This window comes from Corvus moneduloides, chromosome Z, assembly GCF_009650955.1.
Source record: "Corvus moneduloides isolate bCorMon1 chromosome Z, bCorMon1.pri, whole genome shotgun sequence".
NCBI lineage: Eukaryota > Metazoa > Chordata > Aves > Passeriformes > Corvidae > Corvus > Corvus moneduloides.
In genome coordinates, this window is record NC_045511.1 from 45,594,989 (window position 1) to 46,153,103 (window position 558,115).

Genomic DNA, 558,115 nt, shown 5'->3' on the forward strand with positions numbered 1-558,115 from the left:
TCTGAAGGCTGCTGACAGTAGTGAGCAGGACTGATGGCTCATTGTACTGCGAAAGAAATGTAACCCTCATGTGCTCAAGGGCTCCGTTTAGATGTCTTCTCTTCCACCTGTTCAGCAGTTCTGGGTCCTCTGCCGGAGTTTGGAGCAGGCGGTGCCAGCAGAGGGAGCAGGCAGCACATCGGAGTGTGAGATAAACAGGTTTGCGGCAACTTAAAAATCTGTGTCTGTGCCTTGCGGCCTCTCACATCTCTTCCCTCGGTCCTGGTATAAAGACCCTGCTCCAGAACAGGAATGAGGGTGTGTACTTCTAGGTGATAGAGCACCAGGACCTATCATATTTATTTGGACCACTGAAATAATCAGAGGGCACGATGCTTTATTGTCAGGGAGAGACTTGGTTTGGAAGAAGGTTAGCCTGAACACTTAAAACTTTGACAAAAATCAAACCCAGTGAATCTTCATATAATCTCCATATAATGTCCATATAATCCATATAGTCCATATAGTCCATATACTGGAGTGTTGCTTAATCTTAGTTCAGTGCAGCATTCTGTCCTAGAATCAGATGGTGCTTTGAATAGCAAAGTTAAGCTCTAACTAACTAAATATAGCAAGCTCAAGCAATAATACATAGAGTCAGTGTCTTTTATGGGGGGGGGAGGGGAACTGTAGCTCTGCTTCCCACCATTTCTACCAGGGGCTGAGAATAAGACCTTGCCAACTGTTTGGGGACAGTATCATCACACCTCTTTGAGACACATTTACCTGCACAGAGTTTTTTCAGTGGGGTCCACACGTCAACTTCAAGTTACTGTAGGAAAAAAGAGAAAGAGAAGGAAGTGCCTGACAAGTGGCCAGCCAAGAAGTGAAGCAATGTGGCCCCCAGAAGAGTGTCCTTTCCAGAGTCAGCAAACAGTGAAGATGAGGAAAGTGACTATAATTATTCTTGTCAGTCTTTCTCCTCTGTGAACTCTGCCCTTGGTTTTAGGACCCAGCTAGGCTCTTGGTTGTTCCTGTATATGATGCTGTCAGTGTTGACAGTATCACATTTAAGCAGTCACAGGTGGTATGTGTCAGTCACTCCACTTCATGCATATTTATGGCTGGTAATGCTTACAAGTTATTTACATGATTATTATCTGCTTTTCTATTTGATAACTTTTGTTTTTATCCTTATACAAACTAAAGTTACCAAACAGATAGGAAACACAAGAGGAAGAAAGAGGAGATTCTCAGACTATGAGCAACTGCTTTCTATGAGAACCTACTGAAACTTGCCCAAGTGGAAGCCCAAGGCAACAGCATAGGAAGGAGAAGGGAGAAAGACTGACACAGCAGCTTGGGTGGAAGGCTGCAGGGCTGCAAGGATAGCTGAGCCCTGAAGGGTGCACAGAAGGCACTTGGCATTGCAAAGGTGAAGTCACTTGTGCATGTCTGTGTGCAGCAGTGGCATTTGCTACTCAGTGCTAAAAGAAGTATTATGCAATGAAATTGTGATAACAATTACACATTAGAACCTAACAACCAAGGAGGCAGAAAAGTGTGCACACTGTTTCGGCATGGCATGGTTGAGCTCAAGCTCTATGGTTAGCTCACTAGACAGTGAAACAAAGAAGAAAAAGTGGGTTCTATCAAATTTCTTACATGTGAACAGTAATTTTGAGCTTGTTTCCCTGTTCTCACTTTCTCTCACTGATAGGAGCCACATGGCATAAGAAACAAGTCTGAAAGCAGACCTTTTCATCAATGGTTAAATTTTTAGCTGGGTGGGGGATAAGTACAATATCATTAGCTTCAGTCATGTTCTTTGTCACAACTTGGATTGTGAGTATGTGTGAGATGTGGTATTGGGTGAATAAATAACACAAAATCAGTGTGCTGGGCGGTTTTTTACCAATAAACATAATTCATACTTTTCATATTATTCATATTCATATGTTGTCAGTTATTTCTTTATATATATAGCTTACTATTTCTACTAAACAAATTAACTTGACAAAGGGGAATTTTGAGAACCAGACTTTACTGTAAAAGCAGTGTCTAGATCACATCTATTCACTGAAATAGGTCTCTCAAACTTTGAAAATAACCAGGCCAAAAAGGGAGGGAAGAAAATAATACCATGGTTGCTTCAACCCAGGTTGGGAGGAAACACTGGCTCAGTTGGTTGTTTTCCAGAGGAATAAATGCTCCTGTGACAATGACAGTCAGATATATCTTAAGTAAGTAATTTCCCATCTTCATGTTTACAACCTTGTCTGCAGTTATTTTCTTCTCTTAGAAGAAAAAGAGATCCCCCCAAAGACACAACAAATGAGACTCTGCTACAGATAGGCAATTGCATGAGAGATTGGAAATAGCCCCAGGATTTCTGTGGCAGAGCAAAGACTCAGCTCCCGCATGACTCCAGTCCTGTCATTGCAAACATTTCCCCCACCCTCCATCTTTTTGTGTTTGCACTGTGAGCTCTGTAAGGCACCCTGTAAAACAGGAGTTCTGCCCTCACAACCCAGCATTAAGAGGGGAACAGAAATGGATGCACTGCGGGTCAGCTACAGCCTTCATATGTCATTTGCAGAGAGTCACCCACTTTTGTGAGCTCAGGAACTCATAGCTAGCAGTGTGAGTTGGGTGAAGAGCATGATCCAGTTATGTTTTAAAGCCCCTCTCTGTGTTCTAAAGGACATAAGGGAATAACTTGAGGCCACAGGCCAGAGACAAAAGCACCATGGTTTCTTAGACAGAAACGTCCCATTTTCCTTATCCTATGTAGAGAAATTACACACTGTACATTCAGACAAATCTCCCTCATATAATTAGCACATACTTGTAGTGCCAAGTCTCCTGCTTGCTTTCAAGTGGGCTTCTTGTTGAGCTGTTATTACACACTTTTACCATACTCACACTTCAGGCTTTTGTTTAAATTGCTCTTCTTTACCTGTATATTTCATGCAAGAGCTGACACGCACCTGCTGTTGCCACAGATATGTCCTGTTCCACCAAAACTCATAGGAATTTAATACAAAACAGAATTCTGTGGTGACAACTCTGAAAACACACAGACTGGATTCTCAAGGGTGTTTCAAACCTCTGGTGAAGCAGTATAGAATTTCCAAAGGCACCTTGGGACTGATCTTCATATACCTTTTTCTGTGTTAACACTAATTGTTAGTTGCAGCCTAGCAGCAAAACTAACAAAGGAAGGACCAGCAGTGAGTTAGTTCTGCTCTGATATGCTTGGTTGTAAATCACAAAGTATCCTTGTGATATCTGCACCGCATCCTTCAGCATCATGCACAGGTGAAGGAAAGGTGGCTGCTAAATGTGACTATCTGAGGTTCTCAGTGGAGAAAGCTAACAGGTAGTTCTGTCAGGTTGTTAGCTGCCCCAGACAGGGTATGAAAAATTTAGAAGTGACCCAAAGGCTGGGTATTTTTCCTGGGCATTACCATGTCTCTAAGATTTCATAAGCTGTTATCTGTTTTGCATTTAATCAATCACACTCTAAGTCGCTTTGATCCTAGCTCTGACCTGAAGTTAGGTATTATTTTGTACTGTTTGGGTTTTTTTTAAAGTTGATGAATAACTGCAGTCATAAAAAATCCAGGGACTGTGAGTTGAGTGGTCTTTAGTGCTGGTACTTACTCCCCCACGTTCCCTCAGGATATCCAAAGAAAAATGAGCATACCCTCATGTGTGCTATAGGTTGGGTGTTGAACCTTCAAAGGGAGTTTGAGAAGGGTAGGAGTTTTCTGGTAATCAGTGATTACTGGAAAAAGACAAAACCTTTCCAGTGCACTGTGATGCCTGAATCCCTGCTACTCAGGTTCTCCCACACAACCTTCTACTTCAGAAACAAGCTGGTCACCCCTTTTAATTCAGCCTGTTGTTTCCTACATGACCAGAAAAACGCCTGCTTGAGCACTTGTGTAAGTCTGCCCTACCCTGGTCAGGCAGAGAAGTATTTGCAACACCTACCCTAGCAATCCAGTAGAGGGATTGCCAGCAGTCCAGGCAGCTGGAGCAGAAGGCCACTCTCCTCAAGCTTTCCTGTTTGAATCAGGCTCCTTGTGGGCTTGTGTCCCATTAGTGTCCCAGAACAAACCATGCCTTCCTCTCTTGTGGATCCTTCTAGTGCCCTTGTTTCTGACCTATGGAGCAGGGATGTCGGATCAGTGTTAAAAGCAGGATTACAAATGCTGAAATACTGTTGAGCAGGATGCAACTAGATGCTGTGGTGAACGACTGACAGAAATGAAGGACCATGGTCTACTAAAAGTGAGTTTGTTCTGAAATCTTCTCCAAAAGTGACAAAATCTTATGGCATCATGCAGTGCCCCTCACAAGTAATTTTTGGACTGGCAGATAAGTGAAGGGCAAATTAACCAGCAGCGCTTTGCTTGGAAATATTTTGTGTATTTAATGACAGGTGTTCCAGGAATGCAGATATGATGCCTCACAGATTCTGCTTTTAAAACCTTTCCTTACATCAAAAGAAGTTGTCGAGTGTGAGGGAGAAGTTGCCTGCTTGGTCTTTCTCTTTAAGGACCACTGTTAAATAAATGCGTCATCAAATGGAGTGTGTTCTGATGCTGCTTTGCCATGCCTTAGTAAATGAATTTGCTTTTCAAACATTACAGTTCCAGTGTTTTGTACAGGAAACTTAAAAAAACCCCAAACTAACAGACAAGAAACTTATTCACTTCCATATTTATTTGCAATTTTCCAAGGAGCTTCCCAATAGCAGCATACCAGTATAGTGCCAGAAAGCTGGTGTCCACAGAGGTCCTTAATGGCTTTTACTCTGATCCTGCCTAGACCAATGCAGCTCTGCTGCACTGCTACTGAAAACACAGGGATACAAAGCCCTCTGCATGGTCATGAGAGAAGGACTCCTTATTTACTAACCACCAGCATCCTAGGAGTGTGTTGTAATACCCCAGCTCCACTTGTCACACCAGTTCTCTGCAAGTCAGACCACTTGTCTTCCTGCAGTTATGGAGGAAACTGCCACCCAGCCTGCTGTCCTTGACTTTGAGTCCTCATAGCTGGGTGTTTGTAAGTTGCACTGCCCCACAGACCCACCTGTTGCTCTGCCCTTCCAGAGCACTGATGTCCCACGAGGGGACCAGCCCATTAATACTGACTTGCATACACCTGTTTCTCATCAAGCACTTTCGCCCAGAGAAGTGTCAGCTAAGTGGGTCTAGCTCACGCTTAATTCCCTGAGAGGGGACCGCAGGAGTACACCAGACTGACACACAGGCTTTTGGGGTGGGAAGCTGGCTCCCCAGATTTTTTGTGCTCATTCCTTTGCAATAGATGTTGAGGTGGAGGAAGCCTCAGGGAAGAACCAGCTGTCTGCCTGCATGTTGGAAGGCTGCCTGAAACAGGCTTCCCTCACAGTGTTACAGAGGCAGTGTGGGACACCACAAGGTTTGGCCAGGCACTGAGCTTTTCTAGGAGTTTCTGGGATCTTCCAAATACTACTCTCTCCATGCTCCAGCTAATGATGGGATAAAGTGTTGCTTAGGTCACAACAAATGAAGTGTAAAAAGGAAGATGAATCTTTTAACTCATACTGCTTTTTCAAGGGGCTGCCTTTTTCAGGACGATATTGGTTGTGCCAGGAATTTTTCCTGACTCAAAAGTGGTTCCAGCTTAACTTTTTGCACTGCAGGTGATGCCTTTTCCTGGTCTTAAAATCAAGAGTCAAACACAGTTAGAAGGGAAAAAGGGGTTTTACCTCGGTATTTATTTTAAGGATCCTTAGGTGCACTACATCCAGGTCGAATGCACCTCAATGCACACCACAATGCACACCCCCACAAAAGATCAGGTATAACATTATAGGTCTTACTAATTAGCATATCTATCAAAGATTCCCCAGTGAGAAGCTCGAGTGAGCCCCCCTCCCCAAGGAACCTTCCCCTGGATGGTTCTATCTTAGCTTACAGGATGTGTTCTGGAGAGGACCTTCGGGTCTGGGGCACACTGATCCCTAACTATGAAGCTTCTAAAGTGTTTAGTCTCTCAGCTTGACAAACAAGTCCAAGAATATAGGCAAAAAGCACTAAGAATACAGAAGTTGTAAAAGGTATAAAAGGCAAAACAAAAGGCAAGAAAATCATCATGGCATCACAGGAGCTAGTTTGGTTGGGTATATGTTCCTCTGAGAAACAAACCTTTGAAAACTAGTTCATGATATGCATTTGGGTGGTTCCAGCCATGATGAGCAGCCCTTGGAGCAGACATGCTAATGGCAGTCTGTGAGGAACTGCTGCAAAAAAAACCCTGTTGTGGCAGTGGCCTGATCCTGCCCTTCTTCCTGTGACACAATCAGTTCTGATTTCAAACCTAAATAGTCAAACAGACCATTCTTGGCCTTTCTCATTTTTCTTTCTCATCCCAGCTGCTCTAGTGGTAGGTCCTTATTGTATGGCCAGCTTTCTGATAAAAATGTAAATATTTTCTGATAGTGCCTGTCTTCCTCCCAGCCTGTTCATCACCTCCCAGGGCAGGTTCCCTCCTGCTGTGAGGGCTGAGGGATTTCACTTAGGGGCTGTTTCACCTTTTGTGCTTCCGCTGGCAAAGCTTCTGGCAGGTCAGGCTCGTGACTGGTGGTGGGGGCTGATGGAGAGTCTGTGTGGGTGCTGGCATACCCTGCTCAGCTGGGCAGGAGAGAGCAAGCATGGCCAGGGCACAGACTGCAGGGGTGTGGCTCAGCTTCCCGGCTACTTGGGTCAAACGAAGGGCAGAGCTGGGCAGCAGAAACAAACCACTCAGCAGAATCCCAGATCACCTGTCAGTCCTGCACAAAAGGGGAACTGGCCCAATCCCAGTTGGTGTGTGTCTTATCTCATGGAGGACATCCCTGGGAAAACCCAAGCTTTGCTCTCTTCCTGTTTGACTGATTTGGTGCTGAAGGGATGCTGGGGAAGCTGAGCAGTTCAAAACAAAGCCATGTGGTCACTTGGTGTCTGCACATTTTCTGTGAGGTGGTAGAGGCCGTGCTCTGATGTTGCTTGCCAGGACCTTTGGGCCTCTCTTCAAGCAGACAGTCAGGTGTTCCCAAACAGGAGGACAGAGATTCCTTTTCCTTCTGTTTGGCAGCTTGTACACCCTATTTCACAGCCAGTGTTTCCCTGCAGAAGGCTCAGTTCTTGTGGGACCTGCGATGCTTTTGGTTTTGCCCGTTGTTTTTGGTCTGCTGGTGGCATGGGTGTTAATGAGATGGCAGGCTGCCCAGAAGTACTGGAGGGGAGAGCACAAGCTTCCACTGAGCACCATGAGCGCTAGCTTTCCTGGCACTGGCATGTGGAGTGAGAAATTCATCCTTGCCACACAGCCTGCTATGGCTGATAAAGGGTCATAGCACACAGGTTAGTGAGTTGCCAGAGGTCACAGAATAAAATCCATGCTAGTTCTGGGATGAGGTGATACACTTTCTTTCTCAGCCCACTGCATTAATGACAGGACCCTACTGCCTCACCCAGACATGTGGACCATCTATAGAGAGATGCTCAGCACCTCCAGAAGGTGTCCATACCAACCAAGTCAGACTTCTGCTTGGACGTGATTTATTCCAAGTGAGGAATAGGAGAAGAAATGACCATCAATGACCATCCTCAGCACAGCAGTTTCTCAGCTTTGCAGAGGCAGGACAGTCTGTCTGTCTGTCTACCCTGCAGCAGCCAGCACAGTCCTGTCAGGTCAATATCAGCAGCTTTCCTTCTTGGAGAAAACCTTGCTTTCTCACTTGGGAACATTGGTGCACACAATTGCTCCCCTCCCAACAGTTACTAACACAGGCAGTGAGGTTAAACAAGCTCATCCAGAACTTCAATTCTGCGTTGAAATGCTGGTGATGTTATACTAGGCATAGCATATGATATGAAACAGGAACCTCTGTGATGCAATTACAGCCCTGTGTAGCACCCTGTCATGATAAAAGGGCACAATAACCAAGCAATCATGTCAGAAGTTAGTGAAGTATTTTCAAACCCTCTTTTAAATTAATGAGTACAGATACTGCATTGACCTGTGGCTGCTCCTAAAAATGAAGAAGTGAAGAAGGAGTAGAAAGAGGTGGGAGGAGGGTAGGCTTGGAGGCTGCTTTGTCCTGTAGCCACTGAAGAGCATGAGAGAAGTAGGGAAGAGCAAAGAAAAAGAATGCAAAGAAGTGAACAAGACTGAAGACCAACCGTGAAGAGCAAGCCCCTTGTGTTGCCTGACTGCAGATGATATGCTTGATTGTAGGGCTTCCAGAGATGAAGAACGTTTGTTTGGAAGTCAGTCCTCCTCTTCGGGAATTCCTTATTGTCATTTGTGAAAGTGTAACTATTTGGTTGTGAAAAGACAGCTCAGCAGCCCCGTCTCGGAGGCAAACAGAGCACTGGTTTCAACCAATACAATCCATGCAGCCTCTGACCCAGGAGGTGTGTTTGATGGCCTGTGTGGTGCTGTGGGAGCATATTCTTGAAAATCAGCCCATTCCTGTCCCTGGAAGGATTTCGTGGGCACAGCAGAGTCCAGGGTGGTTGTGGTCTTTTTCTTAATGTTGCCAGTGCTTTGATTACAGGACCCTGCCTTAAAAGCAAGATGTGAAAGCAGGGTGTCATGTATTTGATCATGATGGAAGGAGACATACTCTTCCTTCACTCCCTGGAATAATTATTCCTTCTGTTCAGGGTTCTCCATCTTTAGGAGTCTACCCCTGAAACCTTGATTAATTAAGTATTACAGACCTCTGCTCAGTTGCAGCAACATGACCATGACACCTTACTGAAAATAACAATAGCAGAAGAGATGGCAATCTTCCCTAGGCGAGGCTAATGCTGCTACCAAATTCCCCTGTCACACCCCAGGCAAACCTGGAAAGAGCATTACTTTTGGCATGAATACACTTCCAGATTATACTCTATGTAAGCATTGTTGCCATCTTAGCTAGTAGCATGTGTTAGCCCATTCAAGTTTTGCAAATGTTGGTTGGCATAAGGAAGATGAGGAAAGGAAACCTCTGGGCCGTGAAGCAGCTGGCTTAGAAGGCTGATAGCCAGGCCTGTCTCCTTCTGGAGTGATGTAGGGTGGAAAAAGCACAACTGAGGAGATGAGCAGAGTTTGCTTTGGCATGTGCCTTGCTTACTGTAGGAGAACCAACACCCAGAGAAAATGCTGCAAGCACACAGTGAGCCCTCCTGTGATTATTTGCAAAAAAAAATCCCAATATGAGTAAGGTTGCTGACAGGGTCTCTAGTTGAAGCAAATCAAGAAAGTTGTTGTTTTCACAGCAGATAAATTGCAGGTTTTATTGTCTTATATGCAGGTGCAGTGTGTGTGTAGATACGTGCATGTGTATGTATATAGTCCACATAAAATTAACACATCGTGCCAGATACCTATTAAAAAAAAAACGTAACAGTAAATGGCATGCTTCTGTATCTGCACAAAACAACGGAGCAGCAGCTTGGAGTAGCTCAGCTGCAGCAAGTCAACAGACCCCCACCAGAATAATGAGAATTATATTATGTTAGCTGAGAACGTGTTCCTTAGCGCAACATCCCTATTTCACACGCACGCATTTCTCCTTGTTTTCCCTTCTGCCCACGGCAACGCAAGGAACGCAGCTCCCGTTGCCTGTTTCCCCGCAGAGGGGCACGGCGACCCCCCCCTCCTCTGCCCCACGGGAGTCTCTGCCGCCCTGTGCTGCTGGCGTGGGAGGAGCGGGTGTCCCTTGGGTGTCCCTCGGGTGTCCCTCAATGTCCTGTGCCTGGGGCTGTGCCGCTTCGCCCAGCGCGGTGCCTGTGCGGTGTCCTGTAGCACACTGCCTGCAGTGCTGTGCGGAGTGCGGAGTGCGGAGTGCCATGGCACACTGCCTGCGGTGCTGTGCGGAGTGCGGAGTGCCATGGCACACTGCCTGCGGTGCTGTGCGGAGTGCGGAGTGCCATGGCACACTGCCTGCGGTGCTGTGCGGAGTGCGGAGTGCGGAGTGCCATGGCACACTGCCTGCGGTGCTGTGCGGAGTGCGGAGTGCCATGGCACACTGCCTGCGGTGCTGTGCGGAGTGCGGAGTGCCATGGCACACTGCCTGCGGTGCTGTGCGGAGTGCGGAGTGCGGAGTGCCATGGCACACTGCCTGCGGTGCTGTGCGGAGTGCGGAGTGCGGAGTGCCATGGCACACTGCCTGCGGTGCTGTGCGGAGTGCGGAGTGCGGAGTGCCATGGCACACTGCCTGCGGTGCTGTGCGGAGTGCGGAGTGCGGAGTGCCATGGCACACTGCCTGCGGTGCTGTGCGGAGTGCGGAGTGCGGAGTGCGGAGTGCCATGGCACACTGCCTGCGGTGCTGTGCGGAGTGCGGAGTGCCATGGCACACTGCCTGCGGTGCTGTGCGGTGTGCGGTGTGCGGAGTGCCATGGCACACTGCCTGCGGTGCTGTGCGGAGTGCGGAGTGCGGAGTGCCATGGCACACTGCCTGCGGTGCTGTGCGGTGTGCGGAGTGCCATGGCACACTGCCTGCGGTGCTGTGCGGAGTGCGGTGTGCGGAGTGCCATGGCACACTGCCTGCGGTGCTGTGCGGAGTGCGGTGTGCGGTGTGCGGAGTGCCATGGCACACTGCCTGCGGTGCTGTGCGGAGTGCGGAGTGCCATGGCACACTGCCTGCGGTGCTGTGCGGTGTGCGGAGTGCGGTGTGCGGAGTGCCATGGCACACTGCCTGCGGCGCTGTGCGGTGTGCGGAGTGCCATGGCACACTGCCTGCGGCGCTGTGCGGAGTGCGGAGTGCCATGGCACACTGCCTGCGGTGCTGTGCGGAGTGCGGAGTGCGGAGTGCGGAGTGCCATGGCACACTGCCTGCGGTGCTGTGCGGAGTGCGGAGTGCGGAGTGCGGAGTGCCATGGCACACTGCCTGCGGTGCTGTGCGGAGTGCGGAGTGCCATGGCACACTGCCTGCGGTGCTGTGCGGAGTGCGGAGTGCGGAGTGCCATGGCACACTGCCTGCGGTGCTGTGCGGAGTGCGGTGTGCGGTGTGCGGAGTGCCATGGCACACTGCCTGCGGTGCTGTGCGGAGTGCGGAGTGCGGAGTGCCATGGCACACTGCCTGCAGTGCTGTGCGGAGTGCGGTGTGCGGAGTGCCATGGCACACTGCCTGCGGTGCTGTGCGGAGTGCGGAGTGCGGAGTGCCATGGCACACTGCCTGCGGTGCTGTGCGGAGTGCGGTGTGCGGAGTGCGGAGTGCCATGGCACACTGCCTGCGGTGCTGTGCGGTGTGCGGTGTGCGGAGTGCGGAGTGCCATGGCACACTGCCTGCGGTGCTGTGCGGAGTGCGGAGTGCGGAGTGCCATGGCACACTGCCTGCGGTGCTGTGCGGAGTGCGGTGTGCGGAGTGCCATGGCACACTGCCTGCGGTGCTGTGCGGAGTGCGGTGTGCGGTGTGCGGAGTGCCATGGCACACTGCCTGCGGTGCTGTGCGGAGTGCGGAGTGCGGAGTGCCATGGCACACTGCCTGCGGTGCTGTGCGGAGTGCGGTGTGCGGTGTGCGGAGTGCCATGGCACACTGCCTGCGGTGCTGTGCGGAGTGCGGAGTGCGGAGTGCGGAGTGCCATGGCACACTGCCTGCGGTGCTGTGCGGTGTGCGGTGTGCGGAGTGCCATGGCACACTGCCTGCGGTGCTGTGCGGAGTGCGGAGTGCGGAGTGCCATGGCACACTGCCTGCGGTGCTGTGCGGAGTGCGGAGTGCGGAGTGCCATGGCACACTGCCTGCGGTGCTGTGCGGTGTGCGGTGTGCGGAGTGCGGAGTGCCATGGCACACTGCCTGCGGTGCTGTGCGGAGTGCGGAGTGCGGAGTGCCATGGCACACTGCCTGCGGTGCTGTGCGGAGTGCGGAGTGCGGAGTGCCATGGCACACTGCCTGCGGTGCTGTGCGGAGTGCGGAGTGCGGAGTGCCATGGCACACTGCCTGCGGTGCTGTGCGGAGTGCGGAGTGCCATGGCACACTGCCTGCGGTGCGCTGCCAGTCCGGGCCGGTGTGCGGTGTGCCATTGCACACTTCCTGCGGTGCGGGGGACCGGGCGCTGGTTTCCGGTGGCTGACAGGAGCCGGAGCCCGCCGCTGCCTCCTCCGGCGCGGAGTACCACACACCCCCGCACACACCGCGGGGAGGAGGAGGAGGAGGAGGAGGAGGAGGAAGAGGGCGGAGGGAGCGGAGCAGCCCCCCCGCCCCAGCCCCGAGCGATATCGCCCTCATCCCCCCATGCAATACGGGCGATATAGCACAGCTCCCCGCCCCGCGCTCCCACGGACAGGCACCTGCAGGTACGTGACCCGCCCGGCCGCACCGTGTGTGTGGATGCGTGTGCGGGGGTTGCGTGTGTGTGCATCCAGCGCTGCCCGGCGCGGGGGCGGGCGATACTCCCGTGTCTGGCTCGCTCTCTTTGTGCGCGGCCAAGGGCTCTCTTGGAAGCTTCAGCGGGCACAGGCACGGGCCCCCCGGCCTTGTCGCGGAGCGCTGTGCAGTGGCAAGGCTCGGTGTGACCCCCCCCCGGGCTGCACGGGGCGTGCCGGTGAAGGACGGGGGGAGGCAGCGGTGCCTGAGGGGTCGTGGTTTGTCACAACATACGGAGTGGAGTGGAGCCCCTCGCCCCGCGTTGCACCCTCTTGCAAAAAGAAAAGCGACCCTTACAGCCCTCGCTCCCCTCCCAGCCCCAGCCCCCGGCTGAAATAGAGGTGGGCAGGCGCAGGGGGCTGTGGTTTGGGGCCCCACGGGTCTCCCGGTTGCACCGACAACGGGGCCGAGGGCCAGTGCCTGGCGGTGTGGTTTGGCCCCACGTGAGGTTCGGGCCCTCTGGCACCTCCCTCAGGGGAGCTCCGAGGGGTTCCTCTGGTCCCCAGCCCAAGCAGGCGGTGGGGTGAGCACTGGGAAAGGCAGCTCCTCACCAACTTGGCTTGCCACCGAGACGAGGCAGGAGCAATAAGGCAAGCCAGAAAACAGAAGCAAGCTTGGAAAGGATGGTTACATGCAAAGGAAAAGAGTGAAAACGTTGGAGAGATATATTGAGCCTTCTGCAATTAAATTCTAGCTGTCAGACAGAGAGCCACTCTCCAGCCAGAGGAATAACTATGACACATTAAAACTCACCCTCCATCTACAGTGTTAATGGTTATAAATATCTCCTGAACACAGCTGGCAGTTCAGTAGTACTAGATGTAGAGTACAGCTATTTCCATTCAAGTGAATGAAGATCTGTCATAGAAAAAACCTAAAACACTCAGTAAAAATGACATCCCTTTACGTGGCTGGCTTTCAACATTTGAATTGTTAATCCATGAAGTTTACTTTTGACTGTCTTCTTTGCCATTCCCCCACTATCGTTCTCAGAAATACAACTTCTGCCAGTGGTGTTGCAATGCTAAGACTGTGATAGATGCTGAAGCTTAGCTGTGAACTGGCACAAACTAATGTTTTTCATTTTTCTGTTGGTTTTAAGAGAAATGGGACTCAGCGCTTAGTGTGCTTGATAGCAGCAGTGAGAATTTGCATAAAACAAATAATGACATCCCTTTGCTGTGTTCTGGATGGCAACTTTTCAGGTCAGGAACTAAGGTTGTTTTTCTTAACTTTTTTGTTTCCTCAAACAGAGTAACCCCAAAAGGTCTTTTCAGGTCAGGAGTGACCAGTTCCTGTTTCCCTCATGGCTTCTTCAGTTCTCCTCCATATAATTCAGAGCTCAGACCAACAGGGCTGTACTCACGTGGTTGTGCAATTAACCTAATAACCAGCACCACGCCGGGGCTGCAGGCCTTCCCCACAGCATATGTGCATGGTTTCAGACCGTTTCTGACTGTCTGGCCTTACCAGAAGCCAGGAAAAATTGCCCTGGGGGTCAAATCTGCCAGTTGTCTCAGGCTGATTATTCAAGCATCACTTCAGGCTTGGCTAAACCTGGTTTTGCTCACTTCTAAAGCCACACAAAAGTTGGATTCACATGGTTCATTCACTCACCTACTGTCCTGTGCTGAGCCTGGTGCTCGACCTGGCTAAGTCATGCACAGAGCCCCTCTTCCCCTTTTGCCTGTGGCTTTCAGCAAAAAGCTATTTTTCAACCTTTTGCTCAAGTTTATCAGCTCTTTGAAATCCTTCATATGCAAGCTAACAAACAAACCTGATAGTTTAAGGACCTTGCACCTGAAGATGTGATAGATACAAGAATTGGCAAAAAGATACTGTGTGGTCTAAGTATTAACGGAAAGTGTTGAGTAGATGATAGGTGGTCTTACATGCAGTGTAAAACTTGTTGTGACAGAGGTACACCATGGAGTTACTATTTTTGCTGTTGCCTCTAACTCATCTCAAGAGTGTAGCAGAGGTTTTCTTTGTATTCCACTGAAATAGCTAGGTGTTCAGAAGGTAACTTAGAACTTGTGGAGAAACCATAACAGCTCGAGTGCTTCTCTAGCCGTTGTTAGCAAGCTGGGGTTTTTTTGTAAGAAAATATGTATTGATATTGCCCCTGTATTGATGCATCTATGCACTGGTAGTTGGTATTACACCAGGAAGTTTTCTATAGTTGTACGCTGAAAGTAGTTTTCTCAGTTATACACTGAAACTTACACTGAAAATTTCAAAAGCATGGTATAATTCTGTTTCATTCACGCAGTGATAATGGATTTATAGTCAAAAGTTCCTAAAGCAGCAGCAGTTTGCTGCCTTAGCTGTTCCCACCTGGCAGGCACCAGCTGCACCTGCCTTAAGAGGCCACTGAACCTCACCCTGGTGCCAGTTTGAGTGGGCTGCCATGTGTCCACCCACTGCAGATCCATGGAGACTTGGAGTTTCAGCAATGACATCCTTTGGTATTTTCAGTCTCCCAGCTTTATGCCTCTCTGCCTTCCTTCCCTGTTACTCATAAAAAGTAGACAGAAGAGGTCTGAAGGTCTTAAGTGTGATCCCAACCTTGGCACTCATTTCAACAGTGCCGCTGTTTTTCCACATCTGCGCTCTGGGAGCAATAACCCATCCATGCACAGCTCACAGAGGTGGTGTGAAAATTAACTGCTGTTTGTAAGGCGCTTTCACAGAAATGTGTGTGGCAGTTGCTCCTCTCGAGGATTGTTACACATCTGGTAATTCAAGTGTAGCTAGCTGAACATAATACTCTGCTTCCAAAGGTTATTGCTGCACACCTTTTTGCAGAGTAAAACAGGGTGAGATGAAGATTAGTGACTTAAAAGTACAGCAAATTTTTATTGGCTTTTTTAGTCCCTTTCTGTGAAAAATATTCAAAAAGGAGTCAAATGTTTCCATGATGGATTTGCATAAGTTAAAGGAGCTCAAAAGAATTACACCTTAGTACTATGAATAATGAAGAGGACCCATGGAGCCCAGCTGCTTCATCTTCAGTTACTTGACCTTGGTTCTGATTTGTTGATTTATGAACTTTATTTACTAGCCAGGTTGGTGAATTGTCTTGCAAGACAGAAATTACAGGGTGTCAGTCCTCTCTCGTTTCTTTGGTAACGAGTATACCTCACAGATTCCCTAATGACACCCCTGGCTGGCCACTGACCATCCATGTTTTTCCTGAAGTAAATAAAAGGTCTTGGTCATATGACTGTCTGACCTTAAGCATTCAAAATGGAAACAGAAATAAAATAATAGGTGCCTTCAGCATGGTGAGAATGTGTTGTATTTTGGCCTCAGTCATCCATGCACATTTGGGATGTAAGCAGATAACTTTCAGTATTGTATTTTTTGCTTAGAACAGTATGGTGAAAAGGACCTATCTCACATCCGGGGTTTAGTTTGATCTTAGTAGAACCTCTTTGCCTGGCTGTGTGCTAAGAAGTTATTCTGCATGATCTAGGGGCTATTCTCAATTACAGGTATTTTCCACATTTTCTGCACAGTAAGTTTTTATCGTCGTCCTTGTATTGCTTGAGAGTTCATTTGGGCTTCCATTCCCTTTTCTTATTTTTGTTTAGCAACAGGCAGGATCTGAAACTTTTGTTCACTTGACTGATATTAGCTCAGAGACATCACGTAAGTTCTGTTGGACCTGGCCATCTTAGGATTTTAGTCCTATGAAAAGTTACAGGAAGAAAAATTTTCCTCTAAGTGCAGAATCACAGGGTTAGATTAATGGTATTCACCGAGTGAGCACTGTGACCTTCTGCAAGCTTTTATTTCTATTGTTCATGGTAGTTATTTTCTAAAAGTGGTCATCATGCCTTAAATATTTTACATATGTGTTTTACAAATAGTACCCAAGATAACTGGAAGAGATAAGGGGAGGGAAGAGATTCCTGTCCCATTTTCTCTCCAGGTTTGTTTATTTCATCAATTTATTTCTTCCTTTTTTTTTTTTTTTTTTTGTGTGGTCTGCCCTGTTGTTTTCCTCTGTGGTCTTCAGTAAAGTGACTGTCTTTGATCAGTGTGGACAATCAGGCATAAAAAAATTAGCATTTTCTGAAAACAGGAACATAACCGTATAGCGGTGATCCAAATGTACCTGATACTTTACTTTTCATCTAGTCCAGTGGACTTTCTTGCATCACCAATGCTATAGTTTGAAAGCGTGATTGTCCAGTCCCTTCACCTAAGAACAGCTGCATCTTCACGAAAGAAATAGGCAAGAAAGGTGTCCATGATATAATGATCTTCTACAGCAGTTTTTTTCGAAATATGTTTAAAGCTGACAGCAACTGGTTTTTGTAATGTCAAATTTTACTATCTATCCTCATGGGGTTAAGGCTGGAGAAAAGAAAAACCGCTGCTGATCTAGTAGGCTGGAGAAATGTCTCAAATGAAATAAAGTGAAATTAAATTAAGCAACTGGAGCCACACCATGAGCCACACCATGAGATGTGTGGATGGGGTGCTGAGGGGTTGGAAGACCTATTGCTGGAATCAGCCGAGGTAAAGCTAAAGTGATGCTAAGGTGACTACGGTCCTGTTCCGCCCTTATGCAAAACCCACAGTCTTTGTACTCACTTTGTTATTCCCGATACTACTCATTTACATATAAATTGGCTGCCACTCCCCGCCCTGTTTAGGCATGGAGGGGGGGTCGCCTGAAGCAACCAACATAAAAAAGGACAGGGAGCTACGTTGTGTGGGACTTCAGGATATCAAAGAGCCCCGTTGGCTGGATTCAGGACCAGGGATCTCTCTCACTCTCTCTGTCTCTTTTCCCTTTCTTTCTCTTCCCCTCTCCCCGCTATCCTCTTCCTTCCTCTTTCTCATATTGCAAAGTTTATGAACACGGCCATTTGCTAACCATGTCCCTTCATGTGAGTAACTATTGTAAGTTGTCCTTCAAATAAAATTGTTACTTATTCAAGGACCACCAGTGTTTTTTTAGTGCATCTTGAGACAAATGTATTTTCGAATCTGAGTCACTTTCCTCCCCCTCTTGTGTTGAGAAGTCCTAAGGGACACCCATTAAGTGGGGAGGGAGAGCAGGGAAATAACCTCTTAGCTGTAAGCCAAGATAGGTTCGAGCAGTGCCAAGACGACAGCTGCCCGGGAAAGGCCAGAGCTTGACTGCTACCCTGTTTGAAGTTGTTATCTCCTCCTTCCCTGTCTCAAATTAAAAAACAGAGTTTCTAGTATGCCTCTGCTGAACCCAGACATTTATTTTGCGGGTGTGTATTTCCACGTGGTCAAGGACTATGGTTTACACGCTGTAAACTGCATTTAATAGGTTCTGCAGTAGTGACCCAAAATAACTGCTGTTGTATTTGATAAATATTAAAAGATGTGTCATATATAAATATTAATAATATATTTATTATTAAATAATAAATTATGCTTACTTATAAATACATATACATATAAGTAATATAATTTTATTTTGAAATTGTATTCTATATTCTGTATTACTAAATATAATATAGTCTATTAGCATGGTAGATGCTTTTTCTTTTTTTTTTTTTTTAAACTTGTTTTGTTCCATACTCAGATGAGAGAGAAAAGAGAGATCTTATGCAGAAGGTGTCTGACTTACAGGGTGAGGAAGCTGTGGTTCTGCTGGAATCTGTCCTATCCAGATGTTCCTGAATGATATAGGGTAAGAAATAACACACCTCTCTCTGTGTTGCAGTTGTGTAGAGCATGAGGCCAGAAGGAGACACAAAGATACGGGAGCACAGAATCAAATTTCAAAATCATCTCAACAGGTTGGAAACTTGGGCTGGAGATGGCAGGATGTGAGGTGTAAAATGTACGGTTGTGCTCTGTGGTAGGTGAGGAAAATGCTGATATTGCACGCTAGGTAGCCATTTTTTGCCTTTTTTTTTTTTTTTTAAGCAAAAAATTCTGTGCAATGGGAAGGGAGTAGCTTTGCTCTATGGCCAAGGTGGATGGGACAGGAAACCATTTTCAGTAGGAGGAAAGGTCAGGGCTAGGCATGAGAACATGCTCATTAGCCAGTGTGATATGGGAACGGGTGTGCAGAGGGATGTCAGTGGCATGAAGAGGAAAACACTGTGGTGAAATGAAAACGCTTCTCAATTGGCACATCTTCAGCTTTGTCCTTGTCACAGTGCTGATGTCTGCCCAGAAGTCATCCTGGTGCAGAAAAGCACTGGAAACCTCCTCCGTTTTGTTGAACAGCACACTGGTACGGTATTTACACCTTATCTCGGCTACAGCAGGTACTTCCATGCAGCAATGGAAGAGAGAATAGATTCCATTCTCTCTAGAATGAGAGCCGAAATTAGGGTAAGATTAGCTTTTGGTATGCACTTGGTGTTGCAGTGTAACTTTTCTGTTTGTCTTCTCTCCTTAAACCTGAAGCCACAGAGTGTAGTTTCTATACTTCTGGTATCTCTGCAGTCTAAGTACAGAGGGGAGAGGATGTATTTATGTTACAAGTGTTCTCCCAAAGCTGTAGAGAAAACCCTCATCACCCTGTGATAGTTTGCAAAATCTGCTGCAACACACCATAAGGAGCCAGCATATTTTAGCTGGTAACACTCCAAATGTCATAGCTTGGAATTTGCAAAATATTGCAGCATGGAAAAAAAATTAATGAACTATTCTCAAATGTAGAAGCTGGCACTTTTTTTTTTATCTGTGAGTTTTTGATCCTTGCTGTTGAGCCAGCTTTGCTCATGCCACAGAAGATGCCCAGCTACTCATGGAGTGGAATGTTTTCTGTTTTCCATCGTGTGGATTGTTCCCCTATGGCAGTCCATAGTCATACTGCATCATGCCACTCTACACTCTTAGGTTAAATATTTGCTCAGATTTTGTTGTAACTGAAAGAGTTTTATAGAGTCTTTTTTCATGTTTAATGAGGAAAGTGAGTACTTCCTGTTCAAAATTTAGATTTCATGCTGTCTTTTTTTAGCGCTGGTAGGGGGAAGAATAATGTCTGGTTTCTTTTTTTTAAACTTTCTTATCTGTAACTATAAAAACAAGGGTGTGCTTTTAAAAACCAAGCTCTTACAGTGCCAGTATTAATTTTTTTAAACCCAGGAGGCAAACATTTATTGTGTAACCAGTACATTAGAATTGAAACTGTTCTGTAAAGTGGTTGGCATAGTCTATGCCAGATATGTGTATCCTAGCAATTTTACCAGACTTGATGAGTGCTGATGACTTAATTTCAAACCACTCAAGTTTAACATTTCCATCTCTGATTTCCAGAAGTACTATTACTATAACTATTGTGGAAATAAGCAGGTTAAAAAGAAGCATTGTGTTTTGTGTTTATAATGATTTATTATTAACTATCCACTGTCAGGTGGGTATTTTCCAAATCTTCTAGATTTCAAGTCACAAGTCTCATGTAAAGAGAATGTAGATTCTCTTTACAAGTTTAAAACTTGTACCCCCAAGCCAACAAAAAAAAAAAACCTCATGCAAATAACTTGTGTCCAAGGCCTGTTTCAATTAAATCCTGTTTCCTGCACACAGCTTCACACACAGCTAAGAACCCCATAAATGACAAGTTTGGTCTGAACTGAATATTATGAATTAAACAAGCAATGTAGTATTCCACCCACTTTGTCTGACCTGCTGTTTGGCATCAGCCTAAAGATCAGGCACAGTGCCAAGTGTCTGCTGAACACGCAGTGTGATTTGATTGAAATACTGGTGACAATGATTTTTTGGCTGGGCAGAGCTGGGTCAGATATTCTGTTTTTACAAATTTGTCTTGGTTTGAGGAACAGAAGTTACTTATTGTGCGGGTGAGTGAAGAAAGTCATAAAATTATGTATACAATATGTATAAACACACAGAAAGTAGATTTTCTTTTCCGTTTGTCTCACCATAAACAGTCTAAGAGCTCATTCCTGTAAATATTAGACATTATGGTACTATACTGCAAAATACAGGTGAGTTAACCTCTTGGAAACAGAAACACTTGGAGACTCCTGTGAGGAGGAAGGAGCTTTTTGCCTAAATTAATTAATGCTTGCAAGTTTCACTAGATAATTAAGTTATAAGCATTTTTTTCCTGTTTTTTTCCCCCCCAAATAGCCTACCCTTTGGTTAGATTTTTTTTCTCTTGTTCAATAATCTGTTCTGAAATAATGAGACTGATTTCAATATAGCAGTGTACAGGAGCCTTTCTTAGCAATCCATTCACACGTACAGAGGAAAAGAGGCGGTCTGTCAGAGGAAAAAAAATGTGTAAATTTGGATTTACCATTTCTTTTTGACCACAAGAGAATACATTATACTGAGCATTGCAAGTAAGTTATGTCTTGGAACAGCTCCACAATATAGTGGAGCACTACTGAAATACAGCAGCAGGCAATTTATATGGAGGTTGGTTGTTCACCCAGCCCTTTATTTGCAAGTCACATTCCGCACTTAAATTCAGCTCTCTTCAATATGCTGCATCTGCTTTAACACGCTGTGTTTGCTGTATGCATTTGAACAGTCTCAAAGAGGGTCAAAATTTGTTTTGGTCTAGCCAGGAGTCAAAGAAAAATAGCAGCTCAGATCCATATATCAAAGATATGCACAATTAACCTTTGCATTTTATGTTTGTGTGTGTGTGTGTTAACATTCAGTGCTTTTCTGTTGGATAGTTAACTCTGTAAAGCTAAGTGACCTCTTTCCAGTCAGACATCTCTAAAAACTGTGTCACCTCTGCTGACCTCCTAGTCCTAGATACTGATTAAATAGTTTGGCTGTGTTTGATTAGCTTAGTTTACACGCCATTTAACTGGTACAGTATTTACTTGGGATAATACTGTGAAGATGGGGGAGGTAAAAACCTGGAATCACTTCAGCAGGCTCTATGAAACAAAGAGGTATGAATCCATCATGTATGCATGTATTTTAAAGTCTCAGTACTGGCCCTGTGGGGTCAATGATTTTTTTTTTTTCCTGTGGAGGAGATGTCACTCCTTCAGTGAAAGGCGTTGGTTTCCCATATTGCAGCAGTTCCCCTTGTAGCTCTGCTCTGATGTTGGTGCCCTGTCCACAGCTGTGAGATCCACGTGGGGCACGAGGAATATGCTTTTCAACAAAGTGAGAGCAAAGCAAATTGCTCCGTGTTTTACTTCATCACTGTTGATGCACTACCACTGTCCTAGTACAATGAAAAAGCAGAAAGTCTGAGTGAGCACATGTAGACATCAGCTGTTCAGTCTCTTTCCTTGTCTGCCTCCACCTGTGAATTTCTCTACTTGCCTACATTGTGCTATGTTGGAAGATAAGTTTTCTTGTTCCCTCTGGCATAGCTGGGGTAAATTTGTAATGTTAGGTTATGTCTCTTCATCAAATGGCCTTTATTCCACAACTAATGGCCACTGGGCAATGATTTTCATTAATGTGTTCCAAGGGGTTTCCAGTCCTTTTTTTTTTTCTCACTTGAGTTGGGGTTTCTTTGTGTGTTGTCTGGGTTTTTTTTTGTTTGTTTACTTTTTGGAGACTGTAGCTCTTCAGAAAAAAACAGGGTGACCAGTGTACCCATCCTTGTTCAGGAGGGACTTCTCAGTAAGATGGAGGAGCACCTGCATGTGGCTCTTGAGACTCCTGTGAGGAGGAAGGAGCTTTTTGCCGAAATGAAGCTCTGCCCTGGCCCCCACAGATGTCATTGTCAAGGTTTGGGGACTGGGTTGGCAAGTCAGTAGGAAGGCTTTCAGGACACACAGGGTTGCCTTGATGGTACCACACAAATCTTTCCATATAATTAAGGCAGGCTTTGGTAGCCTTAATAGAGGGTGGTGGGCAATAGGTGAGAACATCCTGGCTGTGCAGACGGACCAGGGCTTTTGTGTGGAGGAACCTTACGTTCCTCTGGGGTGTTTGTGGGTTCTCAGATTTATACACTGCAGTTTGTAGATGTAGTGAGTTTCCTGTGGTCTTGCACTTTCTGTCCAGGGCTGGTATCCCAGGAAAGGTGTTTCTGGTACTGTATTGAGCAGAGGTCTGCAGTGCTGGCTGGTATAAAAGCCTCCTCACAGCCAACCAGCAACTGGGAGAATTGGACCCAGGTCCTTGTCATGGTTTCACCCCAGCTAGCAGCCAACCCCCACACAGCCACTTGCTCACTCCCCCACCAGTGGGACTGGGGAGAGAATCGGAAGTATAGAAGCTGGAAAACTCATGGGTTGAGATAAAGGCAGTTTAATAGGGAAAAAATAGCCATGCACACAAGCAAAGAAAAACAAGGAATTATTTCATTGCTTCCCATGGCAGGCAGGTGTTCAGCCATCTCCAGGAGAGCAGGGCTCCATCACGTGTAACGCTTACTTGGATAGACAAATGCCATCACTCCAAATGCTCCCCCCTTCCTCTTTCTTCCCCACAGCTTTATGTAGTGAGCACGATGCCATATGGTCTGGATGGTCTGGAAATCCCTTTGGTCAGTTGGGGTCACCTGTCCCAGCTGTGTCTCCTCCCAGCCTCCCATGCAGCCCCAACTTCCTCACCAGTGTGGAAGTACAAACAGCAGAAAAGGCCTTGACTCTGTGTAAGCCCTGCTCAGCAAAACATTTTACCAGTGGGCAGGGTCAGCACAACAGACAAGCACACCAACTTCAAGGAAGAAGTGTAATTTACTATAGTTCAACACAGCAAAGAATTACAAAAGAATAAGCTAAGCAATGCACTCAGTCATTACTACAAAAGATTGCCTATAGTGATGAAGAAAGATACATCACTGGTTACCCTAGTACTTTACCAACATCCAGATCCACACATCAGCTGGGGAGCCCTGGTCACAGTGAAGGACTGGAGGGCCACTCCTGGTAACTGGGAGATCCTACACGGTGCGTCCACTCGTAAGCAAGGTCTCCATCTTTGCTGTAAGGAAGTCCGGCTTTTATATTGCGGAATAAACAAGCTTACATACCTTCTAGTGTGGAAACATCTGGTTTCATCCTCCTCTTGGGTTCTACCCAAAGCCTGGCCAGGGCTCAAGGAGGAACCAAGGGAATTGGCTTTGACCATATACCTCCAAACAAGGCCAGATGTCTGATTTCATGGCCTTGTCCAGCCTCTAAACACAGAAAGATAAATTGATTCTTATCACACTACATATTCCGCTAATGAGGGGATACAAATATCATAATGCTAATGATCATGCATATTTTACTAATGAGCAGATACAAGTATCATGTAACCTTTGGTTGGAAGGTTCATCTAGAGGTCAGCTTTGGCTTGGGGCCTGTTGTTCAGGCATCAGTACTTCACAATGACAAAACTATATATTATCAACCCTGTGTTCAGCACAGATCCAGAAGACAGCCCCTTACCAGCCACTGTGAAGAAAATTAACTCTACCTGGCCCAAAACCAGCGCAGCCCCCATGACTTATGCCAGAGCCCTCTGTCAGAAAGGTCCTGCTCTTGCATCAGGAAGGTCTGCTGTTCCCATTGCATAATGCTATTGCAAGAATTAATGCCTTCTTCCCAAGGCATGAGGTATATTGTTGAAGTTTTATTGAAAGTCAAGTAAATTAAGTTATATAGGTCATTTTCATCTGCTTGATTCACCTTTCCTCTCTACTTAATGATCACTTTGAAAGACTCTCACAGCCATCAGTGGTCTGGCAGTTTTCCCTCATGACTGTTGTTGAGTGTGATCCTTTCTGGTTCCATTTGTTTTAAATGCTGTACCACTTTTAATTATACTTTTCTTGTGCAAGATACTTCCTCAAAAATAATAGAAGTGGATCACTTTCGCTGAATGTATAATTATACTATAAGGAATTCAGAATTCAGGAGGATGTCAAAGTAAAATTTCTGCTAATGTGACACGCTATTTGAGAAACAATGCCTTGATTTTGTTGTGTGGGATGTATTTTTTTTCCTGGTTTCTGTCAGAGGACTGACAAAAGAAAGAGACATTACCATTTTTCACAGGGTTTGACCCATTAGATTGTTTGGTAGAAAGTATCTGAGTAGGCGACAAATTGAACTGCTTTTATGTTTCCAAGATGCTTAAGATAGAAAATAGAAAAGACAGGACCAGGTATACATGCTGCATATATAATAATATTACTGCCAAGGAAATTTAATTCAGTCTCCAGTGATGGGTTTGGGCAGATGTTTTGCATTCAGTTAGAGATAAGGTAATGCATGCAGTGCAGTCTCAAGTAAGTAGGAACAGAATGAAACTGATATTCTGTATTAGTGGTGTATTATTTATTGTATCTGATAGAAGTGTTGAGCAGACACCTGATACTCACACCATCTGCTTGGTATCAGGAGAGTATGGAAATGCTGCCTGGACTTTTCTTATAGGATTTGCCCAAGAAAAGCTTTTCTTTTGTAAACCACTCCTTTGCTCATGTTTTTCTGGATAATTTGCTTTCTCTGCTAAGGCTATAGTCCTGGCATTAAAAACCAAGGTTTGCATTTAGTAGTTGACTGCAGTGTGCCATCGTCCCTGTATTTTATATCAAGAGAGTCAAAAGCAGCAGTTACGATCAGCTCCTGTAAGAAACCAGTATTTCTGTGCTCTGAGGGCAGGAAACTGCAGGAAGACAGTTTTCATAGACTCATAGAATCATAGAATATGTAGGTTGGAAGGGATCCTCAAGGATAATTGAGTCCAACTCCTGGCCCTGTGCAAGACACCTCAAGAGTCGCACCTTGTGGCTGAGCATTGTCCAAACACTTCTTGAACTCTGTCAGGCTGGTGCTGTGACCACTTCCCTGGGGAGCCTGTCCCAGTGCCCAACCACCCTCTGGGTGAAGAACCATTTTTCTAATATCTAACCTAAACCTCCCCTGACTCAGCTTCATGTTTTTTATTCGAGTCCCGTCACTGGTAACCACAGAGAAAAAATCAGTACTTGCCCCTCTGCTTTCTCTGATGGGGAAGTTGTAACTGCAGTGAGGTCTCCCCTCAGTCTCCTCTTCTCCAGGCTGAACAGACCAAGTGACCTCAGCCATCCCTTATATGGCTTCTCCTCCAAACCCTTCACCATCCTTGTGGCCCTTTTTTGGATGCTCTATGTGTCTTTTCTGTGTTGTGGCACCCAGACCTGCCCCCAGCACTCGAGGTGAGGCCGCCCCAGTGCAGAGCAGAGCGGGACAATCCCCTCCCTTGCCCGGCTGGTGATGCTGTGCCTGATGCCCCCCAGGACACTGGTGGCCCTCCTGGCTGGCAGGGACACTGCTGACTCAAGTTTTGGGATAGTTCATTATAAGAATATACTGTGGAGGGGAAAAAACCTCAAGTTTTGAAAATCTGCTTTGCTCAAGAACTCTGAAGAGACAGGTGTGAGTAATATCCTCAGAAAAAGAATGAGAGAAGGATGAAAACAACTCAAAAAATACAAAGAAGTTTCCAGCCCTTCAGGTCAGAAGTAATCTGATGGAAGTGCACTGGATAATTGGGTGATCACATGCCACAGTAGGGTTTGGGTGGGAGGATGAGGTGGGACTTTAAAACTTGAGTTTTCCTCAAAACCCTTGTGGCTCAGGACTGGTGCTTACTGTATTTTGGTATAAATCTCTCAAGGGAAAACCAAATATTGAGTCAGATTCTCCAGACAGGAGACTACAGTTCACTCTGAAATGGTTCCTTTTGCAATAGTGTGCCTTGGTTTTGTTCACTCTCCGTCCACCTGCCCCTGTGGTGTTAAGTGAGACACAGAAAGCCGTTCCCCACAGACAGGGTTAAAGCAATAGTATTTTCCTAGTAAGAGGAGAGAACAATATCCAACAGTGTCTTTTTAGGGCTGGTGTCTCAGTCAGTGATACCTTGAGGAGAAAGGGACTACAGCTAAACAGCAAAAATTAAAAATGGGCAATGCGAGGGCTACCTGGTGCTGCCTGATGCTTGCTAGGAAATGCAGCTTGATGTGTGTAGTGCAAGGTACAAGGAAGATCAAGGGAGTGCCCTCACTCTGCATCACTCAGGATCTGGCATATGACTGTCAACTGGGAATGCCACTTGGCAGTGACATCCATGGCAACAGCATGTGCTGTGAAGATGCAGGGGCTGAAGAGAGCTGATGAAACTGAACCATGCTGGAAACCTTCGCATTACCTTCTACCAGTCCCTCTGGATGGACCTAGATGGCTCACATATTTCTGCATGCCTTTATGCCTAATGGTAAAACTACTAGAAATGTTGGGTCAGTCAGATGCTATGAGGAAGAATCAAGAAAATTACAGGCACATGTGAGCCTTGGTGAAACTGGCAGTGAGTATTTGGTTTAAACATCTGGGTTAAGAGTGTATTTCTTAATAGTAATTATTAAAGTCAGTCTTTAACTTTCTTTGGAAGCACTTGTTAAAAGCAGAGGCAGATGACAGTGCTGCTTTGTTTCACTGAGAAGCTAAGTGCAGTGGTAACATTCCCACTTGTCTTCTTTATGGACATTTGTTTAAAGATATACCTGTGATTTGGAGTTTTTGGTAGCCTTTTGCTGACATTCATTTCTTAAATCAGCCTTTTCCTAATGTTAAATGCTGGTGCCATAGACTTTGTACATTACTGGCTTCACAAATATTCCATAGGTAACAAAAGTGAACTGGTTGTTTGTAAAGCTTGAAGCTAATAAATACAGCCCCATCACTGGATGGTGCACAGTGATGGCTGTGGTTCAGATTTGCACCATGTTTGAGTGATAAGCATTTGCAGCCCACCCAGGTGAGCAGTCAGTCTCACCAAGCACCACCTGCCTAGTGGCAAGGTAGTTTCTTAGGCTCTCAACCTGTTGCCACTGGATTGACTGATCTCCATGCACTGGAGAGCAGTGCCACCATGGGTTTCTTCTGCATGTCTTGTATCTTCACATAGTTGACTCAAGTATCACTTCCAGTTACTGGCACAGAACCAATCCTGCCTGCCAAATGGTGTATTTGTCCCAGAGGCTGCTCTCCATCCCCTTGCCCTGCACTGTCCATCTTGCCTAGTCTGTAGGACTGGACTCTGGATGAGAACAACCAGAAGCTTTACATTAAAAAAAAAAAAAATTAATGGCTATTTACCAAATACAGTGCTCTTAGCTATGAAATGTTTAACTTGCACAGCTGTGCTGTAGAGAGAGAAATTTTTTGACTGCCCTTTCTCTATCTATCATCTTCCAAAAGTGTACAGCCAAGAGATTTTAATTTCTTCCCTTTTTGTCTTTGGCAGATTTGTCCTTGTATTGCACAGCTAGTCTAAACAGAGGCCTTTTAAAATGCTGTGAGAGGCTTTTTTTTTGTTTGCATCTCTTTTAGAGGTATTCCTAAGTCCATTTGTTCCAGTCTGGCAGACAGCAAGTAAGCTAAATTTCTCCTCATATCCCTGAGCATTTTGCTTGCTGTAGCAACCACAGGAATGGATTTCTCTGTAGTGTGCTGTGGTGCAGCTTGAAATGAAACCTGGTTTCAACAAAGACGGACACATCTCCATCTCTGAGGGCCAAACTGAAGGAGCTACTTTATGTTTTTAACTGGTCTAAGAGCAGTTTCACATTGAAAGGGGGAACAGAGCTGTTCAATTTTATCTCATGCTGCTGTTGGGCCTTATGAAACTGCGGAGCTTGCCCTCAGACAATGTAATTTGGGTTGCTCAGACTTCTCAGATGTTCTGTGTTTTGTAAAGCCTTTGAGTGCTTTGATTCAGTGCCATTTTTTCTGTGGACATGGGCAATTGTAATTTGGCTACAAAGAGGGAGAGTTACAAAAGTGCTAGCATTCGTGCCTCATCAGAAGCAACATTTCAGTACTTGCATTTCTGCTCTAGTGACATGGTTACATTTTAAAAGGCAGTTGCAGAAAGATCATCTTCTCCCTAGTATACATGACACAAGGAGCAACACTTGTGTCTGTCCTACAAGACTTAAGTGTGTTCACCTGCTGTGTTTGGCAGAATTTCTTTTTCTGTTCCTGCAGGAAAGCGTGGGTCAGAAATTGCTTCCAGCCTTCTGTCTAGCCAGGGCAGGGGCATATTGAGCCTTCCAGGACAGTAAGTGAAATGTGCCCTTCCATTTGGCACACCAGCAAAGTCCCCACATAGGGGGCTGCTTTGCTAAGGGTTGGTTCACAGCATTGTCTTTGGCTTTGTACATGTCATAGGACTGTGGCTGGAGATGCCATCTTGCTCTGACTCTTCAATGTAGTCTCATACAGATGCTATTGAAACCTTAGACTGAATGGACAGCATCAGAAGAGTTTGGAGGCTGAGCATAGCAGGGACTTTTTTCAGTGGTAATACTCAGTCAGCACTCCTGTCTTTCTCTTTGGTGCCAACGTGCACCTTTTACTTGCAATTGGGCAGGTGGAAGTGTGTGTGTGAACTTATGACAGGAACTCTTGTTCAGATCTGGAGGATTCTGTTTTCCCCTGCCTGTATGTAGCACAGTGCCTGCTGAGATGCCTGCAGGTAAAGGTGAAATGCTGTCAGTGCAAAACAAGGTGAAATTCAGCTCAAGGCTTAGATGTGGTGTAAGTCAAGGGGTAATTGTCTCTCTGGCTTCTTTCTGAGGTTGCTCCAGCATAGACAATTCGCAGCAGTATTAGAGGACGCCTTGCCTTGGCAAATCCAGAAGTGCTACTATCTACAGAGATATGACAACATCACTGCTAAGTTTGGTGGAAGTAATTTTCACTGCTGCCCCCCCAACTGTATCTCACTGGTAACACTTTGCAACTGGAAGGAACCAGCCTTGTTTTCAGACACCTCAAGAGTGGTGCAAAGCATCAACACAAGAATTCACAGTATAGATTTTTCTGTTTTGGACTCATACTAGTAAATAATCAGGAGCTTTGACTGAAGGAACTCTTTCTGAGAGGAGATGAAGCTGTCTAAGTGCATTGCCAGTGAAATCCGATTGGAAAAATGTCAGCAGTAATTAAAGAAAACTAGTCAGGGCAGTTCAATACACTTGCATCCTGTATAAATGTCAGCATGTTCTTTTTCACCCTTTCTCCTTTTTATTTTGGGTTCTAACTTCTAAATAAGACCCTGTGTCATTCCTCACTATAATTCCAAAATAGCTCTTCTAGGTTCTGTTTTACTTCTTCAAACAAGACATGTCCAGATGTCTGCTGTGTGTAAGAGATCTGACTGGCTTTAAATGCAAATATACTCCATGACACAGTCGAATGAATGGGTATCTAATCTGTGCATGTCCTTGCAGAAAACGTTGTCAAAGATTAGATTAATAATTAGTATGTTTGAAAGCGCTGTGTTACCCAGAGTGTGGTCCTCAGCTATTCTTGGCAGGTTTTTCAGTGTTTGTCTTTAATTACAGGTTATTCATATCTAGAAAGAGTTAGAAGTTAGATATTGATATCAACATCTCTGGCATGCCTATACGGTATGACAGTTCAGCTTGTATTTGTAGGATAAAGGTGTGTTGGGGTTTTTCCCTTTCTTTGAATGAGGAAAGCCTGTATGTTTTCTACTAACTCTAGTTAAAGGCTGGACTAAATGCAACCACAAGAAAGAATTAGTTGGAAACACTGTCAGGTTGATATAGTAAAACACCTGTTTTCTTTGAAACCTACTGTATTTTAAGAAATATTTTGGTTGATTGTCTGTTATTTAATTGGCATGGAGAGGAGAGAGGAGAGGAGAGAGGAGAGGAGAGAGGAGAGGAGAGGAGAGGAGAGGAGAGGAGAGGAGAGGAGAGGAGAGGAGAGGAGAGGAGAGGAGAGGAGAGGAGAGGAGAGGAGAGGAGAGGGGAGGGGAGGGGAGGGGAGGGGAGGAGAGGGGAGAGGGGAGAGGAGAGGAGAGGAGAGGTGAGGAGAGGAGAGGAGAGGAGAGGAGAGGAGAGGAGAGGAGAGGAGAGGAGAGGAGAGGAGAGGAGAGGAGAGGAGAGGAGAGGAGAGGAGAGGAGAGGAGAGGAGAGGAGAGGAGAGGAGAGGAGAGGAGAGGAGAGGAGAGGAGAGGAGAGGAGAGGAGAGGAGAGGAGAGGAGAGGAGAGGAGAGGAGAGGAGAGGAGAGGAGCATCACAGGTGGAAAAATTTGTTGTTTTTTTTTTTAAATTATCTTTCTAGAGACTAAGAATTTTGTCAGGATGCATTTCTTGAAAGTTAGTGGTTTGCTTTGGAGGTGTATACCTTAAAATAAATTCCTATCCTGCTTGTAATTACTTTTATTCAGCTATTTTTACTAGCAGCATTTTGTCTAGGGCCATTTCTCACTCTAATGAAATGAACCAATATGAACAGAAATGGGTAATTTTGCAAGGAATTTCCTCATCTATTTTTGTGCAATAAGTTCAGTACTAATAAAGCATAATAGGAACAGACTTTAATGAATCACAGAATCATAGAATGGTTTGGGTTGGAAGGGACTTAAAGATCTAGTTCCAACCCCTGCTGCCATGGACAGGGATGCCGTGCACTAGATCAGGTTCCTCAGAGCCCCATCCCACCTGACCGTGAACACTTCCAGGAATGGGGCATCCACAGGTTAATGAAGGCATGTGATGCAACAATGTAATAATACATGCAACAATATATTAATGTTTTTTCTTACACACCTGCTTCCACTTTACTGGTCCTGTGATTTATTCAGTCTTGTTTTCACTTGCATTGCCAAACATTCAGCAGTGCATGTAGCACTTTGTTTTGAACTTCAGTTATCCAAAGGCTACACTTTGGGTTTTAAATCTCTAAGAGGAAATAAGTGAGAGTTCGTAATATTTGAGGGTCCTCCATAATAGATAGAGCTCTTCCTCCAAAGTCTATTGCATGCCAGTTGAACATTCTGGAGTTTCTCTCTGTTTCTTAATCACGCACCTTCCCTAAATCTACATATTGTACATGCCAAATCCTGCACTGATGTTAAAAAGAGCTGCGCTTACTTGAGAACAGACATTTAGCTCTTTTGGCCAAAGTCCCAGTACTTGCCTAGTTAAAGCTTTGTCAGGTTTTCAGACCCTCAGGGTGAGATTTTATAGATGTTTAGTTTACATAGACCTCTGAAGATCCCATTCACTGCTTTTGATTACATAAATGCTTCTGAGAACTGGGGCCTGGGTTGACTAAGCCAGCTAGTGTCAAAGGGACCTTTTCCACGTACATTCAGCCCCACTGAACTCAGACCTGCAAGTTTTTGTGGTGGCATGCAGAGTGGCATGGGTGGGCTCGGTCCCTCAGGTCTCTGAATGTCCCATTCTCCACCTTCTCCATCAAGAGAACAGTAGGTCACGCTGCTTGTCCTGTGGGATTGCCACCAACCCCTCACCTGTATGTGGATAAGCATCATGAGGCATCGATCTCTGCATACTTTCAGGGAACTCATCTCGTTAACCTTGAAATGTAATCTGTTTTAAATCTCGGTTTAATTTTCATTTTAATCTCAATTGATCAATTATATCATGTTAGAGGCACACAGCTAGATATGTTTCTAGGGAGAAAAGGAAACTTGGCACATAGTTGAGTGAAGCATTTCTAATCTTTTTGTCCTCTGGCTGTCAGCTACAGGATGTAAGTGTATTTCTGACTGGTTTACATTTGAATGCAAATCTTTGCTAGCTCATTTCTAGGGCAGCATTTATATCACTGGTTTTTCTACATCATGTCAAAGTCAGTTCTAGGAACTTTTCTTAGGGACTCAGTTGCCTATGCTCTGTTGTGCACAGTTGGATACAAGCCTGTTCATGGAATAATCTGCTATCTTTAAGTTTCTTGTATTTTTTTCAAGTTTGTTTGCCAAGAATAACGTTTTTCTCTGAGACTGGAGGGATTTTTTTAAAGATTTTAAAAAGCAGCTGCAGGACAGAACCTCAGAGTAATGCCAATAGTTCAATGATAACAATAATTGTTGATACTTCAAAAAGCACACTGTAAAGACAGTTCAGGAAGTTTTTCTTGCTGAGAATTAAGTCCTTTGAGAATTGTTTAACATCCAAAACCATCTCTGTGTTAAAAAAAGGAAAAACCTAAACTGTTAAATTCTAGTAAATTTCATCGTTATACAGAAATGCTGAGTTTCTACAATTTTTCTAATTTCTGTAGGAAATAACCTCCATTTTTCATAAGAGGTTAATAGTGTTGTTTCACTGGCACTATTTAGGCAAGTAATGCATGTTTTCAATATTGCTATAGTAGCACTATTCCAATTTTCAATTGATTGAAATGAAAGAAATCCTAGAAATAAAAATAACAAATCAAATCTGGCACAGTAAATTCTTTCATCCACAGAAGCTGCTTGCATTTGCTTGTGAGGAATAGCATGGAATAGTTAAGTTGTTTGGGCTGGAAGTGAAGGAATTGGTTTCCCTCTAAGAAGATGGGAGAGTTTGGACTTCATAATTTTTGTGCAAGTCAGTGTTAATATTCCTATTTTCAGTAAATCATGTGCAGACTTTCTCTTAATATAATTTCTAGGAAAATGAAAAGCCAGGGAAAGCATCTTGCCTTCAGGCTGTGTGTGCTTGATTCTTCTCACTGTAATTCTAAAGTTAGAGAGGGTACACACACTTTGTTGTAAACTCAGGAAATTATGTATTTTAAACATTTTCCCAACACGGGGTGTGATCTCTCCATTAAAGAATGATTGTGAACTACAAGCTGAGACAAATCCTAGCATCTTTGATATAATGCAATTTTAGTCTCAGGTCATCATGAGAAATGGTGTGAAGGCAGATGCAATTTTGGAACAAATTTTAATAAACAACACAATATAACCAATCCATGATAGAAAAGCTCCCTGGTAACTTCAGTAAAATATAGACTGTTTTTTTCAAATGCTCAGGACCTTAAAATCTTATTGTTGATATACTTTTCAGAAATGCTTTCTCAGAAGATATGTTCTTTCTTTAAAAATATCTTTGCTGAATACGTAGATAATAAAACATGAGAGATGACCAAGATTGACTTGAGGCTACAGCAAAACTCCCTGTTATGTTTTACTAATCCTGATGCACAGGCATCTTTTCAAGTACTCCTCTGTGTTGTAGCACTGGTTGCATGGTATACCAATGTACATTGTTGTCCCCATCACATTTATGCAGATGTTGCCTTTGACACTCATATTGACAAAGTTTGTGGAGGCACTGTGAATCTCAGGTCTTCACCCTGGTACTGCTTCTGCAGAGCTGTTTAACTATTAAAAGTGTTGACTGGATGCAGAGTTCCCTGTCACTATCATTTTTGCCTCTTCCCAAAGCAGGTTTTAAACCAGAGGTTCTGCATCGAGTACTGGTGTACCTGAGAGCCCCTGCTTGGTTATTGCAAGACACATTTCTGGCAAAAGCAAAACCAGGGACATTTTTTTTTCTCTGGAAAGTCGTGTTGCTGTTGTCACCTCAGCCCCTTGCCCAGCTTGCTCTGAGTGATGATGGCAGCTCTGTATAAAACACAGGTTGGAGTCATTAAAAGTGGAGGCAGGAATTTCTAGCACTTACAAGAGATACTGGATTGAGAAAAATGGAGCAAGAGGTCTTATTCTTGGGTTTTTACGTTAGACAAAATGTGAACTCAAAGCAACAGAATCTGGATTACTAAAGGGATTGAAGTACTGGTGACTGAGCTAAAAAATGTTATCAAAACCAACGATAAAATAATTATGTGAGTGTAGAGGCATATTTGAAGCAGTTCAGGCTTTTCAAAAAACAGAAATCAAAACCACAGAATGACAGAATCAGTTAGTTTGAAAAAGACCTCTGATATCATCAAGTACAATCTTTGACTGAACACCACCCTGTCAAATAGAGCATGGCAGTAAGTGCCACATGCAATCTTTTCTTAAACACCTCCAGGGATGGTGACTCCATCAATTCCCTGGGCAGCCTATTCCAATGTTTAGTCCCCTTTCTGTGAACAAACTCTTAATGTCCAACCTGAACCCCTTGAGGCTATGTCCTCTTATTTTTTCACTATTTGTCTGGAAGAAGAGACCAAACCCACCTGGCTACACAAAGAGTTGTAGAGTTGTAGTGAAAAGGTCTCCCCTGAGCATCTTTTTCTCCAAGTTAAACAGCTCCAGCTCCCTCAGCCATTCTACATCAGACCTGTGCTCCAGACCCTTCCCCAGATCTCTTGCCCTTCTCTGGACACGCTCCAGCACCTCAGTGTCTTTCCTGCAGTGAGGGGCCCAAAGCTGAACACAGCACTCTAGGCACAGTCTCACCAGTGCCAAGTAAAGAGGGACAATCACTGCCCTGGTCCTGCTGGCCACACTATTGCTGATACAGTCCAGGATGCCATTGGCCTTCTTGGCCACCTGGGCACATGGCTGGCTGATGGTCAGCTACTGTCGACCAGCATCTTCAGATCCTTTTCCACTGGGCAACTTTCCAGCCACGCTGCCCTCAGCCTGTAGCACTATATGGGATTGTTGTGGCCAAAGTGCAGGACCCAGCACTTGGTCTAGCTGAACCTCATCCAATTGGCCATAGCCCATCTATCTAGCCTCTCCAAAATTCATCCATCCAGGGAAGTGGTTGCAGTGACATTATTCCTTGGGCAAGTTCAACATCACAGAAAAGACATTTTGGACCTTGTTCAATGGCCACTGCACTCAGTGGAGTCTTCTAAGCAAATTTGATGGTGAATAGCTTGGCTGCACCACAAGAACTGTTTCTTTCTGTGCAACAGTGGTCCTACCTCTGTTCAAGGAATGAGGAACAGTGCAACAGTAAAAATGTTAGAGGTGGAAACATTCATTTTGCCTTTGCTGTTGAAAGACACTTTATGAAAACGATGGGTTTTGTTTGAAGATGTGGAAAAGTTCTGTGTCAGACTCATTATAACCTCAGTGGAAGGTAGAGCCAAATTCATACAAATGGCAGTTATACGGTTTTCCAAGTGCTGGAAAGCCAGGACAGATTTTGCGCTGATCATCCTTGCTACATCACCTCCATTGCTGCTAGTAGACAAAGCCATGAGTACAACTGAAAATATTTGCTCCTGCCACACTTTTCTCTGCTCACTAACCTAGGGGCACATAATGGTTATTGGACAGTTCATCCAACAGTGTGTCGGTCCACAGAACTGCTAGTCCTAAAATTTGCTTTCATTTGTCAATCTGAAGGAACACAGTTTTTTTAAGCTAGGAAACAGAGTCCTTGTTGTCTCAGGTCTTTGTTGCAGATCTCACTTTGTGAGAAGTGTCTTTATTAAGAAAATGAGTTTCATTGAGGCTTTGAGAGAAAGTTTCAGGGCTGTGCTTGCTAAACACTGAAGTGAACAAGCAGGATTTCTCTGTCTTCCATGTTTAAACTATGTAAACACTATCACTATGTTTACTCTATTAGGTGCTTTCAAAATCCTAAAATCTTTTCTGCGTTCAGCTATTCACTGCTCAGTTGTAAGTAGTGTAGAGTGTTGATATTTTACAGGATTACATTAGTGCCACAGAGCTTCTGTGAAGAGCCTGGCAGAATATGTTCTTTATGGCATGCGTAAGGAAGACACAGGGTAAAAAAGATGAAGCATAGCACTGCCAAGTGCTTTGACTTCTCTGGAGCTGTAGGTACTCAGCAACTTTTCAGATACATTTGTGAACTAGAGAAAGCTATGTCTTAGGTTACAGTGTAAGATGTAACCAAGAGTATGTATTCTATCACCATCTGTTAAAACCAGGTGGGGCAGTGTTCTTTATCTCTTCCATGACACATCCCTGACAACTCTCTCTGGAGAGATTTTTTTTTTGTTGATGGGCTATCAAGCCTTACTGCACGACTCATAAATTACATCATCCCGTTGTGAGATGTTCCGCCCAGGGGGAGGAACCAAGCATTCCTACCTGGATATAATCTGAGATTCTGAACACCACAGTCAGCCTTACCTACTAGAGTCCCAGAGGACAGGAGCTACATAACCACCACTGGACCTTCTGAGGAAGACCAGACCCCTCTGCAGGATCACCGCTTCAACAGAACCACATCATCTCAAGAGGACTGCAGCCACCATTTAATTGGACTGCTACCACCACCCTGCCTTGGCAGGGTGCCAGGTCATATCCTGATTCTGTCAGTGTTTTTGTACTATTACATTTATTTTTAATTTTCCTATTAAATTGTAGTTCTGATTTCAAGTCTCTCACTGGTTTGCTTTCAAACTAGTACAGGTCACTTTCCTTTCTGACCTGTTCCTTGGAAGGAAGAACCTTCCAAGGAAGTCCTGTGCCTTTCTGTACCATTCTTCTGATGATCCTGCACCCTGCAAATGAGAACAACCAAATCAGGCTTATATTCCTGAGGACTGAAGCTCAGGACAGGGAAGCACCAGCATAAGGGCTGGCTTGGCTGGGGATTCATGATAAGGAATTAACATGTCTGAGGAATTACCAAAAGAATCACAATGAGCTGGGGAAAAAGGAGTGAGAAACACGTCAGTCTCAGGAAGCTTAACTGAGACTGGCATGTAGGTAATAAGAGAGGTTCTTACGTGACAAGATCTTGCTCAGATTGACCAGGTTTCCTGCACCATCTGTTCTGCTCCCTTTTCACCTGCTTCTCCTGGTGCTCTTTTGGTCTCTCTGTGACCCTTCAGACACACTGTGCAAGAGCAGGGCTCATGTAGCCCCTGTTTAGTAGGTGCTGGGGAAAAAGATTACAAAACCAGAAACAGTGATAGCATTACATTCAGATTAAGGATCGAGCCCCCAAACTGTTCCTTAGTCAATTCTGCTGTCAATGGGTGAATCATTTTACGTTGTGAATGAGGCAGGCCCTTGGGAGGCTCTTAATCCTGTGATAGTCTTCCACATGAAAGGGTGAGGAAACCCACAAATGCTGTCCCAGCCAGCTGAAGGAGTTTCAGCAGCAAACAGGTTTTGCCGCTTTGCTCTGGCTTGCCGTGATGACAGCAGCAGCTGAAGGTGTGCCACACTTGGCAAGGAAAGCATCCTGAAGACTAACCATCAACTTAGAAGGAACTGCAGCCTTGTGGAGCAAATGTGACAGACAACCATGACATTTTTTTGAATGAAGTACAGCATTACTTGCCCAGAAACAAATGCATTATTTTTCCTTCCTACTACCCTCTGAGCCCCTTTCTCAGGAAAGCATGGTGCTGCTTGTTACTGATAGGCATTGTAATTGTGGTTCATTGAGAGTAAAGCCTGCTTATTCAGCAGCACAGCTCCTGCTGACTTCAGAAAGCCCAAAATATAAGCACAAAATCTCTGAGACACACTAGAGGGAAGGCACTTGCTACACATAAATGACTGAATTTATGTAGAATTTGGGATCCTAGAATTGCAGAGGTGGCAAATTAGCATGAAGGTTTTGTTCTGTTTCTAATGTGTATCCCTATTTATTTCTAAATAATTTCTTACAGAGCTAAAACATGAACAAATAGCATAAGCTTACATAAGTTGGAGATGTGATTTTTTTGTGGTGAGAGGTTATTTTTCCCTTGAAGACACCATCCAGAGACTGTATGAAAGTGTTAAGGAACAGTCACATATGAGCATAACTGGAGGAATTACTCACTAGCTTAAGGATACATGACATAGCCAAACTACCTCACAGGCTTGCAAAACTTGCCAGGATTTGTGAGCCTTTCCTCTGTAATGTATACCCTTTTGTTTCCTGGAGAGACACTCAATTAAAAACAGGTCTTCCTAAGTAAAAGGAGCCATATACAGTTTGTATCAGAGGTAGAAGTCAACCCTTTCCCCCCATGGTGAACTGGTTAAACTAGTTGATTCATACTTTGTCTATAAGATGCCATTGTTTTCGACATGCTTGCTTTCTCTCTCTCTGCTTCTTCTTGCTTCATAGTCCTTATTTCAAGCAGAAAGTAAATTCAATAATATTTGAGTTGACATGGAAGTTTTGTACTCCAGATGTCAAAAATCAGGGAAAATGCACTAACCTATTCCCATTCCTTCCAGTTTGTTGGTCTGTTTTGGTTGTCCATCCTGGTCCTTTGTCATCTTGATGACCTCCTGAGCAATATTAGTGAAGAAATCAAAGCACTGGGGCAAAGAGGCTGAGTTTCAACTCTACTGTTAGCAGGGTCCCCTCAAAGGAGATAGCAGAGAAGGTGATTACCAGTGGTGTGATTTTGGATGCTCTGTTGCATGGCTGGGGCCCCCAGCATTTGGAGGTGCTATCTGGGCAAGACTGCAGCTCCTGCTGAGTTTACTTCAGCATCGTACTTTGTGAAAGAGCAATATGCAGGTGATCCTGGATTGATGGCTAGCAGGGCCTGTGGGACTGCAGGAGGACTTTGTGGGGACTTCAGTACTACTCTGCCTTTGTGGATGAATTTGGATTTCTGCTGTTATTGACCTCAGTCATTTATCAATTCAAAACCTTTGGCTTAAGAAATGCTAGTAATAAGAGAAGCCCTAGTATTGTCCATTAGCTAAAATCTTGAATGAGATTGACTGTGGTGGCCAAACCTTTAATACACAGTGCTTTTAAGTATGGAAAGATAGGTCTTTCAAAAAAATGAAGCAATGCTTCCCCTTCAGATGGTGATGGAGTAATAGCCTGATAAGTTTGGACAGGGTGGAGAGACTGAAAACAAAAAGGATTTAAAATATTCTGAGCTTCTTTTGTAAGTATGAGAAAGCAGAGCCCAACTGCTTTCAAAGTTTTTTTGAATGCAGAAGCTGATAAAACATTGCTTCTCCATAGAAACACTTAAAAGTCAGGTTTCAGCTGCTGTAAGATTGGTTTGACATCCATTCTATGTAAAATTAGTAAATGAAGGGCTTTTTACACCTGTCTTTTAATGTTTTAGTATTTGGGTTTTAGTTTTTATACAGCTGTCTGATTAGAACAATTATTTTTTGTTATAAACAGAAGTAAATTTTGCATTGTATTTTTACTTGAGAACCTTGAACTTTTAGAAAATTCTAAGTATCAGCCTTGGCATCATGTCCCAAGAGGACTGTTACTGTAGTCCTGGCTATATTGTTCCCTTGGAAAAGAATCAGCATGGAAGTACTAAAAATCAGTAATGTTAATAAAATTTCAAACATAGATCTGTGTGATGCAAGTTAGTCTGAATTGACTTATCTAACATTAGCCTGGGAAGGAAATCCATTGCTAACTACCTGGGGTTCTGTGAGAGTACAGAATCCCAACAAGATTTTTTTCCTTCTTTACAATAAAATATAACATCACCCTCCCTGAGCTGTAGGTCCATCAAATGCATGTTCCAGTGTACAGACACTGCTGGAGGACACCCACTTCCCACTCTAAACCTGTGCATCATCCCATTTTTTTTGCATTCAGCTCCTTCACTGCATCTTCACCTCTGCTGCCTCCTTTCTGAGGGAGCCATATCACAGAATTCCCTTTTAGTCCTGAGGAACCTTCCACAAGGTCCTAACCAAAACTCCACTCTATCACTTTCATGTGCAAGGAGCCAGAAGAGAAAATGTAGTTGAGGTAGCCAGATCTCTGCTCTGCAATGGTGTTTGTTCATTCTTTTCATGGGATAAAGGAAAGGGGTCATGCTGGACAGCTACCAACTGCTATTGCTCCTGGGACTTGCCTGGTGTCAGTGCATCTTCTCTGCATCATAACAAAGGGTCTCTTGCTATTGCTCTGTGCAAAACCAGGAAGAATTTTGTCTGCATTAATGTAGCTAAGACAAGTCCCATCCTAAAACATGGAAAAGGACTACTCTTTAAAGGTTGCTACTTTTCATTGCCCTTTGGTCATCAAATAGACCTACTATGGCAAAACTCTGGTTCTGGATACAGAAAATACTGCCTTTCCCAAATCAAATTATGTCCCCCTTAATGCACTAACAGATCTCAAGGCATGTTTTTGCAATAGTAGCACATTCTTGCACATCACACATTCTGTACGCATTAGTCATTATAGTGGTACATTATAAATGAGGTTGTAAAATCTAAAAAAGCCTTAAAATTTGACTCTGTCTTCTGGGTCCAGATAGCTGCAGTGAATTCAGCACCCAAATATGCTTCACTCTGAATTAGGTATCTGAACTGTAGGCTCTGAACTGCAGAAAAGTGCTGTGGAAGATTAAGGCTTCTGTAATGCAGTTAAAAGTGTAGATCACATTGAAGCTACAGCATGTTTTTGCTAGTTACTGTATGATTTCAGAGTTATCATGTTATCAGGTTATTAAGCATGAGTCATTTTATCAGATCTTGCCAGGCTGAATGAAGAACTTACATAATCTCTAAAATGTGATTTAGATAACAAGAGCAGACTGTCATCCAGGATCATGCTGTCTGACTGAGCAGACAAGGTCCTCTTCAGGAAACCAGGTACATAATGATGCATTTGCTGTGCTTTCTACAGCATGAGTCTCTCCCTGCCAAAGTGCCATTGGCAACTTCTCTTTGGTTGGCAAACTGAAGACACGGTGCTTCTGAGTAACTGCACAAACAATTTTGACCGTGGCAGTCAGACAGTGGCAGACCTTATCTCATTTCCCTAAGGGGAAAATGGTCCTTCAGCCAAACATGGCTTTCTGTCTTCCCAAGATACATTCCTGGTTGTGTGGCAACTGAGCAGCTCTATGATACCACACAGATTTACACTGATGCAGCTTCTGACTTTAGCTCTCCCTCCTTTCCCCTGTTCACTTTCCAGATTTCTTCTTTGCCTTGCTATAAGTATGGTGTTCCTCCTCCTGTCGTTTGGTGTTTCTTCTTGGCAGGATACATTGTAAGAACCTGTCTTTGAATATGTCTCTCAGAAGAAACATGGATGCCCCAGGTGTGTTGACCCCTGTTAAGAATGATGGTGAATCTTTAAAAGCTTTAAAACAAATAACAAAAGGTAACAAAATAGAAGTTTTAGATATTTAAAAGTTTAATGTTTGAAAAGGGAAGTCTTCTCCAGTGCCTAAAAGACTTGCAAATTGGGGACCTTCTGCATTTATTCACAGATGCTCTGGTCATGCAAGGAGCTTTGAATTGCAGCTGATGCTCTGAAGTCTCTGTTTGCATGTGGGCTAGAATTCAAGTTATTGTAGCAGTTGTTCTCTGTGCATGCACTCTGGCTTGAGCTACTGCAAAAACAAGCTTGAATTCTACACAATTTTATTTCCTAATGATGTGCTTCCTCCTGTTCATTCATTCCCTCCATGCTTAATTTCAAAGATGTTGAAAAAATGCCTAGAAATTTGCAAAGTTTCTAGAAATTCCCATGCTGGGTCCATTCTTGACCGCACCAAAGACTCACAGTGCGTGGGGTGAAAAGACCTGGGAGGAGCCTTGTGGGGCAGATCGTAGGCAGTACTTGTCTATTTTATTTCCAGTTTTGCAGTTTTGGTATCCACAGACCAACCCTTGCCTGGTGAACGGGAGTGGGCAGGGATGTGCAGGCTGCAAAATCATTGAAACACAGCCTCCTCACCTCCCTTGGCACAGAGCAAACAGAGATTATCTGCAGCTAACTGGTGACAGGTGACACTGAGGAGCAACTAGGTAGGCAGGTAGTAATTTGTGTTGATTGTGTTGTGGGGAAGGCATTCCCCAGGGGCAGTTAGGCACCGTGTGGCTGTCTTTTTAAGCCTTGACACAGTTAATTTTGCATCCAAAAGTGCTTGTATAGAAGAGGACAAGGAATAAAATGAGGTGTAACATTGCCATGAATGCTGCATTTCATCTGGGAAAAATGTAATGCGCTTTTTTGCCTATATGAAAACAAAAGTGAAATGAGAACAACAGGAACTCCAAGACTTGCAGGTCATGTTCACAAAGCACAGGGGAGAGAGGGTTAGGGAGAGCCTCCAAACAGACCTGCAGAAATGAGCAGAAGTTCACAGATACTTTAGCTGCCTGAGGTCACTGGAGATGACTTCTCTGTCATTAGGTATATACAAAGAGAGACACTCAGGTTTTGCTGTCATCTTGTACTGCAAATTTCTAAATAGTTTTGATGAAAATGGCAAAAGCTTTTCTTGAACTGAATAATTATTTAGATGTCAGAAAACAGACAATATGAAAAAAAGCAAAATGTTAAATCTCAAAGTTGAGGGAAGGTTGTGGCTTAAGTCTTGTAGGTCCTTTAAGAGTCTCTTAAGCCTTTGAGCAACTGATGACTATCAGTATACAACAGTGAAGGCTAAGCTTGTTTGCTTATTCATTGTATTTGAAACCTCAAGTTCCAAACCTTCCTTTTGATGTCTCTCAAATTCAGTTGAAAAGGAGGTATTTGATTCAATTGACAAACGTACATAAATTATGTAAAACTTTATCGTTTCTTCAGATTCAATGAAAGTTGGTGCTTGATTGCCACACTGGTGTTTAAAATTAATTGTATTTTTAATTTTAATTTCCTAGGTATCAACACACAATCACCATCTTTTGGACTGCTTTTATATTTTGTCAGAGGTTTAAGCTTCTAGTCATTTTGCCACTGATACTGAACTGGCTTGTTTGAAAATCAGTTTTCTCTTCAGTTGTATGTTGCAGGGATGTTCCTGAGAATGAGGAATGAGGCTGCTTATAACCAGGCATAGTTTTGAGACATGTTTTGAAGAGCATGAGATAAGAGTGAAATGGGTTTAGCTGAGCGTACAAATGTTTCATTTGCCCGTGCAAATGTGGTCATGCTTTGGGAGTGCTGAAGAGCAGGGTTTTGCTCTCTCTCTCTGCAGGTGAGCAGTAAATATGAGCTTGGCAACACACGACCACGAGTGCCAGGACCCTGTGATCTGAACCGTGTCTTCAGCTGACTTCCCAGTGGCAAGGCACTGTTGATCCTGTACCATGGAGGACTGCCTTCACACCTCCTCCGAAAATCTCTCCAAGCTGGTGAGCTGGGCCCACAGCCATGGGACCATCTGCAGCCTCATCCCCAACCTCAAGCACCTGCTTTCAGAGGGGGCCCACGGCAACCTGACAGCCATGTGGGGCTGTAGTGCTGGCCATGCCTACCACTGGCCCCTGGCCGCCACTTGCCGGGCTGGCTCCCAGGAGCGCGTCTGCTTCCAGGACAGCCGCAGCTTCAACTCGGACAGCCCCAGCATGTTGGGGGTGCCGTCAGAGGCACAGGCCAGCCCCCTGGAGCGCTACCCAGGCCGGACGGGGAAGGCCAAGCTGGATTGCACCCGTACTCGTGACTCCTGCGACTTCTCCTACTGCAGCGAACCGTCAGAGCTGGGCGAGCCTGTGGAGGAGTACGAGGATGAGGCCACCCTCTTCGACATGGTCTGTGAGTCCTCTGTCACCGACGAGGACAGTGACTTCGAGCCACACCCGCACCGTGCCCCCGCGGGCCCCCGCAAGCGGCCGGCAGCCGCTGCCCAGGCCCAGGCGCGGCCTGCCGACGAGGGCGGCGGCGACGTGCTCCTCAAGAAGATCAAGCAGGAGCTCCCCGAGGACTACTATATAGTGGCCAACGCCGAGCTGACGGCCGGCGCCGATGGGCCGGCCCTGGCCTTGACGCAGATGTCCAAGCCCAAGCCGCAGCCCCCGGCTGGGCCCTCCTGCCTGGGGCCCACCAGGACCGTGCCCCAGCCGGCCGCGGGCCCCGACCCCGACCCGCAGCGCCTCTGCGCCTCCCCGCCCGGCCCGCCCCGCATGGCCACGCAGCGGCCGCCCCGGGGACCCCTGGCCTCCCCGGCGCGGGGGGCAGGCGGTGGCCCCGTGGCCGCCCTGCAGGTGCCAGCCACCAGCTCCAATGCCATCACCACCGCTGGGAAACCCATCAGCATCCCCCTCTCAGCCCTGCAGCTGCCAGGTCAGGAGGAGCCACCGGCCGCTGAGGAGACCCTCCCGTCCGTCCCACAGCTGGCCCCGGGTGGCGAGGTGGCCGGCTCGCCCTCGGTGAGCGCTGACCCTGAGGTCAGCTCCAGCCAGCAGCAGCCCCACGCCGCGCCTACCACCACCCCCGAGGCAGCGGCGCAGCTGATGCCAGGTAGGGCGCTGGGCCGGAGTGGAGGGGCGGTGGCATTTTGGGGGTGGCCCCCAGGCCTGGCTCAGTGAGGTTGCAGCTGGGGCGGGTGTGGTGCGTTGCCTCGGGGTCCTGCTGGCACATAAGTCAGTAGGTAGAGAAGCGACATACAGCTGGGAGAGGATTCAGAAAAACCCAACTAAGCACCCTCACATGAGAAAGTGTACTGCAGCCATAGGCAAAATGCTTTTTCAGGTCCATTTTGGGTACAGTTGTGTCATGGGAGAGAGCGTGCAGCGACCTTGCTGTGTGCATGAGTCAGCAAGGACATGAACTGGGCCATGCACTCTCTTGATAAACCAGAAAGAAGTGGTCTCAGCCAGTGTAGTCTAGAATTGGGGAGTTGCGTGTTACTTTCACATTGTCAGATGAGTACTGTTGGACATGGAAAGGCAAAGGAGAGTACCAGGAGAGAGGTTTTCATTTCTATAAATCGTTACCTGTAAATCAGAGCAGTGAAGACAAGATGTGTAAGTACAGCCTTAACTATGAAATTGATTACACTTGAATCCATGATGAAATGATTTTTTTTCCATTTTCCCAGTGAATGCTGTCATGCTCTGTGTCCATAATTTTTCTCAACTCCTGCCAAAGCACATAGAATTGGCACAAACAGAACAACATTATTGCATAAAGAGCATGTTAAAACAGCTTTCTTCTGCTGAGTGATTATCCCATGTGCAGAATAACTGTTAGCCACAGGTCTTCAGAAGGAGGTGGAAATCTGTTTCTTGAGGGGACTTGTCAGCTCCCTCTGGACCTGAGCACGGACAGCTGGAAGAGTTCTCACTCTTCCAGCTTCTTCATCAGTGGTGCCATCCCAGGAGGAGATGAGGCAGGAGCAAGTTTACCATCTGCTCCCTTGCTGGTTCGGCCTTGAGCTGCCTAGTCCAACAGAGTACAGACAAACAGAGAAGGGGTTAAAAACTGCCTATATGCAGTCCTTGTAGCAGGTGCTGTAAGTGCTCAAAACAATGACTTTAACTTGAACATCCTGAAAAATGATTGAACGCTAGTAAATCTATCAACTGGCAAGAGACTGCAGATCTTCTTGCCAGGTGAAACAACAGACAAAGTCAAATACACGGTTTTACTAAGTAAAACCCTACTAAGCATTAGAAATCTGGAAGGATGATAATTGTCTTAGGGACAGCAAAGCAAATTCTTCTTTGGGACCCATTTCTTGCATGACTGCATCTCTGAGATGTTATTTTGCGGTAGTCCCTTGCAAAACTCCATCTGGTTTAGAACTGACTCTGCTCTGCTAAGTATGAGAAAGGCAGGATGCCAGATGCCACTCAACCCAAATTGTGTGCTAAATGTACTTTTTCCTGCCTTCCTCAGTTTATAGCCAATCACTGTAGACCTGTTTACTACCAACCTGCCCCTGCAACTTGTTCAGTCTCAAACTTGCAATTTGGGACAATAGAAGGCAAACCTGGGCAGAATTTTTCCATATTAGGTATGTGTTATCTGGGAGAGTGATTTACTGTCAACAGATCCATTAAAAAATCCAAGCTCCTTTAAACTGTTTTTTCCAGGTCCTCAGCAGCCAAACAAGGTCAGCAGTTGTTGCTGGTTAGGGTTAAACCTTACAGGAACGGATGCAGCACAACATTTTTGCATTTATATAGTTTCAAGAACGGGATTGGTCCATGTCTAGTGTCTCATTTTGAGGGCAAAGTGGGATTGCACCTGGATTACACCCACTGCATAAATCAACCCTGAAAACCTCCGAGTGCTTTTTGCATAGACAGTGATAGGGTTCTCAGAGTGCTGTCCAAATTCTAGTTTAATCAGTTATGTTCTCAGTGGTTAAATTTCTTGTGCTGTTCCAAAAAAGCATTACACAATTCCTCTCTTCAGACTGGTGCAGTGTTGTCACATGCTGTTATTTTATTTAGAGGTAGTGGTGTTTTTAACAAGGGTGCAATGACTGACATGTGACTAAAACTTGATACCTGAGTAAAGTCCCTCATTTCCATACAGCCTGCTCCTTTGGGAAAGAAGTGCTAGCATTATTAAATCTTCAAGTTGCAAAAAGGTGGGCAATGTTGGAAATTTAATTTATTATGGATGCACAGCAGATGCTTGCAGGTAAAATGTGGAGGTTTGATAAAGACTAGATTAGGGTGGTTGCTCATGTACAGTGATTTTGTTAGGTTGTCTCCTAACAAAGAGTGATATACTGAAAGTGGTGCATGATATATAAAATTTGAGCAATATTGAGCTACAAGAGGATGTTTATCTATCCTGTGTAAAAATCTTTTCTGTCCTAAACAGACAGATGTGAGTCTTTTACATTCCAATAATAAAAAAAGGCAAGAACTAATTATATCAAAAAACCTAGAGCTTTTATTAATTTATAGACTCAGTGCCTGCTTGACAAACAAAGGTTTAGTTGAAAGTGAGCAGGGGATTTAAATTCTGCCTTGTCCTCTCCAAGATGTGAAGCCTTGCTCCTGGCCCCATTAGAACTGCTAGTGTAAGGTTTAACAGGACTAAGGCTTTATTTAAGTTATGATTAAAGGCTGCAGTCCAGCCAGCAGGAAATACTACTTGAACCTTAGCTGAAGTGACATATCCTTGCATTTGTACCAGACACAGCTGGTAGTTTCCATGCGTGGTGATCTTGTAGATTGTGAAAGTTGAGGTGAGGTTATCCATGAAATCAAAAATGTTGATGTTATATGTTAACTTAGGCCAGTTTAAGCCACGTGATGCTTTTGGACTAGTCTCTCTTTCAAACATAGTTTTTTTTAACTCATTTACTCTATTAAGCTATGGCAACTGAATTTGTAAGCAGGGACCTTACAAAGATACTTTCATGTCTCAAAAGAGAAGTGGCATCCCAATGAAGATTCAGTTAGGTTAGACACAGATTTTTGTGTCTACGTGTCCATCTGAGCACTGTGGCATATACTGAATTATTCTTCGTTAAATTTCATCGCTAATAAGGGGACATTAATCTGAGAGTTTTCAGATATTTCTTTGCCATTTTATTAGCAAAGCCTTCAAGAATGTATGTAGGTATTATTTAGTCCTTTTTTAATTCTGGAAAATCTGAGAGGACCTGCATCTGTTAGGAGAGAAATTTTTGCAATGGTGGAGTGCAGGGAACTTCTGCAATTTCTACTTCTCAAACCACCTCTTCTGTACTTTGCTTTTGCTAATACTTCGGCTAGTTTTAATGTTCAAGAACCAGCAAGGGCAAGGTAGATGACATCAGTGGAGATGGAAGATGGGTAAGAAACATGATGCTTTGGGTTGTAGTACATGCAGCCTAGAGCAATTAGTGAGTGACGTTTGGATGTCTGAAACCAGGAATGGAAATGATTTGGTGTTATTGCAGAAGGCTATGGAGGGAGACTATGGCTCAGAGAAGAACAGAACTTATTTTGTACAAACACAAGTTTTGATTCTGAGAGACATAGGATTTACTTTGTAAACAGGTTTGCTGAAGAATTTATGAAGAATATTTATTTTCCACTTGAAGACTGAGGGTGGAGATGTGTTTTGTATTAACAAGACAGTGCAGCAAGACATTTCTGATTCAACACTAGTGCATCACTATGAATACAGGAACAAAGAGTTCAATGAAAAAAAGAAATCCAACCCCTATATATAAACTGTGCAGAATGCAGAGTAGTAAGTAGAGATGCAAAATAAAAAATCATCTAAATGTATTGACTGGGGTTGTTGCTTCTGTCAGAGATGTGGCAGGTTACATTCTATGTGTACCATCACAGTGCCTTCATGTATATCCATCGCTGAACTCGCCTGACTGCTTGTTTTACGTGTACAGGCATTTTCAGAGTTTGGAGGGGAAACAGTTTGTCTGTAAGCACCCGTGCTCTCGTAGTCAGAGTGCCACTCACTGTTCTGGCATTGTGGTTATCAAACAGTACCCATGTTTGAATGTGCGCTGTGATGGATGCTGGTCTGTGCTGAGGGCAGTGCTTAGCCTTGCTGGCTCTGATGTCCCTGCTCTGAGATCCTCTCCATTCTTTTATTTCTGCAGCAGGTATGTCAGGATTCCAGATCAGTGCCGGCTTAGTGTCAGCTTAGCCTGGTAACTTGGGCAAAGATCTAGTTCTCTTCCTGTGCTCTTGTCACAGGAATGCGTAAGCAAGATTGCAGCCTTTCGCGATTGTCACCTAATGTGTTGACTTTTGTTCTGCTCTTAGTGTGGACTTCCCTGTTGGTTACAGGTGTTTATATAAGGCTCTATCTGAGCATGACCATTATAAAATGGAGCTCAAATGGGGCTTGTTTGATACTGATGTAGAGCTCTTAGTGGAATATTTTAAGTACTTCTCTGCAATTAGAAGTAGTAGGACCTCTCCCTTTTCCTCCTTTTTTCTGTCTGCAATGGTGTAAATTTAAATTATGTGGTAGCCAAGATCCTCATATAAGATTTGTGGATTAGGAGCTGTTAGATGAGCATCAAAATGTTACAAAACTTTGAGCTGAAAGGAGTCTCTCACACCTCAGGAACTGACAGTTTTGACTAGATTTAGCTCTACCTTCTAAATCACTGTTTATATGTAAAAAAAAGTGTCAGCCTCGCACATTCCAAAGAACTGCAAACAAGAAAAAATAGTGCCATTTTTAGAGGTGTATATAAAGCATACAGAAAGGCAAAATTAATCCTTTTTGTAATTATTTCAAGCCCAGTGGAACCGTGCCAAGAATGAAAGTAGTGCAAGAAAAATAATCACATCAAAAGAAAGTTACAAAGCTCGTACGTAAACAGTTCTTCCAAGAACATCAAATAACTGCTAATCAGTCTCTGTATTTGTAGTTTACATGCGAAGATTGATGACTCTTGGCTAAAGTGACTGCTTGAAGCAGTCTCCATGGACATATGCTGCTGGACAAGTGATCAAGTGAACACTTAAATATGTGTAGGGGTGAGACAGTCTCTGCTCTTTGTGTTGTACTGAAGAGTTCAGAGTCCACTGATGACTCTTTAGGTCCCATAATTGATACCTATTCCTGCTCTAGTAGATGGACTAAAAATAATAATTGCTGAGATACATTATTACAAAAAATATAGCACTTTTTTTTAAAAAAAGTTGCTAGAGCCTAGCTTATTTAGAAGAATAAAATTAGATCGCTGTAGTTTTAAATATCAGAAAAAGGAAGCTACTGGCCTGATTAATCACCTGGTCTTGCAGCATGGATTTGCCAGCCCACTCCCACCTTCAAATATATTCATCCAAGTGCTGTTAAATTATAATATAATGTTTTGGGGGCTGTATTCTAGAAATCTAGCTAGACTTTTTTATTCTAGAAGTCAAGCTAATGATTAGTTATCTTTACAATATTGTAAGGGAGTTCTGTTTAAAAGCAGGACAGTAGCATAAAGAGGACAAGTTTAGCCTTGGCAGAGTAGTCATGTAATTGCTTTTATCATCTGGGTGCACAGCATGACAAACAAATTTTTAAAAAAGAAATGAATCTGTAGTACTAACAACTCTAACACAAGAGTTGTTTATGAAGCTGTTCCTACGAGAGGCATTTATCAAGGTAGTAATTTTTGCAGGAGAACACAGAAATGAAAATGCATCAATTACTACAATATCTTTAGCTTTTCACTGTGCTTAAGAAATGTACCTATTACCATTTCAGGACTTCACATGTATTTCATTTAGTGAAAATTCCTTTCAGACACAGAAAGCTCATGCCAGCCTTTTTGTATAACCAGCAATGGACTTGTCACATGCAGGTTGTCCTAAATATTAAGTGTTTATCAGAACAGCTATGCATGCAAAAGATTAGGCTGCTGCTTTCTTTGATGTCAGGGCTTATTTCCTCTTTTCAGCATGGAATTCCTCTGAGTGGGAAGTACGTGCAGCACAAAGAGACATCTCCTGGCAGCACTGTAACTGGAGATACATATATATATATATATACTTCTTGGAGCAGGCTATTCATGAGTATTCATACTGAAAGTAGGTTGGTGTGGGAGATGTTTGGGGATGGGCTTTCAGTGCATTCCTGCAATAAAAGCTGCATAGGCCTATTGATCCTCTGTAACAGAGGAAGGTGGAGGAATGATAGTTTCCATGCAATCTGTGAAGGTTATTTGCCTGTAGCTAGGAAGGAAAGAAAAGGACTATTGCAGCCAGGCCCCAGCAGTTTTTAAGGATTCATTTTGTAGAGCATGCCAAGTTCAGCTGACAAACAGTTGAGAATATTCACTGGGATTCTGAAGAGAGGAATTATTCTCTATATAAATATATATTTTTCATTCAAAGTACCATTGCACAAACAGTATTAAGGAAGACGGTGTGTTATACCAGAAGACAAACTGCCCGTTTCAATGAATGGTTGTGTTCTGGAGCATCACCATTCATTTCAGACCTAGAAATATACCCTGTCCACCATTACCCTAACATGAAAGGCTGAAAAGCAAAAAATAGGATGCGCAAGTGAAAAGTAGAAAACAATAATTTTTGCAAACCAACATGACCGAGATGCTATGTTCTCCCTTTCTCTAAAGGTGTCTTAAATAGACAACTGTTTTGTGCAAAGTGCTGTGTTTTATGATACTGGTGTATAAAAGAAGAAAATAAAGCCTCTGCTGGCTCCAGCTCTCCTGCAAACATATGGGAAAAAACAAACAAAATTGGACACATCTGTACTGAACATCACTTTAATTTTAGGAAATAGATTATTTAACACGGTGCTTTTAATCAGAGATCTGTTTCTCTGTGTGATCTTTGAAATTGTTTCATTTTGGAGCTATTTTCAGCTTATGATTTGTGAGTCTTTAAGAAAAGAGAAACAAGGCAGAGTCAGATTGGGATCTGCAGAGGAGATGCAGCACAGCAGCCAAGAGGGATGCTGACCCTGGAAAGGCTTCAGACACACACTTCCCTTTTGCACTTCAGATGGGATGCTGGGACAAAAAGGGCTTGATGGTTTAGATCAGGACACTATCTGAGAGTGATTTTCCACTTTGTGTGAGGCTGGTACTTCACTAAACAGGCCCAAGAAAGTGATCATTCCCCTGTTTTGGGCATTGGTGAGTTCTCACCTCAAATCCTGTGGTCAGTTTTGGGCTCCTCACTCCAAGAAAGACTGAGGTGCTGGAACATGTCCAGAGAAGGGCAACAAAGCTGGGAAAGGATCTGGAACCCAGACTGATGAGGAGCAGCTGAAGCAACTGGGGTTGTTCAGAAGCCTGGGCAGCCAGGTAGGTGTTGGTCTCTTCTCCCGGGCAAGTGCAGATGAGAGGAAATGGCCTTAAGCTGCACAAGGGGAGGTTAAGGTTAGGAAAAATTTCATCATCAAAAGGGTTGTAAAGCATTGGAACAGGCTGACCAGGGAAGTGGTAGAGTCATCATCCCTGTGAAACTGTTCAAAAAAATGTGTGGTTATGGTGCTTGAGGAGATGGTTTATTGGTGAACATGGTGATTGTAATAGGTAGATGGTTGGTCTTGATATCTTAAAGGTCTTTTCCAACCTTAACAATTCTATGATTCAATGATTCTATACCTACAGAAGGACTACTTCACACATGTTTTCAAGATCTAAGATTTTAGTAGCAGTAGTCCTTGGGAATAACTGTTTCACCTGTCTCAGTGATGGGAACATGGCATTTTTTGCATAAGCTGTTCTGTGAAGCCACTACTCGTTTCTCCGATTTTCTTCATACCTAAATTGTATCCCTCTTAGAGAGTCTTCTTCTGTCATGTCATCTTCTTTTTGTAGTTGCAGTGAACCTAAAATCTGCTTGAGCATGAAACAGACCAGTAAAAATATCTGAGTATATTTTCTATCTCTCCAAGCAAGACAGAAATTTGGAATACAGAAATTCTTGTTTGAATTTTTCCAGAAAAGAAAACACAGGCATGATGATATTTTAGATATTTTATCACAGCTGGCACAGCACTGACCAGTGCTTGCTAAAACATTCAGATCCTGGAAGCACTGAAACATAATGAAATCTATCTTTGTTTGATAAAGTATGCTTAAATGAAGCATATGCCCATTCCAGGAAGTGTTGAAACAGGCTATTAAATCAAAGCCTCAAGAGAGAGAAAATGGAATGCCTGCTTTCTGTGATGAATCTTTCTTGCTGGGGCGCTCCACAGGGTGGTCACAGAAGAGCTGCTTTCAGCACTGGGTGTTTTGAACAGCTTTAATGTGGCTGGTGGCCTCTGTGGAACGTTTGGGCAGGGCTGTGTTTTCATTTCCCAAATGAGTCTGCTTTTCTCTGGAGCCATGCCGTGCTGCCCTTTAAAAATAGAAGGATGCTGCAGATCACACAAATGTTGTGTTAGACACAGCAGTTCCCAGGTCATGGTTCCCACTGAATGCTGCCCCTGGCGGGAGCTGGGAGCAGGGCTTCCTGCAGGCACGTCTTATAAAAAGTGGTGCTGAGGACTTTGCTGAGTCTGATTAAAACTTCATGTTATTAAAGCTTTGCTTAATTATACATTGATCATTAAGTGCGTTGGCTGCGTCTTACTTCTGATATATACCTGTTAATCCCTTTAACTCTAATTGAACAGTAGATGCGCGTACGCGCACACAGAAATTCTGCATGTGTTCCTGTTGATGGAACTGAGGGTGACTATCACAGTGACACTGTGATCTGCTGTAGCTTTTCATTAACTAGGTCTTCATGATGAAAACATCACTTGAAACAACAGTGGATTAATAATGTTTAGTCAATTGCTTTCTGCTTTGTACTTGGAAAGGAAAAATTGAAAGAAAAAAGCTGGTCTTCTGTTTTGTTCAGAGAAGGAGAAAATGTATTCTGAGCTGTTCTACCCCAGGTCACATCACCCCAGTGCAACAGCTGAATGTGCTGTATTACTGTATTATTTCAACCAGGAAACCTGTACCCAAAGATTGAGCCTGTGAAAAAAACCCAATGTTCAGCTCTGACCGTTGAATAGCTTGTTTCGATTTTCTGTTTACACTCACTTCTGTTTTCACTGGGTGTATGCCTAATCTCTGCTTTCCTACAGTGACTGGTCAAAGATAGCAGTATGAATGCGCCAGAGAAGCACTGATGGTTTTTTATGGGAATAGTTCCATCCTGTGCACAACTTGGAGCACTATTCTGATTGTTATGGGCTCTGTCCTTCAATCATGTTGATGTGCCATCTTATGGAGATTTTTTCTGTCCTTTGCTCCTAGCAGATGGAGCATTGCCACTTGTTTGGGACTTCATTTCTTGCATGACTATAAAGCCAAGAAAACAAAATAACAGACAGGGGCAGTATTCTTAGCATTACAGAACAACATTCGTGCCTATATGCTGATAGACATTTTGGTTTTTTGCTCAAAAATTTACATTTTATTTTTCCTCTCTGTATAAAGAATTGGCTTTATGCCTCTGTTTTCCCTCCCCCATTTAAGATAGTCCTCAGAAAACTTACAGTTTGACAGTAACTTGTCCCATTTGCCATTCACTTACAGAATTGTTGAATACATCAGACTGTTTATTGTGCTAGTGCATATTAAAATAACCATGTATATGTATAACACATCCATAATTATATCCATTAAACTATAACCCATGTGACCTCTTAGATTAATTGGTTTGTGTCAGTTTTGGTATGAACTCATTCAGTAGCAGGGGAACTGATTGTTCATGTCCTATATAGAAGAACAAATTATTTCTATGGAAATAACAAAACATTCCTGACAGGAAAATTCTGGCAGTGTAAATACAGAAGAGCAATAATAACAGTATTCTGAGCAGCAGAGCAGGTAGGTAGTTTTTGTATGCTCTCCTGAGTGTGTACATAGCTAGAAAACATCTGAAACTCCTCATTTTATTTAAAGAGACTTTACTCAAGTAGAGCTGCAAAATGTGACTAAATATTTACTCAGTCAGACTGTGATAAATTAGGTTTAAACATGTATTCAAGGACAGAAAGAAATGAGTTGTGCTATGAACAGCGGTCCAGTTCTTGATGAATGTGCTTCTCTTGCAGGTTTGTCTCCTCACTGTGCAAAATTTCCAGCAGCTCCTGCACCTCTTGGGAGTCCTTGTCTTGGCAAATGCCTAGGTGTGCCATGTTTAGTCTAGAATAAAGTGGTCTTCCGTCAGCCAGGGTGTGTGAGCAGCTGCCTAGCAGAGCATCTAACGCTTGAGAGCTGTCCTCTTCCTGCAAGCTGGGATGTATTCATGTCACTGCCCTCTGCCCAGCTTTGAGTCTTCCCCAACCTTTACATTTTAAACTTCCGTCCCTGTAATGTGATGAAAGTTGTGTTTGTAAAATAAAGTTCATGGTTGTCATTTTTTTCTGGAGTGTGAGGAGGAGAGAAACAGAAAAGCAGGCTAAAAATCCACCTTAAAAGCTATTTCACTTGAAGTGTTAGACTTCATTCTCTCTGGAGAACTGTGTAAAGAGCTGCTCCTCAAATACTGCTTTCTGAGCCAGCAAAGAGAAAAGAAATATGTGTGTTAAAAGTGTACATGGAAATTCCTTGTGAGGTTGTAAATTGTGAGCTCTTCACAGAGTTTGTGGCCTTCATAGCTTGCTTCACTCCTACTGGACAATATACAGTGAAAGGAAAGGTAAAAACACATTGGTCTGGCTGGGCAAAATCACCAGCACAGAATTTCAGAAATGATACATCAAGGTCACTAACAAGGCAGTTGGAATACCTTGCTAAATTAAAGAAAAAATACTGAAATGCAGTTCTTTGGGGTGCATGTGCTGCAATCTGTATTACCAGAAGTAAATGGCACGAGCTGCCAACACATTTCCTCTTACATCTGCAGTAGATAGTTCAGCCAGAACAGAAAAGGGTTCTTTTTGATTCACTACCAATGGCACTTCAATAAAATAGAGGGAAAAATGTCTGCAGTCTTTAATAAGCAATATATCAACCAAGTGCTGTCAGCCTGTGTAGAGAGTTTCACAGTATGATTTATTATGTTAATTACAGTCATGTGAGCCTCATGCTCTTAAGTCTGAAACTGCTCACATTCTCAGCTTGATTTAAGAATATGCTTTGGCCAAGACTTAAAGTGCAGCTTATTATGATTAATGTAATAAAATATTTATTACATTCTCCTTTTCTTTGTTTCTCTGCTTGCTGCCCCAGTTAGACTGACTCATTTTGAAACACTGATATAAATTAGATTTCAGATGATGAGGACTCTCATCTGGTTTTAATCTCTCTTTGGTGTTGTTTTTTTCATATCCTTTGTTCTTATTCTCTCTTCTCTCCCCCTCATCTTTATTTCTCTCCCATATTTCCCGGTTCTGCTTCTCAGCTGCTGTCTAGAGTGAATCAAAAGCAGGCAAACTTCATAGCCCTGGCTCATCCCTTCCAGACCTCTTGCGCTGCTTTCTCAACTATGCTTATTAAAGGTTTTTCTTAAATGTGATTGCATTAAAACTGGTGGTACACTGTAGCTGAGAACATGCTAAACCTCTGGTGATGTGAAGTAGCACATTTTACATGTTTTACATTAAAATTCTTGTTAGAGAAGACTGAACTGTAAGGGGATACATGGGCCCCATTTCTCATTCTTCTTCCACAGGGCTTTCAATTGCAGAGGGGCACAAAATTCCACTGTGCCAAATATTCCAAAATTATATATAAATTTATACCTGTTATTTTGTGCAAACCAGCCCAGTAGTTAAATTTCTGGCTGAGCAATCACTGCTTCTGAGATCTGTTTACACATCTATAAATCTGATTTTCTCTGTAGGAACATGGAAAGGTGGAAACCTTTCCGGAAATGTAGATTCTTGGTTTTGTTATGTAAGAAATGGATTTTTGCCCTGAGAATTGTAGACTTAATTCAATAAAGGAGGTGTGTCTCAGATCTTTACAGTTTTTTTGCTCCACGTTTTTGATTTTTCTTCTTGTTTTCTTTCCTCTTATCAGCTTTTGAACCAAGTCACTGTATGCATATAAATTTTATTCAGTTCCACCTTCTATACATATAATGATTTAGACCAGTTAATTTTTACGTAAGCAGATACTTAAATACAGGGACACCAATCCATAACACACTTAAAATATGCTTTGTTGAATTGGAAACTTACTTGGGAGAAAAACTGATACTCTGCTGAGGATGTGTATGCAACACTTTCTGGACTGGTGCTGAGCCAGGTCCTCTTTGAAAACAAGTGCATCCCTTCTGCTGTGCATCAGCCAGGTTTCAGTACTCAGGCTAGTGTAGACCATTACAATCATTTCTTTAATTCTTTCTGCCACAAAGCATTAAATAACTAACCTACTTTGAAAAGGCAAAATTTCTTTATGTTGCTAAGGAGTCCTGGGTAAAAAAAAAAAGTGTTTTCCAGGGTTAAATATTTATTCAGAAGAAAATAATTGTCAGAAAGTGTCTCTTTTCTTTAGCTTTAAACTGAAACCAGTACCTGCAGTTTTCTAATGGTGTTAGCCATTAGTTGTTTGGAAATCATTAGAATATTATATGGCTGAATACAAATATGCATGCTCAATACACAGCTGAAATTAGCTTCACATTACAGGTAATGTTTTCCTACTTACCAACTCCAGCAGCACTCCCAGTTTCACCAAACTACCTGATTTGTTTAACCTGAGCTTTGAAAAAGTAGAAATTGTATCTTAGAAGTGAACATTGTTGAAGGAAGTTTAGTCAGTTACTTTGACGGGTGGAATGGGGTTTCACTTTATTTTTAAAGTTTTCTAATGGTTTTTTTTTTGTAGTGTATAGAACTCTAAGTGTGGCTTTTATATCCTCCACTTCTATGAAGAGTTGAGTCCCTGAATGTCAATTATATAAGGGTCCAAATAATTTGTTTTTATATACCTCCTGTAAAGATAATAGCTGTGGAAATAAAGAGTGGGATGAAGCATGGCAGGTAGACCTGGCGATGGTTGCAGGCTTGGTTACAATCCTGGTGACTGACTTGGAACAAGCCAGATTAAATAGCAGATTCCACTCCAGCTGCCAGCTGAGTATATATTGCCTGTACTATTGCTTTAGTACCAGATATATGGGTTTCTTAGAACTCCTGCAAAATATTTTCTGTTTCTGCTGTTCTCCATGCTGTGTCTGAGCTGTAGCATCCTGTTGTGCAGTGTTGCAGTGTTGGGTAAGCCTGGGAGAGCTGGAATTGGTGTATTTCTTCCTGTCAAATGGAGGTGGAATCTGGGTAAATATCCCACTGTGTGGTGGTACAGAGGAAATACATCCCATTTTGCATTGCAGCAGTTCGTGCCAGTGCATCTCAGAACAGCTTCAAAAGGAGGTAGGTAACTGTATGGCCTCATACCCCAGAAATGCCACTGTTAATTGTTCAGTGGAAGAAGGGAAATGGAAGTTAAAACTGGAATGCAGCACTTCTGTTTTGCACTACCATGACGAAAGCAAAACCAAACAACTAGATGAAGTGAGCCAATGGGAACATTTTTTGTTTAGAAAATGCATTTTTAGAACCTTTGTGCTGGAATGGCTCAGATGTCATGTACATCAGGTGGAGAAGGAAGATGGCTTTGTAAAAATTGGAGTTCCCGGGGTGCTACTGTTTTGCACTGTTCATTAGCAATCGCTAGTACCCTCTGCAAAAAGAGGGTGACCCAGTCAGTCATAGGAGAACGTAACTTCTTACTCACTTATCATGGCTACAGATTTTCTGACATCTGAGGACTGTGCAGAAGTCTCATTAACATCGATGTGTATTTTATTATTGGCTTTGCCAGCAGCCAAACTGCATCTCAAATCTGTTCAAGCTGTTGAGAGAAAGTAGTGAAAGAGAACACAAACTGGAAATAAGCACTAGTGTTTGAGTGAGCATTCATTATCAGACCATTCTATACCTTGCAAAAATTGTTCAGGTGACTAAAGTTTATTTTAGTGACTTTACTTAATGGAGATACCATTGAATAAATATTCCCATACTCATTTGTCCTATGTCCTTTTTTCTTTGTCATAATCTAAAGCTTTTTAGTTTTAGAATTGTAAAACATTTTGCTGATAATTTCATTGGACGAGGTTAACTGAATAGAAGTATAATTTTTTTTGCCAAAAACATAGTGTCATTCATAAGGGGATATTAATTAATTAATTTCTTTCATACTACAGATTTTACATGCTAATGAAAGCCTTTTCTGAGAATGTTAAACTGGAGTTTAACATATTAGATGGTAAAATAGAGTTTAACTTAATGTAGTGGGAACAGGGAACTTTAACTGTTAAACAGAATTTAGTAACAACATCAGAGGGGTAGGGCAGAAATTCAAGAAAAATTACAGATGCACTTTCGTCTACTTATTCTCAGGATGTTTCTGCAAATGTTTAGAGGCACTTCTGCTGTGGACACCTTCTGCGCTTACCCTCACCCTCATTTTTGGCAGCAAGACATGAGAATGCTGGGTTATTCTTGTGATATGGTGAAAATCGGCTTTCTAAGATTTGCATGCAGCAATATTCCGGGATGCTGTGGTATGACAGTGGTATTCAGCTGGTTCTGACAGGGAAGCAGTAGCACGGCTTCCAGGAGGGCACATTTGTCAGAGGCACATGCGGCTGTTCCCCATTGTGACTTGACCATAACTCCTTTGAACAACAGAATGACCTCTGCTCACTGAGACTGTAGATTTGAGGGTGTTGTTTGCATATAGATACCTTCTTGAAACAATAGAGGACAGGAGAAAAAGGTAGGAGCAGGCTGTGGTTTACTTGAACTGTTTTAGTGGGCTGCATATTGCCACAGCCTGAAGGTTGGATATCGCTGCTTTTCAGGGATTGCAAAACAGGGGCAACAGCCAACCTGCAAGGTGCTGGGGAGTGGAGAGAGGGCACTTAGCTCCAGCATAGAGATACGTGGTGCTTCGTGTGTGGTTAACTAGGCTTTTTCTCTTGAATGAAAGCGTATCAGTGGAAGCAGGCCTGCTGCAGAGGCATTTTCCTAGTCAGGACACAAATTTGGCAGAGAAGACTTTGGCTGGTGATGTGATTACCACCAAGAAAACCCACCTTACATTTAATGTGCGTCTGTGATATCTCACTGCTTACCATATGCAGAGTTTAAGACTGTTTGCAATAATAACTTAGGTTTGTGACTCCCACTGATGTCACAAATGCTCTCTGAACATTAACAATCTGTATCTGTCTATCATGAAAGCAAGTGCCTTTTCCCCCTGCCATATGTAATTACAGAGGTTATGTCCTTTTCAGGGAGTCCAAGTGTGTGTATGTGTGTGAGCTGATATTAAAACAAGCCTGAGTTTGATAACTGTGCTGATAATATTAAGTCTTGGCTGCGTTAAGATCAGATTATGAAAAGATCAGAAAACAGCTGTTGCTCTGTGGGAGAGATCATCTGATGGTCATGGGCTAGCCTGGGACATCCCGCTCCCACTAGGTTGTCTGTTTAATCTCTCCCTGGTCACTTTATCTCTTTCTCTACATTTGAACTAGAACATCTTAAGTACTCATCACTTTTTCAAACTCATGGTTGGGAGTTTACCCTGGACCCCCCAGTAAGGTGGGTTTTACTGTCTTTTTCTGCCACACTCTGGTTTTCTTGGAAATGAAAGATGTGGGATATGATAAGAAACTCAAGAGGTATAACCAGGTCCTTTGTGCACTGATGCAGCTCAGGGGACAGGACCTCAGGAAATGCATCCCCAAATCAATTCATTTTTTCATGCTTCTGGTTGTAGTCTGTAAAACAGGGGTAACAGCACTACTAGTTCCAAAGACTGCATTATGACAAGGAACAGACACTAAGGAGAGCTTGGCGTCATAGATCAATGATGACAATAATTTCTGGTTGATTGGTTCTGACCAACCAGCTGAGAGAAATTAGATCATAAAACAAGAGTATTTGTATTCCTAAAGCCTAACAACAGAGACATACAGAAGACTATAAGAAAGGTGAAAACATATATAACACTTCTCCATTCTTTATCACCATCAATTTGCAGCTTGGGGACGTTCTGATACAGAGGTGTTCTCTTGTATTGAGAAGCGCTTTGTGGCTTTTTTTTCTGTGCTTTTACCCAGTTTTGGAACCCATGCACACTGAAGAGTTGATGATGCTATTAGCAGTGGAGGTCCAAGAGCAAACAGGTTTATGTTTGCAGTAGTCAAGGAACTAATGTAGATCCCCACCAGTGTTTCCAGTAGTTTCCACCAGCTCCACAGAACAATCAAAAGAGCTTTGGTCTCTATTCAGCAAGGTGCAGCAAAGTGAGACAAAACAAACATCTGGGAACTGTTACATGGGAAACACCCCACATTTGTACCATGGTGCATAATACATTGCCAATATCTGAGCGGTCTCTTAGGAAGAGGATAATCCACTTTTGCTACTTCAGCCTGGATTCACAGCCAAAGTGAATGTAGCTCTCCTGATGTGGCTGCATGAAAACCTGACCCATTATTTTTTAACATTTCCCACCTGCCTTGTGAAGTAACACACAACACACCGCTGCAGGAATGCAGTGTTTCTGGGGTACTATTTTGCTCATGAATGTTGGGAGGATCTTTAATTCAGCATGGGTTTTATAATTGTTAGCTGCAGATAGGGCAATTTCCTTTGCAGATTAAGGAAAGATGCTGTAATGTAAATGACTGACTGGGTGTCACTGCTGTGTTGTGACAGGCTACTCTCTAATAAGAAGTGATTGATGACATTTATAAAACTGAGCCATTATATGTGCTGTTTGTATTGAAATGGAACTTAGGATGTGGGCTGTCAGTCAAAGCACTGATTACTTACACAGTTCTATAATAAGTGGTGGTGGGTGCAGTGAACAAAACACCAGAGTAAATGTTTGTTTTGGAGCTTTAAATAGGCCTGTCTCTTTGTTTCCAGCCTGCATCTAGCCATACTAAAAGGATCTATTATGTACATTGCCTGAAGCGTGAGGCTTCACTGCAGGCTGCTAGGAGTGCTTTGATACTGACATCAGTATTAAAGTGAGTTTCTGAATCAGGAAGGTGACCTTTCTTTTTCCCCTGGAGCACGGTTCAAGCACCTCAGTGCTTTGTGGCACCATTTTTTTCCTGCCTACAGAAGCCCCCAAAGACCTCAGTTGCAGATGGCCACTTCTCTGTGCTTTGCAGAGGATTTAAGAAATCCCTCTAAACAGGTGAGTGCTGTGGATGCAGGAGGCCTCACTCTGAAGACACAGGAACTGGTCCTGAGGGTTATAAACTCAGTCCTGTTTCTATCCTGCTGGGACGTGCTGGGGCAAGTCACTCCCCATGCCTCCGCCTGCAGGTGTGGTATGGAAGTGATGGGATGAACTTCCTTAAGAGTCACCCTGTAGATTGGTGGAAGGAGAATCTGCCCAGCTCTGCCCCAGTGTTTCTGCACCACATGGAAAACTTCAGGTGAGGTAGGGAAGGAGAGGCTACCTCCCTTTCCCTGCTGCCTTCTCCCCTGCTAATAGGCTTGCAGGGAAGAGAGGAACAAGTGTCTGAACACTGGTGCAAAGCCAAGGCTCTGCTACTCAGCCTGACATAAGCTTGGCCTGAATGGCAGAGAGGCAATGGGAGCTTCACCTGGTCTCATACCACTTTGTGTGTGTATGTCGGGTGGGAAACACCTGGTGAGTGTTGCTATGGCACTGCTAAAAGGATGCCAAAATGTAAGAGTTTTGCTATGAGACCAAATAAAAAAGAACTTTGCGTTTTTTTCTCCCTCTTCTGCTTATTAAGTGAAAGAGAGACAAAAAGTGCTCCACGTGCGGTTCCAGAAAACAGTGAAATAATTGAATTTTCCTTCTTTGCATTTGCTGTTAATTTTCTAAAACCATTAAGATTTTTCACATTCAGAATGACAGTTCCATGTATATGCTTTAAGCTGCGTTCTTGTGCAAACAAATAGTTTGCATATGCCAAGAAAACAGTCATTAAAAACACACATCACTTACAAGGCTTTTCCTTTTTATGCTTCTCTTATGATCAACCAGAAAATCAGCTGTCAGTAACAGATATCATAGTGGTGGCACCTGAATATTGTGTTTTGATGTGTCATTGATTGTAAGGAAATCAGGAAAGCCTTTAAAGCAACATGAAGTTGTTTCCAGAATTTGATTTTTCTGCAGAATGAAAAGACATGGTCATAATTGTACTGTCAAGGTACAGTTTGATGACATAGAGAGATTATACAATCATGCTTTTTTACATGTTTTCTGATATGAACGTATTAAATATATTTTCTTTATTCTTGTACATTTGTAAATTGCACTTTGCTCTGCAGTAACTCCTTAGGGTGTGCTGCCTTATTTTGTACTGTACATTCTGACTATATTTATTTTGCTCTTTAAAAATGTGCCTGATTAAAGATAAATATTACTGTCCTAAATATGATGCTTTAGCTTTTTTTTTGTAGGAAAAAAATGTAACCAGTACAAGCTGTGGTTTCATAAGTGAAATAATTCTGAGTGAGCTTATTCCTGTGTCTGGGCCCTGCACACAGCATTGTGATCCACAGAAAATCCTTCACCTTGCCTTTATTGCAAAAAGCAGATTGCCTCTTAATCTCAATGATTTTCACAAATCTCCATGCACAAAACTGTGCCTCGGTGTCATGAGGAGCTCACTTTTTGTGTCATATAGTGTATCATTTGTGAAATTGAAGTTGGCTTTTCAGTCATGTCAGAGGTATCTAAAGATGTTTCCCAGAGCCCTTTGTGAAATTAAGTTCTTTCCTTTTTGACGAAATTCAGTTTAGGAAAAGCATCACATAAACTCACTGCTTCTGCTTTTTTTCTGTCCCATTCTTCCTCTTCCAGACCAGGATGAGAGAGCAGCAGAGCTCAGCAGGGAGCAGAATGAGAAGACCATTCGGAGCACGCAGACGGCTCTCCGCAATTTCCGAGAATTCCTCATTTCCAAGTACCCCTCTGAGACTCGTGAGATCTATGTCATCCCCTGCAAAGAGCTTGATGCCTATCTTGCGTCCTTCTTTGTGGATGCCAGACAAAAAGATGGGTCTGAATATGAGCCAAACAGTCTGGCCAACTATCAGTGTGGACTGGAGAGGTATCTCAAAGAGCACAGGTATGGGTACAGTATTACGAGGGATAAGGAGTTCAAGAGGTCCCAGGAAGCTCTAAAGCAAAAGCAGATAGAGCTGAGATGTAAAGGGAAAGGAAACAAGCCACACAAATCCATGAAGCTCACCTTTGCTGACGAGCTTATCCTGCGCAAAAGAGGCTTACTGAGCCGGTACAATCCTGAAGGGCTGCTGAACCTTGTGTGGCTGAACAACACTAAGGCGTTTGGACACTGCACAGGTTTCCATGGGTCCACCCTCAAGTGGGGCGATATCCGGCTGCGGGTGACAGAGACTGGGTTGGAGTACCTGGAGTGGATGGGGCCAGACAATGGGGACGTGAGTACCAAGAGCAAGAGAGGCGGGACGGACTCGCGGGTGTATGCCACCCAGCACTCCCCACAGACCTGCCCTGTGCAGGACTACAAGGAGTATGCCCAGCGGCGCCCTCCGGCCATGCGCTACGAGGATGCGCCTTTCTACCTGTCCATCAAACCCGTTGTCAACTTGGCTGCACTTCACTGGTACAATTGCCAAGCCCTGGGGAAAAACAAGCTTGCCAAGATGGTAAAGACGATGTGTGAGAAAGGCAACATCCCTGGCCGCAAGACCAACTTCAGTGTCTACCAGAGCTGCAGCACCCTCTCAGAAGCGCAGAGCAACCAGCTGGTGCTGATCTGCAATAACTTGAGCCAGCAGGCTGCCCAGTCCATGGCAAGCCACTCCAATACCAGCAACTTCATAGTGTCAGCATCCTATGACTCTTCGTCTGACACGGCTTGAGAGAACACCAAACACTTTTTTCTTTTCCTTTTTGTTTCAGGCATTGAATTTGTGCTCAATAATACACATCAACTGTGATTGTACACTATTCCCCCTCATATCCCTCTCTCCAGTGTTAATTCACTTTATAAGAATATATAAACATATAATATATTTTTCTTTTTACAAATAAGTCAACAGAAATAGTTTAGTATTACTAACAGTATTTATAGTGTTAATGCAAAAATGAAAGGTACTTATGGATTATAATATGAATGCAGATTTTAAAAGGATAAAAATGGTTCTCAGGCAACACAGGATAGAGTGAAAATACCATTTTAAACATGCATACATTAATGAGTGTAAATCCCCAGGGAGGTTTACATAGGAATTCTGTTCTAAAGCATTTTTTCAACTTAGTGTTTTAACATGACCTCCCACAGTGGAGGAGACAAACTTAACATTGGCTGCTGCTTCTTACCTGCTAGCTTATTCTTGATCAGCAAGACCAAGAAATAAGAAATACGTCAATGTAAGTTCACAAAACTGTTTACAGCATTTTTAATCTGTTTTTATTATGTTTCCTGAGGCTCATTTATGCTACAAAAATCCAGAGGTCAGCTAAACATTATTTTTAACTTTTGGGTTTGTTGATTTTCTGGGATCAAAATGTTGCTGGTGTTTAGGCTAAAAAGTATTGTTCTCAACAATATGCAAAAGTATAATGGCAAAACCATTGTCACACACATAATTTTACCTCTTTAAGCATAGGTTGTTAGTATTTTGTCACTCTGTGTATGTAGTGTAAAATCTACTGACATAGAGCACTCTTTCAGTATTCTGGGAAAACCAAGAGGGCAGAAAAATCTGCAGTCTTATCCCAAGCTGTACAGAAAAATTGCATCAGCTATGTCTTAAGCCATCATTTGAAATCCACAAAACAATAGAGAGTGTAACAATATTTCTACAGAAATTTTAGAAGAATTTCTACAGAAAGTTAAAAACCTGGATAGTTTGAAGTGCTGGAATACAAATTTAACTTAGCTACACATCATCTGTTTCCATTGCAGACAATGGAAAATGTGAATGTGAATCTGAAGGCAGAATTTTGACCTTAAAGCCTTGAAATAACGAGTTCTGCTGTTCTACTTTGCCATGTAATTGTTCTACTACAGGTATGGGAAAACCACTAACAAATTCACTATTTCAGTAATCAATTACAATTCTTGACCCTTAAAATTAGGAACAGTACTTTTCAAGTTAAGTTCCACAAGGATGTGCTAGGGCTGTGGTGAGGCTTTAGACAAGTCTGCTGGGGTAATTGAGTGCCTGATGAAGTCAATGAAAGAGACAACCTTGGCTGACTTCCCCTGGGTATTGGATCAAACTGTTACTGAGAGGCTTTCTTATTTTGCAGTTTTTAATTGTTGTGTTTCCTTATGCTTGTTTGTCTGTATTTCTTCACATTCCTGCATATCCTTCACATTCTTTAGATCTGCAACTGTGCAATGACTTTAATCATCACTTATTCCAAAGAAGTAATGAAAGAAAGGTAGCAAATAGAAGTAAGCCACCTGGCACCTATAACCTTTTTTTCTGTGTTTCTAGGATGAAATGTTTCTGTGTGTGAGGGAGCTGGCAGAGTGTCTGCACCTCACTTAAGCCTTACCGAAGGTCTGTTTTGGGGATGAAATAGGTAGCAGATGTGCCACTGAAAAGTCTAAGGGCAGAGATTTCCCCTATAATAAATATCTGTCCTCCCAGGAAGCTTCATGAAGGTGACACAACCTGGCTCTGATCTCTTTTTTTTCCACATGTAGCAAGGCTGATACCAAGTTTGTGTTTCCTGTGTCTGACACGCCATGGTAATGTAACCACCAGTTCTACAGTCTTCCATTTACCATCCACTGTCTCTCAGGGTAGGCAGTGGGTTGGTGGGCACAAGCAGTTGTTCATATTGCAGAGCCCTCCTTTTGTAGCTTGGTTTTGGGGCTTGAGGCCAAATTATGATTCTACTGAAGTGACTGCAAGCTGTGTCCATGACTTTCAGTGCCATGGCATATCTGTCTTGTAGGTGAAAGAGACAGAAGCACAGAGAGATTTTAGGTGAAGCCAGAAAAACAGCTGCCCGGTTTCCAGATGAGGCCAGACATCTGTTTGCTGTTTGCACTGCCTTGCCTTTTCACAGCAGTGCTTTTAATGTGATACAGTTAAAAATAGTTTTGCAAGGTCAGTGCTGCTGTGGGATTTCTTTGCTGTTTTCCACTGAAGACTCATGCAGTGGTTCTTAATATGTGCTGGAGTGCGAGCATTCCATGCCAAGGACCTCTCTCAAGGTGCCAGGTGAGAGCTCAACCATGGAGCCAACCTCTAGGGGAGTCTGGTTTCTCTTTCTCCCCCACTGGCACTCATCTCAACACTTCCCGGTGACAGCTATTGCTATATCTGACATACTTCCCTGCATTTCCTTTCCTGTTCTACAGTATGGGGATGGGTATCAGCTGGCCTCTGTGGGGCAGCAGATCTCTGTTTCCCACCTCTCCTCCCCTGCTCAGCCCACCCCTTTGCTCTGAGGAGGCCAGTCACTGGCTGTGCACCAGCTTGCTGCAAGCAGCTCTTTGAAGTGTTGCTTTGCGTCAGTGCTGTAATTCAGCCCCAATAGAGACCTCAGAAGAAAGAAGACTGGCACTCTTGGGTTTTGAACTGGGAGGTCAAAAAAAGCATTTCCCATGACTTTTTGACCCTACGTGCTGCCTAAGTTGTTGATTACCACAGTATTAGGATGGTTTGTGCTGATGTCCAGCAGCAGTGAGGCAACATCTCTGATACCCTTGACTTAGCAGGGTGCGTCAGCAACTTTTGCTTGTCTGGTTAGGGAATAAGCAGTGGAGTATGTGTGCTTATTGTGATAGCACGATATTATCACAACGAAGGCCAGGGCCCAACTGGAATTAAATGTGGCCAAGGATGTCAAGGACAACAAGAAAGGTATCTGCAAATACATCAATAACAGAAGGAAAAGGAAGGATAATATGGGCCTGTTACTAAATGAAGGGAGGACCCTGGTAACAAAGGACGTAGAGAAGGCAGAGTTACTGAATGCCATCTTTGCGATGGTCTTCACTGGCAAGACCAGCCCTCAGGGAGCTCTGACCCAGGAGACCAGGGTAAAGGAGTGTTGGAAGGGAGACTTTCCCTTGGTCAAGGAGGGTTGAGTTGGAGAAACACCTAGACATCCACAAGTCCATGGACCCTGACGGGATGCATCCACAAGTGCTAAGAGACTTTTTGGACACTATACCTGAGGCTGCTCACGATCACCTTTGAAAGGTCACAGAGAGGTGCCTGAGGACTGAAGAAAGCAAATGTCGCCCCAGTGTTCAAAAGGAAGGAAGGAGAGCCCAGGGAATTACTGGCCAGTTAGCCACACCCCAATCCCTGGAAAGGTGAGGGACTGCCTCATTCTGGATGCCATCTCTGTCCACAGAAGAAGGTGATCAGGATAGTCAGCATGGATTCACTAAAGGTAAATCATTCTTGACCAACCTGATTCGCCTTTTACAATCAAACAACTACGTCGATGGATGAGGGGAGAGCAGAGGATCTTGTCTACCTCAACTTCAATGAGGCTTTCAACACTGTCTTTCATAGGCAAACTCAGGAAGAGTGGAGTGGATGAGTGGACAGGGAAGTGGATTGAGAACTGGCTGAACATAATCTGAGGTCATAATCAGGCGCACAGGGTCCAGTTGGAGGCCTGATCCTAGTGGTGTCTCCCAAGGTTCAGTACTGGGCCCAGTCTTGTTTAAGTTATCCATCAGTGACTTGGATGAAGGGGCAGAGGCCTCCTCAGCAGTGTCACTGACAACACAAAGCTGGGAGGAGTGGCCGATGCCCCAGAGGGCTGTGCAGCCCTTCAGAAGGACCTTGACAGGCTGGAGAGATGGGAGGGGAGGAACCTTCTGAAATTCAGCAAAGGCAAATGCAGGGTCCTGCACCTGGGGAGGAGCAAGCCCAGGCACCAGCACAGGCTGGGAATGACCTGCTGGAAAGCAGCTCAGTGGAGGAGCTGGGGGTGCTGGTGGACAACAAGCTCTCCATGAGCCAGCAGTGTGCCCTGGTGGCCAAGAAGGCCAGTGACATCCTGGGCTGCGTTAAGAGGAGCATTCCCAGCAGGTCCAGGGAGGTGATCCTGCCCCTCTACTCAGCCCTGGTGAGGCCGCATCTTGAATGCTGTGTCCGGTTCTGGGCTCCTTGGTATAAAAGAGACATGGAACTCTGGTGCAGGTCCAGCAGAAGGCAGCAAAGAGGATTAAGGGACTGGGGCATCTCTCTGACCACACACAGGAACAGGTTGCCCAAAGAGGTTGTGGACTCAACCCTCGCTGGAGATACTCAAGAACCATCTGGACACAGTCCTGTGCCCTGTGCTTTAGGATGACCCTGCTTGAGACAGAGGACACACTGTGGTCCCTTCCAACCTTACCCATACTCTCATTCTGTGATTATAGAAATAGTTCTGTTCTGCTTTGTGATATCTGTAGTAACTCCAGCAGTGCTGATGGCAGATTGCCTGGCAAGTTCTGGTGGGGCAGCCCCACAAAGACTACTTGTTGAAGAAGTTAAACACATATGGACAGAATATGACACCCAAGTAGTATCATAGTACAAAAAAAATCTTACTAGTTTTGGAGGACATTTAATACAACCCATTGTTCAGTCATTATTTGTGGACAGTTAAAGGAATTGAGTGACCGGAGTTTATCTAACTACCATTTGTATTAAGGCTGTGAAAGGTTGTTAACTCTCTGGGAGGGAGACTTCAGATTTAAACCACTTTCATGGTTTTGCCTCATACTGGTAGGAGAGTAGGTGTCCTAATCTCTGTATCTTAGCCAAGAGAGGACAACTCAGTTACTTGCAATTCCGACTGAAGGTATCGCACCTGCTTTGGCAGCAAGTTGCAAGCTCACAAGTGATGGTGTGCAGCTTCCCTGGTGCTAAGACACAGCAGTGTGGCCAGGGGCTAGTGCTGCCAAGTCTTACCAGCCTGTCCCTCTGCCTAAACGAAGAACTGTGGTCTCCAACCTTGGCTCTTGATACTGTGCACCACTTACCATGAAATCAAGGGCAGCGGGCAAAACACTGTCCTGCTCCTGTCCAGCACAGGCTGTGTGATGGTGATTCAGGGCAGTGGCTACAGTGAGGGGCTGCAGGTGGGTGGCTGCACTCCTGGCTACATTGTACTCCGATGTAAAAGCTGAGCTTTTGCCCCATAGTGAGGCTGCAATTTCCTTAAGATGGGGATAGTTGGCTCCAAAATGGGGCTTGCTTTTTTCCTTTCTTTTTCCTTCCTTTCTTTCCTGCCACTCACCTTTCTTTGATTTGATGTTAGAGCTTGTCAGTGAGTGATTTCAACTCAGTGTCCCAGAAAAAAACACAGTGAAAAAAAGGGGGAAGTCAGATAATTTTCTGACAACATACTGAGTTGAATCTGCTAAAAAATTGAGATGCAGACCCAGCTGGGGAGACAGAGGATGGTGTTTGCCTACCAGCATCATTAGGCTGGCTCAACTACTGCATCCCATTGGAAACCCATGAAAAGGATAATACAAATTGAGACCCTTATGGGTCATTTGCAGATGTATTGGATGCCTTCAGAATTATCTACTGGCTTTAGGGATATTTGCTCAGTGCTACCAAGAGCAAAATTTGGCCTTGAACTTAAGATGAGAGGCCAAGTGCCAAAGCACAGGCTTGCACAGTGCAAAGGAGTCTGCACCAATGTTAGTGCTGACTTTCCCATGTGGCCTTCTCAGGACACCACAATAAGAGTCAGACATGGGGATTATACATGGATGTCACTGGACTGATCTGGATGCAGCTGTGCAGAATACATGCATTTGGATCTGTTCTTGTGATTGCACATGTAGATGGGCAGAGCTGTGGACACTTTGGATGGTGTAAGCTCTGTTGTATTAGTCATCCATGCATGTATTTATGATATTGTGGTTTTGCACAATGTTACATGTGTCATGCAGTTAGTTGGAACTCAAGTCTGTGATATCTGGGTGTCGCAAACATTTTATTTTCAAAAATGTATTTATGCAACAAAATGTATTTTTAAGTGCAGGAGAATGAAATACTGTCATGAACTACACTGTAAACTAAATTCCAAGGGATATCTAAAATAACAGCACATACCTTGTTCAGTTGCATAGTGCAATAATTCTATGATAGCAGCATCAGGGCTGCTGACATAGAGGATAATCTAACAATGGAATCTGTGTCCCTGTTGCACATTCTCCTTCATGAAGAGTATCAACACTTTCAGGCTGCTTTTAGAAGCTGCTGTGTGCTGGTATTCAGTCTCTACAGCATTGTTGCCCTCTTAGAAAGCTGTGTAGAGAATGACATGCAAGCAATGTTGTACTGTTGTGTGTTTGTGTCTTAGGTGTTTGTGACCAAATGTTGTTCTGCTGTTTGCGCAAGCGATGTGGGGTGGTAAGATGGGGATCAGAAAGAGCAGGTGCTGTGTCACTCTGGAGCCCAGGCTGCCCTAAGGACTGAGACAGCCTTAAAGGAAACAGATTCCTGTTGCACTAGGTTTCCTCCTGTTCAGCTCATATTTTACTCTTTCTTGTCATGTCTGTGTACATCCCATAAGTGCATTGACTGACCCGACTAGCACATGTGGTGCATGGGCTGATCATTCCGTCTGACAATTAGCTGCAAATGACTGTGATTGACTCACTGGTCTTCCCCAACCCCAACAGCCCCTCTCCTCTCAACATTCCTGATCCTCAAATATTCCTCTTTCCTGGTGTCTGCACCATGGGGACTGCTTTGTGCAGGGCTGCTCTTGGCTGGGAGCCCTGCCCATCAAGTGACCTTGTGCTTTGGGGATAACATGCTCAGGGCGGACCACCTCGCATGTGATATGTGGGGTTGTGGGATACTGCGTGCAAGCACGCTGGAGGCTCGCATCTCTCATGCTGGAAGTGCTCTCCTTCCCTCTTCTGCTTTTTGTGAGAGGCTTCCAAGTCATGAAATGAGATTAAATTTACTCCTGTGCAGAGGACCAGGCCAACATCTGTGTGCTGTTTGGCCCTCCACTGACACAATGGACTGGCAATAGGGCTGAGATGACTGGTCCTCAACAGTATGCAACTTTTGGGCTCCCTCTGTCATGGAGAGGAGTTCATCTCATGGTGCGGACAACAGGGCTTTGGGATCCATCCAGCTCCCTGAACTTCCAGAGGCAATGTGAATGTGTGTTAAAAAAGAGAACCTACAGGATGCAGAATTGTCATTTTATTTGCCTGAAATGAGCTGGTTCATCCCTCTCGGTTAGGGTAGAGAAGGACTTCTCACTATGAAACATGGCAGGAAATGGGTCTGCTCTTCTTAATGAGGGTTCTTTGCTAGATGTCACCATGAAGAGATGGCTTTTTCGCTGTCCTTGTTCTTAAGGGGCGGGATGTATTTCCTCTTATTTCTCTGCTTTCCTGTGTGTGCTGAATCTGCCCTCAATGCTGAGGAACAATGGAGAGACAAGACCATCCATCATAAAGTATGGCTATATTCCCAGCCAAAAACTTGGAACTATGCTTTCTGGTGATGATCCTCATATGCTGAGCCATGCCTTGGTGGCTGGGGACACCATAATAGCTGGTGTCTCCCAGCACATCTCTTTGCTTTGTGCAGAGCCAGCATGAAAGTTGCTGCACTATTCTCCAAAAACAGAGAGCCCAAAGGCTGTTTTTCAAGGACATGCCTATCAGCTGGGCATCTGCAAGCCAAGGGGGAAGGCCCTAAGCTCAACTAAATGATGATACTTTCTAAAGGATAGCATATGACAAACACATGAGGCTGTGCTTTATCTCTTCAAGGGTTTTGGAAAGCTAAGGGTCCCCAGGGACATCAGTGCTCCACCTCTTTCACAGGGGCATAACTACAGCCGGTGAGGGAGTGGCCCTTCTGAGGACAAGCTGGGCTTCTCTGAGCCCCCAGTGAGGTGCACGGTTGCACTGCCTCCAGCTTGACTCCTGCAAACCAGGTTCCAGCCTGTTCGTCCCCACTGCACTCTGGCTGACGCCCTGCAAAGCCCTGTTGCCGTTGTTCTCCAGCACCTTGACTCTGCCTGGAAGCAGCAGAGAGACATTTACAGTGGCAAAATCCTGCAAAGCCATGAAGCCCCACAGCCCAGAGACACCTGTGAGCTTGTTGAAAAGTTTGACACTATCCTGTCAGTGGAACGTATTTGAAGCAGTGGTGATGTCTAAAGCTTTAATTCCTAATCTGATGTGGGAAAAGATATTTGCCACAAAATTTTCATATTACAGGAACTGATGGGTCTCTGTTTCAAGCAATTAATTTATTTTGTCTGTTTTCTCACTGAATTGGTTAATGGTAGTTGGTAATGCATACAAAATTGCATTTATTTTATTATACAAATGCCACTAAATGAGTTGTCTGTGCATTAAAAAATGGACTTGCTGTTTCAAAGGGATTAGGATGCTTTTGGCTAATCTTTTGTTCTTGTGCTCAGCGTTCATTAGACTGCATTTATCACTGTCTTAAAGAAACAGTACCATTTCAGATTTCAGTCTGATCTTTTGTAGTTAAAAGAGGTTTCTTTCACAGCATTTAAGGTGCTGGTGAGGTAGGTGCTATCTTTGAAATTCAGTGGGATAGTTTCAGTTGGAATGAGAAGAGGTGTTTAGCTCTTTTAAACAAAGCTTTAGGAATCCATCAATGAGTACTCTTTGGTTACTACTGTTTGATACAGTCTGTAGGTGTCAAGAAAATAACCAAACAGTCAAGTGAAAGGAAACACATCAAGAAAATGCAAAATGTTTAGGACAAAAATTGAAAACTAAATGGTTAAAATTAATTTAACAGATACTATCTTTGCCACTTTGTCACTTCTTTTTGTGAACAAGTACAACTCTGACATTGCTCATGCCTAGAATTTGATCTGCTTTCTGAAGGTTGTAATCTTGCTGAGACTGCCCTTGTTACCATTATAGCATGTTCTCAGCTGGCCTACATCATGTGGAGCTTTATGTAGTCCTTGGTCTGTTCCACATTGCTCCTGGTGGGATTCCTCTTTCTCTTCTACAATCACACATTTAATTCACATATTATATGTAAATTTCCAGCCTGAAAACAAACCAGTGCAGGAGACACTGCCTTACTGTCTTCAATGGTGGATATAGAAGGCAAGGCAATACTAAATGGCTTCAAATTGATTTTGATAACTTTTGTGTATGGAGAAAAATATCCTAGTGTCTCTGAGGCTAATGGTGCTCTGAACAATGACTGCAGTGTCAGTTGCATTGTGGAGACCTTTGTTTTCTGCCTGGTGCTTATGATTCAGGTCTTGGAAGCTTTGCCTTCCTCAGGAGCTTTTTCTCTGGGCAGCTTGAAAGACTGGGTTTCTCTGCACAAGGGTGGGTGCATGGATGTGAAATACAGGTACAGAAGTATCCAAGGCATTCAGGGATGTGCAGGGAAAATGTGAAACGAACTGTCTTAATGAAGTCTGAAAGCTGTCAGGAGGAAATGGTGAGAACCTGATTCTGCACCTATTTATGGCAGTACCTGCAAGCTGGGTGGTGCTGCTGCCAGAGAGATTTTGTTGCCACTTTTGCAGAGCACTGTGAAAAGTGCATTCCTGTGCCACTGCTTCCACCCAGCTCATGCTGCTCCTGCACTTCCCCCCAAGCACATGACTAGCCCCACTGGAAATGAGTCTGAGGTGTGCAGGAAAGGACATCACTTGGCCATAGATGTGTTGTCAGTGCTTGTTTTTATCCTTGTGGTCCATCCATATCAGGGTTCACCTCGATACCTGTCCAGGCAGACCAGATATTCAATACTGGAAGAAAAAGAAGTGGCAGAACATCCAAGTGCAATGAAAGGCAGTGGAAAAGCCTGGCAAACACAATGGAAGTTTTTGTCTTTTTTTCTAAAGAAGGCAAGCGTAATCCTTATCCTTTAATGTCCTACTTTGTTTTACAGTGGAATTAGAAAACGTTTTCCATTTGTTTTAATTATCTGCAGGCTTTAACTCTGCCTTTGAAAAGCATTTTTGCTATGACAACCTTTGGTCTCATGGTGAGCAGTGCTAGGAGAAACAGCTAACTCAAGGATTTTCTTTCCCTGCATGCAATGTTTAATCTCTCTAATCTTTTAATGTGAATGTATTTTTTGCCTTTTGTAAATTGACGAGATTAGCACAGTTTCTTCCAAAACAGCAGTTGACAAATATATTTTGCTTAAGTATATCTGAATTTCCACCTAACTGTGAATTCTCCATAGTGACCAATTCATTCTTAGAGTTAAACCTCTAAAAGGCTAACACTCACTCACTGACTTTAACAACTTTTTTTTTTAAGGAACAGTTTGTAGAAAACTAGGGGTTTTTGTTAAATATTTTGTTTATTAAAAAGATTACACTGTCTTGCATAATAATAGTAATAGTAATATTAATAATTCTATGCATTGTGTGATTCAGTGATGTTGCTCTTGGAATTCTGCATGTTTTCTAGATGTTCTGACATTTGTATGTTTATGTGGTACTTGTAAAAATCCTAACCATTGCTGCTATAGTTACCACCATCTTAGGTAAGTGAAAACTGTACTATGAACCTGTGCCAGTTAGCAGGATTTTGTGTGTCATGCTAAAACTGCATTCTGCTGATCATTTCTTGGTTTACGCCAGTATTTAGTGCCTTCTGTAGAAGGAATCAATATGTTGTGGTAGATGGGATGTGCCAAATTTCTAGTATCTTGTCTGCACAGATGATCACTTACCAGCTTGAAGCTTAACAAAAAAGGAAAAAATAATATTTAACTCTCCATCTTTCTTTAAAGTGTCTTCTCATTGATTTTTATTTGGAAAACCTTTAATAGAGCTGAAAAGAAGCCATCTTCTCCTGCCACACCTCCTGCAGCAGTAGTCTGACAACTGTGAGGGGTATGAAGGAATGTGTAGCACCCAAATGTTCCTGTTGGTAACAGATCTAGTGAATAGCTGGGTCTGCTCAAGTCATTTTGGAGCATGCTAAAATGCTATTTAATTAAAGCAGTCCTCTGATTACCATAAGAAACTGTAAGCTCTCAGCAGTTGTGAGCTGGCTCTTGTAAACAAGTGTCAGCCTGGTCAAGTGGTGGATTCCGGTCTCTGCTCTGCCTCTACTGAAGTGACACATTGCTGCCAAATGAGACTTGGATGAAATTCAAGCCCAAGACTTTTGGTCTTGTTCTTTCCAACTGCTCCCATGGCAGACAAGCCCTGTTTATCAAAATTCTGACATTGTGTTTTCAGTTCCTCTCCTACCCTCTGCCTAAAATCTAGCAGTATTGCAAATACACACAAGCGTATGCGTTTGTTTAGATCTTTGTAAGATTTTGACAGGCTGAAATTGTTTCATACTGTACTCATACAACAGAAACAGGCAAGTGGGAAATGTGAGATACTCACCTCTTTGGTGCATTTCCCAGCCACCAGGCATGGTTAACGGTACCTAGGCTGGTCTTTAAGATAGGATTTTGTATGGAAAAAAGAAGAGACTGGCCATCAGTTTTCCATCTCTATTGAGACATGAAAGCCTGTTACATATCTTGAAAAGGCTTTTCAAATCAAAAGTTACCAGAAAAACTGTGTGATTGGGGAAAATTAGAGTACATTGAATTCTTCCTTAGAAGTATTGGTCTGAAGATCTCTGTCTCCAAGCAGAAAAATTTACAGCCCTTGTGATGTAAAACACTTCCAAAAGATAAAGAAGTTTATGCCAAAATTTTCCATGTAGTTGTTCCTTTTAGTGATATCCAGGACATTTACAAAAAGCAATATAAAGGAAGCATACAGAATACACTGAAAATCATCCTGTGTAATAGGTTGCAAGCCAGTCCCCCACAACCTGATGAATTTAGAAACCCCAGCTGAAGATTAAAACCTTCCACAAGTGATAGAAGAGAAGCCTTTTGCAGCACCTCAGTTTCCATCAGCTGGAGGGAACAGGGCTCTCTTCAGAAATGTTAGGTCCTTTTATTGTCCTTTAAAAACTGGAAGCTTTTTCAGACTCATCTTACCAGATGAGGAGCCAGCTGGGACCAGTTACAGAGTGGTTCTCCACTGTTTTAGTTGTCTAGTAGCCATTTACATATGAACATGTGCTTCCATTAGTATCAGTGAAGGGCTTTCTCGCCACAGAACTCCTGCCTATGTGGCCCTAATTTTAAATATTCAAGGCATGGTCTTATATCCTGCATTTCTTCTATTTACAGGTAGATCAGATTCTCAGTGGTCCCACCATTGCACTAATTGTCTTACCAATTGGTCTTTCTAACTTCTTCTGTGTGTTGGCCTAACTTGCCAAAAAAACAGAGTCAGATTCCTGCAACACAGCAGCAGGTTTTCCCCAACTTCTTCTTTTTTATTGTGAAGCTAGGTATATCTGCATTATCTCCAGCTTAGATTCGAGTCAGAAAAGCCATCAACATCCTTTATTCCCACTTTGCATGCTGGAAATGCAGTTAGGGTTCTATAGGTGCAGACGTGATCTAGCCTGCTGCCCATGGCATGTCAGTCTCCAGATGCATTTGTTTGCTTTTCACCACAATTGATCAGTTTCAAGATGCAAACTAGTTGTTATTTATGGTGTGCAGGTTTACATACCACCTTCCAATCACAGTGATTCCTTCAGTGTACATATTGTCAGTCCTGTAATTGCATTTTGTCTGATGTACATGATATTGAAGGATCAGCTTTCCTTTTAAATATAGTTTAGCCTGTGCTGCTGAAAGGATCCAGGAGAGAATTATCCATCCAAACCCCAGTGGAATTTGGGACTTAGCTTTTTTTAGACCTCCTTGCAAGCCCCAGCTGTAATCAGCTATTTAAGGCAGAGATTTTAGTGTGAGGAGTGTTGCATATCTTCCACTCCAAATGCAGTTGCCTGTACACAGGGCACCGTCTTACACAGATCTCTTGCTTCTGCATTTGGGAGATTATATAAACAGCAGTTTATTAGGGAGACATAATATTTTGATGCATTTTAATGCATTAAGCTCTGCAAATCTAGGAATTTGGGGGGAAGGGGGAGATTACTGGATCCTTTCCTGAAAATGTGAGCAATATTGCCAACTATTCCATTTTCAGTTACCTGTTTGACCCCATTGTCCTGAAATTACCTTATTTCTGTATTTGCACAGCAACATGAGAAAAACAAGCAAAAAGGCTTCGTGGCTGTAAATGAAGAAGGATTTCATAACCTACTTTGAGCATCAGATCCCCAATGGGGTCTCCAGGGCTTTTTTTTACTCATCAGTTGGATAAGTTTTGACCCATGTGAATGTCACATTGCCACACCTGCAGCATATTTTTAGGACACAAACTTCATACAGGGTAAAGTCCTTCACAGGTGAAGATCGATATGGTCAACAAAGTTGTCTGTCACTTGTGTCAGTTGAGAACTGCTTTTTTTGGTTGTGATGTATTTTTCTTCTTCAGGACATTCCACTATTTAATGGGGATAGAGTAAACAAATGTGTGTTGTACTGTTGTCTGCGACAATGTCTCCTTGCAAACTGTTCTTTAAGTATTTGAGTACAGAAGTGCCCTCAATAAGAAGAAAGTAAAGAGACCAAGAGGGTTTTTTTTTTAAGTGTTTATGAGTTTGCTCTCTTGCTTAGCTGTCAAATAATTAGGCTTTTGAAAAGAATAGATTCAATTAGTGCTAATTGGAGTATGACATTCACTGTCACTGGTCTGTAAATTCCAGAGATAGTCTGATCTTTATTGCACTTCACCTCCATTTTTGTTCTCTTACAATAATCTTTTAAGAAGTCTGGTTCTGCTGCATTAGAGATTGGTTTCAGTGTCTGTACAATGTTTGCTACTATTGTAGTGTGACTTCTTATTTTTGATTTTTAAAATTTATATTGGTACAGCCTTAACTTACAGAAATAAAGACCATTTAAAATAAATCAAAATAGTCATTGATGTCTATGATAAGTGCATGCTTTATTCACAGTATTTTGTCTGTAATTAGGTGTAGCAACCAATTCTCATGTATTTAATAAACTGTTTTCTGCAAAGTTGACTCTTTTCTTTAATCGAGTGAAAACAATTTACATGGGCATTTCGAAGCATGTTGTATAAAAAAAGCACAAGCTGTGTCTCATGCTTTTCAAGCATGAGTATCTACATATCTGGGGAGTTGCCATGCACCTGTGGTGCATTTTGATCAGCAGAGTGCAAATAGGCTCACCAAGAAATAGTTGCTGTCATACCCTCCTAACTTCTGGGGTTGTGTTCTAGGAAAACATTTAAACAATTGCTTAAGTAAGTCCTTCCCTGCTCAGGAATGTACTTAAAAGCAAGCTTGACTTGAACCATGTGCTCATTTAATCTCAGTATACTAGGTCTGAAAGCCTACATCCTGAGAGCCATTTTGGAGAGCCTTTTGCAAGTCATTTTCCTGAACCTCAATTCCAAGGCACAATTCGGTCTGAAATGATTTATTTTGCACTCAAACTTTCAGCAATAAGATCTGCTCTCCATGATATTTTGTTTTAAAGTTCATCTAGAATAAAGTATGAATCCATGAATATGTATTTTTTAAGACAGTTGCTTGTCAGGTATGAAGTTTTTCTGTTCAAGAGGTTTTAAAATGAAAGGACCAGAGAACTAAAGCTAATAAAGCCCCTATATTGTGAAACGTCCCAGATGAAAAATCCCTTAAGAAATTCCACAGAGCTAGTGTTCATAGGATGATAACTGTGTTGGAGAAGGTCAGAGGGTCTTGAGTTCTGCCAAAGGAACATGAGAAAAAGGGAAAAGCCAAATTCCCCTTGAAACTGCCACCTGGAGAACTGCAATGTGTGTTGTTTTTAGGACATCAATGCAAGATAGTGCAGGATAATAAGAGACAAGTGACACCATGGGTAAGGTATAGAGGAACATGATTTTCACCAGATATTCTGGGACTGCATTGCTATCACCTGGCAAATTCTGATAAAAAAAATCCCTTCTTGATGCTTGGTGCTAGCAGCTGGACTCTGCTTAGCACAGCATGTAAAAAGTATCCTATCAAAGATCCTGCTGTTGTCCCAGTGACAAGTGGAAGGAAGAAAGAAAGGCCTTTGGATGAAGAGACAGAAAAGTGAGGTATGGACAGGTGATGGCCAGGGGCTACCAGGTGCTTTCATTGTCTGTTACACATGCACAGTAAACCTGTTGGATCAAGCTTTATAGCTGGGATTAAGCTGTCTTCACAGAGGTTGAAGTTAATGAGTTTATGCTTGGTCTAAAAGTGAGTAGGCAGTGGGTGGTTAATGGTTAATGTGTTTAATGCAGATTCAGCTAAGCATATTGGCAAATTTCTGGTAACTCAGCTGCTTTCACTTTTCCCTTTGTACACGGATTAACTCAGATTGCCGCTTTGAGAACTGCCATGCTCCCACAGCCAGTGGAATGGCTGGATAACCAGCAGCAGTGTCCACATGCTGGGTGCAGTGTTGCACTGTCCAGGCCCTCGGTGTAGCAGGGCAAGCAGCACTGAGGAATTTGGCTTGGGCAATCTGGAGTGCCTCTCCAGGGTGGTCTCACAAGAGTGATAGAACCTCCTGAGCTCAGTTGTGGCCGAATATATCTGAATGTTGTGTTCACGACATTCCTGAAGGGTACCATGACTGCAACCGATGCAGAAGTTGCTTAGGGACACTATGGCATGTTGCCTCTTCAGATAAGCTTTGAAGGTGGCAAACTGGATATGTAATTCGCTGGTGGCTTGCTCTGCAGTATACACCAAAGAGAAATGGAAAAAGGCAGCTATTCCTCAAAGGATCCACAACATTTCTTTGTGGTGTAGCCTGGTGGCTTACTATGTTACAACCTTCACCACTGATAGAAGACTAATTAGAAAGAACCAAAAAAAACCCCAGATGGCTAGGTAAGATATCTATGAATAAGAAGATGTGGCTATTTGTGTATGGACACTTTGTTCCAAGGTCTAAATTCCTACAGGGAGAGAATGCACGTGGAAGACTGGCAGCATATGAGATGCTTATTGCTACTTCTCTAAAAAACTGTAAGAAAATGACACCTGGAGAAGCTTTAAGACAAAATCCTGCATCTAGCATGATATGAGTGGAGTTCCTCAGGGACAGGTATTTCGACCAATGCAGTTTAATATTTTTGTCAGTGACATGTACAGTCGGATTGAGAGTACCCTCAGCAGGTTTGCTGACAACACTGAGCTGTGTGGTGCAGTTGACACACTGGGGAGAAGGGATACCTGAGAGGCGGGCTGATGCATGAAATTAAACAAGGCCAAGTGCAAGGTGCTGCACCTGGGCCGGGGCAATCCCAAGGACAAACACAGGGTGGGCAGAGAATAGATCAAGAGCAGCCCTGTGAGAAGGCCTTGGGGGTGCTGGTGGATGAGAGGCTGGACATGACCCAGCCATGAGCACCCACAGCCCAGAAAGCCAAACGTGTCCTGGGCTCCATCCAAAGCAGCGTGGGCAGCAGGGGAGGGAGGGGATTCTGCCCCTCTGCTCTGGTGACACCCCACCTGGAACACTGCATCCAGCTCTGGGGTCCCCAACATAGGAAAGATGTGGACCTGCTGGAGCAAGTCCAGAGGAGAGCCATGACAATGATCAGGGGGCTGGAGCACCTCTCTACAAGGACAGGCTGAGATGGTTGGGGCTTCTCAGCCTGGGGAGGAGAAGGCTCTGGGAAGACTTTATAGGTATCTTCCAGTACCTAAAGGGGTTTTTATAGAGAGCTGGAGAGGAACATTTTACAAGGGCATAGGGTGATAGGATTTTGCCTTTAAGCCAAAACAGTGTGGGTTTAGTTTAGATATTAGGAAGACATCCTTTACTGTGAGGGTGGTGAGACACTGGCACAGGTTGCACATAGAAGTTGTGGATGCCCCAACTGTGGAAGTGTCCAAGGCCAGGCTGGATGGGGCTTTGAATAACCTGGTCCAGTGGAATGTGCCCCTCTCCACAGCAGAGTTGGAACTCGATGATCTCTAAGGTCCTTTCCAACCCAAACATTTCTATGACTATGATTACTCACCTCAAAACTCTCAGTGTACTACAATAACCTTTAGTTACTCTTGTGCCGATGTCTCCGAGTTTTGCTTGCAGGGGCTGACAAGGGGTGGAGCCTGTGGCCGTGTGGGCACAGCTGGGCTGCTATTCTATACCACCCACATCATCACTGGGCCGTGGCTTCAGCAGGAGAAAAAGTGAACACGCCACAGAAGCAGCAGTGGCTTGTTCTGTTTCTTCCTCAGGGAAGTTTCTGGGACCAGCACTGCAGACTTTGTCCCTCTCCTGCCACTGTCAGTCCCTTCCTGTCCCTCAGGAAGAATGCAACCCCAAGTGGCAAGCAGAGCTGAGCCCAGCAGAGCACCATGGCAATGGTGTGGGAAGAGCCATGGGGAACCGAGGCGAGCCTGAGCCTGAGCCCAGCTGAGCCAAGCCCAGCAGAGAGGGCCTGAGCCTGAGCACAGCTGAGCACAGCCGAGCCCAGCGGTCGAAAGCAGGTGACACAACACAGACTATTCTGGCTTTTGGGGGGGTTGTCCATCATTGTTTTTCACTGTCTTGTGTGCGGGGACAGAGAACGCCATCTGGGGAGAGCATCTGCCGTGTTGACTTTGTCTCAGCAGTCACACAGACTGAGTCGAGGTGGGGAACCCCTTTTGTGTGTAAAGCACCTTCTTTTTGGCATACTTTTGTTATTAGTATTGTGCTGTTATTGTCTGTTTCTTATTCCATTGCTGTTTACTTTCAGTAAATTGTTCTGTCTACCCATATCTGCCTTTGTCCCTCTCACTGGAAGAATAGTGGTGGGAACTGGAACAGCTTATTTGGAGTTCAATTCCCAGCTATTTTTAAACCACCACACCACACAAAATAGTAAATGAAACAGGACTGGAAAAACATGCTTCAAATATGTACCTAGGGAAAGGCAAGCAGAGGCATTGAGTGCTGAGGAGATAGCATGCTGCTAGCCGTGGAACCAATAACTCTGTCATACAAGATGATGCCATTTATCTGCAGTGGAAAGGAGATTTCTGTGTGTCTGGACCTTGGTGAGGGACACTCAGAAATGTCCCTGGAGGCTCAGGGTGGCCAGAAGTTCTCGTGTGCAAAGGGTTGCATGAGAAAATGATTGAGCAGACAAACATTGCCCATCCTACAAAAACAGAGAGCTAAGCTGTATCCTCCTCTGCAATGCCATCTGCTGTGGGGGTCACCTCTCCACAACATCTGTGTTCTTCAGTCTCATGGGTCTGGAGCCCCTCCTGGAGACAGGTCTGTTTACACTGTTGTAAAAAGTGGTTATGAAACTATTCAGCAGACCACTAATTGGTCAGGCCACACTGGTGCTGCATCAGGCCCCTGGTGCTTGCAAGCCAGCAGGAAGTGTGTACTGGCTCACCCAATGAGAGCTGGGTGGCCTCTGAACAGGATCTAAAGTCCTTTCTGGACAACAGTGGGATCTGATAGGAGCCTGTGGTGTGTGTCAGTGTCTTTGCTGCACGTGCTACCACAAAAACAAGTAAAAGACGGTTAAATATGAGTAGAATCTAGGGATTTTAGGAACTTCCAGATACTGCAGATATCTTTATCCTCTTTATTTAGAGTGGTTGTGGGGAGAGGTTAGTATGTTTGCCTCCACAGAGGGAGAATGAATACAGATGCTGGCTTTTCTGATGTAGTGCCACTGAGAAAGTGAGTACTAATTTGCCTTATGAGCAGCAACAGGCTCTTCGTGAGGAACTGCCTTTGCTCTAAGGGGACCATGCAGAGATGGAAAGAGACATCAGAGCTGAGACCTAACCAGTTTTGATGGCACCTTATTAGCTCATCTGGCACCTTATTAGGTCCTCTACTTCCCTCACCAAACACATGCACAGTGCAACTCCCAGCATCAGCATGGAGCAGAGCATTAGGTGTCCAGACATTTACCATGTGGATTTCAACTTAAATGGTCTGGCATGGAGCACCCACAAACCATCAGATAATAACACAGTTGTCTGCATAGATGTAGGGTGTGTGCATGTTTCGGCACTGTTTTCTATCCTGTATCACTGTTTTCTTTCCTGTATCAGTGACAGAAGTTTGGCAAGAGGGCTTGTGCCTGCACAGATGGCAGTGTTGTGTTGATTTTGCAGGGCTTCTGCCATGAGTATGGCATCAGCTGAACCAAAACCACAGATAACTTTCCCAAAGGAACCTTCCTTACTGAAGGTAATGAAGCTCAGGTGCTGTGTGTTCACATGGCTAGCCCACAACCCCCAAGTGTGGTTAGAAAGTAAACCTTCCAGGAAGATCCAGGAAGAGGGAGCCAAAAGGCATTTTAGGGCTGAGGGAGCAGGACTCTGATTTAGGTGCAAGATCTCCTCCTTTATCAGTTACTCATGCACCTAGAGTGGCACTGAGTTTGCACAGGCAGACTGTGAGTTACACACATAAAAATTCAGTCTTGTGGCACTTGATCTGGAACCATCTAGTGCTGATGTGATTGTAACACAGAGCAACAGTGATTGCATGGCTCTTCTGGATATAGGACATATGTTCCTGGCTGCTTAATGCTTTTCCAAATTCCATCTGACAGGTCCCAGTGAGAATTCCTGTGTACACTCGGTAAGGATGTAGTTTTGTTAGTATGTCCTGGTGATGCTCCAACAGTTTGTTTTAAAATTTAGAAAAAGTTTATTAAATACATGAGGATTTATTTTAAATGGTCTTTATTTCTGTAAGTTAAGGCTGTACCAATATAAATTTTAAAAATCAAAAATAAGAAGTCACACTACAATAGTAGCAAACATTGTACAGACACTGAAACCAATCTCTAATGCAGCAGAACCAGACTTCCCAAACGATTATTGTAAGAGAATAAAAATGGAGGTGAAGTGCAATAAAGATCAGACTATCTCTGGAATTTACAGACCAGTGACAGTGAATGTCATACTCCAATTAGCACTAATTGAATCTATTCTTTTCAAAAGCCTAATTATTTGACAGCTAAGCAAGAGAGCAACAGTACTCCAAGAACTCCACGACGAGTTCAGACATAATTTCAAATGCTTGGAGCATCATCTGGCTGCTGACAGGCAATGCTGGGCAAAGAGCTTTGTGATTTGGTATGCAGCCACTGAAGTCAGGAACGAAGGCTTATCTTTAAACAGAGCCCATGAACTGGTGTGATATTGAACCAAGATCCCAGTCTTTCCAGGAATCTTCCACACTGTTTGGAATGAAAAGGATAAACCATTTTCTTCTGGGCCAGAAAAAAACAATTTATGCCAATTAAAAAAACCCAACCAAACAAAAAACCCCCACAACCCCAGAAGCAAGGATGCTATATTTCCTGGAGGAGTTGAAAGCTGGATAATTCTTATTCGAGCCTTCTGATGATACAACACCCTTACAGATGGTAGCTGATACATGCTTGCCATTACAAAACCCTAACTTTATTTCAGTTTTATTTTGTTATGCTAAGACTCCTTTTCTGCAAGCATTAGAGCTGCATGCTGCTCACAGCAGCCATTGCTTTCTGATCTCACTACACACCGAAGCCCTAGAGCAATTCATGCTGCTTTTTGTTGTTTATGAGGACAAGGTGAGAAGGAAAGGAAAAACTGATAATGTCACTGTGCATGTGCTATGAAGCATTCCTGAATGGCCACCTGTGTACCCTGATCTGTTGAAGCACTTGGCTCACTGTTCCTGTTCAGGACTGAATAGAACTAATAAGCTGCTAGTGTGGGCACTATCAAGTATCAGAGCTCAGCTCAAACCAGACACACCAATTTTGAAAATCTGGAATATGGAGAAAGTGGGAACTAGGACTTAATTTCCTAGCACCTGATAAATCCTGCCTTGGGAAGCCAGAAGCAATCTAAGTCTCTGTCTCCTTTTGCAGTTCAATAAATTGCCTGAGTGATACTGTGATTCAAGAAACAACCACCATAATTTTCACACCAAGGCCTGTCAGAAGTTAATTAAGTGGGATTAATTGCAGTGTGAGAATGTCAGTGAGGCTGGAGCTGTTATATCTTTCAGGACAATTGGGGTTGTATGATTAGGATCTTGATTTTATCAGGCTGTTTCCCAAACTGCTCTGGGTGTCTCAGAAGTAGTCCTTGTATGAGCTACTGTGAGCCAGTCACAGCTCATGAGATGGCAAGGAGCTTGTGAGGAAATGTGGGGCTGAATGTTACTGATCCATGGACTGGGCAGAGAAACATCCTCAGAGTTACAAAGCTCTATGGAGAACATGTAGGGCGAAAGCAGTGCCTGAACAGTCACTGCAAGAGGGTTGTAGCAAGACCCAGGGGCACAAGAGGGCAAAGCTTTGTCAAGGAGACTGCTGGTGAGAGACCAGCTCATCATTTCTGTGAGCATTCTGGCCTTTCTTAGCAGAGCTGTCCATCTAATAACTCACCACACATAGCTCATCAAGTAGCTGCCAGGCTGCACACAGACAGAGGAGGAACATTTGCCATGAGCAAAGGTTTTAAACACAGCTTAGTTTAGAAATATACTTGCAGCCTACCTTTCAGGTGGAAGGAAGTCCTGTTTTTGTTCACTGACTAGTGTGCAGAAGAAGAGGGGGGTCCCTTCAGTTCATGAGACTTCTGCCCCTCGACAGGCTTGCACAGCAATGTGCATTTATTGCATGTGCCCTATGTGTAGCTTTTTTCCAGCAATCTTTCTTGGAGTCTTTAGTAGGAGACCCTCGGCTGTCAGGAATATGCATGCCACAGACTGAGGACTCCTGTTACAGGAGAGTCCAGAGCTCAGAGGATTAGACAATGTGCTTGCATTGTTAGCCTGCACGGGGCTCATCTGTTCAGCTTTCCAGCTTGATTTTCTTGCAGTGGGTCCTTCAGCTGGGTTTATGCAGTTCCTTTACCTTTTATATACTATATTAACAGCAAAATCTGCAACAGTACGAACTTCTTTTGAAAATCGCGTCTTCCCAGTGTGCAGCATTACACCTCTGGGGCTACAGCAACAGTCAGCAGTGGCCAAAAATTCAAAGGTTAGAAGGAGAAATCCAGCATCTCCTCCTGTTGACCTTGAGTGTACCACCTCTTCCCTCTTCCTGCCACACTGAGATAGTCACTGTGGGGATCGCAGTGCATGAATGTTCAGAGCAACATCTCACTGCTAAATTCATTGGGCTGCAAAATCCCATTAGATTCAGCTCTATAAAAAGTAGACCAAGTATAGTAGATACAATAAAATTATAGTGGTATTGTAAAAATGCATTACTCTTTCATACAGGATATTAAGTGTCTGAACATCTATAAAAAAGTTCTCCATCAATCCCCTGCTTTTTGTTCCTGCCTGTAGGGCTGAAGCTCTCCATTTATGAAATGCACACTGTCTGTCTTCATTTAACTCATGGTATTCATCATGATGTGATGCACCTGCCTTTGGTCCACTCAAGCAACAGGGTCTTGTTTTGTTGTGTCTAATAGGGAGAAGAAAGTGTATATGAGTGGAAAATCCTACTTGACTAGCATTGCCTGTCCAGCTTGAATAGACACTCGTGGTGGAGAGATGCACTGGCAGCAGTGTTAGCCGGTATAAGAATTGAGAGAGTTTCTCCCCGGTGCCAGGGTCAATTAAAAAAGGAAAAACATTTGCCTTTGCCATCCTTCCATGGTTTCTACAGCAAGGCAAAAGTCACTGTGTTATTTCCTCTCTATTACTGGCTCTGTGTGACAGTACATTTTTAGCCTTGCAGCAACACTAGGATGACTTCATGTTGGTGCCTCTGAGTTTTCAGCACATAAACTCCTAAAAAATCATCAGGGAAGATCATCTTTCTTAAATCCTGCACATTTTGTGAAAAACACTAAGTTGCTACTAGTCAGCAATGGTGGCAGCATGTCACTAGGACAAGCTATTTTTATGCCCTTTCTTTATTTGTTTTCTAGCATATTAAAATAAGCACAACAATTTAATTTTGATGAAGATTTCAAGTACTTGTGTACCAATGCTGTGAGCCCCAACACCACCAAGGCTACCCCTGTGCTCTCAGTGTGTGGAGATACTGGTGCACGACCAAAGGACTCAGAGATTACATGGACATCATTAAGGTCAGGAAACTTAGAAAAATACTGTTTTCTCAGTGCTGGGAGCCAGCCCCTCTGGTGAAATGAAGTTATCATAAAATTTAAAAGAGATGCATTTTCAGCCATCTTTATGTCCTTGTGGTCTTGGGGATTTTCCAAGTTTCTCTCAATAAAACTGTAACCTCTTCTAATTCACACCCTGTTTCCTTCGTGGTTGAGCCAGTAGCTTTGAAACCCAGGGTGATGCTAAAGATTTCTTTGTACATAACGCTTGTGCACAACCTTAGTCTCATGCTCTACATGACAAAATTTCCTGCTGTTACCCTAAGGTATGGCTTCTGCTTCTAGAGATAGCCAGTGTAATCTCGAGCATTTTAGAACTTGTCTCCAAAAATGAACTCCCAGAAACATCAGTGTTCACCTCACCCCAAAAATAAGGACTTTGTCTAAGGTCCAAGGTATAAAAACCTTGCTCGCATTTTTGTAACTAAATTTCTCTGTTAGGTTGATCTAAGACATTGACAGGCAAAAGCAGCCAGACTGGCAGTCTGATTGCAATACTGACATCTCATGGCGAAAAGAGTAAGTTGCTACTGCTTCTTCTTTTTCTCTTCTTATTCCTCCATCTACTTTTCCTCCTTCTTTACCTGAAAAGTATCGATTTCCATATGTACCATGGTGCTGTGAAAGTACAGAGTATTACACCCAAGTGGTAGGTCACGCACATTTCCACACAGTCACACTTCAGTGCGACTGGAACCTTCATTCGCTTCAAAAAAAGCCAGGAATTTGGCTCCTTTCTTCTGAATCTGGACTTCTACAGCTGGTGGGAAAGTGGCACCCAGCAAGTGAAATGCATCTGATTTGTTTGAACACCCTTTACACCACAGCGTTTCATTGCAGCCTCTTCCCAAAACTCCAAGGGTGCCAAGAAATAAATTTCTGGGGAAGCATGGATGCTGTTGCAGGGTTCTTCAGAGAGCACAGAGAAGCCCTAAATGTGTTGTCCCACATGTGATGCATTTCCTTTCTGAAAATACCTTGACACATCTTTCTCTTTCCTCTTGTTCCAGATCCCAGCAGTGAAGCTGAGTGAACACCTGGAGGACTTCTACATCACCATGAAGAAAACAGATGGGTCTGAGTTTGTAGCCACATCCTTCTGCACTATCCAACAAGGCTTGGACCAGATCCAGAATGCTGGTGGCTGCTATCTCCACTATCAGCAGCACCTTCATCTCTTCCACCAGGAAGCTGAAGGATAAGCCTAAGGTCTTGAGCAAGGCTGGCATATCTGGTGACTGCTTGCACAACAATGTCTACTTTTTCCTTGTTGACAAGGAAGAGGTGTGGAGGACAGGATGCCTGAGGTGACAGCCCCATAGCCCTGCTCTCCACAGAGGTGAAATACAGCAGCCAGTACCTGAACATAAAAACCTTGCAGGAGCAGGCAGGCATAGCATTTGATGACATTGAATTGCTCAGAGACTCCCAGAACAGGTCATTTTTTGCCAGAATGGGTAGCAGGAAGCAAGAAAATGGCCAGAACACAAACTGTGTTATGGCCAGGTCTCCCATGAGCACAAGCTCTGCCTGTAGTGCCTTCTCTAAAAGTACCTGTGTATACTGGGGCCCCTGACACAAAGGGAGGCCAAGTCACCCCTCTACCTGGTGGCTTGGGAGCAGGTCAGTTGCAGGGGGAATGTCTGCTATGAGGAGCCAAGGGTGGGGATCTGCTCCCTCAGAGCTGTCATCCCCAAGCTGGTGAAGAAAGCTGGAGCATCGTGAAAATTTTACTTTTGTCTCCTTCACTAAGGCTTCCAGGAAGTTTTTCTGTCTTAGCATCTAAGACAGAGCAACTCTGCCCTCTGCCTGCTCTCAGCATCCAGCATCCCAAGGAGTTGCTTTATGATGCTGTGAACAAGTTGAGCTGCTTTCAAACAAGAGAGAAAAGTGGAATGACAGGACAGGGCAGAGGAAGGTGGAACATGGTGTGGTCTCATTTTGGAGATGAACACTGCTTTCTTCTGAAGAGCTGGGGAGCAGTGGTCTTCTTCATCACTAACAGGTCTTCCAAGGAAAGAGCTGGTGGAGAGCTTTTTCCTCATTGGAGGCAGTAAGATGTATATGATGGATTTTCCTCCCTAGTAAGAATAGCTAGGAGAAAGGAAACTTGAGTTTTGGCAGCCAGGAGCTCCTGAAGCTTAAGTGCCTATGCTTTCAGAGCCACCGTACAAAAATTACTTTCTTGTGAATCATATTTTTTAATGGTTCACAGCTGTGTACACTTGTTCAGTGTATTGTAAATACAGTTTTCACTACTTGATTATTTACACTAGATCTGTAGGCACTGCTATAAACTCCTATTGGCTATACCAAGTAATAAACAAAGAGATGAAATTAATTAACAAATTAATATCAGACAAAAAATAGCATCCACAAAGGACAGCATTTTCAGTCAGTCACGTATAAATGTTGAGCACCTAAATCAAAAACCAGCAGTTTGGGGCTGACCAGGTTTTGAGACATAGTAAAAGGGGCTTATATTAGGAGTCAAATGCTCAGTCTGGCATCCAAATGATGCAATTTTCAAAAATTGGTGATCAGGTATAAAAATAATTGCCCTCAACTCCTACAGCTATGGCTTGGTCCACTTTCTATTGAGAGGAAAAGTTCATTTCAGCTGGAGCTGTGATGAGCCTTTAAGTCACAAACAAAGACAACCTGGAAGACTTAACACAGCGCTGGGGAGCAATATTTGATGATGTACAATCAGCTTCTATTCTAATGGAAGGATATGGCTGGTTTTTTACTTACCATGTAAGTCTTGCAGCACTGTGAGAGAATTGGTGAGGTTTACCATGCCCACTATACAGACACTGATTTTTCTAGCTCTCTATAACACCTCTCCCCTGCCATGTCAGAATAAAGCAAAACACTATGGCATAATTGTTGATCATCATCTGACTACTAATGAGATGAAAATATTTCAACAGTTATACTTGCAACTGAAATCTGTAAGTCACCAAAAGATCATTACTCCTTCACCTGAGTTCTGAATTCTTTTCAATTCTAAATCCAGTCCGTAAATGCAAAAGAATTAAAAACACAATTCCCACCCATTATGTGAATTATCAACATTATGAGATGCAGGAAAGCTAACACTGGCTGGTAAATAATGCATTATATATCAGACCAGTAAGAACCCTCGCTGTGATTCAGTATTTTGCTTTGTTCTTCATGAAAATGGTCTTGGTTTTGAAAAGCTGTCATATTTATAGAGGACTGCAAGGTGTATTTTGTTACTCACTGTAAATATTACTTATGGGGATATTTCTGAAATCAGTTTGACTGTCAGATAGAAGCCTATAATTTTCACTATAGTGTATGCATTAGGAAATCCCACCGATAGATCTCCTGCCACTTGAAACCAATATCGTAGGAAATAGCTGACAGAAAAGAAAAGCATAGATAGAGTCAGGGAGGGGGAAGGAGACTCAGCATTGGCTTTCATTGCTGTATCAAAAGCAAGCAAGAAATTGACAGTGACATAGCTACATGAATCTATAATGACATGTTTATGGGGAATGCACAATGCATACTGAACACACATTGCAGAACTAGGAGGCAGTGAATTGCTGTCTGATGGAGATTTATGTCCTCTGAGTGAGGGAAAATTCCTGTACTAATTCTGTTTGGATGTGAACTACTGAGAGGAGATGAAGCCTACTCCAGTTTGGCATTATGCTTGTTCTGACCTTGCATACAAATACTCATTAGCACAGAATAGGCATTTTCCTGAGACAGCTATCTCAACCTCCCTCTTTGGAACTGATCCTCTTTAGATAGACACTGAATTCACTGCCTTGGACAAAACCAGCCTTATTACCTTCAGGGTCAGGCTCTCATCTGGCCTGTGTGAAACCGTGGGTCAGCTTGGGTTCCAATTATTTTTCCACCATTTATCCCAAGGGAAGGAGCTCCAGTTGGATTGAGAGTACTGCCTTTGCAAGCATGAATCCAGGCACTTTCCTGTGCTATGGAGGTCAGGTTCACATTCCACACCTGGACAGAGCAGCACACAGACTGTGCCTGTGTGGTAAACTCTTACCTCTGGGGTTTTTGGTTGCCTTCTCAGATGGTCTGAGAAGCACTAGCACAGAGTAAGATTATTCTGAAGTCCCAAGATCTCCCTTGCACAGTGAGAACTAGAGCCTCACCCGGCTCTAATTATCATTTTGTATTTAAGGTGACATTTGCACTTCCCAGCATAGAGCTGGAGAGCGAGACTGTCTTAGAGGAGCAGAGACTAAGATCTCTCCAGAGCTAAAAGGATGGAGGTGCTCCCACAAGCACAGACAAACCTGTGTTTCAAGACAGCACTGGCATCGCATCTTGCAGCCCCATGGGCCACAAAACAAACCTTCATCCAGTCACCACTCACCTGTTTTACCCTCTTTTTCTGACCCTTACAATCCAGTGGCAAAAATAAGTTTCTGGGAGGACTGTGCCAGTTGCCTTCCACAGGGTCAGAGCCTGAGGGTGTGGCAAAGTGACCAGATGCGGGGTGCATGTGGTCTCTGTGGGTTAGAGCAGGGGAGCCTTACACCCCCTAGCCTCAACCTGTCCCCTTAGAGAGCTCTGGGCTGAGATGGCTTGATATGTGCTTTATCAGGTGCTGTTGTGACTCTTCACCAAAGTCAGGTAGCATCCCTCACTCATGTCATCAGGCTTGTGCTCAAGCTGGAATCAGCCATCATTTGACTCAGCTTGCTAAACTCTTCACAATCTACATCACTCTTCATTAATAATAGAACTGTTTAAGTGCTGCAAAAAACCCCCCAACTTTCTCATCGATGAATCTGAGTACTTTGGGGTGATGCTGAGCTATCCAATAGAGTCATGGCCTTTCTCAGCTGAACACACTCTGAAGGTTCCCAAAAGTAACGTTCTGATCCTAGTCTTGCTTGCACATGTCAGAAAACATAATTGCATCTTGTTTAGTACTGAAATAGAGCTTCATTAAAGCATGTTTGCTGTGGCATAACCAAGTAGCTACGGTAAGGGACACTGCAAGGAAGGAACGCTGATGGGGGGGAAGGAAGAAGTGGAGCTGGAGAAGCAACAGTGTAGCTGTGAGAGATGAATGTGTCTAGCAGAGGAAAAAATGGCAACTCTGACAGGTTGACCCTAGAAAGTCTTAAGAAAATTCTGACAAGACTTAGAGAGGACCAAAAGGGTGTAATGAACAGGCCAGCTAGAATCACAGACCACATTAGTGTGGAAAGACTAAAAAGTAATAATCACAGAAACAAGAATCACCATGTTTCCTGCTTCAGAGCTCTGCTGCTGTACTGTCTTCAGCCATGCTGGGGGGAAGCAATTTGCTGACTTAAGACATGGAGGATATCACTAAGGTGGGGTTTTGGATAAGCAATAATTTATTAGTCTTGAGACTATCCACTCTTGGTTGACTATCAACAGCTATCCTTAACATATGTCTGCATCACCAGAAAGCTGTGCTGAGTGCTGCTGTCCTTATGCTTTCTTCTTACATACTGCAGGGATCAGGATGTCATGCTGACATCTCTGAAACCCTGCCTCTGAGTCTATCACTGGAATAAGGTACAAAGTAGCACAGAGGATATTACTATAAATGGGAATAATTTTTTTGTGATTGCTCTGGTAATGCTAGCTGAAAGGAAGATCAGTAACAGAGGCTGGACCAGCAGTAATTTGTGCCTATTAATGGCATCCTGTGCTTAGGAACCTGTCTTATGTCGGGATGCTGCTGTGCCAGGTGATGACCAAACCTATCAACAAAAGATGGTTTATCCCAACCAACAGATAAGCAGGCTTGTTTGCTGACTGAGCAAACTGACCAGTTCAAGGTATTGAATTGAAAGAGATTAGGCCTGAATCTGACAAAACCAATCTGTGTGTGAATAAGAGACTGGGACATATACCCAGGTCCAGCTCAGAGGGAAAAGTTTGCAAACCTCAAAGTCCAGGGAAGCAGGCTATGCTTAGAATGAAGTAGCTTCAAACCAACCCTTCATTTGGATGGGACATAAACCACCTGGTCCTTACAGGTGCTACCAGGGGTGCTGGCACTGCAGCCAGTTCTACACAGGCCAACACACAGCATTTTGCTTTCTCTGGACAGGCAAGCCCTCTGCTGGGCAGAGTTTGAGAACATACAACTCTTGGTGTGTCTCTTCTGACAGGCTGTAAACACTCAGTCCTTCTGACTCATCCCAGTTGTCAGCCAGCTGTGCACAGCTCTTGCTGGCAGAGAAATATAGAGAGAGTGGTTTGGGCCCATATCTGGCCATTCCCACTTGCACAAGTGGCCACTGACTGCCACGTGAAGAAGGTCTAGAGTTATCCAGGCAGACAGGTGCTCTAAAGTACCTCTACTTAGGGCATGCAGTGATGGCTAAACCCCAGCATAATGGGCAACTTTATCTGGTCACTGTTGCAAAGAACAAAGCACAAAAAAAAAAAAAAGAAAGCTCTTTCAAAAAACCAAGTATAATGTTGCTCTCTTTTGGTTTCCATCTCTCCTACCCAAAATTTTAAACATAAAAGGCCCAAACTCTGACTTTGTTGTCTTCACCATCTGAAAAAATACCCAAACTAAATCTAAATCACTAGCTCTCAATGAAAGCAAAGACAAACCAGAAACCAAAGAGCTCTGCATCTTCTTGTAGGGGGTGATGAGCCAGCTGCTGGTGTGGGATGCAGAGCAATAGTCTCCAAATGATGCCTCACACCAGCTGACTAACCAGCAGCTAGTCCTGACAATTCCACTGGCTTTCTGTGTACCTGCAGGCATTGGAATCCCTTGGCATTTTTCTCCATCTGCAAAAATGAAGGTAACAGTAACTTAGTTTATGTCATGTGAGGACTGAAGTAACACACTGAAAAAGCCTGTGAAGATGTAAAGATGTCTGTAAATCTACATATATCTTTTATGACGAGACACTTTCCCCTACTGAAATTTATGCACTACCAACCAGTCATATACATATGCTAATGTACAATGCAATTTATGTGCCTAGTGAAGATGGCATGTAAGCTTGTGATTTGCATGTTCCAGGTAGATTTTGAACTTTCAGACCCTAATTACAAAATCTTCATGCAAAAAGAAGCAACACTGACACCAAAGTATCCCGATTAGAGGCCTGAATGAGAACAGATTGAGAACTATGTCACCACCTTTCATAATTCAATGCCAGAATGAACCTGGCAGAGTGGAATAGCTGAGGAAAGTAATTTCCTCGCCAGTAGTTTAATGTAATTTTTCATAATGTCTCACTGAAGTAATCAAGCTTTCTCTATTTAGTACATTTAACTTCCTCTCTAAAAAAACTGTATTCAAGTAAGGATCATTTCCCCAGAAACGTATATCATTTGGTTCCTTCTATGAAGAGCAAGAGCTAGGAAACAGGATGGTGGTGTCCTTGCTGTAAAATGCCTGAGGCAAGCTCTGTGCCTCCAACTAATGCAGAAACTCACTGAGCAAGCTATTAACCTAACAGCATATGAAAACTACTTCACTGACTAGTCATCGAAGTTACCATTCACTCCAGAGAGCTCTGTATTTTAGCCCAAGAATTCCCTATGGCCTCCACAAGTGTTTCAGAACACACTGATTACCAGGCTTTCCAGACACAAGGGTGTTACTAGCAGGTGCTATAGAATTTTCCCTGTGTGTTAGTAAAACATAAATCAGGCACACAGAGCATGGGTAGATTTTTCCAGCTGGGTGTCAGACAATCCTTCCCTCTTTCTCCACGCCCTCCTTCAGAGGTGTCTGTGAACACAGACCACCCGGCAGACCAGCTGACTTTTAATAAATTTTTCCCTTAGGATTCATGTGTCTTTTTGGGAATCAGCTTCAGTTTCAGCAGAAGGACTGACTGACCTTCAAGAAGACTTGCTATTTGAGCTGATTTGTCAGGAGGAATCGCCACAGCTATAAATTTAACCAACAGGAGTCATCCCATTGCTTTCTCAGCCATTCTCCTGATTTTGAATGGATTAGATACCATAATGTGTAAGAGGATGCGCCGAGATAGTCACTGCCTCCTCATGTCTGTGACTGCACACCATACAGTTTTAGGCTCATTTCCTCCTGCAGCCCTTGTGCTCTACCGCTGCAACACTGCAGATTCTGTAAGAGAAGCCATAAAAAGCTGTACACTCTTAAGATGTCATTGTCTGCATTTCCTTCCATCAGTTCAAGCTCGTGTTCCCTGTAAACTGGTTGATAATTGATACTTTCCTCTTCTCAAAAGAGGTTGGGAAAAGCCTGGCCTCCTCACATATTTCTACAAGGCTTGGGTTGGAGCACTAACTTCTCTGCTATGCAGCAAGATGGTATGTGACCTCTAGCCTTTAAGTTACAAAGATGATTTAGTAAAAGACCAGAGCCATCCAAAGTGTGTACCTCAGACTAGACTTCTCGTCATGAACAGTGCTACCCAGCTGTGTCCCCAGTACTAGAAAATTACAGCTGCCTTGTCCAGTGCTGAAAGCATGTGAAGGCAAAAGCAGCATTTATCAATTTTAACTGATTGAGCACATCAAAACAATTAGTAAGATCTAGGCAAGGAACATTAGGGGGTGTAATTTCTTTCCAATACTGAGTTTCATGGAGTATTTTGTGTTCTGATATAAAGTCCAATACAACATCAGGTACTACTGATCAGTTTAATACCAGTGCTTCTAGCAGATCAGCAGAATGAAAATGCTAAGGAAAAATGGAGACTAAAAGCACGTATGGTAGGAAACCACACATGGTTTTACAGGCCAAGTTTCTTGGGTTAACCAGAGCATTTTCCAGAGCCTATGGTGGTGGGGAAATGGTGGGTGACTTTGGAAAACAAAGATATGAAGAGAAAACTTGTCTAGTGGAAGAAAAAGAAGACAGAGCTAAGAAAGGAGCTGTGGTTCAGTTCTTTTAGCGCTTCAGTACATCTTTGACCCCTTTACCTCATCTGTTCTTGAGAGATTACAACTCTGCTGTCACTTAGAATATCTGACCTCACTGTATATTAGCCCAGTCTGTGAGCTGCCTTCACCACACCATTCAGCTCTGACACAGACTCTACACCAGCCTGTGGTGAGTGGGAAGGCTAATTACTACTGTGGCAAATGAAGTAAAATGACCTGAGCCATGTGTGTTGAGGTACACAGGTCAGCACTATATTACAGGCCTTCGGTTTTCATGTGATCAACTTAGTGGTTACTGCCAGAAGCAAGACATTCCAGACACCTCCTGGTTCACATGTATTCTGACTAGTAATGATTTGAATTTGAACATGTGATTCCAAGTGGAGAAAGGGTTTTGCTGAAATTACTCTATAGGGCTAGAGTACTGTGTTCAATACTGATTAATAGTAGGAAAGAAAGAGTGGCAGGACAAACTGATGCATCTGACAGTAATTGCTCGAGGCTGTAATTTCCAAGATAGCTGCTTCCATATATGGAATTTGTGTATTTGACAGTTAATCCTATCTACATATATCACCAAGACCCCCACAATTGCAAGGAATAATTTGAGACACTATAACTTAAAAATACCACAACAACTGTGTTCATTTCCACCCCCCTCTTTCGAATTCTTGAGCCCAGGCCCTGAATTTTCAAAAGCAGATCTTTCAACACCCAAGGTGAAAACAACATAGCCAACAAGTTAACTCCTTCAGTGGAGTGACAGTAACTTTCCAAGGGGGAACGATGATTACTGTTTCATTGCCTGGATCGTTTGCAGTCCATACAGCAACACTTGACAGATTCTATAGTTCAGATTTTTAGCACAGAGCTCTTTTAATGTTAAATTCAACTCAAACATAAAATCCACACTTTCTGCTGCATCTGCTTTAACTTCTTTGCCTGTGTATGTTTCCAGGTTGGACAGATTCATAGCTGCCTCTTCTACAGAGAGATTTGCAGATCTTTTTCTTCAAAGCATCTAAGATACGCAGCTCACACTGCAGAATAATGATCAGGACAATTTCATATAGTAATTTCATATTCACTCTTGGTAATTAAAAAGAAAAAGCTACACAGAGCCAACCACTGAAAACAGAAGTGACTTCTTTCTCCACTGCCCACAAAAATCATCATCACTCCTGTGATTCATCACATCAGAACGCAAAAAAAAAGCAAATGGTAAATAGTTCTTGTTAAAATTGCACATCTTTAAGCTCTATCAGGCTGGCTCCAGAAGATTCTCCTTCCTGAAAATGTTTCAGTATGCTCCAGTTTCTGCAAAGGCCTATAGTCAGCTGAGGTATATGAAAGCAGTGGCATTTTCCTTATACCTGCATCCATCTCTTGGTACTTGTTCTGTATTCATGATTAATGCAAACATTAACAGTGAAATATGAACAGATAGCTCAGTAGTGCTTACTGGGTTCACGTGATCTGCAAATGGGAACAGGATACCCTAGATGTCCCTAAGGAAATGCCAACTACAACCCTGGAAACTTCATGGGACAGCTAAATTTCTGCAAAGGACAGAGCTGCTTCAAATGGGCACCAGTTTAACAGATGCTTTCTGATTTATGGTTATCACATAAGTTTTCCTGTTCTTTTCCGTTTTCTAGAACTTGCTTCCATAGGCAAAGCAATCAATGCAGTAGCATAATTGTATAAGTAATTGTATAAGCAAAGCTGTGGAGATGTAAGAAAGTCTGTGTAAGGACTATTTTTCACTCTAAGTTACTCTATCCTGGTAGCACAACCACAGTTCCAAAATCATTTACCTTAAGATCAACAGATTTTCTTTCAGCAGGAAGCTGGAATTGTTTACTACAGATAAAAACACTACGGAAAAAAGTGAACAAAAATAAAACCCACTGAGTCTTGAAAAAGGCATGACTAGAAAAATTTGACCTTTTAAATGGAATTGTTTTTGCAGACAACACTTTCCACCTGAAATGTCCAGAGAACTTATGACCTTTTATTTTGTCTGTAAAAAGACTGTTTGAAACGTTTGCTTTTTTCCCCACTTTAATTCATTTTCATATTTCACAAAACAAGGTAAGAGGCAGGCACACTATAACCAAGGACTTGAGACCAGATGATGCTACAATGGCAAACAGTACACTAGAAATGTTCCTGCATAGGAGGGGGTGGGGGAGGAAGACTGGCTGATGCATTTGATAAATTCGTGTCTGTTTTGATGGACAGAAGTAATTTTTGTTATTCATTACAAAAATCATACCTGTACATAATAAAAAAACCCACAAATACTGACAGTTTGTGCATCTCTTGGTGACTCTGGTTTGGACATTTATTTAAAGGAAGCACTGAAACAGGGAAGAGAATACCCTGTGCACTTCAAACCCCAAGAAAAGTCTTGCATTTGACTTCGACCTGACAGAGGAACAGAAATACAGGATAAAAATTTTTCAACAACACTACTTCCCCATAACTAGAGTTCACACTCCTGAATGGCATTTGCAAAAACCCAGAAAAAAGTAGGTTTTAAGATACATAAAGAAATTAAAAGGTCAGACAGCTCCTGCTATGGACAAAGATCACGTCTTGAAGTTCTGAGACAAACAACACTCCTCATTCTGCCTCAAGTCGAGGTAAGACAGGAAGAATAAGATTTCCAAATGCAGAGTCTTGAGTTATGAAGTATCCTGAGGAATGTGCATGTGCGTGCTGGAAAGAGAAAAGCATTTGTTAAAGCATAATTCCCTTCAGCACTGACATGATTTAAGACTTCATGGCTTCTGCAGCATTAATTATTTATTTCTTCCAGTCTGCTCCTTAATTCTGATAGTCAAATTCAAACCCAGCATTTTAGATCAGCCACATCAGAATAGGGCCCATCAACACAATTAACTTGGACATTTTCTCTGCTGATCTTTTCAGCCAACCCCATGGAGGTGGGGCAAATCAACTCCTGATTGCTCCTCTTTGCCTAAACCCCATGTTTCCACTCCCTTCCACAACCAGCTTGCAAGTCTTGGTTTATGACAGCTGCCACATGGAGTGCTACCAGACATACTCCTGAACATGGGACACCAGGATTCTGTTCAAGTGGTGTAGATATGCTTGTTCACCTGAGGGAGGCAGCTGCTATATGGTTCTGGAACACCTTTGTGAAATCCTACATACCCTTTCCCAGTCCAAAGGCTGGACTTCAGCAAGTTAGATGTTCTGCACATTCTCTCCCTCCACCACTGGGGAAAAGCCCTGCTGGATCTCAAATTTAGCCTGAGCCTGCAGTGTGCCCTTGGAGTGATCAAGGCTAACTGGCACCGTGGGCTGCACCAGCAACAGCGTGGCCAGCAGGCCAAGGGGAGCTATCTGAGTTTAGTTTGAGGTACAAACTGGAAGGTGTTCAACAGAAACACAAAGAGAGGGCTGTGAGGCTGGGTGAAGCTCTCCACACCCAAGGACATGTTTCGCCATAATGAATGAGACTCCACTTATGACAAATACAGACATGTGAGACACCTAATCTCTAAAAGGGGCTTTTCAATATCTCTAGGAGCAGGGCTGCTCTCTGAAGGGATTCGCATCTGAAACAGAGCCAAGCTAAACTCTGACTGTATCAGCTCACCTGCAGTGCAGCCTTCTGCTGTGCTGCAATGTGCTGTTGCTCAGCATGATCACGAAAATCCTTATTCAGAGGTGATCTTGCAAGCGCAATGCTGAAAGAAAGAGTAAGATGGTATGACACAGACTACAGACAAAACACGTGTCCTTGCAATTCTAGCCATGGATACTATGACTTCCTCAGCTCTCCATTTATTTCACTCATGGCTTGACAATTGTCAGTTACTGTTTGGAATTACTATTTGTTAATATAAGAGAAAAAAGGCTAGATAGAATGACCACAGCTGTACCATTTGAGCCATCATAAACAACTCCCGCCAAACTAAAGCTGAAGCCCATTGTGAATTTTGCTCACGGGTTGAGTCCCACTGAAGTCAGTGAAACCACTGGGGTGCAGTGTTACACAATACAAGGAATTTCTAAAGCAGCTTTGTGCTTTCACCACTGCTCAGTCACCGAGTGACTGTTCTAAACAACTTTGGTAAATGGAAGCACTAACAAGAGCTCTGCAGACTTCAGTACAAGAATAGCTCTTTGGTGGGAGGACAGCAGTTCATTACCTATGCTAAAGGAGCTTCCTATTGAAGTTAACTGAAATAATGATCTCTTGATAAGAGCTTGGAGTACCTAAACTGATTTAGCTTATCTATTTCAGGGCAGCATAAGGTTTCAAATTAAAATTTATTACTGTTTTTTCTTGTCTTTCATATCTTAAGACTTGCCTGCCTTCTTAACCCAAAAACAAGACATAAAAAGCATCCCCAACTCTATATAAGTATATATATACACCCAACTACATAAGTAACATGGAAATCAGGTGAGGGTTGCCATCAGAATTGTGTTGCAAGACAGTTCACAGCTACCTCTGAAATTGTCACTGGAGACTGCTCTTACCAATCACAGAGACAAAAGTACAAATGATGAGGATTCCAAGCAAACTCATCAACTGAATTTTACCAACAGCTTCAATGTCAACAGCTGATTTAGTAAATTCGTTTTTGAGAAGCAGCCATGCTCCTGAAAAGATCTTCAGCCAAATATATGCCTAAATGCATAACAAAACCAAAATGATTCAGAAAAATTTTTGCTTATGGCAACTATTAAGATAAGCTTCACTGCTGGAGAAGAGTACTACTCAGTTTATTTAAAACACAATATTTTCGGTTATTTTGAAGGTATTTGATTTTCATTTAATCTGTACCCCCTACCTTTTCAATATGATTTCTGTAGATAAGCTTAAGGCTTCACCATAAGCTGACATTTTTCAAAAGAGGTCTTCTGTTCTTGGATGCAGGATTTTCACATGCCAAGGCCAGAAATCAATTAATCAAATCATTCACTCTTACACTGTCCATACCACTGTTGTGCTTCAGGTGCATCAAGCTCTTTTGGTCAAGTTTGCACAATTTTTATTGTCTCAATTCTGACAACTCTGTGGTCCAAGGCACAACATGAAAAAACCGTAAGCTGCTCAAAAATCACACATCAGCCCACCATGCCAAAGCACAGAGTTTGACTGCTGCTTTGTAGGTTCCACCCATGCCCACCTTCAAAATTAGTAAATTCAAATTCTGCTCACTATAATATACTGTTGTATTTCCTTAAAGAAAAAAGAGAGTAAACAAGCACACCCTGAAACTCTGTCAGACTTCTAATGAAGTATGGAAACACTGTTGCCAGGAGTTGTACATAACAGCATGATAGTCTAATTTTTCTTTCCAACAATTTTGCTCAAATAATAACCACATACAGTTATTACTAATAACTTCTTATCTCAGAGGTCAACATCAGGAAATTTCAAGTATTCTGCATGTTTTTTCACATTAGGACGGAATTAAAAGTGCTGCGGAGTCTCTGAAAAAAAGACATGGGCAGCCCTCAGACTGCAGGCAGAGTATTTGACTCTGGTACAGCTGTTGCGGGGTACACTGTGTCTAGAATATGGCACTGCATTCACTTCATGCTAACCACAAGTTTAAGGATCTCAATTTCTCCACATAAATTATTGTATGATTTTCTAGTTACTGATTTATGACAAAAATCTGATCTTTTTGTCTTGTATGGGAGAAATGCAAGTAACAGCCCTTCCACTCAGATCAGATTATTACACCTTATGGTGTGGAATCATCCTTACAACACATAATCTTTTGCAGGATTATCTGCTGTAACATAAACTGGCTTCGTCTTGCACATAGGGAGTTTCAAGAAAAACTCACTCCTGCTGTAATTGTTCTTCTCTAAGCACACAGAATCCTGAACCTAATGGTCTGCTACTTCCATTCCCCAGTGTGTTTCAGCTTAATAGTTAAATGTTTTCCCAGTGTCTGCTTCCTGATTTTTCTTCATGGTAGACTTCAACACACTTGAGTAAGCAGATCTGCTTATCTCACTCTCAAATGGAAATTATGTAAGCCAAAATTCATGCTATGTAAACAAATTTAAATACTAATATGTTCCTAAAGAGCAATGTCCCTCTGCCTTGTTATTAAGGATGGTCAGAAAACACTTCTGTTAAATATTTATATAAGTTTACAGCTCGCTAGCTGTTTGCTTTCTTCCCTTGATGTAATCAGTGATGTCCAAACAGGTCTAAGAACATGAAATACCTGGCTCCAGGGTGATTTGTGGAAGACTGGTTTTGCATAAGTAACTTTCTCTTCTCCTTGTCTAGTTCTGCCAGGATTGCAACCCTATTTTTATTCTGGAAACCTGGTGAGAATGACAGAAAAATATTAGAGATATTTACTTGACTTCTGTGTCCCAATTCTAACCCTGTGGAATTAGAAGTCCCTGTACAAAATTACTCTAAGATGAATACACTAATCTTCAAAGCTTTGTACTCATTTGAAAAGGCTATTAATAAATAGGCTTAATTTTTCCTTTTCTTATTTTACAGCATGCAATAGCTTCCATAAGCTATCATGCATATTAACACATTTTAAAATAGAGGCTTTTAACTCAAGTTAGATCCTATCCCTTCCCAAGCTGGCTCTGGAGCTACAATCAAGGTACACTATCAAGTAACTGCCTTCCAAAACAAAAAGTCAACTTACCAGGTTCTAGATTTAAAATGTAGTCATTGAATGTTCAACTCAACAATAACAATGGAGTAATACACTCATGGGGCCTAACTTCTCATGTCAGTGATCTCAAACTATAACACAAGCATTATATATGTAACAGGTAAGAATGAGCTAATCACAAAGCTTGCACATGTGCTTATACAAACATCTTTCATTCAATCGGTGCAGAAAAGTTTAAATATACTGATGTCCTTACCTATACACACTACCCTTACTCTAAGTATGATCAAATGCTGGAATAGAGAAGCAAAATTAAACTATTAAGCTGTCTGTACACAATTTAAGACTGTGGCCTCCATTTGCTTTCATCATTCTCCCAAAGAGACCTTGGATACTAGGGAAGGGGTCAGGAAGTAGGGTGACTTGAAAGAATTTTAAAAATGCCTAAAATAGCTGCAACCTATGTATTTTTCAAAGTTGCCTTCTAAATGCAAACATGCCAAAACTGCTGTACCTACACCAGACTCATATAATAAAGGATCTCCCTGCAGCCCTCAAACAAACCAGATGCACAAGTCCCTGGTGTTGCCAAGTATGTGCTAACAGCACAGCTGATGACAACAGCTCCAGGCCTGACTCTTACACACCTCTGTGCCACCAAGGACACTCCTCATGTCAGAAATCACACTTTTTGAATCTCTGATTTGCTGCTGTTCTATAAATAACAAACTATGACACCACCATAAAAAACAAGACATGTAAAAGTCAAGTTCTTTATTTTCTCCATACAAAAAGTCAAAGATTCCCACTGGAAATTGCTGCATGATGTGCCCTTGCCCTGAGAACTGTATCAGTGACAGCACTAAAATATGGTAGCACACAAGCTGTTAGGAAGGCCAGAAACAGTAACTCTTAAGGAGAGTATTATCATGTCAAGGTAAAATGATTTATTTTCAGTAGCTGCACTTAAAGGTCATCCTCTTTGACAGACCTTGTGTTGATGCTCAGTTACATAATCCAGAATTCCTGTCATCTGCATGGCTCAATGAAGGAAACAATTACCAGGGAGAAACATTCAATTCTAAATAACAATTTGTATCTATATTGCCTTGCTATCAAACCCTTACCTTTTCCTTCTACCATGCCTAACATACACACCCCATTATCCTCAGTGTCTCAAGAGTTCTTGAAAGGAGCACAGTCTTTTGATTATACTGTGCTGTGGTTTTATGTAAGATCACCCACAATAATTTTGACGTTTGTTAGTAAGATTTTCAATTACATTTAATTAACTGGTATTTTTTGGTCCACTAATCTCTCCTTCCCATGTGGCATTAGCTCCACTTAAATTCTATTTTGTAAGAGTATTGATTCAGGTCTTTTATGTTTCTCTGCTCTTCGGGCACTGTACACTATCTCTTTTTTTGAACACCTTACACATGCAATGAATCTGAAACATTAAAACACAGATGACATACAAAGGCTGACAAATCTTGCCAACAAGCTAGGATTTAATATTTCTGAGCTGCAACTAGCCCATACTTTACACTCTTGTAAATTCTAGAAGCAATGTGGGAATAGGATGACAGAAGCACCTCTAAGAAGGTCTGACCTAAAACAACCATGTCTGTATGCTCATTCTACACAATTTTAATCCAAAAAATCTTTATACTTGACATATTACTCAGCACCCTTCTGCTACTGCTTGCTTATCCTGAACTGCATAAATCTAAATGCATGTTTGGAATTCAGAAGATATGATGATTAAGGAAAGAAAAAGGAGACCACTTTTTAATATAAGTTGTTGTGACCTAAAAAAAATAAAGATTAAATATGCTTAAATTTATCATGAAGCAGATGGTATGATTCAGAAAAGCCTGCAACATTTAAAATGCTGTTTTTAAACTGTGATGAGAACCTGTAGAAGATTCTATTTTGAGTCCTGTTACAGTATCTTTCGGCAGAAACTCTAGAGGTATTCAGAAGAAACCCAAGTCTTTTTTCTTTTCTTATACCTCTACTAAGAGCTTTGTGGTGTGTTTTTTGTTTGATTGTCAGTTGTTTCCTAAAGTAGTACTTTGCATTAGAGTTCAGACAGTGATCATCAGCAACCTGCTGTGCTGAAAAAGACACTTGTTTAAGAAAATTTGTTACTGGTAAGGAGAAAAAAGCCTATTTAAGAAAGTGGACGAGCACATTCAACATGTACATGTTAGTACTCCTCAGCTGAGCAACGTAAAGTTCCTGCAGGTAAACTTCTTCAACATGGAAAGCAAAGCCTGTTAATTTAAAGGTTAACAAATGGAGGGGGTAGAACATGAGAAATCCATTTTACAGAGAAATTCTGGCATCCTGAGAAAGTAATTAGCCATATTTGGCAATATATAAGCAAGACTTCCATTTAGATTCTTCCCTGTCCAGGAACCCAAAGCGCTTTCATAAAGACCAGCTTGAAACTCCTTGTGTTGGGTTGACCCTGAGTTGATGGACAGTCTTTAAGACCAATTACGCTTCTCACAATTTACATATTTAAACCACACAGAAAGGCGGGACTTCCCCTTTTGGTCGGAGCTCGCCTGCTGGAAGGTGGGGGGGCTCCGAGCCTCCCGGCCCCGCTGGGCCGGGCCGGGGCCACTGCCCCTTTCCCCCTTTCTCAGCACCACGGCACGGACCCTGGGTCGCTGGGGGGAACTGTCCCAGAGCCGCAGGCAGCTAAAACCAGCCATGGACTGCCACAGCTAAACCCATCCAGCGCAGCTTCTGGGGACAGGCGGGTCCCTCTCCTCTCCATGCGGAGCCGGCGGAGCCAGCGGGAGCCGGCAGAGCCTCCTGTCTGCAGCCAGCACACTTCGTGCTGAACTGAAGAGGACACCGTGCAGCCAGCAGCACAAAGGGAGCGAGGCTTTCCCCACCGTCAAGCCCGAACAAGAACACCCTTCAACATGGCGGTTTCAGAGTCAGAGAAAGAGAAGTGAGTCACGTGGGACGGAGCTGGAAATGGCGACGGGAGAGAAGAGGGCGGTGCCGCGATTCTGGCGCGCAGCTTAAAAGAAACCTTCTTGTATGCCGTGGTAAGAAACCGTAATACCACAAACTGTTTGTCTCTTTAATCCATTTGAAGAACATGGGGGGATGGAGTATCCTCGTGTGCCTATGAAGTTTGTGAAGAGTGCCTATGCCAGGCTATATAGAAGTAGTGAGAGGCTGTTAGAGACTTGTGGCGAAGAAAAGCCTCTGTGTGCAGGCCAAAATAACTTATCCTTAAAAAGATGAATAACCCCATGTGATGGCCCATGTTTTGTAGTATGAAAGAACTGTGAAATTCTTCATGAGAGAGATGTTCTACACACAGCAGACTGTTTGTTTCCGGGCGGGTGTGCTGTTAGTGGCAGTTTGGGAACCACGTGCAACTGAAGGAAAACCTTTTCTTCCTTAAGCATAAGAGAAAGACTTTTCAAGAACTGCAACACTGACTAACATCCCATGTTCTGTTATCCCTTGTGTGAGCTGGATAAAAAGAGAGAAGTGCTGGAAAAGGGGGGGGGGGGGAATTTACTTTAATTTTGTTTCGTTGTTTTCTCTTTACTTTTAATTCTGTTAGTAATAAAGCTCTTTCATTGTACTGCAACTGTTTAAGGTTTGTGCCTGCTTCGCTTTTCTCCTAATTCTTATCTCACAGAAGGAAAATAAGTAAATAATGGATATTTTGAATCAAAACCACTACATTTAATTGGTGTTTCTGCCTGGTTTCGAACTCAACCCGCTACATCAATGGTGGAGAATGCGGGCAATTAATGAGCGCTGTGAGATGAAGATTAATTAGGAGAAAATAATAAGCAGAGCAAGTAGAAAGTTATAACATTAAGTAGAATAATAGAAGAAATTTGCTTTGTAGTAGTGGTAAAAATTCTAGGGGTGGAGGTTTATGTAATTTGTTTTCTTTTAGCTCTGGTTTTGCTATTTTAAGTAACTTTTGGATATGTAAATTTTAAGAAGCGAGGGGTGGAATGTGTTGGGTTGACCCTGAGTTGATGGACAGTCTTTAAGACCAATTACGCTTCTCACAATTTACATATTTAAACCACACAGAAAGGCGGGACTGCCCCTTTTGGTCGGAGCTCGCCTGCTGGAAGGTGGGGGGGCTCCGAGCCTCCCGGCCCCGCTGGGCCGGGCCGGGGCCACTGCCCCTTTCCCCCTTTCTCAGCACCACGGCACGGACCCTGGGTCGCTGGGGGGGGACTGTCCCAGAGCCGCAGGCAGCTAAAACCAGCCATGGACTGCCACAGCTAAACCCATCCAGCGCAGCTTCTGGGGACAGGCGGGTCCCTCTCCTCTCCATGCGGAGCCGGCGGAGCCAGCGGGAGCCGGCAGAGCCTCCTGTCTGCAGCCAGCACACTTCGTGCTGAACTGAAGAGGACACCGTGCAGCCAGCAGCACAGAGGGAGCGAGGCTTTCCCCACCGTCAAGCCCGAACAAGAACACCCTTCAACATGGCGGTTTCAGAGTCAGAGAGAAAGAGAAGTGAGTCACGTGGGACGGAGCTGGAAATGGCGACGGGAGAGAAGAGGGCGGTGCCACGATTCTGGCGCGCAGCTTAAAAGAAACCTTCTTGTATGCCGTGGTAAGAAACCGTAATACCACAAACTGTTTGTCTCTTTAATCCATTTGAAGAACATGGGGGGATGGAGTATCCTCGTGTGCCTATGAAGTTTGTGAAGAGTGCCTATGCCAGGCTATATAGAAGTAGTGAGAGGCTGTTAAGAGACTTGTGGCGAAGAAAAGCCTCTGTGTGCAGGCCAAAATAACTTATCCTTAAAAAGATGAATAACCCCATGTGATGGCCCATGTTTTGTAGTATGAAAGAACTGTGAAATTCTTCATGAGAGAGATGTTCTACACACAGCAGACTGTTTGTTTCCGGGCGGGTGTGCTGTTAGTGGCAGTTTGGGAACCACGTGCAACTGAAGGAAAACCTTTTCTTCCTTAAGCATAAGAGAAAGACTTTTCAAGAACTGCAACACTGACTAACATCCCATGTTCTGTTATCCCTTGTGTGAGCTGGATAAAAAGAGAGAAGTGCTGGAAAGGGGGGGGGGAATTTACTTTAATTTTGTTTCGTTGTTTTCTCTTTACTTTTAATTCTGTTAGTAATAAAGCTCTTTCATTGTACTGCAACTGTTTAAGGTTTGTGCCTGCTTCGCTTTTCTCCTAATTCTTATCTCACAGAAGGAAAATAAGTAAATAATGGATATTTTGAATCAAAACCACTACATTTAATTGGTGTTTCTGCCTGGTTTCGAACTCAACCCGCTACACTCCTACAGAAGTTTCTCACTTCAATTATAAATAAGAGTAATTTTTCATCTGTAGATCTGTCTGTTCTGCTTTCTAGTACTAAAAATGTGGACATGCAAAAATCAAAAGCCATCCTTAGTACAGACCAGATTCTCATCTGTGAAAGCAAGTGCAGATTTTAAAACATGGGAACTTCCCAATAAAGTTTTAAATTTAGACTTCCCTTGACTGGGCTGAGTTGCATTAATATTTTGAGTTCCAACTGTTTGAATATTGCAGTTTATTAATATTCTCTGCTTTGCTGACATGAGTCCTGACACAAAATTACCTGTTCCAGGCAGCTAAATAGATTAATGGCATGTCAGACATCAAACTAGATCCTCAGATTACTCTCTAATGCAGCAGATTCAGGACATTTAAAATTTAAACCTTTCTGACACCTCAATTTCTGGTATCAAGCATTGTATCTGTGCAGGACTGGAAAGACTACTTGCACCTATTTTCTGCACATGAAAGGCAGAAAGCCAGAGAAAGCTGAAGGCTTGCTGAAGGATACTGGCAGCTTTCAGAGCTCACAGCAAGCTTCTTTCTTTAACCTAACCTTAACACCTTATCTACCACCCCATCTCACCATTATCTATGTCAGTTAGTTCTTCTAACTAACTCCGCATGGCAAGAAACAGCATTACCTTTATCTTCTTTTAAGTTTTTGCTTTTCATTATCTTCTCCTTGATCTGCTGGTTGCTTCAAATTCACAGCACATTTAAGTTTTTTCTAAGATGCACTATTTATCATTTGTCCATAGATGTGTAACAGCACAAAAGAGCCCTCCACTACTCTGTGTTCAAGATACACATTTACTTGGAAAATGCTTTCAAAGCTGTATGTCAGCTCCAAGCTCTGAACATTGAAAGGCACTGCATATTGTCCTGCCTGCTCAATTCAGAAAGATTTAAAGCAATTTCTTTACTGAAGTGTATGTTGCTATAAATGGCAGCATTCATGAAGTGAGGCAGCACCCTCTTAAAAAGCAGAATCTAAAGACTTTATTAAACATGCACCACTTGTGAAAAAAATGGAGTAATTCTATTCTCATGTGCTCTTCTGCTTATGATGACTGGCATCTCAAAACATCATCTAATAGTCTGCTGCACGCCAATACTCTCAGTAACAATTTACATCTGGATAGGCTCGCATATACTTTGCGTGACAATGAAACAAAAGGCAAACTGGTTAAGTAAATTAAGTTGAATTACTTAAAAATACGTGAGTATTTTGTCTGTGCCTCCAGAAAACAACTACATATGCATAGCTGAATGTAAGTAATTGACAGCTTTATGGCTGCAAATTTCTCAAGTACTATGTTTACACACAGATCAGACACAGATGGGGAAGAGCAAAGTGTGTACATGATGATAAAATTCAGTGCAGAGCAGCACCATCTTTCTTTTCAGACTCAGTGAACAGAGTGCCAAATCTAGCTGCTTAGACTGGTTCTATGTGAATGCACTCACATACCTTTAGTCCAAAAGCATAAACAACTGCCAGGATATAAATAGACTCTTTAGAATTGCTACAGCCTGAAACTTGGAATTCTGTTCGTATTTCAAGAGCTTGTTCTTCCAACATACCAGAACTCTTCTTTTCTGAAATGTTCAGCCCTGTCTGAAGCAGGATCTGTATTTTTTCCACCTTTGGGGACCTAAAGGAAAATTCTGTCCTGAGCAGTTACATTTCTCTCATCTCAGAGGGCTTCCTCTAGGACTCACACACAGCATGGTAATTCAGTTACACACAAGGTACACTTAGGCCTTGCAAAGGCATTACCCAAGAGAGCAGCCTGATGAATGCATGCTGCCCAAGTACTGTGAAGTGTTGCAGTAGAAACAGTGTATTTCTGAGCACCTGGAAGTATTTGCTGTAATTCAGAAGCTGATTTCCACCCCTCAAAGTGTACCACTCTGGTCTATGAGCTCATCTGGTGGACAATGCACAGCATGCTAGAAGATTTTCCACTGCTTTTAAATGCCACAGTCAGTGTCATGCAATCACTACTGTGTGGTACTAACAAACTGAAATAAGGATTTTCATTCAATTCTGCTAGGTTTTTCTGCACTCATATGCAGCTCACCACCAAGAGTGCTTTTCTAAGAGGCCTGTGAATAAAAGTTTGGTCCACAAAATCTTAACTGTTATATCAACGGAAAACTCAAATTAACTCCTAAGAAATACCTGGTACCAATCAAAGGAAAAGGAGTAATTTGGTACAAAAAAATCCCATTACTATCTACTGGTGTAGAAGGCTAATGTTTAATTCATCCTTACAGCTCTGCCTGACTAAGTGCTACCATTCAGAACCATTCTGGTATGCATTTCAGTAAACTTCTATTCCTTGGATTGCTTGAACAGTACTAATACATATGCCATGAGGCAAGCTAAAAATGCAGGGTTTTTCTCAATCATTTTCACTACTAGACTGCATCTAGCCAAGATAGAAGCCCTGAACTGTTGTTTGTATTTACCTGTTCCTTTCTAATTTTCCTAGTGGTTCTGTTTATAGGCTTATTTGGTAATTAAACTTCATAGTGTTTCTTGTCTGCTTAATGCAAACAATTTTCATATGATAATTACACAGTTCCTTTAGTGAGTCTGTAAGGGATATCTCAAATATAAAAGATTTGAAGTCTCTATTAAATTATAAGGCCTGGAATTGGGAGGAAAGCAAAGGTATTCTGCCACTAAAAACCAACATGACAACATTCTATTCCTTGCAATGATGCTGATTTGGTATTCACAGAATAAAGCAAGATCTATGTACCAAATACTTTCTCAGAGTTAAAATTTGCAAACAGACAGCTCTGCAATCTGCAGTACTCCTCTCTCAACACCTCGCAAAATCTCATTCTAGAAACTACTTCCTTTTCATCAAGTAGCAAGTCAAATCTGTGTTTTGGACCCACACGAGTCATATAATATCCCCTGAAGTATCATCCAGCAACACCCAGCTTTGCAGGTCTTGAGGTAAGGACACAAACACAAACATAGATCTGCAAAAAGTCTCCAACTGCTGGGAAACTGAACCCAGAATTCATTTCTCATAACCAAGTAAGGGAAGAGCCGTACCAGAGAAGCTTTTTCCTTAGCTCATTGACAAAAGAAAAGCCTCAGAGATTCCCTACGGTTTCCAGAAAACACCTCTAGAGGGCGATTTAAGACCTTCCTTCAAATTTACCGGGTGACACTCCCAGACCCTCAGCCCCCTCTAAAGCACCTGCATTGCCTGGACAGATGGACCATTACTAAGACTTTTATTATTTTAAGGATGCAACTGAGATGCATCTTGGTACAATGGAACATTTCATCGCAGTTAGCATTATGGCTTTAATTGGCTTTCCCTCCTAGGCCTGGCCACTTGCTGCCTGTGACAGATATTACTGCCTGGGTCTTGCTGTTCCTATCACAACATGGAATGTATTTGACTTCTGGCTGTTCTCTCTGATGTTGAGTGCAAGAGCTGCAAGTCATGTTCAGTGCCAAGTGTTGTAAGTGTCTGAAATAAGCTTCAGGAAACTATCACTGTACCACATGCATGGTAGGTACTTCCTAACCCTGAGCATGACATTATGCTCAGTCATTCAGAGCTCCCCAGCCATCAGTGGTCTTCTTCGGCCATTAAAAGTGTGTACCTTGTCCCAGAAGAATTGCTGTCATTCTGCTGCTTTCAGTCCCACCTCTCTTCCCTTTCTTCATCTTTCCATAAAAATAAACTTACAGTTATTGGTGAGTTCACTGACATTTTGCAGTCTTTTCCCTTGAATACACAGAACAAAACCTACCTTGTCCTGAAGGATTTGCTGCCATCCTTCAATTTTCAGCCCTTGTTTTATTCAGCTGGAGTTCAAGCCTTTCAACCCCCACAAATATCTGCAAAACAGGCACAATACAAGATAAACATACTCCTTTAAAAGAAGAGTTTGGATTTCAATGTTAGAGACTTCATAAATACGGCAAATGTTAGAAAGCACAAGATGAACACAGCATGTGTGTTGCTTAAAATGTCTTATACAGTTTATATTGTTCTGACTGAAACTTTTGGCTTGAAATATCAAGGGTTGTGATCAATCCTTGTTTTCAGATTCTAATGATTTCTAGTAGTAGTAGTAGTAGTAGTGGTAATAATTTCTTGTAATTTCTATTCTAGTAAAAATAACTTTATAGAGTCATACATTCATTTTCCCCCCTGAACTTCTTCCTGACAAGGTATGTCAGACTACACTTAAGAATAACATCAAACCTTTGTAGTCCTTAAAAGCTGAAGCCTTGGAACACCTCAGTTTAGGCTCTAACTCAAGAAAAACTCATTGTGTGAGGAGAGGCAATTTAAATCCCACATACAAGGCCAGCCAAAGTTGGCTGCAGCTGTGGCAAAACAAAAAAGGAGGCCTGCTCCTCGGCCATACGTCACCTCGGGCCACCATCAACTTCTGTTTCCATCAAGGTGCCAGGCTGTAAAGTGCAGTGGCGAAGAGCTCTGGCTCAGCCAGGCGGAGCCGAGGGACGGGAACGCTGAATCCTGCAGGAAACGTGAATCAGAAGTCACAGTCAGACTTCCACAGGAGACCGAGCCACTGTTACGCCCTGGACTTGTGGGTCCCTGAGCAGCAGCGCTGCAATGAATGAATAACTCAATGGCAGTATTAATTAAACACAGTGACAGCGGTCGCCACGGGTTTCTCCAAGAGCCATGGATGGCGTGACCCACTCCCGCCGCTGCCCGCCTCCCCCCACACGGCTCGGGAATGGGCTCTCCCGCTCGCCTTTTCCCTCCCGCCCACAATGGATGGATGGACTCCCCGGCTCTCCCCGGCCTGGCGGCAGCGCTCCGCCCCGGCCCGGGTCCCTGCAGTCCCGCCCGCCACCCACCTGCCCGAGGGCTGGGGGCTCCAGCTCCTTCTGCCCCGCTCGCCCTTCCCGCAGCGCCACCGCGCTGCCTCCACCTCCTGCTCGTGACGCGCGCACAGTGCGACAGCGCCCGCACCTCCCCTCGCTCTGCCCGCGCCCTTCCTTCCCTCTTCCCGTGCCCTCCCCTCGCACTTCCCGTGCCCTCCCTTCCTACTTCCCGCGGCCCTGTCGCCCTGCCCGCGCCCGGAAGGGTCGGGCTTGTGCGTGTGGAGGCGCAGGCAGGCCGTGCGGGGTGTTGCGTTCAGCGGTAAGGCTGTGTCTGCCTGTGTTTGCTCCTGCCGTGGGCATCCACCCGGGCGCGGGAGGAAGCGCGAGGGTTTCACGCTGAGGCCACACTGTGGGGACTCCAGGCAGCACCGCGGTTAAATAGTAAAAAAACTCACAAGTGGAAGGGACGGGGTCACAGCATCAGGTTGGAAAAGACCTCCGAGGTCATCGAGTGCAACCTGTGACCCAACACCACCCTCTCAACCATACCATAGCACTGAGTGCCACATCCAGTCGTTGCTTAACACATCCAGGGACGGTGACTCCACCACCTCCCTGGGCAGCCCATTCCAACTTCTAATTGCTCTTTCAGGGAAGAACGTCTCCTGGAGCAGCTCGAGGTTGTGTCCTCGTGGCCTGTCCCTTTTTTTTCTTTCTTTTTTTTTTTTTTCTTTAAATCACTGCCATGCAGACTGTGTTTGAACACAGCAGCAATATTTGGCATGAATTCCAGAAAGGTTTGTTCATGGAACCAGTGCATGGTTTGCTTTTGGAATGTCAAGTAACAACTATATAGATTAGGGTATCTGATTAAGTGATCCGGTCTGACCTGGAGAATAAATCTTAGTCTTAAAGCAGCAATTTGAGACTTTTTGGTTTATGTCCTTGTGGTTAAAATACTTCAGTTTGCATCAAACTGAACTGAGTAGTGATTGAAACTGTGGCTCATAGCAGCTGTAGCTTTGATTGTACATAAATCAATTATTAAGGACTGCTATAAATAAATAAATATTTAAAAGACTGCATACAGATAGGCCAATACTGACCTCTCTGTAGCCAAAAATCAATCACATTTTCTACTTCAGTTTTATATGCAGGGTTTTTTTAAGGCACTAAACAATTTTCATGAAATAAAGGGCCTTTTTCTTCTTTACCCGAATTTAAGGATAAATACAGGAAATCACTTACTTTTTTTTATGACTTAGTTCAAGGTGTCTAGACATGCTTTTACTGCAGGATATTAAATTTTTTAATATTAAGGTTTTGATGATGTATGTAACAGGCACTTCTGAGCAAATGACACTTCCTTACAGCAAGGATGTTACTGGATCTTGTAGTCAAACCTTCAGTATACTGCAGGGCATTTAATTTCATCTGCTTTCTCTTTCATCAAATCCTAAAAGTCCATAACCTCCTCACTCTTCAGGCCTAAAGTGGAAAAAGGGCTTATTAAAAACTGTTGGTTTAGTTACAATGGAATTATTTATCTTGGTAAGAACACACGTAGGGTATACATGGTACTAAATGTCACACTAATCCATTAGTTTGGACAACCAAATATATACAGAGATATTGAAGGCGATTAACAATTTCTTAAGATCTGCTGTAGCCAGCTTTACTAGATCATGAAAAAATCACATTTTTGAGAGTGTACAGTATACATAAAAATACTGTCAGTAGCTATAATAATGGATTAATTGTTCTTAAAATAGTGTGCCTTAGTATTATATACATAGATTCTGTGAGATAGGCAATATTCTGCTAAAGAAGTATGCTGTCTCTTCTTGCATTTATACTTTTCAAGGACTCACTAAGTGTTTGACATTTGTAAAACTGAACAAATTTGTGTCTGGAAACTTGAAATGGCCAGATGTAGAATTTAGTTCCCTGGATTGTTTGCCTGGTAAAAGCAGTGTGTGTGTGTGTGTATGTGTGTTTTTGTAAGGGGGTGTGTGTGTGCCTGTACCCAAACCAGCAGACAATCTCAGGGAGTTTTCTGTTTGCTTTAAGGCCTTGTTGATTAATATTGTGGGAAGCAAACGTTGCTGCCATTCCCACTCCTATTATTGTCAACTGTTCTCTTTGCATGAACAGCTGACTGAGCACCTGCCCTCCTGATTCTGTTTTGGTATTGGTTTTTGTTTTGTTTCATTTTGTAATTTCTCATTTTGCCTTTAGAAGTGTCATATGTGCTAGTTTTTTTCCCTTTTAAATTATTCTCCCTTGGATGATCTGCAGACCATTTTATCTAGACACCTCGCTTCCAATCCTTAACTGCTGAGAAGCAGGGTGAGTGAAGAGCAGCACAGCACCCAAGCTAATAATTCTACCTGGTGCAATTCTCTGTGTTGTAATGCCAGGACTGAGGATGTATGTGATTCCAAAAACCTGTAGTTTGAGGCAGATGGGCCTAGCTGCTGCTCTCCTCTTTATGCAGATAACACTGGTAAGAAGAATTAATTAGTGGACAGTGGTTCTTCGTTGGGGGTCAAGAAAGGAAGATAGAGAAACAAGAAGCAGCAGGGCAAGGAGGAAGAGTCATGACCAAGGAAACTCAGCTGAAAAAAAGCTGGGACTCATTAATTCTTCATTTCTGTACAAGTGTGGTGCATATGGATCATAGTAGTAACTTCAAGCATCTCTACAAAAACGTGGTCATGCCTCAAGTCAAATGATCCCTTGGCTTTGGGAGGAGTTTCATATCAATATAAATTAATTTCCTCCTTGGGTTGTAGAAACAGGAAGAAGTGTAAGCCTTTAAAGAATTGTGTCTAATCTCTGATGTGTCAGAATACTTTTGCCTGAAATTCCTCCTTTGTGTTCAGCATAAGCAAATTAAAAATATATATAATAAAGCATTTATAGTGTGTCTTTCGGAAAGCCATTACAAAATCTTCAGTTTAAAAAGAGGTTGTTCTTGAACACTGCCTCACAAATCTTGCCATGCTGTCCCTTGAGGTAATAAAATGCTTTTCAGGCGAGCTGTTCTCATCATCTTGGAGTAGAGGGAGCTGTGTATCCCATTATATAAATGAAAGATGTATTAAACTCACTGTAATTGTGAATGAATATAAACTGCAGTATTTCAGAATGACAATAGGCAGTTCTATTCACTATAGGCTGAGGTAGAATAGCTGGAATAACATGTTGGGTTTTTTCCCCCTGTAAGTGAAAATAGTATGTGCATGATGTTTCCTTGGGTTGAACCAAGATCTTACAGAATGTTGTTTTTATTTCCATATGGCAGTGCTACTCATACATATCCATCCTAAACACTCCCTTTCTCTATTTATTGTGTGTGTCACAAAGAAACCCCTTCAGACAAATAAAACACATTTTAAAGAGTCTTTAAACATTTTAGACTGATTGGGGTTTCTATATCCAATTGTGTAAGATACTATATCCATAGTTATAGTCTTTCTCCTTAATTGGGTTTTTGATTTTTCATTTTATAGGCATTTAGCACAGACTTCCACTTTGTATCACAAGTGTCCTTTGTTCCCACAATCCTGTTTATGGCAGCCCCATAAAACCTGACAGCTTTGAAGGCTTTTGATGCAGCAAAAGCTCATGCATTATCTAATATGTGTGCATGAATGTGCAGGTGTTGTGTGCTCATGACTTGAAACTGATTCTATCTCTGTAGAGACTAATTGAGCATGTGCATAAGATTTTATATGATCGAGTCAAAAGCCTGCCCTCTCCAATCTCTGCAGTACAAGACATGAGGTCTAGTAGCTTATGGAAGGCAGGACCTTTTTTAAAAGACAATTGGATTTTTGGGGGGTTTTTTTGCATCTTCTAGAGTGGTCTTGTTCCATAGTAGTTTCATGTGTGCCTATGTGCAAGCAGACACAAATGTTATCCTTGCCAGGGTAGACCACAGTAGGGAAAAGATAAAGCAGTTGAGAAGAGGCTGTTTGACAGCAGGGAAGAAAACTTCTACTGCCCTTGACCTGTCAAACCAGCCAAGCCTGCCAGTGTCTCTGTGGCCTCAAGCCTACCTTATTGTTTGTACTGTCTGGAGTGTGCTATTGAGAATCTTAGAATTTAGTCTTTAAATAGACTACTTGATGAAAAGCAGGTGGGTTTTACATGTACATTAATAGAATGTGAACCTAGTCTGCTGATACTAACTGGAAACCCTGTTGCCATTTTATGTCTCATTATCTGGACAAGAAAATGAAGATGCATTATGAAAAGAGTGTTAAGAAACAACTGAGAGTCCTTCTCAGGCTCACACTGAGCACTTACAAAGCCATCTGCCATTATAAAAACATCCTGGGTGGTATTACTGGAGTAACTGTAGCACTCCAGAACAGCAGTGCAAGATAGGCGTTATCTTTACATTTTAAAGTAGGTTTTCCTACGCATCATTCGTGGATCCTTCTTCTCCCTGTTTATCCTAGTAAACAGTCCTAAGAGGTAGCCTGCAGGACTTTGATTTCAGTGATACAGAGACAGAACTATTTTTTTCAGGAAAAAAACATGTGAAACCGGTGACATTTGTCTTAATTGGTGAGACTCTTGAACCCCAACCTGACCATTTGTCTTCTTGCCCAGTTAGTATTACACACATACCTCTCTGTTTCGTCCTGCTTCTGAGCTGAGATGATGTAAACATAATAAATAGTTACGACTTTGCTAGGAGAGCATGCCAGTTCTTTCAAGTTAACTTGGGTTAAGATGTGGGCAATGAATAGCAATCTCTTTTCAGCCTGCCACTGATTTTGGTTTCCACTGTGTATTTTATTCTGGTTGCATGTTTCATGTACTGAATGGTTTTAGCTTGGTTGATGTTTAACAAAAAGAAAACTATCAATATATACATCAAGCAAAATATTACGGTTGTAAAATTACACCACCGTGGATACATAACCATGTTTTTAATCACTCATAATTTCCTAGCAGAATTAAGACATTTATTTATTTCACTGCTGGTATTAGAAAAAATAGACACTTTCCTTCCTCCGTTTTTCGCAGTACCTCTTGTGCCTGCTGTTGGAGCCAGATGACCACATGCTGACACATTTAGAGGTTCCTATTTGTGTGTAGAAAACAATTCGTACAAGAAGTCAGCTGCATGGCATACCTTTTTTTTCCTGTTTCATTTCATGCACAATAGATTTGGAGTTCTTTATGACTGCTGTTCATATTGTGTGACTAGTTCTAGTCAAGGTACAGGAATTTGCTCCTAAGTCTAATTTCAAATTCTATGTTCTATCATCTTTTTGAAGTTCCAGTTCTTGAAATCAACTACATAACATGGTCATCTTCCATGTTAAAAAAAATAGAAATGGGTTTGTCTCATAGCTGAAGAAGAAGCTAAAAGCTCACCCTAGTCTGTGATATGAACTCACAGAGAATACAGCAAAGGCCAGACAGTTGTACAGATTTTTAAGATTACACATTTAAAGTAAGTTTACTCTATTTTCAGATATGATTTATGATTTTTGAACCCTTCTCATAGAATATAGAACGGTTTGGGTTGGAAGGGACCTTAAAAATCATCCAGTTCCAACCCCCGTGTCATAGGCAGGGAACCTTTCACTAGATCAGATCACTCAGAGCTCCATCCAACCTGGTCTTCTTCTCATTTCTCAGTATCATAGTTTGCATCTGCTACCTAAGATATGTATCACTGTTAAACCTAGATTGCTGTCTGTACAAATCTTTGCAGATTTGGTACTCACTGAAATCAGAGGAAGAGAGACATCTGTCATTAGTCATCAAGACGGTTAGGGTTAGATCGCTTACCCTGTCTGTTTTTGGGGTTTTTTAAGCATGTTATTATCATAAATTACATTGAAGTGATCTAGTGTCAAGAGTTAGCCAGCTTGACTTTACAGTATGCTATGGTGTTGGAATTCTGAAATTCAACATGACTTTCATAGCCAGAATTTAGGAATATCACCATAATAATCAGCAAGTTTGTAATTTTCCTTTCATGTAACAGCTCTTCCACTAATGTCTTCTGAAGTTTTTCTAAACAGATTTCAGCTTACTTGTATTCACAGGTGCACAAATATTCCTGCATTTTGTATTTACTGATCCAGTTAGTTATTTGAAAATGTTTCTAAGTATTCTATGTCAGATGAAATGAGTAAGGATGACATAGCAGAAACAGGTAACACAGATAAATGTAATTAATAAACAAAGAGGCATATATTGCCCTATCACAGGAAACTAGGCCAGTAAGTGAATCTCTGCAGCTTGGAAGTTCATTCTTATATACAGATCAATTGAGAGGTCAACTTACATAATCTCAAAACCAGACATCATGACTTCTATAGCAGCACTGAATCATTCAGGCTGGAAGGGATGTAGGGAGATCTCTGGTCCAATCTCTTGCTTAAAGGAGGGTCAGATGTGAGATTGTGCCAGATAGTCTTGACAATCTTCAGGGGTGAAGATGACACAACTTCTCTCTGCAATCTGTTCTGCCTCTTGACTATCTTCTGGGGGAGGAAAGTTGTTCCTAACATCCATTAGGAATTTCCTGTTTCAGTTGATGTCCTTTGTCTCTTGTCCTCCTGCTATGGTCTGCTGTGGTAAGCCCACTTCCGTCTTTTCCACCCCCTCCCTATGGGATACTGGACGATGCAATTAACTGCCCTTGAAGCTATCTGCTCCAGGTTCAAAAACCCTCAGCCATGCAGCTGCTGCTGCAGATGGTCACCAACCATCTCAGTGCCCCCCTCTGAACTTTGTCCAGTTTGTCAGCATCAGTATAAACGTCCCACAATCGAACACAGGATTTCTGATAAGGTTTAATGAATGCCAAGCAGGGACTGATAAACCCTGCCCTCAATCTGTTGCCTGTGCTGCCTGCTGTTTAGGCAGCCTGGACACCACCAGTCTTCCTTGCTGCAAGGATGCAGCAGCCTTATGCTCGGCTCACTGCCCACTAAGCCAACTTTTAATGAGTAGAAGGTCATCTGTACTTGCACAGAACTAAGATGGCCCCAGGTTTCCAAATATTACGTGTTGGTGTCCCTGACAGGCTTCCTTTGGAAAAGAGTTGAGTTGGAAACACAGGATGCTTAAGGGAAAAGAGAGGAAGAGCTCTTGGTAGGTGTAAATCTTTGAGATACAGACTGTTTCAAAACTGAAGGGAACCAATTCCTGAGCTGTGTGGCAGATACGCGAACCTGCCTGCTGCTTTATCACAATAGTTTCCACTTTAGATTTGGATAGTCTAAAAGAAAGTTGGGATGCATGTATTTAAGCTGGCTAATTTGTATTGATTCCTTTTCCTGATAGATAAATAGGTTGTTGTTTCTGAAGTGTAATGAACGAGGAGCATTTCACAGGTGCTTTCTCACTTTGGGACCGGCCCTTGGCTTGGACTTTTGATCTTTGCTGGGGTTCAAACATTATGCAATAAATAGTTATTCATAGTAAGGATTGGTATTTTTTTTCTGTATTTTTTTCCCCATGAGAAACAGCATTTCTTTTTGTAATGATAGTCCACAGTGTTGTGCTCTCATGCTTGTCCAGCTGTGTGGCACCTGGCAGTGACACCTGTAAAACTTGCTAGCTTAGCTTTAGGTATTGGTGCTGCCCTTTTGATTTCAATGGTCAGGAAAAGTTAAACACAAGTGAAATGTTTACAGCATCCAAGTCTTATCTGGCCACATACCTGCATGTTTATCTTCATATATCTATCTGTAGCTTGAAGGGATTGTGACATTCTCACAGTGATACATCACTTTCCCCAGTAGCATGTTACTCTATCACGTCTAATTAGTGCTGCAGCCAATTTTTTGGAAAAAAAAATTATCAGCCAAATTTTGCTGCTTTATCTGCTCAGGGAACATCTTAGACCAGACTATGATTTTTCTCCTATTTATTAATTATTCTGCAGTCATGAACACTTCTTCCACACTGTTAAATGTGGATAGATCACTGAATTTTTGTAATGGATACATGCTATTAGACAGATTGGCATGGATCGCTTCTACAGGTCTTGGTGTATCTTTCAGCTCCTTTCAGCACGATGAAACATCCTACACTTCGAGATCTCTCAACGTGAGATCTCTGTGCCAAACGTAAACACATGGCATCAGTGAAAGCAGGTTTCTGTGCAGGCCTTGCGTGCAAGACATCTCCCAGTGTATCTGCCTGCGGTGCATTCCCACCGTGAGGGAGTCCCGGAGGCCGGGCCTTGTCCCCTCCTGTGCCCGGCTGGGGTCGGTCCTGCACCGCAACCCGCCAGTTTACAAATTTCCCTTCAAACATGAGCGTAGTTTGAGGTCGGCGAACTGAGCCTGGAAAAGCCGAGGAGCTGCATTACTTTTCTGGCACTTAACCCGCCGTTCGACAGCGTGCAGCGACACCGCCGCACTCCGGGGTTACCCGCGGGGCTGCTCGGTGGCGCGGGTGCCTCCCCCGGCTCGGCTCGGCCCGGCCCGCCTGGGGCTCCACCAGACCCGATGCCTTCCCCCGGCCCGCCCGGGGCTCCACCAGACCCGGTGCCTTCCCACGGCCGCCCCGTTCCGTTCCGTTCCGTTCCGCCGGGTGGCTGCCGAGGGCGGTGCCTCTGTCCGCGCCGCCGGGCAGGGCGGCCCGCGCCTTCCGCCGGCGGTCCGGGCCGGCCCGGGCGGAGCGGGGCGGCAGGTGGCGCGGACGGCGCTTTGGAAAGGGGCGGGCGGTGGCGCAGGCGGATGCTGCGCTCGCTCCTCCTCCTCCGCTGTCGCCGCCGCAGCCGCCGCCTCCTGCGCCTCCTCGTATCGCGGCGGTGGCGGGCAGGCTCCGGCCGCGGCCCCGCAGCTTCTCGCCGAGGCGGCGCGGCCTCCGCTCCCTCCCTCCTTGCCTCGGTCGCTGCCCGGCCCCGGCGCGATGTCGGGCGGTGCGGCGAGCGCCCCTAAGCCCCTCCCGTCCTCCGGGCCCAAGTCGCTGCGGGAGATGCCGCATCCCCTGGCCACGTCCAGCAGCGAGGAGATGGGGCCGGCGCTCACCCCCAGCCCCGACCTGCTCTTGCCCCGCAGCATCGCCGACAAGGTACGGCCCGGGGGAAGGGGGCACGGCATTTGAGGGGGGCGTCTGGTGTTGAAGGGGTCTCTGCATTGAAGGAGAGCAGGGAGAAGGGCTGTGTGTGTGTTTTCTTGACACATCCCTTTTCCCGGCTTCGTCTCCGCGCGGGGAGATGAAGCCCTGGGCGCTGCTGACATCCATTGCAAGAGCCCAGAGCGGCTCCGGGGGAAAAAGGCATCGTGTCCCTTGCTGCGAGGGACCGGCTGGGACACTGGTGGTCGCGCTGTCACCGGAGGGTTGCGAGAGGCAATATTTTACTTACTGTATCTGCCTGTGGCTCATACCGTCCACAGATAGATGTAAATTTTTCAGGAATTGCTGCAGCTCCTTTCCTGTCTCCTTCCTCTAAGCCCTCACGGGAAGGCTTGGAGCTGGCATTGTTTCCTTATCATCAAGTTGTCTGTGATTGTCCTTTCCAGGCTGAACTCCTGCTCACTTCTTCCCAGCACTAATGCAAACGGTGCTCTGCAGGAGTATCTGTGTCTGTTCTCCATTTCCTAGCTCTGGCATGTGTTCACAGGACGCTAGTGAACTCTGTGAAGTGCCTTCCCCGTGGTGATAATTCGGTAGTGGCAGTACAACACTGCTGATACATTAGCTACACTTGCAAGGACTTGGTATCTCTGTAGATAAGACTTCCTGAAATTTTTAAGGTAGGATTTCCTGGGAGCAAAAACTGCAAGAGGTGATACGGGCTCGAAAGCAGTTCTGGCACAGCGGGTTTGTGCATGCAAGATGTTACTGAGTTGCTGGTGGCAAGAAGTGCTTCTTCTATGGCTATTGTCCTGGGAAGTATGGAGCTGCTTCTGGGAGAACGGATCCCCTAGGCTCCAAAAGCCTTGAGGCCGTCAGCAGTATCTGGCCGGATACACTCCCATGCTACAGGAGAGTGAGTCAAGGTAGCCTGGCCTCTTCCATATTTCACCATCTGCTGTGTGCAGCTGTGATGTAGGGATTCAGCACTTCTTCCTGCCCATGTAAGGAGTCCTTTCCATGAACATTTGCCCACTGTTGCTCTAGTGAGAAGCAAGGCTTACCTTCTCTTCAGGAACTTATGCCTTCATCTAAAGAATTAGTCAGAGTTGGTGACCTGCTGAGAAAAGGGTATGTGACTAAGGCAGGGGTAGAAATTGTGGAGGTTTTTGTCTGTGATAGATTGGTTTAATTATGTAACTAGGTTGTTGTGTGGCAAGCGTGTAGCAGTAGAAATTGGCAGCTGCCTTCACAAATCTTGCAGCTGAGGAGCTGCATCTCTTAGCACAGTCCATCCACACTGCTAGACAGCTGGTGAGAAGCAGTGTTCTGAGGAGTTGCTCACACCCTATAACGTCATTCCTCAGTTGTCTTGAAGAGCTTCTTTGCTTTTGGAGTGCAAGCAAGCTTCTCTCTACTGCTTTGAGGTTTTGAGAAGTGTATCAGTATTCCTGACAACCTGGGAGCAGAAATAACTCCCTAGCCTCGGGCTATGGTCAGCTAACATCTGATAAGTAGGAAAGTTCTTGCCCAGTTTTTCCGTCAGCAATAGAAATGAAATCCACCTTCCCGTACCCTGTATGTAGTGCCATCCTGTTCTAGGCACTTGGCAAAGGAAAAGTGGCTGTGGTAAGTGATGTTTAGACTTGAGAGCAGTTCTGTGCTTGACCTGGAAATGGCACTAGGCTATGATCCTTGCAGAATAAAAGGATATCCAGTAGGAAGAGAATATAATTTTTTTTTCCTTCTAGCTGAATTAGCAGAAAAAGCCAAGTGTCTTATCCTCTTGATGGAAGGAGATCAACAGCTCTGCTGTATATGGGATGTCCCTTCTTCAGCTTAATACTTCACACACTGGCAAGAAAAAAAAGCGTTAACTTCTTTCCCACCTTAGAAGAAAAATTCAGTAGACAGGTGTTCCTAGCTTTAAGGCAATGCTTGCAGTGTGTATTGTGTAGTCTAACAGAGGAAGTATGGTAAGAGGAGATAAACTGGTAAAACCACTTTTTGGGTGGTTTGTATGTCTCAGTCTCAGAATCATGGAATGGTTTGGGTTGGAAGGGAGCTCAAAGATGATCTAGTCCAACCCCCATGCTGTAGACAGGGACACCTCTCACTAGGCCAGGTTGCTCAGAGCTCCATCCAGCCTGGCCTTCACACTTCCAGTGTTGATTTTAAAAATCTTAGTGTCTGATGGTGGATTATTGATCTTTTGAGAGACTGGCTCACTAATCAGATAACAGTGCTGAGTAACTTCAATAACTGAGTAACAAAGGGAGGTCAGCATTCAAGTCTGATTTAGGCTTAAAGCTCTGCAGTTGTTATTTATTGATTCTTGAGTAGGAGCTGTTGTAATCTTCTCTCTGGCCTTTTGGGACAGTCTGGTGGAGACTGGTACTGCACAAGTTTTGGTCGAAGTCTCCTGCTTCAAAGTGTCTTTGAGTCAGATTCTTTAAGGACAATTCTCCATATCCAGACCTGTACTAGGATATCCCTTTGGGAAGAGGGCTAGTGACGATAGCTGGCCCATCACCACGAAGTGGATAATTTGCTTTTTCTGAGTTCCTCATATTTTCTCTGAGCAAATACTTCCTAAAGTCTGCTGCAAGCTACACCTAAGTGTGAAATCCTCTGAGTGGAGAAAGTTCAGAAGTAAAGGGAGGTTTTCTGTCCATAAGGTGCTTCAATTTTCACTGCCACAGATGCGTAGCTTAAAGTGGCTGAACCTCTGCTGTGCTTTGTATTCTTTAAAGCATGCTTTTCTTACTTTTTTTGATCCATTGAGTAAGAACACCACTTCAGAGTCAGGGAAACCTGGGGGACAGAAGCACCTGCCTGTGTGTCTCCTTTTGGATTTTGATTCAAATATGGGAATAATGTAGTAGTTCAGAGCCTGTGTAACTTTAAAGTCTCATAAACCTTAGGTTGCTGTTCAAGAACAGTGGCTAATGCTACTAGAGCAGAAGGTCATGGGAAAGGGAAGGCAAATCTTTTGTGCTGTTTACTGAGGCCATCTAAGTAGACTAGTCTCAAGTTTTCCAAATCGTAAGAAGAGGGCTGCAGAGCTTTTGTTGTCTTCATCCTGACTTGTAGTGGGTGATAGTTTTAGGACCAGGACGCCTTGACTTTTGATAGCATCTTACCTTTTAAATGAAAGGACATTTTAGCTAAGTACTTGACTTTCACAGTGATGCTGCAGGAAACATGAAACACTTGAGTTGTAGATTCTTGTTTCTAAAGCATTTATATATGTGTTTCTACAAAGATCTTTCTGTTCCCCTAACATCTAATTTCATAAAACATTGTCTTGACATGTGACCACCGTGTCTTTGAGTTTATTCTCCCTTCATCCTTGCTAGCTTTCAGATAAGGAGACAGTTAAAGCTGAACCTGAGTGCTGCCATGTTTGTTGTGTTTTGGGTTTTTTTTCCTTTTATTTGGTTGGGTTTTTTTAACATCAGGTGAGAGGAGAAACATGCAGCACAAAAAAAAATCCTCAAGTTGCATGGCAGGGTTAGTCATAGAGTTAGTTGTAAAACTGAGGTCTTTCTGGTTTAGATTTTGGAACACATGCAAGCTAATTGAGATCTGGTTTTCAGGGCAGATCCTCTGCTGAGGAGGGCAAGAAAAATGGGGAAGTGTCTGTGGCCTTCTCTCTGCCTTTTCATTTTTAAAAAAGACGGAAGTTCTGCTTGCACATGACTGCTTGACTCCAGTGCACAAGTTTGTCAGGTTTGTTAGCAAATCTGCTCTGTGCGCTAGGACAAACACTTCAACAGTGAGGAGACAGGCAGTATTAATAGGTTACTGAGTTCAGAGCAGAGGTGAGAAGTAGATGGTATTTTGCTGTGTGAAGAATCAGATTCAGCCCTCCTGAGGCTGTGCAGATTTAATAGGCTGCTGCCAAGAGTTGGAAGTGCTAGACTGTGCGGAGTTAGAAAGCAAGTGTTCTGTATGGCGTAGTTCCGCTGTCGTCTAGCTGTGGTCTCTGTAGACTTGTATCATCTAATAAGAGTATCTTCCTAACTAAGTAGTATTGGCTGTTCTTGCTACAGGCTGCCTTGAGACTGGCAGCTATCTGACAAGAGTCCTGATTCATACCACTGATTCACTGATTTCTTGCCAAGGGCTCCAAAAGCTTTCATATCCCACCTGTCCTAGGACTCAGACTGTGTTGTCCTTTTTCAGACATCTCTGACTACTTGTACTGGCCATCTTGTACTACATCTCTGACCACTGTATTTGTGGCCAGCTACCTGTAACTTTCTCAGCTTTTTTTCTTGGAAAGTCTGCATACCTTGCATTTACCTCTGTTAACTCTATACAGCTGATGGGAGCTTCAAGGCTGTTTTTCATGTAGTATATCAAGCAGATCGCAGAGCTGATGTGGAATACCAGGCTTGCAGTGAATGCATAGCTTGAATTTGCTAGTTCATGGAGATGGACTTTAAAACTCCTAGTGCAAACTTCTGGTTACTAACTGAAAACTATTGTTTGCATGCTCCTCTGCTTCCAAGTTACCACCCTGGTGAATTCCTAGAGTTCTTATTAGCACCTGATCAAATAGAAATACTTGGCATTTGCTGGAGTGCTGTTACATAGTACTTGTTCTGAAAGCCTGGCATCTCTCCAACTCAAAAAATGTACTGGGAGTCTGAAGCTCTACTTCAGCCTCCTTGGTTGCTATTTTATAATTATTGCTCTTAACTTTATCCACCCACAGATGAAACCAGTTTGCAGTATAATCTGAAAACTTAAAATAGATCTGCCTGAGCTTATACAAACTTCTTCCTTCTCTGACTAGATGGGCATCTCTGACTAGATGAGAACTTCTCTGACTAGATGGGCACCATGTATTGTTTTTTAAAGGAAGCTGGAGGTGAATTCTCAGTTGTGGGAAAGACCGAAGACTGCAGAAAGTCAAACTGAAGTTGGTGAACTTGGGAAACAATGCCAATATGGATGGATTGATCTCTGTTCCTATCTACAGGGATGCAAAAATAACAGTCACAGTGAAGTTGAGGCTGGAAGGCAGTTCTTCATATTGTCTAGTCCAACCTCTTGGCTCAGATAGAGCAGGCTGCCCAGGATGTTGTGAAGTTGTTTTTTTGAACAGCTCTTTGGGCATCCTGTTCCTTCATCCAGTCACCCACAAAGTAAAATATCTTTGTCATGTTTAAGTGAAACTTACAGTATTTTAATTTTCACTAAAAAGAGTCTATCACTTCCTTCTGTACACCCTTCCATCAAATATTTATCCTTATTGATAAGATTCCCGAGCATTATTATCTCCAGGCTGTTTGCCATCTTTGAGGCATGTTGTTGGCTCTTGGTCAACTTTTTCATCAGTGTCTGTGAAGGTTTTTTTCATTCCCTATGCCAAACTGCATTTCAGTCAATCAGCCTCCAGCATACACTGCTGGATGGGGTTGCTCCTGGCAGGTGCAGGACTTCGCATTTCCTCATGTTGAATTTTTTGAGGTATCCCACAGCCCATTTCCCCAGCCTGCTGAAGTCTTCCTGAATGACAGCACAAGCATCTGATGTATCAAGCCCTCTGTACAGTTGTATACTCTCAGTACGCTTGCTGAGGATGTACCCTGTTCCATCATTAGGTCATTAATGAAGGTATTAAGACAGTAGTGGCCCTAGTTCTCTCTGATGATGTACACCATTTGGAATTTGTGGGATCACAATGCTTTGAGCTCAGCGGTTCAGCCAGTTTTCAGTTCACTTTGCTGTACATCTGTCTGCCTTGTGCCTCATCAGATTGTCTAGGATTGTGTTATAAGAGATTTTGTTGAAAGCCCTCTTAAAGTTGAACTGTTTTAAGCTCTCCTCTTGCATGCCAGCCCAGTGATATCTTCATCGCAGGTAGGCATTGAGTTGGTTCAGCATGACTTCCCTTAAGTCCTTGCTGGCTTCTCATCACCATGTGCTTTGTGTGTTTGGAAGTGGTTTCTAATATTTGTTTGACCATTTTCCAGGGATTGAGGTGAAGTTGCCTGTCCTGTAGTTCCCTGTATCCTTTTTGAAGACAGGAGTGAGCTGTGTTTCCTAGGCCAGAAAGCTTCTAGGTACAGGCAGTTGTCTGCCACATGCTTCCTAAGTAGGCCATCAGCTCTCAAAGGCTGAGCTTGGTTGTCATCTTGTTCAAAGGAACTGCTGTCTCTTGTCCTGTTGCACAGTGTGTGTGCATGCTCTTTTCTATTCTGATTAAAAGATCTTACTTAAACCTAGCATGGCTTTCAGCATGTCATCAGTGCTCTATCCACAGTCAAGCTGCTGGCTGAAGCCAGTTTCCTGTCTTTCATTATAGTGGTGACTAGAGCTGCTTTCTGTAGCTATTCATCTCTCAGACTTGTAATACCACTTGGATAGGTTAATACCACAGTATCCTACTGAAAAAATAATGTTTGTCTTTTTTTTCCTTGTAGCCACTCTGAGGTTTGATGGTGTAGAAGCAAACTATAACACACAAGAGGACATTGGTGCTCTTACTTACAGTTGCCTTCACTTGTAGAAATGGGGAAGGGTGCTTTCATGGTATCTTGCACCATAGATGCTCTAGTACTGTTGTAAAACTCAGTGGTCTCTTTATGAAACATAACTACAGCGAGTTTCTTGAATTGGCAATTCACCTCTCTTCTGAACAAGATGAAGGCTAGCTAGCAAGTTGGAACAAACACTTGCATAAGCATAACTATCTTAGTGCCATTACATTTTCAATCTCTCCCGATAAAGCTAAACATAGCTTCTACTGTATAATAGTATTATTACTTTGTGGTTCTTACTTCAGCTTAATGGAGCGAGGGGTGTATACTTTGAGGTTGAATTCAGTGTTGCACATCTTTAATAATCTTTTCAACAGGATTTCTTCATACATAACGAGACAGAGTATGGAAAACATATTCAGAGCATATGTAGAGGAACTTGGTTCTTCAGATGGATTTCAGAAGGATGAGGCTTGGCAATAACTTGTCAGCCGTGGTGGAAAAAGTTATGCTTGGTGGTCAGAAGGAATCCTCAGGGCTGCCTGTGCTGGAGCGCCTTAAACTTACCCAAGTAGCTGAATGCTTTCTGAGCTCATTCATGGATGGAATGGGATAACTACTTGATAAGTTCTGTTATCACAGTTGTGTGGGTGCCTCCTCCTACTATCAGTGCCTCAGGCAGCATGTCCCTGTAATTGAAGGTGGGAAGGGCAGAGAATAGAAGAATGAAGGTTTGCTATTGACACACTCATCTGGGAGACCTTGGTTCCTAGATTAATGTGCAAACTGTTGTGCTGGTGTCTTCTAGCATTGTGGTGTATTCTTGTGGTATCTTAAACAGATGGTCTGGCAGTCACATGAGCCAGTCTGCTCCTGCTCTGAGTTGAGAGACTGGTTTCTGTAAAGGAGGTCAGGAGACAAGGCAGGGAGCTCTTTTGGTGTGGTGGGACTTAGTGCTGCTACAAGAAAATCTACTTGCCACAACTGAAGTGCATCTTTGAGATTGTAACTTGTATGTGCTTTAAGTCTGCAGAAGACTTTTAATAAGTCTATTAAAAATGGCATTTTATCTTGTGTATTTCTCAGAAATAACTTTACTGAGACTTGTTCTCTGCTGACCTTGAGCAAGATCTTAAATGCTGAGCTGTACTGACTCCTTAAGCTGTGACTGAGTTGACTGCCTGAGCCTGGGTGCCAGCGCAGCTGAGATATCCAAGTTCTTGTGGCTGGGGAAAACTGCTCCCATCACTAGGATGTAATGGGGAAGAAAGGTCTGAACTCCATGGCATCTAAAACTATAAAGTAAAATCTGTGTAAAGTTACTCTTAGCGAATTATTGAAAAACAAAGGGGAACAGTTTCTTTCCAGTTACTAAAGGCAGTAACTGACAGCAAGGTAGCTACTAGCAATACTGCAATTACCAACTGAAGATGGAAAAAAATTAGTAAGCTGTAATTATTTTAATGAGTTAGCATTTTCCAGAGCCAGTCCAGCCTAAATGGCCTTCAAAAAGGGTGAGAAGGGAGACCTAGAGGGAACTACCAACTACTCAGTTTCACCTCAATCCCTAAGAAGGGTGATGGAACAACTAATTCTGATAGTCGTCTTTATCCACAGGGAGGACAAGAAGGTGATTAGGAGTAGTCAACATGGATTCACTAAAGGTAAATCATTCTTGACCAACCTGATTTGCCTGCTGTGAAGAAACAGCTACCTGGATAGATGAGTGGAGGGATGTTGTCTTCAGCAAGGCTTCCATCTCTGTCTCTTACGACATCCTCATAGGCAAACTCAGGAAGAGTGAACTGGATGAGTGGACAGGGAGGTGGATTGAGAACTGGCTGAACAGCGGATCCCAGAGGTCATAATCAGGGTCCAGTTGGAAGCCTGTTCCTAGTGGTGTCTCCCAAGGTTCAGTACTGGGCCCAGTCTTGTTTAACTTATCCATCAATGACTTGGATGAAGGGGCAGAGGCCTCCTCAGCAGTGTCACTGACAACACAAAGCTGGGAGGAGTGGCCGATGCCCCAGGGTACTGTGCAGCCCTTCAGAAGGACCTTGACAGGCTGGAGAGATAGGCAGGGAGGAACCTTCTGAAATTCAGCAAAGGCAAATGCAGGGTCCTGCACCTGGGGAGGAGCAAGCCCAGGCACCAGCACAGGCTGGGGGTGACCTGCTGGAAAGCAGCTCAGTGGAGGAGCTGCGGGTGCTGGTGGACAACAAGCTCTCCATGAGCCAGCAGTGCCTTGGTGGCCTTGCAGGCCCGTGGTACCCTGGGCTCCGTTCAGAAGAGCATTGCCAGCAGGTCGAGGGAGGTGGTCCTGCCCCTCTACTCAGCCCTGGTGAGGCCTCACCTGGAAATGCTGTGTCCAGTTCTGGGCTCCTCAGTACAAGAAGGACATGGAGCTCCTGGTGCAGGTCCAGCAGAAGGCAGCAAAGAGGATTAAGGGACTGGGGCATCTTTCTTATGAGGAAAGGCTGAAGGAGCTGGGGCTTTTCAGCCTTGACAAGAGATGACCAAGAGGGGACCCCATCAGTGTCTATGAGTATCTGAAGGCAGGGTGTCAAGAGGATGGACCAGGCTCCTCCCAGTGGTGCCAAGCAATAGGGCAAAGACCAGTGGGCAGGCAGATGCACAAGAGGTTCTTCTGAGGAAGAACTTTACTGTGCGATAGATGGAGCATTGGACAAGTTGCTCAGAGAGGTTGTGGAGTCCCCCTCATTAGAGGTATAAAAACTGTCTGGATGCAATCCTGTGCAACATGCTCTAGGTTAACCCTGCTTGAGCAGGGAGATGGGGCCAGATGACCCAATGTGATCCCTTCCAACCTTGCCCATTCTGTGATTCTGTTTTTTGACAGATGAATTTATGGGAAAAATTCTCCTTTCTGAATTGGGTGGGTCAAAGGGTCGAAAGAGATGTCGCCTTCAGCTGTAAGTGATGTTACAATACCAAAACTGTTTATTCTTCACCAGATATTTCACTGAAATCAAGAGGTATCTATCAGGGTAAGCACCTAGGGAATATGGTTAGTGGAACTAGCTGAAATGGTTCTGAAAATAAAAACAATAATCTGAAGTTTATACAACAGTCAAGGAAAGAGTTTAGCCATGAGCTGTGGTCAGAGTGGTCCTCAAAGCATAAATCCTCTTAGAGAGCATTACTGTCAGCCACATTTGGAGCTTCTACACTGATGCTTCTAGGAAGCTATAAGCAGTAGGTAAGATGCGACTGTGGAAGTGAAAGTGGTGGTGTCTATAACCCTTAAAGGCGGGTTTCTGCTTTGTCGTTTTAGGTATCTTGGTTGAAGACTACTACTCAAGTGTGTGGGAGCAAAGACATGGCAAAAATATGTAGTACTCTGGTTTGCAGGACGATGTGGAGAATGTAAAATGTAAACTTGCTTCTAGTTTATGCCTCAAATTACAGAGAGCAGACCCTACTGTGAGAGTGACAACCTCTTCCTGTCTTGGAGTGATCAATAGTATTACTGATGTAGTGGTCTATAGTGTTATTAGTGATGGAAGGCTTACAGCAATGAAGGGCATGCTTTCGTCATGATTATCAATCTGTCCTCTGATCTCATGCTGAATTTAAGTGATAAAACTCCCCTGCCATTAAGTTTTCCTGTATAGTTTGCCTCACTTTTCCAGTCAGCTTGAATGATGCTGTGTATTCCTTGAAAAGGAATGCATTGCAGATGGTGTTGCTCAGGGGCAGGGAAGCCTCCTCCCCATCACCGGTGCAGATGGGATTAGCAGCAGGCACTTTTCAGCTAACTCTGTGGCGAAAGCACTGGCATCTGGGAATGTCAAGTGATAGACTACCCTGACAGTACTCAAACCCATGATTTTCTGTGTGGAACTGTTGCCTTTGCTGTAGCTTTTTAGATGCTAGTATAAGGCAAATTGAGTGAAAATCTTCAGTATTGACGAGATGAAGTTGTGGGTTTTGGATTGTTGCCCAGAAAATCTATGGAAATTTTTAATCTATGTCATTTATTGCCAGTGATCATCTTGACCTCTTCACAATTTGTATGCTGACTTCCAGTGTGCTGACTAGCCTGCTCCTGGATCAGTATGCTTCACTTAAAGCCATGTGTGCTAAATAACTTTTGTATACCTTTGTGGCTGTGGCAAGCCTAGACCATCAACTAAAAGGTGTTCCTCTAGATAGATTAGTCTGTAGGTCTCAAGTCCATCAGTCTCTATAGATAGTTTTCTTACTGAGGAAATACTGTGTGACTGCTTTTCCTCAGTTTTTCTCCTCGAAGCAGGGACTGAAGCAGTCATACTGTGTGGGTTTTGGTTTAGGGTTGGGTTTTTTTTCTTCCAACAGGTGAGCACTTCATTTATTTTGTACCTTTGAGAGCAAATGGATTTCTACTGGAAAATGTCTTGTGTATCAGTGAATGTAATAGAGGGATATCACTTTAATTGCACCTGCATAAACTAACTCTGAGAGCTTCTCCAAGAATCCACTCCTCCAACTCTTCCAGGGCTTGAGATGTAAACATGAATACTCCCCTCTTATGTATCTTTGCCTCCGTTACTTGCACAGTGATACCTTGTCAGTCTGACTTGCTCTCACGAAGTCTTCACTGGTCTGCATCAGGAAAGCTAATGCAACTCATCTGAAACAGAGAGCATGAGGGAACTCACATCATAGTGTATGCATATTCTGTCTTTTTTAAATGAAATATTCACCAGGATACTACAGTGCTTTCCAGCCCTCTTACGTCTTTCCCTCCTATTTCTTCTGTGTTTCTCCCCAGTCCTTTGCATCTGTCCACATTAAAAAAACTGAGCGTATTACTGTTTGCTCTCAAAGGCCAAATTAACAGTTTGGTGACACTGGGTACCTAGATAACAGATGCAACTAAACCTACTTCTAGAGAGTGAACAGAAAAAAACAGACTTCTGCATGGTGTGTCTGCAGAGCTTTAACACAGAACTGTATGTCTCTAGGAGAAGGCAGTTTAGTTTGGACAAGCTTAATAAGCTGTTTCATCTGTAATCAAATATAAATCTGGTTTCTTGGATTGGAAGTGATTTAGTCATATGCAGGACTCAAATTTTCCTGCTCATGGTCTGAAATCCTGGCTGCTACTTTGCTATTTAAAGTCAGAGCTCAGCTTCTGAAAATGAAGCTTTAAACAAAACACTGGGTGTGTTAGGCTTGTTCGTTAACAAGGTGCTCTTTAACATGTTAGAATGGTTTTTGGTGTTTCTGTGCACACAACTGCAGAATCCATATAACAAACAATACTACTGAAACAAAATCCTTGCATACAGACGTGGAACTTAACAGAGCTAGAGGAGATTCATAAATTCCATTATTTTCTAAATGTTTCTAAGGACATGTAGCTTCTGCTGTTTGTGGAGGCCTTTGAGCTCTGAAGAAAGACTAGAATTGGTGCCTTCTACTGAGAACTGTAGAAAGAATCTATGGCTCTTCTAATGGAGCATCCAAGTCTGCTGAAATCTTAAACTCTCTTGCTTTCCATCAGGTCATAAGTACTACTTTGTGTAGCTTAAACTTAACTGAACTAATTGTGCTGGACAGTTGCCAGCCTGGCATCTTCCTTAGGAAGATAGATGTAGCTTTCTGCAAGGATTCAAGTGCTCTGAAAACAGATGTGAGAGCTAACCTTTTATCTGGAACATCTTATGTCAAGAGAACAGCTCATCTTGTGGATGTGTTAAAATACCTCTTGACGTTTACCACATTAAGGAAGCTATGGCAATCCTGCAGTTACTCCTTGTGCTTTCTTTCCTGTTCAAAGGATATGGGGGTGTACATGTCAGCTTCGTGGCAGTTAATAAGTCAAAAGCATGTCGTATACCTTTACATTTTGCCTAATTAATGCCTGCTGCAAATAATAGCCCATATCATCTTCCAGATGCCTGGCCTTCGAAGGCATTTGGCCTTTCATGGACAGAGCAGCACAGTAACATGGCTTATTACTAGTATTGAAAGTCTTGTCTTAATTGTCATAAAACATCTATGAGATGCCACTCACATTCATCATTTTCAGAGTCTAACCTGAACCACATTTAGGTTTAGAGTGGTGTTGCACAGTTCCTGTTCCAGACTAGGGAAAGAGGCCAGCCTGTTATGGACTGTGAGAAGACAGACTTACAGCCAGACTATATGAACAGATAGGTACTTCACACCTTCTTGTGACACTTGCCTTTGTCGTGGTGCACAGGAATGCTGAAGCTAAGCCATATTGTAGCTGAGTCCCTAAAGATTTTAGCAGCAGAGGTAGGAGATAGCTTATAGCTCTTTCTGAAAATGGTGTTTTTCCAGAATATTTCTGTGCCCACATTCTTGTTCTGTTTAGCTTAACTGTGATGACTTACGGGAAAACAAACCACAAAGTAAAATAATCCGTCCTATGCAATTTGGCTGTTAATCTCAGAAATGAGGTGAGAATCCCGTGACCTACATGAGAAGGCTTGGAAAATGCTTGTGTCAACCATGTGGTGCCTCTATGAAGCTTGTTTCAGTGTTTCTCTGTCCAGCTGAAATGCAAAGAAGCACTGTTCCAAGTATGATACCTGTATATGCAAGAATGCTCCCAGGCGTGAGTGGTACCAGGCTGCAGGCCATCGTGATTAGCTGTTGCATCTTAAATTCTTATTTTTTTAAGGGATGCTGAGGAGCATGTTTCTAGGCAACTCTGACCAACAGAGCAGAAATATTAGTTCAAATGAACACCAGAGCAAAGTTACCAGACTCATGGCTTGGCAGCATGTTGTACTTGGACGCCTATTTAAAATATTCTGAGAGCAAATTGATCTAGTCTTATCTAGTGGATTTTTGGTTAGATGGGCAAAATACCAGTTGTACTGCTGAAACTTTAGAGATGAGGCATGGCCCTGTTAGACTGGGGGTTTTCTGCCCATCCCTGCAGAGTCCACAGATACGGTTCATAATACCCCATGGCTAAGAAGTGAAAATTTGGGCTTGTGTCCTCAGAAACTCAGCGTTGTTCCTTGTCTACTGACACATTTTAAGGTAAGAGCAAGAGGAATTCCTTATGATTTGTACTTATTCTGTATTGCTCTTAAAATGTCCTCTTACAGTCTGATTTTAGATTATTATTATAATGGAAACCGCTGACCTCTTTGGAAAGTATCATCTTGTTCCTTTTAAGTACATCCACATAAATTATACCATCCTTCCCATTACTGGAGAAGGATGTCAGGAGCTGGCACATAGAACCACTTACCCTTTCCCAGGAGGGTAGGTCTAGCCTAGGAGTTGATTATCACAATTCTTCAGTTCTTGTCAAACAACAACTTAGCACTGTCTTATTTGTGCATCAGTGTAAGAACATGGTTATTCTTCCTGGAAATGAATAGGGTTTTTGGCATTTAACTATGGGGATTTATTTTTTTTTAACACAGTTGAGCATGACTGCCTTGTTCTTTCCATCCCTTCTGTGTCCACAGCATTCTCCCTTCTCTGCACTCTGTCTCCCCATATTGGTGCCTTAAATTAACTGCTCAAAAGCAAATGCAAGGTACTGTCAAGTACCTCAGACTTGTCAAGAAACAGAAGTGACTTCTAATAAACAAAGTCTGATGCTACTGCCTGATAGAGAATGAAACCGACCATACATAAAGGGAAAGTAAATACATTTTCTTCCCTTGTTCTCTATCTAGCTGGTATTGGATAATAGTCTTAGGTAGACTGAAATTTCACTGAACAGATGCTTAGTGGGGTCTTCTAATAGAATGCTGTGCACAGATGAGCTAATCTAGGTGTACTGGAGGATGCAGAAGTGCTTTTTCTTCCTACATGGAGCTGACCTGTCCAAAAAATACCTGCGTTCAAAACTTGCTGGGATGGGACCTGGAGTGCTGTGAACAGATTTGTGAAAGCCAAGTTCATGTAAGCTTTTATAGTGCCTTCAGGAATGTTCACGTCTAAACCACGTCAGTCTTCCAGTCACTGGCTGCCATTCTTCTCTGACTTACTGTCATATACTGAAGGTATGGAGATTAGAGTGTTCCAAAAACCAGCTGCAATTGTTGAGTGGAATTGTTGTCCGCTTAACACAACTCTGGCTGTCATTGTGTCTCTGGGAAATGAATGGCAAAAAGCAATGGAACACCTTTTAGAAGGAGGAAATATACAGCACTCTGAATTTCGGAAATGAAGCAATGAGGTTTTAGGAGCAGTACAGGCCTGGCTTTATGGTCCCTAAGTTAGGCAGGGCTATTTAGGGTTAAGTGCACCTCTTGCCTATAAACACCAACATTTCTAAATGTCTCTTACTGTCACACAATACTTGTTGAATGGGAGCAATGGGCACAGAACATCACATGGGTTCAGGCTAACCCTTTCCAGAGGTGAGTTCATGTGTGCTTGGAAGACCTGGCTGAACCACGCCTTCTGCTTCCTTGTAGACTGCTGCTTAGAGAGCAAAGCCATCTGGTTAAGGTGTACACTTGCTCAGGCAGGATAGGTGAAAACTAGGACTTAGTTTGTGGAAACTGTAATATTGACTAGCTGCCTGTACCTCAGCAGAAGACTCCATGGTCCTCACTTCACAATAAAGCAATACCTACAGAATTTTAGACCCTTTTTTAGTATTCAAGGGTTGAGTCCTGGATGCTTTCTCTGGCATACTACTCCGTGGGAGGAGGCTGCCATCCAGAAGACTGAATACCAAGCTCCTGAAGTTTTTACTTTATGTGGATCCAAACTGCTCTGTAAATGGAGTCGTGGAAAATCTCCTGGGAGAAGATGACAACAGCTGGAAACTTCCCAACTCATTTTGGATTTCACATGCAGACTTCTAGTCTAAAAAATTCAGTTGAATTTTATATTTGGATGGAGTGAACTTCTTGATAGATTTAAGATCTGTTTCTGGGCAGGCTGGCCGGTCAAGGTGTTTGGACAGCGTGAGACAACAAACTAATGTGAAGCAGTCTTACTAGATAGCAGCCTGCATAGTTGGCAGGGTGCATTTCCAACACAGGCAGTTAGTTCCTACTTGCCTGGCACTGTAGGATACCAAACATGTGCTGCTAAAATCGTCTGACTTATGTATCCATAAATTCCATTGTCTTGGGGAATTCTAGAAAATTCGTAGGAATGCATGAAGGGCCTGCCTTTGTGTGGTTTTACAACTGTACTCAAGAGCCTAGTATGTAGCTCATGAACATGAAAGTCTGAATGTCACACTGTATCTACTTCAGGTTGTGATCCAGGCCTTGCTACACCTTCACCTGACCTACTTCAACAGTTAGCAAAACTATGGCAGTGAGGGACAGAGACTAAGGATCTTTGCTTTTTACTTTAGAAAAAGCTTCAAAAGTTGGGAAAATCTTTATGGATGCTCTCTAAGAAGTGAAGAATGTCTTGACAAAACATGTCCTCCATGCCACCTTGCCCAAAGCCAGAAGCAGCCTCCCGTCCTCTCAGCTGTGGGACTGCTCAGCTCTATCGCAGACTGACCACTGTGAGTAGCAGGTACTGTGACAAAACCTGCTGTGACTTGGACTGTGCTGGTCTCTAATAATGCAGAGAGGTACTTAAAACATGGATGGGCAGCTACTTGGTGCACTAAAGGTGAAGCTGATGCGTGAGCCACTGGCACTGAAGTCAGACACAGCTTGCCAGCTTGTTTATATAAAACAGATAATACTGGCCAGTATTTCAGATGCTTGTGGGTATGATAGTTAGAAAAAGGTGGAAGGTAGAAACACAGGTGGCTGCCCATCTCCTTTCCCAATAGACTCTGCAGAACATACTCTGCTCTCTGTGGTAAAAACAGACCTACACAAATGATTCAGTCTCATTTCCACAACAGCAAAAAAAAAAATTTCTTCAGGTCCCATGGAAGAAAGGTGGGGCAATTAACATGACAGGCAGGCACTCTGCTGGTAGGATTACAACCTGAAATATCTTGCTGGGAATTCTGTCATACTTCAAAGCCTGCCTCTTTCTAGCAATAGTGTAAGACTTCAGCAAAACTGATCCTGTGTACTGTTAAATGAGGGTTCAGCAGCCATAAGCATAGTTTCTAGTTTACTTAGCTAGGAGGTTCCACCCGTTCAAGAGGAGAAATAGTTAGCTTCTAACTTGGCTTTCATCTACTGAAAACTAGCCAAGTAGCAGGATATGATGCCAGCTGTGGCTGCCAGGGGAGGGAGGATCCTGCAGATGAGGCAGTATAGCGCAGTAACACATCATCTGTCCTTTCCCCACCACTGCAGCTAGCTGCTCTCCTGGTCTGAGCCACTGCTGGTACAGAAACTTTATTTGAGACACTTGAGTCTGGAGTGTTTCATCCAAGATAGAACTATCACAGCCTTTAACACCCAAGACATTCCACGGGACCCATGACTAAAAGAACACATTCAAGTCCAATGAAGTGGATTCAAGCCTTCACAGACTTCTGCCCTGCTTAAAATGTGCAAAGCATACTCATATGATATTGTTACCTCCCAGCAGAACTGGTGAGGAAAGTGCTAACTTCATGCAGCTGGCTGCAAGCTCCATCTTTGGTTCTTTCTCTAGATTCTCATATTTTAAGCAGATTCCATCATATTCTTTAAGCTGTCTTTTGGAAGAGTTTTCTTACAAGCTTTTGAGATCTCCTGTGGAACCAAGCTTAAGCTGTTTCTGCAAGTTAATTGTCATACTGGAAGCTTAGAATTTGACTGGCTGCAGTTCTGGCACAACTTGTACATTAATGCTTATTGCACATGGGCAATGATGAGCTGTCTTTTCCTTTTGGAAACAGAAACAGATTTGTCTCCAGCTACTGTGGTATCCCAAGGTTTGCTTTGCTTTTTACTCTGTTCAGCCAAATTCTCTTGTCTAGCTGAACCACAGATTTTCTGAAGCCATCTCCTGTTGTTAACCATATCCTGTCTACTGCTTATTCTGTTTGTGTAATTTCAACAGAACTTGTTGTCTACTCAGCTATTGTGACATTGCTTCCTCCTGTTACACATGTTCCTCCTATGCTGAGTCCAAGCCAGATGCTTGTGTAGTTTCAGGTGTCTACCTCATGTCTGAGCTGGCAAGCTATGTCATGCTCATCCTGCTCTTTTGCCCTCTTGGGAGTGTTTGGGTGCCTGCCTTCTGGTCTTGCTCATGTGCCAGTCAAATCTGAAACCTTTCATCTGTTTGTTGGCAGGCTCTTCTGTACATTAGCTGAGAGAATGTATCTAACCTGTCTATTAATAAAGAATAGTTCAGATCCCCCCTTTCCGAAAATGTCTAGGCTAAACAATTATTTTCTCTACTTCATAAGGCAGCCCTCTAGGCAAAGAGCAATGCTGCTACGGTTCTGCAGTACTGCAACAGACAGATGGCTCTCTATGAAATCCCAATACTGTCATGATGGGTTTGTGACAACGACTGGTAGGAATTTAGCTGTCTTTTTAGCCATTATCAAAGGCAGACCTTTGTAAATAACTTTACCTCAAAGCTCTTGCCTGTGATTCTGAACCTTTGGCTAAAGGAGCACTGTTGAACAGAGACAGTCTCACCCATACATGATTGCTTTACTAAGATGATATATTTTGTCCAGCCACTTACAGATTGTTTGAAATTTGGTCTAAGAAGTAACTGTATAAGTAAAACACTTTCAATTAATGTGGTGTTTAGCTGTAGTGATGTTTCTCTGCTTAGCAACAAGGGAAATCACTCTGTAGATAAATCTATCCCTTTACTACTATTAAAAAGGTGAAAACAAAAAAAACTCCTCACTTCTCTAAAAAAAGAGCCATGGATCCTTAGGACTTTCTAACACTGTTGTTGATGTTCCTATGTATTGTAGAACTTGTCACACACTGTGAGCTCCCTTTGCTACAAAACCAGAGCAAAGAACATGTTAAGTTGCTGTGATATTTATGTAAGTGCAATAACCACTGTTACAGAGTAGTTGGTTTGTACTCAAGTGTGAGATTTGAAGGTGTGTGGATGTACCAAGTTAGCTATAAAGTTGTTTTGTGGGTTTTTTTTCCCGTGCTGCCAGATCAGTTTCAAGGAATTGCAGACTTCCTAAACATTTGTGGTTTTCTTCCTAAAATAGCCACTTGCTGGATCTTTTAGCCTCTGTCTTCTCTAGGCACTGGATGATACTCTTAGACTTGGGAGAATGGGAATGAGGACCTCTCCAAGGAAAAAGCAGTGTTTTCCTTTGCTTTAGAACCCCCAACAGGGAGGTGTGCCTGGACATGGTGTGGGAGAGTATGATCCGTGACTGTTCTGTAGTGCAGTGAGGACAATTCAGGCTCTGACTGCTGTCAGCATGTGTGGAAGTTAACAGACTGGATGGGAGGCCTCTGAGGAGGTGCTCCTTCATCCACCATAGGAGTCTCCAGAGGTGAAAGCTGACTGCATTCCAGGCAACTGAACTGTTGCCACTTTGCCTGAAACCTGTCTTATAAGTAGGTCTCTTGATTTACCTACCTATTTTGTTTTCAGTCTAGGCTGGCTCAGTCTCACCAGGAACTGTGGGTTTAGCAGTGCTCTACTTCCTTATGAATAGAAAGCAGGTTGTGCTGGACTTAGGGGTGGTATAGTGGTGATGTGCTTTCTCCTCAGCTTAATGCTTGAAGACTTCAGGGTGTTGCCGAGGTGTCCTGGAAGAGGGCGATCCACGGAGCTGCTGAAACAAACAACCCTTGTAATATATCAGAGAAGTTTGTCCATGGTATCTTTGAAAATACTGTGCTTTACCTTATTTTTTTTTTCCCCTCTCCAATACAGGATCTCAGTCTGCCCAATGGCACACCCGTGGACACTTCTAGCCCAGCCTCCTCCTCATCTCTCCTCAACAGACTGCAGCTGGATGATGACTTGGATGTGGAAACTAGAGACCTCTTTGTTACTGTTGATGATCCCAAAAAACATGTGTGCACAATGGAGACATATATCACATACAGGGTTACAACAAAGGTACAAAGCAATATTCTCTTTCCTAGTACTTCCTTCTTTGTGGAATAACTTCAGGGCATGTTCTGGATATTCACATCTTGCACTGTGTTTTCCTATCTTAAGGACAAGAACTTAGTATCTTTTGGTACCTTGTGAATGTGTTGAAGATGAGACTTCTCTTAGCAGAACTGTTACTTCAGTGTCTGAAATTGTGGAAAAAGCTTTTAACGTGTCAGCTTAGATTTTTTTTTTTTTTTGTCTCTGATTCCTAAATAAAACTGTCTGTAAACTTGTAAGGCCAGTTTCATGAACTTCAAAATTTTTTTGTTTAAGTAATCTGACACTCATTTGGTTTGAGTTCCCTTGAGGGGAATGTGCCTTGATGCTGGTTCACCATTAATCATCTCATTTTTTGTGTCTATCCTTTCCTGAAATGCTTTAAGCTTGTTGCTGGAATTGTTTACTACATTTCCTCTGTTATTCACTTCAGTAAAAGTCCTGATCCTCAGCTGTAAACCAGCTTTCATGCAGTTGCTGGTTCATGTAGCTGTGCAGCTGATAATAAAATGAAGTAGCCTAAGAATGCTACTCCCTATCAAAAGAGGCTGGAGATTTTTTCAGCACCTGTTGTAGTTCAATCATGAGTGTAATCTACTTATATTAATATGAAAAGTGATCTGAAAAGTCCACAACATTCACAACTGAAATGTTGATTTCTCTTAACTGAATCATTCTCATGATAATGAGCTCCTAGGTGATGTTGACATCTGCTTTGGGCACTTGTAGTTACCTAAGGCAAAAAGTGTTCACTAACTTTACTAGTAACATACTTGATACACTTGTCCAGAAAGATTAACATTCCTCTGGCCCACTTAGAAGGCAGTATGTACTGGAGCGAATATTTTTGTTGGAGATAAGGAACCTTTACAGGCCACAGATAATTTTTTTCCAAATGTCCACTTCAAAATTTCACTTTCAGACTGCACAGGAGAAAATGGGGTTTCTCTGAAATAGTAGCTATCTATTGCTACACTTTTAACACAGTTCTGTCATTTATTTTTACTCTAAGAGTCTTAATCTTGCAGGAAATACTGTATCTTGACTACTAAATATACTAAGAGGTATTGCAGGAAAGTTTTTTTACTTGGAGGAGCTTAGCCTTCAGCTGTTACTTGACCGGAAGGAATAGGAACCACAAAATGAGATGCAGCTTTCCACAGGCAAATGCTCAAAATTGGCTAACATTGTTTCTCTCTTAAATTAAGACTCAATTATTTTGTCAATATAAAATCTCTCTATGCAGTGGCACTCTAATAATGTTCTTGTGCTTAGAAATCCTTATTTCAAGGGTTCCTTTCATTTTTAAAGCAGAACTCTGAAACATGGCCAAGGTATTTACCATATTTAGATCAGGTGTATTACCCAACAGTGTCTCTTTTTTAATTAAAAAAAATAATTATATACTTCTGATTTGGATGTCTACCTACCTTATTACCTGTCTATTAATACTTGTTTTGTTTTGCATCTCATTGTAGCACATAAATCTGCTATATCATACCATTGCAATGCTATTATGAAACTGTGTAAGTTATTCTTCTGAATCGCCATGAAGTCCTCATCTCTCTGGTTTTATTATTCTTAGAAACTTTTGGTTAATCTCTAGGGTCAGAACCTCTAGCACTATCTACCATTTTTTAAGACTAACAGTGTTAACGGTCTAACTCATTCTTGCCCTACAAACAAGACCTCTTCAATGCCAGGCTAATTGCCAATTAGCCATTGTAGCTGAAAGCGGTAATTAAACATGGCAGAAAAGCTGCACAGGAATAATCCTTAGAGTGAGATGAGGAGCCTTCTCAAAACCTCCCTTGCAGCCTTGCAGGAAAGAAGTCTGAGACCTCTACAGGGTCTCTCTAGTGCCTCTGAATGAGGAGGCAGGGATCGCTGGGGTTTTTTTCTTCTCTACTGGAGAATGCTTCTGGAACCTCAAAGGTTTGGATAAACATAGGTCATAGAATGAGTTATTCTGAAGACAAAAGCAGCATTACTAGGTGCAAGAGGGGAGTTGCTAATGCTGTAATGTGTGGTTGTGGCTGTGGCAGAATGCCGTTGTAGGGAAGAGCGTACACCAACAGTCACAAACAGTCTTGTTTGTGTTGTGTGGGGTTTTTTTCTTTTTTCTTTATACAGGTCTTTCATTGTAACAGCAAACGAAATAAGAGAAGTCTTGCAGTATGCCCCAGGCTTTTCATCTTCTTACACCTTGTCAGCAGGTGGTGGTGACTGAGGAAGGGTCAAAACAGTGGCTTGCAAAGGAAAACTTAGGAGTTTACTTGATCCTGCTTGTGTACCTGTTTTCACGGCTTCCTAGTAAGAGCCAGGTAGCATTCCCTAGCCTGTTTTTTGGATGAACACATTTAAAGAATGTAGTGGTAATCCTCCAGCTAACAAGACAGTGATTCAGGACTGACTCTCTTGATTCTTTCATATCCTGTTTTCATCTTGCTATTGCAGTTACTAATGCAAGATAGTAAGAAGTTTCCTTACACAGGGAGACTAGTGAAACCGTAAAGGTGGGTGAAACTTGTGCTGGAACTTAATTAGTCTTGACTGTGATGAAGTGTCTTTGTGTTCTTCACATAGACAGGTATGTGTCCTAGGGGGATTTTACCAGCACATCTTTTGTAGGAAGGGGGAAGTAAAGCTTGGCCTTGTGTTGTGTAGTCATCTCTCCTGAGTGAAACATAATTAAGTGTGCTTCTAACTTCAGTTTCATTGTACTTTCTAGGATAGCAAGGCCTTTTTCTGTGCCTTTTCCCATGGAGGTCTGAACAGCTGAGTGCCATTCTTCAGAGTAATGCAGTTGCTCTGCAGGCTTGAAGGGAGAGTCTTTCAAACCAGTCAGTACTGAAGTGGAGGTCTTGTTTTCACTTCCTGTCCTCCTCATGCTTCCAGTCCATGCATTGGGTAGATTACTCAAACACATGAAACAGCTTGATTCCCTAGAGAGGAGCAGGTGAAAGTGATATGAAGTCTTTTTCAAACAGCCTGAACTATTTGAGGCAAAGGAAATGCTGGAGTGCTGAAAACACCAGCCTTTTTCTCTTCCCCCTCCCCTCTCTTTTCCTAGTTGAAGATTTTGCCTCAAACTTAAATAGTAACATGGAGGGGAATCTGCAACCAAGTCTAGTGACTTAGAGAGTAGAACTAGGGTTCAAAAATACTTTCCTATAGTCATCACAGGCTAGCTTTAGGTTTGGCTGCTAACTCTTTCCAAGAAAGACAATAATTTTACACGAGACCAAGACTTGGTGATTGCCTTAATACTGCCTCTAGTCAAAACCATTTCATCAACTGAGGTAGAAGTGTCGGTAACTCTGCCTGATTTCCAGCAAGTAAAACTGAGCCCAGAGTGCTGCAGTGCTGACTTAGTGGAACTGTGCTGGAATCTTCAATAAGTTCCTAGAAACATCTTGCCCATTATTTTTTGGGAGCTTGAGATTGGCCATGTAGGTTTCTCAGCTTCCTTTGGAAGAGACATGTCCTTGCAAGATGAGATTTATGAATCTTACTGAGAAAGCAGGAGGAATTTAACTGTGTCAAAAACATAGATGCTTCACTTGTTGTCCACTTGTTATGGAAATTTCCCTGCCCAACCATCCAGGAGCCACTCTGGCAGTCACTCTTGCACCATCTGAGCTGGGACTGAGGCCCCTAGCTACTCACACAGTCACACCAGGTTTTCTTACTGGATTGACCACAGGTTTCCCATAGCAGACTCTCAGCCGTCTCAACCCTTAAATTAATTTAAGCATAGTGCAATAACAAACAAGCAGCTTGAGCTGGTGCCTCTGAGGAGGGACCCAGAACAAAGGAACTCCTACGCTTTTATCCCCTCACCAGTCTGAGTGTGGGAAGGTCTGGGATCATCAGCTCCTGCCGTGTCTCAGTGTCCGGTCCCCTGGCTGGGCCACAGGTCCTTGGGCCCTTGTTGTGCCGAGAGTCAGCTCTTCACGGCCTCTTTGCCAGAGCTCAACCTGCAGCTCCCACTGCAGCTGCACCACAAGCTACCTCAGTGAACGTGTTCCTCAATACTGTGCTTGGACAGTGGCAAGATCGTCCTTCCTCTTATGTGCAGTTTGGAAAAAATAACTTGTGCTAAACTAATGAACAGTTTGATCTGAGATCCAAATTCTTTCAGCATTAGTGAGGTTCCACTAAAACCTTGAAGGGCCTTTATGTTCTGCCCAAATAGTCTTTGAAAAGCTTATTTGCTGTCTAGATTTGATAGCCTGTACAGTAAACACTGAAATGTTGCTGCTGTATTTTCATCTCAGAGGAAAAAAATGTGATAGATGGTAAACTTTGCAATTCTGCTTGCAAAGGAAAGGCAACAGGAGCAGTTTGCTAGAGGTGAACGATAGCTCTTGTATCGTTTCTATACTGGGACTTAACCCTGCTTTCCTACTCTTAGACAGTCCTATACAGTTTTCCTTAACTGTTAGCAGAATAGTGGTTAATAAGCTTCTCAGTGCTAACAGATGGGAAAATTTACCTTCATCCTCATGGTACAGGATAAGACACTGTAGTGTGTAGCCATTCTGATTACTCTCATTCACTCACTGTCTGATCTCTTAAGATGCCTTTGGGCAGTGACAGTTCACAAAAGCTCTGCTTTCTCCTAAGTAATTACTACCTCCCCCCCTTCCCCTCTTTTTGTTTTTAAATTTCTAGAATAATGGAATTCAGTCTGTTACTCGAAACAAGTGAAAATGATTCAAATGAAGTCTCAGAAGTCACATTTATAATGTGGTACTCTTACATGTTAAATAAGCTGGTGTTACTCTGAGGTGTGTGTAGCTGAGTAAAGCACAGATCTGCAGTGGGTATCTAGGTCTTGGTAATCCCTCATCTGTAAACATGACTGCTCCAGTTCATGAGGATTCGTTATGTTAGTCCATGGCTATATTGCTTACCATGGCTAGCACGTCAAAGGAGGGAGGAGCTGATCGCACCTTCTTCTTTTCTGTCTGTCTATGCCTTCCTTTACTAGAAGCCAAGCCATTTCTTAGGTAACAGCACATCAGCTTGCTGCTTGTAGTACCCTAGACCTACTGTGCTGTTGATACTGTCTTAAGGCTCCTGACTTCACCCTAGAAAAAGATTTCAGATGTAGAACTTGTACAGAACCCCCAGCGATGACTGATGGGAGTAAAATGCAGCAACTGAAGAGTTAGAGTCATCCAGAGAGCCAGTGAAGAGGTGGAATGCATTTAAAGGCTGCTGCTGGCTGGAAGTAGCAAAGCAACCAGGTGCTGGACTCGATGCCAGTTCAAAGCTGGGATTGCTGGTATATTCCCCAGAATGGGCTGGGTTTGGTGCCTGGCTGCAGACATGTAGTGTCCTGGCACTGCAAGCCATTCGTTGCAAGATGGCTGCAAGTAACTTAATTATAGCTCCCTGTGCTTCTCAGTGGGACGTAAGTACAAGGGCCGTCTACCTTCTAATCAGGGCTAATGCCAGGCTCTTCAGCAGACACTCCTAGTTGGTACACAGTTTCACAAATACTTGCAGGCAGTTGCACTATGTGCTCTGCAAACAGCCCCATACAGTCTGCCTTCCAGGCTATGGACTGTTCAAGGAGTGGATAAAACACTTGCCAGCAGTTTCTCTGCATACTTACTTTTTTTCCTCTCAAACTTGTAGCGACTTTGCCCTAAAGAAGGAAAATTTAAAAGATTTCATTTAATGCACTAATATATCTAATCAGGCATACACATAAACAGACTTGTTTCTTTGTCTTGAAAATCAACAAAAACAGTCCATCAAACCTCACATTGGCCTACATTCTAATCTTTTAATCTTAGAGTGTGAAAAGCCCATCAGTTGCAGAATACAGGGACAGCAGTGAAACACTTTTTCACTCATGGATGATCCGTGCCATAGAATAAGTCAGTAAATACCTTTACTTTTAATTCTTGATGGGTAAAATACACATGTCCTCAGAATGAGTATCTCATGCAGTCTTTGTAATCTTGTAACTGCCAAGAGAGTAATGTAGTACACAGTGCTTCTGCTCTACACACTTCTCCTGTAATGAGAACAGAACATGTAATGGACTACAAATAGATCTTAACACATCAGCTCCAAGCAATCACCTTTCATATTGCTTGCTTTTCCACCGCTTGAAAAGCCAGAGGATCTTTCTCTCATGCTGGCTGCACAATTTTGGGGATTAAGACTCCCTGCAAGGCTTGTTCTGCCTCACCCTTGGAGGGATGGCTGTACTGCATTTTCTGCTGAGCTCTGAAGTGAGAGGCTTTGGTGCAAACTAAATATATCCTGTTCTTTTCCAGACCACACGAGCAGAGTTTGATTTGCCAGAGTATTCTGTCCGTCGGCGGTACCAGGACTTCGACTGGTTGAGAAACAAGCTGGAAGAGTCTCAGCCAACGCATCTTATTCCCGTAGGTAGTAAGCAAGAATCTGCTGTTAAAGACAGTTGTGCATCTGTCTTCCAAGGGTAATACTTGGATGATATGTGTCTGGATTTTAAAAACAGTACTTCATTCTCTTTGAGTATTTAGAGTTAAATATGGTACTTATAAATTGTCTTATAGTGGAGTGGAAAGAACTTCCCATTCCATACTGGTTAGGAAGCGTAGACTTTCCTTGAGTGGCACACCTGAGAGGTGAGCTTTGTCAGCCTCCTGCATGGCAATACATGTGCTGACTTCAGTAGTTGTGACATAATACATTTAATCTGTTTGCTCAATTATTACATCTGTATTTCAGAGCATCTGGGGTTATGAAAAGCCACACGTACTTCAGGTTCTAGTCTCGGTTTTCAAGATGACCTTTTGAGCTGGTTTTACAGGGTAATTTAAAACTATTTGTGCTAACACTTAATAGCCATGACATTTAATAGCACAGACTTGGAAGTCTCAGCCTCTGGCTTGGTAGCTATTGCATGCCTTCAGTAGGTAGAAGTTTACCTAATAACATTAGCTAAACTACTGCACCCCTTGTTGCTGAAACTGGTGATTTGACCACGTTATTTGATGTGAGGAGGTTAGTACTACCTTATAGGTTTGTTGTGTGCATAGGTAGGAAACCTGTGCGATCACCACCTTCAGCCCTTTTGAACAAAGAAATTTAAAAAGTCCTGTAGGAATTGAATTGTCAGGAAATAACAACACTACTACCATACTTTAGCTTGCCTGTCTGGGGTGGGTGATGTGATGGAAGTTCCTCTGCCCTCCCTCCCTCCCTCAGCAAGGAGTAGGCTGTGAGAGAAGTATTGTTAGGTTGCTCTATGGTCGAGCGCTGTTTTAAGTCCTTTGTTACGCTGGGACTTGCCTCAAGTGGAATAATAACTGAGTCTCCCAGAGATAAGAAGTACTTCACAAAACCATGTGACACCACTAACTGGCAGCAAATATGTTTAGTGAACAGTAGGGAAAAGAAAGACAGTGAGCATAAGGTGGAGGCATGTGTAATGTGTTAAGTGCCCATACTCTTTTCTTACTCCCCATTCTATGAACAGCTGGAACAATTGCAGTTAAGTTTCTGCAGATTCTTGGGTTTACTAACAGTCAACCAGTTCTGCCTGAAGCCTGGAAGGCAGTAAATAATAGTAGAGTAACAGGAGGTGAGTCATAGGCAGGGAATCAAGCTGCTTTGCTGTGACCAGGAATTTGTTGCACACAGAGCAGCAAACTTGGCATGAGTAGCTCCTGTACACGGAACCGGCTGCAGAACAAGCCAACATCTTAGGTGCCTTTCTTCTAGAAAATCTGGAGATATAAGGATGTGCTGCCCTGTTTTATCTGTTTATGCACAAGTTAGCAGTTATGGAATCTCCTATTAATCTCCTCCATGCAGGTTATGGTGGGGAGACTGCTAAATGCTTTATGTATTTATCATCTAGAAATAGATGGAGTGTAGAAGCTAAAGGCAGTTCGCTCAAGTGCACTCTGAGAAGATGTTTCAAGACAATCTAAGACTATATGTATTTGTAATTATGGATACTGCAATCCTTGAAAGCCTTTTGTTTTAACAAATTATCAGAAGGGAGTTGTTTTCCTAATCTATGTAGTAGTGATTCTGCCTAAAATTTTCCTGTAGCAAATGATGTGTCTTCTCAGTGAAGTGCATCATGATAGCCTACACTTAGGAGCCAAAACTAAGCTCAATATGGGTTCCTTTTCATCTCCTCAGCTACTGATAGTTACATTTTCTTTAAAAGATCTGAGACGTTCTAATCTTTTCTTTCAAAAAACAGTAAAACTGATGTCAGATCTGTCTCTAGACTAGAAAGGTAAACCTAACGCAGCCAAGGTCCTTGTCCTTGGATGGTCATGTTTGGGTACTTGAAGCTATTTCTGATTGCTCTGTGTATTGATTACTTGAGATGGACCTCCAAAGGCCTATAATGGAAAGGAATGTACCTACTGCTGTAGTTGAAAGCAGGTTAAACAGCAGAAGTCTTTGTAATAGAGATGCACTCTTCTGTGGCTCTCAAATGCTCAAACTTCAGTGATTATTCAGTGCCAGTTTGCATGCGTTTGGTTGAATTAGTGTTCTTTAAACTCGTCTTCCTTTCCCTCTTTTTTCTTTTCTTTAAACATTTTTCTTTTCCTCCTGCTGAGGTATGATGCTGAGGTAGTGACTTCCTAGAGTCCCAGCTAAAGTTTACAAAGCAAAGGAAGAGAGTTTCTTTCTCTCTGAAGACTAATGCACAAGGCATTATACTTTTGAAGAAGTCTAATGATAGTGTACCTTACACTGGTTTAACTAGAATGACTGACTGATTTGAATGCTAAGCATAACAAGGTAGGTCTTAAATTGTAAGAACCAAATACAGTGGTCAAAATGTAGCTGTATTGCAGCTAAGTCATGCTGGCTGTGCTTACGTAGGAGATAGTGTCTTCATGTACAAGCCACATCAGCTTGGGTATAGTGGGAAAGCAATATGTATAGACTTCTTTTTCTTTAATTATTTTTGACAGATTTTAGATGACAAAGACTCTTTCCAGAGGTGAATCCTGATTCCTGAGCTGGGTGAAAATGGCTGTCATTGCTAGCCTTACTGTAAGCAGATTGTCTGGATGGACTGGTTCACAAGAATGAAATGTGAAGCACAGTTTTAAAACTGATGTTAATCTTGAAGTCTGTGCTGTCTGTACAGAAAAAAAGCAGATCTAGTTGTAGAGCTGAAACTAACCATGCTTCAGCTTAAAAAGTTGTCTTCCATCCAAAGTGGTAGTTCAGAGTGTGTAATCTAAGTGTAACAGGGGGGACTATAGCAAGTCTGGAGACAGTCTGGGCTTACATGCCAAGCTGGACTGCGGAGATGAACTGATGGACTCAAGGCAGTAAGATGTAAGAGTGGATGTACTGTCAGACCTTCATCACTTACAGAAGCATACTGAGGAAAGTCAGCCATGATAGATGACTGGGTGTGCTCGTACTTCAGAAAAGATCCAGCCATTTGCTGTGTCAAGCTGCTGGTTTGTTTTTGCTCAGTGTTCTCAGTAAGGCTATCAGCCTTTTACAGGAGGACCATGTTCAAAACCTCTAAATTGGTCAGAGAGGAGTGTGTGGAGTAAGTAGAATAGTCAAATTTTCTGAGTTTCCCTAGACTGGGCAGCCTTGCTTCAACACTGGGTGGTGGGGGGGTGTGTACACTTCTGTTGCAAATAGCATGCAGCTCTTCTGGCATCTCTTTAGAGCTGGATCGTGAACGTGGATAGCAGTAGAGAGAACAATCTAAGCTATGTTAAAAGTACTTAGTGTGAGTACTGTCTGACTTCCCTGGTGTGGCTCTCAGCTGAAGCCACTCAGTAGAATGGCTAGCTTTAAGCCAGACCAGCTAAAGGGTAATTCTGATCACAGCTTGAATCCCATCTGATGCATGGTTCATGTTAGCAAACACAACGTTTCAGTTCCTGTTAAGACTGGAATTTGACTGCTTTGTTTGCTTCCAAATAACAAAAGCAAGTTTTTGGTCTTTTCAATCTTGTGCTGTTTGCTTATCTCTGACAGCCTCTGCCTGAAAAATTTGTGGTGAAGGGTGTTGTTGATCGCTTTTCGGAAGAGTTTGTGGAGACAAGGAGGAAAGCATTAGACAAGTTCTTGAAGAGAATAACTGATCACCCAGTGCTGTCTTTTAATGAGCACTTCAACGTCTTTCTCACAGCTAAGGTAAGCCAGTAACTTTCAAATGCAGTTGTTGACAGGAACAAAAGAACAGAAACCTTTGCAATCCCTTCAAAAATTAAGGTGAAAAGGCATTAACAAAACTACATGTGGAGATTAGAGCTTCCTCTGAAATACCAGAGGGTTGCTGGGGACCCTGGCTATTGTGTGTGATGGACCCTTATGAGTGACAACAGTATAGGTTCCCTGTGCTTGAAGGGAAGAGGAATCCTCTTGGCAGATTGATAAATTGAATTCTTGTTTTGGAGCCTAGAACATACTCCTGTTACGCAAGAGAGATTAAAAATTCAGAAAGCGGTAGACTTTAAAATCTGGTTTTGGGGAGGAGGGAAGGGGTAGAAGAAGAGAAGTCTCCCTTGCACGAAAGCTTGCAAATTTCTTGACTTTTTATCTTGACTGTGCTTTTTATACTGCTTGCACTTGATGCCCTCAAAACTAAGCATGGAAGCCTCATTCTCATTTGTTCTCAGCCAGCAGTTACATGCTCATCTTCTGCATGACTCATGCAGGAATGGTGCAATTTTCTTTGGCTTTCTTTAGAACTGCATTTTAAATCAGACTAAGAGGACCTGCAGCTATGCTTGGGTTTTACCAGATAGGTGAGAAGAGCTATAAAAGCACGCCTTTCCAAAGTCACATTACTCTGGCTCACTTAAATGCGATGTTTGAGCTCACTTCAGGTTCATGCTCTGCTTGCTGTTAGGAATCAATCTCCAGTGTTCTTTTATTTCCCCTCCATGGTGAAATTAACCAGTGACACAAGCCAGTAACAGAATTTGTTTAGCACCTTAAATGTCAGATAGCTCTGTTCCTCTTTTCAGCTGTCCAAGCATGATGCAGCGTTCTTAGCTGCTTTTTTCTCTTCTTCCTCCCCTGTAAAATGAATGTCAAGGGCTTCATCCTATGCTTTTGGCAGAGTTTGCCTTGAGGTTACAGAGCATCCTGGGAGGAAGGGGGAAAGGACAGCTGTTCTGCTGACTGTCTCTAGTGTTTGAACTTGGTCCAGTGGAGCAGTGAGTGTCAGTTCAGTGTGCTAGGACTTCAGAATTTAGTTACTACAGGAAGTCATAAGATCACCTTCTGGTTGAAAAGGAGAAACCAGCATTTCTTCAGGGTCCCTGTTTCGACCTGTAACATACTAGAATGCTTGAGAGAGTGAGTGAATAATTTTGAGTTCAAGGATCTTTTCTGATGCCTGTTTGCAGCTAGAGCTTAGGACGGAAAGTAAAAGTCAAGGAACCACTGCATTTAAATGCAAACATAATAGAAAATTATAATAGCTGCTAAGATGTCAGGTTTTTGTAATCAGACTTACATTTGACTTACGTTAAGTACTTGGAAGGAATACCATAGTGCATGTTTTGAAGATGGCTGCTGGTTTTTTGTGTTTTTTTTTTTTTAAGAACACTTAAGATTTTAGTGTAGTCGGTAATATGTCTGAATGCTTGATCTCTACAGGCCTACTTCGTTTGAACACATCTCTTCCTCAGGCTGTATAGGATAACCTAGTTATAGCTCCTGGCCCTGTCCTGTTTTGAGATGTTGAATACTGACCTCTGCTGGAAAGAGTAAAATGCAAAATTCAAAATGCTTTTTGGCTAACTAAAACAATTTTTTTCTGGTGTACTGTTAAGATGAAATCCCTTGAAGATTGTAGGCAGTCAGTCTTGTTAGCACAGGTTTTCAGAAAGTTGGTTTATGCAAATGTGTAAAGGAATGTCAAGGAAGTTTATACTTTCTGTGGAGGCAACATGGATGCATCTGACCCAGCCTGAGCTACAATGCCTCTTGCAGAGAAGCTTTGCTGGTCTCCCCATGCTGCACTTTTTCTGCGTGCAGTCTTCACCTTCCTCCTGTGTGACCACGATCTGGAGTGAGGAGGCTGCTTACCAAATAAGTGTGCAATGTGTAGCTCTCTACTAGGTCATGAGAGCCAGCTGGTACATCTGGTTAATACTGGCATTGTGGCTGTGACTTAGATGTATGTGTAGATGAATGATGTGAACTGTTTTGGTGGAACCAGAGCTGTTAATATGGCTGCTTCTCTGGTGAGAGTACAGGAACATGGGACAGTATGGCCACATGCAAAGTCAGGCTACTTAGTTATTTCTAATGTACTTCATGCTATTCTTCTGGATAATATACCTCCATCTAGGGGTAGACTTGAAGCTGTGCTCAGCTATACAGCTCGTAGAAAGCCTTTGTCCAAGGCTGCATGTCACGTGTAATCTCTTGCCTTCACAAGATTTGATCTTGACTGGAAAGTATCCTTCATTGTATTAATATTTGAACATGTAAGTGAGTATTCCTAAACATATTTCTTCGTGTGTGTGCTTTTGGGTTTTTTTGTGTTTTTGTTTTGTTTTGGATTTTGTTGTTGTTTTTTGTGGTTTGCTTTGTTTGTTTTGTGGTTTTTGTTGTTGTTTTGGTTTTTGGTTTTTTTTTGGTTGTTGTTTTGGTTTCTTTTTTTAATTTGTTTTGGTTTTTGTTTGGTTTGGTTTGAGGTTTTTTGGTTTCGTTATTTTTGTTTGTTTTAATTCCTAGGATCTTAATGCCTACAAAAAGCAAGGAATGGCTTTGCTATCAAAGATGGGGGAATCTGTCAAATACGTTACGGGAGGCTACAAATTAAGAAGTCGGCCACTGGAGTTTGCAGCCATTGGGGATTATCTGGACACATTCTCTCTAAAGCTTGGTACCATTGACAGAATAGCACAACGGATCATCAAGGAGCAGTTGGGTAAGGACACAAGGTGTTCCATCATAATACTTCAATCTGAATGCTCTGTGTCTTACTCTGGTTGATAGCATGATCAAGGTAATTTGTGTTGATGATTCTGGCCTGTAATAAGTCACACGCAGGGCAAAATCTAATGCCTGTTCCAGATTTTAAAAAGGCCCAAAACCTAACACGGTATCTGATATTAGCACAACTCTCCAAATATTTTTTTAAAGTTGAACTTTTTATATCAACCTACTATCTTACTAGAGTAATTTTTTCAAAGAATTTTTAGAAGGTGGAAGAACCTGTAGATTCTATGGGAGCCCAAAATGCAGAGAACATTTCTCTGCCTGTTTGGAAGGGTCCTACCCCCCTGGACAACACTGTTTTTGACCTTCATCCATGAAGAAAATTGCCTACCCTCTGGGAAGAATTACAATCTACACTGGTGTGAGCTAGGTGATAGAATATTATGTAAAATTATCACAGGGTGAAAAATTTAGAGGTTTTGGGTTTATTAATGCAGTAAGTAGATAAAAGCAAAAAACATCAAAATGGAGGATTGTTGTTGTTCTCCAGACCTTCTTCTTCTTCTACTACTCCATGTTCTGCAGTAGAAGTAGTTTGGAATGATTGGATAAAGAATTCCGCAGTTCCTGTCTGCGTGACAAGAAAATTTACTAGACATTGGTAGAAAAGTGAAAATATCTTTCATTTTAAGTTTTTATTGGTTAATTTACCTTTAAAAAGGCTGTGCTATCTTGATAATTTGGCTTTTCTTGCATTCTCTACTTCACGCTATGTCTGGGTCACGATAGTGGCTTGTATTTTGCTGATAAGACTTAATAAACGACAGAAGAAAGAGAAGGCTAAAAGTCCCATTCGTCTCTGACTCCTGGCAAAGACTCTAAAAAGCATTCTCCATCAGGGGAGACACAATTAAGGCACTGGACTGCGTCAGATTCCACCTGGAGGAGTAAAAATGGAATTCCTAGATGAAGACAAGCTTTACAGGCCTGTCTTAGTAGAGTTAAGTCTTACGTATGTTTAAAAAACTAACTGGCTACTGCAAAGGTGCAAGAGTCTTTGTATTGGAAGTCTGTAGGAATGGTAAGTTAAGAAATAGGCAACTTGAACCTGTCACCTCTGCAGCCGTAGAGCTCCGTCTCTTTAAAAATGCTAACACAACACAAATCTTGGCTCCCTGTGGGGATTAATGTTACTCAGACTTGGTGCATAATTTCTCCTGTTTTGTGTTTGCACATCTTTGTGTCTTGCTCTTACTCTGTTAATCTAATTTTCCATCTGCCTCTTGCAGAATACTTGGTGGAACTACGAGAATATGGGCCTGTTTATTCAACCTGGGGAGGGCTGGAGGTTGAGCTGTCAGAGCCACTGGAAGGAGTGTCTGCCTGTATTGGGAATTGCTGCACAGCTCTTGAAGAACTCAGTGAGGACATGACAGAAGACTTCCTGCCTGTGCTTAGGGAATACATATTGTATGCTGAGTCAATGAAGGTAAAGAGAGCCCTGTGGCAGAAAGTGCTGTCATTGTGTTTGCCTGGAATTAGCGAGTTTGTTCTTTTTAACAGTGAGAAATGCTGGTAGTGGGAAAAGTGGGGAAGTAAATAATATATTAAGTAGGAGGATATTTTCACAGTCAAAACAAAACTAGGTATGTTTAATAGCTGGGTACTGCATGGGTAGCAGTATCTGTCTGGTCTGCTCTTCAGTCAAGCTAGGGTTAGTGTTGTAGGGTGTACACAACGTGTTGCGGAGTTGCCCCTTCATTGGTGTGGCAGGTGGTACTCTATTGGAGACATCTTGTGGCTGCCTAGAATCTTTCTTTGAGATTTGAAACCAGTTGTGCTTCAGCTCTTCATGACAGGGTCAGTGCCTGGTCCTACAGGAATAATAGCACAGTAATTTCTGTCACTTGTATGTAGCAGAGTTGGGTGCCTTGTTTTAGAACCATGTGTCCAAATGACAGGCACGGCTTCCTCTGTCATCCCCATACCCTAGGCATGATGTGTCTGTTGTTAAGTTCTGCATACCAAGTAACTGCGTAAAGATGGTATTCTGTGACTCTTAATCTCTCTAAGAACCTGGTGTTTTACTGTTTACGCAGATGTTATAAAAGCTACTTTAATGTGGGTTTTATTCTCTTGAAGTTAAGGAGTATTGGTAATCAATCACATCTAATGGGGAGAAGAACTACTGAGTAAACTTCACTAAAATATTATATCAAGGACTTTGGTTCATCCATCGGAGCTTTTCACTACACGCCTACGGCACAGTACGTATTAGCAGTCCCTCTATAAGGGACTTACAGACAAGTTCCTTCTGAAGACTTTCCACTTGGAGCAACTGCTACAAGGCTATGATACACACTCCTTTACAGATCTAACAGCCCATTATAAACTTACAGTCTGAACATGGTAGTCATTCTTAATCTCATCCTATGCTTCTCAAACTGAGAATTGAAACACTTACTTGTAGATGTCTTTTCCCAACTTCAGGAGTTGTGCATCTCCTGTGTGGCTAAAGTATTCTTGCAGGTGACTTTACACTAATTCCCTGAGTATATTCTTTGCTTTTGTCACCATGGATTTGACCCCAGCATGAATGAAGTGTGTTTTCTTTACGGAAGTTTATTAATAGTAAAGTATTACTTGAACACAGTGAGCTGTAGGAGGCCTTGTCTCAGGATGTTTGGACTGTAGGAAGTGGAGGTAGATGGAGTGTGCTTACAAATAAACATGAGGCTAGTGATTAAATACTTTAACTCAGAATGTCTGGCTTTTGATGCTAAAAATGCCTACCAAAGATGGCATCTGAAGAGGCAAACCGAGTTGTGAGAGGTGCTCTTCACAAATATAGCAGGGGAAATTTTTTTTGAGCTAAAAAGCAAGGGTTTCTTTAGCTGAAGAGTTACTCTAGGCAGATAATCACCACTTACCACAGGCAGAGCGGCATTACAGACTTGCACCTAAGCTTCCTTCTGGCCTTTTAGAACCCTTTTATAATGGCACTGTCTCAAGCCAACAGTTACTTAACTGTCTAACGCACTTCTTCAGAAAGAGAAAGAAACCCTTGCTTTTTAGCTTGAGCTTTTTAAACTGTGGACTTGACTTTCTAGTGTTCTAAAGGATTATGCTGTTCAGTGTCTGGCTTGGGCATCTTACTGAGATGCTTTACTCAGTCTAAAATTTGAAAATTAAAAACAAAAACTACTGTTAGCCAAGACTGTTCATATTTTCCTTACCTCTCAAATAGCAAAACTGAACTCTCAGGTTCTACAAAGTGCAGTTTTCTTCTGCTAGGAAACATCAGCCTATTGCTGTTTCTGAACTGGCTACTGAACTGTTTTTGCAGAATCCATAACACCAAGGAAGTAACCAAGGTTAGTAAGGAGGTTACACTTGGAGTGCAGGAGGCTTTCTGTTGAAAGGGGCATCCTCTTTCCTTGCAGTGCATTCCTCTTCATCAGCTGCTGTGAGGACTGCCTGTGAGATGAAAGTCTGTTTGGGTCTTTTAGAGCACATCTTTTGCACAGGGTGCTTGATGGACGGTAAGTCTTCAGGTACTAGGAGTTCAGTGCAACCTCGATTAGCTTCTTTGCTGCACACTGTACTGCTGGTGTAGGTATGGGAACATGATCAATAGAGCAGTCTGTAGCTGGCTGAATGGCCCTCAGGTAAGAACTGCCAGATTATCGTCACTGTTCCGAGATGAAGAGGCCTTGATGTCTTCAGGAGCATGGTTGTAGCTGAGGGCAAGAGCCGAACTGCATGTATGGAGGCAAAGCCCAATAGTTCTGGTTGAACAGAATATTAGCTGGTTTGAGGGAAGCCTAGTCTCTGGGTTTGTTTGAAAGATTTGCAGAACGGGGCAGAAGCTGGTGTTGTGGCCTTGAGTTAAAACATGTGCTTGAAGCATCCAGGAGAGACCTTTTCCAAATTACTCACTCTGCTCAGCACTTGTTAGGCCACAAATGTGTTCAGTTTTTATCCCTGCTGCACAAAAAAATATGTGGACATGTGGAAAAGCTGAATAGAGTCCGGAAAAGAACCACAAAGACGGTCAAGGGACTGAGAAGCCTGCTGTGTGAGGAAAGGCTGGGAGAGCTGGGTGTGTTCAACCTTGAGGGAAGGCTTATCTTATCACCATGTACCAGTATTTAAGGATTGACTACAAATATCACGGAAGCTCCCTTTTCACAAGGAGACCCTTGGAAAAACAGGGATAATCAGTGCATATTATTCTTGGGGACATTTTTGTTGAACACGAGGAGAATTTTCACAAGAGAACAATCAACCTTTGGAATTATGTCCCCAGGGAAGTGGTAGATTCCCCAACACTGGACATATTTAAGATCCAGCTGGACAGGATCCATATTTTCTAGAGTGTGCTTTTGCCAAGAAAGGTTGGACGAGATAATCGTTGAGGTCTCTTCCATGGTTTCCATGACATGGCACGGTTATGTCTCCATTCCTGGTGCAGTAGGGCCCATGTCAGCAAACATGTGGTACCCCATTTGCTGATGTACACTGGCATTGCCCAGGTAGGCATGTGCAGAGGACAAACTCTCCTATACATTATTCAGTGCAGGTATTAGGATGTTATACGACTTCTGTATGCTTAACATTGCTGGAAAGGCTTATCAAATGATGTGATCCTCAGGGATGTCCTTGGACATTACTTTTAATGCATGTTCAAAGCAAGCACCACATTAATAGTTAACTGTGTCTTTAGGGGCATGAGTAACTAGAGATCCTTTTGTGACATTTAGTCACAGTAGGAAGCTGTGGTGTGCAAATAGGATCAAAATTGAAATTTGAGATAGGAGGCTGATAGCAAACTGAAGCTGTGTATAGGCCAAGGTAGAACCTTTCAACTAAATACAAAATGGAGAAGGAACTGTGTTGCTGAAACCAAGCTAAGTCTTCAGTGTTCAGACACCACTGGTTTAGTTCTGACCTGAAATAACTGAGGTGTGCTGGTTGAGTTTTTTCTGTTTGGTGTTTGTTTTCTTCCAACTTTCAAAAAGTTTTTTATCTCTCTAAGTGAGACCTTAACTAGTATTGCATGGTCTGTGGTAATTTTGAGGATATTTGATGCAGAGCTTTTCATAGTTGCTGCTAAAGCATCAAGGCATCGATCTGGAACTGAGAGGAGATTCCCTGGAGGTGCCAGAGGAAAATACAGGACAAGTGGAAGGGAGGGCAATATTCTTCCCATCACTTACAAGTCAGCCATTACTGGATACTTAAAACTGTATTCACAAGCTCATTGTTAATAGTCCACAGTAGGTGGACTTGAGCACTTCAGGGGAATTAAGACACCTGTTCTTTGAATCCAGTTTGCCAATAACTGTTAATCATTGGCTAGTTCTGGTATAGATTCAGCTTCCTGCCCTAACTCCAGGCTTCTAAAGGCAAAATGCAATTGCTGGAGACAGTTGTTTTTCACAGAAGAAATTTCAGTTGGCTGAGGTTCAAGAGGCAGTGCAAACTAGAAATACCTATTAAATCTCTCAGACTTTAGTTGCATTGGTAACCTCAATCACTTAAAGGCCATCCCACATAGTTGCATAGATTCCAAAAAGAACGGGGGGATGTTGTGTTTGTCAAGCAAACACAACCAATGGCATGCTTGCTTGTGGGACAAAAGAGAGAGTTAAGCTGTTGAAGGTGAACTTTTCAGGTTTGCCCTTTTTTATTGACTAATCTAATAGCAGCTTTGTGGATCAGGTGCCATTCCCATTTATCGTGGATTGAAGTTTATAAGTCTGTTGATGGCAACATCTCTAGTCTAGAGCAACTGAACTGTTGACCTTCTCTTGGCTTAAGAAGGAGGAGGGGAAACGATGATGATTAGTAGATATGGGACTTTTATGTCCTCAGTTAGATCTAGGCTGGACTGGCTGTTAGAGCTCTGAGGAGCTACTCTTTTAAAAATATAATTCTGTAGGCAGCAGTGCACATGACTAGTCCTGTGTTACTAGCCTTGTCTGGAACTGTTAAAATGACTAGTTATCACTTCATGTCCTAATGGGGCAATTCCTTCTAGGTGGCAGAAGGGAAGACTCAAAGCCAAGTTAGCTGCAAGAGAATTTCAGATTTACAGTGAGTGTTGGCTGACTTCCCTCTGGCATTTTTAATAATTACTTTGCATCAATTGAGTAATTAAAAAATACTAGTTGTTTCTTTGTGAAACCTGAACAGGTAAGTTTCCTGCTCTTACAGACACAAAACTGCTTATGTTTTAGTAAGACATTCTTATAAAGACTAATTCCTGTGATTGTTTTCAAATTGTAAGACTGTGGTATAACCTTAGTGAAGCTCTTTGTGGATGTAGTAGAAGCCAAGGGTAGCATCTTTGGCTGTCTGTTTTGTGAATACTCTGTCAAGAAAATGTTTACTGCTTGAGAAGCTCTCTCAGGCAGTCCAATGCTTTTCATGTAAATTGTGCTTTTCATAATTTTCTTTTTTTTTTTAATTAAACCAACAACCAAACCCTGCAAACTGATCTAAAATAAAGGCTTACTTTAACACCAGGATGTTACAGCTTGCTTTAAAGGATTCTGAAGAGTCTTTGCAAGTGAAAAGGGAGCTGTAATACCTTCTGTGGTGGTATTCCTGTTTCTTAGCCAATGCTTTTGTCTGTCTGCTGCTTGAGGATATCAGAAACTTTACATTAGTCCTTGTCAGCTTTGATGCTTTTGTTTATATCCTTTTCATGGCAATAATAGGTCAACTGATGAATTAAATTTACGTAGTCAGGGTTATATTAATGGTTTCATGACAGCGTCTATCTTGCATGCCTCCAGGTTGTCCAAATGTTGAATTTTATCTGACCCTGCCAGCTATTGGAGAGCAAGTGCTCTTTGTTATTAAAAGCTATTCCCTGAATGCTGTAAAATAGAACAAAGTAAATCTGAAAGTCTGACTTTGGGCTGAATTGGCACTGAAGATATGTCACTTTAGTGTTTCTTGCAGGCTGGGGGAAGGAACAAGAGGATCCCTTTCACAGCTGTCTTTTCTCTTGCCCATAGAATGTGTTGAAGAAGAGAGACCAAGTTCAAGCCGAGTATGAAGCAAAACTGGAAGCAATAGCCTTGAAAAGAGAAGATCGTCCAAAGGTTAGCACTTAAAATTGCTCTACAAAATTAGTTTGCACTTACACTACTTCCTGAGAAGAATGGGGAAGCAGAACTTGCTTTTTTCTGGGTCTTGTGTTTTCTTTGCAGTATAAGCAGTTTCGGGCAGAACAGAAATTTGTTGTTGGTAAGCTGGTGTGAAATAAAGACCCAAGTATGGGTATATGTAACTTGTCTAGCAACTTCTGTACTAGTGATCTTCCACAGTTCAGAGCAGGATGACTCTAACACTTCAAAAACAGCCAGCAGGCAGTTGGACTGTGCAGTGATAGGGACTGAAGCAGTGCTAGAACAGTCCCTGGTGACTCAGCAGGATGTCAGCTAGCTGAGTTAAGGTCCTATCCCTGGCACTGTGGAGCTGTATTGTGGCAGGACACCAGTTTTGGCTGTGGAATACTCCATATTTTGTCCTTTCTGCTAGGGAGGTCTACCTGTGTGATGCTGAACAGAGATGGCATGTGTCACTGGGTGACAGGTTTTGGCTGGGCTCCATGCAAAGGCAAAGCTGTGAACTGACATGCTGCCACCTGCTTCTGCATGAAACAGAGTGCAAGAGCCTTTTCTTAAATCACTGCACCTCTAATGATGATGGCAACAGGGTTTGTTCCCTTCCTCTTCTTGGAGGTTTTTGGTTCCCCTTTTATTTGTGTTAATAATTAATGGATGGCTTTCCAGTGTTATGGCTACTGTACAATAAGGTTCACTGTACAGGAGGTTCACATAATATTTTGAACCTGAGAAGCTGAAGAGAACAAGAGCATAGAAATGCAAAAGTGTTTTTCTGATATTTTGTGTATAATGAGCTACAAATAGTGGTGTACTAGGTATTTTGTGGTGCTCTTGTATTTGGGTCTACTGCCTGCCCCTCTGCTCTCTGGTGTGGTATGTACTCTAGTTCCTCAGTGTAGCTTTGAATAAACAGGTATTCTAACAGTTGTATCTGGGATGGACAGAACTAAATCTAGCACATCCAGCAAGCCAGTTGAGGTTTTTAGGCATTTGACTTTACCAAGATCTTGATGCAGTGAAACTGATGAATTTTGCTGATCTCTCACCTGTTAAAAGGCCTTTGGATCTCATATTTCAGTGGGATTATTGTGTAAAGTATAGCATTTAAATCTTGCAAATTTTTTGAATACTTACATCTCCTCGCCAGAGTATAAGCATATTTTTTGGTAACTCCTTGTACCTTTTTGTAGCAAAACTAGTTTGTGTCATTTACAAGATGAAGTTGAACAAACTGTATAGAACTCCTTGCATGTTCACAAAATACTATCTCTGGGGTTTTCAGAACCTTTCCAGCTGGAGCTGATACCTCAGAGCTGTGCCTAGCAGCATATCTTACATTCATTGAGGTCTCCCAACTATGACTTGCAGGAAGCTAAAAGCAGGCAGAGGGTCATGTGCTGCAGTTGTGGGATGGCATTTGTGTGCCTTGTGGCATATTTACTGATTTGGTAGAAATTATGTAAAAAGACCCCAAACAAAACCTTAAGAGAACAAAGGCCTATGTTTAGATCATGAAAGGAAGGCCTAGCACCACTTGATCTCTCATTGGAGGGCATTCTGGGCCTCCTGTGCACATACCCAGCCTGGGATCACAGAGCTCACCAGGCCATTAGATTGTTCTGGCAGTGAGATCATCTGCTTAGAGCTCAGGCCTATGAATGCAGAATGCTTGTAGGGCTACTGTGACTGTCTGTCAGCAGGTACTGCTCAGAGTGCTGAAGCTTACACAAAAGCAATGCGGGTGGTGTTTACCAATAGCAGCATGGTGTTCATGTGGAGTCTGCAGCCTTTCAGTTTCTAATGAGTGCAGTGGTGAAATGCCTCTCACTCATTTCTGACCCATGCTGGAGCTGATTTTGCAATAATCCAACCAGCACACTGAGGGTGTGGTTTCATTTTGGTGAGATGAAGTTGGCTTCTGATGACCTGTTTTATTCTCTCTTCCTCAAGGCTTTGAAGTGTGGTGATCTATGGGAACAGTAAACATGGCAGTGCAGAACTTGAAGTAGAAGGTGGCCATATATATTTACAGGGAAAAAAAAAAGCCTCGTAACAGATAACTGTTTCCCAAGAACTAGGAAGGTAGAAGTATCATATGCAAAGACTAGTTGTCTAATTAATGCTGGATTTTTTCTGCTTTGGGACCATTTATTACTTGGTAATGATGATATAGAGGAGTTTTAAAGTGGACACACCATCTGTAACTGACCACACTAAATTACAGATGTTAGGCAAGCTTCGCTTTTTAAGGGAACAGAATCAGCATGAAAAGGATTAAATGTACATGCAGAACTTCTTACCGTATATATACAATTTTATGCTCAGTTCTTGCTTGCATATACATCTCTTATCAGTTGAAAGTGACTCATTAAAATAGTCCTGGGCCGTTTAAGAGTGTGTTAGAGTTTGAACCAGTTGTCACTTTGGTTTTGTGGCTTGAGGGGCTTTAAGCTATAAGGTAGCTGAGAGCAGATACCAGTAAGGAAGTAGCAACTTCCCCCCAAATCCAATCTACTTTCTTCCTGGTTCTTAGTTGCTAGCTAATATTTAGCATCTCCACTTGTAAAAGCAGATAAAAGCATCAGCATAGATGTTTCAATTTAGGCCCAAATTTGATGATAAACATGTAATATCTCTGTGCATTGACTTTGCACTGATATAAAGTGCTTAAAAGCTCTTAATTAACTTAAAATTTTGTCTTAACTACTGAGTTGTAGTGGTTTGGCTCAAAATACTCATTACTGTTTATCTTCTGTGAGATAAGAATTAGGAGAAACGCAAAGCAGGCACCAAACTTGAAAGAATATAAAGAAATTTATTAACAGACCTAAAAGAAGGAAAAAAAGAATTATACCACCTTCAGAACTCTCCTCCTCCCCCCACCTTCCTCCCTTCTCCCACTGACAATGTGAAAAGACAACCCATAAGATGTTCAGTCTGTTTACCACTTCCATAATAACCTTGTTCAGTCCATTTAGAAAGAGAAGTCTCTTCTTGCTCATGCTATGAAAACATTATCACAATGAGACAGCCGCCCACTTCCAAATATTGTTCAGTCCATTTAGGAAGAGGAGTCTCTCTGCTCGCATGTGAGTCCCTTCCCCCAACTTGCAGCTTTTCCCGCAACTGCTTTCGAGGGTCCACTCTTGAAGTTTTTTGGGGTACAATTTTAAGGTTGAGCCGTTCAGAAACAAAAAACAGAGGCCCTTCTCCTTCCCTGGGGGCAAAGGGTCTTCTTCATCTTCATAGTTAGGACTATCTCTGGGAGCATCTCTAGGAACTGAGGTTTCTCCTTTCCCATTTGGAGCAAAAGTCCTCATCTGGTTCATCTCTCCCTGTCCAAACTTCTCATGAAATTACAGCTGCGTCAGCATCTGCCTATCTCAGTGCAGGTGCTTTTGCTTACGAGTTGAACACTCCACCCCCCATATCTTCATGGAATTACAACAGGATACTCTGATATATCATAGCTTCACAACAGAATTTCAGCTTTAAGCATCTCCTCTCTCTCTTCCCTCAGGTTTTCAGCTCTTCACAGCAATAAAAAGGGTTAATCTCACCTCGGCCTTGCAGCTTTGCAGCTGGAATGTTGAATTTTTCTCATCGCAGTGGAGAGGGGGGAGAGCCGAGCCGCTCTGGCTGCCCACGGCAAAGCAGTGGGGGGGGTTCCACGGCTGGAACAGGTCCATGGCTTCAGGATGGCCGTGGCCCGGCCCGGCCTGGCCCAAGCAGGGCCTGGCCGGGCCCGCTGGCCCCCACTCGGGGCCTGCAGCCACCTGTCCCAGCGCTGGAAATGAGAGAGAGCTTGGAGGGGGAGTTTGCCTATTCTTAAGTGTGGATCACAGAGGTGATCACAACTTTAAGTGGCTTAGAGAATTGTCCATATTCAAACTGGCCAGCTGATAGGTTCTATCAGGTCCCAGAGGAAACTGTAAGCACCCCTTAGCAAGGACATCCCTTCCGGGACTATGCCTGCTAGCCCATGACAGTTGTAAATTACGTTGTAGGAAGCTGCAGTTTTGTAAGGAAAGGCATTTGCACTTCTAAATAGTACTGCAGCATGTGCAGATACAGCTTTCATGATGCCTCTGGAGACGTAGTTGGAGTTAGTTGTTGTTGTTCCTTAATGAGAGCACATGTGATGCATCTGCTGATCACTGAGTTATCCCTGTAACTCTAAACTCATACCGCCCTCTCAGCCTGACCAGCCAGAGAACTTGCTGTGAGAAAGAACAGATTTTTGTATAGCTTCCTTGTGGTTTCAGATCCTGGCAGAAGAAGCAGGAAGCTGATGAGTGCGTAGAAGCTAAGTTAATTGGATTTGGAAATCTTACATGGTTTTGCTTCCAGACTTCATAAATATTTCTCTTGATAGCCTAGCCTTTCCCATTAAGGTAGCAGAGTACTTCTGATGCAAGGCATACATGCCTAGAGGGGAGCATCCCCTAAACCTTCCAGTCACTGTCTTGGTCGTTCTTGTCTGAAGCCTATGAGGGAACTTCATCTGGAGTTGTAGCAGAGTGAATTCTGTAGCCGTAAGTACAGTGCTCAGACATAGTAGGGGAAAAGAGTATCTACTGAACCTCCAAGCTGCCTGTAGTGTAAATTCAGTTGTGTGAATAAAGGGGAACTCAAAACCCATGAGTATGAAGAGCTCCTGCATCTAGAACAGGTTGGTATATTGGAGAACAGATGTAAGACCTTCTCTGAGTAATACTTCAGTGATCAGCCCTAATCCAGGTCCTGGACAAGAAACACAGTTGGTGTGTTTCTGCCTAAATTGAGTACCTTGCCGAACTGCAAGATAGGAGCACACATCTAACTTCCTGTAGCTGTCCGTGGAAAGCTTCTTATCTAGTCTGTTCATCCTCTTCCTTCTTTCATGCCCCTCAGAGAGAAATGGAATTCTTCGATACAGCTCACATGGGAACTGTTTGTGTCTTTAGGGCTACACATATTACCTTTTCATTTTTCAATGTATACCTGAAAAAGCCATGATGTTTTAACACCTATGTTTATTGCAAGATTTAGAACCTGGTAAAGGTATACAGGAACCTGTATAATGCATGGTCCATTACTGAGCATAGAAACAAGATCTCAGTGCTTCCTTTATTGTGCTGGTGCCACTTAAGAGAAGAAACAAACACCACAGAAACTATACAGAGGTAACTGGGCAGCAGTGAATTATGCATCCTCTGAGAGGGACTTTGCCCTGGCTATGGATTATGAGGAAAACTGGGCTGATTTAAGGACGGCTGTTGGTGCCACATGTTCAATTTACTGAAATCAAATACGAGGGGAGCCACCACAAAGTTCTTCAAATGTTCTTCATTCTGCATTTTGCCTTTGTGCAGGTCACAGCTTCCAGAGCAAAAGTTCACTTCTTGCTTTGGTACCGGGATTCAGGAGTTTCCTCTTCTGAGGTCGTGGGCTTAGTCTACGTGTCCTTACAGGATTCCTGTGTGTGGACCATGCAGCAATGAGAAGGGAGAGAAAGGAGTTTGGCTTTCCTGCTTGAGGAAACACTTGTAAATTATTCCTGTATCTGCTTGGTAGTATACATTATATTAGTTAAAACATAAACAAAGAACACCAACTTAGTTGGTCTAAAGTGTATGTACCTTGAGCCAGTGACTACTGTCAAAAATCCATTTAAATCTCTACCTCAGCTTGTTCAGTGGGCTGTCCTTCAAGATGTCATTCATCGCTTTTACATGGTAATGTGTCCAGTGTTGAGCCTAAAGGTTCATGAGCCCATCCCATAGTGATGATCACAAGTGCTCTGCAGTTAAATTTTGTTCAGGAGGCCTGTAAGGTTCAAAGTGGAAGCTGGAAACTGAGGATTTAGAAATTTTATTCTGCAGCTATCAATACTGAGATCTCTTATTCAGCTTTTTTGATAAACCTAAATGTTTGTTGTTATGTACATGCTGGTGTAAATCAGGAAATTCCTACTGCAGCTGTAAATGGGAAGGAGGAAAGTTTGCTGTGGAGCAAAGCTGCTCAGTTTGAGCACTAGGAACTGAGCCTCGGTACCAGCACTTACACCAAATGGTTTTCCTGTGCCTTTAGCAAATGCTTCCTCCATCTGCCTCTATATCAGGCATGGAGATGGACAAGCACAAGCATTCACCACCTCAAACAGCAAAGAGCAAATGAAGCAATCTCATATCCTCTCTAGTTCAGAACTGTGGCTTTTTCCCTGCAACCATAGGTGAGTTGATTCAGGATAACTGTTGGATTGTGAACTTAACCCTGTCTTCTGTAATTTTGCTCAGTAAGGTTTGAGCTAATTCAGCAATCTAGCACTCTTAGTGACAGTTTTAATCTTCATTTCTTTTGCTGCAGGTACCCACAGATGTTGAGAAATGTCAAGACCGAGTAGAATGTTTCAATGCTGACCTGAAAGCAGATATGGAGAGATGGCAGAACAACAAAAGACAAGACTTTAGGCAGCTACTCATGGGCATGGCAGATAAAAACATCCAGTACTACGAGAAGGTATGTGTCACCGTTGGAACACTGGTAGGAGTAAAGTAGTTTGTTTTCCTCTGAAGTGGTGATAATTCTTCAGGAAATCTTCACACTGTCTTGAAGACAAGAATATTAGACATCTAAAGCTGCTCTTTGTCAACAACTGATGAGTTGCAAGTCATGCTCAAGTGATCTCTGTGAGACTAGTGGACTTTTGCAAACACTCTAACAGCATTTTATCATGTATGCTTGTCTGTTTTGCACTCTTGAATTGAACAAATTACCGAGCAGCAGCAGTGGTGGTGAAAAAAACCCCAGAATTGCGTATTTTAGTAAACTTACCAGAGTAGAAAAATCTCTTGATTCTGCCTTTTCTGAATCAAACTATGTGAGTTAATGCGAGTCCACGGACTCATATATAGATTACACCTGTTACATATAAATTATTCTGATCTCTGTCCCTTTGTGCATAGTTCTGTCCCTTGTGTACTAGTCCTGAAAATACCTAGCCTCTGCCCTCTTTCAGTTGGTGCATGTGTACCTGAGGTTTGGTGTCAGATTTTTTTATTTTTAATTAAAAGGACCTTGACATTTAACTGCATATGCTTCAGTCTAGTTTTCCATCGTGCTAGAGAAGTGCAGCCCAATGAGGTGGTTGATACCATAGGATCACAGAATGGTTTGGAAGGGACCTTAGAAGTCATCTAAGTTTCAACCTCCTGCCAGAGGCAGGGATGCCTTTCACTAGAGTAGGTGGTTCAGAGCCCCATCCAGCATGAACCTAAAACACTTCCAGAGATGGAGCTTCCACAGCTTCTCTGGGCAAGCTATTCCAGTGTTTCCTCATCCTAATAGTAAAGAATTCCTTCCTAATTATCTAATCTAAACCTGCCCTCTTCCAGTTTAAAGCAATTGTCCCTTGTCTTATCACCACAAGCCCTTGTAAAAAGTCCTCCTTCAGCTGTCTCATAAGCCCCATTTAGGTATATTAAATATTAAACACTACTAGAACTACTATGCTTATGCACAGCCTAGTAAACATACTTCATCTTGTCTGTTCATTTTTCTACATCTACTTTATAAGCTGTTTCCTGTGCTAGGTTACCTCTCTGTGTAATATTAGTATGCAGTACCCTTTCCCCTTCCAATGTCTGTCTTGTTCATAACTACTCACACAGAACTTCCTTCATCCTGGTCTCTCTTCTAAGGCTGCTGTGGAGGGGGATGTTAGAGACTCCACTGAACATCCAGCAGTGCCTCTGCAATTGATAGTTAGATCTGTACACTGTACATTAGTTTTGCTTTTAGCAAGGAAGCTTTTTTGGTAAGAAAGTGTCCAGTCACTTCAGGGTACACACCTAGAAGTACTCTATTTATCTGCAGTACAGTCAGCAAAGTTAGAAGGAAGACGTCTGTCAACAGTGACTTGTTGATATAAGAGCTGCTGATGAGTTTGCCCATTTTCAGCATTTAATAATTTGGATTCTACAGTCTTTATTTGCCCAGTTTTTACTTCTGGGCTCTATGTGTTTGAAAGACACAGTACAAGTACTGTAGTAAGTGTATGTGTCCAGGAAAATGACTCCAAAGCCCAGGGTGGATTTCTAATAACCCAGAAGCTACACTCCACTTACAGTTTACTATATCAAGCACTACCAGTTTTTCTGGAGTCAAGTCCCAGAGTTGTACTGGAATACACTGTGTCTCAAAACTAACTTCCCTAAAGGCGTGTTTTCTCTCAAATACGTTTGCTGGAGATAGTCTGTAATAGCTGCCATTTTGTCCAAATCAGTGTTCACCCACAGTCACACCACAAAGATGTAAATTTCTACTCAAAACAGGTTGTCTGCCTAGCTGAAAGCTGTGGTATTCTTCAGTTTAGAAAAATCCAGGTTAGTATTCGGAAATCCTGGGTGTTCTGATGACTTTTAATGGCTTGGGCCAGCTGGTGACTTTGGAAAACTTGAATTTGTTGAATTTGTTTGGAAGGTGCAGCTATTCTAACACTTACTTGCTGTTTGAGATCCTGGGTTTTTTTCCCCCTTCTGTAATCATCTGTAAAGACCCACATAACTTTTCTTCTACTTGTATGCTATTGGTCTAGAAGGGTTGGTCAGAAGTTTCATGAACCGATATAAAATCAATTTTTTAAATCAATCTTTCTTTCTTTCTTCAGTGCCTTACAGCGTGGGAGTCAATTATACCACTACTGCAAGACAAGCCAGAGACCAAATAAGAAGTACCTTCATGGACAGTCTAGCACTTCTATGCTCAGTACCACTAGTCATACTGGAACTGTATGGAGAACTCTTTTTGTTAAGTTAACTGAAATGACAGCTGCACTTAGTTTTTCAGAGTATCTGTTCCAGCCTATTTGAATTTTTTTTCCTCAATTTTTGTGTTTAAACTGGGGTATGTTTCATCTTTTTGAGTTACCTTGAATGGTTCCTTCTTTATCCTGTGGAGTGATTGGGGTTCATAGTGAAAGTGCATGGGGATCTTGATAAAATTTACCTCTCTAGTCTGGAAGGAACTAATGAGTGGAACACTAAAAAGATGAAAATAAAACTCTACTGCAAGGTGCCAAATGACATCTTTATTACCATTCTGTTTTGTTGCTTAAAAATACCCCCCAATAATTATTTCTATGATACAGTACTCCCTAACCAATCCTTGTCCCTTTTTTTTTTTTTTTTGGAATGGACAGGAAAAGGCTGCAAAAGAATATTTTCTGTTTTGCTACTGCGCATGTGCTCCCTCTGGATGAAATGGTCTCTGGAGACTTTTCCATCTGGGAGTCGGGCTGGTTCTAGACAGACCATACCAACACCAGCCACAGATAGGCGGTGATGCAAGCATGAACTGTGGTTTTTGTGAGTGTGGCATGCTGTTGGTTCATACTGAGTATCTTTGTTTACCTTGGTGATTATGAAATAATGTCAGTTGACTGAAGTGTACTTGTGACTGACTTGGGGATCAAAACCAGCCTAGCTGTGGGAATGAGTTGGACAGCGGCCTTTCAAGGGTTGTGGGAATGGGGGAGGAAGTATGAGTCTTTAATTTTCCCAAAGCTAGCTCCGGAAGTTGCGTGGTGGAGGTCTCTTGCACCATGCTTTGAATATGGGTTTTACTAGAGCTACTTTAGGCTTGGTCACCTAAGATGTAAATGTAGTAAAAGTAGAACTCTGCTTTCTCTCCTCACGCTTTCTTTGCAGCAGCCAGAAGCCAAAAGGTGTAAATGCTTCCTTCCACCAAGCATCAGTGTGTGAAAGCTGCCTTAAATGGTTTGGTGGGGGATAGATGGGTACCCTATGAGGTACACAGAGTGTTCAAATCTGTCTCTGCTGAACCACACGGCAAATCTTTTAGGACTACTTTTGGTATAGATCTATTTTCTTAGTAGTTTCTGTTGGCCTTTAGAATTGTAGCTGCTTCTGCAAGTACTTTTTTGTCCTTTCTCTTGCAGTCCAACCCCAAGTAAATGCCTACTTGGTGTTAATGGCCTTAGGAATGCTGATGTGATTTAACCATCCTAAGTGAGGGGGGTCAGAGCTCATATGACTGTAATACTGGGATTTAGGGCAATAAATAACTGTGCTTACTGCTAAATTTGAGTGATTACTTGTTCTCTGGCAACATTCTTGCAAAGAATGTGAGCAGTGATTGACTTTGTGCAACTTCTCTGTTCTCCTGTGGCAACCTACCAGGTACTAGTCTGATTTGGAATTTATTCCTTCATAAACACCAACTGAACCTGCAGCCACCTTTCTCACCCTGGTGGCTTTATGGAACCCTCAAGATGAGTTATTGCAGCACTGTGGTAGCTGTCAGGCTAGTAAGATGGTGCTCTCTGCATGAAAAAGTAAAATATAAAACATTCTAAGAAGTTCTTCTTGACTCAGCCTTCACTGACAGCTCCATGGTACTAAACAAACTATGTTTCCTGTTTTAAGGTCAGTTTGTCAATATGCACTTTTTGGTGTAAATGAGAACTCTGGTTTAAGTTGCTGTTAGGTTCAGAATCACAGACTCCTCTTGTTCAGGGGAAGTACTTAAGAGGATAATCTTGAAGCAATCTAGAATAAGCACTTGTGTACTAGCTAACAGTCTGGCCTTCAGGGTTACAGTCTTCCCCGTTTTCTGCAAAGAAATATCAACGTGCTTTTTGAATTAGTTCATGTAGAGTAAATGGAATTTTGTAGTTGACTCTACAGCATCACTGGGACTCAAGCAAAATATAATTTGAACTAATATTTAGTCAGCCTTCCCACCATCTTATTAAAATAAATGGCAAAAGATGAGTAGGAAGGGTGGTGGTTTTTTCCTACAGATGATTTAATCTGATGCCTTACAGCACTAAGGTCCTCTTCCTGCTTTGCTTTATGTCAAACTGAAGTGGGTGTTGCTTCTGGAGAATTTAGCAATTAACATCACAGCTGTTCATGAGAAGCATAATGGACAGTGGAGAGTACCAAGTGAAGTTCAAATCAACATGTAACTGTTGAAATCAACATGGAGCTGTTGAAGATCGGGATTTCTTATGTGGTCTGGACCAAAACCTCTTAAACTCATACAAGGGAAGTAAAACTTGACATTCAAAAGAGAAGTCCTCTGCAAGAATTGCTGCAGTGTAATAAGGGTGTGCAATGGTGGGTCTGAGCTTCTATGGGCAGTGGAGTGGTCTTATGAAGAGGTGTTGTAAATCACTAGGTAACTGAAGGAGAAGCTGTGGGTGAGGTGTGGGGACATTTGGGGCAGCCATGCCAGTCAGGAGAACTACAAAAGTTGCAGGAAATTCCTGTAAGATGTGGAGAGTGACACTTGTATCATATACAACTGCTGTTAGCGGGAGGTGGAGTCCTGAACTGAGAGTGAAACTCTTAACATGTTATCCTGTAATCCTTACAGAATAAAAGTCTTTACTTTGGAGGGTCCAGACTTCCATGAGAGAAATAGAAGGTGTTGGTAAAGGGAAGTAGGAATAGTGCAGGAGCTTCATCTTTGAGTAACTTGTTAAGTGTTAAGTCACTTAAGATGACTCTCTGCACGTGCACCAAAATGACACCAAAAGTAGTTGGCACCCTTTCTATGAGTCTGTTTAACGTGTGCTTCCTTCAGCCGTCCTTAAATCAGCCCAGTTTTCCTCATAATCCATAGCCAGGGCAAAGTCCCTCTCAGAGGATGCATAATTCACTGCTGCCCAGTTACCTCTGTATAGTTTCTGTGGTGTTTGTTTCTTCTCTTAAGTGGCACCAGCACAATAAAGGAAGCACTGAGATCTTGTTTCTATGCTCAGTAATGGACCATGCATTATACAGGTTCCTGTATACCTTTACCAGGTTCTAAATCTTGCAATAAAACATCATGGCTTTTCAGGTATACATTGAAAAATGAAAAGGTAATATGTGTAACCCTAAAGACACAAACAGTTCCCATGTGAGTTGTATCAAAGAATAAAGTATGATTCTTCACTGAATTCTACTTGGATTTTTGTTGCACTAAAACATGCTAAAGATAAAGTAGTGGAATTAGTGATAGAAACAAAACATGAGTGGCAGAGACACAGTGTGGTGGTACTGTGCAGTAGCCTTGAAGCAGTGGCTGTGCTTAGCCTGTTCATATTGCCTCAGGTGTCAGTCCTGCAGATGCCAGGGTACAAAAGAATTCTCTCACAGATCAGCAGGGACTGTTCTGTATTTTAACAGGAGCCATACTTTTGTTAAAACTTGCACAATTTAACTGGATATAGTTATGATTATTGTTGCAGACTGTTGAAAATCCTTGTCCTGATAACCACTGAACAAAATTGTGTAGACTATACAAGCACATTAGATGAGATGTTCTGTCAAATTCTGGAGGTAGAACATTCTTTCCTTGGGTGCATTAACTTCTACTACAACAACTAATACATAGGGAAAATGAGGACTAATTTTTTTAAGATAGGCAAGTTGCAACTACTTGTTGGATTATTTTTTTTTTCCTCTTGTGAAGTAAAACTGGGGATCACAGGAATAAACTTGCCTTCAGGCAGACTGAATGTGGCATTTAAAACCTTTTGGGAGTGCTGTTGAACCAATTTACAAACTAAAATGGCAGTGCTTAATTCTGTGCTTAGCACTTGGAAGTCTTGCTGAAGTATCTGACTTGTACAAGTATGTAGTAATGAACTGGACAAGTTTTAAGGTTGCATGCCTAGAGCACAGTAAATGTGCAGAAAATAATGAACTTTCCAAAGAGGTGTAAGTAGATCACCCTTTTGTAAATGGCATGCTAAAACAATAACAGCTAGTCACTGTCCTAGACTACTTTGAAGGTCTTGGTGTTCTATGCTTTGGAGCTAAACCATTTCCTTAACCCTGCTGCTGGGATATGTATCCATACATTCAGATCAAGCTGCAGGGTTATGGCCAGTGCAACATTCCCACTGCACAAGGAGACAGATTGCTGAAGGCCAATCTTACAATAAGAGCCAAAGGGCTTTTGTCTATAGTACACAAAAATAAAGAAGCACAGTCCTTGTTCTCGCTTCTCTGTGCCTGCATCCCTCTGTCCCTCCCTAAGGTCTGGAGAGTTGGGCCATGCAGGTGAAGGCAAGCTGGCTGTGAGCCTCACACACTGTGGTGAAGGTATCGGTGATGGGGACCAAAATGGTGCTGGTTCCTTGTCCAGACTCCTCTGCTTTCACTCTATAAACCCACTCACCAGAACCAGAGTCACTGTTCATACCATTAAAATACAAAATGAAAGCTGTGAAAAGACTTATCTCTGTATGAATTAGCTAGTAAACTATGTAAAAATGGGAAGGAGGCTTTTGTTTCCTGTACTTGGCCAAATATGCTCTTGTTCAGACTCACAGGCTAGGAAATGCTGTCTTGCCTTCTGGTGCTGGCATGTTTCTATACCCTTTCATATATCCTTATAACTATACTTCGTGCATTGTTTACTATGGAACTAGTATTGATGGAGAAAAATACTTTGAGGTAAAACTGTTTGTAATTCTCTATTAGTGTGTACATTTTTAAAAAATGTGCCATTTGTTTACCTCAATTAATTTAATGGAATGGACCAATAAATGTATTTAAAGATGACTCCTTTACTTAGAATAAAGTTTCATTTTTTTGCAATCTTCACTGTTGAAATTACGTGTGCTTATTTTGCTGAGCAGCTCACTATCTTACTGCAGAAATACCCTTCCCCTGAAATCTCATTCCATGGTTGATGTAACTAGAAGTCATCTGACTTGTTGCTGCATTACTTCTGGTACTGAAAGTGATGGAGCTGAGGAAAGATTGTGTCTGTATGTGGGGGACAGGGTGGCAGCAACTTTCTCTGAGCAAGGCATTGTGTAGTGATGAACCAACTTCTGCTTGCTATACCCCTGGCTTGAACTGAAGCTGCCTGATTTACCTCCAGATTATTTCAGTTATTTAAGGGCTTTTAACTTCCCTTTACTTAGTCTAGGACCTTGGTAGCCTTAATCGTTCTTAGCTCAATTAGCATGTAAGAAGACACATCCTTGTGAGACATGCCAGACTTTTGATTCACGTTTGGATTTATGTGATACCATCTCATGCTAGTTGCTGTATTGTATGAGCTTCCTTTCCAACCCAGATTAAAGCTGAGGTAACATGGTGACTATTACATGGTATCAGTGTCCTTACACCTCCAAAAAGCCTGTAGGAACTGTGTGCTGCACTTACCTGTTCTTAACCTGTTACAAGAGCAGCACATCGTGGTGGTGTGAGCCGAAACACTAGCATTAGCTCTTGAGTCTTAGTCCTCACATGAGCTCTGTTGAAGCACTGTCCAGGGACAGTGGGGACAATTTCCCAAAAGTCAGGGTCATGAACATCTGTTCAGGGGTGTTTTATTGTAGGGATTACTAAAATTCTGTTAATCTTACATATTTTTACAGTGGTATTTTTCTGTTTTCTTTTACGTAACATTAATTGGCTGGGCTGATAACATCTTCTGTAGCAGGTGGCGAGCCAGTGTGTCCTGCTGATGGCCCTGTGCACATGGCATATGGCTTGCAGCCCCGTTTCATCAGCCAAAGTCACAGAACTGCCCTGAGATTTCTGAATGAACAGACAAGAAGGAACTAATGGAAAACCAATCCTCTGCTTTCCTCTTCCACTCTGAACGATGTGTCTAGAAATGCCGTTTTCATTTCTAGCCTGTATTCTTGTCCCTCTCTGGTATTACTAACCAGCCTAGCAAAAAGCAGAATGCTCTGAGGACTTCTGGTGTGCAGATACTCTGCAAGATGAGGTGCTGCAGAAATAACAAGGCAGACGTCTCTTCCTGGGTGAGCTGAGTGGCTGAGAGGTTGTGGCATGCTGTGAAGTGGAAATACAAATGCTATGCAGCCTGTAGTGTTGGTAACTACTGTAGGGACTAATGATCACCAAAAGATGCCTCTATTACTCAGTCAGAATCTCCAGGGACCCAGTGGTTGACCGTTGTTTGATGGCCACAAAGCTGTGAAGAACAATACAAATGCAGATAATAAGAGTTAGCAAACTACCTTCTCAAACTGCAGTCCACATCTGTATCTTAAACTTTGTCGGGGTGTCTGGAGCTGGCTGAGTGCTATTGGGATTCCTCTCAATGATCTGACAGCCTCTTTTGTGTACAAGCAATGACACTGGCACCATTTGTCATCCTTCAGACTTTAATAACATCTGTTTGTGCTGATAATGGTACTTCTATTTGGAGCCTGTATTAAAAAGCATTTGAATACCTAGCAGTGACCCCTGTTAAACAGAGGGTTGTGCATAAGAAACAAGTCTTTTGTGTCTGGAAGATTTGAGGCAGAAAGCACAGTCAGGAATGATGACTATGAAGCAGACTTCTAATGGACAAGGTGTAAAAGTAGACGGAGAGGTTGTTCCAGCTTTCTCTCTTCAGATTAAGCTGGTTTTGTGCTTAAAATTTGTTCTTGAAATTGTACCTCTCAGTCACTCTCAGTAGTAGTACTGTTGGGCAAATTCAGTGGACCGGAAAAAGTAACCATTTCCTTCACCGTGGTAATGGTTTCTCTTTGAAACATTTGAGAGAGACTCAGATTATTCTTTTCTGTCATAATGGGTAAGTAACACAATGGAATTTTTAAAAAACACTTTGTGTAGGGTTATTCCTTCATTCTACTTATTATTACTTTCACAGTATCAAACACTTGTATATGTGTGAATGCTTTGTCTCCTGGCATTATTAGCTGTTAAACTGCCAAATACTCTTCCTGCAGCAATTTGTGCTACATTAAACAAAAATAAGATTTAAAAACCCCACTTACTAGACATTGCAGTTTTCATTCTTTGAATCTCCTTGATATTTGTCAACTCATTTCTGCAAGTTTGTTTCTTCCTTTTTTTTTTTTAAATTCAGTTGCGGAGGGGTGTTGTTGTTTTCTTTTTAAATTTTTTTCCTATCTGTATTATATATTTTAGACCTGGAATTAGGAAGCATGGAGAAAATACATGTCCTTTTGAACAAAATCTTTCCTGTTTCTTACCTTAAAGGTAGGAAAGTCAGGCAGCCAACCAGGAAAGACAAAATGAAGCAGAAGCCGCTGTACCAGTCCAGTGTGTTTTGATAGATCTTGTTGTAGACTGTAGATGTCACTACTCCCGTGGTGACTAAAGACAGCTGCAGCAGGACAAACACCTTACCTGTAAGACAAGAACATAGTTTGTTACTCTGGGGATTAAAAAACCAGCTGTGGTATGTCCCTGACAAATCCAGGATCACACCTGTGTAGTCATTGCTTCACTGACACCAGATGGCGTGAGTTTGTAGACCACAATTAAATTATTTTTCCTTCTTTTAGACGTGGGACAAAAGATCCAACTGGAAAACTGTCTGCCTAAACAGTCTACATATACAGGTAGCTGCTTGGAAGAGCGGCAATAAACTGGTCAGTAAGTGTTCCTTCTCCTAGGAGGTAGAAGAGTAGTCTAGACTAACATCTTCAGGACAGGAGAAATTTTAGTCAGGGTCTGCTTCTGGCCTAGGCCAGAAAAGTGGTTCACAGGGTTAAAATTATAATAATGCCTGAAATAGGGATGTGTGTGTCATTTGTATGATGTTTCATGTGGAAGAATGGTAGAAACTGAATTCTAGTTGAAACCACTCTTTACTGGAGGGTTTCTGTCATGATATATGAGTGAAGGGGAAGTAACCCAGCCCTGCTGGGACATGCAGACAGGGGGCAAGGTCAGGGCTGTGTGCTGAGCCTGCTGCCCAGGCAGCCTTCTGCAGCCACTCAGCACCAGCAGCTACCAGCTAAGGAGATGAGACTGGCACCAGAAGGCAAGGGCTGCTCTGCTGCAGGGTCCTACTCGAGGTCTGGACTGATGCTGTTGTCACGTGCAGCCCGTATGGCTCAAGGGGGAGGTTAAAAATGTTTGATTTCTAGTGATTAATTTGGGTTGTGAGCTGTGCTGCTTGTGGCAGGTAGATGATTTTGCTGTGGTGGATGTTGACGGAGCACAAGAAATAGGAATTAACTGGTGACAGTGCAGTCTCATGTTCATATGGCAGAAAGGAGAAGGATGTGAAGGATGGCTGAGGGAACATGTCTGGAGGAGGTATGAGCAGTTGTGGGCCTGGAGTGCTGTTTGAATGAATGGCCAGTCCTGTCTCTTGTGTCTAAATCTAGCTCATTGGGGTAAAAATAGTAGGCTTCAATATGCTGTTGTAAAATACATTTTATTAATTTGTAATACATATATTAATGGAAAAGAATTCCTGCTGCTGTTCCAAGAAGGGTCAATTTTTATATAAAGGTTATTACTTGTAGTTAAATCAGGTCTGTCAGGAACAAACTGCCAAGAACTTGAAGAAATGTTTAGAGAGCATAACTGAAAAAAAGATGAAAAAATCCATCCTTCCCAAAACTGAAAGTAAAAGAAGCCAGATATAAAATGGTGTGTCCATCACACTGCTTCAACTCAATGTCCTGCTTTTCTTGGTTCTCCCTGCAGTACTGTGTTTTTAAGCAGCACCTCAGCTATTTTTCCTGCCTTTGAACTATGCACGGATTGTAATCTTTTGAAGTATGTGCTGAAAATTCTGTGGATAAATGATGATGCAACCAAGGACGAGAAGATTGGATGTGAGAATCTAGTCCAGCCAGTTTCTCTGCTTCTCCCTTCCTGTTTGTGGTATCATGTGTTCTGGTATTATTACACAAAGCACAGATTGCAGCAATAACTTACCCTTCTCTTTGTACTCTAAGCAGAATAAAGGGATTTCAGGGGGTTTTGATTGGTAAGGTAACCAAAATACTCACCATAGGATGATCCTTCAACATGCTTGGACAACATGGACCTGATGGTTGGTAAAGGGATGAGGGCAAAGAGCATCACTGCCCGTGCTGTAATGCAATGAATTTTGAGTTATCACCAGTACCTCTTTGTCACCCAACACAACCACTGCTTTTGGAGATTACATGCCTCTGGCTTGGGCAGGCACCTTGCTTCACCTCTTCTCATCCGCTGAGTGCTAAAAAGAGGTAGGTTTCACTTCATCCAAGGCAGATAAGCCACCTATTGCTCCCATTAGCAGAGATACTTTGCCCAAACTAGACATGGTCTCTTGTTCTCAGCCAGACATCCCAGCATAGATGGGTTCCTCACTCTCCTTTGAGGTAGTGAGGATGATGGTTTAAGTGGTAACATGCAGAGAAAGCCCCCTGTGCTACACAGTCTTGACAGGAACAGTACCTTTATAACGCTACATCTATCTTGTATCTTGGTGCTTCTGTCTTGCAGTATTCTAGCCTGTCTCTACTGTGAAAATTTATAGGGAGCTGGAATTACTTTCCTGTCAGCAGAACCAACCTCAGTGAAGACCTGGTCCATATCTGGTGTACCAATGTGCATCTGCAATTCAGGGAATAAGCATCCTACACACTGCATAGCAGCATGTCTTCATGTTCAAGATGAGCCTAATTAGTAAGCAACTTAATTTTTTTATCTTTTATTCCCCAGCTTGATTGCCTAAACAAACAAAATCTCTTAAAATTTTTACTCAGTGTTTGGCTTAGTACACAAATACAATATCCTATCATTTTTCCCTTTAGAACAAATTCATTTAATTTTCTATTTCCCATTCCCTGTAGGGACAGACAGAAGAATCACTTCAGGACATTTTTCTCCATTTATTTCTCACTTTCAGAAGCAAAACCTTAAAGCCATGCAATAGACAATACTCTGTGAGATAGCTCCGCCACAATGAATGCAGTTCCTGGGTTTTGTTTTCTGTGTTTTGTCATAGGGTAACTCTCAAAAATAAACTTGTCTTTCCTTTATCATGGGATGCTGCCCCATCTATTGTTACCTGTCCCTTAGTAATTTATGTACACTGTGGGATTTGTAAACTACATTATTGTGATAGTTTACACCTCCAGTGTTTCACTGAGTTTCCCAGCAGCCATAAGTGCCTTCATATGACAAAAATAAATCACATCTTAAAGTGTTCACTTAATAGGAAGCTGTTGCCATTTTGTTTCTGTTGTGGCCTGAAGCCTTACCTCAGAAGTGAAGGAAGTGCTTCCTACTGATGCAGTGATGTGGTCCTACCAGTACAGGGAGTCAGCAACAATTCCCAGTCCCCCTGAGTGTGAACATCTTTCTGCTCAGACCTGGTCTGTGACCAGCTGATGAATTACAAGTCAGTGGGCCTTAAACTAATCCTTGGCAGGAGTGTATGCCTCCTCAGAATATTGTAGAGTGCTGAGTCTTAAGAGTACAAAGGGAAATGTGGGGAAAGAGGAGTAATAAGAATGCTCTCCTGCAAATTGCCCATGTGATGGTCTGCCTAACTCCCTGCTTGCAAACTTGTCATGAAGCAAAGCAAAAAGCTCTTCCAGTGATGTTGAAACACCCCTGTCCCAGGGTGTATTTACTCATGTGAGTGGCTGTTCAACTCACCAATGTAGAACAGGAACGTCCACTGCACGAAGGCCATGATGAGGATGCCAGCACTGAACGATGCTACTCCAATCATGATCATCGTAATGTCCCTCAAGTATCTGGAGAACACGAGTACCCCTAGGAAACTGGTAATGAAGATCATGTACCCGGCAGCGTTGCCATGGCCAATCTCCACAGCATTCCAACTTAAAGGTTCCCTGAGCAAGAACAGTGGGAGCACGTTCATTGCACCAGCCACAGCAAGGTCATAGAGGATTGCTGCCACAATCAGCAGGATGATGATGAGTTTTGAGGGGGATACTGGAGTGGAGATGCTGCCCTCTGACGGTTGGGAACTCCCTGCTGCTGCTGCTTCAGGTAGCTGACCACCGACCTCCTCTGTGCTCTTGGCTTTGGCTGGGCAGGAAGCTGCTGGCTTGGGGACTGTGAGGACAAAAATGCTGTAGAGGAGACAGAAGGCATAGCAAGCAATGCTGCAGCACACCAGCACGGTGCCTTCTCGATAGCGGTCACTGAAGCCAACAAAGAGGTAGCCAGATGCCATGCTTCCCAGAAAGCCAGCGAGGCCGTACACCAGTTCAATAATGATGAGCCGCAGAGACCTCTTGCTCTCAGACGACCCCAGGGATCCCAGAGCCATGATGCCTGCCCAAAGTGTGGTGAAGCCTCCAGTCAGCCCATTGAAGGCAGCAGCCCCATACATCACCTCCACTGGCCAGTCCAGCAAGATCAGGAGCAACAGGAGAGTTTTGGAGCCCATATAACCAAGAAGAGGGAAGCAGATGGGGATCTTCCGATGTATCCTGTCCCCCAGCTTGGACAAGCCATAGGCTGACACCAGTGGGCTCAGGCCCAGAACTAGGTTGTAGATGATATAAAAATTAGATACAGCCTTCTGCTGAGCATCTTCCACGGCATGGGAGGGAGCAGTGCTGTTGGTCAGACTGTAGTAGTTCTTCACCACCAGCAGCAGTGCTGTGTCGTAGAAGGCACTGGCCACTTGGGAACCCGCGACCACTGGTTCAATCCACGTCCTCATTGCTGCTATCCCCACCATGCTGCTAGCCACCACGTCTTCTTGGAGAGAGCTGCTTTCACGGAGATGCACGTGAGGAAACAGCTCCTCAGAAGCTCTGCTCTGGAGGCATGTTTGGAAACAAGCAGCAAAAGGAAAAATAAAAGGTCTGCCAGGCTGCACAGGATCGGAGAATTGTGGAAGAGATGATCTGGCTGGGAGGATATTTGCACCTCGCCTTGCTATGTGTACACACACCTGCACATCCCTGTGCTGCTCTGAGCTCTGGCTCATACATGGGAGGCTTTTGTACAGCCAGAGAACGCCCTGCACTTGGTGACTGCTGCTGCTCCTCTTCCTGGTGTGGTTTCAACAGAGGTCAGATGACCTGGGGAATTTCTCTCTCACAGAGTAGGAAGTGAAAATGCCCAGTCAAGTAATTGCTGTAATGTGGGGTGGTGGTTTGTTTTTTGTTTGTTGACTTTTTGGGGTTTTTTTCTCCTTTTGGTATACTTAATGTATCACAGGCCTCTCAAGAGTGGTTGTGGGAGCAGGGGATGGCTATGTGCCTTTTTATCAGGTAATTTGTGAATTTCCCTTACTGCCACCTCATTTTTCTTTTGTGTACACAAATATGTCATTGACTCTTTCGCTTTTTCCTGCTCCTGTTTTCCCTGTTGCTGCATCATGCCCCTTATGTCATTGTTGTTTCAATAATGCAGTCCGGAAATTACACCAAAGAGAAATTAAAAGGGAAAAGTTCTATTTTTGGTAGCCTGTCTCCTATGGCTGCCACTCTGCTTGCTGCATCCCTTGGCTTTCCAGTGTGGGAATTTCCAAGCAGTTGAGAGAAGTCCCAGTTCATCCAAAGGCATCAGTGACTGCTGTGTCCCAGTAATCAGCCAGTTCAGCTGCAGGCAGAGGTGGGTGAGAGTCCGCCTCTGGAGAAGAGTTTTCCAGCCCTAGCTCCTGGGGGAGATGGCTGTGCATCTCTGCAGGTGCTTATTGCCACAGACTCTCAAGCTTTGTAGCTTGAAGTCAGCTTCCAATTTTGCTGCTGCCCAAGGGGCAGGTGAAACAACCCACTCAAGGAGGGCCCTGTGGGCACGGCAGTGCTGCTAGCCAGAGGCACAAGAAGCTCTTGGACCAGGACATGGTGGAAGCAGGCTGCCAGCTCCAAGGACAATGCTTGCAGTCCCAGCTGCAGGAAGTGCTTGGAGGATATTGGGCAGTCTCAAAAATGCTATCTTAAATGATCTCATTTTGTACTGGTTTAATGAATCATAACAGGCAGAATAACAATCTGTTCTAAGAAGATTTATGGTCATTACTTTAAAAAGTAAATTAATGATTAATTTGGAAAAGCAATGTTAAAACCTCCATCTGTTGGACTCTTCGTTGATTCAGGTGACATTTACTCAATGCCATGGCTCAAGAGTCTTTTTTTTCACTCTGTTTGGTTGTGCAATAATTTTTGGCTTGTATTTTGATTAAAGGAAGAAAGACCCAATATCTAACAGGGAAAGGAGTGGGGAATTGCCTGCTAGAATGATTTGCTCTAGAAAATTTCATTTTTATCAGAGAATTTTTTTTTTTGTTAGACCAAAGGACTCTTAGCCAGCTGTAAATTATGTGTGTTGTTCCAACAGTTGTCTTTTTTTCCTTTTCCCCAGATTAGCTGAAAAAGGTGTCTAGGTTCTTCAGGTTTTATGGACAACTGGGACAATTTTTTTTCAGCAAACCCTGAAATATTTTCAGAGGATGGAAATTCCAGACAGCCTTACTGAAAACCCCAAAGGATAAGCCTGTGACCAGTTTAAGCAACAAATGCAACCAAAGAAATGGCCACATTTTGCTTCACCCAGGAAGCCTTGTGTCTCCCACCAGAATTACAAGGAGAGATAAATTACTTGTTTCATTCAAGCTTCAGTGTGGGACGTGGGGTCTGGTGCAAAGGAATTAAATTGGAGTGCAGAGGTATGTTACAGTCAGTGTGCTCAAGACACTGCAGATATGCTCAACTCCTACTGGAAGCGTATTTTTGCTCTACACTTGATTGCATATACAGACTGATTGGCTTATTCAGCCAACACTGTTCAGGCCTAGACAGATAATGAACTGTGCTAAATGTTACTAGTGATCTCATGAATTACATCTATATTTCCAGGCTATTCTGTGTGGTCACTCACATTAAATCTACTTTTTAGAACTAGTTCAAGTGGAAGGATATTTTTCCATGTCAGTAATTGCAAAGCAGTAAGTGCTAAAGTAAGAGTTTAGCTCAGGCTCCAAAATATTTACCACTGAAAAGCAATTTTCACAAATCCCATATTCATTTGATGCCACAAAGTCTTCAAAATTCCTATTATCTAGTAATTTTTCAGAGGGCTCTATTCTTATATTACTGATATTTATAGGGACATTTGCATCTGTTTTAAAACACGTTAATGCAGCATAAATGTAATGGAGCCTTAAGAGAGTGGCCCTTGACATTTAAGAAAAATGTACCTACAGAATCAGAGACTATCTTAATAACAAAAATGCAATGGTGTAGCCTGCTGGAAAACGAACACACTGTTTCAGGGAATTTCCCTCCAGAGTGGTCTTATCTGGAGGCCCATAGAGGCAGGGTCAGAACAGGTTTTACCAACTCTCCAATGTTTTTCAGCCTGGCCAAACCAGAGGTGTTTGATGTTTCCCTGTGGTGATGTTTTGCCTTCATGTGCAGTACTGCTGTTTCTATTTATGTTTCTTTTCCATTTAGGACAGTTACATCCCTTTTTCTTTCTGAACAGAGTTGCTGTAGGGAATTCAGTATGCTGAGGGACCTGGGCTAGGCAAGTACCAGCATTCTGGAACTTTGTCTTCAGCATTCCTTGTCTGAAAAGGTCCTTTTGACATCCTGGACTGCAATCCAATGTGGGCAAGTAAGCCCCCTTCATCTTCCTCCTCTCTAAGCCTGCTAATGAGATCTGTGATTTACAATCCCCTTCTGGCAAGGCATTTCGCCTCCAAGGTGGTAAATTGGCTCTGTAACTCCTCCTCTGGATGGTTACTTGGTGTGTGCAGATCATCTTCTTGCACACTGTGGCTTTGTGGCAGTGGCAAAGTGAGGAAACATGACTAGGAACTGTAAAGTGCCTGGGTCTGAGCCTGGATGGAGCTGCAGCCCCATCACAGCCCCAGGGAGAGGGAGAGCTGATTGAAAACACTGGGGAGAAGCATCTGTCTTAGTGATGGCCGATTTTCCTTTGGAATTACTTCATCATAAGTGACCAAAGCATCGCCACAGGGATGTGGCATCCTAGTCAAGGGCAGTTGTCTTGGATCCAGAGCCACTGATGGTGGAAGCTAATGCCTGGACAATGTAAAAAGCCACTTAGCAGCCTTGTTTTGTGGCTCTGAGAAACAACATCAAGGTTGTTTGGGAACTCACAGGGCTGGTGCCAGTGTCTGTGGCACAACAGGTGGTAAGTGCACCATCACTGTAATAAAATACAGGCCCATGCCCTTATAGGTGCACCTGGAGGTGCCTCAGGCACCGAGACCTCTGGGCCAGCAGTCTGGCACTTGGGAGTTGCAGCACCATCAGACATGTTGGGATCATCTATGGAGACATCTGCTCTCCTCTGCTTCTCCTGGGAGGAAAAGGACGCACAGGCCACAGGCATTGGGAGCACATGGGTGCCTTTTCCCCCGTGCCTTGAGGCCTCACCTGCTGCTACTCATGAGCAAAGTCCAGGGTGGTGTGCAGGCCATGAAAACGCTGGAGAGGGGATTTGCTCTATGGAGAGACCTCATGGGGTCCACTGCCAGGAAGCATGGTGGGGAGGGGTGACCCCCCACAAGGGTAGGGAGACCTGCCAGCCCTCCTTTGGTAAAGGCTGGCACTCTCTGCCGCTTCACCACCACTTTGAGAACAACACAGGAGAGCAGCAAGGGGCTGGGAATGGCAGCACTGTCCAGTTGTCCTTCAGGACGGTCGCTGGCTGACCAAGCAGCACCAGACACCTACATATTTCCTTGCTTGTACTGCCAGTCATCATGGTTTTCTCTATTTTTCTCCATTCAGAATTTTCTGCTTACCTTGTTGGAGTCTCCTGTGGGCCTATTCCCTGCTGAAAACAAAAATACACCATCCTTTGACAGATGCTTTTTGCTGAGTTGACTTTTTTCCCTTCAGCTTGAGGAACTTGGGCAATTAATAGTTCTGACAGCTAACTGTATGCCTTAACATTAATCCTCTCCATGGAAGCAGGAAAAAAGGCTTCTTGCAGTACCTGATGTCTGCCTGATCCGCTGGACCACAGAACAAATCCTGCCGTTGCTCTTAGATAAGCCCCATATAATCCTTGCACTAAACAAAATTTTTAGTTTGTGTGCCCATCCTCCTTTTCATTTATATTCATGTCTTTTTAAAAATTGTTGCCAAGGTATATATGTGTTTGGAACAGAAGCACTGCAAAGTTTAAGAGTGTGCAGGCAGCAATGGCCTTGACAAATGGAATGAAATAAACTATCCTAGCACTACAGCTTAAGCAATCCTATGTTGTATAAAAGTGGATAGTCTGGAAAAATGAAACAGCTATAGCAAAAGCATGATTATTAAAAAATTTCGCTACTGAATGAACTACAAACATTAATATATAAAAACTTGATTCAAACCCAAAAACTGCTTTCCTCATCCTAAGTGCTCTCCAAAGCCATTTCGAAATAATTTTGCTGGTCTACTTTTTTTTTGTTTGGGTCTGGAAGACTTTTGGCAATGGTGAATTGGTACCAAAAAGCCTACAAAAACATTTAAATAACAATGTTTGCAAAAAACATTAAGGGTGAATAAAATCTCTGTAGAATTTGACTTGAGATTTATAAATTTGGAGAGGATCTGGGTGGTAAGTGTCAACATGAATTAGAGGAAGATAATAAACAGAGCATAATGTAAAGAATAATACGGCAGAATAAAGGAGGAGAAGGAAATAGTAAATCACCTATCCTTAGGAGTGAAGGGAGGAAAGAAGAGGGAAGGGAAGGGAAGGGAAGGGAAGGGAAGGGAAGGGAAGGGAAGGGAAGGGAAGGGAAGGGAAGGGAAGGGAAGGGAAGGGAAGGGAAGGGAAGGGAAGGGAAGGGAAGGGAAGGGAAGGGAAGGGAAGGGAAGGGAAGGGAAGGGAAGGGAAGGGAAGGGAAGGGAAGGGAAGGGAAGGGAAGGGAAGGGAAGGGAAGGGAAGGGAAGGGAAGGGAAGGGAAGGGAAGGGAAGGGAAGGGAAGGGAAGGGAAGGGAAGGGAAGGGAAGGGAAGGGAAGGGAAGGGAAGGGAAGGGAAGGGAAGGGAAGGGAAGGGAAGGGAAGGGAAGGGAAGGGAAGGGAAGGGAAGGGAAGGGAAGGGAAGGGAAGGGAAGGGAAGGGAAGGGAAGGGAAGGGAAGGGAAGGGAAGGGAAGGGAAGGGAAGGAAAGGAAAGGAAAGGAAAGGAAAGGAAAGGAAAGGAAAGGAAAGGAAAGGAAAGGAAAGGAAAGGAAAGGAAAGGAAAGGAAAGGAAAGGAAAGGAAAGGAAAGGAAAGGAAAGGAAAGGAAAGGAAAGGAAAGGAAAGGAAAGTGCTGATTTTTCTGGTCTGATTGGACCTTAGCTAAGTAACTCAGCCCTAGCCAGGTACAATTAGAAGAAATGTTTATCTCTCCATAACCTGAGACTCGGCAAGAAGCAAGAAGAGTAGCTGGCAGAGGACATCAGGACAGTGGAGACAAAAGGGAAGAATCCACCCCATTTTCCTGGCTGAGAGGTGGAAACCATCAAAAGCATCATAAATGCATAAAGATACAGGCTCTGCATTTATGCTTTCCGTAAGGCATAGTGCTTTTTCAGGAGAGGAGTAAAATATATTTCAGGGAAGGTAAAATATTTCTTTATATCTTCTGGAGACACCTTTGCCTGGTGTCACATGACAGATCTCAAGTTAGCTCTTTGCCTGGTTAAATTTCTGTTTTTCAGGCACATGAAGATAATGCTGAAGCCATCACCTGCAGTAAGCCCTCAGTGATATCCCAGATATTCAGAGATCCCAGAGCAAGCAGATGGTAACTCACTCCTCACAACCTCTGTCTGTTTACTCTCCTGGGCTGGGTCCTGGGCACAGAAATTGGCTATGGTTTTAGTCATTTTGAGGTTTAAATTTTCCATGCTATTTTATTCAGAACATCCTGTCATTTGTCACAGTCGTTCATCAAAAAGAAAAAGCAAAAACCAAAAAGTGGCATACACAACCCAAAAGCTGCAGGTACTGCCGCACACTCAGTGACATTTCTAAGCCTTACCACCCTTTTATCCATATGGGAGCTCTTCAAGTGGGGGGTGTTTACTCAGCCTCTGCAGCTCAGAAATTAAAACCACAGGAAACTCAATAACAAGCTCTCCTTGGTTACAGAGCACCATCTGATCCTCTGTGGGCCACTCGCAAGCCCCTCAGCACAGGTGGTGGTGGCTGCAGAGCCCACCCAGAGGTGGTTTTGGGCTACAAGGTTGCGGGGCAGTGCCTATCACTGTCTCACTGCAAACAGACTCCAATGCCAGATGAGGATTTCCAGACAACTTGTGCAACAAGGCACAGCAAATAATATGGATAACCCTGTTTATAACATGTGCTGCAGCCACACCTGGCTAATTATCCAGCTTGTTTTGAGCTGGCAGGGTGGAGAGGTCCCTGGGACAGAAGGGAAAGGCACCAGCATCCTCCGTGAGGGTGGCTGGGAGGCTGTGGGGGAGCATGTCCCTACCCATTTTGATTCAGGGCACCAGTGAAAAAATGGCATCAGTGGTGTAATCTTCAGACAAGAGAGCAGAATTGTGGCTGGGCGGCCAAGCTGCAGTCCTGGTGCTGGAGAAGCCTTACTCGGAAAGCAGCAAATGCTGCTGAGGCTCTGCTACCCATGCAGAGGTGTCACCTCCACTCAAAACACAGGGAAGATGTGTCTGGAGTTCCCCAGGCCCACAACTCTGCATCAAAGTGCTCCAGGAGAAAGCTCCAGGCTCTGGAGAAAGCTCATTTAGACGGTGCATACTACTTTGGAGAATGTTAACTAGCACCCTCCCAGGCAGCTAGTGAATGAACAGCCTTGGCAGATTCTCTGTGTTCTTAGGGCTCCAGTACATGTATAAAAAGACATTGAAAAAGACATTTAAGGGACTTAAATGCTGCATTTCTTCTCCTTTCTTTGAAGGATCCTGTTGCATCTGCAGGAAATTTTGGAGTTGAAGAGGGGCGTTGGGTAAAGGGCCCTAGGGAAGCAAGAAAGTCCAGGCAGCTTTCCAGCAATATTGCTGCTGCTAACTTTTTTACAGGCTGCATTTCTTCAGTGTCTAACAAGCACAGATAAATATAAATACACATACATGCACAAATGTAAATTTTAAACTGTGTGGCAAGACAGTGACTGTTACTAGTGTTTGCTATTTCCTTGCCGTTTCATTCCAGCATTCTGGAATATTCAAGGCTTTGCTGAACTAAAGCTTTGCTTTTACGCCCCATTGTGCTGAAGTGGTTGAGAGCAGCACTGCTTCTTCCCACTATCACCTCTGCTTTTCTGGGCAATGGTTTCAAAGCTCCTGCTTAAACAGAATGTGGGCAATCAGGAGACATCTCCCAGCCACTTTACCCATTTCAGCATGGCTTTGTACCTTGGTCAGCAGCCGAGAACCAGTGATGCTCTTGAAAGGAGGACTGCGAGCTACACTCACCTCCTGACAGACTGCTAACACGAGTCATTGCAGGACCTGAGACACTCTTGTTTGCTGAAGACCAACAGGACACAGTTGAGGGTCGTGTCAAGTGCACGCTCTTCCCTCCAGAGGACCGTGCTGTTCTTGCTCTGCTGCAGGTGAGGCTGCTTTCCTGCCACAGGGCCAGGGCCTTGTGTGGGTGATGTGGGATCACACCTCTGTCTTGGGGTGACTTTGTGATGTGTATCCCCTATCGCTGCCCCATGCCCAGAAATTCATTTTGTGCCTTCCTGTGCCTTTAAACTGAGCCTGAGAGGCGGGAGGAAAACCTGAGCAAAACTTCTTCAAAACAGTTTGCAGCTTGTTCAAGGTCACACCGAGACAGAGACTTTTTTTTCAGCTGTGGCAGGAGAGCGAGAGTGGGGAAGGCACCCGGCTTGCTTTTGGCCAGTTTTTCAGCTCCTTTCTCTTTCTCCAGAGAGAGAGAGAGAGTTGAACGTTTGTTTTTCCTGGGACTTTGGTTTTTCCTTTTTTCCTCTGCTGGACTGTTTCAACATCAGAATACATTGGGAGGAATTTCCACCGAGGCCTTGGCCCTAGAGGTGGGCCCACCACCCCGTCCCAGCTCCAAGGAGGGGGAGAGAGAGATCTACGGAAGGACTCTGAAATTTTCCCAGGTTTCTCTCAGCATAGCAAGAGGTTTTATTATTTAGCATCATTATCCTTTTCCTGTGTGTTTGTTAAATAAATAGTTTTTATCTCTTTTACTTTCCTTCGAGGAAAATTTATTTTTTCCCAAACCTCGTGGGGGTGGGAGGGTTGTAGCCTGCCTTCTATCAGAGGATGTATTTCTAAATTTGCCCAAACCGGAAGAGCCTCTCACTGCCATGTATGATGCACTTCCACACCCCCACTTTCCAAGGGTAAGTGGCTGTCACTTTCAGGGATTTTATGTTGGTGGTCACCTCCAAGATGCCAGTGGGAACTATTAGCAGCTAGCAAGTCATGCCTGGCCATGAGCTTTAAGGCACCCTCTGCAAGGACACATAACCAGGGCAGCCTCGGGCAAAGCAGGAAGATGCCTGGAGAACAAACTGAGCTCCTGACATTTTAAAATCACACTGATTTAATATTTCTATACAGGAAGGGAACAAGAGATTAAGCAAGATTTGAAAAACAAAGCCCGCTGGGGTACTAAAATGCTGTTTTGATCCTTTAGTGTTTGAGCATCTTGATAATAAATTCCTTGGAAACACTCTGCAAAGCTTAGACAGACTGTACTGACATACCTTTTAATTTATAAACTCAAAGAGTTCTCATGTCAATAAATTATGAGGTTCATGAACAATGATATCATTCAGCTATTTCCTAATTCCCTTCTGCTGAAGACTGACCCAGCAAACAGTGCCCAAGAAGGACAGCTGAGCTGAATCTTGTCCTGTACCACAGCAGTCCAGTCCTGGCAGCAGGTAAGACTCATGCTGTAACTGGAAGAGGTTTTTATGTGGTTTCCAGAGAGTTTAAGTAAATACGCTTTTTGCCATATACTTTCCACACCTGCTCAAACATTGCCTGATCATGCTTTCAGCTGGCTTCAGAAATGGCTCCCTCCATGAAAAATTCCCATCAGGAACATCTTCCCCTATTTATCTTTCTGTTTTCCATTGTTTATACCACTCTGTTCTGACCTGCCTAACTAATCCTCACTTTCTTTATACATCAAATCCCACAACTTGAAACTAACTTCTTCTTTGAAAACCACCCTCTGCACCACATGCAAGCTCTGTCTGCCTTCCGTTCAGCAATTGTATTCCTCAAACACAGCATTAAATAAAAGCTGAAATCATGCCCTTTCGGCATGAGTAATGCAACCCTGAGAGGTTTTTGTTTCACATGGCTCTCCCCTAACATTCTTTCAAGTCAGCCCCACTAACATATCCACATCCAATATAGTATATTGGCACAAGCTCAGTCCATGAGCTTCCAGCTGAGTTTAGTGCTGTGTAGCCCTCAAAGAGCAAGGTCCTTAGAGGTATATAGGTATCTAAGTGCTTTAGTACATTTGAATTTAGTCCATTTAAGGTTTATCTCATGGTTCTCAGTTTATCCATCTTCCATGGGATAGATAATGGGATGATTTGGCAAAGAAGTATAAATCCAGTGAAATACCTGGAGAGGAAATGGGCCTGGGAGGGAGTCTGTCTGGAAGCTGATGGGGCCTTGCAGTGGTGGTCAGTGAGGAGGCTCAGTGGAGGGAAGGTGAGACACATCTGTGCCCGTGGAAACCATCTAGTCTTGGTGCCCAAAACCAGCCATGTTTTGGGTGTCAGTACCATCATGTGGTAACCAGAAGGGAACAGCAGAAGGCAAGGAGAGGGTAGGGAACAGGAAAGAGTAATACTGTGAAACTCTGGGTCCACCTTGGGCTGGTGCTGTACCCCATGCTCCTAGAAGCAAACAAGCCTTCTCAGAGAGTGAGCAAGTGCCTTACTTTAGCATCTTCCTCCTTTCACTCCAATTAAATAGGGCTGAATACTTCCTGCCACCTCCACACACTGTGGGGGTTACAAAGCTGTCCAGCAAGTCATTTCTCTTTGTGTATCTGGAAACTCCACCTTTCTCCATGGAGATAACGCCTTGCAAAGACCTCTTTCCTCTTTTCTAATGATTGCAACACTTTTGAACAGTGCAACATTGTTGCCCGAAACACTTTGGAAGCCTGATGTGAGTCCTGGGGAGAGCTGTTTCACCAAGGTTATTTCAATATCCACGTGTTTTTGCTAACATTTTCCTGGTTTCTTACATTTCAGTTACAGCTTGAGGACTTGATGCTCATATTCATATGAGGCCGAGAGAGTTCAGGTTTCTCACGTACTACAAGAGGAAGAAGTACTTGTGGGGGTCATTGGTACATAAGCATCCTGGCTCACTCGGAGCCACAGCCTCTTGTTGTCAGTGACACCCCAGTGCAGATAGCATCGCCCTGGTCTGTCTGCTGCAGTATGAAATCCTCCCCATTTTGTGAAGCAGTTTCCAGCCTCCTGCTCCTGCCCCCTGCTCTCTGAATCCGCCTCAGCCAGCAACAGTCTCCACAGCAGGAGTTCAGTGCAGTAGGGCCCCCTGCCAAGTGTTCTGTGTGTCCAGCCACGCTCCTGCAACAAGCTGCCTGCCAAGGCAACACCGAGCCTGTGATTACTTCCAGGACCTCCTATAGGAAGGGGCATGACCAGGGCCCTGGGTATGCCTGCTGAGCACGTCAGCTTTTTCTGGGTCCCCATCCCAACTGTCTCCCCACGGGAAGCTTGTGAGATGTGGCAAGGCTCTCTCCCTGATCCTTCTCTGGCCGCAGGAGGGCTTCCTGTGAAAGGGGTGCTACCGCAGTGAGGCACCCATCACCATGTCCCTCCCACGTACTGGCTGCTCCCAGCATCTGGCTTCCAGGGGCCATCCTTGGACTTACCACGGTCAGTGCAATCCGCCCTGCAGATGTCACTGCTGCCACACAAATCCCCACCATGCCAAGCTCCCCATGCCGTCCGCAGCAACAGAGAATGCGACAAGGGAGCTTTGCACATTTTTCTTCCTTCATCGATTTTTCTTGCCACTGCTCCCACACTCTAGATTGGAACAAGGCCTGAATAATTTCCAGCTCCTGGTGGCACACCACCCTCAATTCACTGCAGGGCTGACACATGCCTGGAACGGAGCAGGAGCTCTCACACTGCTTGCCATGTTTTGTTTACTGCAAAAGCTCTCTTCCCGAAGACCCCATTGATAAAGTAGTGGGTTAAGATGCCAATTAGTCAGTGCTCAGCCAGAGCTAGCAGCAGACCATGAGGTTTGGATGGTATTCTGGTTATTTTTATGCTGCTGCTTAGGTTGTTTGTTGTCTAGTATTTTTGTTTTGCTTGTGTCCCCCCCCATGCTATTGCTTAAGTGACAGGATAGCCCTTGGCCCTCAGTCTTGAGTCATGTGAAAAACTGGGATGCTGGTCAGCCTTTGACCTGGGAAGGAGTGGAGGGCTGGACACACACACTGCTAATAGTTTCCGGCACTGCCCACCTCAGTCAGTTCAGCAACTAGAACATAACTGAAAGTCTTTAGTGCTTAAAGTTCATGCTTATATTTGTAGTTCTGGCCCAACCTAGCCCTGTCCCTCCAGCCTGCTACAGCTTGTGGTGCTCTGACTTCGTTTCCTTACACTATAGATTCCTGTTTGTAAGGTGTTCTAATCTCCTGTCCCCACTCTCAACTGGAAACACTGTATTGAATGCTCTCTCTCCTTTTAATGCGGTTTCATCAAACCTGTCTCTGCAGAGGAGATCCTTTGCCTCTCCATTTGCTTTCCCATTGTGCTGGGGCCTCTTAAAGCCACCTGAAACTAAATGAGGTACAGTATCTTCACCTATGGGGCTACAGCAGAAATTATTGATAAAATGCTATTTTATAGTACTCACCTACATGGTAAAAAACACTCTCAAGTTTGATACATGCCATTTCAACTATGCAGTGGGGTGACAGGGACTTTAAATGTCCTGAATGTGTTATGAAACAGGTAACAACAGCTGATAACAGCAGAACTGCAAAATTCCCGACCTGCTGCCACCCACTGGTGTAATTGAATTACTTTGCAATGTCTAAATGTTCCCTTGCAAGAGTCCAGTTTTCACTTTTAATTCACATAAAATCCAAAGATGATGCCTAGGAGTTCCTTTTCCCACTGTGTGCCACTAAGTCCAATATATCATCCTTCCTGGCACAGAGCAAGGCAAGGCAGAGGAAGACAGAAAGCCTCTCCTGTGTTGAGAAGACAGCAACACTTTTTTTTTTTTTGCAAAGACTGGAACTGATGGATAAATTTTCAAGCTTGTTCTCTAGCCCATTTCTTGACTTCCAGTAGTATTTCCTAACTGGAAAGTAAACCCACATCTCATTTTCTCCATAGGTAGTTCTTATACTATCTGCACAAGCAGAGGAGGGCTGGTGTTATGGAGAGCACTAAAGGCAGCACTTGTCCCTCACCAACTCCCACCAAAATCACCAGTGTCCTCTGCTGCTTCCCATGCGAGGGTTGCAATTAAATACCTGACTATTCCCAGCACAGAGAGGGGCAGAGGCTGGCATGAAGCTGGCTAGATCCCAACAAGTCCCTGTGGCCCTTCTGAGGTGCACCCAGCACTCCAGCACCTCCCAGCTCTCGCAGGGAAAAGTTGGCACCAGCTTCCTAACAGGGGTGAGGGATGGGATCTCCCCCAGTCCGGCTGTCCATGAAGGGGGAGTGAGGGGCAATGGGCAAGCAGCTGGTTGCTGCAGCCAGGTGTGTGATAAATGGACACATTTGAAAGGGTGTGCTCTGCCTGGCAGGACTGTGGGGTTCCTGAAGGTGTGGAGGAAGCAAGGAAAGAAAGGTCATGAGATTCATCATAAAGCAGATTTGGCCTCTGCCAACCTCCATAAGCATGATAATGGGAAAGAAATATGCAGGGATGCTCTTGTTCCCGCAACTGACACCACTGTGTGGAGAAAGACCTCTCCCATCTCTAGACAAACAGAGCGACACCGAGTGAAGAACCACGGGAAGAGACTGACTGACTGCCATGGGAGGTGGGACACAGGGCACCCTCTTCCAGCCACATGCAGCTTTCAGGGGCACACCTTCCTGCAATAACACAAAGAAAGAGGCAGATTTATAGAAACACAACACAGGTTTCTGTTTTAATGAGAAAATAATTATATACTTGCATTGTAGGCCTCACAGTCACTATAAAACAGAAGCAGGATAACATTTAAGTGGTTAACATACAGAAAGCCAGGTATTGTTGAAACTGGTTGATAAATCATGACAAAGATGCTGCCTTTTGGTTGCCAAACATGTCAATACTACTCTGTTTTCCCTCAGAAATGTCAGTACAGAGCAAGATGAAGTCCAAATTGGCAGCTTTAAAAATAAATTTTTCAGAAAACCTGCACTGTAACCCCAAACCAATTATAATCACAAATGCTAATGCTTAACTATTTCTCAATACACAGTTTCATTAAAACCAGTCTTTGCCACGGGAAAGGATCTGACCATTTCTTTTGTGGAGACAAAGTTAACTCTGCAATAGTGCTCTTTTGTTGCATTTGATATAGTCATATATAGATAGATATGTATTACTGGCATATACTTATAAACACCTAAGCTTGGTAGCATGCAAATGAAATAACAGAGGCAAGTAAACTGCATCTCACTCTTGTTACCACTGAATGTGCTGCTGACTATAAGTGTCCATAATTTCTGGAAGAGAAAAACTCTGCTGGGTGAAAAGTCTGTCTGTCCTGCACTGAAATACTTTTGTGGCAGGGGCTGAAAGCAAATGTTTCTATCACAGAGAACAAAGCATGAAAATGTGTTATGATGGGTCATTATTGTCACTGGCTTCCAGTGAGGAAGCTGGAGGGAAAAAAAGGCCTACAGGCTAAAGGAAATAAAGATGCAAGTTCCTGGGAAGGCAGTCCAGGGCCGACCCAGCTTTCAGGAGCAAATACTGGGGGGAACTCTGAAGAGTGCCATTTAATGCAAGAATACCACACCCCAAGTACAGAGGCCATCTCCTCTTCTCAGAAAACTTGTTTTTCCTAGTCTCTCTTAAGCTCCCCCCAAAGGCCAGGAATCTTCTTGACACAGATGCGTGGAGCTCACAGCTGCAGCTACATGACATATGGTCTCACTAGTGCTGCACTGGTGCTGGTGCTTTTCCCACAGTCGAACGGTAACAACCCCCCTAGAGACATGAATCACAGTTCACCTTGACTACCATGCCAGAAAAACAGGTCCACTTCATCAGATATGTAATTCCTTCACAGGCATGGAGCCTCCCCATGGTGCCTCCTTGAGATAAGCTCGCTGCCCTCATCACAGTGAGCTCTCGGTTCAGCAGGGTTTTCTCCAGTTCAATAGCACTTCTGGAGAAACTTGACAGAACTGAGTCAATGGGTATATATAAATGTATGTTTACAATTCCCTGAAAATAAGCCTCAAAACTGTAAGTATCCATGGACAGAAATCACATGCTGGAGGAACTGAAGGGTGGTGGTAGTGAGTAATTTGGTTGCAAGCTCTGTGTTTGTTTAAGAAAAGCACCAGAAGTATGTTCACAGTATCGGTACTCATTTTAAATGAGCTTACTGTTTCAGGATAAAACAGCACAGCAGGTCATGAAACCAAGGAAAGGCTTAGGGAGGACACAGTATCCTGGCTGATGATTTTTTTAAAAGATGTCAAAATAAAAATTGATTATAAAAAAGACGGAATATTTTTTATAGAAAAAAGGCTTGGTGTCTTTTTTCCTGTCACCTCCCAAACTTGTTGGTTTCTAGTCCAGAAATTATGGTTCTCAGCTGTAAAATATTCCTACTGTATTGCTTGGTGATAAGAAAGAGTAAACCCGCAGCCTCTATACTACATACAAATACAAAGCACAAGAATAAATACCGCATTTCTTTTCCTAATCGTCAGCTTACAAAACTGGTCAATACTTTGCAATTGTGACTCATGCAAATACCATGTTGGGTCAAATTTTAATATCACAAATACTGCATTAACTCAGTGCCTTATTTTTATATCCCCTTTCGGAAAAAAAAAAAAAAATAGCACTCACCCCTATAGCTGGTAAACAGCTGTGGAGAAAATATTCAGTACACGCACTGCCATACACTTTCTGGTATGCCAGCCTCATGCACTCACCCTCACACACACACACACACGCACACACATCCACACTAATCCTTCACTGCTGATCCCAAGCCTAAGCAATAACTAAAGGCTCTATGGTTTGCTTGTAGCGCTGAAAACACTGGCTGAATGGCTAAAATAATATTTTCTTCCCTTGTCTGCTCTTCCTCGTTCATTCCTTCCAACTCATTATGCCCTTTAGCTTTTTTGTTGCCTGGAAACGTGAAGACTTCCACAAAGCACTCTACTTCAAAGCCTTTTTACACTGTATAAATATAGTTGAAGACATAACTATCTTTCTTCTTTATTTCATACCTCTTTCTAGGCCAGAGTCTGGCTTAGTTCATTTATTGCCTCATTTAAAAATTAAATGTCTTTTTTTTGTATCCCTTTCCCACTACCTTTCTACTTCAAATTATCCATCTTCAAAGATTTTACACATATGCCATTCTTTTCCCTCCCCACCATCAAAAAATAGTTGTCATCCGCTAAATACAGATTTTCTACTTAGAAACTTTGTTGCGTAAATATGCTCCGAGAACCTGGAGTTCAGGTGATATTGCAAGCATATAGGATCCTAAAGCTAAGGTAATCCATTTGGCTTAGCTCTCATCCCCATCTATTCCACTCCTAAATTGTGATGGCTTGTGTTTGCAACACAAGGACTGTTTGACTGAGTTTGCTGGATTGTACATTTGCAGTAACTGCCTCCCTGTTTGTTGGGTTTTTCTTGTTTTAAACAGGTAAATTACTAGGAAGGGGAGCAGAACCCACGCTCCCCTAACAACCAACCCAATCCCAAACCCAACCCTTCAGTCTCCTCAAAGAAATAGAACAGAGGGCAGTATCTTTGTGTTTCGTGGCTGGATAAGAGTACGCCGAATTAACGCCAACGGTCTTGGTGCAGCGGCTGTGGGACGCGAAGGAACTGCAGGAGGTTCTGACAGGAGCTGCTGGGGGACCGCGATCCCAGGGGCAAGGCAGGGCTGGCAATTCAGTCAGTGAGAAACACAAGTGTGAGCCCTGGCTGCAGACTCCTCCACGACTGACATCCTGCCACATGCCTGCAGCCTATCCGGTCCGTGAGCAAAACCACCCCCTTGTGCTCACCCCCAAGGGCTCCCACCCCCTGCACCCTCTCCGTTGCATTATTTCAGAGGGGAGATGGAGGGAAGAAGAAGGGGCTATTTTCTAGGTGTGTTTTCCTGTAGTTTTAGGATTGCCAGGAGCTGGATCATTTCTGTGTCTATGTGCATTGAGTTTGTTGTGTATTTAATAAATATTGGACTAAAATGCTGCTGCTTTCATGGTGGGTTTTTGTATTTGCTTTTTTTTTTTTCTTTCTTCCTTTCTCTTTTTTTTGGTTCTGGCATGCCTGATTGCTGTCTTCACACTGCAGTGTGGTTATTTGTCCTCCTCTCGGTTGGCATAAATGCCGGCTTCCCAGCGCAGTGCCAGAGCACTCTTCCTGCGGTTCACCCTGGTTGCCTCGAGGACCTGGTCAGGAGAGAAAAGGAAAGCACAGGATGTCACTCAGCTGATCCTGCCCTCGGGGTGTCTCGCACTGTGCACCCAGGCAGGCAGAGACCAGCCAGGTGGGGAGGGACCAGCCAGGCCAGCCCTCCCCATGGGGCTCCAGTGCCGCACCCTGTGCAGAACAAGAAGACTCATGCGATGAAGCACTCACTGATGTGAAAGTGGGGGGACGGCACACAGGAGCAAAGCCACACCACGGGAGGACAGAAGTGGTAGGAGCTGTCTGGCAGCATCCACCTCTCTCCAGGGGAGCCCCAGCTGACCTCTACCAGCCCAGCGGCAATTGCCCCATCCCAGGGTTTTGGCCCTCTCCGTAGGGGCAGCTGCATACCCTCAGTACCAGGAGCCAGCAGCCACCCTGCAGCTTTGTCCAGAGGCTGCTCTGGAGCTGTGCATGAAGCCCAGGAAGCAGAGAGCCACCTATTGCAGCACATCACCCTCTCAGGCAGGACGAGTCAGAGCCGTCCCCCAGCCCTGGCCCCTGCATCTTCTTGTGGTCTTTGGGTTGCAGCTACTGCACGCAGTTATCGAAGTGTTCCACTGCACGTATGTGTAGAGCGCAACCACTCTACACATACGGGAAACGAGACTTATACAAGGAAGGCCTGCAAAGCCTGGTTCAACATGGGCCCGACACATTTAAATGTATTTCATATACACATCATACACACAGCTATATGCACACACTGTGTATGTACTTGTACATATGTACATAAACAATTAACTAAAAATGTAGGAAACCATTTTAAGACCTGTTTTGAGAAAGTCAAAAAGAAAATGAGACAACACCAAAAGGCATTACTGTGACGTGTGTCTGAGGTACTCCTCAGCAAATAATGCATGGCTGTGGGTGTTTTCCACACAGCAGAGTGAGATATAAAGGGGTCTGGAGCCTTCTTACAGAAGCACATGACAATGTTATTTTCTGACCAACACTGAACAAACAGCTCCACAATGAAACTACAGAGTTGGCAATGTCAACTGCCATCAGTGTGTTTTAACCATCCCTCCCAGAGAAGCAAACTGAAAATTTTTATGTCAGTTAAAAAAAATCCTACAACAAATACATCACTCTTCACTGAAACAATGCTGGCCATCCCTGGTTCGTAATGCTTCCTGCAAGCCACTCTGCACACTCCCTAACTGCAGAAGAGTAGCTGACCTTTTGAGATAGGATGGTGCTATTTTACACTTCTGTGAAGAAAGTCAGATGCAGTGAGGACTTAAGCCTTGACTAGAATAAAAATAAATAATTTAAGACTAAAGAAATTCTTCTTTCAGCTTGTGACAAGCTGTGGTCGGAAGAGCACACAGTACAAGGCTCTTGTACAGGCAGTATCAGAAAATCAGCTCTCAGCTACCAGCTGAAATAACTTTGGCCACCATAACTTTGCTTATGGGAATGAGAATGCACTACTGCATTTATGCCAGTTGTAACCTCCAGACCTCCATTCAGGAGCTGAAGATAGGATGGAGTTTTGCCAGCATTAGTATTTCTTTGCCGTCCTAGTTTCTTTTGACTATGACTGTGAGCAAGCCAAAGAACTGAAGGCAAAATCTGGCCAACGGAGACAAATTTTAATGAAAGCTCCAGCTCCTTCTCAGCACTGACCATGGCTACAAAGTTAGTCCAGGTCCACTAGAGGGATTTTGTTCTGAAGTTTTGCCCAAAATCATGCCTCCTCTTTTTCCAGAACAACCACCAGAAGGAGGGACCAGGTCTGAGTGGTTTCCGTTTTTCCTAGTAGAGGGCAAATGTGCTCACAAACCTAACATTTTATTAAAACAAAAAAAACCCCAACAACAACAACAAAAATAAATAATAATAATAAAATATAAATAAAAATAAAAATCAGTAGGAAAAAGCTGGTCTGAGACATCAGCCTGTAAGCTGTGTACTGGAGTTACTCCCACTGCAGAATGCCTGAATCAAGAAAAGACACTCCAAACTGAACAATGGAGAAGCAAAACTGGGAGTGGGTATCAGTGCATCATTCATCATAAATTTCAAACTAAAACTGCCACTATGTTTTTAAATAAGGTCTGTGGAATTTGGCCTGCAAAAAAGTATGCTGGCTGAAAAGAAAATGGATTTTATGTAACTTAGAACAGTTTGAAGTCAGCAGCTTCTTTGCTGGAAATCACAGTGTTGTGAGGGTCTCTGGTGATGGCTTGCAAAATTCAGGACACTTAAACTTTGAAGATTCCTGCTTTGGATCAGTCAGCTTGTATTTGTCTTAAAAGATGGCAATAGGGTTTCTTCCATTTATCCCTGGTCTGCACACCTACCCCAAAGTTTGTCTACTTCTACAAATGCTGCTCGCTCTTCAAGCAAAACTGTATCCAGATTCATATCAGAGGTACGAGGGCATTGAATGTGGACGTGGATTTCGCAGGAAAGCAAGCAGTGATGTCTGGCTCAGTATTAAAACCAAATGGTACAGAATATAAACTAAAGATCCCTTTGAATAGTTATTCCAGAATTATTCTTCTAATCTACTGAAAAGAGTGTTTGACCTAAAACAATCCTTGTTTTTACAAGGCTGTGACCGTTTTAGACCCGCTAGAGGAAACAGTGGCATAATTATAGCACACAACTGGAATGACTGAGTGGGGAATTGGGACTCCTCAATGGAGCATTGAATTCATGACCCAGGAAGCTGCTTGACTAAAAATAGCCAACAATCTCCATTTTAAAATATATTTGGCTGGTATCAGGGCTGACTCTAGACCCAGAATGAGTCCAGTACCCCCAGGCTCTCCACAGCAGGTCAAAAATGCTATCTCAACGCTTCATAATGCCCTGCATCAGCTCAGTGGGTGCACACAGGGCCAGGCTTGGTGCTCAGGGTGTCCTAAGGCAGCCAGAGCTGTAACTGCAGATGGCAGGAAGATCATGGAGCAGATGCTTCACTTAAGCCTAGGCTTCTCCAGCTTGTGAACTATGTCCTAATGTAAGGCCACACCAGTGGAAAAAGCAGTGTTACATAAAATGTCTCATTGGGCAGAGGTGATTCAAATACCAGCTGTAGTAGAAGAGGAAGAACTTGGAGAGCAGAAGTAGGTGTGAGGGAAAGACAAAAGATATGTAGGGCTGTAAGAACTATTCCTCATCTTTCTGCAGAAAATTTCTTTCTGGATGGTGTGGTTGCAGCTCGAGGTCTCACTAAGAATTGCAGAGGATTCTTTCCTTGCAGATTTCATTTTCTTTTTGAGGATTTTGAAACAACAAATAAAAAAAAATTGAGAGAGCTGCCACTGTTAGGTGTAAGGATAATTTTTCTATCAATTCTAGAGATGGAGACTAACCTATCCTCAGTTTCCCTCCATCAGATTTAACAACTCCAGTACACAGCTAGCAGATTTAATAATTATCTCTTACTGATAACAATAAAAAGCAATATATATATATGCTTTAGCCCAAAACATATTTATCACAACCACTGAAGTAGTGGTGTTTTTTGAGCAGTCAGAAAGCTGACTACTATATAGTACAAGCTAATTTTTGTTGAACAGTAGTAGCAAAACTGATGTGGAAGCGAAACAATTTTTCTGAGGTTCAATGTTTTACTGATTCTTCCCATCTGAATCTGGAAGAACTAAAAGAAAAAAACAAAAGAGACAATGCAAAGGTCTGGGTGTCTAAAATCTGTGAGTACCATGTAGTAAAGTTGCTGCACGAAACACATTCATGGAGCCCAGTGTGCACAAAGAGATGGAAGCACAAATGCAGGGAACAGGCTGCCTGCTCCTGCAGATGTGAGTGTTCCTGCTCAGGAATGATAAACTAAATGCTTTAAATAAAACTGGAACTACCGAGAAAACATCTATTTCTCCAGCATGAAGGTACTTTCCTTACCGTACCTACTTAATGCTGTTTACTAAATACCCAGACTGCTAGTAAACACAGTAAGGAGCTGGGTATCTCAGATTAAAATGTGTTTACTTGAAACAAGACAGTGGCAGTATTAAATTGCTGCTTGTCAGTATTAAAACATAAACTATGTGCCCTATGCCATCAAATCTAGTGTGTTCCATCTTCTGTTTTGTAACACAAAATTTTTCAGCAGTAGCCTTTAATGTTGCATAAATGTCACCTTCGTGCAGTTATCTCCTACAGTATGATTGGTATTAAGGAAACTCAAGCTGATGTCCTGTACACTTGAATATATGTTTAGCTGTAAGGCCAAAAGCAGAAGACTTTGAGGATAAAAACATCCATATAGGGGCACACACACAGGTCTCTTTAAACAGCAGAGGGATGTACTTTTAGTACAGGCTGCAGGAATTTGGGAATGATGTCTGAGTGATGCAAGACATTACCCTAATGAAGCAGGATGCAGTTGCTGCAGTAGCTGAACGTCAGCAGTTACAGTGCCTTGCTGGGGGGCTGTTTGCTGGTTCCCAAGCCACTGCAAGCACAGCTGGGGCAGGTACAGCGCTGCCAACGATGATTAAAACTGAGCCACCTGCCTGCACCAGAGCGCATGCTGGAAGGCTCTGGTAATGAGGAGACATGGGTCAGCTGGGGGGTCAGTAGAGAGTAGGGGCATATCGTGCCTTGAGCCTTGCTGTTCCTTCTGAAACAACCTGCCTGGTTTCAGCTGAAGATTTCCAGTGAGAATCACATGGTTTCTTCAGTCTGAGGCTGGATACTGGGAAATAGCCAGAGGACATACTTTCACTTGCATAAGGAATTGCTGGGTCCTATAGACTTTTTTATTTCTAACCCCCTTCCAATTCACACATTCTTTTCCAGCTCCTTACTCTTTGTATCATTACCATTGCACAAGGTGGACACAAAACTCCTCCCAGCAGAAGACAATGGCCTGGCCATGTAAACATTGAACTGCCTCTCATGCAACATCAAACACTCTGATCTCTACTTGCTGTTCATAAATCTTGACTTAGATTATTGTGCTGATATTATGGAGGAGAAAAGGCACAACCTGTGTTTAAAACCAGGACTCTGAAAGCACACTGGTCTTATACTGATTTAACTATCTATAAATACACAAAGATCAATCACTGGCTTATATCAGTGCGATAAAACCCGCTCTAAATTATTTAATAAATAGGAAATGGCATAGACTTGACTTTGCTTTACTCTCCAGGTCAGAAAATATTCATGTACTTGTCTTGAGGTAGCTGATGCGGTCAAATATATTATGAAATAGGAAAAAAATTGAAGGTTCAGGTTTATAAAAAAGTGCTGATGTTGGACAAATGAATATCAGTCATTACCACAATCTGCAGAGGAAATTACAGGCATTCAAAATATACACATTACTGAGCACCTTGCTCTTAACAAACATTGCTAAACGACCTGCTCTTAAAATTACTGCCTTTGGCCAAGTCCAGCTTTGTGGGGATAAGGACCGTGCAAGTTACTACTCTGCTAAAATATCAAATGTTACTGTAAATACCCTTTATTTGGTAGATTTGGGTTTATTCTACTCTGAGACAAACACTGATGCTAAGTCATGGGACTGTGATCAGTCATCACATCACAACAGACAGGGACAAGGAAAGGTTCACAAAATGAAGGAGAGTGAGGCTGTGCACTTGGATCTGACTCTTTCACAGATGAAAGGCTGGTGTGCAGGTTTCTCTACAAAATACTAGAGATTTTGATAGTATTAAATACATTGTAATCAGAGACAAAGGAAAGCCACAGCAGTTTCACTCAGCATCTGAGGATGCTTGGATCCCAGGTTTAGCTTTGCCAGCTAAATGCCAAGAGGGATTAAGGAGAAGTTCTCATTTCTCACCTCAGGAATGCTCTAGTCCCGGGCAACAGCTCCCATCCCTTTAATTACAACCCCTCCCATGGCAGAAATTGTAACTAGAATCCAAGGGTTAGAAAAACAGCCACACAAGTATTTGTTTACGAGAGATATAAGGGAATATCACACACACACACATTTTTGATTTGAAATGGCACTGGCACACACTATGAAAATGCCAACTGCAGCAACATGCACTTGGAATGACCATGCAAGAGGAAGTAAAAATAAACAAGCACTTGAAAAGTACCTCAGAAATAACCTTGCTAGACAGTAATTTACAGGTGTACTGGTAGAAAGGGAAAAGACCAGCATTAGTACATTGAACAAGCATGTTATAACTAGGAAACAAGAACAAATTACAGAAATTCCAAGAACTGGCACATTCCAAAGTATAAGACTTCAAGCAACTCAGTGTCATATAAAAAAGAAAGGTAAGTCAATTTGGTGTTATTTTAATGACGTTGCTTGGCCAGTCTCAGTCTTGTTTACCATCAGTGCTTGACCCATTTCCTTGCTGCAGCTTTTTCTCTTTTACTCGTCTGCTGAAACCTGTACTGTAGCACATCCTCTGGAAGAAACTGCCCCCTTTCCTGAGCAGTGACGCTCTTCCAAGACGCACTTGATTTGCCCTCTCTTTCTGAAAGGCACAGCCCACAAGCCTTGAGCAGAGAGGCCACATTGTAGCCACTGAAGCCAGACACAAAACAGAAGGTGGTGATGCCTGAAGGAGAGACTACAGAGGGTAAATGTCCTACTGAAACCACCCTCCTGTCTTTTGTTGTGGCTTATGCAGGGAGAAAGTGGATCTTTATAGTTCAGTGCTGCTGGTGTCCTCAGCACAAGAGGGAGCTCCCATGGACACGAAACTTTTCCACAAATCTCTCCATTCAGGACACCAAGGCTGCTGTGCCAGGCACCCCGACTGCTCCCAGTACTTGAGGATGTCTCCGGTTCCCCTCACTCACAAAGAGCAATGCTGAGCCACTTTCAGCTCTCAGGATGTAATGCTCCAAGTAGCAGCTGCCTGTCTGATTGTCAGTTATGCTCCCTCTCCCACTGTATTTAATGTATTTTTTAAAATAGTGCAGCGATTTTCTCTTTTGTTTCTTTAGTTACAGAAATCCTTTTTCCTGAGAACACTGTTCAAATGCTCTCTGCTGAGAAATCAAAGCTATTTGTTTTTTAAATAATAATTGCTTAGCCTGGACTGCAAAATATTCACTCAAACTGACAGTGGTACAAGTGCAGCACTTCTTCGTAAATTATCTTTCCCTTGTCAATGGCAGGAGTTGTTTACCAAAGGAGAGCGGAAAAAGCCAGAGAAGAGAAACAAAACACTCCTGCTGATCTGAGGAAATTCTCCCTGGGCTCTGCAGGACACAGACCTCTAATAGGATTTTGGGTGGGCAGCAGCAAGAATGTAAATCTTGTTTGGTTTTATGCTTACAGAAGAGGAGAATGACAACAAACCTCAACACTGTGGGAGTTTGGTGTGCACTGGGACTTTGCAAATTCACTGAAGCCTTGAAAATTCATGCCAGAAGAGGATCTATCCAACAGGTTGTCTGAGTGCCACCAATGCTCTGGCAGTGCATCTTTGGGCAGACAGTGCCTGGGCAGCTTTAGCAGCAGCAGAGAGCTGATATAGCACCCAAAGCACACCTCCTTTGGTCAGACACTGCCCAGACCAGCACTCTGGTCAGGACATCAGGGCTCACTTCAAACTGTAGCAGAGACCAGGCAACTGTGGCCAGTCTGCTTTCTAGGGAGCACATGTGCAGCTCTGCAAGCACTTGAGGAACTGTGCTCAGGCGAATGAGCAGGATCTAAGATTTCAGCCACAAGCCACCACTTCACAGGCTGGGCAAGTCACATTCACTCATCACAGGGGTAGAGGAAGAGTGCAGAGTGAGAAAAAGCTGAGAGTCACCCCATTAGCAGAGCAACTTCTCTGAAGCTTCCGGCCAGCAGGCTGATGGCCTCAGTGTGGGACTCACGAGGACCAGTGCTGGTTTGCACAGTGGGAGTTTTATAACCGACTTTTTTGTGTTCCTCTCAGCTTCTGCAAAAATCATGAGAGTTGTGCTATGTGCGCTGCAAGCCTCTGAGCACTTCACGGAGAGATGCTCTGGGGAGATGCCAGGAAACAGCACTCACCAGAGCAGGTGGGGCACCCTGTTTCAGTAGGAGCTTTGGGGAGGGAGAGGAAACCAGACAGTAGCTCCTTCCTAAGATGTGGCCCCAAGAGGCCACTGCCAGAACAAGACATGCTCCTGTTCACAAGCTGGCTTCCTATGTGGCTGTAGGAGTGTGATGGACAATGGAACCTTGTTTATCAGTGGTCTCAGTAGAATAAGGGACCAGAAGGTTTCTGGTGTGCAGGAATCTATCTGCATTTTAGTTAGCCAACAAAAGTGCAACAGGACCCCTCCACAGTGCATTCCCTCTGATTTTAAGGATCTTTTGTTACTGTGCAGTATTCACAAGTAATGATTAAAAGATGCCAGATTAGTGCAGTATTCGTGTTACAAACCTTCACTTCTACACGCCTATTGAGAACATGCCTTTAATGAATGTTACTAGAAAGCAGTTTGTTGGAGAATCCTTGGCAATAGGGTCATTGTTCAGACATCTCTGGGAAGTGTCTAGAGGACTTTGGCTGCTTCAGCAAACACTGTGTCCACTTAAAGAGTTTGACATTGAACTTGTATCTTACTATCTTCTGCACTCATTGCACAGTAATAATGACTCTGAATAAGAAACAGCTCATGCTCTGTTAGGAAAAAGGGATTTTCCTGAATTTTGATTCCAGCTACAAAACTCATAGCTCTTCTTATTAGTGTCTTTAGTAAAGAACACCTTAATTCAATTAAACTCTACTACTGCTTGTGTGGAAGAACGACAACAAATCCAGCAGGACACAACAAGCTGGCTGTTGAAGGATCTAAGTTGACTTCTGAGACACTCCCAGCCCAGTTCCACAACGGGCGGTTTCTGGGGAAGTTATCAACTTACACTGAAGACTGAGCACACTTGGATGGGACTTTGGCAGGTCTAAAAACACAGGTGCAAATATATGCTTGATCCACAAATTTCAAAGCATCACTAAAATAACCCATTGGAGGGTCTTGGGTGATGTGTGAACTAACAGAATCTGCCAATTACAGGGCAGCTACCCACTGCTCTCATTATTAGTTAACATAATTAACTAAAATGAAATGTAATACGAGTTGCCTTTAATATTTGCAGTGACACATTCTTGCTCTTCACTGGCCCGCATCCTTCCATTTTGAACACCTGCCCTTTACAATGTGTTAAAATCCTTACACACTTGTAAGGTGATCTGAGCAGATTCCAGTAAAATAGTATTTCTCGTTGTCTGTTGGTTCTTGAGAGTTGTGGTCTCTACCACAGAGCAAAAAGGGAGAAGGAGAATTGCACTTACACTGCTGTCATCCATCCTTTCTCGTCTCTTGGTTTTGTGTGTTTCATAATCCTCCATGAGGGTCTGCATCAGGTTCTTGGGTCGCTGAGCTCCTGCAGACTCCTCAGATGGAGGGTCCGACTGTGAGGCAGGGCCTTCCGTGGTGGGGGATGGAGGAGGCTTGATCTTCTCTATCTTCCCTGCAATGACATGAAAAAGAATTACCCTTCCTTAGCTGAGGACTCACAAATTGTTTACCAAAGATGACAGCTGGAGAAGCATTTTCAACAGGTTTTGAAAGAAGAAACAGTTTGGAATGAAGTCCATGAAAGAATCTGGTAGATCAAGACGGTCATGGACTTTAAAAAAACCTCTCCCTCTACCTGTAACCCACTACACCAAAACACTACAAAATCTTTTTATAAAACCACCACTGTTTACAAAAGTACCTGCTTGAAATATCCGCGTTTCCTTCTACAGGATAGATTTCTGCGATTTGGAAATTTTTTTAAAATTCTGGAAAACTGCAACATGATATTTTTCTGGCTCAGCCAATACAACACACAGGGACCATGCAAGAAACATCCAAAGAAAGTGTCTTGTTAAACACAGCGACCTTCTCTTTTTCCAATGCTTTATATCTGCCTTGTAAGCAAGAAAGGCAGTGATCCCCAGTGCTGCTCTTCCCTGTGGCAGTTTCCTGCAGGTTGCACAGAGTGCTCCTGGAGGGAGACCTGTGGCAGAGAAGGATCTGTCCTATAAACTCTTGTTTCAGACAGGGCCCTTGAGTTTCCTCCTGGTTGAAGGAAAGCCAGAGGGAAGTAATTTTTCTCTCTGGCTGAGCCCATTGCACCCCATGGAAGGATACTATTTTGAGCACAGTGAACCCAAAGGTGGGTAAAAGGCACACCGGAACAAGAGACCACTGCTACGAGCTGCAGCAGAGCTCATGGGTGGACAACCCATGCTTCTTTGGGAAGGACAGCCTGCCTTTCTCATCACCAGGCACTGACCTGGGGTGAACCACCCACCTTGTCCTGGTGGGAAGAATGAGAACAACAGGGGCACTTTGTGGGAATGATCTGTGGGGGCTCTCAGCTGTGACAGGAGAAAGCAATGCCGAACCAAAACCAGATTTCCTTTTCCATGGGACCATCATCAACTCTTTGAAATAAGACACTTCAATGAATGTAAAAAAATACCATAAAAAGAGAAAAATAACCACTGCAAAGCCCTTAAAAATAAGTGAAATAATCAGAAGGATCATGCGGTTTTTCAGGAAACTTTTTTGAAACAAATTAAAACCCTAGCTGGTCCTTCAAAAAGCACCGTGACAGTTGCAGCCACTAGAGAGCAGCCTTGGAGTCCTGTAAGTATCAAAAGGATTTATTATTGAAGAAAGGAGTGAGCCAACACTGAGCCAATACTGCAGAAGTGTTTTTACAAGAAATCCCCTTGCTGGGCTTGTTTCATTTCTCATCAGTGTTGAAAAACCCAGCATGGTTAAGTTTCTCGTTACAGGCTTAATTTAAGCTGGGCAGTGCAGTGATGAGGCTGTGAATCCATCCTCTTTAAATCAACCCTACCAGAGACTGGAGGGGGGAGTTTCTATGGGCCCAGAGTTTTCTCTGGGTTGCATCAGGACTTGCTCTGCAGACAAACAGGAGTTATGCTGCCAAAGCAGAGGCCAACAGCAGGTCCTGAGCTGCCCAGCTGCACCCATGTGTGACACCTTAGACTGCTCAGCAGGAGAGACTTGAAACTACTGTCATTCTGCCAATTAGGCCCAGTGGGTAAAAAAGTGTGGTGAAAATGAAAGGCCTGACTAAGGGTCAGATATCTTGTTGTATTACTTCATTCTTACACTAGTAATTGCCTTGGATGGATGTAAGCAATGGAGGAGGAATGAGGCTTCTCAGATGTCTGCCCAACTTGTACCTCCTCCAGGGACACTGACACATCACAGGATGCTCAGACCTATGAACAAGCCTAATGGCTGAGAGATCCTTCCACTCCCCTTCCCCTAGAAAACAATGCAAATTGTAGGTTTTGGGGACTTCCATTTTAGGAAGGGGTATCTTCAAGCACCTCCATTTGTTCTTCAGGGAAGGCCCATCAATTTTCATATTCGCAGAACCAAAAAACCATTCATGCTGGGAAAGACCTTCAAAATAATTGACTGCAAGCTTTGTATTGCATGTATATACATATTTTATATGTATACAATATATATACACATATTATACATACGTGTATTTATATAAAGGCTATAGCATCCCAAATCTACATGTACACATCTACTTTTTACTTAGAGATGCTGCTGAAATTTTTTAAGGCACCTGCATAGCAGAGAAAACTTTTCAAAATATAATATTTCAGCAGGACAGATTGTTTTAGGAAACCAGTCTGTGCTGGAGTCAGGGATTGCTGAAGTACATAAAAAAAAAGTCCCCTCTAGTAATGGGGAGCCTCATTACCACACCAGGTGAAACGTGGGCTTCTTTGCTCTTCTTGAGCAGCAGGTGAGCAATGTGAATATGCCAAAATCACAAACAAGCAAACAGTAAATAAAGAACCTCTCAAAGAGTCTCTCACTTCATAGGCATCCTCCATTAGGGAGGGAGTAAGAAAGCAAAGGGCAAATGAGCTGGGTTAGTATACTGTTAAGGCACTTCTGGAAGTATTCTGGGGGTGACAGATGAGCACTCCAGAGGAATCCTTGGAGAAGATCATTAACTTTCTCTTCTTCATACCAGTGCCTATAAAGGGGTAAGGAAACAGCATCTTCCATAAACATTTCTGCTCTAGCCTTTCTCAAAATTCTGATTTTAAAAAGGAGTTCATGCATATGTATTACATCTGATCCTTATTCTGTGCACGCATATAAGGCATTAAAAATTTTGCAATGCCCACAAAATATCTTGCCCCCAAGTTTCTGCTTCTCTTCCCACCACACAAAAAGTATCGTCAGACTACGGCTGAACTTTCCTAAAGCCTCCTAAACATAGGTATTTGTTAGAGAAAATTTGAGGTGGAAAATGGTTTTCAGGCTGAAGTGGTTGCTCTGACAGAGGCTTAAGTTCCACAGCTGCCACTCAGGGTAAGAAAGTAGGGAGAAGAAAGAAAAGGGCAGCACACACATCCCTTGCAGTTACCTGCAGTTTAGAGGTATCTGACTGCTTGCATCTCTGAGCTGCAACTTCCCCACTGGGCTTAGGCCACCCACTGAAATTTTCTCAATTAGTTCATCAGCTCAGGGCAACAGAAGATGAGCATGGAGGGCACTTCTTCTTGATGACTGTGCAACTGGGTTTGAGTGCCTGCAGATAAGCACAATGTGCCTTCTGCCTCACCTGGCAATGCTTTAGTGGCAAGCACCAAAAAGGCAGATGTGGCAGCTTCCCAAAGTGTCTCCCAGGCATGGCCTCTTCTGCTAGGTACTCCCCATCCCTCATCATGAGACAGCAAATATTGACAAAGGGTTTGGCTCCAGATGAAAAGCCTTCACTGAACCAAGACCTCTCATGTAATGATTTTCGCACCTCTGTTGAGGAACAGGGTTACTCAGAGCCAGACACTATAGGAAGTTAGATACAAGTCCTTCATCGTCAAAGTTACTCCTAATAAAAGGAGTAACAGAAACCATGGGAATTACATCACCAACCTTACACTGGATCCTCTCACGTCACACTCTCATCATCCTGCTCCAAAATAAACTATCAGACAGCCCCAAGTTCTCTGCCCAGGAGAGATGCTGTACCACCTGCACATTGTTGGAGGAAACCACTGTCTTGCTGTGCAGCTGCTCACACCACGCCAAGTGCAGCAGGAGCTGCAGCAAAGCGACACAGGAAGCATTCAAATTTAAATAGGGCTCCACAAATATTTTGGGATCCATGGTGACTATCCATACAGCCATGCTCAGGCATTTTTTTGGTCTTTCTTGAGTTTCCTCATGCAGGAAACCAACTTGTTTTGGAAAAATTCACATAGGTTCTTCACCTTTCCAGGAGTACCCTAGAGAAGTTCTCCTGTGTACATATTCCACTGTGTCTCAATTCGGTGATCTGAGATGGGTTGAAAGGTTGCTTCAAAGCATCAAAACCAACTTCAAAGGATAATTGTTAGCAGTACAGAAGTTTATTACTAAGAGACCTTTTGGATTGTGGCATACAAATTGAGAGTTACCATCAGTTGTATGAAAGTTGCATGTCAGGGTGAGTAAAGCCAGCCTGTTTGCTATCCAAAGTAATTAGCAGTTACTTCACACATACACCTACATTAATTGTGTTAATCTACCATACTTCAGTTAAATCACAGTGCAGTTCACTGCAGTTCATTCCTTTTTTGTGGTTTTTCCTTCTGTTACCCACAAAAGTATTCACACAGTTCAAAGCAGTGAAGAGGGGCAGGAGTAATAAATAACCAGGGAACACCAGGAGTCCTAGTAAAGCTACTCTGCCCAAACCATCACCTAAAAACAGCCTGATTGTTAGGCCATTGCTAATTAAGTTAATTATGATGCCTTCTCAAAAGAGTGAGTTTGCACTTCCACACCTAAGGATTAAAACCAGATTTTTCAAATTTATATTTGACCCCTTTCTATATTTAATCCCTTTCTGCTGAGGTATCCTGATGCTAGTGCCAATTCTTTCTTTGGAAAAGGCAATTTGCTGACAAAAGTACCTCTGTTTCTTCTTTATTATTATTATTATCATCAGTAGTAGAATTACTACTATTTTTCTTTGTGAAACTAGATAAACGTATTACAGTACCAGACATTCTACAGCATACTCCTTACTGTGCCCACCAGAAGTAGGTTTTCTTTTCCTCTCCTCTGTACATCCTAACAACCAGATTTTTGTGGCTCTGCTGAATTACATTTTGCCTTTTTTTGCAAATATTGAAAAGATCCTGTAACTATTAAAAGGAAAGTTGCTGCAACCCTGCAAGGGATTACATGGTATTCCTCCACCCTATTTCTAAGGATGCCTGCAGGCTTTAACTGCAATACAGCTGGCTAAAGGGACAGCAAGGAAGAGATGAGCTGAGGTTTACACACCTTCCAATGCTAAGGGTGCTGAGCTGCCATCCTGCAGCTGAGAGCTATGCTGAGCACATCTGCTGTTCAGAAAGCACCAAAAGTAGAAGAACTAAGAATGACTTTGGCAAATGTTCTTTGTGGTTTTTTTGATCAATGACATTCTTAAACACTGCCACATATTCATCTTTTCCTAGAAATTATTTCTTTGCCTTGTCACCAGCTGTAAATTGCAGTAGCTTGAGTCATTGGCTAAGAGATCCCAATTTTCTTTCTTGAACATATGGCAGTTGGACATTTAAAGGAAACTGTCTGGAGTGATTCATTATAAACAGAAGTTTATAATTTTCTCTAGAATGTAATTTATGACAAACATTTTTACAGACACAAAGTAAATGCCTTGTTGTGTAGAGAAAGCAGAAGTACGCCGTTCTCCCAGAAGCTCTGTTAAAATAAGCATTAGTGTCAGCAGCCCATCCAACATCACTTCTGAGTAAAATACAATCATTATCTGCCCCATTTTGAGCACTTTCAGCTACACATGATGCTGTTTTTGAAAGCAGTCATGAGCACACCATTACGCAACAAGTCCTCCTAAATGACGTCTGTGGTGCCCTGTATCTCACATCTTGTCAGACATTTCTCAGAACACTTAAGATTAGAGGGGATCCTTATGAAAAATGCTGTACTAGAGAAGTTATAACAATAGCACTTCAAAGAAATGACTGATATTTGCTACATTTTTTCCAAAAAACATACGTTAAGATAATCCTCTTTGTAGAAGAAAACAAAACTAAGTATTCGCTATTTATGTGCTCCATAAAATTTCAAGTCCACAATCACACTGAGTAATGGGCTAAATCTAGATCTTATTCAAGCTTACCATGACTTTCAAAAGGAAATGACTACCACTGGCTCGTATTTACACCAGTGGGAATAAAGACAGCATTTAAGTACTCTTGGTAAAATGAATACTTTTTCACAATAACCATTGTTAATAAACTCTGTAAGTACTAGCAAAGCATATGTAGGTATATGCTCATAAAATCACTATACAGAAATAAGCCTAATATGTGTTTCTGGGGTTTTTTTAAAATGTATTTTTTCTGTATTATATTTAGAAGGCATCAGTGTTTGATACTCAATTTCTTGAGAGGAGGAAGAGGGAGAGAGATATGCTGCAACTGCTGTGAATGTCACTAAAAGAACCCAGAAACTGATCAGTCAAGAAGACTTCCACTGAATCTATTGAACATTTTGCTTGTGATGCCTGTTTAATTCAGTAGCAAATGACACCAGCTAAAATACATGGCAACTTACACCATTATCGTTTTACAAGACAAAGTTCATTAAGATCAAGACCTGAAAACAGAAAGCAAAGCACACAAAAAAAGAAATCAAAACTCCAAAATCTGCACTTCTCCACTACTTTTGCACTTCCCTAATGAGAAGAGAACAGGAAGCCTATTAAGAAATGCCTTGTATGTTTGTCTTTCGAATAGCCACACAGCTGTAAAAACTGCTGCTGTCCTTCCTTGAGATGATCCTAACTTTCAGTGGGTGGTCTGAGCAGCACTGAGGATGGACATGTCACGCTACAGTGTGGCAGTGTGTAAATACAGAACAGGGTTTAGTAAGGATGATCAGGATCTCTGCACTACATTTGTGAAAAACCAGAACCTTCCGCGAGTGTGCTCACAGACAAAAAGTTAAGCTGTCTTATGCAGTTTCCAGGCAGATGAACTCATCTGCCCTCCCACCCCCTGCAAAACAATGTTTTCATTTAAAAATGACATAAAACTAAACCATATGTGACTCTTCAGTCACATTTCACTTCCACTCTGACACTTGGGGCTCTTACCTGGTGCAGTTTTGTAAGACACAGTTCTGGTGGGCATGGGTGGTGCGCTCTTTGTAACAGGGCTTGGTGCCATTTGCAGACCCTGCCGCTGCCTCTTCAACTCCTCTTCTCGTTCCTGGGCAGCTCTGATCTCTTCTTCTATCATCGACAAAGTCCGCTGTTTCCTTGACCGTAACTTGAAAGGGCCCACGGTCACTTCAGGCTCCTGTGTGGCCAGGATGGAGGCGGTGCTCCTAAGCTCAGCTGCCTCTGAATACTTGCTGAAATAGCTGACTTCATGCCTGTTTTCCTCCACAAGGAATGGCTGGCTGGCTGAGTACATGGGTGACTGCTGCAAATTCTTCCCTTCCCTGAGTCCTGAGTCTTCCTCTTTTGAAGTCTTTGGTATGGTGTCCCTTTTTTCTTGAACTGGTGAAGACACCTGGGGTGGCTCAAACATTGGGTTCTGATGCTCCTTGGAGGCTGGAGCAGGCCCAGTGCCAGCTGGCTGCTCTTTGGCTGAGACCTCTTTCTCTTCTGGAATTTCTTCCTCCTTGCAGTTTCCTTTATCCACTTGCTCAGCTATGGCTTGTTGGATGGCGTTTTGAACCAGCAGGCCAGCGTGGTACTCCAGCTGGTCGTCCATCAGCATGGAGTCTGCCAAGGCAGAGGAGGGTGAATCACAGCCTGGGTCACTGAAAGACTTGGAGATGCCTTCAGCCCTGCATTCTGCTGGAGTGTCAGCCTGTGGGGTCTGTGGCAGGGAGAAATCCGCTAGAGAACTTTCCTGCAGGGCGCTCATGGTCTCATTGGAGGCACCACTGTCACTTATATTATCCATGCTGAAGTCATTGGAAAGGGTCTCCAAGACGGTGGTATCCTGAGACCTGACAGACAAATCATCCAAACCGGAGTCAAGCTCCTCTGGAGGGGAAGAGGCGCTGCCTGACTTTGGGAAGTGGTCTAGAATTCCCTGTCCATCATCCTTCACCATTGTGAAGACTGCCTTTGCACTCATGAATTCTCCATCCTCTGCCCACAGCTTTGAGGCTGGTCCAGCTCTGGGACTATCACTGCAAGGTAACTCTCTTGCCATGTCAGCCGTGACAGTCTGAGTGCTTTTGTCATCTTCTGAGCTACAGGAGACTTTCTGTGTTTTGACAACCATGACATCGTTACCCTCAAGCTGTCCAGTTTGCCCACACACTGAAACAGGTCTAGTCACAGAGGACATTGGCCTGTCCGCCTGTGGAGAATTGAGGCTTTTGTAGAAGGGTTTGATGGAGAACATTTTGGGTGTTCCTGATCGCCTTGGTGGGGCCTGACCCTGAGTTGGACCCGAATGCTCCATCAGCTGAAACTGCTTCCTGGCAGCCAGGAAGTCAATCTGCTCTGTGACAATATCTTCTTTCTTGATATTCACTGGCTCTGGGGGTACAAAGGAGCAGCTGACCTGTTTGGGGGATGTTGGTGTCGCGCCTTGCTGCTGCTGCTGCTGCCTCTCCTTGCGCTCCTTGTACTTCTTGTGAGACTCCAGATGCTCTTCATCCAGTTGATCCTCCAGGGGCTTCTCCTGAGGAGGGTTCCACCATTTGGCAGCAATGCTGGGGTTTTTCTTGACAGCCTGGCTTTTAATGAGTTCCCTTCTTTCCTTTTCAAGTTCCATCATTTCTTCCGATGGTCTCATTTTGCGGATTCTGTATTTTTCCTTCTCTTCCTCATCTTCAAAGAGCTTTGAGGGCTTTTTCTCTTCGTGAAAGGCTCGCAGTTCAAACTTTGCCTCTTTCTTAAGGGTTGTAAGAGTTGTTTCTCCATCCTTAGAGGATCTTCTAGAACTATTTGAAGAAGTGGGACTTCCTGGCACCTTCAGACTCTCCCGAATGTGTTCTTTCAGTCCACCCAAGGAATGGCCATTAGATTTCAGGTTCTCATCTGTTATACTAGCTTTGCATGGCTCAACTTCCAAGGATGGCTGCTTGTCTGCTACATTTTCTTCCCTTCCACTGGATACTGACTCTTTATTGACATTAGCAGATGCTCCTGAGCCATCCATAATGGAGACTGCACTTGGTTCAGGGGAGGATGTCCCATTAAATGTACTGTCTGCAGCAGAATCGCAGCAATTTGCCTCCAGCACTTCATCTAGGTATCTGATCTCTTTAGCAACTTCACTGTCCAGGGATTCATGCCTGTCCCTAAGTCCATTTCGGCTGGAAGCAGGGGAAAAGAAGTGGGTTGGATTGTCTATGGGATGTGGTGAAGCCACTGTGGTGATGCTTTTGTGTTCAGAAACTGGAACTTCAATTTCCATTTTCTCTTCCTTTGTAGCAAGCACAGTAGCTGGCTCCAAGAAATTGGCACAGTTTTGGTCTCTGTTTTTTCTTAACCTGATGTCATCCTCAGGGATTCTGGAAGATTTCTAAAATAAAAGAGCAAAATTATGATGAAGTCTTAAAAAAAGAACACCTAATTTTTTGCAGAGCAAGCACCATCTGGAAAACAAATCCTAGCGCTTCTTAAACTTGAGATTAAAGCATTCCCCCAGAGCATGGGAAAGCAAGGCAAGCCATTAACATAAAAAACAGGAAGTTACCTTACCATATGCTGGAAAAGGTACCAAAACAACAACAAACTTTCATTTAAGAATATCCCATTCACTTACCATCCTCACTTTGTCATCATTTCATGCATGTGTCTTGGTCTGTCACTAGGACTAAGATTTGAATTTCTAAGTTAACAGTAACTTGGCAGTTTAGATTCTTCAAAGATTTGCACATGCAGTATACAACAACTATCATCTTGGTTCTCTAAAAATGCTTTCCACACCTAAAGGAAATCTCATGATGCTTCTACAGATGAAAAGTATTACCGCCTGTGCTTTGCAGAAACAGATGCTAATGTGCAGAAAGAGTTGGTGATTCACACCAAGTTAGGAAAAAGGATGTGGCAACGGAAGGGAATGTTCAATTCTCAGTGGCTCAATCCTGGTCATCAAACACGGAGTAGAATTATATAGTGCTCTAAAGACAGGGGGTCTTTTTCCATCCCACATGGAAACCCACACACACCTGCACTTGGGATACACCTGCAACTCCCACAGCATGAAGAACAACACAAGGAGCATGACAGGGACCGCAGTCATGGTCTCCTCCCTTCCACTTCTTTGATCTGTAGTGCAGATGGACTGGATTCATGTTTCTCCCTGATGTGTTACCTCTGGTCACAAGGAGGTTACTGAAAGAAATACTATTTATGCTCATATACAGGCAGATTTTACTGGTGAAGCAGCCTAGTGAACTTCCTGTGAGTAAAGTCTGAAGGAACTTCTGATTAAGTTGGTAACACATCAATTACCTTCTCAGTAATTCTATACTGCTAAAAGGCAAAACCAATCCAAAACACCAAAAACAATGAGAACATTTTAAACATGGTTCTTCAAAAAGCACTGGCTAACTCTTGCTAACTTCCTAAATCATGAAAACCAAAAGTGGTACCTTATTCACTTTGACTTGCCTTTTAAAACAGAAAGGTGGTATCTGAAGTCTCTCTCTTGCTTTCCTTATGTGTTTCTATGAGGCATGGGGTTTGAAAGCAAATGGCAATGATCAGACCCCGTGAACTCAGTGGCTACCAACAACAGCACCATTGTCTGGTGGTCACCCCCGTCTGGCTGTCCCTTATCCAGCATGCTATTAATACACACTGCAGAAGAAGATGATCAACAAGGAGCACAATGGCACTTACTGGTGACCTGAACAATCACATTGCTGCTTGATTTACATAGGCAAATGCATTTGACACACCTTAAAAAATTACAGCCAGTCACCCAGAAGAGCTCTTTCTAAAAACACTCTGAAGAGCTTTTTGTCCAATTATGTAGTTGTACACAATTGAGGACAATGCTGGCTTCAGCCATTAGATATTTTGTTCTTAATTGTGCTCAAACATTGGAAAAAAATGTTTAAAAACAAACAACCTGCTTTTGTCTATATATTTTACTTGACAAACTTCACTGGTTTTACTCTCTTCATTTCTTCACTGTCTGCTGAACTAAGAAATACTCCAGCTGAAGTTTCTAGCAGTTCTTTTCTTAAAGCATATTGTATTTTTCATCATTTACATATCTAAATGTGGCCAGTTTCTTCTTTAGTACTGTTAATGATATATTCAAGAAGTCAGATGTTCTGCACACAGAGTGAGTATAAAAAGTGCTTACTTTTTCAAGTAGACACAGATGGAATTAAAGTATCATAGATAAAGGTTTCTTTTAACCTGAAAGGGCAAGAACTGCTCTTGATTTGCTGGCAGAGCTCCATGTACACAATAGGTACTCAGGTGACAGGATTTAAGACTGCAATACCTTTTTGATACTTGGGGTAACATCTTCTCTGCTTGACTTGCTGGTGCAAAAAGGGGTATGCAGGCACCTAGAGCAGTCTGTGCAAAGTGCAGGACTGATAGCTGTCCCCTTTAACACAAACCATGGGTATGCAATTATGCTCCTGCTAATATTTGCTTCTAATCAGACAGATCAAAGCCACCAGTGACATTGGTAGCTAACCACGTGTCCTCCGTAACCATAAGAGCGTATCTTGAACGGACACAGAAAATCAGTTAATGAAGACGTGTTCTCCTGCCACTGAAACACATCTCCCTGCAGAGCCAAACCAGAGCTGAAGGGCCCCCTGTTCCTGTACTTCTCGTACCTGCACACCATGGAGCTGGGAATACACCTGATTGTCCCAGAGACCGCAGTCACTAAAGCATGTCTATTTCCACCACTTCTCTAATGTGTGAACCACTCCAGTTCACACTGTATTTGGATATTCAAGTTCAGTAACAGAACCACAGGTGCAGTGTTTTGCCTAAATCTTAGCAAGTAAGAGCCCATCCTCTCACCATAGCTGCAACCCACAGCTCACAATTAAGGCACATGCACTTAACAGTCTAATCAGGGCATGCATTTGTTACAGCATGTAATTCTGGAAGTGCATGTGTCTATGCAATTAGTGTGGCACATGTAATTATGTAGCAAAACAGACAATTAAGTAGTAAAACCTATGAGGAAACATTGCCTCTTGTTGGAGGAGACTTTCTGTGCTAGGGAGTAGTAATTGAACATGAAGAAGGACTCCCAGCATGGCAGAGAAGCCAGTGAGGCTTGCTAGCAGAGGAAAAAAAAAATGTTTTAAAAGAACCACCCCTTTCTTTCCTCAAAACATTCTGTGAGAATCTGGGGACAACTTTGTGAGGTCATGGCAACAAAGAATATGTTCCAGACACTACTGTGAGGAGCAGAAATCAATCTACTGATGAATTACTTGAAGAAGAGAACTGAGATAACTAAGGACAGAAGTAGATGACAAAACAAAGCTTTCTGAGACAATCCAGGCCACAGCACCTGCCCAGGATAACTGACTGGGTGTGGGAAAATGGCACACGTTGGGATGAGCCACCACGGGTGGGAGGCAGTTTGGAGGGGGGCAGTGGGATGCACACAGACCCCCTGCTCAGCTGTTTGGCAGAAGGAGGCGAGCTTTCCAGGGGGCTGCTTTTGCTCTTCGGTGATAAGTCTGTACCAGCAGCTTTGTATTTGCTGCCTACAGGGAGGTGGCTTTTCAAAGCCTGCACCATTACAAAGACCTGTGAATGGCAAAAGGGCTGCATTCAAACCTAATTGTAGTCAGCAATACGGCATTCACAGTGATGCTCTTAAACTGCTCATCTAGACACAGATTTTCCAGAAGTTGCTGTTACATTTACACAATCTCTGAATGTGCATTCATTTCTGTCTAAGTCAAGATGCAACAGGGCAATCAGTGTCACTTCTACAATGCTGCTGCACTTTAGTAAACTACAGTTATTAGCAGCTTAGAAAATTATTAGCATATTTTCTCTTTGGCTGAATTGTTCATCTACAAAAGTGTAAGTGTTTGGGCAATCAGCTCTTTCAGAAGGAAAAAAATTGTGGGTGTGCTACTAGTAAGACCCAGCAAACGTGCTGCCAGTGCCCTCCTTTGTTTGATGCAGCACAAAATGCCTACGGAAACAAGTGGGAGGCAATCCTTCTGAGCTAGATCAACATTCTTCTGAAGCATCAGTGGCAGTGGTGGGAAGGGAAAGTACTGAACTACTAAGAAGTTTCATGGTTTAAGAAAACCCAAAAGTTTTCTCATTGTGGGCCTCTACAACAACTCCAGCCACGTTTCAATACAGCTTCTGATGCTGTTGGTCTCCTGGCCTCGGTAGCATTGTCAACCTTCCATTTCTTTGGCTTTCATATTCTTTTGGAGATGTCCTGTACTTTAATTGCTTCTCCTCCCACTGAACCAGCGTTTTGTTCAACCCTTTCCACTCTTCTCTTGGATCTGACTATTGGGCCCTCCATACATCAAGAAGTTTTAGTAGTAAAACCTCATTTACAGATGGTTGAGTGGCTAATCCATACCTCCTTGCTGATGTCAGTCATCCTCTCCCTCTTCTCCTACTGTCTTGGCCTGCCTCTCTGATGTCTTATTTCCAAATAAGCAGGAAGCAAATGATGGATTTGTTAGGAGGTTGATCCTGGCAAACCTTCAAGAGGGCAGCTGCTTTCATTCACCTCACCCTTTTGAAGAACACAGCCGCCACCTTTGTAACAGACTGAGCCAATCCCAAACACCACAAAGACGCAAAAGTCAGCTGAACCTCTGTGCTTCCAGACACCTACCCTGTCCAGAGACAAAACTCCTAGCCAGCACAGGTATTGCTCCAGGCTTGCTAGTGACAGTAAGCCTTTGCAGAACTCATTTTCTTTAAAAGGATAGTAGGGATATGAAGTGTTGCAGTTCTTAATGAACCAGAAAAGCTACAGTTGTAAATGGTGATAGCACTCATCCCTCACAGCTCATGTTCCCTACCACACAACAGGTGCTGAGACAGGTGCCATCATCCCACCCCATGCCAGGCGGGAATGACAGCCCAAACCACTGCAGCAGCTCCTGTCTCACAACAGCTCCTGCATTCCCTCCCTCCCTTAGCAGGGCCTCATGGGGTGGCTGCCACCCCATACACCTCCAAAAATGTGATTGTCCCTGGTTGACACTGGAGGGACAAGAATGTGCCAGTGAGAGCCTTTGCACAAAGCAGTCTGAAGAAATGGGCCAAACATTTGTGTTATGGAAACTTCCTATTTGGGTGAGCTAAGAGAAAGCAGTAGCTGGGAAAAAAAAGTTCAGAAACATCCTAGAAATGGGATGGGGGAAGAGGGGTGAAGACGATGACATGGAACTCAAGGAAAGAAAGGGTTTCTACCCACATCACCTACAGAAACCATACATTTTCATTAAAAAACCCAAACCAAAACACAAAACCCCCCAAAATCCAAACCCAAATTATTGTCTTCTTGCTCCTGTGTGAAAGGGCCTCCCCTTTTCATAAAGTATTTTATACCGATATCTAAAAGTTTTTAAACTGCTAAGGGAAGTGTTGTCCAAAAAATTTACAACTTTCCACTTAAAGAAATAAAATTCAAGTTTCAGAAAAAAAAAAATCCTCAAATTCTGTTGCCAAATTTTGAATTTTAGACATGTCAGGCACATGCTGACACTACCTTGAGTAATTCCGTTCACAATGCTACTTGCACACAAAAAGCAAAACCTGGCCTGTTCCTCCCGCAGTACATTATACAGTGTCTTCAACACAAAGACTGAAAAAACATCTGGTTACTAAAATGTGTTAGTGCTAAATGTCATGATGACATTCTCCTCAAGCAGCTCTCTACGCTCCTCTGTGACTTTTCTGAGGGAGCCAGACAGTACAATATTTTCTTTATGAAATGCTGGTTTGTCTCCTAAACACTTCAGAAATCACAAGAGTGGTTCTAAAAAAAAAAAATTGCAACTTCATACTACCTCCCCTAAGAAGCAGTGATGGGCTCTTTTGGAATACAGACAGTAATAAGAGATGTGGGGATACAGTGCCAAAAAAAGTGCTTACTTGGAGAGCTTGCTGTGTAACACTTTTTATGTGGTTTTCCTATTTCCTTTTTTCATCTGTTTTAGCAAAGAAGTTGTGATTGCATTCTTTCAGAAAACACGTGAAAGGCTTTTCAATATTTTTTTCATTCCATCTGAGCCACAGGCTTCAGCTTCCCCCTGTGATACACTAGAAAGCTCTTTTATCAAATCAAACTCCAATCTTCTTTTGCTGCTGTAAAAAATTAAAGAGGGATACAAATGGCCCAAGAACTATGAATACTTTAATGATAAACATACACTGTCTGACAGGATATTTTAATGATGAAGACATAATCAATTGACACTGTATTTTTCCGTATGTGCCTCTGTAGCTCCAGCATTTTTTGCGCCCTCAATAACAAATAGGTGAAGTTTTTCCTGGGTAAGTCATGATCCAAAGTTGTAATAAACCTTACTATTTCCTACTAATTCCAGGATACATAAATCGAAGAGGTTTTCTACAGGTAGGAAATCACCTGTTCTTGTACGCCAGTTATTTTCTCTTGCTTTCTAAAAACACAGATCTGGTCCCTCCATGAAGAATTTGCAACCCTAATAACCAGATTTCAACTACTGCTACAGCAGCAAGAAAATAAATCTTCCTTCTTTAATGCCAGTGCAGCTGTTGTAAAAAAGCAATAATAAAACACTAACTTTTTACAAAACATTTTAATTCCTGCAAAGAACTGTAACTGCACAAAGCACCTGTATGGAAAAAGGGATATATACAAAAATTAATATTTAGGGACAAAAACACTGCTAACTGCTGAGTGAAAAGAAATACCACCTCTGATAAAGAAGAAACAATGCAGAGTTTATTAGAGTGTGATGGTTACACAGCTGGTAGTAGGGAAAGCAACATACAAGTGGTGTAGACAGATACTACTCTGTGTGGGGCTGTTTAGCTTTGCTATGAAACCTCTGTTCAGTTTTACATAATCAAGATGCAAATCTGAAATTACAGGAAGCTGTGATTAAACTCTCATTCAGAAAGTGCAGCACTGTTTGGTGCTGCCACACTCCACACTCACACCCCGTTTTCTATCAGTTGCACATAAGAAGAACCAGGAGCTTGAAGAACCCAAGAGATCAGTAAACTGGTGATGATTTGAGGTACCAGAATCTGAATTCAAAAGGCCATTCTCCTGTTCTCTGCACTGTTAGCTTCTTGTAATGTAGTTCAGCCTGAAAGTGCAACTGAATTAGAGCAGTAAATGCGTGCATAAGAACGCATTTCATCCAGAAAAATGTGTTTTTATCATCACTCTCATCAGTTCAAATCCCACTTCTGATGCTCCTTTCACTTGCAAAATTATTTCTACCTCAAATTAAAATGCACCACTAAGTATTATTATTTCTCATGTTGCTTCACTCAGTTCCCTAGGACAGAAAGAACAGTACATCCCATGTGCAGGCATGGGAAACAAACCAGTGCTGCTGAGGGACAGCACTGGACTCAAGGTCAATAAAAACCATGTTAGAGTGTTAATCAAGCTCACCACCACAGATGGTTAGTACTTTTTAACTTTGTTACAGATTTTTTGTAAGGCTTATTTTTCCATGGCTTGTCTCTGAAATCTCCTTTTGCTGAAACAAGATTGAATTCCAACTGCTGGGATACTTGATTTAAAGAGGCTGTGGTGCTAAGTCACTTAAAATGGTAAATTTGATCTCATGAAGCAGCCTCCAATGCTGCCTAAGGAAGTGCAAGGGCTTGGGGGAGAAATAGAGAGCATCCCATCCAACTAACACATAAGGAACAGTACACAATTAGAAAACTGTCCACTACCTGGCAGGGAATTCAATGCATGATACAGTCCTTAAGGAACAGAAGGAGAATTTCTTCTTCACAACTGAAGGTTACAAATGAGGTCCTGTACTATTGCATTTACAGAGTCCACTTGGGTAGGCTCCCCCTCAGCTGGTGCTGGTGGAGCTGAGCGAATGGCTCTGCTGTTAGTAGCACTCTCTCACACTCAGCCCCTGGTTTGATGTTAAATGAAAGAGGAGAAGTCCCAGCTGAATAAGGACAGAAAAATGTTCAGCTTAACAGAGTGCCTAATACAGACACTGAGTTGAGCAGAACATGACTTCTGAATGTACGCATGAAAAATCAGTTTCACAAAATGCTGCAGTCGAAATCTGCCCTGCACATGTCGAGGATGGAACAATTGCTCTGATAAAGCATGATCTAATCCCAGTGGGGAGGGGAAAGGACGCTAAACTAAGCCTTGCTCTTAATACTCTCTAACCCATCTAGATAATGTCAGCACAAGGAAAGAGTGACCTTTACGGTCGCTTGCACGAAAAAGAATACAGACAAGGGGAAAATTCCTTAGTCTTTTCATTGGGGGTACACAGTTCCTGTTCTGTCTAAAGAATAGATCTATAACTCTCCTATGTAAATGAGCGATCTCCAGAAAAATACTGGCATGTTAATCATTTTGGTGCATGAGAAAGGGACCTCCTGAGGAAGGAATCTGGGTTAGGCAGGGGCAGGAGGAAGGCAGTAAATGAAGACAAAAGGCTATGCAGTTCACTTGCTCTCTGAGCAGATCTTATGGTTGCTAGGAAAACCTGCTTTAATAAATGTGAGGAACAGAGATAAACCTGCCTTAAACAAATAGGCTTTCTGAGATGTATTAGTATTAAAGTCTTCTGAGGATACACAGTCTTTCAGCAGCTGGTACAATTCGATAAATCTTTCATAAATGGCAGCCTAAACTGCATTTTCTGAGAAAAGATACACGATCTCTGTGCTGGAGTTCTTTCACCACTTAGTTTCAAGGGCAATAGAGTAGGAATTGAATGCTTCAGCTGAAGCAACCACCTACAAACCTTTGCGAATGAAGACTAAGATTTTTCACTTTCAATTCTCTGTTTCACAAATGTTAACTGTTGGAGATCATGCTGCTTTTAACGATTTTCTAAAGCCTAATTAATACTTGCTGCACTTCTGAAAGGCATGGCTGTTCAATACCTATTGGAGTTTGACAGGAGTACTGCCAGAGAGGCTTTATTGGGCTAAAGGAACAAATTATGCTCAGAAATGTAAGGCCAAACATCTGTTTCTTTGACAGCTGAAGAAGGTTAAGAATTATTGTTGATGTTTTGTCTTTATCAGTAAGACTTGTTACAGCTGCTCTCATCCATTAGATTAAGACCCATCACAACAAAATCTCCTTAAATGAAGGTATACCTACGTAACCGTGCACAGTGCAGTGTGTCTCGCCCAGAGGTAGCCTGCTCTGCCAGGAGCACTAAGAACAGGACGATGTTTATTCACTGCAAGCAGTGAGCCTTGGGAAGGTTACAGTCCGAGGGCTCAACCAGACAGCTCTACAAATTGCTGTTTTCCCAGTTTTTCAAGGAAATGGAGTTATTTGAAAGCTAGAGACCTCTAAAACTCTATTAAGAGAGAGCATGTAGTGGCTTAAAAAGGCCCCTATTTAGAATCAGCTCTACCCAAAATGTATTTTAGGCTGCTACCTCCAGACTCAGGCAAAAGCTCATGACTGGAACATTATAAAAAGAAAACTGAAAGTACTTGAGAATACCTAGCCTAGTGCTAGCTCAAAAATCACTTTATGTAAGTGAAGAGGGGGGAAATATGATGGTGGTCCAAGCATATAACTGAACTCTGTGCCATTAGCTGTGTTACGCACCCACGTGGGAAGAGAAGCCACTTCCAACAAGAGCCTGGCACATCACCTCTCCTGCCTGAGTCATGCAAAATGGTTTCACTCCCAGTCCCTTTTTCCAGAAACATACCATGGAGACAACAGTATTTGGAGATTTTAGCTGAAGAGCCAAAACCTTGTAACTCTAGTGGGAGTGAATTCACAGGGTTCTTCCTGTAAGGGCATGCACGTAATTTAATTTTCTGGACTGTCTACGTAGAAATATCCCCCTTCAAAGACATATACCCACAAAATGAAACTTGCTATCATTGAATGATGAATCCAATGTAGACAGGATGTTGGACTTTGACGCACCATTTCAGTGGACTTTTGACATACCATTTCAAGAAATATCCAGCAAATAAGTAATATTTAACAGAAGGTCAGACTACAAAGTCTACAAAATAGTTTTGCTAGTGAGAGGCCAAATGTGTACAGTCTGCAAGAAGGAGGATGTTGCTAAATTCTCCACATGCCATTGCTGTTCCTAGGCTATAAATATGACGTACCATGTGAGTTTGGGGTTGTGAACAGTTAGCAACTTCATCTATGCTTTGCTCATAACAAAAACTATGCATTTCAGTCATCTCACTATCTCCTGCAGGAGAATATTTCATTAAAAGTGAGACTTGCTTAGGATTTTATTGAAAATTCCTTATTTGGGAAAAAGGTAGTTGAGAAATCCCTGGGACATCTCCTTTCAGCAACTACCACTTCCTGTCCCTCTGCCCCTGCTCCCCTCCCCTCTTCCAGGCAAAAACTCATTATTCCTTCTCTTCCTGCTGAAAAGGCACTGATTAAAATGACCTACAGCACATCTGGACTACATTAGGATATGATTTGATTAAGGCATTCATCACTTGCTCTTTTGGCACGTGGAGAATTAAGATAATGGTGGAGGAAAATGGTATTAACTAAACTGGCTATTCCAGCTCATAGACTCCTCTTCTTTAAAACTCCTTCAGATTGCCCAGTTCCTCAGTTGTGAGTTCTTTTTTACCTAATTACAGAAAATGGAAATAAACAGTGGTTAATTCATTTATTGTTGGCAAGATCACTAAAGCCCACTAAGCTGTAATATTAAGAGTTGCTGTATTTCTCAGACAATTTGCTATTTGATAGGAAATGCTTGCTTGGAGCTATTTTAAACAGTCATAAAAAGGCTCAGCATTTAACGGCAAGCAGCACCTCGCATTTCTGTAGAAAGAGAAGTTTGACACATTCCAGATCAAATTGCTTTAGAGAGGGGGAAAGACCAGGCCTTCTCAAGAGAGTATTGTTTACTAGCACATCACACAAGCAATAGCTTGGTTTTCAGTATTTGATCTGACTGTATGAGACTTCAGCTATGGAGTCTGTGTACATAAAAGCCAAAGCACAGGCTAGAAGGAAAGAGCAAGTCACCTTGGCTTCCAGATACTTTCCCCTAAAATACCCTTCCCCATTTCTCAGGAGTTAAAGAATGTGCTATCCTGGTGCATGCACAGAGGTATCAACTAAGTGTCACAGCGTGTGTCAAATGCCATAAAACGCAGGAATGCTGTTGCTGCTAAATGTGACTGCTCACAGTACTATGCCTAATTTCCTTCAGTGTTAAACAACTAAAAGATGACGCTGAACAGACACCTTGAAAGCCTCTCTATGAACTGAAATTTGCTTTACAGTGTCAAGAAGGATAACACACAAGAAGGATAACTAGTGGGAAACATACCCCGTCAGAGCAACTAAAAACTCAGCCAGAAGACTTTGCAAGTGCTGTCTGAAGAATATAGACACTGAATGTGCTGGGCGCTTCTCCTAGTTAATATGTGCACAGGATATAAAAAATTATCTTTTCTCCTTAGGATCAATATCCTCCTGTATTACACCCAGTAGAAAGCTGTAAATTTCACTACTGCTTACAATGAACAAACCAGCTACAGAGCAAAGAATTCCACAAATATCATCTGGAAAAATGGTGTTTTAAATACTCCTCCCAATACAGAATGATAAAGACTAAATGTGATAGATAACATGCGTCAGGTCAGAAATCTTAGCTTTCTCTCCATTTCTGTAAACTCTGAAGCAAACCCTGAAAATGCTGTTTTCCAAAAAGGCCTTCGCTTTTTTTGGCTTGTTAAGTCAAATTCCTTCCTCAGCTCCTTACAGTACTGTGATGTCACAGGCTAAGGGAGAGCTGTTAAAAAAAAAAAGAAGCCCATACCCTCAGTCCATTCACACAAAGAGTCTCTTTTACAAGGAAAATGCCAGTTCACACCACTTAGAAAGAGCACGGCTTCACTTAACCTGTAAGGGAGCCACCTCCTTAGAGACACTTTCAAAAACACTGTGTTGGCAACAGACCTAAAGCTCTGTTTTCAGCTAGCATAAGCAGGAGTTTACTGTTGTAGGTTTTTTGTGGCTAGATGTGTTTGGGTTTTTTGGTTGGTTGGTTGGTTTTTAAATTTTTTTGTTGCTTTTGTTGTTGTTTTTGTTGGGGTTTTTTTCTGTTTGTTTTGTTTTGTTGGAGCTTTTAATTGGGTTCTGTTTGGATTGTTTGGCTATGTTTTTTTTGAGGGGAGAGGGTGGAAAGGGGCTGGTGGGGAGAGCCACAACCTAACAACACAGCATGTGGCTGGCTTAGTACTAAGAATCAGCAATTACATGAAGGGCTGCTGTGAAAGACACAAGCTCCAAGCTGTAATTAGCAGTAATTTTTACCTATCAGGAAACAAAAAAAGACTTGACTACATTCTTTCCACAGGAGAGGCTGAAATGTTACCTGAAGTGCCTAGGCCGCCTTTGGTAAGCTGTTTCAGAAGACTCAGGTCAGGGTAGGGGTGCACAGCTTATATGGAAAGTATCAGTCAGAAGGAAAACAACTGGACACAAGGAGTGCAAAAACAACCCAACAACAATCCACCCATGAAAACAAACAAACAAAAAACCCCCACCCAAATTTAGTAGGGTGATGGAGAAAAAAAGCGGCACATTTTCTACGGCACAGTACCTGTTCATTACTGCTGCCTGTGGGCTAGTGACATTTGAGTACCCCTGGATTAAGTTTCCTGGAGGCTTCATAGTTTAAGCTAAAAACATGAGCTATGCTGACCAGACATTCCCTGCAAAGGGCCTCTGGACTTTGGGTTAAAATGGCTTGAATTTAATGTCAGACGTGATGCCACAGATGACACAGCTCAAACAAATTTATTCACCTGAGGAATTACATAAGATATTGACTTGTTTTCTTACTACTGCTAGGCTGCTAGGGCATCAGCCATTCTTTACCAGCAACGATGAAAATGAAGGTGACATTTTTGACAGGAGAACCTTTGAAGGCAGTGGTAGTTCACTTCACCAGACACTCCACAACCTGCCTGAGCCACATTAAATGAGGCAAGTCAAGCCTCTACATTTTTAAAATGGGTAGGTAAGAAACTCTTTGTCACGTGTTGAATGAATCTGTGAAAAGAGAATGTAAATAGGGTTCTCACCAGAAGAAAAAAAGGCACTCAACATCCCTGTCCTAAGCTAAGAGTGACTTTGGTGAGCCTAAAGTGACAGGAAATACTGTGTGCCTTCACATAACACTTCCCATAATGTCTGCACAGTAGAGGGGTAGATATTTTAATAAGCAGTTACAGATTTTACAGTATTAGCTATTTTGGATCATCCCAGAATTTTACACTATGAAGAGGGAAGTGTCCCACGGAGAAATAAAATACCCTATTTAAAATGCAAACAGATTTAAAATGCAATTTCTATAGCTGATTATTGATTCAATATGAAGTTTAGGTAACCTTGCCTCACCTGTGGTCACAGGATATTTATCTTTGGTGCTCTCCTTCATACCAGCCATCTAAAGCCCCACACGCCCAGGAGGTCACTGGAGGACAGAGCTGTAACTGGAGCACTACCCAGGTGTGCAGGAGATGGAGCTCAAGACCCTTGCTTGATACAGACTCAGGGGAGTTGGACATGCATATGCTCAGTTTTCACCGAACCCTACAAGAGCTGCACTAGATAATTTTATTTTTTTTTAAGAGACCTGTTTCTCATACCAACTAGTTTTGGAAAATGCACTGGTATGCTGCAAGAAGGAATGGGCTAGTGGTAATGAAGTGTGTTCAGTATTGCAGTGTAGCTCAGCAGCAAAGGCAGCAGATACACCCTGCTAAACCCTTTTCTGCTGCTCCTGGTCTCAGCTAAAACCAACAACCTTTCTCCCCTCAGGAATTCAGACTCACCATTGCCATCAACTTAAAGTAAGTTGGGGTTTTTCCTACTTTTTGTTGTTTGTGGTTTTTCTTTCCTTTAAAGCATCAGTCCCATCCAAAAGAACCTGAAGTTTATTTTTAAAAATAAATAGAAATTGTAGTGTTCTTGGTTGAAACAAAAAGTTCAAACAGAAACTTGAAACAGCTGAACGATCAAGAAACAAATAAAAATGAAGAAATCTAACTCAAAATGATCCAAGAATAATTAAAAATTATTCCTTTTAACTTCCTGAAGTGCAAAGATTCTTGACATATCTCAATTTTTAACCAACTCTTCTTCACTACTATAACCAGTAATCCCCTGGGTCCCCTACATCATGCCATACTGAAATGAAGTAGGTCTACAAGAGTGAAATGCTTTTCTCTGGTAAAGAGTCTCTATCAGTATCAGAGATCTGCTGAACCATCAGCAAATACTATCTTCTAGAGACATCAAGGGCAAGACTACAAAAGACAGAGTGCTGGCCTCCGAATCTGAGAAAAAAAAGGACCCTTACAAAGTGATTTACCTGCTTCAGACCCTAATCTTCCAAATTTGCAGCACAAAAGCACATTATATCCAAGCACGCTGCGTTTCATGGCCAAATCTGTGTGTATGAAATGTTAGTGTAAGCAGGCAACTCCTATTTTTTTTCTGTAGCTCTGAGGATCCTTAGGTCTGCAGCCAAACTCGTCTCTCAGAGTGGCAGGTCGTGTGGAATGCTGGTGCTGAGCAGCCACACGACTGCTCTGCCCATGCCAAGAGGCCACCTGTAGAGGCAGATGAGGCGTGTAAGCAAGACCTCAACCAGTCAAGGAAAAATATGTAGGTGGCACCAAGTTCTCTGCCAGGGCCTTCGCTTTGGGAGGCATCTTTAATCTGAAACAGCCCTCCTCTGTGAAGGAAATACATCATGTACCCTCTTCATTATACATGATGAGGTGCTGAATGTAGGGCACAAGCTATGCTATGACTGTTTCTGGGAGAGAACACACCAGATTTTAGCAGCTGGTTTCAGCTTAGGCTTTTGGTTCAACACACATTTTTTAAAAATGTGGCAGAAACAGTGATTTGCAGTGTTGTATCTTCTGATTAAGCAGTAACAAAATTACAGCACAAGCCCTTTCAGTTACCTCAGGCCACAGATGCTTCCCTGTCAGCCCAAACACCTTCCCACACTGTACCTGTACCACTTGAACCACAGAGTCATTGTTACAACCTTGTAAAGGGTTAATTCTGCTCTTTTAACTTGTGGGAAAAGGGTAAAAAAAGAGGGAAAAAAAGAAAAGGAAAAAAAAAGTGTTCCTCTTCATGGAAAGTATAAGAGCTTAACATAAATGAAACAAATCCTCTTGTGCATCCCCTTCCTGTTCAGGGAGTAAATACCCTGCCTGACTTTCTGAGTCTGTTGGACTACCACCATTATGACTATTAAATGACTATTAAATTAATGATGTGCAATAGCAGAAGAAAAAACAAGTATCGAAACTCTTCCCTTACCCCCTTCTGTATCAGCAGTCTTTTCATGACATACCTCACTGGAGGAAGTGCTATTGTTCTCCTCTCTATGACAGCAAAGTTGCCTGCACGTGAGGGAAGGTCTGACAGGCCCAGGGTCACCACTTCTGCTCAATATTTTCAAACTATGATCTCCACAGACATCTCTGTCTGGGACTGTAAAATGAAGTGCCACAGAAGGCTGGCTGCTGGAAGCAAAACTGGTGCTTAAGCACACGACTGCTGGAGTTTACTAAACATTTTAAGGCTCTCCTTCTCATTTTTAATACCTCCTCTACAAATCTACCCTTACCAAGCCAGCAGAGGATTAAATATGGGTGGTGAATATCAGAGGGCATCCTGTGCAAGGAACCAGAGTAAAACAACAAAGACACAGGACATATGGTAAGGCTTTTAATGCCAGCTTGTCACTCGCTGGTTCAGTGCTTTTTCACTTTTAAGTGAATTGCTCCATTCCCCAGCCTTCTCTCCAGGTAAAACATTTCTGACCTCTCTGCATGGCCCCATCAGGATGAAGAGAGGCAGGGAGCACATCTCAGGGGAGGGGATGTAGTTTTCTGAGCAGGTGCCCATTCACCTGTGATGCCAGTCCAATCATACTTGCTCACAAGCTAATTTTCAATTTTTTGGCAGAGACAGCTCCTAACAGCCAGGGAAGGCAGTTTGACAGAATTCCTTTTTGCAACAAAAACTTTTTTAAAATAAATAGTTTTCTTGGATATTTCCTCTTGTTTAAGGGGCTATTTGAAAACAAGCAATTACAAAGAATTTCATCTGGTGAGCAATCTTAATTGTTCTTCCTCTTCCTTCTGAGGAAATCACACGCTTTAAACCCAAAGGCCACTTTTATTTATTTTATGAGTACAAATTGGCTCTGTCAGTTTAATTTCCCCTGGCACTGTAACCAGACCTGCTGTTCTTATGAAGAAGAACAGTATGAGACAACCAGTGTAAGAGAGAAATAAAACCAGTTTCTGAGATCGGCAGTATGGACAGCACACTCACACCTCAAACCTCTCCTTTCCAGAGAGGACCCCCCACCTGAAACCCGTGTTTCAAACAAAGTCTTGACTGCCTCTGTAGCAGCAGGAGAATAACTGCTCAGCATGAATTACTCAAGGATGGCTACCAAAATAAATTCCAATAGGAAACCTTCACATTAACCCTTAATGAGGGAGCAGAGGGGGCTCTTACATTTCACTAGTGCTTTGCATTTTCTGATGATTTGCAGTGAGGAGGTGCAAAGTAGCTGTTTTTTGCTGCCACTTTCACAAGGGACACTGCTTACTGCTCTGACACTGCTTACTGTCAGGGCTGTGTGTTCTTATGGCAGAAAAAGACTATGGCTTCTCTGGAAAAAAAAAAGCCTCCAGTCTGTACGTGTACTCACATGAATGTCTACTCACCCTGGAAGCTGGGCTACGTAACGTAAGTAGGAAACCTTTAACCCTGGTGAAAACGAAGAGTTTGTGTTCAACACAACCCAAAGAATACCTGGAGGCCCTCTCTTGATGCCATTTGGATTGAAATTCATTTCCAATGCTAAAACTGGTCTTCATTTGTATTTCCATGCTGAACAGGTAAAACTTCTTAAAAGATGTGTTCACACTTGATTGCTCTGAAAACTGGGGCTTTGGGGGCATTCTCCATTCAAAAACAAAGTGGCATGTGGCATGTTTACTACTCCCAGCAGAGCAAACATAAAATACCTTGTCAAAACTACCAGGGATGGAGCCATAAATGCCAATCAGCTGAGAATGCTACGTGTCATGAAAAGATGAGGGCTGGAAAAACAAGTGAGAAAGGTCATACAGCATCCCACTTACTTCTTTTCCTCAGATACTGACAGTTAATATTTAAGGAGCTGCTCATCTCCTTATGTGCTTTCGCATGCAAACAAGGAATCAGAAATGAAAAGTTACTTGGGTTTGTTGCAAGCCATTTAGTGGGGGAAGGACTTCCTCTTGTCTTTTCTCCACTTTTTCAGTGCCTCTCAAAAGTGCTGTCTTACCCACACACTTTTGTTGTGGGTACTGAGGTGGGTGAAAACTCCACAACCTGTGACATCACATGTGACCACTGTCATCACGCAGTGTGATTCCTGTGGCCATGTACTACAGTCACTTTGCAGTAAACTCTTCACCTCCACTCTTCTGAGGTTTAAAAGTCTAAAGCTTACTTAAGCATCTCTCACTGGAGGGGTATGCAAGCATCTGAGTGCCTCCTTAGTCTTCAAGGTGAGATAACCCAAGCTGGCCTGACCTGCACTCACAGTAGGAGTAGGAAGCCACTCTGCCCTGCTGCAAGCCATCTATAGCTGCTCTGTGCTCTAGGTGTGAGTTGTGCATGGACGCCAAAGGGATAACTGAGCAGTCCTCTATCAGCTGCCCAATGGGAATGGTCCTGTGCAGGCTCCTGCCTCTCCTAAACAAAAGGTAATTTGAAGAAGCTTTCTCTGGAATGATTTTAAATGTTGTTAGCACTTGAGATGACCTGTCATCCTACACGCTGAGGCTGTTTCTCAGGCAAACACAAAAGACAAGGAAAAATATCCCAAATCAAACCAGTCCACAACCACCCCAGTTAAAACAAGCAATTTATTGTGGTAGCAAGGAACCTATGCACAGTGTTTGTTTTGATTTGTTTAGATAAGGAGGCTGGAAACAAAGATCCTCAGGAATTTTGAAAAAGCTGATAGAAAAATGTTTGGTTTTAAACAGAACAAAATGTTTAGGTAACTCCCAGACTCCCAGTCTTGCAAGATGGAGTTATGTTTGTTAATTTCTATTAATTCAGCCAAAATCTTAAGCTTCTTAACTCTTGCCATCTTGCAAAGTTACATGTCCTGCACTTGCAAAACAGAGAGTAATGTTCAGAGTTACGGGAAGCATAATTTCTTTGTGGAGTCAAACTCTTTCCCATGTGGTGGTCTTCTAGATGCAGAGTTGCTGTAGCTTTGAACAGACACAGTACTTTAACTAAACACATACACAAAAGATTGGAAAGGAGAGATCTCAACCATCTAGAACAAAAAAGAACACTTGTTTACAATAACAGCACTCACTGATATCTGCCATTTACCTAAAGGAGACCAGTAAGAAGCACAGGACAGCTTATCAACATAAATTGATTATGAGCAGTCTACTACAAACCAAGATTAATACTACAAAATGGCAAACGGCCCCAAGCTTAGAAAATATGTGTGTGTTTCAAGCTGCATTTAATGCTTCTTTTGCTGCAATTACTCAGCTGTTATTTCTTCTACACTTAATATTGGCAAACTGGTCAAAACACACCCAACTTTATTCTATAACAATTCATTTGTTTCATTAATAGGGTAGCTGTTTTTTTCTAAACAGGGTAGCTCTCTTTATCGAACAACAGTAGCAGCAATAAAATTACTTTATGCCAGGGAAAAGATCCTTCAAACTCTCTTCCCCTGATTTCCTCCCTCTCACCCCAAACCCTGAACCCCCTGCCCTTCACCATCACCCAGCACCAGCAGAGTGTTCAGAGGGAATCCTGCATAGCACCACAACGATGCTGACTGGCCAACTGATGTTAAGTTTCTCCTGTGACAGGCAGCAAATTCTGAGGCTAAACTTCGCAAGAGCTCAGGATTCAAACAATTGCATTTTCCTTGAAGAACTGCTGAACACACCTTAGGAGGTACAGGCAGGCCATTTCTGGTCTAAAACCACAGCTTAAGTTCATTTCATAAAAACCTTCAAGAAATGAATATTCTTGCTTTCCTATGACTCCAGAAAGATGTGGGAAATGCAAGCACAAGGAAGATGTCTACTGGTCACAAGCTTAAGTCTTAGACATACATCTATCAACAGTGGAGGATGATGCCATCCAGCAAGACCACACAAACAAAGATAAGAACTGTGATGCTTAATCAAATGAACATTTCAGGAAATGTTAAGGCATCTTCAACTACAAAAGAAACACAAACATGCATTCCCCGATCACAGTGATTTTCTAGCGTTTAGAGGCAATTACTTAAATTTTTCCAGTAGTGTCTTACCGATAAGCTTGTGTCAGGCTGGTTTATCTTCCAAGTCATTATAAACTTCCTCTAATGCTCCCTGCTATAAAACTAAGCTTCACTGAATTGATGGCAATGTGCAAAGAAGTGTAGATACAATTGCAGCATAATATCCTACATAAGTTCAGCATTAAAACTGAGCTCATTCTTCAAGTAATTAATCAGTGCAAATAATTCGGTTCTCTCTAAGCAAGTGAAATGCAATACAACAACATGAATTCTCCTGAAAATCAGGATCCCCCCTGAAATTCCACAGCTTTCTGAGACACAAGATTTCAACTATAAAATTAAACAGGCGAGAACAGGAATGAGCTTGCTGACAGTAAATGCACTGAAACAAGCACCATGTGCCACTATAAGCACACTCCTCTGATGCAATAATATTTTCTTATTTAAAAAAATGCTGGGTAGGAAACATCTGAACTGTCTTTCACACTCTGGAGGGGGAAGTGAAGAAGAATGCTGAAGGAGATTTACTGTAGTGAGGCAGAAACCCCTCACAAATACAAGACATTCCCAAGCAGCACAACTTGTCCTAGGACAAAGTAGATGCTCAAGTTCACATAAATGAAGGAAAAGGCACTCTGAAAATCAACACATGTGCATACAGGTTTGCACATACTTAATCTTGAAGTCTGAGACTGTGAAACTCATGTGCACTTCAAAAGAAATATCAATTTGAATAAAAGATGTGTAATACCCAAGCCTTATTAAAGGGCTGGCTACAGATAACTTTTACCTGTGTGATAATTAATTCACAGCACATGTGGAAGAGCCTATTTTTATTGATAAGAACATTACATGATTTCTTAATGACATGATTTTCGTTTTCTAAAAATTATCCTCCTGCAAATTTATTTAAGTCCTCATTTAAGAACTGATAGTGAAAAGCTCTCTGTAAATCTGTATTCTTGTGTGAAATAGAGAGCTTTTAGGACTGTTGCTGATACCCTAACTGGGCAGTGTTGCGGTATCTGTCAGTTTCTTGTCATTAGAGATTAAACATATGAATTAGGCCCTGTACACAGACAGTGCAAACTGTTAAGTATTGACAGACCTCAAATCTTACTATATAAATACTGTGCTATTGGTTGAAAGTTTACTAATCTCAGAATTATCTGGGGCAACTGTTTATCTCCTTTTTCTTTTGTTTTTATTTTTTTTTACAGGGCTGATTTTCCTTCACACTAAGACTTGCCTACATCTTTTGCCAAGACAAAAAGACATTGCAGCAGTTGTAAATACACTGTGAACACACATTGTAAACACACAATGTTCATTTTGAAGCTCTCCATATATTGCTAATTACCTCTCCAAATATTGCTATACTGCTAATCTTAAGCTCATTACCTCTGCTTGCAAGACATAGCAAATGCACTTGCAGCAGTCTACACTGCTCAAAGCAACAGATGAGAAGACACACAGTGGTTCCCTAGCTGCTGGAGCCTACCCTCCAAGTGCTCTGCCCCGTCAGTGTGCTGTAAGATACATCTTCAAGTTAATTTATTAATGAAAAGGTTCACCACTTGCCAACTATGGGCCAGACCCTGAGACAACAATCAGTGACAGGAGGCCTCCCATCATTGCTGTCACTTAAGAGGAAACTCTTTTGTTGTCACTCTTGGCCAGCCTTGAGTATTACAGATGCTCCATGGGGGACACCTGCCAGAGGCCTTCTTTGCTCCATCACTTGTGAGAGACAAACAGGAGCTGCTCCTTCTTGGAGACTGGAGAACTTGCAATTGTGATTACACATGTTAACTTGTGCGTCTGAAATTTCTCTTTCCTGAGTTTTTTCCAGAATGTTTTCTCTTCCTTCTATTGATCACTGGTTTTCTTCAAGCTTTCTGTTCAGTGCCAGCTGTTCCTCTTCTTCCTCTGGCTTCTTCTATCCACTGCCTACTTGCATCTTTGTAAAAAAGGTCATGCTAAGTGCATCAAGCCACGTTCCTTCCATATAGCATCCTGCAATAGCAACATCCTGTGATTTTAGCCCATTCACCCTGCCTCTGCCCAAGCTGGCTTCCACTGAGGTTCTGTGTATGGATCCCACTCAGAACATAATGCTGAAACACAGCTCATCAACTGCCCAGCAGTCCTCCTGCCTGGCCTTTTCCAAGTGTTCAGCTACAATCTGGGTTTACAGATCAGTCTCTCACTCTAGTCAAACATCAGCACTGAGGCATTTGTTTTTAATTCCCTCCTCCTATTACAATAATAGCAACAATAAAATCAACCCATAATGATTTCCTGGGCTCAAATCAACTGCTCAGCAAATGAGGGCTCTAACAATGACAAGAATGCAGGGTTTTGGAAAGTAATTGCAAATGTTGTTCTAGCTTGTGTCCCCTGTCTACAGCTGTCTGTAGGAGCAGTGAGAGGCTCTCTGCTGCAGCGAACATTCAGGAATTGCAGTAATCACACCTGCATGGAGAACAAGCTTGTCCCTTCCTCTTTGTGGCATCTATCTATCTATCTATCTATCTATCCATCTATATCTATCTATATGTCTAGAGGGAAACAGACAGGGAGCAGTTCTCACTATGGTAACTGTGGGGCCAGAGGATGACTTTATGCTGAGCTTCATCTCTTGCATCTATGCACTTAACAATATATCCTACCTCATGGCAAATTCTAAGCAAAGGAAAGGCTGCCCAGCTTGAATTGTCTTCCCAACCTATACTCCTGTAGGAAAAATTGCACAGAGGCAACTGGAGAAACATGGGATGGCACTGCAATTGCATGTATTAACGGATGCAGTCTAGAAAGTGTAGGCACAAGAAGAAATACATAACGCCTTTCTGTCATTCTTTTGCTGTTACAGGGATAATGGGCAGAACAACACCTTGTGTATTTCTAGTCCCACCATACAAGTACCTCTAACCACACTGTAGGCATCTAGGTGTTTCACAACATGCCAGGAAATTACCTTAATTTCACAGAGTATTTGCAATCAGTATTTTAAAAAACATTTTCTGTAGCAGACCACCCTCTCAGTCCATTTTACAAAACCATGAAGGTTTTGTAAAATTAAGGAGGTCACCAAACTGCGACAACCTAAAACTGGTGAAATGCTTGAAAAAATAATAAGCATTAAGCAGCATGTCAAATATTTGACTCATGACAAGGAAACAAACTTGTGAATTAGATGCCTGGGCATTAATGCCTTAGTATGACACTGCACCCAAGATGCCTTGTAAAGGCTCTGAGATTTTACCTGGGAGCTGCTGGTGAATGGTTCTGTGACAACACCTCCTCACCCTCCAGTGTAGCTGTCCTTTCCTGCAATACATAGCATAAACTGGCCCAAAATTTCACACAAAATTGTAACACGGTTCAGGGGGAAAGGCAGAGCAGCTTCAAACTCTGGGAGGAAGAGCTGGATTACCACCTTGTGAATTACTTGTGGAGCATTACCAACTGAAAGGGAGCCACCAACAGGGGAAACCATGCAACTCACAGCTCCTGTTGTAAGATCGTTACTCTAGCATGAAATTCTAACACATTTGTCCATTTTGAAACCTCTTCCCCCACAGACAACCGTTCTGCACACAACCATAGGGAGGGCAAGGACTGTTGTCAGTAAAAGCCAGTGTGGGGCTTGTGAGAAATTTCTTATGACAGCTGTCCTTTGTCTACCAAACTAAACACTCATGCCGCAATCAGTCCTTTTTTGGGGTTTTGTATTGATCTTTCTTCCTTCCACAGCTGAACATATACCCTTAGAAAAGGGCAACAGTGTAACCATGGAGCACTCCAAGGACACCATCTGCCCTTTCAGGATCACAGCCTTAGACAGTATCTCAGCTTTGCTTTCATTTCTAACTGCTGCTTCTCTGAACAACTGGGTCGTAAACAGGGCTTTAGCTTGCTAGAGAGAGTTAACATCGATATTTGTTTTGCATTATTAATACATACTGTAAAAGGGCTGGAACTGTAACTACTTATAGGCTGAATGCCTAACATTTGGAGTACAAGCTGTTTGTTTGGTGTTTGCCTAGCTCTGGTCTGAACAGGTCATACAGCAGATTTGGGGCAAACCTTGGCTGTTTACTTTCTCAGGAGCAGCCACAGGGCCTGGGGAAGAGACTGGGAGAGAGGCAGCTCTCAGCTGAAGCAGCCATACGTGCCTGTGGCATCCCATTAGAAACTCCTTCCCCTTGCCCAAAACTGCTTCCTCCTGCTGTAGGCTCCTTAAAAAATGCTTAAGCACCTGTCTAACTTTATTGCCCCCATTTGGCTTCTCTGGTTTTAATGCAGGAGCTTAGAAACTCAGGATGCTGGGAAAAAACTCAAGCTGATTTTCACACAACAAAAACATCACAGCAATCCCTGCCTGCCCCCTACCTCCTCCCCACCCTGACTGACATTTGGTGGTTTCCCTTTCTGACTGACAGCTTAACAAGAACTCAGTGTTCAAAAAGAACTTTTATGAGGAAGAAGAAAATTTATTTTATTTTTCTTTTTATGTACTTTGTAACTCACAAAGTGACAGCAGAGTTTTGTGAGGTGAATACCATTTATCAAAACTGACACACTCAAAATGAGGCAGGGACCTAAATTAGTTATTGTAACTAAAAAAACAAATACAACAGCTAATCTCAAAATTGAATTCGTATTCCTTATGAGGACCTAAAACTGGCAGTACTCATCATGTGAGAACTCTGACCTATAAATAATCTTAGCTTAGAACAAATGAACATTTTTGCATAATGCATTACAGTTTTCTGGCAGAACAAAAAATAACACCAGACCAAAGCCATGTCTCGTTTTTAAGGAAAAAAACCCAAGCCAGTAAAGCCAACCTCCAAAAAAGGAAATGTCTAATCTACAAGTGCAAGTATTCAAGCATGTCTCCAGCCCTTCTCATTCCGTTTAATAAGAGAGGAAACCAGGCCACCAGAAGTTTACAGACTAATGCAATTACAGGGTGGCTCAATAAGCACTGATTTGTCTGTTCTCTCTGACATGCAATATAAAGCTATGCTAACAGGTCTGGCTTTCCTTTCACAAAGCTGAATACTCACAAATCAATCACAATGGATGTTTTTCAGGAGGGAAATAGCAAGCAGTTGTTGGCAAATATATGAATGACCATTTCTTATAGCTATTTTTAAGATCCATTAACTAACTAAATAATTGGATTTACCTATAAATAACAAATGTATTTTCATCAGATAGCATTTAACATTTCTTACATCACCGGTGAAAAAAAATCCTCTTAGCAGTATTAAAAGGCAAATAAAATTAAACTCATAATCACAGCACCACTTCAGAATCACCACGAACTTTGAACAATTCTGTGAATACAAGGATACAAGTGTACCATTAAAAAGTCACTTGCTGAAAAAAAAGCCACTTGAAGAAAAACCAAGTTGTTTTGCTGTTTGCAAGTGGGATGAACGTGGGAATCAGCCTCTCTTCTGGAATGGTGAGTGGCAGTTTGCACATGGACAACAGCAGAGATCTGGACCAGCTCCAGATGTATTGAAAGCAGAGCTCATTGTTTTTAGGAACCACAAACACTACAGACCAGGCCCTTAAAAGAAAACTGCTGGAATCCTGATGGTTAAGGTCAAACTCCCAGAACTGGTTTCTGACACCTGTTTCTAGGACAGATAGATCTAGATGTTACTGATGTATATACATTCACATCTGAATGCTAAATTTCAAGTATTCAATAAATGACAAATTTGAGGTTGTCATTGTCCCATCAAGAGGAAAAATAAAATATACATTAGAATGCCAATCCAATCGCTAACTTACAGTGCTTAAGAATCTCAGATTCTGAAAAGAAAGGAGTACAATACTACTTGATTTTCACCACAGCCTGTATAGGAAAGTTGCCAAGACTACTTCAAGAGTTTGCTGATCGTTGAGTCTAAAACACCCATACCACAGTCCAAGGGCTGACATTTCTCCTAACCAAGGACCATCGTTATTCACATTGTCCACTACAAGGGAAAATACCCAGCTTGTAGAAGGATAATTCAACTAGGCAGGCCCTGAGTAGGACCTCTGTGTTGTTCTGTGAGGGCATGGAAAGAGTCTTGTTTTTCTACCCAGAAACGCCATTCATACCATCCTGGTATTCTGTTCAGTGGAAACCATCATGCTTTGCTGTACCTTCCAACTTTGTATAGACATGCATGAAGCAGTATTTCATATTATGTCAGCTGATAATTTCAGGAAACACATGTGGACAGAGCATTGCTGAGTAAGTCAGCTAAGCAGAAATTACCCAAAGGAAATATATGCCTTCAACTAAGGAATTGTGAACATCTCAGCAACTAAGTAACAACATAGCTAATGTGCTTATCAGTGCGTTAGCAGCGACATCACTTCTTACCAATTAGCGTCTCAAAAAGAATAAAGAAAAGATCATAGCTTTGTGAGGTGATTCGACAGAAGCACTGCCCAAACCTGCAGCATAATTAAGGGAATGTCTTCAAAGCAGAGCTCACCCAGACTCACACCTCTGTGTTGCAGACCCTCCCACTGCTCTGGTTTGCACACAGATGCCTCATTCCTGGGTTTGGGAGAACTACCGTTCTGGCCTAGTAATTCAGGCTGGAGGCCACATGGATCCTGGGTTCATCTCGGAACTGGTGTGAGTGGCTGCCAGTGCTCCTCATCCAACCCTAAGAATGAGTCCGCATCTGTCTGATGTCAACGCACATGGCAATTTCGTAGTGGAAATGGTAATATAAGTACGGCCCTAAACTATGCTGAAACTGCGAAAAGAACTCTTAACTAAGGCACTTCACCTTGACCATTTCATCAGGAAATCTGATAAATGCTCAGAAGCTCTCAGCACAGCTCAGATGGGGACCTCAATGTTCTTGATAAAATCCTAGTTCTAAACCAGCAATAATAACCTGGTCACAGCCTCCAACGAGAGCTTAGCAAAGAGGTGGACACATGAAGGCAGGCTGCAATATCAGGTGACAACAAGATGAAAGCAGTATGAATGAAAAGTGGCGGTCACGCACATGCCATCAACACTACTCTTCTCAGCCACAGGTGTGTGCTGGCATCACAAGGGTAAGACTTGAAGGAAGACAGTGAGAATGTTTTCCAGGTAGTTAGACAGACTGTAATTAAAGCCATAAGCCATAACTTCTTCCAACCTCACAGGTTATGCAAGGTAAAAAACAAACAAAAAAGCCTCCCAATCTGTAGTTTTCAGACAAAGCCTATCTCTCAGAGCAGGAAGGAGCACAAGACATTTCTGATTGCACTGGGGAGTGTTCAGGAAGACCATGAGTAAAATAATGCCTATTTTCTAACAGGAAGACCTTAGCAGTGGTTATAATTAATGGAGGGAACAATTTATTAAGGGCTGTGATTAATACTCCCTTATAGGACATGTGGAATCAAAACTGGATGTTTTTCTAAAAGATAAGATGTAATCCAAACAAAAATCAATTTGGGGAAATCCACTAGTCTGTGTCACAATGCCAATCATAATGGGATCACAGCTGATGCTTTTAACTTTATAACCCATGAATATAGTGAGTCATGAATATCAACAGTACTGTTCCTTCCCCCAGTGAAGTGTCTGGTGATATGATGCCTAGATGTGGGCGGGTTATGATTAATGATATATTTTACTATGACTTTGCTCAAGAACTGTTTTCCCTGATGATTTCCATGGCTTGGACAAGTTCTTTTTCCAGGAATTATGATTAAAAAATTGACTTCAGCAAAAGCTCAATGTTTTTGTATTTATATCCATGTATGTTTTCCCAGCACAAAACGAGCAAAGATATTCTAATGGGAAGTGGAGACAAGTTTTAATTATTTAGAATTTATACCAAAATGGCCCAGATAAATTCATAAACACATAATCAGAATTCCTAATTTACTGCCAGGAGACGGCAATGAAGGTACACAGCAGCTCAAACACAACAATTGTAACTCTCTTGAAAAGGAGTCCTGAAAGTCTCTCTCACTGAACGAGGACAATAAACATAGTAGACAGCTCAAAACAGCTTAAGACACTTCTGCTGGACAGCTTCTGTTTACAGGTCAGGGAATTTGGTGATATCATCACTCCTCCTTTCCCCAATTTATCTCATTCCTTTCTTCGGCCATCTCCAATCTCTCAGTCATATGAAAAACAAAGGGCAGTGAGAGCAGACCTGTGTTCCATTGGGTCAGCATTAAAAGACTGAAAACTAAGAAGGGAAAAAGAAGTTGAAGAGAACTGGGAACACTTTTGAAAGGCAGAAGGGCATCACGTGGGAACAGAAACAACAGCCTAGAAGTGGTTTAAGTGCAGTGTGTAGCAGTGTGACTAGCAATTAATAGAGATTAAATGACCCAGGTTACTATAATAATGTGCACAAACTGGTATTGCTGGCACTTGATGGAACCAAAGCTCCCTAATCAAACAGCAATAAAAATAATCCCATTTGCTCAGATGCCATTACTAAAGTCCCAGGAAGCCAAGAATTGCCAGCACAAAAATGTGGCTATATAGGCCTTTTTATTTTCCTCATGTTTTTAAGCTGTTAACAGTGAGTCTGACTTTTTTCCAAGCTTTTCTCTGCTACCAGAAAAAGCTAGAATCTTTTCTTTACTTTTAAAAATTCTTTTAGATAGTTACTCTTTAAAAATTCTTCTATGCTCCTTCAGTCACATGAACTCTGATTTCCAGCAAAATGCTCACTTTCCAACACTCAAAAAAAAAAAAAAAAAAAAAAAAGGCAGTACAGAGAGGACAAAAACACTTCTGTGCAAGCAAGCACCATCCAGCCACGGTGGGCATTCACGGCTCACTCTTCTGAAGTTTACCTTATAGAACACTGAGATTCTTTGCTAGGACCTTTTATGTTGAGAAGAGAACGGGCAGTATGTGATCCAAGTCTATGCAACTGGAGTCATCTTCTGCTACTGCATTATATTAAGTGCAAGTCAGCTCCTTGCAGCATGCTTTTGTATCTACTTGCTATCAAGACAGATTATCAGTCTGAAAACACCACTTCAGATGTAAGACAAGAGGATTGTTTTTCACTGTGCAGTGCTGTTTATTTGCCTGGCAACACAGGTTCTTGTAAGAGCTAGGGAGTTATGTTAGATACCACCCTCAAGCTTCTCCTGCCTGAAAAATGTCAGGAAATTGTATCAGCTCTTTAGTCTGAAGACAAGCAGCCATGAGTTGATTCATCTGAATCACTGGAGACATACTGAGGACACTTTTGGTTAAGTATTGGCTTTCAATGCCATAGTTAGGAATATGTGGTAGTTGGAATCCAGGAACCACCAGCTAGAAACTATTATTTGCAGTAATCATAATGAGTATTTCTTCCAAATCCTGGCTTTACCACATCACTTGATAAAATATAAAAATCTAGAGACGCTAGAACTAAGAGATGTATGTGTAAAAGAAAAGCACCACCCCACCCAGCCAAATGCACCTCAACAATATTAAAGGACCACATCTACCTTTACTGTTAAGACCTTTCCACTTTTTTTCTGATCTAATTCAAAACAATTTAGTGCAAACATACAGACTCAACAGTTCAGTAAAAATCAGAATGCCAAGCCTGATGGAGCAACTGCAGAACTCTGATGATTTACAGCCTTTATTTGTTTCTTGTAAGGCTTATGATGTCCTTTAGTCACACACCTGGAAAGACTGCGACTCTGCTTTAGGGAATTTATGTTCCTGCAGTTCCTCCTTACTTCCTAAGGGCTTTGCACAAATTACAGCTTTTTAAATGAGCAGCGTTCATTAAAACAAATTATCTGTACTGCAGCACTGCCTGGATGTGCCCCTAATGAGCCTTAGAGCAGTTTTGCTATGTACCAGGAGACTAGAGGCAGCCCTGCCTTTTCACTAATCATACCTGTGCTAACTCCAAAGCCCCCAGCAATAATGTTTCGGCAAAGCTTCTCCATTTTTGGCATCACTATAAATATTACCTTCAAACTACCATCATATTATCTTTGTACACTCAACCCTGCACTAGTCCAAATCAAGGAGAATTTTGCTGTGGACTTCAACAGAAGCATGCTGTAAGCCTGAATGCTGATCACATGCAATGGTGAGCTGGACAGTCTTTCAAGTATGAAATGCTAAATGGTGACTTTGGCTGGGCCTAAGAGAGAAGAAATACTGCAGCCTTCCTCTAGCAATATACTCCTCGACAGTATACTTTAATCAGCTGTCTAATTAATATGATTTAATAAATATTAATGTACAACAGTGTCTGCACAGGCAAAAGGTAATATGAAACTTATCACTGGCTTGACTAGATTAACTCATTGCAATAGAGAAATGCAAATAAGTAACAAATCCAAACATTTATATTAAACTGCACTGTTTATTTTAAACACATAGAAGGCAGATTTGTACATGGAGGGCTATGGACACCTTCCATATTGCTGCCACACTTGAAGTTTTAAACCAGTCCAGCATTACCCAGAGAAAGTCCTGTGGAATTCAGACTTTCTGAGCACAGCTCTACATAAAACACTTCACAGCTTGATCCTGGCTAGTAGTCCATGCACATCTGCAATGAATGGCTGGTATGCAGACAGCAGGCTACGACTTCATAGCCTGGCACAGTCATAGCAGTCATTACTTCATCCATATAGGGATGCAGTACCACTTTTTTGGGAGAAGCCATCTCTGGCTGATTTTGAGCAAGCAATTATGGAAAGAAAGCTGAGAGTATCACTGAGAGTATCACTTACTTCCATGAAGTGGCCATCCTGAGGAATTGCAATTAGAACAGAAATACACATATTCCTATCTGAGCTGGTATCACAACCACAATATTGTCCTGCAAGGGCAGTAAATATATTTAATCTTTTAACCTTTTTTTGACAGCAAGTGGGCACTTGATTTCATTTGATGTGAGTGTTCCCCAGGCACCCTATTTAATTTTTGGCTTAAGAAATACCCTGAGCTGAAGCTCAGACACTGAACTGCAGCCAATGCTGGCAGCTTTCTGACACCTTAATGCATTTGGATACAAACATCCAAAATTTATTATCATTGCTCTAGTACTTGCACAGTTCTGTACAGCATAGAATTCAGTGAAGAATGCCATGCCTTCAGGGACCCACTGGACACATGGCCAAATTTTCTCTTCATCTATAGCTTCTGGTAATATACTGGGTGTCTCAGACATGCTGTAACTTATGACTGTGAATCTGTCTATGTTAAAATAGAAACAGGACAAAAAAACCACTTCATGGACTTTCTGAGGTTTTTTTTTCAGTAATGCTTGATTAAGACACCAGGGGGAAAAGGGAGAAACTTCTGCAGAAATTGTGGTTAGATAACTGCTAATTTTGCAAACCATACATTGCAGATTCATATTTATTCAGAAGTAAGCTTTCATGATATAGTAAGGAATAGTTGAGAAACTAAAGTCTCTGCTGAAAGGGATCCCAGACCCAGCTGAGAACCTGCTCCAGCTGGAAAATTTCACAAATACCAGCCCTTTGGAAGTCCTGGGCCACCCTTTTTACAGCACAAAATCCCACCTCCATCCCAAAGAAGATTATGTAATGATTGATAAGTGATCTATACAATCTGTATAGTTGAATCCTTTAAGATAAAAGGATTAGAAAGGGAATAGTCAAAATGGACTTAGCAACAACGAATTCAAACTGTCCACATATAGAAAACATAGGTGTACACAGGTCTTGCTCATTCTGTTTTTAAGTACGCACTTTCTAGAGAGACTGATAGAAAAAATCAAACTTCAGATATCATAAAAGCTAGTGAGATACAAGTCTTGCTAGTTGTAAGAACAAAATGGTGCAGTTAACATTTTAATATTGGTTCACCTCTTTTGGTTCACCTCTTTCAAGGAGGGAGACAGAAAAAGACAGATCAGGAGACACTATTTAGAAACCATAATTTCCAGTATTTTGTTGCAACTTCTGAAGCTATAAACCTATTTTCAAAGTTTAAAGATCTTCTGTCATTTGGCACTTTTGGAAAGAAAACCCATACCAAGTGTTTCAAGAGTTGTGATAATATCAGGAGAGCTGAGGAAATGCAATAGGTATTTTTGAATTGCAAACTAACTCTTTCATATTAAATGCCATCAGAGACTAGTAAACTGGTTTCATGGAAAAGAATACTGCCATGTACTGTGAGAATAAGTGTAGAAATAATGACACCCAAATTAATTTAAGGTTACACTTTTCAGATGCCAATCTTGACCATAGTTGTTCTACTGCTACAGTTAATTGTACTTTTGCGAATCCTCAACACTAAAGGTTTTGAAGAAAATCCAATTTAGAAGACAACTAACAATTACTAAGCAACTAGAGTGACTTAGAATCAGAAGTTCTGGATTTCACTCTCCTATTTGCTGCTGACTTGATGCATGACCTTGAATAAAAAACTTACCCAGACTGCAATCCTACCTTAACATGTGTCTCCTAAGACTGCTATGAGGTTTAATTCATTAATCCATCCCTATAAACCTTTGAAAAGCTTAAGGATAGAAGGGCCTATGGAACTTAAAATGATTAACAATATTTTCCTACACAGAGGTACACAGTGATGTATGTTTGATGTATGAATACAAAAGCAGAGACATATAAACATACACGATATGTTTTCACAGAACTTCTGACTTGTTCCCTCAAGTTACAGCTATTTGAAAATATGCAATGAAGAAATGAACAAGACACATCCCTACAGATCCTTCATTTTCTGTGTAAGTAGCTCTAATGCTGCCTCCCCTTTACAGCACATTCATGCAATTACAAATTATGGTTGTTTAACAATATTATAAAAATAAATCATTCTTACCCTCAAACCCTGCTCCATGGACAAGCAGAGGACCTGCCAGGGTGCTGTGTACCTGAACATGTTTGGCCCCTTTTGAAGACAGACAAATAGCAAAAGGCACACAAGTCTCTCAGGTCTCCGGCTTGGTTTGCATCTGAGGGATGCTTAAATAAAGAGAAATCTTTCAGATGTACTCTTCAAGGGGCCACTCGAGCAGACTCTTAAGACAGTGTTACAGCCATTCCACTTGCACCCCGAGGAACTGAATAACTAATTCAGTAAGAGGCTTTTTTCCTCAGGAAGAGCTTAGCTCAAACTCAATTAGCATAAATAGGATGACAACCTTTGAACCTCCCACTCCTCACCTCTCAGAGGAGAGGATGGGGGACACCATGTCACGGCAGGGTCGCTCCTTCTCCTCCAAATCTTGAGTTTGTTTGTGTTTCCATTGCAGGCATTTGACTCTACTTCACAAGTCCAGAAACAGCTATCAGAGACAATCTGTAGCTTTGCCTTCTTTATTTTTGCTATTACCTTTTAGCCTGACTGAAAGGAAATCCCTCTTCCTCCTGTCAGGAGGGATTCCCTCCTGTCCCTGTCTCCGGCATCCTGACCTCTACTTGGCAATCGGCATAATAATAAATAATAAATTCACACAGAAGCTGCTATGATCACTCTCATGTTACAGTCACTACATTAAATAAAATTACCACCCTAAATTAGACTGAAAGGTTTCCTCCAAAATACCCCCCGACTGAAGTCTTTGCAACGCTGAAAATAAGATATACTGCAGCCTTGCTCATGGTTTAACTTTCCTCAATGGTTATCATTTTTTCAATTAGAGAATAAGGCCTATTCTCAGAGACATTAAACTGGTAAAAGAGCAAAGCTCAGTTATTTTCTACTTTTATGTGATTTCATTGATGAACCAAAAAGGCACTTGTGAACCCTACTCCTGCCCAGAAAACAGTGGGATGCTGTACACATACCACTGCCACATTTGCTTTTCTTTTATTGCAGTTGTTTGTATGCACAAACCATCACAGATGCAAGTCCATACAAACAGATCAAGCAACTAGATTGTCCTGGTTTCTTTCTTTAGCTTCAATAGAGGGAGAAGAAGTAATTTTAGATTTATATCGACTCAAATCTGACTCAGTGTACCTCAATATTTTATCTCCAGTACTTGTACTGCAGCAATGCCACCCAAATAAATTACAGGGATGCAGGAAGAACTGTACAAGAGTTGTCTCTATAGACACTCCTACCAGAGAACGGAGGCTGGGCTCAGCACTGCTCCCCCTTCAGCTCAATGTACAGAAAGCATAGTTCTGCGAGTCCTACTGGAGCACACACTACTGTTCTGTGAGGAAAATTCTCTGAAAAAATGTTCCTCCCCATAAATATTTTGTCTTTCTTGACAATGAAGGGACAGACAGCCACTGAAAACAGCCAGACCCTACTAAAGCACTGATTTGACCAAGTACTTGGCAATAACACACACACCTGAGGTCTGGACTAGCATGGATACAGGAGAACTTAGGTTAAAACACAAGATAGAGGAAATGCTGCCTTCTGCTAAAGCAACACTAAGTTACTTCAGTACAGCCAAGGGTAGGACTGTGGATTTTGGTGAGAAATGGTCATTATACACATCCTTTGAACCTTCTCATGGCCAGATTTGCAAACAAATGATGTGGCAAACAAACAAGCCTGTCTGCATGCATCTTCATCTTGTACCTTCTTAGTAACTTTCTTTTTTTCCTCTTCTTTCTTTTTCCTCATTACCTATATGATGAAGTTTATACCACAGTATCTAACTCTAAATACCACAGCATTTAAACTCCAAATTTAAATGAGAATATAGATACAGAATGGATCAACCTAAGTACTAAGATACAATTCTGCAGACTTGACAATGAACTAAGTCTGCAAAAATACCTGAAACCCAGGAGATCGTAAGGAAAATACTAATGACAAAATGTTTTACCTTAACATAGAATATTAAACAAGCTTCTTAAAAAGAAGACCTCTGATCTTTGATTTTCATAGTGGAACAACTGAGTGCTCTTGAACAGCTCAGAAACCAGCTAGCTGGAAATATGGTGATATATCAGCCATATTTAGAACAGTTAATTAACTGTGAACAACACATTGAAGCTGCTTTTACATCTTTTGCATTAAGAAAAGAGAATTCATGCAAGTAAACAGTTAAAAATGCATAATCTGAACTTTTATGACCTTACACACATACAAATATAATTTGCTTATTTTCTGCAGAAGTAAGCCATCTTTTTTCCCCTTTCACTCTAAGCTTTTCCTCCTTTCTTTTAAATTAGGAAAAAACAGGTCTACTAAAACATCTCCAGCCCACAGCCAATTTTAAGTGAGATCACAGAGCCGCTGATGTTAATAAAAACATTTGCATATGAAGATCAGAAAGCCAATGCCATTGTTGACTTGTCTTCAGGGAGAAATAGCGAACAAACAGACACACTAGAAGGCACTGTGCCATCCAAGCAGGGTCTATTGACAGAGAGTACATGCTAATGAATGCCCACTGTGTCTGAAAGCCCGTCATTCTTCCCTTTCACCAAAAATCATTAACACCAGGGGAGAGCTTTCTAGGGCTCAGAAGTCAAAATACTAACACTCACAGCATTTCCCTCTAGCGGCTTGTTGTCAGAAGAGTTAGTGTTGAAATCTTCTTGGAAAAGGTAGGCAGGATTTACAGTAGCGATGCAAAATGCAATTGGTCCTTGGAGGAGAATGCAAAGCACGTACCAATAAATATCACACCCACATTCTGTGGTTTTTGTTTCTCAAGCAAGGGTCATTCGACTTCCTGTGAGACTCTGACACTACAGGATTTACTAGTGCTGCACTTCCACCCCTTCTTTTATTTCCCAATAAATACAAAGCCTTAGGATAAGGTTAAGAACTTATTCAAGCTGATGAAGCCAGAAAAGTTGTTTATCTTCCAGTTGTCCATGAGTAAAGAAGATGAGACACTGCATCAAAGAGATAAAACCTCCTGCTGTGAAAAACACATGTGTCTAAAATATTAGACTGGAATTTAGGAGACCAAATTCAATCCCAGGCTCTGATGTCTTGGAAAAAATCACTTAATTTCAGTGTCTTTTATCAGAGAGGTGTCTATAGCATATTTTGTGAGCTGTGTGCAAAGAGTGTGCTTATGAGGACATCTGCTAATTTATTTCCTTCTTTGAAGACTTCAGAACTAATCCCTAACATAACATTAGTGAATGAGACTGATCCATATTGTACCTTTTTCGTTTTGGTATCCAAAGAACCCAAGAAGAAAAGGCACCCAAGATTTTAAACTTTCTTTTTTCATTTTACTGCCCATTGAAATGGTTCATTACATTTTCCTCGTCCCTCAGTGCCCCACTGAAATGCAATGGCTCATGCAGGAGAGTGTACTGCAGTCCCAGAAGTGTGAGGAAGACCTCCGCTTCCATTCCTCTGCTCACCACTTCTGACATTTGACAGAGGGGAATCTGAAATTCCCTGAAATGCCTTTGGTTTTGTCCATGCTATATGCATGTGCAAACACAGAAGTGGTGTGAGGAATAAGGCATCACTGTGCTCTTTATTCCCTTACAAAAGATAGGGAACAATTTGTACTTGTCGTACAGAATGTAGCCTGGCTGGCAAAGGACACTGCCATTGCCACATAGGAGCCAGAGGCTCTCAGTCTTGGCCATGAACACTCAAAGACTTTAAATAACCACAAGGTTTGACAATTGCAAAATACATGGTTTGATGATATGAAATTTGGGCAAAAGTACTTGGGAGTCTAATCCTGCATAGTCTCCATCTGTAATTACTGAATGTCATGAGCACTTTATTGCAAAAACAAGAACTGCAGAACTGAACAAGAAAGTTCAAGAATTCAGCCTGGTAAGCTCCTCAGGAAAGAGTGACAGGTATTTTTAGTATTGTTGCTTTTTTATTATTATTTTTACTACTGTTATTCTGTACTACGGTACTGCTGCTCTTCCCTTCCTATGGCAAGAATCCTCCTACAGGTATAAAAACCTCATTATCCATTCCTGCCTCCAGGCTGGAAAGGAGTAAGATAGAAATTTTAAAGCAGCCAGTCTCTAAATCTCCTGAATTAAATTTATCATTTTGTTCATCTTACCTCTTCTGTTGCACAACATTTCATAATCCCCATTTTATATGTGACATAAAAGACAGATTCAAAGTTATCTTTATCATCAGACAGTATATGCAAGATGTCAGATAGTACACCAAAACATGTAGTATCAGCAACATGAGAAGCCTGTCTTTTCCAATCATATATATCAAAGGCTAAGCAAATTTTCATACACAGATGGAGAAGCTTGAAAAAAAGCAGGAAAGTTTTATCCGGACCCTGGATGTGAAGCCTGGAGCATGAGAAGCTAGAAAACATCCTATTGCTTTGTGAAAAAAAGTCAAGTTATTATGCAGGTGTGCTAATGATTGGGTGCTGAGCCCAAAACATTAGGGTTTTTTCTTTTTTTTTTCCCCTGGTTTTTTTTTTTTTTAGTCAGTCTAATAAACTGTTTCTTCTTACAAAACCCATCTCCACTGTTTTCTGGTAAACTTCTGTGGATACAACACTGTTGCTATTATTCAATGTCCATCTTCTTTACAAAAACGTGCCATCTCTGGGAAAACAAGAATGTGTAGTGGTTACACCATCAGCTAGTACTAGGTGACCCAAGGAGTAATAACATAAGGACTATTTCAATAAGAGCATATACAAGAAGTGTACTAAATGCCTAGTACTAAATTATTTTCTCAACACTTAGAAAAACTTGTTTCATCACAAGAAAAAGACTTTTTTAGAATATTTTAAAGTGAGAACAAGTAATACTAACTAGGTGACTACGGGCTGGACTAACTGTCTAGAAAGATTAATTCAAGTAAACAAAAGAAACTTGAGGACCACAATTTTCTACCTTCCATTTGAAAGGAAAAGCAGTAAGAAAGGGTGTAAGAAAAAGGTATTTTGTACAAATGCTCTGCAGCTATACATGAATGTGACTCTTGACTGCATTTATCAGAAGGAATGCATGAGATCATGAAGGCTAAGATCTTAACAGTCACTGATTGCAAAACTTCCCTTGAATACATCAATCTGTGCACTGCAAACAACTAGTGATGATATCGAGGCGTGATCAATGAGGTTTTCACATCATACAGAAAATTTCTTGGCTTGGTGCTTCCTAGCATGTTGTGAAACAAATCCTACCACCAAAATCACGGGAAGAAGACATCATGCAATCCCCAGTTTAGCTCTAGGTTCTCTAGTTTAGCTGCTAAGGCATGGCTCACAACACAAGGAATTTAAGTGGGTATCTGGCTGTAGAGTGCAATGAGCTTTAGACTGGGCTCATTCACTGGTAATCACAAGGCTCTGCCTAAGCAGGAAATCCTGAATTTTCACTCACATTCTTTTCAAAACAAATACAACTGCTGCTTGACCACCTTTTAACCTCTGAAAGACCAAAAGCCAAACATTTTTACAAGCGGGAAAGATGACAAATGTCCTGAAACTATTAGGAGAAGAGGAAACTCCCTCAAAATCTTCACTGGAATGGCTATGGGGGGAAAGAGAGAGAGATCATCCTAACTCTGAGACACACAGTGTAAAAGGAACAACAGGAACAGAAGATAGAGTGGGATTTAGTACATAGTACATAATCTGTCCTGAAAAATACTGAGAACTGGCCAACAGTTCTCCTTTTCAGCTTTTCTAGGGTGTCCCTGTCTAGGTAATATGCCAAGTGTGTCCCTGGGCTGTCTACACAAGGAATTATGTACTAATCATGGAACTGCAACCTCTTGTGGTTTAGCAGAAAATATCACAAGCACTTAGATGACAACAATTGGGATCAAGTGTAACTCACCATGGATGGAAAAACAGGCTTTTCACTAGCCCAACAGCACTTGAAAGGTGCTGGCACTGTGGTTTTGATACTGATGCAAGGAGAGCAGGCAGCCACAGTTATAGAGCAGTGCAAGCCAGGCCAAAGGAGCTGCTGCTATCCTGCCCACCTCTGCCCTGGCCGTGCTGGGTTTGCTTGTCTGTCTGATGATATGGCTGAAGAGTAATCTCAATAAAAAGAATGGAAAGAGTGGTTCATATTTGTCTAAATTCAGATTCCAACTGAACAAACACCCATATTACACATCATAAATTGACACTGCAGTATCCTAACCATCATATTTACCTCGAGTGGTCAGCTAGTGAGCCACCAGCTCAGCATCCCCCCTCCTAATCCTGTGAAATTTGTTCAGCTCACAGTTCAAAACAATGTTTGTGTGCAGTTCAAATTCACAAATACGCTTTCCATTTGCAATATCTCAGACCCCACTGCAAAACTGCTTCAGGAACTTTAACAAATGCATGTTATGAATTGGACTGAGAGAAGAAGGAAACAAGATTTCCTGTGTCATCTGGTCCCATCACCTGTTGCAGCAGGAAAGCACGACAGCTTATCATCTTCATGGAATTCTTCAAACTCTGTCTTTAAAAAAACAAAGAAAATTTGTTCCCACTGTTGCCATGGCAGTTTTAGTTTTGATCCTCAAGGGCTGGCTTCTAGTTTCTAATCTACATCTACTAATATCTAGTTCATCTCTGTTCTTTTTCCAGTACTGAGCATTTGATTAGTAACCTATTGCCCTTCTTGTTGTTTCCCTCCCTGATGCATATATAAACTTTTGATATATCCCAGTCTGCAATTTTCTAGACTAAACAAGTAAAGCTCCTTTAATCTCAAATTGTATGTCAGGATTTCATCTCTTGGCTGTCCATGCAGACCCCTGTGCAACCACTTCAGTGTCAAGTCATGCCCCTATCCCTTTTGGAAATGCCCTGACTGGTGAGTAATCATAACCAAAGAGGGAAGAAATCCTCTTTGTATTGCCACATAAGTAATGTCAGCCCTCAGGGAAACACCTGGGTACATAAGGAAGGTATTTATACAGAAAGCATATGGGCAAAAAAAGGGTGCATAGCACAGGAGGTGCTGGCAGTGGGTGGCAGTGCAGGAGCCGCTCACAGTTGTACCCCTCTCATCTAACAGGATTACACCAATTAAGAGATGACAATAGCTGCAAGCAGATGGGCATTTCAAATACAGACGTTTTCTCCAAAACTGGTAGCAGCAGCAACAGCTGTGCTGAAATGGCAATGAGTCAGTGCACCACCAAACACAGAAAGTATATCGTCCTTCATGGACTGTCTTACACCTGCTCCTCTCAAACGGCCCGACACAATTTCTTTACCCTCTAATTGTCTTCCAAGCTAAACCGACACTGAGCTAATGAGTGAATGATTAAGCACCAGCCCATGCTACTCTATGCCCTGGATACGATTACCAAAGTTACAGTGCCAAGCTAAACACTTGCAGCTCATTTCCTTTGCATGAAATGTCATCAGAAGGGAAAAACGAAACTGAGGATGCTCATGCAACCACTTTGTTTACAGGAGAGAAAGTTTCAGTAACTCAGTGGGGAACTCGGGGAGAAAATCCCTTCTCCCTTTGCACCGTGCTCTAACTCTTTGTGTTGCAGCAGTCAGTACCACCACAACCACAAAATCGGTCACCTCTCAGACCGTCAGTTTCATGGCACTGCCCTGACACAAGTCATTGCAGAATGCAACAAACAATTTTCAGAAATATGGATCCAAGCCTCTATGAATCGTGCGTCACACCCCTTGCCCTGCTACCAGCACCAGCCCCTGCCACATCCTGGCCCCCTACCAGCTCCACTCTTCCTGGCACCCCATTCCCTGCTGTGTCCGGCCCCTCTGCCAGAACCTCTTCTGCATGCCTGAGCATGGCTGGGCACTGCTGGCACTATCTGCAGGCATTCAGAGGCTCTATGTCCTGCTGATTTTGGGGTTGCACAGCCTTGGGAAGGTTTAACAGAGGTTACCCCTGCACGGGTACACAGATCTTGGCGCTTCAGAACAGCACCCGTTGGCAAAAACTCTTTGCAGCTATGGCTGCGAAACTGGGTATGGAGGAAAACTGCTCTTCTTTGCTCACTCAAGTCTCAGCCTCCCTCCTAAAACTTCTTATAAAGCCTACATCTAGGTCTCACATGCACTGACTTTTGCACTACAATGGGAAGAGGGAAAACGGAAAGACACAGTCCCAACCAGAAAGTCCCCAGCAGCTCCAGCCACATAAAGATGCTCCTGTTCACCAGCTTGTCTGAGAAAGCTCAGCAGCTATATGGCATGGCTTTATCATGGCTTTTATGTTACATTTTCTTTTTTCCTTAGGAATAGGAGTAATACCATAAATATTTGTGCCAAATAAGGTGTTGCACGACAAAATGATTGGAGAAAAAACTGCCAGTTGAAATATTAGTGTGAAACTCATCTGATTTTCCTTGGAGTAGGTAGATGTTGTGTCCTTCTACATAAAAACCAGTTTCTAAATGCAACTTGGGTAAGTCTGGTGAGTGGGGACCAGCTCAACTCAATCCAAAAAATCTTAGGAACTTGCAATGTATTAGCCTCATCCCTCCTAAGTCCTTTACGGCTTCTTCCCACCTTGCTTTGATCTTCCATTTTATTACAAAACTGTATCTTTTACTGCCTAGGTTTTGTCCTGCCAGCAGTGCACTCTCACAGCTAATGGTCTGTGCCCTGCTCAGGTCTTCGGAAGACAAGCTGTGACTCCAAAGGACATATTCAGGCACTGTATCCTCTGATAAAGATCACTGCAGAACCACTGGTGGATGAAGAACAAAGATCCATGAATTCACCCCACGACAAGGCTGCATATAGAAATACATCTCAAGAAGAAGAGATACGATGACAACACCACGGTTCTGGTAGCCTGGTTTTCACAAAAGTAAAAAGCAGCAGGAGAAACACCAATTTAATTCCAGCTGTGTCAAATTCTTACCTGTCATTTCAATTAATAAATATTCCATTTACTTTGGTCAAATATCCCTCCAGGTGTGTCAGGTATTTTATGCAGCGTTTTGATGAAGGGTCAGCATTACCTTAGCCTGCTCTTGTCATTCCTTCATTTTCTATGAATTCACAAAGTCTTGTCCCATTTTAAATCTCAAAAGCTACAACAGCCTCCCATCACGCGCAAAGCACTCAACTGCCCCAGGGCACACTCCTTTCCTCTGAATTCTCCAAACAATGCTTCTTTTCTTCTTCCTGTTAGCTCAATCCCTTTAAAAACGGCTAAATTTTGTACTGGATTTCTACAAATACCCTTATTTTCTGTTAATTAATTAGTTATAATAAAGCAACATTTATATATAAGCTATGAAAAGTTACTGCACTGCCTCTTGAACTCTTCTTACACTGAAAGCTTTCTACTAAAAGGCTTTCTCTGACAATAAGTATGGACATCTCTGCAGAGACCCCTGCTCCCATCTGCTGACAGACACTGTGAGACTGTTGCACTCATTTCACCCACTTCCAGTGTTTCCAATATGCCACACAATCTGAGTTTTCTTTATGGCAACTGAAGTTTTCCCTTCCTGGTGTTAATCTTGCTTAATGGGTGTCTGCCCAGATCAGGCAGAGGCCGAGCTTGTCCCAGCTTTCTCTTATGCCAGATGTCGATGCTGCAGGGCACAACCAAGGGAAATAACCCTTGGGGGAGAGGGGGAGGCAGAAGGCCGCTTTGGTGCACATGCAGATGTCTTTGAGTGCCCACACACACACAAAAACACGCAGACACGTGTGTGTGTATGCCTGCATTGGTGCACAAGGAGATATATTCCTGCCGTGTAGACCCACAAGTGGGTTTCTGGTGCACTGTTAACAATAAGTTCATGTTGCACAAAATGTCACTTTGTCCCTGCCAGGATGGATAAAGGCTGCTATTGTGCAAGAATCTCACTTAAGATATGGAGCACTTTCAAGGATGAAAGCACTCCAGTCATTTGCAACTGCCTAGAAACCCAGCAGTGGGACTAATTCTCTGACTAATGCCATACTAGGATGCATTTCTGGAATCACTTGTTACATGCTGCTTTTTTGCCCACACTGATTAGCCACCATGCACTAAGACAAAATACCTGCTACTGGTATTGAACTCGTAGCCATATGGTTATTGCACCACCTCCTCCGTCCGTCTGGCTGGGTGGGTGGGCTGTATGGGCTATGAGGAGTGGCTGTGCATTAAATGCTCGTTTGGCTCAAGACACTGAGACCAGTTGTGCCTTTCACAGAGGTCTGTCATGTCTTGAAATGCCTTAAGAGCACATGTGAAGAGAGATGCTGAAAACTGAGTCTTAAAACCCCAGATTCAGTTCATGATACTGCTTCTGTCCATTCAACAGTTTTGGGTTGAGGTATGATGCTGTTTGCAGACTTGCAGCTGCCATTCACAGTGAGGGGTGTAACACAGACAATGAAGATGTGCTAGGTTAGAGCCATTTAGACAGAGAGACTGATCTTACTTATCCTTCACAGACAACCACCTACATTCTGGTAAGATCCAAACTTGATGGTGCTGTATATGGAGATAACCCTTGTCCTTAGAAAACAGCTACATTTCACTTCAAGGTATTCTCTAAGGTCTAAGAATAAACAAATCCTAAAGTATCAATCCATGAAAGTCAAGAGACCTGCAGCTGATCATTCAGCTACACTCATTCGAAACCAAACACACGCATTTTAAAATCTGGTAGCTAACACGATAATCACTGAGCACAGATGAAGCATGAGGTAAATGCAAGTACTTTAATCACGTTTTCACTTGAAAGGTTGGTTACAAAGAAGAAAAAAAGTCAATTCACTGATCTCTCTTCCTTAAATGCAGCATTGCAGTTTTGTGAGTTGCTCATAGATGCCTTCAATCTATATCAAAGACACTTCTGCCCTCCTGCAGGACAGGGTGCTGCGTGCTCCTACCGTTGTCAAGGAAAGCAAAACACCAACATTTCTACCTCCTGTAATTTGCAAACAACAGCCAAGGACAGGTGAGAGTCAAAGCTCCGTGGAAACAGATGTTTGACTAACTGCAGCACCTTTGGATGTAGCTAACCAGCCAGGGTGCTGGCTGTGAGCAGCAGCCCACCTCTTAAGAGTCAAAAACAACATTTAAAAGGAAACCCTGACACTCTTTCATTGGCATTGTTTAAGAGTGCCTTGTTAAGCCAGAAAGGAAGCAGACATTTGGTTTCTACGGAGCACCACCAAACAAAATACCATCTAAACAAGATAAATGTAGCAGCCTGAGCAAGTTTCTCAGCATGTAACTCCACCTAGGAATTTCTCTTGCGAAATTGGTCTCGCCGGTGCTTCCAGACCCATCTGCTGGGATAGACCCAGCTTGGGGGGCACACTTTCACTTGTATACCACTTACGTGAATGAGCTCTGCGCAGCTATGTGCAAATTCGTACTCCTGTAAAGCCTGCACACCGTGCTGACACTCAGATGGTGCCTGAGGCAGACCCTGCAAGCCAAGGGCACAGGGACCTCGGAGGGAGAAAGCCTCTCCCTCCATGGGGTTCGTCTGAAGAGCCCTTCTCAGCCTGCAGAGCTTCATGGGCACTGTTCCAGAGCGCTGGGTGGAACGCACGGATAGCCCAGCACGGAGGTGTGCCAAGCCCACCCAAAGGCCATCCTGAAGGCACAGCAACACTTTCACACCCTCCTTTCCCACCCACTGCTGTTCCCTGCCTGGAAGTCCCCGGCTTCCCTCCTCACTCCCTATACACTGCTTCCAGCAAGGTATTCTCCATATGAAGCATGTCTTGGTAGTGGCGCTGCACATGTGGCCTGGGAGAAGTGAAACATTTTTGTTGCTTAACAGTTCTCTGGTGGAAGCAGATCCTCTGAAATGAGGCTAAACACCTAAGTCAGTTTACCCATGCCAGCCTGTGAACACAACAGCAAGCAGCAGGGAATCACCTGCATCTTTAGAGCCATTACCTGACTGCCACTATATTCTCTCTCTGAGACCACAGAACCATTTAGGTTGGAAAACACCTCTAAGACCATTGAGTCCGGTCATTAACCCGACACTGCCAAGGGCACCACTAAACCGTGTTCTTAAGTGCTATTTCCCAGCTTTTTTTGTTTCTTCAATGGCTTCTTCCCTATTTTAGGAAACAACCCCCTTTCTGAGGGACCATCCAACCCCATTTAACGTATGCTAAAAGCCTCAGACACAGATCTTGCCCAAACTGTATTTGTGTTTCCACCTGTATTTATTCATCAAGAGTTGTGGCTTGTTTTTAATGGTGCTTTTACTCCTGTGCTTTTTGTATCAAGTGCAGCAAAGGAAATTTAAGGTTAGTGCAAAGCTCCTTTGTGTAGTTAATTGAAGCACTCTTCCGTTACAACCAGGCAGTAACACGTCTGCCTGCAAATGGTGCTGGTGAGAAAAAGCAAGAAATGGAAGTACATGAAACAAAGTTACTGTTTGAACTTCTTTTGGAGCACTTCTCCTTGGCTGTCATTGAACCTAACTTATGTCCTTATTTCTAGTAAGTTAAGCATGGAAATCCTTCTGGGAAGAAAGGCTGCAAGAATGGCTCCTCGAGTGCTTTCTCTTAGGTTAATATCTTACTGCATGGCAGAACAATTTCAAAAGTCTGTGATGCTGTGGATGTGGTGGTGATACCTTTCTCTGCTTCCTTCTGAAGGTCCCAATTAAAGAATAGAAGCAGAGGGAGGAAGCTCAAACTGGAGCAAGTATCACAGATGTGTAAGGCTCAAAAGGGAACAGACACAGCAACTTCCCTTCAGAGATGAAGGCCGATGCTAAGATTGTAAAAGTGTACAAGCAGGAAAACAGGAAGCAAGAGACTAATTAAGATACAGCATCCATAACATTCAGTTTTGTCACCAAATTTATTCAGTATGTAGTTGTCACTAAGGTATTAAAGAACACCAGACAACTGGAGAGAAGCATTTGAAAACCAAACAGAAAATGGGGAACATATTCCACTTTATGGGGTTTTTTTTTTTTGGCTAAACTGTACCTATTTGTGAATTTTTTAAGTTTTTCTGTCAGACATTTTGGAGTATCCTGGTTCTTTGTGGGTGCCTGAGTGTGGAAATGGCTCAAGAGACTTAAGTGAGGTGATGCAAACGCTGCGTACATCTACACAGAGAGATGGTGCACTGCCCAAGTGACTGGAACAAGGAGGACACGTAGTTCACAGACAGAGCAGGCTCAGCAGACAAAGTCAAAGAGTTTAAGATGGTGCATTCATTGGGGAGAGTGGAGCAGGATGTGTTTTGATAATATTCTTTTCTGTACGGTGGCTAATGAGCTGTACATAAATAATGACAGTCTCTTTCGCAGCTGCTCCGTGGTCAAGGATGGCCTTGGGGCATCATGCCACAAAGGGCACGGACTCGTGTGAAATGCTTTACAAGCATCTCAGCCACCTGTTTAGGAGGGGCAGTAGCTACTTCAAATTGTAAAATATTGACACGTAAGTCCTCCAATTCCTCCTATTTATCACATTGTTGTTAACTTTTCACAACTTGATTATCAGGATGAAGGACTTGGGCAGCACTTCCATCACACATTCTCACAATGGAATGATAAAGAGTATTATCGCTCCATCTTGAGCATAAGCAGGTCTGCTGCTGAGTCAAAAGGAAAGCTACTCTATTTTACTCTAAAGGACAATTATAAAAAAAATGTTCACACAAGGGAAGGACTGGTTGTTTGCACTGCATGAAGGTGTGGAACTCGGTCCTGTGTTTACAGACAGCAGCTGGAGGTGCTGGAAGGCAAGCTGCATTGTGAGCAAGCACATTAAGCAGGAAAGTCGGGGTGTATCTGATGTGACAGAGACCCATTTGAGGGAGAAACACAAAACGCTGTGTCTCAGGACTCCCAGCCAAGCCTGCTGATAGCCTGTCAGCCCCTCCCCATTGTTCTCATTCTTTGATGGTCTCCTTATCACGACTATTAATCCCTCCAATTTCACTGGCCTTTTCTTAGTGCTTAGGCAGAGATCTCCCTGCCAGACGTAAGGGATGCTATCTGCTAAATCTCAGAAGCACTATGAGAACAATTCTTTTCAAAAGCACCAATATCGGTCAGTTTTGCCTAATCACAGTTTATCTCGCTGAAACTGGGTGCAGAACTTCACCTGACTTCAGTGGGCACAAAGCAAAGGCACTGCTGAGATGCTAAGCATTTTTGCTAAACCCTCACCGCATTTTATAGAGGAGAAACAGGCAAAGGCAATATGAATTCCTGAGCATCTGTGGCACTCCTGGGGCACATCCACACCGTGTTTTTTCCATATGAAATGAATACCTGAAGCAAGATTCGAAAAGCCATGCCTGAAGAATTGTAAGAAAATGCAGGAGTGGATCCAAGCAGCAGTCCTGTTTCCCGTTGCCTACATCCTTTCAGAGCTCAAGTCCTGGGGGATGCTAGCTTGTTAATGTTGTTAAGGGTCAGGACGAAGGTCCATCCATGTTAAACAGCAGCAGAGACACATGGTTTGCTGTCTAGGCTTGTCCTTCCTCCCCACACCGCATCCTCATGCTAAACTGAGCTAAATTATTCCCAATGCATCCCCAATGTGAACCATCACTTGATCCACAAGCATATGACTGACCTGTGTGACTGTCTCCAAGACCAAGAGAAAGTGGAGAAACATTTTTAAAGTGTGATTAAGATATTTTAATAGGTTAATTAAAAAGCAATGGTATTTCACATGACTGTCCTTACTGACAAATGTTTTACTGTTCTCATGCTGCATTTTATGTTTGGCATCCTCTATGATTCCTTAAGCTCCATTAAAATAATTCAACAGGCACACATTAGTTATATCACTCAAAAAGGACATTTTTCATGTCCTTTTAAAGAAAAAGCATATGTTGTTTTTTGTTTAAAAAAGAATGTATTCTATGGAATAACTGGTATGAAAACAGAAGGAAACATTCTTGAAAAATTACATGAAGTAATGTTATTAGAAAAAAGTTCTTACTTAAAAGAGCAACCACATAGATACCTGTGACTTTGTTTATATTAAGCTCATTCATAAGCACAGCACAAAATCTAGGAAGAGGATGGATCTTCTTGAGACTTTTTACTTTGAAGACACAGAACAGTAAGACTAAAATGATGTAACACTACAGAAAAAAACATGCATATTACCAGACATGGTTAGGATTTTCAATCAGTAACGAAGCCTAAATAACAAGGTTCACACTTTCTCACAACTCACAGATGTGCTAGGAAAATATTTTCTCATTTGGTTTCCTTCTCTCTTCTCTTGGGTCATATCAATATAATACTTAGATCTAAGGAAACTTCATCTCATTTCCTCTGCCCCATTTCCAATCCCTATGTTGGCAACACTACCTTAGGAAAAGCAAGTAAGCCTAAGTCCAAAAACGACAGGAGAGACCTTCTGCATGTCCTTGCAGTACACTGCTGATCTTTCCTGTCTGTTCAAGTGTTTTCATCCACTCTTTTTCGAGATGAAACTGACAGTGGCATGAAACAACTGGCTGACTCTTTTCCTTTAGCCTTATTTTCCTTCCTGTTCCTTTTACAATTTCTGTCTGCCTTAGACCATTCACTTTGATGACGGTGTGTCTGCTTCAAGGATAACAGCACTTGGAACTGCAAAGGCAGCAGAAGTGAGGGACTGAAGCACAGCACCACCTCCCAGTGAATGGGAGGAGACAGGAATGGTCTAAATATTTAAGTCTCAGAAGAAAATTCACAAGGGTGGACTGATCTGTCTTCCTCAAAATGTCTCTCTTTCTTTCAAGGTCCTTTCAACAAGGCACAGGTAATCAAAGAGCCTCTGAAAGCTCCATGCTGTTATTTAAGCATCTTCAGTAAGTGATTTTATTATTTCTTCTGGTAGACTTACATTCAAATACTTTACCTGAAGAGAGGCGAACTATCTTCAAATGCACTTTTAAATCTTGCCTAACAAGGGGCACATCCTCCTCTCCTGACCAGGAGCTCCACTTTCACTAGCTGATATGCAGATGCTTGTAAATAGCTCCTTCCTGTAGGATGATGAGATAAAGCAAACATTTGCTCCCTGATTTTCTGTGCAATTATTTTCACGGGAAAAGTGCTTTTGTAAATCTGTAAATGAATCACAATCTTCAAATGCAAAAGGAGAACAAAGGCTGAAATGAAAGGCTGGCTGTGATCTGGCTGCCTTGTCTAAAAAGTTCTCTGCAGAAGGCCATCCTGTATGAATTAAAAGCCTGGAAATTTTGTTTGACAGGCTTTTTTTTTTGTCTCACTTAGCTTATTCCAGAGTTTCATACACTACAGAAAAAAAAATTATATATACATATATATAGACAATGAAAGCTAAAGATGCTAATGGAAGAAAAATTCCAAAGGATTAAAAGATTGCATCAAGCCATCTAGAGAACCTTCCACTTCTTCTTCATTGCTTGAGCCCTCTGGCAACTGGAAGTATTTCTACAGTTTGTAATATTTCAGTGTTTGATTGGCATTGTTCTTGCCTGTCTGATCTTCACTAGATATGGGAAGATGAGCTAAAAATTAAACTATGAATATGGAAAACCTATGTTTAACCTGGTGTTACCCAGTTTTAGCTAAACTTCTTTTTGGATGGAGCACTGCCAGCTGGTTGGCCTCTTCATGGAGCTGTCCAGAGCACCTGGAGTCTATTCCAGCACACAGCTTTCTGGAAAAAATATCCAGAGGATGCCCAGTGTATCATCTCCAATCTGTAAAAAGCATTGCTCCCACCAGCCAACAGGTCTCCTTCAAGGTGGCTGAATTTGCTTGACAGAGATGACATATATATATAGCTTGATGTTTCTCGCACTGCTTAAGCTATTATCTTACCTTGAATCTCAGTTGTGGTAGCTCTTTTTGTGTCCTCTTAGACCCCTAGTTAGCACTTCAACTACTTTATGCTGCTTCTCACACACTGAACAATTCTCCAATTAAATACTATAGCCCAAATCCTCTTCACTTTAAAAGCTCCGGTAATTTTCCAACAATTCCTCCCATAATAGTTCCTCACTCTGCCAAAGCAATGAGCAACCAAAACCCACTTCTACAAAGGCCATTTGAACCAAAGATATATGTCTCTGGTGCTTCTGCCTGTCCTGTGTGAACCTTTACTGGTGGTAAACACATGCCAAGGTGTTAACACACATTCTCCAGTGTTCTGTGTGGGATGCAGCTGCAGTGTACCTATGCACCACGCAAATGTGCAAAATACAACCTTTAGCCTTAGCTGGCCCTGAGCCCTCCTCACTTACCAGCCCAGAACAGTATCCACCACAAAGCATGTGCTTTGGCACACAAAGGAAATTCGTATTTGCTCCTACAACAAAGGACATCTAAATTTTTGTGATGTGGCAGTTATGTGGCAGGATATGATCCTCTTGTGACCAACAAACAGCAAGCTGCACATCTTAATCAGTTTGTCTTTCCTCTTCTCATTATATTCTTACACTCGACACATTTTGGACATATATCAGGGCATGTGAAAGGCACCAGAAGCATCTCCTATCACCTAACTCGAAAAACTGAAGGGACAGACATGCATACAGAGGGATGGGATCCTTCCATTGTCTCATGACCAGTGTGCCTTGAAATGTGTGACAGGGAAAGGGGCTGTGGTCCCACTGGATAGCAGGGTGAAAATTGCTACAGCCATTCCCCACTTGAAGGTGGTGGAGGTGGGGTGTTGCTTCCAAAGGAGGCATATCACAAGTCACTCTTCCTTAAACCACCTGTGCCTAAGGGTGCAATCTGGACTATTCTCCCCAGAGAACCAGAAACATTCAAGCCTTCCCTATTCAATCCACTTGACCTGCTGCAAACCTCCTCTTTTGCAGAAAAGGTCATCTGTAGGTTCTGTAGACTACGCTAGCAGCTGCTGTAACTGTTGACGGCATTTAGTCAACCCTGAACTCATAAAGAATTAAGGGCCCTTTCAAAACTGTTCCATGCCCCCGGAAGCAGGCACCAGGAAAGCACTGCTCTTGGTCTGCCATGAACAGGTGTTGTATTTGTTGAAAACAACTCAAAGGCAAAAGATCCATTAATATTCTTGCACAAATCTGATGTACTTATAAAACCCTTCTGAAAAAGAAAATAATAAAGCAACCCAACTCCACAGGCAATTAAGCCCTGCCTAAGGAGACACTTCCATGGCTGCAGTTTTTGAGTAATGTACGAATACGAGAATATTGAACAATATGATGCACTTTAAAATTCATAGGTGTAGATCTAGTGTAATAATCAGGTCATAAATCCTGGGGGCACACAGAAAGCAACTAAGAAAACATGTTCCACGTGAAGAGTCTGAACTTACCTTGTGCAACAAAGTGCAGGAGGTTTTGTCTTTAAGGTCACCTCAGTGAGAAGCTATCCATTCTATTTAAAAATACACTGTATGTTCCAAACCAGAAATAAAATCTTCTGTGAGGCATATGCTTTAAGCATGCCTTAAATTAGAGGAATCTTTGTGTCCATCAGATAGACTTCATGAGCACCCTGAAATCAACTGTGTGTAAACGTCAGCCATCTGTATGGCCAAGCTGAGCCCTACAAACCTAAAGCATGCTTATAGAAGCTGAGAATGTTATATGCAAAAGGAGAACATAACCCAGAGGGTGTAAAGGTAATTTTATGGAATAAAATCAGGTTTGTAATATTAAACATATGCAACCAAGTGATTAATGGAAAACCCAAAGGCAAAACATTTTGTCTTGACCTATTTTTGTTCTCAAACATATTTCAAGAACTGCTTCTGCTTGCATCTTTAAGTAAATTTAGAGGTCTCAGCCATATGCTATAGCTCTGGGTCTCCTGTTTCAAAGAACAATACAAAAAGTGCATGACAGGACTTGCGCTGAAGTACCCCAACAGCGATTCCCACCTCTAAATGGTGCATAATGCCGTGCTTTAACAAAGCTTTCCCCCCGAATTCAGTAAGACAGAGGTAGTGAGCAGCAGTTATCTTGGAGGTCTGTATCATTGCCTAACATAATGGTAGTATTTTGCTGCTGAATTCTGCCCCATAAGCACACCAAAAATCCTCAGTGCATGTCCACCATTTGCCCTATGTGACAAGTTGCCCTCAGTTCATATATCCTTTAATCAAGAGCATGGTTTGATTTTATCTGTTTGAGGGATACTTACAACCGGAGGATGAACTAGAATTTCACTAAAAGAATGCAAAGAAGGTTAAAAACACTTCATGCACACAAGCGCATGAAAAGTTCAAGTTTGCTTTAATTTCAGCCTGTGGTCAATGGCTTTGCAGCATTTTTCCCTGTTCCAGTTTTACAGCCATGACTCCCCCCAAGAGTCTCCCTATGTTACGCTGAAGGCTCTTCAAGAGCTGAGGGGCAGATACAAATTAGTTATCTCGGGGCCCTCAGGTGTATTAGATGCCAAACCCATCTTCTAAACCTGCAACTGAAAGGATGAGACCACATTTCTTGGGGTCTTCCACTGCATAGGGGGCTCTCTGTGGCTGGAGTAGGAATCACCATGCTGTGTCCCACTCTTGGCAAGCACTGAGAAACATCAGCAAGCTCATATATAGTCTGCTATAGTCTGCAACTGATTGACCACATTGGTCAGTGACTTTTCTCGCTTTTGACTCGCTTGGGTCAGATTCTGCAGCAGACGATGTTGGATTAATTACAGCAATACATAATTACAACTGCATGCTAAGCTGGCCAAAAGTAAACTTTTTCTGCTTTGGTGTCTCTTCTGTATCTGTGAGTTTTCTGTGAACACCAACCAAAGCCATTAACCACAGTAGAGAGATGTTGATAAAAATCCCCCAGTAGCACACAAAGGATTGAAGGATTTCCATCACTGCCAGTGTCTAAACATGCTGAGACACAAGTCTCTCTTGCTTGATGAGTAAGAACAGTTTTGCAGATGGGACTGGAGGAAAATGAGGCATGGCTCAGCAATGACTGATTTTTCTTTCCATCAAGGAAGAAATTTATGTTTTTTAAGCACTATCTGGCATTTTGGTTAAGGAGATATAGGGAATTTAGATTAATAAGACCATTAACGGCACAAGGAATAGTCACAGAAATTATAGATATAACCACCCCCCCCCAGTCTTACTATTCTCCAACCTACAAAAGACACCTAGTTAGCAAAGTTCTTAATTTTGTTTTTGCTATTGAATGAGAGTTGGGATATACACAAGAAGATTTGGTTCTGCTTTAGCAAAGACTCATAGATGAGATTTTAGTTTTTAAAATTCAAAACATAAGTATCTCTCATCTTTCTTCCTTCCTAACCAAGCTCTTGAAGTTGATGAGGTTCAGACAGACTTATTTTTACTTACTTCACTATCAGAGTAATTTACAAATATTTGAGATTTCTGACTGGGATGCTGCTATACAAGCAAATCAGGTTGTGAATCACTGTACATCTTAACTTTGCCAGAGTCCAAGTAAAAAAGGCACCTGAGATAAGTATTTCTTGATTTATTTAATCTGTAGCTAGTAAAATAACAATGTTCCAGAAAACATGCTGGTTTTAAGCCCTAACATTATTAAAAACAAACAAGCAAACAAAAAAAGATGGCAAGCTGTGCAGGAAGAGAGCAAACTGTTTTGTGTTTTCACAATACAAAACACATTTCTTTGAGCTTCACAAAAACATAATAGAATTTCTTTTGATAGGTTTCATCTTGCATTTTCCCATATATGTAAGCTGATTTTTTCCCTTTTATCTAATAAAACATTTTTTTTAAGCTTAGAATAGTCCTTTCTCTGGGAATTGGGGCTGAACAATGTACACAAGTGGCATACAGCTCCATAAAGGCACATGGTAATAACAACAAAATACCCAGAGAAAGGTAACTGGTGATACCGTGCAGTTGATGGGGTATCTGCCATTAAGTGATGATTAATCAGAGTGAGGGCTTTGCCTCGTGTGTCTGTTGGTCTCCACAGCAGTGCAGCAGGGCAGAGACACAAGAGCCAGTAAGAAGGGAGGCTGGGAACGTTCCTCCAGCTCTAAACTCACCTATTTCTTGCCTCTCTTCCTCTTCAAAATGAAGTGATTATATTTTTAAGGGGCAGGGGGTGTTGCGGAAAGGGGAGGGAAGAAAACCCCCGACACAGTATTTTGCTTTTAAAACCTGCCTTCTAAGCACTCAGTCCTGAAGTTCACTCTCACAACTTCACACAAACAGACAAGTAAGTTAGTCCAGGGACAGGAACGAGACACTCAGGCTTGACTCAGGTTTGCCTTTAGTCTGGGACTGAGAAGATAACCCAGCATTTAAGCTCTCCTAAATACCAAAGATCATTAACTTTAATTTTAGTTTCTTCATTCATCAATGGCTATAGCTATGGTCCTCACTATATTTAGTTACCTTTATCTTCTCTCATAAAAGGCACATCAATATGGAGAAGGGCCTCTCTCAATCTCAGACATTTTTAGAGCAGACCTGTGCTATCATCGTGCCTTGCTGATAATCCTCGAATCTATTTTCTTGCAGCATTGTTAATGGAACAGCATCCTATTTGTATGAGGGAAGTTTGCAACAAAAGCAGGATCTACCCTCTGGGATCCACATGTTCTTGCTTTAATTAAAAAGAAATCCCATTAAAATTTGCCACTGCCACAAGTGAATCAAATTAATTAAAAAAATTAGAAGATGGGAACAAAACTGGTTTTTATGAGGCAACAATTGCAGCTTAAATCTGTATATTTTTAATAGCACAAATTAAAACTTAGGGCTTAGAAGTGTTTTCCTTGGGTCTCAGAAAATCCACTGAAGTGGTGTAACCTTTAGTAACACTGTGCCCACTAAATCTACCTCAGGGAAAGGAATGTTGCTTATTTTTAGGTACAGTTTACTCAAAACTGCACACATGCTAATAATGGTCATAAAATTTTTACTTCAGATACAGAAACTGTTTAAATATTTACCTACTTAAAAAAAAAAAAAATCAAACCCCAAACATGGCAACAAACCCAAAAGCAGAATGAAATTGCTCTACTTACAAATGAAATCACATTTGGGGCATCTTTGTTTTAAAGCTCCCAGTAACTGAGGCAAGATGTGTTTGCTTTCAATTTCCTGCTTACTAAGGAATATGGGCCTGACCTACTGCTGTAGATGACCTTTGCAAGGCTGTACCGTTGAACTAGGGGAATGATGGCACACGATTAGACACAGATTAGGTTCTTGATGGCTTTGCTGATTGCTCAGTCTTGGCTTCACCTGCGGCTGAAGGGCCAAAGAGATTGCAGAGAGAGGGGAAACAAAAGGATTGTTGGATGGCCAGGCCCTGCTTCGGCTGGTAAATGCAGGAGGCCGGGGAGGAGAACACTGCACAAGCAACACAGCAGCACCGTCCGATGTGGTGTAAACCTCTGCACTGTCTGGGGCAAGGGTGTGAACTATTCCAGTAAGTGAAATGGACATCTCAGATGTGCCCCTGGGGAGGAAAGCTCGCTTCCTGCTCAGCCCATTCCCGGAGGCCATCAGCGATGTGGGAGAAGATTTGCTGGGTTCCCAGGGAGCACAGCCCAGCATGAGGTCGTGCCGGGAAGAGGCTATCTCCCAGGTCTGAGGGCAAACTCACACTGATGTGAGCATGTCTGCACAGAGTTTCAACCCCTTGGCCACTGGTTCCTTGCTCGTTCCAACAGCTGTGGTGCTGGTTGTGCCAGGACAGCCACAGCCTCGGTGCAGGACAAGATACTAACTTAACTGAGCAATGACTTGACAGCCGTATCTTCAGTGCAGAACACAGAATTAACTTAATTAAGCAACAAATTACTAAACCAGATGAAAGCTATGACACCAGTCCAAACTCTGTTGCATTATCAGGCAGCTGAAAAAGCTTCCCCCTAACTTTTGTCATGGGGGAGAGAAAACACAGTAGGGGTGGAGGCTGTGGGGATAACCTCTTCCTTTGCATTCGTGGAAGTGGCTGTTTGGAGTGGAAAGATGCTGTTTGCACCATGGCAAGATAAAAGCCTCTGGTTGTGGTTTTTGACTTGGATCTTGATTTCGCCAGCTCAAATGTCAATCCTATTTATGTTTCTACACCCTTCTTGAAACTCTTACACACCATGACCATTGTTTCATCTCTCCCCACTCTGCTAATGTAGCCAAATAATTGACAGCAAGCACTTATTTCCAAAGTTTGTTGGTTTCTTCCAGTGAGGAAAAAGGCACCATGTGAGCACTCATGCTGACATAACGCAACCATGCCTCCTCCAGCTGTCAGGTTTCCTCACAGACACTCCTCCCTAGATGCTGGTCTACATTCAGTTACCTATTGTGGCCACTGCCATGCTCAGCTATGCCTCCCATAGCTCTTTGTGCCAGACTTTCCTGCAGGCAGAGCAGGTGACTTCCACGGTGAACCTGACACCATCCTTAAAAAGCTGAGCACATCAAAAGGAATTAAAAAACTCCACACCATGCAGTATATAAGCTGGGAGTGATGTGGGAACACAGAAAAAAGCCCAAGTAGGAAAGGATGCTATCTCCAATTTTTGAAGGATGCAAAACTTCTTTCACCTCTTTTTTTCAAAACCTAGGCAAACCGTTGTTCCTTAACACACCACTGAAAATGAGCAAATGCTGGCAGTAAGCCTTGGTACCAGCTCACTTTGGGAAGCAGCAGGCTGTAGACCTCTCGCTCTACCGCTCCCACTCCTATCCATGCACTCTGAAACCTCACACATTTTAGGAAAACTCCCAGCCACTTGGGAAAAAACGCCATAAAACATGAACCACCTGCTGCCACCCTCCTTGGCATTTCTGGTTTTACATTCTTATTTGTAAACTTATTCATGGTCAAAACCAGGTGAAATAGACTTGTGAGTGCCTCCCTTAGAGAGTACAGAAGATAAAACCCAAAATTCCGGCAGAACAGTGGTTTTCCATGCGGATGATTGCTATTGCAGTTGCATTCATGACAAAATATGATGTTTATGTTACATCTGCTTCTCTCAGTGCCTCCCTGGCAAGGCTGCTGCTTGCATTTGGGTGATAGGGCTGGATGCTGACTGAAGTCATGGCAGCACAACCAGCAGCAAAATTCAACAGAAATTAATCTTCATTATAAATGGCAAAGAATCCTCTCTGCTCCACAAGACTAGAGAGTGCTTGAAGTGAGAAGCAGCATGCTTGTAAACTTACAAAAGTTTGACAAAGCAATAGAAAGGATTCCAGTTGGTTCTCAGAGCAGTATCTGTTTATGAACACCATGGCTCTTTCCTTTCTGACCTTGCATAAAGGCAGTATTACCTAGGGACAGAGCAAAGAACAGGGGGTCTGCTCCTGCTTGCCAGAAGGCACAATCAGAGTCCTATGAACAGCAAATGAAACATGTTACTATCATTCACTAACAGATTAGGAGATGTATATGATAGTTTTTGTAGAGAATGGATTATGGACCATCTGTTGATCCATTTCACCCTGGGAAGCATATGTGAGCATTTCAGATGGGTGTAAAGCTGGACAGTGTGCTCAGGCTGCATTCCTTGACTGCCTTTATCCCTACGGAGACACAGTTCATCTAGGGTGTGTGACATTCCCTCCCATCCTGTGCAAGCCATTTTTCATTGCTATCAGCTATCCCTTGGCTGCCTGAAGTGACAAAAGCTGCTTGTGGAAGAAAGTGTGATCATCAATCCCAAGGATTAAAACTGGGCAATGTTGGACCTGAGGGGTAAACTTTCAGTGTGCACAGAAGCCTAGGGAAGAATGACCTCTGCCAACATGTTATTTCCTGCCTTCTGCAGATGAAGAACCAACAGTAGTAAAACACGTTTTGAGAAGAGCTAACAACTCACTGCTCTCTTTCAAAATGGACTTGAACAAGAAAGTGCTTCTTTTCTGCTAATGCCTTTCCCCTAGACCTTCTCTTCCCTTCTGTCACCCGGTCGTTCACGTCTACCCCTACACTGCTATTTCAGTGATGCTCTAGTTTTAAGCAGTGGGTATAGGTGAGTTAATTCAGACTCAAGAGACCTCAGGCAGCTTGCCAGTCATGCTAATTAGCTGTCTAAGCAGGGAGTATATTAGCTTTACAGCAGCACTGACAGATTTCACTTATATCAACAACAAAAATGCTGCCACATGAAGCTGTAGGGTGCACATGGTAAGAAATTGGTGTAGAAATGACCACCAGAAGATAATTACCTCATTAGATACATTCCAAGTTAATGGTGACCAGGTCAAACTGAGGTTTTATTACATATGGATTCTGACCATGATATTCTTTACCAACTGAACTAGGAAGAATAATTTGAAATTCAAGTGAACACAAACTCAGATCTGATTTCAAGGAGAATTTCCATCCGGAAAAATTGTGAAGAACTACTCAGAAGTAATGGAGGTATCAAGGGCTAGTAAGATTTTGAGCTGGAAAATATGTGCATGACAATGGTGACATTTCCAAACAGCTGAGGATTAAATCTAATAGGATTTGAAGTTGCAGATAAAAAGCCTTAAGTTTCAAGGAAAGTGAAACTGTATTTGAGTAGAATCCTCTCCATCACTGCCTTATTCCCCATATCAAGCTAACTGCTAAAGCTAGAAGTTTACAACCCCTTACTGATTCAAACTTGTATTGTTCACAGCTGTGCCCCAGGGATTTTGAACCACTCCTGCAAGTGCTGTCCCACATATTTTCCATTTAATTTCTGTTGACAGATGTCAACCTTTAAATTTCTTTTCCCCTGCATGTTCAATAATGTCCCAGTTATGCATCACCAGGGAAATTCCAAAATTTGCCAGTGAGGTGTCTTAATTGACTAAAAAACATAAGGGTCGTATGACACAACACTTTCTCCTGGCTTTAGATTCTTCCTATAAACTTGATCAGCCTTATTTCTCATCTAGAGTACCAGCAGGTTGATGAAAAGCAGAGTGGCCCTAATTAGATATTAGACTTCCATCCTCCCTCACCAATTTCAGCTTCTTGTCTGAAATCAGTCATGCCATCTGTAGGGAAATGGCAACTAAATCAACCTGAAATCAACAGAAAACTTCTTGTTGGCCTCACTGTTCCTGCACAGCCTTCACTGCCTGTCAAAGCTGTTGGGAATTATTCCAGAGTATGACATACCATGGACACAGTTAGCTAAGCAACTCTTCTTTAGTATGAAACAGGCTTTAAAGAATACATTGAAATGAGTAATAAATAAAGGAAATTATCAATGCTGATAACCAAATATTTGGCATCTACAACCTTTTCCAGTTATGTGACTGTTCTGAAGATCAAACAAAATGGTGTACCATGCACACATGCTTTCAAATAAAAAATACTCATCTGCATTCCTTCAACTCAAAAGAACCATTGGTACTCAACAGCAGGCACTAAAATATTAACTGAGTTGTATACACACAGCTGTATGAAGACAGTTGCATTGACATGGAGACAAATCTGCTTCATGTGGTCTGCTTTATCAAGATGATGAGTTGACATGGAAATCATATGTGTGGGAAGGAGCCAGAAGCCCTTCACATTTTGTAATAGTTAGCCTCTAACAAGGAAATTACAGGGAACTTACTTTGAAATTAAATAACTCTCCATTTACAGGAACCCCTTCCAAATTGTTCTAGCTAAATCTTCTGAGTCTGATTCAGCCTCAAAATCTGCTTGCTTCAGTACTTTATTTTAGTTGAACTGTTGATACATGCTGTGCATTTTTGGCTGGGGTAGAATTAACTTTCTTCACAGTGGCTGGTATGGGGTTGTATTTTGGATTTGGGTTGAACACAGGGTTGATAACACAGAGTTGTATTTGTTATTGCTGAGCAGGGCTTACACAGAGTCAAGGCCTTTTCTGCTGTTTGTACTTCCACACTGGTGAGGAAGTTGGGGCTGCATGGGAGGCTGGGAGGAGACACAGCTGGGACAGGTGACCCCAACTGACCAAAGGGATTTCCAGACCATCCAGACCATATGGCATCGTGCTCACTACATAAAGCTGTGGGGAAGAAAGAGGAAGGAGGGAACATTTGGAGTGATGGTGTTTGTCTATCCAAGCAAGCGTTACGCATGATGGGGCCCTGCTCTCCTGGAGATGGCTGAACACCTGCCTGCCATGGGAAGCAGTGAAATAATTCCTTGTTTCACTTGTGTGTATGTGGCTTTTACTTTCTTTACTGAACTGTTTTGACCTCAGCTCATGAGTTTTCCAGCTCTCATTCTTTCAATTCTCTCCCCAGTCCTGCGGGTGGGGGCATGAGTGAGTGGCTGCATGGCGCTTGATTGCTGGCTGAGGTTAAACCACAACACACGCAAGTAAGGTAATGCAAACACACCAATTTGAGCAAATAGCATGCATAAAAAAGGCTAACTTTTGGTTGTTTCTACTTGCATATGTTCATATTTTTGCAATATATAGGTGATGTCCTACAACTTCTATACTAAAAAAACCACCTTGAACTTAATGTGCCGTATTTCTTTAAATTCCTCTTCAACAGATCAAAGCATCTGGTAGACAACAGACATGCTTTAGGAAAACCTAAGAACCAAGTACAAGGTAGTGTTATTTGCTATCCATGTGCCTCTAGAGAGGCTATTTGAAAGCTTGTCCTACCACTGTTCCACGTAAGTGAGAAAAAACCTTGAACTCCCATTTTGCTTCGAATATCGCTGCATTTGGTAACTGAGCCACTGTCCAAGCTAACAAAATGAAGGGCTTTGGATCTCACTCTCCCTGCTTATGTCATCCTTGGACTTTTCACGGTAAGCCAAAAATAATTGAGGGGGCAGGTGACTACTGCCCCATGAGTCAGTGCAGATGTGGCACACCACGTTCTCCCCACCCATGTCAACTCAGGCTGCATGAGTAAATGCTAGCAATTAAAGAGTACAAAACAATTATTCTTCCTGACGTCATCCCAGCCTCAAACCATAAGAGCTTCCTTTCACCCTGCCTCTGCCTCACTGTTTTCCTCTAACCATTTCCCAAAGCTTCATCTTGTGACAGTTTCAGGCTACAAGAATACAAGTCCAGAACCACAAAAAAGGCTAGATGTTTTAAACTATGAATGCCTGTTCCACCAGGAGCCAAGGAATACCTAATTCTAGCAGTGTAGAAGTCTGAATAAGCAATAAGCAGTATGGGTGATCCTCCTGTGCTGCAATAGGAAAAAAAATGCTGCAAACCTTTGAAGGCTTCTTTTATCTTCTGGGACTGGTTGGTCCTGCAGGCAGGGATACAGCTGACTTTTAAAAGTATAGCCAAAAAAAGTAAGAGTTAACCTAGGAGGCTGCAGTTAAGGATCTACCCCACATTTTACATCCTCCTGCTCTTCATGCATGGAGGAGGAGGTGACTTGTTACCTAAACCAAGACTTGTAGAAATTGCAGCCTGTCAATCACAACCATTAAAAATGCTTTAGGTTTGAATTCTGCTGGAACTAGTAGGCAGAGACAAGGTAATTTTGTTCTTTGCTAGTACTTGAGAGCTCTGTGGAGTTTATCAGCGGCAGTGTTGTCTACTAAGCAATGAGCTCTATCTGCTGTCTTTATTCTATTTTGTCTACTTTAGATTTTGGGACACAAACTTATAACGGGTTTATATAATTACTTAAATCCAATTTCCAATCTTAATTAGGGATGTAACGATGAACTATTAATAATATTCAGAGCAGCATTAATCTATCCCTGCTCGTTCACTTGAATGGTAACAGGAACTAGACCATCAGGGAAATAAATTAAAGACAATTTGAGTTTTGAGAGAAATGTCAGAACAAGAGTTTGGGATCTACATTTCTGCAACAGCTTGTGTCTGTGGGAGATCCCATGGGTACTGGGAAAACAGGAAAAGGTGGGATGGTGGACCTACTCACAGTCTGATAAAGTAAAATACATGCACAGGACATCACAGGACTCAGACCCTGATGCTGAGCAAGTGTTTCAATAAAAGTGACTTAAACACAAACTAAAAAAAGGTAATGTCAAGCCCTAGTTTAGGCATCTTGCCTGATAAATACAAAAATGGAATATGCCCTAGCCCACTACCACCCTTAGAAAGCATTTTCCCATTCCCTCTCTGGTAGTCAGGCTGGATCCAAAATGAACTTCTTGCACCAGGTGTCAGATGACAGTCATACTTGACTTGGTTAAGAAGCCTCTAATAAAAAGTTAAAGTGCTCAATATGTAATTGTTACTGACTAACAAAACCAAGTTGTAGCCATGGTCTTCTTAAAAAACCCCACGACTTTGCTCTGTGTGGCTTCACTATTCTGCCAGCGCAAACCCATCTATCTGCTGGAATAATTATGAAACTGTTCCATGAAAAGTGCTATGAAAGAGATTTGATTCTCACCGAACTACAAAGTTAACCCAGGGAATCTCTGAGCCTTCAGAAGGGGCTGTCAACTGAACTGACTATGCTTGAAATTAAAAGTAAACCAGGAACTAATTTTTCAATCCTGCATGAAACTGAAACCTTTAGAGTGGCAGTTGTATCTTTAAAAGTTTTCACTAAAATCACATGATAATATCCTGAGGAAAACTAGAGCAACTTTTTTCCCCCTCAACAATATCAGTTTACAGCTCAACAGCAGAAGGGTGGAGGAGGAAATTCCTTTATTCTCACCTTCCAAAAAAAAGTTCCTTTTCAGCAAGCTTAGTATAATGAGTTTGTCATCAATTGTTTGCAGGAAACATCTCACATTTTTTCCTTCTATGCAATGAGTTTAATCACAGAGGTTGACTTAATTTTATAAAGAAAACAAGGCAAAGGAAAGGCAAAAGCTATGATCACATAAGAAATCAGAAATCCCACCGATCTCAGTAAAAGTACCCACACAATGCTCAGAGAAGATCCTAGCAATGTATAAACACAAGACCAGAGCAACTTGTATTTAAAAGTGAGAAAATGCATATGTGACTTCACCAAAGAACAACAAAAGTAGCGAGTAGCAAGGTATTCCATTCTGAAAGAATGACAAATTTACCGCCACAAGGAGGAAGAAAATGACAGCACATGGGCAGCATTCCCAATTTATGCTGGGACTAACAGGGGTTCATACATACCTTCTTAATTTTGGTTGTTAAAAGGTCCTGTGGATAAACTGCTTGGTCTGCAGCAACAATACTGCAACTGGCAAGAGCAAGAATTTAAGAGCAAAATTTAAACCTTTACTCTTACTAATTTCTTTAAGAGGTTTTTTCTAGTGAAAACCTATTTCTGATGCAGCTTCTCCTGGTAATTTCCACTGATGGAGTAAAAGCCAACTGCTGCTCTTCCTTGGGAAGCTCTGATCTTTCTTTGAAAGAACCAACAGTAGTGCAGTAACACACAGCTGTTTGAGAAGGCTATATTCAAGAAGGAAACAGAAAGGCATAGATGAATTGTGCTTTTTGGCTGCTTAAATCAACTCTTGTATAAGCTTGTGTCAGGTGGCACCCTGGGGCTTTACTCCCCCAAACCAGGGCACTGCTCCTGCTCTACCCTTTGAAAAGGGGAAGCAGCACTCTGGGAGGAGACAAGCAGTAAGATCTAGCCTTCAAGGTCTCCTCCTGGCTTCCTGTTCTGGAGGAGGGTTATGCATGCCACGTATACTCATCTGAGGCTCAAAATGTGGATACAGGAGAGTATCAGCAAAGTGAAAAGGCTTGCCTAGTAACTGCATTCCAGGAAAGCCTTCGTAAATGTAGGCAATATCTTAGGAGCAAAAATATACCTCAGTCAAGCTGCCCAAGGTACAGCGTGAACAGTGAATCAGACTGAAGGACTGTCATGGTGACAAGGATTGAAATCTTTTACTCTGTCACACCACCAGATCCGTAATAACTCTTCAGCAGCTCAGGCAGTTATGGACACTCGCTGGTGCACAGCTGGCAGCAGAACTCAGTTCAGCTGACAAGGTTCTTGTGGGTGCTCCCACCACTCCTGTCATACATCATGGTTCTTTTTAAACATACAGCTTTATGTGAGCAAGAAACTGACAGTATCAGTTGAACACTCAGACCTCTCCCCTGAAGAAAATGACTCAACCTTCCTCTCAACCTCACACAAATCAAAAAGTGACCAGGGCTGGGAAGGACTTAGGATATATATGCTTTACTCTTATTTAGGCTCTCGACACCCAGTGCCAGCAAACACTTTAAAAAACCCTTCATGTAACACCAAAAGAAGAGAAGCAAGACAAGAAACAGGTTAAAGGTGGAGGGAGGACACAGATTGCCCTGTAGAATGAGAGGCCAGAAATGCAGAAGTGAGACAGACATCGCAAAGGCAACCCAGACTGGAAAACACAAGAGTTGCCTCCTCCTGCTGAACAAGGCTCTGAGCCAGCACCATTGCCCTGGCCAAGCTGACTTGCTTGGTCAGTCCCCTGAGCAGAGCTGCTCCAGGGCAATGATGTTACCCACCATCTCCTTCCCACCACAGATTTCAGGAGAACCAGGATCCTGCCCTGCCACTCCCAGGACAGTTATATTTTGCTGTTATCCTTTTAATAGCCAAACCAAAGAAACCCTGGCAACACTGACACAGACTGCGGGAAATACAGAGAGAGACTAATAACATATTTCTGTTATTTGTGTTTGTTAGTACAGAGGAAAATCACAGGGTCTTCTCCTGCCAATCCTTACCCATTAGCATTACTGGAAGCTTGGGCCTTGGGTTTGAAGGATTTGGAGGAGGGCTAGCATATATCAGAGCTTTTCAGAGAAGGGTATAAGCCTCATCATTCGAACAAGAACAACAAAAGCCCCAGAGAAGTCATTCTTTCTGACTCTTCTGATCTTTGCAATACACTCTGAATCTAAATATCTTTGTTAGTTTTTAATTCTGCAGTCCAGGAAATGTTCTAAAACTTTAAAGCTTAAAAAAAAAAAAAAAATTACAGTTAACAAGCCAAAACTTGTTATCAGTGAAGCTGCTCTATAGTTAAGTAAGAGAGGATTTCATTCATTCCTTAGGGCTTCCCGAAAGCTGGAGGAAAGAAAAATTTGGTTTTAGTCTCTTGTGACTTTTGTCCTATCATCTATGGTAAGCTCCATATCAACCCCACATAATCAAAATAGATATGAATTTACTAGAAAATTTCAAATATTGTTCTACAGCATAAACTAACTTAAGTCCAGCAACAGAATATACACACAAAATCTGTTTCACCAAACCAATGCAAACTGTATCGCCCAGCATCTAGTCCCAAACGTTAAATGCAACAGAGCAGCAGAAGCCTGTTTCTGTACTGCCCAGCTACCTAAAATGCCTGAGTTCCTGCCTGACTAGGAGGAACCTGAGAAATTTTATCAGCATGACCTTCCAAAATGGAGCTCCATTGTTGCTGGAGCCTGTTGCTGACTTAGGCGAGGGAAGACATGCAGACAATCAATGTGATTGATAATGCAAGCTTCGTTTATTGGTAATCTAGAGGCACTTTATATAGTACTAGTATATATGCTTGTCAGTTCTTGATTGGCTTACAATTATGAGAACACTTTCTTGTTTCTGCTTGATTGGTGTTAGATAAAAGACTACATTGGTAAACTTCTGCCTATATTAGATACATTAATGTTACAGCTTGAGAAATCGGAGTTCTACCTCCTACCTCATGGTTAGTACATCTTATAAGCACAGTACTACATCCTTAAAACTCCTTTTTTGTTGTCAGGCCTGTTTCTCACGCAGGCTTTTTCTCATGTAGGCATTTGCTTGTACAGCTCTTTTAAAGTTCTGTTTCCCACAGCTTTTCCAATGATCCATGCCCCTGATCCTTTAACCATTTCTCAATAAGAGCCCACCACCATGTTCTTGAGGAGTGAAACTGTTGAGTCACTATAAAATCTTGGCATCATGCCTAGCAAAGTGAAGTTCTCCTGCAGTGAAACTGGGTCCCCTTTTCTTCTTTAAAAAATTCAGGTACACTATTTCAAACTCACATTCGCCACAATAAAAACTGCAAGCCCTTCAGTGTCTCCTTTTTTTATTTCTTCCCCTCCCTTTTGCCTCCAAAGGAAATTATTCATTAGATCCAGCATCTAGAAAGATAATTTAAACGGCATGATGCATTTCCCAGTGCGGCTGCACTCTGACAGATGGCTGATGCCAATGGGATACTGGGCAAAGCACCCATGTACATACATGCCTTTTGACCACAGTCAGTCCCCATCCATAAAATACAGCTATCCAACTGTGTCCTGCTGTTATACTCCTACTAGGCTTACAAGTCCTTGCCACTTAAGAATGCATAGCCTAAGAGCTGGCAAGCACCTGCAGAGGTAACTTGGCATTTTGGTGTTCAGTGCTTACTCTTGACTCTCCCAGTCTGGACCAGCAGTTGCATCTGTGCCTGGAAGACATAAACCCTCAAAAAGAAGGTGTGAGCAGTGAACCCTGGTCTGATGTTTCACACTTCTTCTGCAGAAGTGTCAGCATCTGCAATGAGTGGAACATTCAAGAACCAATTTCTTCACACAAAACTGAGAGTGGGGCTCAACCTGAGCCCAACCCTGATGTTCTCGAGATCATGAACTGTAGCATGAGTGCTGTCCATGTGTCACTGGCTGACACAGAGGAAAAGATGGCATAGATTATACTGGTAGAAGTGCTTTAGTCTTTAATTATCTCAGATCCACTGCATCTGCAGATGAACACTTCTGGCCAATGCAACTTTGCCACAGCTTTAAATGCCATCTTGCTCTCAATTTACTGAATACTAGCATAAGTAACCTCCTCTCACTCTCTTTCTTCCACACTCACCACTGTTTTTAATAGAAAATGAGCAGTTAATGTGACAAGACTTATTTATTCTCTTTTGCCTCTGGGTTTCTTACCAGTACCTAACATGACAACAGATACATTCACACGTTACCATCTGCACCTGCAGGATTCCAGTCCTGTTTTCCTTTCTGCAGAAACACGTCCCAAAGGCATAGGGAGGGAAATGTGTACGTGCTCCTCTGCCCCCAAGGACCTACATCCCAGGCAGCTGGTGATCAGTTGGTAATATCCCCTTGGAAAGTCCCTTTTTTGACAGTTCACACTGCCAAGAACTTAGGGAGTTGGCTTGATTTCTCTTCAGAAATCTTGGATAGTACAGAGTCTTGGAGCACACAAGAGAACAGTCCTATCATCCTTTTCTTCCAGAAAGAAAACAGGTTTCCAGCAGGAGACAGTTTAATACAAACCCTATCCAGCTCACCACAGCAAAGTCACATCCCTTACCCAGGCCAGCAGGATACACTGATTTGCCAGAGTCAACACCAACAGTAGGCAAGACATGCCTGACAGCTGAATTTCTGAGTTTTCCACATACCCCACAAGAACCAGGGAAACAAAGCAATTTTGCTGTTGAACTGTTGCTGCTATACAGATGAATCCCCTGAATAATGGAGTGGGCTGGAGAATGAATGACAGGCAGAATAGCCTAAAACCATTTTATTCAGAGCAGAAGGCATTTGATGACATCTGACAAAAAGAGAAGAGCAAGGAACTTCCCTACAAGAAACATTAATTCTACTGCAGTCTCTTCAGCACACTTGATTCTGAAAGACTGGGCTAGTTTGGCTCAGTCACCAAATATTATTTGGAATCCAACTGCACTCCTTATCACCAGCACCCAGACCCAAGAAGTAGGCAAAAAGTCTGTGGAATTAACTGCCAAAGCTAAATTCTGGGGAGTCCTGCTTATGTGCTGATCTTACCACAAACTGGCTTCAAGACTGTCTAATTATGCCAGTAGCTGTTGTCAGCTTTCCAGTGACAACTCCAAATGTGATTTTTATTCCCCTAAGGGTGATCCTCCTAGAATTTTCAAAATTACCTGAGCTATCTCTAAGTTAATTAGATGGAAAAAGATTTTTCAAGAAGTTTAAGGGCTTAAAATAGATCCCAAATGCCAAAAATGTCAACTAATTAAAAGATATTTTTAATTTAAAGTGAGAACTATTCACTAGAAGTCTGTCAATATGCACTCTGAGCCACTGCGCCATGCCACTTCTGTTCTCATTAACCAAGTTGATAAGCACATTTTATACATCAAAATGAGCAGAAACCTGGGCCTTACAAATGTATCACTCCAGAAAACCGAACAGGCAGCAGGATAGGGGTGTTCAGAGTGCCCATCAAAAATGTTGTTACAAGGTCTCATTTTCAGAAAGTGAATGGGCACTTCTTCAGTCTAGGCTGGTTCCTCTTTTAAAGCATTTCAAATTTCAAAGAACTCCCCAAAAGTGTGGCTGCTGCTCTGCTTCCTCAGAGCCATGGTTCACCAGAGATTCAGAGGGGACTCACGGATTTAAGAATCAGAGAGGAAGAAGAAGCTTTCATTGGCAATAATGTACATAAGAGGAAGCTAGTATGTCTCTGTTAGACTTTTTAAAATTAAACAAGGCCAGGAATTGAAACAGAAGAGTGCAAGTGAAAGTACAGGTTGTAAGATAGCGATGGGAAGCATCGTGGAGACTGGGATCATCAAATAGATGCAGGAGAGCTCAGGCACCTATCAAATGAAAGAACAGCATCTAAATAGTTCTCACTCTAAATTAAAAATATCTTTTAATTAGTTGACATTTTTGGCATTTTGGGATCTATTTTAAGCCCTTAAACTTCTTGAAAAATCTTTTTCCATCTAGTTAGCTTAGAGGTAGCTCAGGTAATTTTGAAATTTCTAGGAGGATCACCCTTAGAGGAAAACAGGTTCTTTAGGGCTGCTCTTCAGATCTAACTAAATGATCCAAATGGGTGGTTTGATTAAGCTACTTTCCACTGATACACTGACCAGTGTGTTCAGTATATTCACTGCTTTCACAACAGAAAAATACAGAATTGTCATAAATAGTTTCACCGTTGTTGATCTTAAAGGCCTTTTCCAACCTACATGAATATATGACTCTATGAAAATGCTGACAATACTCAAGTAGATGAAAAAGTCAGACCATAACTTTAGCTCAATTTCTCTTTTTAATGATAGCAACCAGCAGCAGGAACAAGGAACAATGAAGAACTGGATCAGTCTCTGCTCAGCGAAGCCATGACAGAACAATGCTGCTGGGAACATGCCCTGGTGTGCCCCTGTCTCAGCCACACATTGTGAACAGTTGAAACAACATGGTGTTGAGGCCTGAATGTGTTTGAACTCCTGTGGCTGCATTTCCTATTCATGCACCTGGTCCTCCAGACCTTCCTTGGTATTTTGGCCATAGTCATCCTCTCCTCAGTGTGAGCAAGCTGAGCCACTGACACATGTCTTGAAAATATAGGGACAGTCAGAACATCAAACCATGGCACAAATCACAATGGTTTGTTCACCTTGCACACACTTGGTTTTAAAATCAGGTTAAATGACTCTGTGGGTTCCCACACCAGCATGTGGGTTCTCAAGAGCATTGCCAGCAAAAACCTCTGCTTGCACTCACTCTTGGGGCAGGGTAGCAGCTAATAGAGAACTCTAAAATTGGAAATAAATGACCTATTTCTGAGGATAGCTGATAGAATAATATTTAAAGGTTTGAGATTGGCTTCACACTGTCTTTCTTACAAGGCTACAAGAGTACAGTGATACACTCCTAACAGAACAGCATTAGAGAGACAAAAGGTCTCTACAAACTGACTGACTTTAACAAAAGCAATCTTTCATTCTTTACTTGTGTGAAAACGGCGAGCTTTATTAGTATATGTACATCTATTTAATTAGTATGCCAGTAGAGTTAGGCTCAGGATGCTAATACAGGTGTACATTTCACCTGATCCCTGTGTCTGGTCTGTCATCTTCCTGAAGCCTGCCCTAGAAGAGCACTTCTTTTAAAAAAAAGGAACTTCTTAAAAGTGAAGGTTTTTCAAAGATGGGTAGATCTGGTTTGTGTATTAGCAGTTCTGTTAGGGAATTCTTCTCAACTGGCACTACTAAACTTGCTCCACATTTAAGGAGACACAGAAATAGGGCACTCCAAGCATGTATACAGATGGAGCTGTATTTTTCCCTAGAGTGCTGGGGAAAAAGTGGCTGTACTAAGCTCAACTCAGACCATGCTGTTGTAGCTGTCCCAGACAACGAGGCACAAGACATCCACTTGAATTCTTGGGTTTAATGGATAAAAAATAACATCTCTCTTGTCAAGTATCACTCTCTGAGAAGAACTGTTAGGAAGGAAGCTGCATATGTCCTCAGGTACATTTGCATCCAGGCCCAGTCAACAGTTGTACCTACTTAGTTACTCAGTGATTGAAGCAGTGGTGTTTGTGGTTTTGGTGGTGTTTATTTATTGGCTTGGTTGGTTTTGTTTGCCTGTTTGTTTTAGGGGGTGTGCGTGTCTGTGTGTATAAGTGAGTCTAACCCTAACAAGTTGCCAGTTTAAAGATAATTTACAATTACCACAGCAGGAGGCTTTTTTTTTTTTCAATTTTGTTAAAGTGGTAAACTTTAGCAGCTAGAAAGGGAATAAATGAGACAGATATAAGCCACCCTTCCCTGCCAGTACTGCATCCTTAAAAACTTTTCCTGATTCATGCAGAAATTATACAAACAGATGTTACATAAAGGAACACAAAAACATGTAGAATAAAGCTGGTAAAAAATGGAGAACCCTTCCCTTCCAAAGTACGTGGTGATGTGAATTTAGTAATTTACACACAAAGCTTTCTGCTCTTTTTCCCTTTTAAACCCAGAAACAAGGGATAATAGGAAAATTATGATGCCCAGAGCCCCGAAAAAAAACAGCGGAATCAACAGATTCTGAGGTAAAAAAAATTGAGAGCTTTGGAAGCATTCTTTCTCCCGGATCATGATTCATCTCTTTAGTCAATTAGATAAAGACGGAAAGAAAATTCCAAAATGAACAGGATACACTTTCGTGATTCAGTAGCACATACCAAAGTTTTCCCTAGAGCTTGTGAACGTCTTTTAAAGCAATATTCCTAACCTTTCTAAAGATGTAGATATGTTTTGGAGGAAATCTGATTTATTTTAAATACAATATTGTTTTTCTCTGTTATTAATAAGGGATTAAATAAATCGTTCTCTGACAGTACAGTATCTAGGGAAAACTTTCACTTTCACACAACATTGTATGTTAGTCTCACATTAAACAATGCAGCACTTGAGTCTTGTCACACTTCAGTATTTTAATAACATTTCTCAGGAATTATTCTGAAGATACAGCTCTCTTTTCTCCCATAAATCCAGTATCTTATTGTCATCAAATAAACAAAAAGTGAACTCTAAACTCTCACTAATTATAAACCTAAATAAAATTATCTATTTTTAAACTTAAGGATGGCATGATTTACAGTTGTAACAGATTTAATGAAGGTTATTCACCACCAAAAATAACAATTTAGGTTGACAATGCAGAATTGTAACATAAAAAAAGTATCCTCTTTTTTAAAATTTTGTCATACTACCCTAAAAGCCAAGCACTGTGAATGTAATTACTTGGGAAACAAGCCTGCAGTAGCAGCTGAAATTACAGTTTCAACATACTGTGTTTGAACAAAAACTGTAAAAAAGCCCGAAGATTGTCCAATGTAGAGCAGAAAAAAGAAGAAACAAGAATTCTGTTTTACAGGTGAAAAACTTCAGCTCTGAGGATTCACACTTGTTTTTCTGGATGGAGTGAGATACACCTGTGGTCTCCTGAAGTTATTGTGTGCAATGTGTATTTTTGAAAGCTTTGTACACATTTCAGTACTGAATAACCACAACTCTAACTTGATGACAGAAAATACTGGAAGGGCCTTTAGATGCAGTCTTAGTGAACATCTAGATTCCTCCAGTCAACTAAAATGACTATGATGACAAGTTACCATTAGGTTTTAAAAAAACCCAAAAATTCCCAATCTCACTCTCTGTAAAAACCTTTCCATTTGTTGTAATACGGGGATAGTTAATGTTACCAACTACAACTGGACATCTGCCATTTTCAGATGGCTGAGACAGAAACTATCCCTAACTGACTTCCCCCAAGAGGAAGACTGCAAGGTTTGCTTCCTCACTAAAGACTCACCGGCAGAATCATTCTCCAGGTCCCTCCCCATCAAGATGTACTGTGAAATACATTCTTAGCAGCAGAAGAATCCCAGATAGGACAGTCCACAGAGTATGGACTCTGCTCAACTTCAAATGCTAATTTACTGGAGCTATGCACACCACAGTCTTACATTTAGTTAAGCATATATGACTTAAAATTTTGGAGCTGTAGAAGAGAAAAAACACCATTTTGGCATATGGCTCAAAGAAAATATAAATTATAGATATAGCTGCATCTGCTGGCATTCATTCAGTGTTGCTGCTGTATTTCAAAATGAAACTTAATTTTATAGAATTATACTCTAGTCGCCTAGGTCAGCAGTCAATTTAAGAACATCCCTCTACAGGACTAATGCAATACTTAGGTAAGCCAGCATCATCATAAATAAACAGGCCAACTTTTTTTGCCCCCATAACTTCAATGCCAAGCCTATCCACATCAACTTCAATGGACTTGCTCCTTGTGGGTGGGAGTACTGGAAAAGACTTTTCCTCAATGAATTGCGAGTCCATAATTTCCTAGGGAATCTTCACTAAGTTTTGGCATTGAAATAAATACCAAAAAAAAAAAAAACAAACCAGCCTAAAAATGGGAAGCAAGCAATGAAAATTGTATCAAAATAACACAAAATTTAAGTTGAACTCTAGGCATCCAAGAAACAGGGTGCACATGAGAACAAAGACATACCCCCTCAGCACAGCCTGCTAGAAGAGACAGCTGCCATGGCTTTTCATTTTTTAAAGGGGGGAGGGAGGAAGAGAGAGATACCATTTTTGAACAATCTGCTTTATCCCACAACCAGAAATGTACTGCCGGTCAGTTGAAGTCAGAACTGCCTGAGAATCAGTACAGCAGCACATCAATGAGAGAAAAATCACACTGTGAATAGTAATAATAGGGACAGTTCTAGATGTTGCTTTATGTAGCTCTTCTTGTCTTGCTATAAATGGAGTATCAATAGCAGTTGCTAAATCAGCAGGTGTTTTCAGTAGCAAAAGTGAATTTTGCAGTTTAGAGAAGACAAACCAGGCATGAATCAAATTGTCTTATGATCAATGTATACATCAAACTGCTCAGGGTTCTGCTGGCTGTACTTTTCATGCTGTAAGTCATACAATCTTGTATTCTTAACTTAGACAAAACTCTGGCTGAAGTCAACAGGACTTTTGAGTAATTTAAAAGAACTGCACACTCCCCTTCCTACAGAGGCTGCACATTCACAGGGAAGGGAAATAACCACCAGTTGCCACAAAAGCTATTTTTTACTGGCACTATTATAAGGTATCTATAAAGATGGCTAAAGTTACTTAAGAGCTCACCTGGGACCTGTACTCTTTGGATAGCTAGGAAAACTAATATAAAAAACAAGGTATCAGTTGTCAAAAGCCAATATCTGTATGTAACATTTTAAATTTCTGAAAACTTACTTTGTCAGAGGCTATGTCAGGGCAGCAAATGGACTGGCATTCAAATATAAAATGAAGATAAATCGATAAAAAACACTCAGTACTGAGTGGTCAGAAATGCTTGCAATGAATACACTTAAATGAACACAATTTCAGCTGTAACTTCTGTTGTGTGCAGAGACATAAAAGCTACGAATAACTTGTATTTCTTAGGAAAAAAAAAGTCACGTGCTTTAACAGATACTGATGTATAGATACAACTTCTTTGGGTTCCTGAGGCTGTGGAGATCAGAAAATGTAATTGTGAAATTGAAATAAATCCCTGCCAGATAGGCAAAACCTCTGCGAAACACTTACACAGCATGAATACAAATTGACATACCAGAGCTATGAGACAATGCTAGAATCAGAGAATATCATTACAATGTTGAACTGTTAATCAGCGCTCATAATAAAACAACACGTTTATTTCATAGGTAAAATCACAGCTAGGGGAATATGCTCTATCTTTTCTAACATTAGGCTGGTACTTATTGCCGTAATGTACATCTTCTGGGACCTGACAGGCACTTCATCTTAAGATAAAAACCTAACTTCAGCATGATGACTGCTCTTTACGGCTAGTGATTCATGTTATCAGGAACTCAAACACACTGGTATACCCACAATAGCTGCCGGCCCGCTCACCTCGGTAATAATTTCAATAACTTTTTTGGAAGAGACACCAGTGTTTCAAAAAAGTTTACACTGCAGTGGTCTTCAGCAGAGGCCAAATAAAAAAGAAAGAAAATATTTAGAACTCATGCTTTGCTGTTACAGAGGAATCTAAAAATAGAAATACTTGGAACAAAGATACAGGGGATTTTCTGTTCAAAAAGGGGAGTCCAGGAAAAACTGAGATCGCCATGAAAAAAACATGCTGATTAAAAAATAATTACGTCACAGGTTTCTCAGGATCTTGCTGAACCCCCTCCACACGTCCCCTCCATCCCCACAACCGGGCCGTCTCCCATGCACAGCGGCCCCCCCCAGGGACGGCAGCGGAGACGCCCGGCGCCCCCGGCCACAGCCGAGGCGGGGGCAGAGCCGCCCCCGACCCGCGGACATCGGGGGGATGCGCGCACAGACCCGGCTTTCTGTGCCCGCCCCCCCGCTCCGTCCGGCAGCTCCCGGCGGTCCGCGCCGCCCCCCACCCGGGCCATGCACGCCGGGGGCTCCCGCGGGGCTGGCGGGCACACCGCGCGGGGCTGCCGATGGCGAGGGCAGAAATTTCCCCCTTCGGCATCCCCTCTTTCCTCCTGGCCTCTTCCCTTCCCCTCCGCGCATCTGCATTCTCCCTTTCTCTCCTCCTCGCTCCCTCCCCGCGATTCCATCTTCCCTCCTCGCTTTTCCCCTGCCCTTCCTCGCACCTCTGCCGACACCCCCTGACCTCCCCCGCCTCGCCCTGCCTAGTCTGCTTTCCCCTCTCCCGCCCGCAACCCTCCGCGGGCCAACTCGCCGAAGCCGCAGCCACCGCCGCCTCCCTTCCCTCCGCACTGGAGCCGCGCTCTCACACACACACAGACACACACACACTCACACACAGGCGGGCAGACAGACAGCCAGGCAGACAGACAGACGGCCGCGCGTACACACGCGCATCCTGGCGCTCGGAGGTACCTATCCAAGCCGCTCCCGCTCCTCCGGCTCGCAGCGTGCGCTGCCAGCTCCGCGCGCAGCTCCGGCACGTCGGATCCCCCTTCCTCCTCCTCCTCTTCCTCCTCCTCTTCCTCCTCCCCCCACTTCCCTCCCCGCCCGCCCCCTTCGCCGACGCCGAAAGAGGGGGGCAAAGCCGCCGCCCGCCTCGTCCTGCCCCGCCCCGCCTCGTCCCGTCGCGCCCGTCCCGTCCCGCGGGGCGAAGCGCTCCGTGCGGAGGCTCCGCGACCGCCCCCGCAGCCCCCGCCCTGTCGCGCTCGGGTTACCCTCCGCCTGCGAGCCTCTCCTGTTACGATGCCCGCGGCGGGCGGGAGGGGAGGGAGCCGGGCCCGGGGAGGCCGAGCCCCGTCGAGAAGGGAAGGAACGCGGCCCGGCGGCTCGCCTCCGAGGAGCGCGCAGGGTGGGAGCTCCACTCCGCCGGCATCTCCGGGGCTTTCCAAGCCGCGGGTATCGGGCTGTTTTCTTTTTGTTTGGTTTTGGTTTGATTTTCTTTCTTCTCCCGCTTTATTGGTGTGGTTTGGCTTTTTTTTTTTTTTTTTTTTTTTCAATAGACAGTACGACTGTCCTGGGCTTCTTCAATATCGTTTTGAACCCAAATATGCTTGCAAAGATTCCCATTGGCCTGCTATCCTTCCTATGAAGAAGCTCTGCCTTTTATTTTTGGTTTCAATACAAACTTAATTATCCCCTCAGCTCCTGTGCTGGAGATGAGGAACAACTAACCCTTTCTTGCAGCTCGATATGGGGAACAGTTAACCCTCTCTTAGAGCTGCTCATGGGTTTGTAGATCTCCACTGTAATCACTGGACATCATACACTTCCTGGCTGAAGAGCTGTAGGTTGCTCATGGGGACCTTTGTCCACAGACTGTTCTGTACTTCTTACCATCCTTGATGCACTCTTGAGCATGACCCTGATCTAATAGATCTAATTTTGAGTTGAAGAAATACGCAGGATGTAAGATGTGATCAAACCATGCCTTCATAGAGTGGCAGAATTATGTTTTTTCTTGACAATACTTCGTGAGGATCTTTTGAGCACAGGACGTGATGTTTCTATGGAATGGCCTGTCATAACCCTGAGATTTTACTTATGCCAGCTCAGAGCCCACCATTTCTAATGGCTGTTTATCCATGTGTGTCATTTTACATTCACCTATACTGGATTTCTTATATTGCACATTCAGTCTCATAATGTCCAGGTATAGTTCTTCACAATGTTTCCTCTTATTACTGCCAAATGAGTACCACTGATGAACTTTTCTGTTTGACTCCCTTCCCAGGTAAGGCATGAGCACACTGAACAGCACACATTGCAACATTGACTCTGGCAGAACTCTACACCATCCAGCACCTCCCTCCATTGTGAGAACCGGTGATTTGTTCCTGTACTTTGAATTTTATCTTCTAAGCAATTACTGAGCTATACCAGGGCTTTCCCTCTTGTTGTTTTCTCTGCTTAGTCTCCTTAAAAGCCTATGTCAAGAACCTTTTAGACACCCAGTCTGATACGGAAATTAGATCACCCTTATCCACGTTTTTGTTGACCTTTTCAGAGACCACCAAAAGGTTTGTTTAAGGCAGGACTTTACAGCAGCAGTGTTGACTCTTCTCAGATAGATTGCATTAGGTGTCCTTTAGTTCTAACCCAATTAGCATCTCTGTATTTGGACAGTACAGGCACGAGGTTTGCAGCCCTCTAGCTCTCCAGTCTGTACTGAAGTTTAGTGTCACATTTTCTACCCTCCACTCTTCAGTCGCTAGTGTTTTAAATGGGAGGTTACATGCTGCTGTTGCTAATTCAGCTGCTGCACTCTCTGTTGAGAACTCAAGGACACAGATGCTCGCACAGAGGCATGGTTGCTACCTGAGTGCTGTATGATAATGAAAATGGTTCATAGTAAAAGCTAATGGTATAAGGAAACTGAAGCATACATGTACAAGTGCGGACTGGTAAGCTGGTGCTATTAATGTAAGTAAGAAGCTATCTTAATAATCAACTACATATCTTTGCAAATGTATGTGTCTGAAAGCGCTCAAGAGTATGGTACAGACAAAACCCCACCAAGGTCTTTGACCCAGGGAACTGTCTGCCGTTCTTCCTACTGGAAGCCATCTGTTTTCTCTCTTTCAGACTCTTGTAAATTCTCTGGACCAAGGATGGGCTTTTTAATGAACATTTTTTACTTGACACTAGCATGGGGCACAGGAAGGAGGACGAGACATCAGCTCTGAACAGGGGTGTTTCAGCTGCGCCGCCTAGGAATGTCCCCAGGAATGTCTGCAATGCAGTTATCTGCCCAAAGACAGGACTCCTAGCCTTTGTCCTTCTAGGATAAGGTGCTAGAACCACAGTACATCCCCATTCAGCCTATTTGCAGAGCAGGCAGGGAGCAAAGGAAAGCTGCACCTGTGCGTGGACATGCACTGCTGATCATGCACACCATCCTGCCCTGCAGGTGTAAGAGTCTGTACTCCCATAGATAGGCATGCTGCCCAAATGGCAATATAGGGGTGTGGAGGAAAGAGGAAAAGGGGCATGGGGGTTACATCCTTTTTGTATGTTTCACAGGTTTGACCGTGTTTATTTGGTTTTTAGGAACCTCAGCTACTAAAACCAGAATAAGGCAGTTATCAGAAGGGCAGAAAAGAAATAAATCAGTGTTTTTTACTTGTGGGAACCTTCAGAACCATGCAGAAAGGTCCCATCCAGGCCTCAGAATCATAATTAAAATAAGCATTGTCAAGTCTTCTGCTTTCTAAAGGCCCCAAGTTTTGGACCGTGGGAATACTGGACTGTGGAGAAAAATCAGTGGAAACCAACAATGTTACACTGTTGAAGGGGGAATTTCAGAGCTCCTCTTCCTGGGTTCACACCCCTCTATGTTTTTGTTCCAACAATTACCTTCTGTCCCCTTCCTGCTTTCTGGACTCATACAAGATTGGACCGATGCATGTGACTGCAGCACAGATTTTCTTCTGTTAGTAAAGCAGTATCACAAACGAGACTGATGCAGTTTGTTAATGCTCTGTAATTTTTTTACAGCATTAGAGAGAGCTTCAGGTAAGGGGAAGGAGCAATTAATCTTTGCCAGAGTGCAGCCTTCCCTTATTTTCACTGTAATGTTAAAATACCTTTACTTAAATAATGAATTGCAAGATTAGTTGGTATTGTCCTAAAAACTCTGAAAGGAGGAAGAATATAAAGATAGCAGCATTAACCAAATATTTGCCAAGAAAAATAGTTATTTTTAAGACTCACATGACAGTTCCTCACTTGTCATTCTATTTCAGGCCTGCTTTATGTGTTTGTGAACTGAAAAGGTATTATCTCCAGTATCACCTCATTTCTCCTCCAATGACTGATGAATTTACATCCCAAGACTGTGCTGAACATGTTGGAAAAATTGACAAAAACAGATCCTGAGATTAGTAGGAGCCTTGGAGAACATCAAGGAACTGCTACTGTGTATCTGAACTTCTGCTTGCAGGGGACTGCAAAACTGAGGATGTTTTTCTGTGTATGCTGCCTGTGGACATGAGGACTAGTGCCACTGAAGCCAGTGGTAACAGCAGATGCTCAGCATCTCTGACAACTGGGCCACATGCTTATGTGAGACCTTGTTATTATACAAAAAGGCTCTTATTCCTACTCTTTTTTATCTCTGCCATATAAGCTGACCTAGTTTACAATCTGCCTCTGTACAGATGTGTGCTCTTCCATGGGCAGAAAGAGGGTGGAACCATTGCCAACAAAGAGTGCCTGGAGTTAGAACGGGAAGAGACACAGGGCAACTCAGGATGGGGAGATAAAGAGAAGGAAATGAAAGACAAAGATGTTTGGAGGACAGGAGAGAGAAATAGGGAGAGAAAGGAGTGAAGCTGTATCTGCTGCTCCTGCTTTATCCAGGAGACATAGGAGTTACTCAGAGTCTTTGCTTTGGGACCCTGTCAGTATATGGGAGCCTGGTTTCAGTGAGGCACAGTTTTTTATTGTTATGCAGTGAACCTTCAAATGGAGAATAATTCAAAGAGGATACTTCTTCCTGTTAGAATTTTTTTCAGGCTGCTGTTTACAGCCCAGCACACTATTCTTGTTCTCTGTGAGCTCTAAAATATCCTGAGACCAATGCAGAATAAAGAAAGGAAGGAAAATACTGTGATAATGATGCTGAATCTGCCAGGCACTTTTATATCATGTGTTAAATGAAATGCAGTCCTGAAAGGTGATGTTTGATATGGTAGCCTCCACACTGAATTCTACTGAATATGAAAAATGAGTTTTGCTTGGGATGCAGATTTTTTAAGGGTCTTAGACTGGCTGTCAGAAATTTTGTGATTAAATTAATTTTCCTTTTCTTGTGGTTCTGGTTATTTCTCTGACTGCAGGAAAACATGCAGATGAGCTGGATGAGGGAATGCACCAGCTTTTAATAATATGTGTGAGATGAAAATGGTACTTCAGTGTATTCTCTGTGCATTTATAAAGCTAATGAATGCAGAGATCCATCAGTCAGTCAGCAGAAGAGCTGTAGGAAGTTTGGAGGTCACATTCATAAATGCTTTATATTCAGTGCAGGGATTAAATGTTGTGAATTACAGAGGCAGGGAGCTGCTGGTAGAAAACTGACTGGAGATCCCTGTTCTATTCCTGGCCTTGCTGTTGACTTGTGATGTGATTGAAGGCAAGTCACATTCCCTTATTTGTCTATATGAGTTGATGAATTTTAGGATAGGGACTGCCTGTTAGTGGGAGTTGGCAAAATGTAATAGGACCTCAGCTGTGGTTAGGGAGTTCAAATAGAAAAAGTTCATACATAGAATGAACTTAAAAATTCCTTTCTGAAGTTATTCACCTGACTAACAGGCTCATTTACACACATCTATTATGCGGTGGAATAGCTTGGCAAGATCTCTATCAGCCACTCACTACATGAGTAATCTCATTGGCTTAAATGTGACTCCTTGAGTGAGTAATGTTTTAGTACTGGCTCCATAAACTGTCTGAGTCACCATCAGCTTACAAACTACGTGTGCAACCTTGCAAGCACTTACCACACAGTATAGTGTGTTTTACTGCAAGCAATTATGTCACAGGGGTAATACCCAGTAGTAACTTCACACCCACGTGAAGAGGTTACTCTGTTCTGCAGATGAAAAACCAGCCAAGTTTCATTGGCATCATGTTCTATTCGATTCACGGGAACTGTTAGTTTCCCTTCACAAGAAATCCACAGAAGTATTCAGTACCTGAGATATTGTAAGGAAAAAAATCTATTTTATTGCAGCTTGCAGGAATGCCACTGCATAACCAACTCACAATCTCCCTCCTTGTGGAAAATGCAGTCATTTTGAATCTGGAGCTGTAAAGTTTCACTTAAAAGTTCTTTACTGTCTTGCTCTAGCTAATGTTTCTGCTTTGATTACTCCTGCCTTATCTTTGTCTCATTGTACTCTCTTCCACAATAGCCCCTGTTTCTTTCCCCTATTGTGACTCCTTTCAGTCTGCTCCTTTTCCTAAGGATAGGAAAAAATCCCATTCAGTAGTAACTCTCTTTTATTCTACAAACCCTTCTTTCAAGTCTGCTTCATCAATAACACCAACACAAGGCAGTCCTGAAAGATGTCCCAGCTTGCCTGATTGAGCCTGATCATCCTTAGGGGCAGGAAGTGTATCTCTGTATATTTTTCGAATTACTGTCTGCATAGGAGTAGCCTTATAAACATAGCACTACTTGTTACCACAGCATTACATATTCCACTTTTATACCAACTGGTGGGACATGATAAACATGGACTACAGTACTTCAACAATTGTGTACAGTTGCACACTGTTCCTGAAACAGAACAGGCATAGCAAAAAAGATTTAAAGAGCAGTCATTATTTTAGAAATAGGGAACCTCTGTAACTCTTCTATACAATACTTGAATAGCATATTCTCACAAAAAGCATTTGTTTGTGAACTAAAGAGCTTGATCCAAAGCCCAGTGGAGACTCTTCCAATGCATTCAATAAGCTTTGGATTAAGTCCTTCCTGAGGAACAGATGCAGGCTTTTATTCACGACCAGTGGAACAATAAAACTGACACGACAAAGAATAAAGTTGTCTGCAGAGAATAAAACAGTGTTGTCCTGCATTAGGCTCTATAGTTAAAAGAAAGTCCTGTAGAGTTGGTCAAATTGTTTGTGTAGGCAATTCACAAAATGTACAGTCCAGAAATGTTTAAGTATCTACACATAAACACCTATACATAGTGTATTTCATTGATTATTCATCCTTATAGTATTTGCAAAAACTGAGTTATAAATATAACTATAAATTCCAGTAGGTCAAGCACAGACAACACAGAAATAATTTGTTGCCATTATTGATCAAATCTGTGATGGAAGAAGGAGCTGGAAGTTTTTTGTGCCATAGCTCTTACAGGGATCCAAAGTGTTTACTGAGACCTGGACTAGAGAATGGCTTTCTTTTAGTAAGTTTATCTCATTCAACATAGTGATTTCTTATCTGGCCCCTGATGTTATCAAAATGCAAGCAATAATGGGTGCTGATGTGCAGAGACCTCTCCTGCCCCTGCAGGAAAATCTGGGGCCAGAGGCACCCCAGGAAAAAGAGTCTGATAAGGGAGATAAGCAACTGTGGGAGACACAGGAGAGTGGAGTAAAGTAAAAGTGACAGCAAACAAGAGGAACAATTAGCAGAAACTAAGCTTTAGCAGAAACTAAGCAGAGTGGGAACCTGGGACTTGCGACAGAGGAAAAATATGAAGAGAATGTAATCAGAGGCTTTCAATAGGCCTGTGTAGATCTTGTGAAGAAATCTAGTGATAGAGAAAGAGTGAAATGTATGTTTTTGAAACACCTGCATGAATTTATGTAGAAAGTAGAAACTGGAAAAGAAGCCTGATTAGAATCGATTGCAGTCATAGCAAAAAAAGACCTTCATAATGAACATGTGGAGAAAGACAGGTGGATTTTGAAAGAACTGAGGAATTGTGAGTGTCTGGGGCAAGAAAGTGTGATGAGCAGGAAAGGACATTACACAAAACTTTAAGCAGGAAAGAAAAAAAAGAAACAAAAGCTGACAACTAAGCTACTTCTATAATTATTAAAAATAGTAACATTTAAACTTTACCTGCTCATATTGAAATGTTCCTAGCTTTTTCAGCTCACAAGTAGCAGCCTCCAAAACAGGTCAGTTTTCTTAAATTCTGTACATCTAATTACTAGACAAAGCCAACACAGTGGTTACTTCTGTTCCATACATTAACTAAATGCAGAAAGGCACATTTTGTCATGACATCTTTTCCTGGAGCATTACCACAGATGTCCTCTGACAATAAAGGAGAAGAGAAATCCTTCTGCCTTCGCTTTTACTCCTACATGGGGAACTGTGTCAGGCTCCAGTGACTGAAATCCCTACTACACAGAATATCAGGGCCCTCTTGCCATACTCCTAACATTCTCACCTTTATGTTGCTACTGTCTTGTTGAATGGTCCTGCAAATTCTCGGTATCTCTCAATCTTCTGAGTTTTGCACGTTGAAGTGCTAATCTTCAGCCTTAAGCTACCTTCTCAACACACTTTACCAAGCCCTGGAAAGACAAAATGCTGAATGCTTATTCTTTCTAGCACTATTGCAATGGTGTTAAATGCCTCCAACTGGAATGTGTTGTCTGCTGCAGAGTGGATGGCAACACTTGAAGTGGCTGAGGAAACCAAGACTGCCTGAAGGTTCTCAGAAAGTCAGAGACAAGTGGATAATATTTCAAAGAAGTGGATAATAGTTTCAAAGAAGAAATTATCATGACAAGAATGTGGTTTTTTCCCCTCAAATAACAGTATCACAGTTTCCTAAGGATGTGTCCTTTTCTTGAATTAGAAAGGGAACAGGCCCAATGACCAAACCTATGGCCAGCTGAAGGACTGGCTGTCCCTGCAACAAGCTGAAGTCTTAGCTTCACTGTATTTTCTGATCATCAGAAGTGCAATCAGGCAAAATGAAGCTATAATAAGATGATACAAGAACCTGATAATAGGTCTGCTGATTAAATATACACAGTATTCTGTATGGAAATCCAACTCTGCACTACAAAAGTGATGTGCATTTTAATGTCTAACTCACTGTTGGAGCAGGCAATCTTATTTGTCTTGGATGTGGAGGTAGGGAGTCGTGTTTTACACAGGTACCACTTGGCAGTGTTCTTACTCTGCTTAGACAGCTTCCATGCAGAGTCACAAGAATAAAACTACAATGCCAGGGGTCAAACATAATGCCTGATCACTTTGAATGACTGGTTTCCCTGACCAATGTTGCCTGCCTCCATGATGATACAAAGATGCTCTCGAGAGCAATTAGCAGAAATAACCGGAAATGAACTCTCAGCTGTGTGCTGTGACATGTGGTTCAGTAACTCAGATGAATCCTCCTCTCCATCACCCAGCCCAGCTCTGATGACTTCAGCATGAGGTGGTGAGCTTCAGACAGGACAAGGGATGGGGAGTGCAGCCTGAGAAAGCAGGGATGAGACTGGGCAGGAGCCAGCTGGGAAAGAATCAGCTGCAGGAAATAAACTATTTTTGATGTTGGCTTCTACCTGGCCTCGGTGTTTTGCTGCATTTTGTGTCTGAATTTCAGCAGTACCTGTTCATGGTGGGCATAGTAGCCAGATATATCTGAAACTGCCTGAAGAGCCAGGAAGAAGGGGATATGAGGCCATGCAGGCTTTGAAAGATGACCAGGGATTTTTCCTGTCTGGCCTCACAATCTTCAGATACTTGTACTGTGCAGAAAAAGCATTTCCATTATAAACTGATCCAGAGTGATGAAAGTATCAAAGCCTCTGTCATTTTGAGTTATCTGGAAGGTTTTCATCCACAACACATTTATGGCAGCAGGGCAAGAGGGAGGATGAGGGGAAGGGGCATATCCTAGATCTGCTTGAATTTTTGTTTGCTTGTTTGTTTTTGAGCAGCTGCATAGTGAAATCAGTTATTTTTTTCCATAAATTTCTGGACTTACTTAGGTTCTTTGGTAATTTAATATTTCATAACACCAATGAAAAAGCAAATTAATGTTCTATATTTCTGATCAAATATATGACACCAAAATATTAGTATTCTTTTCACTGCAAGACAAATTCTTTCAGCCTCCTGCTGATCTTTTTTAAGGTCCTAAAGGTTTTGTTGACATTAGAAGTTGTTCACCAAGATGATCTCTCAATCTCCTGTACAGCAGTATAGCAGAAAACCCAAATGTTGTGTATGTACATCTTCTTCCTTGTTGCCAGTCAATTCCTAACATTCCTTGTTAGCAGCAATGATGGTGGAAAAATAAAGACAACCAGCTGCAGTTTATGTTACTCCCACACACATACACTTTTTGAGCAAAAGCTGCATAAAATAAATAAAGTAATAAAGTACACGGTATTCTGAACGCGCACTCTAAAGAGAGCTGCAGGCATAACAGGATGTGTTTTAAATGCAACAATGAAGAGGCAGCATTTGCTATTTAGAAAAGAAGGGAGAAACATAAAAAACCCTCCAAGATTACGTACAAACTTTGGCTTGTTCAACAATAGGTCCAATTTGGCTAGTTCAGAGCATGTTACATGGAGTGGCTCTTAAGGAGGACTACAAATTTCTCCTCTGGTCAGGGAGAGTATTCCAAGTGTAGCATTTGTTTACTGATGTTTACTGATCCATATCCTGTCTTCACTGATTGTGAATGTCATTGCCTATTCGATGTAAGAATTTTCTACACTTTATTGAAAGCTACACAAATTGCCATTAGCTTGAACCCTACAGTCAATAGCACAGTCAGGATCTAAGTGTAGCTTGTTGTTTCTTTGTTAATAGTTTGTTAAAGGGAAGGGAACTTTATGATGGCCCAGGTCTCCCCTTGGAGTAAGTTGGTTGTTGAAAATAAAGATATGAGGATTTCTCTTTCCTGTTTCTATCAATTGAAAATATTATTGAAACAATACTGCAACTAGGTCTGCATAGATTATTTTTGGAGTTGATCTTGAACTGATAGTTTTCTTATATGAAAATAGCATTGCCCATTTGACATACTTTGGACGTCTCTCTCAGCAAATGCAAACTTGGAAGAGTTTATAAACAACTGCTCCATATAATCCTTGCCTCAAACACCAGGATCGTCCCTTCCACAAATTGTTAGCACTTTATTAAAGAAAATTTCATCTCTTTATCATTTGCTGTGACTAAATTAATCTTTTTTCCATGCCGGTTAGGATACTCTCAAGGACTTTATTGACTTTCCTGTGCTGGCATTTTGCTGATTCTGCTCACGCTACATTAGTAGCAACACTGAGTCAGCCTCCCTCTTCCAAAATTATGTCATTAAACCTCTTCCTTCAGTGGGGGGTCTTTATAAAAAAAACGAGACCTCTTTTTTAAAACCAAGGAGGAAACAACACTAAGTCAGATTTTGTTCTGCGTGATGTTATGGTCCCAAGCATTGGAAGTACTGTGCTATTAAAACAAATGGCATTCCACAGTCATTGAACATTTTTCCCCTCTTCCTTAAGTATGACCTTAAGGTAGAGAAAGTTACGGGCTGATTAAACTCCAGCTGAGAGCTTTCCCAGCAGCCCTAAAGGTCCTGCTTGTGACATTACAGCTGCCACAAAGTGATACTGCATTGAGCAGAGCACTGATAGCATCCAGGGCACAATGTCTGGGAATGCCTGTGCAAGTCCATGCTCCAGCTGCAATCAGAATGATTTAAATATCTGATTTAACCATAACATGAAGGTTTCATTTTGACTTCTTTGCACTATCAATTTGAACCTTAATTTTATTGCTTGTATTATAAATTATTTCCCTAATGAAAAGTAGTTTCTTATTGACTGGTGTCTCTGAGGATGTGTTGACTTGCTGCTTTATAGATTTAACCTTAAATTTGGTCATTGTTTTTGATACCCAAGAGTGAATACCAATTTTGATACCCAATTTGGTATTGTGTTGTCCATTCTAAATTGTAAACTACATGTTGCCAGATTTGTATTTTTTATTAGTAGATCTGTTTTGTTTTGGTATTATTTAAGCACCATCTTGTTCCAGCACTGTTTGAATTTTATCAGCACCATAGGAAATACAAAAATAAAGCCTGTAGGAAATCAGGATTTTGGGAAAATATTTTTTTTTTTAGTTAGTAAAAGGAAGAAGTAAATATTATAAGAAAAATCAAAATGTGTTATGTGTTTCCATTTTTCTCATTCAAAAAAAGGAGTTATGCAGATGCTGGCTTTAGTTGATTATTTATCATGGCCTTTAAAATCTTAAAGGTAGCTCATGTGAGCTTCTCACACTAGTTTTTACCCATAGACCAGAAGAAGACACAAATTTGCTGCGTTTTATTTTTAAATGCTTCTCTAAATAAAGGGTTAGGTATTGGGCGAAATTTAACTAACTGTAATTAAAAAAGCCCAAACAACAACTCTACTGTTGTAGCAGATGTATGAAATATGCTTCGTCAGTTTCATATGAACCTATTTAAGAGCCTTCATTGCTATTTTAATTTAATTTAAAGATGTGTGAAAGATTTAAATAAACTTAGGCATTAATATGGGCTATGTATACTCAAATTTGCATCTTTATTTAAAAATGTCTTGTCTATAGTGTAAAATTTTTGGAGACACTTCTAGTTTTTAACATGGTTGTTTTTGTCTTCAGAAAAAAACTTCTTCAGGCTCAGCAATGTTGGTGACCGTGAAGATGAATATCTTGGCCCTGCAGGAATTCACTTTCCGTTCACTGCCTTTCCACTCTCTGTATCTTACTGTCAATTTCATTTGCTGCTGTTAAAAACAGATGGCTGCACATGATCACAGTGAGAACGACAAAGAAAAAGGAGTATTTCCGTCATGGCTTTTCCAGCAAAACAGTGTGTTTCCACATGCCACCCCACTACACCTGGCTACCAGATGAGTGCAGCACACTTGCCCTCATCATGTTGACAAGCTCCCTGCATGACAGCCTCCTTGCAGCTGAAGATGTGACGCACTCCACTGAGCATGGGGTCCATCAAGAATTATGTTTGAACACAGTGCAGAACCCTGTGCCTCCCACAAGGACACGGTGAGAGGAGACTTACCACTGTGCCCTCCTTGGCTTCAGAACTTTCACAGGAGCATGGTCCCGGTGGGTCCCTCAGCAGCACAGCCAATCCTCCTGCACCTACAAAACCAAAGACATTTATTGCCTATGGGGGAATATGCATGGTTGAGAGGTTGCTTTGCTTTGATTAGATCCATTTCTACCCGCCACTCTCTGTCACCAGCCTGGTGTTTTGTCAGTGTTGTTAAAGAAAGCAGAAAGGCTACAAAATCTATGACTGACAAATATCTTTGTCAGCTGGAGACAGCTCTGTGTGCTGCAGAGAGGCAGCTACCTCTGGGGGAAAATGCAACATGTGCTTAGTGTTGACACAGCGTGCCATGGCTCAGGAAGAACGTACTCCATTTCAGACTGCTCAGTGGCCATCCCTGTCCCTAGGGTGATTCCCAGTGCCAGAGCTGCCCGAGTTCCTGATGGGGTGGTGGGATGGCCCTGACTGCCAGGTCCAGCCTTGTCAGCCCCAAGCATCTCCCTAGACACTGGTTGCTCCTTGCTCACCGGTGTTGCTGTGCTGAAGGTGCGCCTGCGCTTGCACCATTCCCTGCATGAGCTTGTCCTGTCTTGGGGAGAAACCAGAGGACTCTTCATCACTTCTGTGTGTCCAAAGGACAGGGTAACTGAGAGCATCTAGACCCCTAACTAAGAGTATGTCATTAGAGAATGCTGTTCGTCATGCAGGCACAGGTAACTGACATGATCCACTGCTTATTGGGTCATGTCAGGTCACAAGCACAGCTCACAGGGCATGGTGTGGGCTGCCTGTCTGGGAGAACCTCTGCATATTTATTTCTACATCACGCTTAGGCCTTAAAGAAGGTAAGAACATATCTGCTGATTTCACCTTCAAGGACAATCCTGCTTAAGCGTAGCTAGCCACAGACAGCTGCTTGGTTGCTTTTGGAATTTCGGTAGCAACGGCAATAATTAAATAATGTTGGGTTAGAGTTAGATTAAATCAGTGAATATTTTCTAAGATGTGAAATTAAATTATAGGAGTTACATAATCTCCTCTATAGAGGAGTAAGATGTATAAGGATTTGTATATCATCTCCAGTAGCTCTGCTGCAGGTACACTGGGAGTACATTGAATAATGTTCTTTATGCTGCCACAGCACAGTGCAAGCCTACTAAGTTTGAAATGGGTCTGTCATGTAATAATCCATCTTGAAATGGCTCTGCAGCCCTTGGTCAATACAAGGATAGTTATTAATGCCCTCTGCTGTTACTTGAGTCTATGATATTGAGTGTGTCTCTTCAACCCACTGCTATTTGTGCATGCACCACAGTTGTGTTATTATTACTTATGCAAAAAGGATCTGTGCTTCAGATATGCCCTTTGCATATTTGTTGCTCCAGCAGACAGCGGCACATGCTAACAGTGTTAGCTTGAGCTGTAGTTAAGAGACTTTCACTACAGACCTGCATCTTTCCTCCTAACAATATTGGTTGGTTGCAGCTTCAGTTAGACTTCTTTTGCTCTGTGAGAAGAGTATAAAAAGTGCCAGTGGAACTTATGTGTCCATAAAAGTCCTGAAAATGCTTTTAACTTTTTCCAGCACAAGTTCTTTGGAGCTGGCCCTTCCTCTAGCTACCTGCTGAGCTACGGTGTCCATGTAGTTCACAGAGCCAATAGGTAGCCCTCAGGCAGGTTTGAGAACTGGATTAAAACCAATGTGAGTAGAAATGGAATTGAGACCTTTTTTCTTGTGTTCTCCACACTCTGAAAAAGCCCATGAAGTCAGAGCTCTAATCCTGTGACTTTAGCACAGGACTGATCCCTTCTTTGCATTCATCTCTATGCTCTACGGGGTTCCCATAGAGCATTGCTGCTTTGGAAGTGATGCTGCAGAAAAAACAACTAGTTTATTCTGCCCTGAGTTCTTTTTTTCTTATTTTATTTCCTTCCAGCTCTCTTTGATAGCTTTATTCATGCCAATCTCAGGCCAAAAGGATCCTTCTTTTTGGTGTATCTATATATAACATTTCAGCATAATGGGGCTTTCATTGTCTGCTGACATCTATATGCTCTCCTGCTATCCAAAACCAGATGTGAAATAGAGCTGTGTGGCTTTTTATACCATTTCACTAAAACTTCCCTTCATACCCAAGCCACTGTGCATCTTTTTCAGCAATGTATTTGGAATTGTGAAGTCTTTGCATGTTATCCTTGAATGGATGCCTCCTCATTACGTAGTAGCTGTTGGACTGGATCAGAGGATGGGAGCAGGTGGTGCTGAAGTACCTAAATCTGTATTATAAATACTTCCAGGGTTTGATGTCAGACTAGATTTAGTCCAATTCCTTGGAGTGAATGTTACCATACTGTCATAAGGAGTAATACTTGATTTGAATATTTATGTTTACGCCAGGGTTTGAAAAGTGTTTCATGTGACCCTTTAGCAGAGTTTCGGGTTTGGTTTCCTCCAAAATCACTCTTGCACACAACTCAACAGTACCACCTGTAATGTGAATCACTCCACATCTGAATCAATTGCAAATGTGGTAGAGGAGTTCACTAAAAACTGTACTACTGCTCTCTGATGAAATGCTGATATATGTGCAGCCTATGCCCACCAAGAAAGTGTAGCCAGTTGACTAGGATGCTCAGTGGAGTTGTCTGTTACCTAATTTCACACTTGTGCCACAACTAGCATTCTGCATACACCTTGGAAGGCACTGGTGTTGTCTTAAGTTGTCCACTTGTAAGACATATTCCCCATTGATGTGGCAACACTTGAAGGATTAAGAAGAGAACATTACAGTGGTAATAAATGTACCTAACTAGAAAAAAGAGTCATGAAAGTCTGAGGCCTAGAAATTAACATGCATAAGAAAATTATGTATTTCCTACACATCTCACAAAATAAATATAATGAGTAGACTTCATCCCCACTCTGGTTTTGGTGAGAGGTCACATGTGCTATAGCATGGACCTCAGACCTGGTTTACATGAGGGACATGGCAACTTCATAATCACCCTTGGATTGAGAAAAAAAAATATCCAAGCATGTTCACATCCCTGGACATGTTTTAAAGGCCTAGATAGTACCAGCTCCTGCTGCCATTATCACAGCTAAAATTTTACTTTTATAATTGTGTGTACAGCAGTGATGAAGTAACTCAACCAGAACAGCTGCAGGGCAGCTCCATCAGCACTATTGGGGCTCAGTGGCTTTTCATCCATCTCTGTGCATGCTAGTTCCACTTCTGTGCAGCACTGTGCTGACTTCTTTGTTTCCTTTTATTTGCTGTTGATTTCAACTGTGAATAGGGTTTGATGGATGACAGGAGTTTTGCAATAAAGAGGACCGAATAATACTACAGGAATGAAGCTGAGCTAACAGTCTTTCCTTAAGAGACATATCCATGCAGACCTGGGAGAGAATCAAGGTGCAGATAATTAGAAGGAATTTGGGCTCTCACCAGCATCAGCCAGTAGAGAATGGAACAGGTGTTGTCAAGACAGGAAGGATGAAATTTGAGTAAAAGTCCAGTAAGATTAGTTCCTGGTGATGTATTTGGCAGTGAATGTGCACAATATGGATGAAAAATAAAGCTACTGATGGGGAATCTGGAAAACTGCTGTGCATACCCACTCATTGCTCTTAACACACAAGGGGAGATTTTACCAGCCTGTTCCTGAATCACAGTTCTTCATGGTCAGCACTGTGACCATGGGGAAGCACCTCTGATTGGGCTAGCTTTGACTTGGGGGCACTACACTCATCTCAAGGGACCTCGCTCCACCAGCCTCAGTCTCTCAAACCCCTCGGGTTTCTGTTCTACTTCCACAGAAGCTAGACAGGGAAGGGAAACAAGGTGAAATTCAGCTACTAAAGTATGTGAACTCTCTGCAGTGACCCCAAACTCTGTTAGAAAACCCAGGAACTACAGACTTAGGGTCTTGGTTTTGATATTTGTTTTAGCAACAAAGTGCTCTGTTTTCAGCATATGAATTCCATTGCTGTGTTGTTGAGCTGTCAGGAAACAACTCCAAACATATGCCATACAGCTATTAGCACTGGAGCAGACTCCATCCATCTGAAATCTGGCAGCCTACATCCTCTTGTCAAAGAAACTGGTGCAGTAAAGGACCAGGTCGTAGCATAAGAGGAGCTGAATCAGAGAAAAATTTCAGGGCAAATATTTGTCTCCTCAGAGGAAAAGGTAGACAAAGCACTTAAGGGTATTCACCAGGAAAACTAAATCAAGCTTTCTTCACTTCTCACAAGACAGTAGTTTTTGTCTGACCAAATCAACTGTTTGCTTGCATGCAGATGGATCCATTCTCTTTCACTGAGACAGGTTGCTTGTGGGACCCCTTCTAGTCCTTTTCAAAGCCAAGGTACATTGAATATGTGTCCCAAAAGCATAAACTACTGCTCCCAAATTGGTCCTTTCTCCTTGCTGCAGGGTGCTCACATCCCAGGTCTATTGGCCAGTCTGCTGTTCACCAGAGTGCCTCCTGCCCTGCTCAGAATGGAAGGGAACAGGTCAGCCCAAACCACATAGATCCTGGATCATCATTTAACTTGGTCTTCAACAGGCCAAAGAGGCAATTCATTAGAGCAACTATTTTCACTTGACTTGGATCACAGGAATTCCTGCTGTATCCCAGTCTGCTTTCTTTCAGCTACGCAGGACTTGTCATTTAAAATGAAAGACCAGCTATGTCCTTGTGTTGATATCTTGGCAGTGCCCAGCTGAGCCAGCAGACAGATACCATGTTACACTACAAAGTAGAGTTTGCCACCCTAGTAAAGTTTGTGATTCCTGTGATTAATAGAAGGTCATTCAGAAAAATAAAATCCTCAAAGAAGGACAGGTAGAAGAAAAAGACAAAGTCTAGGAACAAAGATCTTCCAGCAAGAGTGCTGATATGTTTATTTATTAAACCACTAAATGGCTTGGTGGCTTCCTGGTGTTCAGATTGGGAGAGGTCACATAGCAGCAGGAAGAAAAAGGCATAACTAAAGTGGTGAAGAATACCACTCATTATCTGTTTTTTTGCGCTTTTCTTTAATTAATGCTCTGGTGAGGCATTGCATGCTTGCTATGTTTTGAAACAACAGTAGGGAAACTTTCTTACCATTTTAGCCACATTTTGAGGGCTCATCTCTAAGAGTTAAGAAAATATTTTATATTCTGTTTAATAAAATCTTCAGTCTTAGAAAATCTATTGCAGAGAGTGCTGTAGGTGCCACTTCTTTGTGATGTGTCTCTCTGATAGCAATTGTCTTAAGCACACTAGCTCACATAATCTGTTTTTCTGCATCTGATAGTAATTTTATTCACTGGGGTGAGTGCACTGGTCAGAGAACTAGTGGCACAATTCTCTTTTGCTGATTTGCTTTTCTTTTCCAAATGGTTCCTCTTTTTTCAGCTTTCACACTGTGATGTATTTTGCACTTAAATACAAATAAGACAAAAATGTCCCTACTTGTAGTAGTAGGAGGGAAGTCACACTTACTTATGCCCCAAGGAAAAGGAGCCCCTACTGGTGACAGCCCTGAGAGTGCTGGTTGGTTTGTGACCATGCCAGAAGCACTGTGCTGCATCTGTACTAAGTGTCAAAGTCTCAATCTTCAAAATTCAGGTACACATTTTAGATGCAGATGTCTGACAGCATTTTGGAAAATACCTAAGAAGACTTTCATTTGTGGTTGCAGGCAGAGCAATTAAAGCCATTGCACAGGTTTCCATCACTGAGATGGATTAGCTCTCTTCAACTCAGGCCTTCAGGAGTGATTTGGACAAGTCCAGTCCAGCAATAGTCTTGACATGGTTTTTGCATGCTTCAGTTGTGGGGGAAGTGATGGTGGCTTGGGAGACCAGTATATCTTCAGCCATTGCTACAAGGTCATGCAATACCAGTCTCAATACCTGTCCTTTACTTGTTTTAACAAGGAATTTCTACCTACTGATATAGTTTCTAGTGACCAACAGTGATGAACTACTGTTGATTCAGATCTTGTGTGCGTTTTCTCTTAGATTTAGCTCTGTGGGAAAAATCCATTTAATAGTTAGTTCTAGTACCATAAAATAGTTGCAAGTGTGGAATGAAGTTCATAATTTCTGCTATGAAGCAATCAAAACGCCCTCAGAACCATAATCTACATATATTTTGGAAAGAAACCTTAAGTATAGACCAACCCTAAGATTAAAGCTATTCTAAGAGAATAAGATTGCAATGTTGCTTAGAAAATAGCTCCCAGTCCCAGCAATCTTGATCACACTGAAGAGCTTTTGATGGAAGCAAGAGAGAACCACTAAAATTTTTGACAGAAAAATGTCAGCAAAAAATAAGCTAAAACTCTGACATGGGTTTGGAGACATGAGGAAGGGAAAAATCTGTGAATTTTGCTTCTCTCACTTGCAATAATTTGCCTTGGAATACATTCTCTTATTTGGAATTACCAGGTAAGAAGTGTGGTATTCTGTTGTTAAAAGAACAGATAGCCTTCTAACTTTGTCTAGAGTTAGTTCCTGTATATGGCAGAAGTGCAGCCAAATGATGAATTCATTGCATTGAAGAAGGGTTTAAAATTAGCAGAGAACTCCTTGAATGGTATGAAGTAGGGAAGCACAAGTGATGTAATGCAAGTTCTTTTTAATCATGACACCTTAAGCCTAACCACAGAAAGAAAGCAGAAGGTAGGAGAAAGATTATGTCCTACTGATAACAGTTCTCTGTGAGAAGAAAGAAAAGCCATCACTTAGAGAAACAGCACTGAAAGTGCATCTGTAATGCAGTGGAGGAGACAGCTTGTGGTGCTCATCTCGCTGCACCTGTATAAAGAATTTCTTGGCCCCAAGAAATGCATGTGTGTAAATAACCATGAAGACGAGCTTCTAACCTTCTCAGCATAGCCAACAGAAAGGACTGCAAGAGCTATGTGAAATTCCCTTAGCTGCTAAGTCAGACAGTTTATCTCCTCTCTTCCTTGCTGATCTTGCCCACACCGATGCAGACAAGGCATATTTTTGTGATTATCTTTTATATTACTTGAATTAGAGCTGCAATTGCGTGCACCAATGGTTAGGAATGCTCCATACATATGCAGATCATGTTGTAGAAGCATCTCCAGTAGCTGAAAGTGATGTGTTCAGTCAAACCTACTTTAGTCTTTGTTGACATTTAGCAGCAGACAGGACATTCCCCACTAGTATCGGATGCTACTGCTGAAGTGAACGGCTGTGCCTTTGCAGTGCACCTCCTGGGAATGGCAGGAAAGCAATCTCCAATTTTCAGCTAACTATGTCTCTAGATGATTTTCCAATTAAACTTATCTGCTTTTTCCTGTGAAAAACCAGTTTGACTCAAGAGGGTAAAACCTTATCTGTAGCTGCAGAGGGGGTGGGACAAACATAGTCTGCTGACATTTACCTGCAGGTAATAGACTGCATATGAGAGGAACAATCACCATCAATTTTCCTCTCACACCTCATGTTCTCCTAGGAGGTGACATTTTGAGTCTGGTTTGCATTTGGAGATCTTGCAAAAGTGTCAGGCTCTCTGAAGGTGCACTGCAAGTGATTGAACTGCACACATCCACCTTTGGACTTAGGACTAAACAGGTATAGCTTATTCTGAGCAGCCTTGTCCCATGCTGGTAAAAAAAGTCATATTGCCAGATTTTCACAAGTTATCCATGAGTTAAACTAGTAAAACAAGGAGGTTTATAGCATAAAACCCTGAAGAACTATTTCAGTTCTTGACAAGGCAAGAGCAAAATCCCAGAGAACACTGATAGCAGGTTTGTGTGACCAATTATTTTGTAGTGGTTGAGGGCCAGACTGCAATGAGGCAGACATAGCCCAGACTACCTGGACTGGTCTAATGCTTGATCTCCAGTTATGCATACTTTTAAGCTAAGATTGTACTGTCAATTGCTTTGAAGAAACGTGCAATTTTTCTGTCAGAAAAATTTCTATCAATACTTCATGGCAAAGTCAAAACTGTCAGTTTTGCTTGATAGAAAATTTATTAATGCCTTGTCACTGTCTTCTGTTGTGGTCAAGATATGAAAGAATCCTGTTCAATCCTACATTTGTACTAGACACACATATTAGGGCAAAACCTGTAAATTCTGCAATGCCAGAATCAAATCTTGCTAGACCTGGCACATGAGAGTTGGAAGGTGCAGGTGAATTGATGTCGTCATGGCATGAGCCATGACAATGCTGGAAAGCCATGCAATCCAGGAGAGTGTACCCTTTCAGGGCAGGTATTAGTTCACCTGAAGTTAAGGGTAGATCTACTATCTGCAACAAGAGATCCAGAGCACTGAACAGAGTAATCCAACTTTTGACAAAAGGACATCAGAGATAAGATCCAGACATTAAAGAACGAGGACACACGTCTTCACCTAAGCTTAGCTGTGCCGCATGGTAGTCAGTTTCAGTCATTTCAGAGGGGGTACTTACAGAGTAAGTTACTGCTCAATTAGAGAAGATGCATCAGCCTCTGGCCTCTGTGGATAATCTTAGAAAATTATATATAATTATGAAAAATTATGATGTTTGCTTTCAGAGTACTACTTGTTTTCACAGGCAAACATAATACCCAGATATGGTATATCCTCCTCAGTTATTCACATATCAACTCCCCAGTTAAAATAGCTAGGGAAATTCACATTCAATTCAAGAGGCATGACTTGCTGGTCAAAATTCCAGTGATGTTTCTTATTAAAGCCATATGCTTTAGAGAGTTCAATAAAGGATTCTTGGCTCACTAATAGAGGAAGAGATCAAGTGCTTTAAAAGCAGAAGACAAACTAAAAAGAAAAAAAATTACGATTTTGGTTTCATCATATTGGACTATGTTTTTCATCTAAAAGGTGTAGTATTTCTGGACAGAGCATAAGTTAATGTGCAATGTCAAATTATGTCATATCCATCACCTTTCAGAAAATATTTAGGGCATTATGAGAAGTATAACAAGCAACACTTCACAGAATCACAGAATAATCTGAGTTGAAAGGGATCCACAATGATCATTGAATCTATCTCCTGGCCCTGCATAGCACCATTCCCAAGAGTCACACCAAGAATGTCCGAGAGTGCCTGAGAGCATTGTCCAAACTTCTTGAACTCTGTCATGTTTGGTGCTGTGCCCACTTCCCTAGGGACCCTGTTCCAGTGCCCAACCACCCTCTGGGTGATGAATCTTATCTTCATATCCAACCTAAACCTCCCCTGACACAGCTTCAGGCCATTCCCTCATGTCCTGTCACTGTCACCACAGAGGAGAGATCAGTGCCTGCCCCTCCTCTTCCCCTCACAAGGAAGTTGTAACTGCAGTGAGGTCTCCCCTCAGTCTCCTCTTCTCTAGGCTGAACAGAGCAAGTGACCTCAGCCACTCCTCACACGGCTTCCCCTCAAGGCCCTTCACCATCCTCGTGCCCTCCTTTGGACACTCTCTAACAGCTCAGTGGCTTTTCTGTGTTGTGGCACCCAGACCTGCCCCCAGCACTTGAGGTGAGGCCGCCCCAGTGCAGAGCAGAGCGGGACAATCCCCTCCCTTGCCTGGCTGGTGATGCTGTGCCTGATGCACCCCAGGGCACGGGTGGCCCTCCTGGCTGCCAGGGCACTGCTCACTCATATTCAGCTTTAACCAGGAGCTCCAGATCCCTTTCCTGCACTCATTTCTGCTTTCCAGCCTGAATTTCCTCAGTCTGTCTGTACATTCAGAGTTGCTCCATCCCAGGTGCAGAATCTGAGACTTTCCCTTGTTGAACTTCACATGGTTGGTGCCTGCCCAGTCCTCTCATTTGTCAAGGTCTCTCTGCAGGCCTCCTGCCCTTTGAGGGAGTCAGCATCTCCTCCCAGTTTTGTCTCTTCTGTGAACTTGCTTAGAATCCCTTCCAGTCCTGTGTCCAAGCCATTCATGAAGATCTTGAAGAGCTCAGGGCTGAGGATGGAGCCCTGCAGAACCCCCCTAGTGACAGGTCACCAGTCTGGTGTCACCCCATTCACTGTAACCCTTTGTGCCTGACCCCTGAACCATTGCTTGCCCCTTGCAGGACATTTTATCCAGCCACGTGCTGGACAGTTTGTCCAGAAGGATCCTGTAAGACACAGTATCAAAAGCTTTACTGAAATCTGGAAAGATTACATCCGCTGGCTTCCCTTGATCAGCTAGGTGGGTGTCAGGAAAGAAAATCAGGTTTCTCAAGCAGGAACTTCCCCTCATGAAGCCTTGCTGGCTGTGATCAGTGACTGCATTGTTCTTCAGGTGTTTTTTAATACCTCCCAGAATAATCTTCTCCACAACCTTACCAGGCACTGAAGTGAGACTGACAGACCTGTAGTTTCCAGGGTCCTCCTTGCCCTTCTTGAGAACTGGGACAACATCCACCAGCTTCCAGTTAGCTGGGATCTCTCTGGATTCCCGAGATTGCTCAAAAATCAACAAGAGAGGTTTTGAAATTACATCAGCCAGCACTGAGGATTCTTGGATAAATGCCATCAGGCCTCACAGATTTGTAGGGATGTAGCAGGAGCAGCAGATCCTGCACAATTTCAGGTTTGACTGGGAAGTGAACATTTTCACAGTCATGGTCCTGCAGGTACTGAGACCCCCTTAGTCCATCACCTGTGTTGAAGTCGGAGGCAAAAAATGCATTAAGTACCTCTGCCTTGTCTACATCCTCTTGGTGAGGTGACCATTCTCATCCTGTAATGTGCCAATGTTATTTCTACACTGCCTTTTGTCATTAATATATTTGATAAAAGTCTTTTTATTGTCCCCCACATTTCTGGCCAGCTTCAACTCCAGTTGGCCACATGAATTTTCTCCCTACAGTGGCAAACAGCATCTCTCTGTTCTTCCCATATCACCTGACCTTGCTTCCGCTCTGCACAGACATTCTTTTTTTGCCTTATTTCCAAGAGAAGATCCCTGTTCAGGCAAGCTGGCCTTCTGCCTTGTCTGCTTGACTTCCAACATTTGGGAATTGCCCACTCCTATGCCCTTAGGCGATGATGTTTGAAAAGTGACCAGCACTGATAGACCCCAACATTTGCAACAGCATTTTCCCATTTACTCACTAGTGCCCTGAGCAGCCTGAAGTTTGTTCTCCTCATGTCCAGAGCTGAGGCTTTGCTGGCACTTTTCCTCCTGACAACAACTCAATCACTCTGTGATCACTGTGGCCAAGATGGCCGCTCATCTCCACTTTGCTCAGGAGATCCTCTCTGTTGACAAGCAGCAGATCCATGAGAGCATCTTTCTGCGTTGGTTCCCTTAGGACCTGTTCCATACAGTTATCATCCAGGTTTTTTAGGCATCCTTTAGCCTGGGTTGTACCAGCTGTGTGAAGCTCCCAGTTAATTCCTGGCAAGTTGAAGTCCCCATGCAAGGACAAAAGCAGTTGACTTGGAATTGTCCCTTAGTTTCTCAAAGAATTTGTTGGCATTATTGTCCTGTCTAGGAGGTCTATAGAAGATTCCCACATTGACATCCACATTATTTCTTTGCCCCTTGATTCTTATCCAGAGGCTGTCAACCATGCCACTGCCAACTGTGGGATCCATACATTCCAACCCTTCTATTACTTTTGAGTCCTGCTGCATAGAGATGGGCTAACTGGATATAACTTTCCCGACTGTCCCCTGCTTTGAGAACTCATGTAGAGACAGCATCCAGAAACAGAAAACCTCCACATTACTAAAACCTCTAAACCTCCAGATAAGCAAACATGCTGGGAGATTAAGGGAGTGCTTCCTCTCAGCACTTCCTAAATGAGCACAGGCCAGCCATGTATTCCCAAAGGGCTTTGTCCTCTCTCACTTCTTCAAAGTCACAACATGTGCTCCTTAAGATGTGCCCTGCCGATGCAGTTCAAAAACTCCGACTCTTGTGTCTGTGGTATGCCAAACATGGCTCTTCAAGGGTAGAACAAACTGCTATGGCACAATCCACAGTCAGTAGAAAAATGCTAGTTGTCTCCTGCAGGCTTGTGGAAATTATCAGCTCAGTTCTACTTGTTCTCTCTCAGCTGTTTATCTTCCTTGTGACATGCATTGTCTAAATTCAAAATTAAAAATATTTCTGGGGCAATGAAAGTCTTTAAGCACTTGCATTCCACAGTACGTCAAATCACAGTAAAGACTGATGCTTCGCTTTTGGTAGCTATGCTTGGTTTCAGCTTTTTGGAGCCACATCACTTTAGTTTACACTCTCCTTGCCTGCTGGGGCAGAAGTCACATGTGTGGCAGTCCCATGATGTGAGAGGCTTTCCTGCCTAATGAGGCAGTCCATCTGTGCAGGCTGCACCAAAGTGGAAACTGATGCATGAACAGTATGTATGACTATGGAGTTTTTGCAGAGTTTGAGCCCTGAGCCTGGCTGGGGGCATTCTAAAGCTGTAATAAGCAAAACTCACCTCCTCTTAAAATGTAGATTTTGTAGTGTACTTGCATCTCTCTCTACCTGTCCTATTTCTTTTGTTCCCTCTATTCCTCCTTAGCATGAACACTGAATAGTGCTGATTGAGTAAAGTGTCTTCCTAAGAGAACTAGCTACCATCTTGAGAATAAAACAAACTGTGTAGAGCCTGTACCAGGGAAGCAATAATCATTTTGTGCAGCTCCCATCTTGACAATAAGCCCATAATAGCAGTGGAATAGAGCATGAAGAAAGCATAAAATTACATCAGGGCTTCAATTACCTTTCATATTACCTGTAACTCAAATACTTACTGCTTCAGTGCTAGAGTTATTACTTACTTTTATAAGACTTTAAAATAGCATTTTAAAGAGGCAGCCTGCCCTATAGACAGAGAATCAAGCTCTGAAAACAAACAAAGAGCAGGAAATTTCAGAAGGTTTCAGGGTAAGCCCCCAAATGTCAGGCTGCTTATTTAAACCATTCCTGTTGAAATCTAATGAGCTACATTTCTTGTGAGATTTTTATAAATTAGAAATGTATTAGAAAGCCTCTTTTTGAAAGAACCACTGTACTTTAATATCAAGTCTTACCAGGAACATGAAATTGTGTGACATAATGAATAAAGAAGAGAGGTGGCATTTGGTGGTTTTGGGTTTGGTTTGCTGGATGTTTTTTTTTCTCTTTTTTTATTTTCCTTTATCTTTAAATGATAATCAATTTACTTGATCCTCAACAGTTTTCAATTTGTGAACAGTTCAGCCTGAGTTTAATGTAAGTTTGTGACTGCTTCTTCCCTTATTCAGGCTGTTCAAATAGTCTCTTCATAATGGGTACCAAGTAACAGATAAAAATAACTGTCATGCTTAATTTATTTTAACAGTGCAGGTAGGTTGCTTGGATTTTCCACATTTGTTTTCTGAGAACAGCAGTGAATTTTCTACCTCAGTAGAAGACAGTTTCTAAGAACACAAGAAATGCCCTACTGGACTGGAAAATTTGTTTTTGACAGCAGCAGGAAGAGGCTTTGCATAGGGAGAACTCCTGCACCAGTCTGTATCTCCTGTACTTCCTCCAGCATCACAATCAATAGATTAGGAATGTCACTGGACATGTCTCAGCCTTGTCCCTTTAATATGTTTTCTGACTGTTATCAATTTGTTTGTTAACATGGAGACATTTGTCTGTCTAGGTTTTTTTTGTTGCTGCTTCCGTTCGTTTTGTTTGTTTTTCCTTCTGCATAACACCCTCATCATCTACTTGGTGTGTGAGCTACCATGTTTAGCACTACCAGTTCAGAAATCTCTAAGGAGAACAAGCAGTGAGCCCAAGTACTGTTATAAATTATGGCTTGTTAAACAGCTTAGTAATTTTAAATGTCTAAGATATGACTGCAGAAAGACTGAATGCTCAGGAATCGAAACATTCACAGTCTGAATTTCAGACTACCTTAAAATAAGCTCTCATAGTATCTAGAGGCAAAGGCAGTCAAAGTAGTCATAACTTTCAGGAATTTTAGCCTCTAGCAATGTTTTTTGCAGAGAAAGGATCAGCAGAAAGGGTTCATGCTTGCTAAGGACACACTATTTAATAAGGAATTAGGTTAGCAAAGGAAGACAGATGGCAAGAGCAGACAAGACAGTTTGAGACCTAAGGCCTAATTCAGATTTAACACAGCTAAGATGAATGGCCATTGAAGTCAGTGATATATATTTGTATCAGGGCTGAATTTGCTTCCCTGAGTTTTGCAGAAGGAAGTGAATAGTTGACTTCAGATAGATGTTTGGATTTTGGATTTTTTTTGAAAGCAGGGATGATCATATGAATATTTTGGTGTTATCCAAAAGCTTACACTTTAAAACGCAGTAGATTTAATAAGCAGAGGTGTTTCCTGCATAATGCAAATGTAGCTGAAAGAGTGCCTGGCCTAAGGCTTTGTATATACATAATGGAAACAAACAGATGGAGACACAAGCAGAGGCTTGTCCAGAGCAACCTAAGTTGAATGGAACTATGAATCCTTGTTCCCTCCCTCTGAGATTGGTCTCTTTTTGAGTTTCTGCAAGAGTTGCTGCGGGGTACCTAAGTCTTCTTAGAGTTATAACAGGAAGTATATTCATTGTCTAAGTGAATATTTGGAGAAGGAGCACTGGAATCTAGCAGTTCACCATTTCTACATTTTCCTTTTATTTAGGTGCCTTTTGGCTTCTGTCTAGCTATGGGCAATCTGAGAAACAACATTAAGTAACTAAAGGGTTACCAAATGCTCTCCCTTTGTCTTCTCCTTTTCAAGGAATCAGTTCCAATAGCTTCTGGTTTATAATTTTTTATTTTATTTTGGCTATAAAATTAAAAGATAGATCTTATCCTAGTAAAATGCGATACTATTTTGCATTTGCTGCTGTGTAATTACATCTCTGTCAACTGTTGTTTAAGGCATATTGATTGCCCACCTGTTTTTGTTCAGGGTGCTCCTGTTAAAAATCAGTGACTTGGGAAATCCTTACTGGAAAACTGTACTGAGTTAGTTGAGGCTGAGTGACCAGAATCTTGCAGAAAATTGGAAAAGCAAAGAAAAAGAGAAAGGAAGACAAAACATTTATGTTCTTGGGGAGATGTAGATGTTTTTCTGCCCTCCAAAAACATTGTCAGAACACTGGTTATGCAAGGAAGCAGTAACAGATGCTGCCGTGATGGGAACAGTCCAGTCATGCTTCTCCTATGTAATGCTGTGGCATTTCCCTCCTATCCTGTACCAGTGCGTCAACATAGAGCAAGGGCAGGTAATCTTTCCTTGGCTTTAGCACACCCTGAAAACAACCTGATCTGTTACATAATGAGAACTGCCTCTGTACCTAACATCTCTTGATGCCAGTGACGCACACTTACAGGGCAGCAGAAGCTTTCCTCGTGATGGTTGCTAGCGTGTTGTACACAGAATGCTTGCTGATGGGATACTTCAGCAATAATTGTACATATAGGAGGTCTGGGGGCTGTAATTGTTCCCACCCTGGGCACTGAAATCACTCTGTGGGTGTAAAGGTTTTCAACAGGGCTCCTTGCTGCTGAGAAACAGTTACCTGCCCGGTAGCTCTTCTGTTTATGACTTGTCATCCATGCAGATTAAATGTGCCTGCATGATAACTGTGAGGAGACACATTGGCATCAGAAAACTTTTTTCTGAGGGATTGACTGAGCTACCAAATTGTAGGCAGTCACTTCACTTCATTGTCTCCTATCTTTGTTCCTCATTTTTCACATAATAATGATAGCACTTATCTGCCTTAATAGGATGCTGTTTTTTTAAAACCCACATTGAATGCTAAAATATACCTTACAGCATTTTTTGCACTTCAAGTTTTGAAGACCACTTCCATTCAATTCTTCATCTACTGCCTGGAAATAATAAAGATGTTCCACAAATACTTAGGAAGTTTGATACTTTAGTAAAATCTAGTGTACCAGGTCAGTTGCACAAGGCACACATGCTATTGTGCAAGATTCTATCACTTTGCTGTTAGCATAACCATGTTGCCAATAAACTAATTATGATTCTTGAGGGAGGCCTAACTTTAGACTATGTCAGCTGCCAAGCCAAGGTTCATGTGTATAACCACATCAGATTCATCGCTTTATCTGAAAACAAAAAATTATAGTCTGATGGAGATACATATTATTTCAAAAATGTGGTCTTTTTCATGATGGTAATAGTTTTTGACTAAACAGTTTCTGGGAACAGTTCTGGTATTTTATTTACCCTATAAACCCTTGAGTTCACTTCTACCAGCAGCTCCACTCTGTGTAATACATCACCCCCTCATTCCTCACCCATTTTGCTAGATGTTAATCGTGTTTAACTTAAGATCCATGCACCTTGCAGTTCAGACTACATTGCCGTCTATCTTACCACACATTAATTCACAGTAGTGTACAAATGACAGTTTTGATTCAGATAGAAATTGAAAAGAGGAACTGTAAAAGAAGAACTACTTGTACTGAACCACATAGCTTTGCTGGTAATAAGAACTAATTCAAATGTCATTGTAAGTTTTCTTTGGATGATTTGTATTTTCAAAAGCTTTGGAGTTTGAGCTTGCTAAGATCAAAGGTAGGCATGACAGTGGTATATGCAAAACCTTGAAGGTGAATCACATGGGCTAAAGTCTATGTAGGTGGCGTTTTAAGATCTAAACAAATGCCAAGTAATCTTTTCTGCATACCTTCAGTAGGCTATCCCTCATAGCTCAGCTGGAAGTTCTTTTTTCTAATGCCTTTCATAAATATTTGATATCCAGACTGAACTCTCACATCTCTTTACTAGGGGAAATGTATGAGATTGACTACAGTGACAGTGATAACACAATTATAAATATTTTTTTACAGTGGGAGACTTTACAAGATATGCAGGACTTTCTGGCAACAGAATAGACTTTTCTTTTAAACTTAACTCCATGGGAAGCCGGTATTTGTAATATTAATATATTGTAATTTAAATTTATGCCTTATGGAAAGTAGTACATCTTTTCATGTAAATTTTTTAGGATTCAGGCCTGCAAAGATTTACACACATAGATTCATTGTGTATTCTGGTCCCAGGAAATCAGAAACAAGACTCCCTTTGATTGCAGTGGAGCCAGGACTCCAGCTGTTGCTTTCAGAGCAGGCAGTATTGCACAGCTGAAGGTTTACCAGATTTTGTAAGATGTAGGGTCTGAGGCCAGTTTTTTGACATGAGACATCAGAAATTTTTCACCTTTGCCCTGTTCTTGCCACATTCTAGGATACTTGTGTTATATTGCCAAAAAAAAAAAGTGAGTCCCGTCTCAGTGAACTTGAGATTTGATAAAACTAAAAAACCCAAAGGCAAATATTAACAAAAGGATACACTGTTTAGAATTAATACCAAATATCTTTTCATGAGCTCAAGCCTGTATTTGTTGTGTCAGGGGATGTTCTCAGCACATACATGAAAACACACACACACACACACACACACACACACACACACTCCATTCATTTCTGCAGGTATAAAGCCGTTCATGACTATAAGGTCTGTGGTCAAGCTCAGCCCAGCTCTAAGACCAGCACAAAGCCAATGTAATCTTTGAGACTGACTAAAGCCTTCGAGACAGAACTGACAAGGGCTGCTACAGCAACCATTTTCCACAAAGAGCTTATTTTTAAATCTAAACAGCAAATGAGAGGAAAGTTAATGTCTGGAGGCCTGAATGTGCTCATTTTTATTCTGGCTGAAGCTGATCTTTCAGGTCTGAGAACTTGTCATGGTTGAGGTTGGATTGTCTTTGAAGTTAATGTTATGGAGGCATTTCAGCTTTGTCTACAGGTCTGGTTGATCTGATGTGGACATAATGCTCTGTACAGCACATCTCTGCACAAATGACACTAATGGATCCACACAAAACCACAGTAGCTGGCTCACCCATTTTCTGGGAAAGCCTGGACCTATGTCCATTTCTAAATCATATGGCTGTCTGTCACCCTTGTGCAAAACCTGTATTTTGCCTAGCCCTGAAGTTTGCGTAGCTCCTGATCTTTGTGGCCTTTGCTCTGAATTATAGGGACAGCAGACTTGTATTTGGACTGTGGTAGTTTTGACTTAGAAGGCTTGCAGTGGGCTGCAGCAAACACCAAAAAACTATCAAAAATAAGCTTTTCTATGTGTTCCCCAAGCTTACTTTTGCCTGTTGAGTTTTTGTTTATTGTAGGCTAGATGATGTGTTGGTTGCTTCCAGGAAATAAAGACACTGAGTTGTAACTGGTAGGAGGACTCCCTGCTGGACCAGCCAAGCAGGCTGGAGCCCAAACCCCATGTTCAGCCTAAGTGCTGTGAAGAACTGGTGCTTCGTCCACCTGCAATTTATTGGGCTGCCTGGTGCTTCCCTATCTCCTCAGACTGGGAAAACCTCCAAGTATTCCTCTTTTTCTCTTCTCACAGGACTCCCTTGCACCAGAAGTCTGTTTTCTCCTTGACTAACTTGCCTTTAACTCAGACAAGATGGGAGATCTGCCACAGCTTGCCCAGCTAGGGACTTGTCTGTCTTTGCCTGACTCCCACTTCAAGAGTCAGAGTGGGAATATATGTTGAACTACAAAAAAATCACTCATCTGACCACCTGCTTGGGAGTACTGATGCCACTTTGCTTCAATAGAGAGGGAATCCTGTTCCCTGACTGTGCCAAGAGCAATTTTCTAATCTATCCACTTCATACACAAGGGCCCTGAATTATCTTGCAGTAATATTGACACTTAAAAAGCACCATGTAATTATATAGACAGAGAGTGCCAGTTTACCTCTACCAAAACACACAGATTTTATTCAAGAGAGGATTTATTTTTAAGGACAAAATTAAGTGAATGGAGCTAGCAATTCTGTGTTGGTGACTCTGTAATAATCAGTATTAATTATTTGTACTGAAACAGGCAGAAGCCACCAAAAACTGCTGTACAGCCTGATGAAGATGGTCCCTGTAATCACTAATTAATTGCTATCTTAAGATGAATAGTGTCTCCACCTGAAAAATTAGACAGCAGATAGGTTGAGGTAGAGAGCTCAGGTGACTTGAGTAAGGAGTGCAGAGACCATAGCTTTGAGCAGTGACCTGATCTGCAGAGCTTCTGGCTTCAAGGCTGTGTTTTATTTGCTTATTGCTTCCCAGCTCTGAGACCTCTCTGGAGGGCTAGGGGATCTACAAGGTATTTTTTCACCAAGATCTTTCTGGCACAAGCTTGCTATATTCTTGCCTCAACCTTTACTATCTGATTTGAGTTTTGCTTACTTTACGTAGTGGAAATGAGAAAGGGAAGATTTGTTTTGGGGTCAGTCAAGACCTCTGGATGTAAGTCCTACAAATATCAGTATTGTCTAAGGTTTTCAAGATGCACATGGCACTGGAAGACTTGTGTACAGGGGATGATGAGTCCAGGAAAAGCCATCACTCCCCATCTTTGTTCTTGCAAACAAACTTCTGGAGAAAATTTTCTTCACAAACTTCAGCATCTGTCAAGCAGGTGTGCTGGTCTTCACATGCATGACAATGCATGTTAGACCAGAGTCTTTCTTTCTGGTGGCAGCATCAAACTGGGTCAGAGTGCCCTCTGCTTCAGAGGCACCCATCTGGTGCATCTGTGCTCAAATGAGTGCTGTGCAAATATGCATGCAGCTGAAGGGAGAGAGGCAGCAGACAGAAGGGAAGGGAAAATCAGAGAGCTGGCCACACTCCCAGATTAAAGAGCATCATCCAGTGCTGACAATATACAGCTGTGGGTCTCTTGCCCATAGCTAGCTTTGTTATTAGACACACTTGACTTGAAATTAATGTCAGCCCCACAGGCTTCACGTAGAAGTGCTGTGCTGGCTGGAGACAAGGGAATTTTCCCTTTGACTTTGAACAGCAAAGCTGCTGGGAAAAAAATGAGCTCTGAAAGAATGAAATCACATAGAATTCCACTAATAATGATTTTGGATAGAAAAATTGAAGGGAATGTCCTGGTAATGTCATAGCAATAATATTATTGCATACGAGATATTAAGGCCTTTCTTTTTTTTCTTCAAAGTGTGTTTCTTTAAGCAACTGGTCAATTCAGAAAGCTTCAATTTGGGATCAACCTGGTAGAATCCCCTTTTAATCTGCTTTTATTCATTAGTTTTCACCACTGAATTAAAACAGAATTATTTACTCTGCTCCAATGCCGACCATGTTCTCAGCCCCTTTCAAACAGAGCATCATGTGGTAAGCTTCTGCCTCCTTCCTTTCCCTGCTCATTACCATCTCTGCTGCCCAATCTTTGTAGGCACCATATGTGGTGGGCTTCCATGCCCATTAGCAGTGGAGAATCAAGATGATATTTGTGCAAAAGAGAGGTCTTGGAAGAAAAGGCGGTTAGTTACACAGAAAGCAAGACCTACACCACTGCAGGTTGAGACAGACCAGTTCATTTAGAGCACTGAATTGCATTCCATAGACCAGTTTGGGTGGGAAAGAACCTTAAATATTATTTCGTTCCAACACCCCTGCCCATGGCAGGGGAGACTCCCAACTAGATCTGGTTTCTCAAAGCCCCATCCAACCTTGCTTGGAACACTAGCCAGGACTGGACATCCACAACTTCTCTCTGGGCAAGCTGTTCCAGTGCCTCACCATCCTCATGGTAAAGAATTTTAATATATATTTAAATACATATTTTTAATATATAATTTAAGTTAGAATATCTAACCTAAATTCCCTCTCTTTCAGCTTGAACCTATTTCATCATTATCTCTCTCTCCTGCCTGGTACTGTTTAACAATCCTGTTCTCCAAAAAAGGCGTTTTCTTTACAGGATGGCTCATCTGGGGGAATCTTCTGTTGTTTCCCATTACCTGGGGCTTTGTGAAGAAGTCTCCAATGAAATGAGATGGTACAAGCAAATCTGTGGAAATAAATTTGGCTACCCATGTTATTAAATTCAAGTACATGGCTAGTTCTTTCCTGTTATGACAGAAAGCATTTGTGGGGATTCAAAGACTAGTAGAAGGGTTAAATTTTTCTCCAACATATATTTTACAGGTCTGATCTCTAAAAGTAGGTTTTTTTTAATTCCCTAATAGACATTTTTTTCCTTACTTACTTGAACAACATGGCTTTCAGCAACTTGTATCACTGCAATTTACTAACCTGACTGCTTACTATTGAAAAGGCTTACTAGCTTTTCTATAAACTCTTCTGGCCAAAATTTCTTAATATAATTGTACATAATTGAAAATGACTAAACATGTAAGATGAAAATTAGGGCTGTAACTTGGGCAGTGAGTCAAGTGCTTTCATAGTGGGTAATATTGGAACACACCAGGAATGCCAGGCAGTGTAACTGCAGTGTCAACCTCACTTTGCTGCTGTAAAGAGATTTCCTTTTGGAAGTTCCACACACAGCAGAGCCCTCTATGAGAACATCTTGATTTTGTGCCCCTTATTTTCTTTATAAAAGAAACACAATTGCTTCTCAGGTGCTGATGGTGACAGGTAGTGCACTTCTTCAGAGTAATCTGGGTATGCAATCAAAGCCTGTGAACTTCTCTTTCTGGGATTGATTATTTACATCTTGCAAACCCTGTGGCAGTCAGGGACCTAGCTTTAAAAATATTATCGCATCAGAAAGGGTTTTTCGAACTAATGTCAATACTTTCCTTTATTTCTAGTGCTTTGTGACAAAAGTCTGCCCTGACTTCTCATGTAGGCACTCTCAGTTCACTGGCTGGGCTTGGGGTAAGGTTCTGACCCAGAAAGCACATGTGGACTTTTTTCTAAGGGACTTGTTGGCCCTGCTTATAATATTTGCAGCTATTAAGCAGTGAAAGCTGTCCTTTGACATCACGCTGAATTTTAATTCCTTTTAGGCTATGGATTAGAGGAGGACACTCCTTGGTGCTAGATGAAAGAAAAGAATTACTTCCCTTTTCTTTTCACTTTCAATTAGAACTTTTAAATACTCTGAACATTGTTTACAGCTTGAAGCCCTAGTGTTTCCTCTGTAGGACTTGTAATGTGTGAAGAAAATGGAGACAGGCAGGTAATGGTAGGTCCTAGATTTGTTCATATTTGGCAAATGTTTGGCAGATTGTGAAGATACAACAATAAAATAATCTCAGTATTTCCAGCTCTGTGAACTCTAAATCCTGTTGTATAAAATCAGTGAAGAAAATAAACAGTGTATAATCTTTCAGTAGCTTCTCCATTTGTCTTAGCATAATTTCCACACTGTATTCAAAAGTGGTTAAGAATATTGTCAGTGGTCTCATAAATGCCACAGAAAAGAGCTCAGAAAAAGGAGCACCACAGCTCTGCAGGGCTTGTCCATGCAGCTAGAGCAAGTATTTTCCAGTTTTCATCCTTAGCCAGGAATCCCAGGAACTACTGTTTCTCTTCTTCTTTTTTTTTTGTGTTTTTTGATTTTTTTGGTATGTTTGTTTGTTTTCTTTTTATTTTTTTAAATTTCAGCAAATACTCTCCTCAAATTGTTTGACCCCACAAGCTGGGGATTCAGAAAAGACCCCAAAAAGCACTAGATTTTCAGGATAAGTTGGAGAAGCAAAAATAGAAATTACTTCTCTCCTGTTAAGGGCTGTTTTCTTCCCAGGGTGATATCTATCTTAGTTAACTCTCCCAAATTACTAACCCCTTGGTGACCTCCAGCTTCTGTAAAAAAAATGCAGACTGAAATAGCAGCAGTGGAGAACTTCCAGATGTCAGCCCTGTTCTCAGTGTGCAACTGCAAGTGGTATTTAACAGATTCATCACTTCACCCCATCTCACTGGTAACTTAACCACAAACAATATAAAACTGCCTAAGTTGGTCAACAGAAGGAAGCACCCCACCTTTGTCTATGAACCCTTATTTCTGAAGCAATAAAGATGCTTCTATAACTTAGAACAGCATGTTAAGAAGAAACCTCTTACAATGTAACAAAAACTGAGCAGCAACAATCTACTTAAAAAATTGTCAGGGATGAGTGAGTAATCTCATTTACTTTATAAATGAATGATATATCTACCACACTCCCGTGAAATAAAAAGACCAAGTCCTGATGGTACTAAGCAGTATCCCTCCTTTTAAGCCATAGGATGCTTGCAAACCACAGTGAAATGATGGCTAGAGGTAACCACTGTACAGTCATTTTAGCATGGGGTTATGCTCAAGTGAATAGATAACCTCTTTTACAGCAGGGCTGATTAGCTCAGCCAACTCTCCCCTGCCCACAAGAGCTACCATATTGCTGCCATTGTTGGAGCAGACTCATCTATAGCCAGAGGGAATCCATAGCCAGTGATGCATTACACACAGTGGAAATACTCAAAAAGGAAGCTGAACTGATTAGTCATGTCTGAGAAAGTGACCCATTTCTGCATGTCTCCTTTTTTCCCTTCACCTATTCTTTTCCCTTTGTTTTCTCACCTACAAGCAACCAAACATGCTACGATTACATCCTTTTTCTCCTAAATCATGGCAAACCAATTGTTCCTGGCAAACGCATGACTGCCATGGCTGGCTGGGTTTGATTGCAATACAGCCTGTATTTTTTTCTTGTTTGTCAATGTTGTTACAAGCAGAACCCCTCCAAAACTGTAGTTTTATGATTCTGTGCACCCAGAGCATGCCCCACATTCCTCTAGTGTTGTGATGGACACCAACAGCCACATCACCACAGCTGTACAAGGCCAGATAGTGCTAATTATCCTAAATTACTGATGTAAAAAATGAAAAACCTTGGACTCACAGAGGTACCTGCACTTCCCATCTAAATCAAATGGATGATGATGTCTCTACATACCTTTGTAGATCTGCAGATTAGGGACTTTTTGTGAGGTCATGTTGAACTGCACAGCGCAGCAGCAATTGGAAATGATGTTTCCCAAGACCTGAACCAGCATCTTTATTAGTGCTCAGTGAGTCCAGAGAGCTCTCTTCCTTACACCAGGAGGAACTGCTGTGTATACAAGACAGGAGCCAATTCCTTTCTTTGAGGCAACCAAGTTCCTAGGTTTGCACGCCAGTGTCTGTGCACCAACACAACTCCTCTCTGCCCTATATTTCAAGTGACCCAATCTCTCTCTCAGTCAGCTAATTTTTCCCTTAATTCTTGTTTTGGGTTATGCTTTATGAAGTTCCCTCCTCCAAGTCTGATATAGCACACTCTATTCCGATACAGCTATCTCCTTCCTTGTCTTGTCTGAGAAGGTGGTCTATGTCAACTAGACTCTTGTGACAGTAAAGCAGTTCTTCTATCATAGCTAAATGTGGAGGATGTTTTGCACAGCTGTGCCAAATGCTGTGGTTTTGCAAGCTCCTCCAGAGACCAGCCTGTGTTCACCCATGAGCTGTTACAGCAAATTCATATGTGACTGTGCATAGTGCAATGGACATCTGAGCAGCATATGAGAACTGCAAATGCAGGTTTTGGGACAGCAAAAACTGTTATTAACTTCTTGTCTCTTTTTTATTATTCATTCTTACAGTTACTAACCTTAAAGGTTTCTTCATGTAATCTTGAAAATATCACAGTGTGCATTAAGAATTGTTGCAGAGTTGGTATGAATTTTGAGGCATCACAGGCAGGTTGTGAGGGTCTCGCAGGAAAGTAAGGGGCTCTCTGAAAATGTGCTAGTCTGTTTCCCACCTCCCCCCCCCCCCAGCCTCCCCTCAACTGAAACACCTCGAGTGTTGAACTTTGAGAGTAAGCACCTATTTTCCTTCTGTTACCAGAGGTATACAGAGCTATTAAAATAAATGAAAAGGAAACAAAACCTGAGAGGCCTCCTACATGCTGAATATGCCCTTACTCTGTGAAGTCACTGACCTCCACAGAACCACTCCAGAAGAACTTCAGGGAGTGCCATGCTATCTGACCAGCTGCTAAACATTTTATTAAAAATATCCCAAAACACTTTTTTTTTTGCCTTAAAAATTTTAAAAGGGGAAATGCATGGAAACACCTTGTTTCTGAAACCTTAGTAACAGCAGCAATATTAAAATTGTCTAGTCTGTTTTTGGTGTTTATTTGGATGACTCAGTTTTCTACAGCAGAGGAATTATTAGCTGAAAATCTTCTCATAACTATGGAACAAAGTGAGGTGGAATGAAAATAAGAGTATGGCACAGGCCATGGTATGCACTAACAGATGGAATATATACCTGACTGCACTAAATTGCACATGATAATGTCCTTGTCAATTCATGGTCTTCTCACAGACACAACTGCTAAACGCAAGCTCATGATCCCTCCTTTTGCCATGTTGACACATATTCTGAGTTAGGAAGGTATTTGCAAAACCAAAGAGATTTAAATAATTAGGATAATTTGTCTCAGCTGAATCAATTCCCGTTCTTTGATGACAGAACCATACCAGTTCTCCTGGCAGTCACAGAGTCTTCCTGGACAGGCAAATTGACTTTCTGTCACTGAACACCAGTAGGACAAAAAAATTTGAAGCCCCACCTACTGCAAAACTTTCAGGACTAAATAAAGCAGAAAAGCAGGGCCATTTTCCCTTCTTAGATGCTAAAAAGCACCATACTGCAAAGGCCTCTGTGTCTGTGTGTAGATATACATTTTATCTATATGGCTTCTGGGTGAAAGGAGCAGAGGGGGAGTACTTGTGTAGCAATGGACAATTTGTGGTGCATTTCTTAAATGTCTGAGTTTAAGATGAATTTTTAAATTTCTGAGAAGGAGGCATATAATGCCTGGTTATGTTATCCATCCTATCATTGTTCTAACCTCAGGTAAACACAGCATTTCAGGAAAAAAAACCCAGCTACTGGAGGGTATTTTCTTTTTTTTCCCCCCTGCAAGTTAGGCTGTGGTGAGGTTCTTCCAGTTCTGATACAGAGAGGATGCTGTCTGTGATAAGCCCTGAAAGAAAATTGCATGCTGTTTACGTTATCATTCCTCAAACTATTCAGTGTTCTTTTCTCACAAGTTGTATATGCTGTATGGAATACTTCCCTCAGTCAGGAAATAAGTTCACTCAGAACATACTGCCCTGCTGGCTAAACCAAATCCTTTTTTTCTTCTGCAAATATGAAAATGTGCCATGTGATCCTAGAGCAACAGGGTCCACAATATGCTTGGCAAAGTATAGCATGAGAAGGAAAGGAAAAAAGAAATGAGACAGTAACAGGTAAGATGAGTTAATATGTTAGTATGTAAGAATCTCATAAAAATAACATCAGCAGGGCACAGCGGTGGAGAAAAGGAAAAAAAACAACAACTGTGCAGTTAGTACTTTGATTCTTTTAGTGAGAGAGGCAGCTCCAGTGCAGTATGTCCTTGAGATCACAGCGTATCTTGAACAGTGGTAGGTAAAGAGAAACACAGTAAAAAGACACAGAAGTAGGCGCAGTGAAAAGGCAGATTTATTTACTAGTAATACTGTACAGAGAAAAAAAAAGAGAGAAGCCACAGTTACAGCATGGCTGTTGCTGGCAGTGTTCTTGGTTTTTTTATTTTGGTTTTTTTTGTACTCATTATTTTAATCTGAAGAAAAAAACATAACAGTCAAAAAAGTACACTTCAGGTTACAAAGTACAGCAGCTATCCCCAGCAATTCTAATCCAGTGTTAGCACAGCAGTTTTTCCCCAACAAAATGGGACTTTATATACATTAGCTCACAAAGAAAGTGGGAGACTAAAGCTTAAAAAAAATCTCAACCACAATCTACATTCACCATAAAAGCTGCATTTTACACAACATTTTCTTGAACCCCTATAAAGAGTCGTTCTTCGTCTATGGAGTAAACATAGTTAGAGGGGCAGAAAACTTTCAGAAATGCGTTCTTTGCATTTGTCCTGACCTGCTCCTTCTTGGCTATCTTTGTAGCAATCAGATTCAGTCGGTCAATGGAAAAGCAGAAACTTTCAAATTGATTCTTTCTCTTGTATCTGCCCCTAAGCAGTTCCTTGCAAAATAACAGGGACAATATTTGAGACCATCATCAGTAAATCATAAATACCGGCTGATCTTCACACATCCTTAAGGCTATCCCTACCCTGCACAGTGCTAAGTATGTGTTACGCTTCAAGTATGCGCTTAAGGTTAGTGTAGCATAAGCGCCATATTCTACTGGGACTTTATATGGTTGCAGAAAACCGTCTTAATTTTTGAGTTTGCCTCTCTTTAACAGGCATATTATCTAGGAGGGATACCACTAGATTCTTGGCAGCTAATTTTACTGAGAATGCCTTTGCATGATGGATCAGTCTGTGGGGAAGTTCACATTTTCTCCAAGCTCTTTTGCCCTGCCAATAGCAACCTGACATATGGTGGGGTGGATTGCCTTCTGCTGCTGTAAGAACTGCTTTCTGGATGCTGATATTTTATGTACCTGGATATATCTGGCTCATATGAGTTCAAGGGACACAGTGTGTTCCAAAGGAATAGTAAGAGAGCAGATTTACCTAAATAGTGAGATTTTAATGGAATTTGCTGTTTGTGCAACCCATAGGATGCCAGTTGAATAGAGAGGGGGAGTGCTCCTTTAATATCGAGTATGTCCCAAGAATCTAGGAAAATGCAGGAAAATGTCCAAATAGTGAGGACAAGATACCATAATTTCGTGGGACTGACACCAGCAGGCCTAAGGTGAGTTTTCTAACTTCAGTCTCTCCTTTCTTCCTGCTCTTTCTTCTAGGAGACCACAAAAGGGGAAGCAGAGGGATGAAGAAAAAGGGATCAGTTGAGCAGTAGTGTCCAGAATGAGAACAAGCACAGAGACAGAGGCCAGGCACATTCTGGGGCAGAGTATGCAGAGAGAAAAATTTGGAAATAACAGTTACACTGCCTTTTTCCTGTTGTGTTTGTGTGGAGGTATGAAGTTTGCTCCTCTGTCCCCTGCGTCTCCAGGCAGAGGGGTTTTGAGAGTTCTTGGGGGGTGTTTGCCTCCTCAAACACAGTCAGCAAGGAGACCATGCTCTAAAACCCTCTGCAGAAAAGTGCACCAGTTTCACACCACCATTTAAAATTCTAATTAAACTAATGAGAAGACACGGTTAAAGCAGCATAAGCCTTGCCTGTAGCATATTGCTTAAAGACCAGACCCTATACACATTTGTGCATGTGCTTAAATTTTACTTTTCTGGGTCATCCCATTAAAAAGGAATACTTGAGTTCTTGATTTTATGCCCATGGGCAAATATTTAGGTCCTACAGACCAGCTGAATAGATGTGCAAGGTCTAAATTTTGGTACAAGTCACTAACATACCAGTGCAAGTTAAAAATGTATAAATATAACCAAACTGGTGAACTTGAGTTACTTAGTTAACTCTAAAAAATTTATTAAGGGTTTTAAATTCGGTTTCTGAAGCAGATTAATTCTTACAAACCCCTAAATCTACCTTTGAGAAGAATTTGCGAAACAATTGCAGGAAAGCTTTGAAATACAATAGCAGCAAAGCCCTGCAAAGTAAGAGAAGCTTTTGCAAACTGAAGGAAGGGGCTTGGAATTCTTCACAAGTTTGACCATAAGAAAAGTGGCCTATTCTTAATCCACTGAACACCTTAAGTGGAACCATCACAGGAAAAAAGCTATAGATTTTGCAAGACTCTTTGAACTTACAAGGAAAAAGGCTCAGTTTTATAATTGTTTGATTTTAAATACAAGTGGGACATTTTTAAGAACTTCATGCACTCTTGTCACTATTTACAAGCTAAGTTATTAGAACTTTATATTACAAGTTGGATTTAAATTCTCTTTGGACTAGGTGACAATCCATTTATATGCTAAACTGAATAAATTCAGCCATTTTATACAATTTACTCTTTTACATACAAAAATTACAGTCTATATTTTTGTTGGATATTGTCATAATCTGCAACTATTAAGCTCTGAACTAAAGTTTGCTCTTGCTGCTCAGAAGGCTCAAGAAAAACAATCTGAGCAAATCCTAAACTTTTCAACAGACAGCAAGAACTGGTTGAAACTTAGTGAGTTTAGGAAAAATAAAGAATCCATGCCTCGGCATGTGAGAAAATCCTCTACTTTGTCTAAAATATTTTGTTCAGCTCTTTCCAGTGGCATCATCTCTTGCACTTTGAAATCTAGTGTTGGACAAAATATGACAAAACATGTATTTCCCCTATTAGTCATACCACTCTGCTGAAAGTAGGTAGCTATTGCCTACTATGTTGGCTTTCTAGGTAAAGAAATTTGTCTAGCTATAGAAGGTGTAAGTCCACCTTTTTCTGTGAAACATGTTTACTTATTTAGCTGTGTCTGTAGCAGTTATATTGGATTCTACTCTTCTAACTTGACTCTTTAAAAAGTGTTGTGATCCTTCTTCCTGGAAAAAATTGTGGTGAGGCCTACAAAAGATCCCAAGAAGTTGGGCATTGTCATAAAGGTATGAAAAAGTTGAAAGGCTCAATGTCATGGGAAGGATGATATTCCAAAACTCAATACCCATTTAGGGTTTGTATCTCATTACAAAAATATTTATTCCTTAAAAAAATACACAAATGTAAAATACTACATTTTCTATTATATCCCCGCTTACTTTCCAAGTATGCCATTTGGATGTTTGACTAAATTAAAAAGTAGAACACTTTTTACTTCTCTAGCAATTCTGTATGCTATCTTTCTGCTTGGATTAGTTTGTGGTATCTTAGTAATTTTAGGTGTGAAGAATCAGTAGTGAACTTAGGTACAATGGCAGGGGACTAACATACTAGCCATCAGGAAAGTCCCTCTGAGTGTTTGCTCATGGATGGTAGCAATGCTGACTCAGGACCTGATCCCACCGGATGCTAAGCACCATTTCGTTTTGTATTTTCCTCAGTAGAAGTAGCAATGCTTAGAGTTAGCCTCTCGGATTACACCACCTTGGGGAAACTCAGCAGTGCACAAAATCCATATAGGTACATAAGGAACACCCAAACTACACTCTGTGTCAATCATTCATGCCCTGATCCTGCAGATGCCTACAATGTTCTTCCTGTGAGCAGTCCAATTGACTGAAACAGGTCTACGCATAGCAGAATTAGGCATACATGTTTTTGTTTGCAGGACTGAAGTCTTGTACTGCACTGGTAGAGGTACTCTTCTTGGAGAAGGGCTTATGCACACTTCTCTTGTTGGGGATTGAAAGATAATGTTGTGTTTATACAGCTTTGGAATACAGCCTGCACTTTTTTGAAAAAAATGAGGAAATAAAAGATACAAAAAAGAAGAAGGAAACCCAAGAGTGCTAAGGCAAACTGTCAAATGGCACATCATACCTACTTTGTCATTCATTTAGATAACATCACAAAGGCAGACCAGAGGAGTTCTGTAAACATATACCATACAGTACATCAGCCACAAGAAATTAAAAAAAGAAAACAACCCTGTAATTCTTTTCTTTCTGTATTGATATTCTAGTAATTGAAAGAGATTGCCTAGCCACTAATCATAATGCTGTGGTTTTTGATTTGTTGTTATTTTTTTTCTGTAAAAAAAGAAAAATAAAAAGAAAGAATGGAAGTAAAATGCAGTGGATTGCAAAAGAAATGGTCCCTGAATGCAAACAAGGGACAATATGGAAAGTGGGTTTATAGAAACTTAGAAAATACAAAATATAAAAAAGTTTCCTAAGTTACTTTTTTCCCAGTCTAGGAAAAAATACACTGAAAAGAGGGTTTTTTTTGTTTTTCTTACAAAAGTTAAGGCGAGTAGTTTGTTGTGGCAAAATGCTATTACTGAACCAGTTTCTGACTCTACTTTTTTGTATCCCCTCGTGCTGAAACTGAAAATGTACATGTGATGGCGTAAGTTAAACAGACAGGGATTTTGCTTAAAACAATATAAAAAAACCCATCCCATAACAATCCTTAAAAATATCTCCCTCTGCTTGACCATAGAGCAGACCGCTTCCCTTGCGCCTGATTGTGCATGGATTTCCACAGGCAGCCTCCTATCCAAGTGTAAGGGGAAAACCAACCCCTTCATAGCCCAAACCATCCCTGGAAAATCAGTTTACATTCATCAGCCTGGGCTAATGCATCTGAATTCCCCTGTAACTTGTCTGCAGGCTAATGGCTAGAAGGGACAAGGCAATGTCCAGCATGACTGCTGCCCTTGTGGAGGAGGATGATTGGAGTAAGCGTGTTTCAGCAAAGGCCCTGTGATTTCAGACCCATTAGCTCCTGTTTCATGTTTTTCCTGACCTCAGATGTGGAATTGCCTTTGACCTGTAAAGACCAACCCTATGCAGGTGAACCTTTAGCTTTCCTGGATCTACCGGGGCCTGTTAACCATGGAGTTAATGTGAACACATAAAAACGACTGGCCTTCCTAGGCACTCAGTGTTAGCTACAAGTACTGAGCAGTAGGTATTTGAGAGGTTTAAGGTTTAAGGCTTGTGCTCTACTTCTAACCACTAAAGGGCCACTTCTGGACTGTGGTGTGCCACCATCTCCCCACTGTGCTGTGCCTCAGATGGTACAGTGGTCTCAGACATGTTCTGGTCCCAGCGTCAGCAAGCATCTCCCACAGCTGGCTGCTAAGGGAGTCATCCCCAAAATGCTGAGTCAGTGCTGAACCAGAAGGTCGTCTGACAGGGGAGCACATGTCTCAAGAGATGCAGGGAGAGAATGGGTTAGGTTAATATGATACCCCAAATTTTCCAAGCAAGGAGGTTTTGAAAAAAAATGTCCATATGGGGAGAGGAGCAGCAAGGGGAAAAAAGCTCAGGCTGTGAAGACACCATGAGGCCAGGGTGGCTGTGAAGGTGGCATCACACCCAGAGAGGAAAAGGTGGTGAGCAAAAAGATGACTGGCCAGGCCAGGGGGAGATGGCTGGGAGATTTGTCTCCAAGTATTACTGGTGAGGTGAGCAGGCCCCAGAGTGAGAGAACTATGGCAAAGCACTCCTGGTTCCCACATCGTTCACAGGTAGATGCAAGACGTAAAGGGCTTCACCCTTTGTGTTTCAGGGCTCCTAAACATGCCTGGGCACAGCCTCACCTGGCCATATTGGACTTGAAACTTAAGGTCTTGTTTTAAGAAATGTTTAGATTTGTAAATGCTTAGCATTTCTGGGAAAAGAGAAAAAGGGAAAAAACCCCTACCCAACCACCACTACCAACAACAACCAAAAAAGTCCCCAAAAACCCAGATAACCCAACCAAAAATACACACAGGCTGCTAGATTCTAACAAACAGCCACCAGACCTTTTGTCGCAATATGAGGCTCTGTGGCCCTTCCCCTCTGTGATAAAACTTAACCACCTAAGCCTGAGTCAAAAAATGATGTGCAGAGCTTCTCTGGGTGAGTTTGGTCCTTCTCCCAGCCGAAAGCCCCCAGGGGAGGCAAAGGGAGCATGTGGAAGTCTATTCATTTCTGCCACTGCAGCAGATATGGAGGTCAGCAAAATTTCTGCAGGTGTCAGAGGTGAGGCTGCCTTTCACTACTCTTGCTTTTTTTACTACTTGTTTGGGGTTTTTTTGTCTGACAGTCACCTGGGCAGTGATGAGAAGTTTCATTGACCAGTTCCATACTGACAAGTGACCTAACATGGGAATTACCTTTTACTTTTTTTTTTTTTTTTTTGGTATATGTAGGTTTTCAGCGTGCCTCATATTACCACCACTGAACAAGTGTCTTTTTTAACTGGCACAGAAAGAAAAGAGTACAGAGCAAGAGCTGTGTTTTATCAGATGCTCTGAACTAACAATTAATGCAGTAAAAGCACCATCCAAGAAAGAACAGAAATATCATAGGAACCACCTCAGACTGAAAAGAGGCTTTTTTTGTTTTCTTTTTCTTTTTTTTTTCACTTTTTTTCAGTTGCTGTTATTGATTTTTAAAGTCTGATAGTTTCAAAGACACTTCAAAATAATCTTCAGTACTTGTTCACACTATCAGAAAATATAAAACCTGATTTTTAATCTCACTCATGTAGTTATAATTCCAGAGTAACTCCACTATGGTGAGTGAAGTTAAACTTAAGCCAAACCAGTGTGATACAAGAATCAGGTTCATAATATCTCACCATGAAAAAGCTAGCTGCTTTCTCATTTAGAAGAATCAAGGAACAAGAAAAAAAGAAACATCTATTGATTTTGGATGCCTTCACATTTTTACATTTTCATCTTTAGTTGTTTTTAAGAGGCCTGCTTTTCAGAGGTCAGACGAAGAAAAATGTACTGGAAATCAGGCATCTTTTAGTGTCCCACATTAGAAAATGAGGCATCCAAAACCACCAGCAGTTTTTGAAAATGTTAGTCTTGCGGCTATAGGATCTCCCAAAACAGCTGCTCTGACAAAACTCCAGTGGGTTCCACGGGAGTTTTACCTGGACAAGCAGGGCAGCATCAGACCCAGCTGCCTATCATTATGTAGGTGCACTGGAGGTACACTCTGTGAGAAATTACACTTCCATAAGAATTATAAAATAAAACTCTGACTCTGCCCCCTTTCCCAGAACTGAGAATTTTGCCACTGAATCAAGTAGGAACAGGGTCAGACTGTGAGAAAAATTCGTTTGTATTCTAGGGAAATAGAAAGCAGTATCCCTCATCTACTGGAGTTCAGCAGGAAAACTTCATGTATAAACATTGGCAGAGTTACTGAAAGGCAAGTAATTAGATCAGTGACTCCATTTCTGTTGGTGTGACAGCTGCATCTTTTTCATGTCAAGTTAATTTCAACTGTAATTTGGGGAGATGAAGTGCATATACAATACTGTAATCTGGAAGATTTATATAAGGCAAAATGATCATTCATACATTTTCTAGAAAGAATAATTAAGGTCCACTTCTGGTATCACCAATAAGCAGAAATGGGTAATGGGTTTTTCTGACACCGCAAACTAAACTGGAAAGTTACTAAAAACCAAAATTATGCAATTTTTCAGGAAAGGCTTGTCTGAGTTTTAGCAAATTAAAACAGTAAAGCGATCTGAGCCTTCCCCCAAGAAATAAAAAATATGATCTATAAAATAATGCTTAATGTGATTTTTCTTAAAAACGTAACATTTTTTTAAGGCTCTCATATCTGGTGGCTGTGAAACTCAGACTCCCACAAAATCCTAGGAATCTGATCAAGCCTGCCAGATATTTAAAGAAAAAACATAAAAAGTGTTCTCATTATATATATAAAAAATATATATATAAATCAAATAAATATGAAAACATATGTTCCATTTCTCATTTATCTCTCACTCTGTAGTATTAAGGAAAAAAACCAAAACAAAACAAAATGCCATCACCAACAACACAAAAGAAAAAAAGAAGCCAAAAACCCCCAACCCCTCCCCAACACCAAGTAGTATGTCTGATGGGAAAATAACCATGTGTTCCTCTTCCTGAAGAACTAGAAAGAAAAGCAACCCAACTGCAAGGCAATGGAGGCATTCACTTCCAGTTCACAGTATTGCAGTTAGAAGTACAGTGAGGTCTACGTAAGTGATGGAGCAGGAGCTGCCTGGAGCAGGGAAGGAGGAGGTGTTCACATGACAATACAGCATTGACAGCGCTTTTTCTTTTGTGTACCTGGGGCAGCTTCCAAGGGCAGGCTCTCTTCCTTCCCCTCAGGTGAGGAGGGCTCTGTCGTGTCCGACAGGGGCCTGCCAGAGACCAGCTCAGCAGCGTTCCCATCCATGGTGGAAACATCAGTCACTGTCTTCTCCCGCAGTGACTTCTCGTCGTCTTCGTCGATCAGCACAAGCTCTGCCTTGATGGTCTCATCATAGCCCAGCACTTTCTTTGTCTCCTCTTCATCATCGATGTTCTGGTAGCCCATAAATATCATTGTCACTGGCTGATCTGCACTGGCCTCTGGGGTTTCACCACCACAGGGTTTGTCTTGTGGCTGAGGGTTCACAGCACGTCCTTTGCTGGATTTGTGTACCATTTCCAGCTTTGCCTCCTTGAAGAGCATTTGCTCCTTCATATGGCTAAAGTTTCCATCGGCTACCACATTTCTGTCTGACACAGTCATTTTTTCATACCCTCCTTTTACACTTGATTGTCCAGCTTTTTGCATAAGTTCATCTACGTCCTTTGAGCTTAATTTATGTACTCCATTTTCTACCACTGTGCCACCAGAGTGAACCTCATAGACTACCTTGGAACCATCATCATAGACTTTGAATCCTCTTTGATGGGCCTCATCTGGGCCAACAGGTGAAGCAGAGACAATCTTGGTCTCTCCTGTCTGTTTGTCTTTCTCCACATTAATTTCCATGGTGCACAAAGCTTGAATGAAAACAAGAGAGGAAGTGCATGTTACAACAAAAAAAGCCAGTGAATGGTTAATTGCCAAACAGACAAAGAAAACTATGGTGCCCCTTTTTCCTACCTCCTGCTTCTAAAGGGCTAAGTGTTCTACATTAGAGGTGGGATGCAACACTGTGAACTCTGTTACACTATGGCTTTTTATGCAGGTGGAGGCTGGGTGTAATTGCGGCAAACAGGACCTAATCTTCCGGCTCACGCCACATGGAGCTTTCTCTGGTCAACTAGGAGCACCAAGAGGTTAGGTGTAATTTAGGCAAGGGGAGGTGATAGCATGCAGGTTGCCCTTTAACTTTCCATTCTGAACTTGCCTCAAAATTCAGAGAGAACCTGTCTACTCTCTTTTCTGCCATCAAACTGCAAGTTTTGTTTGCTGCAACACTCAGACCATTTAATTATCAATGCTTGTCCTTGCTTAACTCTTCCATCCGTAGCACTCAAAACATTTTAGAGGGGTGAAGAAATATTGTTTATCTCTGTTCTACACGTGGGAACAAAATCACACAGGAATAGGATAATTTCTCCCACAGGTCTGTGGCAGGGCAGCTCTCTCAGCTTCCACACCAAGGCATCAACAGACCTCTGCTTCCAGGTTAAGAGAATGTACAGAATAGCCAAGAAGTGCTCCCTTGATTATCTGAATAAAGAATTAAGCACCACTACCAATGTTGAAGAAAAAAGTAATAATGAACTGATTTTCAAAGAGTCATGAAACAACAGGTAAAAACGTGTGAGGGATGTTGCTTTAGAATAGCAAACATTTTCTAGCAGTTAAGGATGTAGTAATGAGATGAAAAGTGTAGACCACACAGTACGAATAGATGAGCAGTCTACTTTGCTCCAACACCCATTTTGAGATATGATGACGTATCACTAGACAGCTTTTCAAAGAAAAAATGTGAGAAGGTATTTCAGATTTTCCAGAGTGTTCATTTGTTTAAGCATTCCTTGTATGCATATGAAGACATTTTGGCTCGTGGACAGACATCCACAGACACTTAATTACAAATTACCACAGGCAGTGACAAGTTGTTTGTGAAACTAACAGTGAACACTTTCATCAACGAACCTCAATGGTATAATCATGGTTTATCTTACCTGGGGATACCACAAACTGAAACGTTTGCTTTTTTTCCTGATTTATTTTCAAGTGAGTATAGAATATTCTTGCACCAAGAACCAATGTAGCTTGGTATGTTTGTATTGAAAAAAATAATTAATATTAAAAATTACTGTTACTTTAATATATTTCCTCAGTCTTTTTATTCACACACAGTAGAATCACTTTTCCTGTAACATTAAAGCAAAGTATTTAATCAGCAATAGGAAATTTATCATGACATGCATCGTTACACTGCCTAGAGTGCTAGACAGAAAATGAATGTATTGGTGAGTGGGTGCATGCTGTTCTCTGTGACATGGTCTCCTCTGTCCCCCAGGAGTGCAGTCTGGTGGGCAAAATGGTTGGGTCTGGCCATCTACATGCTGTGTGCATCTGCTCAGACCTTGGCCAGCCCCAGCAGGACTGTCTAGGTCGAGTACACCGCACAAACACATGCATGGAGCCAGGGGACAGAGGTGCCGGTGGGTGAAGGAGCGTTGCTGCCTCTGAGAACGATGCACTGCTGAAGGCTGGAGTGGGCTGCAGAAGCAGTGTTCTCAGCTTGACTACTGCAACCTAGTGGATTATCCCTAAGGACTGTGTTTTACCACTGCTTCAGGAGGTTTATGAACTAGTTGTGTCCATAGCTGTCATGACCCTGAGCACAGGTTGCCTGTTTCCTCCATGAAGCAGGACTTACAGTTTTTTGTTTATCTCTCTCCTGTGCTGGAGTTTTCATGCCTGGCCATCCCACAGCAGCCTGGGCAGCCAGAAGGCAGCTGCAAGGCTGAGAGCTGAGCTCTGCTCTGAGGTGTGCAGCTGGAGACAGCAAGGCAGCTGGCATGGTTGGAAACAGGAAATTAAGGCTGGAAATAAGGAATGAACTGTTGCCCCAGGGCTGGTAGTAATTAAGCTACCAAGCCATTGCTCTGAGAAACTGTGGCAGACAGCACCATGGTGCAGCTCAGAGAGCAGCTGGCATGGATCACTTGCTCAGGACTGTTCCAGCCCAGGAACTGGTGTGCAAGTGCCCTTTATGTCTTATCCAAGTGCCTCTGCTCTGAAGCCTTTAATCCAATTTATAGTGATAATGAAACAAAGAGATGCAGGCACCAACACTAACGTTTCTAGAATTTTCTAGGTGCAGTTTCTTGAGGCAGAGGAAGAAAGGAAGAAGAATTTTGTTTATTGTCTTGGTGCCTAGGGCTTGGGTGAGTGGGCTCTGAACATCACTTGACCTCACTAGGACTGCTCAGGCAGATATTGTTCAATGACTTTCAATATTACAAAGGTAAAAATAGAGGCTGGCTAGCCTATGGTGAAGATGCTAAAACTGAGAGGTATCTGAGTGGCCAGCTGAACTGAAGCAAAGCTGAACCATGAGACAGCAACAGCACATTCAGAAAATCATCTGTAATGGGCAGAAGTTCCTGATTTGTCTGGAGTACCACAACCCAAAAGAGAGGGCACCACCAACTCATCAACTAGCTATCTGTTATCTTCTTAGAGAGAAGTAGCACGACCCTGAGCTCCCCTAGAGCTCCTGTGCTTCTCTTTTTCTTTGAAAATTAAAAATATTATCTGGGGCATGGCTTTTTATTTACAAACTGGTGATTTTCCTGTGAAATAGTTGAGTGCCATGTATTTGCAGTGCAAAAGAGGATGCAATCTGCCAGACCCTCCCTGTCTTGATGCACAAATTTAGGTCCATATTGTGCATTAAAAGAAGGGTTGTACAGTGGGAATGAATTCAGAAGCAGATAGCAAAAATCTGATAGTTAAATCATGTGGACCTGGTCAGATTTGAGTTTGTGATCTTGAGGAGCATGAGCCTGGCAAGGAGCAAAGACAAACCCCTGAACTTTGCAAGAGTGAACTTCAACTGTTTAAGGAGTTGGTGAATGAAGATCGACTGGGAAACTGTCCTTAAGGACTGAGGGGCTGACCAGAGCTGACAAGGCTTCGAGACCACTTTTCTTAGCGCAGTGTGTAGGAAATCAAACAAGGCAGGCTGGAAACTGGCATGGCTGAGCTAAGGTCAGCTCCTCAAACCAAGGAGTAAGAAAGAAATATCTACCAGTGGAAGCAGGGACAGGAACCTGGGGAGAGTACAGGAATATGGTTTCGTGTGTAGGAATGGGGTCAGGAAAGGCAAGGCAAAGCTGGAATAGGACTTGGCAAGAGATGTGAAGAGTAACAAGAAGGGATTCCGTAAGTAGAAAAAAAAGGCTGAGAAGAATCTACCTCCCTGTATCTCCCTGTAAACAAGAAGGGAGAACTGGTGCTGACTGATACGGAGAAGGCTGAGGTACTCAATGAGTTCTTTTGCCTCAGTCTTCACTGGAGTCAGACTTCACAATTCTCTGAAGTAGCTGATCCTCTGGGTGGGTGTGAGGGAAGTTAAGACCCTCCCACTGTAAGTAAAGAAGACACTTGGGATCACTGATGAAGCTTAATAGGGACTGTATGACATGCATCCCAGGGTCCTGAGGAAACTGGCTGATGTTCAAGGCCAGGCTGGGTGGAGCTCTGAGCAACCTGGTCTAGTGGAAGGTATTCCCGCCCTTAGCAGACAGGTTGAAGGAATGAGATGATCTTTAAGTTCCCTGCCAACACAAACTATTTAATGATTCTATAATTCTGTATTGTTGCCAAGCTACTCTCCAACATATTTGAAAAGTCATGGCAGTCAGGTGAAGTCCCCAGTGGCTGGAAAAAGGGAAGATCTGCCCATGTTTTTTAAAAGGGGAGAAAGGAAAAACTGGGAAACTACAGACCAGTGAGCTTCACTTTTGTGCCTAGGAAGATCATGGAACAGATCCTCCTAGATGATATGCTAAGGCACATAAAAGATAAGGAGGTGATTCGAGGCAGCCATCACGGCTTTACTAATGGAAAATCATGCTCGACTAATCTGGGGGTCTTCTGCAATGGAATAATGGCAATGGTCACCAGGGAAGACCAACAGATCTATCCGGGCTTCCGTAAGGCCTTTGATATGGTCCCCCTGACATCCTTATCTCCAAATTGGAGAGACACAGATTTGATGGATGGACTGTTCAGTAGATAAGGAATTGGCTGGCTGGCTGGAGCCAGAGAGTTGTGGTCAATGGCTCTGTGTCCAGGTGAAGGCCGGTGATGAGTGGTGTCCCTCAGGGGTCTCTCTTGGGACTGGTGTTTTTCAGTATCTTTAAAAATGATGTGGACAGCGAGATCCAGGGCCCTCAGCAAATCTGCAGATGGCACAAATCTGAGCAGTGCAGCTGGACACACCAGAAGGAAGGGATGCCATCCAGGGAGACCTGGACAAACCTGAGAACTGGGCCCATGAGAACATCACGAAGTTCAGCAAGTGCAAGGAGCTGCACCTGGGTTGGAGCAATTCCAGATGTGAGTACAGACTGGGAGAAGTCATTGAGAGCAGCCCTGAGGAGAAGGACTTGGGGTTTCTCATGGATGAAAAGCTGGATATGAGCCAACAGTGTGCACTTGCAGCCAATTGCATCCACACATCAAAAGAAGTGTGGCCAGCAGCTTGAAGGAGGTGATTATCCTCCTCTACTCTGCCCTTACTCTACCCCCCTGGAGTACTGCATCCAAGTCTGGGGTCCTCAGCACAAGAAAGACAGAACATTTTTGGAGCAGATCCAGAGAAGAGCCATGAAGATGATGAGAGGGATGGACCACCTCTTCCATGAAGACAGCCTGAGAGGGCTGGGATTGTCCAGCCTGGAGAACAGAAGACGTTGGGGAGACCTTATTGCAGCCTTACGGTACCATTAGGAGGCTTATAAAAAGGAGGGAGAGGGACTTTATATATGGGCAGATAGAGACAGAACAAAGGGCAATGGTTTTAAACTGAAAGAGGGCAGATGTAAGCACTCAGAGGGTGGTGAGGCACTGGAAGAGGTTGCCCAGAGAAGCTGTGGATGCCCCATCCCTGCAAGTTTTCAAGGCCAGGCTGGATGGTGCCCTAAGAAATCTGATCTAGTGAAGGGCATCCCTGCCCATGGCAGGGGAGATGGAACTAAATAATCTTAAAGTCCCTCCCAATCAAAACCTACAATTCTATGGTTCTATATTTAAGAAGAGTTGCAAGATACATGTTTTTATCTATGGTATGGAGTACTGACACATAACAATGTCTTCTTTATTAGGGAGACTTTGGGCAATAAGTTCTAGCACTTCTTGGAGGATGCTGTAGAAAGTTAACAGGTGAGATCCTTTTGTATTTAAGCTCTGGCTAATTTGCTTAAGCTTTTGACTCTGTCAACATTTTATTTTCATGCCTTCTACTGTGATTTTACTGCAGTGTTTTTAGATATTGGCATCACATGTGGTTTATGACCAACCCAGGGACCACATTAAAGCTACTTGGCTAAGTAAGTGCATAAACATATGTGAATTTCTTGGAAACTGTTCATCAGTAAAAGGCACTGCCATGGGAGAAGTGAATAACAGAACCTTGCTTATCTGTCTGTGTGCATAATGTTTGTTCTCTGTGGGAAAACCTAGCAGCTCAGCTTGTCAAAGTAGTTGAAAAATGAACTAACGTTGATTCTAAAATGTTTTTGTTTAACCAAAGCATATTTACTGCAAAATGTGATCTACTAATAGAATACAAAACTACCTGACAATAGACTTGAAACTGAAAGCAGTACTTGAAGATGACAGCCAGTATTCACAAGTACAAGTTTTCTGCACAAGCTTTAATTACAGTGGAACATGATGCAGTGCTTCAGGACAACAAGATCCCAACGTGCCAACAGAAGGATCTAGATTCTGCCTGTTCTGTGGATTCAGAGGCTGTTCTTAAAAAAAAAATCTACTTACACTTTGAGCTTGTTTTAAGATGGATGATCAGTGCCCACCTTTAAGAACACCTACTGCACACACGATACGCTTATCAAGGACTACGTTAACAAGGCTTCTCAGTCATCCAAAGAATGAAAGAAATTATTACTTCCTTGTTGTCAACAAAATGGCACAAAACCCACAGAAAAGCTTGTATTAAAGACATATCAGGGTAAGCAGTGGTGGAAGGGAAGATTTTGGAATGGTTTGCAACAGAACTTATGGAAAAAATTACATATTTCATAGTGGTGTACAGTGCCTTAGCTGCAGACATTGCTCTGCTAAGCTTGTTAATCCATTCTTCAAGTAAGCCACCTTCTATCCTGCTCCTTGGGACACCTCTTAAATAGCCACCAGAAATTTGGTCTTGAGATAGGGAGTACACTGTTTAGAAAAGAAGGATTTTGAAAAAAAAGAAAAAAGTACATCTTCTAAGAATCAAGTTGTTACATTTAAGACACACACTCAATCTGAAAAATAGGTGTTAGAAAATTCTCTGTATGACTCCAAGCACAAAACAAGCCTACCTCTTCCCAAGAAGAAAGAATGGCCTACAGAGAAGTATAAAATGACATAAACATTTGAAGAATGTGTGTGGTCTTGTGAGTGCCTGTCTGGAGTTGCATGGGTACAAGAGAGGACAAAACCTTGGCCTAGATACCATGTACTTGTATCAGCAGAGATGGAAAGAACTGAATGTTTCCATGTTAAAAAAAAAAAAAAAAGGATGTTTCCTATGGTACTTGTATGTAGTTCAGCTACGTTGTTTTGAGAGTACTCACTGCAGTTCAAAAAGCCTTGACTTATTTACAAAAATACATATCAAGCAGCATTTCCTGGCATTTAAATGACATCAGGACACCAGACTCATTAAGGTAATATAACGAAAGAGTTCATGGCTACTGGACTGGTATTATAATACTTTGTTCCTTGAGACTTACCAGCTACTCTGCTTGATCCGTTCCACCCAGGAACTGGCTCTGCTGTTCGTGAATAGAGGGTTGGGAGTTCAGGGATCTGGGAGTAAATGTAATTTACTGCATCTGGTGTCAGAGAACAGGAAACAGTTAGATTTGTTCTACGAGCCCCAGTGGCTTCATTGCTTAGACAGCAGAGTGTTGTCAGCCCTGACAATAGTCACTGGAGCTTTGTACTAGATAATTGGATCAAAGCAAACAAAGTGCAAAGTCACTGTCCTGTGATTGGTGTTCAATAGACTAGCTGAGGCAGGAGGGAATGGGTCCAGATGACTCAAACCTTATGTCAGATGAACACATAAAATTATTTGTCAGGAGGTTCTGGATTTATCAAGTCTGTGACCTTTAAAATTGGGGGTGGGGTGGGGGAGGTAAGGAACAAACCTGATGTGATACCCAGAATACATGACATTTCAAATAGAGATGTAAAAGCCTAAAAATGCTAGTGTTGACTGACTAGGATAAGAAACCAGCTCTTTTGTACCAGTTGTTTCCAATATTACTGAATCAGAATTTGGCTTTTTGTTCTTAATGTTGAAATTCAGCTAACAATAAAATCTCACATAAATATTGATAGGGTACCAGTTTTGGTCTTCAGTAGCTATTATGCTCCTGCCCGTGCTGCAATGCCGTAATTCATTAACAAATCCTGAATTAGTAGAAAGCTATCTTAAATGATTGACTTGTTTTACATTTGAGCTTATGGCTGCTTGTCATAAGCTAAATGTGTACTTTAGAAGAGATACTAATAAATTTAGAGGTATTTCTATGGAGATATTTTGTGGCTGGGTTACATACAACTAGCATTTATTGTTCTGGTAGGATTCAGTGCCTGAGCTAAGAGCAGAGCTCAGAGGAGAGATGTGCAAATAACTGACTTAAGGTTCAGGCACCGGACCAAAATGAAAAAAAAAAAAATCACATTATTTCCTGTCAACTGGAAATGTTTTCAGCTCTGTATGGACATGGTTAAATTTATGTTCAAACATAAAATCCTATTTGGTGTGAAACAGACCATTCTTTTTTCTCCAAGGGTATTTCGCCAGTTCAATGTATAATTTGTCAAGCCCTTAGTACTGCCTAGTCCATGTGTCAGGGTAGGAAGCAAAATTTGCCTTCCTCAAAGACTCTTGTTGCTATAAGCAAGTGAGAGAGGTTGACCAGTGCAGACCATAAAAGGGAACTGGTGAAATGAGAGTGAAAATGAAATGTCCTGTTGTAAGCTGCTTGACTGCATCTGGTTAAGGGAGATACTTTCATCACACTCCCTACGGGCTAACACCCATCCCAGAAAAAATACCTACACCTGGTAGTGTCCTCAGGAAGGACATGATGTGCCACCTCTAATCCCAAAAATTTTTTTGGCAGGAAAAATGGGCCTGATACTAGTGAAATGGTTTTACTCCCATACCTGTCAGTGGTGGCCACCAGTGCTACTGGATGCAGAAAAGTAAGTCCCCAGAATGACACTCCATCCCTCCACGAACCACTGTAGGTAACTCAGGTAAGGAGTCCTCTTTCCTCCCTTCCAGTGTCAGAAAAGTAGGGCACAGAGGCACAGTGCAAACTCATTTAAAACCCCCACAAATTTAGTATATAAATGAGTTCAATTTGTAGCAGATGAATTGGAAAAAACCCCAAGCCTGTCCAGCGAAATGTTATTTTATTTCATATTTCAGTGGACAATTGGCAGACTTGGCAAATGGGCTTTCATAATTTCAATGCATACTGTATCCTCAAAGTTTTGTATTTTTAGCAATAGAGCCTAGGAAAAATAATTGTTTAAGACACACAGCTGACTGAGCAATGGCCAGCAACAGCTGCTTTCTTTTGCAGGGTTACTTGCCTCTAATGACAAATTGGTACAATGCTTGGTTCTGTTGCTCTGGGAAGTATCACCAGCAAATGAGTAGGCCATTATTGAAAACTGAAGTAATTTCTCAGAAGAAAAAAGTGGGGACTGTGTTTCCAGTCCAGGGAAAGAAGGCACTTTGTGTTCTGGAAATAGCACAAACTTAGTAATTATTCATCCCATAGAGTGTCCTTTTGGAACAGTAGTTTCAGTACACACTCATGCAGTGACTGAGTGACAGATGTGAAACATGTGTTACATGTGGTTGTAATCAGCGCAGAGTTGAATTGCTTAACTAATCATCCTTACTTTTTTGCAGTTTATGTGGATCAATAGGCATGGCTAGGGTACAGTTCTCATGCGAGGACACTGCAGGAGGCAAAATCCTTTGTAAATGTTTATTTTTCCCCCAGTGCCTGTAGGGGGAACTGAGCATCGCTGACATCTAGCAGTAGGGAAGGACAGTTGTACAGCTTGATGGTGAAACTCTCACTTTGGTATGGTAGATATCTGTGAACCTTAGTAAGCTCTTGTTTTTTTTTTTTTCCTTGCCTCCTGCTTTGGCAGATGACCTAGCTAAGTGTTAGATGCTGTTAATATTGACTTAGTTTAGAAACTTCTCTGTATCTTAATTATAATAAAATCTTTTAAAAAATTAGCTTCAGGGCTCCAATCTGTCATTGTCATGAGAAGGGAATGCTGGGGGAGCAGTGCAATTCTCGTGGAGCTCCTTCTAAACCTAGTGGCTGATGTGTCAGAAGTGGGGTATTTGACTACAAGTTGGGGTCGGTTGGTTCTGCCAGTTCCTGCCTTGTGTTATTGTCTCTCCCCCCACAACTCCAAACAAAGCAAACACTCTCATTTCCCTTTATCTCACTGGCAACACAGTCTCTTTCATTTAGCCCCTTTAAAAGGATATAAGAGGCTAATTTTACAAGGAATGGATGAGACGCAAATGAGCATTTTGTTCACGTGAGAAGTAAGACAGAACAAAAATAACATTTGAAATCACTGCACTCAGTATCTTAATTTCAATCTTTGATGAGTTATTAGTTTCTAAGGTTGCCATAAAATAAGTCCTGTGTCTTTTTGTGCTACTTGCAACAAAATGCATTTTAGGACTATGGCACTCCTCCAGGTTAACAGAGAGACAAGTGCTAGGGAAAACATATGGGGCAAGGTAATCCTTCAAGGGTGCTTGCACAAAGCTAATCCTTCAGAACTGCTCAGAATAGCTCCCACACAGAGGCTTGTGGTCAAATGTCAGACAAATTAATTTTCCAGGGGCTGGATTCTCTTTAAAAGTCCACTACCAGTAAAATTAGAGGTGGGTCTGCTGCAAATACTGACTCCCAGGGCAGGGCTGTTCCACCTACAAAGCTCTCTGGGGCTGCGTGGGACTACATCAGGAAGAACAGAGATTATGGCACTCCCACCATGTTTGTAAGAACATCAATGGAGGTTTTTGCTAGAAGCTGAATAGTCTGGCTCTGATTTACTGAATCATGCTTTAAACAAAAGAAGTTGTGGGTTAGGGTCCATAGCTGACATTTGTATATCCATAAGCAATATGGTGGATGAGTGCATCTACCAGAGCACTAAGAAATGCTCCCCAACCTTTTCTGAGGGCAAGAAGCCTATGTTCAGCCACCTCAAGTACATGTATACCAACGTATGTAAGATGGACAACAAGCAGGAGGAACTAGAGCCTTGTGCCCAGTGTGAGGGATGCCAGAGGAATCACAGAAGCTTGGTGGGAAAACTCACATGATGAGGCGACCACAATGGATGGCTACAAATATTTTCAGAAAGATAAGAAAGAAAGAAGAGGAGGTGGATTTGCACTTTATGTGACAGATATTTGCATGTATAGAGGAGAGCTGTGGAGACCATGCAGTTCAATTTAACTAGTGCCTTAGGATCATGATTAGAGGGGTCATCACTAAGGAGGAAGTTACTGACCTCCTTGTCAGGATGATGAAGCAAACAAAACCTTACTGTGGCTGCTCAGTGAAGTCTTGGGCCAAATGAGCCTGGTTTTCATGGGTGGCTTCAATTACCCACACATTTGTTGGGAAAAAATAAAAGCTGTGCATGTGCCATGCATCAGGTTCCTGGAATGTCTTAAAGACTCCTTTTTCCTATACAGGCTGGACATGCCTGTATCTAGCACACTGCTAGATTTACTGCTTGCAAACCAAGAAGATTTACTTGACTTACACTGGTAGCCTAACTACCAATGATACCTTGGATACAGTGAGCAAATATTGTGGAGTTTAAAGTCCTGCTTAGAACGCTGAAGACCACTAGTAGGATGAAGACCTTAAATTTCAGAAGGGACAACTTCAATATGCCAGGGGCCTAGTTGTGAGAGGTTCCACTGGAAGCATCCATGAAAGTCAAAGGAGTTTGTGAGTGCTGGGAGTTATTTGAAAGTGCCTGCTGAAAGCACAAGAACAGTCTATTCTTTACAAAGGCAAAGGAAGAAGTCTAAATAAAAGACTTCCCTGGCTTAACGATGAACTGTTAGATGTAATTAAAAGCAGAAAAAGCAGCATACTGGCTGTGGAAAGGCAGCCAGTTAGCCACTGGGTACTACAAGCACCTTGCTAGGGGGATGCAGAGATGCAGTCAGGAAGGCTAAGGATCAGCTAGGAGTAAAGTATGCAAAAAATGTCAAGAAGAAAGGGTTGTTCAGTATTTGAGCAGTAAGCAGAAGGAAAGACACAAGACCAGTGCTTAAGGAGTGCAGGGAAGCTTGTCACTAACAATGTTGACAAAGCAGATTTCTCAATACCTTTTTTTGTCTATAAATACATAAATCCACACTCTAGGGTGTTAAGAAAAGTGCCTGACATTTTTGTAAGGAGACTGTCTATAATATTTGAAAGACACAGAGATCAGGGGATGTCCCTGATGACTAGAAGAGGGAAAAATGTCATACCTATCCACAGGAATGGACCAAAAGAGGACACAGGGAACTGGATGCACAATGGTCTTACTTTGACCCTGGGCAAGTGACAGAATGAGTCCTCCTAGAAACCATTACAAACCAAATGAAGCAGATGGCTGGGAAAAGCCATAATGGATTTACCAAGGACAAATCATGACAGACTAAACGAATCAACTTCTACAACATAATAACATTTTCTATTGACATGGAGAGAGCAGTGGATGATGTTTATTTAGACTTCAGCAAAGCTTTTGACACCATTTCCCACAGCATTCTCCTGGCCGAGACTGATTGAGTGGTGTGTGAGATGGGTAGGAAATTGACTCACATGTCACACTCCAAGGGTGGTGATAAATGGTTTTTACTCAGGTAGCCAGAGGTGCTGTAATTGTGGCAGCTATAGATGGAGACTGAATTAAAAACTTATCAAAAGCCTACAACTGAAAGCCAATCGCTGATGAATTTTTGCAGGACATGTGGAAAGCACTCTTGAAAGAGCTGCACTTGACTCCTCTGAGGGCATGCTAGTCTGTTTTGCTGCTGGGCTGCACAGCTGGTCAAGATCAGAGGAGAGAAAACCAGAAGAGTCTCTAAGCAATGTTCTCGGTACTAAACAATTCAGGTCAGGTTTCCCAGACCACTTCCTGGCCAAATATATGCTAATGCATACAAAATTCAAACAGAGGTTTGTGCAAACTGTTCAATTACTGTAATTGTGGCTTCTGTACGTTGGCTGAAGTAGTAGCATAAAGTTTGCATACAGACAGCCAAATATTGCAGAGGATGAATTAACCCCTGAGGTAAATTCAGCAGACAAGGGAGTTACATCAGATCTTCATGTGCCTTTTATTTCATGTATACATTCACACATAAACATACAGACATGGGGCAAGAACTCTCCCCTTTCCATTTGTTCATGAGGTGCATTCAGCAGAGCACTGCAGCATACCTGGTTTTGACTGCAGACCTGAGCACCAACAAATGATGTAATGCCTAGCATCATCTCAGATCTTGTTTAATGGAGAGCTTGTCAGCTGCAAGCTGCCACAGAGCTGGCAGTCACAACTGAAGGTGACAGGGCCACAGCTCCCAGCCTCAGCATTTCTGCTCTACTTTCTCTTACATGGTGATTTATGAAGGCAGTGTGTTTGTACCCTGGAAAATGTGGAATTTGTGTTAATTGTGCCTGGATGATTTCAAGCTCAGAAATGCTCACTACCAAACAGCTCTTTTTCTGGAAAGGCTGTGAAGGACACAGAGCATCACTTGATCACTGGTGCTCACCTCCACTTCTCCCCTTCCCTTATAGCCTTTGCTTGGACCTCTCTGGGCTCTGAACACACTCTGTGCTGTGCTTTGTGCACGCTCAAAATCTGTCACCACCATATAGACGGCACAAAATTATACACATGAACACAATGGTGAGATATATCAATTTTAGTACTGTCACTGCATTTACAATAAAGGGACACAGAACAAACGAACATGACATGTATGGATTTGGGAGTCTTTCATGATGTGGCAGCAGCTGAAGAAATTGCCTCAACAGATTGTTGTTGGTTTGTGTCTGTGCTTTACACGGCCTTCCTGGGTTATCCAGCGGCTTCTCCCTTTTTCCTCTCGAGCACATGTTGCCAGACAAATGGCTGATCTGCTGCAACAAAGTAAGTTCTACCTGGTTTTGAAGGAGGGGAAAAATCTATGGTACCAAAGTGCTCGCAGCTATGCAGGTTTTCTTCCTGCTCTGATCAGCTACCCTCTCAGACCACTGCCAGAGAGAATAGAGAAGACCAGCTCAGCTTGTACCATGTGAAGATGAAGGGCTGCACTGTGCCCACAGTGGGAGGGCTAAAAAGACAGCCTGCAGCCTCAGTCATCCGTAGAGGACTAGAAGGCAGCACTACCTAGGGGATGAGCTGGCCCATCTCAGCCCACAAGGACCAGTTGCCAAGAGGAAGAGACAAGATATATAAAGCCAGTGGTGTAGAAAATAAGAGGGACTGGTTCACTTAGTTGTAATCCCCTGCTCTCTTTGCTTGCACATGAGTTGCTCTCTTTGACATAGTTTTGAAGTTCTCTGTTACCTTTCAGAAATTACAAACTGTCCTTAATTCTGGCTCAGTCTCTGAGGAAGTGATCCACTGAAAGCAGGCAAAATCTGGAGAGCATGAGTGTTCCTTTTGAACTCAATGAAATACTACATTGCTACATACCTTCAGGGATAGAAGAACACCACTTCTTAATTGTTACCTGGGGCTTCCTTTGCTTCCTTTGCTATTACAAGACACGTGAAGAGACAGACTCTATCTTCCAGGAGTAATAGAAACTCCTGAGCACTTTGGTTGCTAATTTCTGCAGGCACCATTCCTGTTTTGGAAACTTACTAATGACCATGGTGTAACTCTGCATAGGTACAAAATAGTTGCAATTACCACTTTGTGGTAACCAAGTTCAAATCCTCCAGAGGGAAGGAAGACTAAGTTCCTACCATGGAACATACTATATGGGAATTTTTTTTTTTACAATAGCATTTAACAAAAACTTGGATTATGTTACTAGCAGAAGAGAAAATTTCTGAACTAGGTCTTTGACTTAAAAAAACCCCCTCCTTAGTAAGTAATATAAATCACCTTGAGAAGACAGCTCCAAGTCAACTCAAATACTACATAGTAACTTCCATTTTGTCCCAGTGTTTTAATATCAGGATCATCCTACATATTCCTCATCTGGATACACAATACAGCTGGGCATGGCTTTCACAGCAGCTGGAGGAGGTACTCTTAACCTGAGTATTTTGTCCTTTCAAAGACATGTACTGAGAATGAGTATCTGGTGCACACATTTATCTGCAAGGTGCCTTAGCATGACATCTTTCCAGGGTCCTAAGGGTCTTGGGGTGGCACTACAAGGGTCTCCCTAGCTTCCTGGATATTATTTGTTCACTCAGACAGCTAAATTTATAGCTCAGTATTTAGACTGATGATGCTTTGTATGACACTGGGTTAACAAGCTAGAAATTACTACATCCTCATCCAACCAGGTGAGGTTTTCCTTCTGCAAGAATCACCAGGTGGAGAATGTTGTTCATCAGTGAAGTAATATATTTTTAATAGTTGTTCCTCTAGATTAGGAATAGTCCTCATAAAATTTAGCTGTCTATGAACAGAGCATGAGCACATATAATGGAGAAGATTGACCACAGAGAGGTGAGGAGTCTGCAGTGCAGGGCTATCACATGGTGAAAGGGGTCAATAACACAGAAATTGTGTGATGTCTGCTTTAAGTTGTTTGTGCAGGTCTTTCCCTTTGTGAGAGCATAAGAAGAGATGGAACTCTGCCAAAGCAATACTGTTTTACCACAACAGTGAGGTTTGTGCTTGCATTATAGAAATACCAAAGAAAAAAGTAATGGCTCTAGCAATAAATCAGAAACACACACTGAAGGAAAGAAACCTCGCTCTTTAAACCTTTGCAACAAAGCTATAGTAACGACTCTTGTTAAACCCAAAGCTATACAATAATATAAAAGCACTTACCACCATCCTGGTGGGAGAAACTCTGTGGAGGGAAAAAATAGGATGTTTGGTTAAACCTTTTATATTTTGAGTTTAATTTGCTTTACATCTTGATTCTTATGCTAGGCTTGCTTTTATGGTTCTTTGGAATTTTTAAATGGGTAACTGTGCTTGTTGCTCCGTGTATTTAGGTGCCATTATAGACTGGGGGAGGGGGACATGGTGTAACTAGATGAAGAGCTCTGCTTTTTGTTGCAGGCTGTAACGTTCTAAAGTGGCATTTGTGGCAAATGCTACTATCTCTGGCTGCCATGAGAACAGGGAAGTTTGAAATACCTCTCAGGATCCTGCTGACATCTTTAAGGGGGGCTGAAAGCTCACATGGTTTCCCTCCTAAGCTAGGGACATAGACTCTGAAATCCCACTTCAAAAAGAGCTCGGATGGAAGGGGAAATCCAGATAACCCAATCAAAATAGACCTGATGCCACTGTGTCTTTTCTAGTCTTGTTCATACTGGTTTAAGCTATGTGCTCTGCAACTGCCCTCAATCTTTCCTTAAGTGCATAAATTGATAACTGCTGCTTCCAAATGGTGCTAATAGTACGCTTTAAAAAAAGTGTCTTTTTTTAAAATACCTTTTGCAAGTGGTCAAAGGATTTCTCAGTCTCCTTTAGTTTCTCCAAAATTATTTGTTCTTTGGCAGATATTTGTGATTCTTCACTTTCTAATTTCTGTATTTCTTGTTCCAGTCTGTGGAAGACATACAGACATGCACACACACACAAAAATTAAGCATAAAAATTAGCTCAGTGAGAGAGAGTTTCCTAGGTATTAACTGACATTTCAAATGTCGTCAGAAACAACTTTGACTCTTATTATTCACAACTGATTTCCTAGTACATGAAGGGCATGTGAATTATCCGTAAAACAGACAGATCTATTTACAAGAAAAACAGTGATTATCTTATCCACTTCTGCAAAAGGATATGCAGATGAACCAAAAATACACTTCAGTATCCCTTCATTCCAATTCCCATAACATATCTGATTTTTACTTTCATTTTAGAAATCACAGTTCAGGATATAACTATGAATATGCAGTAGTATTTAGAGGAATGAGTGTCTTCAAATATTTCCATGCTCCAGACAATGAAACTGGAAATAGTTTTTGGAAACTGGCACTCAACCAGTTGTGTTAGGAGTTTCTCTTGAACCTATACTTTGCCCACTCCCCTTTGGGATATCTATCTGTGCTTTCTACTGTTACTGCATGACACTGGGGTCCCCAGAGGCTTTGGGTAATAAAATACATAGACAGTTCAGAAAATAAACTTACTGTGCTAGGCAGTAAACACTCAGCACTCTCATTTCTCTTGTCAAGACCTAGTGGCTGAGACCTCATGCCTTAAAATGTGTTGATTATGATTTCGGATACACTTTTATAGAGCTTAGATTCTCCATTACTTTAACTCAAACCTCCTTTTATTGACATGATTTATGCAGATGTAGGGATATTCCCTCTTTCCCCCCCCTCTCCTCCTTCTATGTGTGCTACTATCTTTATTTTCTCACTTTTGGGAAAAAAAAAATTATATATATATGTATATAAAATAAGCCAAGATGAACGCATTTGGACAGGGATAGTTACCTAAAACTTCCTTTGCCTACCAATAGATCTGTGATCTGTAGCTGCTCATAGCTTGTTGAACCATACTGAATGTGACATATCAGCATCACCCAGTACTTTCCTTACCCATGGCTGCTTGCTCCTGCCTTTCTGTCACCACTTTTCAAATGAAGGATCCAAACACTGATCCACACTAAAGGACATATTTTTGCTCTTTCCCAGCCCTGCTAAGCTCAGGACTCCACTAATATTAATTCAATCACAAGGAAGAGAGCAAGGAGAAGGTGATGTAGGGAGGATAGATGGAGGAATTACTTCTTTGACAGACGTGACAGGTTGAGTTTCTTGTGAAATTCTTGTGTTTAAATATAGATGAAGGGGTCTAACTTTAGGCACCCACCTGGGAAATTTTTCCTCACTTTTTAATTGTATGATGATGGAAGATTTGTGGCACTTACTGATCATGCTTCTCATTAGAGGGAGGGAAAAGTATCACAGGCTCAAGTTGCTGCAGATGGAAAAAGGCAGATTTTGCTCTCCTGAAGAATGTGAATACTTAATAGTCTCAGGTTCATGGTGATTTGCTAAACTTCCACTTCTCTCTCAAAGATAACACCCTCATCACTAAGTTAAAATGGCTTAATTGCAATAATTTAAAAATGAACTGTTGGCAGGTACTGCTTCAATCCACTTAATCTTTCCTCCAAAATAATATAAAACATAAAAGATGCAAAAAATTTGAAACTAAGTATTTTGTTCTGCTGCAGTGGAACAGTTTGATACAGGATGAATTTTCTCCCTCATGTTGTCATTCAGGGAGAAATTTTTCAAAATATCCTTTCCTATCTTGACTTTTTTATCTTGACTTTTTAAAATACCTAGTGAAGTGAAAAATTCATTTGTAGCTCAGGTCAGGCATTTGCCACACTCCTGCTAAATTAAAGAACTTAGAAGTCAACAGGTAGGTACCTTCTTTTCCTTCTCTCTCCTGGATTTGTAGATCCACATACATTTGTACCTTGCTGATAAAGACATTTGAAATATTCTGCTGTGCTGCCTGGTGAAAATAAATTGCAGAGCTGGGTGAGTCAGGGTTTACTGGTATATTTCACTTCTTTCCTAGTGAGTCACTGAGCAGCATTTTCAGGATGCATATTCTGTAAACGAATACATTTTGCTTGCTATATGACTTGGGAAGAGACTGAAAAATGGGAGTGTGTAGAAGTCAGCAACGACAAAATACAGGGGGAGGAAAGAAGCCCTTTTTCTTTCCAATGAACTGGGTATTAGTAAGTAGTTCATGACAATGAAAACTCTGAGTATATGAGGAAACTCCTTTGATGCAAGGTTATGAGTAAGTAAACGCCATGTAATCTGGGGTCATTGCAAGTCACTGTTTTTTTTGTACACCAGCTCAAACTGGAAGTTTGTCATTGTTTGGTCTTGCAGGGAAACTTTGCTTTCAACACACACACATGTGCACTTACACATGAACAGATAGCAACTGATTTATATTTTCTTGCTTTCTGACTGCTTGCTCTTTTGGTTTTAACCCTCTTGGTTCACTTCTTCAGTTTCTGCTTCCTTCGCTCCAGCCAACCCTCACCATTAAAATGAGCTTGGGCAGATGAGACATTATGTTACTCTATTTTGACAAGACATCTTATTGTTCTGATTTTTGTTCTCTTTTTTTTTTTTCAGTTTGTTTGTTTGGTTTGGTTTTTTTTCCTGTATCCCTTCTTTGCTTTCGTTTAGAAGTGATACTGACAACAACTTGCTAAAGAGGAAGAGGATGGAGACAGAGCTACCAGGATTTAGAAATATGGATGAAGCTGTTAGGAACAGAGATCTTCTGTGTGACACTGAATAAGAAGGCATAAAACTCATCCTGTGGAGGCAAATTGCCGTTTCCTCACTGAAATCAGTACAGGTAGACTGAGAGTCTCCCAGGTTCTATGTAGAATGCAGAAAAATTGCAGGAAAATTACAGGTCATTCATCAGAATGTATCTGTTAGATAGCACAGCGGTCGTATATCAGACATTGGTATCCACAATTTTTACATTGTTGCTCAATTTTATATTGCCCTTGTTTGTATTCTCTAGGCCTAAGGGCTGAGGCACCTCTGCTGAGGTAACATAAATACTCAAGGTCAGAGTGTCGATGTGACCTGTTATATATATTCTTGAGTAAACCACTTGGGTACCACAGACCTTGCTGGAAAATTTGGACCTAGAGTCCTCACCACTTCTTTGTGCTGTCTTTTTTCATATGGTCCAGCAATACAAAAATTTATATCATGCAAACTGAAGGTTGCTTTGCATGGTTTATTTTTTTAGTGAGTTTCATATAATCAGAATTGCTCAGTGGTAAGGAGAACTGCCTGGTTTTTTGATAACAACATGAAAAAGAGTCATGTAAATTTGGTCTAAAAAAGAAATGCACTAGTATCACATCTGTTTTGAGCAACATGCTTTATAATGGCTTAAACAGTAATAAATCCATTCAGAGTGCACACGTACACGTAGAAATATATACAAAGTCCTTACACTCTTCCTGTGTAAATCTGTTAAATGTCAAATAATGTCCTTTTCTTCTAGCCCGGTTTAAAAAGGATATGCCTTAATTGTCATTTGGCACCTGGCAAGGAAACTCTTGTTCCTCAGCAGGCTTCTGAGCAGATTTTGGGCTGGCCTTTGAAAGATGGCCACAACAATAAAGCCAGTTACATAAACAACTACAATGTCTGAAGTGTTGTACGGAAGGAAATTAAGAAAGAAAATGCAGATTCAGATGAGGCAGAAGTGGTATAAAATAGACTGCTAGTATTTCTGCTTCATTGGCCTGGGCAGTTACCTGATGACTGAGATTTGCTAAACTGTTTATATAAGAAGAAAATTGGGTCAGAGAGTCTGGGGTTGCTGTGGCATGGGCAAGGGTTTAGCTTCAGTGATTGTATTAGAGTCCTATTTTCCCAAATACCACAGAAACAAATGGGAAATTTTGTCACTCAGAAAGGCAAGCCTGCTTTGTTTCTTGTCTGTCCTGCACCTCTCTCTAATGGATGGCTGCCATAAGCATCTGAGAGTGTAAGAGGATTTCCGGCGGGGCTGAGAAGAGCTGTCTGTGTAAGCTAGGAAGATGAGTGACTCTCCTCCTCATGTTAACAGTGTTGCCCTACTGTGAAGAGGAAGGAAACACAAACAGCTGAAGGGATGCTGTTTGTGGTTCCTTGCTGTCTTTTGGACAGCATTTTGCAGTCATTTGGGGGACCCTGATTCCTTGGTTAGTAAGACTACAGGCTTCTAGGATAATAAAGGCTGGAAACGACTTTGGGAGGTCTCTGGCCCAACCTCCTACTCAAAGTAGGGTCAGCTATGATTAGGCTAGGATGCTCACGGCTTCTTCCAGTTGGGTCTTGAAACTCCTGAATGATGGGGGGAAAAATATATTTCAAGGCTACTTACGGACCTTCTCTTTTAGAGTCTGTAGCTATCATGCCCTGAAAAATTCAGACCAGAACCTTACAGTACTGCAGGGGAAGGAGATGTACCAGACTGATAAAGAAATTCTGGCCTGTGCGTTTGGTGGGATTTTGACCTTAGAGGGCACTACACGAGTGTGGGCAAGGCAGCCAGTGCAGCTTCTGAGAAGACCAGAGGCAGAAACAGCACAAGAACTCCCCTGCAGAGATGAAGGGATATGGACCACAGGCGCAGTCAGGTAGGAGAGAATTCTGTAATTTAGATGACAAACAGGGAGTTAAGCAGGGAGATCTCAGAGGTGAAGAGGCAGCAGGCAAGGCTTGGAACTGTGGTATGTACACATGTGCATTTACATTTAGCACTCAGCACCCAGCAAACATTGTGCTTGGATACAGGGCTCTGTTTTGTGCTCCAGTCTGACGGTGTTGAATGCACTTTCTCTAGGTGAAGGATTTCTTCTGTTTCTTCTGTTTCCCATGCTAAGATGTTGAAACCCACAAACCTGGCCTGTCATTTTCCTCTTTGCTGAAAAGCAGAGGCTGTTCTGCCCTAGGTGCCTTTCCTCGAGCCCAGGAGAGACCCTGAGCATGGTCCTGCAGGGCATTCACAAAGTGAATGAAGAAGCTGATGCAGAGTCACACTGGTTTGCAATAGGAACACACAAATCCTAAGTCAGCAGAACTGCGCCTCAAGAAAACAGCCTTCTCTCTCCAGCTAATTAACTCTAGCAGACACATGACTTCTAGAGATATCTACATTTGGCTTAGCAGTGTTTTGTTTTTCAGGGTAGGAAGGTAATAGCATTATAAACAAGAAGAGTAGCTGCAGGTTTATGGACCAGTTTCTTTAGCCTGTGCTAACTATGCATTCTGAGTTGTACCTGAGAAGTACTCACGCAATTTTTGCAGTGAAACAGAAATGTAATAAAAATTATGTCCGCAGCATACACACTGGCATGTCAGTGGAAAAAAGAACACTCATCAGCACTAATAAGGAAAGTATACAAGTATTCAGAATTTAAGAGAAAAACAGGAAAGACCTAATCAGAGTAAACACTTGAAGGGAAAAGGTGACGGATGAATACGTAGAGTGGGGGATGGTTCAACTTTAACTGATTATTTTGCTATGGCTTGACTGACACCATGAATCAAATTGATATAAAAGCCACAAATAAGACAGTAATTAGTATCAGGTCTCTCAGAGCTGAATACCCTGAGGTGTTACAGCTGGTATGAAAACGGCAGAGTCACAAGCAGACCACTGCAACAACCCCTTGCTATTTACTGAACAGAGAATTAAACACCAAGTTTAGGGGTAACTGGGCTTGCCCGAGGGCTGACACTGATTCTATACAAAACCTGTGCCTGTCTCAAGGATTTTACCCTTTTTAAAGGTAGCTTTTGACCACACAACAAAACCAGAAGCTGAAACTTTACATGTAGGGTCCACCCTTCTGGAAGTACAGTGCCAAAAGTGCACTGGCAAAAATGCTCCGCTCCATGGGCCTCTCATTCCCATGTCTTTTCGGGGCAGCAGGGTACCTGTTAGCTGACCCAGGTTCAGAAAAAACTTGGAAAATGAACTTGCAAGGCCAAAGGGTCCCCCTGAAAGACATGTAAGTCTCTTAAACAAGCATAACTGGATCCCAGTCCAGCACCTCAGCCCTTGACAAACTATTACCTGTATCAACTGCCAAGCACCAGCAACCTGTCTGTAAGCCAGCATGCCTATGAAACTGGACCTGAAATCTACATGCCACAGCTGAGAACAGTACACTTTGTCTGCTGTATGGGAGGGGGAAATCACTCAATAATCTTTGGTTTAGTTTTCACATTGTCTTAGTTCTCTTAGCAAACACCAGCAGTTGTGCTGAAGCCAGTGGGACCATTTGTGGCTGTCACTCTGTATTGACACACAGACCGTTCTAATGGCAAAAAACCTGCTTAATTTCAGGTCTGTTGCAGGCTGAAATGGGGTTCCAGAGCTGAGTAATTCAATGCCTCTTAGTTTAGTCTTTTTGCAGTCCTCATCCTTTTTTGAACAGCTCACTTTCAAAGAAATAAGCTGGCAGGGCACATCTTATGATTTCCAACAGGCTGTAAGAGTGCAGTTGAAATTCAAGAGCAGCAAACTTAATGAACATCTTTGAAAAGGCAAAACCTCTGTGACTTGAAAAACTGGGAATCCATTATCACCAACCAGCGTTTGGATATGAGATCCAGGCATGACGCTGAATGAGTTGCTCAGGTAATCCATATGAATCTTGCTGAACACATGAGAAGGGAAACAATTCCTTCCACCTGGAAAAAGTTGCATCCTAGTACCAGCTGAGGAACTTGGGAAGAGAAGTAAAACTTCACAATTCATTTTGCTGTCTGAAGCAAATATGTATACTTTGTATACATATATTTAAGTATACATAAATATGTAGACAGAGAGAGAGAGCAGTATAATGATCTTCTGCATCTGCCTGGTGTAGGATGAGGTTAATTCACGCTATCTTAGACAAACCAAGGCAATCAAGTCAAGCACTGGCCACAGGACTTCTTGAGCTAAGCAAGATGAGCTGGAAAACACAACAATCATTACCTTGATTTGACTACTACAATGTTGCCTGCTCTGGATGTAGAAGACTTAGTGTCAGTGGAATGGAAATTCTTTGACCTGGAATTGAATAAGTAATACAATTGAGTCCCTTTCCTTGCCTAATCAACACTGTTTGCATATTAACTTTTGTCGGTGGTTTGCCTAATGCAGCATTAAATCTCCCAAATATGGGGACCTTCAGCTCTCTGATGTGACTCTTCCTCTAACTGAAACCACTTTATCATAAGCTGCTTTTTCTCTCCTTAAGATGTTATCTCAGCATAGTACGATTTCCTCATACCACCTTAACACAAAACTTTTTGCCCTCATGGCACTTACAGCCCATGCTTGTTTCTGGACAGTATAAACCTTTCTTAAGCCTAGTTCTTCCAGTCTTCTTCAAATGGGAGATGTCTCCAGGCCAAGTGAGATTTCGACCTTAAAAACTTCCCACTGACTCAGGAGATGGCAGATCACTGACTGGAAATCAGTGAATCACTATGCCTCGGATGCTTGCCCTTAGAGCAGAGGAGTACATACCTTGACCCTCCTTTGAGAATGGAGGGGAAAAAAAGCCCTGTTCTGGACCCAGTGCAGTGGCCAATGATCAAAGGGGTGAAGGAGCAAAGTGTCTACTTATTTTCTCATGTGCTTATAACAGAGTGTTTGGATTGGAAAGCTCCTGTTTGTGCTCCTCACCAGGCTCCAGACAGGACCTGGCAGATCTGACCAAGTCCCTGATCAGTCAAGCAAACGCCTCGATGCTACCTGCCCTGGTAGCATCTGGCTTCTGAATCATCCAGCCTCTGGAGCATTCGTGTTTAAAAGAAACAAGAACAAATGTTCTGGTTTCTTGGCCCAGCCAGGTAAGATGAAAATGGCTATTTAGGCTCTTCCTGATGAAGCTGGGTTTTCTCTCTCCTCTTCACCACTGCTATAATTCTCTTCTTCCCTCCCAGATCTGGGCCTCCTGCCTCTGGAGATTCATGGGCCAATGTCCAAAACATGAGAGCAAATGAAGTAAGAGCCACAACTGACATAAAATGCTTGGCCTGCACAGAACCAGACATGCAGATCTTAATGTCTGGACAGACAGGTAATCACATCATAAAACACACAGGACTTACACTGCAAGTACAGAGGTGCATCATCTGTGGCTCATTGTTTGGTGTTCACTGGGATGGCAGGAGAAATGCAAGGAAGATAAAATGACTGTTTGAAAGAGGATACGTGCTCTACTTCGCAATTGAAAGGCGAAGGAGCAACAACGCAGGAAAGACACTGAATCCTGCAGAAACCTGCTTGCTTTCCCATGGCTTTAACTAAAATTGGCAGGACAAGCACCAGGACAGATGTCCTGGGATGTCTGAGGACACACAAGAGTATGAGGGAAAAACATACCGGTGTGGCTTTTGGTCACAAAATCCTCTCCCCCATCACGATGTGCTTTGCTCCTACCTTGAAGCATCCTTCAGGGGACTGGTCAGGCACTCTGAGCACAGGCAATAGGCTCCAGAAAGGCCATGATTGTGGTGGGACCTTGAGTCAGAGGACACGTGTTGCAAGATGTAGTCCAGGTTGAGGAGGGTTGCACGTGCAATTTTCCCCAGCACCAAGTCCTGTACACAGTAGCATGCACCCAGAGACCCAACAAGCAACACAGGTGCGGCTAGCCCTGTGAAAAACAGCTTGTTGGCTCATCTCAGCTATGCACATGAAATTTGTTTAGGTTTAGCAACAGATGCCAGCAGTTCAGCTGTACAGTGGATTGCATTATTTATATCTTCAGAGAGATCCAAGAAATAGGGGGAGAGCAATTGGGGGATGACGGCTGAGTGCTCATTCTTCCATTGCGCAGCAGTGCTGGCTGCTGCAGTTACCCAAGGTTAGCGCAGATGTATTACCAAAATGGATGTGTGACCTAATGCAGTACCCGCTCTGCAAGCTGCTGAGGAAGGAGGATGTTTTTCTGCAATTCCTGTACATACCGATATACTGGAGGTGCACATTCAGTTACCTAGAAGCACTTACAGGGAAGGTAGGAAGCCTGGAAAATCTCCACCATCTTTTTAAGTGAAGGGAAGTTACACAAAAAAGCAAACGTAAAAGTATTTTCTCTGAAGAGATTCCCACATACAAACTAGGAATACACCTTTTGTCTCTGACTTACAGTGTCAGATGAGAAATGAGCTAAGGCTCATGGCGTGCTCAGGACAGAACATGAGCAAGGCAAAGATGCCCTGCAGAAAAAGAACTGGGGGTGCTGGTCAACAGCCATCTGAACACAAGCCAAGATTGCTAATGGCATCCTGGCTTCTATCAAGAATAGCATGGCCAGTAGGCCCAGGGCAATGACTGTTGCCCTGTCCTTGGCACTGGTGAGACCACTCCTCAAGTCCTGTGCTGCATTTTGAGCCCCTCACTCCAAGAAAGACATCAAGTTGCTGGAGCATGTCCAGAGAAGAGCAAAAAAGCTGGGGAAAAGTCCAGAAGGAGGCTCAGGGGAGATCTCACTGCTCTGTACAGCTACCTGAAAGGATGTTACAGGGGAGGTCAGTCTCTTCTCCCAGGTAACAAGTGACAAGGCAAGAGGAAATGTCCTCAAGCTGTGCCAGAGGATGTTTGGATTGGATATTAGGGAAAAATTCTTCACTGAAAGGGTTGCCAAGCACTGTAGCAGGCTGACCACAGAAGTGGTGCAAGCATCGTACCTGGAAGAGTTCAAAAGACATATAGATGTGGTGCCTAGGGACACTCTTTTGAAGGGGCTACAGCAGAAATGCCATAAAATTCTGCAAACTCAGAGTGCAGGCAGTGCTGCATTGAAAAGCAGAACACATGGGAGGCTGGGTTTAAAAGTAACATCATTAGCTAGGGCTGCAGAGGGAATGTTGTCTTCTGCCTGGACCTCAGGTCTCTGCAGCTTTTTCCTCAACTATCTATTTTTTCTCCCTGTGAGAGCTGGGGAGGTGCTCTCTGTGCTCCCATCTGCTCTTCCCGGGGAGCTGATGAGGGTCATGCAGAGCAATTCTTGCAGAGAGCTGTTCTTCTCAGCCACCCATGGGCTGCTGCAGTGAAGGGCAGGGGCAAAGGGGACAGTACAAGAGTTGCGCCTGGTAGAACTCAAGAGCACACCTAGAGTGAAAGACAAACTTTCCTGGTACAGGCTCTTTCCCTTTCTGCCTCCCCTTCCCTTTCTCTCCCTTCCCTCCTTCTTTTCTTCCTTAAATTTCTACACAGGCTATTTCCACTCAGACTTCTGCTGAGTCTCTTTTTTTCTGTTTAGATAGAGCACTGGCTGCATCCAGAGTCAGTGGCTGGGAACCAGGACTTCACTCCTAGCAGAGCTCCCATTTGGGCTATTTGGAACCCCTCCCTGCCCCTGCCATGTTTAACTTTTAGCAGTATAGAAGCACATGCAAGTGGCTCTGTCATATGGCAATGAAAAGATGTTGCAGTTACTAACTAGAAAAGCAGTGTTGACAAAAACAGCAATCATGGGCCGCAGCTACCTAATTTTATCCTTGCTGTAGCCGCCAGCAAATCATTTTGCCTCTGTTCCCCCATCTTGATCCAATGCATTTTGCCAATCCTATAGAGCCCAAACGCACATCAGTCCATGCTTATCCCCAGTAGATGTTTTAGCTGGTGTTATTAATTATACTCACTGCACATGCAAGATTTACATGATTTTGTTTTGAATTGACTCATATTTGCTGCTAAGAATTGCATGGACTTTGTAATAGACCTCTGGTGCAAACAAGGGATTATCTATTTCCTTCCTGTTGTGGTGGCTTAAAATAGGCTGTTTCAAGGAACATGCTGCTTGCAAGCCAACTTGTTGGTGCAAAAAGCATTGCCCAGCATCCAGCATTCTGAGATACACCATGTGATTGACTGAATTTAGTCTGAGAATAGTACTAAAAATGAAAATGAACCCCAGAAAATTCAGACTGAAAATGTGAAAACCCAATCAAAGTTTTATAATGGGGGGATTATTCTGCTGTTCTCTGCCTATTAAAGCACAACTATCATAAAAAGCTGCAACTTACAGGGATCCCATCTGCCTCCTTTCAACATTTTTGAACAAAGCTTTCCTTGCCTTTTGTGTTGTGCTTTAGTCACGACTGCCTGAACCTGTAAATGCCCTCAGTAGTCCTTGACAAAGGAACTAGATAGTGCAGCTGACAGTCAGTATGCGCCAGCCACTGAACTTCATTAGGTCCCTTTAAAAATTCCCCACATTACATGACCCTCACAAATCCATTCCCCTGCACTGCTTGCCAACAGGGACAGAAAAAGAGCTGCAGGGCAGGAAGGGGAACACCCAGTAGGAGCTGTAGCTTGTTTTGTTTGTTTCTTGATACAAACAGTTTCTTGGATCTGAGCTTTGCAAATCTGTTCTCTGCTGTCATTCACTTACAGGAACTCACAGTTCATTATTCCAGGGTGAAGGCTGATGCGAGGCAAGGAACATGCCCCATGGGAATGCACGGATTTTGTACTGGGAACAATGAGAGATGCACCAAGCTGTTGCTACCCTGAGCATGATGACTGCAGTGTCCTGATCCTGCTTCATCCATCTGATCCACCTTAGTGCTTTTACGTTGTGCTTGTTTATTTATTTGTGCTGGGCAGCAAACACCCCGATGGCACAGAAAGCCACTGCAACAGTGACTTCACTGGGGAGAGGTTTTGCCCTGGTGGGGTAGCTCCAAGGTTTCCAAAGTGCTCCTGCTGAGGCAAATCAAGCCAATCAGGAAGTCCCCAGAAACCTGGGCTGTGTTCGGTTTGTTGTTTCCACCCTTAGACATTTCCTGCTATTGTTCTTGTCGTTTTCTTTGAGTGTTCGCTGGGCTGGTGGGTGGTGCTGCTACTACCGGCAGGGGAGGCCTCCGGTCCTCTTGGGCACATGGAGAGCTCTGTGCCATTCCTTTCACAGACTCTCAGCACTAGTTTCTGGCATACAAGTGCAGGGAAGGTGGACCTGGGGTGGTAACTGCATCTCAGTGAGCAAAGTGCAGTTCCTCTTCCTGTTGGCTGTGCTCAGCTGGACAAGAATGAAATCATACCATAAAATGATGAATGAATTCCAGCTCAAGACATTGCTTACCACCCCTGGAGAAGGAGAAGGTGGGTAAGTAGGTGGAAGAAGCAAGTCCACAGCATCCTGGGATCTATATAGAGACCTGTGGAAATACTGACTATATGCTAGACATTGATGGCTCTAGTTTTATCTCTGCCACCCAGAGCCTGGCTTTCACTTTCCAAGGGTACAGGATTTCACCTACAAACATCTAACCCCACCATGCCCCTATCGAGAACCAGAGGAGCTATTAACTATCCAGGCTTTCCAGACACAATGCCTGTGTCTCATTTTTTAATTCTCTGAATATCATGATTAATCTTTTATTTCATCAGACACCTCTCACGGGCATCTACCTGCAGTGTGAAGGACAAAAGACCTGGATGCTGCACTCCCTTGGGTGCTGTTCCAGTCTCAACTAGAAATCACAGCAAACCAGTTCCTAGATTGCCCCAGCTGCTCAGGTAATCATGAGCACATCTTTGGATTTCATATACAGTGTTAGACAACTTTCTGTGCTGTGGAGAAACTGTAAGATTGAATTTGTCCTTGGACAGCATCTATAATTCTGCAGAGAGATCCCTGGAAATGTGATGTTATTGCTGAGCTGTAGTGGTGAATGCTACACAGCTGTGTGAATGAAGAAATGAGTGGGGAAAATTGCTTTGATATTACCTGAGGCTCCCTTTTGCAGCCCTTTGTTCCACATTACCTAACATCAGCCAGACCTGAGTCATTGCTATCTGAACCTTCACAGAGCTGGAGTGAAAATAAAAAAAAAGGAGAGCGTGTTTAATAAGGTGACAATGCCTTTCTAGTCCCTCTTACTGGCTCATGAAAACTTGGAATGAAGTACAGTTTTAACTGTGGAATGCTGAAAAGTTTGCCTTGACGTTGTGCTGCATGTTTGTGGTAGGAGTCAGCTGATGACTTCCTGCCTGCGTGGGTCTCAGAGGGGTGAAATTCTTGACCCCAGACTTCCCAAGAGCTGCAGAGCTTCAGAATCAGGATAAAGCAGATATCTGGGCCAATTTGGTTCAGTGGAACAAAAGCCAGCCAGTAGAGTGTCTGTGGAACAGGATGGGTTATAAAAGAGTTACAAATCTTTCTCTTTAAGAAAACTTCTAAAGCCATGCCAGGGTCTGTGTTTTGATGGTTGACCTCAAGCTGACCATTCATCATAGCAGAGAGGTGGCACAGGACTGCCTTTCTAAGGGTAAATGTCCAAGAGGAGAACCTCAAAGCACCTAGCAGTGCGGTAACCCCCTACTTTCTAATAAATTACTTTGCAGTTGGTTCACTGCCCTTCCTGCAGCAAGCTGAAGAAAGCCAAGTGTAGCCTGATGGGCTCCTGGCTGCGATCCCAGGGCTAGCTGGTTATGAGAAACTAGTTCACCTTCTGTGGTTTCAGTGCATCCCATGACTATGACAAACCTCCCTCACATGGGTCGCCTTGACTGTGAAAACCATCTTTATGCCTGGAATGGTGGTATTGAGGGATGGGATAGCAAGGGAAGGTGGTCCATGTCACATCTCTGGAAAAATCTGCTATGTAACTTGAGAAAAGAGGCTAAAGTTTTGCAGGGATTTCCTGAAGTCTAAACGGCTGATTTTGTCTGGTTTTGAGTCTTGCAGTATTCCTAATTCTCAAGGATCCTGGACTGGAGAAAACCTCAGCTGAGTTATGGCAAAACCATGAACATTGTTAGTGTTACCTGTACAACTGACCCCCTTGTCTCCTTTCTGTGCCTACTACATTTTTTATGTTGGTATTTGAACAAGGTGCTCAAATAAAGTAAGTTCTTGTAAGAATGGGTAGTAATAAATGTGAGACCATTGCAAAAATCTCCTCAGGTTTACAGCACTGACAGATCATTTTAATTCAGTTTGTCTAAAACATGAGAACAAGGGCCAAAACTTTACAGATATCCGTAGTAGTGGAGAGGCTGGGACCCATTTTCCAGTTTACTTCATGCAGGCAAGTGTGCACAACCTCAGGACATGAGAATTTAAGAAATTACTGGCCAGTTGCAGGTTGCGGAAGATGTCTGTAGGCGCCATCTGAGATGTACAAAAAAACCTTAGAAGTGGTAAAAGGCGCTCCTGAAAACGGGATGCAGGTACTTTTGAAAGCTTGTCTCCTGCGATATCCATGCCAATTGGTGTACAGTTACAAAGACTCTTCCAGCTTTGTTGTTTGAAGGTACTTCATCTCTGAATGTTTATAGTTGAAGTGATCAGGCAATAGATGAAAGAGCAGTACTCAAAGCCTTGAATTTAAACAAGAGGGATAGACAGGCATCAAACTGTAGGTGTGTATGTAGTTCCAGTGGTCTGAATAGATGAGTACTTGGATGTAAGCACATGTTGAAGTGTATCTCTAACTCAAGCCTTAAAGGGTAATCACATTAATGTGACAGCTCAAAATTAGGAAAATTGTCCCAGTGCTTTGGAATGGACAGACCGAAAATAAAATTAAACTAACAAGGCTGTATTTGAAATACGGCATAGTAACTCGGAGCAACAACAACATTCTGGGTTCTGGAATGCCATTGACTGCATTACAATTACCAACAGACAAGGGCAGCAGGAAGTTCAGGCTGTCAAGATGACTGGCCAAAGGGCTGGCTGGTTAGTCACTAAATGCCAGATGGACACCACCGTCTGAATGATTTCTCCCTTATTTGTAATTGGCCTCAGTTGTGGCTGAGCTCCCTGGCTCTGCGTGCAGTTCTCAGGTCTGCTGTTGGCAGCCCCCTTGGTATACACCCTAGAGGCAGCGTACAAGCTCCTGTCAGCATGACAGTCCCTGAAGGAGCTGTGGGTTTTCTGGTCATGCCCTCCTCTACCAAATTTTGCTTCATTCATGGTGTGAAACGTCCATGGCACCATTTAATTCCACCCTCCTTTACTTTTTTCTTTTTTTTTTTCTCTCCTCGTTTTCATGCCAGCTGTTGTGATCAGTCACAGAGAGACATTTTCTGATATTGGTGTGGAACTGCTGATATTTTCCACCTTATGCTCTTTTACTGGTAAGTAGGACCATTGTAAAGATGCCATTTTGTGCCCAAAACAGACGCCTTTAAGCATCTCTGGCTTCTCCCCCATGATCCAAATCCACACTGAGTGTTTTTGTGGCCTTCTGGCTACAGAACTGTTCTGGTCTCTGCTCATCGCCCCACTGTGTGCCTCCTGCTACGTGTTTGGGACTTGTAGAATCAAGACCAACAGATCCTCCTATAGAAAGTCCTCCTGCATTTATTTGCTTCTGCCTTCTTCAGTGACATGTCATCTTTGGGAAATACCAAAGTCTTGAGGCCAAGAAGTCCTCAAAAAACTCAACTGCTGGGAAACAAGTGAATGACTTTATGCTGAGTTCCAAAAATTCTGCATGGATTGTGTAGAAGACACAAACCCCAATTTAGAAGGTGAAACAGGAGCTGCCTGATTCAGGCTACTTTTGGATAGCTTGACATTTGAACCCAAAAGTGACAGGAGCATGTACTTGCCCTCCTAGAGGTGGTTGTCCCAAAGAGCTCAGTGGTGTTGCAGAGGATGTCTCCTGCCTGGCCCTGCAGCACAAGCACAGCTCTCACCATCATTCTGTCTATGACTGTCTCAGGAGGGTGTCATTGAGACAGAAAGTAGAAACTGTTTTTGAAGGTACCAGGCAGACTGCCTCGCCATTGTTTTCTTGGTGTTACAGTCTGCTGGGAAAGAAAGTAGAGGTGTGTTACTGCTTTTGAACAGGTCAGTACAATTGCAAATGTCAAAATGTCCAGTGTTAAGTAGAAAAAAGATGCAGGACAAAGGAGGAGAATGTTTTTTGCCAACAGCACTCCAGCAAAAGGTGGGAAGAGCTATATTCAGTTTATCATGTCCATGCACATGATGTAGATAACCGTGGATAGATAATTTTCACCCAAAAAATAAGTCTAGCTGTTGGATCTTGTCCAGCCAACCTCTCAGCCAAGAACAAGCAGATGAATACGGTCACTAAATATCCCAGTGAAAGTGGCTGAAGTTGTGCTTTACTCCACATTTGCAGAGGGCTGCTGGTGGGCTGTAGTTCATTATCATGGCTCATCTAAAGCATGGTAAGGTGATGCACTCTGGTAATCTGACTGTGAGTTTGAGCCCTTCTTTTCCTTCTGTTTCCAACTCCTACCCCTGAAATCTGTACTGTAGTAAACACCTTCTTGACAGCAGTGCTCTCAAAAACTGTGGCCAGGGAGACTGAGAGAATACTGCGGACAAATGCAACATTCTCTTACAGGTTGCTGAATATCCAGTGCCTTTTCTCTTTTCTCATTTCCCCTTAGATCTCCCTCATGCTCTTCCCACAAAAAGATTGTGTGGAGTCACACACTCCAGTGTAGGAAATACTTGTTTAGCAGAGTTTTTTCCCCTAGTATGTATAATAGAACAAACCTTCAGACAGACAAGCTAAATATACATCCATGGACCCAGGGAGCACTGCAGAAAGGCACCAAATGCTAAACTTAACTCTTGTGCTCCTGCACCACCTTGTACTATTATTGTATAGTATTATTATGAAGGTCACATACTAGCTTTCTTTTCTGCTTCCCATTCCTGCTGCATACTGTGTGGCTTGCTTTGATAATTGGAAATTGCTCCACAAACTGACTGCCATGGCCCAGGGGACAGAAAAAGGTCTACCACAGCAGCAAAGAATCAAGAAGAGGCATCCAGGTCCAGATAGCAAAAGAAAAAAAGGGAAAATAATAATTAAAAAGTCCCTAACACTGCATGAATAAACAGAATGTTCAAGGCGGGGACTGCGGGAGGAAAAGCTTCTCTGCAGTGTATGAGGCCATCTAGCGAGCTCAGGCATTGTCACAGCTCAACTTTTTCCATGGTATTTTGTCCTGCTTGTCCCCCACAGGACACTTCACAAGCCAGCTACCAGCCAGGTATGCACACAGATACTTCAACAGTATCCTTCACTGCAAGGTGAATGGAGAAAAACCTTTGTGGGAGAGGAGAGAGTGACAACAGAAAGGGAATGACTGATGCCAGGGAGTGTGGCATGCTGGGTTTTTATGGGAAGTCAGAAATCCAGCTACACTGGCAGTGGAAGGGCAATGTGGTGTGCAAGTTTTCACCGAATCCCGTCCTCAGCTGCACAGCTGGGGATGATAAGGGGAGCTGCTCTGCCAGCAGGCACCGCAGCAACTGCGTTGGTGAGAAAACCTTGTCAGGAACCGTGAGCTATAGGCTGCTTAGTATTATGTGGTGTCTTCCCTGACAAAAAACTGCTGAGAGGCAAGGAAATGTGTACGTGATGTGCTAAAATAATTTCAAGTTCTCAGAGAACTGACGCTCCTATTTTATGTGATACTGGACTGGCAGTCTGGGAAGGGAAACGGCTGCAATGCAAAGCATGATACCTACCAAGTCCTATCACGGTGCTTTGCCTCCGAGCAGACCAGAGTGGCTGCCTGGGGATGAACACATGACCAGCTGCACTGCCCATCCACTCCTCTGCATCTCAGAGGCTGCCAGGTTATGAGAGCAACAACAAATACCTGGGATTTTTGATAGTTTTTTGTGGCTGCTCAGAGAGCCCTTGAACATACCTGAACCTACGTCTGACTCCAAAACCCATACCAGTGTTACACTATCCTGGTACAAACTGTGCTTGTTCAACCTGGGGTACAATGCTGGAGAATGTGAGTACAGGATGGTATTTTGACATTCCAGGTGCCAGCATGTGATTCCTGCCTGTGCAGTGAGGTGTTCCACTTTTAGCCTAGGCATAAGAGTTTATAGCAAATTTGTCCTGTTGCATTAGCAGTACCTCAGAAAACTGGAAGGAAAAGGTTGGAAGACCCTCACCTAGTAAACACTGGTTTAATCTCATCAAATTCTGGGAGCCAGGTGAGCAGATGATCCACCAGTTTTTCTGTCTTCAGCTGACTGAATGCATTCACTTTCTCATCTCTTGAAAAATTGTTTGACCTGCCTGGACCTTCCTCAAGGGAGAACTCTTCATGTTCACCAGCCTGTCTCTGGAACAGCTATGAATCTGGAGCTTGGTAATTCTAATAATGATAAACTGTTCCACATTCTCCTGTATTGTCACTGAAGCCTTGATCTGCAAGTTTTAGGACACCAAATTAATTCGAAGTGCGAAATTATTAGTCCCAGTGAAAATAAGTGTGCACATCTGGAAACATTTGCTATTTCATTAAGTGTGTATGTGTCCACGTAGGCTATAGACAGGAGAAACAAAATATAATTAACTTTGTAGCTGCGCAGCCCAGTAAATACAGTAGCACTATTGCTAGTAACAGATTCCAAGCTTTGTAATAGCTTTGCAAGGACTTTAGGACTTGACATGGTCCCTCTGGAAGTGACCCCTTTGTCTTCTGCACGTCCATGAAATTGTATGGTGTAGCTACGATCTACAGACAGCAGTGCCAAGCAGTTTGTTCTGTAGAAGGAAATGCGTATGACCCCACTATAGTCATTCCCTGCAGAGGAAGACAGGCTTGTTGCCACAGCTGAAGCTTAGAAAGAGGGATACAGGGAACTGTAAGGAGGATGATGGGGTGGGATGATGAGACAGGGCAATGAGCAAATTCACAATCATCATATAAAGACATAGAGCAGGATAAAACTGCCCTAGGAGTAGCAAGGAGACCAAAGAATAAGCATCAAAAGAAGTATGGCCAGCAGGCCAAGGGAGCTGACTCCGCCCCTCCCCACCTGAGCACTGCATCCAGCTCTGTGGGCTGCAGCATCAGAAGGATGTGTACCTGCTGGAGCAAGTGCACTGCAGAACCACAGAAATCATCAGCGGGATGGAACACCAGTCCTATGAGGAAAAGCTGACAAAGTTGTTCAGCATGGAAAAGAGAAGGCTCTACGGAGACCTTGCCTTCTAGTTCCTAAAGGAGGTTTGTAAGAAAGATGGGGACAGACTTTTTTTTTAAAGTCAGGCTCATATCCATAGGACAGGGGGCAAACTAAAAGAGGGTAGATTTAACATACATATAAGGAAGAATTTTTTTTATGGTGTGGGTAGAGAGAAACTGGAATAGATTTCCAAGAGCATCTGTGGATGCCTCATCATTCTAAGTGTTCAAAGCCAGGTTGGATGGAGCTCTGAGCAACCTGACCTAAGTTGAAGACATCACTGTTTATTGCTGGGGGGTTTGGACTGGATGACTTTTAAACCCGAACTATTCTGTGCTTCCATGATTCTATCTAACAAAAGTAATATATATATAGCATATTTGACATGGAATTACAGACCCATGAAGAAAGACAAAGGTATAAAGGGTGTCAGAAAGAAAATAAGAATTGCTTCAATAGACTCCAAATTGAGGAGAAGAAAACCACCAATATCTACATCACATTCCCCCTGGAAAAGGGAAGACACCCTCACAATCAGCATAATATTTACCTTGATGAAGAGTTGGAGATGCTCATGACTTTACATATATTTTAACTGTGTCTGGGATGGATCCAAAGAGGTTGTGGAAGAGTAAGAACAGAAAGAGGGGCAGGTACTACGAAGACATAAGACTTGTAACTATTACTCTGCAGACTTATAATGTAATACAGTTCCTTTTTCTCCTCCTGTAATATTTGGCTGATATTAGAAACTAGTCAGCTGTTAGATTGGTAAGATTTCGTTTACCTTAACAACAAAGTTTTGGATTTGCATAAAAAGTCTCCTTATTTTTCATCTACACAATTAATTGAGTGCAACTTCATGACATTGTAGATGGGAGATGGATGCTAGCTATTTCCCAGCTCAGTGCTTTGTGCACTGAGTGTCTTTCTTGTGGTGCTGGTTTTTTGTGGGGTTTTTTTGGTTTGTTTGGGTTTTTTTGGGGTTTTTTTTTGGTTTTTTTTGTTTTGGTTTGTTTTGGTTTTTTTTGTTTAGGTTTTTTTTTGGGTTTTTTTGTTTGTTTGGTTTGGTTTGTTTGTTTTGTTTTGTTTTCCTTTTCTTTGATCAGATGGGCTTTGGGCAGAATATTCAGGAGAGTCTATTTTCAAGGGCTAATTTCTCCACAGCTATTTTAAGGACGGAAATAATTTTCTAGGCCCCAGATTGAAATTTGTTTTAAAAAATTCCCAAATGCTGTAACAATACAACAGTATGTTGAGTTTAATGTTACTGAATGTGACAGCACACATTATTTCAGCCTACAGGAGAAAGACCAGACCACTCTGAAATGCCACTTTTGGATCAACACTGGGCTGGTGTTGATCTAGGTCTAAACCAGAAGACTAGGGAATAGATGCCGGACAGTGCTAGAGGGGAGGGGAGGAGGAAACTAGTGGGTAGTGCCTAAAAAAATAGAAAGTTTTTCAGGAGAGAAGCAAAATACAGCTTTTTAGCTAAAGTTCACTTAAAAATACTTGTTTTTCTTAATAGATTCTGGTCTTTTAAAGTAATGCTTCCCTGCATTTTCACTTCCAAAATGACCGTAATTTTTTAGAAAAACAAGGTATTTTGAAACTGCAAAGTTAAGTGTTAAAATATAACATCTCTGCATTAGAAAAAAGTCTGTATTTTTCTGTCCATTGAATTCAGCAGATGATTTTGCTCTACCCATTTTCATATTGTGGAAAACAATGTCTTGGCTTGAGTTAAAGTTCTCATTTCCTGCTCCTTACAGCGCCCTCAGTCTAGGAAGCATGTTACACAGATGTGAGATTTTCAGGTACACCAACTCATACAAAAAGGCTACGTCACTCTATAAAATATCAGACCAATATTTCAAAAACCTAAGGCAGCATGTGAAGGCATCAGAAATTTCTTATGGAGGTTTTCCTCACTTAGAGATTCGCTGTTATATCCTTGTAATTATGGTAGTATTTGTTACTTTAAAGCAACTTTCTAGCGCTGCATGTTGTATTCAAACATTTCTAGTCTTGCATTCTAGTATACAAAAGAATGTATCTTTTGTAGCATTGCCAGTCTTTGGATTATCTCAGTAGAGGATGGATATATTTTCTCCCAAGCTTAAAGACTAAAAACTATGATCTAACAGTAATATTATTTGCATGTAAATAAAATCCAGATTTTTTTCTCAAAATAATTTTATTCCTCTTCCACTTTTTTATTTTTTTCACTCTGAAGGTTTTATTGCTTAAAATCTTCCAGGCAATCTGTCAGTTCCTTAAGCAGAAAAATGTTTCCTGCTTCTTTGGGAGTCTGAATGGCCACAATTACTGAATATAACTCTCTGGGATACTGTTATCATATACATATAATATTAGCCACCAGTGGATGGACACACATGCAAATAAAAAGTTGGTGGCAGATTTTAGGAATACAGACCTCTCTGGTATTGCTACTGTAATTTTAAGAAAATTATTTTTTATTCTAGATAAAGATGCCTTCTTAATACTTTTCTTGCTAGTATTCATTGTAAGATAAATAAATGTAAGCCACCTTGCTATCACACCAGAAACAAAGGATGCATAAAATGTGGTCTTTGGGACTGTATATTTGCAGTATTAAAAAAATTAATCTATTCAAAGTTTTCTCCTGCAGTCCATGCATACATCAGCTTTTGCCTGGCAAAGAAGACATTTTCCTTTAAAATATGGCAAAAAGAGAAAGCCCGTGGTTTCACTTTCCATTGGTTACATCCACTGAACTTCTTTCTCTGAAGCACCTCTTTGTGAATACTTTGGAAATATGAAAATATAAATTACTTGATAATCTAATGGCATCTTCTGTAATCTTAGTGAGATGTCAGCTATCAAATTAAGAGAAGACACTACGCCCTCACCCTGCAATGCAGGTGAATATGCGTGACAAAGTCAGTAGATCTTTCTTTGCTATCCAGCTAGCAGATCATCCTTGTGACTTCTGCAAGTTACAAAACTAGAACATTTCCTCTGAGTGTGGCATCAGGATAACCTCACCTGGGATGACTTCTGACACGATGCCATGGAAAATACAACGAAAATGGCAATTTTTGCCTATGTTGTACTTCCAGTTCTCACCTACATCTCCTTGGTTTAAAAAAAGCTAGACAGGTCATACATTGGTATCCTATGGCAAGAAGGAGCCTTTTAACAGCTCCCATCAAAGCTAATCACACAACCTGAAGTATGACAATGACCCTTCCAGCTGTAAATGTTACAATAGGGAAGAAACTGTTCCAGATGTGGAGTTAGCCTATGAGCTGGCAATCTGTGCCTTCTGTGTGTTAACTCTCCTGTGGTCACAGTCATCTAGGAGACAGCCCCGGACTCTGAGGGACAAGAGCAGGGGAAATGATGCCCAGCAGGCATAAAGCTCGTGTTAAGACATAGACATTAAGAAGAAAGTTATAGTGGTGATGTGAAACCCTAGCCTACTGCAGGGCTGGTGCACTGTGGGGTTGTGGTGATTCCCCAGAGGATGGAAGGAAATGTTTATTAATGAGAAATTTAAAGGGATACATTGAATACAACACATTTCTAGATGGCTGCCAAAATGAGCTCTGCTGAACACATTTCAGTGCAATGTTTCTTGATATTCTGGTTCCTGATTTCCACCAGATTTTTGTCTTGAATATAGTCACACTATTTTTAAAAGAGGATATAGCCCAGTGCGATTCTGGATAGCTTAAGGAAGCACCTTAATACAGTTAATTTTAGTTGTGAATTACTCACGTTGTTTTGGCTCATTAAAAACATTTTTAATTAAGGAATGCATTTAAAATATGTTTAAGCCTGGCAGAAACCTGTGCTGACGTTGCCTCTTGACCATGTGCAGCACACCATGCTGGTGCGGTCTTTGCCGGCTGCCAGGCAGTCGGGTATGTCAGCAGGGCACTGCACTCTCCCTCAGGGCAGGAGCAGCAGTGTTTTTTGGTGAGTCTGGATGCTCAGAACATCACTGCAGCCTTTCCCACGCCGTACTGACCGGTAGCTGACCTGTGTGTCCCACATCCAAAAATAGATGCAGTATACAACCTCTTTCTAGCTGAGGAAGTGAGGGATGTAAAAGTACTTTTCTGTGGTAAAATAGAGCCTTCCCAGGGATAATTCCTAATGGTTGTAAACAGCTGTCCAGTCTGCGGGGTGGGATCTTGACACTATTCCATGAAAATTTGGTTAAATAAGCCCCAGTACTTTAGTTAACTATTTCTATTTTGGTGCTCCAGTCAGGTTCTAGTCTCCAGTATTAAAACCAAAAAAATTAAAAAATCATGCAAAAAGCATATATTTTGACATTATGATTACATTTCCATTGGGAAGCAGTCGGGCTGATGCTGGCCCTGTCTACATGTCCTCAGAAGGGGCTGTACTGAGAAACCCTCATGCTCTAGGATTTTGTTATTCTCAACTTAAAATGAGCAGTGATGGAGGGTGACGTGTTTAGGCAGAAAACCACTATGCAGAAATAAACAAAGACATGTAAGAGGGAGTCAGGCAGTGGTACTCAAAGGAGAGGTGACCTGATAGCATTTAGGACAGGAGCCTCTAGAGAAGGCCAGAACAATCCCACCACAGTAAATGCCCATTGCCATTCTTGGTTTCCCTGTTGGCTTGCAGACTGTGGGACACAACCCTGTAAAGCAGCACCTCCTCTTTTCACATTTGGGACACCACACATTCTCCTCATACTTAACATGAAACATGTCAGGAGAGCTATTCTGTGTTCTGCTTTTGAGACAGGACAGAACAGGAAGCAGAAGTCGTTGCTGAAGACCAACCCGATGAAGAAGACTTCTCTGGAGGGAAGAAGCCTTGCCATGCTTGAGTGGCTGCTGGGTGGTCCTGTGTTCTGCTGGAGACAACAGCACTATCACGGCACAAAGTCGAGCATGCCAAACACATGTTTGGGAACTGGAAGGCAGCCTAGTGAGAGGATGAATAAGGGCAAGAAGGAACAGGAGTAGAGAAGGCATTTCCACACCTCCATGCTGCAATTGATGATTGCTGGGAACAATCAGAACTACACTATTGCTAAAAGGAGATGGAACAGATCAGCTGAGAGGCACCATGGTCCCTGGCCATGGTGACCAGCAACAGCAGGGAGAGGGTGGGACTCCCCCCAGCTCCAGGACTGACACCTCCTGGGTCCTTTTCCATGAGGTGGCTGTCCTGTCTGTAGCAGTGAGAGGCCCTGGGGCAGGACCACCTGCTGCTGCACATGTAGAGGATGGGTATCAGCGGGGTGCTGCGGCATGGCTGCTGTGACAGCACGATGGAGGATGAAGGAATGGAACAACAGCTTGTCTGTGACAAGATTAGTGATATCTTAGGTTAGGAAAGTAGCTTAATAAATTCCCTGTTGCCTTGGATGTTTAGCAAGCTGTATCAATAGCAGAGATTGTAAAATGCTTTTGGCAATTCTTAGCAGAAATCTGGAAGATACGAAATGAAGAGATACAACAAACCACTGAAGGGAACTGCAATAGTCTTTAGACACATTTGTATGGAGCAACTGCTGTGACAGAAAATATATATATTTGATTCTCCTTGCAGATGCAATGTGAAAAATAAATGTTAAACAATTATGAAGCATTTGTATGCAGTATTGAACAGTTATTTTGTTTCACTTGGGGAATGATGTTTTATTTCCCTGACCATAGATTATTTTTCTGTCTTTGTTTAGAAATACATACCATTTTGACATTTGTGGGGGGTTAAAGGGCACTGGGAAATTATGGCATATGGTTGATGATTTCCCTGAGAATTATTACTGCTTTGGAAAACACTGACTTAATTAAATGCAAAATGTTTATGGGAATTTATCTATTTCATTATAATCTGACAGGAAATTATCTCAATATTTTGTTTCCATGAAGCAGAAACATTTGCTTTTTACTTTACCATTTAACAGATAAAAACAGATAAAAGTGTTCCAGTGTCTGTGTTGAGAATGTTTTAGTCTTATCAAAATAAATGTTTCCAGGAGGTCAGACAAATAATATTAATTCCTCTATTTCACAATAATTTTGAAAAACTTATTTTTTTTCTCTGTATTTGAGGCGGTGTTGAAGTTTCAAAGTCTCAGAATTTTGTCTAAGATAGAAGTTTCTAGTTATGAGCCATTCAAGTCATCACTTTATGCTACAGGTTCTTTTATAGCTTCAGCTTCTCATAATCTTTTTCTCTAAGATGCACAGAGTCTAAAATTTATGCCTTCTCTTTCTCTTCACAGATGTCTATTCTAACTCTAATGACAAAGCATGAAAATCCAGAGTCTATTTCAGACTAGTGAAACAAGTAAAATTATTTGGAGAGCAAAACTGAAACTCTGAATACAAACCAGAAGATACATTTATGCCTTCAAATAAGAGCTCTGAAACAAGTAACTCCAACACAGAAATATTTTGCTAGCTAGTGAGAAGAGGGGGAGTGGAAAGAAAACTCCACCATCATTTCAAGCAGCTGTACTGGGAGCTGTCTGGCTGCTTTGCACTGGTAGTCCATCCAGTTCTGTGCCTGGCATTAGCTGTTTCTAGATATTTCATGGAAACAGACCAAAAATTCAGTGTTGGCTTACATATAGGAAAGTTTCTTCCTTACCTAAAATGCAGGAAGCTGGCTTTGTTCTACACTGTAAGAGCCAACAGCCTGTCCCAAGCACTAATTTAGTCTGTTAATCCCTGGAGACTCTACCTTGTATTTTCCAAAATACACCACTGTACGAGTTTACAAGTGCAACAAGATGACTGATCATAATGCAAAAAAATTGGGGTTCCCCTATACCCACATTTTGAATGTCCTGGTTTTGGTTTTACAATCTGTCATTTTCTCTAGTGAAAAGCAGTTCCTGATTTCACTTCTCTGTTTCATTTCCATATATACCTGGCACTTCTCTTCTCCAAGAGGATTAGAGAAACAGAAAACAGTGCAGCTCTCCCTCTTACATCAAGTATCTCAACAAACTGGTCAAGCTTCATCCTGAAATTGTCCAGGAACAGAGATCCCCTGTGGCAATTGACAATCTACTCCAGTGCTTCAACATGCTCACTCTTGAATAAGGTCTGCAGGAAAAACACTTGATTATCTTCTTAAAGGTCTGGTCTTCTGGCATTTTAATCTCACTTCTCTTGTGTTTGGAATTTATTTCCGTCATCTTTATAGCTACTTTCAAACTAGTCAAAGATATTATCATGTCCCTGTTCAACTTCCTTTCCCTAAAATAGTTTTCTTTTGCAAGTTATGGGTCTTTGTTATCAGAAAGAGGGAGAAAAGTCTATGACTGGCTGGGAGCAGGTGCTGAACCCCAGTGGCCCAGGAGAAGGGGTCCAGGCAGGTCCTTGGTTACAGATTGTGTTGGCTGAACCAGCATTGCTCCTGGTGACTGTCTCTGACCTCATCTCACATACTTGAAATGAGGGACCCTCCATGGCCTCTCCAGTGTTTCACTGTCCTGATCACTAGAAAGATTTCCCTAATGAATTTCCATTGCCAATACTTAATTTCAGTCGTTGTTGTCCCTTCTACCGTGAACACAAAGAACCCCTTATTCTGCTCCATTGCAACGGCTGATGAAGTGTTTGAAGACCTACTCTCTGCATTAGACTGAGCACTCTTTCCTTGTAGACCATGCCCTCAACCACTTCCATCTTCTCCTCCTGATTTTCTGGTAGTCTGAACCGTACTCCCAGTGCAATTGTACTTTCAACTGCATATTAATCCAAGCGAGACCTTACTAATGATCAGCAGAGTACTCTTTTATGTTTCATTACCTACATACCAAAGTGTCTTTTCAGCACAAAATCCTTGACTCATGTCCAGCTTCTTATTCAACCTAATTCCCACGTGTTTTTGAGAGAACTGGGCGGACTGCCATAGCCCACCCTGTCTCCATGGTTGGCTATGCCTGCCCAAAGGTAAAACTTTACATTTTCCTTCTATTGCATTTTCAAGATCACCTCTGATTTGCAATTACCATGCTGTTCTTCACCATGTGCCCCCAGGTTTGATGCTGTCTTCAAGTTTAATAAACAGGGCATCTACTCACAAACCTTCTCATCGCCTGAGTGTTATGAGAAGATGAAATGGTATATGAACCAGCCTAGAGTCCATCAAAACTTTTCCCTTCAATTTTGTCTGAACTGTTTCTTACCAATATTGCATGTGTCTTAAACAAGTTTTGTCCAAATCATATTTCTACTACTGGATTATAAAAGTATCAGAGTCTCCTTACTGTTAAGGTAAACGGCATCCGCAATTGACATGGTTTGCTAGGTGCCTGTCAAAGAAGCTGGGTATCCTGGCAGGCCTTATTTGATCAATTCAAGCTGTTTATATATAGTCACTATGCGTTCCCCTAGACAACCCCATGTACTCCTCTAAGGAATGAAATAAGGTTGGTATCCCCTAACTCCTCTTTTCCCTGCCCCCTTGGTAAAGTTAAGAATGACATTTGCTTTTCCTATGAAAGTCTTTTTTCAAGATCTCAATGGGACAAGATTCTGAGATGGTTTCAGCCAGATGTCCAGTTTGGGGATGGAACTCACCATGCTCAGATGATCTGAAACCAGTCTGATTGGCCTCAGTACTCTTCAACTTGTTTTTCCTGATTCTGCTCCAGTCTGTACCTGGTGCAACTGCACTTCTTGCCCAACTGCAGGACACCTTTTCAGTGAAGACTGAAGAGCAAAACAAGACTCTTATCTCAGTGTCATCTACCATCTTTCCTCTCTGTAGAACAGGAGATTAGCATTTTCCTTTGTTTTCTCTCTACCTGTAACACTACCACAGAATAATTTCCTATTACGGTATGGAGCATATTATGCCTCTTCCTTTTTTGGCTTTTATCCTCACCTGCTTTTGCAACTCTTTCAAGTCATGCTTAGCAATCTGAACTAATTTCCATTTTCTGTGACCTTTTGTCTTTGCTTAATGCCAAGGAAAAGCCAGTGATTTAGTGCAGTGAGTCTGGTCCAATACTGCCTATCTTTCCTCTGTGTCAGTTTGTGCTTTTATGGTAATTTTTATGGTTTGCTGTGATTTCTAGTTGAGACTGGAACAGCACCCAAGGGAGTGCAGCATCCAGGTCTTTTGTCCTTCACACTGCAGGTAGATGCCCGTGAGAGGTGTCTGATGAAATAAAAGATTAATCATGATATTCAGAGAATTAAAAAATGAGACACAGGCATTGTGTCTGGAAAGCCTGGATAGTTAATAGCTCCTCTGGTTCTTGATAGGGGCATGGTGGGGTTAGATGTTTGTAGGTGAAATCCTGTACCCCTGGAAAGTGAAAGCCAGGCTCTGGGTGGCAGAGATAAAACTAGAGCCATCAATGTCTAGCATATAGTCAGTATTTCCACAGGTCTGTGTAACTCGTCTATGCATCAAAGCTTTCAGCTATGAAATGTTGGATTTACTGAAATCTGCCTACCCCAAATGCATTATTTTAAATTTATTTTTCCATTTGTAAGTCACAGACTTTGTAATTTCATGGTCATCCTAGTGGATCCCTAACCTTTATATTTTGTGGGGTCTCCCTACAAACTAACCACTCCGCAGAAATTCCTCGTTCTGAATAGTTGGCTGGAAGAGATATTCATGCTCCAAAGATTTGCTTCCATGTGTAGGGTGAGGTTAAGATGATTAATACTCTTTTTAAAATAAGCATAGTTTTTTAATGACTTTCTCTTCTTGCAGGTGTATCTTCCACTGGACTTGTCAGGCTATGTTACTATTTAAATGAATTTGAGAGTAGCAACTGAGTCTTAGATTTTTTTCCAGTATCGTTAGGATAACCTAGATGCTTTTGGTTAGGAGAAAATTAATATGCAAAAGCTATTCTTCTCTCAGTCAAATCACAGCCTCCTTTTAGATAAGCAAACAGAGAAGCTACAAGAATGCTAATCAATGTGGGACACAAAGAACAAAGACTTTCTCTCTCTTCTGCAAATCTACCCTCCCACTTAATTAAAAAATAGTCTTCCTAGGAGGATAATGAGGAAAAAAGGGGAGCAGGGAGCAGAAGTAGTGTGTAGCAGAGGAGAACTTGTGCTGAAACAGAATGTATTATTTTGACACTTCCAGATTCCTTCTGTAATTAAAGAATCACCCCATCACCCTGTGACCTGTATTTTCTGGATTAATAGGACTGACCTGTGTAGTCCAACCCTCTCCAGCCATGCTCACACAGGCTGAGCAATGCCTGAAGACCATCAAGGCCTGTGCTCAGTGAGCATGGCACAGCTGACACGAGTCCACAAACCACCAAGTAAAACTCCTATGTGCGGGTTTGTAAATCCTCCCATTTGCGACCCCTGGGATGAAAGGAGGCAAAGAAACAAGGGCTAAAGCCTGGAAAGTTTCTTGCATTCCCCAGCTCCCTCTCTGCTGGAGTGGCAAGAGCATTCCTGTCTGCTGCCCCAGAGAGAATCAGGTAGTGAGGAATGGCGGAACCACACCACTGATGAGTGCAGAGGAAAAGGAGGGTTTCATCATGGAGCCATGTCACATTGCTGTCCAGAGTTAAAAGGAAATTTGGTGACAAAAGAGGAGAGTGATAACCCAAATGTTGCCTGTAGACCTGGCTGCCTGCCTTGAAGACAGTCTGTACAGCAGGTCACTTTACTGGGATGTGACAGGAGAGGAATCTGCAAAAAAATTGTTGTTTCCCAGAAACCCTTTGCCATATTGAAGAAGCTACCAAACTCTTAAAAATGTAACAATTAAATAAAACAGAAACTAGAGGTTTGGCAGTAGGGGAAAAGATGGATATGAATAGCATTTAAGAGAGAGAAAGCTGTGGGAACTGTTAAACTCTAGCAACTTTAATACCAAAGACTGCTTTAAATCCTTACAATTCATCCTGTAATCAAAGTCCACCTAACTGCAGCAAAAAAGGGAATGCCTCTCTGTTGGTTCCCCCTCCTAGGTGCTGGGGAGAAAGAGGGACAATTAATATTTTATCACCAAATGAATAACTGGTGCATGGTCCTTAGGCTAATATTTCTCACAAACAATATACACTGTATGACATGAGAAGTACAGCTAAGCCCTGCAAAGGAGCTACTTTATTAAAAGTAAATTCTTAACAGAACAGCAATGAGAGCTGCTGGAGTACTTTTGGTGATTTTGAAGGCGATGTTTTATAACTTCACCTTGATTCTCCATGGGAAGCTATTTTCTCTGCCTGCCAAGGTTTTCCAGTTCTTTATCAAAGTTTTCATCCAGCAAAATCTGGACTCCCGTTCTCCAGGAAAAGCCAGAGAAAATGGATTTTCCAAAACCTTCACTATGCAAACCCTCTCAGAATAGGCTCACAAACACATGATTCAGCATCCCTGGGGCAAACAGACACATTAACACGCTTTGTACACTCTGGGCTATTTCCCAGCTAGCATTCCTCCCAGGGTAGACACAAAACACCATTATTTGTTTTGAAGACACTTTCCTGTGAAGGAAAGAAAATCGTTCAAAGAATTACTTAAGATTGGACCATGCTCAAAAGACACGTGGTTCAGATGAAAAATATCATTCCTTCAGAAATATTCAGCTCTGCAAATTGTTCTCAGTACATAGAACAGCATGAACTTGTCACCAGTAAAATCGTAAAACGAGACAATTAAGTAAAACCAAGATGTTCCATGTTCTATTTTAGTGGTCGAGTTACAATCAGGAAAAGCTTCCATTACCAAAAAAATCAGATTAATCCAACATAGATTGTATTATGGTTAATTTGTCCCAAATATCTAGGGGCAAAAATCTGTGTATTACTGGCTACTACAGCTTCTGAGAATCTCTCTATATAATTTCTGTGCCAAAAAAAGTCACATATTTAATTTTTGAAAGAAAAATTTCAGATATCCATAATATATGTTGCTTCCATAATGATTATTTTTTGAATGAAGGTTATTCCTATTTAGAGAAAGGAGTTTGAAAGCCCACTTGCAACCCATTTTCAGCTTTGTTCATGCACAGTACTTTCAGATATCTATATAATCTAACAAAGCAACAAGCAGTTCAGTCAGAGATTACTAAACGCAATTTACCTCTTCCCTAATCAAACATTAGCTATCAATATTTCTTTCCCTTATTGCACTGAATCCTTTCCAGCTCAGCAGTAGGTAAAGCAAAGACTAATGAGGAAGGAATCACCTTTCAGAAATGCTGGGTCATTGCATTAGGTTTTTCAAATGTCTTCTCTTTTGGGAGATGAGGTGGCTCAGCAAGGGCCGCTAAGATGGAAAAATATCAATGTATTACTCATCTTATTCAAGCTGCCAGTATGATGCAGTCTGTACTGATGCAGTAAGTGGTAAGACAAGCCACCTAATGAAGCTGTGAAATGATTAAATACCACCACTCTTAACAGGAAAAAAGACATTTTCAGGATAGGTAATTTTACAGCTTTGCCCTACAGACACTTCAGATGGCAAAATAAGCACTGGAAATAAGGAAGGAATATCAGACACCCTACTTTGCTTGAGTCATCATGTTTCACAGTCATTGTTGATCTGTTAGTCAAAAGAAAAGCCGTATTATCTTGTTTGCAATTGAGGCAAGTCAAGAACAGCTCCACTGAGGCAAGCAAGTTTGTGATTTAACTGTGAAAACCCAACAGCACTCCAGTGCCACATAAAGCCAACCTGGTACCCAAGGGATGGCTGCTGGTGTTTGGTGGAGGGCCTGATAATGCACAGCTCCACCAAGGAGCCACCTGTAAGAGTCATCCTGTTCATTAAATGTCTTCATTTGTCACACGCCCCATTTAAGCAGGAGTTTTCACTTCCCAAGGACCACAGTGCATTCCCCTGGCCTCCATTTGCACTCAAGAGGGAGAAACTGTGCCTGTTCCATTCTCCTTCTTTGAAATGCCTGAGGAGTGAAACAACTGCCTACAAAATGCAGTGCAATAGAAGCCTTGCAAAAAGTAACGTGTAGTAGCTTATACTGCAGCAAAAAATCTGTTTGGTCCTGGGATCCATGGTAGCCTTGGACACCGTACGCCAGGACATCAGGATGCGGCTCTCTCATGTGTGCTGCTAATTGTTTGCAGGTATCAAAACTTTTGCCAGCTATTACGTTCCCATTCTGAAGACGGGAAAAAGTTGAGGCATGGATGAAGAATTTACATGGTGGACAACAGTCTGATTTGGTAGTGTTTTCTGTTCATGTACTGTAAATTTTAAATAAGAGCATTTAATGGACCAGCGTAACACAGAGTGCTTACACGTGTGGTTTTGTATTGCCTTAGGTGGCATCATTTTGATTATACCAATCCCTGACAATTGAAGGTCTCTGGGTAGAAACAATGTATTACAAACATTAAGAAAAAAAAATAGCTGGTAAGAAGAACACAAATTCTCAAAACTGGTTTGTGTGAAGCAGACTTCAATTACTGGAACCTGTTTTTAATTCATCCTTCCAGGGAAATCTATACTGTTTTCAGCTGTCCAGACCAAGCTGGACTCTTTACCTGACCTTTGATGCTACATACGCATGAAAGAACCTCCCTGGTAGCCTCAACAGGGCTAGGAAAACAGGATGATTTTTCTGTGACATAGCTTCAATATGATTGATGATTTGCATTTGTAAAGCTGATTTCAAGTAGCAAGGAGCAGAGAATTACATGGGGGTTCTGAAAGTAGGATGGCTGCTCCTGAAATTACTTGTCTAAAAGATGATAAGAGGGGCGGGAGCTTGACCACTGCTGCCTGACTGGAAGACTACAAAACATTGCCCGTAGCCTTAAAACTGGGCTTTCAACGACCATATGTGTGACATAACAAGTTACATCTGATGTGATGGTTACTTCCAGCCTTTGGAAGGCAGAAGATTTTAGATTGTGCCTAAGTGAAAGTACAGTTATTCCACAAGAAGGAAACAGAGCTGAGGATCACCATGTTCTTGGCATGGCGACACCCTGCAGTTCTCCACAGCTCTCCCCATAAGGCGATTCCAATGACGTAAGGGCTCAAAGGCATGAGGCATTTCCCTTGCATGTTTTGGGGCATAATCACGGTACACATGTAAATCCTGTGGTATCTTCACCATTTTCTCCTGCTGCAACATTTCCTAAAGTCAGAATGATGTTATTTTGGCTTTTATTTATTTTCTCAGCTGAAAATCCTATGGCATCAAAACTGGACTGCCAGTGTAACAAATACGAACCACTCCCCCACATCAGAAGTGATGTCTTATTGCTGGGCATAACTTCTGACAGTGAGCTGGTTTGTCCTTGCAGGACCAAATCAATGGCTAGCCCCATGCAAACCCTCTGGAACAGAGTTTAGAGGGTGAACTGACTACTCTGGTTTCCCCAGCTGGTGCTGAAAGCAAGATGAGACTTACATGCCCTGCTCTACTGGCGACACATTGCTGCTCTGCAGCAGCTGATACCTGGAATGCATTTCTAAATTTAGCAATCTTCTGCCTTTCTGGGCTTATTCCAGGTGTGCCAAGTCATCAGACAAGTCAGAAAACCCTTAGCCTTTTGCTGTTAACTCAGTAGTATTTCATATTCCCCTTCTATTCTGTTGGAAGTAAGAGCTTCATCTTCAACTGAAAGTCTCAGCAAACCTTACCTGGGTTACTAAGGCTGTTCCTTTATCTAATGGACCCACAGAAAAACAACTTACTGCAAACCAGACTGCCAGCCCATTTCCTGCTTGCAATGTGGATTCTTGGGAGGATCACTTATGTGAAATTCACTGTCCTGATTAATAAGTACCCTGACATTAAAGAGCAGAAATGAGGCTAAAGATGGACTCATACCAGGAAACAGCATTTGCAATTTTCTAAGTATGTTTTTAAAAATGCACAAAATTAAAACCGAATGGAAAACTACTAGTATAAGGCTATGGCTCCAAGACTTAATTATAAGTTCTTTTCTCTGGTCACTTATCTGACTTGAGTGTTACATGTTCCCCTACCATATGCCTACGCATTACCAGTAATCCATGTTTACTGGGAATATCTGTCTATTCACACTTTGTGCAGTTAAGATTCTGCAGGCAAGTTCATGTTTCTCAAGCGGGTTTCCTAAAAACAAAAAGTCCTTTAAACAACCTAGCAATAACTCCAACATTTATGACACTTTCCCTGAGCTACAATCAAATACATCAGGGTCTGAACTGGAATTGCTTTCTCTCTCTGGTATCTGTTTGCAGACAACAAGAGTTTCTTCTGGTGTTAAAGATCTGTGTTACAATTTGGGTCCACCAGCTGCTTATAGACTTGGCTTATCTACACAAAACATCACTCAAGCTTGGCAACCTGGGCTCTAGTCCATACTTCTGGTCCCCACTTCCTTTTCTAGTCAGTGCTTGCCTTGATGAAACACATATAAAGTCATTGCAGCAAAAAGTATAATACTACTGTGCACAGCACCTGGTGGGGTGATGCAACCCATCTGGAGATCCAGTAGAAATCCTGGATTCCTGACTCATTGTATAGAGAGAGAGACAGCAGGAGAAAAAGAAGAAATAAAACAAGCCCAGTGGCTAATAGGCAAAGATAAGAAAAACACCATCACATTAAAGAGATTAATCAGTTGTTTGGTAACAGAATTTTGCAAGCTGAATTAAAAAATAAAACTTCTTTAGGAATTATCAGCAATAGCTACCCATTTAACTATGCAGGTGTGTCACACCATAGGCCTGAGGCACCTCAAGACATGCCTTCAGAAGCACCAGATCTCAGCTGCCACTGCAAAATAAGAGAGAAACTTGAAGAATTCTGAAGAGCAAAAACTCTCTCAGTGTTCTAAGGGGCACCAGAGACGTTCTCTTCATAGAGTGAGAAGAAATTCCTACACCATAGAGCTCAGTTCATGTCATGCTAAATGTGTGGGAAAGATAATTGCACAAATGAACACCAGAGTACAAGATGTGGAAGAACTGCTGAAGTACCTTGCTTCAAATAATGCAAGAAGTCTTTGGTAGAGGCAAGAGTTTAACCCAGGGGTAATTCTGCACTTCATACTCTTATGGCTGATTTCTTTCCTTGAGGCAATTCCCAGAGACACACTCTGCACCACCTACATTGTCTAGACGAATGCAGGATGCAAAGACTTGGTCCCCGTGACTTTCTCTACTAGCACTGACTGCAAACTTTCCCATTGATGTGCTCATTTTGCCCAGAGGGCAGGTTATTATTAGAAACATTTTATTTCAGTATGTTTTCTAGTAGAGAGGTAAGTACATGGCTACCATAACCTCTGCCTGTAGAACTCACTCCATTTAAGTGTCCATACTTTTTGCTGGTAAAAACAGCAATCCACAAAGGCAAGCTTTGCTTGTGTAGCTGCATTAATTAAAAGCGTTCTAGTACAGAATTGGAGTAATTTTATGAACTTTTACATGGAGGACTAAATGTGTTTTCCCGGGAATGGGACAGCATGAAGATGGTATTGCTCTGCCAGGTCTTCCAGACCACTTACAATCTAAACAATGTTTTCACAGCTTTTTGAAGTTTTACCAGTTATCCAGTTATTCAGAATCATCTTCATCTCTTTTAGAGCATCTTTTCCCTGGCAGGTATTTTGTTTTTGAATTTACTTGCCTTCTTAGGACTCTGGTCCCATATTTAGGTGAATTTGATCTGACGTGGACTGACAGCTACAGAGAAGGGAGAACAGATGCCTGTTCAAGTCCCAGAAGACCCATGTTGCTGGCACCTAGAGCATATCAGACCCTTGTCCACAGATTATTTAACATGGGTAGTATCCAGGTGGATCAATTTCAGTATATACCTCTCCTCCACTGTCTCATAGCTATGACTCCTTGCATATCACATAGTCTTCACTGGCTGAAGGAATTCTGAAAAGAAGCATGAATGTTGTCCAAGTCTGATTCCAGTGCTTTGTAAACTGGAATCTACCTTTCACTCCAAATATTCTTTCTAAGCCATTACTGACACTCTAAAGACATAATCCAATACTCCAGTTGCTTGACCTCTCAGACCGAACTTTGCAACACACAACATGCTTTGTTCTGGAGTCCTAATTGCAGCTCTGGGTATTGATTGCATGGAAATCCTTGGTAAAGCTCTGCTTTATCTGACCTTAAACTAAATTTATGTTGCTGGTTTTGTAAAATTTTTGAGTTTTCCTTCTTTCCTCCCTTCCCCCCCTCCTCTGTTGCTTGGCAGTACTCCTGACGTCTCTATAAGTCCTTTTTCCCCTGTGGCCACAACAGGTCACAGCCGACACCATGCAAACTTTGAAATGGTTTTAATCCATGTGCATTTGTTGTATGAAGTCTCCACTTATGAGTCCCTATCTCTCCCCCACGGGTTTTGCTGCCCCTGTGCACATATGTCATACCAAGTCAGTTTCCTACTTTGACTTCTTGTAGCAATCTGCTGCTGGGCCTGATCTGTCAATATCTTACACTATAGAGCCATATACCATTTCAGCCTACAAACCCATACCTGTACATGGCAATGAGCATGTTTTACCTTTTTAACATGCTGGTCCAAGTGCTCTGAATATTCCTCGTTGTTACTTTGACCACGTCAATCATGTGTTGCGTTCTTGGATGTCTACATTTTTTTCCTAATGCACTCAGCTTCTCTGTTGCAGCTTGGTCGCTTTTTTATAGAGAGACCATGATACATGTGCAAGCAGATTACTGTCTGTTCCTGAACATGACTCCTTGGGACTTTTCTTTTTTCTTTAACTGTAAGTTCCCAAGGAAATTCATTACATGTGTCCCTTTCTCATCAATCAGGATTCCTTACTGCGCATCCAGTCTTACTTTGCCTTCAGTGGACCATCATCACGGATTCGCCTTACTTTTTGCCTTGGGATTCACATACTGCAGGAGTTAAAATGCCCTCCGGGGAAGGTGGCATGCTTTTCAGACTGCAGATTTTTTAAAATCGAGGCTCAGACTGCCAATGCCCACTGGGTGGCTCCAGACACTGCACCTTGCCCCACCTCCACCTACTCAGTGCTAGCTCAGCTCTGCAGAAGTACGTGTCTGTGCTGACGGCTTGCAAGAGTGACAGGGCAGAGCCCGGGGTCATAAGCAGGTGATGCACCGGACACCCAAGTAATGGTTATTGGTGAATATTTGCATCACCGTAGTGCCCGTGAGGCACTTAACTGAGGCACCTGGACGAGAGAGAGAGGCTTACACAGGCCACAGAGGTGATGCTGTTCCCTCACTGTCTGCATGGGGGGCCAAATGAGATGATGATCCAATGTAGGTGACTTATTTAAACCCTTGGAACTCAACAGGATGAACCTGGCCCTTTGGGACAAGGGAACATTGAGGACCAGAACTGCAGCTGTGTCTTCCCTGGCTCTGTGACCACATGTGTGTGAGCATGTGTGTGTGTACACTGCATGTCCTGACCTCAGAATTTCGTGTACACACATGTGTACACTGCATGTTCTGGCCTCTTTATGTCCAGCACATAAAGAGTGGTTTGGCAGGGAAGAGAGAAGTCCTTTGATTTAATTTGGAGAGAGACTAATGATCCTGTAAAGAATAAAACAAATTCATGCTGCCGCCTTACTCTCTGCCTTTTTCTGAATACAATCCTGGTTTGTCATGTCTTTCAGGATTGTGCATGTGTAGGTTACCTTCACACAAACTTGTCTTCCTGTTATAGAATTTCCACAACTTTATTTTTTTCCATCTACCAAGTGATATATGAACCAACTGTATGTAAGGAGCTGTTTCACCTGCACTACCCTGTGTTAAGGCTGGTACACCAGGAAAGCAAACCAACCAGCCAACCTCAACAAAAGTAAGCATAACAAGGAAAGGGGTGGAGACTACTCAGTTTTGTTTTACTCTAGCCAACTATTCCATTTGAACCATGATTAATACTTAATTTGGACATAATGAAGATCACCAGTCCCCACTTTTCATGCTATAACACAGTTCACTGCTTCAGGAAACCCCTGTCAGTTCTACTAGGCTTAAAAGAAGTGTGAGGATCTAAGATGGCTTTGCATCTGTGGTGATTCAATACATAAGATAATACATGAATAATGAAGAGATTTCCCCATCTTGCTAACACCATCACACTGAGAGATGTGGACTTTTTAATTTTGAAATGTTAAGCCAAGGAGACTCTGGAGTTTTTCATTTGATAATATTTTACTACCTCTCATCTACTATGGCAACAGAAACCCAGCCTTGTACAAAATGTCCATTTTATTGAAAGGCTGAAGTTATTAAAATTGCATTTTTCTTGCTGAACCTGACCTAGAGGTATTGCCCCTTTCACAAGGGGGTGCAGCATGTGATCCAGTGTTAACTCATAGAGAAACTGATGGCACTGTATAAGTGCTACCTTGCCTAAAAAGATGCATCCTTGTGTGGTGGTTTTAAGTCCAGCCGGAGATGAAACACCACGAGAAGAAATTAACTCTACCCTAGCTGGAGCCAGAACACCTTGACAACCTGTTTCTGTTCCCAAGGAACATGCCTCTAAATCTATAGCGCCTGACATGGGTGAAGTGTCAGAAGCACTAGAGGTGGAAAATCCCTTGCTATGTATAGGCAGGGTTTTGGGACTTCTTTTATATCTGGCTCTCAAATTAGGCAAATGGGTGTCTTTATCAAGGTCCATATCTGGTACATGTATTTAAGGAGAGCAGACATAGGTGATGTGGAGGGAGTCTGTGCTCCAGCTGAAGAGTCTTTCCTTTTCTCCATTCTGTAAGATGCATAGAAATCATTAAGTTATTACAAGCTAGCTGTGCCTAGGAGTTGTGGAAGATCCAGAGATGGCTACTATTAAACCCAGAACACCAACATTAAAGCAACTGTTAAGGCACTGACATGCCATTCTGCTATTTTGAGTTTAGTTTCAGAGCTGAAGTAGTAAGCTGTGTGTTTTTAGTGTTGGCTCGTTGTTTCTTTTTTTAAGTGTTACATCTGAATATATTATACCATATGAAAAAACTCAGCAACTCCCAGCTCATTGCTTTTCTTGCATCATCATGCAAGTTCTGAGAAATTCTCTAATCACACTGCAGAGCAGGTTCCTTTGAAAACCTGAGATTTCCTGTTGCTGAGGATTTTTGCCTGGTTTTGTTTTGGTCTCTGTTTTCCCAAGAAATATATCACATATGAAAATAAACCCCAGAAAGAGCTCAAGGAGAGGTGAAGTTTGTGCTCTTCTGGAAATTGCAGTTCCGAGGGGTTGCCGAAATTGGAATCTGCAGATCTTCTTGGAAGTTGTTCTTCTCCTGCACTTCCTCTCATTAAGCATCTTTCACTCTGAGATGGAGGCTGCTGGGAGGGAGGGAATTTTTTGCACGCATTTACTACCTGCCCACATCAGCAAGACAGCAACAACCAGCAAGGATATGCTTGTCCCAAGAGAGAGCTTATGCTCTATGGGCCAAAGCACAGACCCTCCTGTCATTAACAGTGGAGCTCTCACTCCATGCTGGACCACAATGGAAAAGCTTTCTCCTAGAGGTGACACAGCAGTGGCTTACCACCAGCATGCAGAAAGGTGAAGCATTTCACAACCCCAAAGGGCTTTTGCAAGCATTAGGACCTTGGATGTGCTGACAAATGAGTAGTCCTGAGCAAAGAACACAGGATCTGCATACAGCTTGGCCTCTGTCCTGCACTGCTTCACCCCCAAGAGCTGTCACAGTGCCAAAGTGCCACAAATGGTTCTTGTGTCTGCATTTTGGGGATCCAGAATCCACCGGTTTAAGCTGCCTGCCTGGCCCACACATCCAAAATGGCTAGAATAATAATTTCTCACTCCTCGGAGCTGTTGGGCACCTCCTCATCCAAGGTGAACAGATGCCCTGTTGATTACTGGAGGGATATGTCACTGTGCTGAACGTTTATTTCACTGGGTTTCTTTACTGCAGGAACCACAACAAGTCCAGTCCTGGTACTTCATGCAAATGTTCATCATCAAGTAGAGATACGGAGTTTTTCTTATCTCCATGCTACCCAAAAGCTTCAGAGCAACAGAAACCCTTCTGTTGGAGTAAACACAGGCCACCATCATGAAGTATAATTTAATTTAATATAACTAAATAATTTTTGGAGCATTTGAAATGCTGTGAAGGAATAGCAGGCTTTGGGTGGGCTGCTCTGTTCTGTGAATGCTACCTGTTAAAACCCAGATGTCAAATGCCAGCTTTCCATTCACTGCTGCAAAAAAACCAGACTATCATGCAGTAAGTAAAACAAACCAGGGGAGGCATGCAACACATTGCAGCATTTGTTTTACCTACAACACACTATCACAGATATGTCTGTTAAAGCTGACTGGGAATCTCTATCAATGCTATCCCAAATGATATGTTTCAGGTTTGGGATTTGGAGAATAAGTTTAAGGGAAGGGAAATGCTTTCCATTCATTTTTCACTCCTTTACTATCATTTACTCCAAATCTAAAGTAGCTGCAAAAAACAGGAGACCACTTTTGCACTGTGTAACAATAGGAAAGAAACTCAGAAATGTCTGCTTTCCTCTAACACTGACCCACGATCTTTACAGGGGCATAAAAAACTAAATAGCTTTAAAATTTGTGCCTAAGAGCAGTTTGTGTCAAGAGATACCCATGTCTGCCTTCACTCTGACATTGATACAATGATGCTGTCAATCATCCTGCCAGGTTTCAAACATATAACAATGTCATCCCACTACTGGCAGACATCCAGTCTTCTTAGGACTCAACGACTGTTGAATAAGGGGTTCAGTCTTCTTGTTAAGTCCATTGGACCAACCACTTTTTTTTAAAGAAATGCAAGAGACACTGTATTTTTACATGGGGCATCTTGTCTTATTCTGAAGATTGAAGTCAGGCAAGCAGGAGTGCTGGAAATCCAGGACCAAAATTTATTCAGCTTTTTTGACTCCTTGATTTTCACTTTGCATTCTTGGTTACAAGGGTTCTAAACATATTAAACTAATCCCGAATGTCAAATCATCATTCTGTAATCCACAGTTACACCATTCATATGCCTGCATCTTGTCCTCACCTTGCACTCCCTGTTTTTTAACTTATATGTACATCATGTACTTCTACATCCTCCTGATGTTAACTATCAGCATAATAATAGCATTACATTATTTACATTGCATTATTTGTTCTGCTTTATCCCTCTTTTTTGATGCTGATAGTTTTTCTACTGCTTGACATTAAGTGCACAAAAATGCTGAGTAACGTAGGCATTCTTCTTCAAAATGCTTTTGCAGACGAGGAAGCTCATTAAATCATTTCACTTACTCATGCCTAAGTTGAGTCATATGCACATATCCTTGCAAGCTACAGACTGAAGTATATGATTTCCTGTATCATGACAAAATAACGTAGAAGTCTAATAAATAAGAAGCAGTCTGTACACTTATGAATTTTCACTGCCTCAGTTGAAATTAAACACTTCCCACACAAAGGAGAACTGGTTACACTAGCTTAAGAATAAACATTAGAAGCATGTTTGCATCTTGCAAAATTTATGATTTTAGTGAGAAAGTCACTTAAAATTGAACCAGCGTGATCAATACCCAACCAAAGCATTTGTGTGATGTGAAAGGTCTTAAAGACCATCTACAAACTCAGTGCTAACCCTACTGTTTCTCCAAGAGGTATTGGTCTTTTCTGGAGTGCACACATCCTCACAAGCCCACCAGATACATGAGCCCACCTACATGAGGCCACAACCTCGCTTAGGAATGTTCGTCTGGCCTCAAACACTCTCAGTTTTCTGTTCTGAGTGCCACAGTTTGTCAGACCTACTCTTTACAGCTGGCCTGCAAATAAGGAAGGATGCTTCTCTTTCACCACAGCTATTCAAGTAGTAGAAGCAGAAGCATGAGAAAAGAACCTTTTTGAGTGCTTCAGTGTGTGTGGAAGAAATGCTGCTCTCTGTCATGATGATGGGATGCTCTGCTGCAAGAGGAATGGGATGACTGCACATTCCCCCTTGTTAAAGCAGGGTCATGGGTACTGGCTGCCAACAGGCACTGCATATTGCCCCTCACAAATACGCTTCACCCTGATCTAAGAGGAAACACAAAAGATATATATTTTTAAATATATTATGTATTTTTATATATATATTCCAGTATGTGTGTCACAAGACTTTTTCACAGATACATTGATACTGCAGCTGCTCTTTGCTTGCACGTATGATGCAGTGTGACAATAATGAATATGCAAGATCCATGGCACAGTGGATAGTGTGTTTATAGTCCTGTGGAATCAGCCTTAGGGCTTGTCTTGAAGTAATTTTCTGTCCTCCAGGTGAACCAGATTAGTCTGTCCTCTGCCACCCTTGTTGAGAGGGTTCAGGCTTTTTTGCAGAGTTCCCCTGGATAGGGCATAATGGACTTCCAAAGGGCCATTGATCCCCTCCAAACATGAACAGATGAATGATCTCCCTGTAATACTTCCCCTTTGTTTCTTTCCTGGGAATGCAGGGGGAAAATGTAGTGCACAGGCAGCAAGAAAAATACTTGCAGGATGAGTTCGTTCTACTTCACTCCTCAGGATAATGAGCTTAACACTGACTCTCTTTTTCTTCCCCCTTCTACAGCCCTTTACCTTCTCAGCCTATTTTGATGGGCTCTGGATGTGTCATGGATGTAAACTGTAATTAGACTAATGACCTCAACCTCTGCTGTCTAATATCTACAGTTCAGACACAATATTTTCTCACTTAAATTAAAATACTTTATTACTATCTTTGGAATTCCCTTAGAAAGACAACAGGGAAGTTTAGTGTGCTAGTGAGGCTGCCACACAAATGTCTTCAACTCTGGAGAAAGCAGCTGACCTGTCATTTGACAGATAGGTGGTCATAGAAGAAGAGAGCTCCGCTACTTTCAAATATTCAAATACTTGATTTGATGGCTGCAGTAAGGAAGTTAAAAAGCAAACTACAGGGGAAAGGTTTTGCACAATCCTTCATCCTACACTTTGAACTAATTAAGCGAAGAGGTTTCACTGCCTTCAGTGGTGGTACTCGTATAGCTGAAATTAGACACTCTCTTTGCTGGGTGGGGTCAGAGCTCTTAGCACCTTGCAGCATTCAGCACTAGATGAAATATGTATGACAGTACATATTTCTGAAGCACAGTCCATGTATTCTTTCCCTATACAGTATTAATTTATGAAGTAAAACATCAGGTAGCATATGAAATCTAGAATAATATGAAATCTAAAAGAAAACTTCTAAAAGAAGTTTTTTTGCCTTATGTTACCACAAATGTAAAAGAACAATATACATTCTCAGTTTCAATTAACACGAAATCACAGGACAAAGATCAGTAGCAGGACAGAATTCTCACATTCATGCTGATCTACATCTTCCTCATAGTAGTAATTTAGCATTGTCCAATCTTAGGGAAGGTCTGCTTGTGTATATCCTCAAACAAACATTCTCATTGACTTTTCCAAGAAATTTCACAAGAAACCTGCCATAAGGCAAATTGAATTCACCAGATGATAAGTTAATACATCAGCCCCTGGACTTCTGGTCCTGTTCCCTTTTTCTCTGTTGTAGCCTTAGCTGACATATTTATAAAAGTTGTGTTGCCAAGTTTTACCAGCTTTTGCCAGCTGAGAAAACTCTAAATTTACATAGCCTAAATGATAGAAACAGCTCCGGAATTTGCTCCGTGAGGATTAAAAGCACTGTTCTTGTGAGCTTTAGAGACCTTTGTTTGTAACAAAAGAAAGGAAAACACAAAAAAGAGGACAAATGTCAACTCAGACTGCAGCAGGAAAGTGATAAAAGAAAATAGTTCTAACACCCAAACCATGCTTCTGAAAACAGTAGGTATTTGATCTGCTGATGGCATCTGCTGCTGCATTTCAAAAAGTCATTTGCACCAGTGAAGTGAGTGCAAATGGGTGCTCTCCCTCTGTGAACTAATTTTGGCTGTAGGAGGTGTAAAGGAATGGAGAATCTCTTGAGTGTTGATCAAGTCATATACATGCATCTGAACGGGGAACTTGGCCCTCTTTTTAGCTACCTCATGAAAGAAATCCATAAAAGTCCATTAAACACAAAGATAACACAATGACTCTATCTTGCACAACATGGACATCTAGGAGACAAATGCTGGGCATATTTGGCTGCATGTGTGACTGCCTTTTACAGGCTTGTCTGGGCAGCTGCCATTAGCTGCTGCCAGAAATGGGGACCTCGGCAAGGAAAGTTTCCAGCCTTAACGGGAGTGATTGTTCTTAGGCAAAGCTAAAGGAAGCTGTCCCTACCTGTGTATGTTTTCTTCCAGCTTTTTCACCTTCAGCTCATCCTCTTCTGACTGCTTCCTTCTGGCTTCCTCCTCTTCTGCAGAGCCAGCAGGAATTCCCTGTAGCAGCCATTTTTCCCGAAGAGCTTTTGACTGTAATGCAAAAAAATCCCATGTCTTAGCTACAGACTGAATAAAAACTATCTGAAGATTGAGAAGAAGCTGTCTTTGCTTCTGAATATTAGCATGTGTCCACTGAATTTCTGCTTACTGCTTCAGACAGTTGATAACAGCCAAACGATTAGCTGTTTATCCAGATGTCAATTCTTCCACACTGAGTGTCACTTTTACAGTATAGAGTTTATTTAACATCGATGCCTTAATATGAAGTTATTTTTAGCTCCTAATAAAACCAAGAGTTTAAAATTAGCTAATTAGCAAGTCCTGCAAGAACTGACATTTTTGAACTGAAGTGTGGATTTCTTGTGAATGATAAGGCATGTGCTGGAAGGACTAAAGTCATAAACTTTCCAAAGCTTCAAAACCAAAAGATCAGTGTGCTCTAAATGTAATGTTTTTCATGGAGTATAAAAATAGTCTGCTATTAAATCAATCAAAGCTGTAGTTTTTTGATTTATACAGCAGATGTGTCTCCATATATTTACAGGCAGACAGACAGACACATGTATACATAAACATGAACATACACATCATCTCTTGGGCACACACAAATTAGAACAAATGAACAAAAGTCCTCCAGAAATCATGGACAACCCAGGACACAGAAACACTGCTGAAAAAAGCATCAATATCCTTCACCCAAGAGAATTATTCCTGGGAGTTTTGTTGTGCTTTCTATACCAAAAATGTGTCTATAGCCTCACCTGGTCCCCGTTTAATACAACTGCAGCTTATCCAGGGTAGTTCACCAGGGGAGGCGCACTGTTTGAAAGACATGCTTTACACTGCATATGTGCCTTTACACTGCATGTATGTTCCTTTTCCGGCCCAAATCCGGCAGAGGAATGCAGGGGATAGGATGAGGAAAATCAGGAGCCCAAAGTCCTAAGCAGGACTTTGCCCCTTGGCAAGAGGGAAATAGAGCTGGTGGAAAAAAAGGTCAGCCAGGTGACCAAACAAACTTTCCCTTGCATTGATCAGTAAAGGGGAGCCTTGGTTTTGAATTTGCAAAGTGATTGGAAAGGCTAGTTCAAGGAACCAGCTCCTCTTCTGCAAAGAGGAGTTAATCAGGAAATCATCACTTCAAGGAAATTGGATTTCAGAGGCAGCCCAAACATGCCGTATGTGTCTTTTCAATGCCATGCTTGTCGCTGGAACATGACTTGTGCAAACTATGTATAAGGGGAAAACATTAACCACCAAGAGCAAGCTTCAAACCTCGCCCAAAATAGAAACATTTTTGACATGACAGACAAGGCTTTCTTGCAAGTTTTTGAGTGTGTGTGTGTATATATAGACATAGTATCTATGCACAAACTATTTTTGTCACTCCATGACCTATTTGATGTCAGGCAATTAGATTTTAGTAAGGCAGCAGACATAAAGCAATGTACACACAAATTGTATTTTATAAATTACTCAAGCTTTCACTGGCTTTAACTGTGCTGTGCATGAGAGGATGTCTAGGCAGATTTAAAGTGATTTCTATGTGAATTAGGACTTCTGCATAACAGAAAAGGTCTCATGCTCTTGTCCCATGAGTCCAGTTCAACAGTCAGACCCACTGATGCTGGTGACATACTTTACCTGGCTGAATTCAGCTTTGCTCATGGCCTCCAATGTGTTAGTCGCCAAAACATTACAAGAGGCTATCTCCAGCCACAGTTTCTGCAGTTTGCTACTCCTTGTCCTGGCACTACCATCTGCTAGTGCTTCCTGCCACATTTAATGTGCCGGTAGTGAAATTTTTGCGTTCAAATGAGCTGATTACTGGCCAGAATTTTCATGACCTCATTCAGACTCACTGTGCTATAGAAATGTCCCCTCAGAAGAGGACTCTTAAGTCATCACTTGTATGAAGAAACAAAGTGAGACAGGATTTACAGGTCTTGTGGGGCTAAGCATTTCACAATCTGCGCTTTGGCTTTTAAAGTCTCCATAGCACAGCTCAGTGGGTACCTGCTAGGCTAAATCCAGTGCAAAGCCTAGTGAAGGCTGACTGCTCTTTAGCAAATTGCTGCCTTTTCTTTCAAATGTGGACCAGCTGCATGAGGAGCTATGTTGCTGCGTGTATCATATTCAGCTGTGGTCTTGAATCTGAAATCCTGAGGGACACTCAGTTGGAAAAAACCCCGAAGTTTCTAAAGACCAAACTCTAAAGATGAGGACAGCCTTCTCTGCTCTAAACCTGTTTTAGATATGGCTCCAGCAAAAATAAATAGATAAAGCCTTTGACAAAGTGCTGCTTGGACAGCACTGGCACTGAAGACATTAAGTTAACAGTCACTCCTCTCCTACTCCAGAAGGACAGATAAAACCCAGGCTTTTTTAATGTGCTTTTACAGAGTCTTCGTGCTGATGCTCACATAGGGAGAAGTCAGTCCCTTCAGTACAACTGCTGTACACTAAAAGTAAGGTATTTTGTACAGCCTTTGTTTTGGTCTTTGTTTATAGGAGACACTTAAGCTACAAAATCACATGGTTTCTTTCTTCCAGATTTTTTTTTTCTTTTAACCTATTAATAGCATGAATTTGAAACTGGAAAGCATCAATGGGATATTTTAAAAGACATATTTAGAGACAGGAATGCTATGATGTACTAAAAATCCTCCCTCTCGGGTGAAATGTTAGCATATTTTATCTAAAACAGGAAAACCGGAAGCTTTGATGTTTCTGGCTCTCCTTTTTAAGATGAAAATTAAGGCATTTGTTAAATACTATACTGAGGAATTCAGACAAGAAGACTGAGAAATGGAAACATTTATAAATGCATTTCCTACACTGCAGACAGTCTATTTGCCAAGCTGCTGAGGTTGTGTGTATTTATACACACGCTGCAGATACGATAGGCTAACAGGCAGGCATACACCAGGGGATGCTGGTCCCGCATCCGGCTGTGCAGCAAGCACTTTCTCCCCAGCCAGATAACTGGTGTAGGGATGAAGCAGCGGGCAGGGGTAGAAAAATTTCTCACCTGCTTTAAGCAAGCATTTCTCAAGGAGGTGTTTTCAGCACAAGCACGTAGGGAAGGCCTTAGTACACATGATGAGACTAAGGGTGGGTAGTGAGGGAGTGGTAGAGCTGTGCTGGGTGCTCAGGCACCGCTCCTGGATATGAGACAGTCTAGTGAGGCAGCCCACATCAAAGCAACCCAGACAGATGCAAACCAGAACCAGATGCAGATTGGAAACAAAAGAGAGTTTGCTGCCATCTGTCCTCCATAGCTATGAAATTTCAGATATGTTTCTTTAAAAAATCTTGCAAAATCTTATCCCAGGAAGAATAGGAAGTGTTTCTCAAATGTGTTAAAAGAAGGTTTGCATGAGGATGGAACCCAGAAATACCCACCTGTATGAGCTATCCCCGCTCAACGATATTGTGCATTTGCTTAACAGCCTGTGATTAAAATGGCCACAAGCTAGTATTTCAGCATTGTTTCTCCTTCATTGTCTGCTATGAGCTTTAACTCTCTACTGCATTTTAGAGCTTTATGCACCAAGGTTGTGCTATATGATTAGATGTTGTCAAAATGATAAAGAGCTCTTAGAGTGGCCAGATACACTACTGTAAAAATATAGGTACTTTTACAGCTTATTGAAGTACAGCTCATTGCCATACTGGAATATGTGAATATTGTGAATACAGTGAATATGCTGTACTTTCAGAAGGACCCACTTCACTGATGGAGCAGCAGCTATGCTATGTACTGTTTGGTATAAGTATTCTTTCATTTACTGCAAGAAAACAACTTCTTCAGGGCTAAACCTTTCAACAGAAAATAGATCATGTCATTAAAAATGCTCTCTGTTACTGAAGTGGAAAGGGCACCAGACTTGCGATCCTCTAGGTTGCCACTGCTCTCAGTTGATTTGGTTTGTCTGCACAGAATTGAGAACTGAGATTGTAAAAATAACTGGCAGCTTTACTTGGTTTCGTTAATTCAAGGATAGGAAAACAGAGTGACTTTTGCACCATGCAAAAAAGGAAAAAACCAGGTCACAATTAAGTGAACAGACCATAGTGAGGACAGAAATAAGTGAACAAATGTTGGACAGGACAGAAAGAAATTGTGCCAAATGTCTGAATGCAGCAGACACAGTGATGGCCATAAAAGTGGTGCACAGCAATCTTCTGTGCTATTTATTCCAGTTTCATGCTTCAGGACAGTGAAGCCTGAGGGCTTTAAGTTATTACATTTAGTGCTAGCAAGGAAATAATGCATAGTTTCTCAAATGCACACAGTAGAATTAATGCTGTATATCCAAAGAACACCTTTACTTTTAGTGCTGCATTCTGCTTTAATGTTGCATCGAAAGTTTACGTATTGGAGGACATTTTATTACAGCAAGTAAAACTTTTTAGCATCCTTTTCATAAATCATTATGCCTATTCCATGCCACCTCTGCAATCCCTGCGTTGTGGAAGTTGATTAGTTCTAGCCATCAGCCTTGCTAATTTTGAATCAACTTCCATAAACTTTGTTCATAAGAATAACACATTTCCAGTCCCACATGTATTGTAACAGTGTCTTAACCTGAGGCCCAGACACATCTGCCAGACTTGACATGACTTTTTAGGACAAGAGAAAAGCCCCAGTCCTTGCTGTGCTGCTACCTTTTGAGGTAGTTCCTTAAATAAGCTTTGTGTGGTTTTTGTGCTTGCAAACGGTTAGGGGACAATCAGTACTATCTCTCCTTGAAAGCAGTGCTTGCTGAAGTGGACTCTTCTGTCTCCTAAGTTCAAGGAAGATGATAATCCTGAGAAGAAACAAAGGTCAAAAGTTGGCCCAAAGAGCCTCCTCCAGTAAAATGTGCCTGCTCTTGTGAAACACTTGTGGATGTGGATTATTCCGGGTAATTATGGTCTTCTGTGCCCTAGAAAACAGCCGCTAATGATTCCTGGTGTAATTCCACTGAAATCAGCAGGGCTACATCAAAGGCACTTTTACTGAAATCTTTAAGTCTTTGCCAAATTGAAGTTTTGCCAAAAGTCTTTGCATTTTGAGGCTTGAAGACCATGAGACATTAACATTTTAGAGCTGGAGTTATTTATTAATATGAAATTATTTTCTCCCTCTATCTGTTTAGTATCTGTGCCATGGAAAAACATGAATGCAAAAGGTTGGTTTCCCAAGTTCTCAAATATACATATAACCAGCCCACAGCCTACTAAAAGAATGCAATGAAAATCTTCTTTTGCCTGTCACTGTGAGTCAGATGTTACCCCCAAACATTCCCATTAGGATGCTAGCATAACCAGCTGCATTTCAGATTTGGTCTCTGCATTTCAGAAAGTTACCTCCATGCAAAAAGGGTGAGGTTTTCAGGCAGATCTGGAGCTCTGGAGGCAGCAATGAGTCTGACTTTGCTGTTTGCAAGCTACCTGGGGCCCCCCCGTCACCCAGTGGTTCAGCTGCAAGAGGGAAAGCCTCACAGAGCAGCAAAGCCTGTTCTGCTTGTGCGTGCTCCCAAGCATCTGCATGGGCTGGTATTACTGAGCTTGTAAGGGACACAAGTGCAAGAACAACCACTGTCAAAGCTCTTCTGGGATTCCTCCTTTGTCCTGCCTACTCTCTTTCCGTAGCCTCTCCAAACACTGCATTTCTTGCTGTCGTATTCTTGTGCAGCTTCCCCAGCCGTTCCTCTGGCTCTAACCCAGCTAGTACAGGCTACCCAGCATGTCTGGGTCTGGCCTGCTGATGCACAGCACTGTTGCCAGCCTTAGCAAAGAGGTTACTGGGACACGAGGTACTGAGATTATAGAAAGACTTGTTCCTTTGCCAGCAGGCCTTCCCTTGCCTTTCAAAAAAAAAAGGTTATTCACATGCCTGTAGTGCGAGCAGGCATGTTAATGTTAGATGCCCTTAACCATTTGTGAATAAATATGCAAATGAAGAAAGGGGCTGTAGACATAAGCTGTATGACAGGTAAGTCCATCTGGAAATTAGCAGCTTCTTGGAATGTATTCCTAAGTGATGCTGTAGTATTTAATTTTCCATTAGGCAAATGAAACAGTCTGACTCTGCTCAGACTGATGCAGAGTTTTCCTATATGGGTTTTCAGTGTGAGAGAATCTACTTGCAGAATAAAGGAGAGGTGTGGTCCTCAGTAAACACAAGAGATTCTACACTCTCTGCTGGAAGATGGTTGTGGCCTTGTATGGTATGACTGTCCCTGGAGCAGGACAAGCAGCCATTTGCAGCTTGCTGGTATGATCTGGTTTTATATAGCAGCAAAACTTCTTGTTGCCTTTCCAGTTATCTAAGACACTTGTTCTAGCCCAAGGAGCATGTGTGCATGATAGATGGTATGATTCAAGCATTGCCCAGATTAGGGAATTAAGCCAAGCTGAAAAATTTGCAGCTTGATTGTAGTCTCTACTTGAATCACATTGTCATAGCTTCCATATGTATGATTAAACAACAAAAAAAAATATCCTAGCTAGTGAAGCTTAGCCAGATCAAGAGCAAACAGCATGTTTATAAAGAAGATTAAACATCATCCTTTGGACTTGCCAGTTTGTTGTTGTTATTCTTTGTTCAGGAAATGAACAAAACATTTCTTAGAAATATCTTAAGGAAGAGATGTCTTAAAAATTTTTTTAAGGATTACATTTAATCTAAGAGTTGCAAAGATTGTCCAACAGTTGGTTAATGTGTATTCATCACACAGAATATTAAAACACATTAACTTAATTTTTTCCATTGTGTTTAGACCTGTCCACTGTAATAGACAAGCTTTTGTGACCAGGCACTGGAGACTGATGGCATAACCTCTTCCTAAGTTCCTTCTCAGCACCACAGGCATGGGTAATTTGCCTGAGTTTTTCCTTTTCATAAAATCCTTACTGCAGTGGACCACTGAGGCCAGGATCTCCAAAGCAGTCTGCTCACCAAAGGGACTAGTGCTCCGCCTGTCCCCAAAAAGCATGTCTCCTGTTTCCCTACAGCTCCTGGAGTAACAGAATTTTGGTACAACACTAGTTAGTAGCCACCAGGCTGTGAGTGTAAGGGGGGTACATGTGGGGAGATGAGAAAATAAATAATAAAAGAAGCAAGTAAACAAGTAAATAAAAATAAATAGTGGACACTATTACAAGGCCCCACCTGGAACCATGGCAGACAAAAGACTTTGCAGAGATTATCTTTCCCCCTTGTTTGCTTACTGTAGCAGGTACATTTGAGTGCCCTTTAGCTCCTCTGAGTATTTACACAGCCACTGCTTTTTCTCAAAACACATGTTCAGCACAGCAACAGAGCACACAGGAACATGTAAAACAGTGCAACATGACTGCAGAAATGGGTGAGGGAAAACTGAGATAGCTGGAATGATTTGTGCTCACTTGGAAAAGGGCTGCATCTCAGCTTGGTGCCCCCATGACAAGGCAAGGGGCTTCAGTGTGAGCCACATGCAACCAGAGCTGCAGATGCATGAAGGCATGTCTGTGGCATATGACCTGAGGGATGGGTATGATGACAGCTATAGATAGCTTCTTCATGGAGGTCTCTTGCTTTGTCTGTTTAAAAACCTCACACGAACAGGAATTGCAGCTGTACAGATAAAGGCCCTATTAGGAATGATTTTTGGGGACAAAAAGCACCAATCAGTTTATGTGCTCAGAGTAAGCTTCCCCTTCATTAGCAGTAGTGTCAATATTAGCATTAATGTAAATATTCTGAGTACATTGCTTTAAAATTGTTCAGGTCCCATTTATTTAACTTTGTAAATCAAGTAGACAGTTGTTTCCAGTCAAAGATGAAGAAGATGAACTAAAACCTGAGCTCTTTTAGCTTCAAGGAAACCCACTACAGCAAGAGACACTGTCAAGACTCCATAAGAGCAGACACAAAGTTTGTATCTCTCTTGTTCAGATCATTCATCAGCTGCAGAGCACTGGCCTGTACACACTAGTTTCACTGACAGGGATCACAGGTACAGCTCAATATAAGGTAAGTGTTTCCAACATTCAGTAAAAACTTGAGATGACATTGAGATGAAGCACAATGAGCAGTAAGATGTTCAGTTAAGCCAAGCACATAAGTCTTTTCTACATATATTTTCTAAGCATCCAGTCTACCAGAAATTTCTGCTTGAAGTAACAGGAAGATTCCTCTTCTACAGAGTGTGTTTTACGCTGGAGAGTTAGGGTTTATTTTTCAGTGTCTCTCTTTAGAAAGTCTATTTAAAATTTCAGACTTTTTTGTTGCAGGATGATAATGATGGCTCTGTTCAGTTGTTTAATATTTCACTTGTGGCAAGGTTAAGCACCATAATGAGAGTAAACTATAAACAAATGCTAGCAGGTGCTGAAGAGGTGAGGGGAGGGATGAGGAGACCGGGCTGCCCTGGCAGGCACACACAATCAGGAGCACAGCTTGCAAAAGGGGATGCTGCAATGAGGTCCCACATGGCCCAACCTGGGAGCAAGTCTCCAGGGGGTGGATCATGGGATTCTGTCCTGGTAGAGAATCCAAATGTATTGGGATGAAGATGGGCATGGGAAAAACCTGCTCCTGTTGGCAGGAGCACAAGGAGATCTCCAGGGTTCCCTCACACACAAATTACTTCTTAAATCCATGAGAACATCTCTGATTACCAGGGAATTTTGGAACTAGAATAAAAAACTTGCAAGCTAGTTGATGTTTCTGGCCTTCATGCAGTTGGACTGAAAAGACTGAACAAGACATCCTCTTAAAGATACACAGATGAAAAGAGGCACCACCGTTTTACCTCCTGGTGCCAGAAATTTAGGTATGTTTTGGTTTTCCCTATGAGTACTCACTCCGTGTTTACAAAGCAAGTAAAGTGTATTGTGAGAGAAGTAAAAATTAATAAAAAGAAAACCTTTGTAATGGTTAACAATCTGAGATTTCAAAAATTCTCAAACCTCTCTCCCCAAAACAAATAGGCTTTGCAAGTTATTTTTACTACAGAGCCATGGTTGTTTTCACTCTTATCTCCCAAAAGAATAATTTCCTCTCCCTATTCAGTCTCACCTTGGCTTCAGTTTGTCACTCCTTCCCACATGCACACATCGGTCAAAAGAGGTAAAAAGAAAAGTTCTATTTCAGATATTCCTTTCTTTTCCAGTCTTAAAATTTCTTATACTCATTATTTTAAAAAGCTGGATTCAGGTGATGTGAATTAGTTTTTGAATGTGTTTCAGGCCATTGGGAGGGGCTCAGGTTGCAGAGAGCCGTAAATGTCCTTGAGCTACATTGGCACAGTCTGGCTGCAACAAAATCTGCTGGAGTGGCTATGAGGTGCTTGAAGGACCTTGTTACTGCTTGAAACCTGAACACTAATTTTGATGCGTTTCAAGGAAGTTCTGCCTGTATGGTATGCTTATTTACATGATCATCCCAGGATAACTCTGCCCCAGTTCAAAGCACACCTCACACATAATCTTTTTCCTGAATAAAAGCACAACTTGTAGAGGGATCATACCAGAATAATGACAGCTGTGTTTCAATGACGTGCAAGCAGATAAGGAACATGAGCTAAAGGACAAAAGCTCTCATGTCTCTGTGGAAGTCAGTTTGTGTAGCTGCCCTCAATAAATTATTCTATTTTTTAATTCTATTTTATTCTTTTATTACTAAAAGATTTTAACTGAGGATAGTCACTTTGTTTTCTGATTCCTTGAAAAGAAAAGCCTATAAGGATTTTTGAAACCCCTCCTTTCAAAATGCTATTTCTCAACAAGGATATCCAGGGTTTCATGCTCTGTAAACAATTCAGATAGAGTAGTGCCCTAAATACTTTCACTGTGCAGGCCTATTCCATCTCCCACTCCCTTTCTGGCCTAATGAATCTGGATTTCTCTTCTGGATCATAAAACAGGTTAGCAGAGTGTCAGAGAGCCTCTCGATTCTCAGTTTAAATCCTGGTGGGAGACAAACTTCTCAGCAGAAGGTGGGCATCAGCCCAAAGATGCTAATACACAGAATGGGATGAAGAGGGGTCCCCTGTGCTCTCAAAATGGAAATTCCTCTCTGAATTTGTTCTTAACCTCTCCATGCCCCAAAACTGCTGCTGATGCTCTCTACGGACAGTTAGAAGTTAACTCATGTTCACAAGCCCTATTCCTCATGGTGGACTCCAGAAACCCCAAAACCTTTTGGAGGACAGCAGCAGGGCATAAGCAATCCAGGAGCTTCCTGGAGTGCCATGATGATAACTTCCTTCTCCAAGTGATAGAAGAGCCAAGGAGAGGAGGTGCTATGCCAGGCCTTTTTCTCCCAATGAGGAGGGGCTGGTGGGGAATGTGAAGCTCAAGGGCAGCCTCAACTGCAAAGACCATGAAATGGAGTTTGAGATCCTTAGGGCAGCAAAGAAGGTGCACAGAAAGCTCACTACCTGGACTTCAGGAGAGCAGACTCTGGCCTCCTCAGGGATCTGCTTTGTAGAAAATCATGGGATAAAGACCTGGAGGGAAGAGGGGCCCAAGAAAGCTGTTTGATATTCAAGGATCACCTCCTCCAAGCTCAGGAGTGATTATCCCAACAAAGAGGAAGCCAGGCAAATATGCCAGGAGGCCTGTGTGCATGAACAGGGATCGCCTGGACAAGCTCAAACATGGAAAGAAAGCCTATGGAGTGTGAAAGCAAGGACAAGTGATGAAAGCAATTCTCCAAGTGAGGAATACAAAGGGATTGTTCAAGCAGGCAGGGATCAGGTCAGGAAATCTAAAGCCTTGATGGGCTTAAATATGGCCAAACACATCAAAGACAAGAAAAAAAGCTTCTACAGATATGTTGGTGATAAAAAGAAGACCAGGGAAAACATTCAGTCTCTCCAGAAGGAAAAAGAGACCTGGTTCCCTGGGACATGGAGACGGCTGAGGTACATTTTTGCCTCAGCCTTAACCAGCAAGTGCTCCAGTCACACTGCCTGAAATGCAGAAGGCAAAGGCAGGGACTGGGAGAATATAGAACCACCCACTGTAGTAGAACATCAGGTCCAAGACCATCTAAGGAACCTGAAGGTGCACAAGACCTTGGGACCTGATGAGAGAACTGGCAGAGCAAGTGGCTAAGCCGTTACTCACTTTATTTGAGAAGTTATGGCAGACTGGTAAAGTTTCCAGTGACTGGAAAGATGGGAGCATATGCCCTGCTTTTAAAAAGGGAAAAAAGGAAGACCTGTGCAATGACAGGCCAATCAGTCCCATCCACCTTAGTGCCTGCAAGATCATGGAGCAGGATCCTCCTGGAAACTGTGCTAAGCCACATGAAAAACATGATTGGTGACAGCCAACATGGCTTTACTGACGGAAAACCACTCCTTACAGATTTGGTGGCCTTCTGTGATGGAGCCATAAATCATTCGTGGATAAAGGAAGAGCAACAGATACCATCTTCCTCGGCTTATGCAAGGTATCTGACACTGTTCTACATGATACCCTTATCTCTGAGCTAGGTTTTGGCAAATATTGCACTGACCCTGTAGGGAATGGAGACTGGATGACACCGCCAAACATTTTTTGTGCGCTTGGCTGAGTTGCCATTTGGTTTAAGTATTAATTTACTTGAAAATCATAAAGGGATTTGCTATAAAGAGATTACAAGATTCCTTCATTTGCAAAAGTTATCTCTGTTTCTCCACAGTGTTGTACATATATCGAGAGAGAGACAGACATACCTATTTATATTTTCTGACAGCAATTATTTTAAGAACAGATTAAATTGAGGACAGCAATATAACTGAAACTATAAAATTAAAATTTATTTATAGATGAGATGGTTCAGCTAAAACTATACCCTAAGAAAATCTCTATAACAACCTAAAAGGCTTTCCTTTCCTTCAGAGTAAAGATGTAATTATGTCACAGATTGTGCTCATGAACTGCAGTCTTTAAGAAGCAGATGTTAAAATAAATAGGTCCCTAATATTTATATGACTGCAGAACTAAAATAACTGTGGAAAATGGATTTATTGTAATTGTAATAGTTAAAGTAACAGCAGAGAAGTAATTTTTCATTCAATTAGGAGGTTTTGTTCTGTTTATTTTATTACCATTGGCCACCAAACAGAGCTACCATAAACAATTACAGAAATTCTATTCAACTAAATACAGAGGAAGTCAGATTTTGGAAGAAATACTGCTACCCTGGAGTTTATTTGAAATAGTAAACATCCCTGTTAAAACAAGCTGGCCCAACTGCTGCCTAGCTGAACAAGCTCTTAAAAGAAGTTGTTGCTTGTAGGTTGTATTGTCCAGTTCAACTGAGACACCAAAATAAATTTTAGTCTTTCTCCAGAAACCAACTAATTTTGATGGATACTGCACAAAATGTGTTTGGTGTAAGGTGAATTTTGACCACTTCTCTGATTTTAAACTCTAGAAGCTGGTAACACCTCCAGTTCCTATGGACAAGGAAGCCCCATTTGTAGGCATACAGACAAGAAACTGTTGTGGCCTGACATTTAAACTCCATCTATTGTTAAAAAACACAATTTGACCTTGTATTATATGGAAGAAAAAGTATTATTTTCATCTTAAGGACTGGAATAGGTGTGAGGTTAGGGGAACTGTTGTAAATTGCCTCTTATTAGAGCAAAAGAGCATGTTCAATCTCAAAAAATGGGACTTCAGAGCATCTTTATACCTGTTCCAACACCAAGGGCCTTTCCAATGAAGACATCTGATTGTAATGTAGACAAATACACCTCCTGCCTTCAACGGAGTGACTCAATGGCCCCAAGGTACTACATAGTCAGTCTGTGCCCACCAATGTCCTTACTCTGCAGTGATTCACAGAAGAGAGGATATGGTTTCACTGTCAGCAAAAGCAAATTCAGCTTTTAGAGCCTATTCTACTCTAGACTCTCCTACTCCAGATTTTCACATTTGAAGGGTTTCACTTGATTAACTCTGAATCTCACAGAGAACATTAACAGCTGAGCCACACTTTTGTTCTGATGTCCTCAGCACTGACCTCATTCTCAGAAGCCTTTGTAAAAGGTGTTGCCAAAGTTTTGTTCACATTCAGTGCTAACTTTTACTAGGTCTAGTGTTTGCTGGGTTGCTCTGCCTAGAGCAGTGGGACAGCACCTTCTGCTGCCTTGTTTTCAGCCAGATATGTGGCAAGGGATAAATGAATGAACTGGTAGTAAAGTCATTTTGTCAGGGGTCTAATTGGCATTAGCAACTTGAAAACTGTAGGTAATCCAGCATAAACATTTGCAATAAACTATTTCTATTAGATATTTTCCAATGTGAATAAATTTTCTGAAATTAACAGAGACCCTGTAGCTTCCAGAACCCTTATTAGGTAACCTAACATGCTATTTTACACAGTGCAGGTTAAAAAGAAAATTACTCTGACACTGCACAAAAATGGAGCAAACCCATTGAATACTGGCATGAATGTCTTTGTGTGAATTCAAGCTGTTATGCTTGTGGGATCAACCCAGATACTGCAGACACAGGATTAACCTAGATTTCATTTTCAAAGGCTTCTTCACAGCAGATTTTAATGAACACTGATATGAAATCCTGGCACTCTATATGGACATCAACAGACACAGCATTTTAAGTAAATACAGAGGCTTCCTAGGAAAGCCTGGTCTTTTAACCCAGATTTATGCCTTGCACAGAATTAGATGAAATCCACATAATTCAGGAAATGAATCATGGTTCTACTTGCACTCAGAGGGAAAATATATGTTCTTATTTTGGTCTGGTGCATCAGACTGGCGAGCCATATCAGACTGAGGGACTATACTGATGTCAGACTTTGAGCCCCTGACTCGGAGGGGCCCAGGACAAACAGGGTGAGGTGAGGGAGAGCACTAGGGAAATGGGAGGGGGATACAAGTTTTGCAAATGAGCAAATCAAACTGGCAGGCAAAATATAATGTTGGTCAGCACTCCACTAAGCAACCAGAACACTGAACAATGTATGAAACAAAAATGCAGTTTTCTCTGTCTCCAAAGAGAAACAGAAACACTACCAGCCAGTGCCTCTATCTTAATTTTTAAAATTTTTTGTTATTTTAATTTTATGAAGGTTCTAGCAGCAACAAGGATGAACTCAGCAATCCCAGTTAGACCTCTGCTATCACCTCATTCAGGTGACAGAGACATTGTCTCCCAGCACACAATTGCTTGGTGGTACAGGCAGCTCCCAGAGCAGCAGTCACCATGACCACCCCTGTAAAAGCAGCACAATATTCCTCTGGTGACAAGTGATGCCACTGAATGGAGAGGTGGGGAAGATCTTATCATGTCCTGATGCTCATCCTCACACACAGCGTTACAGACCTTAAGTCTGGCTGTGATTTCAGCTGAGAAAGCTGCCATTTTAAAGTCTCTGCCATTAAATTTCTGTGCCCTGATCTCCCATTAGCTTTCTGTATGATTACTGATCTTGTTCCAGCCTGTGGGATAAAAAAACAAGGGACACAGCTATTTTTCGTGTGTGTCACTGAAAAAATCCATGCGGCAAAACTGAACCTCCACTAGTGGCAATCAGCATAGCAGGGCTGAAGTCAATACCCTCTACATCAGCTGAGGGGCTGATCCCACTGCACCACCTTGAGGGGTTTTGCTATGGATGATGATAAAATACATTTTAGCAACAGCTATATCAAAGTAAAACAGATGAAGCAGAAAATTGACAGAACTGTCTATCCAAAAGGCTCTGCTTAAGGAATTTCTTGAAGAATCATAATGCAGTTAGCTTGGAAACAGTTAACATCCTAAAAGGAGTCATCAGCTTGGTAGCAAAAAGATAAAAAGCAAGCACTGTGAAGGTACTGGAACAGTACCTTACTGCTCTGCTGCAGTACCCTACAGTTATCAGAAGAAATTCTCCCCTGCCTGTAGTCAATGGCAGCCTGAACAAAATGGCAACTCCTGCTGCCCCACAGAAATGCAATCACATCTTTGACTGGAAACACCACCGTGTGACATCCACAGACTGGTGGTAAACCTGATGGGGCATTTGTGTAGGTGGTATCAATTACTTGGGCTTAACTGCATTGTGTTTACCAGAAAAGGAGGACATGCAGAACATGACTGCAGGGTCTTGGAGAGGCAGGAGAAAACCTGCCTGTAGCATAACTTGCAGTCTGGTCTACAAGTGCATGTGTGGGCAGAGATACTCTGCACATCATCTCCCAATGCAGGTGCACTGTTCAAACACACATATACATGTACACTTATTCCACAAGAAACCTAAATACCTTAATTTTAAAAACACAGCTCAGCTCACTTGCTGTGAGGACAAACGGTCCAGTTCTAATCATCTTTCTCAGATATTTTAATCACTGATCCTCAGGCTCCCCTACTGAACTAATATAACAAGATCTGACCCACAAATGCTCATCAGCTACAAAAAGATCACATGTATGTTTTTGTTCTTATCTTTGCTATGCACAAATATGCTACTGACAGGAGTGAGAAATGATAGAAATAGCAAGGATGGCTTTCAAATGATGCTATCTGCAGCTGTCATGGAGACCAACAGGGACTGGGATTGCTCGGCACCCTGTTAAATATCAAGGCGCTTCTCCATGTAGAGTCACACATACACATCAACACCTTCCCTGCATGTACATACATGCCCATTTTATTATGCCATGCATGCCTAATAACTCAATCCTACAATGAAATCTTTACACATGTACACAGATGCATGCTAACTACCACTCCTTCTGCAACACACGAGCACAAAACCTAATGACAGGCACCAGAGAAATCCAACGCAGCTCTGCAGGCAGAAAGTGCTGGCAGAAGCCATGCAGTGCACACCCAAACCACAGTGATTGGTGTCTTATCATTATGTATAATAAATAACACCATTTAATAATAACAGCACCGCTGCGCTGCCTGCACTCACACCCTCCTGACTCCATGCTCCTAAACCATTTAAACAACATGGTCCTGTGCATGCAATGCACAGAATGAAAAGCAGGCAGGACATGATCACTGCAAGAGATAAGCTCCGGCAGTGAAAGCTGCTTCATGTCAGAGTGGGCTTTTCCCAGCTTTCAGACGTGTGATCTGCATGTCTAATAATGAACAGATTTAGTCAATCCATCATTTCTGGCATCAGTCCCTTACCTTGAAATGCTGCAGCTGAAGTATCTGGTCCTCAAGCTGTTGTCTCTTGCCTTCTATTTCTGTCTGCCTTTTCCTTTTCTCCTTGGAAAAATAATTTTGAGAGAAAGAGAGAGAGAGAGGGAGAGAGGGGGGAAGAGAGAGAGAGAGATCTCGTCAGAGAAACGGAGGCTTTAAGGGTAGCAGATTCGTAACAGCATGTAAGCAGTCAAACACATCTGTACAGATGTCACCAGTCCCATTCACCTGCTCCTCTGCCTGCTGGTATGCAAACAGCAGCGTTCTGGGAAGGGGCCAGCCCCAGACTGGCTGGTTACTTGCCAGTAGGAGAAATTCTCCTCGCTTGCTCCCAGCAGCCGGAGCAGCAACAGAGTGCACAGTCCCAGAGGAGGGGAGAAAACAGGCATTACAGCCGAGAGAGAAGTTAAAGGGACAAAGATGTGATTTTGCATTTGAGATTCTGGGGCCAAAACCATGGATAGTGTGGTGCACTTGTGTGACAACAAGGTGTCACTACAGCAGGGGGTGGTATCACGGAGGAGGTGAGCTGCTTGCAGACCTTATTTTTCCCCCTTCAGCAAGGTTGGTGGTAAGGCGTTCCCTGGGCTCAATAGGGAGAAGATGTTTCAGCCAGAGGGCATAGGATTTACCTACAAAGTAAATGGGGTTGGTAACCTCCAGCTGGCTGTGTTTAAAATTCAAGCCACCAGTGCACACCAGCAGCTGGCCATTACCAGGTCCCTGAAGCTGGACTGACCAAGTGGTGCCAAGGACAGCACAGTCCTTTCCACAGTCCGTTCATTGCCACTCGCCTGTGCTCAGGCCGCTCCCTTCAGCGGGCAGCAGACTCTCTCAGGTGTTTCAAGAGGAGAACTTCTTTTACCCCCACAACACCTTCCTGTTAAGAAGGTCAGCTGTTTGCCTTTGTCAGTCTTCTGCAACTTCTGGGGAGCATTTCTCCTCACCCATCCATCCCCATCCTGGACCAGGTTCCCTCTCCTGAAGGTCTTTTCTCATCTGAGATTTTGTGGCGAAGACAGAACTACTGAGTAATAAATGAAGGCAGTCAGTAAGCACATCAGCCTCTGTTTTTACTGCAACAATGGTTTTTATTCTTATCTGCAAAAACTTTTTTTAAATTTAAATATTTTGGTAGCTGTAAGGTTGTTTGAAGACATTTGGGGATTCCTTAAACCCACAAAGTAGTTTTTTTAGTTATTTCTAGGTGCCCTACTGATGCTCTGGGAATTTTCTGCTTTCCAGGAATTTCAAATCTTCATGTCTTGTCCTCAAGGAGTATATGGTAAGATTCTGCCCATGCAGAAATTAATCATCCTTGTATTGGACATAAAACAGGGTATTTTGAGGGACAACATTACCCTAACAAGGAAGATCAGGAAACTTTAAAAAAAATTATTAGTTAATGTCAAACTCACTAAAAACAAAGTAAAAATGGAGGTAGAAAACTGCCTGGACCACTTCTGCTCAAGGGTTAGATATCAGAATGCTGATGGAAAGGCTGGAGTAATGAACCCAGAAGAGGCAAAGTAGCTAAATGTTGCATATGTCAAGCAGTTATTTAATGTTTTGCACACTCTTATATGTTGATTATTCATGTATATCTACATTTACACACACACTCCCCGTTGTCTGAAGTATGTAAGGATACTACTGCTGAACAAAAATATCCTCATAGGATAGAATCACAGAATCATGGAATGGTCTGTGTTGGAAGGGACCTTAAAGACCATCTCCTTCCAACCAACCTGTCAGGGGCAGGGTCACCTTTCCCCAGATCAGATTGCTCAGAGCCCCATCCAGCCTGACCTTAAGCAATCTCAGAGCATCCAAAATGTTCAGGCAACCTGTTCTAGTACCTCACCACCTTCATAGTAAATAATTTCTTCCTGATATCTAATCTAAAGCTACTCTCTTTCAGTTTGAAGCCATTCCTCCTTGTCTTGCCTCTATACACTCTTGTAAAAAGTCCCTCTCCATGTTTTTTGTAGGGTCCCTTCAGGTCCTAGAAGGCTGTAATTAGGTCACCCCTTCTCTTTCTTGGGCTGAACAATCCCAGTTCTCTCAGCCTTTTCTGCTAGGAGAGGTGCTTCATCCCTCTAATCATCCTGTTGGCCCTCCTCCTGCTCCAACAGGTTCACTGAAGTTGTTTTACGGTAGGAAAATCAGCATTTTTAGTAACTAAATTGTCATAAACAGTGCCTATCTTGACATCTCACTGGTCTCTGCACAGAGAAGACAGTTTGCATTTATGCACATACAGGCATACAGAATTTATGTGTGCACCTTTAAAAATCCTTCTGATCTAGAACTGTGATCTGTGGATCATCACTCCTATCCTCAGTCTGCATTAGCCCTTCACATTTTTGAAATGAATAAGGTATTAGATGGTTCAGGGATTAAAAACCCTAATATTATTCAGGGACATCTCTTGCCATTTTTTTCTTTCTGTGATACTAACAGTGTATACGGAGTCTGAAAATCAGATTTTGTTCTCTGCTATTTCCTCAAACAGCTGGTCAGCCATGGACCAGAAAAAAGTAGTTTTAAAAGCTGTTGCAGTTAATGCCTAATATTCTTGGAATAAGGATAATTCTGCCCTTTTGTGTCAAGCTGGCCAGATGAAAAAATATTGGATTTCACATATGCAGGTATTAACACCCCACATTTGACACACCATAGGCCAGCATAAGGCACATACATCTTCACTGTCAAGTGATCTAGATTGATAAGTGCATCTATATATATATACATATGTTTATACATAAATGTGTATACACACACACACACACACACACACATGTGTGTATTCTGCCTTCCACAAAAACCTTGTCACTACAACATGTGATGGAAACCACCACAATATATCCTTTGGCTGGTTGTGTCATGCTGTATAATGGATGTAACAAGACAGCTTTATAAAAGATAGATGAAAACTCCTTTTCTTTTTGAGAAAGGGAAAGCACTTAAGAGTATTTTCCCTGTAGGCAGCAACACAGCAGGCACTAAAATACTTGAACTACTTACTAACTAGTGGATTCTGTGGAGTTAAATTGGAGTATTGCTCATGTTTCCATTTCATTGGCATTCAGACAGCCTGAGTGTATGCCTTTACCCTCTGATTTTGTACAAACTATGGGTGAGGAATACGGGTTATAAAAAGTACCTTTTTTTTCTCTAAACATTGTGTCAATCAGGACTATTCCACCTTCAGGTCACAATATCACTTTCCACTCAGGTTTATCCCAGTCACTGAAGGTTGGGACTGTATATGTACCTGGTTTACATAAGCAGGTTCTGGAAAAGTGTGGTGGAAGACTGGACTGGATGACAAAAATCCCACCAAAACCATCATGTCAAGGATTTTAGACATCATTCCAGTCTTCACTTAAACAGTCTTCTGGTTCAGTACTTTATGGAAACATGGGATTTGAAGCACATGCTTAACTTGAGCACTTGTTAAGTCACTTTTCTATGAGCTGGCCAGTAAATGTTTCTCATTATTTTGTCCATCTACTTACACATAACTTTTTTCCAAATATTCCTGCTAAATTACAAATTTCTAAGGGTCCTGGCACCAAGAAAATAGAGTGTTTACTTTAAACAAAAAGGTTTACTCCCGAAACTGGATTGAAGAGAGGGGGAAAAGACTGGAACTAGTTTTACTGTGATTGTGGCATTTTTAAAGGAAATCATATGTATCTTTCTGACGTATATCTATCTGTGCTGCTTTTGTAAGAATACAGTCAGTCACCAAAGATGGTTACCCTTCCAAAATGGTAGAGGAGTACCATTTGGGAGGTAGTCTCAGGGCACCCTGAATACTTGAGATATTAATAAGTAAAACAGGATTTAAGGTTTGCATCTCTCCCTTCACCAAATTACAAGGAAAACCAGGGAAGTTAAAATACTTTTTTTTTTTTTTTTACTCAGACCTCCATGAGTGGAAAAGAACATAGGTCAAGCAGCAAGGTGACTCACACTGTGTAAAAATGAGATCTGTATTCAGGCATTCATAGGTGGATGTGCAATATGTAAGCCATAAATTTATTTCCAAGGAGGTAGATTTTGGAAAGGATGAAATTCTTAGCATTAAAGTTGGTCAGTGTCATCTTCCTATTACTAGAAACCAAATATATCATATACTCAGTAAGAATCCGTGCACTTGGAAGAACAAGAGGCATTGGGAGGATCAAATACAGATCTGTGAAATCATGCAAATAGCCAGTGGACATCTACCTCTCACTCCAGGAAAAAAAGGGGCATCAAGTGAAACTGGATGGGGCAGGCTTGAAGCCAATACAACGGTCTGCTGTGGAAATCATTGCCTCAGGATGCTGTGGGTTCCAGAACATGATGGACATCCCAGGGGAGCCTGAGGACAGTCAGAGAGAAGGAATACTGTGGGGACAGTTACTACAGAAACTGAAATACATCTGGTTCAGTCAGCCCCTGAACTACATATGATTTTAAGGACTTCTACTAAGTTTCTGTGTGCTTTTGTCTTTGTCTCATTGTTAATCCTAACAACTACTGACTTTTTTGTCTGAATAGTGAGTTATGTTGATCAAAATAACCTACAGTTTAGTATCACACTTCTCAAATTGTTCCAGTCAAAACAACTCAAACAACCACAAACCATTGCCACCAACTACTAAAAACTCAAACCCAAAGCAAGTATAAGATCTTGAAGAAAACAAGTTATACCAAAACAATTCCCCTAAGATATTGCAATCATAGAATACTTCATTTCTTCATTACAAAATAATTTTTGTTCTCATTTAGAAATCTGCCTGCGGAGCGTGGGAAGAGATACAAAGATTACTCAGCCCAACAAGCCCCAAGCATCTGTGGAGAAACGTGCACCTCTAGCAATCCTTGGGGCTGTAAAGACTTGGTAAGGCCCTTTGGACTACTTGTACTGTCAGAAGCACCTGATTTCTTTGTTTTAAATCCAGGTCAGACCTGTGGAGAAAGCACACCATGAAGCAGCACAGAAGCTAAGCTCTATTTGATGGACCTCACTGTGAAAATACATGCCTAAAATTGATGTCAGGCTAAGGCTTATGGAACAAGTATCCAAGATAACATGCTGGGATGAAAGAAAACATCCCCAACTCAACAGAAAATCCAACAGGGATCATGTGAACCTTGAGTAGAAGCGTGGCACATCACTGCAAGAGCTACCATCAGTAGTTTCAGAGGTTTCCCATTGGAATCATCCTGCACGCCAAGCAAGTGTTCAGTCTGACACAGAGGTTGTGACAATGCACATATTGTGACAATATTTGCCTGTTGTGACAATGCAAAATAAATGCACCCAAAAATGACACAAGTAGAGGAAAATCATAGTCTGCTTCAAAGCAAGGAAAACAGTTACAAAGAATTGTCTTCAAAGAATTACGTTAATTTCTTCAGCAAGTGATTATTTTCTCTACTCTGCCCAGTTGACAGATATCATTCCCCTGTATTTAAAACTCACATATTTTTAGGGCAGGAAGTACGGAAAAAAAAAACCAAGCAAAAGAGTTACTGACATCTCATTTTTCTGTTGCCAGTTTGGAGACACCCAGAACTCTGTGGGAAAAGGAGCATCTGGGTTCTGTAAAAAAATTTCAACCTGCAGTTCTCATAATCCCAAGAAACCATTCCTCAGGGTAACTGAAACCTTCATCAGGGTGGTGGTTAAAATGACCATTTTCACTGTGGTGAGTACATGTCTCTCATAAATGAAATCAAATCTGTATATTTGCTTCCTCTTTTGCTGTTCAGCAGCAATGGTTCCCAGGAAAGAAAATATTAAGAGAGACAGGAGGCTACTTTTCTCCTTTTTTTTTGTTTTTCTCTTCTCTCTTTCCACCCACTTTCTTCATTCATGTATGGTCACCTCTTTATTTTCCTCTTGCGTCTGAAGAGAAGGAAACTCTCCTGAGAGCAACCATCCCTGCCAGTTGCAATGATACAGCCCAGTATTGGCAGTGCTTTGCGGACTCCAGTTCTGAATGTTATCTGCTGTTGTGAACAGCATGCAGCACAAATCCCAGCAGCAGAAGACGCAGGATGCAGAACTGAAGCAGAGACACTGTTACATCAGAATAAATACACCTTGAAGGACAGTGGCAGGACGCCTGCTCTTTTTGGAGCATCAATGCCCACTTTCATTATTTACTGTCAATTGTCCTGCATGACTATGCTTGGTGAAAATCCTGTTGTTATGGGTAGCCATGCAGACTCTGTAATTGCAAGCTGGAGGCTTGTCTGGTCTCCTGTTTTGAGCACAGGGAAAATATATGTTTTTTCCGATTATGGGAAATGACTCTTCCTGCAGCTCCTCTCCTACCATGCTCCAAGCAGAATCAAGCTATGCTTGTCTTGACATCAAATTTTTCTCTACAATTACATCATCAACAAGACATAAATGTAAGCTACTGGCTTTACTCCCTTAGGCTTTTTACTGCAAAACCCTCTCTGCCCCAGTTCCCTGAAATCCCATGGGCACCTCACTAAGCTTTGTTTCACTTAAAACATGAGCCAGGGACAACTTCCCTGCACATGTATAATGGAATCCGTTTTCTGAACTTTAGAGAATTGCACTCTCTGCTTCTACGTAGCATCAGGAGATGAGGGGACTGACACCCTTCTTCACTCACAGTTCTCCTGTGCAGAAGACTCATTTCCTAAAGCACAGATTCATTATTCCAAGTGTCCTAAGTGTCTGAGACCTTGGTAGCCCACCTTACCGGACCTCCTCCATATCTAATTGAAGCAAATTGTATGTTGGAAAGTTCTAGATAGGATGCAGGGGTATCAGGAGTACAGCCTCCTGCTGCAATGATTTTCATTATCTTCCATATACCCACTTAATGATAAAGCTGTGTCCATGTCCATTACTCCAAGCAAGAAGCAGATGGATTATTGAGGAATAAACAACAGGAGTTCCCAGTTGCACAGGTGCAGCAGATAAATGCCTGAGGGGAACGAGTGAAACCCACCTAAAAGGTAAGGGCTGGGTTTAGCTTCCTTCGTCATGCCTGCTCTTTCCACAGCTGTATACACAGCAGGAAATCAAAGCTGAGGCTGGAGACAAGGTGAACAATTCACGATTAGGTACGCCTTCCACCTCCTCTCTTGTGAAACTGGTATAAAATGGAGATTACTGTTGCAAGGGTTGATTTCCATTAACCACACAGCTTGCCACAGAACATAAGAAATGACTTGGCATGTTTGTTTTGGAAACAAAATAAACTTAATTCACTGAGGCAGAACCTGGTAAGGGAGTAACTAGAAAAGCCTGGAAGTTATGGAAATGCCTTTTATTTAGTATACTGAACAGGCCTCTGCGAAGGGTAAGGCAGAATTACTTGCACTGTAGTGACTCTCAAGGTGAAGAAATAACATATTGTCAGGCAGAAATACACTGGCTTCCACTGCAACTTTGCATCTAAGAGGCTATTCTTGCACTATGTCAAAGGATGGGTATCTCGTGTGCTGACCTGTTAAAGCAAATTGAATAGCTCTGCTTCCACTTGCACATTGCCCTCAACACAGTATTTGAGTAGGAGACCTGAAATAGTCATCCGGTCTGTTTGGGATATCAGAGGAGAAGTTAGTTCACATGGAGCCCTGTAAGACTAACTGCTGCTTGGGACTTCTGAGTTATGAACATTTCCTGACTGCCACAAACCCACTGCCAATGTCATAGTTGAGACTATCCAAGTCAACACTGTCCAGGAGGAGAAAGGATAATCTTTGGTGAAGACAGCAATTCCCATAATCCTCTAAAGGGCTGCAGCAAGAATTTCAGCTGCCCTGTGTGCTTGTAATTATAGCTCTCTGGTCACTGAAGGCAACCACCACAATGCACATAGACAATGACTCCTTAATTAAAATCACCATGCATCTCAAACAACAAATAAAAGGATGGCACTGCTCCAAGAAGAACAGCCCTTACTGAAAACTGATGAACATGGGAAGGAATTTCCTTTTTAAAAATTCCCTTATTAGCAATTTTGAAAGGGGACATAATGGAAAAATGTCTCATTGAGATGATGAAGTAAAAATATCTGGGAAGAAAACACAGTTCCTCTGGTAGCCCATGGAGAAATCCCCACTTGGATGGAGCAGTAATACCCATTTCCATGCAACCCAGATCTTACATGCAAATCTTCCTTTCACTGAATGCTACTGGGTCAGTGGAAGCAGCTTCAGGTCTAACACAATCCATGTGCATTTTTGACTGGGTCACCACCATAATGAGTCCTTGAAGTATGAAAAGTTTCAGTCAATTTCCCTTATTTCCTCCCATTTCTGAAGTGAACATGGGCTGACACCCACAGATGCGGCTTGCCTTCAGTTGCTGACAGAAAAAAAGCCACACATTCCTATGCATGTACAATTTGATCTCAGGCTCTTTAATGGCTACTGAGAGGTGACCAGGGTCATTGGGGTCTGAGTACCTTTTCTGTGAGATGTGACAATGAAGCAAACAGTTACCATAAAAATGTCAGATTCCCACCCCCTATTAATTCCACATCAGCATGTCTTCCAGAACTTTGAAGCTTTTACACTAACCCTGAAAATGGGAAACGGGTAAGAGCTCAGGGTCACCTGAGTCCAGGAGCAACCTTCTCTGCAACATCAATTATTTCTGGAAAGAGCTCAAAAAACTGTATAGAGCCTGTTAGTATAAATCATGAAATAGAATGATTTATCCATTATTCTGGATAATCCTTAGTAGCAGTCATAAATGACAGGCAACTACACTCCATTACCTAGTGCCTACTACAGCTAGCCTCCAAGATGATGTGTATAGCTTCTTCTATTAACGCCTGAGCTAGATGAAAAATTCTGTCTTCGTCTAGCAAATTGCCTTTCTTCCTAAAAATAAGGTGAATTTTCTAGATAATGTCACATAGAAGAAATTCTGAAACTTCTATTTTCTTTAGACAACTAAAATTCTGAAATAAGCTGCTTTTTAATCAAGTACCTTTTCTCTGTATTTTTCTTAAAAATATATTTTGGATAAGGAATGTTAAGCAGACTTTACATTTTCGTTCACAAAAGTATACAATAAGGAGTTTTCTTTAGCCTGAGTAGGCTATTTGTAGAAAATCAGTTCATTATCTTTCCCTTCTCTCATATTGCTGCTAACTGGCTTTGGTTTAAATCCATGCAGTTCAATGTCTATCTTTCCACTGTCTGCTGCTGAAAAGGAGAAAGACAGGACTTGGTCTGTGGCTATAATTTAATCACATTTCCACAGCTTCAAATAAAACTCTCCTGTTTACCCTTATGCCCCATACACTCCTTAAATACCTCTTTATGCTGCCAATAAGGCTGTTGTAAAGGCTCATTGTAAAGGTGAAAACACTTCTGATCACAGCTGAATGTGCAGAGAAACACCCATACAAGGTTTATCTAGAAATGAAAAATAAATCACAAAGATTTTAAAGCATCCAAGCTGAAGCTCTGATTGCTTATGCTGGTTTTCCCTTAAGCAAATGTCTGGTTAGGATCTCTATGCATTATTTTTCACTTGGTGAGAGATTAGAATTACCAAGACTGGGATTTCAGCAAAATTTGTTTTCCCTTTTTATACATTTTAATTGCACATATGACAGACATGTTCACCTCAAGAAACTTAAAACTTCTCCAGGACACAGCATATTAAGTGGGAAGAGGAAACTGGATTTTCTGCAGTGGAAAGGGAACAAACTGATCTGGATGGTCAGCACAGAGCAATGGCCAGAATCCACAGGGACAACCAGTGCTAATTCCGGTACTTGAACCATATCCAGCTTTTTGCTTGTTATTTTCAAAGCACTGGTAGAAAAGACCCAAATGAAGGAATTAATACCTAGAGTTGGGCTTTGTGTTTTAATCCTTACATTCTGGCTGGATTAGCAAATTGTTTCAGAATCTCAGTGCCCCACATCAAAATGTTTGTACTGAGGCTTCCTCCCTTTGCCTGTCTGTGTGGCAGCTTGCCTGCTGATCCCAAGGCTTTTGGCACTGACCTGCATGGCATCCCATCCGATCTGCTCATTTTGCAAGGCTGTGCTTGGCAGTTGTACTGTGCAGGGCTCCTCTGCTGCTGAAAAGCACTTCTTGTCATTTGTGGGATGAAACTATTGGCTCAAACCCTTTTCTTTAAGCTTTTGTGCAATGTTGGTTATGAGCTAAGGATACTTACATTGTCTGATGCTCAGGGATCTGCTAACATGTGGCAGTTGCCGGTGTCTTAACTTCTAACTTTGACTCTTAACTTCTACATTCAGGAGGAACGTAATTCTACATTCATACCTGGTTTTACAGAGAAAAGAAGGAGGGACAGAACCTTGCCTGCAAGCAGAGTGTGACGCAATCCGAAGTCTGAGACTTGCCACCTTCTATCTGCCAGTACCCTTCCAAACTAATGAGACAATACACCAGTTCACAAACCACCATTCTGGCTAAGTTTTCCTTTCTTTCTGAAGAGGCTGTAGAGGGCTGGGTTCCTCTTGCTTTTTGACCAGCCCTGGAGATCTTATCCATTTGCACCTTGTGAAGACCCACACAGGTCTGGGAGAGCATGAGTGCCCCTCTTCGGTTAGGGGGTAACTCCCTGCTGAGTCACAGAGACTGATGGGGCTGCTGGACATGCCATTTCTGCCTCCTCTCCAGTTAATCACAGGAATCACATTACTCGAACATGAGAACACAGAGGGATCATTGACCATAAATGAAGACCTTTATCACGACTGGGAGAGTAGATACATCTATGTGCTTGGTAAAAAAGCATGTTGTGGTCCAGGTATGTTAAAAATCCTACCCAGCCTCGGCTTTGGCATCTAGCCTTTGTAACACATGAAAGAACTGGCTTCATCTCCAGCCAGCTTTCTTCTGGAAAGCTTATTTAATTTGACAGGTGTAAGATCACATGCCTCAACACTGAATCTTAGCAGTATGCGGGAGGAATTACTGCTATGACATTCCTTTAGGTCAGGCATCCCAATGCTTTCCATGTGAATAGGAACAGCTGGGACACTACACTACTTAATGCCTACCAAATTCATCTGCTGGCCTTCTCCCTTCACCATCAAAGGCAAAGACCACCCTGATCCTGGCAACACAAAGAGACACCCAATGCAGCTTTTCATCACCCTCTGGCCACATCAAGTAAGAAGGAACCGGTAAGCACACGAAACCTGTGACGTGCCTGACTGCTCTCCAGGAATGGATTGGCTGCAGATCTTCAAGACAGGGTGCTCAAGGCTGCAGGCCACAGGCAGGATGCAGAGGAGGGCACAGAGTCAGTCTGCTGCACTGATGGGGACACCCTAGGCAGAGCAACAGAAAAACAGAGTCTGGATCTCACTGCCTTAATGCTTGGCTCCAGAACTCAAACTGATGCAGAGAGGGCAAATTTTTGCTGTGCCATCAAAGGTTTGTCCCCTTCAGAAAACTGCCTGCATTTTTCTGTGATTTGTATCCCTGCTGTGAAGTGTATCTGGGAATTCACAGCTTCAAGGTCACCTCAGTGACCCATATACCTGCTGTGTGGTTTGTGCAGGTTTGTCTGCCCAGGTGCTCAGGTTTTGGAGAGATCTGAAACAGCGAAGCCTGTATAATTTAGAGAAATTTCACACTTAGCTGACACACACACCTGACAGATTTATAAAACTCTGAACGATTTTAACAGCTTATTAAACAGTAAACAGAGTACCAAAAAGCCAAACCATGCAGCTAACAAAAGAAGCTTTGGGATTGTGGGTTGATTCCTGCCTCTTCCTGCTTGCCTCCTCCAGTCGGAGTAATGTGGCCTCTTCTATTGAATGACAACAAGTTGTCATGCATGTCCTGTTTAACCTCTCCTGTGCAACTCCTCTGTCTTTGTCTGGGTGTCCTGCGCAAAGGAAGCCTTACTATTCTATAACATCAGATTTTGAAACCATTTCTTCTTCCAGGGTGTATTTCTATCAGTTTTGCTCTTCTGTTAACTTGAAAATGCATCTTTTGAAAATGCAGCAATTCCTTCTATGAAGCTGGAGGAGGGAGAGGATGCAACTGCAGACATATCCCTTCTCAAAAGTAATATTCCTTCTTCCTTCTACTGTTACTCCATCCTGACATAGTAGGACCATAACATTGCACACACGAACATCCTTAAGGAAGGTCAGATCCTTCTCTGAGACTGCCTCAGAAGGCTTAGCACTCTTCCTTAAAGCTTTATCTTTTTAAGACGAGTAGCTTAGTCACCTCCAGGGATTCAGACAACATGAAGTCAGTGAATAGTAATCATCTACTACAGTCTTCAACATGATGCTCTCTGCACATGATGCACTATAGGAGTCCCTGTTGAATGATCTTTTTTAATTCAGGTGTGTGCGAAACGTGTGTTTCTCTTTACTCAGCAACTGGATTAAGGTGAAAAATACAGCAATTTGCAATATTTCATATGGTTCGTAAACTCTGATATCCTGCAGGAGCTTGTAGAAAATGTGAAGGTCTCAATTCCTAAGCTGGCTGCACTCTTAAAACCATGACAAAAGCCATGACAGCTTACAGCAGAGCAGCAGGTTCCAAGGAGTGTACACCATTGCCTTGGCCTGTAGACTCTCTTCCACCTGGAAGACATCCACAATCAAGATCTCTGACCTTTTAAATGGAAAGACCTTAAGAAACATGCTCAAAAGGCAAAAGATGCTTAAGTACATTGGCCAAAAGTGATGCAAAGCACCACTTAAATTGAAGCACCTGCCTCTCATGCCACAGTGTAAAGTTACTTTTTCAGAATTCAACACTGTATTTGCTCCATACTTGTGCTAGACTAAATAAAAACCCATTATCTATACTCTGTGCATGGTAATAAATTTGGAATTAAAAAGCTTCTTTGTTCTATAAACTACAATTAATGGGTTCTGCCCTCGCTAGGCAGACTGCTCCACGGTTTCTGAGGTGATGCTGCCTTTGCCTTAGCAGAACTAACTCTGCCAGCTTATGAGCAGAGAGATACAACTTCTGGACATGTTACTGGCAAAGGTGGTCAGAGATACTGTATTGCATTGATACAGTGATTATAGTGTCTTTTTTTGCTTAGAAGTAAAGGAAAAAGGAGAGAGATAGAGGGACAACAGCTCCCCAACTAGCTTGTGAAGGAATTTTCCAGAGTAAGGTGAAAACCAAACCTCCTATTTTTGTTTCAAACCAAGCTAAAATTAGTTTTTCTTCACTTTTTAAAGAAAACTGCTGGCCCCCCATTCAATTATGTATGTCTTCCACACAAATCTCTTTTCAGCTTGATGGCTGTGCTGCTACCTGAAAAACTGGACTGCTGCAGAGCCCAAATGGGATACAATTGCAGGCTTGGTATGATGCCTCACACAGCTGAATCACTAGGCTTTGAAGGGACCTCCAGAAGAGCATGTAAAGCCAACACCCAAGGTCCATTAGGAAAAGACATACCCAAGATTTTTCCAGGAATGGCAGGAGAGTCTAGGAAGAGTGCTGGGAATAGATTTACTGGTACAGGAGAGGGGTTGAAAAATCCCTCTCCTCTGTGCATTAGCACTTGTGTGATATGTAGTCAGTTGGCCTTCAGAATGAGGGAATTCATGGGAACCTTTTCATGGTCTGAATGTTAGAGGACCAGTCATCCTGCACAGGCAGTAGCTGTTGACTTCTATACAAAATCCAGTTCCCACAGCTCAAGTCAGCACCACTTTTGGCTGCAAGTGCCCACACAGGAGTGGACCAAATAGTTCAAATGAGGACTTAGAAACCTCACTAAAGTCTGGTTAGAAAGATATTTTAGTTTTTGCTCAGAGTTTAGTAAACCAGGATTGGGCTCCAGAAAGTGTATGGAATATTAAAATATTCACTTTCTGCAAGATCATTTAAGAAGAGGAGTATCTCCATCCTTGACCACTTCTGATGATCACGGCTGTTTGTTTGGTGGTCTCTCTCAATCTCTCAGTCCATGGCAGAGACAACACAACCCACTGTATCTTGATTGGGCTTCCAACTGGTCTGCCACCAGAGACAGGAAACTTTATTTAGACCTCAAGCTCTTCGTGGCAGACACAGTCTCTCTGTTCCATAACTGCACAAAATCTATTAGAAAGAGGTACTAATTCCCGCCTGGGATTGTTATGTTATGACAGAAACAGTCTCACAGCCAGAACTAAGCACTGTGTGCAGTAATTCTGTGCAAACTATATGGATTCCCAAGTCCTGAGGCTGGATGGATCAAAACCTTGCATTTCGTGAATTTTTGTGTCTCAGATCCTCTGACAGGTATCTTGCAGAGATCTAGTGTCATGTTCCTCCAGGAAGGAACAAACAGAACTTACCAGAACTTTGCCTCCCATCACACTTCGTTACATGACTACAAGCACAGCGGAAGCTCAAGGAACAGCACATAGTGTTTGTCATTAAGCCCTAACTGTATTCAGCAGTGTTACAGATGAACACACAAATTCAGGATGCTTTCTAACAGTCGGGCAAAAAGTTTCTTGAGGCAGTGGCTCACAGAAGCAGGGAGAAATTATTTTCCACAAAGAGCTACTCAGGATTTATAACTTATTCAAATGATTCAGGCTTTTTTTTTTTTTTTTCTGTTGAAAGACACAAGTTTGACACACTACCAAGCTCTCACTATAACTGCTAAAGAAAACTTTGAGAATATTGTCTCTGGGATTTTCAAATGGCTTCACCCATTATCTTTAATGTGAACAGAATGAGGTCACTTTTTGCACATTTACAGTGCATGCTCTTCCTCTACATCAGAATAAACTTTATAGACTACATCACTGATCTGACAAGCGTCTCCTGTACCACTGAAATCACTTGCAATCCACTTTTGACAAGGGTCAGCTTGCCTGCAAAATCACTGCTCTGCACAGCCCCTAGAAATAACAGATTTTCCCCCTCAGAGCAACTAAAATGTTGAAGATGACAAGCTGCAAGACTGGATACATACCACAAAGAAAAGAGGGTACAACACTAAGGTCAGCAAGCTGAGTTTTGCTTGACATAGCATGCACAGTGCCACTAAACTTAGATCACAGCAAGCCAGCTAGTAGTGACACTACTGAAGCTCCCGTCCCTGAAATGCTGGGTGTTTCCTAGGTACCTCTCCAGTCAAGCAAGGATGAATTGACAGAAGTGCTCCAGCTTGTACAGTTCACAGTGAATCCACTGCTGAGCAGGTTGCTCTGTGAAGTGAATGATGTAGCCTGAAGCGGAGGTGCTACTGATCAGTATAAGCCACTCTACCTGTGCTCTCTACAGTCCCCTGAAATCAAATATACAAAACTGCCTGTTGCCTAGCAGGGATGGGAAGACGGAGACCTGCGTCCCCTTTTTTGTTAGCAGATAGCCTACAACAGCTTGCAAGATGGACCCCTGAAGGTCAGGATGCCATCCAGAGGGACCTGGACAAGTTTGAGAAGTGGGCCCATGGGAATCTCATGAGGTTAAACAAGACCAGGTGCAAGCTGCTGCACCTGGGTCAGGACACTCCCAGTACCAGCACAGGCTGGGGATGAACAGATGGAGAGCAGCCCTGTGAGAAGGCCTTGGGGGTGCTGGTGGGTGAGAGGCTGGACATGACCCAGCCATGAGCACCCACAGCCCAGAAAGCCAAACGTGTCCTGGGCTGCATCCAAAGCAGCGTGGGCAGCAGGGGAGAGAGGGGATTCTGCCCCTCTGCTCTGCTCTGGTGAGACCCCACCTGGAACACTGCATCCAGCTGTGGGGTCCCAGCACAGAAGGACCTGCTGGAGTGAGTCCAGAGGAGGCCACCAAGATGTTTAGAGGGACGGAGCATCTCTCCTATAAGAAAAGGCTGAGGGAATTGGAATTGTTCAGCCTGGAAAAGAGGAGGCTGCAAGGTGGCCTAACTGCAACCTTCTAGGGACCTGAAGAACCTGAAGGGACCCTACAAGAAACATAGAGAGGGACTTTCGACAAGAACCTGTGGACAGAACAAGGGGGAATGGCTTCAAACTGAAAGAGAGTAGCTTTAGATTACATATTAGGAAGAAATTCTTTACTGTGAGAGGTTGCCTAGAAGTTCTGGAAGTCCCGTCCCTGGGAGTGTTCAAGTTCAGGCTGGATGTGGCTCTAAACAACATGAGCTGGTGAAAAGTGCCCCTGGCATGGTGGTAGGGATGAGATAGTCTTTAAGGTCCCTTCCAACCCAAGCCATTCTACAACTCTATGATTCTATGACTCCCATGAGCATGAGTGGGGGTAGGATGTGCCAGTAACAAGCAGTAATATTACAAGCTCTGTCATAATTCCAAAGTCTGAAGAGGCAAACTGCTGGATTCCACTAAAGGATAAAGCATTTTGTCTGCAGATGGCCACATTTTCTATGTCTGGGTTTGGTGGGAAGAAGAACACCCAACTTCTTGCCACCCTCCAAGCAATCCAAACTCAAACTATCTTCCATTTAACTTTTGCTAGTGAAAATAAAACCTAAATCATCATATTCCCCTGACTAATGTGCTATGCAGGCAAAAATGTGATTTGTAGTTTAGGCTAGCACTAAATATCACCTGAAGGAAGAGTCTGAAGAGAAAAAGAGCTTTGAGTCTGCTTTTGCCAGATGTCATAAAAGCATCAGAGTATCAAGGAGCTCCTTCTGGAGGTATCTCTATGCAATATATGGCTTGTCATTCTGTGACTTAAATAAGCCTCTTCCTGCTCACCCTTATGGTAACAAAAAGCACTCAAAACCACCATGGATAAAGCACTTTTGTGGAAAGAAGGGAAAAAAATCCAAATGCCAGAATAGAAGGTGCACATCATAAAAGGAAGACTTTCAACCAAAGGCTAGAAAACCAGTGTTTTTCCACCAGATGCCTCTAGGCCCCAGATCTGCTCTGTTCTGTACTGTGGTAAGCATGAAAAAAAGCAAGACCTTTCCTTGCATATTTCTTTCTGCCCAAGCAATTCTACACAGCCACACGTGCTCCCTTAGAGGATCTCTTTCTCCAGAACTTGTTAGACATGGTTGTCACAGTCCTTACTTAATAAAAAAGGGTACTTATTCAGCGTAACTCTGCAAAGCACATAGTAAGTAGTCATTTGTCTCTAACAACTATGCAGAAGAGTTACAGGCAGCTGGAACACAACAGCATCTTGTTTGCCACCCACAGAATATATAGTTTTCTCCCCATAATCTACTCCTTTTCTTCGGGAACTTCTACTTCAATGGCAGAAAGCCAAGGGACAATCCAAAACAACCCTTTTTTATAAATCACACCTTTGCTCCCGTCTTTCAGGCATGAATTACAGGACATTTTTCTGGCACAGCAGCTGGTAGCAACAGCTGGATCCCATGTCCTTTCCGTGGAGCAGGAGTATACCCCATAGCACAACTGGTCACTTAGCTCTAGATGATACCTTGCCAGGCTGTCATCACATTGAAGGCAAAGGAGTAAGGAATTGAGGATTCTCTGCTTTTTTGCACAAATTATTCTGACATTGGGAAGTTGCAAAAAGTGACAAGACCTGCTGAGAACCATGCTGAATTCTTTTTGTCACGCAGCAGCATGGCCGAAGGGAAATATCCTGATGTATCAACACCACAGAGAATTTGAGCTCTGAAGGCAGCATTTGATCTCCTAAAATAGGTAATTCAAACTAAATTCTGATTCCTGGAGTCGTGATTTCTTTTCTGGTCTGCCTTTGGAGCTGCATGATGCTAGCTTGCATTATAAAATTGCATGTTAACAAATATAATACATCCATAAAAACAACAAGCATAATTTCTTCTGAGTCCTCCCCACATTACTATTCTTTAGTAACCAATGTAATTAAATAGGCTGGAGTAAATGATGATCCATAAAGTCTACTTCCTGCTGTTGGTTTATCACTTCTACTATTTTTAGCACTCTTCTGAGAACTGGAAATATGTTTTGATAAAGATACCATCTTCTAGGCAGGGATACAAATAGTGAATCAGTCTATTCATATTAATGTCACAAGAACGACCACATCCAAGCCAGTACGAGGCAAAAGGTCTCTGCAATGGATGTTTTCTGTTTGTTACCAACAATTTATTCTGTTGGTGTGTGACAATCAAGAGATCAGGCTAGACTCTCAGGCCATGCATGTCACACTTTAATCCTGTTGCCAGGGTTTATGCCTCAAGTGTGTGCTTTACTGGAAGATGCCTGTTTGTTTTCCTGTAACTAGCTGTGGTCAGAGCTGTTTATTCTATAGATCATGTGGCTCACATTCCTACTGGAAGTCATTTCGTGAGCTGCAATTTTCAGCAGCAATCTCAAATAAAAATTTCCACAGGCAAAAAAATCCTGATCCTGCTCTGCCCATCTTAATAGATGCCTATTTTATGTTAAGTTTTTTGTGTTTGAGCGCCTCCAAGTTTTGCAAATCGTAAGATGGGGAACATTAAAGCACTTTCAAGAACAAAAGATTCAGTATAGACAAAAAAGACTGTCAAATCCTCTTGGATTAAAACCATCTGCTTTATGGCTCACATCTCAGAACAATATTTTTCCTCAGTCTATACCTCCTCCTAGTCTTCAGGTAACCCCTTACCCTAGTAAAGCTTACTAACTGAAGAAAAATTACCATGGACAAAGACACATTGCCCTTGAAGAGTAGCATGTGAGAACAGCAAATGAAGAACTGATCAAGAAATGGCGGATTTCACAGCACCTGTCAATTTTCCCAATGTCTCACACTATAATTCCTTTACTTAAACTAAAATTCCTTTTCAGTATTTATCTCAGTAACACAACACAGGGCAATGGCTCCTGTGTAGCCTGAAGTTTACTACTTCTTTTTCCTTCCTTCCTTTCCTACCCGAATAAGGTCTTGCCTGTATTTTTTGTTGTTTGCTTGTTTTTTCCCCAGAAATATGAACAGATCTAATAAATGTTGCCTCATTTCCTACTGTCATGTGGATGTGTATGTGCTCATGAATAGGCACGTCACAGAAGTCCTTTTGCTAAATTGCAGAATTATTGTCCGCCTACACCACACTGCAGTATCAGATTTTTTTCCTTTTTCATATGAGCAGAGTTAATCCCTGATAATCTGCTTTAAATGCTCAGAATAATGACTAACAGTCTGCAATAAAAGATAGCTGTGCTGATGTCCAAGTATCCACCTTTGAGACAACTGAACTGACCTAAACACAAAGACTGAATCCCTTTTTTGCAAATGGGTCTGTGCTCACAGTATGTAAAATAATAATAAAATATGGACCTCTACAACTCAGTGCTTTACTTTTTCTATCAAGTATTTTCATCATGGCCCTACTTTGGCTGAAAACGCAATACATTAGTGTTCCTTGGGGACACTGAATAGGATTATGGCATTTTTCATGGGCCACCGGATGGCGCTAGTATCCAAAACACTACTGTTAGCCCACCATTTGTTTCGCCAAGGAAAAGACATTGACTTTTAAAAATCAAAACACTCAAGACAGCAGCCCCTTGGCAACCTGCAGTGCTATGTCTATGTCTGCCAAAATGGCACAGGTCACAGGAAAAGTGATGTAATCCACTGCAAAATATGTCACTTCATTGTTTGCCATAGCTGCCCAGCAGAAATTTGGGCTGCACGAAAGATTTTTGGCAATACTGCCATACTTGAAAAGTCATTTAAGAAATTGATTTATTCTGCTTAGATGTTGTATACATGCAACTCCATGGTCACTGGGTTAGGGGAGCAGGGAATAAATGAAAGTAGCAGGTCGCTTTCTTCTTCTGATGCATGCATTAGAAATGGTCTACCTGCTCCTGCTATATTAGTATTTGGATCAAACCCTGTGGAGTTTTTTGGGTTTTTTTTTTTTGGAAGCAAAGATGACATTGGAATGTGGTGAAATTATGCTGGACTAAAGAAAGACAAGCAGCCCACTGCTGCCCATGGCCTCAATGGTGTTGACTGAGATGCTTACAGCAAACCATCTCACTTGGATTTGAAGAATGAGGTGCTATATTTTCATTTCAGTATTTTGCCTTAGGAAAGGCGCTTATTGCCTGACTCAGCTTTGTCCTCAATTATTTAGAGATGAAATGGGAAATGTGGATTTTAAAATTTGGTTTTTTACTCTGCAACACTGGAGACACACCGGAGACGCTGCAACTGGAACATCTCTTTTTACGGAACAACAAATAGGAACAATTTTAAAAGTGGTGTCTGCTAAGCAGCCATGGCTGAGTGGCAAACTTGCTTCGGTTCATCAACAGATCAGGGCCTCTGCCGAGCGCTTAAAGCTCTGTGAGAAATCCATTATTTCCAATGAAATTGGAGCCAGGGCTGCAATGTGCCATCGTTTTGTACTCACTCAAAAGGAGTCGTTCTTCATTTTCCTTCATATCACAAATATGGAAAGCTGTCTTAGATTTAACATTATGAGGGATAGATGCTAAGCCCAGAAAATGTTACATTTCAAAGAGACAACCTGTGTTTTAGCAATTGCGTTGCCTATAAAGAGCCAAATGTAGGGGCAAAAGGAGAAGGAAGGAATGGTGAAAGAGAAGATGGTAAATAGCAGTTAAAGCAGACAAAAGGACTCTGTTGCAGAGTGCAAATGAAGCACAGCTGGTCTACAGCTGCACTGTATTCCCCTAGAAGGTAGGGCACAGGGGAAATGTCGTAATGCTTTCGTTACTATCAGGATGGTACAACAGACTGGATGGACTGAATGGCCCTTTTCTCTGATGCCCGTAAAAATGGTCATAAAAAATCCATTAGTTCCCTGCAGCCTTGCGCATCCTGAGACACGCTGTCATGCGTAAGACAGTAGGCAGACTGCTGCTCTGCTTTCAAGGGATTCACAGGCAAAATCTTGGAGTAACACCCCAAAATCTGATTTTGAGGACAGACCAGAAGCATTTCAGACAGGGAACTGAAAGCAAAGATGATAGCATTAAAGCCTGCTGCAAAGCAAGCTGGAACTATTGACAAGCTACCCCTTGACTTCAGTGGATTTGAGCCCAGTCTGCCTGTTATTTCCTTAAGCTCATGGTTTCAAACCTGGGTCTGTACAATTTTTCATCCCTTCCTTCCCTTCCCACCTGATGAACTATTGCATGAGCTTCCTGAAGACTGCACACCAATTTCATCATTACACCCCTCTCTCACTTTTCTTGGCCCACACATTCATGTCAATACCTCTATTTGTCATTTCCTCCTTCCTGTGATTATAATTGAAATTTACTGGGATAAGATGGGATGATTATGAGATCAAAAGCTTTTAACAAGAACTACCCTGCTGTTTGACTGCCCCACTTAAGGAAGCTCTTGTGCATTTGTGGCAGTCCCTCTTGTCTCCCTGAGATAGGTGTCTGGCTGCTGCATGAAATGGGGCCATGGTCTATAAATTACAGTGGCACCAAACCCAGAAGCAAGCTCTCTGTGCATGCATTTCTTGTCTGAGATGAAAAATGAAAAATAGTAACAGTGAACAGTAACTATGCCTCAAACACAAAAGTCATTGCTTCTGCAACGTGGAGGCAGCAGTGGATTTTAAACTTCTGTATCAGATTGAAGGCTGGAGGCTCCTCCTTTGAGCTATTAAGCCCTTAGCACCATTCCTGATGTGATACAGTAGTCTCCCTCTAACTAGGATCAAATAAGTCAAATTCTACCAGCTATAAAAAGCTTCTAAAAGTGACTATGAAACCCAAGAACGTAATTTTTTCTCACCAGGAGTGGGAAAATTCATGAGCCACTCCGAGTATAGATGTCAACAGCTTCTTTGTTGAATTTCTCCCAGAAGACTCAAAGCTGGGAAAAATCAAAAGCACCAGTTTCCTCCTTCTGAAGTTGCGCAAGAGCCTTTGAGGTTTTGCTATTAGCAGCCTCCTTCTGCAAACTGTTTATTCCAAGGAACATTCATTCCCCACATTAAGGTCAACCAAGGGTTTCCTTAAGGCAGCTGAGCCACTGCCATCTCTGCTGGGAGGGCCCAGACAGAGACGCAACACCAGGATCACTGTCACAGGCATGTGCTGTTGCTGTGGCACAAACCCAAAATCTAACTTAGAACGTTGTAGTGCCAAGGGAAGCTCATGTTTTACTCCAAAGGTAAACGATTGCTTTCTGGTCGTTTCCAAAAGCAGGATATCCATCTCTATGCCCCAGTAAACTCATCAGGGAAATAACTGGTTTACCTTCCAACAGGAAGAAGTTACACATGTTCTAGTAGGTTACATACTTAAAGATGAGCTTGAAGGCTTTTTCCTCTGTGCCTTTCACACACAGCTATAGCTGTTTGTGCAGCACAATACGTGACAGCAAAACTTTGCAGGTAGACCTTGTAGTTTCCACCACAGCCAGGCTTGAACTCTTCCCTGAAAATAGACCTTTTAAACTGTATTAATTGATTCTGGAATAATAAAACCTCCAGGCCCTTGTTTTTAGTTGCTTCACAAATGAAAACGTACGAAGAGATTTCTTTAATTTATCTGTGGCTAGGAATTAACTGACACAGAGCTGGAGGTTTCTGCATGAGGGGAATGTATGGATGACCTAGACAGTGTCATTACATGGAGATGTGATGCTCCTGGAGTGAGTCCAGCATAAGGCTACAAAGATGATGAGACAACTGGAGCATCTCTTTTATGCGGAAATGCAGAGGAAGCTAGAGCTCTTCAGCTTGGAGAAGAGACAACAGAGAAGGGACCTCACCAATGTCTATAAATATCTGAAGGCAGGGTGTCAAGAGGATGGAGCCAGGCTCTGCTCAGTGATGCCGAGCAATAGGACGAGAGGCAACAGGCAGAAACAGGAAGTTCCACCTGAACATGTGGAAGAACTCCTTTACTGTGTGGTAGACCTAGCACAGGAACAGGCTGCCCAGAGAGGTTGTTGAGTCTCCCTCACTGGAGACACTCAAGTATTATCTGGATGCAATCCAGGGCAATTTGCTCTAGTGGACCCTTCTTGAGCAGAGAGATTGGGCTAGATGACCTCCAGTGGTCACTTCCATTCTTATTCATTCTGTGATTCTGTGATCAGGGATAGCCATGTGGCATCAGAAAGGCTTGAAATAGACTGTAGATTGACCAACAGTTTTTCCAGGGATATCATGCAAAGAAGCTGTCCAACAGCTATCTGTGCATGAAACACATTTCCCTATACATAATGATAACTGCACAGCTCTTTTTGCTATTTAGCCTAAGTCCCAGATCTTAAAAATGACAACAAATGAGTGCAGCTACTGCAAAGACAGGGTATTTTTTCATCTTCCCTATCAAGCTTCCTGCACTGGTATACCTTTGCAAATAATTTCCAGCAATCAATCAAAAGACAAGCCTGTGGAACATTATCTTCTGTTCTCCAGATGTTTCCAGTCAAACTAACACTTTAATCTGTCCACCTCCTACTCTCTTGCTAAGTTTTGTTATTTGGGGGAGTCCAACTTATGTTGGGTAAAAGCAGCCATGAAGAGGAATGGTGGATGCACAAATCCTTTAGCAATCATTTGAACCCCATTTTATTCGCAGACATACTGATAACATCCCCACAGAAAAGAAAAAAAAAAACTTCTTTCCTATATATAGTTATAGTTATCATCAAGTATGCAATCTCTCTTTCCTCTTTTCAATTTGTTATATAGGAACAAATGTTATCTATCAAAGAGTTTAATTTTTAAAAGTGAAATTTGTCAGAAGATTTTATAAAAATTTACACAGTAAATACAGAACATTGCAGATACATTTTGCCTGGAACCTCAGTTCTCACCTTCCAAAGCAATGATCACTTAGGACCTATGTGAACGTAAGCACAGGCACTTACCTGCTTCCCAAAGGACTTCACTGTTGCAGCAATTACTGCTTTCCAGCTGCTTGCAACTGCCTTCTTTGCAGAGACTACCTTGCTGTGCAGTTGTATGTCTCTCTGAGGTGTCTTTTACCAGGCAAAGTCAGCCACATGGGTTTAAATGGAGGAGATGGGTTTTTCACTCCACTAACTGTAGAGGCTCTAGCAAAACATTGTCCAGAACGTGGCTGTTGTCACTTCCTCAGGGCTACAGCTGGGTCTGGCGCACCTGACTATGTCTCTACTTCTACACACTTTAGTTGCATTTGTGTAACATGATATAAAAGCAGTACCTGAGGTATTCTTGAAATTGCTGATCCAAATCCAATCCTAATGTCTATTTGTGGGTCTCTTAGACCTACCACTTGTGTAGGAATTTTCTCCACTTTGGTTCAGCCACATGGATCTTAACCTGTGTTAAATTTTTCCAATTACCATTAAAAAACCCCCAAACAAAACTCTTCTACAGTGCAATATAAACACAGATATGATCTTCAAACAGTAACTAACCAATATTGGAGTCTCCTTTACAGCACAGATATGTACCACTGTTCAAGGCATGGCTTTCCAGTGTACAAAAGGGGCTTGCTCTTTCCCTCTCCTACCGTCCCTTTTGAGTGTTTGCGCAGTGCATTCAACCAAGAAAAGTGATTAAGAGAAAATAACAGCTGGCCAGCCAACAGGTGCCTGCTCCTAGTGTCTTGCAGAAGCCTTTTGAAACAAGCTGGAGATCATCGTCTGACACCATGCGTGTCAGCAGCTCCAGAGGTAGAGGGGCTTGGGGCATACATAACACAGCTTGTGGCCAGCCAAAATGAGATGAGATCCTCTAAATATATTTTCATACGTCAGTTCCTTGGGTACCATAAAATGGCACGTCTGCTATTTCTTAATGAATACTGCAGACTTAAAATAATTGAGCTTTCCTCTATTAGCATTCCAGTCTGATCCTATTAAAAATTAAGCAATTTTTACATTCATTATGAGCCTGGGATTCATAGAACGTTGTATTCTCTAGCCTGCCTGCCATGCTCTTTTAGCAACTGCTGGTTCCTTTCTACCAGGAAAGCAAAATTGCATTGGAAAGAAACAGTTTTGGACCTACAATGTCACCAGCATAAGAAACATTGTTCATTGTGGGGTTTCTATGCCATTCTGACCCATCATTGCTCATGGCTGGCCAGAGTCATGATGAGTGATATCTTCAGCAGACCTGATGGATCTCATTGAGCTGTGAGATAACTATATGTAGTTACTTCTAAGGTCTGTTTTAGAGTCTGTGTCACCCTTAGGGGACACCTGCTACAGCAGTCCTGCAAAACAAAATGGCTTGTGGGTGACGTGCAGCCCACAAATCCAATTCTCCATTTCATCATATGGCTCTTGCACTGTAGGGCAATTACCTTTGTGTCCATTCGGTAAGATGGACAACGAAGAGCTATTAATGAACACAGTATAACTCAAGTGGGGGCCACTGTAGGAATTAAAAATTAACATTTTAATTTTTAAGCTATTACATAAGGTATGTTTATGTTTCATATCTAATCAACACCGTCTACTCAAATATTAATGAGAAATAAAGAAATTATTTTTAATGGTAAAATATTTCATCAGGTTAAAAAGAATGATGAACTTTTACTTTTTGGATGAAGTTTTTCTTCTTCATTTTTGAAAGGACACTTCAGAATTTTTGAAATCCTGGGGAGCGAGAGGAATTCTTGCCCTCTTACCATGTCTAGTCACCAGACCACACATTTTAGTTCAAGAACACACGTAAATTACACAGCCCTTTCCTGCAGCTGCACAGGAAAATAAAAGGAGCTGCAAAAAATAATTTATTCATTTTTCCATGGATTCTCAGAAAGCACTGATTTTTTCCCCCCAGCCAATTAGAAAATTTTGTCTGCTATACATTCTTCTCTACAGAAACATCTCCTTTCTCTGCTTTCTGACAGATCACTTGGCTGTTTGTGCATTACTAATATTTTCTTATGATGGCTTTGAAAACCCAGTCAGCCAGCTGTGGATGACAGTGACTTAACTGGTTCAACACAAGAAGAAACAACCCTGAACAGTCAAATTTGCTGAACTGCCTGTTGCATCCTTGTGTGCCACGACTGCTTGCCCCTGTGATGGTTCCTCAGGCTTTCCAAGATCTCCGTGCCTGGCACAGAGATCTTGCCAAAACTCTTCGTGTCCTTGCAGAAGTGCTAGGATGGGGGTTACAAAAACCACTGTTATTTGTTAACAGGTGGCTGGAAGAGATTGCTGATGGCAGGAACCCTCAGCCAAGAGTCAGTTTGCAGTGGTCAACCTTTCGCACTCGGCACAACGAGCTGTTTTTACTGAAGCAGCAGCCTACCGTGGGTCTGTACTAGTAGTCAGTCAAAGGAAGTGCTCTTAGAGGATTTTTAGGCTGTCCTTTGAGTATTCTCAGGGCAGGTAAGCAGTCAGTCACCCCAATTCATGACAGATAGTTCTTAAGAATGGTCTAGCTTTTAAGCAACAAGGCTTTACATTCCACACAGAAACTTAAGTGCTGGTGCCCACCATTTTCAGTAGGAACAGAGACCCATGAGACCTTTGTGGGGCTGGATATGAATGCATATACACAAGGGTGAGTTGGTCTCACTGCCCAGTGGTCCCCAAATGTTGTGAAGCTTGCCTTCCAACATGGTGTGCCTACCATCTTGATGTCACTGACCTGGTGCTACCCAGGTCTGGCAGGAAAGGGAACACTGAGGACAGCAATACTCACTTGAAGTATTAGATAACACCTCCCTCTTTGACTTGAGTGATATGTTGCCCAGCAAACGAATCTTAGCCTCTCTGACCATTGACACTTCAGGTAAAATTCGTACCTGAGAATTTCTGCTATAGCATCTCCCTTCTGTTTATCCTGGATAAATCAAAATACCACAATTTCTGCCTGTCTCTGTGCCCTGCTACTGTCAAATCCTGCAGATTGTGGATGGTACCATACTCTACAGGACAGCTTTAAAACACTGCATGCTTGGAAGTTGTGTCAGTCTTTCCACTTCACCATTCTGCCATACAGTAATGCTCAGAGGACTCTCAACAACAGAAAACAGACTTGCCCAGTTACCCAAAATTTCTTACAGACAGCATGCCGTGCTTTCCTAGAGCCCCTTTAAATGCCATGAAACAAGGCTTTCAAGCCCAAAAAGAATTTAGACCACAATTTGTTCGGGTTTTAGAAAGATGTGATTCTTCTACAGGACATATGAAAACGCTGTGCTTATTCCAAGTACCTTCATCTCCCGTCCTGAATAAGCAGATGTCACGCTGTACTGTCACAGATGCAAACTTGGAAAACCTTTCCCGTGCCAGTTATCTCAATATTCAAATCACACTTTAATGAGAGAGGAGCTGAGGTGGCTTTGGGGAACAATCATGTGTGTTACATTAGGAAAGAGTAAATTCTTCCTTCATTACATGTGAAAAGCAGCCAGTCTGTAGTCTGGGTTAGCTCTGTGGATACATAAAGCTATTTGATCTTTTGTAGGCAGCCATTATTTCTCCAGTTCTTCCATATCATTTCTACGTTGCTGCAGAGCCCTGTAAAGAGTATCACGAGATGTGGCACCACAACAGCTATTTTCCAAGTCATAGTGAGAGCAAGATCATACTTTGTTATGCTAAATAAATACTTTGAAAGACAAAAGTGCATTTAACCTGATATGAGATGATAAATTGGAGCAGGGAGCAAAGCACAGATGTATTAGCTTAACAGGGCACTGCTAATTTTTATAATCAAACTTATTGTCACCACTTAGTTGATGTGCAAGAGAAACAAATTTTTTATTTTTTATCTGGAAATTCTGAATTACTCTAAAGCAACCATGAAGCTTATGAGTAATAGGTACTTCCATCTGCACTACAGTTATACCAAGAAGCCCCAGATGAGGAGCCAAAACTTCATATTCATTTATATAAACTAGCAGATTTCCATCTGAAAACATACAGCAATCTTTACTCATATGTAATCTCTATCATTGCTGCAATTCAATTGTATTTTATCCTGCAAAAGTAATTTTTTAAGGTGTGGTCACTAAGAAAGCAGTCTTTAGTTAATTGTAGGTGCAGGCTTTCCATCTTAACTTTGTATCTGCTCTCAGTTTAGGTCTCAAAGGGTAAGTTTCTGATACTTAACTAAACTTCTCCTTGCTAAAAGCAGATCACATCCTCTGCAGATCTGCTAGTAAAAGTCTTAAACGTCACTCCGGCCTATGCAAAGGAGGAATATCAAAAATGTTATGGCTAGCTCTGTTTTGCCAACTCTTGTGGTTTTGTAACAAGTTTCACAATACTTCCTATTTTTCTTAAAACCTTAGCTGTACAGCTACATGACTACACTGGAATCTTAGCTTTCATATTTAAAAAAGGAATTTAGGAGTCCTTATGAATACAGGGAAGAGGTGGAAGTATGGTTGAACTGTGGAAAACAATTGAACAAGTATATGAAATATTGCAATGGGTTTTTTTATTATCTGTATTTTACAAGCCATGTCTCCACTTCATTATGGAACCAACATATAACCATATTCTTCCATGCAAACCAGTAAGAATGTACATCTCTCTTTTACTGCACTGTGATCCTTTTTGTTCTGCTAAGTAGTGGTAAAGTTATGACTCCACAGCTCCAGCTGGGCACATTGGTGTGCATCACAGTGTCAAAGGCAGATAATTTCCGTGAGATGACACTTTATTTTCTAAATTGGTAATATCTTTGCCATCAGCTTGAGCTGATGTCAGTAACACACTGTCATCAGGAAACAAGGATGATAAGTTTAAAGCAATAGAGTTGCCAAGGAAGTGACTGAATGCAAATTAAATCTTAACTCTTGCTCGGATATACATGATTTTCTTTTTCAAATGTCCATAGCATTTTTACAAGTCCTTCTACATCAGTTTACAATCTAAAGGTGGAGAAAACAGTAGTTCCTACAATGCTTTCTCTCCCCTCTCTTTTTGCTATAACTTTAAGCAGTACTTGTAATAGTAAGCTTGCGAAGAATTTCCTTTTGGAATAATTTCCTCTAAAGTGTGAGATGAGAAAGATTTATCTGGTAATTGTTATGGATGGTTCTTGTATCTCGTAGTTGATTCTTCAGAAACAGAGTAGTTTGAAGAGACTGAGTTACAGAGGGTAAAAAAGGTCAATGACAAGTAAGTACAAGACCAATGTGTCTTATTCACCCTTTTCCAAAGGAAAACTGAGAGAAAGAGTTCCAAACCCTGGTAAGAGAAACAAGAAAGTTAAGTTTTGAGTTAAAGAAAAAATTGGGAAAAGAGCTGAATTTCAGTCTTGGCATTTGCATAGACAGACATCAAAGAGGACAAGAAAATGAGAAGCTGGGATAGGGTGTAAGGATGGGTACATTTATAACTTTCTTTTCCTTTAGGTTTCTAAAACATTTTCTTATAGTGTGGAAACAGATGGGATCCACCCACCAGGAGTTTATGTAGACATGTTCACTACATTTAGAGATATATTATGAAAATATAACCCATCCCATACAGACATGGAAGGGAGTGGGGGCACAAGAGAGTCTGTATTTTCAAGGGTGCATTTTAAATTGAAACTCTTTCCTATTGTATGCTGAATTCTTCTGCAAATCTGGTCAAGAGTTTGCATTCTGCAGACAAACTTCAATCTAAGTTGACCATGGGGGAAAAAAAGAAACATGGCAAACAGTAGGGATATTGAAAATGTGCAAGTACACCCATACAGAGGATGAAACAGGAGCTATACAAACTCTTCCGTTTTCTTATTAAGTGGAAGGAGAAAACCCTTAAAGAAGATATGGTGCTAAACAATGGATTTTTCCATCTCAAGGTATCTTTTAGCCACTGTACATTGCTAGTGGGTGGGTTTTTTTTTTTGTGCTGCATCAAGATGGGTCCTGACTGCTATCCAAATATGGCAAGCTTTGATAGGCTTGAAGCATGAAGCAATACTTGCAAAAGATGACTTTGCTTGTCTCCATTACGGCCAGTTGCCATTCTAGTGCACACCATGGGACTGCTACCGTGCTTAGTTCAAAGACATGACAATGTCAGAAGTAAAGAAGAAAAGCAGAAAAAAGTCTGACGAAGTCAGTCTGATAATGAAACAAACACAAATTCAGTCACATCTGCAAACAGTTAAATCTCTGGTGCTTGGTAATGATAAATCAAATAGAGGAGAAAGACTAAATCAGTATGGATTCATTGAAAAGGGAGAAAGTTTAGAAATACTTTTCTAAACAAACTGTTAACAGCATGTCTTGGCCCACATGGAGTATTCAGTGGAAGTGGCAATAATACTTCTCTCTCCCATTTATAAGAAATTCTCTGTAACAGAAAAAGGTATAGAAAAAGAATCTTCTTTTCTGATGCAACTTTTGCCAAGTCAAAGTCTGCCATAATGATCTTTCCTGCTGTCTTGTGCCTAACAATTGGCATTCAGAGAAGACATACATACTAATAAAATATGATTCTTTTACCACTGCTTGTCGTGAGAATGCATCCTTGTTGAGCAGCTGGCTGGCTGACAGTCCTGATAACTGCTGGTGCTCGAAAATGCTCTCTTCCTGCCATGAGGATTGCTAGGAAACTAGCACCAACACTTTCACCTTTTTGGTTTTCCTCTCCAAATCTTAACAGCCTTAAAACCCTCAAAATTTCCCACCACCTGTCCAAGATCACAGCTTGAAAGTCAGAGGCAAAAATGATCCATTCCACTGCTAAGATTTTTTAAAATATAAGCCACAGTCATGTCATTTGTAATGACTTGGACAGAACAGTTCTATGCAGCTGAAAATATTTCTGCCTATGCTTCTCCTTCCTAAAGTCATTCTTTACTCACAGCCTAAATGTTTTTTTTCTTTCTGAGGGTTATTACTTGCCATGGGGCAGTACCTTTGAATATGTCTGTGAACTAAAATAGAAAGGGAGAGAAATCAAGCTATATCCATAGGTACTGTTGCTGCAGAGATGTAAAGCAAGTTTCCTAGGTCCTGCTACACTGAGGGGATGATCTTGTTTTGCTTCCCTAGAAATAAAGAAACATGGTATTCAGAGAATCGTAGAAATGGTTTGGGTTGGAAGGGACCTTACTGATGATCTAGCTCCAACACCTCTGCCAAGTGCAAGGCACCTTTTACTTCACCAGATTGCTCAAAGTGCCATCCAGCTTGACCTTGAACACTTCAGGAATGGCGCATCCACCCTTCTCGGGGTAACCTGTGTGGGTTTATTCCTTATATCTAATCTAAACTCACCCTCTTTCATTTTAAAGCTACACTTTAAAGCCATTCTTGTCCTATTACTACAAGCCTTGGTAAAAACCCTCTCCCCAGCTCTCTTCCCCCTTTAGTTACTGGAAGGTGCTATAAAGTCTCCCTGGATCCTTCTCTTTTCCAGGCTGAACACTCCCAATTCTCTCAACCTGTCTTCATGGGAGAGGTGCTTCAGTCTCCCAATTCTCTTCATGACCTCCTCTGGACTCAATCCAACAATTTCATGTCTTTCTTGTGTTGGGGGCCCCAGGGCTGGACAGAACACTCCAGATGGGTCTCACCAGGGCAGAGCAGAGGGGCAGAATCCCCTCCCTCGCCCTGCTGGCCACGCTGTTTTGTATGCAGCCCAGGACACATTTGGCTTTCTGGTGTCTGAGTGCCCATTGACAGATCATGTCCAGCCTCTGATCCACCAGCAGTTCCAAGTCCTTCTCTCAGAGGCTGCTCTCAATCCACCCTCTGTCCAGCCTGTACTTGTGCTTGGGACTGCTCCAACACATGTGCAGGTCATGGCCAATGCTGTAGTACGTATTTTATGTGAGGACTTACCAGCTTCTTAACTCCTTCCGTTATTGCAAAGATACTAACAAAACCTGCCGCTATGCCCACTAAATTAGACTAGGCAAATAATTATACTGATCATGAACATGAACAAAGAGGGAAGAAAGGCACATCAGCAGGCTGGAATGAGGTTTCTTCGGGCACCAGGTGTCTCTGTACTGGAGTCACCAGGCAGATGTTTAATGCAAATTCTGGTCCTCAGACACCTCTGAAGGATCTCTGAAAGTGTGTTATTGGTATGGCTGCTTGCATGCACGATGGCAGTAAGGAAGAAAACTGATGGGTTAATTGATAACACACACTGCAGTCACAGAATATACACGATGGCTGAGGAGCAGCACTTCGGCACATGTAGGAAGACAGTCTATTAATGCCAGCTAACCAAAATGCATGAAAGCTCTACAGAAGATGCTCTGCTGAAGGCCTTGCTGGCATGGCCTGTGGAGGTGGTGGAGATCTTGGGCACTAAAGGATCAGAGCATCCTGCAGAGAAGAGAGGTAGGACAAGACCCCTGTGCCCACATACGATCTCTCAGCATCCAAAACAGAAGCAGATCAGTGGAGTGTGTGTTTCAGTCTAAGATGGGAACCTTTGACCACGGCAATTAATGAGGACATGGACAGTGGGGTTCAGTGTGGAGCCTGCCACTGGATGAGTGAAAAGAAGGTTCAGCTTCCTGAATATTTTGGGTAAATAATTTCACCTTTTTGTGCTCATTTCTCATCTTCCTTACTCTGTGCTCTTTTGGAGGCCAACACTAGGCACATGTTCACTGTTTTGCTGGCACAACAGGGTGTAGACCTCAGCTGGCTCTGCTCTAATGCCAGTAATGGACAATAGAGACTCATCTTCCCCACTGCCAAAACAGAAAAAAAAATACTCTGAAACTATTCAGGAGGTGTTTAATGGGGTTTTCTTTGCCTCCTTTATAGCATCAAGCTTCATCAACTGCTGGAGACAGAATAATAAAGCTCTGGGAAGCACTTATGCCTCAAATTCCATCTTCAAAGCACCATTTAGACTTGATGTAGATGGCTTTCACACTGCTTCTGTGCCACAGTATCACAATCCACATTTTGTAGGGAAGAACAGGGCCACAAGATCAGGTGGTATAAAAAAACTGTAACTCAGTGACAAACAAAAACTGTTAGAGATGGGGTTTTGATGGGTTTTTTTCCATGGGTTTCTTTTTGTTGCCTCCAATGGCATGCCTTGTATTCCTTACTACCGAGTAGATTTTGTTTCTGTCCTTCCTTTTATCTGTGTTTTAAAGGAGAAACTGAAACAAATAAATATTGATTTAAAAGCATGAAGACCAAGGATGCAATCAATATTAAAAGGGTAAGTAGGTGCAAGTTCTTCCTATCACAAACAGTGTGCTGTTGTTCAATTTGCCACTTGTAAAACTGTCACAATGAAGATTTGCTTTGGATTTCCAGCAGATGCAGAAGTCAGATGCACTAAAGTTTCACAATGTCTTTCAGATTAATACAAGAGGTATTTAAGGATTATACAACAACTTATCTTCTGAAAAAGCAGGCTTTGAAAAGTCTCAGGCTGAGTGTCAAGAGTTACTGGATACTTTTGACAATACTGCTCTTACTCATATATCAGGGAAAAAGTGGATAAATAGCTAGTCCTTGTCAGAACAACAGAAAAAAAAAATAAAGTAACAACTCAAGTTTGTGATGGTGGTCGGTTGGAAAAAGATGTCTGAATAAGGACACTAAAGAGAATAATAAACAACTGTATTGCCTCCTTTCTGAAACAAAAGTTTAGACTTCATGCTGAGTTTACTGAGTAAGGCTCTTTGGCATGTATTTTTGAGTCAGATGGGGAGCTAATGGATGCCATACACCCCAGTACAGTGCAGAGGCAGCTGTGCTCACCCTAACTGCTCTCTGCTTCCCTCAGCTGCTGATCTTGGAGCAAGTTGCCGACTGCGGGAGCTCTGGGGGGTCGGACGTTCGGGACGGACGGAGACGAGAGATCTCTGAAGTCAGATCTTGGAACATGCGGTTTATTGCAAAGGGTGTGGGTACAGGGGCACTGCTTAGAGCTGCCAGACTCAGCTCGGAGCAGGCCCAGGAGAGCAAGAGAGTAAGCAGGTAAGTAAAGAGAGAGAGAGAGCGAGAGGAATGAGAGTGAAGAAGAAGTAATAAGAGTGTGTAAGAGAGAGTAAGAGTGTCTGAAGTCCTGGTTACAATACAATAAATCATCTCCTGTACTGAATATTCTAATTGTCACTAACCAATCTAATACAAGATACAAATCCTATAGCATTTACATACAGCCTATAAGAGTTCTTATATTACCATAGAGTGTTACATCTTAACTTCTAAAAACTACCTTTGGACCCCTTCTGCTGAGCTAGTAGGGTCTGCTCTGACCCTTGGACCTGCCTGCAAGCAGAGGGTATTGTTCAATCAAGAGGGGATTCCCTTCAGTTGGCCATACCATTGTTTTCCAGTTGTTCAGTAACTAAGATCTGGTATTTCAAAAGTGGCTTTCATTTCGATGTCGCCTGTAGTTTTCATATTCCCAAAGTCTTTTGTCAGGCAATCATATTTATAAGGCTTTCCTGTTTCATCTTCCCCAACACCAGCTTGTTTCCATTACCTTTGATAGCTGTTGTACATCCCTTCCAGTAATCTGATTTGTTACAATGAGGACATGTTTTGGATACCTAGCGGACCTAAAAGCCAGATGTGCATCTTTGTACAGATGTAGGTACTTCAGTGTACGACTTAGATATGTTCCAAATGATCGTAATTTTTTTTTTAATGTCTTTTAACCAAGGAAAATATTTCCAATATTTTGTAGAGGAGATATTCTACATTAACTTCTGAAAGACAATAAAATTTGAAAGCTGAATGCCACTTACACAGTAACTTTTTGGAAAGTGATGCACTTCACAGTAGAAAAAAGCTCAACTCTGGGACCAGCCAAACCCACTGTTGCTATTTCTCAGATAGCCAAAAGACTGTTTTGTTTAGTTTGTTTGTTAAAGGGAGAAGAACTGGTCTGGAAAGAAGGAGTGGGGTTTTTAAGTCACACCCCAATGTAATAGTTGTAACACTGTACAACTCAGGAGGTAATTTCTGTTACAACACAGTAAGAGGCTGTCACCAGCTTTGCCACCTTTATTAAGGACCCAATACCTGCAATTCTGGATTGCATCTGGAAACATATAATGCTTCAGCAATATATCCACAAGCAAACCAGTTGCTAATTGTTCATTATTTAAGTGGGGCTTTATTGAGATAAAAAATTCTGCTGAAAAAGGACAAAGTTTGAAATGGAGTGCAATATTAACTGCACATCAGCAGTGAAGGCTCTCTCTGATCAGTTTCTTAAATATGATGCGAGCTGTCTTAAAACACAGGAATAAAGATAAACCTGTACAGATGTTACAATCTGAGAACCTGTTGCTTTACCTTAATGCATGCTGAAAGGCTTTCTGCACATACAGGTCAAGGTGTAGCCACAAAGAAATTTGCCTGAAGTTGAGCTGTCTAGAAGCCTTTGACAATTTATTTGCCCTACAAATTATGCACTATTTGTTTTCAAGCCCCCGAACAGGTCCTAAGGACTGGCTCCAAAGTTTCAGTGCAAAGTTTTGCATTGTTTTGCAAAGGCAACTCAAAGACAGTTTGGGTTGGATAAAAAGGAAAACAACAAAATTTAATCAGAGTATTGATACTTTCATTCTGCTTACACAAGCTGAAGGGTAGGGTTCTCATCCCCTTTGATTTTAGGCTAGAGCCTTAGGGAAATTTCAGCTTGCTGAGCCTCGACAGTTTACACCTTCCAGGATTAACAAAGAAACCACAAACATGGTTTCACTAAAGCTGAAAATATCTCCTCTTTTAAAATTTTTTCTCTCCCCTCTGCCTGAACAGAAAAAACAGACAGTACTATCATTACTGTAATTTTTTTTCTTTATTCCAAACCCCCCTACCCCCTGCTCCCATTTGTAACATTTCTACCAAGAGAAAAAACTTCTGTTGAAAAAGATTGTACTGAAAAAGCAGCTCCTTGCAAAGCACAGTTAAAGCATGGGAAGCTTATTCCAGCAAAGGTATATCTGCACTCTAGGTAACATTAAAAGGGAAGAAGTCAAGACCAGTGGGTATTATAAGAACCAAGCTGTCAAAACTGCCTTTCTCCTGTGGGTGAACAAGAACATAAGGAATTTAAAATCCAGTATATTTTTTTTTACATAAAAAGCTGAACTTTCAATAGGTGAGTTTAGGCACTTTCTAACTGTGCCTCTGTACTGCTGATATGAGCATTTGACAAAGGGCAAAGGATGCAACTCTTAAGTTTAGACAAATAATGAATCTCATTTTCTCTATTCATCCTCATCCTTATACTTCGTCCTGGAAAGTCTGATTTACACGTCTGAATTGGCACAGACCTGGCATTTTTTGTGATGATAGAGTTAGAAATTGTGTGAATATTTATGGGGATACTATGGGTCTGTTCCTGCTCACCACAGAAAATAGCAGCAAAATTCCTATAAACTTGATTGGAAGCAGAATACAGTCCTGCTGCAGAAGAGAATAGGGACTGGTGGTTCTCCTACAGGAAGAAAGGTAATCTTACGTTCTCAAACATGATCAGGTTACCCAACATACCTGAATTCCAGCGCCTGACTACTCACACACTTAGCCTATTCAAAATGCGAAGTAAACCAACCCAGCTTCAGATTTCTGCCACTGCAGTTGGGTTAAATTGCTCTTCTGGGTCTGCAAGCATCCATACTGCTTGTATGCTGCCAAATCTCAGGGAAGGATTATGCTTGGCATTGCAAGGAAACTGACTGGCTGCAGAGGAACCCTTTATATTCAGAATAGTAATCATCAGTTGACTGAGAAACATCTGAGAATAAGCAAAAATACTGGTGATCCACTCTCAAAGGAATGCAGAAGGTTTTTCTACCCTTAAGAAAGATCAGCTAAACCTCGGTATTTTCTTCACCAGGCCAGACAATTCTGTCTTGCCTCAGCAGTAATTTTCTTCCACTTCGGATCATTCCTGACTCTCTTGGACTCTTCTCCCTTCTGCCCATGGATTTCTTGGAGACTAACACCCAGCATGGGTCTGACCAAAACACCATTCCACATGCCTAACAAACAGCATTCCAGAATATATATACCAACATTTCATGTGTGTATTTGTATGTATATACACATATATATACACACAATGCCTTTTCCATGATAGATGAGGCTGCTGAATACTGTTCACAGCATTATCCACTATCACTCTTTCTTCAGAAATGTTAGTCAGCAGTTGTTAAGTACTAGGTGGTAAGAATCCTTGTTTTGAAGACATCATGTGAAAAAGGTAATATGCCAGTATCATTTTAAACTCTCTTTATCACTTCAGTGGCATACAGATGAGCTTGGTCAAACCACTCTCCAATCCATACAGATAGTAACAGCATATAACCACTTCACCACCTTTCCACCAGTCACCTATGACTTGCCCACAGTCACGTGGTTAATATTATCCACTTCAATGTAAATTGGATTTATTTTACCAATGAGCATGTGTTTTCAAACTAACAGAGACCAAAGACTATTTTTGTTTTCCTGTATGTTTAAGCCAGGATGGAGGCTTGCCCTAAAATGTAACAGACCAAAATGTAGCAGAAACTGTAGCTGTAGATACTTGGACCACCAAAATACCGGTGTTTTTTTCCTTAGATCTGTGTTTCAGGGCTGCTTTCATGGGCAGTGAGTTTGCAGACAGTGTAGTCTTGAGATACAGGGGCCAAATCCAGAGGGAAATTCACCTCTGAAATTTGCGGCAGAGTTGTAAAAGTCAACTCCTACTAGGTTTCTTCAGTTCAGCAGGATTTTCTGTCTGCTCCATTCAGAAGTGAAAAGATCTTTAGAACAACTCCTGTCTTCAGAATTATGAATTATTACATCATATTAAAAGCCCAGGGAAAAAAAATGTAAAGAGTTGCCTACATTGTAAGCTCTATTGATTCTGGAACAACTCTCCTGCAATACTGTGAATTACTGAAAAATTCACAGAGGAGGAGGTCGGTGTCATCAGTTTCACCAAAATCTTGGATCAGCATCATAAGCAATGCCACACATGATAAGGAAAAGAATACTCATAAACCACTTCAATTCTATTATTTTTCCTCAGGCACCCAGGAAGTTGGCAATCTGATAATCTAAAGCTAAAGCATGAAAAGTGTGAACAGGTCTTTACTTCACAGATGAGTTTCAGACATCCTATATAGTCTATACACTATACTTTATATCTTATTTTAGTCTAAATCTTGTACATTTTGAAACTTCAGCAATGACAACTGTAAATTTACTACAAACAACCAGTACTTCCCAGTGTTTTACTGATTCAGGGACACAGTTCTTAAAACTGTTACATTTAGGCTGCTCTTTATTTTATTTTTTAAAAACCATAGATTTTTTTTCCTATCTGGTTAGAAGTTACTTCCTTAACCAGAACAATTTGCTAAGATCTCGGTGATGCTGGGATGAGTTTATGCACATTCCTAATACAGCAGGTATCCCTACCACAAGGAGCAGTCTTAAAGATGCAGCTTTTAATGCTGAATCAGACTTCTGCTGGAGCCTATTTCACTAACATGCAGCAAGTGCTTGCATATGCTTGTTTTTATTAAGAAAAAATACATGACTAACAACTGAGCCTTACTTTTTATGTCAATGTACTTAAGGATTCAAAAGAGATAAGGGATTAACTCTCAAACACTATCTGCACAGAGCTGCCAGAACTGGCCAACACATTCAAGACAGCAGTTTTGTACCAATGCCAGCACATGAGACAATCCAGTCCCCTGTGCTGCAGTTATCGTAAATTTAGTGACACCTTGGATGCCAAATGCTTGCTTTATGCTCCAAATGGGAAACAGTTGGAAGACTAGGGATCCTTAAAAACCCATGGTTGTCAGCAGGATCTTTTCCAAGGACCTGGCACGTGGCGAAGAGCAGAGGTGTTCCACGAGAGGTTAACAGGGAGGGGATGTGTACGTGCTTGTATACCCTTTCCCTCCGGGACAGGCCGGTCATCCCACAGTGGCACCCAGCTGGTTAATTAATGGCCAGGCACTCACACCCACTCTGAGCCATCTCAGCCCTGCGCTCTCTCCTGCTGCTGCTGTGCCGTAACGAGACTGCAGCTGTGCGACTGCAGCCAGCCCCACGGGTTGCTCAGCTCTCCCTCCTCCAGCAATAAATTACACAGCAACCTGGCTTCCAATTTCTGTCTGCAATAGTCAGCCTCTTAAAAGGGTCTCTTCAGCCATTAGTTGACCAGGTTACTTCCCTCTACTGCAGTGCTGCTTGCAACTCTGCATGGCAAAGGAACATGGCTGAAGCAGAGAAGCTGTCAATGACATAGCCCCAAAAAGCTGGAAAGTGCCTTTTATTTGGTTCTCTGCTGGTAAAATGAAGGCTTTCTTTCAAGGTATGTAATTTTTTGGAAATATCGGAACACATCTCTGCCGTCCCAAACCTCCAGCTGATTGCCAGGGACTGCTATTATTAGGAACTGCAGAGGGGCTGAGCCCACCCTGCTGATTGTTGTCTGTGGATCCTGATAAATTATCCTGGCAGCTCAAATTAAAACAGTCTGAGTACTGCCTAAATCAACAACCTGAGCTCTGTGTGTCTGGAAGGGGCAGCAACTCATAGATGAGGGCAGGTCTGTCTCCTTCCAAAAAGAGCACTCCAAACTGCATTGGTTGCTGGCCTTTTTTTTGTGCACAGAGAGCATTTGTTTTTACTGGCGAAGAGGAAGAAAGCTTTACACGCCTCCAGCATCTAACCTCTCTGGAAGTCAGCTAAGTAACAAAAAGCATCTGTGTGTCAAGAACTACACAGGTCTGGTGTGCGATTGCCAAAAAGCCATACCTATTTCACTGCCACCCCACTTGTTTGGTGATGTTAACCCTTGCAACCACGTGGCTTTCCGTGATCAGAATTTGCCAGAAAATTCTTTTCTGCTCTAGGAAATTAGGGACAGAGGCAAGTGTAGCATCCCTTTGGTTCCAAGCCCTGCTTCTGAAAGGCATCCTCAGTCCAACCAGTGCCTTCAGCACACGCTCATGTGCCCTTTGAGAGAGGGCAAGGTAGTAATTAATAATTTACTAAAGATGCATAGTCCAATACTCTCCCAAATACACTTGGCAGATGAACCCTCTTGCTGGTGACTGTCCTTTGCAAGAAGGATACACTTCATTCTGTGCAAGAATAAAACAACATTTGTAAAGCATGTAAGGAGTTGGATACAAGGAGTGATTCCTGAAAGAGCAGGACTGCTCAAGGAGAGGCTGAGTGTCTCTGTGCCACCCCTTCTAGGCCTATCCCACCTTCAGCCTAGCTACCCAGCTATCCATTACTTTAAGAATTGCATGTAAATCCCACAGTCTGGCTTCAGACTAACAGCTACCCCACTAATACCACAGTACAGGAAATCTGTCCTTGAAGTTACACTCCAGGCTAGAGCTGTTCAGTAGTATCCAAAAATGTAGATCTTTCACAACTATTTTATTTAACCAGAGACTTAACAACAACAACAAAATCACAAAACCTTTTCACCTATTTTCAACTTCTTTTTCAAAATATAATTTGAAAGGCACAAAACAAAATCCAGTATCTCAGCTTTCTTGCCTGTGCTCAAGAGATGTTGGTGATGTGTTAAGGGGTAGGAATGTGCTGTGGAAACAATTCTAAATTTAAACAGTTGAGTTTGGGTAAGTCTGGAAACTGTCTAGAAATTTCTCAGAGCAAGTTGGTTTCTGGTTTCTCTAGTCTTCTACCTAGTTTTCACTGATACTTTGACACAAATATTTTTTCGTTATAATTCTGCTTCTCTTGCTGTCATCTAAATATTCCTAAAGCAAAAATACAGATAAAACTTGAGAAGGTAATTTTAGTTTCCAGATACTTTAGGCATTTTTGCTTGACTTTTGGCTTAGAATAGGCAAAGGCTGTAACATTTCATATGCTGTGCATGAACTCCCAGTGCTTTATATACTACAAAAGTAAAGGCAAGATAGAACTGTGCTTGCATGTATTTCTCTGTGTAAGGCCTGCCATGAAGCTGACTCATGGTATTGCTGCAGTCCAGGGTAGGGTTGCAGATCCGTGTGCAGGGAAACCTCTCTTCATCCTTTACAGCAATGCGAACATAATTTCTCTCCTCTGGCTGATTTGCACTGAGGTTCACAGGGATCTCACAGATTCGTGTCATGCTCACGATACAGATCTAATTTAGATTTAGTTTGTGCTAACCCCCTAGTTTGCTCCTGCTGAACCCATCCCTGGAAATATTTGCAGCAGGATGCAGACTCAACTCTGCCAGGTCTTCCTCACCAGAGTACTCTGGAATTATGGTAAGGTCTCACTAGTCCCCAAGTCTTTTAGCTCAGAATGTAAAAGGAGAAGAGCTACAGCTACAGGAGGATTTTTTTTCTGTTTCAGGTAATTGGATGTTGGGACCACTGAGGAATGAGATGGCAGAGGAATGGCTGTGATTAATCAGGGCCATAAATATGATAAGTAAGCTATGATAAATATGATATGATAAATATGATAAGAGCAAATAAGACAATGAGGGGGAAAATGGGAACGGGAAAATTGGATTAAACTATGTAGCAATACTGAATGAGTTTGAATTCAAATGGGTATTGCAAAAGGGGCTTTCTCTAGTGTCAAAACTTCAAGATTTGGTTGCTCCAGGAATGTGTTTGAGTACATAGGATGGCTGCACTTCATCAGCACATCTAACCCGTGCTTCACAGTGCCTGAAGTTGAACCAGGAGCATGGTAAACAGATAAAAATCTTCTCTGCCAGCCTCTAGTAATTTGCAACTCAAAAATTGCTTCTAATGAGAAAGTCCTTTATGGATTCCACTTCCATGAGCATACCTGGTTTGTTCTCAAGCCCAAGTGCACTCTTCAGCATCCACCACATCCTGGAGAATGGGGCTCTACAGCTTAACAACTCATTACAAGGAGAACATTTTTTTGGGTTTGTTTTGTCCACAAAAATCAGTACCTACTGATCCTTGTGCCAAAGCATCTAAGTAGTATTTACTTATCCTCTCTCTCCACAACACTTACACCTTCTGCAGATTCTTCTCACTCACCTATTTTCCAAGCAGAAAAGTCACAGCTGGCTTACTTCTACCATATCTTGCTGCATTTTTATTTTTCCCTGCAGTCTTTAGGTCTGAAGACAACTGGATTCAGACAACATGGGATTTGATCCCATGCTTAACTTTGAGGACAAAAGCATTACTTCCTAAATGAAGGCATTGGAAACTAGTGTATTAAGCTATCACAGCAAAAGCAAACTGTTGATTAAATGAATTTGCCACATCTTTTGAGGTGATCCTCAACACAAGTTTCTAATTTTCATGACAATGATCTCTGGAAGGACTCATAAAAATTGTGGAGCAGTGTTACAGTAAAATGACCCTGGGTATGATGTACTAGTCATGGGTTTTCATTGTGTGGAGTAATAGCTATTGGGAGGGAAGGGGAGGATGGGAAGAGGCAGAAGGGATGCTGGCTTTTCTGTCAATAAATTTTCTGAAATCTATGGACATCAAGTTATCTTCACTGCAGTTGTTGAGTGTCCAATGCAGAAATACAGAATGATTAGCTTGCCAGCAACTGTGATACTGAAACTATACCAGTACTGTCTTTCCAAAATATTTTATTACTATTCTAATTGTATTAGTATTCTCAAACACCTATTGAGAAATTAGTGCAGTGCTATATGTAAACATGAATGGACCTAGCTCCTGTTTGGGAGGACTTCCAAATCTCATCTGGCATAGTTTTAACTGGTGTGAAACTCATCTCCTGTGCAGGACAAGTATCCCCCTCCTTGCCCCTGTTGTACTACCTCCCACACTAGCTCTTGTTCCATGTGAAAGGCAGCGCTGCTCAGACTGCAGAGCCCTGGTGCCAGCCCCATACTACCTTAAATCTGGATGCACAAACCCATACTGCCCTCTTTTAATGCCTGCTGTATACGGGTGTGAAGTACTTCTTTAAATGGAAGATCCAGTTTACCAAATAATCAATCTTGCTCTCTTGATGTAGTATATCCAGCTCCTCCACCACTCCTTATGTTACCTGCACACCAGCAATGTTCATTTGTATCAAATTACAACTAGGGAATGCCTTCAAATCTTGAAAAGCTGCTTCCTGTAAGTTCTCTTGCGCCTTTGCTCTCAAGGAACAGCAGTCTCCCTCACAAACAGCAACTTTTTAAGACCTGTCAGAAAGCCAGTCCTTAATCCATGTAAGGCAGACCGCACTGATACAGGAGGGGGCTATTTTCAACCCCCACTGTCCTGCTGTAGTAGGTCAACCCCCTCAGGACATCTAAGTAATGTTAGATTCAGTTCAATATAGAAAAAGCAAGAATGGCCTTGCTTGACAGGAGGTATCTTTGGTGAGGCTAATTGAGTGTCAGTGATACTATAATTGAGCTACTGGTTCTCTGAGCTGGGCATTTGTTAGTAAGGGACCATCATGGCTGTTGTTTTTATCTCCTGAGGAATCAGTATAGTAGTTCCCCACTTGAATCTGTAGGCTGGACATCTCTTGAACCTGGAAACCTCCTCCAACTCCTGTGCTGGTTGTTGCTTTAGTTGACAATTTCTCCTCAGTGCTACCCCTCAATGATTGCATTTAATCCACTTGAGGCATGGGTAACACAAGTTCATTGCATCATATGTGCATTCATATCCCAAATGCACCAATTGGTACTCAACACCCTACTTCCCAGCTTTGTGATTGCTAGAAAGGGGACAGAAAATACTTAGGTTTTGTAAATGCTTGTCTATGTTTAGATCACTATCTTGTGGGGCTCTCTACACTAAGAGATAAGGGGCCAAATAACAAATTTTGGGGTCACACATGTTATTTATCCAAAATAGGAAAAATTAAGTCAGCTCACCTGTCCCCAGGCCACTGAGTCTGGGACTATGTACATTCCCAACTTCTGAGCAACTTGCAGCCAGCATATTTTTTAAAGCCACAAAAATGCTTCCTTTTTCACACAGAATTTTACCCACCAATCACCTTCAGGAAACAAGCAGACGCAAACACTAAAGTGCTCTATACAGGAACAAGCTCAGAGAGAAGATTGCTTCAGACCTCTTCTTTTAACTTCTTGTATGCTTCCTGAAGGCATCTCCCTACAGTATTAAGAGTGGGCACCACTCAGCTCCATTGCTGGTAGAACAGCAGATGGATGCTGTGGTGATTCAGGCTCAGACAGATGCTAAGAGCAGTGTGTCATGGCAGAAAAATTTACCAGTATCCATAGCACACATCCAAGTTGGAAGATGTGATGTGACCTCTGCTCAAGTAAGGATCAGAAAACTAAACGCTCCTAGTCATCATAGAACCTCTCCACGACACAAAGTTTACGTCTTCCCCCCAAGCAGAGAGAACTAGGTTCCACTTTTTAGCAGCTGTCTCACATCTTCCTGCTTCTCAAACCAGATTTGCACAGTGCTCTGAGTCTTGCCATAGTCAGTGAGTGAGTTTTAGGCACGTCACAAAGATCTGAAAATCACAGCTTAAGCATTTCAATGGCACTAAAACATACACATTTGAAGCTTCTCTGGTCTTTGAATGACAAATTCCATTTTTCAAAGACTTATTTAGATATTTCTTGCCCTGGTAAACCATGGCATCCAAGTACAGCTCAATCTTGCATGCACCCCTAACAGCTCCCTAAGACAAGGGCAAAGTCAATTATTCACAGTTTACAGATAGAACATGAATGCGCAGAGAGGCTAAGTACTTGCTGCAGACAAAACAAGTGGCTAACTCACATTCACTGAGGTTTAGATTAATGTCCTAACAGTAGACTCCTTCTTTTCCTCTTCCCATGACACTTGCCTCTGTTCCAGAGAGGCATATATTAAAACTGTGGTAAGTCAAGGTAACAAAGTATAAAATCAAATTCTTCAAAACCAGTCAGCTTTCTGGTGTTAAAGTTCATATTTCTATTTTTGGATTTGTTTTCTTTAAATATTCAGTGATACACACTTAAAATTTACTCTGCACATTTCCCAGCAAACTCATTTACCATGGTGATTATAGAAGCGAATGTACAGAGAACAGTGTGTAGAGAACCCAGTGGTAAGTGGATTTATTTCTGTAAGTCTAGCATTCAGCCAGCGTGATTGCAGAATGCTGGAGTAAGCTTCTGCTCATCTCAAAGGGATACTGCAGTGTGTTCAAACAGATGAAACACCAAGCTGAACTGAAATGCCAGTTCTTTCTTCTTCTGGGAAAGGCCATACAACGCTTGAGAACTGACCTTATTTTAGCCAGCCAGTGGCAGGAGGGAAAAGCCTAACTTGTGTAATGTCACTCAGTCTGATGGAGCAAAACTTATGCTTAACTTCTCTGCATTCTGACAAACATTTGCAGCAGCCCAAGCATAGGAGAAAAGTCACCTAACAAGATTATATGGAAAACCTGTTGCTCTGCAGAGTGGTAAGCAAACAAGTTGGTTCATGGACCCGCATAACACTTAAAATAAGGCTGAATATTTTTGATGCTGAAGTAAAATTCTTTCAATCCAATTAACTGCAAACATTGCTTACTACATTTTATTTATTAACAGAAATAGAAACCAAAAAGGAAATATGTATAGAAACTGAAGGTTCAGACTCTCAAGGCCTTCTACTATGCCAGCACAAACCTGCTGTAAAAGCTGCAATACACCAGGTGATAATATTAAATCCATAATGGCCTCACTGGTGTGAAATGCAGGGCACTAAGAACCAGAGCACCTGATCTACTTTGATGACAGATTCCAGGACATCATGAGGAAATGAGTGCTGTCTGGTGTTTTATTATATAGCAGTCAAAAGAAACAACAATAATATAAAGCTTTTGTTTTTTTAATGTGGAGACAGAAATGTTTCAGAGCTATGCACTGCAGCAAAGCACGGAGCAGCTCTGCAGTACAGTTTTGCCATAAAGGAGTCCCAAATTACAGGCAGCGGTGAGGTTTGCCTCTGGGGGAACATTCCTGGTGTTTCCACTTGAGATATGGCAATGCCTATGTTGATAGAAAACTGAGAACCAGCTTAAAAATATGCATCTGCTTTCCACTGCCTGAAAATTAAATGGTTATAGCTTCTTCCCTCCCCATATCAAATGGTACCATTTGCTCTTTTACAGTTAATATTTTAGAGAGAAAAATCCCATATCTACTTCTTTTAAATCTGGTTATTTTAAATCTCCATGGACCTATCATCAGAATAGTGGACTTCAGAAAAATACCTTGGAACAGCAGCAGAAGCAGCAGCAGCCATTCCTGTTACACTACAAAAGAAATCTGTAACCTGTGCCAGCTACAGAAAAATGTAGCATCTGTTGATCACTGGGGCAACTGGGAAAGAAAACTTAAAATCCATGCGGGCTCTGCTGTTTTCTGTTTCCCTTCAGACCTCCAGGTGTGTGGTCCCCAGCACGGACTGTGCCATCTGTCTGGGACTGGCACAGCTGCATCAATGTCTCAGCCATGGGGAAGAAGAGCTGGGTGTTACTTGAACAAGGGCAGGCTGTATGGGGCTGTCCGGCTGGCAGTGCCCACAGAAACACAGGCCTTTTGACACGGTGCCTGTGACATGCTACAGGATGAGCTGGCAGTTTCTGTATGCCAGGATGACGGTGGATCCTCAACACCCAGGCCCCTTCCTCACCAGGTGTCTCCACCCACGTTTCTCTGAGGTCTGCACCAGCTGAGCTCATGGCTCAAGCCAAATTACTCTACTAAATGTGAAAACAAGAGTTATAACTAAAATCGGGCTCAATCCTGCCTAGATTTTACCCCTGGCATGATGCAGCTCAGCAGGGAATTTGTCTGAAATCATGTGCTCAGCAGCCCAAGCTATGGAGCTGAGGTGACAGTTTAACTAGTAGATCAAACAATTACACAATTTTGATAATGCAGTGCCTGTGTTCGATTGTCTTAAAATTAGGAATATAACAATTATTTTCTGCACTAAAAGCCATCCTGCAGCAGATCATTTTGCTTGACTTTTTCATCAGCTAAGCAAAACCTCCAACTGTGAAAAAATATATATTCAGCAGAGTACTGATTTTCTCCTGCAATCTCCCCTCCTCCCCATTTATTCCTTTTCTTCTCTATCATCAATCTTTTAAGCATGCCACTGTGCATTCACATTTTTCTTTCTGCACGTGTCAGCTCAACGCTCTTCCTCAGAGCCCTCTTTCTCCGCCAAATCCCGCAAAGCAGATTTTAACCACTCATTTCCCGAACAGGGAATTCCACACACAACTTCGCAAAAGCCAGGCACTCCGGGCGCTTCCCAGCCACTATGCTGGAATCCCCCCTTCCCTCCAACAACCCACGGCTATGGACAAAAGAGCAAGTAAAAGGAAACTGACTTACTGCTATGGCTTGGAGCCTTTCCTTGTGCAACTCTGCTTCCGCCATCCTGGAGAGAAGGACACGGGAGGAGAGAGGGAGACCGGTGGGTGGGAGGGAGAAACAAAAAGGCAAACAAAACCAAAACGGACTGCAGTCACAGGGGGGAAACTGGAGTAATTGCAAGGAAAGCTGAGCTCCTGTGTAGCAATCAGCGACTTTTGGAGGCACTGCAGGCTGGCTCACGGTACGATCATTTTAGTCACTGGACCAGTGCCTGCCTGGCTGCCTGTCTCCCAGCTGTCTTGCTAACTGCATTTCAGTGCTGCTTCTGTGTGCTGGTGCTGTCACACAAACCATGTAGGCACTCTCCAAGCAGCTGAGCAGAGGGATAGCTCGCATGGCTATAATTTTTTGCGTTGACGTCTCAGCTCATTTGCTCCTCCTATGTGGTGCTGGGTCACGACAGGAGCTCGACATCAGCAGCGTGCACGGTAATACAAACCTGCCTGACTGCAGCAGAGGAGGCAGACAGCTGTGCCACAGCATGTCCTTAGCGAGCAGCACAGCGCGCAGGGAAGGACGGTGGCACATGGCGCAGGGAGCGGGAGCTGCGGCAGGCGGGCAGGCAGGCGGTGGCTGCAGCCCCAGCTGAAGCAGGTTTGGATAAGGGAAAGGACAGAGCTGCCAGGAGGAGGGAGAGCGCGGATGCTGGGGGAACCGTACAGACACTTGTGAGTGCAGTGGTAACATGGCATGCTGCAAAAGGCTGCTGCTGCAGGGCAGCCCTTAAGAGAAGCGACATAGAGCATCTGGATGGGGAGGGAGGGAGGGGTAAGGTGTCCACATGCCCCGCATGCACTGCATGTATTGACATCAGACATTAAAGTGACAAAGCTGTGTGTACAGACTCTCCGAAGAACCTACTGTTACAAATAGAGGAGAAGGAGGCAGGTGAGGAAGTAAGGGGACACCTGAGCCGGTATCACAAGGGTACCCGCGATTTCAAGCCTGGCTTCGGTTCTGCCTGCAAGCTCCTTACACTTTTATTTTTACTTGTATGATCGTCTGTTTGCTTCCTTTTCTCATAGACAGCAGCGAAGCCCCCCACTCTCTCCCAGCCCTGTCCCATGGGGTGCCGCTGCACGGGTGAGCACGGGGCTGCCCCAGCGGAGGGGCGTCTCCGAGCCAGGGCAGCCGCCGCGCCAGATGCAGAGCTGGGTGGGGGCTGACCATGACATCGTGGGGCTGCCCTGCCGTGAGGAGCAGAAGTGCATTTTGCAGCGTATAACTTTGATGTAATAACCTCTTGGTGCTAAGACAGAGAAACTCCCCTATCTTGAAGGAAAGCGATCTGGAAGTCACCCTGTTTCCCGTGTGCTTGCCCTTTGAAGGGCCACCTAGCCTGGAATTTTAGTTTTCTACATCCCTGTCTTCTCTCTCAGACTGCCTTCACCTCCACTTCCAGGACGTGCTACTTGCTGCAGGCTGTTTTTCAAGGCAGCTACTTTGTCAAGTGTTTTCACCTCCTGGTCCCATTTTCCTTACTGGTGCATGCCATGTGACAGCATGTCAAAGTGACTTCTTGCTTAGCTTTGCCTCCGTGAAAGACATCCTCTGTCATATAAAAACTCACAAAACATTATATAATTCCAGTAGTCACTGTGGCCAAAAGGCAAAGTTTTATTGCCATATCCCAAGTGAGGCAGTCTTAGTAAGTGGGTATTGGGGGGCTCACAACTAAGGGAAATGCAACAATTGTGGCTAGAAACTGGGATACTCTTTTCAGTCTTCCAGCTTTAAGTAATTGAATAGCAGCTGCCCTCTCAGCGTGTTTGGTCCCTTTCAGCTTGTTTAGTCTCTTTTTTGTTTTCCTTCACCATGTAAAGGTCCATGCATTGCTACTTGTATTACTACAGCTGGTTTTGAAATATCCCATCACACAGGATCCAGACATCTCTACTCCCACATGTGGTCTTGAGAACATATATGGGCAACTGCTACTAAGGCTTGATAGCTATGCAATTAAATCCCTTCAATACCCTTCTCATGTTTTGCTGTTAAGCCTTGCCCAGGGGAAGAATTCTGCTACAGGCTATATCCAGCAAAGACAAGGGTTATGCCCCAGTGCTTATTGGAGCTGTAATGGGCAGCCTATTCATTCCACAACCTGTAGTCACATTACATGTTTCCAAAGCTGCGTGCAATATGCATCACTTTGGGCCATCCCCTCTTTCCTTCCGTACGACATCCACTCAGGAAGACATTTAAGCACATATTTAAGCACATTCCACACAGTCATACATAAAAATGGATGTGAGTATCTCAGTTATGAGATACAGAGCTGGACACTGTACTTCCCCTTTGTTTATCCTCTCTCCAATTAACTGCAGTGCTTGTTGCCAGAAAGGGATAAGCAGGGTATGTTCTAGTGAGTGCTGCAGCATTCCTGGTCCCAATGAAACATGCAGCAGGGCTGTGCACCTCTCCAGTTCAGTTTGCTGAGGAAACATGGATCAGCTCTGTTGACTCTTTGTGGAACAGGAACGATAGAGGTTGCATCTGCAACTGCAGCAGAGCGGTTTCTTGCTCATGACATGCAGTGAGGAAAGGCTGGAAGTCCTACAATAGTAATAGCCACTAGTTTCTCCACGTATTTCTCTACATAAAACTTTCTCTCATATAGCTTGAAGCCTGTGATGGAATGAGGCTGAAATACTTTACTGAGGCAGTTCACAGACCACACCCAGGTGAAGTGACCTCTATGAGGTGATTTACTACACCGTGATGGAGTCTGCAGCAGACAGCCCCTATAGACATTTAGTTAGTGAAGACAGTATTAAATAAAACAAAACAAAACAATTACCCAGTCCATTTTTAAACATTTTTTTCATCCACATTGGTTAGGATTTTTGTTTCCAGAATGTTTTGCTATGTTGGTAAGGGACTTTAATTTAAAAATCAAGAAATTTTGTTAAATCCTAAAGCTTTTTTTTTTTTTCTTACTTTTAGGGAAAGAGACTAGAGTGGTATTTCCAAATTTTGAAGACAATAGTAAAACAAGAGAGAATGGAGAGTGTAGGGAGGAGCAAGGAGATTCCAGAAGAGTAGGTAAGAGTAGGTTTAATATGCTATGTTCAGTAGCTAAAAATGGAAAGAAAGAAAAAATATCCCTTTTATTTCTTCAAATGTCAGTTCAAAAGCTATTATTTTCACAGTAATTTTTAAAAGAGCAAGAACTGCTAAATCCTAATAATGTGTGAATTGCATCCCATTTCCACGCAAAACGGATTTTTATTTTCATTTCTTTGGAAAAGAGTATAGGAAACAATCTGTAGCCCCTGTTCAGTGCTGGAGAAGATCCTGAAAGCACTCTGAGCTATGTGTAGCCCGAACTTTAAATGAGACAGCTTAGTTATGCAGTGAAAATCAGGGTCTTGTCCTTGCCATGCAGCTGAACTGGATTAGGAAAGGTTCTAGTTTAAATCATCTGTGTTTGGTTATGGTCAAGCCAACTGGCTTGTTTTCTTGCCATTGCACTGCATACTATAAGAACCCTTCTGCATGATGCCAGGGATCTTGTCCTTAGGGAGTCTTTGGCCTCCCATCCTGGCTGTTGGTAGGACTGACTTAGTCTAAGAAACCAGAGTTTGTCGTGAAGACTGTGTAAGGCAGGCACGTGCATACACGTGAGGGTCAGGATTAGCACCTCAGCCATTGCAAATGCATCAATATATTTTTGAGGTGACAAGTTACTGGTTGGATTCTGGCAGTGGCTGTCAAGAAAACACAGAGCAAGGAGGGAAAACAGGCTTCACATTTACATTTCAGATTGTTTAAGAGGAGATGCTTCTGGCTCTTAAAATTACCACATGCCGACATATTTCATTGTGCTGCACTAACACTGTTCTGGCATCCTGAATAGTGTCAAGAATCCATGCCTATGGCATGTTTGAACCATATTATTATCATCTAAGTTGAAATTCTGAGGTTTTAATTATCTTTCTTTACCTTCCTTACCAAAGTCTGGCTATATTAAAATAGTTCAGGAATGAAAAGGTCATCTAAACTTTTAGATACCTGAGCTCATCACCCATGCTTGTTTTTTGGACTTCCTCAAACACTGTGCCTCACACTACATACTCTTCAAAATTTCTGACAGTGGCACCATCTGAAACTTCCAGGAGACACTACTCCATCTGTGGTTTTAATTGCAGCTCTCTGCCTTGCCACACAAAAGTGTCCTCCTGACCTTCTCTCTCCTGTACTCAGGCAGCTTGCTGGGGGTATGGAGTGGCTACAACATCAGGGGTTGTGCTTGGGCCTCTTGGAATTCACAGCTGTGAGTTGCACCTCAGGGACCCTCACCCCAGTGAGACATCACTCCAGAACAGTTGTCTTCACCCTGCCTGGACACATTAACCCAGTAAGTGATGGCTGTATGATGGGGACTGTTGTCCAAGCCCTTCACACCCGCTCAGTGTGGCTGGTGGAGGGAGGTGCCCAATATATTGTCACTCATGACTCGCAGTGGTGAAAGTGAGAAGTTGAACACCCAAGTATGTGGGGTAGCAGATGCTACCATCAGTACACTTTCTTCATTTCCCATTCCCTCTTGCATGGATTTTCATGGGCACAGCCCCCAGGCAGTATAGGCTAGTGGGAAAAACCACTCTGTGGAACAGGACAAGCAGAGGCTTGGAAGTCCCCCCTCTACCCCTTACAGCATTTCACACCTAGAAAATGCAAATGGTAAAGCTCTAAGTTATCTGTCTGAAGTTGAACAAGAGGGTAGTGGCAAAAGATCATTCTTTCTTTATAGAAAAGAATTTTTTAATCAAACTTAGAGTAACTGAAGTTATTTCTTCTCCCCTTTTTTCTTCTTTTTTTTTTTTTCTGTTTGCCACTTGCTGTCAAGACATGGAGTAGAAGCATGCACAGCAGGAGATGGCACTGTGTAAGAAATAAAAAGCTAGAGCACAGGGCTTTGTTTTAAATCTGCTCAAGACATCAGGCTTATGAATAGGTAAGCCATAATTTATTAATAAATGCAGTCTGTGAGGTTTTTCCATGTTTGCTTGGTCTCATTCTGCAGACATGTGAAGGTTGCACTGAGAAGTCCTCTGACTAGAGGGTCTCCCTGTAGTCGTAACAGCTTCATGACACCTCCTCTCAACAGACTATCAGATGCTGTGAGTGGTAGAGGCCCTCAAGAGACTCCATGGACCAGAAAGCTTCTGGCCAAATGATGTTTGTTGTACACAAACAGTTGCTTGTAGGTGATTTGGCTGGAATGAGGGCTAAGCAACTGTTTTCCTGAGACCTGTTTTTCTGCCAGCCCCACTACCCTGTTAAAACAGCGTCATGCTAGCCTGAAGTTTATTCAACACCTTGCAGTAACTTGGCATCTACTGATGTCCTTGGCAGTAACTAAGGAAGTGAGCCACAGAGCATCCCCTGCCAAAGCCTCCAGATGAGTAACCTTGAAGATGCTATTTGCTGTGACTTTCCTTGAAGTAGGGAAGAAGAAGAAGAAATTATGTATGCAATTCTCTTTTCTCCCTTTTTTCCTCTCCAGGTACCTGGGTTATTTGAAGATTCCCAGGTGGAAGAAGCAGCCTGTCTCCTCTTGGGATTTCAGTGCTGGCTGCTATTTCTGCAGCTTGCTTACCCAGCTGCAGGATCTGGAAAACAAAGGCCTGTCAGCCTGGCCCCAGTGCCTGGCAGGGTTATGGAGCAGATCATCTTGAGAGTGATCACACAGCACCTACAGGACAGCTGGGGGATCAGACCCAGCCAGCAAGGATTTAGGAGGGGCAGTCCTGCCTGACCAACCTGATCTCCTTTTATGACCAGGTGACCTGCCTGGTGGATGCAGGGAAGGCTGTGGATGTGTCTGCCTGGGCTTCAGCAAAGCCTTCGACACTGTCTCCCACAGCATTCTCCTGGAAAAGCTGGCAGCCCATGGCTTGGACAGGGGCATCTTTGCTGGGTTAAGAACTGGCTGGAGGGCCAGGCCAGAGAGTGGAGGCAAATGGTGCTGCACCAGGTGGTGGCTGCTCACCAGCGGTGTTCCCCAGGGATCAGTGCTGGGCCCAGCCCTGTTTAACATCTTTATCAATGATTTGGGTGAGGGGATTGAGTCCACCATCAGCAAATTTGCAGATGACACCAAGCTGGGTGGGAGCATTGGTCTGCTGGAGGGTAGGAGAGCTCTGCAGAGGGACCTGGACAGGCTGGAGACAGGGGCCATATCCAACGATATGAGGATGAACAAGACCAGGTGCTGGGTCTTGCACTTTGGCCACAACAACGCCTGCAGCCCTGCAGGCTGGGGACAGAGTGGCTGGACAGTGGCCAGGCAGAAGGGGACCAGTGGGCACTGACTGGCAGCAGGCTGAACATGAGCCAGCAGTGTGCTCACATGGCCGTGAAGGCCAATGGCATCCTGGCCTGTGTCAGGAGTAGCGTGGCCAGCAGGACCAGGGAAGTCCTTCTTCCCCTGTGCTTGGCACTGGTGAGGCTGCACCTTGAGTTCTGCGTCCAGTGCTGGGCCCCCCAGTTTGGAAGGATGTTGAGATGCCGGAGTGTGTCCAGAGAAGGGCAGCAAGGCTGGTGAGGGGTCTGGAGCACAAGTCCTATGAGGAGCAGCTCAGGGAGCTGGGGTTGTTTAGCCTGGAGAAAAGGAGAGTCAGGGGAGACCTTATCACTCTCTACAACTGCCTGAAAGGAAAGTGCAGCCAGGTGGGGGTCAGTCTCTTCTCCTGGGCAGCCAGTGACAGGATGAGAGGACACAGTCTTAAACTGTGCCAGGGGAGGTTTAGGCTGGACAGTAGAAAAAAAATCTATATAGAAAGAGTGGTTGGGCATTGGAATGAACTGCCCGGGGAGGTGGTGGAGTCACTGTCCCTGGAGGTGTTTAAGAAAAGATTGGACGTGCACTCAGTGCCATGCTTTAGTTGACAGGGCAGTGCTAGGTCAGAGGTGGGACTTGACAATCTCAAACATCTTTTCCAATCTAGTTGGTTCTGTGATTCTGTCACTAGCCCGGCTCCTGGAGAGCAGGGTGGGATTGGATGACCTACAGAGGAGAAATGTAAGGGAACTTTTCCCAAATTCCTTTAGTCTCTGAAATCACACAAAAAGAAAATCCTGACTTGTCCTTACCTTCCACTTTCTATTCTCAGTGCCTCCCTTGACATTCAACTTCCACCTGAGGCAGAGAGAAATGATGAAAACAAGTAGTACTGCCAGTATTACAGTGCAGGATAGAGACATATCTGTGAATAGGACAACTCTGTTCAACTAAAAAGGGAATTTTTTTGGAATGTCAATTCTATCAGCAAAATGATGCCACCAAAATAGGTCACCATCCCTTACTTGTGTGTTCTCTGTAGCTGTTATGAGAATTGTGTGTACCCGAGGACTTGTGTTATCCACCCCATTTGAAACATTTTGTGGCATTGAGTTTCATTGTTCCTGACAACTTTAATGCTGATAGAGAGAAGGCTCTTGCCCCTCCAGCCCCTTGAAACTGGCTTGGCTATTCATTCTGCCAAGGCAAAGAGGAAAAAGTGTACATTTTTAGGCTTTGGATTTTAAAACTAAAGCTTGGTTCCTGTAGGTTCTGGCATCTCTCTCTCTTTTCAAACAACTCAGACTGCAGCACGAAAGTTGCTTTTAGTGGTATTTATTTCTATTCTTGTGCCTTCTGATCATGCTCCACATATAGTACATAGCTGAGATGATATTCCCTTAAAAAATGCAAAAAGTATTTACTGCTGAGGTTTGGGTTAGTACACTGGATTTTACTTCAGAAGTGAAATTGTAAAGAAAATAAGTAAGTTGTCTGAAGCCCAAAAGACAAAAGCTGTAGAAAGGTGGAAATAAATGAGTGCTCCAGAATGTAACCGGGGCCAGAATCTGAATATTTCTTTTTTACTACTGCTGTGATCGCAGTGTGACCTTTGCTTTTTTTTCTCCCACATATGACCAGAATATAACTTAATACCTGCTTTTTAAACACCGTTTTGTTACCAGATCCTTTAGACCGTTCTCAGTTTTGTCTCCTATCCTTAAACTCCTAAAAGAAAGGCTATGGGATTGGCATTGGATTTGCAACGCCAAAGAAGTTTTGAGGAGTCCACTCCAGTCTACAAGGGCAGCTTTTGTTAATGACAAGCTTTCAGCTGAGGTTAAATAGCTAGGAAAATTATGACATCATTACTTTCCTCCTCAGTGGAGGGGCTGCCCAGAGAGGTACATACAACTTGTCTGCATCAAGGCTGTAATTTAACAGTGGGCATTTAAACCAGCCCACCTAAATTCCAGAACATTATAGAAGCATAAGAGCTAGAATTTTGATTTCATGTCTGTGATGAAGAGGAGTTAAATTCATCCATTCAAATAAGGGGCCTTAACAGTACTTTGAAAGAGTAAGTCAGATCAGAGTCAGGTCTATTTATCACAATCCATCTTTCTGAAATCCTCCAGAGAGTCCTGTCATGTAGAAATTGAGCCTGCTAGCCAGTGGTGCCAGCCCTAAAAAGAACCCAAAAAGTAAATCAACCAAAAAACCAAATCAAAATATGTATTTTTAGACAATAGCCCATTTCTGGTCCTCTGACCTGACAAAAACTGGAAACCTTCCACACAGAAATAATCTCCTGGCCTTTCGGCCTCCACTTCAGAGAGTCACAAAGAAGAGACAAAAATAACTGGCTACTTTCTGGACACAGGCTGAAAGTTTGATGTGAATTTTTGGATCAGTCTACACTATGTCCAGATTAGTACATAAAACTTCTTTTGTTATCTAGGGAATTCACTAAGCTTTTAACAGCTGGAGGCAGCCAAAAAAGTGCCAAGACTTCGCCTTGAACACAGGTATGTATTATGTTAAGATCCTGCATTTCGTATGTGAAAATGATTTCTTCCAAGGATCATTAGGGCTGTTCCTTTTCTGTGGTCACACTTCCAGTGCTACAGTCACAGGCACACAAGCACACTGTCATGCCCCTTTCATGGGAAAGGTATCCCCCCACTGGTTCCTTGGTCTGGGTCACAGCAAGAAGGTAGTATTCCCTCTAGTGCTTTTCGAAGACTAGTACTACAGACAGCAGATGCTGAAAAAAACCTTTATCAGAATTCCTGAGGAAAATGCTAGTTCCACTGACTTCCTATTCATGTCACTCTAATGGTATTATTTTATGCTTTAATGCTATAAGGTACAAGCTGCAGAACTGTTTTACATTGTATTGCATACCACATACAAGCCTCACTCAAGACGACATTACCATTAAACTGGTATCTCGGGTGTGCAGCTAATTAGTAAATCATCTTTATATTTTGCACCTCTAATGTACAGAGGCCTTGTTTGGTAAGTAGCTTTCAGAAGAGACAGTATTCATTAAACCTAGTAGTTAGAAGTTCCTAGGATGAAATTTAATGCTGATTTAAAGCAGTCTTAATGACTGACATTGTCTTCCTCTGATTTTAGTGAAAAATGATTCTAAATCCTTCTAGACTGCTTTGAAATTCCCTGTCAATGTGTCTACATTTTAAGCTTCTGCACATATTCCAAGTTTGAAATCTGGAAGAGAATACAAGACATAATTGTTTCAAAACTAAGCAGTCACCCAACCTTTTAAATAAAGATACTTGGGAAGATGTTGAATGCTTTAACTTTGAAAACTTCCAGTTAGATCTTAATTTAGTACTTAAACAGGCTTTTCGTCTTTCTCCAACTTTCTCTGCTTTATGTCTCCTGTATTGGAGAATAACATGTGGAGCAAGGCTGTGGGTATCCTCAGCTTCATGACAAATCCAGACCTCTCCCAAAAGGTCTGAAGTGTTCTCATGTAGTTAGGTTAGTTACTGCTAGGTGTCTCAGGAATGAAAACAAAAAGGCTCTCTATGAGGCTGGAACTGATTTACAACAGGCACATACCCTGAGAGAGCCTATTGTACCTCTTTGCTCTATGTACTTGTTCATCATACATTAAAATAATAGTAACCACATAGCAGGGCTGCCTGCACAAATGGAGAAGAAGGCAGCATGTTAGGTTGTTAATTTAACAATATAAGACTATTTTTTCTTGAATTATTCTTGTGCAGAACTAGAACCTTGCGGATTTCCTCTAGGAGGTTTGAATCAATTAGTGAAGTGAAAAAATCCCTTAGCTGACACTTGCCTCTGTCACAGACCACTCTTCACATCACTAATCTAAAACTCTTTCATAAGGATGGTGGAGAACCCTTGCTTTCCTTATTAAATTGTAAAGAGACAAACAGCTACAACTAATGAAAAAAATGAGTCTCTTTGTCATGATGTTATCCAACATAATTTTCTACTCTTCACCCACAGAAAAGAAAAATCATCTCCCTTTTTCTATATTTTTCCTTGATTTCTTTAGATGGCACATTTATTTGGTCTTCTAATTTTATGGGAAAAACAACATTTGCAGCTTGGGCACCCAATGAAGCTATGCAGAGAGTGGCTGCGTGAGATCTAGTCAAACAAATTAATTTTCTCCACATTTTCACTGTTCCTGTAGTGGAAAAATAGACTTTTTAAAGAATGATAAATATATTTTAAAAAAATATACTTTTTAAAGACTGATAAAATACTTCCAGTTGAGAGTTGTCAAAAGACAAAGGTGTTTCTTGATTCTAGTGCCAGACAGTCGCATGGTGTTTATAGCTGTTGCAGTGTACTTCAAGTTACGTAAACCTACGCACACACGTTCACAGAAGACGTCAATTCTGATGTGTGATGGCAATGAGGTGACAAGAGCCCTGGACATGTCTGTTTCAAGCAACATCTTCAATAGATCTTTTACTTGACATTTTATTAATTGCTAAGCCACAATTCAGCTATACCGAATGCACGTATCTCCTTGTTGATGTGAGAGTCCCATTTAAGGATGATGGCACTTTTCAGAAAACAGGGACCATATGGAAGAAGGGACATTTAAAGTTGTATTTTGAGTTTTCACATTTCAAATATGTCTAGGAGTTTCACCATTTCTCTTCCAACACCCCTCCCCGCACCATCCCCTGCCCCCCCCCAAATCTGTGAGTCAGTAACACTACTTGTAAAACAAACTCTAACCTAAACAAGTTAAATGAATTTATTGAGTAGAATAGATCAATAAGCAGACATCCCATAGATGTCACTACTGACAAGTTTCAAATAATCCTTCCATGAAGGTGTTTTTCTGTCTTCTTGTCTTCTCGTCTTCTTGTTCTTTTAATATGAACTCTGTTGTACTGGAACTGCTGCCTTTGTGGCTGCTGAGGAAGGATGATTAGTTAAAGGATGATTAGTTAAATTTCATAATACATAAAAACTTACAGACTATGTCATGTATTTTTATTTTTGGTTGAAAAAAATATTTGAAATCGTTCTTACTAATACCTTCAAAATAATAAAGATTCGCCTGGGAGTTCACAATCACAGCATGATGAACAACTCCGGATTTGGTTTCCCTTTCAAAACACACTGGTTTTAAACCACATTGCATTTGTTATCAACGTAAGATTCTAGTCCTCTGCTGACTGATTGGTAGTTAGTTCTGACTCTCAGCAGTATTATGGCAAGGAGTCCCACAAATCAGTGCCCCAAAAAATGCTTCTTTGTTAATAGCCTTTTTTTTCTCATTTTCATTACAGTTGTTATCCAGTTATCAGAGTTTGGATTTAGTATTCTAGGCTGCCTGTCTCATCTCACGTTGAAAGTGTACCAGCTGTGAAATTCTGTAATAAGAATCATTCCTGCAATCGATCTGAGCACAGTTTTCCCAAATAGCATAGAAAACCCACTGCTGCAGAAACAAAGGGTAGCTTACAGTCTTCTGGAGTGAGGCAGAGAGGAAAAAACATGCAAGCTAAAAGGAACTTTCTTGATATTTTGAAGAGAAACAAAGAGTGCACAGAGAAAAACGAGTTAATAGTATAAAAATGGCAGGAAGAACGGAGGTTGCCTTTAGATTGGAGATCTGGCGTGCATTGTCAAATTAAAATGATGATTCAGGGCAAGCAGTGCTAGTATTTTAGTCTGTTGCTTTTGTGTTAGAGGTTCCACAGTAAGTATTAACTTGTGTTTTGTTTGCCTCGAGTGAACTGCAATTTCAGCTGCTACAGTGCCAGAGAGTCAAATGCAGCATTGCTGCAAGTAGGAAACTGGAAAACCTGTCAGCAGTGCCCACATCAGAGAGGACTGTAAGTAAAATTGGTTCAAAAGTCCTTAAAAGGTGGGTTTAAAAAAAAAAAACCCTATAAAAAGTTAGTTTGTTTTGGAGATCAGCAAATGCAGCTCAGATTTTTATGTGGATGTGCCCATCAGTATATGGAGCTCAACATACAACATAGTTCTTTTTTCTGTTTCTGAAAAGTCTAACTCTGGGCAACTTAAGGTCCATGGATACTGGGGTTATTGCTGTTTTAATGCTTAATAAATTGTGATCTTTTGGCTCTAGATAAAGCACTGTGTCGTGACAAATCCTGGCTACTGATTGGTAGGTAGGTCTTGGTATCTTTTGCCCTCAAAGCAGGTTACAATTCTATTTCAGAGCCTTTGAACAGATTAACTTCAAATGGTAGTCCCACTGAAGTCACACAACCCTATCTCTGTGCATCCTCTTTTGCATGATTTGCCCCAGACAGCCTGGATTTACTCAACTATTGAGTCTATCTAGTAGAAGTTTCTACCATTGGTAGGTTTTTGAAATGTGGAAGGCGTTCTTGGACGTGGATAGAGCTTAAGGAGTGGGGTTTTGCCTGCAGGAAATGGGATAGCCTTCTGACAGGGGACTGGGGTGCAGGAGGTCAAAGGTCTGTTCTTGGCTGTTTTGCCCCCTCTGTCACGCCCTCATTGGGCTGCTTTTCCCTGCAACTCCTAACACTTACAAAGGCCAGTGAGGTTTCTGCCAACATGCAGCCTGGCCAAGCTGCGATGGGAATGCTGATGGGGACTGCAGGAGAGGCTGGGAGTACTCCTGAATTGCCAGAAGTATCTGTTTCCCATGGCTTATAACTCAACCAGAGGATATTTTAAGTCAAAGCAAAGCATACTCGGCTTTCAGTGGTTAGCATTCCCCATTTCAGTACTTTAGCCTAATCTGCTGATGTTTCAGAGCTACTAAAATAAGACACAGACACACTGAGAATAGAAAAAACGGAATGTTTCTGCTGCCCTGATATAGAGTTGCTGCTACCATTGCAATTGCATAGCAGGAATGAACTGAGAGCAAGTTTTAACTCATGGCTCTCAGCTTCACCAGCAAAACCAGCTTTCTCCCAAAACCAGCAGATCCCGTGCCTTACCACTGAAGAATGTGTGTAAGTGGTAGACCACCAATGTTCCCAGGGCACCACAGCTGTAACCAATGTCTGTGTAAAACACAAAAGTACATCAATGCATTCAAAGTCATTCAGTCTTTGCAGTAAGGACTGCAGAGATAAATTTTTGTGCTTCCCACCCTTTACCCTAAGCCCCCATTTTTATGCTGCCTGTCAGGACAGGAGCTAGAAGGGCAGTAGGTCAAGGCAGACAACAAATGTGGCTCTCTGAGCGGAGAAACTGTTGCTGTGATCTGTTCCCAACAGCCTGACACTTGGAGGGGCTGTCATGCGCTTGTGCTGGAGCTAAAAGGCCTTATAAGGCAAAGCCTGAACAAACTGTTAAGTAGTCTGAAGTGTTCCTCAGTGCTGAGAAACCTCCAGGGAATGCACAACATATCCCTGGCAAAGATTACAGCATATTTTACAGCAAGCTCATAGAGTAACAAAGCAGATATTGTATCTCTGAATTTCAGGCTCTGCAGGCTAGTCTCAGCAAGAAAATTAAGATCAGGTCCCCTTCTTGGATTCATTTTACTGCAGTGAGACAAGCTAAGTGCCATTCATTAAATCTGTCTTTAAGATTTCATAAAGTTACACATCAAGTCCTCTTCTGAAAATATACTTTCCACAGCAGAATACTTATTTGGAGGTCTCTCTGAGCTCATGGCTGGACAAACCAACCTATTTGATCAATGGCAGTAGTCAATATCAATGACAAAATGAGCAGACTTTGCACCTGAAATCTCCACAGTAAATCAATCCTGCTTTGTCAACTTCCAGCTCACTTGGGGTCAATTAGGTGTGAAGAATTCCAATCCCTCCTGTTTTGCCACCATGGTTCAGGTGGAGCTGAGGCCCAGGTGCCTTGAACCTTCTCACTGACCTGCAGGAAAAGCACCGCATGCTTACATGCAACAGGGTTGTGATCAGTGGCACAGAGTCTGGTTGGAGGCCTGTCACCAGTGGTGTCCTCTTAGGGCTCATTATTGTTTAACTTATCCATCAATGACTTGGATGAAGGGGCAGAGGCCTCCTCAGCAGTGTCACTGACAACACAAAGCTGGGAGGAGTGGCCGATGCCCCAGAGGGCCATGCAGCCCTTCAGAAGGACCTTGACAGGCTGGAGAGATGGGAGGGAAGGAACCTTCTGAAATTCAGCAAAGGCAAATGCAGGGTCCTGCACCTGGGGAGGAGCAAGCCCAGGCACCAGCACAGGCTGGGGGTGACCTGCTGGAAAGCAGCTCAGTGGAGGAGCTGCGGGTGCTGGTGGACAACAAGCTCTCCATGAGCCAGCAGTGCCCTGGTGGCCTTGCAGGCCAATGGTACCCTGGGCTCCGTTCAGAAGAGCATTGCCAGCAGGTCGAGGGAGGTGGTCCTGCCCCTCTACTCAGCCCTGGTGAGGCCTCACCTGGAAATGCTGTGACTTGTTCTGGGATCCTGAGTAAAAGAAAGACAGGATGCTCCTGGGGCAAGTCTAGCAGGGGGCTACAAAGATAGTCAGAATCATACAACAGTTTGGGTTGGAAGAGACGTTAAAGATCACCCAGTTCCAACCTCCATGCCATGGACAGGGAGACCTTCCACTACGCTGCAGAATCGCAGAATCACAGAATCACAGAATCACAGAATACATTTTGTTGGAAGGGACATTTAAAGGTCACTTAGTCCAATCTCCTGCAATGACCAGGGACATCCCCAAATAGATCAGGTTGCTCACAACCTTGTCCAGCCTGATCTTGAATCCTTTCAAGGATGGAGCATCTACCACCTCTCTGGGCACTCTGTACCAGTGTTTCACCACCCTCATTGTAAAAAATTTCGTCCTTATATCTATTCTAAACCTACCCTCTTCCAGTTTAAAGCCTTGTTTTTTCACTACACACCATTGTAAAAAGTTTCTCTCCAGTTTTCCTGCAGGTCCCTTTCAGGTACTGAAAAGCCACAGTAAGGTCAAATAAGGTCACCCCAGACACTTCTCTTCTAGTTATTTTAAAAGAACAACCTTGACTGAATAAGGGGACTAGAGCTTCTCTCTAATGAGGAAAAGCTGAGGGAGATGGGCCTATTTAGCTTTGAGAAGTCTGGGAGATGGTCTGATCAATGACCATAAGTATCTGGAAGGAGGGTGCCAAGAGGATGGATCCAGGCTCTTCTCGGTGGTTCCAAACAGTAGCACAAAAGGCAGAAATTGATGCACAAGAAGTTCCACCTGAACATGAGGAAAAGTTTCTTTATTGTGCAGGTGACTGCACACTGGAATAGGCTGCCCAGAGGTCGTGGAGCCTCCCTCACTGGAGATACTCGAGAGGTGTCTGTATGCAATCCTGTGTCATGTGCTCTAGAGTGACCCTCCTTGAGCAGGGAGGTTAGACCAGAAGATGCACTGTGATCCCTTCCAACCTGACCCATTTTGTGATTCTCTGGTACTTCATAGTGCTCACTCACAAAGCAGTAAACTGCACCAGATGGGCCATCTTTTTCCCTCGTAAGCCAGATCAAACTGCTGCAAATCTAACAGCTGATGCCCACTCACAGGCAGTTTCTTTAATCTCTTCTCTATTGGTTCTGTTGTTTGCATTCTCTTACTCAAGCCTTTTTGCTGTTCAAACCCTTGCCTTGTTATTTTCTGATGTTTTAAAATAAATCATTTCAAACTCCTTTCTCTGTTTCTACCCAGCTGCCTGTTCACATTATGCAGGTGCTGACCTAAAACTTATATGGGCATCCAGAGGAAAGAACGTTTATTCACTTCTCCAAAGTCAGTGTGGTTGTTCAATGCATTGTGAACAATTATAAAAGTAACAGAAAGTTGTGAATGCCAGTATGAAATGACTTTAAGAAACCAAGGTAATTGAGTTGGGATTTGTTTTCTTCCTCCTAGAAGGAAGCTTCATGGAGGTGGTCTTGCTACAGCTGAGGAGGAACAGATTGAACATCTGTTGGATATCCACTGACTCCTCACACACCATCTAATAGATTGTCTGATTTAGGATTGGTACTTCCCAATTTAGCTATCCCTCAAGACTCCACACCACACTACCTCTCACTCCCTTCCATCTTCTCCTCCCTCCAGCCACTCAGGTGGGAGGGAATTGAGAATTGCAAGCATAAAAGGTGATAATCACAGGTTGAGATAAGAAGAATTTACTGGAAACAGCAATGAAATAAGAAAACAAACCATAACAGCAATAATATTAGTAACGAAAGGTGTAGGACAAATAAACCATTTGCACATAAAGCCTGTGACAAATACCAACTGGCTCTTCCCACATTTCCTTTTCTTGTGACCAGAAAAGGACACCCTTCTCCTCAGAAAAGAGAAAGTGTTTCTTTTCCCCACCCCTAGCAATGATGTGAGGTGCTATTGAATAACATTAGGCTCTGGCCATGCTCTCCTCCCAACTACTGTAAAAAATTAACCCTGTCCTGGTTGAAACTAGGACATACATATCCATGTGAGAAGGACTTGCCAACACATTTACCAATTGCAGTTGGTACTTTGTTCATGGATGTGAAAAGTAGGATTAGAAGTAATTTGAGCGTGTCTATAGTTCACCTCTCTCATAAGACAAATCCAGACATATTGCAGGGATGCACACGTTGTCATGGATGCAAAAGATGTATCCATGTATCTTTGTTACATCATACCAGCCATCTTCATCGGAAGATAGATTTATCCTACCTAAGTTTTGGCAGGGCACTGGATAGCAAGACACAAGCACACCTTTAAATCAGTTCCCAAAGGTGATGTGGAAATCAACAGCCAGACAAAGTGACTGTGGTTGAATGAAGAGCTGATAGCAAGTTAGTCATCTGCAGATGACAATTGACAGTAACTGAAGAGGGTTACAAAGCTCCATTTGTCCTGTAACCATTACAAACTTAAAACATTGTAGGTATTCAAACTTCAGCAACTTTGTTTTGACCATTAACCCACCATTTTGTGCATTGCTTTCTAAAAAGGGACAGCTAATTGAACTGGAAGGCACTTCCATAAAGACAGAGCATTAAATGAGTATTTCAGAAAATCACATTTGAAATCCATTAGCACAAGAGCATTCTCATTGAAAACACATAATCTCTAGGAAATGCCTTCTCCATAAACTACTGAATAGCAGCAGCTGGTGACCAGAAAGACCCAAACTGAAGTATAGTTATTTTAAAAGATTGGTGCTAAGGGCAAGTAAATAGGAAAAAAACCAACCTGTGGAGAAAAGCAGTGTAAGCAAATACCATGCAGAAAAAAAGTGCACTCAAACCAAGTTCGGGGATATTAAATCAGTGCTAAGCTAAGGGTCAGAAGAATAAAAGTAGAAAAAGGAACACAAATCCTTCACTAGCCAAATTAGATATAGCAGATGGGCCAAGACCTGTTATTAAGGTTGGTTCAGGCCAGAGACTTGAAGTACAACTCAGTTTGATGTGTAATATATATGACTGCTTGCCTCTAGCTGTAGAAGCCCAAAAGATAAGGGGCTAACGTGTATGTCTCAAACACTGATAGCTGGATTGCATGGAGCTAAACACAGGAGTGATAGTAAGAATATGCTGTAAGAAAAAAACAGAATATGACTGGAGAAGGGGACCATGCAGAGGTAGGGCAGTATTTTTCTGGGTCAAACACCCTTGTTCCAGCTTCTGGAGATAAGCATAACACCGTGCAGCACAGACACAGGAATAAGGTCAAGAAGCAGGCATGGACTGTCAACTAAAGGTCAACCCAGTAGGGGTGGGATCAAGATCACCAAAGATGCCTGAAACCCTCTGACCCATTTTCACAAAGGTATGGAAGAACAAACTGTGCATGACAAGCAATTTGCATTCAAAGTGAGAAACTGAGACACTTAGCTCTTGGGTGGGGAAAGTTATCTATAAAATGTTCCTTCATGAAGTCCAGATGATGCCTCCAGGACCCTAAAACACCTTGTCAACTGGATCAGTGCTGCAGCCATGACTGGTACTTGTAATCCATCCATCCTTCCTTCCTTCCTTCCTTCCTTCCTTCCTGCCTTCCTGCCTTCCTGCCTCCTGCCTTCCTGCCTTCCTTCCTTCCTGCCTTCCTGCCTTCCTGCCTTCCTGCCTCCTGCCTTCCTGCCTTCCTTCCTTCCTGCCTTCCTTCCTTCCTGCCTTCCTTCCTTCCTGCCTTCCTTCCTGCCTTCCTGCCTTCCTTCCTGCCTGCCTTCCTGCCTGCCTGCCTTCCTTCCTGCCTTCCTTCCTTCCTGCCTTCCTGCCTTCCTGCCTTCCTTCCTGCCTTCCTGCCTTCCTGCCTGCCTTCCTGCCTTCCTGCCTTCCTTCCTGCCTGCCTTCCTTCCTGCCTTCCTGCCTTCCTGCCTGCCTTCCTGCCTGCCTTCCTTCCTGCCTTCCTTCCTGCCTTCCTTCCTGCCTTCCTTCCTTCCTGCCTTCCTGCCTGCCTGCCTTCCTGCCTTCCTTCCTGCCTGCCTTCCTGCCTGCCTGCCTTCCTGCCTTCCTGCCTTCCTGCCTGCCTTCCTTCCTGCCTTCCTGCCTGCCTTCCTGCCTGCCTTCCTGCCTGCCTTCCTGCATCCTGCCTTCCTGCCATCCTGCCATCCTTCCTGCCTGCCATCCTCCCTTCCCTCCTGTCTTCCCTCCTGTCTTCCCTCCTGCCTTCCTGCCCACCTCCCTGCCTGCTTTCCTGCCATCCTGCCTTTCCGCCTGCCTTCTTCAAAATCCACCACTGTGTGTATATACTGTAAGATAAGGGACTAACTTACTAACTTTTACCAATTTCCACGCCAAGTGTACAATTTACTAATAAAACTATGCAACTTTTTGTGGACATTCTTAACTTCTGTTTTTCCTTTTTGACCATGAACATCTGTGTGTTTGTCTGCCTTTCAGTGTGGAACCTACCACTAGCCAATGGCATTGCAAAGCTTTTACCAGTCTTCTGAAGCAGTCCTCTTGTAGTGTAAAATAAACTTTGGGTTGCCATAAACTCCTGACACTGGAAACTTCTTTATGTCCTCCTCTATATTTTATCTACACACCCCATATTTTTGTTTATCTTCAGAATTATTTTCTGCAGTAGTAATGAGAAAAAAAGAACTCTAATGATTGCCGTATCTTTTAGAAAGAGATGTCATTTTGTGAAATCAGAAAGTAGCACATGCATGCTGGGGTTTGACTTTTCTTAATTCCCTAATACTTACAAATAAAGAGTGCCAAGGAGGTAAGCTAGGCAGTTCTGTGTTGTACATGGGACTCAGAAGAGATCTTAGATAATTCTGCCCTTGACTGGTGTCAAGACAGTGTATTCAGGAATGATCCAGAAACTCAAATACTGATGCCTGACCTTTACATGCTTTGAAAAAAATGCCTATGCAGCCAAGTATAACTTCTTAATTTCTGGTTTCTACTTTTGGACACAGAAGATGAACCCAAAATCTGATGGTATTTTCATACAAGTAGCTGTGAAGGCAAGAAGAATAGAGTTTGTAGAATTCAGTATTTTATATTTACACTGTCAAGCAATGAAACTCAACAATGAGAAAAGAATTTTTTACAATATGTCTCTGTATGAAACATCTACCAACTGAAAACTCTAATGTTAAAAAGACACCAAAAAAAGCTTTGGTGTCTGACTAGAAACTTTTTGTTAAGCCTACTTAGATCCTCAAAAAACTGAAAATAAGCTTGGTGGTATTCTGCTCTCTTGATGAACAGCTTGAAGCCTGTGCCTTTTTAAACAGGATTTGTACTGGTCTGGTCTGTGAAAATGAGTTGAACATTCATTTCCAAGGTTACCCTGGGTCAGAGACTACTGAAGGATGTGTATCTGGTGAGGGGGAGTCTGAACTTTGCACCTGGGATTAAATTCTGTAGGGGTACAAAACCATTTTATTTTCTGGAACAGACCTGTGAGTGTATGCTGTCCTCTTTGGTCAGTAGGAGCAGAGGAACCTGACTCCAAGCAAAATGTTTTTGAAAATATAATTACTGAGCTGACTAACTACAATACTATTAGAGGGAGAAGCTGCATGGAGGGATGAATTGCTGCTTGTCTGCTTTATGATTCATTCATCTTATTATGCCAATTGAAACAATTTGCTGCAGTGTCTTTTGTACACAACCAGGAAATACAGAGACTCTCAGAGCTTCAGTAGTTCTCTCATTTTGGTATGGTTTGGTACCATTTGAATCAACCTGCATGTAATTAGACTGCGAAGTTTCCTCCTTCACAAATAGAGGCACTTTTCTTAAGAAAAGCAGGCAAATCCATACTAGGTCAAATTTGCCCAGTCCCTGTAAACCAGTCTGTGATGCTGGAAGCCATATAGGAAACAGGCATGCATGCTTTTGAGATCAAGGGAATCAGTGAAGTTGTACTGACTTAACGTGGGCAAAGATCCCAAAAGAGAAGAATGTTTATGACTATGAACCTATGCATGTGGCTGGTGGAAACCTGAAGGTTTGAATTAGTCCTCTCTTGTCATCTCCCAAAGCAGTGATCTAGCCCTGAGTATGCCAGCAAGCCTCTCATCAGGAAACATTACAGAAAGCCCTAGGCACGTGTATCCTTGTAACTGGCTTTTCCTGTCATGACTAGATCTTTCCATGTGTCCTTGTTCTTGAGAGATAAGAGTAGATCTGTTTTAACTGCTTCTCAGCTGACACTGATATCTCAATAGACAGATAAAAAATAGAGAGATTTCCTCCTCCTGTTTTTCCCTCCTCCCCTTCACAATTGACACTTCTCCCCCACTATCTCCCCAGCTAAGCCAATTATAGTGCCTCAGAAGTGTCCCCACGAAGAAAGGGAAGCAGACAGACAGACATCAATTGAATTTCCTACAGGCAGTATACAGAGGTTGTTTTGTTCCTGCAACAGAGCCATTACTTCCTTGAGCCACTGGTGACTCAACTGAAGACTGAGTCCAATGAGACAAAAATTACACAATATTTCTAAAAGTACAGTAGGGACTGCAGATATAGCTTGAAAGTGTTTCATTATCAAACTGCAATTTAACCTGTAATGTTTCAGGAAGCTGAAAAAGGAGAAAAAAATAAGAGAAGAGGGGGAGAGAGCAATGGACAGGAGGGGAGCAATAGCATCAGGGAGGGAAGGGAAGAGTAAGTGATCATCTTTAAACTCCACTGCCCTTGTACCTATGGCTGATGCCATCCTCTACCTTGTAAAAAGAAAAAGATGTCACTATTTGGACTTCAGTAGCAGCCTGGCCATAGATAAAGACTACCATTGTGCCCGGCAGGCACTGCACAAATGTTGAATGAAGTGCAGCCTAAGGATGTCCTGTGCAGGAGCCAAAGACTCCTCTGCAGCAAGGAGAAGCATGTCTGTGGTAGCTTAAATCCATCTAATTTGGTCAATAATGTGACAGAGCCTCTACAATACAAACTGGACTGTTGGTTAGCCATCCAACTCAGTTTCCAGGGTGCAATTTGCACAGATGTTCTGGTGCTGCCCAGGGCAGCTAACACAAAAGTACTGTGGGCTTGGGCCCACTTTCCAGCTGCAGCTCAGGTAACACTTCAGTAAGAGAGGGAATGAAGATCAACGAAAGAGACTCAGAAGCCTACCAAGGGCAGCATTCAAACAAGCTGTCAGTAAGTTTGATGTGAACTGTACTGAATAAAACACATTGTCAGCAGAGGATCAGTCCTAAAGCACTGTCAGGTCTTAACAAACCTGCATCAGAACTGTTTTGTTAATATACTTGTCTACTTATATATTTAATATACTTGATTAATATTCATCAAACCTGTTATGATGAAATTTCTAGAGCTAGTGTCTGTGCTGACAAAACTGTGTTAGCAGAATTTGCGCCAGTATAATTGTGTGAAGTAAAAACAGCTGAAGTACACAAGGGCTTTTGCTGGAGCAGCACTTTTGCAGAACAACTGTATCTGTTACCAATAGAGCAGTGCTGCAACATTTTCTGTTGCAAGACCACCCAGTCTTAATTCCTTTAAAGTGTGTACTTTATTCAGTTCTCATGATAGCTTCAACATTTTCATAAGCTAAGTTGTGTCTATCCGGCTCTGTCATTGCCTGAGTATTGTTTGATAGGACAGGAGGAAGTAATGTGAGAAGAAATGGAAAGGGAAGTGATAGTTTTACCTCAATCTTCAAAGAATAAATCAGAAAACCTTCATTTTTCTTAGTACTTCAAATTGCTTACTGAAGGATTTAATTTGCATGTAAACTTGTATAAATTATGTTCTGAATGCAGATGTTGAAAGCATATGAAACTTGTGTAAGTGTGTCTGTATCCTCTAAAGTGAAAGGTGTGGTGTGAAAAATACATTACTTTGGGTCTCAGCACATTCATACGTATTTAATTCCAAAGATAAGGGAACAAGGTTTTATCCTCTCTTTTTATATGCCTAAACTGAGTGCCCAACCTTCAGTTATGTCAGGGTTCCCGTTGCTTGATATCAACATCTCATCTCAAGCTTTTTTTCATTCAAAAATAGCCTTCACAAGAAAAGCCAATTCCACAGCTAAACAGTATACTTGCATCAGGTGATTGTCATGGGCATTTATGTCAATCAATGACACAATTTCCTTCCTACAGCCTTTGACAAGGCAAAGGTGAAATATCTTTTTGAAATTCAGTGAGAAGGCATTATGAAGATATGTTAATATTTGGAGAAGTCATCTCGTGTGCTCCCTGGGCACAGCATCCAGCTGTTTCAGAAATGTGTCAAACAACACATGGGAGTATAAAACTTTCCTAGTTTTTAAAGTAAAACCCCATCACAAAATGTTCTATGGTCAGGACTGATTGAAGGTGATTTGAGATAGTAAGAATTTAAATTGCTGCAGTAGAAAGCAAGCAAACATCTGTTCAGTTCCTAGAAACAGAGTTAATGCTCTTTTGGTGGCTAGCCGAGTGATTGAAGCAGTAGAAATCCAGCTCAAGGAAGGTACTTTTAGCAGTCTACAGGGTTTTTTTCTTAATTTTTTTTCAGCTCATGTCATGTAATGTGCTATTATGTATCTCCCTGCCTTCTAGGTCAATCCAGTGAAACCTCTGTATTGATGAGTGACCTGTTTAACAACAGAACATTAGCATTCCTATTGAACATTGTAAATCACTGCATCTACTGAGACCAGGTGTTTCATCCTCAGATAAGCAGAACTTTCCCTGTATGTACACCTCTTTCTCAGATGTAAACACATGATTTTGCAAGTAACCTGGTAAAGTTTTATTGATTTATCTGGGTACATTTTGGTGTTTTGTGTTATCTCATATTCAGGCTCTCACTAATTCGGGCTTCTTTTAATTAAATCACCACCATTCAGTGAGGAGTTCCAGAGTAGGAACACCATCACTATTTCCTGCTGAAGTTATGGTAGAGAATAACTACTTGGTTTCCTGTTACTTGTCCCTTTGGAGGTGTTGGTGCAGGGATTCTTCAGCCATACTTGTGAAAAGCATCCTTCCCCATCATTTATAAGAAGATATATGCTTCGGATGATGAAATTTGATAGTATATTCTGTCCATCTGATACCTAAAATTTGTCTTCCAGTTTATAATACCGAGACTCTTTCTTTTTCTGGCCCCTGGGGTTTTTCTCATCTTTATCTGAGAGCTTTATCTGAGCTTTATCAGAGCTGCTGATCAGGGCATCTCACCTGTGATGGCAGAGGGTGATAGACCCCTGCTACAACATAAGGATACATCATTGTTTCACTTTGGAGCAAGATTTGCAAACATTCTTCTTTGCAGAGGATGTCTTGCCCTCCCATCCACAGTCCTTTTCCATTAGATCATCTTCATCAAAACATCAAAAGAAAATTCAGTTACATAATTTCTTGTTAAACACAACAGCTCCTTAGTCAGGGGTAACTAAGACTAAGTGTTAGTAGGAGAGTCAAGTCTTAAATATATGCAAGCCCTTTAAATATCTCAGGAAATGTAAGTAAGCGAGCAATGATCCCGTTACCCAAGTCCTCATGCTCCTTTCCTACTTTCTAATCAGTATCTGATGCAAAAATTAGGTAAGCTAATGCATTTCAGGGTTACTTACCTCTGGTATACCCTCTGGTATACCTCTGGTATACTTTTTTTTGCTACAGTACCTCATGACTTGATTTTTCTTCCACCAGTAAGTACTGAGGAAATTCTTAAGAAAGCTTACATACCATGATGTCTAAAAATGCAATTATATAAAAAAGATGATAAAGGTGTGAATTACTAGAGACACTTATTAACTTGTTTTTCCTGAATTCAAGCACTTACTATCTTCTGAGAAGCAAGATACTTTTGTGATTTTCACATCTTTTTACTGCATCGTCAGTAAACTGATACTGGAATTCTGAAGTTGAGTGCATAGAAGAGGGATTTTTGGTCAGACTGACAGTGCCTGTATGCTTAATTCCGCTAGTTCGTCAGTCTTGCTGAAATAGTTGTTAGTGCAACACGTGTTTTTTAATGAGGGAAGGAAGCATTATTTACTACAAATAGTCTGGCATCCATCTTTCCCAAAGGAAATAAAGTTACGTCTTCTCCTTCTCCTTCTCCTTCTCCTTCTCCTTCTCCTTCTCCTTCTCCTTCTCCTTCTCCTTCTCCTTCTCCTTCTCCTTCTCCTTCTCCTTCTCCTTCTCCTTCTCCTTCTCCTTCTCCTTCTCCTTCTCCTTCTCCTTCTCCTCCTCCTCCTCCTCCTCCTCCTCCTTCTCCTTCTCCTCCTCCTTCAAATAAAACAGTATTTTAGGGTATACAGAACTGAAACAAGTAACTTTAGGCAGACTTAAGTGTATTTTCGAAGTGAGGGTGTTCTGTGGTGTCTCAGGTTAGTCACACAAAATCTACTGTCATCACTGTAGACTAGCTCAGTATACCAGTGTTTATTTCCAACAAATGTTTTTCTTCTCCCATGAAATAAATGCTTGTGTTGTTAAATGAAGACAGTCAATTTTAACTGTAAATTAGTCAATTTGCAAGAGCACTTTGTGTTCTTTACACTTCAAACACGTTGATGGCAAAAATTATTATTCTGTATAGAATCCAATTATTTAAAAGGCTAAATTCTATTTCCTTGACCTATTTTTAGTAAAATAAGACTCACTGCTATCTGCAGCTTTGCATATAACGAGTCACAAGGCACAGTACCTAATAAATAATTAAATATTATGTGTCCTGTAGCTTCAACATTAAAAGCAGCACAACTGTTACTTTCTGCTCCTATCCTTTACTCCCCACAGTGCTCTTGCTGTACAAAAACATTTTGTTGGTGGAGGAAAAGACAGTCAGATCATCTAGACAAGCTTACAAGTTATAGCCCCAAGGGAGTCACACAATGCAAGAGCAACTGTGGTGTGCCAGACTGAAGAGTGTTGCCTAGTGGGCCATAGCAGATCCTGAAGGAGGTTGGTATGCTTTAAAAGAGCCATCATATGTATGATGCTTCCTCCTAGTTTCCAATCATATGAGGCTCCGAGATTTCCAGAGATGGACATAATCCTCCTTGGACTTTGTTGCCCTGGCCTTGTACGCTAGCCCTTTGAACCTCAGTACTCCTTTAGCATCCACAGCATCCTTCAGCCAAAAGTGACTCTTCAAATCATTCATGCTTCAGAGATTTCTACCATGCTTCTCCCAGTTCATCTCTTTCCAGGCTAACAAATCTGAGGCTACAACCATCCCTTGCAAGAAAGGATGACTCCATCCCTGTGGTCATCTTTCTCTGCTTTCTCCTAATCTTCTCCAATTAGTGATAATATTTGTCTAATTCATTATCACAGGTTACCTACATATATCTTTTTTAAAAGTGCCGTGGGATCTTAGCATTTCAATTTGAGCAGCTTCTTCAAAGTGCTGAGTTTTCCTATCACAATGTAACTAGAGTATGTAAGCAAATGAATTCAGGCTCTGAGGCAGCAAATTTTCTGTGTTGCTTTATGCCTACCTAACAAGGGGTAAGCAGTGCCATTACAGACAGGTGCTTGTCAAGTCTGTGAGGGTGTGTTTGGTGAAGGGCGGCATTCATCCTGCAGCCTGGCTGTGTGATGCAGCTCTTACAGAGGGTGTGGAGCTACACTACTACCCTAAAGGGTGCTGCCTGGAAGTAATACACCCTGTGCCCCTGCTCCCCCACCCTGCCTTGTCTGTGTCCCTTTCCTATGCTCTATATGAAATTAGGCTGCTGTATCTACATTGAGAATCCCATGACAGTACAATGTTCCTCATTATGAGATTTAAGAATCATTTGAAAAACTAGTCTACATGAAATCCTGAAGGAGAGCAGTAATTGTCATGAAGCCTGATGAATCTCTTTTCTGTATTCAAGATAAGCACCTTCTCGGCTGTGTGGAGAAAAATATTACTTTTATGTCTCCCACATGGCTCTGTCTCACTGTAAAGTATCAGGATTGTCACAAAGGGACAGCTGCTGAGCAAGACATTCTTTAGGGTCATCTTATTTTACTTGCAGCAAACAAGTATTATTGTCTGAATTGCTTTAGACTTAACAGTCTAAACAGTCTTCCCCTCAACAAAGGGAAACTCAGCTTCTTCATTTCACACCTTTTATTCCAAATTTATGTAAGATCAATAGAGAACCAGCAGCCTCATGTATTACCTTAAGGTGCTACTCTTAAACCTTTGTAGGTATGTAAAAAACCAGAAGTTTTGCAATCTCTGCAAGCTGCACTTTTTTTCCCTGGAGACGATAATGATCATGGGATTGTATTTGATCCTGGAAAACAACATTTCTTAGTTTTCTTGTCATCACTTCTTCACTACCTAACATGGGGCATGGTGTAGTGTACTGTTGGCACTAACTTGCTGGCCTAAATATGGGCAAAGAAAGGATGTGTGAAGTGTGTGGAGAACTGAAGTGTTGTATGAACATGTACAAATGGAAGGGGACATCTTAAATGGATGAAGGTACCACTGAACAGACAGCTCTTCTCCTAAAGAAAAATTATGGTGCAAGTCCATCTTGGTGATGTTTGGTCATAGAATCTGCATGGAACAGGAAACAGCATCTCCACAGCATCTGCCGTGGCTATCTACAAGCCATGCTTGGAGTGATCCTACACTGTAAATCAATGAAGATTATATGCAGCAACACGTACCAGACTTCTTTTCTGAATAGTGGTTGTTCAGTCAGAACCTTGGACTTTGCTGCTCTGAGACATGACCCACAACAGGACAAATGACCAAGCAAATAAAACTTTGGGTTTTAAAATCCTTCTTGATAGATTCTTATTGCAGAGGAGATGCCTCACCTTTCAAGAGAGCTATTTTTGGAAGCAGGAATAGCTGTGTTGTGGTGTCATGCATGGCTAGAGTAAGGCTATGGCAAAATTAGTATTTCAATTTTAGCTTTTCTTTGTATCCTCTGAAAATTCACTTCTTTAGTAAAGACATTAAAAACAATTTTGTTCATGGCTGATCCTAGTCTGCAAGCAGGAGCAGCATTCAGAGCTGCTGATCAGGGCATAAAAAGCTTTAATGATGTATAACATTACTGCATTATGTTGCATTATATCTCCATACTGAAATATTCCATTAGCCACTGAGTCCAGATGCTGGTTTGATCTGCTGACAGAATTTAATCTCCCTTATTAGTATTAGCCTTGGTGTGCCCTAGAAATTATTTTGCCTTTGCTTTGTGTCTAGTACAAATTTACAGAGAAGGATGATGCAATTTGTGAAGGAGTTCTATGGTACTTTCAGCTCAGATTATGTAATTTTTATGGCTCCTTTCTGGTATAAATGATCCAAACTTGTATTTACTGAGTCTGGGTTTGTTAGCTGAGCTTTGTTCCCTCATTGCAAATATCACAAACTGTGATAAAAGTGTGTGAAAGCTTACAGAAAAACAGGGAAAGTAAAATAGGACCAAAACAATGTCAGCACACAGGATCAGTCCATGGAAATGCCATGAACCCTCAAGGATTTTCATATCTTGTAGCCTTGGTAGTAAAGGCTGATCACTTCTTGTTCCATTTGAATAGCACTGTACCATTCATCATGTTTTAAAATCTTTCAGAAATTATAAACACTTTGTTAAAAGGGGAGTTTTCATACACAACAGGAACACACAAGCTTTTGTCAGATAGCAATCCAATTTATTTCTCTTTTCATTCATCGCTCGGCAAGAATACTTAAAATAACTATTTGAACTTCAGAAAGTTCATTACAACTGGGCAAGCTGAAGTACACCATGCATTCATACAAACGTGTTCAATTGTTTCACAATCTTTATCAAATTTTCAAGGAAACTGTGCGGCCATGTCCTAAGAGAAGCTTCTGGCAAGAATAAGTAAATGAGAGGCCAAACTGCTGGAAGTTGTACAGGAACTTGTGCTACCCAATGTATTCATAAAAAACCTAGGAAAGGAGATGAGCTGTAGGATGATGACATTAAGGGTAACAAGTAGAAAAGCCAAGCGTGAAGAGCTACAGAAATATCTGAGTGATTGAGTGAGAAACTGACGTGAAATTCAGTGCAGGGAAATTTTACATAAAGTGTTCCACAAGGGAAAATATCTGAGCTTTCCACATAAAATAATGGACAATGAGTGGATGATGACTTCTTTGGAGAGAGGTCTTAGGGCTATGACTGATGTTGCCAAGAAAATTTCATCTCAGTGTGAAATAGTGGTCAAAAAAAAAGGCAAGGCAAAAGCTAGCAAGGAACAGAGAACAAACCAGAGGATGTCATAGTGCCACTGAATAACAGTGTTTTCCTCATCCTTTGAATACTGTGTGTGATTTCAGTACTGTAATTTCAGAGCAGGTATAAAGGAGCTGGGGCAGGATAACTCAAGGATGTTAACAGATCAGGGATTGTTTCTGTACTGGGAACTGCTTAGTAGATGGGGATGCCTCAACCTGCAAAACAAAGAAATTTAGGGGTTATTGTAAGATCTACATATGAAATTGTGAGCACCTGAGAGGGATTGAGAACTGTCATCCAGTTCTACAATAAAGGGACTTCGAATTCAAAGAGTGGGAACAAGGTTGAAAACAATGTGAAATGATTACTCAGGCAACCAGTCTGTGAAACTCCTTGCCAAAGAATACTGCCATAGTGCAGTTTTACATGGCCCAAGGTCCACTAGGGTTAACTAAACACACAGAAACACATGCAAATGCAGGAAGCACCCTGAAGTGGAAATACCTGGGGGATGACAGAGTGTTAAAGAGAAGTGTCATGTATTCTTGGCCTATACATGTTGTTTCTCAGGTGTCCTCTTTAAAATGACTGCAAGAAGCAGGATAAGGAACAGTTTAGACCTTTGGTATGGCACAGAGTGGCACAGATGGTCTCAAGTATGTCACTCTCTAAATAATGCCCCTAAATATGCTGGCCATGGTAAGGAGCAAGGAGGTACTTTTCTGAGTGCTCCTGACTTCAGAAATAGTGCTGAAGTATGGGGAGGGAGAATTGCCTCACTAGGTGTAGCTTCTTGCAATCATCCTGGTGATGACAACATAAAAGTTTCCTTTTTCTTGAGTTTTTTAAAAAATTCTTGTAATCTGCAGTAATTTCTTCCTTCACTTCTTGTAAAGACTTCCTTGCTTGAGAGCTCTCCGGAGCAATACAGCACAAGGCAGAAAAATACACTGAAAAATCACAGGGTGTGCATTGCCTCTCACTTAACCACGTCATCATCCTGGCTATTAATCTGTATGTTTATGCTGTATACCTGAACATCACTTCCTGCAAGGAATATCTGGCTTTTTTGCTGAGGGGTGAGCCCTGAAGGAGAAGAGAGTTGCTACCAAGAGTGGTAGTCAAACAAGAGTTGCCACAAAGTGTCGTGTTTGTGAAAAAAACAGCTTAAGCAGTGTCTTCTGCACTGATAAAATGTAGGCTTTGGAAAATTGAGAGATATCTAACGCAAGCTTTCCCCTCTGCAGCGGCGCTGTCAAACACCACCCCCACACATTTGCTTTTACAGACATGAAATCAGTCTAAACCCCAGCTGCTGCTGCCACATGCTGCACTGTCTTTCCACACAGAATCACAGAATGGTTTGGGTTGGAACAGACCTTAAAGACCATCTCATTCAACCCCCCTGCCATGGGCAGCAACACCTCTCACTAGTGCAGGTTGCTCAAACCCCCACCCAGACTGGCCTTGAACATTTCCAGGGATGGGGCATCCACAGCTTCTGTGGGCACCTATTAAACACAAGCTTTTCCCTCCCAGTATCTTTCATCAGTCTGTATAAGTGGGCAGTTAGCCAGTCCAAGGAGTTGATCCATTACTATTTTCCAGTTGCATCAGTCCCATCACATGCAAGGGTTATGGGCAATGCCAGGGAGATGGCCTGTCTGATCCATCACTGGTTTGTGCCTTACTCACCTCAGTAATGGTGACTGAGGTCAGAGGACTGTTTTCTGTACAGAAACTATTATTTATTAGTGTTTGGTAACGGTAAAATGATAAAGCAAAGACTGTGACGGCTTAGTAACTTCAGTTCTGTCTGACTTTTGCCTGGCAGATGGTATTTCAAGCATCTCTGCTCTCCTTTGGGAGCACCTTTCCTATTCTCAAAGACTTTTTTTACACAAATTCTGGCAAAATTGTCTTTCCATCAGTCCTTTTTCTGGAAATCTATTCTGTAATAGTGAAGGAACTTGTGAAAATAATCCTTAGAAGACTATTGCTTTTTTAATGACTGTATCTTTCTCTTCCTATGTACAGATTTACACACTATAAGACACTGCAAAATCAGCCTTTAGCACTTCTCAGTGTCTTAATCAAGAAATAAATGTCTTACCTGTTCTGACCTCTAAAATCCAAGCTATCCTGGGAAAGGTGACTTTTGATTATAAATTGGAACCACATGTTGTATTAAAGAGCATGTCAAAACTGATCTCTTTGCAATTCTCATTTGTGCTAGCATCTGGAATAATTTAAATTACAAATGAAAGCCTGACCTTTGTGGTTAGCCAAATCAAAAGGCCTGAAAGGCTTCATGTTTAAAGAGTCATTTGATTCCTAAACAGATCAGGAAGTTGGAGAAACCAAAATCTGACCAAATCCTTCAAAAGAAAATAGGAAGGACAGGAAAACAAAATAAAAGGGGGGGAGGGGGGGTGCTAGGCAGAAGTATAGAACTTTTCGAACTGTTTACTGATCTCTAGACAACAAACCCAGAGCTAAAAAAAGAAAAAAGTAATGTATATATTCTTCTAACACTGAGCAATGGACTTACCTGATAACCACTTCAATGACATGCTGTAACCCATACAAAGTTTCCTACCAAGGACTTACTTGAAAATTAAGCATATGTTTGATGTCTTTGACAAGAAGAGATGGGATTATTCATGATGTTTAATGTTCAGGGATAGAATTTACCAGGGTCACACTGAGGGGAACATTCTCCATGAATGCAAATTCCAAGTTCTTCATTGGACAAACCTCTTCTACCAGGACTGCAGGTACAGGACTCTTGCTGTCACTGCCAGCTCAAGCCCCCCGCCCTGTACCAGGTGGAGGAGAGTTCAAACAGGGCCAGGCAAAGACTGCTCACACTTTGGAAGCTTTCCAGTGGCTTTTCTCAGTTACATGAGTAAGAATTGTTAAATATATGCAGTCAGCACTGCGTGGAGCAATTCTGCTGAAAAATGCAATATCCTTTCCCTTGATTTAGGCAGGGGATTAATTAAAAACACATACGCATTTACCCTCCTGCCAGAACTCAAGTTGATTTAACTAGGTTAGCAATAAATTTTAACCAGTTCCCGAGGCATCGGTCTGAATTAGCGCAGCATGTTGAGAGGGATGAGCTTAGTTCTTTCTTTGACCAGGATGTCTTCAGAGCAGGTAAAGACCTTTACCTTTAAACAAAAGCAAAGTTTACCAGATTATGTGGGTGCAGGAAGATAATGTAGCAGGAAATGCAGGCTTCTGTACTGGAGTGGGAACTGTAAATGTCAGCTCAGTATACCAAGAAAGCAGTCAGCCTTAGGAAACCCAAGTTACGTTATGATGCTGAGTGGAGATTGACTGTCTAGTGTAAATCCTGGAAATTTATTCTGCAACTGTTTTCTTTAAACATGTAGTGAGGCAGATCCTTGCTTTGCCAGTAAGTAAGCACTTGTTCCATTCTCAAAGCCTCTGAATAACAGGAAAGGTCAAAGTTGCTGCATAATCACTTCTCAGCCTTTCAAAATGAATAACCTCATAGCTCATTACCAAATCAGTAATTTTTCTTTTTCTTAGGTGGCTATAAGGAAGGTCTATTACTGTGCTATTCTATTTTGAAAGATACTCAAATGTTCTGGAAGTAAATCACAAATTGGTGTTCTCTGATGTAAAATCATATAACCATATCTTTCTAACTACTGCATACAGAAGAAGTGGTTTCAGTGTTATAGAGGAGGCCTGTAAAGAACAAGTAAATGACCTCTGTATAATTTAATATTTCTTATTGTATTTCATGAAAAAAAAATTCACATGGAGACATTCTCTAAACAGCTAGTTTCTACAGTATTTTTAAATTACACATTTCATTTGTTTTACAAGACAGCTTGTGGAAAATTGCTAAAATGGAGAAGGAAGCATGGGTTTCTAGGAAAGAATAAGGAAACATGAATTCTGTTCCTGGCTTTGCTATAATTTTCCAAATGACCCTGGGCTATATTCTTAACAATCGTGCACTTTTAGTTGAACACACTTTCCCCTCATACTGTCTTTGCTTGTCTCACTCAGTAGCAAGCTGCTTGAAGCATGCCAATTCTCACCACACACTATGCAGGTCCTATGACAATGGATATCTGATTTTAATGGTTACCAGATTCACTCGATGAATAGAATCCAAAGTAAAGATGGAAGCATCACACAGGGAGAGAAACCAGCGGGCAAATGTTATAAAGGAAAGTAAAATAAATGTTTTAAAGGAAAATGTTATAAAGGGAAATAATAGTTTCAATCTTTTGGGCTTTGTGGGTGGAGGGGAAGGTAAACTGAGATGTGAAGTGAAGGCTGAGGATGGAATAAGTCTGTTGAAATGCATGCAAGACATAAAACACTGGACTCACGATACAAGAAGAGTCCATCTTATTTTTTTCCCTTTTCTGCTTCCATTTATTGCATTGGAAGATGCCCCTGGGAATGCACTCTCCTCCTCCTACTACCAAACAGAAGGAGGTTAAAAAACATGAAATAAAATGCAGGCAGCTCCTCATAAATTTGAAGATTGCTCGGCTTATGAAGTTGCAAGAGCAACCCATGCAAGTGTATCTCCCAGTTTCCAACTATTGTAGACTTAGGCACAAAATCACCAACATTTTCATAGGGAATAAAGTTAACCCGTAAAATTTGTCTGCAAATCACTCAGGGGTAGCATTAATTTCATTACTTTATAATCAAATTCCTTCCTAAGAGCAAATTGAGTGCAATTTTTCTTTAATCACTACCCCTTCCTTCCCCCTGCCTCTGCACATGAGTACTGCTATGAAAACTCAGAGAGGAAAAAAAATCTTCTGAGACAGCTTATCTTTAAAGACTACAGCTAAGTCTAGAAAGCTTTGTTCCCAAAATTGAAAATGATTCTCTAAGTTAAATAATTTCAAGACTCTTTCTGTCAGTTTCATCTGCTTTCCCATTCTGGAGTGTTTAGTCTAAGTTACCATGTGAGTGTTGCAGTGGTGGGCTCACATAACGTACTGATGCCTTCTCACCTGCTACGTTCACCCAGTCTGGGGGGGGGGACATTTCCTGTGATAACACCTCATAGCCCAAGGGCTTCCTCATTCCCAAAGCTGAGAGTAATAAAAAGCATCAGTCCAACACTATTTGCATATAAATGCAATACTATATCTTGCGTGACACAGTATGCACATAGAGTCTGATGGAAACTACTATTACCACCACTACTTGTGAGAACAAATTTGCCATTAAAAATGGCTTGAAAAATTCTTCAGCCTTTACCATATATGGTTTCTCAGTGTATCTAAGCCCTCAAATTCTTCCTTCTGGCTTGAACACATCTATGTGCCATCTCCTTATAAATCAGACCAGCGAAAATAAACAGGGCAAAGCTTTTACTTGCTGCAGGAGGGGCATGAAAAGGAAAGGGTGAAAGGTGAAGAATTGCAACAAAGCACAACTCCTTCCGCTTTCTGCTATGAAGTGCCAGAGAACTGTCTTCGCTTTTCCTCTCCTTCCTTTGTCCCAAATCACCCTCCTCTCCCCTGCCTCACAGATCCTGGCTTCTGGATAAGAAGAGAATTTTTCCTCCTCCAGAGGAAAACCCATTAACTTAATTTAATATTTGCTTCATTCTCAAGATATTACCATGACACCGTTTTCATGAAAAAATAACACGTCAGCAATCTTTTTTTACCTGGGCACTATAACTCAGCTGTTTCTGGATAGGTAACGATCTCAAGAAGAAAAAAGAAATAGGAGTGCTGCTGTCATTTCAGTAATTTTTTTACAGAAAATTTTCAGTGTGAGGTCAGAAATACCCACTGTTTTTCACTAATGCTTGCCTAAGTGCTAAAGCTGATGATAGCATGTTGCTGTGGCCAAACACCATGGGCTGTGAGGCAATAAAAACCCAAGTAACTTTTCTAATGTATGATGAGCTACAAAACTGTCATATATAACAACATCACCCCAACTCCGAAAAGCCTGGAATATTCTTTTATACCACATGGATTGCCTGCCTTTATAAAGCAGTGGTTATTGCTGTGTTGCATCCAAATGAAATCTTTTTTGTTGCCTAATTAAGGCAGAATAAATGTACTAAATGAAAGATAAATATCCATCCTATGTTCTCCTTTCCCCAGCCCTTGATTCTGCACTGAAGCTGGGGATATTTTATGAAGGTTAAACAAAATATTTGGAGCAAAGTCTGCTTTTTATAAACCCTGTCTCTGTCTAACCTTTCCCTCTCAATAACATCAAGAAAAAATATACAGTACTGAATGTCTGGCGGCAGCTCCCAGCCACCGTGAGACAGTTACACTGCTGCTAAATCACATTAGCTGGAAGTTTGCAACAATGAGATATTCTTGAATGTTTCGCCTGTTTCCACACAGCAGTACTTGGTGTGAGATTTTTGCTTAAATTTCCCTTTGCACAAATCTTTCCCCATTTTTTATGATGGTTATCCATTTTTACAATGATGCTTTTAAAAAGATGTTGGTGAACAACCTTTCTGTACTTGCTGTTGTTCCTTAATGGAAAGTTTCTGAAACTGTTCCAAAGTCCTCTTCGGTTTGCCTTCCGGTGAAAGCCTCGACCTGTCTTTGCTCTCTACTCCATTTTGTTTTGTTAAATTTAGTTCTGTTTCTTGATTAGGTGCAAGTGACTGAACAAGTTTTTCCTGGACAATGTGTATTCACAAACGTGCTTGTTGCACGTTGAAACAAGCTACTGGATGTTTATTATCCCCTTTGTGGGCAAAAAAATCCATTAATCAACGAAATAGGTGAAAACAATTCCAAAGGCAATATATACTGTGAAATCCTTCTCTTGAGGCCTGATGAGGTAATGAAAAAATATATATTTTTAAAAGATATATGAAGACTATGACTCCAGAATAGTTTTAAAATAGATAGATAAATATTGTTCAAGGAAACTAGCACTCTAATTCTGTCATGGACCCAGAAAAGCACTCAAGTCGATGCTCAACTTTAAGCCGATGCTGTAACAGGGCACTGATAATGGGTTTATTTTAGTTTTAAGGAGGACATCTGTGTTTATTTCTTTTTCTCCTTAATATTGGGCAAAAGTGCCTTGAGCTCTAGGTTAGATGTTTTTGTTAACCTCCTAAATAAATCTAAATAATAAACTAAATAATAATATATTAATTTGGCCAAAACCTTTTCCTCCTTTACCTTAAAAATCTGACGAGTCATTCTTTTCCTTGCTTTCCATTGTCCCATGTGTGCTGTGATGAAACATATGCTTCTTAACTACTCAGTAAAAACAAAACGCTTTCATGAAATCTCTGTTTAAACTTTTTACCTATTAATTTCCTAGCCTTTCAGTGTTTGTTTTTGGTAACAGCTGGCATTGCATTGCATCCCAGTATAAAAAGGATGGCTCTGGCTCTATCTGCACCCAGGAGCACTGCCTAAAAAGGGAAGCAAGTATCCACCCTCCTTCAGCCCACACAAGAATGTTTGCACATGAAGACTGCTGATAGCTTCCAAAACCAAGGGGCTGCTTACGCTTATCTATTCTCTGCTCTGCTGTTTGCTGTCACCCAGGGGAAGCCAATGGTCCTGCTCAGCTACCAGGCCCTATCGCACTGTCAAAGACTTGTTATGGTCCAAAGACCTTCTAAGGGCTGCCCATTGCCCCCTCCTCTTCCTCCCAGTCCAGGAAATGTTACACTAAGGCCAGAGATGGTGCTCTGATACTGAGAGGTCTGGGCCAGATCCCGCTTACTGTTGGACTGGGTGATTTGAAGGGTCTTCTCCTGTCTAAATAAATCTGTGATTCTGTGGTCAGTACTGCCAACATCCTCAACCATTCTTGACTATCACTTTGTCCTGAGATAGACGTTTCCCATCCATTTTTAAATCAGAAGCACTTGGGTCAGTGATTAAAGAAGTACGTTGCACACATGTTTATATCTTGATCAAATATTTCTTTTGTGACTAGCAGATAGCTTTCAGGTTTTCTCTATGTATGCATGTTTCAGAGCAATTTAAGTAAATAAAAATAGCCAAACTAGTGTTACAATAAGAAGAATTTGGTTATCAGTTTGCTTTCTACTGGGCAAAGAAGACAAAGCCCTCTAGAGTTAAATTTTCTAAGACAAGACAATAGCCTCTCAATGTGATTGAGCAGCAGTAGATAATTAGATTACATAAATGCTGGAAAAAATGCAGTGTATCAGTGCTTAAGGGCTTATGGGAAAACCATTCTTGTTGTCCATATTCACCATCAACAGATATTAAGCACAGACATCTTTGCTTCCTAGTGCTGAAAGCAGCTGATTTATTCCCGCTAAAGAACTGGCCCCAAAGCACCTTTCATTCACTCAGTTTCAAGAGAGGTTTATTTGTATTCATCAGGAGCAAGAAGACCTGCACCAGGGTGAGAAACAAGCCAGATCCCAGACCCACTGACAGGTATTCCAGCAACTTCCTCACCTCTCTGCCTACAAAAGCCTCATGGAAGAAGATAGTGTAGCTCCCAGTCTTAATTTTAGCCATTTAAGTATATCATCAGCTCTTAGGGGAACTATTTCAAGGGTCTTCACATGACACCCAGAAATACATCATTACCATGGTTTGGTGGCCAACAAGACCAGTAAAGGTACAGGAATTTAAGTCAGGAAGCCCTTGGTGTAAGGCTGTTTTTGTATTCCTCCTGACATTAATGGTGACCTCAGTAATCCAAGCAAAATTAACAGTGGCAGATCAAAGTCCTGCTGCTGTCTCCACTCTCTGAGCTCACCATTCAGATGCAGAGCTATTCTCAAATAAAAGCCAGATGTTGAACTGGCTCCATTTCCTGGTTGGCTGAGATGCCACTTTGAGAGCTGACTGGTCCCAGCCCAGAAACTGAACTGACCTTTCCAGTGGGACATCAAGGCAAATAGATTAAAAGGCACAAACCAGTGCTGCTGGTGATGAGGACAGATTATCTCTTAGCAAGTAGTCCTGTCACAGAAGGGGTAAAATTACTGCAGGGAAAGTAGCTGTTTGTTCCTGTGCTGCATTACATCATCCTCTTTTAAATCAAGCAATCTGCAGAGCAGACACAAGAAATGCTTCTCATGGCTAATAACACTAAACACTGACAGGGTTCCATGGTAAAATATGCTGCTCCTGGTTGGAGGCAAATGGGGCAAAGACAACCTTGATCCTAATCCTGCCAAGGCCGAATTGCCTGTACATTCTTCTGAGAAGTAAAATCTTGAAAAAAAGTTGATAAAACGTGGAAAAAAAAATCAACCCACCAATAAAAAATAATGAGGGTTTTTTTTAAACTTTAATGTATATTCTTGAAAATCCAATTTTACTTTAATTTACAATGTTTAGATTTTTCTTAAGATTTTTCTGTTTGTAGTTTTTATCCAGAAAGACTGGTCTTCTTTTTATTTCTTGAAGTTTGAACTTCCCAGCAAAAGAACCTATTAAACTTTCAATTCTGGAAATTTTGTTGTGATTTTGGCAACAGTAACTTTCATTCCTGTACAATTTAATGTGTGAATATTGTGGAAGTCAGCTCTCCTGAGTTATAACTCTCTGTCTCCTGAAAAACCATCAAAACAAAACTGTGATAAAATATGATTAAATCCATTTCGTCAGCTAATCTTCTGGCTCCCCATCACTACTTTACACAGACAAAACTCCTCCAGCCCATATGAAGTCAGTTGGATCAAGCTGTAGAAAAGATGTGTTGTCAGATCAAACATTTGATTTTAACACAGTTATCTTAACACTCCTTCCTTGCATTGATTTAGTGAGAGCTCAGCTTGAGACATCCACAACAATTTTTTGTCCAATAAAGAGCTGCTATCAAAATTTAAAAATTCAGGATTTGTCTCATATTTTCCAAAGCATACAAACATTGTTTTGGATCTATAGCATTAAGTGTGGGCTTCAACTGTAATTTACCAACCCTCTGTCTTGACTAGCCCCGGAAAATGGTTTTATGTGGTTAAGACCCAGCCCTTGGATTTGAGCATAAGTTTATTTGGTTGCTTTGGAGTCAGCAGAATGAATGGATGTGCTCCTCATGTGAGAAAATGTACCTTTCACAGTTTGTTTAGTCTTTGCCCCTGATCTCTCCTTCATGAGATCCTCCTGTGAAGTCTGAATTTGAATTTCTAACTTCACACTCATCTCTCTGGAAACTGACTGAGCACTAGAGGAGACTTCAGAAGGGGTGGCAAAGCCTTGTACACACCCTGCTCCAGTTTCAGGACTAATAGCAAAGAAAATTCCAATTGTTCTGTCAAGAAAATGCTTGTTTATAAATATTCCTTCTTTCCAGCTTGTAGGTACCATGCATGCAAGTAATTTTAAAAATACTTATTTTCAGTTTTAATTCCCTTTAAATCTTTGAGCTCATTAAAAATTACTGCAGGTCTATTGTCCTTCAATTCTTTAAGATTTAAATTCTTTAAAAGATCTGGAACAAACCCAGCTCCAAACTACAATGGTAAATATTAAATGCTATTATAACAGAAATTATATGCCATTGGGTTTCATTGTGCCAATGGCTACTGATGGAGCCAGAATTTGCCCACACTGTATTTTAAAGACAGTCAGATGCAAAAAGTATGAAGAGAAAACATTGCATCCTTTCCTGGAGGGGAGAATATTATGACAGTAGAAAAGACAGAACACCCTCATGCCTTTTTTGATATTCTCCTTTTCTAAAAATTACTTTTTTTTTATTTCACTGTGTCACTGTGCCCCTTACCCTCACTTGGCTCCTTACAGGGGAGGTTTGGCCATGCCAGGTGAAGATGATATCTCCTAGGGTCCCAGCCTGTCCCCTAGAAATTTCAGGCTGGAAGAACATTTCCTGCAATGCCAAATGGCAAATACTCCCTCCCATTTACCCACAAAACCCCTGTGGTCCAAAGGCCAAGTTAATTCCTTCAAGATTTGGAGCTGTGATTTAACCTACCTCCCAACGCACCAACAGCATGGTGGAGTGGGGACAGGTCTTATTGCTAAAGAAAGTTATTTCCACATTTTCTTCAAGTGAAGAATATATTTAAATCTCAAAAAACACCCCAAAAAACCCCATAACAAAACAAAGGAAAACCCCAACCAAATTAAAAAAAAACCAAAAAAACCAAAAAAAACCAAAATAAAAAAAAAAAAAGGCAGATTTTTATAACCCATTTATTTACATGTACACTTTTTCAAAGCAAGTAATACATACCAGAATACAAAAGAAACCATATAGCATCACAGTTTCTCATTGAGAATTATTTTAGCAGAAGGACCATCTGATACTGATAATAGTAAAAACTTGTTGTACAGCCACATAATATGCCAAGGGTTGAACATACAGTTGATTCAAAGCAGTAGTAGAAACATTTAAGTTACTCCCCAAAACTTCTGAATTGGCAGGGAATTACACAGATAATTGCAATTTTATCATGCTTATGAGCTTTTGCTTCACTAATAACAAAAATGCATATTTTCACTGCTGGAATGACAACTGGGTAAATGAAAAATACAACTGGGTTGCGAAAAATACCGGGAATGGTGTCTCTGTTCAGCACTACTTAAAAGTTAAGTGTGGTATCAGTACAGAACTGGCATAGTGATTCTGTCTCTGAAGTGCTTTTCCCTCAGAATAAAAAGACAAAAAAGAGTCCCATTTTAATTGAATTTATTTCAATTTAGTACTATTCAATTTAAATTCTTTATTTTCTCTTTTATTTCTATTTGTTCTTCCTTTTTTTCTTTTCCCCCATCTTTAATACTTTTCAGCATGGACTCATGAGGGACAGAATGATGAACAAGAATCCTGATCTCCAAAGGTCCCAGGCACTTTCCAGAGCCAATATGGGCTAGGGCGACTCAGCAAAGTCCCTCACCGGCTCTGAGTCCATCCTGCCTGGGAGGATCAGCACTGGTATATATAATGGCCTCCAGCCCTGCACAGCAATAGGAGAGGAGGAAACTCTTGACCTGCAGATACCTGCAGGCTCTGCTAAGGATTGTAATGTCAGAAGCAGCAGCAGGAGTCACTTTGAGCTTCACTTGCAGTATCACTTTTTATATGGCCTACTTCCTGATCCTTCAAAAGAAAAAAATTAAATAAATAAAAGACCCCCGAGAAATTTAAAGGGCAGCTCACCAAAGGCTGACCTCCAAAGGCCCTGTGGCACACAGTGGGAATTCCTGCTTACATCGATGCATGAAATTGAGAACATACCTGAATGCAGTATAGAATTCTCAGGGAGAATGTTTCTTCAGTATCTGTATGTTTCTCTGAAACCAAACAAATCCAAATGCCTTAAAAGCAGATAACAATCTTCTGCTTGAGGCTAATAGAGGTATTGTGAAGCTAAAAATGTCATCGGGGAACCTCACACAAAATCTAGCTCCACTTCTTTCTTTCCCTGTGCTTGGTGCTCTGTGATGATATGTGTACTACCAAGCATTTTTACTTGTTTGATTTCAGAGAATAAGCCAGAAATGAGTTAGCATTGAGTCTTTCAAAAGCTCCTGGTTGAGAAGCAGCAGCATTAATTAAGAATAAGAGAGTCTCAGACTAGGTTTGGTAGCTTAAACCCAAAGCAGCTTCCTGTATCAAGAGATATACAGATATTGAAGAAGGGAAGCATCCTCCCTGAGAATTCTGTACTGCATTCAGGTATGTTCTCGATTTTATGCATCGACATGAGTAGGGATTCCCACTGCGTGAATACTGGGGCTTGTGACTTTAATCTGCAGCACACTTGTGTGATGAATTAATGGCCCTTCTGTTTAGTTTATAGCCCATCCACTCTCCCAGAAGCAGAGAGTAATAATCACAACCCGGGACAGTTGCAAAGCATATGTGGAAGGCTTTTCAGCCCTAAGGCTCTAACCTCTTCTGTTAGTTACCATTGCCATATGGCGAGGCTGTTACCATCCCTGACTGAATCACAGTTCACAAACTCCTTACACATGGTTTATGCAAACCTCTACAAGGCTGTGCTCATTGTTCTACAGGGAAGAAGATCCATCAGCCTTTACTTCCCCTCTTTTCTTGCTGTGCCCAAGAGAAAATTATTTGTCAATGTTCATTTATGAAATAGTAATTGAATTCTTCTTCTGGTGATTAAAGAAATGACAGATGTTGACATGTACAGCTTAAATGAAAACAAAATGCTGACCAAACCAGAGTCATGTGGAGGGACCACTGTTACCTCCTGATGCAAACTACAGACTCCAGATGAATCCCAGATGCTCACTGGAGTATGCACAAAGAGGACTGTGTTTATTGTCACTGCATGGTTATCTCAGCAGTATGTCCAATATAAAATGATGAAACTTGCTTTTAAGCTATTTATCAGATGAAAAAACAAACCAAAAAGCTTAGGAGTCTAGAAGGTGTCTTGATTGACAAATGAGAATTTTAATAGGAATTATATTGAAAAGGATATGAGTTTACAATCATTCATTTTGAAGAGGCCCTTTGTTTATTTTATTTACTTTTTTTTTGTTTCTGTTCACACTCTGTCAGTCTTTCTAACTAGGACCTAGCATCACAATACAAGAGGAGTATGAAAACCGTGAGGAGGAATCTAAGCTAATATTTCTGAGGCACATTAACTTTTAATGTGAAATGGTCACTTTGAGGAGAATTCAATTCTGTTTCAGCAAAAAATAGTTGATTCTCTAAGTTTGCATAGAAAAAAAGTGTTTTAATTTAAAAGATTATTAAAGCTGATGACTGATTTTTTTCCTATTAAAACATAGCTTTTATGGAATTACAACCTATGGAACCTGGGCACATTCTTCTGAACAAGACAAATTAACTGTGGGAGCTGTAGTAACTTACATGGAAAACAGGAGTTTTGATAATACAAGTCAACAAACTTAAGCAATGCAGGGTCAGGCCTCCTCCTGGTTATGACTGGAAGAGATCTGCTGATTTACACTAGCAGGGAATGTGTTCTGTAAATTTCTCAGTTATTTTTACTAAACAGAGAAAACAGTCACAATTTTTTTTTAAATCTTACTCTTTTTTTTTTTTTTTAAATTCACACTGTACACGGGTCTCCACCCATATCTTGAAAATCTGCTGGCAATACTTAGGCTGGAACATACACTTAGGCATCAGGAATATATTTTGGAAAGGGAAGCTTTTATAGTGGAAAGGCTGACATACTCAGAACTATTCACAGCAAATGCAGTGGAATAAGGGAAAGGGAAAACATACAAGGAACAAAATGTATTCTTAGAGGAAAGTCCATGAGAAACTGCGTTCCAGTTAATACTGGGTAATCCCAAGAAAAAGTGATTTAGCTTGTTATTTTCTTGCCCACTGATACCTTAAAGCTAAATGTTACTCCAGTGTTTGGGGTTTTTGCACAGATACCCTTTAGCAGAATGATCATTTTAAGGTTTATTTTCCATGACCAATATGCCTGGTATTTGATTCTTTCTTCCTGCTGTGGGATTTGCAGTCAAGCTGTGGATTTTAATGCAGTTCATCTTCTGAGATTTCTGGAGCAAACCTTACTCTACCAATCAAAAGACTGATAGGCTTTCTGGCTATGTTTTATGTTATTTTGTCTTAAACTCTGAGGTGCTCATTGACCAGGTAGAAAACTACAGAACTGCAGCAGTCTCCATTTAAAGCTTGAATCAGATTTTTAAATGAAAATTTATGAAGAAGTAAGTGTGCAAATGTTTGTTGGTAGCAAGAATAAAATAATACTCAGAATTAAGGATTAAACCAGAAGAATATTAAAAACTCCACCTTTCCGTTCATTGGCTGGTTCAAGTCATCAAGACTGTATTAAAAAGAGAAAAAATGTAAAGATTTGTAGATTTCCTTGCTTCACCTTCTAGCATTCACACTTAGTCTGAACAAGACTGTAAGAGCTGCAATTCTGTTAGAGTTTGAAACCAGTATTTAGAAAATAATCATTCTGTATGTTTGCATCTTATCTTTTTGTGATATTTTATGTGTATTTTGGGGTATTTTAGTTAATTTCTACAGAGATAATCAATTAAATATTTGGTTTGAGAAATACATTTTGCATGTGCTAGTGCTCCCTAGGGGGATAGTGTTATTTATGTTTCTACATTCTTTCACTTCTATGAAAGGAGTGAACTAAATATGGCAAGGGGGAAGCACGTTCCAGGCATTGTGGGTCTTAGCAAATCTGCAGCGTCCAAATCATTGCAAGCCTTTGGGAGTGCAACTGCCTGAGTTAAGTCAGCCTTACACGTATGATTTTGAAAGCAGACTGTGGGTCAACAGCCAGCTGCAGCTGTGGGAAAAAAAATCTCCAGGAGTTTATAGGACAACTGAGTCTTAGCTGTAGAAAAACATGATAGTGTTCCGCCTTGCTGTGAGGATGGAACTAGGCCTGCCCTTTGATTGTGCTGGCAAAGTCACTGCCTGCTGACCCCCTCTTCATGCCCCTGCTGTGTCCAGCTGGAGAGACACCTGGTTCTCCCATCACTGGCAGGTAACCCAGCCTGCAAGATGTGGTACAAAAAAGCAAACTTGGACAATGCTGCCAGGGCAGTGGGGAAGGGAGTCAAAGATAATGGATTAGCTATTCCAAGGAGAGGTTACTCCCATTAGCCATGGAAACTATTTTCCATAGCATGCAGGGACATTAATAATACTGTTAATTACACCAATTAACAGCCTTCCATGGTAATATGAATTATAATTAGTGTGAACATTTTGCTAATTAAAACTTGAAGTGACCCCAGTATCAGCTAATTAAATTAGAACCACAATCAGTTTACTTTAGAAAAAAACATAAAAAGCTGTTTGTGCCCATCGTACCTTGCATCACCTCCTCCCCAGCTCCCCCCTGCCCCACAACTGTCACTAACCATGACTCTCCAGGGTGTTATTTCATAGCAGCCCTGTGCAAGGGTTTCTTGTGCTTAGGAGTTGTGCTCAGATGATTGGCCTGCTTAGCTGTACTATCTGCTCCTTGGTACGAATACAGGGCATGGCATGAGGTGGTTTTTTGGGTAAAGAGGGATGTCTTCAGACAGAACAAGGTGAGCTGACAAAAAGTGCCTTCTGTTGGCAGGGATGCATTAATAATGCTGGTTTTGTGCTGGGTTACTTCTTGTCATTGTTGTTGTTTTTTTAAAATGGGAATAGTGGTGTTAGCCAGAGGTGTGTATTTACAGCCCAGATCAAACTTCATCCTATTGGTGAACTTTGTAGCACTATCTGGTACTGAGATTTCCTTTTGTATATCAAGCCAATGGGCACAGTTTATTTTCTCTCAACACTTTTCCACTTTTCTGTTTTTCTTCCTTTCATTGCTATCCTCTAGGAGCAGTATTCAGGTGCAGCAAGGGAAAATCATTCACCCTGTATTCCCATCCTGGTTCTGTCACTACAGGATTCTCCCTCACTACCAATTTCATCATACTTGAATCAGGACAGTAGTAACAAACACATTTATAAAATGTATCAATCTAGACAAAAGTGTTTTTCCAATTTCTCTTTTCTCAACACTTCAGAAATAACCACAGAATAATAAACACTCTCTCTGTTGAATTAGATTTTTTTAACATTAAAAAATTGTAGAATATTTGGATATGCCTATTACTTCTAGCAAAAGCTAGAAGAGCATTTTGAGACTTGTATAGTTAATATTAATTTTAATAAGCATAATCAGTCAGCTTTCACACCTGTTGGCTCAGAGAATTAACAGGTGTCACTAATAAAACAATCGTCTCTTTTTATTTACTTGAGGTCATTAAAAGAGTACAACTGGAGTTTCTAAAATATTACAGCTATAATGCATTTCAGAAGAATATTGGAAGTGGAGAAGTCTCATATTTTTCAAGGATAGATACTTTTTTTACTCATCCAAAGAAAAGTAATTTATTCCATTTTTTAAAGGAAAAATCAACTGATGTTCTATCTTCTTGTGATCTGACCTGTTCCACTGAGCTGTAGTGCCTGAAATAAAGTGCACAGTGAGTAAAAGTACAAGGAAAAAGAACATGTTGTTCTAGGAGCTCTGAAGTGAGGAAGATTTTAATCTTAGAAGCCGTTTAGATGCTACGGAGATGGTTACCATAACACTGGGACAGTGTCAGGTGTAGTAGGTGTTTCTCCTAGGTGGTCAGGAAAACACCTATTACTTTTCCATCATGCCAAGAAAGCACAATTAAATCACAGACATGCCTGGGCAGATCCCTCTCTGTACAGTCATGGGTCTGTAAGCATAAACAGCTGCCCAATCACAAAGTTTTCCACTGAAGCCAAGGCCTTGAAGAGGAGAAAGGACATGGGACTTCTGCAATGTGTTACTGGGGGAATTCCTTGATGTTGAGGGCATGCTGTCCTTGAGGGACAGAAAACTTCTGTGTCTGAGCATTATTGCTCTGTGAGCTTCACCCAAGTTTTGATCACACTAATGTCACCATCAGATTGTTCAAGGAGAGTTTTCATGGGATGCATTGAAGTAAAAGTCTCATCACACACTGGGTGTACATGAGGAAGAACTGGCCTGAAGGTGAGGTGCTCTGGGCTGTCTCTCCCCTGCTAACTTTGGGAAGAAATAATTAGAGATCATTATCAACATTTGTCAGGGAAATTGCTCTGATTTCATATTGCACCAACACATCATAGTTTGAAAAAACAGCCTTGAAAGGATTTGTGTGTGCAATTTCCTTGCTTTCTGAGTTGGAGAAACAGTTCAATGTGTTTTCATGGGGATATTATTATCTTCCTTGTCTTCCTTTGCCCATTTATGCTAAAAGAAGTGGAATTTAAAGCTCTCACACAAAATGGAAACTGTTTCTGGGTGAGAACTGGCAGATCAGAGCATGACTTCCTTGTCATTTTGAGCATGTACCTCACACTGTTCATCCTTTTGACAAATACAGGTTTTCAAGCAATTATGCTTGCTGCTACCCATTGCCCAATCTAACATCCATTCATGTCAAGACAAAGGACCCCTACTCATTTCACTGGTCACAGCATCCCAACCCTTCTCTTGTTAACACCTACTCCCTCAAGTGGTTTTAATTCTGAGTTAAGATTCATTATGGTGTGTTAAATGCAAAGACTTAGGCCACCTTGACTTTGGAGAGCATAAAATTTGGGTCATGATGGTGAAAATGTGCATGTAAGTTAAGAAATCAGATATATTCATCCATTATAATTATGCTGTTCACCAGCAGCAGAACCTTCTCTTAAATGATAAAAGGGAATTAGAAGTAAGTATGACTCAAAACAATCAACTGTTTCAAAGCAAAGCTGAATTCCTCGAGGTTAAGCAGCAGTAAAACTAGCAATAGGTGCACAGTTGAGAGGTTTGGATACACTGGTTGTTTTGGCTGGTGTCCAATTATAAAAAACATTGTCCTTGAAACTTGGCAATTAGTGATGGTAGAAGTAATTCCACAAAGAGATGATGGGATGTAGACAGGTAATGGGGAAGTGAGGAGGAGTAGGGGAAGGTTTCGAGGTAAACAACCTGCAGAGTTCCTTCAGTGTACAAGTATTTATTTTTTTCCAAGGATGAAGTAGAAAGGAAAGCACCCTTTCACTTTGATTCACTTCTAAAAGCATATACAAAAGCTGTAAAGCTGTTTTAAATGTTCATGATGGTGAAACACCCTGTGCCTCTGTTTGAGACAGCCATAAATGTCCCTCAAAGAAAAAGGGTCCTTTCACAAAATCTCATGTAGTGACCAGGCTGAAGAGTTATAGCACAAGTCACGTTGCTGTTTTAAGCTGAAGAAGAGGTGTTGAGAGCCATCCTTAGTTCCATGCAACCTGTCCCCTGGGAGGCTGGGAAGCAGGGGGAGGATGGTCATCAGAGGAACAAATGACCTGCAGGGAAAGGATTTGATGATCCTTACAGTTTTCCAGCCCAGGTAGCCTGTCAACACAAGTGTTGGAACACACAATCACTTTGTTAGCCACCCCAGAAGCACCACTCCTGGGTACCAAATCATAAGATATGCCATTACAAGGAAAAATTAGAAGCTGCTTCTCTCACAGGTATCAGTTCGGCTGGTCAGACACATCTAAGTTGGCCTTCATAGAGCAAAAAAGTACTACTGCAAAGACAGATGTCTGCAGACACTGGCACAGTGGTGAGTGCAACCACCAGTCAGTGATCTCTGTTGTCTTTGTGCATCTCTTTTCCATATGTTTGGTGGAGTTACAAAATGTGGAAATGACCTTGGAGGACTAGGTCATCTGTCCTTTGTTAAGATTCAGCCTCACAGAGCTGGCTGAATTTAGGCTGTTGGGTAGGTGAGATTGTAAGACTGGTTGGATCAACATGTCTAAAAGATGTCAAGACACACTTCTGTTCTGGCAATAGAAAGAACCAGACAGAAACTCAATAGAACTCAGAAGGAAGTAAAGGGAAAATATGGACCTTTTAATATATTTCCATATTTCTCTTCCCATCATGGCCTCCTATGAAAGCTTTGCTTCCCTAGGTATCAGTGTTTGCTCAGTTTTGCATTCAGTTGTATCTTATTGTATCAATATATTTATTTTTCTTCCTGACCTAGGAAAATTGTTATTATTATTGTCATTATAATAGTTATTTTTTCCTTCAAAATGCATAGGATGCATCAAAGGGAAGGACTTTGAGCAGTGTGTGCTTTCCTGGAAACCAACACAATCTGCCACTGCTGGTCTGCTGGGACTCATGGTCCTCCACAGGACTGGACTGTGTCTTCCTCACTTACAAACATGTATATATCTGGGTACCAGTATATAGCTGAAAATACCCAGAGACAGCTAACTTTACTGGGCAAAAGAGAAGCCACATGGATATTGAGGGCAGAGTTAATATTGGAAGCTGAATCAATTCAGTGAAGAAAAGAGGAACACTACATTTGTTCAGTTTTTAGATAATGTGTGCCTAGTTTGGACTTGTCTCTTCTTTGATGTAATCTTCCGTCTTTCTTACATCTTACCTACTCTGATTTTAAATTCCCTGAGAGGTCGTAACACAGGAGTACAGGAGAGCCTGGACTACAACAGACTGAGGGTCCTTCTGCTCTGGTATCATTCAATGCAGGCCTAAGGAAGAGTGAAAATAAAGGCAGGAGCAAAGGTTATTTACCACAGCAGCCTCCCAGGCAACAGTTGCTTTCAGCTCAGGTCACATGCAAACTCTCTACTTGTGGTAAATCCTCTGCTTCCATGAAGCATGAACAGCTTCCAACCTGCCCTTGAAACCCCACCAGCTTTCAAAAGCCATCTTTTTCAACTTTCTCTGTGCATCCCACAGCTTTGTGCTTGGAGGGAAGCCTCACAGATACTCTGGTGTGGCCTCTTCCATAGTACAGGTGTGTGGCAAGATGTGATCTGTCTCCTCTGAGCCAGTCTGTCTGGGAAACATCCATTCATTAGTTATAGGCTGAAACTGTACCTTTCAAAGATAAGGAAACATCATAACATTGTCACAAAGCATCAAAGGGGAGATATTTTGATACTGCTAAATCCATTCTGCCTAGGCCAGTGGTGTGTCATGTCTTCTACTCCAGAGGGTGTGTGCCATGGAGAGAAAAGAAATTCCTCAGACTGTGACAGAAAGGGTATAAAAACCCCCATGGTATCCTGGCCTTTGGACTTTAGGGACCTAAACACAGGTGGATGAAAAAACTGCCCATTAGAGAAGCTGGAGTCATCAGGCTTAGTGGCAAAAAGGTAGAATCTATGGAGGGAATTTTCTCCTATTAAATAACATTTTCAGGAAGAAAAGAGCAAAGCTGGATGCTGTGGGTGATTGTTGTCATGGTTGACACATGCAGACTCTCTTGGTAGAGGATGAGGATTAGTCCCTTGGGAGGCTACTGGTTTTCATAGCTAAGGGAGGAGGAAGGAAGTATGTGTGATACAGCATGTCCTATTAAGGCTTCTGGAAGCAGGGAAAGGCTAGATATGTGCTCAAGAAGGGTCTTACATCTAAAAGGGCACAGAAAATGGGGGAAAATACATAAATATGACCCTCTTCAAAGACATAGCCACTGTTTGCCATGTGCTTCCAGAAAGGAAAGAGAGTGAAATTGCAGGAAGGAAGAGAAACCAGGTCTCCAGTCACTTATTTTGACATTATTTTAGTTTCTTGTGTTTCTGGCAGTAGCCTTTCACGTGTCAGATCTCAGATTTGAATTCCTTTGATGATGTGCTTCTCCTTGTCTTAGACCAAACTACACCAGACTTCGAGGTAAATTTAGGCTACGGAGGTCCAGTGCTGTCAGTGTAATGGCTTTCACTGGCACTGACTTAAATTTAAAATATCACACTCCTGATTTGCATACAATTTTATATGTCTGTATAGGTTGAAGAAATCCTTATGTTAAATAGAATGTTGCATAAACTGTCTCCATTTGAGCTATTATGAAGCTGGGCCCATTTTATGACTTCAAGTACTTTCCACATTATCACATATTTCAGACTGCAAATCCACAGGAAATTAGTAATTATTTTTAATGGTTGTAACTTCCCCTTTTTGGTTTTTTTTTTTTTTTTTTTGGTTTGGTTTGGTTTGGTTTGGTTTTTTCTGGGGGCCAGGGGGAAGTAAGGGGGAGGGGGAAGGTAAAATGTATACATTTCCTCACCTTGAATTATATCTAGAAAGATTTTACATTGTCCAGGAACATAGAGTGTAAAAAAGTTGAAAAGGGTTAAAACTGCTACTGTGAATTCAGCACTTAAATACTGAAATATCTGGCTGAAATATCTGGCTAAAATATCAACATCTGTAAAGAAACATGTCTTTTTTGCTGTTGTTAGTCCCTTTTAGAGAAGTCATTACATTATGTATTTCTAAAGATTTAATGTAGTTCAAAAATGAATCAACACATGATGTAGAAATTACTTAAGTTCAACATCTTATGCTGCATGGAAATTTGGACTAAATGATCACAAAAGCTCTTTCTGGAATTCAAAGTTTATAAATAGCTACCTGCTTCTAGTGATTTCTTAGGAGTGAAATTTGGCTTGTTGAATATGTGTGTCAGCATCAGAGGAGATGGCCTATTCAGGCAGACACATATACTATCTGGCACTGATTGAATATTGGCTCAGTTATTGAGCTCAAGGAGAGCTTAAAATAATGGTTTTGGCCTGCTTGAGGTTCTGTAGAAGTTAAATGCCAATTACATAAGTCTGTATTACTAGGCATTAAATCTGTCATAGTCTGAGGTGTATTCTACAGTAATAGTTGTAAAATCACATACTACAATCACAGTACAGTACAGTATAGTATAGTAATCAGTAGAAAAGCATGACTAAAAAAATGCTGACTATATACATATACTTTTTTATTAAAGCCACTAAAGCAGTCTTCTCTCAAAAGCCCAGCAGTTTACTGTGGTTATAATGCCTTAAGTATTCTGGGATCACACACCACTCTGGAGGGGAAGAAAGCCTTAAGTGGCTTTGCTTGTTTTGCTTTCTCCTTTCCTGGCAGCGGGGAAAAGATGAAGCTGATTTGATTTGTTTAAATGCTGTAAAGGTAACCAAACCATGATTAAATTTCAGAGCCATTTGTCAAGCTTTGCTCAGGCAAAAATGCAAACAAGACTGACTGCAAATTAATTCTATTTATGCATTATCACAGAGAATAAGCATTCTCAGTAAGAGCAGAGTTAAGAGCAAAATAATACATCTGGTCTTTCAGAAAACTGCAAATATTTTACCTCTTCTCCACAGGAAAATTGTTAAATATGGTCATTTTGAGAGAAAAGAAAATTTTGAAAAGGGATGTACAAATTTTTGTGGCTTTACAAGTGAAGAAAACCTTTAAATTTTTTTCATATATGTATTTTCCTGAAAGTGAAAGCCAACTTTTGGTAGGACTGACGTCACCTACATCTCTCATGACTCATACTTCTGCAAATGCAGAGGTTAGCACAATTTTCCTGTTGATATGTAGCTGCCTCCAGACTGAAGTCCTGGCTCTAAAGTGCCTTCTTAGTAATGAACCACAACTGTTCTTAACACCTGTGGTTGAAATACACCTAAACTTGGAAGAGCTTGGACACCTGGAGCAGGAATTATAAAGCTGCATCTGAAGTGTGCAGTGCACCAGAGAGTGAAAGTGACTATAAGAGGCTTAAGGTGGAGCCCAGGAAAAATCAGTTCTTTGTTAGCAGAAGAACAAGTTTTGCTTCCAAAAATTGCACAGAGATGGAAATTCACTGCCATATAGGATTGCCTTAGCCTTAATACCTCCACCACACTTTTCCTGCCTTTCTTTTCAGTTTCAGAGCATATACTGTTCCTCAGGTTTGGAGAAATTTTGCTCTCTCTGCGGATACTCAAGAAAGATTTAAAGCTAATCCCAGAAGCCATTTGTAGCAGGCTCCCTGTACAAAGAGACAAGAGCAAAGATGAACTGGGCTAAAGAATTTAGTTTGTGCCTCCTCTTCTTTTTCACGCAAAATGGAAAAAATAATAGCTGATTGCAGACAGTAATTTCACCTCTGAAATGTACTTGGGTATTATGTAATTGTAGGAGTGGGATTGTTAGTTAAAATTAATTACCTTGCTGATTGGAGAGGAGGAATTTCTCCAGAGCTCTGGAGTAATGGGTCCCCTCTGCGCACTATGATGAAGCCAAGTCTAGGTTTTTCCACTGAAGTTGGGATGCATTTGGTCTGATGGGAAGCACCTATGTCTTGCAGGCTGCGAGACACACTGGAGGTACTGGGCCAGGGAGTAGTGGGAGTTAGGGAGGAGGGCTGCTTCTCCTGGGAAGTGTTTCACTGAATGAGAATGTGCTGCTCAGCCTGCAGAAGTTTCCCTGAGTTAGGGCTTCACCTATTACATTAGGATAGAGGTCCCGGCCAAGATCTTTAGGTGGCTCTCTTGGCTCTCTTTAGGTTCGAATTTCCTGGGACACACCAAGGATAAGATGATTTCAACTCAGTCTCTTTTCAGACTGTGATTTTTCTTACTGTTAATGTCCAGGAGACTGCATTCCTTGTCCCTAATCAGTTATAAACCCGTGACCCAAGGTAACTGAGAAGGGAATTTAGTTTCAAACTCTTCTGCTACATACCTATATTTTGCTACATGTTGTTGTGAACGTTTTTAGGGGCTTTGGCTGTTGGGAAGGTATTTTTGAAATACATACCAAGCATGTCACATATTTTCACATAAAACCTTCAAGCCTGTTCTATAGACATGAAAATTACTCTGGAAAGCAACTGTGACTTACTAAATGGAAATTACAGCTCTTGGCTCTGCCTTGAAAATGGACTCATTGAGAAAGAAGACAGAATGACAGTGTCTGTGTGTGCAGGCACTCCAAGACTCTCCTGGTTTCTCTTCACCCCCAGGTTCTGAGATAAGTGCTTGTACCAACTCGGAAGTGCTTTCCCATATTTCCGGCTTTTTATGTAATGCAGCATCCTGATCTATGCATGCAGACCAGCAGCACACCATAAAGTTAAAGGAGCACGTTGCTCTGCACATGGATTAAACCTCTGGGTTGAAAGAGAGTTTCTCATATCAAGCCATTTCAAATGCACCGAGAACAACTTCAGAGGAATCTGCTGTTTGGGCTGTCTCAAAATGCTGTACAATTAGGCCTGATCCTGACCCTCACTTTCAAGAACCTTTGATAAAATCCCATGCAGAGCCAACTGTCAAATCATGATGGTAATTAATCATCTAACGCTATATTTCTAGACATTTGTAGCAGCTATGGGGAAGAAAAACTGAATATGTTGCCTAAGTGAAACAAAGATTAGTGTACTGTCAGGCTTTCTAACCATTTATCCCAAAATGCATTTAATCCTGGAGAAAATAATCTCCATTATAAATCAATACATACCTCATTAGAACAAAATAAGCAGTTGCACTAATGACTTGAATTTAATTGAAATAAGTGGGTGAAGGAAATTAACAGTGTGCCGAAGTAATATTGGATTACCCAATGTTATTAATCCCTTTTTTTAAAAAAAGGAGATTTGGAAAGCTACTTTGGGGAAAAAAAAAATTACAATGTTAGGTTTACTCACTGCTCATACCAATACAAAAAGTCAGATTGATTGGCCATTGTTGTTAAGTAAGACAGGCCCAGAATTCCTGACAGAAATGATATACAGAGGGGTTACATGGAAAGATTTATTTCTGGCTGTGGGAAAATCAGGGATCATGACAGAGACACAAAAAGGCAGCTGCCATGCAAACTGTGAGATTAACTCTGCACTGTCGGCTACCCCAGCATTATCAGTGGGATTGCTCACATCACATCTAGTTAAGCATAGCCTAGGTTTTACTTTTGTTTCTGTGGGAAATGGCAGTTCAAGTGTTATTGATCCCATAATACAGATGTCTTTATGAGGCATAGGACACTGGTGTCTTTCTTCTGGAAAGTATGAAATCCAGTTTTAAGCTGGACACTAGTGGGGAATCCTGCTGCAAGCCCATTTTACATTATTTTAGCACCTATGGTCTGCAAAGTTACTAGTAAAAGAGTTAGTGAGACATTGTCGAGGAAGGAATTGCATTTTAAAAGTTTTTCTTTAAGTGACAATTATCTCACAGTAAATAATCCACCATAAAACAAATACTTATGTGGCTGACAAAACAGTTATTAAATATATTGAATACGTTAAAGAGCATCTATCAATTTAAACACTATTTTTAAAAAGCTTTTTCTCTACATCAGCTCAAAAAAATTGCTCATTTTCACTTCCTCTCGGTGGTACAGGTTACACAAGCTTTGTGAGCAGGGTTTTGAGTTTTCTGTCTGATAACCTTAACTGCAATGTACCTCATAAAGACATGATCCACCAGCAGATGTGCTTCTCTGTTAATAGCCTGTTTTACATCCCAAGCTCACTCACTGGCCTTGCAGCTGTGCAGTTGTTTACATCTACGTGGACATGTGCAAAGTGTTGATTAACAGGAATAGCTCATTCTGGCACTCTCCATGTTGATGCAGCTACTATATGCTCGAAGTCTTAGCAAGATCAAAGTGGTGGATAATTAGAACATTGAAATTAAAATGTACAGGCTTACAGTTGGACTCAATGATTTTAGAACTCTTTTGCAACCTAAGTGATTCTATGGTTCTGTGATTCTATATTCCATAAACTGGAAAAAGGTTTGGTGCTGCATTCCCAGCCCAGTCCCACTGTTTTACCTCACTTCCCACCCATGCCATGCTCCATATGACAGAGGCGACGCACAGCACGAGCTGTTTGTGGCCATCCTGCTATGGATGCAGTGAAAGTTGAAGACACTTCTCTTCTACTAATCCATAACCACAGAGCTACTGCATGTCACTCACCACTCTACCCATCAGGGCGGGCATTTGCTCTTAGTTTCAGGGAATGCTGACACATCTAGCAGTAGTTGTACTGGAGGTGTATCTAATAGAGGGAAGTGGAATAAGAGCCACCTAGGAAAATGCCAGAGACCCTTTGTGGATGGAGCAGATCCCATGTGTGCAACCTGATTTCAGGCAAGCTAACTTGGTAAATGAGGTTGAAAAGCAGGGAAAGCAAGGGTTGTCCACACAGGTTACCACCCATGCACCCTCCTCTCCAACACTGCCATGCTTACTCCTTAACAGATGTGGTTTGCAGACCCCTTCGAAGTAGACAAGGGCTCCTTAATCCCAAAGAAAGTTAGTAAATGGAAATTCTGGCTATACTGCTGGAAGGGGTTTACAGAAGCATGTGGGGTATACCTGACTGGAGGAAGAAATGCAAAGAAAGGTAAAGCAAATTGTGGCAGGTGAGAGTACTACTCTTCCAGATTTAATACTCGAAAAGGACAGTGAGTTTCTTGAATTTATTTAATTTATTACCCCAAATCCACACCTTATCTGAATTGCATCTGTTACTATTATATTGCAAGAAAAAATTCTGGTTTAGATAATAAGGGGTTGTTCTATTCTTTTAAATTATTTGTGTGTTGTGCTCATGAAATACCAAGATAAACAGAGTTGCAGGTTGATTGGTAGATGAATCTTTTGCTATAAAATATACCATATTTAATTACATTAATTTTTTTTAAAAATTAAGGTAATTTTAAACAGGAATATTTCAAAACCTTTTTCTTCCTAATTTGTATTTCTTTTTAATTGTTAAAATAACACTAGAATTTGTGAGGTTTTAAGAGCCTTCATAGTTAAAAAAATTAGATTTTTGATGCTTTCACAAAAACAATTGAAACTGAAATAATTACTGTTTTTAACACACAATGTCAATAACAATTGCATTTTTCCATAAGCATTCATCTTGATAGAAAAGAGTGTGATGTTATTCTGAGATTTGATATTTAAAAAAAATGTGACAGGTGTAGCTATTACAATATCAGATCAAGGACTCAGAAGCCTAAAAAATTGCAGTATGGTCCTAGGAGATGCAACATTACAATATTCAATTACTAAGGCAATCATTAGACAAAATCTTTGACTGCTGAGAATTTCATATCTATCATATAACATTTAGTATGAAATTTTTCTTTATCTGAGGTATTAAAACGCAGGGTCTCAGCAGCACACAGTGCAAAAATATTTAAATTTGTGCCAAAGTGGATGAAATCTACATCAGGAAGTCTCTTTCTTCATGCAAATTAACATTTTAAAAAGTACGGGTTTTTTGCCCCCCATGTATCAAACAGCGTATCTCCACGCACTCTAACATGAATAGACAAACCTTGCATGATTACACTTTGGTAAGTATGTATTCTTGTTAAAAAGACTGTTTACTCAAAGCAGGCTTCTTACTTGGACTGCTGCTTAACTGGAGAGCTCCAAAAGAAATACACCCTAATACAGTCTCATAGTGTATGTTTTATAGCAGTATCAAATGGATGAGAAAAAATCCACTGCTTCGATTTGACTACAGTTCTTGATGTTTTCAAATTAAAAAACCCCAAATGTTAGGGACTGAGTCCGAAGAGCTGGTTTGATGAACAACACGTACACTGATACAATTTGAGCATTGTTCTTCCTTTATTGTTCAACTATACAAGCTTATATCTACTTTTGCAAAGATTCACGCCCAGTCCCTCTAGACAGCCTCTAATCAGCAGGGGAGCCAACCAGTGTATAACTTTGCCCAGGACTTTCAGGGCTGCCTGCAGCCAGGTGCTTACCAGTCCTGCCTGCAGCCAGGGGTCTGTTCAGGGGCTTTTCCTCAGCAACCCTGGGTTGTCCAATCTTTCCAGGGATATCATATGCCCCTGTTCTACAAGGAATCTCTCTACACATCCCCCATTTTCTTTTTGGGCAACCCAGGCCTGGTCGATGATCTTTCATAGCCCTGCTTTAATGCAAGAAAAAATGCACCCAAATACTATTAAGCTTAATATAACTACAAATAGCAATCGGCAGCCTTCTACTACCAAGGTACACAGGCATCCAGTGATACCCAGACTCTTAAGCCAATCTCCAATGGGGTCATCTGTCTCCTGAAGGTTGTGCAGGTCCCTCTGGAGGTCAGAGAGGTGCTTGTGAATTGAGACAGAGTGGTCAGAAAGATTCATGCAGCACATACCTTGGAAATCTTCACAGCCGTGGCTGTGGGCTAGTAGTAGAAAATCAGTGGCTGCCCTGTTTTGTAATACTGCATGCCTAACACTAGTAACATCTGCGCTTAGCTCGTCAAGCACCTGCCAAGTTATGTTTAGCTCATCCCTCACCCAGCAAGCAAGTTTGTGTAATGTTGCGTGTGCCCTAGCTGCAGAAGCACCAGGTATAAACATAGATGCTAGCCAAATTGTACTCTGACTCCAAAAGACGGGCTCTTCAGTCCTTTCACATTTGAGCTCATGGACTGAACACGGCACCCTGGTTTCAGTGTGGTGGGTGATATTTAAGAGTTGATGCAGGTTTGGGTGGAACAGGATGAGTTTCCCTAAGTAGCACGGTCCCCCATGTGGGCTGGCGGGAACCCCATTCCACGCACAGTCCCCACATATTAAGAACGTACCACCGGGGAGGCGTTTCGGGGCTTGACCCGTGAGGTTGATTTGGTAGTAAGTTGCTTCGGACTCGTAGTTTCTCAGAAACCAGTCTGCAAGAGGGTCAACAGTGGCCCAAAGGCACCTATTAACATTTAATTGACCAGTAGTGGGCAGCTCGAACGTCATGTAACCATCCCCAGTTTGGTTTGTGGAACCCGGTAGATCTAGCTCTTCGGGTGTCCCCATGGTGACGTTGATGCTTTTCAAGAATGCACCTTGCCAGCAGGCACGCTGCTGCGCAGGCTTGAGTCCAATCAGCCCTGAACAATTGCCATTGCCTGTGGCGTTCCCTATCAGTGAGCTGTTGTCTAGCATCCCTCAGAAGTCTTGCGGGTTAAAGTATGGGACCCCAATTAAGCAGGTGCGAAATGGGTCCCCTGGCATGGCCAGGCTCAGACACATAGAGTCTTGCCGCATTAAATTAGCTAGGGTGACCCACATGTTTTGTCTCTTTTGGATTGCTGTCAACATTGCGTGGGACATTGCTAGGATGCTTACGAGAAGCAAACTTCTCAGAATGTTTGCAGGCCCGGCGCTGCTTTGTTGCTTCCCAGCGTTTGGGAGCTACCACATGTTGCTGCGGGACACGAACCTGTGTGTTACACTCTCACCCTAACACTGCCACACTCCATACTGCCTTCACTCGATCTAAATGGGCGGACAGCCGATCGAAGATGTCCACCAATGCCCTTGTCTCAAGACAGTCAAGAACAATTTCCCACTCTATCTCGGTGTCTGGTGCTATACACAAAAATTTACGCAACTCCCCTTCTTGGTTCCGCCTTCGCAGAGTGTTCCCCGACACCCACCCCAAGTCACTAGCAACCACCTAGGGCAGCTGTTACATTCGCCACAGGGTCTTGCTATTTCCCCCGCTATGGAGAGTGGTGGACCTGGCAAGTTCTCAGCCCTCTCACTCAGCTGTGTCTGCAGCCTCTCCCAAGGCTTCTCAGGACGGGGGTCCCAGAGTTCCAGCTGTTGTAGTAGTGGCGTCACTTTCCTCAGGAGCTGATGCTGACTACGCCTTCTCGCTTCGGGGTCCTGTATGCATAGCACGGCACCACTTGCTGGGCACCCACAGCACTCCCTCTGGGGAGGAAGCACACATATATCCTCAGCCGTTAAATAGCACTGGGCTGGGACCTTCCCACAACCCTGTTTGAGGGCTACGGTACAAAACACTTATTCCTGGAAAGCCCTGCTCGATTCCCCTACAAACTGTCTGATGATGGATTGCCACTGGAGGCTCCTCACTATCCCCAGCCAGAGAGAGGAAGTTCAATGTAAACAGGACTTTGCTTAGCCGCTTACTTGGTTCCATCTCTTCCCCTTTCTGTCGGCCCAGATATTCTTTTAGTGTACGATGGGCTCTCTCTACCACTGCCTGACTGGTGGGAGAGTGTGGGATCCCTGTGATATGTTCTACCCCCAACTGCTGCATAAATTTTGCTAGGTGACTGCTGGGGGATGCTGGCCCATTGTCCATTTTGATCTTTTTGGGTACCCCCATTTCTGCGAAGCACAAGAGCAGATGCCGCTCCACATGCAATGCCTTCTCTCCTGTCTGAGCGGTAGCCCACAGAAGTGTGAAAAAGTGTCAATTGTTACATGGACATAGCGCTGTCAGCCGAACTCAGGGACATGAGTGACATCCATTTGCCAGAGCTTGAGGGCTTTCAAACCCTTGGGGTTAACTCCCACACCCAGTCCCGGGCTGTGATGGCTACAGCAGGGACAAGCCCGCACTATGCCTTTCACTTCTATCAGCAGGACCTTAACTGTCTCTGCAGGGATTTTGCGTTTTGGTGGAACAAATCATGGCTACATCTTGCTTGTGCAAAAGTGCTTGCCGGCGGGAGATGCACTATGGGGGCACAGGTCACTGCCTCATCTGCACGGGCATTGCCCTCTCCCAGCCCGATGTTCCACTGGTGGCTCCGAACATGCAGGATACAGTAGGGGTATGTCCGTTGTTGCAGGGTGTGCTGCAATGTAATGAGCAGTCTGCCCAGATGTTCGTTGTTAGTACGCCGGATTTCTGCATCATGGATCCATTAGGCTACTCCAATGACATATAGGGAATTGCTGACTACATTCACCGGTTCCTTCAACCACTGTTGTAAGGCCCATATCACGGCGCACAGTTCGAGTGTTTGCAGGCTGTCGGCCAGTTCTCCTGCTATGACATGAGTCTTCCAGCGGTCATTCTCTTTCCACACACAGGCGGCCTGCTTCATCTTCCTCCCCGCATCCGTGAGCACCGTGCGCCCTAGTACCGGCCGTTCTACATTCAGCACACGGTCCAGCCACTCATAGCGCCCCAGCAACTGCGCCAGCCTTCCCTGTGGGCGCTTGTTATGGACCACGCCGGTGAATCCGAGCAGAGCTTCTTGCAGTGCCTCCGCATGGTGTAGCATCCACTCCAAGTCCCCTGTCCGGACTGGTATACTGATGTCCTCTGCCTCCCTGCCGTCCAACTCCACCACTCGGTCGCGATTCTTTCAGATTAAAAGAGCCACCATCTCTACCCTGGACTGCAGTCTGAAGCGTGGCTGAGTTGATGGGAAAATCCATTTAAGAATCCGGATGTCCTCCCCCTTTTTCTTTTGCCATTGGTGGATGATGGCATGTGAACCTGCTGCACTGATCAGGGTGATGAGGATGGTGAGTGGGACTCCTTCTTCTCTGCGCGATACCCATGCGTGCCACAGCTTATCTGCGACCTTGGTGAGAGCTGCTGCTTGGTCTGGGGAACATTCCTGAGGTTCAGCAGCGTTCGTCCCATGCAGCCATGGCAGGAAGGGGGCAAGGTTGGCATTCGTGATTCCCACGACTCCGCAGACCCATTGCAGATCTCCTAGCAGCCGTTGCGCATCATGGAGTGTGGAGATTTCTATGTGTAGCTCAATCTTTTGGGGCCTAATTTGTGAATCTGATATGAGCCAGCCCAGGTACTTCCATGGTGCAGTCTGCTGGATTTTCTGGGGGGCGATCTCTAATCCAGTCTCATGCAGGTGTTCTCTGACCCACTGCATCTCTTTATCTGGGAACTCTGTAGCAGTAGCTATCAGGATGTCATCCATGTGATGGTAGATGAGTGTTTCTGCGTAGTGTCATCGAATCGGACGTAGAGCCCAGTCAACATATAGCTGACATAGCATGGGGGAATTTTTCATTCCCTGGGGCAGGACAACCCACTTGTAGCGCTTAGTAGGCTCACTGCGAATCTTTGTGGGCACTGTAAAGGCAAAACGTTCTGTGTCCTTTGGATGCAGTGGGATTGTGGAAAAACAGTCTTTTAAGTCAATTACAGTGATTTGCCATCCTGCTGGGATCATTGTAGGAGCCGGTAGCCCAGGTTGCAGCGCCCCCATAGTTTGTATGCGCGCATTCACCTGTTGAGGATCGTGAAGGAGGCACCATTTTCCTGACTTCTTTGGGATCACAAAGATGGGGGTGTTCCATGGGCTGACCAAAGGCTTGATGTGTCCTGCCGCTAGCTGTTCTGCAACAAGCTGTTACCGGCCACTGCTCGACCCAGACAGGATCATCTGTTAACCAGGTGAGCGCCCGTATAGGTGGCTGATCAGCAGCAGCCGTTCAGCATAAATGCTGGTCTGTGGTGAGCATGAGGCCTAGCTGTGCAAGGATGTCACGTCTGATCAGGTCTTGCAGGGTCTGAGGCAGCCTCATAACATAGGGGCGACACACAATGGTTTGATTGTCCTCAAATGCTAGGGCGATTGGGGTTGCACTTACTTGGGGGATTTGTGTTCCCCCCACCCCTACCAGCATGGCTGCTGGTTTTTCCAGTCCCCAACCAAGTGGCCATACCACCTGGTTAATTATGGTAACGTCGGCCTCTGTGTCAAAAAGCGGCCGTATTTTGATGGCTTCTGCCCCCCTTCACAGGATCACTTGCTGCTGAGGTCTTTGGGCCAGGTTCAATGTCCAAAACACATCGAACCCAGAGGACCCCAAAGTGTGGTCTCCGCAGACACTGTTGTTGTTGGTACCCCCATTGGTCATTAGGGGAATGGGGACGATTTGGGCAATGCGACTGTCCTGCGGGATAGTCATGGGTGGTTGCAGCGCATAGGCCATGATCTTAATTTCGCCGGTGTAGTCGGTGCCGATGACTCCAGGGAGCACCACTACTCCCTGCCGGCTGGTTGATGACCACCCCATGAGTAGGCCACCCAGACGAGGGCTGTCTGATGACAGGGGGCCCTTGGCTGTGGTCGGGATCAGGGTGACCTGGTGGTTCGTCAGCGTGACTTCTATTGAGGTCGCCACATCCACTCTGAGGCTCCCTCAGGTGGCTGGCTGGTTCTGCTGAAGGAAACCACCAGGGTTGCACTTGACTCATGGCTCTTTGGGGCACTTACTTGTGTCCTGGTGCGTGGCCCCACCGCGCTGCACTGGCCGTTTCCCGCACGATCGCATGCTATGGTGGCACGGGCGCTGGAATTGCAGTTGTGGCACCACGCTGTTTTCTGGCAAGTGCGCCTCAGGTGCCCCTCTTCACCGCATAAGAAACAGGCTACTCCACCTGTCTGCGGACCAGGATGCGGGCCAGCGGCCTTTGCCCCCTTTTATCTTTGCGCCCCTCCTGTCAGTGCTGTGGTGATGACTTGTCCCTGCTTTTGCAGGACATTCTGTAGCGTCGCGGTAAATGCAACTGTTTGAGACGACTGCTCCACATGGCTAGCACACACGAGCATCTCATCTACTCCTGCTCCCTGGGGCAGCGTGGCAAGAATTGTTTGCCTATTAGCATTTTCGAAGGCAAGGGTCCGGAACATTTGCTCCTGGAGCTCTTCGGAGAGCTCAGTTGCATCCTTCAAGGCTGCGGACAGACGGTCAATGAACTGACCATATGGCTCCAACAGCCCCAGTCGGACTGCTGCATCTGGAGGAGACTTCTTCTTTTTGGGTATTGACAACAAGGCTTTGTGGGCAAGAGCCTGTGACAACTGATGAATGATTGTGGGCACGGTCAGCTGCGTCACCGTCTCTCCAAAAGCCCCGCTCCCAGTTAGCGTGTCGGCTTGGATCGCATACAGTGGGTCTTGCGTATCACCTTGGTGTTTGCTAGCTTCTTCTTGTGCTAGCCGTTTCCACGTTCGCTCCCAGAGCAGGAACTGTGAATGGGTCAACAACAACTGTGCAATGCTGATGCAATCATTAGGACACAGGACATCTGCTGTAAAGATAAACTGCAGGATGCTCCATGTAGCTTTGGACCACTAGCCATGCGTGGTGACCGTTTGCTTCGCTTGCTGCAAGATCTTCCAGTCATGGGGCTCCCACCTTGTGGTGTCCCCTTGTATCAGTACAGGGCAGGTTAGGGCATCTACGATTTACCAATCTCCTTCAACAATTGCATCACGGATAACTCCATTCCATCTCCTTCACAATGGGTCAGTCCTCACTGTCAGGGCTGATGGAGGCAATGGCTGCACATCCTCTTGCTGGGAGGGAAGGGCCATAGGCCCTGTGCCCGGTTCTCCCAACAGGAAAGGAGGAGTTCTGGTGGCCGTCTTGACCGGTGGGTCCACAGGACGCCACGGTGCTGATGGTGTGGTTTCACAAGCCTTAGACTCCAGCACGTCCTGACACGTAGACAATTCAGCAAGCTTCTTCGTTTACTTCATGCATCATCTCTCGGTGCTTCTCCTCCTCTTGGAGCTGACCCCCGGCAGCCCTGGCTGGCTCTGGCTCTGTGGGCAGTAAAGTCGCAGAGGTTGCTTCGCCGTCGGATGATGATCCGCTGTCCAGCAGAGGGGGGTGACACGCTGCTGTTTTCAGCCAGGAGCTAGGACCGCTTGCTTCTCTGCTCGCCTGCACCCTGCCCCCAGAGTCGGGAGCCTGTACTTCCGCCTTTGCTACCATTTCTCCTTCAGGCGTCTGTGGGGTAACTTCCTTCCCTGTCATGTCCAGCAGTTCCCGCAGTGAACGTATGGGTGCTGAAGTTCCCTTCATCGGTTGACCCGCAGTCAGCCCGAAGAATCGTGCAACCCTGGCCTCTGGCTGCCGCTCCGTGAGACTCCCCTCTCTTTCTTTTCCAGGGCTACCACCCCCCAGCACCTCCATGGCTGCCGCGGCCACCTTCCTCTCTGCTTTCATTTCTGTGAGGGTATTAGTCACACGTCTCCATGATAATCTCAGAGCTTTTGCTTCTTTACCTTCCTTTCTACCCTCAATTGCGGACTGCCACAGTTTGTTTCCAATTTCCCACCACTGTTCGGTCGAAAACAAAAGCAAAGTGCATTTCAAAAACCCTTGTTCCTAGGCCCATGTTTTTAGGGCATAGAGATCTCAATCTTTTAGTCTCACCTCTCTTAGAGAGAATACTGGCTAGGAGATGAGTTGCAGTGTCATATTCCATAGCGTCTTACCTGAGGGGGCCCGCTTGGCTGCACGAGCTCTGGTCTCTGGCTCCACTCAGCTTTTTTGCCAGGACACTCCCTTTCCAGCTCTCCAGGCTCCTCACTGTCTACGTGATGATTCGGAGTCTTGCCGTGTTTAGACGAACCTCATTTAAGAGAAACAGCATTCAAGCAAAAGGCATTAAAGCGAAAACAATCACTCGAGTCCCTGTTTGGGCGCCAGGTGTTAGGGACCGAGTCCGAAGAGCTGGCTGGATAAACGACATGTACACCGATACAATTTGAGCATCGTTCTCCCTTTATTGTTCAACTATACAAGCTTATATCTACTTTTGCAAAGATTCTAGTCCTCTAGACAGCCTCTAATCAGCGGGGGAGCCGACCAGTGTATAACTTTGCCAAGGACTTTCAGGGCTGCCTGCAGCCAGGTGCTTTCCAGGCTTGCCTGCAGCCAGGGGTCTGTTCAGGGGCTTTTCCTCAGCAACCCTGGGTTGTCCAATCTTTCCAGGGGTATCATATGCCCCTGTTCTACAAGGAATCCCTCTACACCCAAAGCCTCCCTGTGACTGCTAATCATGCTCAGAGTGTGCTTTGCTCAGTTTACCAGCTTTCACATTTCCTGGGCTAAAAGGAAAGGCCAGATTGAGTCAGGCATTTATTACACGAAGTAATTTGCAAGTAATGCTGTAGTTGAAAGGCAGTCAGAATGTGAAGCAACTTTCACAAAAATGGCACTAATGCCTCAATTTAAAATTGGGAAAAAAGTTGAAAACTAAATTTTTTGATCTGTGACTAACTCAAGCAGAACCTGAAACAGGTTTCTTGGCTCCCCTTGTGTAATGCAATTTGTGTCACTTATAATGTAAGTTTAAGAAGATCTTTAAGTAAAACTTCTTTCTTATTTATCAGTCTAAAAAGTTCCTAGAGCATTGCTCTCACTTTTTCCACCATTTGCCACTTCCAAAATATAAATAATCACAGGCCTGGTCATATTTTACTGGAAGACTGATGGAAAAATATGTTAGGTATATTTATTTCAAGCACTGGCATTTAAATAAGACAGGACAGAGGGATGCAAAAATTTTTTTTTTTGGTTGACTATCTGGCGAATAGGGAATGACTTTTAATATATCCAGAAAACAATTAAACAGGTCAACTAAAAATGTCTTTCTCTCTTGAGGTTTTTAGAATCTGACCTCCAGTATTTCTCCCACTCCCCATTCAGCAGAAACTACACCCAAAGATCCTCTAAAATTCTTGCCTTCCACAGTGGGGTCAATGCTCAAAACATTGACAGCTATAGTGGTAAAGACTGTGATTGTGTACTGACACAATTTGGGTGCCAAACCCCATTCAGTAAGACAGGATTATAGCAACACAGGGCACTTTTGAGACCCAGAGAGCTTCGTGATCCCTCCATACTCACACATGGAGCTTGACAGTGTGCTACCATATCTAAAACTGGTATATTTTTGGGGCTAAGCTCAAGCTTATTTTATGCCACAGACAAACACAAAGCCCATTCTAATGAAGTGGCCTCTTCCCAGAAGAGTTCTTCCATCTAGCTGTAAGTCACTTTTTAGTCAAGAAATTGTACCAAGTGCTCACTTACAAGACATCAGATGCACTTTGGCATACGGCAGGCATATAGCTTCAAACAGAAGATTAGAAGATATTTAGGGCTATACAGTGCAGAAATGTCACAAGCAGAAGAAAATTCAGAGGGAACCAAAAGTTTGCATAGTTTAACCCATGTTTGCAGACAAAGGTCTAACTAACAACTTTGCCATCACTGAATATGTGCTTAATTCAGTGCATGCTGCTGTTAAGGTTTTAATGGTATTACACAGTTACAAGATTTAGGCTAAATTTTCAGCAAACTAAGTCAAGCAATCTACAAGCTTTAATTTCTGTGTATTAATGAGCAAAATTACCAGAAACATTGACAGAGCCTTCAGTGAGTTTCTGAGTCATGGTTATGCGGTACTTTGACACCTCCCTGCAGAACTGGCCTAACAAGGCTAAACTGGAGAAAAGTGGGAAAAGTTTCCTGCACCCTCCTACACACAAGAAGGCCTACAGTGCTGCAAACAGAAAGGGTGTCAGTAGAAAGGGATGGCAGGGTACCAATTTGGGCAGCAATGTTCAGCCACTGTAGAGCTGCTCCAGATCTCTGTGTTCTGTTCTGTGCATTACAAAAGGTGCAAAGAGGGCATATGCATGCCTTTCCACACCCATACATATGCTCCTTCTCCTCCAGAAATATTAGGTAGCCCATGTACTTCTGCAATATTTAATTCTAAGGAAAAATGATCAGTTAAAAGATAACTTGTCAGTGATTGACCACCTTCCATGTGAGACTGGGAAATAGGAGACCTCAGGCTTTTGGAAGATTTAGGTATTGACTACCACTGCTAGACCAGCAAAGAGTACGGACCCTCAATCTTCAACAAAGTTAGCTAGTCCAATACAACTGACAGAATTTTTGCCACAACAACTGTGTATCTGCTTTTAACACACTTCCAGGCTCTGAAAAATACTGGATGAATAGTAACCATATGAAAATGAAAATAAGTGTCATGAGCAGCCAAAAAGGGAGGAAAATGTGTGCAAGATGCGAATTCACTGGGTGTTCTGGCACAGTCAATGTATAACAAAACCAGCCTTGGCTGTCTCATCAATATCCCACTGCAAATTCAAAGCTTGTTTTGCTGTATTTACTGAAGAATGCTCCTCTCACTCTACCACGTGCAAGGCATTTGTACACAGTAAACTTTTTTCTGAGGTAATTCTCATTCATCAGCAACAAACCTCTGTGCGAATACTTTTTCCCTCTGGAAAGCAGGGCTGAAATTGTAGCTGTTCACTTTTTTTCCAAGACACACACTCAAAAATATGCTGGAAATTCAATGCTGTGTCAGATGACTTTTAAGGTTTTTCCAGCACTTTCCATTTCCATGCAATCATACATTAAATAATTTCTTTCAAGATAAGATCAAATGTGGTTAGAAGCTAAAATTCTGTGTTTAAATTAACCCTGACCTCCTTCTCTTTTTGTCTTCAAACAGTCTGCCAAATTCTTCTGACTGTCATACATTTAAAGGTCCATTTGTCACCAGCAAAAAGTGACATAGCCATGAATTTGTACTGCTTTCGTCTTCCCTCTTAAAGGAGACAAGAGAATATGCTGCTACCGACAAGAGTATGTGTGTAACATAAGACAAGGGAGGGAAAGCTTGTTATGTGTATAAGACAATTAAGAAAAATTCTCTTTTCAACAGATTGAAAGCCATTATGTCATCTGAAGGTGCCAAGGTTTTGTAGAATATTTTTTTCCTAACTTTTTTAAGATTAGTCTGTTTTCCTTTTCCATAAGCCTAAAAAAATGTTATTGTTTTTTAAGGGTTTTTTCCATAATATTTTTTTTCTCAAACCCTGCTAAGCAGGAACTATCTAAGGTTTTGTGGAAAAATTCCTAGAAATCTCAGATATATTTGTCAATGAGATATTACAGCTTATTGAAGAAAGTGGCATTTGCAATATTCAACAATCTTCTTTTGCCCCATATGTTCTTTTTACACTGGAAGTAAATAGAGAGCAGCATCAAAAAATACAAAGTAAACAGTTAAAAAGTACGATTAAAACCCTTTAATCTGCATTGCTTAGGTCTTGCCCTCATGCTTTCAACAGATTGCCACTTAAATGAAGAAAGAACATAAACCCAGACCCTTCCTCAATCCTTTCTCATAGTTACATTAGAAAAAGGATGGAAGGTACAGTTTGCCAAGCAGTTTTAAAGGTCAATCCCACTACCAGGCATCCTGGGGAAAAGAGACCAGATGAGACATATCCCAAGGGAACTGCTGAGTTTTTATCCAGCAGATAGCTGAAGCTTAATGCAATGAGAGATAGATACTTAAAAAATGAGAGATAGATACTTAAAATGAAAACTTTCAGTTTTAAGAGAAAATCTTTATGCTATCAAGCTTTCTGGTAGAGAGTTGTGTGTGTCCATGACAGCAGAAGTGGCAAAGGTTTCTACATAATGTAGAAATGTTTTCTTGGACTTAAATAGGCTGTTCAGACCTTTCAGCTGAAAAATGAAAATGGAAAATTGTATTGGGATAAAACAAGATGGTTTTAGACCTTGGGTGCATAAAATTTGAGGCCAAAAGTCGTAATTTTGCACGACACATTTCTTACTTGCAGGGCAGCTATTTGAGGCTCTAGAGCCTGATTAATAAACGAAAATAAATTCAGGGGTAACTGAGAGAAAAATAACTGACTCTCATTTCTGTTACTACAGATAATTCAGTGACTGCTGTGAAAATAATGCCACCTGATAGGTGCAATAGTTGTGCTAGGTATAGTGCTGTTAAATCACGTGTAACATTCAGAAAAGCAAGTGTTCTTGAAGCAGCCTCTCCGCCCACTGTTATTATCCATATGCCAAGCCAGAGGCTCATTTACAGAAGAATCACAAATATAACATTTCACAAAAGAATCAGAAATATACTTGAGAGTGCAGAATAACATGGTATTAAAATCTAATAGACAAAACCCTTACTTGGCAGAACTGGTCAAAAACAGCATTGATGCTGCAATTAGTTATTAAAATGAATTTGTCATACTAAAAGAAACAGTGTAAGTCTCTTCTTTTTTATGCTGTCTTATATCTGCTTTAAACTTAAGAAGCCACTTCAAAGACCCACAAGTCTCCAAAGGAAAATATCTCAACTCCATCTCTCTGCATGGAAAATGTGAAACTATTGAGAGGAGAAACCTCAAAAATTTATCCCTGTCTTCAGATAGATTCCGTCTGTAACTTACCCTGGCTACAAAAATATGCCCCTCGGGGACTGCAGTGGGAAAATCCCACACTTCATCTCCCCTCTTCCTTCTATCCATTTCTGTCCTCTGATGGGAGAAGGGCTGAGCCTTCATCTTGGTCAGGAAGAAAAAGTGGTTTCATCAACCTAAGGAGACTCAACATTCACTTCATATTCTGCCACAGCTCAACAACAAGGCAGCTCCTACACAAACTGAGGCTAGCCTCTATTCTCAAAGTGCATGCTAGAAAGGGTTTGAGCTTTTAATTTTTAAAAACTTTTAAATTTTTTTTTCAGGGAGACAGCACTTCATCAACACAAGAATACGTTCTTTACCACTTGCATTTTTTTTACCACCAGAAGGACATCAAATATGCATGTATACTTCCTGTATCCAAAGTCAAAGTTATTCCTTACGGAGAATTTTACTGTATTACTCAAAGTGATATTTACCTTATAAGGAAGAAGAAAAAACAGAAAAGACAAAAAGGAGAAAAGGGAGTAAAGAGAGAGGATCAAACCTGGGCAAATCTCCCTTGGAATACCATTTAAGTAATATGTAATAAAATTGCTCCTCTGGCCTCCTTTACAATAAAAGCATTTAAATCTTGACATTTTCTCTTGGGACAAGAAATCTACTTTCTGACCAGTTCTAGATGGGAGATCTTGAAGGAGTACTGTAAGCCCTGGTGTAGAACAGCTCACAGTAAAGACTCCTTGACAAAAGCAGATAAGGACAGCACCCTTCAGAATACTCAAAAGTTGTGGAAAGGTGGGCACAATGAACACCCTGACAAGGAGAACAGAAGGATTATGCAGAAGCAAAATGGGAACTGGAGACCTTGTGGCAGCTTGAAGGCAAAGCGCTTCAGAGCTGTACCCTATCTCAAAAGAGAAAAGTGCATCTACTGACTCTTTCAAGTCCATGGCTGCAGCCATTGTCAAGTGCAGAAGTCTCCCTAGGGAGCACTATGCACACATCCAGCTCCCTGCCTCACTCACTCTGGCCCAGGAGCAAAGCATAGGTCTGAGCTCTGGAAAGACATTAGCATATGCTATTTCTCTTACAACATTGCCATTCACATCTGCCTGAGCACAGCTTTTTGTTTTCTTTCTCTTCTTGATGATACTTGGGAAGCTCAAAAGTCCTTTTGCAGAAGAATTTGAGTCCTTTGAGATACATTGCTGTCATGTCCTCTGTAGGGCAAGAGAGAAAGCCCATGAAATGAGGTAGAACTGAAGTAGTAATCATCAAGAAAAGGGAGGACTGAGTGAAAACAGAGAAACCATAATTTATGAAGTTAATTTATGCCAAAATACTTTCCATATGCTTATACTCAAGTAGAGATTTACAGCATTGTGTGCAGTCCATTATATAAGTACTGACCCTGAAAACAAGTAACATAATTTCCTTGAAATGACTCCTGCCTTTTATTGGCCTATTTCTGTTCTTCCCCAGCCACTTTTAAGCCACTGAATTCCTCCCCCACCTTGGCTTCCCACTCCAGCTGCCTGGTGACAGGGGCAGCAGGGAAGGATAGCACAGCTGCATTAGCTGCAGGGCCACGTGTCCCAGGGAAAGGCCAGACAGTGATGCTGGGGGGCTGCAGCCCTGCTCCAGGGTGCTGTATGTTGGTACACACAGGGCTGAAACAGGAGTGAGGCTTAGCTGGAACAATGAACTGAGGAGCAGACATTTCTGTATACCGTCTCTCAAAGCATTGATTGCTATCTCAGCTGGGTGATCAGACCAAGCTCTCCTCTAACCTTATCTCATAAAAACTTCACCAAGCTTGCTTGGAGTGTGGGGTTTTGACATGGAAAATCTCTTTACTTCTGGGGGAAGAGAAACGCGTACATCAGCATGCAAAACCCCTCAGAGATCTGCTGTGCAGCAAGGAGCTGACACTGTTAATCCCACTGGAACACACGTGGTATATTAAATTTTTAGGGGTGATGTTGGTGTTTGGTGTGAAAACCACTGATGGGTGGAAATAGAGCATGCTACACCAGTGGTGAAAAAAGTGGCTGGGGACATCAGGGTAACCCACTCCTCACACACCAAACTGGCTCCTGCCAAGATCTAGGCCTAGCTCTTGGCATGGAAAGGAAGTGCTGGGACATGTTCAGCAATTTTAAAGACGAAGAGAAGACATGGGAAGAAAGGTGATGAAACGTGAACAGAAAGGTGAATGGTTGGCAGTAGCTGAGCAGGACCCTCATGACAGGTACTGGTGTGGGTGAAATTAATGGATCATTAGCTGTAATATGCCTGCTTCCCATAGGTAAGTTGCAATGCAGGAGCCATAGATGGATTCACCAAGAGAGGACAAGTGCAGTGCTTGCAGAAGTGGCATTTTTTACAAGTACAGCAGCCAGGCTGCATATTCAATCCCAGCACCGAAAGAAAGCTGTCTTGCCTTGGCTCTGCTAGTCCAATGCCTTTGTCCAATGCCCTCTCTCAGTTTGGATCACAGCTTCATAGAGTTTCTCCTTCATGAATTTAAGCAGGTTTAATCAGTCTCAGACAACATTGTAGCAGCTTTCAGGATCCTGGCACCTTGCAAAAGTCAGCTCTCCAGAATACTGGCCAACAGTAGATGCACTGAATCTTCCCCTGATTACAATCGCAGTAACTAAGACATAGAGTCTGTCTCCCAGGAGCCAGAAATAAATAAGACAGAGCATGTATAAGATCTCCCTGGGCCCCACAGCACTTTCTAAAAAGGCTGCAGAACAAGAAGCACCTGAAGCATACACCAGGTTCAAGAACAGTGCTTCACCATCCTGCTGTTGGCCACAGCTTCATGGACAAACAGCAGGATTATAAGAAGTGTGGGATAAGCCCCTTGAGGGCTTGACTTCTAAAACAGAAGCTACCAAGACCATGGTTCTCCATAAGCCTGGTTATTTCGGTTGGGAATGTAAGAAATGCTTACCGCTTCAGTTTTGCTAAACTTGTGGTCACAGTGACACCCAGTGGAAATTACTTCCATAGCCGGATTGTATATGCTGTGCTACAGACTTTCCTCTCTTCCATGTGCTGCTCTGCCTCACCACATATCCAGAGGCTGTCACAGCAGCCAGCAGCAAAAGGAGGTCCCTCATCCCTCAACATAAATGTTCCTCTGTAAGTTCACAACTTGCAGATGCTGCACTAAGCTTCCGTATGAAAAGATTTGTGCACAAATTAAATCTTTTTACCGCAGTGATGAGTCTTCCAGATTACAAGATGCATTTTCCTCTTACAGTGACCCTGAGAAATAATGACCTGCTGCCATTCCTATTCTGGAAATGGATACTGAATCCCAGGTAGCCCATATAAGTCGCTTACCCAAGGAGCCAACAGCAAAAGAGACACTGGACTCACCTCCATAGTGCTTTCCCCTTTAAGCCTCATTTCTTCCTTGTTTTCCATGCTGAGGTGAATGAAGGCAGTGCTGTTGAGCCAGGTTTGTGCTGTTTGCATGCTGACCTGCTGCAAGACCCAGGGCAATGCCAGTGGTTGCTGATGGAGTGGTACTAGGACATCAGGTTGGCCACCTGCTTGGGAAACACAGAGCTCATCCCTTCTCTTGCAAATTAATCCCTCTGCTGCCTGTCTCCTCCATGTCATGCAGATATGCTCAGAAAACATTTGGTCAGAGTTTGGCACTTTCTCTTTTTACAGCTCCTCTGTTTTTCTATGCTGTGGTCCTCACTATAAGGCAGAGAGCCTGATGTATTAAGCATTTTAGTCCCACACCTTACTACCATCAGAATTTTTCCCTCACTCTCTTCCTCCTGGAGTGACTCATTGCCATTCCTCATTTTCATCCCAATCAGTGCTGCCAGGAGAGGTTTCTCACTCATCTCATTCATCCTTCAGGAATAAACTGTGAGAGCTGGGAGGGGCAGCCACCACCACTGTACATGTAACTGAAGCTGGAGGGAGTATCAATCCACCTGTGGACTCTGCCCCCAGCCTTGGACTGTCTTTGATTCTCCTGCTCCTTCCTTTTGTCTTTGGGCACTCCAGAAGGACTTTTTGAGCAAGCTGCTGCATTTCTTTCTGGGGTTAAAAATCATCCAATGGGTTTTTCACCCCCATGAACTTGCTTTTCATGCTCACATCCCTCTATGACTGCAATACTGGAGTTTCGGCAGAGATGGAACCTGTGCAGTCCCACCACATGAGGTGTGGTAGGAACATCCTGTCACAATAGAGGTGACATTCAATATCCAGCACTGAATTCTCTGGAGCCCAATGTGTGTAGAGCACCATAAGGAGTTTGGCTGCCATCTGCAGCACGGAGTGAAGTCTTCCAGCAGCCTGTGCTGCCCAACAGAAGCTTTGATCTGTCTGGGACAGGAGCCCATAGCATCCACCTGTGCTGCTGGCAATGCAGTCAAGTAGTGTCCTTCCCAATGAGCCTGATGCTAGCATGTCATTAGCACTCTAAACTGCAACTAATAGACTGTAATGGTTTCTTCCAGATCCTGTAGTGTCTGCAATTTATTATTTTAATTTGTGGATTATCACTGAGGTATAGCCTTTTCACTAGCACAACTGTTGTCTGAGAGAGAAATACAGTCCGAGATATTTTTATAGCAATGAACAGATAAAAAAGTTTGAACAAGATTTGAACAGAAATCAGGACCACTGTTAATGAGTCCCACTATCAGGGTGGTCATATATGGTATTCAGGCATTCATACATTTACTTGTAAAGCCACTACATCCCTGAACCAAAAAGAAACGATAGTAAAATATCCACGCGAGTGACTACTTCTAAAAGCAATGCTAAATACAGCTTTTCAAAGTATAAATCCTGCAAGAGATTTCACAATGAACTACAGTATGAAGAATGATGCTGATTAACAATAATTTATATATATAGCAAATTTACAAAAAATTATTATGTAATCCTGATAATAATAGTCATTAGGTCAGTGATTAACATTACTTCATTAGAGTCCACATATTCAACATTCTTTTTGCAGTAGTTCCCTGGAGAGAAACAGCAAGGCTGTTTCTCCATCTGATTAAAGGCTGTAACCTGCCTTCTATCAGAGGACGTTCATTTCAGACGTTCCTCCAAATTTGTCTCAAACCGGGACAACTGCAAAACCTGTAATATCACCTTTCTCAGCCAAATGACTTGAGACAAACAGATTTTGGCCAGCTACACAGAGAGGCTGAATAACTCCAGCCAGTCTTCCTAGACTAGCAGAAGTTGATGTGATGGACTGTCTCAGCTCCTTTGACATTGACACTTGCTGCCTCCAGAGAGATGCCTTCAGTGGTCTGCCCATGTCACCTCCCCAACTTCTTCCAAGATATTCTGGCAGAAAGACATTCCCTTACTGTGTCCTGTCCATGTGGGGAACATGGAGGTCAAGAAAGGGTGCACATTTCTTCTGGTCTGGAGCACTGCACATCAGTTAACCACACCGTACTTTCAGTAACTACCTTTTTTTATACAGTGCTTTATAATTATTGGCTTTTTTCCATTTCTGAATGCCAACATAACTGATAGAAAGTTAAACAGAAAGACTAAAGATTTTAAATGTAAACAACTGCAGAACACAGCAAATGAGACAACCCTTCTAAAGGTATTCAAACCTTGACCTCCCAGCAGCTTCTCAGAGCTCATGGGAGGACACCAGAGCCATGGCACAAACAAGCTCAGTTGAAGCCTCTGGTGCTCTGTGTATTCTTCTGCTGAGCCATGATGAACTCTGTTCTTACTTTCTCTTTCTTTGTCCTTTTCAAAGTGCTTCAAAAAATCAATTTTCAAGCTACTATGCCACACATAACAAACACACAGTTTGTCTTGCAAACACAGCCAGAAAGCTCATAAATGAAAGCTGCGGTATAGGGACAGATAATTACATACATGTGTTTATATAGATATTGTTTACATGCATATTGTTTACATATATTGTTTGCACGAAAGTACAAATATATGTATATTTGCTTGTTTCTGTTCATTTAAATAGTAACAGATACCTTATAATCTATAATTCACTTACAGGAATTTCCCATAGTAGCTCGGTTTGTCTGTTTTGATAATGATTTGTTCTACAGGCATATCAAGCAATCTTTGGCTGTTTCCCACACATTTAAGAGCTGACTTGAATAGGTGACATACTTCTTGGGGTTTTGTGCTGTAAAAAGTGCTGGGCTACTCTTTGAAAAGGTTGGAGGGGTGAGACAGGTGACTGCCCAAGGATTTTATGATGCTTTGATTGTTTGGTATGGACAGTAATCACATCATCAATGAAACCTTCTGAGTGCAACCACAGAAGCTACAAAGCAAGGACAAACGTTTATGCCATTTCCAAATAAAATTGATTCCTATCTGAGGATCCGAGTGAAATGCTTTCCAGCTGAACAATAAGGAAGATATAATGTTGCAATCTCAATGTTCAGGTACAGGCTTGCCTCAGGAAAGGGGGCAGCAAGATGGTCTCTTTGAAGTCACCAAGTTGTTGCTTGCAAAGAAGCTGAGCAGCAACATACAGTCCAGACACGAAAGGGCTGGCAGCACTGGAAGTACAGTGAGATGGATGGATGGATGGATGGATGGATGGATGGATGGATGGATGGACGGACAGATGGATGGGTGGGTGGATGGGTGGGTGGATGAGTGGATGTGTGGATGGGTGGGTGGATGGATGGGTGGGTGGATGAGTGGATGGGTGGATGTTTGGATGGGTAGGTGGATGGATGGATGGATGGGTGGATGGTTGGATGGATGGGTGGGTGGATGGGTGGATGGATTGATGGATGGGTGGATGGGTGGATGGGTGGATGGGTGGATGTGTGGATGTTTGGATGGGTAGGTGGATGGATGGATGGATGGGTGGGTGGATGGGTGGATGGGTGGGTGGATGGGTGGATGGGTGGATGGGTGGATGGATTGATGGATGGGTGGATGGATGGGTGGATGGGTGGATGGATGGATGGATGGATGGATGGATGGATGGATGGATGGATGGGTAGGTGGATGGGTGGGTGGATGGGTGGGTGGATGGATGGGTGGGTGGATGGATGGGTGGGTGGATGGGTGGATGGGTGATGATTGGATGGGTAGGTGGATGGATGGATGGATGGGTGGGTGGATGGGTGGATGGGTGGATGGATGGATGGATGGATGGGTAGGTGGATGGATGGCTCCTCCTGCTCTGCTGCAACCCTCTCTCCTCCCTGCTGTCCAGTGTTTGTGTGCATTTGCTCTGTTCTCCCCACACCTCACTGCTTGTGCCTACCATCTCTGCCTCTGAAAGGATCCATGGTGAGGCATCAGCAAGAAAACTGCTGTGAGAGCTGTGCAGAATCTGAATACGCTTTATTGCTCAGTTGGTTGCGCCCTTGCCAAACATGCCTGTTGTCATGCCACTGAAACAGGCTGTGGGAAGAGGAGGGGCAGAAGCAGGGTGAGCAGAGGACACAGCACAGCATGTACCTGGAGAGAAAGTGAGTGAACAGCCCCTAAATGTTAAGTGCAGTGATGGGTATTTCATGAAGGAAAGCAAAGAGGAGCAAATGTGCTAGAGCTGAGATTTCTTTGAAAAGCTGAATGTCCATCTGCCTTACCAGTCTGTTGGGGTTTTAGTTTAGTCCTAGTTTTTTTTTTTTTTCCTGTTAAAGGAATTTTCCCCTATACATGTTGCTAGTGGAACAAATGGCTGAATAGTTAAGGAAAACAAAGGACCTGGCTGCTCTTTTTGTTTCACCTGGGGGTGTGGGTAGTTCAGTCTCAGGGTCCAGAGAGAGAGGAAGCTGTTTTTCTACGGCCGTTTTTTCTTTCTGCTGGAGAAACGCCGGGATCCCAAGCCTGCCTTCCCTGCCCCGCTTGGAGCTGAGCTGTGGCCGCCCTGCCCCGCCGCTGCTTCGAGCCTTCGCTGCGTTGTAGCCGTGCTCGCACTGCCTGCCCAGACCTCTGGGGGGGTTCTCTGTTTGGATACACTCATCTGCCATCTGGGATTTGTGCTCGTCTCTGCCACTCCAGCCTGATGTTCCAGCCTGCTGTTCCCAAGGGTCCGGCTGGACACCGGGATCGGCTGCCCAGGGGTTTGTGAAGCCTTTGTTCCATCCCTTCCCGGGATCCCAGGGCACCGGTGCCGCGTGCTCCCCGAGCTCGCTCCGGAGCGCCCCCTGCAGCCGCGGGGGAACCATCGCACCTGCCCTGCTCACCGGGAGCCGCCAGCGCCCCTGCCGGCTGCGAGCGGAACTGCACCCGAGGGGAAAGGGCCCGACAGCCGAGAAGGCTGGGACTGGGTTTGTGATTGTTTGCTGTTACTGCCACAGTTATTGTTGTTCGTTTGACTGGTTATATATATAATAGTAAAGAACTGTTATTCCTATTTCCCACATCTTTGCCTAAAAGCCCTCTTGATTTCAAAATTATAATAACTCAGAGGGAAGGGGGTTGCATCTGCCATTCCAAAGGAGGCTTCTGCCTTCCTTAGCAGACACCTGTCTTTCAAACAGAGACGCAGTCCTTGACTGTCATCACCTGGGGGTACCAGGGAAAGAACTGAAGGCCAAAGGCTGCCCTTTATCCCTTCACCCTGCTTCACATCAGGAAGCAGGCCCATGGTTTCCAGAAATTCAGACCAGTGCAGCTTGAGATGAACTGTTGTCCTGGTTTGAGACTGTGTAGAAAAGATTTTTCAACTGGATGTAGAACTGCGGTAAGGCACTTTATATCCCTTCTCTGGCAGGAAAGGGGAAACAAAGGCTCAAGCATTGCTTCATGAGAATCAGTGTGGAAGCTGATGCTAGACCTCTGCAAACTGTCCCATGTGCCTTATTCAGGGCAAGAGGGAGAGCCTCTGTGGACTCCACAAGTAATCTGGGACCTTTGTAATTTGAATCTGAACATCTGGAGGACATGGGGTTAAACAAATCACATGTCTAAAGGCAGAGACCAAAGGAAAAGGAGGTGTTCACAGTCCTCACAGGCACACAGATTCATGATTTCTGAGGTGGTTCATTAGTAGACTGCCATGCTGTGCCTCAGTTTCCCTAAGCAGGAAATGTATTTAAAGTCCCAAGTCAGACACCCCACACCCTCGGCTATGTGGACTGTTGGTGCTTCTTTCTTTCTCACCACTTTACAGTGATGCTGCATTGCTGAAAATTGGAGTCCTTACCCAGCCACATATATTTAGAATACAACCCCAGCTGTGACAGGGGTTGAAGAAACAATCACCTGTTTTAGCACACAAGAAGGACTGTAAGGCACAAGCACATCCCTCTTTCTACACCATTTTCTGTGGACTTAGAGCTCTAAAACCTCCCTGAGCTGGCAGTCACCTGTCAGCAGACAGAAGGCTGCATGCAGTGGTTGACAGCAAAGACCAAAGATCAGTGGCTTCAGTGAGGCAAAGGGAATGATTTTTTCTCTGCAAGACAGATGACAGTGTCAAATGCCTGCTTTGCTTAAAGATGTTTTCTTTGGTGATAGTCTGGAGGCTAAACACGCAGACCTTCCTGAAGGAGGCTGTGGCTCATTGCACACACTGTTATGCTCAGGAGAAAACGAAATGAATTCTGATGGAGAGGAGCAACACAGCAGCAGAGCATTTATGCTTTGGGAGGGCTCACAAAAGGATCTTGGATGTTAGAGGTCTATTTCCCTGTTGCCAGGCAGAGTCAGCTAAATAAACTGAAAGATTTCTGACTTGAGTGCTCATGTCTAACGTGATCTTAAAAGCCTTCATTATATGGGCACCCTTCTGTTCTGCATTTAAACCTATGTCCACTTAATGACAGACATGGGCAGAGGGTAGTTGCTCAGGGGAGAAATTCCAAACCATTGGAGGAGAGAAATCCTTCAAATACTAGCCCATTTTCTCCCACATTCCATGCCACTCATGACTATCCACCCTCAGGGCAGATATCTGAAAGGCCTTCCTCAAAACCTCTTTCATAACTCTAAACATGGTGGACTGTGCTGGGGAGACCTGGTAAACTCAGCAACAAGAACATGCTTTCCTTAACATCCTAAGGGAATTCAAAATTCTCAAAAGCTGCTGTAACAGTCCTGAAAAGAGGAAAAGGGGGTAAAAAGCTGGGGGAAATCATCCTGCCCTGTTCTCCCCACAGACTGGATACTATCATTAATGAATCCCGAGAACTGGTACCCAAGGCCAAGGCAGGAAAGCAACATTGAATACACTGACCCCCATTGCCCTTGATGTTACCATGTCATAAACTGGTGTCACAGAGTGCAGCAACAAAGCAATCCTCATCCCTCTCCCTACACTGAAAAAGAACACTGGGATTACTGGTGTCACAGAGTGCAGCAACAAAGCAATCCTCATCCCTCTCCCTACACTGAAAAAGAACACTGGGATTACATACAGGGTCAGGTACCACAGCCACATGAACAGACCAAGCAACATTGTGACCTACTTAATAAATGCTTAGATCAAAATTGTTTCCGACCTGCTCTGGGCAGATCTGTTATATCTCAATCTTTCACGCCTCCCATCGAGTACCAAGGAAGGCTGTCTTGGTTAAGGACTTGTACTCCACAATTTAATGCTCCCTCTGAGACTCTCCAAACCATGCTTCCTGAGCCACCAATTGCAAGGAAACAGCAAAATGGCTATTCAAAACAGAGTTTAATCAGATTTAACCCCATTAAAAGAGAAAGGTGTATGTGGAAAGATGATTTTGTCAGTAGGATTGTTGTGTCCACATCCCAAATGTTTCAGTGCACTGCATGAAGAGATGGACAAAATGAAGATGGCTAGAGACACTAGGGAGATTGCTGCTGCACTGGCAACTAACTGGCTAGGAGCAGTTCTCAAAGTGCTTGGTTTTCCTTGTCAGCTGGCTAATTAGACTCTTTCAGACTTTGATAATGACTACAATTGTGATTATTTTAATTTGGATCATTATCTACTGCATTAAGAGCACCATAATGATATCAGTCTCCATGGTAAAACCCCCTTAAACCCCACCTGTGACATCAATGTGCCCTGAAAACAGACATATGCAATTAACATTCCTCATCTGCCTCCTCTCCACGTTAGATGTCCCCATAAAATCCTAAGATGGCATGCCCATCCCTGTTTCTCCATTACTACTGTTAATTGTTCCTGTGATGTTGGCTATTACTGCATGCTTATTGTTCTTACTGTTGATTGATTGTTCATTGCTAATGGTACTTGGAGAATGATGATCTGCAGCAAGCATTGCAACTCAATAACATTGCACCTGCTTTTAACTTTGAAGGCACCACCGCTCCAAAGACACTGATCAGATCATGATGGTGGTTCTGGGGCAAAGTGTGGCAGAGGCACCCACTATCCACTCTCTTGGCATTGTCACCAATGTTGATGCTTTGCTGAGGTAAAGGTCTTCTGGACTGTGCTTGTACTGTCCTTTTATTGTATACAAATGAGGTGACTTTGATGTGGTATGTTTTGTCTCCCTCTCTCTTTGGACTGTAAGAAGAGAGGTCTGTGGGGAGGTTGCAGTCTGACCCATTGGACAAACATGAGAACCCTGGAGAATGAAGACATAGTGGCTTGAGAAAGGATGACACAGAGAATCCAGGTAAAGAACATGGCTGGAGACATCCTCAAAGCAATACATGCCCATAGTTCTGACTTCTTCTGTATGAACATGATCTCTCCATCAATAAACATATGTTCATGGCAACCACCCACCATGATATGGGCACTGACACTTAGATGGCACATGCCATGGATCTCTGTGTGACCCACTGTGATACAGGTAGTGCCAGTGGGATGTCATGTGTCATAGGGCCTTTTGTGACCCACCACAATATGGGCGCTTTGTGACCCGTCTCTGGTGCCAAAGCATCCACCCACATAACCCTGGAGGACACAACAGGACAGGAAGGGACAGAGTGGGGTTGCAAGAAGACCTGCATAGCCACCTCATGTCTTGCTGACCCATATCTTCAGCACTTTTCCAGGATATCTCCCACCCCTGTGGCTGAAACCCTCAAAACCCAAGCTCCAGCAGGACGGAACAGAGAGAACCCCCAGTGGAGAGAACCCCAAGCATGCCCAGATTGACCTCAGTGAAGGGGAGGGAAGGGGAGGAGGGGGAGGAGGAGGAGGAAGATGATAAAAGCTCTGGGGCTGCTCCAGCACAGCAGCCTGAAGAAGTGGAAGGAGTCCAGCTGCTGCAGGCAGGTAAGTGGCTCAGCTGGGCCATCCCATCCACTGTGGACATCCCCAGGGAAGAAGGGAAATGGGAATGGGGCTGATTCCCCCAATAGCCCTGCTCCATCCACTGGGCACCCTCAGCCCCAAGCTGCAGCCAGAAAGACAGGGACTGGTGTCCTCACAAGCCCTTGTCTGAGAGCAGGCCCTCCTTGGGGAGTGAAGGGCTCATCTGTGTTCTCCAGCCTCTCATGCAGCCCCTCAGCTCTGACTGTGCTTGCTTTTTTGCCAAATCCAGTAGAGAAATACCCAGAAGAGAAGGAGCACACCCATTACCGCTTCCACAGAAGTGCACAGGTACTTGCAGACTTCCCTGCCTGGGCTGGACCTGCTGTTGCTGCTCAGCCAAGCACTGCTGCAGAGCATGGGATGTGACATTCCTCTTTTCCCTGCTCTAAGATGTTTCTGGACTTCCAAAAGCCTATTGATCATGAAGACAATACCGTCACGGCCCCTGAGGGCATGGCAAATGCTGACTCCTATAAAGCAGAGGACTGTGCTGCAATGCTGGATGTGATCATGGGAAGTGGCCCCTCCAGACTGAAGAAAGTAAGTCATCTATGGCAAGGGCTTGGCCAACCAGCAAATGTGTACATTCTCAAGTTGGGTCTACTGGGCATCTAACAGACTTTTAGGACAGCAAGCCATGCTAGAAAAGGAAGCACTTCTTGAGGGTAAGCTGGGGATATGGCTCGCTCTAGTGGCACTCCAATTCTCTGCCATGTCTCCTCCAGGTGCCGACCATTGTGAGGGACATGTACCAATGGCTCTCATTCATCACGGATGTGTCTATTGAGCACAGACTGGATAAGACCCTGCAGGAGATGACCCTTGCAGAGACACATGATGTGGTGGTGACCCTCCTGCGGTGTGCCCCATCATGTGACAGGTACAAGGAGCACCTGGCTGGAGGGCTCAGGATTTATCAGCCTTAGAGGCCATCAGCCTGTAGATCCTGCCCCACATGTGCTGGCAGAAAGACGAAGATTTTCAGGCCACTCTGACCCTTCTGCTTCCTAGTCATGGCATGTTGGCCTGAGAGCCTGCTGCCACGCTCTTCCCTGCCCCTCAAGGCACCATCACTTGGCCACCTGCTACCCACAGGAGCAGTCTGGCTGGGTGCAACTGGAGAGGGACAATGGGCAGAGGCAGAGCTGGTGGCCAGCTGGTGACCCTGTAGGGTCCCTGCTGGGGACCCAGGCCATGGTGTTGTGGCCAAGACCCCACTGACACAGAGTTCTGGGCATGCAGAGCTGCTGTGACCATGTGGAGGGGGATTGTCTCCTCAAGCAGAACTGCAGAGAAGGTGCTGCCAGAGCTCCTCTGTGTGCTGGAGGACTGGCCGCTGCACAGCACATCCACCTCCGATAACGACAACTCAGATGTCTTTTCCCTGGCCGTGAGTTTCTGGACTAGACCCAAGCACATCCTCAAGGGCTGCCTCTCTGGCACCTCTCCATCCTTTCTCCCCCACCACTGCAACCCCGGCCGCACACGGTGTGCTAGAAGCCTGGGCTAGTGGCAGGTTCAGAGGCAGCCAGGGCAGATGCTCCCCCTGCATCTGCCCTGGCACAGAGGAAGGCCTGACCTCATCCTCCCATGGCTGGGCTCTGCCACAGAGACGTCTCAGTGCTGAACGTGGTCTCTGGCTGATTTGTTTTTTTGCAGGCAACCAGAGCACTGTGGGAGATCATTCACCTGCCCCAGTGCCCAGAGGTATTGATTATGTATATCCCCCGCCTCTTTGTGGCCCTGCTCTTCCAAGTTTTCTCCAGCACAGAGAAGATGCCAGCGGAGGTCAAGGCCTTCTGGAGGCGATGCCAGCACAAGCACTGCCTGCCCACCCACCCCAAAAGGTGCTCCTTTCTGGTCCTCCCATCTCCTCAATGCCCTTGGAGCTGGGGCCAGGATTCCTGGCATGACCTGGGCTTTGCTCTGCACACAGATTTGCACTGCTGACCTTGAAAACACTGCTCTGTCATCTTGACTATGAGGATGTGGTGTCTGAAGTTGAACGTGAGTGTGGCTGGGACACACTCCTCAACACTGACACCCACCACTATACAATGGGTCTTCTGGCCAGGTGAGAGCTCCATTCTCCCTGCTCCACCTGTTATTTCTCCACAGCCTCTACATGAGCCCTGTGATCATGCGTGAGAGGGACTTGTTACTGAGGGATGGTGCAGCAGAGCGAAAAAACCTTGAAGGGCTGGGTACACTGGAGCAGCCACAACCCAAAGTGCCAGCATCTCTTCCCGTGATGCCTGTGTTGATGGCACAGAGCAAGAGCTCATCTGCAGGCAGCCTCACTGAGGACAGCCTGCTGGGAACAGGGAGGTTGCATCGAGGGCTAATGACAGCCTGGGGGACAGGACTGTCCCGTGGGTAGAATGGGTGTTTTTTCAGCCTCTTCATTCCTGAAATGAGCCTGCTGGTGTTCAGCTCCACCTTTCTCCTTGTATGACGTAGTGGCAAAAGAAGCGGCCTCTGTGAGTCAGTCACAGGAGAGGTTTGCCTGCCCTGCTCAGAGTCAACAATGTCTTTTTTCCCCTGCCAGAACAATGTTCAGGATCTCACAGTCCTTGTGTTACCGGATTGCGCGCTACCTGTTCAGGCTGCTCTGCAGAGAGGAGGCACGCTGGGAGATCTCTGCCATGGCCTTCCTTGTTGAGGTGAGCCTGATGGAGAGCACTGCCTTGCCAAGCTGTGTCCCACCACTCTGCACTCTTGGAGATGCAGCTGCAGGGGAGTCCAGTTGGTGAAGGAGGGGCAGAGGTTGGGCTCTGCTGTGTGCCCCTTGTCCCTTGTTGCTGGGGTGACACTTATCCATAGCTATGGTTTGTGCTGTCCTTGCATCAGCCCCCCTTCTTCCATCATGCCTTCTCAAGGCCAAGATATTGGAGGCTGCCAAGAGCTGAGGGACACAGAGTGGAGCAAGTGAGCAACCTTCGCAGGGCAGTGGAAGCCCAGGGGTGCTCTGCAGCCTCTACTACCTTTGGGCTCTGCTGCCTTGGATCTTGCATATGCCCTTATTGCTTTCTGTACCTAGCCTGGTGTAGTGATGGGGTTGCATCAGCTGTGCATCCCTGTCACTGCTTTGTGTGTTTCAGGTCCTGCCCTGCCTTAACATAAAGGTATGGCATGAACGCATCCTACAGCTTTTCCCAATCTACCTACGGAGGGAGTGCAAGGTGATGCGTCTCCTGGTGCTCAGATGCCTCATGGTGCTCTGCAAGAGACCCTCTACGGTGAGAAGCAGTCACCCAGCTGTAGCTGTGCAGGCAGTGTGGGGCAGAATAACATATCTTGCACTTGGATGGGCTTCAGAAGATGGGCAGCTGCTTCCAGCTCTCATGACTGCCCATTCATCTACCAGACTCCATTGGAACAGACAGGCCTTTGGCTTCTGGGCTCTGAGGCGGCAGCACGGGATTGAACTGCTTGAGTGGTTCTGGCAATGGAGCCTTTCATGGCTTCACAACATTGCATTATGTTCCACACAGGCTGAAAACATGGAAAACCTCACTGAAAGCCTCACAGAGGTGCTGAAGGATGAAGACAGGGAGGTGGTGTGGATGACCCTCTCTGTGCTCAGTGATGTCCTCCTGAACAGAGATGTGCCAATTGCCAGTTCCCTCGCTCTGCAGTTGGTTGAGGCATTCTGGCCACTCTTTGACAATGTAAGGCTCTGTGCCCCCCACCACAGATACTGAGTGCTGCCAAGAAACTGCTCCCATGTGGATTTTCAGTTCCACACCCAAGTGGGCCTGGAGCAGTCAGTGCTGAAGTTCTTGCTCTCTTCCTTTGCACTAGGATGACAGCCATGTGCAGGTGCTCTCCATTCGCCTCTTTCAAGCGGTGATGGAGTTGGTAGAGGAAGAGGGAAAAAAGCCTCTAGAGACAAATGTACACCAGAGCCTGTTCTCATTGTTCCGCCACTTGCGTGACAAGAACCAGTTTGTGGCAGAGGTTAGAACTTCTGAAAAGCTGGTGTCCAATTTGGAGGTGACTTGGCTGCCTCGTGTGCTCATGCCATGTGGAGCCAATGGTCCCTGCATTCTCCTGCTCTTAGCTAGAGAGCAGCAGTTCTGGGCTACCTCTTTTCTGCTGTCCTGGCAGTACTAGGTGCCTGGGATGGGGGTGGACCCATCACTCTGCCCAGGCACCAAATCCACTCATGGATTTGGTTCCCCAGTTGCTGCATCTTCCCACTAAGGGCCAGGAAAGGCCCTGAGCCTTTCCCAGGTGCAGGGGATACAGGTTCTGTGATCACAGCAGTGGTTAAATCTCCTAGTATCTGCTGTTCTACAGGCCTCTTGGGAAACTCTGCTTCAAGCTAACACATTCCTGCAGGAAAGGAAGCTCAAGCATTTGTTGGAAGGAAAATGGAGAGGTGACAAGTGCTTGGTAAGAATGGACTATAAGCCCCAGACTCAGCCTGGACAATGCCTTTTAAGGCCAGCACAGTGTACTGCAAAGGGAAGCACTTCTTGAGGGTAAGCTAGGGATATGGCTCGCTCTAGTGGCACTCCAATTCTCTGCCATGTCTCCTCCAGGTGCCGACCATTGTGAGGGACATGTACCAATGGCTCTCATTCATCACGGATGTGTCTATTGAGCACAGACTGGATAAGACCCTGCAGGAGATGACCCTTGCAGAGACACATGATGTGGTGGTGACCCTCCTGCGGTGTGCCCCATCATGTGACAGGTACAAGGAGCACCTGGCTGGAGGGCTCAGGATTTATCAGCCTTAGAGGCCATCAGCCTGTAGATCCTGCCCCACATGTGCTGGCAGAAAGACGAAGATTTTCAGGCCACTCTGACCCTTCTGCTTCCTAGTCATGGCATGTTGGCCTGAGAGCCTGCTGCCACGCTCTTCCCTGCCCCTCAAGGCACCATCACTTGGCCACCTGCTACCCACAGGAGCAGTCTGGCTGGGTGCAACTGGAGAGGGACAATGGGCAGAGGCAGAGCTGGTGGCCAGCTGGTGACCCTGTAGGGTCCCTGCTGGGGACCCAGGCCATGGTGTTGTGGCCAAGACCCCACTGACACAGAGTTCTGGGCATGCAGAGCTGCTGTGACCATGTGGAGGGGGATTGTCTCCTCAAGCAGAACTGCAGAGAAGGTGCTGCCAGAGCTCCTCTGTGTGCTGGAGGACTGGCCGCTGCACAGCACATCCACCTCCGATAACGACAACTCAGATGTCTTTTCCCTGGCCGTGAGTTTCTGGACTAGACCCAAGCACATCCTCAAGGGCTGCCTCTCTGGCACCTCTCCATCCTTTCTCCCCCACCACTGCAACCCCGGCCGCACACGGTGTGCTAGAAGCCTGGGCTAGTGGCAGGTTCAGAGGCAGCCAGGGCAGATGCTCCCCCTGCATCTGCCCTGGCACAGAGGAAGGCCTGACCTCATCCTCCCATGGCTGGGCTCTGCCACAGAGACGTCTCAGTGCTGAACGTGGTCTCTGGCTGATTTGTTTTTTTGCAGGCAACCAGAGCACTGTGGGAGATCATTCACCTGCCCCAGTGCCCAGAGGTATTGATTATGTATATCCCCCGCCTCTTTGTGGCCCTGCTCTTCCAAGTTTTCTCCAGCACAGAGAAGATGCCAGCGGAGGTCAAGGCCTTCTGGAGGCGATGCCAGCACAAGCACTGCCTGCCCACCCACCCCAAAAGGTGCTCCTTTCTGGTCCTCCCATCTCCTCAATGCCCTTGGAGCTGGGGCCAGGATTCCTGGCATGACCTGGGCTTTGCTCTGCACACAGATTTGCACTGCTGACCTTGAAAACACTGCTCTGTCATCTTGACTATGAGGATGTGGTGTCTGAAGTTGAACGTGAGTGTGGCTGGGACACACTCCTCAACACTGACACCCACCACTATACAATGGGTCTTCTGGCCAGGTGAGAGCTCCATTCTCCCTGCTCCACCTGTTATTTCTCCACAGCCTCTACATGAGCCCTGTGATCATGCGTGAGAGGGACTTGTTACTGAGGGATGGTGCAGCAGAGCGAAAAAACCTTGAAGGGCTGGGTACACTGGAGCAGCCACAACCCAAAGTGCCAGCATCTCTTCCCGTGATGCCTGTGTTGATGGCACAGAGCAAGAGCTCATCTGCAGGCAGCCTCACTGAGGACAGCCTGCTGGGAACAGGGAGGTTGCATCGAGGGCTAATGACAGCCTGAGGGACAGGACTGTCCCGTGGGTAGAATGGGTGTTTTTTCAGCCTCTTCATTCCTGAAATGAGCCTGCTGGTGTTCAGCTCCACCTTTCTCCTTGTATGACGTAGTGGCAAAAGAAGCGGCCTCTGTGAGTCAGTCACAGGAGAGGTTTGCCTGCCCTGCTCAGAGTCAACAATGTCTTTTTTCCCCTGCCAGAACAATGTTCAGGATCTCACAGTCCTTGTGTTACCGGATTGCGCGCTACCTGTTCAGGCTGCTCTGCAGAGAGGAGGCACGCTGGGAGATCTCTGCCATGGCCCTCCTTGTTGAGGTGAGCCTGATGGCGAGCACTGCCTTGCCAAGCTGTGTCCCACCACTCTGCACTCTTGGAGATGCAGCTGCAGGGGAGTCCAGTTGGTGAAGGAGGGGCAGAGGTTGGGCTCTGCTGTGTGCCCCTTGTCCCTTGTTGCTGGGGTGACACTTATCCATAGCTATGGTTTGTGCTGTCCTTGCATCAGCCCCCCTTCTTCCATCATGCCTTCTCAAGGCCAAGATATTGGAGGCTGCCAAGAGCTGAGGGACACAGAGTGGAGCAAGTGAGCAACCTTCGCAGGGCAGTGGAAGCCCAGGGGTGCTCTGCAGCCTCTACTACCTTTGGGCTCTGCTGCCTTGGATCTTGCATATGCCCTTATTGCTTTCTGTACCTAGCCTGGTGTAGTGATGGGGTTGCATCAGCTGTGCATCCCTGTCACTGCTTTGTGTGTTTCAGGTCCTGCCCTGCCTTAACATAAAGGTATGGCATGAACGCATCCTACAGCTTTTCCCAATCTACCTACGGAGGGAGTGCAAGGTGATGCGTCTCCTGGTGCTCAGATGCCTCATGGTGCTCTGCAAGAGACCCTCTACGGTGAGAAGCAGTCACCCAGCTGTAGCTGTGCAGGCAGTGTGGGGCAGAATAACATATCTTGCACTTGGATGGGCTTCAGAAGATGGGCAGCTGCTTCCAGCTCTCATGACTGCCCATTCATCTACCAGACTCCATTGGAACAGACAGGCCTTTGGCTTCTGGGCTCTGAGGCGGCAGCACGGGATTGAACTGCTTGAGTGGTTCTGGCAATGGAGCCTTTCATGGCTTCACAACATTGCATTATGTTCCACACAGGCTGAAAACATGGAAAACCTCACTGAAAGCCTCACAGAGGTGCTGAAGGATGAAGACAGGGAGGTGGTGTGGATGACCCTCTCTGTGCTCAGTGATGTCCTCCTGAACAGAGATGTGCCAATTGCCAGTTCCCTCGCTCTGCAGTTGGTTGAGGCATTCTGGCCACTCTTTGACAATGTAAGGCTCTGTGCCCCCCACCACAGATACTGAGTGCTGCCAAGAAACTGCTCCCATGTGGATTTTCAGTTCCACACCCAAGTGGGCCTGGAGCAGTCAGTGCTGAAGTTCTTGCTCTCTTCCTTTGCACTAGGATGACAGCCATGTGCAGGTGCTCTCCATTCGCCTCTTTCAAGCGGTGATGGAGTTGGTAGAGGAAGAAGGAAAAAGGCCCCTGAAGGACTGCATGCGGCAGAGCCTGCTCCCACTCTTCTACCACATGTATGATGAGAACCAGTTTGTGGCAGAGGTGAGGACACTGAGATACTGGTGCCCCCCTTGAGCAGGCTCAGCTGTCTTCTGCTCTAAGGCCTCAAAGACCACAGCACTGCTGCCTCCGTCTGGCCTTTGGGTAGTCCTATGCCCTGGGATGCTGTGCCATCTCCCAGTCTGCTCTCTGCAGGCCTCTTGGGAAGCCCTGCTTCAAGCAACAATATTCCTGAACAAGAGGAATCTTGAGAAGCTGCTGGAGACAGAAGAGCTGTGGAGGTTTGGCGAGTGTCTGGTAAGGGTGGCCTTAAAGCCCCAGACTCCATGTGAACAAGCCCTCTGCTCTCAATCCCCAGTGTGAGGGGCTGGCAGCTATGGCGCCTGCCTACTGCTGCACTCATCACCAACAGCCTGCTCCCCACATACTACTTCCCTCTGGTGTGTGGCCCAGCAGGCTCTTCTCCAGGCTCCTGTCCCTCCCTGAGCCAGGCTGCCAAGAGAGCCCCAAACCACCTGTGCTTTGGCATTGGGACAGCACTGAGGCTCCCTGTGGAGTAACCATCTTTCTGCTCCCTCCAAACCCTGTCACCAGCCAGCCTGTTAGCTGGCCATCAGGAGTGTCCATGCAGGGATGCTAGTCCTGGATGCAGGGGCCACCCATCCAAGGGGAAGAGTCAGTGCCAACCCTTCCCTCTGTCCCCTTGTGCTCTCTCCAGCTGGAAGAGGAGAGAGACAGAGCAGATGGGTACCTGCGCCAGTCCGTGATGTACCTTCAGAGCCCACAGAAGTCCATACGAGAGGCAGCCATCAGGCTCATTGGTGAGCCAAAACCCTCAGGGTCCCTTGCTGCCCTACTGCAGCCTGGCCCCAGCCCCAGCAGCAGGACTCAGCCCAGTGGTTGTGGTACCCTGGCTATGCCTCAGGGCACACTGCCACTGTCTCCCACCCTTGCCCTTGCGCTTTATACATGGCTCAGCCCTGCCAAGGGGAGGAGGACATGTGGCCAGGCTTGCAGCACTGGTGTTGGCGAGCTGTGCCACTGGGGTGGTGACAGGCTTGGTGTCCCTAGTGCTCAGCAGCTGCCACTTGAGCAGGTAGCAGGATTGCTCCAGGTCACCTGTGAGGATGAATGAGGGCAGTGGGATGTCAGAAGGGATAGGCGTGAATGCATGGAAGATCCTGGGCAGGGCTGTGCTCTCAGTCCCCACGAGGGGTGGTGTGGGCAGAGCAGACAGAGATTTAAGGGATACATGAGGTATTCATGGCAAGCACCTTAGGGCTTATCCTCTTAGCTCCAGCTCCCTTCTGGCCATGGGAAGAGCTGGGATTGGGTGGGGTGGGAAAGGGTGAGGCTGCCCTGAGGGAGGGATTCCTAGGGTCTGCAAATGTCTGCGCTCTGACCTTGTCTCTGTTGCTCTCTATTCCAGCCCTTCAAGGCACAACAAATAACTGTAGCTCCTCCATCTCAAACATCGCAACTCAAATCTTGGACTTTCTAAGAATTGAAGAGAGAAATCCTTACTCCAGATTCAGGCTGCTGCAAAACCAGATCCATGAGGAGGCAAGCTTCTCTCTTGGAAAATGGCTGGCCTTCTCTCTGGGAAAATGTCTGGGTACGCTGGTGGAGGTCCCTGCACAACTGATCCCAGGAGGTCTCAGGGCCATCTGAATGGGCAAGAAGTATTAGGTGGCTTCTGGCCTTTCCCAACCCACAGGACAGCTCTTCTCTCAGATCACTTTTCTTCACCCCTTTTAAGGAAACTTTAAATGCAAATAGAGGCACTAGTTCACAATCTCTTTCCTCCGGCTCCTGCCACTCAGAGCCCAATCTGCAGCTGGCACTACAGCTGCACCCTGAGCCATCTGCACTGATCATATATCCCAACACTGCCACCCATGTTTTAATTGAGCATACCTGCTAATATACTAAGAGGGGAAAAAAGAAGTTTCAATGCATTTAACCACTGCTCTTACATACAGTATTATAACAAGTAACAAACTCAACAGAATTAAGGCTAACAAGAACATCATAGGACAGAAATATTTATCAATATGAAACCAAAACGGATTCTCAAAAGTCAATTACTGATCAAGAGGTTGATCCTTCTCTACTTGTTAACATACTGTGTCAAGCATTCAACTCCTTCTAACAGGTCTTAACTGGGACATAAGTTCACACAGAGAATATTCTGGATTGGAAGGGACCTACAATGATCATTGAGGCCAACTCTTTAAATAAATGGCTCATACGGGGATTGAACATGTGGCCTTGGTGTTACTAGCAAGCTGATTGATTGTATTTGATAAGGACAGCAGAACAGAACAGCATAGCCTTGGAGAAATAAAAACAGGATGTAACTTAGGCAAACAGAAATCATGCAAAACACAAGCAGGATGCCAGCTAAGCTCTGCAAGGCTGACAAAGCAGGAATTATAAACAATATTGTGCTTACTCTAAAGCAGGGATTGAGGAGCAGCCACCTGAAAAGGATACCAGATGTTGAAGACCACGGAAGAAGACCCCCGAAGAACCATATAAGGACTTCCAATAAGGGGTGTGATTATGTAAAATAAAGTAAAACATATACATCAAGTAAGCAGGGATAGCTAACAAATATGTAAATCAGTGTGTATGATAAAAACTCTGTTTACCTGACAGGGCAATTAATTAGAGGAAGGATCCTCTGAGTGACTAGTGTGCTGCAATAAAGAAGGCCTGCTTTCTAATACTCAAAACTGTTGTGGAAAGTTTCTACCTGGAAAATTTTGGTATTGTATTCGCTATAAAATGAGTACTGATTTCTTTATGAAGGCTTTTATTATTCCTCCTGAAGAAGTCTTTCTTGTTGGAAAGCCTGACAGCTGGTCTTCTACCACCCAGACACGGCTGGCATGTCCGCAGGGTCTCTTTGCAGAAATGTCCCTGAAAAGGGAAATCAGTCCATGGTCACCCTCCTAACTGTGAGCTCAGTCTGCTACTTGAAAACTCATTTCAAGTTGGGCAGCCATTTGTGATTCTTTTTTGAGGTGGCATAAATTCCTGGAGCTGGCCATGTTTTTTGTACTTGGATAACTATTGCCTGTGTCCCTCCATGGGATTTAGCATGAAACCATCTAGCCACAGTTACTAAATATTCTTTGTCAGAATTGGTATTCCCCCAATTGTCCACATGCCATCATCATTTTAGTAGCCTTTCATTTTATGCCATTATATCTCTTCTTCTGTGGAGCAGTCCTTCTCATACACTGTCTTAGGGTCTATCAAATTTGGCATTTCCTCTGGTCAGCCATCAGAGCCACAACAGTACATTATGCCAGGTGATGTCAAAATCCATGTTTTTCCCGTAACACCCCTGTTGCGTGACATATCCCAAAAGCATACCAAGAATCTGTACAGATGTTCACAGATTTCCCTCTTTCCGTATATGCTGCATGCATCAAAGCTACTAGTTCTGCTACTTGTGTGCTCATCCTTGCTGGCAGTGGTTCTGCTTCTGTTTCCTGTCCGCAGCTCACCACAGCACAGCCAGTCTGTTGCTGCCCTTGCAGGGAGTGGGATGGGCCATCTGCGAATAGAGCTAGATCTGGGTTATATGAGGGAACATCAGTTAAATCAGTCTGTGCTTTACTCTAAATGTGCATCACTTGCTCACACTGGTGATGTTCTTCTCCATCATCAGGTAGTGATATTAGGTTTTTGCATTAAAGGTGTTAAGATCTTTTATAAGTCATATCTATGTATCTGTTGCGGTGTTAGAACTCTGGGTTCTCCTGCTGCTGCCACTGAGTTAATACAGGCTGGCGCTCCTGCTGCAACTGTATCTAGTTGCAATCCATCTCTCATGAGGTCCTAATTTCTGCACTACCTCTCCACTAGCCATTATCTGTTTCTACGTTCTCAGTTGTCTCAGTAAAAGACTTAATCAATCCCCTTAACCTAGGAATCCGTGGCTCTCAAATCCCACAGCTCTGAGAAAACCTCATGCCTACTTTTTGTGATCAGACATGGGAGCTTAATTACGGCCCCTCTTCATTATCATTTATTGCCCCTTCCCCAAAATACAGCCTAAATATTTAACTTTCCTTTTGACACAGCTGAAATGTGGGCGGAGATGCGCTCTGTTCCCTTTCTGCTAGGGCAACACAGTCTAGTATACAACCTCTTTCTCACCACAATTTGTTAATGACAAATCATCTACATGAACTGTTTGTACAAGATCTGATTCCAGTAATTTTGTATCTTAATTGCCATGCATTAAGTGCCAAAGTCTCTGCAGATTCAAGAGGCCTAGCCTACCTCCTAAAGGTAAAAACATTTTCTCATTCACTATTTTTTTTAAACAGCAGCTTTTCCTTTCTTTTTTCAGCACAGGGGCAATACAAAACAATAGGCAACAGAGACAGCTTCTTGCTCAGGCAGTACTCTTTGCATATTGTCCTCCTGGAACAAAAATGAAACAGTATTCCCCAAGTTAATAGATAAAATATTATTTTGAATACTAAAAAGATTTTCTGCTCTTGTGACTATGCTGTCAGAAACAGGCTGACAATGTTGCTCATTTTAATTGGTATTATTAACAGTGACTGAGAACAGGAACTGAGAGTAGCTCAAGAACCCAGAACGACGAGGCAGATGAAGCAGCGCACGCGCAACGCTGGGTGCTCCTCTGACAAGCACGGCAGCAAAGCAGGACCCGGTTCCCGGCACTGGAACAGTTTATATGGTCTTTTGGCCTGCTCCGGATTGGTCAGTCACTTCTGATCCTTGCTGTCACTGGCTCTTTTAGAGGTGCGTTCTTGACCAATCATTTGGCCACCGGGCAATCTCATTGTTTGGTCTTACAGTCCAGTCCGTGTCCTCTCCGGTGCAGTAAGCAATGATGTAATGTTCCCCTCAGAACTTTCCAGATACTCCAACCTACTGACCGGTCCCATGCACCATCCAATAGTGATACATAAGTGCTACTCCAAATACAAATCAATTTCCAACATTGAAGTTCCGTTAACAACCAACTACACCCGAACCCCCAACCCAAAACAGTCCACCAACTCAGCCAATTAGCTCATTAATATTATTGATAACAGGGACCAAACCACTTATAACAATGCAAGTAAAGCAGGCCACTGAAAATGTCCTTTGTTTATGAATAGCAAATCTTACCAAACAACTGCAACAGTTTTCCCTATTCTGGAGGAAGTCTTCAAATATTATTTACATGTTTACCATCCTCTTACCTAAAATAAATGTACATGTAGAAAAATGTGGGTTTATAACCATTGTTTTTAGATATACACAGAATTACCACCATTACAAGCAAGTACTAGTCATACACATACAAAAAATAACGCAGCATTTCAGCATAACTCCTGAAGAACCTTCTCTTTGGCATAGTATTTCAAATTTACACTACAACAATCAATTCAAATAGTCACAAACAGCATATGGTTTGAAGCTGAGTGTACCTCTATCAGATCTCCATGGGTCCCCCTCTTTGAAGAGACTCTATGTGCATACAGCAGCAATGCAGAGTGAGTAACTCCTTCAGTGCGTGTGCTTTCCGGAGGCATGGTCCATCTGTGCACCAATTGCCTATCTTCTAGTTGCAAAATAAACTCTTGAAGTGTGTTGAAGGAATCACCAGGACATTAAAACACTGATTCTTGCACATGACAGAGCACAGTTTTTTAAGTAATTTCCTACTTAATCTTTCAAAATGCTTAACAACTCTCCTACCAATCTTTTCTTCCTATGCCAAGTTTAGTTAATCCCCCAAATCATTCGTCAATGTTCACAGAGCAATGCTGGAGATGGACAATTCACCTTGGAGACCTGCTGTGGATATGGGTGCTGTCTGACGTGGACTTTCCCTTCCCCTGGATGGCCACAGGCTGGTGACAGCTCACTGGGTACTGTAGAAATTCTCCCTGGAGCTCCTGATGGCTTCTCTGGGATGGGTTACATCACCACACTGGGTGCCTTGTGACACCCGTCTCTGCCACGCTGGATTTGGGCATGGGAATTCATCTCCCCACTCCAGCTGGTGAAGAGCAGCAGAGATCACGATCCATCTGTTCTGAACAGCTTTTTTCTAGTGTTTAGGACCGACTGACCCACGTTCAACAGCTGACCCTAAACTTCAACCCCCTGCATGCCTTATGAGGGACCCCACCCCCTGCATGCCTTACAAGGGGCCTCAACCTCTCCTGCACACCTTACAGGTGACCTCAGTCCCCTGTGCAACCTGGGAGAGACCCTAAAAACCCCTTTACATGTGCCTTTTGCTGATCAGACTGTGCACCGATACTCAACGCACTAAAGTAATTTCACCAACTACGTACATAATTCTGCAGCAATGGGAAGTCTGAAATAATTTAAGAATTTTATTAAAAACAATTTGAGACCCTTATAGTTTATGTTGAATACACTCTGGGAATTCTAACATTCATGCTTTGGATCCTCCCTGCTTCAAAGTTCTCAGGTGAACTCACAAAGCTCCCCATGAACTCCATGGCAATTGGATGTTTGAAGAAGGGGGGCTGTGAAGGTGATGGCCTAGTGTCCCATTTGGATTGCCAAATGGTTAAGAAAACTTCCCTATCTGACCATGTCACAATCCATTTTGCTGGGGACATGATGTTTGCTGTAAATTATTTGTTCACTTGAACAAAGACACCAGTCCACCTGCCTGGGACTTTTATCCTCTAACTATATAGTCACCTAAAATCCAACAACTGGCCCACCATATAACTGTAAAAGTGTTGGCTAACAAGCTCTCAACTTTTAGAACTAACTACCTTCCCGTCCTCACCACAGACTTTGGTACAAAGCAAGGGGTAGAATATGATAGCCATACTTTGCCAAGACATAACAAGAGAGGAGAGAAATAAAGACGGAAAAGAGAGAAAGAGAAGGAAGATCTTGGTGACTCCGTAAAACATTCAAAA

At 42.6% G+C, this 558,115-nt stretch overlaps 7 protein-coding genes and 1 long non-coding RNA gene across 23 annotated transcripts; 5 read left to right on the top strand and 3 right to left on the bottom strand.

Moving 5' to 3' along the window:
* Positions 1 to 12,109: 12,109 nt before the first annotated feature.
* On the top strand, positions 12,110 to 66,961 carry KIAA1958 (KIAA1958 ortholog). 4 transcript variants are annotated; one of them, XM_032095258.1, is made up of 4 exons: positions 12,110 to 12,309; positions 18,096 to 18,171; positions 42,910 to 44,171; positions 62,938 to 66,961. In XM_032095258.1, the coding sequence occupies exons 3-4, from the start codon at positions 43,022 to 43,024 to the stop codon at positions 63,981 to 63,983; spliced, it is 2,196 nt and encodes a 731-aa protein (XP_031951149.1). In that variant the 5' UTR covers positions 12,110 to 12,309; positions 18,096 to 18,171; positions 42,910 to 43,021; the 3' UTR covers positions 63,984 to 66,961. The 4 variants fall into 4 exon arrangements, with proteins under 4 accessions (XP_031951149.1, XP_031951148.1, XP_031951150.1 ...); XM_032095259.1 differs by lacking the exon at positions 12,110 to 12,309 and adding an exon at positions 17,979 to 18,002; XM_032095257.1 differs by lacking the exon at positions 18,096 to 18,171.
* A 31,140-nt stretch (positions 66,962 to 98,101) lies between these two features.
* On the bottom strand, positions 98,102 to 113,082 carry INIP (INTS3 and NABP interacting protein). 4 transcript variants are annotated; one of them, XM_032095262.1, is made up of 6 exons: positions 112,925 to 113,078; positions 112,467 to 112,574; positions 111,838 to 111,925; positions 102,289 to 102,391; positions 99,687 to 99,777; positions 98,102 to 98,779 (listed from the first exon to the last, which is right to left on the bottom strand). In XM_032095262.1, exons 3-6 carry the CDS (start codon positions 111,860 to 111,862, stop codon positions 98,684 to 98,686), a joined length of 315 nt encoding a protein of 104 aa, XP_031951153.1. In that variant the 5' UTR covers positions 111,863 to 111,925; positions 112,467 to 112,574; positions 112,925 to 113,078; the 3' UTR covers positions 98,102 to 98,683. The 4 variants fall into 4 exon arrangements, 3 of the variants coding, with proteins under 3 accessions (XP_031951153.1, XP_031951154.1, XP_031951152.1); XM_032095263.1 differs by having other exon boundaries at positions 112,999 to 113,021; XR_004237351.1 differs by lacking the exon at positions 102,289 to 102,391 and having other exon boundaries at positions 112,925 to 113,082.
* An 8,583-nt stretch (positions 113,083 to 121,665) lies between these two features.
* Positions 121,666 to 189,879, top strand: SNX30 (sorting nexin family member 30). Of its 2 annotated transcripts, none has more exons than XM_032095759.1 (9): positions 121,666 to 121,954; positions 141,199 to 141,387; positions 147,723 to 147,833; positions 151,414 to 151,572; positions 154,132 to 154,327; positions 155,628 to 155,827; positions 161,367 to 161,453; positions 167,829 to 167,981; positions 170,131 to 175,084. In XM_032095759.1, the coding sequence occupies exons 1-9, from the start codon at positions 121,793 to 121,795 to the stop codon at positions 170,188 to 170,190; spliced, it is 1,317 nt and encodes a 438-aa protein (XP_031951650.1). In that variant the 5' UTR covers positions 121,666 to 121,792; the 3' UTR covers positions 170,191 to 175,084. The 2 variants fall into 2 exon arrangements, with proteins under 2 accessions (XP_031951650.1, XP_031951649.1); XM_032095758.1 differs by lacking the exons at positions 167,829 to 167,981; positions 170,131 to 175,084 and adding exons at positions 187,891 to 187,976; positions 189,117 to 189,879 and having other exon boundaries at positions 121,706 to 121,954.
* Positions 175,806 to 182,481, bottom strand: SLC46A2 (solute carrier family 46 member 2). Its single transcript, XM_032095756.1, has 4 exons — positions 180,890 to 182,481; positions 179,248 to 179,331; positions 177,469 to 177,625; positions 175,806 to 176,435 (listed from the first exon to the last, which is right to left on the bottom strand). The coding sequence occupies exons 1-4, from the start codon at positions 182,199 to 182,201 to the stop codon at positions 176,378 to 176,380; spliced, it is 1,611 nt and encodes a 536-aa protein (XP_031951647.1). The 5' UTR covers positions 182,202 to 182,481; the 3' UTR covers positions 175,806 to 176,377.
* A 6,739-nt stretch (positions 189,880 to 196,618) lies between the features above and the next one.
* Positions 196,619 to 462,582, bottom strand: PALM2AKAP2 (PALM2 and AKAP2 fusion). Of its 9 annotated transcripts, none has more exons than XM_032097533.1 (12): positions 462,116 to 462,582; positions 414,974 to 415,054; positions 398,745 to 398,875; positions 354,467 to 354,581; positions 353,852 to 353,873; positions 345,475 to 345,576; positions 337,834 to 338,538; positions 303,396 to 303,478; positions 214,982 to 217,379; positions 208,101 to 208,279; positions 204,903 to 204,941; positions 196,619 to 198,827 (listed from the first exon to the last, which is right to left on the bottom strand). In XM_032097533.1, the coding sequence occupies exons 1-12, from the start codon at positions 462,158 to 462,160 to the stop codon at positions 198,735 to 198,737; spliced, it is 3,993 nt and encodes a 1,330-aa protein (XP_031953424.1). In that variant the 5' UTR covers positions 462,161 to 462,582; the 3' UTR covers positions 196,619 to 198,734. The 9 variants fall into 9 exon arrangements, with proteins under 9 accessions (XP_031953424.1, XP_031953427.1, XP_031953426.1 ...); XM_032097536.1 differs by lacking the exon at positions 462,116 to 462,582 and adding an exon at positions 415,217 to 415,466; XM_032097535.1 differs by lacking the exon at positions 345,475 to 345,576 and having other exon boundaries at positions 462,116 to 462,570.
* LOC116438562 lies at positions 419,744 to 429,546 on the top strand. The gene is made up of 3 exons (XR_004237809.1): positions 419,744 to 419,885; positions 420,547 to 420,696; positions 425,266 to 429,546. It is a non-coding gene; the product is annotated as an uncharacterized LOC116438562 (long non-coding RNA).
* A 78,573-nt stretch (positions 462,583 to 541,155) lies between the features above and the next one.
* Positions 541,156 to 545,378, top strand: LOC116438272. Its single transcript, XM_032097103.1, has 7 exons — positions 541,156 to 541,181; positions 542,458 to 542,574; positions 543,617 to 543,716; positions 543,819 to 543,968; positions 544,154 to 544,308; positions 544,671 to 544,818; positions 545,088 to 545,378. Exons 1-7 carry the CDS (start codon positions 541,156 to 541,158, stop codon positions 545,376 to 545,378), a joined length of 987 nt encoding a protein of 328 aa, XP_031952994.1.
* Positions 545,379 to 547,280: 1,902 nt separating this feature from the next.
* LOC116438273 lies at positions 547,281 to 549,200 on the top strand. The gene is made up of 4 exons (XM_032097104.1): positions 547,281 to 547,424; positions 547,976 to 548,130; positions 548,493 to 548,640; positions 548,910 to 549,200. The coding sequence occupies exons 1-4, from the start codon at positions 547,281 to 547,283 to the stop codon at positions 549,198 to 549,200; spliced, it is 738 nt and encodes a 245-aa protein (XP_031952995.1).
* Positions 549,201 to 558,115: the final 8,915 nt, after the last annotated feature.

What these genes read in the sequence shown, in the direction of transcription:
- LOC116438273 (XM_032097104.1), top strand. Translation starts at nt 547,281, where the DNA reads ATGGAGTTGGTAGAGGAAGAGGGAAAAAAGCCTCTAGAGACAAATGTA. An exon ending in AGCTGGTGTCCAATTTGGAG is followed by an intron (nt 547,425 to 547,975) that starts GTGACTTGGCTG and finishes TGTCTCCTCCAG; the next exon opens with GTGCCGACCATTGTGAGGGA. An exon ending in TGTGCCCCATCATGTGACAG is followed by an intron (nt 548,131 to 548,492) that starts GTACAAGGAGCA and finishes CTGGGCATGCAG; the next exon opens with AGCTGCTGTGACCATGTGGA.
- LOC116438272 (XM_032097103.1), top strand. Translation starts at nt 541,156, where the DNA reads ATGGTGGACTGTGCTGGGGAGACCTG. An exon ending in GACTGTGCTGGGGAGACCTG is followed by an intron (nt 541,182 to 542,457) that starts GTAAACTCAGCA and finishes TTAACTTTGAAG; the next exon opens with GCACCACCGCTCCAAAGACA. An exon ending in GCTTCCACAGAAGTGCACAG is followed by an intron (nt 543,717 to 543,818) that starts GTACTTGCAGAC and finishes CCCTGCTCTAAG; the next exon opens with ATGTTTCTGGACTTCCAAAA.
- INIP (XM_032095261.1), bottom strand. Translation starts at nt 111,751, where the DNA reads ATGAAGAAAGGGAAGAGAGGTGGGACTGAAAGCAGCAGAATGACAGCA. An exon ending in ACAAATCACCCTGGAGCCAG is followed by an intron (nt 99,778 to 102,288) that starts GTATTTCATGTT and finishes TCTTTCTTTCAG; the next exon opens with CATTGCGCTTGCAAGATCAC. An exon ending in AGCAGAAGGCTGCACTGCAG is followed by an intron (nt 98,780 to 99,686) that starts GTGAGCTGATAC and finishes TTCTCTTTCCAG; the next exon opens with CACGCACATGCACATTCCTC.
- PALM2AKAP2 (XM_032097533.1), bottom strand. Translation starts at nt 462,160, where the DNA reads ATGGCGGAAGCAGAGTTGCACAAGGAAAGGCTCCAAGCCATAGCA. An exon ending in TTCAGCTGCAGCATTTCAAG is followed by an intron (nt 398,876 to 414,973) that starts GTAAGGGACTGA and finishes TTTGCATTACAG; the next exon opens with TCAAAAGCTCTTCGGGAAAA. An exon ending in CGGATCAAGCAGAGTAGCTG is followed by an intron (nt 338,539 to 345,474) that starts GTAAGTCTCAAG and finishes TTTTCATTCAAG; the next exon opens with CTTTGTGCACCATGGAAATT.
- SLC46A2 (XM_032095756.1), bottom strand. Translation starts at nt 182,201, where the DNA reads ATGAGCCAGAGCTCAGAGCAGCACAGGGATGTGCAGGTGTGTGTACAC. An exon ending in GACGTTCCTGTTCTACATTG is followed by an intron (nt 179,332 to 180,889) that starts GTGAGTTGAACA and finishes ATTGCATTACAG; the next exon opens with CACGGGCAGTGATGCTCTTT. An exon ending in TGTTGAAGGATCATCCTATG is followed by an intron (nt 177,626 to 179,247) that starts GTGAGTATTTTG and finishes CTTGTCTTACAG; the next exon opens with GTAAGGTGTTTGTCCTGCTG.
- KIAA1958 (XM_032095258.1), top strand. Translation starts at nt 43,022, where the DNA reads ATGGAGGACTGCCTTCACACCTCCTCCGAAAATCTCTCCAAGCTGGTG. An exon ending in AGCGGCGCAGCTGATGCCAG is followed by an intron (nt 44,172 to 62,937) that starts GTAGGGCGCTGG and finishes TTCCTCTTCCAG; the next exon opens with ACCAGGATGAGAGAGCAGCA.
- SNX30 (XM_032095759.1), top strand. Translation starts at nt 121,793, where the DNA reads ATGTCGGGCGGTGCGGCGAGCGCCCCTAAGCCCCTCCCGTCCTCCGGG. An exon ending in CCCGCAGCATCGCCGACAAG is followed by an intron (nt 121,955 to 141,198) that starts GTACGGCCCGGG and finishes TCTCCAATACAG; the next exon opens with GATCTCAGTCTGCCCAATGG. An exon ending in GATCATCAAGGAGCAGTTGG is followed by an intron (nt 154,328 to 155,627) that starts GTAAGGACACAA and finishes TGCCTCTTGCAG; the next exon opens with AATACTTGGTGGAACTACGA.